Source organism: Vidua macroura, chromosome 2, assembly GCF_024509145.1.
Source record: "Vidua macroura isolate BioBank_ID:100142 chromosome 2, ASM2450914v1, whole genome shotgun sequence".
Classification (NCBI taxonomy): domain Eukaryota; kingdom Metazoa; phylum Chordata; class Aves; order Passeriformes; family Viduidae; genus Vidua; species Vidua macroura.
In genome coordinates, this window is record NC_071572.1 from 35,314,994 (window position 1) to 35,891,709 (window position 576,716).

At 35.7% G+C, this 576,716-nt stretch overlaps 1 protein-coding gene and 2 long non-coding RNA genes across 3 annotated transcripts; 2 read left to right on the top strand and 1 right to left on the bottom strand.

The window, feature by feature from the left end:
• Positions 1-13,142: 13,142 nt before the first annotated feature.
• Positions 13,143-13,994, bottom strand: LOC128804291 (uncharacterized). Its single transcript, XR_008436002.1, has 3 exons — positions 13,847-13,994; positions 13,355-13,465; positions 13,143-13,228 (listed from the first exon to the last, which is right to left on the bottom strand). It is a non-coding gene; the product is annotated as an uncharacterized LOC128804291 (long non-coding RNA).
• A 1,187-nt stretch (positions 13,995-15,181) lies between these two features.
• On the top strand, positions 15,182-18,053 carry LOC128804290 (uncharacterized). Its single transcript, XR_008436001.1, has 4 exons — positions 15,182-15,276; positions 16,356-16,536; positions 16,788-16,852; positions 17,931-18,053. It is a non-coding gene; the product is annotated as an uncharacterized LOC128804290 (long non-coding RNA).
• A 16,353-nt stretch (positions 18,054-34,406) lies between these two features.
• NALF1 (NALCN channel auxiliary factor 1) lies at positions 34,407-470,949 on the top strand. The gene is made up of 3 exons (XM_053971730.1): positions 34,407-35,365; positions 458,831-459,002; positions 470,208-470,949. The coding sequence occupies exons 1-3, from the start codon at positions 34,544-34,546 to the stop codon at positions 470,501-470,503; spliced, it is 1,290 nt and encodes a 429-aa protein (XP_053827705.1). The 5' UTR covers positions 34,407-34,543; the 3' UTR covers positions 470,504-470,949.
• Positions 470,950-576,716: the final 105,767 nt, after the last annotated feature.

A 576,716-nucleotide genomic window follows, 5' to 3' on the forward strand; every position in this document is an offset into this window, starting at 1 on the left:
CCCAGCTGTACAGCTAGTTTCTTGATATTTCATGGTATCCCTCAGTATACATTTCCTGGTTATTGTCAGGGAGAATTCAGTGGGAGGCTTGCTTTCTTATCTCCCATAGGTCCAGGGTTGGGGTAATAAGATGTTCCTTGGACAGAGAACGTCAAGTCCAAGGTCAGCCTGAGGAGTCCAGTGAGCAAGTCAGGGCTGACAGGGACAGAGCTGGAGATGGGCACCCTGAGAAAATCAGTGGTGTGGGAATGTTGGCCTGGGATGGGCTGAAATGGAGTCCTAGGATATGGATAGAGAGAAGGAAGACAGTGAGGGAGGCTGGGCAGCAAGAGGTAAGCACGTTGCTGCTCTCAGGGCTGTGAGAGGTTGTTACCATTCCTTTTGAGTTTCTTCTTTCACCAGACATAATTCTAATTATCTCAAATTTTTGTCTTTCACCCAGAGCAAGCTATCACACAGGGGTATCCCTACTCCCAAATTCTTTTCAAATATTTCAATTGTTACTGTTTTCCTCTAAAGAGAGCTCCACTTTCTCTTTGCTTATGCTAAGTAATAGGATTATTAAGAAAATCATAGTGCTAGAACTGCCAGTTTCAGGATGGTTAGAAAACAGTTAGGTGAAAGAAAAGGAAAAAAATGGAAATTAGTAATGTTCAGGAGCTATAAAGAAATGGTTAATTCATATTTCCACTAAATCTCTTTTGTTTTTCTGAGAAATCTCTTAGGTGTCAAGCATATTTTCTAGCAGTCATGATTCCAAAATATCCTTTCAGATTTTATGGAAATAACTTCATCAGATGCTGCCCATATGTCAGTACCATCACTAGCTTCTTGAAGTACTCCAGGCCAAAGTTTTTACAGGATATTCACTAAATTTGTTGAACAGTTCCAAGGTGAGGCATAATCCTGTTCTTAACAATGGCTGATGACTGCTGAGGGTACACTTTTCTGTCTTTCTGGTGTACTGTCAGAGACTTGATGTGCACTATTGCTGGGCTTTTCCAGCAAAAATATGTTTGTTATGTCCTTGGCTTCTTGGCAAACAAAAACTCAACATAGCACGGGATGGATTTGCAGCAACAAATCAAAATATAATATTTTACAATAGTAACTCCACACTAACATAAAATGCCTTCTGCAAATCCACTTTTGGAAATTCAGGCTATAAGAAAAACCTAAAAAAGTCAAAGTTTGAACTTTTAAAAATACCTTAATTTGTGGGCAATGACTATGCATGAGGCATGTCCAAAAAATGTAAAAGTAAAACAATCAGCAGTTCAAATTTGCCTTTTCCTTTCTAAAAGCTTAGAATATTCCTCTTAAATGCAGGAATTCTGCATTCAGATTTTGACCAATGTTTTGGCTTTTTTTTTTTGGTTTTTTTTTGTGGTTTTTTTTTTTGTTTGTTTTGGTTTTTTTTTTGTTTTTTTTTTTTTTTTTTTTTTTTAGATGTCAGCTGATTTGGTGGTTTTAAAATTAGAACTGTTGCTCTGCTTTTCTTCTGTAAGAAAGGTATTACCCTGAAATAATCTGTCTTAATGAAATGTGATTTTTCTATGGCACAAAGAAGAGCACTACCAAAGAGTAGATTTAAGTAGTCTAAGTATTGGATTTGGGATGCAGGTTTTGAAATATTACATTGTTATGAATGAAAACATTGATTCTCAGCTGGTACTGTTTCTCACTGAAGTTGCTCTGATTTATGCCATGAAAGGATTGACTTGCACTCTTTGTTAATTTGTACTAAAATTGTCTTCTTTTGTATCATTCATTTAAAAAATTATTTAACACCTGGAGGAAAAGTGTATCTATAAATAAGGAAATTTGCAGATAGCTCCTTGCTTAATTTAGTACATATGCACACTTGCATCCCAAAGCTGTTGATGATAATAGGTGCACCATCTAACGCTCAGAAATCTGCTTTCAGATTTCAGAGCCATCTAGCCTTGCGTTAGGTAGTTCTGCATGAGAGAATATAACAAGCCAGAGTGACTGTGATGAGTATTCTCTACAGCTTAATACACTGCTGATCACTTATAAATATTCTACAAAAGTATGTTATTAGATTTAAATTTCTTTATAATTTTTTTCTTTTGGTTTCTATTAGAAATTCCTGCCCGAGGCATCTAGAGATGTCATTTTGCATAATGAAAAAGGGTTTGCAGGAATGCAAATTTCCAGCAAATATTTTTTTTTCTTTTAGGGGCATATTCTCATGAAATTTTCCCAAATAAAATTCTACTCCTTTGGCAGTTTGGCTCTATGTTTCTATATGCTTTCCCCCACCTCATTTTGAACGCCAAATTCAATCTTGATCCAGAAAATTTAATTTAAATTAAAAAAAAAAAAAAGTGATTTAAAATAGTAACTTGACGTAGTTGAAAGTACTTGCAGATGAATGGAAATTAAGGATATAGAATCTTCATGTTTCACATTACTCATCCTAGAATATCAAACCGGAGAGTTTATCCAAAGTTCTTACTGCTACACTGCTGACAAGAATCTAATTATAAGAAATAAAATTGTTTCTTTTTGACACAGTACAAATATAGTGCAACTGAATATGAGAACCATATTTCTTAGGTAACTAATAAGGAAAATCATAACATAAAAGCCCAGGTCTTCCTCGGCAAGTATGCATGCTTAAAACCTTAGTGACACCACTCATTACTCAGCAGTACCTTTGGAAAATAGAGAAGTGCTTCCACTTAAATGCTTACAAAACTAATTTGAGGAGATGTGCAATCATCTTCCCATGACGAAGTTATCTTTAAAATAAACTGAAAACATTAAGTAAAAGGAAAAGATAGGTTGGGTATACATAAGAGTAAATAATCTGTTTCAAACCCTTGCTAAATTAGGAAAGGATGTTTAATGAACATTTTAGATATTTCAATATTATTGATGTTGACACAACCCCCAGGTCCACATCCTGGCTTCTTGTACACAGATGCAAATGATTACTTTAGTTTTAGTGCTATACACTGTTTATCTTTAATGTCAGGATCATGAAGATAATTGCAGAGAGGGATCTACTAACACATTACTCCCCTTCTACTTGCATAAATAAAATAACTTTTATCTTTCAATTTTTGCCATGTCTGTCTTCATTCTTGCACTTTTTTGATGAGTCCTTTTTCCAGTTCTCCCTTGTCTCTTGGCAAACTTATGTTGCCTTTTTGCAGCTGATTTTCTTGCACTATTTCTGGAGCATTTCTACATTTTTCCCACTGCTTTAAATGCGAACTCTAGCTAGCTGAATGTTTTTATCTTGGTATTCCAAGCTGGTTGTACATCTGAGGACTAGCAAGTAACTTTGTCTCTCAGGACTTCTAATTACAGCAGAATTTGCATGGAGGTATAAAACTGTTGCATCCTGGGTCTGGGTTCAAATTAGGGGTTCTGATTTATGTTAGTTAGCCGAGTCCTGTGTACCCCCGTGCACCCCCCGCATTTCCCCCCCCCGTGGTGGTTAGCTCCAGGCTGCCTGCCATTGGAGCATCCCCCCGCCACTCCTGTGACCACCCCCATTGTGTCCGTCACCCCATTCCCGTGACCCCATTCGTCCCAGAGCCCCGTGTCCGCCCCCGCCGCGTTCCCGTTGGTCACCATCTCCATGTCATCGCCACAGCGCCTGTCCCTCATTGGGCGGAAGGGTCCTCGCCCTCCCTGTCCCACCCCCTATATCATCCCACTCCCCCCCAGTCCCATCGCCATTTTCGTCCACGCGGAGTTGGGAGCGGTCTGCAGCTTCTGCATCGCGGCTCCCGCAGCCATTAAAGCCTCCAGCTGCCACGCGGATGTATTTGGACAATTTCTTTGCCTCTTCATTTCCTCGCCTCTTTATTTCCTCTGTCGCGCCGATGGCAAAGTGCGGCCAGCCTGCCCCGGGGCGCAGCAGCAGAGGCGCCCAGGAATCGTGGCAAGCGCCGGCCCTGATAAGAAGCTGAGACACCCAAGCTAGGCGCTCAGGAGCTGACCAGGGCCGAGAAAAGTAACGCATTGCCACATAGAACATTGTTCTAAAACTGCCTGAAGATAAAGTCTAGGTCACTCATTCCCCAGGTGGTTTTGACTTAAGTATTCCATTTTAAAAAACTTTGTTTTTTAACCAATATTTCATATCATTAATTTACAATGTTACCTCATTATTTTCACTATTATCTTTCCTTATCAATACATACCTTTCCATTCCTCTGTTTTAGTCATAATTGACTTTGATTTTCTTCAACTCTTGCCCCATTTCCTGTAACATTAGATCTGGTTTCTGCATTTTGTTGATCCTGTCCTTCATTTTCCTGCAACCTACATTCAATGAGAGAGGATAACTCAGATAATTAAAGAATAAATAGCAACAGAAAAGGAATTTATGAAATTAAAAATCCCTTTTTTTCTAAACACATGCACATTACCATGTGGCTTGTCAAACCTGACAACCTCCTATTCCAGTTTCTGTGCAATAGAAAACCACAACTACCAGGTTCTTAAAAACAACTTTCATCTGCACTGTGAACATGGGTGAGCGTCTCAACCCCTAAATTTAATTGTATCCTCTGTCTGTGAATCTTGAGTGCTGGTCTAGAGCTGGGCAACCAGCACTTTCCTTCCTCAAGAGGGATGTGTGAAGGCTGTGTTTGGAGGGAAATATGATATTTCAGTAGGTATAGTAGGCACACAGTTTGTGAGCTTTGGCCTCCACGCAGAAGCATTTATGTTAAGAGGTCTCTTTTTATTATACAGAATACTTTGCCTTTAATATATGGTGGAAAATTATATTTGTTCATTATTTTTAAAATTCAGTTTCAAGTAATTTGCAGCTGATCAAACAAGGGGGCTATTTTACCTATTGTCCTTTTATTAAGAAAAAATAGACTTTTTAAGAAGGCTTATGTAAGAAAACTTCCAATAAGCTTGTCTACTGCTATTAGATTAATGTATGTGAGACTGTTTTCCTTAATAATATGAATCAAATCATTCTCTCACAGACATCAAGAAAACTTTTCATTTATGTTTTTATTTACTAGTTTTGATAGGTGCTCCTTTCTCTTTAATAAGGTGAGATATTATAATGTTCTTTATTCCTTTCTCATTTCTAATATGTATTCCTGATTATAAAATAACAATATAATTTAATAAAATTTTAATTTTGTGTTTGTGTCCAAGTAAGTTTTGAAATGCCTTGTTTTAGCAATCTCTGTGAAATTACTCCCATAAATTCATATCCTTTGTTTTTTTTTTTAAGTAGCTATAACCTGTGAGGCTGATATTCTTGTATAGCATTTGACTATCTGTTAGAAAACACCAGTGTCAGTGTTCATTCTGACAGTGGTTGAAAGACCTTGCTTCACTCTTTCTGGTTGTTTAGACATGCCCAAATATTAGTCAACAGTTATGTGCATTGCACTAACTCAGGAACAGAAGGAAAACTTTTCAAACGAAATTGCTGTGATTTCCATCCAGTACACATGAGTGTCTTCTCTTCCACAGAAACATCCACTAACATGTCATTGTCACTATCTCATCCTCCCTCAGCAGTCAAAACATGCTTTGGAAATAAATGCCACCTACCCTTAACATACTCCAGTGTAACATGCAAACAGAAACTCTATTTGCTGTACTCCTCCCATGCTGGGTGATTCCATCTGAAATACAGGTAGACAGCTCTCTTTCTCTTGCAAGTTGTGTTGCTGTGAAAACAAAATCAGTTTTAGTATCAGGGGATATTTTCGAGTTGTTTTTTTTCCTTATGTTTTTCCTACCCTGAGTCTGCTGCTAGATTCTTCAGTTGCCATGGTGAGCAGGGGTGTAGGCAGTTTCTTCTATCAGAGAAAAAAATAAAAATCATGAAATGAATGCTAATGTGATGGGAAACTGGCAATACTTGTTTTATAAGTATTTAAAATATAACAAGTCTGGTTCATAAATAAAGAACTTTCCACCTCAGGCTTTCATGGGACAACACAGGAAAATGTCATAAAATTAGGCACTCATCTTGAAACAAATTCCTAGTTGTTTGGGTTTTTTTTTTGCAATCAAAAAGACCATGCAGAAGAGAGTATTCCAGTGAATAAGCAGGTGAAAGTACTGGCCCTCCATTCAGGTCTCTGGCAATCCAGCTTCTAGTCTCCCTTGTTGAGAAGCTCAGCCAACAGTACTTTTATTATTAAACCACTAATTTGATAGATCAGCGTATACTAGACCCCCATAAATGCTAGAACCTCATAAATAGAGTTAACTAGAAAACATGTAAAATTTTATACATGCTTACACTTTTTCATTTTAAAATTTATGTTTATCATAGAATTATAGAAATATAGAATTATAGAATCATAGAATGGCCTATGTCAGAAGGAATCTTCATCTTGTTTCAACACCCCTGATGATGTGGGCAGGGACATCTTCCACTAGACCTGGTTGCTCAGAACCCCATCCAATCTGGCCTTAAACACTTCCAGAAACTTTTCTGGGCAACCAGTTCTAGTGCCTCATTTCTCTCACAGTAAAGAATTTCTTCCTAATATCTAATCTAAATCTTCAGTCTTTCAGTTTGAAGCCATTTCCCTTGTCCTCTCACTACATGTGAATAGCACATGTAAATAGTCTCTCCATCTTTCTTGTAGGCTCCCTGAAAGTACTGAAAAGCCAAAAATAGCCAAAGACTTCTTTTCTCCACGATGAACAATTCCAATTCTCCTAGCTTTTCTTCACAGAAGTTGTACTCCATCCCCCTAATAGGGGATTTTGGTGACCCTCCTCTGGACTTGGTCCAACAAGTTAATGTCCTTCCTGTGCTGGGGATCCCACAGCTGAATGCAGTACTTACCATCCTTCAAAATACACCACTCTTCCAAATATAACAAGTTACATAAATTATATAAATTTCTTCATATCTGTGTGAAATACTGTTTTCTTTTCTATTTTCTTCTTTCCATTAGGACTTTATTTCCTCTATCTTTTCTTTAGTTTGTTTTTCTTTCTAATTTTTTAAAAGACACATGTGGAAGTAGAAAATCTCTAAAGAAAAGACTAATTTCTTTGAAGAAAGCATGATTTGTGGAATTCAAAAGCTTTTCACAAGACATTTTTTCTTCCCCTCTTGCAGTCTTCTCTCTAGGAATACAGTACCTGAAAAAAAGTAGACGCAGTTGACTTTTACATAGTGAATGTGTTACATAGCTTATTTATAGATACAAGGGTTATTCTGAGGCATAATTAACATCTATAAGGTATCTTAACAGCTTGTTCTATACTAATGCCTAGCATTACTGTCATTGACTTGGAGTTCCTAAAAAGCTTTCAGGAACTAGTCAATTTCCTAGCTTTAATTTAGACATGGTGATCCTATAGATTAGTGATAGCAAATCAATATCTCATTAGAAGAACAGCAGTATGTTCCCTCCCAACATATTAGTTATGTGCTTAATAGTGGAAAATTAGTCTCTTACTTTAGAGCTGGATGAAATTTTGCTGTTATGGAAGCTTATGGAAAGAGAATTTTAAGTTCTGCTTCTGAAAAATATCCATAATGATTTTTTTTTTTTCTCTTGGAAGTCCCAAGTCTTCACTTAAGACCTGCTGATAAATTATCAGTAACAGTAAAAAAATGATTTACAGTATGTTTCCAATGAGAATTGCTTTATATTGCTTTAGATAGGGTAAAATTTGGTGGAATTATTTTTTAAAATTTTCTGTAATAGAAAATATTTTACTAGAAATAATGACTTTGATTTGCTCAGCTTTAAGCTTCTTGATAGCTAAAAGTATGAAGATAATTTTTCAAGGAAATAAAATAAATTTGTTTGCTTTTTGTGTGTTTATGTGTGAGATTAAAGGATATCAAAACACAGCAGTTCCTAGGTAAGTGTAACCTAGGACTCACATAGTCTTAAACTACAGAATTTTTAAATCTTCTTGCCAGAGACAGGGAAATGAGCCACAGAAGGCCATGAAGACACCTTCTGCATGCAAAACTTCTTTAAATCTGAGGCTGACACATAACAATTGCTCACTGCAGTTATCCCAGTAAATCACTTTACAACTCAATATTGTAGGAATAATGCTCCAGGCAAGGTCTAGATAGCCTGAAAATAAATATTTTACTCTTTCCTAAGTTTTAAAATACATTTCCTAGCAGTTTCTTTCATATGCTTAGAGATAAGAGACAAGTTCACTTGATAGATATATCCCATCACAGCTAAACTGAACCATTCAGCTCCTAAGCACTAAGAATATTCCAGTTTGTTAATAATGATTACATCCTGAAAGCTTTAAAATTAAAAAAAAAAAATAAACCAAAGAATTTCTCACTAATTGGAATCATATGTGCACTTAGAGATGTAGAGGTCTGCAGCACCTCTCCTATGAGGACAGGCTGAAAAAGATGGGGCTGTTCAGCCCGGAGAAGAGAAGGTTCTGGTAATACCTGAGAGCAGATTTCCAGTACCTAATGGAGTCTGACAAGAGAGCTGGAGAGGGGCTTTGTGCCAGGGCACATAGAGATAGGACAAGGAAGAATGGCTTTAATCCAAGACAGGGTAGGTTTAGAGTAGATATTAGGAAGAAATTCTTCATATGAAGGTAATGAGGAACTGGAACAGGTTGCCCAGAGAAGCAGTGTATTCCCCATCCCTGGAAGTATTCAAAGATGAGGCTTTGAGCAACCAGGTCTAGTGAAAGGTGTCCCTGCCAGGGAGTCTGGAATTTGATGGTCTTTAACATCCCTTCCAACCTAAATCATTCTATATTTCTATGAAAAATAAATCTTGATTTCTTTCACCCATAGACAATAAGTTACTTACTTAAGTTTGCTTGGTGCATATTTGTCATTACTATCTTGATAGAATTAATCTGGTTTTGCTTGAAGAAGAAGTCTAAGGAATCATAATCTTCCAGGAAAGCTAATAGAATGTTGTCTGAAGAAATTATTGCTCTTATGTTATTGATTTAAACAGCAATTCTTTGGGATGGTATAGAAGACAAACAAGTTTGGTTCAGCAAGCAACAGGTTAAAGTTAATTCAGGTGTAATAATTCTCCTGTATTCTTTCCATCAGAGTAATTGGTACTAACATTGCACAGAAAAGATGAGTAGTGATAGTATATTCACTGTAGAGCACAGAAAATGTTGAAGTCAAATTATGTGGCTCTAGGCATTTTTAGAGATAAACAGTGATTCACTGTGTCACAGTCCTCATGACCTGCCTTTATTTCACTTATGCAGCTGCCCATGATCCACTGATCATGCCTAAAAAAGAATGAAAAGGTACACAAGTATAAGTACTAATTAAAAAGTCACATAAAAATGTGGTAAGGACTGAAAATATAAAATATTCATGCTGCTGAAAATAGGGCTGGATGCAGTTCAGGTATGGATATGGAGCTGCTCTGGAGCACTCTCCTCTCTCTTTGTCCCAGAATACCTGACATTCTGGGTCATGCTGGCATGGGGCTGGATAGCACAGCCAGCAATCCTCTAAAGCCCTCTCCTTGGTGTAAAAAAACACCCATGACTGAAAGGGAGGAAATACTTTTACAGAAGAGTCAGTGACAAATAAGCTTTATGGATTGAGATACAAATTTCAGATAAAGAAGAAGACAAAATTAGGCCTGATCCATATGTGGAAAAATGGCTAGGGAGAAGTTCTATTCACATCCCAACAGGTTACAATGCTATGGAAATTATAGAGTGAAATACAGCTTCGACTCCTTGGATGGAACATGGTTGGCATGGTCCACAATGATTCCCTAGACAACAGTAAGCACCTGCTGAGGGGGACAGAACAGAGGGTGAAGCAGTGTGGAGACACCTCAGCCAGGCTCCATTGCAATCTTTGCAGGGGGGAGGACTCAATGGTACTTTGCAGCTAAGGAACCCCATAGCACCTAACACTGAAGGGAGATAGATGTCAGGCTGCTGAGCCAACAACTCTGGCAAAATCATTTTCTTCAGATGAACTTGGTTCATTATAATCTAATTGTAATATTAACATGCATCTCCATCCCAAAGTTACCTGCCTCTGAGGTACCTTTGTTTGCTTTTTTTTGGTGTGTACCCACCGTTGGCAGCCCTGAAGTATTTTACACTCACTAATTTGAAAGTTCCATCAAAATTTACCTGATCTCACCTACAAATACTGAATCCATTGGCATTGTCAGAACATGACAGTAAGTTAGGCCTTGTCTAAAATGCAAGGGGAAAGATTCCAGCATGCTGTTGCCTAGGGTAGAGTAGCTCTGTAACAGACCCCAGTTAGGAAATGTATGTGCCTGTCCTTATGGAAAGGCTCATTCAAAACAGCATCTTTATACGATAGGAGCCAAAATATTCTGAGGTATGACCTTTTTTTTTTTTAACTGTTTAAAAATAATTAGCTAAATATACGGTCATCCACAAAAGGCAGCGTTACTATTCTGTAGTAATTGAGATACAATCTGGCGTATTAACAAGTAAACTTTGAAGCTCTGTTCTTGGCTGTGTGTTGTATAAGAGTGGGTTCATGTAACTCTAGGAGAGGCTTTGAGGGTCTAGGAATTTCAAATTCTGTACTATCAAGGATCAAAATAAGGGACTTTAGAGGGACAGTGAGCCTCTAACAAGTAAACTTAGGCAGATCATGGTTCTGGTAGCTGACTTTTATGAATCTCAGTCCTCAGCCTAATTCTTACAGTGTACTGGGGGAGAGAAGCTACATGAATTGAATTTTAAGTTGCACAGGATGCATTCTGAATTATTGACACAAAGTGTCTCATTTGGACTCAATTCAGAGAAGTTGGTTGTTGTTATGCCCTATTCCCCTTTAATGGGCACTAGTTAGCTCACTGAATCCATATTTCAACACAGCGCACACACTGCTTTCCATGAAAATAAACCCACATGGACTTTCATAGCAGTGTCTAGGAGGTGTAAATGGTACTCTGAAGAAGAATCTACTTTTAGAGGCTTTTACTATGCCTTCTCATTAATCATTTAAGACGGGAAAAATCTTTCATGACAGAGAATCTTAGAATAGGTCAGCCATTTTTATTTCTTCTCAGTTAGAGATGAGCTTATACTGAAACTGTACCAAAATGTCATAACTTGGGCCAGTGTCTGTGTTCACAGCTTAAGTAGGGATGTGTCAAATCAGTTTAGGCTTGCTGCAAGCAAGATCAACAGCTTCTGTCCTAGCTTAAGATGTATTCTGTAATTTTGATTTTATCACAAAAGCAAACTCTAGAGTACTCGAATGTCAGTTACTACTTACTTGACATTAGAGATTTTGTATTGGATGGCAAGGTTTTGGTAATAGGAGTGGGGCTACAGGGGTGGCTTCTGCAGAAGCTTCTAGAAGCTTCCCCAATGGCTGAAAAAACCAATGCCAGCTGGCTTCAAGATGGATCTGCCACTGGCCAAGGCTGAGCCCGTCAGCAATAGCGCTTCTGGGATAAGAGATTTGAGAAGTTGCAGAAAACCCCTTCGCACTTGCAGCGGGAGAGAGGAGTAAGAATATGTGAGAAACAGCCCTGCAGACACCAAGTCAGCGAGGCAGGAGGGAGAGGAGGTGCTCCAGGCATTGAAGCAAAGATCCCCCTGCAATCTTTCCCCTGAAGAGACAGAGATGACATGTGACGAGCTGACCACAGCCCCAACAGGAAATACTGTATTTTGGCAGCCCAAGTTTTAAAAATTTTAAGATTCTAAGTGCAATGCACAAAAGTGAGGCATGAAAAATCAATATAATTTCTGTCATAGATTTTACAAATGTCAAGTCATCAATTTAAATGTGTATAAAAGACAACACTTCTAGCTGTACATTGCCCTCTAGTACTGTCCTATATATTGATTTAGATTTTCTAAGAGGCCTATATATTCCTTGGAGGTGTCTGCTCCAAGTATTAATCCATCCTGACCTGATCTAGCTTAGAAGATATGATGGGATCCTAGTAAAACATAGTATGTCTAAAGGCAGGTTTTCTTTAAAATATTAAAATTAAAAAAAAAAAAAAATCAGTCTGTTTTGGGCATGTAAAGAAAACTATGGATAGATTAAAGTAAATATAAAATAAAAATGAAGATCAAAGAAAGGAAAATCATAATAATTAAGAGTATTTTTGAGATAAAACAAAAATAAGAATCTTACAGTCATTTGAAATGAAATGAATTATCTAGCCTTCCAAAGAGGGTGACCAGAAAGGATGGGGGTAGTAAAAGGAAATTTAAGATTTTCTCATAAAATTTTCTGCAAAATAACTCATGACTGGAAGACACATTTTGTGTGTCTTCTCTGAACCTGTATGAAAATTCAGCTTTATTAGGCACATGTTAATAAATTATAATATTATATTTAGATTTATACATCCCAGGATTTATGGAAGTGGTCTAAGCATACAAGTCATTTATTCATTTAGTATGTGCTGCTATATAAGGAGAATATAGCTGAAATATTTGTAAGTGCCACTAGGCAGCTCTCCTTAGCTCAGGTACCTGAAGATTTCTGTATACTTCCTGGTGTTGTGCATATATATTTTTGGACATTTTTATTAGTTTCTTCCACCAAATTATTCGAACTGCAGCTAGACTGACTCTCAGAAATTGTCTCATTATTACTGATAGGCCAAACAAGTACTGGAAGAACTTTCATAAAGTAGGAAACATCTAGAATAGAATAGAATAGAATAGAATAGAATAGAATAGAATAGAATAGAATAGAATAGAATAGATGTTCTTTAAGTTTCACTCAAGACAGAATGTTTTAGCTGGCTTTTTTAGAAACTACCATACAAAGTCTCCACTGACAAGGGATAATATGTGCAAAACTCAAGCATAAAGAATCAGGCTGAGACAACAGAGCCAGCTGTGATCTTACTATTAAGAAAACATTTTTTTTTTCATGAAATGCTTGGTGTTGGGGTGGCATAGTATGGTGTGTTCAAAATCACATATCTTATTAGCTGTAGAAATCCTTCCAAGAAACTGATTTCATCAGACCAAACAAATATGATGTTTGATTTTTCTCCTTTTCTCCTCTACTTTATAATCCATCAAAGTAGGAACATCTTGAGGCATCCTCTTCATTCATTTATTGTTAGTAAATGCTTCTATAACTGAATGTTCAATTAGATAAGAGAAGCTCAGAGAAGGGCATCCACTCTGCACTTGACAAAGTACACATCATATCTTCTTCAGAGAGAAAATTTTTGATTCTTAGCCTTATCTTTTAGAGTATATGTGATGTAGGAGCTTAGATTTCCTAGAATTACAGTGAAGAAGCACATGAAATCTTGACACATCTGGCTGTAAAATGTGCTGCCATTTTAGCTGGTTGGCAACAGCAGGATGCATGACAATGTGCAACAGATGTTAGAGTATTACTCACCATGTTTTACCTTCTGTGCTGAAGTATTTAGGAGTTATCTGAAAGATAAGCCTTGACAGCTCATGTAAGTTGTTTTCATTGCACCGAAGCTGGAGAAATAATGGGGCCAAGCTGCTCCAAAGAAAAGAATGAATTGTCAGAGTTTGTGTGAGGTCTGCTGTTTAAAAAAAAAAAAAAAAAAGAAAAAAATGCCTAGCAGCTCCTTAAAGGTCATTATTTAAAGGCTGCTTGGATAATAATCAGGACTAAAATTGTTAAGACTATGTCCATGAGGAATGGGTTTTCCTCTGAGGAGGGCATTAGGCTTATCACAACTGCTGAATAGCAGCTAGTGACTCCTGAATTAAGAGACATTTTCTTGGTGAAGATTAAAATAGAAGTCTCAAGCCTGAGAAGAGGTGTCTTGTTGAAAATGTCAAGCCTAGAAGACTTCTAGGATTCAGGAAATTGGTTATTTCTCCTGGGATTTGAAACCACATTTTGGATTCTTACTAGAGATAGGTAATAACTCTTTCCACTGAGTCAAATTCACAAATCCTAATATTAGAAAAAAAATATTATTCTCAAATTCTTATTGAAATTATTTGTTTCCCTGTTTTGATTAGTATTGTTGTTCTATGTGTTTCTATTATATATTTTAGCAATATTATTTTCTGTATAGGTGCAAAGAAAGCCATGTGGGACTTTCAAAACCACTAAGACCAGTTCAACATATAGTATGATATCAGACAGGTTACAAGTCTTTGAAAATCTCCTCTATGACCTATCACCCCAACAAACAAGGCCACTGGCTCCTTTCAAAAGCAATTTATACTGAAGGGCATTATTCCATGAGTGTTAGCCAAGCTTAACATAGAGCCAGTGTTGAATCATTGCGAATACCTTCTGAATTCTCATTTCCCAGGGGAATAGTTTTGGAATATAAAATTCAGCTTTGTCTCACCACCTCTATTTTCTTTTCCTTTTCTTTTTCTTTTCTTTTTTTTTTTTTTTTTTCTTTGCCCCTATGAATTCCAATTTGATGGGCACTTCCCAAAAACAACATTCATGCTAGCCACTCTGAAATACAGGCAAGGTCATGACATACAGGCACCAGAGCCTGAGCAGTCATATGATAACAGGAGAAATTTGTGTACTTTCCCATAAAAAGAAGCACTGATCCTATGGAGACTGATGACTGTTCAAGAGGCAGTCATTATTTCCCTACCAATGGGTTGAATAATGGATTGTACTTTACTGACAAGTGGGTTTTCAGCCTTCCAGACAATACAAATCATGCTTATTTATACTCCAAGTTGAAAAGTGAAGGTCTATCAGTAAGATCAGAATTTGCATGAGTTGTTTCATATCTCCAAACTTTAATTTGCCTTCAAATCCATTTTAATGATTGGTTAAATAATCAAAGAAAAAAGAAATCCCTCTGTATTACTCACATGGCAGACGTAGGATTGCTTGTTACAAGAAACACAGTTCAGTGTTAGGCAGCTGTATTGTTACTTCTCTCACACCATCCTATGCTTCTAATTGACTTTAAAACAGCTTTTGATAGCACCAGATCACTTAAAACAAATTGTATTTTAACATATGATAGAGAAATTTTTGGGTGAATTTCAAGAACTTTTAAAGCTTGCATCTTATTAATACTTTAATAATCCATGTTTTTGCTGGCATTTTATTTGATGTTGATTCCCTAAAAACAAGACTGAAAAATTCAACTGAATTTTGAGGAATAAAACCCACCATGCAATATTTTGACTAAATATAATTTTACTTTATATCTGTCATATCTTGTCAGACTGTCTTATACTTATCTTTTCCAAGCTTAGTTTCTACATATGTTGAGCAGAAAAATGTATACTGTCTAAAGACACAGTACCAGAAATCTGGAATTTACTGGAGACAGATAACTGTGGGAGCAAAAGGTAACTGAAAATCTGTAGTTATTGCTGCCCCACCTGAAGACAGGAATTTTAGAATATATGGCATAAAAGTTCCACGCCTATTCAAATACTGATTCTGAAATTAAATTAGAAAATGAAACTAGGACTCAAAATCTACTAAGATTCTGGAAATTTTACACCAAAAAATATTTGGTCTGACTCACCACAAAATCTTATGTGGGATCTGCAGGAATAATCAGTTTGGTCACAAAAATATTTGATTCACAACTCCCAAGATTAAGACAAAAAATATGTCAGGCTATCGATAATCTTGATATTTTTTAGATTTGAAAACCTGTACATTTAATGTACTGCAGTCAATCAGAATTACAAATCAGACATCTTACATATTGAGAAAATAAACTTGTAGAGATTAAGAATTTGTGTTTTGTAAAGTAAAGCCATTTTAAAAAATGAAAATACACAAGTTAATTTCATTTTCAAAATAATTCTGTAGTGTATTACCCTTCATATCTTTTGTAAAGATATTCATATTGACCATATTGATTTTTATATAGATTTTCATATCTGAAAATGTTTCATATTAATGGAAAAAACCCCAAACCACAAATAAGCAACATACATTTTTTAAAAACCAGCATTGTGTGGTGCAGTGGAGTTAATATCCTGCTTATTGCTTTTTTTTTTTAATCATCTTTGGACACAATTTTCCTTTAAAATTGCACAAAGGAGAAAATAAACACAAAAAAATTCCCAAATCCTACATACAGGACATCATGGGCAGAACACATATTTTCAGGTGGCATTTTGTTTTTTAAAGATGTCTTCTTTTCCCTTGGCTCGTTGTGACTGACACCACTGAAGTCTTAACTTGATCTTTTAGTAATACAATAATTCTAAAGAGTGGAGTTGCATATTCCACAATTAAAATTTATTTGGACTGTACCTGAATGTCTTCTGTATTAAAAACTAGAGAAATAAACTTTCAATATGTATGTTCTGCTTTTATTGTTAATATTGGATAAAATAGGCTATACTTGGGGCATAATTTAACTAGGCAGACTGCAATTAAGTTCAGTTTCATTTGATTGTTTTTCTAGTGTCAATGTGGAACATTTGCATCCATACACATCACTGAAGACTAAGTTACAATCAATGGGGAGAAATAAACTCTGTCAAAGTGTGATTCGTTGAAGCTAATGTAGATACCTGCTTGAGAAAAGGATATATTTTACCATCCCAGTGCCTATTTCTGTGCAGTAACTATGGAGAAACCCAAAGGTGACCATTTCAGATATCAATATGCGCAAGGTGTTTTCTGCATTTTATCAAATGAATCATAACTCAGGTGTCAGCTTGATCAAATTTAACTGTTACATATCCGGACAAAAAATTTCTAGCTGTCTCTCTGTTTTGATAGAAAAACAGAAACCATAATGAATTTTTAATAATTTATAATACCAGCTTGATAATTTGGCATAATTTGATTCTCATGATGTTACATTTGGTTTGGTTTCTATGTGTATGACCAGGAGAAAAGAAAGATAGGTGCATATCTTCTTATTTTATGGACTACAAGAGTGAAAGAAGAGCTTAGGTAAGTCTTTATCTGTAATAATTTCTGTGTTTAATTGCCACTCCAACACATGAACTTTTGCAAGAAAAATTTTACTTAAGCATGTTAAGTACCAACTCAAAATTTTAAAACATCCTTGGGAATTACATTAGAAATTGTCAGACTTGATTCTTAGCAAAAGCTAAAGACAGTCAACAAATGTGCATTATCCATCAAATTCATGAACAGATGTCTCAAACTTTTAGTTAAGCTTAACTAACAAAGTAAATATAGTAATGTCATTAATGACATGATTCTGAATATAACTAATTTTCCCCCATCATGCTATGTATTGCTATAACCCTTTTTTTTATTAAGCCATTAGTAAGAGTCTAATTTATTATGAAAAACATTTTGCTACTTTCTGAGTCTATTCTTTTCCCTTTTTGCATTTTTTTTAATATCCATTTCCATTTTTTCTTCATAAAACCAATGTGAATTCCCTGCTTGTGATTTTAGGTCTCATAAATGTCATAATTCTGAAGTTAATCTCCTTTACTATGTTTTCCCCTTTAAAAATCATTCATCTGTAAAAACTGTAGAGATTATTCACCTATGTAAAATTTTAATTTCAGAGAAAGAATAAGCAAAAATAGAAAGTTTTTGAACATGATGGAAGACATACTTAAAAGTATTATTAGAGGAGTTCCAGAAATTAAATTAAACAAAAATGAGAGCTAATACCTGACAAGTAGAGATGCTGTACATTCTCAAAATAATTAGATGTTTGAAAAAGAGATAAATCAGACTGTCTGGTTAGATAAAATTCAAGGGAGTTACAGACTGTTTGGGGCAATTGTGCTATGGAAAGTTATGCTTTTAAATAAAACATTTTATGTGATACTGTTGAGCATGACTGAAAAAAATTTAAAAGATATTTTAAAAATCCTGAAGATATATTTGCAGAGCTTAGATAATGAAGAAAGAAAATATTTTTAAAAAACTAAAAAAAATTAAAAGTGGGAGACTACTTTCAAAGAAATGTTTGAAACCCATCATTTACTAGGATTGTGAAGAGGTAAAGAACTTCATGGAAGTAACCCTTCTTCTTTCCTTTCAGGTTTGTAAACTGTGTGTCCATTCCCATCCTTCAAGCATTGCTCAGAAATTAAGAGTTCAGAAAGGAAGCCACTGTTCCATATGTTCATAAAGGAAGAATGTAATTTTGTCTGTTTTGGGTCAATAGTCACTGAAATAAAATTAAAAGACTTTGTAAAATAAACTCAGCTGAGTCTCATTCATGCTATTTGATACAGGGTTTGTATCTTTTCATATATTTTTTTTTACATTTTGATTGTTAGCTAATTTGCTTCTCCCAAGAATGTGTAGGTTCTGGTGACAGGTACAAGAAAAGCTGCCAGTCTGGTTAGGAGACTGTAGACTAATTGAAAGCAGTTGAGTATCAATTTTTTATATCCTACTGAGATGTCAACAAGCATACCAACTCAAGTGTTGTTGTGTCTTCAGTCTTAGATTCCAAGTAGTCATAAGTACTTGTTCAGCTACTCTAAGCTGCATGAAGTGACCAATTCTCTTTGTGTGGAAGCACAACCATATAAATTGTTAGACTATCATTGTCTTTATTTTCACCAACACACATTTTACAGTAGGAGTCACTTCTTTTCATAATTGATGCTGTCCTTAAAGATTTCCTTATGTTTGCCAAAAGGGATAAAGTTGAGCAGGGCAGTCAGGATCAAAGAAAAACACAATAAACACTGATAATAAATTATCTCCTTGAACACTGTAGAAAATATCTATTTTCTTACTAGGAATATTAAATTGCTATTTAATGTAACTCAAATGCAAAACAATGCAACTTTGGATGTGAACAAAAACACTAAATAATTCACAGAAGTGAAAACTTAACTAGATGAGAAATGCACCAGGAGAAAATTCAGTGTGCATCTATGGTCAAAAATAATCAAGATGTTACACTACATATGCAAAAAAAAAAAAAACAATAAAAAAGATAGAGAACATCATAATTCCCTGATACAAGTCAGGGCTGTGATTTCATCTAGGATATGTGGTCTTGCACTAGTCTGCTCGGTTCCAAAAGAAAGACAACAAGAGCACTGTTAGAGAAGGGTGAGAATAGCTAAGACCTCCCATTGACTCATATAAACTGCAAAACATGAAGCAAATAACCCAGCTGAGCAGTCTACCCGGTTGAGAATGTCATCATCTTTCAAAATGACACTCTGCTTCACAGCTAGACAGCAGCACATTTCTTCCACATGCTTCTAGAAAAAAAGCATTCCTGAATTCATCTTCACCTGGAGAATTTTGTTGCTGTCACAGCCTTTCCTCTGTGTTCACCCTCTCCACTCATATCTGTTGTGTTACCCTATCTCTTAGTTGTAGCACAATCACAGTGTTACTCTCAAGGCTGGACTGGGTAGGACAGAAATAGCTCTGGAAAACAGGTCACAATAAGACCTGCAGCCCACATGAAATGACCTACTGGACATGTCTTAGAATCCTTCTAGACTGTCTTAGAACTGTTAAAGTTGGAAAAGACCTCTAAGGTCATTGAGTCCAACCATTAACCTAGACTGCCATGCTCACCACTAAACCATGTCCCCTCGTGCCACATCCACATGCTTGTCATATTTGCAGGGATGGTGACTCTGCCACTTCCCTTGGCAGCCTGCTTCCATTGCTGACCACCCTTTCTATGAAGAAAGCTTTCCTAACATCTAACTTAAACCTCTCCTGGTACAACTTGGTGCCATTTCCTCCTGTCCTGTCACTTGTTACTTGGAGGAAGAGTCTGACACTCACCTTGCTACAACCTCCTATCAGGTGTTTTTGGACATGCTCCTGAACCTCTCTTTCTTGTCATGAAAGGCCAAAAACTAAACACAGGATTTGAAGTGCAGCCCCACCAGTGTCAAGTACAGGGGTAAAACCACTTCTTCTTTAAGAAGCTGATCATGGCAGGGAGTGGAATGGCTCAAGGCATCAACTAAAGATAGAGGAAAAAAGGCAGCACCTTCATGGGATATACGATTCTGTTCCTGACTGAGAATTCTACACCTCAAAGAGAGCTTCACCTCATTGGGAAGGGTGCCAGAGATATATCTTTACTGACACCAAGCAGGTGCCTACCACAGTGCTGGTGTCATGCCCAGGCTATCTGCCTTGGCTGAGATGAAAGACACCATACATTGCCCCTCACATTATTTTTATTGATTTCCCAAAATCTGTACAGCTTTCTTGCATACTTTTTCCTCTTCATAAGAATTGATTTTTTTAAAGCAAAGTTTACACATAGTTCAGATTTCTGCTAAATCCTTTCTTAAAATAGAAGTTGCTATCTACTGTGATGTGCAGATACCTCTGGTGGTCTGAGTACAGAGATCAAAGATGTGGGGTTATGGAAGGATCTTGTCTAGCTATGATGGCTCCTGTCCCAATGGCTTGTAAGCATTCTCAAGTATAAGGCAGAACAAGGGTTGACAACCCAGTTAGCACTAAGGACCATGTCACCCAAGTCTCTCCTGCCTGACCATTCTTCAGTCAGGTGACTGTATGCACACATCTCCAAGGCCTATCAGAAATGAAGTGAGCAGTCTGTGATGGTCCTGAAGTAATTTCAGAATTCACAACTGTATTGAGTAGGTAATATCATGATGAAGAATGCAATAAAGGCACACACACAGGCTGATGATTTTAATCAAGATTTTCCCTTTCATGTCACTCTGGAGTGCAGAGTATGTTGAGGTATCTAATGCAGTAGGATTCACTGGCATAACAAAGTGTTGGTTGTGATGATTTCAAGAAAAGTCTTTGGGCAGTTGGAGACAGCAAAGGTTCACAAGGTAATGACAGCTCATTTCTCCACTGGGATGGACACAGATGATGGCCAGAGGTCCCTGCAAAAAATGACTGTGTGCCATGGATGTCCTGCACCCATCACTGATCATCCTGTGTGCTGCCTCATGTATCTTCCCACTTGTGGGGCACTGTCTCCAGGGTGCCAAATCTCCATTATAGAGAGAGGGTGTTGTGTGCAAGGTGATATCTGCACCCTCATGATTTGGCTATGTGCTGCATGTGGGCAAAACATCTGCCATGCTTGGGCCAAAGGAACAGTATATAAATCTTGTGAAATGCATTTTGTGAAATTACAGGGCCTGTGCCAGCTGACTAGCAGCTGAGAAAGGATATTCTACTTTAGGAGACTATGAATATAATAGAAAGGATGAGTAGAGAACAAGCCTTCATATTCTTAGCACAGAATTGTCAGTGAAACCTACATTGTGTAGTTAGTACTCGTAGTCCAAGCAGAAACTGTTACAGTTATGGAAGCAGCAAATTCTTGAAAGGAATAAGTAGAGGATGTGAATCATTTTGAAGATGCTTTTTATAACAAATAATGTCTTAACAGTAATTCTTGGTTAAGTGAAGAAAGGAGCTGCTAACACAGTGACTGCAACTCCTCCTGACTATTACAGACTTTGTTCAGTAATTTATACACCTTAAGTTATAGTATTACAAGGTGTTCTACTCAGAATCCTTACAGAGCATTTCAATGGTTCTGGTCACAAAAAACGTCAGGCAAACCACCTTTATAAGCACAAGTGGGAAGTGGAAGTGCCTTGTTATTCAAGCAGCATTACCATTATAGTGTGTCTTTAGAAAGAAAGGAGGCAGGGTGTGAAGGGGAGAATGTGAGGGAAATGATGTAAGATATATATTTGCATCAGCAAGGTGGAAAAATATTAATTTATACAGAAGTAATGGAAACAAAAAGGGTAGATAGAAAATCCATAACAAAGTGTTAATATATAATTAGGTCTTTGTAAATAACACTATTTACCTGATTTATTTTCCATGTCTAAAATTTTTTAACTGATCATAGGCCCCTGAAATGTGCATTGTTCATACTTATTTAATAACTACTTTCTCTTATTATAGATTATTCAGAAATTTGGTATTGTCAAAACATGTTTATTCAGACAAGACACAGGATGTAGCTTCTGTTCCTGGATTGAAAGCCCTTCCAACTAATGTTTCTCTCTATTTTCTATTTAATATTAAACTCTGCCTGTGAATGTTTTTGCTGGAAACTAACTGAATGGATGCATGAACTCATAGAGAAAAGTTTAATTAATAATTGGCTTTGTTTTGCCATATACATTTACTCAGCTCTGGTGGTCTAGTGGTTACTAGTTATCACCAGTAAAATTGGGGTGATTAATAGGGAAGAATATAATTCAGTAGGGTCCAGTGCAGTGAATTAATCAGGTTAGTTACTGGAACTGTAAACCAAAATATTACTTCTATAAAACAAATAGCTTAAAAAATAAAAACAACAAAAAACCAAAACCAAAACCAATGAAACAAAATGGGAAGTTTGACAGAGAATCAAAAATCTTGTTCCAATTTTTTCAGGAAATAAAAAAAAACCCCAGAATTTAGTTTTCCATCTCATGTCATTATAAGTTCTCCCACTTGAGTACTCTTTCACTTACTCTGCCTTAATTGTGTATTCTCAGATGTTCATTTAAAACAAACAGTCTTTTTATTACATGTTACTATGTTTGAAAATTCAGTGCTCTTCATGCATATTTATGAAACGATATTAAAAAAAAGTTCATACTTCTATTTTCCTCAAGGAAACTCTCTATCTCAAGGTAAGTTTGAAACTACAATTCCTCAGTGGCAAAGCTTTCTGAAAAATGTCCATCAGTTCTTTAAGCCTTGAGTCTGATACCTAGAAGATATAAATCTGCAGATAAAACTACAATGGATGTATGGCAATGGTGATTGCCTGGAGGTGCAGGTCATTGCAATATGATGGGAATGTCAGTATCTATTTTTGATTAATCTTTCCAAATGAATACATTTTCTAGGAGAAAAATAGAGAGTGTCAGGAGTACAGTTAGTCTATTTAAAGGAATGCAAAGCATAGCAGGAAATACAGGCTGTATATAGGCAGAGAAATTAGCTTTTTTAAACTAATGCAGATCTCTTTAATTAATATCAAAGCTCATACTCTGCCCACCTTGCCAGCTTAGATTTAAGGGAAAGCTTTGAGAAATATTTATCTGAACAGATGCCTCACTAAGATAGTTGTGCAGAAATACATCCAAGAATTATGCAGTCTTTTCAAAATTAATGTTCCTGAGTTTATTTCGTAATTAAGAACATAATTGAAAATACAAATGTTTGAAATATTAATAATGTCCAAACTGTCTCTGTATTATCCACCATGAACAACTCTTCCATGCTTAGAATGAGAACAGAAACAGTAAAAATTGGAAAATTCCTTTAGCTTGACTGGGACAAAAAAGCCTAGTAATAGAGTACCCAAGTTTATATCAACAGAACTTTGTTCCTCTTTTTTTTTTTTTTTTAATATTTACATATTAAAACAGTACTGTAAATTTGCTTGCTGTAGCATTAGAATCATGGCAGAACCATTTTTGTTACATACAGAATACTTCTGCTTCTCCTAGGTGCACAAGCATTGATGGATTTAGGAGTTGAAGTACTACTAAATTAGGAACAACTGAGGATGATTAAATCCATATGAGACTATCTACTGTGAATCCCATTATGGTTTCATATTCCCTTGCTTTTCTCCTTGCCTAAAATTAAGTACGTTTGGATATGCTATATGTGTAACATCTGCAGAAATGTTTTCTCAAGATGAAAAGGGGTCATCAAACCCTCAAAGCAAAAGATGGACAAATCTAAATCCTCTGCTGTGAAGATTTCTTGGAATGGTTAAACGTGGAAAAGAGGGAAATTCCTAAATTCACCTTAGATTCATGATTGTTGCTTTTAAATGGTTCAAATATTTTGCAATTTGTGGTGTGTGGTGGCACAAGTTGTGATATTGATCATAATCAAAAGCAGATTACCTTTCCCGTCTCTTTCTAAGAATAGATGTCTGTATGTGCTTATGATAAGTATCTTCATTCTTCACAATGAAAAATTATTAACAGACACAGTTAATGTCTTAAAAATAACTTTTCCTAAGATTCCTGTTTGGATTACTCCTTGAGGTAAGGAGGGTTTGGCCTGTACAATTCTGTGCATTAACCTGGGAGCAGCATTCTCAAATGCATTTGTGAAACGAAATACTTTAATTTCCATAATGAAATCATTTTGGCACTGGAAAGCTAAACTTACATGCTCTGAAGCACCCTGAAAGAGCCTTTCTCTTTTTTCTTGGCAAGAGAAGAGTCTTCTTTGGAATACAACTAGCTAGTAAAATTAGTTCCTGTTTCCCCCAAGAATCACCAATTTACATGGTTCTACTATTCCAGTACCTTAGGAGGGAAAAAGTTGCCTAGGAAATATGTCAAAGCCTTTGAAATGAAGTTATGTAAAGTACACAGACTGGTTCTGTGCCTCTGTAGAAGATCATAAAAAAACATCTTTTTTATTAAAAAAAATTTATTACATTTTAATATTTTAAAATATTAAAAATTTTATTAAAAATATGCTAATGTTTATTCATCTGTAACTTCATCATCTGATGGGTAGGTAAATTATCATTAAGAATTGAAAATTCTGACAGAAGGCTACCAAAACTTTTGAAATTTTCAAGTCCTAACTTCACATTTCTGGATGGAATTTCTTTATATGACATGGAGTTCTCCATATCACTCTGTCTGTAAAGCAAAACGTATTTTCCACTTTTCTTGTCCATTCTTTGTGTCACTTCTTAACGTAGCTATGCTAAAGGCTTTGCTTTTAGAATACCTTAAGACAAGAGTGTATTCATTCTAGGGGTAAACTTAAAACCAGCAGGTCAAAGAACTGTTTCATCTGGTCTGGCCTGACACCTTTTATGGGCAACGCAAGTTTCGCTGTTCTGAACTCCCAAATTTGTCTCTTTATTCAAGCTAGCCACTGCAGAAAGTACAGACTGAAAGGAAAGAGGGCAACTTTTACAGCCATTGATAAATAATGCAGCCATAAACATTTATTTTAATCAAAAAGAAAACAAACTTAGAAAAAGTGAAACAGTAGTTTTCCTTTTCAGAAGGATTTCTCCAAGTGTCAGTTCAAAAGAATTTCTCCAAGTGTCAGTAATGTCAATATGAATTGCAATGTCCCCACTGGTTGTCCCTTAACAGTGAATTTACTGCTATAACATTCTCACCCTCCCTGATCCTGTATGTCTAGCAATCACTTACTACACCTTCTCATAATTTAAATTTATGTGCCCTGCATATCAGAGGCTCTGGAGAGCAGCCTTAACCCTCATTTTAGGAGCCAAACTAAACCAGCTCCCTGATGGGGCTCAGTAGACAGAGGGGAGAGACAGATGTTCTTCGGGTTGATGTGGAAAAGGAGTCTAATTTAAATTGTTCCCTGCAAAGGAGACTCTCTCTCTACGCTGACTAAAGAAAGGACTTCAGAGATGAGCTGTCTTACTTTAATGAATTCCCTCACTGTCAGTGTTAATTCAGGTATCTAAAGTAAAGCGGTGACTTCCCCCTTCATTTTTGCATTTCTGTTTACTAAAAGGGGTCTGGTCTGTAATTCAGGATTTCAAGGAGTTGTTGCCTTTAAGAAATGACAAATGTTTAAAAAAAAAAGTAATGACAGTGAAACTGCAGTATGCTTTTAGAGAACTTCTGGAAAGAAGCTGAAGATCACTGCCTTTGTGAAGTGTTTTCTCTTATTGTTTCATGAAGCCCTTATGCAGCAGAGCTAGCCAATCTTTCATGAAATGATGGTCTGTGAATTCTGAGAGCATGCAGTCACCTCAGCAACACACAGCGCACTTCCACTGACCCTGAGCCAGCCCTGTTTGTGGCTTGAAGCAAATTATACCCATAATGGTGGTGCTTGGAGGCAGAATCTCTCTGCCTATCCCTAGCAAGACTCAGAATATACTAGGTAACAGGCTGGGAGCAGTATTTGGTCTGGTGCTGTGGGAAAAGTGAGTGTCACACAGCCACAGCCAGTCATCAGGGGCTGCCTCCAGAAACAACAACAAAAAAAACCAAACAAAAACAAACAAACAAACAAACAAACAAACACAACAAAAACAAACAAACAACAAAAAAAAGAGAACAAGATAAAAGGAAAGAGAAGAAAAATGAACTTCAACAGAATGCAAGAGTTAAATCTAAGACCCAGTGAAACTAATTAGGAGACTAAAGCACCCAGTGTAATTACATTTCTTTTCTCTGTCTTCCCCCCACAAGATAAAAGTACGCAAATAAAGTACCTATTTTCCAGCAATCTAATGCAATGAAAATGTAATATATTGCCAAATATCAAGTAATGTATTTTACTGGAAAATTAGAAAAGCAATACTGTTTGTTTACTCTAAGACTGAGAATGATCTGAATGAGATCTCTTTGTAGAAAATCTTTGTGTATTCACAGATGTCTGCACACCACTCAGAAATGGAGAGCAATCTCTTTGAAACAGTAAAAAATATTCAGTCCTTAGGAACTAGATGAGAAAAAAAATAACATTATATACTGTCCTATATAGTAACCCATCAAGAGTAAATTCATTATTTTTTTTATTTAAAACAGCACTTTGCAGGCATTACCTAAATCTTCTAGTCTCCCCTTGTTTATAAATAGAGATGCTGAGGAAAAGAGAATGTCCAGAATCATACCCATCTAAAGAGTGGAAATAGACTAAAATATCAGGAGCTCTTTGCTTTCAGCCTGTGCTCAATTCTCTGAATCTCCTGCAAGGCATACGGAACAGAAGCCAAAGTTTTGAAAATTGCTGGTAATGTTGCAGACAAAAAGAGACATTTGTCTTCGGGTCAGACACATTAAAGCGATTGTGGGATGACTCCAAGAAGACCATAAGAGCTTGAGTCATCCTACAACTTGAGTCACATGCCTTCTTCACAGGAATAACCCTGGAAGGCCGAGTGAAAAAACCCACCCTATCTCTCTCTCCCTGGCAGATGGCATTGCAGCCAGTTGGCAGAAGGCAGGATATTACATTTAGATGGAAAAGGATACGACCTGGCTCCAAATAAAATGACTGTCAATGTATAGTTCATACATGTCTGCTTTACTAGTAACCAAAACTAGAAACACAAATGTGTCAAATATGTACTTCAACATTCATCTGCAATTTTTATTTCGGGAAGAATCTTTTACAGGACACCAAGACAGTGCCAGAAATCTTGCTGATTAATTTTAAATGTCTTGTCTTTTAAATATTACAAGCTGGGTGCAATAGTATCATGTCCAAACCCCACCCAGCAACTCAGCCACACGAAGCTCACTCCTCTCCTGTGGGATGATGGAGAGAATCAGGAGGGTAAAAGTGAGAAAAACTGTGGGCTGAGATAAAGACAATTTAGTAGGTAAAGCAAAAGCCACACAGAGAAGCAAAGCAAAACAAGGAATTCAACCACCACTTCCTGTGGGCAGGCAGGTGTTCAGCCATCCCCAGGCCCCATCACACAAAATGATGACTTGGGAAGACAAACACCATCACTCTGAACATTCCTGCTTTCCTTCTTCCCACACCTTTATATACTGAGCAAGCCATCGTATAGTTTGGGATATCCCTGTTGTCAGCTGGAGTCAACTGTCCCGGTTGTGACGCACCCAGCTCCTTGTGAAGCCCCAGCCTCCTTGTTGATGGAGTGGGGTGAGAGGCCTTGTTGATGTGCAGGAACTTTGCAGGATTAACAAAACCATCCCTGTCTTATCAGCACTGTGTCCAGCACAAATCCAAAACATATCCCTGTGCCAGCTACTCTGAAGAAAATTATTCTCAGCCAAAACCAGCTTAGGTAAGCAGCAACGTAAAGTTAATCAGGGACATTTCTTCCATATTCAGGGTAGAGAGGTGACAGAAGATGTCTTGCCATACAAGAGTGCCTGTCTTAGAAACTTATTTAAGGATGGAATAAGCTGTGTTCTGCAGGTAGCTGTATTTTCTTATTAATAACATGGTGAAAGGATAAGCTTTGACTGGATGCTTAAGTCTACATAGCTAAAGATAAATGAGATGAAAAGTGCTGAAATTGTTTCTATTTTTAAGAGACATATATATATGTTTTACAATGATAATTATTCAAACTATATTCAAGCTCTATATCAAATCTGCAGATAACTACATATGTTTTAGTAACAGGAATATTTCTTCTGGTCAAACAAGAAATTCCTATATGTGGGAACATCTCCTGCATGCCCATACTGTCGTGCATTTACACTGCAGCCATGCGTGCTAGAAACATAAAGCTATTACCAAACTTTCATATGGCCAACCTGAAAAGAGTTTTCTAGAATGGCATATTTCCAAGGCATGTGGAATAAAATGTGTGGTGAAAAGTAGGGAGACATTTACTTGCTAGCATACATTATTTTTAAATTAGTTCTTTTTCTTTTCCACATCCTTCTTATCACAGATGTGGATGAACATGGGGCTATAAATTCAAGTTAGTCTAAATTCTGGATTAGAAACTTCATATCAGTACATCAGAAAATAAAACCTACCTAACTCAGGCATTGTAACTCAGGCTGATACAAAACATTCTACAGTAACATGCTTAAAGAGGAAACCAGGCTATGAATGAAACGGTGAAGTTATCTCTAAAAGTACTTTTTTTCTTTCCATGAGAGCAAGAGAGAGCAAAGGAAAACTATTTGACTGATTAAAAATCTAAGACTTTCTACACAGTGCACAGATATTCTTATTTAAGAAAAAGATTATAAGAGTATTTCTAAGAAAAATCAAATATTATCTCTTTTCTAGGAGTTGAATTTTGATAAAGGAAGAGCCAGGATACCTATAGGGTAACCAAAGAGAAAAGAGGAAAAATACGTCTTTGATGTCTGAAGCATAATCACATAGTGAGGCTATTACATTTATTAGAAGTCAGCAAATATATACAATTAGTAAGAGAGGGAAACAAGGAAAAATATTTTAAAAGCCATAATCTACCTTTTGGTGGTGCTTTCAGTCCTTTTCCTTCCATCCCCATATAGGTCAAATCTTTATTCTTCTGCCTGTTTCCTTTCTACATGCTTGGTTAAAAACCTATTGCAATCTTTTCCCTGATCTCAGCATGCTTTGGATCAGACCTTACTCTAACAGTCATAGGCTAATTTGTGTGAGACACTTATATTATCTTCTTCCTGCTTCAGTCATGTGCAAAAGTTATATTTCACTTTTTTGATGGCTTCAGTTAATGAAGAATAGCTTTAGCTCATTTCAGATCTTGTCCAAATATACCCACTGGATGTAATATTATGGCTGAGCTCTCAGTATAATGATGCCATTATAAAGATGACCTACAATTTTTGGAGAGACATTATCAGACTCCCTATGCTATCCATTCATTGTTCTATGGCTGAAAATGTCAACAAACAAAAATATGTTCTCATTCTCTAACAAGATGTCTCATAGGACACCAAGAAAACATCTGTAAGATAATTCAGTCAATGACCTCAGTATCTTCGAAGTTTGTACTGCACAGCCTTTTGAAATCCAGTTGGACAAACTTTTATAACTTTCTGTGTGATAGTTAATTCTCCAATTTGGTAAGAAAAGCTTAAAAAAAAAAAATCAAGCCAAAGAGACAAAATTGAAGGTAATGTGGAAAGTGTGAACAAAGGAGACTGGAAGAATCTCAAAATCTGCATTAGTGCTGTTCGATCAAGGATTAGAAGCTTCTGATAACATTAACATAAATTTCCCATTGCTTTGGAGCAATCAGGCCCAGATGACTGAAGCTTTCTCACAAAAATTGAGCTTTCTGAAAAATACTGAATAGGAAACTAAGACACAAGGAATGTGATGAGAAAAAAAAATAGTTCTTCAGTATTCTTAACTTCTTTGTATCTTACAACCATCATGGATATTATTCTTATCAAATGGATTGAGATAATTAAATCTCTGATCCACTTCCCAGGTAATGGGTAATATACTACTCAAAATTGTTGTAAGATGTTGAAATAAACCAAGAACTGAACAACTCTGAGGATGTTAAACCACATAAATGGCATATTTTGCCTACAACAAATGTATAGATATTCCTATTGAAGACAAGTAGTTTAAACTGTTAAAAAGACTTGCTCCTATCAGTAGAACAAATTGATCAAAAAAATAAAATTAAATCTAGTCTCTTAAAAATAATCTGTCTTTTACAAAACGAAATGCTCCTTAGCAATTATGAAATAAGTTTTTTCTTATATAAAGAATATACATTGCAAAGACAAGACATGTCTCTCAAACCTGTTAAAATCATTTGAAAGACCTATACACTGCTCTTTTGATGTTACAATTTTGTAATCAAAAAAGTAAAGCAAGAGAATTATGCAGGAAATTACTGTTTGCCAGTAATTTGCCAGGCAAAAATATAAGAACATTTACTTTGAAACAGCAAAACCCTCTACTCTGAAAAGCATTTATTACCATTAACATGTTGCATCAATAAATATTTCTGTTTGTTAAGCTAAAGTATTTTCAAAAAGAAAACACATGGTATGTAGGTTAAACAATAGCTCCAAGTATCTGGAATTTGTGCATACTTATCCTGTTAGACTTTGTCTTTAGTGCTAAATAAATCAGTTGTCTTACATATTATGAGTCAAAGAATTAAAGAACATCAGCTCTGACTGTATTGATTAAAGCACAGTGTGGCAGGAATGACACTGAACCACATTACTTTAAGGAGATCCATCTGTGAAACATCTGGTGATTCCACCAGCTAGGGAGACAGGATTCCATGAGTTCCTCACAATTGCCAAGCTTTTAAACACGAGTAATAAATATTCCCAGTAAAAAATGTAATTTCAAAGTGAAGTATTTTGCACCAATAGAGTTATTTAGGAAGAATGATGAATATGGGGACATGCTTCTGTAGCAATATTTTTGAGGAAAGTTTTTCACTTTTCTTCCCATTCATATAACTTGTTAAACTATTTCAAATAAAATTCTGTTATGTAGATCAGATTTATGGTAAAGAAATTTTGAAGGAACTTTTAGAGAAAGCAGCTACAGTGCATAATTCAGATTCATTCCCTCACTGCATACAGCTTTCAGATATTATTTTATAGCATTATTTTTTCCCTTGAGCTCCAAGACCTAACACTAAGGGGCACCAGAGAACTGAACTGCATTTGTTCAGATCCATCAGGAACCAGCTACTGAAACTAAGTTGCAAGTTATTCACCGAGCTAGGTGGAGAGTCAATGGGGCTTTGGGTGAAATGCAAGAGGCGAAACAGCAGTTCTGCGTGACATGTTCTGTTACAGAAAACTGTCACTGGAAAAGCAAGGACATGCTCATTTTGAAAATACCAAATGTCTTATTATAGTTTATTTCTAGGTGTTGAAAAAGAACTCTCACTCTATTTTTCCAGACAAAAGTTGGGAAATGTGTGAAAATATTAAATGACATGAAAATGGATTTTTTTTTTTTGAGAAGCCAAGTATATCTAAACCATTCTAGTGTACTGACTTCGAGTATATTTGCTTTGATCTTAGACAAGTGTAAACAGATGAGCAAAGACTTAGGAATTAATTTTTATATTAAGTTTCAAAGGAGATCTGAATACCAGCACGTTTTCATTACCAATTCTTGAAGTTCCACTATGGAGATAAATAACTTTTATAATTTCATTGTGGATTGCAAAATTGCCGATTATCCTCTCATTTTCCCAATAGGACAAAAGGAAAAAAGGATTAAATATATATATATATATTTATAAATTAAGCCTCTTTGCCAGGTGTGGACTCTAAAGCCAACTTTCTTCACCTCACGTTTGTCTGTCAAACACAGAATAATCACATAGTTACTGCCACATATCTCAGTAGAGCACATTTTGAAAAATCTCAGGCCTGATGTCAGGAATCTGTTGCTTATCCCAGTTATTTTTGGTTTGGTTTGGGTTTTCTTTTTTTTTTTTTTTTTTTTTTTTTTTTTTTTTTTTTTTTTTGTCCTGTATTTCTACTTCAGTCCCTTTATTCTAACAAGAAATATGTAATCAAACTAGCAAAAGATAATTAAATAAATGATATTACATTTTAGAGTAGTAAAGTTGTCCTGAATGCTTTTTAAAAGCTTGGTCACAGCCTTGTCCCAGAACAGAAAGCACTACAAAAAGGCAAATTCAGAACAAAAGCCAGCATGTCAAATCATTTCAATCAAAACTCCAAGACCAAAATTAATAATGAACCATTGGCAGACAGTGTGCGATGATTGACTGAAAATTGCAAAGGCACATTCTGATTTGAGTACTGTAGACCTTTCCTTACAATATTAACACTTATTTCTATGTCTTTAAATACCCTCTCAAAATAAAATCCACAAATAATTTCTGCTTGCCATAGTATTTGACTCATAGATCCTGTCAGGCCAGATGAGACCATTATGCTAATGTGCTTTGACCCCCAGCAAAACACAGGGCATAGAACTCTCAGCAATTCATACCTCAGGTCCACATCTTCTGTTTGAGGTTTAGGATCTCCTTTTGAAAAACATCAGCCTTGATTTACTGCTCAAAGTAACAGAAATTCCAGCACATTCCTTGGTAAGATCACCCTTCTGTTAATGACAGCTGCAGTCAGATAAGGTACAAGTTTTGTTCTCCTCTGATATGGTTTAGTCTCAGGTCTTTTCCCGCTACACTTTTTGAAGCTGAATTCAAGAACCATCAGCAAGCTGTATTAGTTTACAGACCACAATTGTTAAGAAAAACAGCTTTCTTAAACCAAAAAATGAGGCAAAGACACCTTTTGCAGTATATTGCCCACCTTTTCCAAGAACAATTATCAGTTCCTCAGGATAGAGGAAGCCTCTGGAACAAGGGAAAATATGGCTTCTAAACCTTCTGGCACACCAATGGAGAAATTAAAATACATGTCTTGGTTATTCTATGGCCAGAAAGCATACCTGATATCTCGAGGTGAACACCAGGTCTTCATCTGTTAGTGTTCAACCTCTAGCTGGCACTTTCTCTTGTCTTATGTGTGGGATCCAAGTTGTTCTTTTGCTGTTACATTAAGGTGCATAAGTGAGCCAGAAGAAAGGAGTGAGAGACACTTAGGAGTGTCCAAAGAGTATGTTTATTTGAGCAAGAGAACTTCATGGCTGGGGGACAGAAGGTGTTTGGATCTCTGTCCTGGGTCCAAGTGGAGATCATCACCCCAGGTGATTTCATCATCGTAGAAGGAGGACTTAGCCTGGCCCCTCTGTTTTTCTCTCTAAGAAGTGATATCTAAACAGAGGAACACACATACAGGCAAAATTTACCCAGCTCATGGGCTGAACCAGGGTTTTGCAAAACTTCTCTTGAGGAAACAGCATGGGGTTTATGGTTGTTTTGCTTTACAGCTCTCTGATTGAGAGACCAGCAACTATGCTCAGACATTTTACTGTGTGGCCAAAACTGGCCTGGATGCAGAGCCTGTAGTGTCATATGCCATTTGTGATTTGCTACAAGGACAGACACGGAGACAGACCTCTCCAGCCACCATCCTGCGTGGACATGGTGTTCCACAGCCACAAAGGGAAGGAGACACTGAAGGAGAGAGGGCTGGACAATAGTACTGAGCAGTCCCTTTGGTGAGATGAATAGAAAGAGTTGCATCGAGGAAGCCCTTTGGACGGTCCATGTGGTCCCCAGTGCATCTCCCACCTCCTCCTCCTCAGGCAGGAGGAGGCAGAGTTGCTGCTGCTGCCAATGCGCCAGGATAGAGCGATCTCGGCGCGGGAGGAGATGACGCAAAAGGCAGAGCTCCCCCCAAAAAAGTGTTTCTCCAGGACGAAGATGGCGGCAACTTAGCCCAGGGGCCCAAGATGCCTGTGTCCATCGGGGGCCTCCAGTCAGGCAGTTCCGCCCCGTGCGCCCGGGGACACCGCGCCCGGCGGCAGCAGCGGCGGCAGCCGCAGCCCATTGTCACCAGCAGCGGCGGCGGCCCCGGCAGCCTCCTCCTCCTCTTCCTCTTCCTCCTCCTCCTCTTCAGCATCCTCGGCAGCGCTCCGGGAGCCCTGCAGCAGCGTCTCTCCAGTTAGAGCGGAGCGGGGAGAGAAGAAAGAGACTGAGACAACGGTGCAGGCATCTGTGCCGCGGCTCGGGGCTGAGGAAGCGGAGCAGCGGCGGCAGGGGGGAAGAGGAGGCGAGGAGCCCTCCCGTAGCCGTCCGTCGGCAGCGGGGGACGCGGCATGCGGTTGTCCGGGCGCAGTGGGCTTTTCTCAGGAGGGAGATGGGGAGCTGCGATCTGACCATGCCTGGGTGAGAGGGGGGAAGGACCAGTCGCGCAGCCCCGCCACCACCAACTATCACCACCACTACCACCACCATCTCCACCACCACCACCACCACCACCACCACCACCATCTCCTCTCCCTCCTCCTCCTCCTCTCTCTGCGTTATTGCTCTTATCTTCTCCACGGCACTCCGCGTTGGATGGACTGGGGCTGTTTCGTGTGGTGAGACCAAGGCAGAGCCACCGGCGAAAACCAACAATATCTCGGAGGAAGAAAAAGAAGAGAGAAGAAAGAAAGAAAAAGAGAAAGAAAAAAAAAAAAAGAAAGAAAGAGAGAAGGGGGAGAGTGGAAGAGAGAGAGCGGGAGTGCAAGCGAGCGAGAGAAGGGAAGACAAGCAAGAAAATCCCCCCAATCTTTTAAGTCAATGCATATTGTGGTGACACTGGCAAAGGAGCCCTCACGGTGGAGTCGGCCAGGGCTGTGCGTTCCCAAAATATGACCAGGGGTGCTTGGATGTGTAGTCGGCAGTATGATGACGGCTTAAAAATCTGGTTCGCACCCCGGGAGAACGAGAAACCCTTCACGGATTCAGAGAGGGCTCAGAAATGGCGACTGTCCCTGGCATCGCTCTTGTTTTTCACAGTCCTGCTCTCTGATCACTTGTGGTTCTGCGCCGAGGCCAAATTCACGGGGACCGGAGAGAAGGAGCAGCCGCCGCCCGAGAAGCCGGAGCCCGCGGAGCCGGAGCTGCTGGCGGGCATGGGGGAGCCGGCGCCCCCCGCGCCCCGGCTCCTCGCCCCCCCCTCGCCCTCCCTCCCGCCCTCCCCCGGCAGCAGCAGCGGCGGCGGCAGCAGCGGCAGCCGCACCAACGGCACCGAGCCCCGGCACGGCAAGGCTGCTTTCCTGGGGAACTCCACCGCCAGGCCCCTGGAGACGTGCCCCCCCCCGGGCTCCTCGTCCGGGCAGTGCTTCAGCGTGGGCGACGCGGAGGCGGTGTGCCAGCGGCGAGGGGGATCGGGGCGACCGCGGGGCACGGGGCAGAGCCCGGCGCCCGGCTGGGACCTGACGGATTTTTACCTTTCCTTTTGTAATTCCTACACACTTTGGGAGTTGTTCGCCGGGTTGTCCAATCCGGACACTTTGAACTGCAGTCTGGATGTGGTGCTGAAGGGGGAAGGCTCCTGCAGCCAGTGCGTCCAGGCTTACCAGCGCTACGACCAGCACGCTCAGGAGAAATACGAAGAGTTTGAGGTTATGCTCCAGAAATATTTACAGTCGGATGAGTACTCGGTGAAATCGTGTCCTGAGGATTGTAAGGTAGGAGCCCCTGCTGTGCTTCCTGTCCCTGGCTGTCGGGCTGGCGTGCTTCCCTCGGCTGTTGTGGCTGCCGTGGACCCTGTTGTGCCTGCTTCGGTCTCTGCCCCTGGCGCCGGCGGCCGCGGTTCTCACGGTGCAGGCGATGCTGCGGAGGGTATCGGCTGGGATGCCCCCCTTAGCGCATGATTAAAAGAGAGGAAGAGAGAGGGGGAAGCTTGAGAAAACGCAAAAAGAAGCGATCCTCGGTCCTCTGGGAGCGTAGCGCTGGATTTCCCCCTCCTCATGAATATGCGATTGGCTCCGGCTCGGCTGCCGGCTTCCAGCGGGCTGGGATGCGACTTGGCGGCAGGCAGCGACAGGGTCTGCATGACAATGAGCGGGGCTCGGAGCGGCGACCGCGGTCGGGGCTGTCCGACGGCGCTGCCCTGGCCGCCGGCCCTCAGTGTGCAGGTGGCCGCGGTGCCCGGGCACGGGCGATTCGTCCCCCCGCGGGGCCAGGGGCGCGCACCGGAGGCTCCGGGTAGGTTCCGTCGGGCGCTTGGCCCGGGGGTGGCGATGCTGGACGGCGGCGGAGCGGTGCGGCGCCGGGCCTCCTCGGGAGCGGGACAGTGTTTGGAGGCGCTCTGCCAAAATCTGTGGAGTTGGGGAAAGCTGGAGGACAAGAGTGTCTGTTGACGGGCACCGCAATGGCCCTTCGTTGGGAAGTGATGGTGACAGTGTTTTGATAAGCAGCGGCTGTTTCCATTGGTGCCACTGGTGACGGCTCAGAGAGATCCAGAGGCTCTCCTTAGCCTTTGTTAGAAGGCAGAGGGTCCCACTTTGGCTCTTGTAGATGTTGTCTTAGTACAAGATTAGTTGGCCTATCTCTCAAGACAGGGCAGAAGAAAAGAGTTGTCCTTGGCGCCTAAAATAGCTAACTGCATGCTTTCTCCCCCTTTTTGAATAGTTGGTAGGAGGTGAATATTTCTGCCCTGAACTAGATAATCTCAACTACTGTAGCACTAACCAGTCTGAACCAAATTCTGCTTTAGCAGTGGAACACAACCATGCACGTGAATCGCTGCACTAAATAGGAGGCCTGGCAGTACCTCTGCGCTCTGTAACTTTAGCAGGGCCTTCTGAAATCATTTAATAGTAACAGCCTATGCCTAAACAATCCCATTCACCAATAACTTAGTATCATTTGTGCATATATTTGCCACAAAAATGGATCCAGAGTCCCTTCAGAAGCTGAAATAACCTGCTATCTAATTGGATAACGGTAGGAAAGTTGCCATATTTATTTTTTCTTTCTAAACCTGACAAAAGTAAGGTAGAATCACCAGAAGTGTTGACTCAACTGTTTTTAGATTGCAAACTGTGTGTGTACACACACTCATTGCGTATATGCTATGTATTCAGTTACTGATAATGTAAACATATTTTATTTCCAGAGTGAATTGGAAAAGTAAAAAAGTAAAAAATATCTATCAACGTAAAGAGATATCTATTGCTATAAGGAAGTCTCTGTCATTTCAGTGGCTTTATAATTAGAAATTGACCAAACGATCAGCATTTACATGCTTAAAGTGATTTTTCGGTATCACAGTTTAGTTTGACAGAACTTTACCACAAAGTGCTCAGTTGGTCTACAGAATATCTGGGTGTAAATGAACAGAAGAGCAAATTTATGCTGTTTAATGATTTTCCCTTCACACACCCAAAAAGGAGAAATACTTTTTTAATGATAGAGAAAAAGTTGTTGACATTGAAAATGATTGTGTGAAACTTTAGTGAACTAGACAAATGCCAGTGACCTACATTTATGTGGTTCTGAGTGCCAGATGATATTACTTTATGTTTTGAGATTTTGGCCAACCAATCTGTGTTAAAAATGAAAGATATTTCAGAAGGGGGAAGGAAAAAAACCCAAACCATGGGTGCAACTTAGTCTGTTTTCCCTTTCTCCAGGGGTTCTGGTGGGCAGTGCAGATGCCCACCCGGTGAGGGTGGGAAGCGCAGTGGGGTGAGCTGCGGAGCTGGGCTGGGCTGAGCTGGGCTGGGCTGCACTGAGAGGAGGGCCAGGAGATCGCTGTCCAAGGTTCTGCAAGACAGCGCACACACAGCCCGAGGTCAGGCAGAGGAGATGCGGCTCTCTGCCCCCGTGCCCTGGTTTGGTGTTTCTGGGTCCCTCTGGAGCCTTTTGATTCGTGCGGGTGGTTGCGAGAGCCAAGTGGATGGCACGTCTAGCAGTCTGACGTGTGTGTTCGTTTGCTTATGCATGGGCTGCCCTGCAGAGTGGAGAGGTGAAACTTGAAACTCGAATACTTTGTGACTGTTGCAATATTTTGCTGGGGTTTCTCGTGCTTTATATATATTTCAATTATAAAACTCAATCAGTACTTTTTTTTTCTTTTTTTTCTTTTTTTTTTTTTTTTTGGTGTGTGTTAGTAAATATAAATTTTTTTGCATGTTGGATATTTAGCTAATTTTTAGGTAAAACATCAGAATAGAAAATAACTTGACATGTAGCTGTGTGGTTTAGGTACACATTATTTGGTGGGTGTCATGGCTTATATGGTGACCTGCTTTTTCTTTTAAACAAAGTTCTAAAAATACTGTCTTTACTCAATAACCATGTATGTAAGCCTTGGCTCAATTCAATGAAAGGCTTGTTAGCTAGTCTATTTATATTTAAGATGTCTTTAGCATTCTTGAAGGGCAGCTTTGTTCACCGAAAAAGAGATATTTTCATCCAGTTGACCAATTATAGCTGATGATAAACAATAATAAAATTTACTCTGAATAGCAGTCAAGCATGAACTTGCAGTTGGGTGTTGCTTCCCCCTTTCCCAGTTCACCCCAACACCATACACCATCCTCAACTCAGTCAGTTCCCACAGTAAAGTGTGAAGATTATGATGGGTTTCTCAGCAACTTATGCCTTTCCAGAAAGTACTCCTGGTCATAACAATACATATCAGAAATGTCTTTGATGCATGGGTATAAACCTCAGACTTTATGTTTTCATTCTTTTTTCTGAAACCAGAAGAAGATGAACTATACTTTCAAAATATTCTGTCTTCTACTGCATGTCTCCTGGTCTCTGAAGAATATTTTAAATTAATTGCTTTATATTGCAGAAGTTTGTAGACAGGAGTTGTTTGACTTACAGGTCACACTTAGCCATTCTATGTGGTGAGTTTCAGTTTTAATAGTTAAGCATACTCAGTTTTTTTTGTTTGCTTTTTCAAAGTGTTCTGTCCTGTAATTAAGGTCTTACCATCAAACTTCTATTGAGTTGCATTGGGGTTTTTGAAAATTTTGTAGAAAATGCTGACAATTTTTAACATTTAGAAAACAACTATTTTTGGTGGTATCAATGAATATGCATATGCCTTATATATTGTTTGTATGTCTTTATGTAGACTTTATGTGTTGTTTAGAAGCTTGAGATATCAGTGTTGTCTCACTATAAATCTGTCTCCAACTTATTTCTTATAAACTCTTCTTAAAGTCTGATGTCTCTATATATTGTTTCCTTGATAGTCACACATAGTAATGGCTAAACAGTAAACATAAGAGAAATATTTGAATTTCTTACATATTCAACTAGATGTTGAAACAAATTGCTGTAGCTTTACTGAATCACTAAAGTAACAGAGTAACTGGAAATCTGGATTTACACTTCTGCTTTTCTCTTTGGAATTTAATTCAGATTTTTAAAAAATGCTTATGAAATCTTGTTATTGCCTATTATAAATTTGTGGTTATTTTTGCAGGGATTTGTCTTGGACATATGTATAATTTCTTGGTTTCCAGAAAATAATTTTTATATGCAGTGTGTCACAGCACAGTATTCAGACAATTAACAGAAACTATATTGGCTTGACGTTGGAAGACGCAGTTCCTCATTATGACTTGTCAGCCTTCTATCAGGGGAAATGCTCAAGCTTTTATTCTTAAGGCAGCAGGCAATCACTCTGTGGAATAGAAGAAAATTCTGGCTACTTCTGATTAAGAACTGGGTCAAATAACTAAGTAGGACATAAAAATGTAAAGATTTTTAATATTTTTCCTTTTTTTTTTTTTAAGATGAAGCTTACATCTTTGTGATTAAGTGTCAGAGGCCAGGGCTTTCCTGGCAGATATATTTATTAATGTTTGAACGAGATACCAGTCATAAGTTTTGACACAGGTTTCCTTAACCTAGCGGAAGTTGAGAGTGTTTAAAATGTGGGCTTTCTTAGCAGTAGTTAAAATATTGAAATATATAATTCAAGTAAGTGCATTATAATTAAAATAACATTAAAATAATTCATTTTCCTTCACAGAAAATCAAAGAGGAAAAATAAAAAGATACCAACTCTTCTTATATCAACATTGCTAAAAAGCAACCTTTGGCTGACATCCATGCTCAACATGTACACAAAGATTTTCATTTTTCAGGAATTAAATATCATTTGATAACTTCTGATTTGAGGATTATGGTATTGGTATCAAAAATATGTCATAGAATACCTGAGTTGTAATACTACTTAGCTGAAAAATGTGTGTCAATAAAGGCTTTCATCATTAAGCACAGATGGTATCGTTGATAGGAATATAGAATTAGTATTTCTGTTATTGAAGAATTTTTTTTGATCAAAGAACCGTGCTCAACTACTTTTATTTGAGTAAGAGGGTGATCTAAAGTTATTTAAAACAATCAAAATCACATTTCTTCATAGATGTTATCGGGAAATATCAAAGCCTATATGAATCATTACTTTCCTAAGAACTTTTTCCTAAACAGCATATGTAGTCTAATTAGGTTTTGATTTAAAATCTCTGTTAAGCTGGCAGAAAAGAGCAGATGAGAAATACAAACCCAAAAGCTCAAATGATAAAAGAACCCTTCAGTTACAAAAGATCACATAGAGCAGCATCTGCTACAAAGTTAGATATTTCAGTTGCACATCTTAAACACATATTTATACAAGGATAGTTCTATGAAAGACTGATAGCGAAACTAATCAGAAGAAACGCATACAAACTAAACCTTGAAGATCTGTACTTGTGGTCTAATACAAACAAAAAAAATCCCCACATTAATTACTGAACTAGTGCCTTTTCTAAATCTCTTGAAATATAATTATTCTTTTAAAGCTCTTTTTAAAAAAATGAATACTATGCTGTACTTAAAAAAAATACATAATACTTAAATGTTTACACTTTTTAAACCTTTGGTATAAAATGCGGTGAAACTAATGTGACTGTGTAAATTGATGTTTGCACAGTTTTATGGTTTTTATGTTATTTGTTCAGGTGATTTTTTTAAAAAGTAAATGTTGAATTATTTTTCAAAACTAATTTAAGACAAATATGTGGATGAATTTAGTATAACTCTTCTTGTATTATTGGTATAATACAAGAAGCAACACTGACTATGTGCTAAGGGATTTGTATTTTGGCCTAGAATCCTGATACAGCAGTCACTCTTAGTCTCCTATTTTGAGCTAGGTGAATGGTACTGCACTCAGGGAGGACTATGCATGTGCTTGTGGTCATTCAATTGCTTAAATACTTTACTGGATCAGGGTCAGATTTCTTCACACCTAAAAGAGAAATTCCCCAGGGTGTTCTTTCCAGAAGTGCATTAACCCCACTTGACTTTTGAAAGTTTGCATCTAGTTGATCATCAAGATACTCCACCCATTCATAGTGTCAATGGTTACAGCATCCCGATTTAGGAAAAAAAAGGGCTGCAGATTACTAGCACAGAGTAGTTGAAGTGGATTCCACCTTAATCCAGTAACCACCACTTAATGTTTCATGGCATTAATGTCACATAGTTTGGGACCTCATGGCTCTGCCCTCAATTTCAGTTCGTTCACTTGTTCTCTTTACATCAAGCAGTGTGCTTCGTGTGCACCTTGCAGAGACTGTGAAAATCTTGCTTCTTCACTTCAGGTTCTTCTGGCAAAGGTAATCAAAATGCAAATTATAGTTCTATCATTTATCCTGCCTAAAAATCATCTGGTCTATACTTAGTAGCTTATAACTTCAGTCTTGCACTAAGATCTATAATGTATTTAGATCTCCGAATTGCCTAAAAGGGAAAAAATAACATAGAAGCTGAATTCTTAAATATTACTTTTTGATAAATATCAGTCATAACACTCCAGAAGATAGAAAAATAAAGTAATCCATATGACAAAAAAAACCCCAAAAAAAACCCCAAAAAAACCCAAATATCCATTATGGATATTCAGAAAAAATGTAAAGTTTAGATTCTCTTTGTAGTCAGTGGAGATACATAGGTAATGGTAGAGTCTAAGTCAATTCACTTAGTGAAGTGGATATCTAAAATAGGTCAGATGGATTATGCCCTAAAATACTTATTTTATGTCTGTTGTCTCTAAAGAGGACATGCTGTCATTTTATATCAGATACAAACACTTCCACCCACTGTTGACTTCAAAAGTCATATTCGATGAATTCAAACAAAATGATTTTGGTATAACAATTAAGTTTGGATGAGATTATGTTCATATGCAAAATTTAACTCTGAAAAAGTTTGTAAAGTCCTGCTACTTGTGCTGTCCTACACCAACCTAATGAAATCACAATTCTATTTCACTGCTAGGATATCTATATTCTGTTGCTGAAGAATCTGTCAGCTATGTAATCTGCTTCTTAGGAATGAGAACAGGAAAGAGCCTTGTATGACGTAACTGCATTTTCGTCACTTTTTTTGAGAGAGAGAAGACAAGAATCTTCTACATATGACTTTTCCAGTTGTTATTTCTGTTGAGAAACTAGACAATAACAATTGTAGGTCATCTTCTTAATAGACGTTTTTGCAGGTAGGTCTGCTAGAGATGATTTCACTTATTCTCCCTTCTCTCTTTACAAGGAGGGTGGATTTTTTGGGGGAGTGGAGTGTCTATGTATGAGAATTTCGTCCCTTAGTCCAAATCAGAGGAAACTCCCAAGACTACCCAAACTCCCTCAGTCAAGGAACACACTTATGCCACTTTGCTACAGTAAGCATACTGTACTTTTCTAAGTACTTTTCACTGTACTTTTCTCTTGTCAGAACTGTAGAGCAAACATCTCTAAGTGAGAATATCTGTGAGCTTGATTTCCTTTACAACATCAATCAGTTGGATAAATACAAATGTAGTGAGGCACTGGAGACATATTCTGGCGTGTAGAGAGATTTGATTAATTTGGAGATATGTTAAAAAAAAAAAAGGACCAGATTTCTTTATGGATTTGTGAATTGACCTTGTTTGCAAACAGGGTAGGTATATGAAATATGTGAATTTTTCCTTTAGAACATGCACACTGAAGAGTTATATCCAACTAGCTCCCAGTCCATAACGACAAAAAGAATAGGGCACGATGTAAGTGGCTCTGAAGTGAAGCTGATCAATGCTTGATACTCTCCCACCCTTTATCTCATCTCATCTCCTCTTCTTCAAAAAAACTGATAGACATATGTTGAAAGCTGTGTTTGATATAATATTGGCCTAAAGCCTTTATGGAACAATCTGGTATGACCCTTTGAAGCACTGATTGAATGCAACAAAGTTGTTGGGATGAGTGGTGATGATAAATGCTGAAGTGACAAACTTCAGCAATTATATATGAATATTTTGGTCCTTTGAAGTGTCTTTGAGAGCCTGATGGAAGTGCTCACCTTTAATATATATTGATTCTGAGAGTTGATTCAGATGCTTCATCTTTAGAAGAAAACCTCATGATTAAAAACAACAGTAAAGATGATCTGAAGTTACCAGCAAACAATATGTTTCAGTCTAGGTTTTTAGAAATTCTCAGCAGCTTGGGAGTCATTGTGTATGTTTTAAATGACTTTAACGGAATTAGAAGGAAATGGGGTACCAGACAGATCATAAATCAAAAAAAAAAGTCCAAATTTTCACTTTTGGTATAGGATATTGGCATTTCAATGATTCTTTAAAATGTTGTGATTAGGTAATTTCATTATTACGGCATTATATTTTCAAATATATCCATTATAAAAATTTTTAAAGAAAAAAAAAAAGAAATTGTATTATGTTTGCATTTTGGAATGTGCAATATATTGCAGCTTTTAGGAGATATTTTCCATGGAGGAAGTATGTTATCTAGAGTACTTTTTAAATGCATGTTTAATTCTTGTTGATCCTCTGCATGTTAGATTAGATGTTGCCTTCAATTTGCCTGAACACTTATGTAAATGGTATCTTGGGCCTGTCAACAGACTTCATCTCTGTTAAGCATCATAATGAAGTATTTTTATTACATTTTAAAGATATTAGCAATTCAGAATCAGAGGGCATTCTTTATTAAGCAGATGGAAAAAAGATGAGATACTTTGAAAAAATATTTTTCTCATTTTATTCAATCTTTTAGGACAATAAAAGAGTTTCCAGAATTTGCTGATTGATGATTTGCTGATCATTGCTCTGCATTGGTTGGCTTGCTTTCTGTATTTAGGGTAGGGGATTACACTTACAGGTTCTTCTCAAAAAAAAAATGTATATTACACTAATTTATTTAGATAAATACATGGATTTCAAGGAAGAACTTGAGCAACTCTTAAATACCTTAAAATCTATATTAAGTTAATTACATATCTCAGAGACCTCTGTGTGTAGTAATAGAGAACTAAATGTAAAATGATAAATATAAAAATTTATTCATGCAAATTTTTTTTTTCATGATGAACAGCATACCAGATGGAAAAGCTTTTGCTAGTGTGGAAAGTGTATTCTTAACTCATATTAGTTGATTTGTTGTACTTATGCATCAAGAAATTATAATATTTTACTAGTATAACTTCATTTAGAGGGGTATTTTTTCCACTGGTAAAGTTAGATTTTCAAAGGCATTAAAATCATCTCTGCTGAGATAAATTTTTGGATTTGTATACACACACACTGGATTAAAAAAACAGATGTTCTTTAAAATAAAACCCAGCTTGTAGAACAACAACTAAATGGCAAATGAAAAGTCCAATTTGTTTTTAGACTATTTATAATGAGAATAAAAAATGCAAGTATATATATTTGAAAATGTACCCACAAAAATTACATGCGAATTTTTTTATGAGTACTCTTAACATTGCCTTCATATATATTTGTTGAAACTGGATTTCTGTATAGAAGGGCTTTAGGATAAGGAAGACATACTTCATAGCTGGAAATATAAATTCCTGTGTATTGAACGACTTAGAACTGACTGTGCTGACGTCTGGTATAGTGCATCACTCTTCAAAAGTAAATTATTTTTAAAATATAAGAGAACTATAAATTCCAGCATATATTATCAAAACAATGGCAATAAAATCATGTATGCCAATTGTAATCTTAATAATTAAAACATCTACAAGGAATCCCAAATCCATGCTTTGGTAAAGATTAAAATCTCTGAAGGGATTGAAGAGAAGTATTACTGTAACATCTATTTAGAATACTGATTGTTAGTAAAGTCCTTCAACAAGTTTCTGGTGGTTTCTCAGTGGGATGTGTCTGTATGTGTCTGATTTCCTGTTAAAGACAGGAAATCAGTATAATCAGTGGAAAAAGATCCATATCACCAGAACCTTATTTACTGGCCTTTTTTATTATTTAGTAAAGTATCCCAAATGCATCTATTTTGGGATATTGCAAATTTTGTACCTCTAGAGGTATAAACCCATCCTTTAATGTTTTTCCTTTCATACTAAGTTCAAGCTGTAAATATTGTGGTACAGTGCTTTAATGACAGACTGGGTTTATTGCAAGCAAGGTTTTCTTTTTGCAGAAGGGAACAAGTACAGGAAGCTCACAGCATCCTCTGTGTGGGGATGCCCCAGCCCGTGCTGCCTGACTGGAACTTAGAAGCTCTTCCCTGGAGCAGGGCCAGGGCTGAGGATATATGAGGATTAGATTCCACTAGCTTGAGGTTCTGCACTTAAAAAGGAAAGCAAGTCAAAAACACAGCCAAGGTCCCCTGGGATGACTTTTAAAATTCTTTATGCATCCAGAGATGAGAGATGTTCATTTCCAGTCCTGTTCTGCTCTGGAGTTAAAGTCTTGATGTAATATTTCTACAGAGAGCCTGACAGAACTTGGACCAGTATTATGAAGAAGTAGGAGTTTCTGAACAAGGTACATTTGAAATATTACCCAAATTATATTGAAAACAGAAACAATTTTTGTATTTTTACTTTTTTTTTTGTTTATGCTTTAGGATGTAACAATCCTTGGGGAAATGACCCGTATTATAAGCTGAGTTTAGCTAACAAGATATAGTATAGCACTGGAGTTCAGGAAATGAGGCTTCCTGTTTTATATTCCAATTCAGTTAGAAGTGCATTATGGTTTCTTTTGTCTCTATTTAAATCTCATAATTGTTATAGCCGAATCTTATAAATGCACATTTTTTGTTGCAACCTCACTATGAATTTAATGAAATTAAATCATTGATGCAACAACAGCTTTTTAAAATCTAGGTACTGAGATTAATTCCTGGGACCAGAGCACAGAAAATGTACTGCAAGCCAATCTCTGTATGACAGATACAAATTTAAATTATTATTTTATTTTCATTTGTAAATATAGGCCAATTTTCTTTTGTCAGCAATCCACAATGACATAAACCAGGACTAACTCCATTGAAATAAATGGCTATTCTTGAACGTAATGCTGTTTTGAGAGGAGGAACATGATACATTTAAAACTCAAATGTATGAATTCAGAAGGACGGTTTGACTCAGACAGATTTGCTTTACACACCTTGCTACAAAAAACAATATTCAGAGTGCTTTAAATGCTCATTTTCCTGTCTTTGACTGACATTACTAATTTGTTATTGTTGTTAGATTGATGGTTTTTTTCCCTTTGTTGTTGTACTTGGTCTTGATTGTGTTCTCTTATTTTATTGATTTTTCAGGCGCTGCTGTAGAAAAATATTATGAGCTTAAGTTGTTCAGCTATCCAGGGAGAGGAAAACCTTAAAAAAAACAAAGCAAAATTGTTTGCCTTTTCCAGCCAAGGGTGTGGGTCTTCCACCAGGGTTAAAAGGAGAGATGATGATCAGTAGTATTAACAGTTTAAATCCAGAGAAGGTGCTTTGATTGGTGCAAAGACACTCTGTATTTATGCTGGCATAAATACAGCTAAAAATTTAAGTGTAAGTTGAAGAATTGATAAGGTAATGGAAGTTTTGCTCTGTGGTGCACTTCAACACTCATAAAAAAGGTAGTAATTTTAACAATGACATCTTAAATAAAAATTACATGTTCGATACACACATATGTGTGTGTGTGCATATATATGTATATATATGCATATGTCTTAAAGGAAGTGGAACAAGGAAATTATTGTCGGATCAAGCATTCTGGAGAGGCTGAGACAGTCCTACAGTAGAGTCCTGTGGAAATCTGAAAAGTCATGAATTATGGAAAATTAGGAAGTACAGGAAAATGTAGCAGTTGTTTCTAAATGGTGTTCTTCTTTTTCCAGGATTTGTTTGTTTTCTGTGTGGAAGTGTAAATTATTTAGGGTATTTTCTTTCTTTCATCAATTCTTCAGAAAGGTTCCACAGTAGAAGTTTATATATATATATATATATATATATATATATATATATGTAATATGCATATATTGTTGGGATGCCCACTAACCCTGTCTTACATTGGTCTTCACAATGCGTTTGTAGAGACCCTTTGTGAAATATTTTATATTATTTTTTTTTCTGCTTCTATTTGCACATTACAACAAAGTTTATTGTTCTGCATATATGTGGGGTTTTTTTTTAAGACCAGCATATTTTGATCACTTTGATTATCTGAGAGATCATTACTGTTGTGTAATGTGATTTTTATATTTTTTCTGAAATATTTTACAGGGCAGAATGATGGTAGATTGTGCAATATAATAATGAATTACAGTAACTTCCCAAATATTTCTTTAAAAGTTTTTTTTTTGTTTTTGGTGGTTTTGTTTCTTTCTAATTGCTACAGAAATCATCCTCTTTAAATTATCTTATGAAAGTAAATATTTACAGCATGGTTTTTTGGGTTTTGTGCTCAATAGTTTTTAATATAGGTCTGATTTGAAGAGAGCCAATAGAAGTTTGGGATGGAAGAGATCTTTTCCTTCTTTTATAGTTATTTAGATCTACAGGAGGAGGAGATATGTTTTTCAGCTTGCAGAAAATATTTACATCTCAGAGTTTTACCAAAATCTTAGCTGGTTGTGAAGATCAGTAGCTCATAGGAAGGAATGTGATAGCTGTAAATATCAGTAGGCTTTTTTTTTTTTTTTTTGGGGGGGGGGGGGGCGTTCCTCTAAAATTATACTCCTGAGTAGAGGGTAAAGTATATACGAATACAGAGATGTTTGAAATGATTTTATGATATGTTTGAAAGAGAAGCAAAAGACCTGAAACCCTTTAGAGGTTTTTTTTTTTTCCCCCTGCAAGTAAAGCACTACTGGAGAACTCAAATATTACAGCAGTGCAGGAGCCCATAGCATGCAGGTGCACCGTGAGATTCAACTCTGATATTGCTCAAAGGATATTGCTGGTCCTGCTTCACACTTTGTTCTTGACTTTGTGTCTTAATAGAGTTAAAAGTCAACTATTTATTTCTTACTGAGTCTGTAACAAATCACAAGTGCCCGAGCTGTGTACAGGCAGGTGCTCTCAGGCTGTCTCCATCAGCATTTCAGTTCAGGTCTGAGGTGTGCTTTGGAAACTTCCCACTCACTCCTACTGCCACTCTTACTGCTCCTTGATTCACCACACAAGCTGGATTGCTGTCTGCTGAAAGCAAAGGCATACAGGTGCCCAAGAAGTGCACCTATAATGAGCTGCAGGCACTAAGGGATGTTCAGTCCCTAAAAAGGACTAGGGCAAGCCCAAAGCAAAACCCATGAAACACATGTAATGTGAATACCAGGCTCTTGGCACAGTTTCAGTTTACAGAGTGCATCTGCAGAGCCACACTCCCTGTTAATATTCATGTAGTTATAGTTAAAGAGGCTGAAATTCAACCTAGAGATAATTCCCAAAGTATTTCAGCAATTTCTTTAGGCCTGCATCTCAAGGCCCTGAGCCAAATTGCTGAAATGATTCACTGCACCTAGCTCTAGATAATCATGGCAGTAGTGATCATGTATTATCCCTTTTTTATTTTTTTTTTTCCTTTTATCTTCTGTTGGCATGCCTATGAAGGTGATGCAGATTTTTGCTCTGTGCTTTCCCTACATCTGCCAAGCCTCTGTACAGCAGAGCCACTGCAGCTCTGCTGCATTTTGGGTCTGCTTCTGTCCTCACTGTGGATTTCACAGCACCTTCCCAACACACAAACATAAGGCTGAACAGAACTGTCAGTGCTTCGTTATGACAATTCTAGAGTTTTTCGTTTCAGAACGGTGCAAAAATAATCTGAATAATCATGAAAAGGAAACATTTTTGTGAGGGAAATTGGCAGCAGTGAAACTAGTCTGTCCAGTCTTCATTTAATACTGCCCTCCTTATGTTTTAATGTATTTTCTTGTTTCCTGCTAAAATAAAAAGAAAATACTATGATGCAGTGTTCAGGCTAGATTTTAGGTAGCCATGGAACTGACAATTAATTGTGCAGGAAAGCCTAAGTAGCTGATTTTCTTTTTTACTTATTTCAATTTCTATATACATGTGAAGATTTCATTTTCTCTGGGTTTCTTCAGCATACAAGATGAAGGTGTGTCTATGTTATGGATTGATATTATTTTTCTTCACAGAGTAAAGCTTTTTTCTTTGAATGATTAGAAAGTACTGCACCATTCATAAGAAAATAGAACATTCAAAGAATATTTCTCTGCTGATAGAATATTTGCTGTTTGTATACAGGGAACTACTACCTTTCCAGTTTTTATTATTTAGGTATTTTTATTGCAAAATGCCCAGAAATCATAGCTCATTGCTCTTGAATCCTGACAATTCATGCCATTTATTGAGTTTGTTTTAAGTACATTTAATGGACTTGTAGGAAGAAAATTAGTTCTTCTAGAGGTCATATTCTAATAGAAACACTATTCCTGATGATCTGGTGTTTTTTTTTTTTTTGTTTGTTTTGGTTTTTTTTTTTTTTATGTTTTTAGCCTTTGGTAGCTGTCACAAAGCTTTCTTACCTTTTCCTCAAGCTTGAAACCTGAGTAGGGATAAAAGGAGGCAAGAACCTAGCAAAAGTGGATAAAGAAATAATTGGCTGAAATAGTATCAGTGTGTGTGATTGATCAAAACATGAGGAGAATACCTGCCAGGTGATCAGCACTTTCTGCACCACCAGATGTTACTGACCTGACCAGGAGCTGCAAGGGAGACTGTGCAGCAGAGACAAGACATTGACCAGCCAGCAGGAAAAGCAGTCAGAGTGGCAGACAGCCAAAACTGCAGATGTTTAGCTAAGGTCAAAATAAGAGTAGACAGAAAACATATTCACATAAGATTTCAGTCAAATGTATCTCAGGTTATACTCATGTTGCTTTACTCTGAAGCCTGAAGGAGTTGATACTGAAGAATGACAAAATTGAAAAGAGTGTGTTTTTTGGCAAGCAGGCTGTAGGAACTGACATACTACACTGCTCAGTGATCTGCCCTGGGAATAAGATTGGAACATAAAATGAATTTTACACCAGACCAGAAAATTGTTTGTTAGTTTGCAAAGTTTCTTCTTAATTCATATTAGGCAGTAGTCAATTTATCATGCTTATGAGTCAATAAAATGCTTTTCCATATTCTTTTCTATTAGTACATTTTCATACGCGAAGAGGTATGTTACTGTTAGAGATAAATTTCACTTTCAAAGCTACTTAGAATAGTGTTCAAAATCATGATTTTCTCTAAATGTGTAGCAATTATACCAAAATTTCATCAAAATCTGGTTCTTATTGTTGCATGCTGTTGGTTCTTTTAAAATCTGTTGGTTCTTTTTAATAATTGAGTAAAGATTTCTGTTCCTATAGTTCTTACTGATTTTTTTTTGTGTAGCTCCTCTAATTTTTTTTTTTTTTTTTTTTTTTTTTTTTTTTTAATACGTATCTAGGGGCAAACTATTAGATTGAAGTTGAGACTAGGATAGAAGGAGATGATTATATTTATAAGAACTATATGAAAGGGGTATAGCTAAACCAGTAATCAAACCCAGGAAAATATAATTTTGAATATATTGAAATACTAGTGGAGGGATATGTTGCCTATTTGCTCCTTTCACATAGAGTTTTTAGGCTGTATTAATGGCTACTGACTCATGAAGGCATTTAAGTGCAGTTTCTTGTTTGACAGAGAAGGATTTTATTTTATATTGTCCATATAAATGAGAATGTCTATACATCTGCAGAAATACAGGAGTTTCCTACATCTCTAACACATTACAATGTGGGTGTTACCTGTGATTCTTGGCAAAAAGGATGCATGCATCAAGTGTTCATTCATTAAGATTTTGCTATTAGCAGCTGCCTCTGGTAGAAACTGTTTCACACATTACTGCTGCTTTAATTATCTAAAGGAACACTGGTACAGGTCACACTTCCTGGTTTGATGCAGCCAGGATTGTCCTAAATAAGTTTCTAACTTGTGCCCACCAGTGGTAAAAATGATAACTGAAAACATCTTTTAGGATTTAGCTATCCTTTTCCCTTTATTGTCCATCACTACCCAGCCTTTTCTTTTTATTCTTCATCACTACCCAGCTTTTTCTCTTTTTTCTCTTTCCTCCCTCCTTAAGTTATCTGCCAAACCAGCCTCTTCTGATAAGTTTGACTGTGGGTCTTTGATGCGGTAATATTCTGTACTAAGAAGGACAATTTTCTGAAAGGGGGAATAAAATATGAGTATCCATGACTGAAGACCTGCAGCTGAAAAGAGTGGTTTATGATATATAGAAGTTGGGATAAGAATAAGCTGTGTGCCCATGAAATAGAAGATAACTGCAGAGGTAGCTGGATTTTTCATTTATTGTTTGTGTTGGTTTGATTCTGGCTTGCTGTACTGAACAGAGTACTGTGAGGAACATTTATGTATAAATCCACAGAAAAATCAAAGTCCTTCATTAAAATAGTGTTACATTTCTACTTGGCAGCATCAAACATGGAGTTCTATATTTTTGATTTAAATAATAATGAAAAACAATTCTCAGTTTTAAATATACTATCTTCAGTTTTGCTGAATTCTTTATTTGTCTTATGAAGAGAGTCAGGTAATGATATAATTTACTTAATTTATGTTCTAAATTTACTTATTCATTCTTTTTTTACCTCTTAATTTAAAGGTGCCAGGCTTCACCCCTAAAAAAGTAAATCTCAGCCTTTGTAGCCTTTATGCCAGTACTCTTCCCTTTTTCTTCTCTTTCTCAACAATATCTTTATTTTAGATTGTGAGTAGTGCCAGAGAAGTATTTTCATTGACTTGTGCTTATCAAGAGGGTCTTCCCCCCCGCCTTCAATGGTCATACTGGGTTTTTAATTCTAGATGAAGTATTTCATATGGTTCTTTCCCCTGTGCTTCTATTAAGCTTGGCAGTGCTGCATTCCATCTGCCATTGTTTTCCCTTTCACTAAGCTCTTTTAAGCAACCTAAAAGCTCCTTGGCTTGTTTTGGCCTTAATTAATCTAAGGCTTGTGTCCATTGTAAACATTTCCATCTTATTGTTAGTCCCATTTCCGGATGATTAATAAATAGATTAGGCACTTTCATCCTTTGCAAAGAACCTGAGGGCACCCGCCTGTTAACCTTTAGCCACACGGAGCAGTGACCACTAATAAATGCATTCTGCTTCTGTGTTCTCCTTTTGGTAGTTGATTTCTAGTCAATGACAATGCTTTACTTCTCATCCTGTGATTACTTGGTTTCTCTAATAGCCTATTGTGGGAAGCATTCTCAAAGGCTTTTTGGAAGTCCAGAAAACTTGTATCTGCCAGTTCTTTCTGCTATTTATTAACATGCCAAAAGAGTACTAATAGGTTAAAGATATATACAGGGCATTAAGGCTTCTAGCTTTGATCCACATACTTAATATTTTTGCTTTTAATTGGCTCCTCAATTCTTTCTGCAGTAATATGTGTGTGTGAAGCTGAATTCTTTTTCAGTTTATCTCAGGAGTTACATGAAGATCACTGTTGTACTGTGTGGTTCAGTATACTATACTAACTGATTTTAGCGTGAAACTGCATAATTGTGGAGTTCTTTTGTTTAATCTTAAATTGCTTTGGGAGTCTTGAATAAACAATATCCCATTCTTGAGATACATCAATTTTTTATTTATTGATCCATTCCAAACAATTCTTCTTATGATACTTCAATCATCAAATGTTCTTTTGCTTTATTTGGAAACTCTGGTATATCCTTGGCAATACATCTCAAAAAGAGATGTAAAAAGTAATATACTTTCTCTCCTATATTCTTATCTTGTTTAGTTTCCCCTTTAACTTATTGGGAGGGGAGTCATGGTCTCTCTTGGTCATATTTTTTGTACCTAGTTATTTAACCATCCCACTTCCCTCTTCAGATGTACCTGTCATTGTTTATACATCTTATACACCATAGGCACTTTGTGCCAGGTGCACTGGAAAATCCACAACTCTTGCACTCCCAAAAGTAATTTGAAGCTTCCATGTTCAAAGATCTGATTGGGTTGAAGTGTAATTTATCTATTTTATTTTTATTTTTAGCTCTGTAACCCCTGGAAGGGAGAGTAACATGTTTTCCTCAAAGATGGTTGCAGAATTGGAGGCATGTGTCCTGGGTCATGTAATAGCATCATAGCTGAAAAGGGAATAACAAGGTAAACTTACATTCCGATGAGAAATCTAGGACAAAAAAAGAATCCTGGGAATTTTTACTGATATACTGTTTCTAAGTACTTGTTTTCCAAATCTTTCTCCCTGTATGTGTTGCAGCATCTATGCACACACATGCCTCATTTTCTCAGGTGTTGCTTTATAAAACCATTTTAATATGCATGGGTTCTGCACCCCATTCATTCAGAGAAACAAGCAAGTTTGGGTTTTTTTTAAAACTCTCTCCTCCAAAAACCCAGCAGGCTTGGGGATGCCATTCTCCACTATTTGTATAATTGCCTGGTAGCTGGAGAACTCAGTTAAGAGGTAAAGAATTTGCTGGCGTTATGTTCGGCGTCCTCCACACCCTGAAGATTTTCAAAGGCATTTGAACATAGTGAAGCAGTGGGAATAACATCGAGTGGTAGCTGAAAGGCTTTAAATGAGAAATATGTAGTAATAACTTCCTCTGCCTTCAAAACTATGTAGTCTTTTTCTATATATTTAGAGATTTCCAACTTGGTTTTGCTGAGAACTTTTTTAATGACTAGTAATAATAATAATAATAATAATAATAATTCTAAAAGTATTTTGATAAAAAATTCCAGCCACATCTGCTGAACTATTTTTGTTCATATATGTCTTGACATTGCTTTCACCTCATACAGAACTCTGATGCTGCACAATCCCCTCCTCCTTTGAGCAACAAAATGTGCTTTTATGTCACAGAAAGTGTGGAGTAACTGTTCAAACTCTCCTACCTACCACATTAATGATTTTGGACTTAGGACAGAGCAATAGTGGAACAGCTAGCCTGTTTGAAGCCATTCCCACCTGAGTATACCTACATCAATATATGCCCTCCAGGGAATGTTTTAAACCATTAAAAGCTACAAGGTTTGAAACTTTACCAAAGCTATATATATATGCAGCAGAAGACCCAGAGGAACTTTTGCCTCAGTAATAGCTTCTTTTGGGTCTTCCAGCATACACCAGAGCATATTACAAACATCAAAATATGCTCAGTGGATACAGGCTACATTTCAGCTCCTCCAGGGATGTTTTACAGTGATGGGAATAGAATCACTTCTCTGTTCTACTCTCATAAGCATTCAAGTAGGAATTACTTAGGAGGACAGTCTTAGAAAACAGTGTCTACAGGATATTAAGAGGAATGACCTGGCTTTAGAGATGCTAAGCACTCTCACGCTGAGTTAGGACACAAATTAGGATCTAATTTCTATCACATGAAAAAAGTTAACACAGGAAGAAATGCTTTTCAATGAAACTAAGACAGTTTAATGTATTTGGTAGGAAAAAATGTAGGCGTTTTTGAGTATGAAATATTTTTTTCAGATTTTTTGATGCTTGCCAGTGATCATTCTGGATACTTCTGTAAAATCTTCTTACAGCCACAATAAAGAATAAAATATTCCGTCGTATCATTAAAGTGTATTTTTTTGTGGAGGTAATTTTTTCTTCTCCAAGCATACAACAGAAACAGTGAAGACAGTCTGTAAGAAAACTATTGTTTTCACTACAAGTGGTTTGTCTAGAGATGTTGCTGGTGCAGTAGCCAGGTGCAATGCCTATGTCTCTTTACATGAGAAAGAACATGCTCTCTATAGACTGGCAAGAGGTGAGTTTTCCAGATAGAAGAAGAGAAATTTAGACAGCGTGGTGTGCAAATCCCTTTAACATAAACCTGAACTGTTTAGCTGACTTAGTACTAGGGATTTTGTAAACAACTCACTTAAAGTTGACATCATGTCAGGTTTTGCATTCTATTTGGATGTGATCAGTTGTACATTCCGGGGAAAAGGATTTTATGATAAAGTATTTCTGCTTTCTGTTTAGCTAGAAAAAGACAATTGATGGGCAGCTGAAAAGGTATTATTATAATAAAAAAAAAAAAAAAAATTTGATTTGCTTTCCTGGTTAAGCAGTATATTAAATGAAGTTCTGCACTCACTATGTAAAATTGTGACAATAGAAAACTGTTTGGAGAAATCATTCCTTATACATTGCTTTCAAAGATTTACTGAAGGCCAAAATCTTTATCACACAGTTTGTGAACAGGTTTAATATTGTTTACTTCCTTTCTGTAATGAAAAAAATACCTACTTACCATTTACCTAATTAGGCTGTATTAATATGGACCTTTTTACCCAAATGTTTTCCAAAAGACTGTCATAGACAAGGTGAGCTCAAATTTTTTAAATAATATTTCAGTCAAGACAAGTCTCCCACAAAGGCTGTTTTTTTCTTCTTCTAATAGTCACCTTCCTGAGAACTGATTGCTTGCCAGAACCAGTCTCCTCTTGCAGAAGCTTACCATTCAAAGAGTGAAAGAGCACACTTACCATCTTTATTGAGTGGAGGGACTTTCCATACTGCAGCCTTTTGAAACACTAGCTGCTTCCTTGAAGATGACATTCCGTGGACATAGCATTTCAGGTGAGGCCCTCTGGAACATGCTCTGGGGCATGCTCATTTAGCACTTCATGAAAGGAAAGCATTCGACTGGCTTAAAATAATCCCTTGTGGTTTCTCACCATAAAATTGGATATGTTTTGCTCTGTCTGGCCTGGCTGTAAGATGTTTCCATGTACAAGATGTTCCCATGTGCTGGTAATCACTAGAAGTTGACTCAGTTCCTTGAGATCATCGGCAAAAAAAAGCAACAGTAACTCATGGTTTTGCTTGTAGCTGGCATTAAGCTCAAACTAAAAAAGACATTTTGAATGAGTATTAGTGAAAAGGGTTAACTACCTTTTTGAGCAGTATAAGTGTTCTCTCTGCACAACACCTAATTTTCTAATTTTTTTTTTTCCCACCAAATCAAGAAAATTAGTATTAAAAGCATAATTAATGAGCTCCCCGTGTCCAAAAGGAAACCAGGGAATAGCTGTTTTGGAAAAATGACTATCACTTTGTTTGTTTAATAGACAGAAGATTATATGTTTTCATGCACATTTCAACTTTTAAAATGTAATGCATTTGAGCACATTAAAACTGAGTCTGGATTAAGAATCTGCATAAAAGATCAGAATTCAAGATACATTAAAATAACAATGTTATAAAATCTCAAATACTTCTGAAGTGGAAACTTGACTGGCTACTACAGAAAGTTTAGACTGACTACCATGTGATTCTTTCTGTCTGTAATATCTGTAATACTATATTTATGTAATGGAGATATATATTTTCTTTTATATAAGAAAATCTTATATAAAATCCTGGATGGATGGCTTTACTCAATAAACAAATTTGCCTGCATGAAACCTGTTTTCTGTTTTGTTAATTCAGGGATCATGTATGGTATCCCAGAACTTCCTGGATCTAGGAGATCAAATGTGTTTATTTCAGGCTTTATGAGGGTTCGTGAGTGTCTATTAATTTCATCAGTTTCCATTATCCTCCCAGGGATTTTTTTCCTCAGGTCAGTTTTCTAAAAAAAGGCAAAATAATTTGCTTACATAGAAATATCATCTTTATTTTTGAGGGACCAAGTGCAAATTGACAGGAAAATTTAAAAGCTCCTTCTCAAAGACTGACTTTTCTACACTATAATGAAGCATTTTTCTGGAAGTTTAATGATGTTCTGCATCTTGAATTTGTATTTAAGGTTACAACATGCTTTAGGCTGGTAATTGGCCATTATTGAGTTAATAAAAACATAAAATGACCTATCTTTTCTTGAAGTAAAAAAGCAATAGCACAGTTTCACTTTGGAAGGTCTGAGTGCTATAAAATATAGTGCAAGTGGAGTCAGTAAAATCACTTTTTAATTCCAGTTCTGAACAGAATTTGCAAAGAAATTGTTTCCTTCAGTGCTTTGCACTTTAACCTAAAATATGCTGATCACTAATAGAAGAATTAGATTTGTTAACATGAAAGTGCATTGAAGTAGTGGCCTTGGATAAGAACTATGTAAGTTACCTTTTTTTTCCATACTGAATTTTTTTTATTAAGAGGGAATTTTCCAATGTGACCTTTACAATTGTATTCCATCTGTGCATTGATCCAGGGGCTGAAGATGACCTAGTAGACCTTAGAAGTGATATTTAGCTTGGAGTTGTTTTCCCTTATCTGGAAAAAAAAGCATCCCTAAATTACGTTTGTTTCACTGGCAGAGAGCTAAATCATGACTCTTCTGTAAAGTCTGAATAAACTAGCTTTATGAGGGGTTTTGATAGGATTTGAAGGGATCGAAAGAAATTCCCTTATGGGCTGCAGAACACTTGGGATGTAATTTGTCTTAGTAACTTTTGCTGTCCGAAAGCTAAGTGTCTGGTTAAGCAAGTTAACTTGGCTCCCTACGCAGTTAATGGGGAGAAATGGTTTCCTCTCTTCTCTAAATAGGCATTTAAAATAGATGGGTTGAATTACCCTCTGGAGTTTCTGCACTCTCTCCATTAATTAGGGAGAGATTCATCAGTTCTACCTTTAATGTCTAGAAGTTAGACTTCAAAGTCTTAGTTAAACACTGTGTATCAAAGAGGAAAAAACAGCATTTCCAAAGAATCGTCCATCTTCCTCTAATATGGGCATTTGTGATATGGCAAATAAATGTATGAAGCGAGCCTAAGGTGACAGATATCTAAGAAATTTAACTATCTAGGTTAGACTAGATAGTTAAATTAAAAGAGATTAATTTCTCCCTGGTTACTCAGACAGCAAGTTAGCCACAGGAACTGCAGACAGGTGTTTCTGTGCTCTGAGGATAGTAGGGCTATGAATCCATCATGTTATAGATGTGCTGCTGATCTCCCTTTGCCTTTTCTCCTGATTTTGTGTTAGGAAAAAGCTATATGGTACTTCAAAATATGTTTGAGAAGTGGAGTGCCTCTGCAGGACGTCTCTGCATCAGAGCCTTCTGCACAGTGGAGGCTCTTGATTGCTATGCCTTTGAATGCTTTCCACAGTCATTCTGCTGGTTTAGATGTCTAAAAGAGGTGGGGCTGTTGTTTGCAACAAGACTTTGTGAGTGAAAATACTACATTTGCTACGTGCCAAGGAATGTCAGTTCAAATTATTTTTCCATGCAAAAGCAAGGATTAGGGAATCTAATGAACTGCACCGCTCAAGATGTACATTGTTTCCCTTCTTAGAAAATGGTGTTATTCTGCATAATATTCTTTGTACTTCTTTACCACTCAGTGATTTCCTTTTAACCCATACTTAAAAATAAGCTTATCTTTAGGAGCAGTCTGGATTTCAGTACAAGGGGGTTTTTTTTGAGAAAAATTTCAACTATTTACTATCAGTGAGTCCTTGCTGCCTAGTTTGACTGCAAACCTCTTTCTCTAGGCTTTGGTTTAATGAGTAAATTAGTGCAATGTCAAGTAAAATACAGATGTGCAGGATGCCAGCTACTATCCTCTAATTGCCTGTGTGCATATGCTTGTTCTCTGACAGTACTGAGAGCAGTTCAACACTACTTATTCTACCCACATTGTCAGTATTATTAAACAAACATATAGAAATACTGAAGAACACAGTAAGAGGTGGTTTTCTTCCCTCTTTTTCCTCTTTCTTCAAACTTCCTTCCAGCGTCACACACGGAAAAGTGTGGGGCACAAAAAGAATAAACATCTCTCTAATTGTCTCTGGGCACAGAAGAGGGACAGTTAGAAGTTGAATAGTAACAATGGAATGGGGAAAGTCAAACAAAAGTTCAAGCTGCAGTAATGAGCCTATGGTCTTCCACTTACATACCCTTTCTTACCCAGGCAACTGTAATAAGATTTTTCTAAAGTTCCTTAAGGTTATCCTTAAAAGTAATCCTGGTGATCATAAGGCCATTTTTATTGGCATTATTCTAGCTTTTTGAGTCCTGGACTTGATATTTTTATTTTCATTCTCCATACATCTCTTTCCATGACTGTATCCATGACTCTTGAAACTATTTGATTGAAACCCAAAACAAGAAAGGAATGCAGACTAGCAGTTTACCTAACCCTCTGAAATAAAAATCAGTGTGTCTCTCAAAAGCTCAAGGTAAGCCAAAGTATTTAAAGATTGTGAAAATTTGCTAAAATTATTTTTTTACTTGATTCTATTTGCTTTAGTAAGGTTTATCTTTTCTTGTGTTCCTCAGAAACAAAGAGAGTGAGTTCTTGCCTCTTTCTTTCTGGTGTGAGAATTATCTCCAAATTGCCTCTAAAGAGCATGACTTAAGGACATGACACCCAGGAAGAAAAATGCAATGCCAAGAGTTAGCCTTAATTCAATGCACTTGATACTACGAAGCATTACTCTTTTTTAAAGGAACCTTCAATGAACATATCTATATTAGATTTCCTTCCTTTTCTTGTACCCTGGTTGCTAAGGAGAATGAATGATAAACATAAGAAACATGCCCAATTAGCAGCACAAATGTAAGGATCAGGAAGATCAGGCTGAGAACATTGCAGAGCTCTCCGAGAGGCAGAAAAATTTGTTCTGTGTTATGCTGAAGTGATAGGATGTTTTAAGTTCTAAACCTCACAGTTGTGGTATTTATAAATACGTTTTCTCCAGGTGGTTTCTGTGCTATTTTTTAAATACTAGACAAGAAATATTTGCTATTTTTCTATCTAATCTGTTTTTCTAACATTTGTCTGTCTATTGGACTTTTGTGTGAATAAGCATCTGTCGCTGACTGAGCCTTACATCACCTTTGTCCCATCAAATGGAAGTTCAGCATATGGTAGAAGACAGTAGAAGACTTAATTAGGCATAATTGTGGCATAATGGGAAATTACAGTAGAGACCACTGGAAAAATGATCACTGCTGCTACATACTTTAACTGAAAAAGAATAAGGAATGAAAAGAGTTGACATGCTAGAAGAGGAAAGGAGGAAGAAATTATTTTAAAAACACAGATTGGGTTGTAGCACATAGTGTTGGTTTACAGGGGTGGTATTGCAGGGCTAAGGTGACAGCTAATGAACCAAGAGAGGGGTCTGTTTCCATGTTGACAGCTTTATATGTGCTTATTCAAGTGGTTTTCCTATTGCACTTACAGGTATACATTTGTCATAGTCAGGTGTGACGGAGAAGGAGGATAGAGAGAAGGAAAATGAAGAAGAAAATCCAGGAGAAATATAAGAAGTCTTTATCTGCTGTCAGGCTGAAAAAAAAATGAAAGCAAGTCTTCGCATCTCCCAGATGCAACTTGAAAGTCAGATGTAATTTTATACTGGCTGTAGGAATTCTATCAAGATCAAGCAAATTTCACACTAAACTAGGTAAACCTTTGTTGACGTAGAGCAAATGACACACTTTAAAAACCATGATGTGGTTATAGGTCTAACAGAAAGTGAAGAAGCAACATAAATACAAAAGTAGCTGAAAAGAAGTAGTTTGTATTATGAAACTTTCAAAGAAACAGTGCAATTAATTGAAATAATTAGTAACAACAGCATCAAATACTATAATGATCTACAAATCACAATGGATGGACTTCACATTTTAGAGAAGGTAGAGTGAGTCTTGAACAGAAAAATCAAGTGATATCAGAACTGAAGAAAAACTTGAACCTTCTATGCTTAAATTTCAAAACTTGAATGTTATCCTATTATTTATGAGCTGTGAACAGAAATAGGAACTCTGGTCTGGAGTTCAAAAGAGAAAAATAATTAGCCATGGAATTTTTTTTTTCTGATTCTGGGAAAATATTGCAGAATGCAGATTGTTCAGAAATATTGTATTCCAAATAAGTTTTTTTTTTTTTTTTTTTTTGTGTAAGAATTAAATAAATACTTTTATTTATTTAATTCTTACACATCATAGTCTGGTTTTGAAGATAAGCTTGAATCTGAACCAACCATCAACAAATACTGTTATTTGAAGTCTATGAACACAGCATATGAAATTATTAACTTGTGTTACAAGAATGTTTGTGGCTCCTTGTTCACTAACTGAAATCTAACAATGTACGTTCCAACAGCTGAAAACAGATAATTTGTTAAAGTGTCAGTTTAGTATCTCAGTCAATACCAATCTCAAGATCTCCTTAAGATGACTTCTCAGATGCTAACAAGCCCCTGGACTTAAGTTTGCCTTATCTCCAGTTTGCTGTTTTCTCAAAAGTAGGCGGTCAGTTCATGTTGGCTAAACATGATAGGGAAATAAGGCAGAAATTCCTATGCTACTGCTCCTTCTTTTTTAACTCCTGTGGTCCCTTTGCTGTCAGTAATGCTATTTCATGAGACAGGTAGACTGACATAGGGCAGATTTAAGTCCTGCAAGTTTCAATTGACTTCTGAGATGTAATTTCTCTACTTCATCTTTGATTGGCCTTGAGCTGAGAACAGAAGTTGCATGTATTTTGCAAACAGATTAGAAAAGGATATGCCAGCCCACTGTATCAGTTACAATAAGAAAAAGAAAAGATATAATAAAAAAAGAAAAGAAAAGAAAAGAAAAGAAAAGAAAAGAAAAGAAAAGAAAAGAAAAGAAAAGAAAAGAAAAGAAAAGAAAAGAAAAGAAAAGAAAAGAAAAGAAAAGAAAAGAAAAGATATAATAAGAAAAAATCAGTTGCAATTAAAAAAAAAAGAAAAAATAATTTAAAAATAAATCAATATACTCTAGAAAGTCTATACTGATTTTTTCTCTCTCTAAAACATAATATTATATGACTTCAGTATAAAAAGACAAAAGGAATGATAGAACTTATATTTCAATTTCAGGGAAACTTCAGATATGTTTCAAAACATATTTGAAGCAATAACAAAAACTGCAGTTAAGGCATACAATCACCATATGATAACTACTTAAGTTCATCGGATTTGTGAAGGAATTTAGCTTCTTATCTATAAAAGTACCTTTTTATAGGTTAATAATGCCTTTCAGAAAGACGTAAATATATTTTTAGTCTAGGAAATATGTGTGTGGACAACTGGATGTATTAGGATCATAGAACGATTAAGGGTGGAAAATACCTCCTAGGATCATCAAGTCCAACCACCAACCCAGCACTGTCACCATATTCACCACTAAACCATGCCCTCAGGTTCCATAAACACATGTTTTTTGAGCCTGCTTTTTTTCTGACTAAATAACCCCAGAAACTCCTCCTAAGGACAAAGTAAAGTTATTGCAGAAGTGGCAGTGGATGCTACTGGTCAGGGAAATAGCATGGTTTTATTGCTGCGAAACATTTTCTGGAAATCTGGGGAAATCATATTAACCAAGGGAAGCATAAGAAGAGATGGACCTGTACTAGGGTAAAATATGTCAACCTGATAAGTGTTCAGCTGGAGAGATCTACTAGAGCTGTGATATGCGTTTAATTTTATGCAGAGTGAGTACTTCCTGGAAAGACAAACCAAGACAGTGCATATGTCTTTGTGAGACAGAGTCCTGAATTTAAAGTATCACTGAGTTAGAACTTTGAAAGCATCGCCACCCATCAGATGTCAGTAAAATATTCATCAGCATCCTCTTGATTTGCTTCAAATATATTCACTGCTCTAGACAGGAACTAATGATGGCAATGGGTAGAAATAAATAAATCTGACAGAGAAATATGATCCTGAAAATGGCCCATCAAAATGGTGTAGATCATGATAATCACTTTCACCTGAGAGCACTGTCAGTTAATAGATCTGTCTGTATGTATCTATGCGGCCCTAATTGTTTTACATTCTTGAGAAAGTGTCTGAAAAAACGCTTGAAAAAATAGCTGGTGCACAGATGTAGCTTTAGAGAGCAGTGAAGGACAAGTGAGTTTCATGTCTGAATAGTTTAGGTTATTGCTAGAGGGTGAAAATTTAGTTCATACAAGCCAATGAAGCTTTGTTGGCCTGGCTTTCCAACCAGCTATTCACAGGTGGCGTGCTATTGTCACTGCACTCAAAATAGCACTGGCTTTTTTTTTAAACCATAATGATAATTGAAGGTTTGGCAGTCAAATACTTCAGATAATTCCACTTTCAGCTTGCTTGGTGGAGTTAGCTAACAGAAGTACAATACACCGAATCTCTAGCAACTGCACAGGAGCAGCTTTTGTGGCATTAAAAAAAGAAAGCTATACGTAGCATAAGCATGTATCATTTAGAATATCGCTTTTCTTACTGTGAAGGATAGTGACATCTGAGACTAGCTGGGGTGCCTGTGCTAGCAGAACATCACTAGTAACATTTCTTAACATGGGTCCATGGTGGTGCTGAGGAAATACAACACACACTAAGAATCTGTCTGACTTCTTTGGACGCTGTCTCATGAACCTAGATAAGAGGAATCATATCAAGTTGCTTGTGTGAAGCTGTGATATTGAAGTTTCCTTGCTTTTAAAAAGCTGTTTGTGTCAAATAGTTCATGTCTTTTACCAGCTACTCACATTTTTCCAGAATATTTTTTTTATATTTTAATGGATGAACTTTGACTGCATTCAGATAGAACTACATTAGAAAGATAGAATTTAATTTAGAATGGGATTTTCCTCATTTTCAATCAATAGGAATACTAAGGTTTATATCTTTGAGAGCAAAACAGGGCTACAGAGATATCACTTTTTTTCCCCTAGAGAAGGCAAGACACCACGTTTTGGCAAGGGTAGCTTTGTCATTCATCTTAGAAAGATTTTTCTAAAATACCTAAAAATTTTGGTTTTCAAAAGGTACTTCCAAACCTGACTCTCTACACAGCTGAGCATTGTCTAATAATTTGTTTCAGTTTATAGGTGGATAGGTATTGTTACCAAATTAGATTGTGTTAGTTTTGTGAACTGACTTTGAATTAGTGCAAATGAGCACATAATAATCAGGGCAGTGAGAATTCATGCTGTTGAAAAATGGGTTAGCTAGTGCTACAAATCTGCTTCCCAGGAAAATGGCCAAGTGGAACCTTCAAAAGCTCTTATTTTTGCTTGCCTTCAATCAGGAGATGGAATAAACTTAAAGTGTGAATCAAATCATTTGTAGGTTAGTGAAAAATATAAACAAATTTGTAGCTAGGAGCCAAAGTTAGTGGCTGAAATCTGAAAGATCATTTGAAATGAGATCCTTCTGGTTTCATTTCAAGCTTTGTTTTTTGACTATATTTCCCAGAGACAAACCTTATTAGGAAATATTTACTAAGGCAAAAGGATAGGGTCACACAGATTTTGATCAAGAACTACTGAATTAAACTGGAATTAGGAAATGTTTGGAAAATTTCATTAGGTGAGGGGAAAGCCTAGCTTCGACTGAAGGAAGTGGCACACCTGGTGTGACTTCTGTTAAAAGGTATTGGATTCTCCTATCCTGTATATATGTGTGGTTCAGGTCCAACAGCATTGAAATCACTGATGTTATGTTAGGCTAAAAGTTAAGGGAAAAGCAGGAAACTTGAGAATTCAGCTATAATAAAATAGGAATTCGGCTCTGTATTCAGAGGGCGCTGTAAAAGAATAAAAATAGGTATCTTATATTTTTATCAGGAACATGTAAGTATCAGAACAGAGGGGACAGAAAATGAACATCTAAATAAATTTTCCTTAAAAATCCTAAAATTATGTTTTCTTCAAATATGATTCTCTGCTAAAATATCCGGCATAATTCGGCATTTCCAAAGCAGTAAGTGTGGCTCTGAGAACCTTTGGGGTTTTTTTTCTCTGTGTTGTACTGTAAGAAGAAGCCTGTTTTTGAAATGTTGAGCTCATCTTTGATAACCAATATAAAGTACACTTTAAGCATATGATTTTGTTCAAATAGAGAAAATTTCATGCTTTATTGAAAAATACTTTCATTTCATTGTATCTACTCTATACTTAGTCATCAATTTTACGGTACCTGGATAAATTTCTGCTGTCATGGAGATGGACAGAAAAGATCCCAAGGCAGAAGGTAGGCTGAACTTAGTATTTTCTATAGTCTGCATAGGGGGAAAAAAAAGTAAAAAAAAATCTAAATATCATTATCAGTCCTTTTTTTATGAGTATTCCTACTAACAGCTTCTCTTGACTACTTAGATTACTCTGGAAAAAAAAAAAAAATCTAGATGTCTTTTTGGAGTCTTTAGTGATTTTGCATTGCTCAGTTTAGCTCTCTAGTAGTCCAAAGGAATGTAAATTGAATTTCAGAATTCAGCCTCAGGCTCTTCCGGATGTATCAGCTTTTTGCTATTCACTCATTCCAGCACCCATGAGTCAGGACACCAAATGTTCCCAGTGAGGCTGCTTCCAGTGCCTTGCTGAAGCTGCAAGCAGTTAGTCACAGATGAAAGCAGCATGGATAAGTATCCATGTGGCATCAGGAAAAATACCATGGAGATATCTTTTTCAGCTGAATAACACCTGGCTGAGATATTTACAACCATAAGCGGCCTCATTGTATGTGAAAATGGGAAAGAACTTCCCTCCCGTGAGGCACTGGGCAATAGGGCAATGTCAAGACACGGCAAGGGTTATCTGTATGCAGAAACTGGGCTAAATTAACTGCAGAGTGGAGAGAAATATTAATCCATTTGTATTCTTTGAAAGTATGTTCATTGCACTGTCAAATTACGAGAAGTTCTTGGATTTCCTTAAATCAAAGTGTGATCTATATGATTACTGTATTATTATTATCTTTATTAAAGGACTCTACATTTTGTAATGGTTTCTGCAAATAAAAGGAAAACTAAACAGGATTTTTTTTTTCTTTTAAGGGAACTGCTTCATTCAATATTTAAATGAATTCACTCATTGTTTAGTATTCTCTGTTTCAAGATTATGCCTGAATGGAAGATTATTCATTCTTAATTTTTTTCAATTTCATTGAAACTTCTTGTAAACATGATCTGTAATACAGAATCCATCAAGACCCAAGATGGAAGGACTCAAAGACAGAAAAAGAAGCCCAAACAAAATCCAATCCATTCTAATTATTGAGTTAATTAAAATATGCTTGCAGTGATTTTATTTGTTTGGTTGATTGGTTTTCTTCAATTTCTTTCATGGAAACATGAAAAATATTTAGTTTTATCAGCTTTTAAAAACCCAGTTGCCACATTTATCTTGCTATCTAGGCAAAGTAATTTATCATTTAAAACCATATGTCATAAACATTTGTTAAATCTGTATATGGATGATGTTCAAGCAAACAACAGAAATGAAGCAGAGAAAGAAAGAAAGAAAAACAATCAATTTTTAGACCAGTAAGTAGTAGAGCTCTTATCATTTTGTATGCATTACTTCTGTACAAGTAGTCCATGTTACAACTGCTTTGGCAGAGAATTAAGAAATGGAGAAATCTTGTTACTTAGGAAGATTAATTGTCAATATCACATTTATAAGTCATTTTAAACCCAGCTGTGTCTCATGAGTAAGTCAATATTTTACATTTCTGAACTGGTCTGTAAACAAGAGTTTTGCTTATTACTGGGAGTGTTCAGGATGTAATTACAATTTTCTCTCTATTTGGCTCAGGAGTGACCTTATTCAGGATACTTAAGAAGGCTGAAGTCCTCTACTCTGCATAAGTACCGCCTAATCCATTACATGTTTTCCCTGATCGTGGAAAGCAGTTGCACTTACTGAGTCTGTACAAAATGCTTTATTTGTCCATGTACTGTTGAATTGAAGAATGTGTCCATCCTGTTCCACATTTTATGTTGAAAGAAAATAAAATGTTAAAGGGTCATATTCTGCATTATAGCCTACAGTGACAGATGTTTACTTGGTGAAGACCTGGAAAGCAAAGTCAACTAGCAGCTCTCGTCCCGAAAACTGAAAGAGTTACATGACTATATAACATACCAGAGAGCTGAAACAAAGGATGGAGCTAACCATGTTTGTGTAGAAGAGAGCTAGCACCAGGCACAGTCCTGAATCTGGTATATTAAAGTCAAACAAGAGGAAAGTTTGACTGAGGCATGACCAAAACTCTTTATCTTTGGTGTGTCAGGACAGTCTTTGTCAGTGGAAAGGGAATTCTAAATACAAAAGTAATGCCCAGAGTTTTATGGCACATGACCTCTTTTCTTCAGAAACGAGACTATTCTTCATTCAGGAAGCAGAGTCATATGACTTAATCACCAAGATAAAGATTTTTATAGATGAGTATTTCTTATTTCCTCTGCTAGTTCTAGACTACAATGGAAGCAGGAAGACAAAATTTCTGCACCAACATGACAATGGGCCAAGAGATACTTTACCCTGACACCTGCATTTTACAGTTTTGATTTGGACTTCCTTCTGGAGCCTCTTCTTTTAATTTTATAATTTTTGATTATAAACTTTGATATAATAATATTCAGTTTTTGACTTTACTGTGTTCTGTAGCGTAATACTTGTCTAACTGGAAAACAATGACCATAGATTCAACCTCTTCAAAGTTCCATGAGGTTAGGCACCAGTCTCCATTTTCTCAGTGAGTCCTATCACCAGAAGGCTATCATGTAGTGAAGGGATAGCAAGATCATAGTATCTTTCAACTGAGCTCTGTGAAATCCAGCAGATTAATTTTGATATGTACTAAACTACCAAAAGAAGTTGTTTAGATTACTTGTGTGAATGACTGCTTTCAGGAAGGTGTGAAATTTATTGAGTTTATGTAGTAGTACATGAGACAAGTAGAGAAGTTCCCCATAAAACTCACAGTTTAAAATCTTTTGCAAGCCTAACTAAGCGTCCTTGAATTTGTTTTCTGAACATATTGCATTAAACTTGTAGCCTGAACTACCCTTTCCACTGAGAGGTGTGTTGAGAGTGGTTAAAGACTATTGTTATATAAAAGACAATAAAGTTCTGTAAAATAGTAATCTGACACCCAGTAATATTAATCTTAAATCCATTTTAAACCACTCAATTCTATAAAAGGCAGAGCTGATTGATTTTGCCTAATTAGTTGTTTTTTGTTTATTTAGTTGACATTTGCAGTCAAAAAACTGGGTTTTTTTATTTATATAAAGATAATTTTTGTTATTCATATGGTAATTTAATAAATAAAATTATTTGCCTTAATTCTGAATTTAAGACTGTATTTTTAGTTTACTGTAGTATGTTTCTAGATGTTACTTAAATGAACATTTTATGAAAATAAATAAGTCAATCTCTTTTCAACAAGTAACATTAAAGAATCTTTCAAGATTTCAATAGGTGATAAACCTCACTGATTTAATGGCCTGACCAAATATCTCTTATGACTAGAGAGAGAAGACTTGTGAGATATCTGAAACACATTTTTATTTTTGCCAGACAAGAAGTTAGGAGCAAAGGTGATCTTAATTTGCCACTTGTGTTAATCAGACTTTAGAAGATGTCTAACTGTGAGAATGAAAACAAATGTATACATGCTCTCTCTAAGGTTCATATTGACTTAAAATAGGAAACATTATTGTGAGAGCAGAAATTATCCTGAGTACCAATACATTTTTTAGTTGTCAAACTGGACAGTAAGAACACTCATTGAGGTCCTCTGGCCAATGTAAACATCTGCTACGTTAATTATTAATCTGAACTTTAAAGTCAGTTGAGGTGAAACAGGAGCAGGAAGATGGGATTTATCAGATCTGTGATAGGTTATTAAATTGGAATTTTCTGTAGGTCTTACTTTCTTAAAATGATTGTAAAGATAGTCTAAGTGTTTTGCTTAAATACAGACATCAGTTGTTGACATCAAAAAATATATTAAATATATTAGATTAATCTTTGTGAAAAAGGCTTTTTTTTTTTTTTTTCCCTCCAGTTTTCACTTTACTACAATGGACATGGGTCTTGGATTTTGCAAATATTTTAGTATTATAGTTCTGACCCAGGTTGCTCTTTTGAAATGAACCTCTTGATCACTCCTGCTTTTGAGCTTTGGTTCACCTAACACAATGGCCTCAGAGCATGTGAATCAGAAATCTTTGAGCTGAAATTCAGTTGAAACTTGTGCTTCACCTACTTACAGGCATTCAGTCTGTACAACCAGGCCTAGACATATTCTGAAATCCTTGTACCCCAAAACATAAATACAGCATGCATCAAAACATCATGCAAAGGCTTCAATCCATAAATTCCTATATTGAGATGTGTTGTAGAGATGCACTGCTTATTACTAGGGAAAACATCAAACATCACTTTTTGTTAATAATACAGACACTTCAAATAGTGCAGATAACTGATAAAGGCAAAAAGAGGTGATAGTAATAGGCTGGTGAAAACAAACCGAATTCAGCAATTTTTATTATGTCTGCATAACTGCCAAAAAAGGAGTCAGGGCAAGAAGAAGACTCCTTGAGCTGGCAGAACAAATATACAAACCAAAAATAAAACACTTTTCATATTTTTATTAAACAAACAACCAAACAAACAACAAAAGAGTACATATCTAATACTCAGTTTTGGTATTTTTTGCTGGACATTTTATACAAAATTGTTTTAAAATTTAATCTGATACCTAAAAACCTCAACCCCAAAAGTGCTCACTAAATTAGTGCTCATTATGTTTGTTAATTAGGAGTTTTCCTTCCAAACATTATGAAAATTATAAATTTGCTTCATCAGAAATTTCTGAAGAGGCTGATCCTCTTGTTGAAAAAGAGGTAGAGAGAGAGCAGAAAAATATAATAGAATTTCAGAGGTTGATTTCCATCAATTATGTTTATGAGTAATGTATAACATATATATATTTTAAAGCTGGTGGTACCACATTTTGAACTAAAGTTTTTCTAATCCTTTTACATAGAAGAGTATTGGGTACTGAGTAAGACACAAAGGAAATTAGATGCAGAAGAGAAAAAAAAACTGTTTAAATTAACAAAATTGCTCAAAACCCATTTAGGTTTCAAAGCTGTTAAATAGTCCTGTACTTAAAAATTGGCTGTCAGGTTTAGGAATTTGGGTAGGGAAATGACAACTATGCTTTTGGTGGGCAGAATTCAGTTGAGAGCACTCCTCACCATTTGGGTCTTGCATCTGTTTTGATTAGAACCTATATCTTGGCCAGGGTTCAGCCTCCTACAGACACCCTTCTTAACCAGACAGACCTAACAGCTTTTGTTACCTGTAAGCTCATTTCCTCTGGAGATCTATGACTCAGGTATGCTTTCAATTCTAATCAACATTTTTTTCCTTCCACCCACAAGCTGCAAAAATGTGAAGCAGACAAGATAAAATTTAATAAGAGACCAAGTTATAAATTTTTAATATTTAACTTAATTTCTTTATGATTTCCTTTGTGCTTTAATTTGGAACAGAAAGTCTGCTTCATGCAGTCTGTGTATGTGATTGCATCCGCTTTGTGTTTTAGTTCAGGTCTATGCCTGCACAAAAACAAATAATAAAGAAAACACAGCATAAACACAAACCCAACTCACTCCAGGGAGTGTATTAATTTTGAATCAGAAAACAACTGGAAAGCCACAGCTCCTTAGCAGCACAGTTTATAGAGTTTATACCCATGAAGAAGTCAAAAGTGGGCAAAACATTCACAGCACATTGATGGGATACTGGTGTTAGAAACCTCTTGGTCACCTTTTCCCTTCAGAGAAGCTGATGGAGGTTTGGAGGCAGCTTCCATTTTCACCTCTACTGCATTCTTCCCAATAGCAGTCATCTGTTGGAAATATCCCATCAGGTATCTCTCAGCAGCAAGACAGCACTAGCTTTTGAAGACACCTGGGATTGACCAGAATGCTTTTTGAATTCTCAGGTTTAAGCATGCTTCTTTTGGGTTCATTTTTGTATAGTGATCCAGCTGACTATATTTGAAGAGTTTTTTCTCTATTAAGAAGAATATTGATGAAGAAATGAGAAAAGAGGCTTTGAAGGAAAACAGGTTCAGTAAAACCTGTCAAATAACATTAATGGAGTAAGGTTCCCTGTATTGCATTACTTTTATTTAATATTCTTATATAACTACAAAAGTAAATCCCCTGAAAATTGTATTCCCACTGACAGCTTCCCTGCTATTTTATGGTGCATCCTCTATAGTTAATGGTCTATCACAGCTTCCACTGTAAGTTCCGATTTGTCAAGGCTTTATTGTAGCAACAAAATTGTTAGAAAGGAATTTCATTCTGTGAGAGACTGAAAAATGAATTTTAGTTTAAATTGATTTAGCCATCTCTAAATTAGAGCAAAGAGGGCTTGGGTGGTTTTTTTCATTTTTCAGGTTTTATCTATCTTTTTCTTTAATAGGCCAATTTCTTTTCTATTGTCAACTGGAATAGTTGCTCTGAAGTTGAAAAAAAAAAAAGACCTAGAAGTTTGGCTTCTGGCTAGAATGTCTGTCTCCAAAATCAAACAAGAATCTATTTTACTGCTTTAAATGCACTGCAGATCTGAGTCTACAGATATGTACTTGGGCAATTTTTCAAAATACATCCAACAGTGGGAGAAATTTATAATGTGTGAAGGAGATATACAGATGCTATGCATGGTAAAGTTCCTTGACCAGTTCCTGAATTACTGATTTTGTGTAATATTTGCATTACTATTTGTTCTTCAATTTACATCTGCAGCACCTAAAAGCTGCTAAAAGTCTTTATCAAATCTAAGACTTTTTAAGAAAGACTTTTTCAAATCTATCATTTAAGAAATTGGTTCTTTTCCTACCTGCACAGACTAAAAATACAATAAAAACACCAGATGTTGTTCTGAATCCTTCATGCTTGTGCCACAAAAGACGGAGTAGACATAGAACTCTCTCCTGGGCACCCTGATGCGATGTCAGGCTCTAACTTACTCGATTCAACTGCAAGTAGTGCTGAGGGAAAATTGTAACACATCATTTGCTAAAATGACACCCATAAAAAAATAATTTTACGCATAAACAATGTAAAAAAATGGAATGTGTGACAATATGACTCCTACATAAAGTCAGTGTCTATCTGTTCTTCTGGACAGAGAAAGACCATCTGACCAATGCTGTAGTAAGGCAAATGCAATTTTTTTCAAAAAATAGAATAGAATATGCCTGACCTGCTTTTTTTGACGTGCTCTTGCATATATAAACCCATAATTTAGAAACAAAACAGCCGTTGAATATATGTTATATATAAGTTATTCCCATGCTTCAAAAAGGTAAAAATTCTAATTTTTTCTTCATTGAGGTTAAATAATTGATTTTTCCGTGTACAAGACTTGTGCTATATTTTTAAAGAACATCAAATGCATAAGCAGATTCAATGTTCATAATCAGTGCTAGAAATTTAAATAATGGTCTAGTTAAATTGTTCACCAATGTGAAAATATGAGTCAGTGAAATTTATAACTTGCTCATTTGTTTCTTTACTAACAGAGGGATCTGATGGAGGTCCATTTTCCTTTGAAATCCACCTTCAAATTGTGTGGCGCTCTAATAAATAGGATTCTACAGGATGCAATGACCATTAGCAACTCATTTTTGTACATGATACTGCCCCTCAGGCTGATGAGATACAGTGAACTTCTGAATGGTGGAAGAAAAAATATTAGTTCAGCCTGTTCTATGAACATCTTTCAAAGAAGTGAATTTTTTTTTTTTTGTGCTTACCCTAGTTTGTCTTTAACATCAGCATCAGAGTCTTATGAAAATGTTCAGCAGTGTTTTAAAAGTGTATTACAAGAATCCTCTATCTAATGATGTAGAGCAAAATGTCAGAAAAAAATAAAAGCAACGAAAAAAACCCCAGTAAGTGAAGACTTACATATATTTGTCTATGTATAGAATGTAGACAGTTTTCTCAAACATGTATGAACAATAATTTGATTTTATTTGATAGCATTCTTTAATTTCCAAGTGGCATTATTGATATTTATTATATATTATAATCTAGAGTGTTGCTTATGGTCTAACACTGCTGGAATTTTATTTTTAAAGTTTACTTTTTTAATGCAGAAAATGTGTAGTAACAGACAGTTGCAATGAAACTAAGCTACCCAAAATGTTTTCTGACCAGATCCTCTTGAAGTAGCCCACTTCATTACCATTAGGTTTTTGCCTGTCCTTCCCCTCCTTTTAGGGCAACAGTCTGAGGAAAGCAATTGCCTGGCTGTGAAACATATTTCTTGAACAGCAGGATCTGGCTCAGTGGCTTGCTCTTTATATCTACAGAACTATTCTACAAATGATAACAAGAAGGGAAAATAGTGACCCTTTAGCATCTGCCTTTGCTAGTTAAACTGTTGATTGTTTTTGTCCAAAGGCTGTTTTTTAGGAAGGTAGTACTTAGTTTATGATTTACATTAATTTCTTCTCTCCTGTGACCATTTGATGTACCTTTTACTTTAAGTTCAGACAAAGATATGAGGGCTTGATTTGTTGACAAGAAAACAGATAATTAATTTTCTGCTTCAGCTTAATCCAAAGAAACATGTCTTCTTCTGTTGATGGGTTGATAAACAGGTATTTTCTGTTGGTAAGTTTAGAGAGGAAAATGTGTGCTCTTTATTTTGTTTTCATTTGTTTACTTTTTTTCTAGAATAAAAATGCAAAAGCTGCCTTTTCACAGAAGTTTTCAACTCTGGCAGCAAAATATGTTCTTTTTTCCGCTTTTAATGTGCAGAGATTGGTGAAGGATTCATTCTCTGCAAAGCTGAGGTGAAGGGTACATGCCTGATTATAAGAGCAAAGTTAACCATCCTGGAGGAGGTTGTATCCAAAGCACTTAGAATTTTCCTACCTGTGTAGAGGAATTCCTGGATAAAAGTCTGTGGAGTGCAAGTAAAAATACCCTAATACATTTGTTTGTAAAATAATTTTATTTCCAAATCAGTTCCAGAATGAACCTTAAAAGTAGCAGGTTGCTAATCAAACATACTACAGGTTAAAGAAGGTTAAAAAATTGTATATGTGATCAAGTAAGTATTTTTAGGAGGTGTTGGGAACCAACCTTATTATTTTCTTCCATTTGCATTCACGGTATGTTATAAAATAGTTTATAAATGAAATATTTTGTTCAATATTTTACAATTCTGTCTTTTTAATAGAGTAATCCAAAGGACACGTATGTGGGTGAAAAGGGAGCTGCTTTTCACTGCCCATGATCTTCTGCCTGGCCCCTAACCTGGATGTAACTATAGTGGCCTGAGGGAAAGTTTATATCCACTGGAAGTGTGACTTTTTCCAATGTGAGATGATCTAATGGAAGGTATTGATTCTGCCTGAAAAGCTCACATTCATGTCATCACAACCATTTACATCAGATGTTCTCTTATTCATTTTTAATGGATTCTCACTTTGGAGCACAGAGCCTCTTTGTTATTTACCGTTAGCACCTGCCAGAGCAGAGCTGTGCACAGTCACCTGCTTTGCTCACAGTTCCCAGCAAGCATGACTGCATTGGTCCCTTCTCCCTGCCTTTATCTAGAGGAAAACCTGACGTGTTATGCATCTAGCCTGTTTTGGGCTTTTTTTTTTTTAATTTTGCACCTGCACGCTAAACAGCAGGACACCTTAATTCCTGGTCAGTGCCTGGCACTGCTTAGACCACCTCCCTCCCTCTGGGAGGGAATTGAAGAACCAGTTCAGCTCTGCTGGGGAAGAAAACAAGGAGCAGACTTCACAGAAGAATATGTAATTAAAGATATGAATATCTTTAGGCTGTTAGAAGTACTCAAGCATGCCTGAAGTTTGAAAAATCAAAAATCCAGACATACCCTCTCCCCTTTATGAGCTGGAAATTTGATTTTTAGCAGTATTCAGGCTGGACGTGCTTTGCACATGAAAAGAAGATTCCCATCTAATTTTCTTACATGCAGTTTCTGTCTCCATTGGCCATAATTTTAGCTGACTATAGTCAAACCACCAAAACACATTCCATTACTGTGGTGGTGAGATTTCTCCCACTTCACTCTGCCCATTCTGAAAGTGTTTTCATTATCTACATTTTCTTTTCCCTGCCTTCCTTCATTTGCATTTGTATTTTGTCAATAAGTTGTATCCTACGTGTTTCTGTTCATGTGTTGGATACCTCTTTTTGCTTAATCTAGTAATAAATCTAGAGTCTGAAGCAGAGATTCTCAAACATTGCCAGTGTTCAAACCTAGATTTGTCTTCATTCACATTTACAGCATTTTCCCTTGAAAATTCTCTTCCAACTCTCCTTGTGCGATATTCAGTCATATAAAACCTGATATTAGTTTGGTGTGCTTGCTTGGTTTCCTTAGAAACCTTTCTGAGTTATTTCCTGTAAAGGAAATTATCATCCCACATTTAGGAAAGTACAGTTACAACTGAATAATGTTTTGACAGAATTATCAAAATTAAATTCCACACCTTACTTGAGCACCACATCTGAATTAGCCTAATTTATATTTTCAAATACTAATTGCCTTCTATCCAATACTGAGCTGGAGATCAATGTCCATCATGTTTAGAAAGGCATCCGATGAAGAAAGGTCATATCTAATCTAGACACTGAAGCATTATATGCAATAATTTCATTTTCTAAATCTGATTGTTTTGGAGACTTTTTTAGTGTCAAACCAGACATTTGCATCAGACTCAGGAAATGATATTACACCAACAGTAAATTTTGCTACCAGCCTTTTTTTTCAGTAGCATACAATGTGCCAAAATTTAGTCTGTCTGGTTTCTAGCACAGTGTGACGAATAACTTGAGGATGTTAAAGCTTTGATTCATATTCAACAGGTTCATTTGCACTGGCTGACATTCATTTGAGATTCAGATGCCATGGGTCATGCAAAGAATTCAGACATGGAGCAGAGCCATTTATTTTATCCTTCTTGCTTTCTTATAAACATCTGTAGCAGATTTATACACCTTGCTTTACTACTGCTTTTGCACCCCTGTGTGCGTGCCTTGTGCTACTGTTTTACTGGCACCATGATGTTACAGGACTTACAGTAACTGGTTGTTAGTTTGCTTGCTGTAAACAACATTTTAAAAAGCCTTAGATAGACATTTATTATTAAAGCAAATGATACATTATATGTATTGAGATAAATACTACTATATAACAATATTGTATATGATAAATTGAATGCCATTTGTTGCATTTACCCTCAACCATGAACTCTTCACTTAAAATAACCCAATATATTCCAAATATTTCAAAATTAACAATGATATCAAAGGCACTACTTTCTAGAAGACTAGAATAGATATTTTTACCCACTTTAATTAAATATATATTATGAAAAGTAATGTTCCTGGATTTTCTGCCGAAAATTAAATGAGCTGAGCATTTCTGGTTTCAGATAAAATCTGAAACTATTGGTCATATTAATATATGACTGCATTCAATTTTTTTTTGGTTGGTTGGTTTTTTTTTGGTTTTTTTTTTTGTTTTTTTTTTTTTTTTTTGTTTGTTTGTTTTTTTTTTTGGTTTTTTTTTTTTGTTTTTTTTTTTTTTTTTTGGTTTGTTTTTTTTTGTTTTTTGGTTCCTCCTTCACATTTTATTTGTAAGAAAAGCACACTAATGATGTGGATTCATGCATATGTAAGCACTGGAGGCTGAAGCTCGCTTCAGCCCCTGTGTGCCCCTTGTGGCCAAAACACTAAAATATTGTGGTTCGTTGCTCTTGCCTTCCAAATGTAAGCTATTATTCTTCACCCGTGATGTCAATTTATGCTTTCCTTTATTTTTAAATTTTTGCTCTGCAATTTTGTGAGTATTCTGCTGAAACTCAAGATTCCCATCTCTGTTTAACATAGGATTCTATGATAGATGTTAGTATACCCATGAATGCAAAAAATACACAGGTCTCTTTGTAGAAAGCTATGTATCAGAACAATCCTGCCCCTACCAAGTTTAACATTTATTATAAATAATAAATAACGTGTACATATATATGCTGTGATATATTAAAAACATATACAGGTAGAATTGTACATGTTAAATACTTAACTTCATGGTTAGGCTGATGTAGTTAATTAATTCTGGGCTTTTACATGCTGTAGTATAAAACTCCCAAGATAAATGCTAGAGCTGCTGGGCAATGAAACTTACACGGATGCAACATTTTCCTAATCACTGATCACTTTGCTGTTGTTAATTTTTAAAATCTACTTAGTGCTTAGATTTGTAATCTGCTGGCTGACATGGAATTGTATCATAGAATTATAGAATCATGAAATGGTTTGGGCTGGAAGGAACTTTTAACCACTGGATCAAGTTGTCAAAGCCCCACACAACCTGGCCTTGAACATTTTCAGGAGGAATGAGGCATCCACAACATGTCCAGGCAGCCTGTTTCAGTGCCTCACTACCTTTACAGCGAAGAATTTCTTCCCTATACCTGTAGTAAATATACTGTCTTTCAGTTTAAAGCCATTCTCCTTTGTCCTATCAACACATGTGCTTGTAATATGTCCCTCTCCATATTTCTTCTTGGCTCCCTTTAGATACTGGAAGCCTGCTCTAAGGTCTCCCCAGGGCCTTCTCTGGTCCAGGCTGAGCAAATCCAACTCCTCATCCTGTCCTCATAGGAGGCTGTAGAGGGCCTCATAGAGGGCTGTAGCCCTCTGATCATCTTGGTGGTCCAAGAGGAGCAAGTCCTCCACTGGACTTGCTCCAACATCTCTGTCCTTTTTGTGCTGAGGGCTCCAGAGGTGGATGCAATACTCTGGGTGGGGTCTCACAGGAGCAGATTAGAGGGGCCCTGCTGGCCCTGCTGTCTTCGGCGCAGCCCAGGATATGATTGACTTTCTGGGCCAGGATATGATTGACTTTCTGGGCTGCAAGTACACATCGCTGGCTCATGTTGAGTTTCTCGTCAATCAACGCCCAATAGTCATAGCACTATTACAAAATGAATTAATATTCTGCCATATCACTCTGATTCGAATTTGTGAACATAAGGTAGATTATGTGGTCAAAATAGCTAAGCAGTATCCCCTAGAATTCTGGTATTTCAAGTAGGGATGGGATTTAAACAGATTGTTTTTAAAGCCATTCCAAGAGAAGTGGTTTGAGTTCTGCACACATATAATTAAAGCATTGCTGTACCTGCTTTACAGATGAGATTAAAATCCAGGTCACTAGCAGCTCTATCTTCATAAAAATAACTGATCAGGTGTCAAATAGGATTATTGAACCAAAACTGAGAAATTCAGAGTGTTCTTGATATTCCAAAGGGAGATTGTCTCTTGATGGATGATCTAAGTTGAGGAGATATCATGCATAACACCATTTTGATGCATCCCTCTGCTAGTATACACTTTCATAAGTGCTTTTGAAGTTAACTCAACAATATTTAATCCATAATATTCTACAAAATCTGCAAACATAAAAATATATTTAGCAGGTATTATAGATAATTTAATAAAGTAAATTTTTAAAAATCTGAAATTTTCTGCTAATCATCTTTTTTCCTTTCAAAAACCAAAAATTTTGTCAAATGTCCTTATAAAAGATCCTATGTTAAGGGCAAAGATATAGCAATAATAAAATGCTAAGTCTCTAAAGTACAGAATATTTTTATGCTATTTGCAATATAAAATAGGAAATGCATTATTTTAATTTATGGATACAAAGCTTTTATTAACATTTTCTAGACACCATCTAAAAGATTAATCTATAGCTTGGCTTTTCACTATGAGTAGTGGGTAGATTCTTGAGTCCTTAATATAACATATCTGCATTATAGTTTACTCTAAGCTATAGTAAAGTGCTTTTTCACAATAAAATAAGGAAATCCAGTGCCATTAAGTAGTCATGTTTTGCTATATTTTGCTGTGCTGTTGTGAACTGTGTGCTGGTCTGAACTGTAAAAGCCAAAATTGTTCTGAATAGTTATTAGGATCATCAAATATAAGACTTTTATCCATAAAGATCCCACTTAATCATTTTCACATCACAATGTAGTAACTGTAACTCTAGCTGTCCTCTTTCTGAGATGTTTCAGGCTGTTAGTGAAGCTTGAGCATTAGTTCTTTGAGAAAGGTTCTTAAATGTTTTGGCAAATCTAGAAATTAATTGTATTTTCTTTTTTTGAGACAGAATGACTGGTGCTTGCAAAACCTACATATCTTAAGTAGTATAGTGTATGCACAGTAGTTGAACAGTCAAATGCAGTACTCTAAGGAAGAATCTCTGCACATTTTTGTATCTCTAAAGGAACAGTTTTCAGTGTTTTACTTCATTGATCTGCCTCAGGTCCTGTTACACCAGGGTGGAAAGCCAAAAAATTAATTGGAACAGTGGGTCTGTTAGCTTTTCTGCTGATAACCATTGATAGACAACAATAACCATCTCTACATTCACCCTTTCATTAAGTTCACATTAACACACCCCAGGTTCTGAACTAAAACAGTCTATGTAAACACATGTGGAAAAACTGCCATATGCTGTCAATTTCAGAACTGTTTTCATTTGTTGTGTTTGAACAGTGTAGCCAAAGTCCTGTTTTGCCCAGTATAGCTCTGGGAGGGAGCTATACTGGGCAAGATGTTGGGTTAGCTAGCTAGTCACCCTCACTGCTCATATCCTAAGTGTTCATCTGGCCCAAGAGCTGTTGTCTTCCCAGAAAAGTGTCATGGCAGGCCATGGCAGGCTGCTTCTGCATTGCTGTCCATCAGCCTGCTGCTACTCATATTGTGTTATTAACAATTGCTCTTTCAAAGATGCTTGCATGGCAATGCACAAGCTCCTGATGTATTTCAAACTGTTCCACCCTTGTTGTATTCGGATTACTTCCTATCCTGTAGGATTGATGTTTATAAAGATTATAAGAAAGAAAAAAGACTAAGCTTTGTGAGCAAGGAAAGATTGCTGTTAGCTAAGAAGTACATAATTTTCATAGAAACCCAGAATCACATAATGGTTCGAGTTAGAAGGGATCAAGAAGACCATTTAATGCAATCCCTTTGCTGAAGGCAGGAAACCTTCCACTAAACCAGGTTGTTCAAAACCCCTATCCTTCCTGGCCTTGAGCACTGCCAGGCATGGGGCATCCTCAGCTTCTCTGGGCAGCCTGTTCCAGATTGCCAGCCTGTCAGATCACTTTTTATGTGTGTTATCTATCACATTTGGACTTTTTTGGGTTGTTTTTTGTTTGTTTGTTTGGGGGGGTGGTTGTTATTGTTTTGGGATTTCTTTTGTATTTTGTTTGAGTACTTTTTGCTGCAGGTCTATGTGGAGTAGAAGAGATATTTCAAGTACGTGTGAAATCACGTAGATGTACTCATAAAGATTACTGCTCTCATCAAGGCTATAGACAGATACTTGCAATTCAGAATGCAAACTGGGAGAAGACCATGTTAGTTATAATTATTGATAAATTATCTGGAGGTGGAAAGAAAGACAGAAAAATATATTTTTAAAATGCTATCAGCGTTTTAAGATTAAATGGAAATTTTCACTTGTAAGAAATGACATGAAATGGCAATTCAAATACCCTTTTTGTTTACTGAGATGCTTTAAGGCCTTTACCACCTGCTGAGTGCCTGGAAGGACGAATAAGCATTGGAGTGACAGGTTTCACACTGCTATGTCATAAATTTGCACAGCAGGACAGAGTGGTTTCTGACACTATTGGCTGATCTGTTTTTCAAATAGAAGTCTGCGTTTCAAATTTTGAAAGAAAAAGGTTCTTTTCATCTTTGCAGTTCAGAAAAGAAATTAATTTTTTATATAATCCTTCCTGAAAATTATGATATTTCTCCAAATACAGAACATTAAAGGAATGATAGACCAGACAATAACATGAAGAATGGAATATAATTTAGAAGCTTAAACCCACGAGAAGAATTTACACACATTTATATTTGTGAAAATTACCAAAAACCATTATTCTGTTTAAACTGTCTCCTTTAAAACTGTTCTTTTGTAAGACCAATACAGATACCAGTTGGTGGAAGAAAAGGCAAAAGGCACAAAGTAAATCATGTTGTAATTTAATTATACTGGGCCAATAGGGTTCCCATGGTGGCAGCCTGACACATTAAGTGTTGAGACACTGGAATAATTCCTTTGATCGTGGCCAAGTTGGACTTACAGCTTTTTATTTAGGTAGTTAAGTCTCAGCCTTGGTGAGAAGCAAGGCTTGCATGCCATTCTTTACCATGACTTATCTGTGGGTTGAAAAAAAGTTAAATTTATTATTATTCAAATGTTCAATTCCTGTTTGGCAAGCCTCTAAAGAAGTCCGTATACAAGAAATAAAGAAATAAAATAAATATACATTTAAGTTGTTGATTAATTTCCAACAATAATATCAGAGTCATTGTTAATAGACAATTAAGGAAAGAAACATTTAAAATAAAACAGAGGGGTTTTTTTTAATTTTTAGAGCACAAATTTAATTTTAGGAACTCAGAATCCTTTTAGATAATGATTAAGACATGGGTATGCTATTCTAATTGTTTTTGTAGATAAAATTATCAAGACATTAAGTTTTTGATCATAGACATATCTTGGAAGTCATCAGCAGAATTTAACAGTTTGTTCTTTCGTATTTTTTACATATAAAGGCAGCCATGGAATTAAAAAATAATAGCAAATATTAAGAGTGTCATGTTCACCACACCAAGATAACTTAGCAACCAAGATGTTCTCAGTAACAGAATGAAATATAAAACTGCTGTGTTGGTGTGTAGAAGAAGCTAAAAATTTTATGAGGGTATACAGGGTTACCTGTCTCTCAGATTTAAAGCTGCCCTTGCTGTCCTCTTCACGACAGAAGAAATAAAGGCCCATCAGGATGCATGAAGCAAGGATTTAATTAAAAAAATATTTTGTGCAGGGAAAAAGAAAAGTTACTTCTTAGAATTACCGAAACTATAAAAAAAAAAAGAAGTTGCCTTGGAACACTGAAGACATAGATTCAATTTCTTGTTTCAACTTGCTCACAAGAAGATCTTGCAGTCAAGTACAGCCCAGCCCAAGTGAGTACCTACAGGGTATTTTCTGGACTGAGTGTGAATTATTCTATATTTATGTTGTTGATGCTCTTCCAGTTTATGTAAATAAACAGCTGATGGTGTAGAAAATCGAACCTGGACTCTTCTTCTTAAGCGAACAAATTAACAACTAAATAGAATCAATATCTTTTATGTACCTTCTTAGCTTTTCTTCTTTTTCTTTTTTTTTTTTTCTTTTGTGACAGCTACCACCTACTAAAGCCTATGTCAGCTTTTCTTTACTACTATTGCAGAAGAACATAGTATAAGCTACAATTACACCTTCCTTTTGGTAGCCAACATACTATATTGCCTTCAACACTGTAGTTACTTGGTGCCTCCTACTCATAATGTATTTATCCTCACAGTACTCCTATGATGTTGAGCAGATGGTAAAGTGAGTCACTAGGTACAGAGCTTGACTCTTCAAGATCAGACAAGAAGATTGTGGTGAAACCAGTCCTGGGTTTCCTTCAGTTTTCTGCCAGACCCCTGGTGTGTTACTGGGAACTGTAAGAGCCTCCCCTCAGGGGACAATGGACATTGATTATAGATAGTAGACAGGTTCTTCTCCTTTACCTACACCCTTGGGGAAAAAAGAAAAGAGGAAGTCATGTTGTGGGCCTAGTCTTATGTAAACATCCAAAAGTGGTTCCAGCTTGGCATAGCTGAACAATACTACAGAGTTCTCAAATTATGTTGATTAGGAGACTGTTAAAGACAATTTTGAGACACACAAGAAGTGCAGCTCTCACATTTCCTCTGACTCCAGCACATGTTGGCTCCTACTGAGTTCAACCAACAGATGATTAATTTTAGTCTATTGATTCTACTGGCAACTACTACAAATATCTCCTCTTGGATAAAGACACGGGAGCCTTGTGTGATATATTACACTCTTTCCATGTAGTCTTCTGCACAAGGTACCCATCTGGCAGCACTTCTGTGAGATGTGGTAGGTATGACTGAACGAGGCAGATTCTTTTCTTGGAATCTTCTCATCCTCCTAGAGTGAGACAGCATTGTTTCCTACTTAACTCTTGGAAATTATGTTGTCTCTGACACACCACTGGAAACCTTTTTGGCAGCAGAGGTGAAGATACCTCATTTGACATTCTTGTGATTTTGAGTGATTTTGAGATTTCACATTACTAAATGTGTATTCTGTTAGCCATCTAGCACAGTAGTCACATGGTAATTTGTGTAAAAGGTAAATGCCTCAGCATGATATGGGAAGGGTTCCCAGAAAGTACAAAAAAAAAAAAAAGACTTTTGGTATTTAGTGTAACCTGACACAATGGGAACAGAATACAGTTTACTTAAGCACATCAGATGCTATCTTTTCCCGAAAGTCCCTAGATTCTCATTTCTTTCTCTTGTCTGTCTTCTTTTGTCCCCCCTCTTATTTACCTGTTATATTCACAGGGAAAATGATTTAATTATGAAACTTCATTTTTTACTATAGATAGTAAGAAATCTTTCTGTGGAGTAAGTTTCTTTGGGATTTTAGTTTTATATTGTCCTTATGTTTAAAACATTTAAAGAGAAATGGAGATTTCAGAGAATATGCTGGTTCTGATACTTTTGGTATAGATGATTAATATGATTTAGCATGACTCTAATGATCAAACTATATTAAATTGAAATGTTGATACCTTGCACACAACATTTAAAAAATCACATAAAAATATAAATTAAAAGAAAAAAAAATCTAAAAATTCTAGGTTTGGGTAAATTATTAAGGGATTTTGTCTAACTTGGTTATTTTTTATTTTATTTGGATTAAGGAAAATTTCTAATTTTCCTTGATCATGCTATTTTGAGGGGAAGTATAATTAAAGTCTTGAAGTTTTTATGAGGAAAAAAACCCATTTTCTTCTATAATTTATTTCACAATCTATCCAATAAGTTCTTGGTGTAAATTTTGGCATTGAGGCATAACCAATGGAGCTTAATAGGTGATCTCTCCTGAAGAAGGGATATTACAGCTGATAGTGTGGTAGGGAAGATGTTTACTGCTTCTGCGTGAAAAGCCTGGCAAACTAACATACATGAGGGTACAAGACAGTAAAGATAAACCATAGGCTTAAGGCTGAGCTTGAAAGAAAATATATTTTTAACATTAAATAATAATATTTAATATTTAATTATATGGAATGTATAATTTTGATGTTTTGGAAATAGATTTTCAAATTTTTTCCATTCAGTTTTCCATGTCTAAACAAATTCACATTAAATCAGCAACTTTAAGCAATAATTGATGTAGAATATTGCAGAATTCTCAGAATATTTTTGCAGATTATTTTTATTATTTTAAAAGTGTTATTTTGTGTTTACTTGTGAATTTAATGAGAATTAGAATTAAATTATAATTGTTAATATAATATAAAGTAGGAGAAGGATTTATTAGACATCGTAAAATCTTACATGACCAAGTTTATCTGTAAACTCCTTGCCATCCTTGCAATTCAGCAGTAATTTAGGGAGTTATACTGAAGGAATAAGAAGAAACTTTACCAAAATCACTTTTTTAAAAGCAGCTTTACCTGTGCTATTTCATGACATTTCATTTCCTTCTTCTTTTGCAGAATTTATCCTCTACACTGTCCTTTAATACTAACATAGTCATCTAAGCACATGGAAAACATCAGAGACTGCTATTAATTTATTTTCAAGTACTAACATTTTTTGAAGTTTGCAGAATTCCTGTGTGTGAATTAATATGTGTTTAAATGTTATTGCTATGCATGCAAAGTTTGTCAGTCCCCTCTGAAACTTTTTTTTTTTTTAATTTCTAAAGTGCCAGGGAAGTTGAAGGAATAAGTAAAAGTCTGCTTGGGAAGAAGTCACCACCTACAGTATAGAAGAAGGGTATATTTTAGATGGCACACTGCAGCTTTGGGGCCAGGAGCTGAGTGGCCTACTTCCTGAGGAAGCCAATTTGGGAAAAGTGCAGTTCTTTGCCCTCCAGGAGAGGGAACTGATCTACACTGGCAAATTATTTTAAGTTTAGATCAGTAGAGTGGCTGTCAATAAATATTATCCTAGGTTTGAGAAATAAACCTGCAGTTCAGCAAACTGTTCTAGTTGGGTTTCTGACATCTGCCCTAGGGAGTCTGCACTGAAGTATAAAACATATGATGCAATGGTGCAGAACAAATTACATTTAAAACAAATGAAGGAAAGGACATCAAAATGCCCAGAAATGTCAAGCTTGGTAGAAAAATAATGACAGGAGATGAGCTGAGTTAGCACTAGTAAGTTAACAAGAATGGTATTTGGTCTTCAAGCAAGTGAGAGGCTTCTACAGAAAAAAAAAATTATGTCTAGTTCTCCATGGCCTCTGGATGTTCCCCAAGGCATGGGTACATTTACTCCTGCTTTTAGGCAGGTTGGTTGATCATAACCCCTTCCACCATACATTTTGTGAGGGTGAATCCAGATATCATCATCCAAAGGAAGGAAAACTGATAAAATGAGGAGTTTGGTGGTTTAAAGCTTTTTGTTGATACACATGTCACATTAGAACTAAAAAATAAGAAATAGAAACCAAACATTTGAGGGCTGATATTAAGGCCCTCAATCACCTGCAGGGGACATGAGCTGGGTGGCAGGTGGCAAGCAGCTCTTTAGTGTCCCACTAAGAAAGAGCTGATGATGGTATGTATTATGGTTTTTGATATGATGATGGAGAATGGAACATACCTTTTGGAGAAAAGATCCTTGAAACTCTTTGTCGCAACTGCTTGCTTCAAAATCTGCAATCTCAAAATCAAGGAAATGCTGCATAACATAGAGGGTCCAAAGACAGCAAAATCATAAAATTTCTTGAGAGTACTATATTCTGGGAAATCTAATTCTATCCCTTTCTATAGGAAGAGAACAATTAAAATGAACTTGTATTGATTTCATTATTTTGTGTTCAAAGGACGTGCCGGAAATGCTTTTCAGGGGTTTCAGTGAGATGCATTTTTGTTCCAAGAAATCTTACCTTTTAAATTTCAAATATGACAAGATGAATGAGAATGACACATCGTAAGAATGATACTGGGGTAAAGAGGACGAAAGAGCACAGTGATGAAATGTTACAGGGCTCAGGTTCGGCATAAGAATAAATTGCATAAGATAATAAAGAAAAATAGAAGGGTGACCATACTCTTTTGCCTACTCTAGTCAATAAATAATTTCAGTAGTGTTGTGAGTGTCATCCATCTTTATATACCACATCAAGGGAGACCAATGACCTAAGACCTGTTGCTTCCTGGCTTCCTTCAGAGTCTCTCCTCACCCATGTTCATGGTGGCACCTCTGCTTCCTTCGCCCAGTGCCCTCCTTGCTTAATCAAACTCTCTTGTGCTTCCTCATCACCACTGCAGTGCCAGAAGCTGGGCTCTGCTGAAGGGGATGGGCAACATGCCACAGGTTTCAGCATAGCCAAGATTTTGCTTGAGCTAAGAGTAGAGTTATGCCATGTTTGGCAGGCAAGCCCCAGTTGCTCCATCTGCCAGCGTGGCAGCAAGGGAAGCATCTGGAAATAGAGTCAGTGCTTCCGCCTTCCCCTTGCTGGGTGACACTCATTCTGCCAGCCGTGGGGTTGTAGTGGGCACAGAAATAGTATAGAGATGGGTTCAGAATGAAAATCTAGGCAGATAAGCAGACAACTTTTGGCCAGAGGAGTCACGATAATTTTTGACAATAGAAATTGTCACAATAGTGCCTGCCAAGGGAGGTAAACAGTTATCGGGCACCAAAATTGCTAAGGAGCAAGAGATAAGGCAGAAAGATAAAATGAAAAATTTAAGCATGCACTGTGGATACTCTAGGGTATATCATGGTGAAACCAGAAGCATTTAGTTTACTTTTCATACATAATGTGGCAGATCCTGTATGGTCATTCTTGACGGCGATGTTCATTATTTCAGACTCCATGCCATTAAAATTTATATAATTTATTTTCTTGAACCATTTACAATATTTCATCTATTATTTTTAGGAATACAAATGTTTCCTTCATGTTTTAGATTAAAATGGCAAGCTTATTAATGATAGAGATCCACTATGAAAGGATTAATTTTGAAATATTAACATTGTAAACCTTTCCCCGAAGTTTATAAAGAAAACTCCACATTGACATTTTGTTGCCGGATTTTGAATTTTGATTAAGGGAGGCTTATGAGATTATTTTTTTTTACCACACCAGTAATTCTCTTTTGAATCCAGCGGTTCTTTAGACTTTAAAATACAAATTAAATATAAACTAAAAGAGGCTTCCTTTGTTGTAACAGAATATCAAAACTACATGTAATTTACTGTTAAATTAAAAATTTAATTCTCTAAGAACTTAAAAAAATAACTTATATTTCAAATTTAAGTAGACTAATTCAGTTCAAAACACTTTGAAATGAACATTTACTCATTTTAAAATAAAAGCTGACCTTTATGCCTTTGCAATATTGAAGACAAAGAAAAATTAGATATTAAACTATCTGACCCATCTGATTGTGAAATAATGACTTTTTTGTTCAGAAATATTTTTCCTATGAATCTTCATTTGTAACTACAAAGGGTGCACATGACTAATGAAAATCAGATGTCATGAAACATGCCTATTGCATTCGAAAATGGTTTCTTTATGGAATTCCTTTTATGTCCAGGTATTTGCTCAGGTTTTCACATCTAAAAGCAAGACCAACTATTCTGTCTGTTCCTGATCCCTTTAAAGCCCACTTTTTGGCTTCGGTTAGGAGAACTGAAATTGTGTTTCAGTTTTCAGGTGGAGCAATGAGATGTGCTACAGAAACTCCATGGTCCATTTCAAGCTCAAGTGATTTCAAGCCCCTCATAGTCCAGGGCAAAGTATAAGTTGCCCTATATAAACCTTTTTTGTTTTTTATCTTCAGAATTCAGATTGTTGGGAAATAGGTCTTGGATGAGACTCTGAGGAAGGACCAGGGAACATGGGAGATGGTGCAAGGGTTATGAAAAAGCTTTGTCTTTTGTCTCTGTAGCACAAAATCTGCTTGGGTAGTTGAGGGTGCCTTTTGATTAATATCTTGTTTATGGAAGAGTGGACAACTCCCCCTGCTTGAAATTTTCTCCTTCTTATCTATGAGCAGATCCCTGTTCTCTTCTTCCTTTTTCCCCTTCTTCTACCTACCTCTTCACCCCTGCCAAGTCATGGCTTCAGATAAGTATTTGTGAGAAATTTATATAGTATGTGACTGAACTGAGCTTGTCTCTGCTGCAAAACTAATGTAAAACTCTTGCAATTTTGCAAAATATGACCTTACAGGGGAGTTTGAAGCGGGTGCCTCCAAGTGCTTTCTTAAATTAGGGCATCAGGCCATAATCCTAGGGATACACTGAGTACTGAAATAGTTGTACAATTAATATCAATATCTCTCAGTATAAATCTAATAAGTTTATAACAATGCCATATATTAATATTAATGGACCTGAGACCAATCTGGTCTAATGAAAGTTTTTTCCCACAAGGAAGTCTGTATGTCAAAATACAAATATTTGCTTAGTTCACCTTTATTTCCCATTTGAGGTGTATACATATCTTGTGGATACCATACTGAAAGCAGTGTCCATGTGCCCCACTTATTTTGCAGGGCAGGCATGTTTATACTTTGGTTATAGAGTATAAACATGAGTGTCATTAACCTTCTGCACACTCCAAATGCTATTTTTAAGGAAAACTGCATTTTGAAAGTTCATATAGAATGGAGAATAAGTTATACTAATGCCAGCCCAAAATGTTTTTATGTTTACAGAACAAAAGCAGCAACATATATATTATAAAGATCTCAATCTTAGCTCTGATCCCTTATCATTTTTACACAGGTATATTTAGATAATTAACTCTGTGCTTATTTTAAAGAATGTAACCCAGTTGTTATGATGAAATAGGTTTCTGTTGAATTTCTCAGAGAGAAATTCTTGACATGAGCATTTTTAATATACCCTGCTAATATTTGGAATGACACTTTTAAAACAACTGTGACCAGTCACTTAAGTAGAAGACTGGTTTTTGAATTGACAGAAAGCTTATTCTCTACCAAAATTAAATTCTCTAATTTCTGACAGGATGCTTTAACTAAAATGCTTCAATTCCCCTTCCAGCCTGAAAAGTTGATCTCAGAATTCCCTATAAAGCTGTACTCATCACTTCCATAAAACCACAGAAATTCTTATTTTCTGTTAGAGATACTATTTTATTAGTTAGAAATTCAGAGCTTTCACTTAGAACTGTTTGAAAAATTATTCTAATCACATTCTGATATACATTCTTTCTTGACAATTGAAGCTGTATATAACACAAAATCCATTAAAACAGACATTTCTTGGAAGTAGGAAATACCTGTGGAGCTATATCAACTCTGGAAGATACAGCGATAAAATCCATTCAAAATAGAAAGCAGAGAGATAAATCATCTCAGGAAGAACAAGCAAACAAAATTATATTTGAAATTCCCAGTTGTAAAATTACTGGTTTTTACTGCCTAGTCAAAGGAAAAAAAAAACAAAAAACAATAAATGTGAGACACCTGTACCCACAAAGAGTGATATTTTTTGATCAGTAGGCTAACATTCCCTCCTTTCTTTTGTTCCATCTCCTGTTTAGCTCAATATGGGACAGGGAGGAAATGATTTGGTAAATTAAACAGAAGGGGAATATTATTTGTAAAATATTTAAAAGCATGTGTTACATTTATTTTTCCCTCTGTCTGCATTTTATATATATATATATATATATAATCACCTTGTAAAAAAAAAACCGTCTTGACTTCTTTGAATGAAAGTAGGAAGATGATTGCAGAGTCCTTTTATGGATCACAAAGAGCTTCGTTTCCTACACTGTGACCTGCACGCAGAGACGAAACTACTGTGCTTCTGGGAGTGCTGATCTCTCCTTCTCATTTCAGGATTGTTATGGACTAAGTTGAACCTCTCTGCTTCTCACCCTGGCTTTTGACTGAAAAGAAATTTTGTGCTATCACAGTCCAGTGCCCATGGGGCCCCCCAGGGAGCCAGCTCGCCAAGTGTGACCATACTTGGAACTACTACTTTAATTTTACATTGGCTTTAGTTTGCAAGTACTAAAATTCTACAGAAACAGCTTATACCTTGATAATTTAGGAACAAAGTCATGCAGTCATGCACAATATCCTTTCAGATGAGTCTGTTTGAAGTCACACTGGTGTGGGGCCTCCAAATGAGCTTAGAAAGACCTGTTCAGATTTTTTCACCCCATATAACGAAATTGCAGGCCATGCTGCTAAGAATGCACCTTTTTCTGCACACTTAAGTGTTTAACACAAGCTGCTTCAACATAGCTTAATGCCTTCTTATTCTGATGCTAATAGGCACTTTGAGAAAACTGAGTATATACGCAAGTTTAAAAGGGCAAGGAAAAAAAGAAAATTTCTGTTTCTCAACTTATTTGTGTGCAACAGTTTTTCTAACAAAATATTTTCAGATATTGAGACTGATCATATCTGAGGTTGGGAGGAGAGATGAAATGGTGCTGAAATGTTTAGTAGACATGTTTGTTTGGCTAAGCAGTCCTAGCAGGCAAAATTTTTCTCTGCTGGACATTTTTGGTTAAATTTGTTTGTTGTATTTTTTTTTAAGCCAGCCTTTACTTAGGATGCAGCAGGAATTTGAAGGAAGTAATTTTCTTCAGGCTGCAGCTGAAGATTTTAAGCAGAGCCCTCTTGGGTCAATTTTCAGGGTATTTTCTTTGACCAAAGATTCCTGTCAAAAGTCAAAACAATCAGTTTTAGATATATTCTATAGTATAAGATCTTTAATAGTCCTTTTAATTCTGAGGGAGGGAAAGGAAATAACAACTAAAGATAAAGATTTGAAAGAAGGATCATTAAATGAGAAAAAGTAGTAGTTGAATAATTGGAAATTCTTTTGATGTTTCTCTTCAGATGCAGTTTAGCATCTATATCTTATTTATATGGTCTGTTACTGTTCAGACTATTTTTATATTTGTATGTCGTTAAATATGAGTAGATTTGTATAGCTCAGTCTTTACACACAAACAAGCTCGTGAATTATATGCATAAATAAGTTGTTTGCTGGAGTTATCCATATGAAGAGTGATATTAGAACTATAATTCTGATTTTTTTGATTAAAATTTCTTTTAGTTACTTATTTTCCACTTCTGTGGCTGAAGTGGTTCAAACAAAAAAATACAGTTAAAATAGCAAGCAAAAGTTCAAGGACAGAATCAAAAGTAACTTGGAGGCCTGCATTTTTTTTCTTTCTCTAGGAAAAAAATAAAATCAAATTGCCTGAATCTGTGTGGGAAAAGACACTGAAATGGATTTGGAATATGTGACCCAGTAACCAGAGAAAGTTATTTTCAAAAATACCATTAGAAGTAGGCTAACTGGGAAATTTACCATGCTGTGTATGAGTTGCTGGTACCTGTGTTAAGATTTAAATAAAATCTGTTAAGGAAAATAGTAGGTAGCATTGGGTGGGAAAGGTTAAAGATGGAGATCAAAATTATGGCAAAATAGTAATGAAAAATTTGCAATTATTTTTATTCCTTTCACTTCTGTCTGGGCATATATTTTGATTTCCCAAGACTGTAACTTGCAGTTTTCAGTTCCACAGAAAATGCTTCTGTCCCAAGGACTGCAGCAAGGTTTGTGCTTCTATTCTGACTCTGATTAGTTTATTGCTTCCCTCCAAGTTGAAATCGTTGTCTGTAAGTTGCAATATTCTCTATTCTTGAAAAGGCTATTAAAGGAGGAAAAATAATAATAATAAAAAAAATTTACCCAATTTTAATACTGCAAAATGCATAGTAAGGTATTTTGAAATACTGTTAGCCAGTGAATCCAGTAAACACGAGCCATTAAAACAGAACTCATATTTATCCTAAAGATTAAAAAAAGACAATGCAATTTCTAAATTGGCTCATTAAATTATGTATGCTTTTTACATAGATAGGGCTGTGAATGTAAATATGTCATGACATTTGTAATCTTCTGTTGGTATTATTTATTCCAAATTTTTCCCTTTATTTTAAATATTTTTGTTCCATTCTACTTGATAGAATCATTAACTTTTGACAAATATTCAGTTAAAGCTAGGCACATATATCCATCACTTGGTTAATTTTTATTTGTAAAGCCAGAAACAGTCTGGAGTTGAGTTTCTCTTTGTTACCTTGGAAACAAATGGAGGTTTGACTTCAAGAAGCTCTACACTTGAAATGAGGGGTGGAGCTTTGATGTGGTGGTTCTTGTTATGATACAGAAAGGGAAGGCAGTTCTTGAAGGGGTTCTGGCATCTTGCACTTTCAAGGATATGGAATCTACTTAATGTAATAGCAACCAGGTAGTTCATGTAATAGGATGAAAGGGAAATGAGAAAATGGCACTTGCATCTAGTCATTAGCTTTCAGCTTCTGATGCTGGGTTGGGTAGTTCGTCCTCCTGCAAAGGTGCCTAGACAAAACAGGATAATTGTTGCTGTCAATTTATTTATCTTCCAAATAAAGATATACTGTCAATAATTTGCAGTAAAGCATTTTTGTTTACACTAATAACTTATTTACAACTTTCCAATCAGTTAATAAATTAAGTAAAGTTTCTGATGTTTCAGGGGGTGTCTAGTAGGTAATTCTTTGTTCTTGCTGAGGGAAGTTTTGAAATTTGACCAAGAAACCCTCTCTATTAAATCATTTGGATAAGAAGACATTTTGAATTGTAGTTTGGATAACGACAATACTGAAATGAGGTACATTATTTAGGATCTTGTAGTTTAGTTTCTACTGTTATCTTTTACTTATGTAGTGTGAACAAAAATATTGATATATATCATCAAGACAATTTCAAAATAGAAAACAATAAGTTGTGGAATATTACTACTTTGTTGAATTTTACACAATAGAATGAGATAAAGGGCCTCTGGGATTTACAGGGATTTGAATTAATTCTCTATACTCTTGCTGTGGTGAGAACTATTAATATACTCATTTTACAGTAAATGTAATTAGGCTTTCATTCCACTATTGCTAATACCTGATCTGTGTGCTACTGGGTGACCCAGGAGTGCTAATTTCATCTGGAAGAGGAATGGACACACAGTTATATTTCTAGCAAATTAGCCAGAACACATATACAGAGTTTATGTTGACCTCTCACTTTTATGCTGGTTTTTGCTGGGCAGCAGTGGACAGACAGTATTTGAGCAGTCTCGAGTTCGCCAGTGTAAAGCTAATTCACCAAAAAAGCTCTGCTTTGCACTCCTTTGAATCAGCAGCTGGTGTTTCCACATGATCAATGGTTTGTATCATGAATCCATGATGGTTTTGATCTAACAAGGTATTTCAAAGCTGGATTTGCATTAGTATCAAATTCCATAATTAGGCATAGCTTTTGGCAACCAGTTAATATTTTGGGGAATTCTGCAGGAATAGAAATAGCGAAGACTAATACCCTGGTTCAGTTTTGTGTCTCTAAACATTGGTTCAACAAAGCTTCTGAGCATGGGTTCTACTAAGCATGTGAATAGTGCTGAAGCAAAAGTTACCCTGAGCCAAATAGTACAAATTTACTCACAGCTGTGTGATTGATGAATTGATTGGATAATTTTGGATTGATTTTTCTCTTGTTATCCTCTTTCCTATACTTTCTGATGACCTTGTTTGATTTCATTAAGAGCAATTAAATAAAATTTAGTATATTCTTGGCATAATGCACATTTGAGCAACAGATGATTTCCCTAAAATTTGTATTCAATGTAAAAAATGTATATTATCAGGAAAAGCATTGAAAAAAGGAAAAGAAAACACAATAAGGTAAATAGCAGCAATATTTAAATAAACATGATCAAGACTGCAGTAATTAGATATACTTGGATTTTTCTCCTTTATTAATATCTTCTCTCCTATGTGAAATTTCTCTCCTTTATTAATATCTTCTCTCCTATAATAATAAATTATTATCTTAAATCTGCTGCTTCTGCAAACCTTTGTTTGGTAAAGTATATTGTATGTTTTTTGATTTTTTTTTTTATATAACTAGCAAGCTGTTCACAGGAATTTATAAAATCTGTTCCTAATTTATTTTCACTTTTTATTCTTGCTTCTCAATATTCTAGTTTCACTTAGGATGGGTAATGAAAGCAGCCTGCTGTCTGTTTCAGTTAATTCAAGCTGTAGTCCCCAGCCAGGGTAATTTCATGGTTTACACATATTAGCACAGCATTGGCATGCTTGGGTTTCCATTCCAGTAGAAACAAGAAAACCAAATAAGTAAGCTGTTTCAATTGATTTCTTCTGTAAAAAACATCATGACATCTGAGATAAATCTGTGCATTAAATAAAACCAAACACGTTTCCTCCAGCCAAATCCAAACCACCACCAAATAACAGTAGGACTCAATTATGTGAAATGGTTTTATTTTAGTTTGGGGTGTTTTTTTGTTTGTTTGTTTGTTTGTTTGTTTGGTTTGGTTTGGTTTGGTTTTGTTTTTGTGGATACTGCTTTATATTCTATTTTAAGGAATAAACTTTGGATCTTTCTTGTCTAATTCTGAACTCTATTGCTAATAAATAGGTGGCTGCTAATTTCAGAGTAATTTTGTTCAAGTAACTGCCTGTGAAAGGGGTGTTTCAGGACAGTGTGCTCCTCAGCCTTATGCGTGGCAGGAACTTAGCGCCTCCTCTCTCACACATCTCAGGCACTAAGGCTCCATCTCCTGTGTGCATGTAATGTGATGGCAGCAGCTCTCTCCCTCTCCTGCCTGAGCCTGGCTGTGAGCAATCCATGTAACCAGCCACTGCAGAGCTCTCACTACATTCCTCCCTCTTACCAGCTGGAGCAGATCAAGAAGATGATGACATTTTGGGGATACAGAGAACTGGGGAGACTTTGTCTCCCTTCTGTTGGTGGTCGCTCTTCCAGGGCACTTTGAAGTACTGCTGGCTGAGGATTGCTGTTGAGTCCGTTCTACCAAATGTAGTGTGCTTGCAATCAATCTAAATTAGCAGTTCAGGCATTTGCTTCTTGTAATTTCTGGATAGTAAGGAGAAACTGCAGAGCAGTGAAATTATCCTACAACTTCTATAAACCTGCTTCTTTCCCTGCACAATATGGCCAGATTAATAGGATGACTCAGGGCATGTGGGTCTTTCCTGCTTCAGGGAAGCTGGCAGGATTGTCGGACACATACAGTATATAGATATACTACCATATGGTCATTTTAAAGAGTGATGTGGGCTTTTTTTTCTGATTAGATACAAACTTTGACCCTTTAACTACTACTGATTAACTGAACACAGTATGTTCTATTGATCTACTTACATCTGAGCTCATTAAACACATAAAATGAACTACAAGCAGAATAAAATATGGCATTATCAAAACTAACAGAGAGATCACATTATTATAAGCCTAATACTGCTGTTTATCTAGTTCACTGGAAGGAGAAGCACTTTGGATGCCTTCTAGCACTCATTCTAGCATCTTCTGCACTGTTTTATCTCCTGTCCCACACATAGTTCTGACAAATGAAAACACAGTTTCATTTCTTCTCGGCCAATGAACATGTCCACAGAAATGCTCAAGTGCTGTACAAGAATTAAATGGCAAAAGCACTTGTGAAAGTGCCCAGAATGTGTGGTGTTATATGCAAAAAATGCCAGGGCTGTAGTGGCAAAACATTTATTTAAAAAAGTGCTTTTACACATGCTTTCCTGTTGGATTAGAATTAAACACAATGGCTTTGTTTATGGCCATAGTCATTAATCCAATTTAAGAGGTGGAAACATCCCACACAAGGGATGGTTTAGTTTAGATAATTCCCCTACAAAGCTGGATGCATTTTTTCCCATTCATTTTCCTTCATATTTCCAGCTATTTATTGGCTTAGCTACTCCTGGCAAACTGCGGGATAATTCCTCTGCGTTAGGTGACACTATATTATCTCCAACTGTTATGTGGACATTCAGCAATTAGCATAGAAAAGAAATGAATGAGGTAATTTCTTTCTTTCTTTTTGTTTCTTTTTTTCTTTCTGGCTCTCTTTTTCTTTTTTCTCTTTCTCTCATTCTCTCTCTCTCTTTCTTTCACAAAAAGTATCAAAAGCAGATAAACAAGATTCTGTCTTCAAATAAGATGTCTCTTGGCTGTTTTAAATGTAAACTGTGCAGAGTTTATCTGATCTTTTAACATCATCTTAATAACCCTAAAAATTCTGAAAGCCTACCTAATATTTTCCAATTAGTTACATAACTGTCTAAGGACAAATTGATGCTTCATCTGAAGAGTTCTGTACATGTATAGATATCAATATCAGCAATATTTCTTTCCCTAATGATTTGTTTCATAGTGATTCAGTATTTTTTTATATTTTATGTATGTAAATATTTGTATAGTGTATAGATATCTTGACATTTATATGTGCCATTATAAACCATCTATTCATATTAGTTTATTATATCCTTCCACCATTAAAATAGCTTAAAACCATGCATTTGTTGTTATGCATTGACTAAGGTTTAGAAAAAGAGACTAAAAGTTGCTGCTGACACCAAATATGATTAATTGTTGACTTCAGAATTCATCTATTAAAACATTTGATATTTTCATTCATGTTTTCACTGATCATATAAAGTTATAGATGGAGATGAACAAATAATGGAAACGATACTTCCTCTGTGGTGTAATTATACCTGTAGGATTATTTCCTTTAGATGGATGTGCTTGGATTCAAAGCCACAGATCCACTGTAGTCCTGGTTTTCAGGCTGCAGTGATTGCAAGGAAAAAATGTTCTGTGTTTACAGGATAGGAAGATTTTGGGGGAAAAGTTGAATGGGTTCCACAATGTGAGCCAACTCTCCAAATTTTCTCATAGGAATACATAAGCAAGCCAAAACTGGTAGTAGAAGTCTGTAAGAAGCTTACTTGCTTTATGATGTGGAGGGAGGAATTTATATCTGCTACATGCAGATTCTGGGGGTCTGGCACAATGTCCTTATTCTAAGGTTTTGTGCAGAGTTACGGAGATTTCTGAACACATTATTGCAAACACCAAACAAAACAATAACAGTTGCACTGCACATTTAGCTACAATTCTTCAGTATAGAAAAATTTTACCTACTTTCTTAGATTAATTTGTTGTTTAAGGAAAATCCTAAGCAAGGACGTGGTTGGGCAAAAATTACAGAACTTGACCATTAGCCCTGTCTGCCTTGCTTTTCCTATCTCTGCTTGTTGTGTACCCAAATCCCTTAAGTACCGAAAATTTTGATGAATTAGGTCATATTTACAAAGCACTTTGAAGTTGGAAGGCAGTGAACAATTATTCAGCATTATAACTTTACTTTTCATTAGAGTGTGATACTTGCTGTAAAGCAATGAGTGCAATTTAAAGTTTCCATCAAAGACTACAAAGGACATGTGCTCCTTTTTGCTTTGAAAATATAATTATCATGTGTTAATATAGTCTAGGAAGTAGGCTATCTTCTCATGCACAGACTCTCAGAAAAATGATGGAGGAAGCCAGAAGACCTAATTTCCTGTTTGGATTGCTCTGGGATGTATGTACTATAACAATGGGGAAATGTAAGTGGTTGCTGATGAGATATGAAAGAAAATGTCTTTGTGCTTTAATTCTGCCTCTAGTTTTCCTCAATTGTTATGCACCCTTTGAGAATATATTTCTTATTCTATGAAGTGAAAAGTAAGTGTGAATAGCAACACGAAAGCAGAAAGAAACAGAAAGACTTTTTAAAGCTTCTTAGGGGACTGACCCTATTTTAGTCCTACAGTTCTAGAATCTGTAGCACAACAGTCATGGTCTGTCTCTCTTGTACTCCTAGATATCATTATAGTATTAAGAACTATAGGTTTAATAGTAAATAATATTTCTTGCTCATGCAGCTGGTACCAGTAGCAAAACCAAGTAGCAATAAATAGCCCAGAAACGTATATATGTGAGAAAGTGAAAAGGCATACATGCAGATGGTAATAAAGAGGGCAAGTTCCATTATATACATATATGCCAATAGCATTATGCACCTGATGCTGGGGCTTCTGCCTAAACAAAACTTTAAATTTAATATCCAATGTTTGGATGGTAAAGGTCTATTTGACATTTTTTACAAGACAACAGCTGAATGCTGTGTTGGAGCTCTGAAACCTGATGATTGTAGTTTATTATAGCTGAGTGGACAGGGATTAGCACTTTTATGAACAGTGATACTGATCAACTATTCCAATTCAATTATCTGTACCTTAGAGTACAAATAAAGAGTATAAATAAAGAGTATAAATAAAGATAGAATACATTTTAATGGCTTTAATTCATGTTTGTAGATCACTGCAAACCTGTTAAAAACTCCACAAACCTACAAGACCCTTCACATCTAAAGTACACTACCAGATTAGGTATGCTAATGCCTTCCTTCTCCTGAGTGAGTTATTTAGAAAGGAGCACTCCGAAGGCAATTTATTACTTAATAGGTGTAGAAGTACTGTGCTGGAGTAACAGCTTGTGCTGTTGTGTACCTTGGTTCATACTTTTTTTTTTTTCCCCACAAGGTTTTATAGCAAGTATGTGACTATTTCAGAGAACCACCAAATCACAGAATGATCATGGTTGGAAGGGATGTTGTCAGGTCATCTGCACCAGCACTCCTTCTTGAGCAGGGATGTCTAGATTCAGTTGCCCAGGAACATGTCCAGATGGCTTTTGGAAATATTCAAGGATGGAAACACCACAACCTCCCTGGACAGCCTGTGACCTGTCAATATCACAGTAAGAAGCCTTTCCTAGTGTTCAAAGGGAACCTCCAATGTTTCAGTCTGAGCCCATTGTTTCTGATTTTTCACCACCAAAAAGGGCCTGACTCTGTCCCCTTTGCACCTTTACTCCAGGAATTTATACAGTAACATGGTCTCCCTCTTTCTCCTGACTAAACAGTCCCAGGTGTCTCAGCTACACCTCATAGAACTGAGATGCTCCAATCCTTCAGTCATCTTAATGACCCTTTGTTGTACTCTTCTTGTACTGAGAAGACCAGAACTGGGCATAGCACAGTTTGATCTCAGTGTTTTGTTTCTTGCAGCTTTTGGTAATTTAAGAACATTGTTCAAAAAAATAAAGAATTTTGGAAGTAGTAAAGATAAAGCTTCTTTATGTTTGGAGGTTTGTTGCAGTTATCTATCTTTAATAAAAACATTTGCCGTGTGTGGAGCATTTGAATACCATAAGGACAATTATATTGATTCTGCTAGCAAAACATGGGAGCACATTGTATCATTGATTTTGTATGTAATAAGGTTATAATGGATAATTGAAAGGCGAATTTAGCCCATTGCTTCTGAAACTTAATTTTCTTCCTCCCAAGCCTGCCTAGGCAGACCAGCTGGCTCCAGGCAGGACCTATTTAAGTGCAGAAATAGTGTTAAGCCACCTTAATGTGACAAATGGCAAAAAACACTTTGTAAAAATTTCATTCAGAAACAAAAGAGTGAATTGTTGAGTGAGCTTGTAGAATAGATAGGTCACAAGTAGCTTTTTATTTCATCTCCAAAGAGTTAAAAACCAAGTTGGGGATCTGGGCTAAGAAGAGAAAAAAAGCACAAAGATTGTCTAGTAAAAACTGCCCAAATTACTGTCATTTTGGTGTTAATTAGTGTAAAAAACTAAATTTTGTTTTGATTCAAGTAAATCTTATGCTGCCACTGTTGGTGGTAGCTTTCGGCTACTCTCTGACAAGATGCTTTTTTCTCATCCTTCTTTAGATGTCTTAAAGAGAGGATGCCACTGAACTAATGCACTTACTTTCTTAGTGACAGCTGCCAAGGTGCTGTCAAAGCCAGCTGTCTCATTATTCCTCTTTCATTACATTTTCTCATTTTTCCTTGTACATGGGAGAAGAACCATATTAAAGCATTCCCTGTGACTTGGTTATAATTGCACCCTCTGTTAGTAATTGCTCATCCATTCAAAAGCTTTGCTGCAATATTTTGAAACAAATTGACATCATTCTAGTTCTGCAGTTAATCTGCTATTCAGAGAGGCATAGCAGGGGGATGCCTTATTGCTGTACTTTCTATGCATGGGTACTTTGGAAAGAAAATTAGCTTTGGAGACACTGTTTGAACATTTTAATGAAACCATTATACCTAGGAGACTGTAATTTCTAGATTTCAGTCTGATACCAACTACCCCTGTTTATAGAATATTGTCATGCTCTTGTTGTGCATGTTTTGATTTTGTGTTACATATTGTACATATTTTACTTCAGTATGCATAGGAAGTTTGACATTTTATTATGTGAAGTGATAGAAATGCATGAAGAGATTTAACTGTCATACTGTCAACTTATATGGAAGCCCTAATGGAGATACTTTATGCAAAGCAAACTCTCTGGAATGTTATGGTCAGGCTTTTGTAGAATGGCTTTCTTTGATGTTGTAGCATGTCATAAAAATAATGTAAATCACTAAATTGAAAGACCAAAAAGATATCTACTCTTTCCTTTCTAACAGAAGATCCTGTTCCTCTCCCAAATGTAACCCTTCACACAGAAATTATAAAGCGCTAGTCTGAAATACAGTGCAGCAACATGTGCAAGCAGCGTGAAGAAACAGGAAATGTTTGTCTACATATTAGTATTTAGAAGCAATAAATATCATTGACAAAAAACCAAATTTGACATGAATTTTAACATTGCCTGACTGTGAAGAGTGAGAGAAGTACTGACAAATGAATACAAATGATAATTTTTCCAGACAGCATGTAAACAGCATTTCGACAGTTAAGGACAACCACTATTTAAAAAAGCTTTTTCTGCCAAATCTTGACTTGCAAGTGAATGTAGTTTGAAATTTAATATTTCCCTGCTCCACTTCATACCCTGACAATAAAGGCCTTGTATGACTTGCTTGCAGTTTTGTCTTCTGAGCTAATGGCATAATGTCAAGGCTGTAAAAATTAAATTTTTTTTCACAGTGAGATTTTGGCTGTTTTTGTTTTATTTTGCTTTGATTTTTTTTCCTCATGAAGATTGCCATTGTGTTTATAACCACTATTTTCGCTTTTGTGAAAAAATTTCTTCTTTCACGGCCTAAGAAAATAGTGAAGCAAATGTACTATATGTCAGGATTATGGCTATTTTCTTCCCTCAGTTCTATCATCTGAGGGCAAAATATCAAGAAACTCAAGGAAATTTTGAAGTGTTTCCAAAAGCAAAATGCTGTATCACATAGCAGGAATAAAATCACATCTCTTCTTTTTTTGGTTACACATCAAAACATACAGCTTTCAAAAATGCCTTTGCCATTCTGAGAGTCAATACAAATCTTGTAACGTAGTATTTCATTTTTGAAAACAAGAATTATCTGTCTACTGTATTTAGCCTTAGACCTGCACAAAAATTAGTAGACTGATGATGGTGCCAAGGTGAATATTTCATCTATTATGCTCAAAAAAAAAAGAGATTTTTGTATCCTGTGCTTCATTCTTCTTCTTAATTCTTCCTTTGTCAGTATGGTTTTGGCGGCCACTGGTTAATATCTACTGCTATCATTTTTGAAATAGCAGTAGATATTAATTAGTATTACATCAGGAGCTTTTTATGGATAATTTTATGAGAAGGTTTACATTTGAGGCTGTTCTTCTACAGGACCAAGTGGATAGAGACCTAATAACTTACATGGAGAACTACATAATGATTTCCATCCTAAAAAAATGAGGCTAATTTTCATTAATAACAATTGATTTTTAGCCAATTTATTATTACTATAATGTAGCCTATCTTCTAAAAGATGTATCATTTTATTCAATATTATTCAATATATCTGTGTTTGCATTTATTTTCTGGGCCATTCTTCTAGAAAACCTGTTCTAGTGATGTTTATGCAGCTCTGGAAGGGTCTGTCTTTTGCAATATGCAGAATTACTGGATTTCATTTAATTGTTCGTAAATGTAGAATTAATTTTTAACTTTTTCATAATTGCTCCTGAGAAAACAGGACTCACATCAGGAAACCATCCATTTTTGAAAATCATATCTATAATTTGTATAATTGCCTTATATTTAAAAATCTTAGTTTAGCTTGGTTCTTAAGACTGTTAAAAGAAGAATGGCACTTAGACATTTCCTCAACTTGTTTTTATTTTTAAAATTTCTAATGAGCACAAATCTTCCTGCAGTGAAATAAGCGTATGCTATAACTGAAAAGTTCACTCAGAGGGCTCTTCAGTTTTCCAATTTATATCTGGATATCTGAATTTATAATAAATTTCTTTAGGTATGACTGATTTAAACTGCAGCTCCACTAGAAATTAATGCAGATTAACCATATGTGTCTCAGCTATCTTGCTACTCAGAAAAACCATTTTAACTAGTAAAAGCATTGAAGGAGTAGAGGGATAAGGGGAAAGCCTCCAGCATAGCACTGAAACTTTAATTTGTTCTGTTAAAAAAGACACAATTATTAAGACATAAACCCAAGACTACTCTGAGAATATTGACTGTAGAGTCAACTAATTTAACCTTGTTGCAGGCATGTAATTAAAATTGATAGAAACAACTTAGAACTCTACTTATTTCACTTTTTATATTTTCCAGCAAACTGTTCTGTTTTGGATGTTAGCTTAGTTAAGGCAGTATGACTTGAAATTATCATATTTATAGCTCACCACAACGGTCCTCAGGTTGACTGTTTTACTCTGTATTTAAAATATATCTGTTAAAAATTGCTTACAATATTTCACTATTACTAAATATGGCTTTATATTTCCTAAGTATGTCTGAAATAAATGGCTTTAAAGTTAGTTGTTAATTTGCTATAAATTTTATGTGTTTTATATTTTGAAGAATTTGGTCTTCTCTGTGTTAGTATGTTTTCCCACATGTCTTAATTACAGAATATTAATTCTGTTTTCTTATTACAGGAGTATTTATATGAAATACTGAAGAAAAGAAGGCATAGCTGGAGGATTTACAATATTTTTTTTCAGCATTTTAACAGGAGTTTATAATTTATATATCTTCAATAAAATCTTAAAATATTCCTCCAGAAAAATATGCCATAGAGTGACTAGGGCAGGTAACTGTAGGGGCTTACTTAGGTGATACATCTTAATTGGCCTTTGCCAAAACAAAGATTTTAATTTGCTTCTCCTAACATCGGAAGGCAGCTCCAAGCATACCTCTACCTCTCTCCATTGTGGAAGTAAAAGTGATGCTTCCTGAATTCATGCACATTTATGATTCCTATTAATTCTGGAGCTATGCCGTGACTCTGAAAAGAAAGCCCAAAGTCTTTACCACAGTCTTGAAGTAGCTGTATATGTTATATTTTTCCATGCTGTCTATCTTGTATATCAGGATGCTTTCTGCAAATATAGAAACCTTTCCCTTTTAACACTCTTCTGAAACAGAGAGGTTTGTATCCACATATACATGCATACATATATATACGCACATGTGGTTGTGACGGCTAGATCAGAGAGAGAAAGCCAGATAAACTTTCTCAGGCATTGTTCTGGGAAAAGCTGTGAGAAGCTCAGAGAAAAGAATTAAAATAATTCTTAAGGCTTTGCAGATGGCGTTTTGAACAGTTGTTTTCTCATGAGATGGCTTACCAAAGGGAGGTTTCTTAATTACCCAGTGGTGACGGGGTGTTGATTAAAGGACCAATCAGGTCCACGTGCGTCGGAATAGTGTATAAAAAGGAATGGGTATCTAATAAATTGGATTATTAGCCTGGAGTATGTGTTGCCTATCCTTTCCATTCCTGACTCAACGGTGACACACACACACTCTAAAATAAAAGCTTCAAAACGTAAATTTCTTGTGATTCCAGAAAAGAAATGTACTTGTTTGTGAAAAGAAAGAGCAGAGAGGGAAACTCTTTTCTATGTCCTCTGTAAATAGGCACAGAAAATTACTTTAATTAGTCTAATGATCAGTATGGGCTCTTCACCGACAAGAGAATGCTCCCTGACTCATCTTTGCTTATCTTCTCTGCAAATGGTAGCTCTGTGCTCTTCTTTAGCAGGCTAAACTGAGGTGGCCTATAAATCTTATAAATTCTATTTATCATTACCTTCTGGAAAGTAATGTCATAGTCTTACATAGAAGGGCTTTAAGATTAGGTAATTTCATTCCAGAAACAGATGGGACCCACAGGACTGGATCTAGCACAGTACAAATCAAGTCTATCCAAAAATGTGTGTGTGCTTTGGGTTATGGTATGTGGCGGTGTAAAATCAAATCTGCAATTCCTTGAGAGTTATATCAAACCTAACTTGAATTCAGCCTTTTACACATATAAAAATTTTTGAGGGAAATATAAATTTTTACATGGGTACATTCTCTATTTTTATAAACAGTATATTCATAACTATCCATGCAAATATTTTAGTGGGTAACATATTTCTGATATTCAATCAGATGTACAAAATCCTTGCTGATTACACCTAAGACCGTTCAGAATATTTTAAAAGCTTCTCAAATCAACAGACACAGAAAATCCATGATATTATGAATCAAATAGAGTCATGTGCTTTTAGTAGGCCTATGAGCATTCTGAATGATGAGAAAACAATATTTTTCTTTAATAAGGATTAATTTATTGATGATATTTCTACCTACTCCTGGACAATTTTGGGCCAATATGAAGGTAAAATATTGCACAGTGTTTTATGCTATGCAGAATTTTCTTGACAATACAGCACAGTTCTCAAATCCTTTCTTGAGAAGATTTTTTCTTCTCTTCCCTACACAATGCTTTTACATTTAAATATTTGACTGTTAGTACTTGTGCTGTTTGAACAGCCATAATTCAACAATTAATTACTAATTACTGCACTTAGATTTGCCAGTGAGGTGATTGAACATAAATTACATGATCATATTAATTTTTCTATGAGGAGAAAGCAGGGCTGTGGCCAGATTTACTGGAAATTTTATGAACTAAGATATGACATTGTAGGAAAAATGGGAAATGTTATGTGCACTGTCACTATAAAAATTATTTTGAGAATCTTCACACAGAGAGTGTGCAGTAATGAATAGTGAAAGATAGCTGACATCATTTAACAGATAGCATCTAAGGGTGCAACACAGCAATAAGGATTTTTGCTGTAATGCCGGCAAGGAGAGCCCTGTGATTGGTATTGAGTAGTGCAATTGATTTGTCATCTGGAACAAGCTGTCTAGAGTTCATATATTGCTGAAATTAAGGCAAGGCTTCTCTTATTGACTAGATTAGGGGGAAAGCAGTTGGGAAGAATAATGAGAATAAATGCTACAGCTGAGCATCAGTAACATCATAAATAATGCAATCAATAAATGACAGCATCAGATGAAGACCACTTGAGACGCCAGAAGTTAAGATACTAATTTGGTGGTTGGAAGGTATGGTGGAGCACTCTCAAAGGCAATAGGAACAGCAAAGATAGATCCAAAACTGTCTACAGGTAAAAGAGGGGTACAAATAATCCCACACTCCAGCTCAAGTTGAAAAGGATGCTTCCATGGATATCACATACATGTATATGTATATCTGGCAGATACAGAGTTCTAGAGAAATTAATATATAAATATTAGCAGGTACAACTCTGAAATGAAAAACCTGTTAACATTCAACTTGTAGAAATGCACAGTATCTGATAACAATACTCATGGGAGTTAAGGTTCTGTGTGCAATTTATAAAAGCAATAGTGTTACTGGCATCATTGAAATCAGTAGATCTGCCATTGACTATTTACATGAAGTTAAAACTTGCAGACTGATTATGTATTCAATCAGTTACCTTAGATATACATTTGGCAGTCAGGCTGCTTATATAGGCAGAAGTAGCAACCCGAACAAATGCAAAACCATAGTTCACTGGAAATCATAGAATCACAGAATGGTTTGAAATGAAGGGACCTTAAAATCTGCTAGTTCCATACCCTCTACCATGGGCAGGGACACCTTTCATTAGACCAGGTTGCTCAGAGCCCCATCAAACCTGGCCTTGAACAATTCCAGGGGTAAGACCTCTACAGTTTTCTAAGCAAACTGTTCCAGTGCCTCAAAGTAAAAAATTCTTAATATCTACTCTAAACCTGCCACTCTCAATTTGAAGCTATGTAAAAAGTCCTGCTCCATCTCTCTTGTAGGCCCCTTTTAAGTACTAAAAGGCTGCTATAAGATCTCCCTGAAGCCTTCTCTTATCCAAACTGAAGAGTCCTAGCTCTCTCTCTATCTAGATAGGAAAGGTGCTCCAGACAAGATGCAAAACCAGAAGCATTTTTCTTGCCTCACGCAAAGAAGCAAGCAAACACACTGAAAAGAGCAGCATGTTTTAGTGGCAGGATGAATTTGACTTTGTTACTGAGAAAATGTAGTCTCAGATGACAATGAAGTACAGGTGTCTAACCTTTACCCAGTTAAGAACTTGAACAACTTTATGAGACAAATCAGTGTTTAATTAGACACTAGATGTCATTCTGTTGTGATTTGGTAAGCCAGATACAGATTCCATCATCACAGCTCAGTGAAAGTAGGACAAAAAGAGATAGGGCAAGACCTTCCTTGTTTTCCTGTACGATGAACAGACTCAGAGATGATATGTGACAACTGTGTGATAGCTTTCCCATGTGATAGCTGCTCCTGCAAAATTTTCTGCATTGCAGGTTCTGCATTGCTTACACAAGACCCTTGAAATCCCCCACACTTCAGGTCTGTATTACTCCTATATATTGCTATGGGATGGTAATATTGCAGTTTCTAATGGAAATCTTATGCACTGTTCTTAAAAAAAACTCCAACATTATAGATCTTTAAAAATGCTTTTTTATTAAAAATGTGAATGATTAATATTTTGGAATGGGCAGATGCTGAAATGATTCAGAATGTGTATAAAATGATAATTGACAAGAGAAATGAGGAAGACCACAGGGAAGAAATAGAAGAATGAATGTCAAAAAGATGAGATTGTAGAATGTTAATACAAATGAAAAAAGGAAAATTTTATCAAAAAGATGAAACATTATGTTCTGAAGTACTTAACTGAATGATAGTCCTAATAAAAGGAAAAACAGATTAATTAAAGAACTCCCAGCTTTAAAATTTGGTTATTAATCAAGTTAATAATCCTCTCCTATGCAACAAATATGAGAGCATAGCCAGGGCACATATTCCCCTCCTGCTGCATCTTCCTTCGGACTGCAGGTGTGGCTCATGGGGTCGGTGCAGCCCCTGCACACCCTGGAAGTCAGGGAGCAGAGAGGGCCCTGTGTGGGCTCAGCCCCTATCCATGGAGGGGCAGAGGACATGCTGGGAGGTGGCTGCAGCAGATGGCTTCACTGACATTGGGGGGCTTGGAGGGGCTGGTAGGCAGGGCACCCTTCCTCCTGTGCTGGTCTAGCAACGTGTAACCCACAGAGAAAGCTCAGTCTTGTCTGTTAAGTTATAGATCCACACTTATGCTTAGGATCTGAACCTCATTTTCAAAGCAAAGGAATTTTGTAAGAAAGGCATTTTCCCAACAATCACATTTTCTACATTGCTCACTTTAAGGCGTAGCTATTAGCCAAGATTGTTGCAAGTCATTTAGAAGGGAATGTGATTTTTGAAAAGCTGTAATTCTCCACAGGGGAAAATAAAATTATTTTTGAAAATTCTTTCCCTATTCCATTGTGTTGGGTATGATTTGTTACTAATCAGGGTCTACACTTGTTTATCTTTCGCTGATGTCCCTGGTTGGAGTGCACCCCCCAGCATCATTCTCATCTTTTTTTCTCATACAACCTGTGAGAGCTGCCTGCAGGAGACATGTCAGAACTGTTAAGAAAACAAAAGAACTAAAGCTGAAGCTAGTATGAAATAATTCAGTAGCTAGGCAGGTATGATACAATATTAAAATGAATGTACAAGAAGTTTTCTGCTAAAGAATATTAAAAAAAACATTCTTTAGGTCAAAGACAGAAAACATGACACATAGGCATGCCATTGCTTATAACATCATTTTTAGGAGCTTTGTTTGTTTGTTTGTTGCCTCCTGATGTAGTAGGGGAAGCAGCATCCCATTTAAAATATGGAAAAATCTGGTAGAACTAAAAACTAGGATATATAATGAAATTTTTGAGGTGTTCTGAAGAATAGGATTTTGATATTTGCTTCCTTGTTCAGACATGAACACAGACAGAGGCTCACATACACAATTTTATGCCTCCGAATGGTGTAGCTCTGGGAAAACTTTTATTCAGACTAGACTCTTGGGTAATAGGAAAGAAAATGAATATATACCACTATAAGTGAAAGTCAATTATCCTGAATTAGGGAATAAGAGAAGAAAATATTATTTTTTCCCCCTAGCCTCCCAAAGTCAATTCTTCCCTCTTAAGCATGAATTAATTTTTGGCTAAGATTTTCATGAGGTTTTTTAGAAAATCCTTGTGGCATACTGTTTTAGCCTTCAATTTGATTTGATTCAATTTTCTGTTTGATTTTCCTCTGTCAGGGTTTCTCTCCAAATAAAAGGGTCCACAAGAAGTTTTCCCAGGCTAGTATACAGGTCCTGATATTTTGAGGGCTTTTGTTTTTGTTGTGTTTTTTTTGTTTGTTTGTTTTTTTTTTTTTTTTTTTTTTTTTTTTTTTTAATTTTCAGGGTTAATTCAAAACCTAAAGGAAATGCAAAGGTGCATCCACATGGTATTAAATATTTACATATATACATAGAGACAGAGTAAAAATTATTTTGTCAAAAGATCTGGTAATGAAGCAGCCATATGGATTCATGTACTGCTACATGATAATGTGCACTGGGCCAATATATAAAAAAAATACAGAAATTATTTATGTACTAGTATGAATTTGAAATGGATATACACTGATATGCAAATAGGAATCTAAGCCAGCTGATTGGCTTGAAGGTAAGGATAGTAATTTGTTATTCACGGTACTTTGACACTATATTTACATAGGTTTAATTTTAAGCACTTTGCAAACATTTCAGTCTCTTACAAATACTTCTGCATAGGTTTTTACTGGGATGAAATTTTCTTCATAGTAGCTTGTAGGGGGTTATGTTTTGAACTTGTAAGTAAGATGGGGTTGATAACACATTGTAAAGCTTTACTTTATGTATTCAACAGTCTTTATCTCATCCCAGGGGATTTCTCACTTTTACCCACTGATTCTCTTCTCCATCCCCCTGAAGGGAGCAAGAAAGTGGCTGCACAGGGCTTGGAAACCTACCAGGTTTACACCATGTAAACTTTGTAAATAGTTTGTGGTATTTACTAGGTTGGTAGAACTAAATAAACTAAAGCAGTATTTCAAAATAAGTTCAGTATTAGTGAGTTGTAAACAAGGTAGTCAAGACACTCACCTCTGCTTCTAAGAGACAAAGAGAAAAATTATCTTTTATTTATTATTAACAGATAAGTAAAAAAATATAGAGTTCTTGCTCACACTTACTTTTATGCTGCTACTTTTAAAAATACACGTGCAAAAAACTTAATTTAACAGAATTATCTTTCCTTTGACACCTTAAATTTTACTATCTTGTTGTAATAACTTGGTGATTTGAGTGTGTTGCAGCATTTGTTCATACAAGTCATTTGTCTTTCTGCCTGAACCATTGTATATCTGCTCTGCATTAATTACAGTACCACAAATAACCTGATCTATGGCAAGTGAAAAAAAAACAAACCCAAAAACAGGAGAACACTAAAAGCTTGAAAATACTTTTATAGTGCTTATTTAAAAAAAAATGCACTTTTTCAGAGGTATTTTTGGAGTGTCTAAGTTTTGTGGTGTGGTGAAAAATCTGCAAATTCAATTAACACAAAGGGAATAAAAGGTGAAAAATTTGAGAATAGAAATCTGTTTAATTTTGGGTTTTTTTCAGCTATAAGTTAATGGTTGGCATATTGAGTTGATCTTAAAATGGACTACAGACTATTTTTATATCATGCTGGCAGTATTACCAGTAGAGGTCTAGTATGCCTGCTGCAATATTATTCAGTGTTAAAGTGTGAGCAAATACTTGCATAACTGTGATATGAAGTTTGGGGTTTAGGTTTCTAACCATGCAGCAAATGCTATTGTGGTTAAAATGACAGCTTTTCCATGTTTGCAGATTTTTGCGATTGCTCTGTTCTTCTCATCCATATGTAAATGTTATGAATGCCAGGCAGGATTAACTGGATGGAAGCCCAATTACCTGATGCTTCCAGGAAGTTAAGACAACAAAATCAAACCAGGAAAAGAGTTTTTCACCCAGAGGGTGGTTGGGAATTGGACCAGGCTCCCCAGGAAAGTGGTCACAGCACCAGCCTGATGGAGCTCAAGAAGTGTTTGGACAACACTCTCGGGTACATGTTGTGATTCTTGGGGTGTCCAGAGCAGAGCCAGGAGTTGCACTCAATGATTCTGATGGGTGTCCTCCATCTCAGCATATTCTATGATTCTATGAAACCCAGTCAGCAGATAAAATGCTCAACAGAATATTTCACATTAATTTCATTGGTTAGGCTCTTTCTTTTATATTACTTTTTGGATATACTGTTAGTGATTTTTGATGAACAGGTGTATCACATAAACACAGAGATTATTGATCAGGACTAGGTGTGCCAGGAAACTAATAGACATAACTGACAGTGAAAACTTGGATTATGGACAGCATGCTGGAACTGAAGAAAAGCACTTCTGTTGAGGTGTTCTTCAGTAGACTTGGCAATGTATAATGTATTGCCTTAAGTAAGCTTTAAATCATTAGGAAAGCATCTAAATTAGTGCCTTGACTATAAGCAGCCCTAGTTATTTCATAGTTTCCGCTGAATCACTTGATGCCTTCAGCATTTGGGAATATGTCTCCTAATTACATGCCAAACTAGAAAATGTATTAATACATTTTTAAAGGAGACTGGAGTTGACATTCTCACATTCTAAAATAATCTGAAGCCCAGGTTTTTTACTGATTTAAAATTATATTCATGTCACTGGATAAGACAGTTTAGACATAGCTAGTTTAAGATTTTTGATAACATGTACTATTTGATCTCATGGATATCTCTCTCTCTCTGTTAGACTCCTAATAAAAATATTTTCTTTTTCCATGATTTGATACCTGTAGCAGTCTCACTTTTGTATCAGGTAGCTAACAGTTTATTTTCAGCTCCAAGACACAGTGTGGGTAGGCACCCACATGCAGCAAATGCTGCGTGCACTCTTAAAGCAGGTACCCACTAGGTAAGATAGGGCTGTCCAGCTGAAAACTGCAGGAGCCTGATGAAGCTTTTGGTATCCCTATTACCCCCTGCATTTCTTTCTACTTTTTCCAATGGACTAATCTATTTCTCAGAATTATCTCTCGTGTGCCTCCAGCAAGCTGGATTGATTTTGAATGAGCTCATATGTCATCATCTCTCCCATTAACAGTGAGGACACCATTCTCTGAATCAGGCTGTGGCAGATGTAATCTACACAAGCTGCTTGTCCCAAACTTTTCTTGGAAAAAACTTTGTTAGGGCACATGGAAAATGAGGTGAAACCAGCACTCATGGCTTTACTAAAGGCAAACCATGTCTGACAAATTTGGTAGCCTTATATGACAGGGTAGCAGTGTTGGTAGATGAAGGAAAAGAAACATATTTCACCCACTTGGACTTGCTCAAAGCATTTTATACTGTTCTGAGCAGCAGCCTTGTCTCTAAATTTGGGGGACATGGGTTTGATTACTGGACCAGTTGATATATAAGGAATTGGTTGGATGGTGGCACTCAAAGAGTTGAAGTAAATGCCTCCATGTCCAAGTGGAACCAGGTGTTCCTCAGGGATCAGCACTGGGACCAGTGCTGTTAAACACCGAATTCTTAATACTTCTTCAATTTCAGTGAGCTCTACCATACTCACTTACTACGTTTCTTACTAGCCATATATCTCCCTCAAGGAAAGCAAAATTTTGATACAAAGATTAGGCTATAATTATAACCAATAAGACATTAGAACATAAGCTTTCTTCATCCCAGAGTTTTAAATTTATCATCAGTAAATATATTATTTTGCATTATTTTGCTTATGTTCCTTAATGGCCCTCTTCACAAATTTGGAAACCACGGAACCAAGTGCTTCCATATATTATTTCTCTTTTTAGTATTGCCATTCTGTAGAAAATTCAGGGTAGTATTAAAACTTACTGCTTTACCTGGAACACTACCACCATTACAACCCTGGAGGAAGTAAATTCTTGAAATACTATTAGCTTACCAACTGGTAAAATATTGTCAGTTTTTGTGGAGTATCAACCTTGTGTTTTGTAATTGTATATATTGCCTATCAAACTTTTCTATACAAATAGATAGCAAAAGTATTTATAATACAGGGTTGGGATATTTAAAGTTTATTTTGCATGTAGTAAATTATTTTATATGTATGATTAATTCTAAGATTTGTAGGTCTCTACATCAATCTCAAATTAGAAGGTGATAAATCTGGCTACAGAACTACTGTAAAGAAGGATATCAGTAATATAAGACAAAGAATATGGAAAATGAGTGCATTTTTTAAAGCAGAAGTAGTAGGCCCATATGTCTTGTGAAGGAAAAGATAGAGAGGAGAAAGGAAGTTGTGGAAGAAACATGGTATTGAAAAAGCTGCTTGATTTATCTGAATTTTATGATGTTTAGATTTTAACAGGTTGCTTATGGTTGCCCAGAATGGGATCTGTGTCTTTTATGAGACTAGCAACACCATTTCATTTTCAGCACACTAAACAATTCCCACCTTCAAATTTAGATGGGTACATATGTTAATTCATAACCATTTAAGTACACAGCAGTAATGAGTTTCCTGCTAGGTTAATTTGTGTCATATTCAGTGTAAACACTTGATATCTGCTGGTAATCATTGTATAAAAGCCTGAACAACAGCATGATATTTCTCAGGAAAATTCTGTAATTATCTGGGGAAAAGATGATCATTAACACCTTATTTGGTGTTTCCTTGAAGTAAGCAGAACACACGCTTAAAAAAAGAAGAAAATAAAAACAGTTTGGGAACATGTCTGTTGCAATATAATTAATCATGTGCCAGAAAGAGTCTTTAATAACATGGTGTGAGCTGCCTGAGACAGCTGGCTGAGCATCTAGATTCATTGGCATTGCTTATTAATTTGACTGCATCATATAGTAAAAATAAGGCAAAAAAAATTGATTCACTTTTTTAGACTTAAAAATTATTTTGAATAGATGTAAAACTTATCACTTAACTCTAGGTGAAAGCATTTTGTAAAAATGTATTTGCAGTTTAAATGGCTGTACATGTTTTCTAGATTGTTTTCAGTGGATTGATGATACTTTGTTCAAACTTGGATTTTCCCCATTGACTGTGGTGAACATTTTCCTATTGATTTTCACTGGAAAATAATAGACTTTCTAGCACGACTGCCCCTGTGGAGCACTTGACCAAAATCAATTAAATACTGTGAATTCAGTTAAAAGATTCTGTTGAGAATATTGGGGTTTTCTATCTTAACACAGTACTTTAAAACTGGATGGCACATAAAACACATTTGAGAGACTATTTCAGTAATGTTGTTATTGATATTTTGTTGGAAAATACTGTTGTTTACAGTGGATTGTTATTGTCTGTGATGCAAGTAGGTTGTGAAAGACTGCAATTGTCATTCTCCATTTGGTTTAAGGTAGAAAACCTGAACACAACTGTATTATGCCATTTATTGAGAACACCATAAAAAACCCTTTAGTAATTCTTAAATAACCTTAAATGCCTGCAGTTGAAGGATTTAGTTTTAAATTTGCTTTTGAAGAATGTTAATGTAATTCTTGGTAGAAGGGCTTTCCCAAAATTTCTCAGCACACCATTTGTATTTTGTCATGCAGAAGTGAGAAAACTGTCATCCAGTCCTAGAGCAGAGGGTGAACATTTTTGAAGGAAATGAGAGGCAGGAAATTACTTGCTAGAAGAAAAGAAACAGAAGCCCATCATGGTAGAACAGACGGTGTATAGACAAGGGGAGAACAGGAAAAGGAAATTAAAAAAAAATATTAATTAATGAACAATTATTTAAATGTGATCTTTCCAGCACTTAATCAGAAGTTGTAAATAATTTTATAAAGATGATAGCAAAATGAAGATAATAGTCACTTTTAGTATCCAGGAAAGGTCTGGTGCTTTTGATGATTACTTTCTCCATATAGAAAGCAAAGAGATATTGGAGCATGCCAAAAAGGAATCATCCTCACCATCTGAAAGAAGAAAAAATAAAATCAGACTGTAGAAACTACAGTGTACTGTTTTTGTTGACAGTTCCTGACAAAATCTTGGCCAGATTTCTCATTGACTGCTCTGCATGCCATGTCATCTATTATGTTCTGCTTGATGTACATTCTGTGACTTCAGAACCAGTGATGTGCATGTCAAGTGTTATTTGGTATCTTGTCAGCAGCAAAAAAAATATAGGCAACATGTTGACAAAAACACCCAGCACTGTGGGTAGACCTAGCTAAGGGCATGAAAGTTTTAGAGCCCAAGGGACTTTACTCATGTATTGAACTTTTTCCCTGAAATTGTGATTCTTTCTAGGGGTTATGTATCAAGGTTGGAAATTACTGAAAAGTAGCTTGTTGTATGAAAGAATGAGTATGTTGTTTAGGAGAATAGATGCATAGACACCTGTGAAATTGATAGCAGCAGCCAGAAGACTGACAGTAGAGTAGCACAGAGCATTTGGAACAGGAGTAGCTAAATCAAATTTCAGAAGCAAGGTGAAAGTAACATTCAGTAAAGGCAAAAATATCAAGTGCAGCTGGCAGAAATTCCAATCTCCTTCCATTATCTACATAACCAGTGGAGTGACTCTTTGAACTCTTTTAGTTCGAAGATGAAGCCATTGCCAAAAGTTTCTTAGATTGTGAAAGAAAATGAGTGTGGCAAAAAAAATCATGCAAGTCATTTAAAGAATAGTTGAATGACATTTAGGTGAGTGACTCGTTTGGAAAGCAAAGAAAATAAAAGTTTGAGTCCTATAAAGCATCTAAGTGTGAGTAGTTTCTTCTAAAATAAGACTTCAGTGGAGAAACTCATGGGATCAAGGTATGAGGAATACTTTCAGAGAAACAGTGCAAAAAGACAGTAGAAAGACAAAAGAATACACGTTACAGCACACTAGATTCAAATGTATACTTCCAGATAATGAGAAACCCCCCAATGCATATAGAGGCTGTCATTCTCAGAAGGACAAAGAAAACAAACACACATGTCTGCCTGCTGTGTGGCAGTTGTACTTCTCAGCTGATGGTGTTTGTTGCCTAACAAATTTGTTTGCTTGAGAATGGACCACTGCTGGTGGATCCTTTGCAAACGCTCCACAGTGACATTGCAGGAGGAGTAGTTACAACCTAGATTCCAGTATTCCAGCCATATCCCATCAATATTCCAGTCATGAGCCCTATTGTGAATGACTGGTAGCTTCACACTTGGTAGTGTAGCTCTACTAGCATACAACGCCTTTGGGGCGACTTGCTAAAAATTAGGAACAATTGCTACCTGACCTTAGGTGCCTACGGTGCGAAAAGGAATGTCTTAATAGTGAAACAGAGAATAAAACAGGGAACAAAGCTTATAAAAAGCCTCCTCCTTCATGGTTTTAGGGGAAAGTGTTCAGCTTCAATCCTGTTTACAGACAATTCTTTCAAGATCAGCCTCAGGAATAGTGAGAACATTGATTTGAATTATATTGATCTCACATGAGGTTGGGGTGAGGTGTTACTCCTGATTTGTCTGTTTAAACACAGTTTCCAAATATTTCTAAATAAGCAGGCCTTCAACTCTGCCTCACAGGCTATTTAAAGCTATTTATCTTAACTAAATATGCTGTTCACTATTTGGGCAGTGTAATTAAATTTGGTTTAGATATAGGGTATCATTACGTCATAATTTTGAAGACTATCATATATTATAACCACACAATAATTTTTAGTAAGAAGATGAAATTATGGAACTTGATATAGAAATAAATATCTAAACCAATAGAATTACAATAAAGTTTTTTCAGATATATATATATATATATATATATATATATATAAATTACAGAAGTTGTCTGAGCTTAAGTTACATGACAATATTTTTCTGGGCAAACATACAAGCAAAGAATAATTGGAAGTATATGGGCATTTCAAACAATGTTTACAAACTTTTTTTACCTCAAAAATCAAGATTAAATTCTGTTGGAGAGTCAGGATGGTGTTTTCTTATGTCATTTGAGGCATCTTGTCTGTCTTCAACAGCACAATCATATATAGCAGCCAGAGTAGATGGGTACTCTACCCTTTTTGGTTTTAGATTTAAGGCTAGAGGTATGTATATGCTGTTCCACATAAGTATCTATAATTTAACAGAGGAGCTTTGGCTGTGAACTTTGCATTCTGCACCATCTGTCACTGCCTACTTTCCTGTTGCAGAAGATACAAAACCCTTTTTACTCTCCATGGATTTCCTAGAGATCTCTCACAGTCCTCAACACCTCTTCATTTAAATAGTGCCTGCTAGTAGTTTTCACTGAAATCACAACTAGATATAAGTCCAATGTAAGCATAATCCCAAGACATTCTAAATTTCTGACACTGTGGTTTAGGGAAGAATTCAACATTTCCATTCATATCACCTTGTACAACAAAGTAAGTATGAAAACCAGATATTTTTATTGACTTTGGCAAGTAGGGTAGGATGAAATGCATGATTTTAAATACTATTGTTGTTGCTCTTTTATACATAGCTCTGAATTATTGCAACCACTGTAAAAATGTAATGGGACACTAAGTAAAATAAACATTCCACTTCCTAGGACATTCAGGTGGTTTCTAGTCCACAAACAAGTTCTACTTAAAAACTAAAAAGCCTACCAGTCAACTAACAAACCCCACCTGGGAAATCAGTTCTGTCTTGCAAAGTCCTCTTTTCCAGAAGGTCCTGCACTCATATGGAGTTCTGTGTAGCATCAGGCCTTACAACCACAAAAAGACAAGGCAAGAAATTCACATGTTGCCCACAGAAATGCAAGGGCTTCCTCCTTCTTCTGACTCAAAGGGAGATGGAAGGCTGCAGAAGCAACAGAGCCAGGTAACCTGCTGTCTGTGGTGCCTGCTGACCTGTGGATGGGCTTGTGATATGTGAAGACAATTATATGGTGTTTTATGTGGATGTCTTATTAATTCTAGTTCGTTTATTTGGCTGGGGAAAAGTTCTGCTTCTGGAAACTTTTTCATGGGGAGTAATCATCTGTGGAGCAGAACTAGACCTCACACTGCACATCTGGCTTCATGATCTGGGAAGGACAACAACTCCTGAGTGTTTCTACAGTGTTAATGGATATCTAAATCTCACATATCAGAGAAGCATAAGAATTTGATTGTTCCAATATATATAAAAAGGATCTGACCTTTCAAAGCTCAGAGTGCATCCTTCAGCAACCAAGTGGCTGAGAATTCAATGTTTTTAGGATCCCACTGAAACAAAAACATTCTAATCTGTACTGATGAAAAGGGTTGTTTACAGGTATGTCCTTGCCGTGTCCCAAATTGTTTTTCTTGTTGTGTTACTACAGAATTAGGGAGAAGTGAGGGAAAAGCCTAAACCATTTCTTTTCCCCAAGAATCCACAGACAGTACTTAAAATTAACCTGAGGACTGTCAGGTCCTCAAGCAATAAAGCGATGTTTCTCTCTCTCCCTCTCAGGTTACAATTTAAAAGTTAAGCTATTAAAGATAAAATTAAAAATCCTTATTAGCTTAATTGCAAGATACCTTTTTGTATTGTTTTTTTTTTTTTTTGCTTGCCTGAATTAAAAATACTTTTTCCACGCAAACTTACTCAGTTTGAAAATAAAAAAACAATAGGTTTCCACAATGAAATTGTTTTTTCTCTAATAAGAAAAATTACATCCATAAAAAGTCTAGTTGTCCTGTATATACTCATAACAAGTTCAGAAATGAAGTGACATCCAGTTGAATAAGTTATATGCTTGAAATTGCCATTTCAAGACTTCTTTTTGTATCTATAGTGATACATGTCTTGAAAAAAAAAAGTAAAGGAGCTTGATTTTATAATGGTACTTCGTGAACTGGCACAATTATAACCTTGTCTGTTACCCAGTACTGCTGAAAGCCCTGCCAATATGTGCTAAACAAGAGTGACACCAGATTGCTGGTTATTCCAGCATCCCAAAGAAAAACTTAAGGCTATTTCTCCATAAAATGCAGTTTGCATATTTTACTTCACGAATCTGGTTGTGCATGTATGTTAAAATATGTTTAATCTAGAGTGTCAGCCTGTCTGTGCTGCCTTAAAAAACTCATAAATACTTGCCTTCATAGTGAGGCTGTCTACTATCAGGCTGTCAGTATCTGAAATTACTGCAGTAAAATTTAGAGAGTAATAATCTTTCTTTTTCAAGGAAAATATGACAGGTGAGTGTTAATTAAGTGTCAAGGAAGAATAACTTCAGCCACACTTGAGCATTCTTCAGTCTACAATGTCTATAACTTCTGTACTTCCATCATTACATTCTGTCTTATCAATCATCATTGCTGCAGCTTTCTCTGTGGGGATTAGTCAGGTGTTGTGCCAGCTGCTGAACACACACATGGTGGGAAAAAACTCTTGTTCTGTGGGAATCCCAGAAGTTATGGAAGCATGTAAATTACCTTCTGAATTAGGTCCATTTATTGAATGCACGTAGATATGTACATATAATAGTAGTGAAGCTTTCTTTTTTTTTTTTGAGCCTTTACAGATGTGTGCATTAAACAGTCTTTAAGAATTCCTTTTTTTTTTTTAAACATCAGGGAGATCTTGAACTATAAAATCATCTCTGTGAAACTAAGGCTTTTGTCAATAGCATTTGAAACCTAGTATTGGCAAGGGAAAAATAATCAGCAAACTGCTTTGAAATTATATAACAGTATTTTTTCAAATTATTCCAAATATTCCTAAAAGCAGATCCTTAAAACTAAATTTGAATGAACAGTTATTCTTACAGGGATCTAACATACATTTCCAGAGAACATTACCTATTTCCAGTAAAATTACCTATTTAGCCTAAGGGTTAAAAGCTTCTTCTATTGATGAATTTTCTATTGCTCTTTCAGACATTTACAGACGTGTTTTATTTGGGAAATTGATATTCATAGTACACACCTCATAAGAATTAATTAGAATAGTGAAACCTCTCCAGACATACTGAGTATTCTTGAGGTGAAAATACTCATAATACAGAGAACTACCTATTTAAAAATTCAAAACAGACCAAAGTATTAAGCTGAGTACTTAACTTGCAGGTCAGAAAAATAAGCAATATATAAATATATTAATAATAGCACTACATGCATGTGAAGTATCACATCACTCTGTATGCACACAGAGTTATTGCTACATTTTAGGAATCTTGGTTTTTTTCATCAAAATCACTAAAACTTTTGCATGAATACTACATATGCCAATCCCACCCCCAGTTTAAGTCATCCCCAAACTATTTATGAATCTGTGATGAATTTGTAGGAAGGCACCAAATGGAAATAATGGGAAGAGGTGAGAAAACTGAGCTATGGGAGGTGTGAGATAGCCATGAGATTTAAAACTGCCTCCCGTAGGAGAGATCACTGTGCATATCTTGCAGAATATGCTAGCTACTAAAATAGCTTGTAAAAGGGAATCTCCTCTCCTAGGTATTTTCTGAATGTGATGCTCCATTTTCTTCTTCTCTTTTTTTCTTTTTCTTTGCTTGTTAGTTTTCCTGGTTTTAGTGTTCCATAAAATACATTTTCTAAGAAACAATTTTGGAGAATCTTGTTTTAGTGGAGGAATAAGGATTCTAAGTTATTTTTTTTGTCTTTTTTTTTTTTTTTTAATTGGCAGACAAATAAAAAAAATACATGCTTGTGTAGTAAATGTGGTGGTTTCTAATCCGTTATTTTATACAGCTGTGCTCCTTCAGAGGCAAACAGGGGATGGAAACAGACCGTGATTGATTCCATCAGCACCAAGTGCTCAAGAATAAAGCTTGTAGTGCTGACTCTTCTCTAGGTGTGCAGATCATAGAAAAACCATTACTACATTGCCCCATTTTTGTCAGACTGAAGATTGCCATGGCCACACCATATGAGTGCTTCACAACTGCTAATTAATTTCTTTTCACAGGACTCTTGAGATAGCACAGTTGTCCTCATTTTCTAGAAATGGAATTGAAATACACAAGAATTAGGTGCTTTGTTCAAGGTCACAGAGGAAGTTGGGACAGAATTTGGAATAGAGCCTAGCTCAAAAATTGTGCATTAACTAATATATCACTTCCCTCCCCCTGAGGTATCTATGCAAAGGTAGTCACAACACAGTTCTTGGTGAATCAAAACTCCTCCACAAATAGCAAGCAAAACTTGAAAGGTTTAGTTCCAGTAGGCGTACCACTACTTCCTAGGTAAAGGAGATATTCTAGAAATGTTCTTTAGGAGTATTTTGAAATTTCTACCCAAAACAAATGAAATCCAAATGAAACCATAGAGAGGTTTTTTGTTGGTAGTGGGTTTTTTGGGGGGTTTCTTTTAGGATTTTAGATCACTGCTGTATTTTTGTTACCATTTTTATCATTAAAATGGTATGCTCTGGTCAAAGATTTAGCTTCAATTCTTCTTTTGTCTTCCTGAACCAGTTGTTCTATCTTGCTTCAGTGTTTAGATATGCTATCTAAAAGCATGTTTATCCCATTGAAAATTTACAAGCAGATTTTAGTTGGTCTCTGAAAAACCAAAAGAACTCAAAGTAGATTATCATAGGAAAATAAAAGTTTTTCATTTTCTTTTCTTTAAAACTAGTTATGTTTTGTGCATTAGCTAGATCCCATAGTTTTGCACTGAAGTAAAAGAGATGGGGATACTGTAAAGGCATCAGATTGCTTTTAAACAGTGTCTAATGTCTGAAACAATTTCATTATCAGAGAATAACTGGACTGAATGCATGCAGCCACACTGAGGGTCCATTTGCAGTGGCTGGAGGTCTCCTATGTTGCATTATAACAATAATCTGGTTTCTAAAGAGACAATCTGAAATTTGCAGTTGAAAATTCTGACTTTCTTGTAAAAATTAAGTCAGATTAAATGAATGCAAGTATTTTAATGTGCAAAATTATTAATAGGTGCACTGTAAAACTTGTAGCCTGGTCAGGATAACATTTTGTGGGCTACCTAAAAATGGCATGGAAAGTGATTTTTTTGTCTTGCTCACTAGTATGTAGTACCTCCTGAAACTGCTGCAGTGGTGGGTTTAGAACCTTCTCACCATCCAGCTAATAACCAAGGCTCTAAAAGTTGTGTATACTGTTATCATTCATTTGCACCTGTAAATTCCTGAGTCTGTACAATAATTTTTACTAAAATCACTCTGTTACTGAGAATTTATCTAACATATCTCAAAAAACCTTCTGTCTGGTTTGTGGCATTACAGATACCTTGTGTCTTGCCCAACGTCTTCTGAAAAGTGAAACAACCTTCAAAAAATACATTTATGCTGGAACTTTGGTAAAAGATGACAAAATAAAACTTTATGTTTTTAACCAATGAGTTCTCATAGGGACATTTTTGAATTGGTTACCTTAACCTTATAAGATGCAATTATTATGTAACATATTAGGCCCCAAACCCCCTAATAGCCTGTTACTTTTCCTATTGATCAAGCGTTTCTCCGCAGTGGTTTATACAGTAAAAGCTGTGCACTGGAGTCATCTCTGTATTTTGGAGTAGATTGAAAGAGACAGGGCAGCCGCTGCAGGTCAGATCTGCTGGGAGAACTGCGTTGTCATAATAAGCCAGTTTCTCAGTAACTTGCAGCAATGAAGTTCAGAGGCAGTCAGCTCGAGCAGCTGTTGAGCAGACTAAATATTGATTGGAAGGGAAAAATGAGGGGGATGGCGACCTTCTATTCAGAGCCTGACAAAAGTGTGGTTGGAATGATGCTCTTGCTAATGCAGCGCCTTCCTAGTTATCCTGCACAGTAGCGGGAGGCTGCTGTGCTTCCTTCCTGCCTCAGATCTTCCACTCCTGACTTCTGACATCAAGTCATTAACTTTGTTAGCCTTGCTCCTCCTTTGGAGTTTCCTAAAGGAAAGAAAGAGAAATTATTCTCAACTTGAGCCTCATCAAAGTTGTGAGAGTCATTTTCAAGTGTAGTCGAAAAGAAACTCCCTCAAGCCTACCTGTATTTTCAGCAATTAATGGGGGAAGTATTTACCATTCAAAAAGCTTTTGCTGTTTGGATTTCCTCCAGTTCAGAATCAGCTCTATCAAATTGGCCAGTGCAATTTATTATCTCCTCAGGGACATTCAGCTGTCCCAGCTAACCTTTCCCAGAATAGATCCAGCTGTGTCCTTTTGGACAAAATCTTTCCACTCCCCTAAAAATGCAGTCACTGTAAGGATGTCCTCGACATAACTATTAAAGATACCCTTAGGCCCAGCTCTGCATTAATGACCTATAGCTCATGACTTCCATTTCAGCTGTATATATTTTGATGTGAGGGTTAAGAAGGATAGCATAGGTTAAAGTATAGCAGCAAGATCCCCAGGGAAACAAAAGTGCAATTATTCTGTAAATGGCAATTCAGAATTAATGGTCCAGGAAAATGACTTTGCAGAGAATTCAGCACCCATGATTTTATTTGGAATTGACAGCAGTTGGAAGACAGTCCATTACATGGCAACAATGCCTTACATTTTTCTTAGCATGTTTAATGTATAGATCCTGAAATTTTTCTGTGTCTTGTCACAATTTTGTATATGCGGGCAGTGAGAAATCTGGAAATGAGGAAATGAGTTTAATCTGGTTGCTCAGAGTGATGTGGCCACTAGATGAAATTGGAACAGAGGCGTCCTAGTTCCTTGGTGTAATATCATTTTATTCTGACAGGTACTTTACTGATTGTGCTTTGAGCATCAATGGTGAAAAATTAAATGTATGATAGAAGTCAATGTTTTCAGGAAGTGCATTTTGTTTTAAATCATGTAGAAGTTCTACATGGAAATATATACAAGAAAGAAAATAACCTAATTGAAAGACTATTTTAGAAAACATGACAGGAAGGGAAATTGATTTACCCAAGGCATAAAAATGGTCTTACCTAATTGAAATATTTGTATAATATTTAATGTAATTTTGCACATTGCATGTCAATATCCTCATTCATATGAACATCTTAAAGATAAACAAGGGGGAAAAGCCTACCTTAAATTATTACTTTCCTGTTTAAAAAGCCAAAGGATCTCCTAGGTCCAACAGGCTATTGTGTAATAAAAAACCCAAAACAAAACAATAAAAAAAGAAAAGAAATAGTCCTAACTAGGCTGCTGGAGTGGTGGGTGGGTTTTCCATGAATAGAAGAGGGAGTTAGCACTTCAGACTGTTTAAAAACACAGTCAGATAAGCAGTGTAGCTCCCAATGATTAAGCTGTCTCAGGTGTATTTTACCAGTTAGGCTACAGCCTAAATTAGGCTTATTACTTATCGGGCTTTCATTCAGAAACTCATGTAAGGCTGTTTTACAGTCATGATTTTAATGCTACCTTGGTAACTATATTTGTTGAATGAAGATTTAGGCTTTTCTGTTTGTTTTTAAAGAACTGAAAAGCATACATGGGTGTTCTCAGAGGCCCTTCTTTGTCTTTATTCTTCCTTAGAAGGGGAATATTTTTTTCTTGGGTGTTAATTTTTTGTGATGCTAATTTTCAGTGATCTCAGTAATTTTGTGAGGCACTGTATGTAGTTGTGTTACTGGAGAAGAAAGAAAAGCTCATGCTAGAAAAACTTATCCTCTTGATTGTTCAAATCTGAGGTGAGCAATTTGATGCTGGCTTATTTTGGCTACAGTTTTACCAAAACACCACCGATAAATGGTTAGAGATACTTTCTGTGAAGGGGGTTAGGTTTCTTTCTTAACAGTAATTGCTTTCTAAATCTCTGTATGAATGTTAGTAAGTATGTAGACTTGTGTATAACATTTTCTTTAAAGTTTTTCTTTGGTTTGGATTTAAAAATCAATTTCAGCCTAGAGAGAGGGGAAAATATCAGAGATAATTTTATAACTTCTTGTTCTCTGATCTTCATGATTTATCATTTCAATAATTTTGTATTAAAAATGTATTAATTTTTCCCAGAATGAGTAAGGATATGCCTTCTTTTAGAAGCTGAGGTACCTAAAGCAGGCTGTGTTTTCTGTTTTGTTTGTTTAACAGTTGGTCTAATAGTTACCCTTAGTGATTATAAAGATGGTGTCTTGCTCCAACTAGGATTTGTGTGTGCTTTACTAAGTAAATAATTGATTTTTATGGGTGCTAACACCACAGACCACATTTATGTAAATATAAACAAGCTGCACCTACATTTACATCTGTTTTTTGATCTGGATAGTTATTCCTATGATTTAGCTCAGTATCCTGTCTTGAACATTACTCCTAACTGTCTAGAATACAGCAGTCATACAGACATGATTTGGGTGGAGGAAAGGAGAATGCTTAAAACACATGTGGTATGACAAAATACTTAGAAATCTCATTCCAGTGGCATTTTATAAAGGGATGACTAAGAATTTTAAAGAACCCTGTAAAGTAAAATTTAAAAGAAAACCCTTCTCCTAAGCTAGTGCCTTAAATGATTATTTTAACATTCACATTAGTGCAAAGGTTTACCTAATTGTGTCTTGACTTAAAGAGTAAGCAATTTCATTTTTTGAGTTCCCGACACACACGCGCATGCACAGAGTCACCCATATACACAAACTGCAAGGCATTAAAGTGGGATGACATTGGGAGAATTTTCTTGGAGAGACATAATTACAGATCATGGTAAAATTACCTCTAAGTTTGCATTTTTCAGTCCAAAATTTTAATTTCAATATAATTTCATCTTTGCTTTGAATTTACTGGCTTTCTGTGGTTATCTATTTTTCTTTTTTTTTTCCCTAATGCTTTATTGGATGCTTAGATGCTTTTCAAAAATAAGATAACCTGAGAATATTGTGGGCCTGATCTTAAGTGGCGTGCTCACAATTTAAAATGTTTTTTGTGAAGAACTCGAGAGCCTCAGCAGCTCATATGTTGAGTAGTTCATAGATTTTGACTAACTTTGAGTAGCTTATGAGCATCTGTGTACCTGAGTAACTACCTGGGTACATGAAGAATAGCTTAGGCCTTTTTTGGGTGCAGTTACAATGCAAATAAAGGTCCAAGATGCATGAAAGAACTCTAAAAGCTCAAAATGTAATTAAAGCCCTCTAGCAATGAGGTATGAAGGTAGAAGAGCTGCTTTCAAAAAAATTCTTTAATGTTGTATACAGAAAATGCAGGGAGATCAGTGAGTTGCAGAGAAGGGGGCTGCAGCATTGCAGAAATTCTTAATAACGCTGCCATCTACTTGGGAAGCCTATGAGATGACTTTATGTAGACAGCATTTCAACTGTGCTTTAATTCTAACTACCTCATTTCAGACTGGGAAAGCAAAAAGAGTGCAATCATTTCACCTAATCTTACTATTCCTAGGAACTGGCAGCTGTGCCCAGTGCTGCCTGAAGACACTTGCACTATAAATTCTGATAAATCCTCCACAAAGTATAGTTACCAATATTTCTTCTTTCCAGAAACTACAAGGTATGGACCATTTATCTTGGAAAATAGTAGAATATATTCAAGTTTATATTTCTAAAATAATAATAATAAGAGGACATCAAAGATTTGAATATAGATCCTATTTGTTTCTTTAATAGTGAATAAGCTCTCTAAAAATGCTGGAGAAAAAAAAGAAAAAGTTTTGATGAATACAAGTAGAAATAAAAAAGCAAGACTAAATAAAAAGTTTAAATTTAGATTGACAGTGGTTATTTTTAATTTGTATTTAAATATAGTGCTAATTTTATGATATTGTAAAAAGTAGACTGTTCACGTGCTCATTGTACCTTTAATTATAACACTCTTTCAAATATTAATGGTTGAAGATGGAATTTTTAGTGAATAATACCCCATGAGAATGTCAAATCTGACTTATGGGATGATTGCATGCAAAATATATTTTTAAAGTTAAAACATTTTAAGACACAATACATAATTCTAGAGTTTACAATACTAAACCACAAACTCATTATTAAAATAAGACCTAAGGAAAATAATAGACCTTTTAGATCTAAAATACTTTTTATCCTCATTGCATTTTGCTGGATATTATTGTGTGGGAAATGGTATCATGAAGTGACAGCCACTTCACTCAGCATCTAGGTAACAATTATCTATCTTCTCCAACAATGAATCTCTGAAATTTCATATTTTATATGGGAAGCCACTGTAAATATGTCATTTCTCAAAAGGATGAAATACATAAGGACCATTGAGAATATAACAATTTTCATAGTGGCATATTGTACATCAGTGTTTATAAAATGACTGTAATTTAATAACTAAACTGATGAAGCTAAATACATAAGATGTACATGATGGATACGTATGAAAACAGGTTTTCCAAGGAGCTATCATACAAAACTTTATTTTGTTGAGATCTGGAGTAATATTTGTTAATCTTTCCAACAACATCTGTATTATCTTTTCTTTCAGGTGCACGCTCACTACCGTGTTAACCTACTTCTCAGATGGAATACAATTCCCACAATGATTTTAAGCTTTGATTTCAGAATTTTTAGGCAATTTCTGTATGTTCTTGTGTACTAGAGTTCTTTTAGTTTTGCCGAGTAACCCCTCTTCCTCTCATTTCCCTTTTGAAATCAAACATATTGATTACTAATTTATTTTAATTTATAATGTGATTTAAATAATTTCAAATGGGAATTAAATCATGATAACTCGAACCTTCTGTCGCAAAATCTTTAATAACGTTGTTGTTACTTGGGAACAATAAGGACTGTCACAGATGGCGCAGTGAAGTGAATGGGTGAAGCTATCACCACCTTTCATTATTTGCTTCTGAGGCATTTTGACTGCCTTCCTGGACTGTTTTTTAGTGTATTTTTGAGGTAACTCCTTGTTCAATGTGATTTTCAGTATGCACTAGAAATCCTTCTGTGCGGAGACACAATCAGCCAACAATTTCTTATAGGTCTTCAAAGTCTGTCAGAGCCTTTGCTTTCAAATTGTGTAAACCACGAAACACAGAGAAACTTCATGGAGGGCGGAACATGAGGAAGACCTCATGCCAAGAAGGGTGATGCCAGGTCAGTATAGGCGCCTCTGATAGACAGTGGCCACCAGAACTTGGAGCCAGTGCCAAGTTGTTGTTGTTTTTTTGTTTTTTTTTTTTTTAATTTACTTTCTGTATTCTACTTAAATATCATTTTAGACACCAAAAGAGTCTTGAAGAATCAGCTGATTCATTGGATATGTATTTACTGTCAGCCCTGGATGATTCTATACATGAAGGCCTGTATATTGTAACTGATATATTTGATTGCTGTTGTTCTAATTTGTAAAATTAAATTTGTTGAGACAGTTTTATTTTACTTCATTTTCTGAGTGCATCAGCATGAGCTGGCAGTTTCTTTATGTAGAAATTAAAGGAGGACACAACAAAGAAAAGGTACCACTAGGGCATATATTAATCACAAACACATTGCAACAGTATCATATATTGCAAATACAATAAATTGTGGTTTCTGAGTCACGATCAGAAACTTACAGAGGACTAATGCTGGTTTCTAACCTATACAGGCAGGACAAGAGTGGTTTTACACTACTGGGGAATAATAATGTTATATATTTTTCTGGAAAGTAGGGTATAAAGAGGGATTAATGTAATTCAAAGAACTGAGAGTGCTGCAATATAAACTGCAGTCCTGTGGCTATTTCTGTAGAAGCAGGTGTGTGGACTTCTGCACACGGGGAGCAACCCTTGAACAGCATGACATGGGGAAGAGAATTGAGAGTGTTTCTTGTGGTCTGTAAAACTGTAAAACTTGTAGTCCACAAGCAGTCTGGGGAGATCAGCTATGCCCTGTTAAATCAGCCATTGCTATACTAACATATAGTGTGAGGAAGAATATTAAATAAGAGCTTAGTAGCTACTGTGTACAATCCACCTGCTGTTGACTGCATTTCACTTTCTCTCACTGTCCATCTGTCTTTTCTATTTTAATCCTAGTTTGTGATGTACGTCATTATTCTTTTCTGTGATGTCAACAGACTTTGTTGTTGACGTAAACAACTGTGGACTCTTAAAAGGCTGTTCCTTGTGAGTCATGGCATCCTAAGGCATCCAGGATTTTATTGGAATCTTTCATTCTGTATGTGGGTATCAAATGCTCCTTTAGGCATCAGTACTATTGTCAGGAGAGAAATTTAGCATAATTTTGTGCCAGGAAGCGGGTCCTAAAGAAAAAACAGCAGTCTGATCTGGTGATACCCATATCCATGTACCTATCTAGAATAAAGGTAGTATTGCTTTTAGAAAACAGGAATACCAAACCAAGAGGGGAAAAATCAAAATCCATCATCGTTCTTCAGATATAAAGCTGTCATAATAGGTCTCTTGGAGACTACTAAAAACTATAAATCCTTTTTACACCAGCCATGTCTCAAAAAGTGACTATGAAGACTTTCAGAGTTTCTGATCGGGAACTCAGTTTTAGACAACTTTTTATGTGCAGAAATATGTGTCTTTATTTCAAAATATGAGTATGTTTTGAACTGACAGATTCCTATGGTCAGATTGTAGTGCAAGTATCACAGAGACTACAAAGCTTGTTGGGTTTTTTTTTATTATTACTTTTGAGAGAAGAATTCAATGTAGCAAGCACAATAGTAGAAAACATAAATGAGAGACTTCTGAACCAATAAAAACCAGAAGTGTAAAATCAGCCAAAGAGTTGTTTGAATTAAATATCTTTAAGAAATTACTCCATCTTGGAAATAAATATATATAATAAATTACTGGTAAAAGAAATTTCAATGAGTTCAGCATGTTTGAATGTGTACTACAAAATTGCGAGTAAAAAATAATTTGGATTATAATAAATGAACTAAAAATACACTCAAATTTAAGAACTTAAATCTTGAAAAGATACTGTATGAATTTTGAATGTTATAATATATCAGGTACCTATTAATGATTATTTTACAGCTAGAAAAGCAGAGACAAGTGAATCTTGTCTCACGGTATCATTTGTACTTTCACTTTGGGGAAATAGGTAATATGATTTCAGGCTGAAGAACTGCCACTTCAAAGAACTACATATTTTCATGTGTAAGTTCAAGAAAGCAGCTGTGGATGTGTACATTTTTCCCAGTGTTAATATTTAAACGATAATGATTCTGTATTAGTCTTATAGTTTTTCATGTAAAAGGAACATTATCAAATTTATTTTCTCTCTGAAACTGTGACAAATATACATAGGAAAAATGTAATCACTTCCTATATGACATTCAGTACCTAATAAAATTCAGTATGTTTTAGTAGTTTTGTTGCCAGTTCTTGTGATTTTTATCTCATGATAGATAATTTACCTGAAAGCTACAGATGCTAGACTCATGCAAGTCTGTATTTTAGATTTTTTTAGAAAAACCCAACAACTTGGTGAATACCACAGGACTCCTCCAAAAAGCAACACTAAGTTGCAATTAAAATGAACCCTTTTTTTTAACTAGCTTTTTCTCACTGAGAAGTGAAAAATGTTTTTTAAATTATTGCTTTTCTTCTTCTCATGAGTGATGTCAAATCTCTGCCACATTGCTAATGACAGCCTGTTGTTTTCCTTATCTAACTTTAGTTCATTATAAATTGGTATTTAAATGTTTCAGCTAGGAGAACTCAAAAGTTCTTTCTTAAAAATTTTTATAATTATTTTTCTTCTTTATAAGTGCATCTCAGGATGCTTTTGGTTGCTTTGCATGACTTCTCTATCAGAACAAAGATTAATGAGTAATGTTCTGGGTCCTTATGTTTGGTGAAAATTTCCCTTCTTGGATATTAATATTCCAAGAGTGAATTGTATTTTATGAGGAAAACACATTCTAAGAACTATGCTGTTGATTGTACACAGAAAATCAAATCATCCATAATTAAATGTCATGTTAAGTTTCTGTGAAATGTCAGTGGGGAGTCACAAATGCACTTTAAAATACTTTGAAAACAAAAATTGCCTTATATTCCCAGGTTTAAATTATGTTATCATCAAGCAGGTCTTTATCTTCATTTTAATCTGCTTCCTAAGTAATGAATAGAATTTTCTGCAAAGGATGCTGCTAATTGAAAAGTACTTCATATTTCAATCCAAGATGCAGCCATTCACACTCATTCCTGGAAGATTGCTTTTGCTATAATTCTTTGTTTTGACCTTCTGTAATAATGTTGTTTTTCACACTCTATTCTGCGTTAAAGTATGCTTTGTCAGGACTGACTATATGTGTGCTGGAGAGGCAGGGAGCAGTGAATGCTTGGAGAGCTGGGGTGGAGGGTCTTGGGGAGTACTGGGGTTCCTCAACAGCCACCACAGGAAAGGCTGACTGACTATTATAAAATGTAAGTTTGCAGGAGATCAAATTTTAAGCTTGCTTTCTCTCCGTAGTGTATTAGGTGCCATGGACATTCTTCCTGTTCCTTTTCTTGAATTGCTGACAAAGAGAAATCTTGCATCTTTTCCTAAAACCAAGCTCCGTTATGCTGTTTAGGGGTGACCAAAAGGAAAAACATCCACATGAACTGTCTCACTTAATTCTCCTCCCTTCAGAAGGAGGCAAAAATGCTGACCAAGGACATTCTTGTGTCCTAAACCAGACATTTTTATCAGGGTTTTTTCCACAACTTATGAACTTTAACTTCACAAGCAGTAACACAAGAGTATTTTAACTATTGATATATGGAAAATAATGGATTTCAATGTATTAATTACAATTTCATTTATTCTAAAATTGAGGAGAGTAGTTAGACTGTCAAAGTGATTTTCATGCCTAATAAAAAAAAAAACAGTGAAAAAAAGTAAGTTTTGGTTAGAATTTTTAATCTCAGGCAAAGACTATAAATCTCAGTAAGACAAGAGCTGTTTCTGTTTATTTGTGTGTTTGTTTCATTTTTTGGTCTGGATTTCTAAGACATTTGACTGTTTCTATTTTTCATGTTTATATCCACATAGCTTATGGTAACAACGATAATGGCAAATGGAGGTATTATTAGGGAGACCACTGTGAAATTAATGAAATGTGTAAGCAAGGGCAGCAAGGAAGTGGATGGAAAGAATTTTAGACTGAGATAAACTTGAATTTTTAAATTTGTTTTTTTCTTCTTAGAAATCTCTGTGTGGAGCATATGCCTTTGCCATCTATGTAACAGCAGCCAGTCTCATTGCTATATTCTTTGTTTGAACCCACAGCCAAGGCAGATGTTTCACTGACAGCAGTGTGTTTTGTTGCTATTTATCACACTTGTATTTTGTTTTCTTTTAGATAACAAAAGGTAGAAATCTTAGGAGATGAGTGAATGGATGAGCTAAAGAGTTGCAACAAGACAGGATAGAGTTGGTTTGCATTTGGCAAAATCTGAATTCTTGGTTGCTGCTGTTACATTTATGGGAGAACTATTGGTCTGTCTGATTATTTTTGGATTTTTTTTTGGATAAGGGAGAAAAAGTAAATCTGGATATAGCAAGTTCACTGATAGTATTGTATAAATGTTAACAAAGCTTCTAACTGTACATACTAACACTGCTGTGGCTCCTAGGACACAAAACCTGTATTTTGGAAGGAAATTCTTAATTACAAATAGGCACTCAGAGCCTACATCTGCTGAGGTTTTGCATCTCCTCAGGAGTGTGCATGACAGGTTTTTGACACTGAGCACTTTGCAAGCAAGGAATTTGGCATATTTAAGCATATATAAGCTTCCAGGTCTTGACACAAATGTGCTGCCATTGGTGTGCAGAGCTGTTCAACCTGTTTGCATTTTTACAGCTCATGTCTCAATAAGTTTCAGCTGGTTTATTACACTGATGGGACTTCAGTACAATTCAGACATTTCAATGTCATTTCTACTTTTTTTTCCTAGTACTTTTTAAACAGATTTGCCACCTATTAGCACAAAAAAGTGCCAAAAGGGGTGAGAGGAAAGATGGTCAGAAGAAGTCTTTGTAATTTTTATTTTTATATATATACATACATACATATAAAGTTGTTCTGCACTTGAAGACCTGTCCTATGAGCTCTTCAAGCTCATAGGCCTTGAGCCTATGAGCCATTGCCTGCTAAATGCACAGATCTAATGCAGAAAATCCTCCCTCTTCTCTTGGTCTGGCTCAGTTCCTAGGTGTTAACCAGTTTCAAGTGACCTGAAGAGTTTGGGATGTACTGACAAACTCAGACTGTGGTTCCTGCTCTCCTGAATTCTGCTGGTGACGTTGTGAATCATATTCCTTGCATGGAACATAAATCAGAGAACTTTACAAAATATAGATGAAAAGCATTGATTGTACATTAAGTCTTACTATATACTAATATCCTTAAAAGCGTCTCTTTGCTTTCATATTTCTTATATTAACTTCTTTGTTAACAATGCACTTTTATCCAAGGCTCTTGGGAAAAGGTGGCTGGAGTTAAATGAGAGAAAACTGGGAAATTATACAGACATTCTAACAGAGGTTGTAGTGATATTGAAATTATAGGGTGAAACATCATCGCTATTCAGTTGATGGAAGGTGATTGGCAGCTCAAAACCTGCTCCACAAAGATTCCCACACCCACAGCCTGCAACCTTAAGCACATGCTGAGGGGGATGGCACGGAGGGTGGAGCAGAGTGGGGACATGCAGCCAGGCTCTGTTGAAATCCTTGGATATCCCCTTGGATATCCAAAGTGAGGGGCACTTATGGTACCTTGTAGCTGATAAAGTGCAAAGCAGCTGTCGGCCGAGCCAAACTGCCTGCCAAAGCAGCAAGAGCTCCGTGTGGAGTCCCTACAAAGGGACACTGACACACTGGTGGACACAAGGCTCTCGGCTTTCCTGGGGCACTGACAGACAAAACACGCACTAAAGATTTGAGGAAATCTTTCCTTTTCACGTGATGGCCTTGAAAGAAGACGTTATTTGTAGTTTTATGCACATTAACTATATGGACAGGATCTTCCTACAATGTGTTCAAAAGTAGCTCTGTCTAACATTTTCCTAACCAGCTGTGTAGAGAATTACTTTGGGAGAACTACTGCGTCAGGGATGCAAAATTTAGGAAGTCAAATGCTTCTGTCAGACAGTTTCTCTGCTAATTTGCTGATGTAGCAATGCATATATTTACAACTTACACATAGAGCCAGTACTTACATTGCATTTTATTAAATTGCATTATTGAATATTTTGATATTTGTTTCTCACTGTGCATGCAATTTTGTATTGACACCCTGCCTATATTATAAAAATCATCAACACAAAAGCTGGAGTGTTTTCAGCTTCTGTCAGAAAGGAATGAGTGGAGCTTTTTCATGCATTTTCATACATACTGTTAAGAAGCAGCTTGTTTTATACTGTCTTACATGTGTTCTATGTTTCTGCTAAACATAATGAAAATCACAATTGATATTAAATAGCAAAATAGCAAATTCAGCTATTATTAACACCAGATAAGATGAATAAAAAATTTCAGAACTTATGTTGTGAAACAGGCCTTGGGCGACAAATTACTTCTCTCTTTGGAAACCAGTTAGGGTAAAATTCTTAAGATTAAAAAAAAAACCAAACCCCCCCCCCCCAAAAAAAAAAAACCAATAAAAACAATCCACAGTTAAAAGATATATTCTTGTAAACACAGTTTGCTTATATTTTCAAGTGAAATGGGAAGAAAGAAATGTGCAGGTCAAAGCCCCCTTATTGTCTGTAAAAAATGAGATGCAATGTAATGATAATTCTTTGCCACCAGAGAGCTTATTGCATTGTACTAGCAATGCTATTCAAATATTTATTCATGGACCCCATAATTAATTCTTATGAAGTGAAAATACCTTCATATTTATATTCTCTCCTGTTCTTTGTTCCCTGCTCTACTTGCAATTCCCACAGGGTTATTTCCTGTCATCAAACTGCACTAAGGAGGAAAAAAAAAGTCTGCATAACTGACTGCATAGCCAGAAATAGCACTAAAATCACAGATATGAATTGCTTACATGAATTAGTTTAGCTTATCATTCTTTTTATGTAATACAGTTTTAAAGCCATTTGCATCTTTCCACCATATATTGTCAAAAAGTCCAAAACTGTGAAAATTGAAATATATTTAATATATGAGTTTTCTGTGAAGAAGAGGCAGCCAAACCTGAATGAACTGATGAAGAAAGAGGTTGCTGAACAAAAGAAAAAAAAAAAAAAAAAACTTTTCAGGATTTAGAGTTTGACTCCATTCAAGTCAATATTAGTGATGCATAGTTAAATTGTTTATGAACAGATCTTGTTTCTTCAGCTTCACATATGATTTTCGTATATCAGAAGACTGAACAACTAAATTTGTTTTAGTAACCTACACTTTTAAAAATTAAACCATGCTATCTATATATTTGTTTTCATACTTGTGACATTCACATTCCTGGAACCATGACATAAGGTTTAGTATGGATGATAAAGTTGTTTTTTTTTTTGTTTGAAGTTCAATGGGCCTTATAGGCAGCCCTCTGATGGATCAACATTAACCTTTTCTTCTGCTGTTAGCGTTTAGATTTGTACTTACCCAGTATTTCAGTATAAGCTTACACACTTTCTATACACATTTCTACTTCACCTTTCACCTTGTATATATCATGTAAAGACTCAGTGTAAAAAAATGACAAAATGGGAAAAACATCATTTTACAGCTGGTTTTGCACAAATGCAGATATTAGCCAAGGTTAAGGAGTTTTAGATCAAGCCTCGTAGGAAAGGCTTTTTAATCTCCCCAAGTAACAATTTTTAGAATATTTTCACACATGCAACTTAGATTATTAAATTTAAATTTATTGTTTGCAGCATAATAAGATGCAGTTATAGTTTCCTTTTTTAACCTATTCCTCTGTTTGTCCATATTTATTGGTGTGCCCGCATGTCCTATGTAATACTGGATGGGTTCATCACACTTTCAAACTACTCCAGACACCTAATGATTAATATGAATTTTGTACACCAAATTGTCAAATGCAGCTACTGATAAAATCAAATTAATCAGTGGCAGATCCATACTCCTGTATGTGGCTGGCACAGTTTCTGCCAATTATGCTGCAAAAGTATTATATTTATTTTATTAGTTTGACAAATGATTTGAGAAAAAACCATAAATATCTAGCCTGAATATTCTTCTTATAGTAAAACTATGATAAAATCTTTTCTGATAACTTTAGTAATTTTAGTAAAAGAATTAATAAGACAAACAAATTAGGATATTCAGGCTATCCTCCACAAAACAAAATGCTTGCTATCAAAACTTGAGCTAAGGAAGGAGTGAGATTTTCCGAAGTTCCTTCCTCCCTCCTGGGAACACTCTTCCCAGAGCTTTCTTACTTTTGGAATCCTTCATTCCCACCAGTCCCTCAAATGTTACCCTTAAATCTTCTAAGTTAACTCATGTCCTGGGCATAACTGGACACTTGACAGTTCTAAACTCCATTCCTCATGTCTCCTAACCAAGATTCTAAAACTAGTGGTGGCATTTGTCCAGTCACAGTAAATGCCAAGACATGCGGTCGAATTACAGTGAGTCAATGAAAAGACAGGTACACGGAAGATGAATGATTAATTCAGGCCTCCACAATTACCTTTTGGAGAACAAGATAGGTGACATAATCCTGCCCTGCTTCCCACTCTAGTGGACCCTCCTCTCCTGCCTCCTTCCCATGGTTTTCATTCCTTCCCATAGTGTATGTGCACAGGGGGAGGTGATGCAGAGGATAAATATACCTCCCGTGGTTGGAAGGAGCTTTCCCCACATCCAAAACTCTGTCTCTGTGTGGGTTGTGACATCCCTCAGAGCTGACAGTGTACTTCCCAGTTGATTGCCATTTCTCTGAAGTCTGCATTAATTGTAGAATAAGCTAGCTAAACTATCAAGGAGGCTGGATTTGATTTTATGTTGCTGAAAAATCTCCATGAATCATGTGGACATCTGCTGTAGTTATTTAAGAAACAGGTAGTATATACTTGTCCTTTCTTTTCCCTAATTCTAATGTCTAGCAGGATTTTGCACATGGGACTTGCAGTAACCCACTCATGGATTACTTTACACTTAATGTGATTTGTCAGTTGTGTTTATCCGCTTTGAATTGAGATGAGCTGCTGGACTTCTACATTTTCACTTCTGCTACCAGGAAGAGTTTGGTCAGAGAAGTTACAGGATTACATTCCAGATGCTACAAAATGGTAGTGTTGTGCTGTGTGGTGGTGTTGTACATGGTGATGTTTAATCCCAGAGACTGCAGTTAGAAATTCTGCCTCACAGTGACAACATTCTTGGTACTCTGTAGCTATATTTTCTATTAGTAAATAAAAAATATTTTATATGAGACTTTTCTTCTTTATCATGCTTTCTATCATACCCATCAACTCCATGTATACTGTGTGAGAAAGAACTTCAATGAAATAATTCTGTCACATCTATTTAATTTTGCTCTGCTTGGCTCCACAGAGCAATAAGGACTGTCAGGCAAGGTCTGCTGAGCTGACAGCAATTTCATTGTCTTTGTGAGGACTTAACTACTTGACCATCCATAGAAGTGACATGTTGTGTAGTAGCTCTAGCACTGACAGGTTCAAGGCTGTCATCTTTCACCAGGGTTGTGTCTGCTTATGTTGTTGGTGGTGCCCAGAGAATCCTGCAGTTCCCCCAAACCACAGTCTGAAATAATGATATTTCAGCCTATGGCTAAATCGAGAACATCCCTTTTGGCCAAGCTTTAGATTTCATCTGCAGTTCAGTTCTTCTTCACTGGCAGTGTGGCTGGAGAAACAGGTCAGTGCAGGCAGCAGTTCTGGAATACTGGACTGCTCCAGGGTATGTGGAGGTCTGTGGCACAGGCCACAGTGCAGCAGCTGAGCTGCAAGCAATTCCCACATCACCTCCAAGCTGGGAGTAAGAGTCAGTCACACCATGCTGCAGCTGAGATTAGTCTTGCAACCACTATTTATATATCATAAATGCAGCGGAAAGTATTTGAGGATGGGTTGCAAATAGCAAAATTAACATCAGTTGTCTGAACTCTTGGTTTTCAATTGCTACAAACACAAAGTGATTTCTCTCTAGTTCAAAAGAGTACAGAAAGTAACAACAAAAAAATGAGACAGATGAGATGAATTCTGAGCAGGATTTCGTAGTCTAAGTAAAAATGATAACTTGCCATTCAGATAATTTTTAAATCCATGATGTAGTTTCCATTCTTGGCTAATTTTTTGCAGTAAGTAAATTCACAACACACGTTTCCAATTGATGGTGTATTTCTGCAAATAAAAGTTAAAAATCTGATTGATATTATAATAATTTAAAAATTATTCTCTAGTAAAATCCTTAATTAGGTGGGAATATCTCATTCTATTTAATGCATTATACATGGAAATCTTTAATATTTCTTAATTTCAAAAGTATTTCATCAAGTGGAAGAAATGTTTTACCAAACATTTTTGCTGATAGTCCAATTCTTGAATCCTTTTACATCTGCTCAATCAAAGGTTGATCTCAGAGGTTTTTTCCAGCATAATTGATTTTTTGATTCTGTATCAGAGATAAATTAGAGAAGTAATTGTGACATTTGGGTAGATGCAGAAGTTTAGTTTGGGGTATTGTTCAGACTAATGCTTAATTGATTGTGAGAGGTCCTGGGAAATAAATTCCTCTTGTGTGATTTAATTCATATCAGAGACATGTATTTCATAAATTCACTTCTGTTTAAGAAAAGAGCAGTTACAAAGCTAGTGGAAAGAGAAGAAAATATTTTCAAAGGTATTCTATTTTTTACTTCAGATACTGGCCTGCTCTGACACCAGTGTAGTGACCTGGGAACACTTTTACATGACTACTATTTTCACTTACAAACTGAAATAAGGAAGAATTGAAGAAGTTACATTATTATAAAGAATGTTTCAGACATTATTGAAATCTGCAAAACTGAGGGAGAAAGTCTCAAAAATCTTTTAAGATAACTCAGTTGTCTTTGCACAGCTCAGCATGTGTCTGCCACGGGCGCAGTACTACCAACCAAGAAAGGACAGTGGGCACTGGTGGCTTCTGTGGCTGGGGAGGCACTGCCCAGGGTCACAGGGTTACACCAGCTCTGCACTGCTGCTCCTGTGAGGTGGCTGTAGGCTTGACAGCAGCTTCGTGTTGTGGTAGTCAAGCAGATCAGGGTCAGCCTTGCTCCCTTAGCCACTAAAACATCCTCAATAGGCCCCTCTGCTATGTGCAGGCTGCAGAGAGCCTGCTGAAGGGAAGGAAGCCCTCTTACAGAGAAGCCTGTTTTGGGATGAGCCTTGTAAATCTGAATTGTTTCCTCTCTCTTACTCCTTATTTCTGCCTGGTTGACATTTTGGTCTGGTAAATCTGTCGCTACTTCCTAAATTCCCAATTAATTTCAAAATAATACCTTATTACGTGAGTGGTTGATCAGGTGTTTTCTAGATTCAAAATGAGTTCCAAGCAGCAGCTAAAATACACAGATGTCAGTTTCTTATTGTGTATAATGTCACATAGCTGTAAAAACAATTCATAAATACACACAAGGGAAATATATTTTCTAAGGGACAGTTGTGAAGAACAAAAAAATTGAAAAATAGCAGTAGTTTTGAGGACTTCATTAACTCAGACATAAATCTGAACATTCAATAGAACAAAAAGAAAAGGAACTTAAGATTGTCATATTTGTTGTAATCTATGTTGTTGTCCAAAAATAGGGAATAAAGTTGTTTAAAAGTCATTGTAAAATGCCATTATGTCATTTTTCAAGTCTATTGACAGAAAATTGCTCCATAACCTGAAAAATCCCAGATTGTGAGTAGAGCCTCTGAGTGATTTCTAAGTAATAGACCAGGTGAATATATTTGCATCCATAAACTGGTTTGCTGCAGGATTAATTTTAACCTTTAGAATTTAGAGTTTTAATTAAATTCTACATTTCAAGATAATAGTCTTCAACATAGAAACTACAGAAAAACAAAATTATTTTCAAATATTTATTGAATGAACAAGAAATTCTTTTGAAAATTAGGTATACTCAGGGTGTGGAGCAAAACTGTGACAGCAACTGATGTGAATATAAGCGAGGCACAAAGGTGAACCCACTAAGAAGTTTCACAAAACATGATATAGTTGTTTTGTAGCTAAACTAGGAGAAGAAAGATATTAAATGTTCATTCCAAGTTCTTCTATAATGGTGAATAGGTCTGCACAGTGCAAACTTGTTTTTTAGTCAGAAATACTTGTTAACTATCACATCTGTCACACAGAATGCCTTAACTGAAGTTGCTTTGGTTTCAAAAGATAAAACTTCAACTTTGACTCCACCAAAGTGTTCACAACCCTCACGTGTGTTTTTTTTTAAATCACCGCTTTACTTTCTTATGCAGTGTTGCATTCCTGCCCCAGCCATGCCAAGATTCAGCCTCAGGAAGCAGAAGAATATTTAGTCAGGTAAAAAAAATTTGTGGTGTTGAAAGCAGCACCGTAAAGTCTTTCATGGCTGGAGAAGCTACACAACTCTATTACATTCTCATACTCTATTCATTTTTGTTTTATCAACAACTTATTTGGATGTATGAATCACTGTTACTGATGATAGAAACAAATGAGCTGAATTCCCCAGATCAAATATAATGGATGTTTTTGTTTTTCTTGTTTGTTCTAATCTAATCTGAATTAGATTAGAATTTAAATGTAGTGATTTATCTGGTTACAGAGAGGAAAAATGTGCAATAAGTGCATGTGAGTTGTACCAGTTGAAGAACTACAATGTAAAATTGGTAGCCAGATCAAAATGAATCTGAAAAAAAGAGACAACAAATATCCATGCACATAAATACATACCATACTTATAAACACGTGTGTGTGTGCACTTAAGACTGATTTATACATCCCAAATGGCACTTGTAATCTTTATAAGTTTTATATTATTTAGTTAGCCTTCCTATAGTGTCATTGCATCCCCTGGATTAAAAAAAAAAAAAAAAAAACACATCAATCTTTTATGCATGTAAAAAAAACACCTGTTTGTCATGTTACCAAAAAAATACTCTAAACCAAACTAATGTTAAATAATTTTAACCACTTTTTTTAGCAATATGCAGAAAACACTAAAACATCCAATCATAATGGTTTTGTGAAGTAAAACATTTAAAACTGAATGATCTTTGCTTATTCCTGATTCATTGTATGCAAGATAAATTTTAAAAAAACCCTTTTAACAGAGTACATTATCCTCTTTGGAATACTCTATATTTCTCTCTTTCTCTGTTACAATCTATAAAATATTGGCTTTACAGACAGCTTGTTGGCAGATAGATAAATTTATGCTTCCAGCCCCTGTCTTTGTTTCTCACATGAATATCAGCAACTACTATGTAAAATCAGTAGCATACAAGTAAAACAGAAGTAGCAGATGGATGAATTTCACACAGTCTTTTCAAAATTAATATGGATGGGGTCGGGGGAGAGGGAAACATGGGAAATTACAGTGTTCTGTTGGTATAAAATGACGGAGTTGAAAAATATTGGCCTTTCACAGGAATAGAAAATGTAGAAAATAGGAAAAGATTATGGACCAAATGAAATTATCTGAATATTCGTTTTTACCTACTTCAGCAGATGGAGGGGAGAAATTTTCTGCACTGCTACTATTTTTCACTTTTCTCTGTATTAGGAATAAAATAATGGGAAAATTAAATTCAAAATTTCCTTCAGTTTCAGAAAGATATTATAGACAATTGTTGGGCTTTAAATATTTTTAATTGCTGATAGAATAAAAATTAAGTGCATTTGGTTGCCATGTATTTAAAAAGTCTTTTGCTATGTGAACTAGAATTGATATTACAGTGTTGATGATAACATCAGCTGTCAGTCTACTAGTTTGGACAGCATAACACGCACACACACACACACCAGAAGACAGAATTTTCCTTTATTATTATCTTTAAATACTCTATGCCCAAAAAACCTGAGTTAAATATTACTAAACTGAATCATCATGTATATGCAGACAATAGGTATTATACAATATACTATACATACTCTAGACACTGGCATGGAGGTATTTTGCATTTCTGTTAAGTGTAGCTAATCGTTAACTTTAATTAGAATTTAAAGTGCAACAAAGGACAATCCAGAAATATGTAGCATAATTCATGCCTTGATTTGTCTAGAAATAAAAGTAGAAAATAAAAGTAGAAATCCACAGGATCAGAAATCCTGACAGACGGTTAACACCTGAATTTTTCTGCAGAGATGTAAAGCATGGAAAAATCCTATGAGAAAACCAATACCTTGGTGACTAAAAATAGGTTTCATAGCTCATTAGAGTGTCTGTGGTTATTATGTGGATTCCTTAAGCAAATGTATACTTTGCAATTTTTTCTATGTGCATTTATTTGACTTGGAAAATCTATGCAGGAAATAATTGGCAGAATCAGACTGATAATACATTTAATCTGTTGCAATGATGCCGAGCCTTAGGATGTGTTATTTATTCTGTTTGGTATTGGGGAATTGCCACACCTGTCAGACAGAAAGTTCTGCTCTGAAATTAAGGTTTGGGTGCCTTCACTTCTGTACTGCATATCTATATTTTGCTGCAAAGTCAATAGGAAGTGGCATGAAAAAGCATTGCACCTGTCACACGACTCATAATGGAATATTATTAAGTACAGTTTTTCATTCAGTCAAACAGAGATCTTATGAATAAATGGACAGCTATCATACAGTACAAGCTGAATGTTTGCACTTAAACGACACCACTGTTATTAATGAGGAATTACATAGACTTGACAGGAGTCAGGTCCACTTGAAAGAAAGTGCTCCTTAGATGCACAGGGTGCCTTCCTCCTCATATTAGATAGAATCAGAAAGAGGAAAGAAAAAAAAAGAAAGAAAGCCAAAATATTATTTAAAAAGTAGAGGAAGCACAAATATAGATGTTAATTAGTCCTCTTTCCTCATAGTAACTGAGGTAGGAGTGGACCCAGTGCTCTTGTGACATTTGCCACGTGCTGCTGAAGTGGTAAGTTGTAAATCCAGTGTTCCTCTCAAGGTTGAAGCTGTGGACAAGAGAATGTGCTTACACTATTTGCTGCAGACTGCCAAGTATCACCATTGTTTCAGAGAGCTTGCTAATTTATTATGTACAGAAGAAATGGACAGAGGACATGTGTTCAGGGCATGTGCCAGAAGTAGGGAAAATAAAAGTCTTCCAATCTACCAGCATCAGAGGATATTTCAATACATTATATTATAATATATTATATTAAGGACATAAGACTTAACATCAATGTATTTTTGGGAGCCAGGTTGAACAGCTTTGCCACAAATACGCAGTCATTCCGTTAATTCACCTGCATGCTTTAATCTTGGTGAGAAATGCTGCATTTTTTTCCTTTCCTACTGCAATGCATAGTCATTTTACTTTTTGACCTCAGAGATTCTGATTAATAAATGGAGGTATTGCTTAGTGCCTTATTATTATGGTGTGGATGAGTGGATGAGCCTAGAATAAGGTAGCAAATTTTTCTCTAATAAAAACATGGCTAGCTATGTTTAAAACATTATGTATTCTTTTATTTACTATATATATATATATAGTATATATATACATATACATTATATATATATATATTTGTATTTAAGTGTATGTGTATATATATATATATATATATATATATATATATATATATATATATATATACTTAAAAATTATAGTTACAGAATACCTCTTGTAAACCAAATGCAATTTTCAGTTTGTGTTACCAGACAATCCTAGCTGACCAGTCATTTAACAATGCAGATAATTCAGGCATTGCAAGCCCTATGAGGAAAGCACTTCTTCATGTCTAAATGTTTCCTGTATTTGAAGAAGTTTTGTACTGAGTGTACCTTTGCACTGTTTGTAATGTAATTCTGGGGAAGCAGTGGCAATATCAAAATTCAAGAAACCTTGAAACTTATTTATTTTAAGATTTGAAAAGACATTTGAAGTGGCATAAGAAACAATGAAAGAATAAGAAGTTCCCAGACAGGATTTAATATAGTATGGAAGTAAGAAAACAACCCCAAACAAAACTAAAATTAATTCTGTTGACAAGCTAGTCTTGCAGACAGGAATTGCATCTATTTTTCACCAGGTTTTAAATTAGGACTTTCACCATTATACTATCTTTCCAAACTAAAGTTAGTCATTGGGATGAACTGAATGATAACCTATTAAAAAGCCCCAGTTTTTGGATGCTGGGAGAATTTCTACTGACCTTAGATAAGATGCCAATGAAAAATCAGCAACATGTAACTAATTTATTTTAGTTATAAATAACCAGAGCTAATAAATAGAAGAAAATTATTGTAGTAGTCTCATTTATTTTGCATTAGATAAATTCCTTCACAAAGAAAAAGAATGACTTTTAGAAGTTACTAACATAAATATTTTGTTGAATCAGACCCAGAATAGTCTCTGACCCGACAGATACTTGCACTTGTGCAGATGAGCAATCAGACATTGAAGTAATTTTCAGTACTTCTATACTTCTAAAATGTTTGTTCGATTGGAATGTAAGGATTGATTTAGCAGACATAAAAAATGATCACCCACTGTTCCTTTCCAGCCAGAAAAAAAACCCACTTTTTTTCTAAAATTAAGATTTTGAGTCTTGAGGATCTGGTTTCCAAGACCCCACACTTTTCTCACTTTAAGGCAATACAGAACAATCTACTACAACAAAGGCAGCTGGCTCAGCATTTTAGGTGAAAATCTGTGGATTGGAAATACTTTCCTGTGTTAAAAAGAAGTGCAAATCATTCAGATACTATAAGAGTGAGCACAGGACACTAAGGTAATTAAAACCTCATTGTAAATCCTTGTGCAAGATCAAATAATAAAAACATTGTTAGAAAACTCTGTGAAGACTGAGGTCAAGTGGTGAGACATGGTTAGGAGAAGTAATTTCACAGGCTTTTTATAAAATTTGAGGGGTTAATGAGTGGGTTATACTAAATTGACCACAGATCACAGATAAGATGGATTTGTTGTGCTTAGGTCTGCACAACCCCATAAATTTGGGATCCCAGAACACACAGTTTACAATTGCAGGTTTGACTCTTCAACAGCCTCCATAATAATGACCCCTGGAAGGAATTGTTTGCATCCTTTTCCATGCTAGGTTTTTTTGTAGCGTCATTCCTCTTGTATTTCTTCTGGGTTTTTTTTTGTTTTTTTTTTTTTCCCATCTACTCTAGATTAATTGTCTTTTTAAGTTTAAATATCTTTTACACAAGATTCTACCATGGATCTATTAATGAAACATAGTTGGCAATGATGTTTTTTTTATGGAGAAGGCTTCTTGTAAAGATGGGTTAGAGACCCAAAGGGCTTAATAATTTTCTTACCAAAACTTCACGCTTTCTGTCATAGAGTATTCAGGGAAATTTTGACAGAAGTTTTCAGACTTTTAAGAATTGCTTGAAATAAAATATTTTGTACAGTGTTCATATATATAGAGATCACAAACAATGAAATAATAAGAAAATTTTAAATTCCTTTTTAATAGTTCAAGCATTCATTTTTAAAACATCCCATATGTAACTTCGCATAATAAAAAATGTATATTTCCCAATATTGAATAGATATTTATATAATGTGGTATCAGAGACTCATATAATAGTTCATGATGGAAGTGACCTTTAAAGTTCATCTAGACGATTAACAGGGACATCCACGTCTTCAACTAGATCAGGTTGCTAGAGTCCCATGCATCCCGATCTTGCATGTTTCCAGAGGTGGGGAATCCACCATCTCTCTGGGCAACCTTTTTCTTCATAAAAAGCTTCTTTCTTTAATGTATTTGGTATGTTCTGAATGAAGTCAGTACAGTATTTACTGATAGGTGAAATGAAAACAGATGTTTTCTGCCTTTTGTCAAAAAGGCAGAAACTCTGAGTGCATCTTAATTAAAAGAGAACTCCTTGGGTATTTATTTTGAAAATTTAAAGTTCAGCTTTTCAAATAATTTTCCTAGAATTGCCCAAGTGCTTAAAAACAGGAAAGGAACAAAGGCCAACTAGCATTTTAAAGTCTTTAGAGCTGAGCTGAAGATGCTGAAATAGCAATAAAAATGGGAATGGTCTGATTTGAACACTGGGTTTTGTCCCTTGGTTTCTCTCATTCATGCCATTGCCACCAGCGCACATTCGAATAAAATGTTAAGACAGAAATTGAGTGCAAGAACTTGCTGTGGTTTCCACGAGGCCAACTTTTGTTGTCAAGTCTTTTGTGTGGGAGGCTAGCATTTAATGTGGTGGTCTGATTTAATATGAATTGTTCTTAGCAGTCTACACACCACAAACCTCAAATAGAGTGCTTGTCAGGAGATGGCTTACAATGACAGGCTAGGCAAAGCTGAGCAGCCCAGGAGCTCTTTGTGTTCACACCAGATCAGGCTTAGTGAACTGATGGAAAATGAGCCCAGACAAGCCTCCAGGGTCTTCTGTTTTGTAGTTTGTCTAATAAAGAAAAATAGAAAAAAAAAATTGCTAGGAATTTTCTGAGTTCTGTGTTTTTTTCTCTCTGTTTGAGAAAGAGCTTCTTTCCCAGGCAGGGAATAAGAAGTGTACATTTTCACTGCTGTGAAAGATTACTTTTTAAGATCCCCAAGCTGTTTTGATTTGTAGTTCCCTGAGCAAGAGCACAGTCCTCCTAATCAGGACATTACCAGGTTTGCCAGGCATTCTCTGTGTGTGTGGTCTCTCCTAGGATAAATTGCTTTGTTAAGCTCTGAGAACTTCTTTCTCATTGAACAAGTACACTCATCATCTTCATCATGAGTGTCCTGCTACTTAAGGCTTCTTTTATTGTTACTGCCAAACTATGTATTGACTGGCACAGTAACTATCCAGTTCTCCCTCTGCTGCAATCCTCTACTCAAATATAACCATTTGCTGGCAGAAAACAAATTCTTTGTCAAGTTTTCAGCAACAATTTATGAATTTAATTTGTGTTCAGGATTGTACTGTACTGCTAAACAAAGCCAACAACTAGGTCCTTCATTTTACCTTAGTACAGGATGCATTCCTAAACACGTGGTCCTGAATACTGAACCTGCTTATACCTCCTTTCATCCTCCACAATTTCCTTAAACATTGCAATGTTTACTCACAAAAGTTTTTTTCTACTTATTTGTGATAGCTTCAAATTTTGCAAGAAAATATAGGATTTACTTTTATGATAGTATTGATTCTTAAATATGGTCTATTTTTTTTTCACCTGAGAAAGAAAACATAGCAGATTCCTTGAAGGTTTAACAGGGCAGTGCCCTTTATATGGAATGTACTTACATAGGTGTCATTATAAAGAGGTAGTGCAATACTTTGACAGGTTGTGTTAGCTGGACATCATTAAAAGTGACCTGAACTGGGCTGTAAGAATCTTGCATGTTATACTGAAATGTGTCCTTTAGATTGTGTACCTGTTAATAATATATTAGATATTTCTGTTGCTTTTGGGGAAATCTTTAGAAATGTACAGATAATGTGTTTTAAAAGTGAAGACCACACTTCATTGTTTTCTAAATCTCAATCCACACTTCTCTGTAACTCCATGTCATAATTACCTGCATTTTAATAAAATGCATTTCTGTGCTTGTTCAGTTCCTCTACAGTGAAGCTTCTCAAGTACAAAAAGCTTAAGAATAACACTGTTTTCATGAACATCAAGGGCAAAAAACTCTTTATGTGTAATGGTAAAATGTTGTGTTTTAGCCACTTTTGTTCTTTAAAAGAAAGTGAAGCAGGAAAGAAAATAACGGAACGGCTTTTCCTTGACTTGTTGTGGACATATAGCCATATAGTTTTTTACTGTAAGTGATTTACTCAGAAATCACTCCAATACTTTTCAGTGTAGCACAGCATTAGCTAGATCAGCCCTTCTCTGTCCTCCTTCTAACTGCATTAACTTGTTGTCCTTGAATTTCTCCTTCAAGTTGTGAACAAAGAGCTCTTCTGCTTGGGTGGAAGTGGGAAATGTGGTTATTGATTTAGTCATGAATAAATGAATATGTGCTTGAATGTATGAACTGATAAATGGATAGATGCTATTAGTTTTGTATATTATAAAAAGAAAACTCTTTTTGTTTTAAAATAATATGCACAAGAATGCCAAGAGTCAGACACACACATACATTATTTCCAAGTCTTTATAACCTTTTGAGGCTACCTGTATTTATGTACTGGAGTAGGCTACAGTGCATTTTAGAGCCAGATACCTCTGAAAGCACACTGCAGTCCTTTCTGGAGGAACAAGCACTGGGAAGAGATATACATGTGAGGATGTTTCTCCCTGAACATCAGGGAGAAACAGGAAATCAGGATTCACCTCCAGACAGTATCCCAGGAAATCTGTGAGTTGTGTGAGGTAGGTACAGACTCAGAAGCCCCTTCCATACCAAGCTTTTAAACACAGTTTTTTGTTTTGTTTTGTTAGGATTTTTGGTTGTTTTAACTTTTTTTAAGTGAAATAAATGACCTATAGTTACTCCATTACATAACAAAATCTTATTTACCTACACCTGATTGCCTTTATTAGTACCAGCACATCTTCATTTCCCTGAAATCTTTGCTTTTTAGAGGTTTCTTTACACAATAATTTTAGTTATCCTAGTAGCTATGTATATATCACTAATGTCTTGTAGAGTGTAAAAAGCATTGCAATTAAATTATTAATGCAACACAAAGAAACATATGCTTATATCAGGGCAACTTATTTTGATAATAGACGGAAATACATTTTGCGTTGTAACAGACAACCCAACACCAGCTTGTTAAAATCAAAATTGAATGTTTATTTGCTTAATTAATTTGGTAAAAGCAGCCTCCTCATAGGAAAATTAAACTGGTGCAAAAGTTATGTGTAGATTAGCCTCAGGGGTAAAAAAAATGAATTGCACTGTCATACACATATGATTTTCTGATATTAGCTGCATATTAACCAAACAAACTGCCTAGTAGCTGAAAATCAGATATTAAGTGATGAGGGAAAAATGCTTTTGGACAGCCTCTAGAGGTTTATTTTCCAAAGAACATATCAACTAAAATGAAATTAATAGCTATTTTAATGGAAGGACATTTTCCTTTACTTTAGATGGCAAATTTTGAATCTAAAGAAAAGGAGAAAGGAGTGTATTTCCTTAGCATAGTTGAGTGAAACTGTGCTGCTAAACAGCAGTAGCAGCTTTGCTGTGGCAAAGCAGCTTGTTGCTGAGCCCTGTCCACTCTAGTATTAATATTACTGAGTCAAGGAGATACAGGAAATCATAGAGATTAAAGTTTATTATAGTTTTTCACCGGAAATGCACAGAGGATTCCAATAGATACACTTTACTGTTAGACAATATTTACCAAGGCAAACATATCATATTTTTTTCTGTCCTTCTTCCATCCTGATGTTTCACCCATTACAGAGGAAAAATACAGTTGCCATCATAGCTGGGTAGGACAAGGGAGTTGATTTGGTAACTGAGGAGTCAGGGAATGCAATTGTATCATTGCCTTGTTTACTATTTATCAGGAAAATAAATTAAACTTCACTTCCCTGAATAAATTTCCATCAAATGAAGGAAAGAAATAAGGGAATATGATGAGATCTAGTGCTGCAATCCTTTGGGAAATTAAAATATTGCAAATTGTAATAATCCAGAACCTTGATTGTGATCCCTCTTCCATTCTGTTCAAAAAGGAAAAAATACAAATAATGTGAGGGTTTTGTTTGCCTCTTGATTATTTTGAAAATTTTTGGGAGATATTGAGTCTGAAATGAGAGAGAACTGTAAAATTTTTTTCAACCTTTTTCATATTCAGAAGTAGTGACATTTCTTAATGTATATGTTTTAATGAAGGAATAAGAATGTTATTCTTGAAGAAGTATGCATGTGTATATATTTCAAAAGATTCCTTTTAAAAACTAATATTTTAAAAGCAGTCATTTATTAATCCAATCAAAGAAAAATGTTGTCTTTGAACTGAATTTATGAGTCCTCATATTTCCCTTTCCTGGGATAATAGACATAGCTGAAGGACAAAAAGGATGATAGTATTTATGACACTATTTATAAACAGATAGCAGATAATATAAGCAGATAAATTAAAGTACCTCAGACACTTTTCCTTTTCCCTTTTGAGGTTTGATTTATGGATTTGTCTCATTTGTTTTCCTTTTCTTAAGGATATTGCATATATATTGATAAACTCTTACTTCCTAATTTTATAGCAAAAGGTAGAAGTAACTGAAAACATCCATCAGCTCAGTATTCTACACTGACTGTATTTTGCAGGTCAGATCAACTTCCTTTGATACTATTAAGGCTTCTAAATTTTAATCTTTCTGTAGTCTTCCCCTTTTTTCTCCTTCAGAGGTGTATCTTTCTTATCTAAAGGGTGCCAATGTAAATTTTTTTCTTAAGAGATTTTAGATTATTTGTTATTAAAGATTTTAGATTAAGATTTTAGCTTTGTAGTTATTAAAGATTTGATCATTTGCCACCTAGCACTGACTGATATACTTTCAGTTCCAGAGCATCCCCTATTTATGTTGTATTAGAAAAGTTTGATAGTTTGACGCATCCACTTATAAGCAAAATGAATTTTTTGCTATCTGATGCTGTATAGGCGCTAGATTTCAATGCAAAATCTATTTCATTGGTAATCTGTGGCATCTTTGACAGTGCTGAAGTAAGGTGGTTTTGTTGCCCCCACTGGATTTCTGCCCCACAACATGCATGGCCTTCTTTTAACCTTCACCCCATGTCTCAGACTAAAATGAAAATTTAAGTATAATTATAAAAGCCCTGGTTTGTAATTTACCTTTACTAATATATACTCTCAGTAGCAATTCCATTTTAATTTGTTTTTTGTCAGGGAATCATGCCTACAGATAATTAACTAATATGTTTCCCAGGCCGTGTAACAGATACAGTTGTCACAGCATCTCAGCTTTGTTCAGTGTCAGGTGAATTACATTTCTCTCCTAGGCAGTTACCACTAAAGACCTTGAAATGAAGCTTGCATTATTTGCTGACTGTTTTCAGTGTTGCAAAAAAAAACTGCAAACATTTTATTTTCATTTTATTTATTCTTTATTGTCCATGTATGAAAAATTAAATGAAGTGATCTCTTTGCCATTCTGCCATAATGATGTTTTAAAGGCCGTTAAAGCAACAATGCTTTAAAATATATTTTAGAATCAGCAGGTTGATAAGAGAAAACCAAATTTGGTGCATCCATTATTATGTAATGTCCATAAACATAAAATTAATTAGATAGTAGCATATCTTGATATTTTGGCTGTCAGATGAGCTTTGTGTATTCCAGCCTGTCCTCCTTTAGGGCCAAGCGTGCCACTGCTCTCAGAAGGCTGCATATCTGACAGATGTAGCCCATAGCAAATCAAGCTCTTGCCTGAAACACGTCTGTGGCTGTGGTGAAGCTGCCACTCCTACTCAGAACTTCCAGAACTGGGGAATTCTCAGTTGTTTGCACAGCCATGAGAATGCCATAAATCTGACCTTGCCACTTATATCTGCCAAGCTGTATAAACCGCATTTTGTCGTTGGATCACTTAGTGACACATGGAAGTTTTATTCAGTAGTGAATGGGAAATAAGTTATGTTAGGGTTCTTATCCTGAGCCCATGCTCGACTTCCTGTGGACTAAAGATCATTCCATGCGGCTTACCAAGAATATTAAGAGATCTTTGTACTGTAAATCCCTTTGCCTGCTTCACTAATATTACTTTAGATATGGACTTAGTTGCTACAGCTGTCTCCTGGGCAACATCAGTTAAAATCCTACTTCTTCTAAGAGGGCCTCTGGGAATTGGTTTCCTGTCAGAGCCTGTTGATTTCTGAGCTCAGCCCTTTTCTTGTCAGTTAATGGGTACAAATTGAGGAAATGGGCAGCATGTTAGAGCAGTGTGAATAAAGGAAGCATTGCTAAATGAGGTGGGTGGTGGAACCATCTGGACATTTGAAAACTTGCCTATTTCTCAGCTAGATAATTATCTAATTTCACTATTATTAGGCATGTGAAGTCTAAATGCCAATAACTTTGCCCTGATCTAAAATACAACATCAAAATGCCTGGGTTTTTTTGTTTTTGTTTTTTTTTTTTTTTACGTATGAAGATGGTTATTCTTCTTTACTGCATTTTTAGTTGTAGTTTTTATTGATGTTTCTTGTGTTTTTACTAATAACATTATGCAAGTTATGACCATTTCCCTTGACTTTAATAACATTTTCAAAAGCCTTTTACATCCACTTAAAAATTAACAATAATTTTGAAGGTTTTCTAGATAGTATGCATTAGTGATTGGTCACTATTTTAAATTTTAAGTAGTATGATAACAATTGTGAAATGGTTTTATTATGGAATTCAGTCTCTAAACCCTACCTCATAATCAGGGGTGACTGCAGGATATGTTGGAACAGAGTGGTGAAACAGAGCATCTTTAGCCTCTTTGGTCCAACACACTGAACATTTTTCCTGGGATCAGAGTAAAAAAATTCTTTGTTGCAATTTCTACATGATTTCCTAGGGAGACAAATTTTCAAATGGAATAATAAGTTGGGGGCTTTTATTGGCTTGATAGCAGCTGTTTTCATCCAAGAAACTTGATAACGTTTAGAGAGAAGGCCAATTATAAAAACATGATGTAGATGCACCTTGCATCTTTAAAGCTCTTGCATCATTTCTGGGAAATATGGTATTTAGCTAGGGCTTGTTGTTTATTCACTGAGCTTTACTAGAAAGCCTTTGCAGTGATAAACAAATTTTCCTTCAAAATGCATATATACAAAACTTTATTTTACATTTATAAATGAAGAACATCAAATGGAACATTTTAGACATCTTTTCAAGGAGCGGGAAAGAAGGACAAAGCAAGAAGAAAAACACCAAAGGACAGCCAGAGCAAAAACTTAGTCTGTCTGACTAAAAATGAAAATGAAAAAGAAATCTTTCTTTGATTTTTTTAACCACTTTTCACCTTCAAGTTAAGAATTCCTTGTCCTTTCATTTTCCATCATGAAGTTCTTGGTAAAATAAGATGAAAATTAGCAGTAATTATTCCAAATATGATTAATAACTACGATTATTGCATAGATAGATATTAAAGTGTGCTCACAATAGCTTATCGTTTTAATCCCAACATTAGAAACCCATTAATATTTCTATTCCATTGTTTCATGGCCCTTGCTTAACCAGACACTGAGCAAAGACATCCTCTTTTATACTATAGAATGTATTTCCTTCCTTTCTGTATGAAAATATCTATGTGGACTCCCAAAATACATGATCAATATGGTGGGGTGTTCCCTGAAGATGCAAATTTTTTGTGTGTGAGAAAGAAGGAAAAAAGTTTTAGAATCATGCCTCTAGTAAGACATCTCTACCATGCTGTGGCAATTTAACGCTTTAGAAATTTTCCTCTTTCAGATCTCTTGCTCTCTGATTGGTTACTTCCAAACTTGACATTCATTGCTTAATGAAAGACAGTGAAAAATGAATTAAGATACTAGAAGATTATGTCAGTCGGGAGTCTTTGGGGGTTTTCCTTTTTTCTGGTGCCCTCATGTACCATTCAGTCTAGTGCAAAGGGATAACAGCTGCTGGAAGTTTATTGCTGGCTACTAAGGCAGCACAATAGGGCTGTCTAGTTTACATTGAATTCAAAATATGAGAAATTGCACTGGCTTGAGAGGGAAGGAAGATGTTTTTATGTCAGTAATGGTAGTCAGCTATACTCCTTTTTCTTCTTAAGTACAAGTAGACATGAATTTCTGTCTTGTTTGTTCTCCTTCCTTAATGGGTCCAGAGAAGTCAGCATTTTCAGTGGTGTCTTACTCAGAATTTTGCCACTGGTGGTTCCTTGGGACTTCTCTCCTGTCTCAGGGCAGTTAATCTAAAGAGGTGCTTTATGGCCAACTTGTGGATAATTAGTTTAAATAATGCCTCACACTGATGATAGTAAACCACCTGTGGCATAAAGTGACAGAGTCCACCTCTTGAGAATCTAAAGATGAAAATATTGAAATAATTTGGTTTGTTGTTGTTATTACTTATGTTGTCATGCTTTAACCTCAGCAAACACTACATCCCACACAGCCATTTACTCACTCTCTCCTGGTGGTATGGGGGAGAGAATTGGGAGGATAAAAGTGAAAAAAACCCATGTGTTGAGATTAAGACGGTTTAATAGGTAAAGCAAGAGCTGTGGACACAAAGTAAAACAAGAAATTAATTCACCGCTTCCCAAGAGTAGGCAGGTGTTAGGCCATTGCCAGGAATTTCAGGCTCCATTACATGAAACAGGGACTTGGGAAGACACACACGATCACTCCAAAATCTCTCCCCATATTCCTTCTCTCCCAAGCTTTATATGCTGAGCATGATTCCATATTATGTGGGCTATCCTTGTGGTCATTTGGGAGTCAGCTGTCCTGGCTGTGTCCCCTCCCAACTCCTCGTGCATCCCTCAGCCTGATCACTGGTGGGACGAGAGGCTGAAAGGTCCTGACTCTGTGCCAGCACTGCTCAGAGATAGGGAAAACATGCCTGTCTTATCAAACACAGCCCCATACCAGCTACTGTGAGGAAAATTAACTCCATGCCAGTGAAAAACAGCATAAATGGGAAAAATAAGAAAGTGAAAAGCCTACTCCCTTTAGGGAGACATTAGGAAAAGCCGTGAAAATTCTAAAGGAATTAAAAATTCAAGAAAATCACACACTGTTATTTATATGCATTCTTTCTAATGAATAACAGAATAAAACAAGAGGAACTTGTGTTCCTTCATCAGAAGGATTCCCAGAGGTGATAAATTATACAGAATTTTTGGCTTTTTATGTCATCTGCAGTTTAACTTAATTAACAGGGTTATTTGTGAATGAATTTGTCCCAGGAAGAAGACCAGGCAGGTTTTTGGCTATCTGTGCTCATACAGTCTCTGACATCACTGAGCTGAATTTCTGCACCAGCCAGCTGCCCAGAGCAGCTTGAACATTTGCCAGGAAGGGGAAAGCCCAGTTCACCCAGCCCCCACCTCTGCTAAGAACCCAAATCTCTCTGATCTCCCTCTTATGTTTCCTGTTTCACCCTCAGTGTATTGATTCACTTTCACTGCAAAAAGCTCTTCCCACACACACTCCATAGAGAACTACAGCAACAAATTCAAGTCAATTAGTTTTAGAAGATTATCTACACAGCCCATGTTTTTTTACCAGAGATTTCATGTCTTGCAGGTCCCATAGTGCTTCCACTCTTGACTGCACCTTCAGTCTCATGTCAAGAGGATGTCCCACAATCTTCGCACATAACCAGACACAAATATCAAGACAGAGATGTACAATTTTCCTGGGTTTCTTAGACTGATAAATGAACCTTAATTTCAGCGTATTCTGAAAACAGTGTATTCTAAAAACACTGATTCATTAACAAGTGTTAATGTGCAAACCTGGTACAGAGCATAAGCCAGGACTTGGTCCCCATCTCATACCCATTCAGCAGCCATGTGTGTTGCCCTAATTAAACAAAAATTATAACATAAATAGTAATAATGATAGGTTACTTACAAAACATAAACTATGAGGCATTGTAGTTATTCAAAGGGGTGCTTTCAAGTAAATACTAATCTGAACACTTATATAGGTAGTGCTAGTAAATTTGGGGAATGACTTTTTATAACTAAGTGGACCTCTCCTTCTATGTGTTTGCGTGTTCTGGTAAATTCAAGTTTTCCTCAAAATATCAGTATTTCCATTGCCATTATATCACTGGTCTTGTTAAACAATACAAAATTGAGAACATAGCCAAAGTTACTTGTTTTCCTTAGTTACTTGAGTTTGACTGCCTTATTTTACAGTTGAAAAGGGAAAACCTGATTTTTTTTTCATTTTTTATTTAGCTTAATACACCGTGGTGGTACTCATGTTAAATGATTTTGGGAAATCTGTTAAGTACTGTGCCAGTTCAGAATTGTACTATTAAAGATACAGGTGTACACAAGATTATTTTTGTAATGAAGTTTCCATCAAACCTGAGTGAATCTAGTGGAGGAGGGAGGAGAGGTCAAGAATGATAGGAGGAAAATAGCAATCTGTAAAAGAAAGAATGGTGTCAGGGATATTGATAGCCCAGTGAACTGTGACAGGTGTAGTTATGCTGAGTCTCTGTGGGACATTTATGTATACAGCTGGATGATCTGGAAGAAAAGGTGGGGGAACTAGCTGTACAGTGAGATTTGCAAAAACTCAAGACAAAACTTGATGATTTTCTTCAAAATTCAGCTGCTGGGCAAGCCAGGGCAAGTTAAACTTTGGAGATAGGCTTAATGTGTAGCAGATATAAATCTATTTCTTATTTGTATGATCTATGAATTTGCCTTTGAACAGTTTTAGGTTGAGCTTTTGGAAATTTTAGATATGAGTCTTCCTTAAGCTGTGTCTGTGAAATATGTCTGAATATATCTAAACTCATTTTTGCCTGTGTACTACAGTAAGAAATGGCATCGCTATGAATATTCTAACCCTCTAGTCTCACTTTTGAACTGACATGAGATCAATATAAATACTACCAGAAGCAGTTATGAGAAATTAACAGATTCTGAGCCCCACCATTTTCTTGATCCAGTTTCTTGGTCCCTGTCCAACTGCCAATATTCCCAAGAAGTCACAGTTCTCATTTTTAAAGAGGACTACCTGACCTGTCCAATGAAACAAAATATGTTGGTGGAATCACAAAGATGCCTAAGATTTTTGGATGTTGTCCCACTGCCTCTGCTTTCAGACAAATTTTCTTTACACAGAATTTCCCAATTCTTTTGTGCTGAAAAGTATGTTTGGCCTGAAGTCACTGTTGGGAAATGGCTACATGTTGTATGCTGTGTGGAGTGACCATAGGCCATGACAGTAAGAATTTAGATTAGAAATTACCAATTTTGAAGGCCATATGCATTATTAATTTATTATTAATATATACAGACAACATATAGGATTTGCAAATTAGCATCTGGGAACATCTAAGTTTGTTTAATTAAAAGTCCTTGCTGCCTTTAGGCAAAAGCTGGCTTAATACAAAAAAACTTTAAGTGAGGATGGGACTGAAGGAAATACTTTTAGGAGTACATGCTAAAAAGCTCAAAATTTTATTTCTTGAAGTTAATGCAGTTGATTAATTATTTTTGTTCAACAGGAAGCATTTTAAAAAGTCTTGGCTACCTAGACTTAACTAACAGGGAAACAAACTCTAGTACTCATCCCTGTGAAAACAATTCCACAGCCTAAGCATTAATGTTGCATGTGTAGTGCTGTTTTAACTTCTTCAGAGCGATTGAGGTTACCTGTGTGTAGCTTGAAAGTATTGTCCAGGTTTTGCAGGACAGATGGCCCTCCCTATAGCAGCAACTGGAGACATGTCAGGGTGTTCAAACAGCATCACCCCCTTTGGCTTGACAGCTGCATCCTAGGTTTCTCCTCCTTTCCTCCTGAATCCAGAGATCAGTCTTCAAGAAGTAGAAATATTTCTGGTGTCTTCCCTTTCCTTTCAAGATTTTTGTGATTAAGATACTTGCTGATGGTTTTGGAGACACAAGTTTTCTGATTAGGATACTCAGACAAATCTTCAAGAGTCTCTTAATCACACAGCAGTCCTGGAGAGAAGAGGCAGGATTTGGCATATCAAGCTGTTTCTTTTTTTCTGCAGAACATAATTCAGGATTCTCCAAGAAAGAAGGAAAAGGAAACCTGTTTCTGTGTACAATTGGCTAGAGCACTCTACTGGGGTTACAGAGACTTGGCTGCTGGTTTTCACATTTCTTTCTTTAGCCAATGACTGTTTACAGAGTGAGTGAAGAACAAATGAAAAAGAAATGTTATATTAAGTGCTATTAAAGTGCAAAAGCAATGTGAAATGCATTCAAGGACTACTTATGTAGACAAATTATATCATTTGAGCTTTATCTCATTAAAAGATAGTTAGAAGTTTGTTAAAAGAATACCTCTTAATTCAGGCTATGCAATTACTAATGAAAACTAGGCTTAATTTGGCTAAAATAGTTGAAACTTAATTGACAATTCAGACATAGTTCTTCAGCTAGGATTAAGACTGAACACAAAGTGTTTGCAATTAAACAGAAATTAATAAAAGAGGAAGAAATCTCCCAGTGTCCATTGAAACCTGCATGTAAATATAGTGGGAAACTACATGCCTGCTGTAATTCAATGTCTTCCTTGGAGTTATATGAAGAAACAAGTTGTGTAAACTGCTGATACCAAACATCCTTAATTTTAATTAATGGTAAAACCAGCTTTTAGTAAAAATAGTACCTATTTTGCTGCGAAGTATTTTAAACTGTTAGTGCTAAGTCCAATATAATTTCAGTATAATTTCAGCTCAGAAAGATTTGTGGTCTTCATATAATAATATTTCTCCTAGAAATTCCACTGACAGACATAATTAAATTATTGACTAATTGCCAGAATTGAATGAATACTAAGTGCAGCCAACTCATTTTAAAATCTTAGAGGGTGCAGCAATTTTCAGAGCTCTAACCTGCACTTTGCCTCAGAGTTAGATGCTTACCTGGGCAAAGCCAGATGCAGGAAACAAAGTGTTAAATTTCATCTTGCAGATAGCACAGACACTGGTTTAAGGGGAAGAGGAGAGGAGATCACAAACAAGACTTACCTAAGGAAGCTTGAACTCCCACGGCATCAGCTGGCAGTGTGTGTGTCCTGATAGTAACCTGCCACTTGGGTGTAGTGGTGTAATCCAAGTAGGCTACTGAAGAATTAGGAAAGGTAATGTCCTGAGTAAAATTTTGACTCCTCTTGTTTTGGAAAAGAGTATCTGCACTTGCGTGCAACAAGAAAAAAATAATTAAGTGGCTTGATCTCCTTGAAACATCCAGAATGAAAATTTGCAAAAGGTTAAGCGCAGAAATGAAGACAAGGTGTTTCCTCTAGTTATAACTGTATCAGTAAACTCAGCAGAGCCAGGACTCTGGCTTTGAGCACTGTCACACATTCATCCTTAGCAATTCTCCTCAGAGTTTCATAACACACTCCCCAAGAGAGCTCTTGGCTGTACCAACACATTTCCAGAGAGTGGCCATGCTCACTTCAAAGATACTCTGATCAGGACATGTTTCTAATATGTGCATAGACGAGACCACCTGCTTTGGGATACAAAATGTTTAACTGTTGGGACACAAGCTCTGCTTGCCCCTTATTTCAAGGTATTCGAGACCTTGCCCTTTTTATTTAGTAGAACAGCTGCTATTTGTTGTCACAGGAATAGCTGAACCTGCTTGCTGTGTTTTCACATTCCTACATTTTAGCAATGTAGGGTAGAATAGCTAACACTAGGTTTTTCATTGCATATAGAGCTTTTATCTTATTTGTCACCTACAGTTCCATAAAACTATTGTTTAATATCACAGAGAGATGTTTTGGTGCATGTAGCTGTGTATATCAAAAGACTCCACCACTTTGCTTTCAGCACCGAACTAAAGGTAATAACATTTTGATGACTGTTTCTGGTAACCGTGAAATTATTTGTAGATTCAGTCATCTAATTTCAAAGAATGTTACTTCCAGAAGTACACTTAATAATTAAAAGAATTGACCAAAGTGTTTATTAAAGATTTCAAAATGAGGGATATGAGCACAAGATTCAGACCGATTTTATTAAGTATGTCAATAAATTAAGAAACATTGTATTGTGAGGTCTTAATGCATATATGGTCAGGCAAAGCTGATCTTTCTCCTTTTTGTAGGGGTTCTGATATAATATGACACTCATGTGATTAAGAACATTCCACTTTATTTTTCCTTTTACTGTTACCTGCCTATTTATGCCTCTGGAAATTGGAAAATCAAGTTATGATTTCTCTTTTGAGAGCTTTCACCAGTCAGATTTGCAGCTTGTATTTCTCTCTCTGCTGTCTCTTTTCTCACACTAGTCTTCACTCTCACTGCTCTGCGTGACTTCTGGCTGATTCTTTTTGCCTCTTTACTGAGTGATGTGCCTCTTACAGGTAGATTTAAACAGTTTTTATCAGTAAGTGAGAACTGATAAACCAACTATCACTCTGCTTCCCAGCATTTAATACATGTCACAGACCTACAGGTACTTCTGCAGTAGGATCACTGAATAATCTGAAATAATGCCCTGCAAGCAGGAACTGCGGCACCACTTCTTATGCCCTGAAATCAAACTAAATAGAAGAAGATCACTTTCATATTTATTTGGAAAATCCTTTGTGAGGCTGTATATATATAATATTATATCTAAAGTATGGGCTACAGCTTGAGTAGTACAACAGAGATCACAGATATAGCTCCTATGTAGTCCTGTAATTTGTCTGGGGACTGGAAATTTGACCTATTTGATAATGTTCACAGTAGTTATTAACATTTTAAACAGCATGCATCGTACAGGCAGCAGAAACAGTGGGCAGCTGGATTTCCAGGCTAGTAAGTGAAAAGAAAGCCCAGAAAGACAGTAATTTAAATAGAAATAATACATCAGGTAGCCAAGAGTGACAAGGTCACTGGAAGGACAGGTAGAATAACAAAGTACTAAAAGACAAGGGAAGATAATTTGAGGAAATTAAATTGGAGCAGAAACTATAAGCATAAATTAATGTTAGCAGGCTGACAGAAGGAAGGGGTTTGTAAGGACAAGAGATGAAGGATGAGAATTGTAGTGGGCTGTGTGATACACAGAGGATCAGTAACCAAACAGTAGCTTTGCAGCATCAAATCATGTGTGGGAGAAAGAGACAAATCTTGCTGTATAGCTGGGAGTTTAGGGCATAATATTACAGAAGAGCAGATGTAGACACTGAAAGAGCTTAAAAAATTGTTAGAGTATGAGAAAAGATGAAAAAGGAGCAGCAACTATGATGTAAATCTTCCTGAAGTACTGAAATTCTGGAAATAAATACTTTTTGATGGATGAAGACTTCTTGATACAATTCACACATTGACTTCTCTCACATCCTGTGGCAATGAGTTTCATAATTAGATTACTTGTTAAAAAAAAAGTAGTCCTTATTGTTTGCTTTTTAAGTTTATGTTGTGTAAATTTTCAAGTGTCCAGTAGGCCTTGCATGAGAAAAATAGAATGAAATAAAAAAAGCCCTGCCTATTCCTCTTTTCTATATAATTTTTTACTTTATAATAGATTTCTACATTTTCGGATTTCAATGCAAACCTATCCAGGTACATTTCTGCATTACTGTCTTAACAATTCTTATCATTCTGTTTGTCTTTCTAATCACTGATGAAAACCACTATATGTTCAGAGGACCATCAACAATATTTGCAACATCTTTTTTTTCTTTGGCAACAGATAATTTAATGCACCATGCAAATTTAGTTAGAATTGTTTTTCTCCATGTATGTTCACATATTTTTTATCAGTCACAAAAATGAAAGGTTAAATTCAACACCTTAACAACAGGGTTTCCTTCATTAACTCCTTGGTGTCAGTCTTATTATTATTGGTTACTGTGAATAATTTTTAAATGATGAATACCAATCATATTTTCTTGGTCTCTGAAGCTTCTATTTGCTTTAGTTGAAAGGTAAAGCTTCCAAAAGCTCTTGTTTCCCTATTATTTTTCATCCATTTCTCTCATATTCCATGCTCACTGAGTTTATTAAAATGTCCTATAATTACTTTGTAAATTCTGATTAAAACAAAAGCTGTTTTAAAAAAAAAAAACTTCAAAACTTCATCCTAGCTACTATGTGTCTACTGACTTTGTGTTACATTATGTTGGCTAGAAGTCAGGTATAATGGAGCACTTCAGAAATTGTCATTATTATTATTATTATTAGCTGTTGTCTTTTGATCTTGAGCCTGGTTGGAATGATAGTTCAGTGCTAATTTAATTCCTGGAGAAACTGAGTGATGAATAGAATTTGTAGTGAATTTTTTACGGTTCTTTTTTCTGAGTCCTTCCAAAATATCTTCAATATTTGAATAGAGCAAGATATTCCAGCTGAGCAAGTTTTTCTCAGCTTTCCCATTTAGGTTAAAATTAGAAGCTTCCTAAGCTGTTTTGCAGTCAAAACTGATACAAAAAGGCAATTTATTTTTTTTCCTTTGACCTTATTATCAGTGAGGATGCTTTTTACACCTTGCTTATCTGTAAGCCCCACTGGATCTTTGCCAGGTTCCCTGCTGATGTTGAGTCCATGATGAACATCTGGTACTTGATATGGAAAGATATCAGAAGCTGAAATCGGGTTGTAGACAGACAAGAGACACAGTTGCAATAAAATTTAAGAGAAGTAATTATTTTGGGATGTTGTCGATTAGTACTATGTAGGAATTGCTGAAGCAAGAAAAAATAAGGTTTTGGTGAACAAGAAAAAATAAGGTAAGAAATAAAGGAGCTGGAAAGGTCCTCTAAAACAAAGGAGACAATATTTAAAAACTTATGGAGAAAAGATGGAGGGGAGGATTTTGAAAATATATACATTTCATTATTCCAAAAAAAAAAAGGATCATTCTTTCCAGTGTTCACTTTCCTAACTCTGAGCACTGGACCAAGCCAATTGGAGAGATGACTTTTGGTGTTGTAGCAGCTCATCTAATTGGCAGGTTCATGACACTCAAAGTGAACAACTGATCTCCCTTAGGGCCATCTCAGTTGACAGTCATGTCAGACCCATGCACAGATATTTGACTCTGTTGGATAGTATGAAATCAATGAGATTATTTGGAATTTGACATGTTTGGTAATTAAACCATATGTCTAGCTTCTAAGGATGGATTTTAAGAGACAAAAGCTAAGTATTTTAGTTTTAAATCTTCTTAGTCTTCTATGTATCTCAGTTTCTTTGTTTGTAGATTATGGCTAATATTTATTTCTTCTCAAGGAACTGCCAGTTCCTATTCAGCTGTTGAGTTGTTGAGTCCAAATGAATCCCTACAGGCATATTGAAATTCTTAAATCTCAAAAAATTGAAAGGTCTGTATCAATGCTGAATAATTTTCATTTTGGTTCTTCAAGCACCAAGACAGAATATGTAGTTTGGAATTTCCCAGGCTTACGTGGGGTTGCTGTTCAGAACACTGTATAATTGCCTGACTTTTCTTGCCCATTGCATTTCACTTGAAGTATGAATATCAGCAAAGATTGTAAAGTGCTCATGAAAGTACAGAATAGTGAATCTCAATGTCAAACAGTAGAAGGTGAGTATTTGCTGAACATGTAAAAAGAATGGTAGTGGGGGGGAGGAATGTAGCTGGCAGTTTTAGCTAGGAATAATCCAGAGGGGTATATAGGTAGCATGATGTAAATGCACTCTTCATACCTCAGCTTTCTGAGCTGTTCTCAATGTAGCCTCTCTTCTCTTGCCATTCTGCCTTGCTACATATAAATGTTGTTACCCAGGGAAGCCTTTTTTCTATAGAATTATATTGACAAAAAGATGTGACTTTTTTTGAGCTTAAGCACTGAGTGTAGAGCAGTCTTATATGCCCACTGAAAGAGAAGGCCTCATTTTGGTAGGGTAAACAGTGTTCTAGCCTCACATTCCTAAGATGCTTTGGAACAAAAGACAAATGCATATTTTCCTTATAAATTATTAAATATTCTGATGTCTGTGACCTTTGTTTCTCTTTTTCATCTTGTCCCTGCTATATCCACTCTTTTCCTTAAGCAAGACTATGGAACAAGTGCCAACTCTCAGAACTGTGAACTTGTACCCAAACAAACTTACACCTAGGTTGTTAAATTCAGACACAAGATAAACTATACATGATCCATAGAGAATAAAGGTAGAGTTTTTTTGCTGGACATATTTAATGCAGAAGAAACATTGGGTTAATGCTAGTGTAGTCTAGTCTGAGATTTTAGGCTGATTTTAGGCTGGAAACCTCTTTTTCAGAATCCAGATTTGGATAAAAGTTAAACTTAATAAGAACATTTTTGTTTTCTGTATTATAAATTTATCATTAAATATTAAGGAGTCTAGAAATCTTCTGTTCCTAAAGCAAAATCAATACCTTTTTTATACATGCAACCAATGATTCATTTAAATAAAATATTATGGCAACTATGTATTTGCACCTTCTGAGGTCCTGTTTTTGTCAGCAATTTTATTTGAGTGTTCACTCTATATCCATAGGTCAAATTCTTGGAAGTACTGTCATCTGTTCTTAAAAGTAAAAGAAATTTGTTTATGCTTGCAAAATGAGGGTACAGATTCACTGACTTTTTTTTCTCTTACTGTTTCCTTTTGTTAATATATGAGTTTACTTCTGGAGAGTATTTACTGTTGTGCTGAAAACTGAAATTGCCTGGATTTTTGCATCTCATTCCTCTGATATTATTTTGGAGGATTTTTTTTTTTTGGTTCCATAGATGTCCGTTAGTGCCTATCATGCCAAATGTTGATTCCAAATTATTTTTGACATATTTATATTAACTAACACAATATGAATCTTTGAATACTTTCCTTATCCCATTCTTTTCTTCATAACATTGTTCTTTAAAACAGAAGGGCTTAAATCATTCTTCAGAATATTCCATGTCATCAGATGTTTTGTCTGAGAACGTGGACCTGAATATGGGGTTCTGTGCATGGAAAACCTGGTAGCATTCCAGCGACTTCAACTAAGATGGTATGTCAATTTGAGAATTTATTCCCAGTCCCCGTGCTGCCACTTGTACAGATACGGAAAGGTGCTGAAATGCTGTGTGTTAGCAGAACTGAGGCAGTACCTTTCGAGGCAAAGCACACAAATTGTGCCTTGGATAACTCCTCTTGTTTGCTCTACAGCTTGGACTAACTCATATGATGGCTTCATAATGCCTTTGTTACTCCCAAGTTGTAATGTCATTCAAACCCTCATATTCATAATGGGCTAATTTAAAAGATAGCAAACATTGTTGCTTTTGCAAATAGAAGACCACTTTATGGATACAGCAAAGCCATGTGCTGTGCTGTCATTTTCTTGACCCTGAAGCAGATGAAGGTGACTGTCCCAGAGTTAGATTCAGCCTTCTTTCACTTCAGCTCCTAATAAATTTGTGTGGCAGAAACTTTTGCAGCTTGCTCAATTTCTAGAGTATTTCAGCCATCAACAGGTCATTGATTTCAAAGATGAATAAGAATCTTAGGTACTTAGGGGAATCTGAACATCAACAGAGGGTAGAATTTGCACTGAATGTTTATTACACTGCTTTGTGTAGCCTGATACTGTCTTCTCTTTTCTGTTAATAGGAGGTCTTCAGCCAGTTCATAGAATTATAGAATCATTATAGAATCATTAAAGTTGGAAAAGATCATCAAATACAACCAGTTACTTAATAATTTCAGGTCCACACTTAGTCATGTCCCTAGGTTATTTCATTCAATGTAGCATGTAGGCTGCTGCCAGTGAAAGAGCTGGGGATAGTAATATCTCTGAGAATCAGGTGTTACCATCTATCAATTCATGCAGCTTCTGGATTTTAAATCTGCACTTTATCTTCTCTGTTTTCATCTGATTCCAAAAATACATCATATCATTTTAAGGAAATCTATGCAGCTGTGACAAATTAAAGTAAACAAATTAATTCCTAGCCTAAGGTAGCAATGGAGAGAGCTCAGAGGACCAAAATGAGTGATGAAGGTCTCATGATATACCCTAGAGAAATTTGCAAACTGAGTTTTGTCCCAGAGAAGTCTGTGAAAATGGCTTTACAGTGAAATAGCCTTGTCGTGCTAAGTTAATTGACCCTTGAGTTGGCCAAAATCACACCATGTAAAATTTTAATAGATATCAAAATACTTGAGACAATTTGCAAAGTTATCTTTCACTGTGTGAAATTAAGGAATTTATTTTGGTTTTGGTTCAGTCAGCCCAGCGTTAAGTTAAATATAGTGTGGTTGCTACTACAAAATAAAGTTGATAAAAATATTTCAGAAGTTTTCATTTTGCAGGTCCTTTCTTTATTGTTTTTCAGTCAGCTATAGAATTGACCTTTTTTAATTGAAATTTTGATGGGGAGGTTCTGAAAATCAAAGATCTTTTTGATCCTTTCATATTAATGTTAACCAGTGTGATAGAAAACCAGATGTCATTGCCAAGCTAATTGCTCCTAGGTAAATAAATTGCATTTACAAAAGCCTTTTTCAAAATCTAATCTGATTTAGAGACTTGTTCTGGAAATGTTTCCTTTTTGTTTAACATAAAGAATTTTGGTTTTAAGTTGTTAATCTATTATTTATTAATATATTTATTTATTAATCTATTATATTACTAATGACCAGTAGAATAAAAAAAAACCACCCCAGAAAGATAGTGCGCTCCTAAGTGCTTATTAAATTTAATACTTAATTAAAGTTTAATACTTTCACAGTATACAACACAGTATTACAGTCTCCAGAACTGTCACTGATAACCCTGATGATATTTGATTTGCATATTTAAGATTTATGGTGCTTTTCTGTCAAGTCCAGTCATGCTCAGTGTTTATCTTCATTGCATCCCTTTTGTTGTCTGGCACAATAAGGACCTGATATTGTGTGAAGCCTTCCGGGTCATACTGTCAAAAATAAAAGGAGAAATCTGTAATCATATTCAAATATCTAATTCTGCCATAATTATTATGTTACAAACAATTATGGTGCATCTCACCTATGTAAAATATTGCTCAATAGTAACTTTTTTGTAAGAATTTTAAATGCAAGGCACAGTAGGAGTAAATAATGGTTGTGATGGTATTGGCCAAATTTTTCCTCCGAGGATTCAGCTAAATAACTCTGACCTTGACTCTTAGATATTAACAAAACACATCTGTTTTACTATCTGATCAATGTTATAAGTCATAAGTAGAGACTGTACCCACAGATAAAATGGTGTAATTGGGTTTTTGCCAGCCTCATTAGTGTCACTGATTAGTGTGCATTATTCTGCTTTATTTCCACTTCTTCAGAAGTTATATCTTATGTTAATTTTCCAGTTGCTGCATTTTTAATATAAATGCAGTTCTGTAGTTTGTGCTGCTTTATTTTCTTCTGAGAATAATTATTTGAAATACGTTTAGGCTTAGATATGTCATGTTAAGATGTCTTTTGAAATTGTGTAAAGGAAAGTAAAAGGATAATAATTTACTAATATGAAACCTTAGGCAAAATATAAAAAATAGCTCCTATAAAGGACAGTGAACCTCAGTGCAGCTCAGCAACTCTGAAAATGTACAGGTGACTTAAATAGCATGAACCACACAAGCGGTTTTGCTGAAAGACTGGAAGGCTGCCACAGCCACATATAGATGCACCCCAGTTTTAGCTGGAGAAGGTCAGAGACAAAAAAAACCTTGAGCTTTGGATTTATGCATACGCAGATGACAGTTGTCTCCTAAAGGAGATGATATTACAAAAGAGGGGACAAAGTCAAACTGATAAGAGCTTGTCAGTGCGATCCAGGCTCAGCCATTCACTTTCTTTTTGAAACTTGTCTCAGTGCCACAAGCATGCAGGCAAAATGTAATCCTGGCATACCAAGTAATAAAATAAAGAGTGAAAAATATTCAGGATGCAGACACGGCTGTAGGTTGCACTCATGTGGTGTAAGAAGTTGAAAGCATCATGTCCAAGGATGGAATCATCTCACAGATTAATTTCGTTCCAGATCTTAAAAAATTAGGCAGCTAGTCTGAGCTAAATGCATAGTTCTCTTTCCAATCAGTGAAAAATGAAATATGAAACTCCAAGATGTAATTAGTCTCTGGTACTTAGCCTTAGTGAAAGGAGCCAAATTATTGGAGAGAGCACAACAAAAAGCAAGCCTCATATCCTGCAGAAGCTGGAAAACAGAAGCTTGTAAAAGAAATATATGTAGCTACAAAACCCATTAAAAAAAATGTAAATTGTTAAATTGTTTGGGGAGCAGCTGAAATTTTTTCCTATGAATTTTAGAGCCAACCTAAATTAAAAGTACATTTACCATACACACACATTTTCTTCACATACCTGCTCTACATTGGGCAAAATGTGGTGTGGTCAAGAGAATTTTCTTTAGCACATATAAAAGACACATCTGAATTGAGATTAAAGGCTTTAGAAAAAGTATTTTGGAGGCTGAAAGCAGGGGCTAAGGAGAAAAAGAAACTTATTTACCCTTGTGGTTTTATAATTTTAGAACATCTAAATTATTTTTAAAATTGGAAGATTTTTGTATGCCCATAAGTAATAAAAATATTATTAACTTTCTTGAACATCCCATTGCTCTGTGTATTAAAAAAATTATATTTTTCTTAAGATTAATTTTCTTTGTAGACAAAAGTATACTTATCATAACCCTTTGTAACTCACAATTTATGAATTTATAGAATTGAATGGTCAGTAGTGAAGTAGTGAAGTCGTCAGTAATGAAGTAACTCCTACCTAAAATTGGTGATTTCACCATCATACTAGCTTTGCCTATTAATTATTTACACCAGTAAACATACTGCTTTTAGGAGAATATTCTTACTCATCCAGAAACCATCAAAACTGATGCTAAATTTGTGCTTGAAAAAGCTCTTGACTGAAAAGCCATCACACATTAGTTGCCCCGGCTTAACATTCTGGGATGCTTTTTTGTGCATTTACTCAGCGCAGACACCCTCCAACAAAGTGTGTTTGCCTCTCGGCATCAGTTGCATTCGTCTGGTCTGCTCTTGAGGCGCTGCGCGACGCCTGCGGAGGATCTTTGGGTCTGGCCATGGCAGGTTGTAAGCAGATGTGCCAGTGTGGGAGTGCCCAGCTGTTGTCCTGTCATCTCCTGCTTGACTCCTGCTGAGCTGCTAGGACTTGCTATGAATTTTATGAAGATGAATGGAATACAGAGAGGAGTCATTGGGGAAAGATTTCATGACAATAGGTGCTCTGAGCAGCTGGATGTCTGCAAAGCTACTAGATTAACTCAATTGTCCTGTAAAAGGGAAAATTTTAGTGATGGGTAAAAAGCATTTCCTGAGAATCAGGTCTTTCAGTATGAGTGACATTTTCCTTTTACGAGTCAGATGAAGCCTCAAAGTATTTGTTATTCTATTTCTAACATATGTTTAATGTTTTAAATTACTTTGTACTCTGTGATATATTGATTGCATAATTATAGGGTTTAGTAGTCATTCCATAATGAAGCATAATGATAATCATAACCATTGGAGATATACACAGATAGATAGAAAAATAGATTAGATAGATAGATAGATAGATAGATAGATAGATAGATAGATAGATAGATAGATAGATAGATAGATGTACCATAATGGTCATATTTCTAGAACTGACTGTGGTTTAATATGAATTTGCTTTGTTTAGGTTTTCAATCAAATGCATCAAGTGTTAGATGCAGTGCTAGAATATGCTGGCTATAAGGAGTTTAAGCTCCCCATGAGGTCAATGAAGTCTAGAAAGTAATGCAGCCTATCTATCTGAAGACACATAGTGGTTAGGTATTGAATTGTTTGCTATGTTTCACTAACTGCAATAGGTTACCCTCCATACCCTATTACAGATGTCTTTTGTAGGTGTTTTGATGAAACCTGAAAATAAAAAACCTGAAATAAGTCCCTCCCACAGTCTTTCTACTTGCAACAATATCTTTAGTGTGAAGAGAAAAATTGCAGTTTGCTACTCTAGCATTTTTTGTTGCAATAAATGTTAGCAAATAAGAAGCACTAACAGCAATAACTTGAGCCATTACTTTTATGGCTCTTTTGTTTCATCCATCTTCTGGGGATTTTCAAACATTTGGGTTTTTAAACAGCCTCTCTACAGATGTATTCTTCTTTTGAGCTGTAATTTCAGAGGATCAGGAGAAAAAAACCCCAAAACATTGGTAAAGGCATTAAAAGATAAAGGCTATCTCCTGGCCTACTAATTAACATTCTCAACCTTTCTGAAGATTCATGAAGTTCAAGGGTTTTTCTTGAAATATCAGATTTTTTTTTTTAAAGAAGTTTATTATTTGGCAATTCTTATTATAGAGTTAAGCATAATTAACTAAATATGGACTGGCCTGTGTCATCTGTGGTTTTTTTCCCAGTGATTAGGCATCTTCAACTGTTAGATGGAAGGTAATTCAGTTTTCAAAGAACTTTTATGTAATACTGGTTGAATTAGTATTTAAGATATGTGCCATATTTTGTGTAGGGCATCATATACTCACTGCTATTATTTATGATGGAGGTGTTTTACTATCTTCTAGGTATTCACGGGTTTGATAAGTCCAGAGAGATATTTGCCATGAATAGTGGAAAGCAGACTTTGATATTTTGAGATTTTAGATTTATGTTCTGCATGTTCTTTAGTGATTTTTGGAGAAGATTGCCTTTAAATCATGCACGCAAATGGCAAAAATCTTTTGTCATCACAAAAAACCTGCAGTTGTCTAGATCAGTTTGGAAATATGGCATTTATGAGACTATTGCAAGTGGAAGGGAATGAAGATTCAAACCCAGCATTTTGCTGAGAGAAGCAATAGGTAAATTACTGCTTCATTGTTGCATGAAATTATTAAGAGTTTTGAAATATGTGATATCATATATAGGGAGGGAATAATAGTTAACATAATAGTTTCATTCCAGAAAATGAAAACCTCAGTTTAACTCTCCCTTCTGCTAAATTTGTTTTTCAGCAGTTCATTAAGAACAATGAAGGAGAATAAATGTTCCTGTCTTGTTTCATGCCCAGAGTGATTTTGGTGAAGTAAAGGTTTGTGGAAATAACATTTCCCTGTAATTCAAACACCAACATGTGTAGATAGAATCTGTCTACTATTCCTGTGTTCTAGACTTTAATTTCATGCCATTTTATGTTTTTCATGGGTTTAGATGTTTATTTATAAAACTATTAGGCATTATTAATTTATTGGTAGTGTAACCTAGAAATATTATTAAGATTTCAAGTAATAGTCCTTTCTTCAGTGTCTGGCACATCAAAACATTTACACTAACATGACTGCACCAGCCCTGTAAAACAGGAGGTATTTTAGCATGTACCCCAGGAGAGTTCTACTTAACTTAGCAGAGTACAGAGAAATCTTCCTTGCAGCTATCTTAGCTTTGGAAGCATTTTAAATATTTAAAGACTCTTTATAGCAGTCTCGCCTTTCTCTTGTTATGAAATCCCTACCAGTTTTCTAAAGACAGTAAGTCTAAATGTAATTGACTTTATTCTGCAGTGAGAAACAGAGTTAAACTACTTTCTTTACAGAAAGACTTAATGCCTGTATCTGATAGGACATACTTGGATTTTTCTGTTGTGAAGCAGGGCATGTGTGAACCTTTGGCTTTCCTATTCTTGAGAGCCCCCATGAACTCTGTGACAGAAGCCAACAGAGGCTCAGCAAGGCTGTTGCAGTTTCTTTTCACTGATAGTTTGACAAGCTGGACTGTATTGATGAAATTTCAAGAGGGTCACCACAGAGAATGAAAAATGTGCAGTAAGTCGTTGTATGAGACGTCCATTGCTGAGTCTGGCAGAGATCAAAACAAGTTTCTCACTTCTTTCATAATATTAATCAATAGGAACATGTGCTAGGAGGATGAGATGCTTGATTTTTTAAAATTTAAAAGAAGAGATTAGTGCAAGTCCTAGCAGACAGAGCCTGGTCAAATTGGATGGCAATTAGAGCATCATCAGAAATAAAAGATATCTGAGAAGCTCATGGACTTTGAATAGAGATATAGTCAATATATGAAAATTCCTGGATCCAAACTGACATTTTTGTGGCTTGGAAGAAATATGGACAATACCTTGTTAACAGCAGCAAATCTGGTTTTAGCACTGTGTACTAGCACCTAATTACTTACTCTAGCACCTAAGTACTGAGTGAATGTTTATTCAGCGCAGTTGAGAAGGTTTTCTTTATCTCTATGGAAGCAGAGAGCCTTACTTTACATTTGGTTGTATTTCCAAGAATGGTAAAGCATTCCTGCCCTCTTGGTAGAGAAATGGAGACCACCATCTTAAGGTGTCTCAATCTGCTCATGCAAAAAAAAATGATTCACTCGATACCAAATTTTTAAAAGTGAGTCATGGTTTTATTTATAAGGAGTAGGTAGGAGGATATGAGTACTCCTCAAGTCCCCTTAAGCATTAGGAAAACCACAGTGAAAACAACTTTTAGTTTTCTGATGTGGGCAAATACTGTCAGTGTCCATTTTATCCTGCTACCTCAATAAACTTCCATTCTTACTTCATGGAGTGTTAATTTTGAGAAAAAAGGAGGTAAAGAAGGGACACTATCAAGTAGTAAAAGTGGGAAAAGAAAGATTCAGCAATCACTCGGTACCCCCTTTTTCAGACTGTCTTAGAAACACATTCAGCTCTGATGAAGAGCTGAATTCCAAGCCATCTGTGAATCCTCAAACTTGTACACCCACAGTGGAAAATGGGTATAATTTGTTTCTATAGCTGCTTATGGGATTTGCCAAACTTTTTTTTCCTCTTTTTGTTGCTTCTCCTTTCCATCTACATCCGTCTTCATCCTTATTTTCTCTGAATTTCTGACCAGTAAGAAGAGGATAGAAGCACCATCTGTTCTTGAAAAGCTCTAAGTTTGGCTTCTTCTGCTGTTAATCAGCAGCAAATCAGACTAAAGCACAGCAACCGGTATTCCTCAACTGCAATGTATGTTACAGAAAACATGAGCAAAAATTAATGGATCAGTGTTTCGTTACTAAACAAAGTATGGCATGGCTAGTGTAGGATTGTTGTTTAATTACTTCACAAATATGTTGACCAATCCAGATTTTTCACTCCTGAGGAAATTTCTATCTGTAATCAAACTAGATCTGAATATTTTTCATTCTTTTTGGCATTTCATTTGCAGTATTTACTTAGGTATAATCTATAATCCAATTAACTTTTCCTCCAACAGTAGCACTAAATGTTATTTTACAGTAAGAAGATATCATGGGAAAAGCTGTGAAGATTCTTTTCTTTCTCTTTGTGTCTATTGGAAAAAATAGTGTAAAGTCATATATAAGAGAATTCACACTAATTGTAAAAAATATGTTTCACTTCAAGACAACATTGCTGTTAAAACTCCACCTGACAATTACACCAATAAATATGTTAATTAGTTTTTCCTTTAAAGAATTGGGAGTTCATAAGTCATTAGTGACCATGAGTCCTTAGGTGCAAATGAGTCAAAATAATTCAGTAGTGTACATGGTTTCATGAAGAAATGTGGAAAGAATTGCTCTTTGAATCTGAGTAGTGTTCTGGGCTTTGTGCTGTGACATTTGAAGACTGAAAATGCATGTATATGAAATACATTTTCCTTCCCTTGTGAAAATGGAGGAGTAAATCTTAGCAGTGTTTTGTCATGACTCAATCTTAATTTTTATCCTTTGCTTTTATTGCAACAGCATATTCAATTTTTTTTCAAACCAATACAAATAAAAGCATCACAGTCAATTCCTGGTTTCTGACGTTATGACAAACTGCAGAAAGACCCATTATTCTGCCTCGTTTCAGTGAGCAGTAGATGAAGGAGGAATTTCACCCTAAATGTTTTTTCGCTGGAATCTCCAGATGGTCTGGTGTTACTGCGCTGCATCCGAGGCACTGACAAATAGGCTGTCAGTGAAGATTTTTCCTGTAATGTACACTGTGAAACGAAGCCATCTATTTGTTGATATACATTGTTTGAAGTGTGTGCATTTTGCCATGAGACATCACGGGAAGGTGACACATCTTTGCCTCTGTATGAATGCAGTACTTGATTGAAGTGAAACTGATGTGGTTGTTCTGAGATGTCAAATGAAGTAACGTGCCAGTGAAGTAGCTATGCAGAACTAAGTCAAAACTATTTCTAATCTTTACAGGGTGTTATTGGCTCTGTGTAGGCCCTCAATATTTTCTTATGTGAGTGGTCTGACTGGATGGAATTAGCTAAACCCATTAAAGTTTGGTTACCTACCATTAACTAAAATAATAGAATTAGGGATCCTCATATTCAGTTCCTCAGAAGGCTACTGCAACACTGGTGATTTGGAAGCTTAAGTGAACTGGAGGAATCAGAATCTTAATCTGTTACTTGTTTCCCCTACTTGGCTGTATCCCTTGGTAGAACTTCACTTGATTTTCCTCACATTACTACTGCTGTGGATTTTGACCACAGAATTTTTCATGTTGTTGACTATGCTGCATGTTGATAACTGATTAGTTTCAACAAATCACAAGTGTTTTCTTGGCTTTGCTGTTTTAAAGTGAATCCCAGTTCAGTGTGACCAATATGGGTCTGCGTTTAATGTCACAGAGTTACGTTTCTATTTGTTGGAGGATAATTTAGTCCTCAAACTACTTAACTCATAACCCACATGCATTTCATTTGTTCACCACAGAAGAATATAATCTACCAGAAACAGGTGTATACTGGTCTCCCACTAGTTCCTTCTCTAATCTGGATTTGATGATTGGATTGGTTGGATAAGAAAGTGGTTGGATGGTTGTGTCCAGAGGGTAATGGTCAACAGTTCGGAGTCCTCATGGACATCAGTAACAAGTGATGTCATTCAGGGGTCCATATTGGTAATACTGTTATTTAATATCTTCATTAATAAAATAAATGAAGGGGTCAAATGCTTCCTCAGTACATTTGCAGATAATACCAAGCTGAGTGATGTGGTTGCCACATCTGAAGGACAGGAGGCCATCCAGAGGACCTCAAAATTCTTGAGAGGTGGGCCCATGGGAATCTGTGAGGTATAACAAGACCAAGTACAAGGTGCTCCTGGGTTGGGTCAATCCCCAACATCAATTATACTGATATCATTGAACAGGGGGATGAACAGATCAAGAGCAGACTGAGAAGGGCTTGGGGGTGCTGGGGCATGAGAGGCTGGACATGAGCCAGCAATGTGAGCTTGCAGTTCAGAAAGCCAACTGTATCCTGGGCTGCATCCAAGGCAGCAAAATCAACAGGTCACTAAAAGTGATTCTGGCCCTCTACTTCCCACTCATGAGACCCCCACCTGTAGTGCTTCATCCAGCTCTGGGATCTTCAACATAGGATGGATGTTGAACTGTTGGAGTCCGGATAGTGTCACCAAGATGATTAGAGGGATGAAACAACTCTCGTATAAGGAAAGGCTGAGAGATTTGAGTTTGCCCATCCTGGAAAAGAGAAGGCACTAGGGTGACCTAATTGCAACCTTCTAGTACCTGAAGACAGCCTACAAGAAAGACAGAGGGATTTTTTACAAGACAGTGTAGTGCGAGGGCAAGTGGGAAGGGTTTCAAACTGGAAGATAATAGGTTTGGATAACATATTAGGAACAAATTCTTGACTATGGGGGTGGTAAGACATAGGTTGGAACAGGTTGCTCAGAGAAGTTGTTAACTCACCAATATTAAAAGTGTTTAAGGCCAGCTTGAATGAAACTCTGAGAACCTGGCCTAATGTATCTGCCCATGTTGGGGGCTAGAACTAGATGATCTTCAAGGTCCCTTCCAACCCAACCACTTTGTGATTGATTTTATGTATTTATTTTATAGTATTCTTCCAGAAAGATGTGTTCCTTGAAAAGGCAACATAAAGATATTTCTCAAAGCAGTCTGTCACTACATGTAGCCAAAAAGGATCTAAATCCTGCCACTACCTACAAAAACCTTCCCATCAAATAATTCTATTTCTTCATTTCACTCATTATACAAGTGTCAATCCTGATTTCTAGCTGTAATTTTAATTATGCTTGAACCAATTAAGTGGTTCCAGAAGTTAGGAGTTGAGTGTCCTGAATAGTTTTGGGAAAAATTTGTAGTTTCTCACTTCAGTTTATAAAGGTGAGAATCTATGTATTTATGTGTTTAGATTTATTTTCATATTCTTCATTTTATTTGGAAATTAAGATCCACAAATAACTTATATGGTTCTGTATAAGCTGAATTGGTGCATGTTCATTGCAACATTTAATAAAATTTCAGAGTATCAGTGCTTTTGACATCACTTTTTGATTTCTTTTCTCCCCCTTGACCCAGTCTGCTTAAACCATAATTAATTCCTGTAGAGAGATTCTTCTACAATTTGGTGTTCAATGGATGCCAGCCACAGTGACTGTAACATGTAAGGAAATATTAAATAACTTAATGAGACTTATTGTGCTCTACTGAATCAGCAAATACTCTGAGAACACAAAACAGGCAGTTTCACTTTGGAAATATAGACAAGGACATCAGTGGGAATAAGGTGGCCAAATCTAGTTTGCTTCTAAATAGTCTTACTATTCTTGTGTTAGTGTAGAATTACCTTAGAAAAATAGAAATTTACCAGCAGGATTGACTGAAGGTGACTTTTAGAGCTAAATGTCAGTTGTTGACTGAGCAATCTGAAATATTGCAGAACTAGTAATTTATTCAGATTGACTGAATTTATATCAGTTCAGTGCAAAAAGGCTAGGATCATAAATATGCTGATCCTATAAACATTATGGTAGGTAGAGAAGTGTCTGTGCTAAAGAATATTTTGCTACCTTTGTAAAATTTCATCCAAGTTTGACCAAATGGCAAAAATTCTAGTTTGCATGTGCTCAGTGGCAGGTTTTGGACTCCAACTAGCTGATATCTCCAAGAAGACTGGCCTAATAATCTAAAATACATATGCATAATCTGCCCTGTGATTTCAGTAATACTTTGTTCAGACAAAGCAGCATTGAACACATCTCTAAAGGCTAAAGTATTTTGAAAAATTAGGTGTTAGGTACCTTGAGTTTGTTGCCCAGTGTTGAAAGAATCCTTTACTTCAATATGTCTCTTTTGTCAAGATAGATCTTCACTGAAATCTAACCTCATTGAATAGGTGCAAAGGAAAAGGAACCAGTCTTTTCAAACACTGTGTTGTACAGATAATCACTCGAAAATCCTGCTAGGAAAGACTAATTGTGCCTTCAAATTAGGTACTAAAATATGAATAAGTCCCTATATTAAGCAACTTCTCAAAAAGAAAGTGCTGGATACTCATTTAATGAGCATTGCATATAGCAGAGTTTGTATTGGAGAAAAAATTATGCACAACCATAATATACATGTACAAGAGATCATTTTTCATGTTGCTCTTTCCTGGATTTATGGGACATAACTTTCAACTTGAATAAAACTTAATATGTTCTTCGGATCAGAAATATAGTGTCAAGTATAGCCTTTAGGATCGTATTGTGTCTCTTAAAATTTTAAAAAATGCATTATATTGCCTTGAAAATAGATTGCAAATTGTATAGACAAAAGTATGTAAACATGCACAATAACAGTTTTTAAATAGACTTGGACAAGCTTACATATTATAAGTTATTTTGTCATGTATTTTAAAAATATTACTGTATTTCTACCTCAATTCTCCTTTGATTAGTTGCCCAAGAGAATGTAATGTAGATTAATTATAAATTATTAATTATATATTATTCCTCTATATTAATGACAGATTATCCCATACTTATGTTATATTTTTAAAATGTGGGTATCTGAATGACTCATACTTGATCTTGGCCAAGACTGGAAGATAGGATCAAAGATTCATTGTGGTAATTTCTGGGTCACAGCAAAATGTATGTTGAGGAGAGATGAAAATCACCTTTCCTGGAAAATTCTCTGTTTGTGTATTATTTTCCCTCAGATTTAAGAAAAAAAGTCCCATGAAAAGTGCAGCTTTTTCCAAGCAACAAGATTTCTCAAGGACTTCCATAGTTTTTCTTTAAGTGTTTCATTCAGGTACCTCTGTAAAAGAACAAATATCATTACAAAGTGCAAAAATGCACCTAGGACCATCAGTCCTGTTTTTGCTAACATTTCATCATCTGAAATGCACTATATACTGCATCTTTAATACTTGCTTTCTAATCCACTTATAGGTATTTTATGCAGGAAATGAAATACTGGAACATTAAGAAATGAGGAAAACACATGATACCATGGAGCTTGGAAAAGCAGTAAAAATGAATTCTGGCAAAAAATTAATAATTATATTGTTAAAATAGGTCATTTCTTTTCATCTGTCATTACTCTTAAGAAAGAGATAAATATAGTCTTGAGAACATCAGTCAAAGTGTTCACATCCATAGAGGACATGAAAGGAAAATTAATTTATAATTACCTGTATAGTATGTAGGAGCATTATGAATAATGAGTCATACAAAATGCGTATGGACTGGGAATGTGCATCCAGATAAATTTCAACTCATAATCTTAGTACCTGTCTGTCTGGATTACTATAGTTGAAAAAATATATAAAACATTCTCTCTGACAAATTAGCATCAGAAGGAGTTAATTGTACTTCAGTGTTACCTTCTAGAAACAAAATTATGCCTGAATTTGACAAAGCTCTCTGACAATTGCTTCAATGGCTTGAAGATTGGGCAGATGGCTTCACCCCACTAAGGGTAAATTTTAAAATGTTATTATGCATTTTGCATGCTAGCCAAGTGGAGAGCTATGATTTGGAGTCATTAATAAATTCAGACTGTCTTGAAATTTCCTGAAATAAAATCTCATATTTGTTTCTTGGTTTTGATCTTTGTTTCTTGTTAAGCTCTTAGAACCGGAGGAACTGTCCAACCTCAAAGGGTTACTTGTGAGAAGTTATTTATGTCGTCTACTCCGGGCAGTGCAGGTGCCCTGAATTTCTAGGTGCAGCCTCTGAAGAGAGGTGACTTTTTTCAGGGTTAGGGTTCACAGCATCACAAATGTGTTTCAATTACATTGCCTACTTTGAAGCCATCTACCACCTTTGGTCATAGGAGAGCTTGCTATTTTAATAAGGTTCCTTAATTATGTGCTTCCATTTAGATGGGGTGGGATGGATCTAAGTTTGCCCCCTTAATAAAATTCTTCCTCTTTTCTACACATTATGAGTTTCAGAGTTCTTGTTGTCTTTTGGTGTTTTTTTTTTTTTTTTTCTTTTTTCTTTTTGTTTTTTTTTTTTTCTCTCTCCCTGCCCTCCTAGCACATAGCATTTCCTTCCCTACAGTTTGGAAGTAAGGTTACAAGACAGACTAAGTAATCAAGTTGATTCTGTAACCAGATTTTTAAATAGCAATAGCTGGCTGTACTAGGATCTTATTCTCTTACTTTCCCACCATTTGTGTTTAGCTGCTTTTGCTTTCCACACAGTAGTATCAGTCTTCTGAGTATTCCTATGATTTTAAGCTAAAAAGACATGAAAAAAAAAGTAAAGGGGGTTATGAATTTGTCCTGCCTGTTTGTAAATTTTAATCTTAGAATATGACAAGAATTTGCAGTGAAAAACTTATTGTTTACTTTGTCTTCACTAATAATCTAAGCAAAGCTGCCTTCATGGTAGGTTCTTAGAATATACCAGACAAGCCTAAAGGTGATTTTTTAGTTTGAAAGTTTTAGGTTGTGCTTTTTGAGGAGACCTGGTCTTTGAATTCCGTAGATGCAATTATTCAATGTGGCTTTTTGGTAGCTGCCGGCTGTGTTTCCCTGCATTCTGTGGGGGACCTTTCCTACTTCCAGTGTATTGGCACTTGTGCACCAATGCTTTTCTTCTGCACAAATCACTGGCAGTCAGGAGAAATTCATTCAGACCAAATGAGATCTTATTCTCTGAATTTATAGTGCATACTTCAAATGAGAAGATCAACAGTCATATAATGCCCCCTGCCCCACTTCCAAGTCATATCACTTTAGTGTATTTTGGGCCTATCAAATGATGTTTCATGAATTGGTAGGTAAGAGAATGCATATTAAATTGAGCAAGAATGAATGGATTTAGGGTTGAGGGTGGAAAGGCTGATGGATTTGGCAAGGAACTTACTTAGGTAAAGTCAGGTGGGTTGGCAGCAAGCAGAAACATATTTTATTTTTTGGCAGTAAAGCTGTTATGCTCGGGGAATATCATATGTCTTGTTGACTGAGGTGGAAAATTTTGGAGAGATCCTCTTGTAAAACTTCTGGAATTATATCACAGCCTTTGTCAAGATGTAAATAACTCAGCATTGCAAAGTCATCTGGAGAACAGTCAGGAAAATAAAGCAGGGATTTTTTGACATTGATGCTTCTCTTATATTCAGGAAAAACTAGTTCCCTGATCCCTTTTATATAAGAACTGGGACTGTGCCAGCTAATGGGATGCTGATTTTAATCCATAAAACAAAATGTTATGCAAGTTAGAAAGAAGTCTGAGTCATTAATCCCTACAAAGCAAAACAAAAAAACCCAAACCAAATCAAACCCACCCCCCCCCAAAAAAAAAGGAAAAGTGAAAGGAAAAGAGACAAAAAGAGAAAGAGAAGGAAAGAGAAAGAGAAAGAGAAAGAGAAAGAGAAAGAGAAAGAGAAAGAGAAAAAGAAAGAGAAAGAGAAAGAGAAAGAGAAAGAGAAAGAGAAAAACAAGCATTTGACTTACTGAAATGGTCTCATATTGTCTTCACCTTTCATTTAGCTCTTTAATAATAAACAGTATCATTAAATCATGTCTTATCATTCTGCTCTTTCTTCACTTTTGTTTGGAAACAATGTTTCAAGGAATTTTTAGAAGATTAATAATTAAAGTAGAAACAGTTTAATCATTCTTTCATCACAACTAATATGAATCAATTTTGGACAGTTTTTTGGTTTTAACACTATCTAGGCATCAAGACTAACTTTTGTGAATGAATTATTGCACAATAAAGGTATGTTTAAATTAGATTTGATTTGGGGTTTCATTTGATACCTCTAATGAAAAGATAAAATACTTCTATCTTTAATTATTTTACCTTTTTTTTTGCAATTGTGGAGAAATTAGTGATTTTTATTGTTATTTTTCTAGAATGTTTACCATTTATTTGACATTTGATTAACCTATGTTAAAACATTAGTTGTTCAATGCAATTGTATTTAATGTCAACATGCAATTTTTGTAGATATGGATGACGTAACATTCATGCATTGAGATGCATACTTTCTACTCTGAGCAAGAATTTAATGTCCTGTATGCCCAAAACCAGCTGAGATCCCCTGATAATAGTCTAAATACCCTCTCGGGGAATATGCAGTTATATGTGCATACATACATCTTTATTTATAAGTAGTTGTGGTACCCTGTTCACTAGTGACCTGTGTGTGTGTTTCCATCTGTGTGTTTGTGGGTAAGTGTGTGAACAGCTGTATATTTTAGGAGTATTACTTATTCCTCTGAAAAAAGTGTACATAGCAGCATATAGCTACACCCGCATGATACACAGGAAAAGTTCTGCCCCCATTTTTTAAATGAAAATTTTTACTATTTAAAGAAAATTAAGTTTCAGAATAGAATAAGGAGCAGTGTTGGCATTAAATGGGGGATTTTTTTACTTGGACATGCAAAGAAATCTCTCTAGCTATCATAACAATTATTTTTAAGCTTCTTGTACAGATACTGTAAAATATTCAGAATATGTACTGCGTCAACTTTGAGAATCATTCTAATTCTCTATTTTTAAAATAATTTTCCATGTATATTGGGTCTATGTTTGAGACATGGTCTTTCAAAGCTTGTTTTCCCCAAGCTGCAGTTAATGAGACAACATAAACAGCATCTTGATGTAAGCCTTAAAAATGTTGGTTTATACTAACAAGCCTGGTAAGAAATGCTCAGTTAGGCTACTTTTTGTATAACAAAAAATATTTTCTATGCAAACCTGAAACCTTTAGAATATTTCATATAAACATCTTTCTTTGTTTTAAATTTTTCTTTTTTTTAAGGATAGTGAATTTTCATTTTGCAGTCATATCTGACACAGTAAATGAAATAAAATATAATTTGTCTGTGCCTGCTGTGTCACAGTCACATTTCTTCCTGATTGCAATGATTTCATTCTTGTGATGCACCAAAACGCTGTCTAGTCAACTTTATTTTCTTCACAAAGACTACAGTGTTGTGAAACCATTAGACACATAAACTTCAGAAAATTAATTGGGAATTCAGCTTTGCTCTGAGTCTGCTAAGCAGAGAAAAGATTGTGCATGGTGATATTGTTCAAACTCTTCTATGAAGAAAAAAGTGTACAGATTTCCTAAAGAGGTCAAATTTAAATTGTAAGCAAGCAAGCAATTTGTTATGGTGCAAAATGCACAAACATAACTCTTGTAAATGATAAATGCTGAACTATATTTTCTTGTTAATAGGCCAACATCAGTAGGTTGGTTTAAAAAAATTGCTTCTGTTGTAAAAAACAAATATATTTATTTTAGTACAAACTAAATGGCTTTTAAGAACATCTTCTATCTTTCTTAATTGCCATGGAAGTTCAGTGAAACATTCTTGCAAATAAAAAAAAGGAGCAACTAAATGAAACGGTCTGAAACTCAAAATGAAAAATCATGATTTTCAGATTTCATTTTTTATTTTTTTCCATCTCTTTCAGTCCCTGGTCAGGGAAACAGAACTTTTATGGATTTCTTGGATTGCAGACTCTCAAATCCACAATTTAAATTTAGGGTTTAAATTTAGGGTTATGTTTTCTTTCTCTAGAAAGGAAAAGCTGCAAAGCTATAAATATGCTGTTAGGTTTGTTATATCTCTCACAATGAAAGCTTCACCTGAAAATACCTTTATCCTTTCTATGATTCAGTAAAATAATTAAATATCAATATTTATAGATTGCTACAATGTTTAAACAGTTTTACTAAATGAAAACTGACATATGTAGCAGTAGCTTTTCAAAATAAAATATTTGAAAACTATGACTGCATGTCTTATGGTTTTACTGCTATTCTTTACAAGAATTACAGTAACGCATGGCTCACCAAGGAGATGCTGAACTGGACTGACAGCTCCTATCCAACACACCTTTACATCCATCTGTTTTCAGATAAATTCTTATTTTCATGTTTGATATTTAGGAAGTGAATAAAAATGAGGCTGGAAAAAAAATAGTTTATTCTTTTTTGAACAGCTACTACAAGAAGTGTTATAATACAGTTTTAGAGCTGCATCTTTTCTTGTATTCAAGTGTTGAGTGGAAAGCTGGCGAAAACACATAAGGTGCAGTGAAGACAGAGATAAATATTGTTTTAACTCGTGTACTGAAGAAAGTGAAAATATTACTTAAGTCAAGATTGGTCCTGCTAGGATGCAGTTACTTCGTGACACATTTCTTCTACATCACCTTTTCCTGCTCGGATCTGTTTCTGCAAGACCTTGCACACATGAGTGATCTCGCTAAACATGACAGGATGGCTGGAAGAACTTGGCAGACCTGGAGCCAATACATGCCACAAATCCCTGGCACTGCAATGAAACCAGCTGGGTGTCAGGGGACATCCATAGTTCAGACCTTAAAACCTCCTTCCATCTTTCTTTCACACTGATTTATGTGTTTTAAATTATATTCTGTTACTCTCAAAACCCAAGAACATTGTTTTCTTCTATACCTACTTCTGCTTGCTTAATCTGTCTCCTTTCTTTCTTTGGGGGAATAAAAAATAGAAAAAAAATTACCTTGATTACAATATCTGATAATATCTATATAACAAATAAGGCAGTAAAGGAAACTGCAATTTCTGTGTATTAATGGGAATTAATTGTGTTGGGAAGTCTGAAGGGCTTAATCTCAAACCATTCCCAGCATGGCAATAATATAATTGTTTAGCAGAGCATGCTCAGTGAGCATGGTCACTGTAATACACACTGTAAGGACTTGTTTGGGTGTTGGTAGTAAAGATTAAAGATAATAGCAAAGTGTAATTGTCACAGAACTTTAAATATATTATAAATAGAAGTCAATGTTGATATCATATCAACCATTATTAATATGGATAGGAATAGCCCCTACACAGAAATTGGATGTGTGAGATCAGGTCTCAAGATTCTCAGCAGGAGGTCCCAAGGAATCTAATAGTAAACAAATGGAAAGAAAAAAAGTCCCAAAAACCCTGAAGAAAGCAAGCGATTTTTTTGGGGATAGGATGAATTCAGAAGACTTGAGTTGCATCAGATATAAAATCTTGAATTGTTCTCTGATTTTGCTGTCAGATTAGTATTTGATCAATTTCATGCTCAATGACATCTTATAATATAATATCAAAGGGAGAAAGCAATTACGTGTTATGATACAAGACAAGATCTGGGGGCAAGAAATACTTAATTTTCCAAATTGTCCAGTGCAATGAATTGACAAAAAAAAAAAAGACATTTCTAGTAAGTGTTTATTTCATTTAATCTCTTCTATATTTTAAATACTTTGAAAGAGATAAAATGTGGCGTTTGTTTCTTTCTTCTGTGTCAATCAGAACATCTGTTTTAAATCTTACTGTACTATGTAGGTGATAGTGATTCTGCCGTACCAACAATGCAGGAAGAAATGAACTTGCCCATTCACATTGCCAGATTGCAATTTTCTTTTATTCTTTCCTTTTTCATGTGTCATGCTGCTGCAACATTAGTAATTTTACAGCAATTTGCTGAGAATGTGTCTAACATCCCATTTACCTAGTTATGAACACAGTTTGTTGTGCTGGGGTCAAGTTTTTAGCTGACAAAACATTTAAGAACTAGGAAAAGCAAGCAGCATCACAAAGAATTTTTGTTCAAACAGTTCTGTAATTTGAAAATACCCTCTTGCTCTATGAAAAATCTTTATTTGCTAGCTTTAAGAGACATTTCACATTTTTCTATCTCCTGTATAAGGAGTGGACTTTTTGGGTCATATTTTCCTCCATGAGATGTTCTACAAATATTTTCAGAATGGGTTTCTTAATGCAGTCACTTTGGGGGATATTGGCAGAAAAACATGTTTACAAAAATAAAACTATTAGAGACAGAGAGTGAAATAAATTCAAACTCTTTTTTAGAGACAATTAATTATTCAATTTTTACATTGTGCAGAACTTTTGTCTGCCATGCTTGCTGAGAAACGTTTTATATTGTGGTTTTATATGGTTATGCATAAACAACCCTAGCATTTGCACACCCTTCTGGAAAAAACATTGATAGACTTTTTGGAGTCAAAGTGTCTCTTGTTTTCAGATGAGAGCCGTGACTGCATGAGTTGTGGGGGTTTTTGGTGAATCTTCTTTACTCTAAAAAAATACTGACATTAATTGCATGAATGTTTTGCATTATTCCTCAAGCACTTTTCCTTCCTGTACATGGTCAGTAACTCAAAAGAGACATCTTTTCCAGGAAAAAAAGTAATGGTCATATTTTACATAAACTAATGCAAAAGTGACATCTCAGTCACATTAAGAAATTTATTGTTTTCATATTTGTTCAGTGTAAAAATGAAAAGCTATGGAAAGGTTTAAATTACTTTTATGTTTTTACCTCAATTCCACTCCCTAAGACAAGGCTGTAGATCATGCTATTTTTGTTAGAACTGCTCCTTGGGTCTAATATGAACACTGGTGACTAGAAATTGTGAATCTAGGGCAACAGCAGCAGCAGCAGTCCAGGGGAAAAATAAAATAAAAATAAAAATATTAAAAAAACAAACCACTCAAAACAAAACATAACTGTATTAATAAATCATGTGTTCACTGTGTTCACTGTTCATTGTATGCAGAATCTGAATTTTAATAATGATGGAATAGTATAGTGGTGAACTTGGTTGAGTCAGTTTAAGGTAGGAGAACTGCAACATTTTTTCTCACTTCACTGACTTCCATCAATAATGTGATCATAAAATCACTACCACTATTGTAGACTGCCAATTTTTATGGAAGACAGAGGAAGTATTTTGTATAAAACTGGTGGTTGAATTTCTTGTAAGTCTTAACCTTTCTTCACAAAAAGTTGAAACACCTGTCTTCCAGTGCCACTTTTTTTTTGGAAGGCATCCCTTTATGAACATTTTTCTTTCCTGATTGCTGCCATCATTTCAGTCATTTATTTCCATTCTTTTTCTCTTTCATCTTTTTCCTTGAACAGAAAATTAGGCTTTTCAAAATTTCTTGTGACTAGATAGGATCCATCAGTATATTTTATTTCCCTTTCCATTGCCTTCTTCAGAAAATTGCTCTCTGTGCACCTTAATCTTTGCATCTGTTATGGTGAGAAAAAGGGTTAGTAACTTACAAGCCAATGGGAAAAATAAAATCTAAGTATATTGGCAAAGCATAAATGTTATCCTTTACTTCCTGCATCACCATTCATGAGATTGTAGGACAATTTAAGGCATCACACCAGTGGCAGTTTTATAGATTGTGTAATATTTTGCTCAGTCCATAGCGAATTTTGATGTTACTGAAACATTCTAGCTACTGAAACATTCTAGCACAGCTATCCAACTGTGTGCATGCATGCAGGGAGTGCAAAAGTCAAGAAATGTGTTTTCTTGCTACTTCACAAAGTCCCTTTGTAATAATTTGGCCTTTTGCATTAACAATTCTGCAGCATGCAGAATGCCTTTCATTTTCTTTACACATTGGTCATACAGTTTAAAACAGTGTATATACATAAATGGGGAAAAAATAACACTTTGGTATGAGCATGGGAAATCTTTGCTCCATTTATATATGCACTGCATAAACAGCTTTTAAATATGCTATTATAATATGCAAGAGTCTATTTCTGTCTGTGATATTCCTGTGAGAATATCACAGATATTCCTGCGAGAGGGAAAGACGATCGTCTGCAAGGTGCAGTTGAGTGGGAGAAACAGTCTTGCAAATTACTGTGGGTAATGGGGAGGTGAGAACCATGTTCTTGTTGGTTAAGAATAACCTCCAACAAGCACTCTTCAGTATTTTGGCAGCAGTTAAAGCAATTGTCTCAGCTTTCCAGGGGTCTGGCACGGCCAGCCATAGAATTGTGGATGTCTATGCCTATAGTCAGCTTCTCTTAGTCTGTTGCCCATGTTGTAATACATAGGTCAAACCTGAGTAAGCATTCATTCGCACATTGTATGAAATTACAGAGTGTTGGAATCCAAGCTGGACTAGTTTTTTGCACCATGAAACTACTTTTCTGACTCACAACTTTTGCTGAAATTTAACTTGAATCCAGTTGAAATTATCTTTCAATGTTTGGATGTCTTGTTGAACAACTGCATTCCTAGTGAGGTGAGTCCACAACTGTACATTACACAGCCTTTTTTACACAGTGTTTTAATGTGAAAGGCTGGTTCTCCAATCTTAGCTGCTATGACCACAACTCAAAAGGAATATCAGCGGTTTCTCCAAACTCTCATCTTGGGCCACAATATTTTTTATGAAGGACCACTTTGTCCAGATTCGTTCATGATGTTCCAGGGCAAGGAGGCCATCTAGTATGGAGTCCATGTAATTATTACATTATTTCAACAGTTTGAGGAGCAAATAAATAAATAAATAAATAATCAATCAATTGTTCCTTGCAGCTAGTGTCTATATACCTGTAAAAGGCTGAAAATATCTTATATACAATAGAGTATATTACTAAAGAATGTTCTTTTTGGGAGGGTACTGTGTCAGAATTTAGTCAGTTTATGCAGGGAGCAGATTTAAGTTATGATAATATCAATGCAGATCAGCAACAAACTTGTGTTAGAGTTGGTACTGGTTTTAACCCTAAAATCATACTGGCTGCACATCACAGTTTGAGATGATTGCAAGAATGGCATTTACAATATACAATGAAAGAATAGCCATACTGCAATAGTGCTCAATCTGTGCTGTTTTTACGTCAGTTCTGACTCATGAACCTATTCCAATGCTGCAGTCTTGCCATATTGCATCTTATTATATCAAGTGCCAAGAGCAATAACATAAAACCTTTGTTTTTCCTACATGCTCCATTTAATCTCTAAAAGCAGGACTCAGCTCAGTGGAGTGTGTACATACACCAGCATTACACCAGTTCCTTTCTGGAACCACAGCAGCCTTTGCACATAAATTTCTAGACCACAGCAATGCACAAGTGAAGCATAGGTGAAAACTATGAGAAGTTTAGTATCTAGTAAATCTAAGAGTCACTTTCTGTAGCATTTGCAGTAAACCTCTTCTAGATGGTTGTATTTTAAAGCTACATGCTTTAAAGAGATTTAGCCTTGTCTTGGCACTAGCTGAAAGAATAGGATATAATGTGTGCAGGACTTTATGTTGCATTTCTGTAAGCTGATTAATTTCTTATTAGTTCTGGGTGAATGTATGTGGGGGAAGAAGTAAAAGAGAGGGTGAACTTAGTTCTAAGAATATAAATTTAAAAAAAGTCAAACTGTAAACATGGTATTTGAGTATAAATATAGACTATCATATTTTCAATGACACTCTTACAGTAATTAGCACTTTTTGAAAGTGTATTATTTGCCTCCAGAAGGAGAAAATATGGCTTTACTGGAGCTGCATGTAAACAGCTTCAAGTGCAAGTTGACATGATTTTTCCAAATAAAAAATCTAGAATAGGCTGAGACCCAACAGTGCTTGACATAGAAAAGCTACTGTTGATGCATACATAATACATTTCTAGAAAGCTAAAGAAACCAGTGAAAAGCAATCTAAGACAGAACTATGGACTGCCTAACTTTAGAAAATTACAGTGCATTGGGCTAGACTCCCTTGAAAATGATCATTTCAGAATAGCAGACTTACCACTTACCACTTACCAGTGGTAATGGATCACTTCCCAATGTACACGACTACTTTGGAGGTAACTAAAGTAAAATGTACATCATTCCAAATGAACATCATATCTATTTTCCATCCATTGCTAACATCTTCTGGTAAACCAACTACATTTTTTTTTGTTATAGAAGCTCACTTTTTCAACACATTGTATACCAAGCTTATAAAACTAATCTCTTCCAAAGACCTTTCTTCCCATATCCCAAATTTGCGTTACTAGTGGAAGTTTATAACAATGATCTTCATGCGTTAGCAGGAAGGGGCTTGCAAAATGGGGTACAGGAAAATTGTCACTCACAATTGAGTAGAATTAAAGGCAATAGCCATGATTCATGGTACCTCTGGCTGGACTAACATATGGCTGTCAGGAAGACAAACTTAATATATTTATTAAATTATTTATTTTTAAACTTAGCCCTGTGTTCAATCTGTAGTTTTTAATTGTTGTACTTGTTTATTTGCTTTTACTTTTACAATGGTAAGCACTAGTTGCCATGGTATATAAGGATCTGTGTGGTTTTCATTTGTGGTCTCTCAAAGTAATAGTTTGTCTTCAGTGAGTATTTGCATGGTGTTCTGGTTTCTTCTGAGTGAGTTCAATAAGTCATCTACCAACTTTTCTTGCAAAAAAATTCCATTTTTAGTCTTGGCATCTTCAGTTTTACCCATTGTTGGTCGATATTTTAGTCATGAGGAAGGCTGGAAGAAATGGAATCTGTAAAAATACTGGAGTAATAAGAAAAAGTTTCATTTTTTCAAATGCCATCAAGTCTGAGATAAAAATTAAAACCAGGCACAGTGTAGTTGTTGCCCATCATTTATGCTTTTCAGCCTTATAGAGACAGTTTCTAGATTCCCATTTGCATGTGCTCACTGTAATTCAAGCATTATTTAACATTTATGTCCAATAATAAAATGTGATCCTAGTAACCTCATGAAGAAAAACTCCCTGCCCTTTCCTAAATCCTGTGTTATAAGTCAGCATTTCTTTAGTTCATCAGAATGCTGTAAAGGAGAGTAACTGTATGACTTGTGTCCAGAAAAAAAAAAAACAAAAAAAAAAAAACAAACAAAAAAAAAAAAAAAAAAAAAAAACAAAAAAAACCAAAAAAAACCAAAAAAAACCCAAACCAAAACTGTTAGAGATTTGTATAAGCTTGCCTCCTAAGATAAATGTCCAGGGTGGCTTTTCTGTTAATCCATTAGCTGCCTTGTAGCTTTGCAAGTTAAAAAAATGAGTTGACACTGATTAAGATTTTGTAAAGAATAAAGCAATTGTTGTTTAAAAGCAAAAAATAGATTTGCTTTTGTGCTGGGTGACAATTGATCACTAAAACTATACAAGAAACAAAGATGAGGGAAAAATTTACTCTATAATTCTGTTGAATGTGTATGGGAAAGAGCTAAAATTTCCTTAAAGGAAGAAAAAAATTATTTTTCCAAGAAAGTAGGCGATGCTGGAGGCCTGTTTCTCTCAAAAAGCTTTCACTTATGCTTTTCTAAGTTATGAAACTTTTCCACTTGAGGACTATATATTCCACTTTATCATTGTTACTCAAATGGCAGGGGAGTATATTTTTTTTTAATTTACTTAATATTAAAAAAAATTATAAATATAAAAATGTGAAGATGGCTAAACAGAATAAAATTTTAGCATGCCATACAGTAAAAAAAATATGCAAGCTTACAGTAACTTCAGTATTTTATATATTGCATGCTGTGTATCTGGTTATGTATATTTTTTAATCTCTAACAAATGTAAAAACCCTGCCTATCCAGGCTCAACAATTCATTGTCTTGATTGATGTTGACCACATGGGTAAAAAATTCAGTGTTTATTGTCAAACCAGAAACTGTGGTGTGAGAAAGATAGCAGGGGAGTTACAGAAAAGAAGCTGAAAAGAGAGCAAAACCAGAAATCTGTTAAAAATAGTTGAGATGAAGTGTCTCTGTTCTTGAAGATGATGTACTGTACTTTCTGTTATACAATACAAAGGAAAGTGATTATAGCAAATTGGCTGTAAAAACACAGACCAGTAACATTTTGTTCTTGTTTTCTTGTGGGATAGAATGTATTGTGGGCTCTGGGGACTTGAAACGAAGTACATTGCGGGAGGTCTGCAGGAAGGTGTGGTTGAGACATGAGTTTCCAAGTTGCTAAAGAAGGTATAAAATAAGCAAATCTAAAAATAGAAATGTAAAGAAATGAGGAAGATGCACAACGGGAGAACCAAAGATGATGAACAACCAGTTAAGTTTCTTTCAGAATAAAAGAACAAGAAACAGTGTCAGATTCAAATACATGTCTTTTCTTACATTTTAATTCTTCACATTACTAAGTGTGTTTCTTCTTTTTTTGTAGAAATTTTTAGGAATAAAATGTATGCTCCATTTTTAGAGTCTCTATGTCTGGCAACACACAAGAAACATGACATGTCAATAAATTCCTTTGATATAATGAAGTTGTTAAAAGAAATAAATTTTGAAAGTAACTGAAGAGATAGAAAATTAGTTATCATTTCCCCTTTAACTAAATATGAAATGGATATTAGCTTTCATTTTAGGGCAGAGAGGAACCTTAAATTAAAAATTAGGTTAGAATTTTAGAGAATAATTGTGCCACTAAATCTACCAAGTGCACAACATCACTTCTAACACAGTCCTCTAAAGTCCTGGCCTATCTGCATAATGATACATGATATCAACTCCTTCAGAATCTGCTTTAAAAAAAAAAAAAAAAAAAAAAAAAGACTGAGAAACATTGACAATACTAATCAAACTTTTTATTGTCTTTTGACTTAAAGCCTTTGGTTTTGCAGAAAAGGGCATAGGGGTCCTGTGACATACCAAGTTATTCATGTGCCAGCAAAATGCCTTTGCTGTCAAGAAGGCTAATGGTGTCTTAGGCTGCTTTGCACAAAGTACTGCCAGCAAGTCAAGGGAGGTGATCTTTCTCCTCTGGTCAGCCACGGTGAGGCCATACCTGCAGTGTTGTGTCCAGTTCTGGGTGCCCAGTACATGTGACAGACATAAAGCAGTGAATCCAGCAAAGACTCACTGAGGTGACTGAGGTCTGGAGCATCTCTCCAATGAGGAAAGGCTGAGAGAGCTGGCACTCTTCAGCCTGGGAAGAGAAAGCTCAGGAGGATGCTATTAATGTATATAAATACTTGCAAGGAGGGTGCAAAGAGGACAGACCCAGACTCTTTCAGTGGTGCCCAGTGGCAGGACCAGAGCCCATGGCACAAACTGAAACACAGGAGGTTCCCTCTGAACATCAGAAACATTTTTTCACCGTAGGTGTGACTGAGCATTGGCACAGACAGCCCAGAAATGTTGTGGAATCTCTACCCTTGGAGATATTCAAAAGCCATCTGAACATGATTCTGGGCAGCTCACTCTGGGTGGATGGGCTGTAGCAGGAGTGTCAGACCACATAACCTCTAGGGCTTTCAACGTCAGTCATTTGGCAATTCTGTGATTCTTCAGTTAGTTGATAAGATAAAGATTGTTTTTAATATTTTGATTCAACTGCAGGTATCTTTTCAAGGTGCTTGTTAAAATAACTTTTTTTTTTTTTTCTCATTCTGTTCAAGGAATTCCTTTCTTCCTTCTTTGTGTCTCAGAATAATACCTTCTTCTTTTTAATTGTCACAACTCCATTTTTATGCTCCCTGGTACTCTATATTGTTTGAGCAGGTTTACAACAATCTGCTACATATACAAATTCAAAATCAATTTCTAAATTAAAAAAAAAAAGACCTACAATAGCAACACAGCAAAACTTCTTGAATTATAAATATGCAAAATGTTTCATATCCACGATGTTTCAAATCAATAATTTCTAGCTCAAATCAAGTTTATGCCCTGTAGCACAGTTAATCAATGATAAATTTGCTCCGTCATAACAGAAAAGTGAATACAGTAAAATACTGCACAAATTCAAAGCTACAGAAACACATGTACATTAAATTTACATGACTGAAATACTATGCATGTTGTGCCAAGTTGCAATTTTTTAAAATTAATTTTCTTGCCAGTTCTGCTGAAATATAGAATATGCCTTTTTATCTGCAGAAAAATGCAGGCTAAAGCCCACGTTCCTCTTTCTTGAAAAGGTAAAAGCTTTCCAACTATGGAATTAAGTTTATCATTCAAATTAATAACTCAAAATATATAGCTAAGGCGGTATTAAATTTGAGCCAACAAAGAGGAAACAGATGTAAAATTATTGCAATACAGAAACAGCAGAAAGATAAATATAGTATGAATACCTTTTTCAAGCATGTGTCTATTTTAAAAGGAAATTTATCCAATAAGGGACATAGTTTACTTGTCTTAATAGCGGCAAGTTATTTAACAAGGGGAAACTATCAACTACTTTCTTACATAATAATAGTTAGATAATAAAAAATCATCTCAAGGTTGATGAAATTACATTTATCGTAATGAAATCACATTATTTATATCAATTTATATTTCAAATATACAGTATTCTTTTCCCTTTTGAATGCAATCTGCTGTCAACCTCCTACAGTAAACATCTGCAGTTTCTTTTGCCTGGCTGGTATAAAAAAGAATCATTCATATCAAAGGGTTAATATTTTAATAAATTGTATGGAATTAGGAAGAAATATCCATATTCCTGTTTTTTCAAGCTTGTGGATCTGTTTGGATTTTCACATCTTTCCTTGGTCTTTACTGTTTGTGCTTAATTCGGACATTTAAGACCCCCAAACAACCCAGAAGATTATTTCATGGTTTATTTTGTAATGCTAGACACATGTAATGGAGGTCTATCAGTGATGAAGAGAGATGGGGAAGACTTTGAGGTGGTCAAAGAATCCGATCTTATTGTGGGATACAAATACTTATATAATATTTTAGGGAGACTAGTAATGTTTTACTACAATGATTGAGCTAAAAATCACATAAACATACATTTTAAACATCTTTTGCTTGCAGAAGTCTGATGTAATTTTCTTTTTCTGGTAAACCCATGATTGAATCTTCTTGCAATCTTGATTTAATCCTCAAAGTTCTGTTTGCTCTTGCCAAGGCATTTTGTTTATCAAATCTCTTATGCTAATAAGGTCTAAAGTACTCTCTGTTTTGTCTACCCCAATAGAGGTCTATTAATAAACAAATAGAATGAGCTTACTTCATATAACCATACAAATGCTGGAGTCCTACAGTTTCACTGCCTATCAAAACAGGTCACTTCCAGACACAGTGCCATCTCCTTGTGTTTTTTCTTCTTCTGAGTCTTGGAAAGATTTAAATTTCACAATGTCTGTTCCAGCTGTACACTACTGTATTAGTGAAAAAGTTTGTCCAAAAATGTGGTTTGACTATTATGCTTTGTAATACTTCTTGCTCTCATTTATATCTCTGCTGCTCAAGTAGGCAGTTGTGACTGTCTCCGGAACTCTTTGTCAGAATAAATGAGCTCTTGATTTCTCCTCTTAGGTCTTCTTACTATCTTTCTAACCTTTCCCTGAGCTTAGATCTTTGGATAGCCTTTTTGAGCTTTATTGGCCCAGAAACCGATGTAGTATTGATATATTGCTCAAATAAGTTGCAATCTTGACTTTTAACACTTAGGCTGACTTGAAGGAGAATATTTTATTCAGAGGCAGGTCATGCAGTTTTAATAAAATGTGTCAGAGATGGGAAAGTCTGAGGTGAAATTAATATTTTCCAATTGCTTTGTACAGTAATATTTAAAAGAAGCCAGATACTTTTTCATGTGAATGATTCAGGTAGACAAATTCAGAACTTATGGGGCCTGTGATGTGCTGTCCCTAAGTAGTGATAAGTGTCTCAATTTGGAATAGCATTTTCATACATATTTTAGCTAAAATACCTCTGAAGTTTCATACAAGATAATTAAACATCGCATGTCAGAATCTTAAAAGAAAAGTGTTATTTTTAGCCTTTTTAGGATTATTTCAAAGCATATTTCATCTTAACCACCTACATTTATAGTCTAGGTAAACATTAGCTTTCTTTTCATCCTTATTTTTAGCTAGTGTATTGCTTGTGTGACTGTGAGAGTGAGCGCTTGCTTTGATTTCTCATGAGGCTGATTTCAAGCCACGTTACTAGAATTCATTGCTCAAAGTTCACCCATAGACTGCTGAGATAATGCGGCTTTATCATTAATGTAAGCCATATAAATTATATTAAAAATTAAGATGGAGGGGAAAAGAGACCAGAACACACACACTTGTGATTTTTTTTCAAGATCTGTGCATGAAATCCCTGCTGCTCTATGAATACTCTTACTTCAACATATTTCTACTGAGTTAAAAGTACGATTCCAATGCATGCTAAAGAGGTTGAAGAAATGTTTTTACTGAACTTAACCACTTAATTCAGAACATGACACAGTGGTGTAAAGACTTTGCATAGAGAACATGTTCACATTCCTACTTGCTTCAGCTACATTTTACTGATGCAAGTGATACCATGCACTGCTGTTAAGGTTCTATATTTGATATCATGCCCACTTTTATTCACGTTACCAAACCAGAATGTGTGTGCTGAGTCTTAAGCAGTGAGTCATTGCTACCTAACCTTAGCTGCCTTGTAAGTCCTGTGATTGCCTTAAGGGCTGCAGCAGGTAGTCTAAATTGGGTCACACACAAACTCTCTTGATTTGAAGCACTTAGGTAGGGGCCTTCAGTGATAGTAAGTTTGATTGGCATCAATAACTTGACTAGTGCAAAAGGAAACTTTTGTTTAGGAAACTTTTCTATTTAAAGAAATGTTATGGGGAACTTGTAATAGATTGTTTTATCAAAACAATTAGTACATCATTTTGGCCCAAGAAGACTTGGGGGAAATTTGAAGAAAATAATTGTTATATCCTAAAAACCGAGCCTAGGCAAGCCTGGGGCAAAAGAAAAAAATATATATTTTCAAGAAAATTCATCCAGCAGTATGATTTCACTGTTGGTACTAGTGGTATCACCTCTTTTTAATGGGTGATGTTACTTTGCTATCTCAAAAATATTTCTGGAGACATATTCAGTTCTTAGGCCAAAACCTGTCATTCAGTCTCCCTAAAAGAGGGAAAGAGAAACATTATATTTTATGCAAGAAAGCATCAAGAAGAAATCATTTCAGTGACCATCTGCTATATGCATTACAAATGATAAATATGAATGAAATATATAAATTCAGAGTATATTATAAAAGTCTATCTATGAATAAAATATATATAAATTCAGAGCATATTATAAAAGTCTATCTCAAGTTGTAGGCTGTAAATAAATAAGTTTGGGATTTATTTCTTCTAGAAGAATATTGTAAGGAGCCTTGTTGTCATTTCATCCCAGCTAGCAGCCAAGCCCCATGCAGCTGCTCCCTTGCTCTTCCACCAGCAGGATGAGGGAGAGAATCATAAGAGTAAACACTAGAAAACTCATGGGTTGAGATAAAAACTGTTGAATAGGGAAAACAAAAGCCATTTGCACAAACAAAGCAAAACAAGGAATCAGTTCACTGCTTCCCAAGGGCAGGCAGGTGCTCCACCATCTCCAGGAAAGCAGGGCCCCATCATGTGCAACAGTGATTTGGGAAGAGAAACAACATCATTCCAAGCATTCTCCCCTTCCCCCTTTTCCTCTTACACTTTATATACTGAGCATGATGTCATTAGGTCTGGAATATCCCTTTGGTCAGTTGGGGTCACCTGTCCCAACTGTATCTTCTCCCAATGTCTCATGTACCCAAACTTCTTCACTGGCATGGCAGTGCAAAAAGCAGAAAAGGCCTTGGCTCTGTGTAAATCCTGCTCAGAAATAACAAAAACATCTCTCTGTTGTTAAGTCTCTGTTCAGCACAAAACCAAACCAGTCTGTACTAGCCACTGTGAATAAAATTAACACTACCCCCGATGAAACCAGCACTAGCCTTTACTCCAAATCCCTTGTGCTGCTTGAAAGTTCTTTAAGGGGTCATTATTAGTCATCAGCTGCATCTTTAAATCAATTTTCAGCATCTACCTTGGAGATGCTCTTTGCCCTTCTGTGTTCTCTGAAGTAGCCAGGCAGAGCACATGATCCTGGTCCTTACTGGTGAAGACTTCTCCTTCCGAAGTAAGTTCTGTCTGTATCCAGCGAGAAGCATCTTTTATATAAATTTGTAAATATTAAATATAAAAAGATTAAAAAGTGAAGAAGTGGGATTTTAGTGTCTAAAAAAAATTGTTATTTGTTTTAATTTACAGGACTCTTCATGTGCTGATTCTGTATCTGCCAACATTCTCCTGTAAGCTACAGTTGTGTGCTGTCACTAGAGTCGCTGGACATAAGGCTGCTTGAGCAGTTCGAAAGAAAAAACATGAGGCGACACCAGTTCTTTGTAAAGCTCAGTAAAAGAGAGAAAACCTTGAAGCAGAAACTTCTGTTTCTCAAGCTATTTCCTTTCATCAGAATCCACTCAGTTTATCTCAAGCAGAGGTGTGTGTTGCTTCCAATTTTCTGAGACAAGCAGGTATTATGCATAGATGCTTAGAGGATGTACACAAAGGAGAACATGCCCAGCCTGCCGTAATGGACTTGAACTGGTGAAAAAAGGACATCAAAATTCAACTTTCAGAGAAGAAAAGCCAGTTCCAAACCCTGGAGCAATTGTGTGACTTTCTTCCAATTTATTCTCACATCTTATCAAAATTTATCTCTGCAAGGAATTACTGAAAAAATATCTGTGAGAATGAAGCTTTCAGAGGAATAACTCAGGTCAGTGAAGAAACAGTCAAACACAATGAATTATCATTCAAGTTAATGTCATGTTTTACCTATGAATTTTGGGGGTGAGGGGTTTTAGTTTGTTTGGAAATAATTGAAAACTTTTTTTTTTTTTAATTAGAACATCTTGCATATTCCAAGGGGAATCATATTTTTTGGCCAATCTTAGGAGGATTGCTTCAAGTATGTCTCATAGTTGACTCCTTTAAAAAAAAGGAAATAGTGTGGAACTCATGATCATGATTCTGTAATTTTGCACATTTTATTCTGATACTCCTTTTGTAATGTTATTTCAAAAAGCATAATAAAAGTTTTTCTTTTAATTATGACTTCTGTGAGTTGATGTTTTTCTATTAGGCCCAGCATAAGTAGAAAAACAATAATCTCTCTTTCTTTCAGTTACTCAAATTTTCTCTTAGCTGCTTTTTTCTCATGTTCCTCTTTCAACCTCTCCTAAGATATACCAACAGCAAAATATCTGCATTTAAAGTACAGTTAATATCAAATAACAGATAAAAATTAGCAATCACAGGCTAAACCCTAATGAATCTATTGGGAGGGCATATGTATCATAGAGGTAATTAATTGTATAGAAAATAAATGTATGTTGATATATATAAGTGTGCAGAAAGAGAGAGAAATTTTGCATGTTGATCTATTGGAAGGAAGAGGTAGTAAAGAAGGAAGATTCTGTCAGTGTCATAGGTAAACTCTTATGTTCAAACCTATTTTGCTGTCCTTCTCATGTAAATGTCATGTAAAGTATCAGTGGTTAGAAAAACTGCTTACAGTACACTAATATCCATAAACTTCAAAGTGCTTTTTTTACGGAATGTTGTCCATAAAAAAAAAAAAATTGCTGTGAACTTCTGCTTTTTCTACAAAGCCCCTTTGTTACATCATCTTTAGCTGAAATTTGTGAACGTTAAAGTCAGTAGGGTACTGGTTTATTCTGAGGGAATATAAATCCAAGAAAATATTGTCTTTGCAAACAAACCATTAGGATACGAATAAAAGTAATTTTTAAAAAAAGTAAGACATGGAAATCCTTATGTTTATTAATTTATTTGGGAAATAGAAAACACTTTATGATGAAAGCTCAGGATAAAAACCAAACTAATCTTTTAGATGTAAAAATGCTAGGAGAATATTTAAAGTGCTTAGACAGTGGTGAGTTTTCTCTCAATGGAGCTACTTCAGAGAGGAATGCTAACTTGCTTAGAGTCACACAGTTATAGCAACAGGGCAGACTGCAAATGTACTTCAAAATTCATGGATCGATAAAGGAATTCCCACCCTGACAAGCTGCAGCTCTGCAAGGAGGCAGAGCATCCCTTTTGTGCTGCTGAGGCTCAAAGAATGAAAAACCCAGTGGTGTAAAACAGTAGATTGTTTTTCTGTTGATAAGAAATGCAAAAAGTCAATAGGCAGGATAGCATAGCATGTCACACTGGTACTGTGGAAGAAATAAAGCAGAGATGAAGGTGGGGGGGAGTGTAACAAAACAACCAGAGCAGAAATGTGAGTTTTGAGACTTAGTGAACAACTGATCATTAACAACAGATGGACTTAGATTTGTCAGAAACATGAAATGTCAGTGAAATCCAGGGTTCGTGTTCCTTAATATCTGTTGCTGAACCATACATTTTATCTCTATTTACTGAATCAATGTTTAGAATTATATAAAAACAACTAAACCTTTGGACTTAACTTGTGTTTGATTCATAGCTAAAAGTTTGGGTGGCATTTTTAACCTAGTTATTCTTTTCCTGTCCCTTCCACATGTAGGACCTGATTGTAGTCTCAAAAGGCTAGAAATTTTGATGTGAATTAACTTTAAAGGAGAATAAGCCTGCTAGTGTCCTAGAAAAGTGTGACCACATTTCTTTTTGTGGTTCTTATCAGCCCAGCATAAAGCCAACACTTCATTTGTTTCAACTGCGTGGTCTAGTAAATACCGTTACTCTTCCTGATTTATTTGGGAATTACAGTTGACTGAGTGTGCACTCAGCCAAATAGAGAGAGAGACTCCATTCAGAATAAAACTTTGCTCCATGTTTTATTTGTCATCCATTCAGGAATTCAAACCTCTAAAATATCTTTATTCCAAGGTCTACAATGATGAACTTCAAGTAAAATTATTTCCTTAGGTCAGCTGCAGCATCTCTGTTCAGAGCACCACTCTCAACCTTTCTCAGAACTTCTTTGGTCTTGAAAAACCTCTTGTGTACCTTCTTTTCTGACTCTTTCATCCAGGATTTTGCTGTTAAAACAGAAATGAAATAACCTGTATCCAATGATCATTTCTCAATCTCTTAATGATTTTCCTTAGAGACAAATTCTGCCTATTAGAAAACAAACTTCTGTCTTCTGACACCTGATAAAAAGCAATTTGATTTTTCATTGCTTCTTTGCAGTCTGAGTTTTAATGTGTTAACAAGACAGGATGCCTGATGGCCTTTTGGTGTTTTTTTTTGGTGTGTGTGTGGTTTTTTGTTTGGTTTTGGGGTTTTTGTTTGGTTTGTTTTTGATGTTTGTTTTCTTTGGTTGGTTGGTTTTTTTGTTGTTTGTTTTGTTGTTTAGGTTTTTGTTTGTTTGTTTGATCCAGGTAGCCTAGTCTTTTTAGGTGAAGCTCACTATCGTGTAGTTTCACCTTGGGACATTGGGAAGGTTTCAGAATCCTCCAATATTTTCCAAGTAAGTAAAGAGAGTTAGGGCACCTCCACCCTGTAAGATCAAGTGTAGAAAGTCTTGCTATAAAAGTACAGGTTTGATGGGAGCTGTTGGGATGTTTTTATGACTTTCCCACACAGCAGCCTCTGCTTTTATTTCCTTCTGACATCTCAGACAAAGCTTACTTAAAGTGGCAGCAAAATGATTCTCTAGTAATTTAAAAATAGACTCTATTCATATTGGATAATCTTCCTTAGACTTATTCTGTCATGAAATGCTTTATTTTTGTTGCAAAAGCTGTGCCTCAGGCTTGTTTAAGGGAAGTGCTCTCATGAAGGCAAGGCATGCTGCACAGGACATGCAGAAGCCTCTAGAAACATTTGCATGAGCAAATATTTTCTGGGAGGGAATGACATACCTCTGTGATACTCTTTAGCAATTTGTGGGGAAATGTTTCAGTAAGTAAAGACATTTTGTCAGTGGTCATCGAAGTTCCACAACCTGGAACTGATTAAATGCTCCATTAATTTTTGCAGTGTCAAAATGAACTGGAATGAAGTAAGATTAAAACCTATGGAAAAGTAACAATTTGACAAATATGTAAATATATTGTTTTTTCAGCAATGACCTGGCACAGTGCTGGGTGGGTGGATGGCAAAGAAGAAACCTTTTCTGGCATGCTGTGTGTTTGATGCAAAGAGAGCAAAAGGTCTTCAGGAGGAACAGTGCAATTTCTGACCGTTGTAAATAATGTGTGGTGAAACTGAACTGGGAGGTGAATAGGCTGCCTTCCAGCCATCCTGCAGATCCTATCAATCATTTGTATTCTAATCCCAGCTTTCCTATAAATCTTTCCACTCTCTTATCCATATAAGTATCAAATTAATTTCTGGCATTACATGAAATTAGCCTCAGCATGGAATCAACCTTGTTAATTTTTGCTTTTTATGCTTATGATTTTGACTCTTAAACAATATTAAGTGAGCAAATTATTACAACCTGAATATTTCATATGTCAGTGTATCCTCTGAGTCTGTCCTGGTGATATTTTAATTAAGAAATTATAGTAATTCATTAGTAGAATAGCCAAGATGTTGCTAGCAGTCCTTTAGAACCTTTAAAAGTCTCTGTCAGCTTGTGGGAGCACAGATATCAGATGGCAACCTGGAAAGTTAATTACTAAATCTGATCAGAACACTTTTTCTGGAAAATTTTACATTATTTAAATGTCACTTGCTTTTAGGCTGAAAGGTACATCAGAATGTCCCTCATGCACCCACGCTCCAAGAAGAGCCAGTTGTGAGGTCAGACCAGGTTGTTCGGGACTTTTCCCAGATGAGCCTCAGAACCCTTCAAGGACTGGAGCTCTTTGCCTGCTCCCTGCCTGTCCTCATTGGGAAAGGTTCCAGCACATAGTCTGAATCCCCCTCACTGCCCTTCATGCCTGGTGTACCTTGGCCTGCCACTCACAGCTCTTGAAAACCTGTTTGCCCCTCTACATCCCTCTACGCCCTCAGTATGCACCGGGGTAGCTGTGATTTCCCCCTGAAGTTGTCTTTGCTCCAGGCTGGACAAGTCCCACTGCCTCAGACTCTGGGGCAGTGCCCACAGGACACTCTCAAGTCCTGAGTGCTGTGGGGATGAACTCACTTAAGGTTATTGGTGTCTTTCCTGCGCTGGAGGGCATTAAACTAGCCACAGCATCCAGATGTGTCTAGCCATGAGTGCTGGGCAGAAGCAACAAGCCCTGCCCTGAGCTCTTGGCAGTGCTCCTGCTGACACAGCCCTGGATGACGCTGGACATCTTGGATGCCAACGTTCACTGCTGACTCCTGCCCAGTTCTCAGGGCTCCAGTGTCAAAAGCCTGCCGAAGTATATAAAAGATATTCCTGGTGCTTTCTTTGTCACAGATGTAGTCATTTTAGGACATAAGGCAACCAGGTAAGATTTGCATGATTTATGCCTGGCAAATCCATCCAAACCATTCCAAATAATCTTGTCTTTCTTGTGTCAAATGAGAAGCTCTGACAAACCAGAAGAAGGAAGAAGAACAGAGAAAGCAAATTCTGGCTTTAATGACATGGTTAAATTCTGATTTAGAAAAGTGAGATGTAGCTGAAAGTTTTGTTCTATGGATGTGAAATGAAAAATTTCTGCTGTGGATCATGGCAGCCCATGGACTCGAACTGGAAGCTTTTTAAAAAATCACCTCAAACTCTCAGGAAGACTTTTTTCTCTGACAATGCTCTTTTTTCTGGAAAACAGTTCCATGCCAAACACTGTTTTAACTAAAATGCTCAAAATGTCTCTGTTCCACTAAGAAGCAAAGATGATTCTGAAAATTTCAGAAGTTGCCCAGAAAAACAATTTCTGCTCTTGTTCTGTTCTCTGTTCAGTTTCTGTGAATGCTAAATGGATTTGGTATAATGGCACCTGGTAGAGGAAATTATGACACAAGGCAGCCGTCACATAAAGTAACATTGACTTAAAAGGAGCCTGGAGCAGCACTGATTATTAGAAATAGATGTTCGGCACACGTACTTCAAATAGCTTCCTGCTGAAGAGATCACAGGTGCTTTAATATCTGCTTTAGCTGGGGGGACACCATACTTCCTTGCTGGTTTATGTAGTCCTTCTCTCTGTTTAAGCTGCAAGTTTCTACAAAGAACTCAGGAGCAGAAAGGCATTTGGCCAATGTATACTGAAACTGTAGTTCAGTATACATAATGGGAAGGAAGGGGAAGAAATGTGAAAAAAAAAGTCTTGTCAAATATATATTTTCAAGAGAGTGGTCATTAAAGAGTGATTTCAGTTAAAAAACCCAAGCACTTTCCACCAAATCCTCTAAACTAGACTACTGCATAATAGATCTAAGGAAATTATGAAGTGGCTTTGGCTGCCTGAGTTAAATAGCAAGATGTAGAAAAGAATAATTGCATAGTGGTAGTTGACTCAGGAAAAAAGGCAGTGCTTGTCAACACAAATTATAAACATGAAAAGAATACTAGTTTCATTGTCATTTAAATTGTGTGGATCAGTGAAGCTCTTTGAAGACCTGCTGCGTATTTCCTGCAAAAGGGTCAATGCTTGTTATTAGACATTTTCTAAAATGAAAAATACTAAGGAAATAATTTCAGGGATTTTATACAAAAAAAATAATATGCACACCTGTATAGATGCACACAAAAGTTTTGAGTATTTTAGTCAGTGCTTGTACTGCATGCTTTAGAAAATCTTACAAACTGACAATAGAATTTTGGATAATGGATGTTCTGGAAATACTTTACCTTGATGGAATATCAAAAATTGCTGTTTAAAAGCAATTTTTGGGATGCCTTTCCATAATGAATGAAACACTGCATAAAAATCTCACATTTGAAAAGAGCAAATAAAATTAGCTGAATTGCACAGTCTTACTACTTTTTTGATATGTAAAATAGTTTTGCAAATTTATTTGGCTCATTATGTCTTCAATTTGTCCTATTCTTGAAAGTACACTTTTATTATTACACATTTAATACTGTGAAACATTTTATGGAATGTTACAAGAGTTTAACATTTCACAGTCTTTCCAAACACAAAATAAGTTGGATAAAGGGCCATTCTGTCTAGAATAAAATTGCTTAACAAATCTTTAGTGGTCTAAGTTTCAAAATTACTTGCGACAGATCAGTTCTCTGTCCACTTGACATGGTGCTAGTGGAAAAGGGCAAAATCATTCAGACCTGCTTGTCTGCCCTGCCCTACACACATGCACGCTTTAGTGAGAGCAGTAGGAAATGCACTATTAAATACATTTTAGAGTTCAGATTGTCAGAAAAACGAGCTATAGAAGTGCAAATGAAGTGATTTAAAACATCAAATAATGGATTAAGAAATTGACCTGTACATGAAGCCTGGTCTTTTATCTTTTCTGTTCTTTGAAATGTGACCTTGTGTTGGATAAAAGCAGTAGGATCCTATTAGACTCTTAATAGGCTTCCATCAATATGATTTGCAAAAAGCCAGTCTTTGCTAGCAAAGCAGATGACATAGGTCAGTTCCCCTGTTTCCTTAAAAAAATAATAAATACAAAGGAAACAAAAAAACAAGCAAACCCCTAACCCTCTTTTGCCTATTTTTGGAATACAGTTTTTTTCTTTTAGAATGATTTTTAAAGTGTGTAAGGAATCTGGACTGTCCGACAAGTTGTACTCTCTTTTGTTTTAAATCCAGCTTTTTCCACAAATGATGACAACATGAACACCTCCAGCTATACAGGTGTTCTGTAACAGATTTTTATCTACAGAGAAATGTGCCTTGTGTTCAGCTGTCTAGCAAGATGGGAGACTCCATAGTGCTTCATGGCATGAGCTAGAGCTGAGAAATATTGCTCGACAGGAAGAAAAGTAAACCATGCTTACTTTATATATGTGCACAGCCAATTTCCTCTCCTTTCACTCTTCTTCCACACCCCTGTCAACTTTGGAAAATCAGGTCAATGTAGACTCATGAAGTCATGCAGGAGGCTATGAAGATAATATCTTACTGTTGCTCTGCTTGTTATACCTGAGTATTTTGGAAGTATAATTAATCTTCTCATGAAGAAAGAGCAAAGGCATCTTGATTATTTTCATCAGTCCTCAGGACATATTGTTGTTTCACTTTTCTTTTTAACATATGTTCATGCATGTATATGATTTACTACATTGTGAATTAGCAATTAAAAATATTTGATCTAACTTACTGCTAGGAAATCATGTTTATTGGTGGGAGAGAGGTAATGGGAAATGTGAAGGTGTTTTGTCTTACCCTGCGGAGACAATGGAAACATTAGGAAGAGTAAGGAAGGGCAACTGCCAGGAAACAACATACTTAGAATCATAGATTCAAAGAACAATTAAGTTTGGAAAAGAACTCCAAGATCACTGAGTTCAAGCTCTGACCAAACACCACCAGGCCAACTAAACCCAAGTGCCTAAGTGCACTTGAACATTTCAAGGAATGGTGACTCCATCACCTCCCTGAGCAGCCTATTCCAATGTTTAACAACCCTTTCAGTGAGGAAATGCTTCCTGATGTTTAACCTGAGCCTCCCCTGGCACAGCCTGAGGCTATGCCCCCGTGTCCTGTCACTGGTTTCCTGGGAGAAGAAGTTGACCCCCAAAGCATTGCCTGTGGCAGTCAAAGAATTAAACAGGTTCTGCTGCTTAGCAAGGACCAGAACCTGGTCCTGCTTTTCCTTGCATATGTAAACCAGCACCCAAATTCTCCTATCCCACAGATGCTTGAGTCGTGATAGGTGAACACCACTAAATAACTAAAAGTTACAATGAAACTGTACACACTCTGGAGAAATAAGGATATATACCTCATATTCCTTTCTCCCCTTATGCTCTGAACAATTTTTTTTTTTTTTATTTTATAGTTTCATGATTTTAACCTCTCACATAAAGTTTTAAGAAAAAGCTTTGCTTTATACACTAAATTGCTTCCAACTTCCTGCAGCAAAAATTGCAGTTTCTACTGGTTAACCAAGTTTGACTTGACTCAGGCTAAATTCTGAAAAAAAAAAAAAGTAATCATAGTAATTAACTAGTAAATTAGTAAGTCATCAAACAGAGTCCAGACCTTCATTATAAGATTTTCTAATAAGTGTCATAGTATTATGATAATAAAAAAGAAACCTGAGTATTCTCTTTCATTTTAATCAGACAGCAGCTGAGAAATTATTGTAATGGAATCAAAATGGTTTCATCCTTGATCTCTCAAGGTCCTCATTTTCCTTCATATCTTCTCAAACTCACTCCTTAAATCCCATATGCCAGAGGAAATATTCATATATTCACTATGTAATTAGAAAATTTCAGACCTCATTTGGTTGTATAAAACATAGTAATTAGCTCAGTAAAGGATATTTCTTTTCTGCTGTTTTGGTTGTTTTCTTTATGTGCTGCCCAAGTTTTACTGAAAAGCCCCAATATGTTTTGAAAAATTATAGACCTTTTGATTTCAGAAAATGTTTAGAAATGGGAAAAAAGATGTGTGCATACATCTGTAGAAAAGGAAGTAGTACTATTATGAATTTTTGAAGGATTGCTAGAAGATTTTATTGGTATATTTCAGTTTATTCTCTCTTGTCCTATTTTTGTTATTTTATTTATAGATCATGTATCTTTTTGATAGCAATGTAATTGAAAAAAACTGGAAATTGAGAATGTGTGGAGTGTTCACCTTTGTCTTTTTATCAACTGACTAAATATAAAAAACATATAGTGAATGATTTCATGGTTATTTCTTTAGAAGCCCTTTGACAGAAGGTCAAATGCGCAAGCTGTGAGAAGTTTCCATAGCCAACCTTCATCTTACTGCAGATGAATGAGTTCAGTGCCTCCACAACAAAAAAAAGAAAAAAGCTAATCAAAACAATACAGACTACCTTAATGAAAGTGTGTGCAGCTTAACAATAGTAATATATATATAAAATTAAAAAAAATACATATATATACGCAAATACACTTCTTAGTTGTATTTGCACTTATAGCGTACATAAAAAATAGGCATTTTTTAATTGAGGGAAGACACCTGGTCTTGAGTTACATTGCTGGTAAGCCTACACACTGAATCACTAGAAATCTAAAAATCATCAGCTTGAAAAGAAACTGGAATAAGTAACTCCTAATGTATGTCTGGTGTGTGACTTATAATCCAGTGTTTTCAGTATCTGTCTTAACCAGCTCCTTCATTTCTAGATAAATGATTCTATTAGTGTCAAATAGTAAAACAGAGTATTTAATATTTAAATATTGAAACCAAATTTTCTATGGCTAACTGAGCATAATGTCCACAAGGGTGTAAAAAAATCTAGCAGGTGTTTCTATAAATGACAAATATACTTACAATAGTACCTCTTAAGAGCTAAGGGAGGGAAGTGAAATAGATGGTATTCATGTAGGACATATATAGTGACAATTGTAGCTTAACATTAGCTCAGACCTGACTACATTTCCTTTATTTTGCAATTGAAGCTGGCTAAGTTCCCTGAACAGAAAGATAACTTATGCATTAAAGCTTGCAATCAGTGGTTTAAGATTATTATTAAAAAAAAAAAAAGATTTAATATATATAATGAAAAAGGTGTATTTATATTCAATAACTCTTACCAGTGATCCAGGCAAAATTGAACTCTTCTCAAGTATAAAATGTAACTCACTGTTGTTGGTATGGCTTGGGAGACCAAGATATTTGTGAAATGACCATGTATATTTCTTTGGAAAATACATTGAAGCTGTGCTGAAGCAAAAGTTGGTCTGTAAGTTGGAAAATACCCCAAACATTAAGTTTTAACTATATTTTGTCATTCTTCCCACCAATTCAATTCCTTACATGGACTGTTTTTGTGTCTAAAATGTGAGCAGCATTCTTTTTAAAATCTCTTTTTATCTCTTGCTAAGTCTCTGCCCAATGACTCTTCTATAGATGGTAAATTCCTTTTGGTCAGAAGTCTTTTTCCTTTAGTCTGGTAAGTACAGTCTCAGACTTATGCATCTGTATTGCTGCTTCTGCTACCAGCTGTAGTATTTTTTTTATAATTTAGCAGCACTCCGTCACTAGCTTTCAATTTTCCTTATTTTGGTGAAGTTTAAGGTGTCTGGCTATTTTTGTTTCAGAATAATGTAGTTGCATTGCCATCTTTTGTTTGAGAACTTAGCTACTCATCCAGCCTAAAAGACCCTTAGACGTGTAGGTGGTAACGTTAGAATAAATATCTACTGACTACATGTCAGCTTCCATCCCATGAGAAAGCCTCTGAAATGGGAAACCTGAGCAAGTTGCATTGATTAATGCCTTTAGTTTTGTAGGCAAAATGTTTCAATTCTGTGTTATGTGTCAGATGTGCATAAAATTGTGACTGAATCATTTTTTAAATTCCTCTAAACTCCTCTTTGTTTGCTACCATTTTTAAAGGCAGAGTGACATCACTTCTTTCTTAGCATGTACTTAATTGAGTATAAATAAACCACAAATGGCCTCACTCCAGAGCTGTAAATGCATACTGAAAACCAAATGCAAGAAATACATTTTGTTAATGTAGGAAACATAAATGCTGTAGAATTAATTTTAGCAGCTAAGTATTCATTTTCAATAACCTCTGCTTCATAATTCTATAGTAATTATTTAAATAATGCCTCTAGTTATTTGGTGATTAGCACATTTTAATGATGAAAAGATTCATTAATTCAAAAGAAATGTGTGTTTTTCCTTATGGCATGGTTCTTCTTCCTTCCTTGGTTAGAATGGCTAAAAAAATTAGAAAATTTAGATAAGTACAAGCTCTGTGCTGTAGAGACAAGCTATCTATCTGTCTGCTCTCTTCAGCAGAACAGACAAATGGTTCATGGTCTCCCATTCTGCTTCTCTTCCTTCACATCTTTTTTACAGCTGAAGGAAAAACCTCTGCTCTAGCTCTGTCTCATGCTAAAATATTACTTGGCCTTATCTGTGCTCTCAGTCTATATCTCTGAATTTGAAACGAATGTAGAACCTTTTTACATCAATGGGTTTGAAGAAGTTTCATATCAAATAGAGAGTGGAGTATAGGATCTGTGCTACTTACTCCATCTCAGGTCACTGTGACATAGAGCAAGCTGGAACAGCAGATTACAGCTTAATGAATAAGCTCATAGGTACTGTTTGTATGATTTTTGATCCCAAACTTTCTTGGTTTAGTTCTGGAAAGAGAGGTTCAAGTGAATATGAATGTGTGTCCTTGCTAGTTTAAATTTTTAAAAGTTGTGAGTTTTCCATTGTCTTCCCTGCTTTTTTTTTTTTTTTTTTTTTGCAATACCAGATCATGATCATTTTCTAGTTCCAGTAGCAGGCTCCAGCAAGCTCCTGCTAAAGAGAGTTCAGGTGCTGAAACCAGACACAGTTGGACCTCTTGGCTTGTGGCTCAAGCATAATACAGTGGAGAAGGCTATTAACCTTAAAGAATTTAACACAAACGTATCTGTATTCTAAATTACCATTTCAGAAGACAAGCAAATGGCATTACTAAATGTAAACTCAAAAAATTAAACTTCTGTGGTTTGAAATTAGATTTTTTGTACGCAGGTGTACACCAAAATAAATAAAATGAGCTATTGAAATCATATTTACTAACAGAAATATTAGTATTCATCATAAGACCAGTCTTAAATCATTAATTCAGTACCATTTTAACTCCATATTAACATTTTAGCTGTGTTAATACATTATATTAACCATATAGCCATCAACCATTTAACTATTACCTACTTAATTTTACTCAGTCTTCAGCTTCTAAATAATCTCTTTGCTCCTTAAATACAATATACCTGGGATTTTCATATCATAAATAAAAATGAGGTCACATTTTCCTTAAGCTGCAGCAAAGATTACCCAATTTGTAATAAGAAAAGTTCTCTGCCTCATTATTTAAAAGAAGTCTTAAATTTTATATCCACCTTATATTATCAAACTCAGAAACTGTTTTAAAAAGTTATTGTAAAAAATATATGTGTCTCTACCTGAATTTTTAAATAAATTCCAGGTTAATGCTAAGTAGATGACTGATTTTTAATTGAGTAGCTAAGACATAACTAAAGAATAGAGGGAATTTCTTGCTTGAACTGGAGCTTTTTTCACCAGTATTTGATATAAAATTCGACTACATTTTCCAAAAAATTGCATTGAGTAATTGCAGAGAAAATACTTAATCTCATTTTGTTGCCTTTTAAAATATTTTTGCAAGATAAAAATATCTGACGCCCAAAATTTTCAGAAATTTTTTTAGTTCCTCCTTTTTATGAATGAATCTTCTGCAGTTCTTATTGTGAATTAATGCTAAAAATGTTTGATATTTGGCCTAAGATATATAACTTGTTTCTAAAGGACAGAGCTTGTGCTTAAGACACCTGTTCCATTTTTTTGTATTTTTCCTATCCCAAAGTCAGTCTTTCTGCACAGCCCCTTCAGGTCCAGAGAAGTTTTCGTATACCCCAAAATTTATTTATTGTGTTTTGCTGTTCAACTAACACCCCACTTTCATTGACTTGCTTTCCTACAATCTTAGAAAGAATGTTATATAGATAAGAAATCTGGGTTCCACCTCTGCTAGATGAAGTGCATCATAGATAATTCTTCTACTTAGAAATTAGATTTAACCGGGCACTTACTAATGTGATGTGCTTTTTACAAAATTCCAGCAGCTCCTTCATACATAGGGGAAAGTGTTATTTCATGCTTAGATGTTTCTGAAAATACATTGGGAAGGTAGGATTGCTTATTATACTTAAGACCCAGAGATACTGCCTTCCCATCCACTAACAGACACATCTCATTTCCTTCTTTCATGAGAACTGAGAGTTGGCTTACAGGTATCCATGTCTATGTAAATGCAGTAGACTGCATTTACTTGAAATAATTTTGACAATATATGTAATGGAAAAAAATGTGGAAGGAAAGAGGTCAGCATAGTTCATCAAAATACAAGTTGGTGAATTAAAGACTTATTTTATTGTCTTCCTCATTGCTGTTTGAAATCTCACTACCATCCTGCATATTCCTGATGCCTCTGGATTTTGGACTGGTTTATGTCTTCATTTCATGAAGAGAAGATGGAAGAATCGCCAGTGCAATTGCCAGTGCAACTGCCTCTGTCTGTCTCTCTAAAGGGCATGAGCTATCTGGGGTAGGCATAAGCTGCTTGTTATCTGAGTTCAGCAGCAGGTCAGTTCTTTTCTCAATAGGTTTCACTACAGCCAGAATCAGCTACCACAGTTTTGGTTTGGTTTTTTTTGGCTTTTTTTTTTTGTTTCCTTTCGCAAGAGGAGAAAGCAAAGAAACCTAAGAAACCTAAAAACACAATTGAGGCTAAACAAGGGGAGGGGAACCAAGGGACTGGTTCTGAAAAATGGCATATTGCCCAAAGTCTATACCATATTGTAGAAGTATTTCCACAGAAGTGGAGCTTTTTGATGACAATATTGATTGTATAAGTATTCTGAAGGATTTAAAATATTCTTGTCATGTTCCAGAAGAAGTTCAAACTCACTGACAATATCTTTAAGACTTAAACCATCCTATCTACTACAACAAACTGTAATTTACCTATGTTTAGTATTCTAAGCTACTTTCTTAATGAAGGGTATAGTTACTAATTATATATATATATGTGAGTGTGTGTATTTATATGTATGCTGCATAGTGTGTTATATATTAAATATAATATAATGTATATGGGGAGTTTATATACAAGCATATAAAAAGATTCATATTTATTTGTGTCCATATCTTAGGACAGAAAGTACCCACTCCTGGCATTTTTTGTGAGTTTGCATCCTGGAACTCTTTTCTTTTCTTCCTTTCATTTATATTCCTCACTGTGTTTTCTCCCTTCAGTCATAGAAAAGATCATACAAGCCTTCTCAGTGGGTTTTCTCCCTACAGTCACAGAAAATATCATACACTTCTCATGGGATTTTCTCCCTGCAGTCATAGAAAAAATCATACAACACTCCTTCCATGTCTACTGATGCAAAATCAAACATAACATTCACTCACTTGTTCTCTTCCTGTTATCACTCCTGCTGACCTTTTAGAAGGTTGTCTTGTTACTCCTCCCCTAACATTTATCCTTCCTTCACTTATTTTGTTTGGACAATGCTTTTGCTTTAATAATTGCCTACCTTTAAAATGTAGAGACTTCACTGCAGTTAATAGGACACCTAAACGAATTCTATTAATGTTGCTTTACTGACTGGGGTCAGTATTTCACCTCCTTAAATTTTTGTTTTTTTTTTTTTTTCTTTCATGTTCAGAAGTGTATGAGAAGGACCTCTAGATTTCCACTCTTCTTCTAGGAGTTGATAGTGCCATAGATTTCACTGGGAAGGAAAATGGCCAAGAGTTAACTATTTTTCTTACATGCATCTACCTCCAAAAGATTCAATAACCACTGCAAGCTATAAACTTTCAAGTAGTAATGTAGCTCATCAGAGTCTCAGTCTTAGGAAAAATGGATTTTTCTGGCTATTATGAGAAAGTAAGTAGCATAATGTGGGCATTTCTCATTGAATTTCAATAATTGTTTCTAAGGAAGTTTTCAGTATGCATATGTATGTATTATGTATAATATGTATATATTTTAATTATCCAAGATAGCTTTAGGTTTAGGTTTTTTGGGGGTTTTGTTTTGGTTTTTTCTGTTTTTTTTTTTCCTTTTTGTTTTGTTTGGTTGGTTTTTTGGGGGGGGTGGGATTTTTTTTGTTGTTGTTGTTTTTGGTTTTGGGTATTTTTTTTATTATTTTCTTAATAGCAAGCCTAGAAAATGGCATAGCATAAAAGAAAAATATTAGCTTCTATACATATGGGGTAAGTCCGTGTGCTGGTTAATTTTCTTCAGGGTAGCTTGCACAGTGACATGTTTTGGATTTGTGCTGCAAATACAGCACAAATTGCTGTCTTTTAGACATTGTCAAGCAGTGCTTGCACAAACCAAGGCCCTTTCTGCTTTTCACCCCACCCCACCAGCAAGTAGGCTGAGGGTGCACAAGAAGTTGGGAGGGTACAGTCAACCCTTTGGATAAATAAAGAATACCTCATTAATATCACACATCTTACGATACGATTAAACTTTTTTTTAAAATTATTTTATAGAAATGTAACTAGAGTGAGTTAGAAATAGTTCTTAAATTTTATGTGCCTATAATTTATAAATTTATAGCTTGGTTATATCTTTATGGCCATTAATTACAGTCAGATCTTGTAACCTTTTTTCATATTTATGGAACCTTTGCCTGAGTGGTGACTACTTAACTGAGAGGTGATTAAACACATATAGTATAATTTAAAATGACCAAATACTTTTAAAATCTAGGAAAACAAAGCCAAAATTTATTTAAAGGAAATGAGGCTGCTTTAGGGAGAATGGTGTGCTAGCTCAATTAATGTCAACAAGAGTTTTGTCATATCAAAAATACCAGACTAGTTACTCAGGCTTTAGGTCTGCATGGATGCAACATAGAAGTGGGGTGGGTTGTTTTTTTTTTTGTTGTTTGTTTGCTGTAATAACTATGTTGCATTATTATGCACTATAATTATATTGCACAAATACAAGAAGCTTGTTTAGGAATGTGTACTGATGCATAAAATTTGGAGGTTGGCTGCAATATAATCAGCTCCATGAGGTAAAAGAAAAATTAACTTTATGGATATTGCTTGTGTCAATAGAAAAACAAAAAACTATCTTTCAAATATGTGTTCATGTGTCCTGTTTCTTTCTCTCAAAACATTGTACTTGAGTAATTCTGTGACAGAAGCTATTACTGTACCATTACTTTTTAAAAGGTTCATTTGAAGACATTTTATGAAACAATTTTGATATTAGTCTGGCTAGATGGGATCTGATCATGACCCTTGGAGTGTGAACAGTGTTGAAAAAGTGATTCCCTTGGCCTTCTCTGCTCATTAAAAAGAGACAACACCACAGGGCAGTGGAAAATTGGTCCTCCAAGAATGTTACATACTTGAATATGTGGCTTACACAGAGTACTGGCAGTTCATCATTATTAGAATCAACCTATATTCATAGACCAATCTATTCCCTAGAATAAGCCTCTTTGTTTCTTGAGAGAGGGAAAATAGAAAGTTTTCATCATTGGAGCTTTTACGTATCAGCTGTCATAAAAAATACAAGAGAAGGGACAACAGTGTCCAGAGCAGATGGTTTTGCCTTTTCTTGATTTTGGTGGTCAGCAGCAGCTATTTAATGTTCATGTTGCCATTTTGGGAAACTTAATTACTTCCTTTCTGTCCATTCACAAAAAAACCTTTACACATGTAAAAACAACATGAATTCTAGTATCTCCCCAGATGAAATAAACTTCTACCAAGAAGCTACATTCAATGCAACAGAAACATTTCCTGCAACAAATCCAAAACCTAAAAGCAAGAAGTTCAGTTTGCTGACAAGATGAATAATACTGTTGTCTTTCAGACTGATAGCTACTGCACAACTTTAATTTGACCAAATACATCTTTTACAAAAAAAAAAAAAAAAAACAAAAACAAAACAAAAAAAACCCCACAAAACCAAAAAAAACCAAAACCAATCAAACAAACTAACTAACTAACAAATAAAAACACCAAAAACACCTCTTATTTTGGCAGTCCATCAAATTTGATGAATTGACACTTCAGGCCATGTTCTAGGGATACCACTGGTATAACAATGGTGGTTAGATACATGGAAGAGAAAAAATATTGTCCTAAAAATTACATGAATGGTTATGTAATAATAAAACTACCTAAAAAAAGAAAAACATATAAAAAAGGCTCACTGTCATGATGAATGGGTATTCAAATGTGGAAATAATGGCTGTTGTGTAAAAGGAATTGGTATGTTTTATTAAGACATGTCAGTGCAGTTATTAGTAACCGTCATTGCTATCAGTGACCCTCAGTGGGATTTTCAAATTAGCAACATATCAGTTGGAGGGAATTTAAGGTTAGATTTATCCCTTCTTCTCATTTTAATAGCAACCATGGAGATGACACAATACGGAATAAAAAAGGCACAATAAAGAAAGCAGACTACAGCTTGAGCTTTTATTTCTTGGTAGCCAATAGAAAAATGACAAAGTGATCTGGCATGTAGACCATTTATAATTATAAGGGAGTTAAAAGTGGGGAAATTGTCAGTAACTGCAAGCATTTGGACAAAACCCCTGCAATTTGAGTTAATTATCTCTCCAGAGTTCTTGTTCTGAGCAAAACACATGTGTTTATGTAGTACTATTGTATTCGGGCTTTATTTATACTTGGTTTTTACATAGCCTTATTAAAAATAAAAATAGACATCCGGAAACAGTGTTTGAAAAGTTTGCTAAAATAGATCAACTATCATTAAATAGAAATTGGAATGCAAAGCATTTCTAAAAGTCTGTTTTCAAGTAGCAAGGGCAAAATGCAGAATCAAGAAGGGAGAGGGATGAGGTGTGTTTAGTAATCCTGACTGCATCCTAAAGCAGTGCAAGGGCATGTAGCTCTGGTGAACTCAGCAGACCTGTACCTGCCTTATGTAACTAGATTTCTGAACAATTGTGATTTAAGTCAGTGCTGCTGACTCACTTTGTTTGTGTTGGGTTTTTTCCCCACTCTTTTAAGAAGTATCTTGTTTGTAAACCTGTGAAAAACTCAGGAACTTTGTATCTTTCAGTTATATACTTTTTAAATACAATGAAATGCTATGATTTCAGAAAATGGAATCAAATTTGAGGAAACACTTGTCTTAATGTAAATATAAGTAAGCAGACCTAAATATTGCATGCAATAGTGATAAAATACGGAATTGCTAATTACCTGTTTGAGCTAAGGTAGACAAAATTTTTAAAGCACTCAGAAAACTTAAAAAATAAAGTTCAGTTAAAACTTTGTTAAGTGAGTTTTTGTGAATCTAGTATCTGTCCATGATTGAAAAGATGTCTTCTCTTATGTATGGGAACACTGCTATTTTGATGAACTGTAAACTGTAATTATAATCAATATGTACAAAGAATAACAGAAAGTATAAAATTAAATCATAAAAACACAACTTTCCAAAAGATTTCTAGCTATTTTTTTATGATCATAAATGATGGTGTCTTAATCTAGAAGCATGAAGAAAATAACATCCTCCTGCTTCACATAACCAGCCAAGTAAAAACCCCTAGGTAGAAGAGGAAAGCGATCTTTTGGTTTGTGTTTTGGATTTTTTTTTTTTAATTTTGTTGTTGTTTTTTTGTTTTTGTGGGTTTTTTTTTTGTTTTGTTTTGGTTTTTTTGTTTTGTTTTGTTTGGTTTGGTTTTGTTTGTTTATTTGTTTGTTTGTATTTTCCCACACTTTAAACACAAAAGCAGAGACAATTACAGAAAAAAATGAGCTGAGAGGTGTTTTGGTTTTTTTACCTATTACCTTTCAAGACTTTTTCAATAAGTGAGGGCTGGACTCAAAAGGAGCACACTGTAGTTGGACATAACTATTCTATTAGGCCTGCTGGTGCCCGGTTAATGCTGTATTTGGGGATAGTAGTTGCTGGGGTTTTTTTTGTTGTTTTTTTTTTTTTACTGTGTGAAGCAGTAAGAGCTCTAGTTTCCAATCTATAGACCAATAGGTTATTAATTTATGTTTTAACATGACTGACAGAGCAACCTGATCTAGTGAAAGGTGTCTCTGCCCAAGGAAGGTGGGCAGGAGGGATCTTTAACATCCCTTTCAACCCAGGTCATTCTGTGTCTGATCTCTCTAGTTCAGTGCTTCAACTGAACAACAAAATGTTGATTCTCTGCTCTCCCGAGACAGAGCCTTTTGCATTTGTTTTCATCCTTTCAGCCTGCACACTCCCAGATTGTTCATGGCCTGTTGTGGTGATACTTTGCAGTCTGCCAATACTGGTATTTTGGTTCAGGTCAGACCTGCACTTTTGAAACAATCTTCCAGTACTTGCTGGTTGGTTTTGTGGTTTCACAGTGGACTCCTTTCAAGTAAAACTAACCAGCCAGAGACTCCAGAAGCTGTCTTAATACGCTCTGGGTGTTAATGAATGCTCTGTTTACAAGACCTTACCAGAGCTATTCACCAGTAAACGTCCCCTGCATCATGTTCAGTGAGGTGATCAGGGACTCTGCACCAACTCTCCTGCCTTAGGGATCCATTGCTATGGCACCACATTGGTTGCTAATGGAGATACAGTCTGCAAAGTCAGCATCCAGAAGAAAGGCTTCAGCAAGGTGGGTAAGAATGACTTAAGGATAAGGGTGAACCTTTTATTTGATTGAAGCTGTAGCAGAATCTGAACTTCAGGCCAGAGACCTGATGAAAACTTTCTGCTCTTCAGGCTATTATTCTAAAGGCACAGGCAAAAAGCATTCTTCCCCTAACAAATCAAAAAATCCTTATGTGTACGTCAAAAATTGCCATGTTTTAAACTTACATTATTTACACTGAGATGGAAAACACATTTTTTAGACAAAAAAATATTAAAATTCTTCCATTATGGAAGTCTTTTGGAATAAGGAATGCTTTTCCTTGCTTTTCAATGGGAAATGTCTATCCATGCAACATAGCAGGGAGGCCAAGCAAATTAGTCCTGCTGCAGGGCAGGGACTGTAGCTGCAGGGATGAACACTTAGTACCAAGCTGATAAATTGCTTTGTGTATTGATGTAACATGCCAAGGAGGGTATTTGGATGGAGGCAATTCTATTTGTGCTTTGCTCTGATCCCTGAAGTGCCTATATATATATATATATGTATATATTAGACTCTGTGTCTGAGTGTATCTTGTATAGTTAAATGTTGCTTGACTTTTGCCATCATGGATATCTTTTCCAACTTGTAGCATCTTGGATTTTCAAATTTACCCTTGCATGATTTCTTTCTTTCCTTACCATCTGCTAAAATCTGCTTAGGCTAGTCTGTCTGAACTTTCAATAATCTAGCATTTCATTACCATGGCATTTCTCAAGCAATTAAGTCCTGTATTTCTTTTCCTAAATGAATGTGTTCATACATTAATGTGGGACTTTGCAGTTCTGAATGGATGACTTCTTAATGGAAGTATTTTCTACAAGGCAAATAATAAAGCAAATTGAACCCATGCTTTTGTTGCTCAGATTAGTCTTCCTGCTAGGGAGAAAGTGCTGTGCAGGGGTTTCCTCATATGTTATGAGTGGTCTGGCTTGCCATTATACCTGATTTTATATGCACACCTGGGCTATTTCACCAAGCCTGCTCTAACTTTGCTTAGAGATAGCAAGCAATGACTTTATCTATCTATTTTGTTCAACCCAAACAACTTCCTTAATTTCTGAGGATTGAACTCTTTAAGTAAAATTAAACAGCAAAAATTAAGCAAACATCCTCTCAAAAGCAAAGTAAGGTAGGGAAAGTTGAAGATTTTTTTTTAGTTCAGAACAGTTCAGTCTCAAGTGATAAATTCTATTTGCACAGTTTTTTTGGGATGGGGGAAAGTATTTGTTATGCCCAGAAAAGAGCAGTGCTCTGTTCTGACCTTTGCTGTTATAACTGAAGAGAGCTAAAACTGCACTTGAGCTCAAATGGTGAAATCCATATTGGTGTAGATTTCCTCCTCAATGTCTACCTGCTACCTTTTGTTCATGTTGTCCATTTATAGATCCTGATACCACTGTGTTTTATGACAGACAAAATGTCTACAAAAGCAAGTTATGTCCCATTGCTACTGATGAATATTTATAACAAAATTGAGAATGCTCTCAATATGATAAATTTTGTCAATTCTTAAGTTTTAATGTCTTGCAAAAAAGTTGAAACACAGCACAAATTGGAGCTACCAGTGGGCATAGATTCACCAAATTTGGAAATTATTTTAGGTAACTAGTCACCTTAAATGATAGTTTATCATAAAGAGTAAGATTTAAAAAATATCCCAGAGCATGTGGGTAATCAGCACTGAATGCTCATTCGGATTGTGGAAGAGCAGGACTTAAATGGTCAGATGTTGCATCATGAAGATGTGTCTCTTATATTTTTAAACCTCAAATTTGTCCTGCAAGGGGTGGATAAGGTGTTTCAGCTAGAGAAAAGGAGAATTTCTGCAACCTATTTCCTTGCACGGGGTAAAAGGGTTTTCCCTGTCAGATAAAATTGGCAGCCTCTCACCAGCAGAAACCAGTTTGTAGCAATTTTCTAGGACAAAAAAGAAACATACAAACAAACAAAAAAAGCACCTCCAAAAAAAAAAAAAAAAAAAAAAAAAAGACAAAGATGAAATTTAGATTAGCATGTTTTAGACTGCCTATAGGCTTTGATATGGATATTTATGCCAAGTTCATATGATTCTACTACAATTTTACTAAAATTCTTCAGTAACTTGACTCTGTGATAACAGACTGAAGAAAGTCCTGTTTATGATCTAATTTAGGATCTTCCACAGAAAGAAAAGAGAAGATTTAAAATATGTTCTTTTGGTATTTTAGTACAAAATAAATATTTTTTTTTGCTTTCAAACAAAAGACTTCTGTCTGTAAAAATGCCAAAATCCAGACTAAAGATGGCTCAAAAGATTTCTTTCTTTCCATTTTGTAAAGAAATTCCAGTAAAGGATTTTTTTTCCATCTGACTTGTAATATTATTTTAACTTCCTGATTTTTTTTTTTTTTTTTACCCCTACTCCAGCAAGTGGTTAGTGAACTGAAAAATTAATTATTTGCACAGCCATAGGGGTGAGTGAAGAGCAGTGCTCTGGGTTGTTCTTCCTCTGGAGTCTGTAAAACAGGACTGAGAAGCAGAAGGTTTTTTTTTTTTTTAATTTCATTCATTTAATGCAATCCCTTAACAAATTTATTCAATCATGATGCACCAAAGAGTTTTCAAACTCTTTACTGATTTTAGTGGTTTACCTTCTCTGAAATACAAAGATGGTATTTGAAAATGTTAATAATTATTTTCTTCTCTTAAATTACAATTAGACATTCTCTCCCTTTTTTATGCTGGTTTTAAAAAATAAAATTTTAATTTCTTAATATAGTAGATCTCAGCCTTGTTTTCCTACTGCAACTTGTTTCAGATGAACAGATGTTTTCTCAGTTCCAGAATTTACATTGTTGCCATTGAGAAAAAGTGGTCCTTTGAATTTGCCACATTTACAATGGAAAAGTTGATAATTTTTTTTTTTTTTTTTTTTTTTTTTTTTTTTTTTTTACTAAATTCCTTTCAAATTTCTTTAATGTAAAGCAAATATTTAAGTGATGGAATAAATATTTCTAATTATTTTCTGGAAACCTATATATGATGTACACTGTGACAGATGTTAACATCTGTCTCTAACTTTCTTCTTAATAAGTTGATTTCAAAAGCTGATGTAATTTCTTTTTTCTTCCCCACCATTCAGTTTTGTCTACTGAGCCCCCATAAGTATTGGTAGAGTGTTAGGGTGTTTCAGTTAGATATTTACAATTATCAGAACTATGAGGATTGCTATACTTGAAAAATCTTGGCTCTTTGTAACTGTGTTTTTGCTCTTATTAAGTCTGTTATTGGATAGCACTATATTCCCTCCAAAATGTGCATAGTCATGTAGTTTTATGTTTAGATAGAATTTAGGAGTAAATAATTTTTATTTCAGATTTAAATAAATATAAATTTTTGGAATAAGATAAAGTATTTGAGTTTCAAAAAATGTCTAAATATCTGTACCTTCCATCACAAACTTATTAAAAAAAAAAAAAAACAAAACCTTGCCTATTTAGGAAAATATTCTTACACTTGTTTGAAAGGCTTTGTTTTCTAGTAAACTTTCTTTGATATATCATCTGCTGTTCTGTAAAGCATTTTAAGATCAGTTATTACTTTAGATTCATATAGCATACTTAATTTCCTTCACACATTTGTTATTTATTTTTAATCTTTTAAGCAAAATATTTGAAACAATACTTTTGGCTATCTTTTGGGTGAACGTTTCTCTAAGTGAGCGATAGTCTCCCTATAAGAATACATCTTGATAGTGAGGAGAGCAAGGAAGGATATGTTAAAAACCACTGGTGTATGTGTGTGGTTCTGAATATCTGGTTTTTATAATGTGGTGTGGTACTTGATTAGGTGGCATAATTCTAGATAGGATCCAGCAGTAAATTTCTTTGAGTACTATTTCACTTTTCTTAGAAGTACCCACTTTCTGTTTTTTTCCTTTTTAATGTGTCCTGGCATGGCAACTTGCTCTCATGCTTTATAAATTTTGCAAAAACCATTGCAGGCCTTTGTGGGTCAGGATGTTATATGACTGATGTCTGTGTATCCCTCCCTGGGCTACAGGTACACTTTGTCACCTTTTGGATGCATTTCACCTTTTCTGTGCTGTTCTTTCAGATGCTCATTTTCCTCTACATTTGGCACAATTTAAATTTTTCCATATAGGTCAAATGTTCATATATTCACCTAATTTTCCCCAAAAAATTATTTAGGGTGCTTTAAATTTTAAAGTCAAGCTTGAGTCACATTATAGGTAAATTTCATCACAGAAATGCATTCCATGTTTATTTGACTTTCTAATTTGCATCAACTCCTATATTATTGTATTGCTACTGCCATGATTCAATTCTTGTAAACCTGTTCTGTCCATCTCTGATCAGGTTGTCTTTTCTTATGCCATCTGTTTTTGAGCTTCATAGCCCTTGACAGTTGGGGGTTTTAAATTTTTTTCTTTTCCTTCTATGCTTCCTTCATACTCCAAATGCTTCTTTTAGTTATTATTATTTATACATAACTGTTAGTTTGGCTACTGATCACCTGTAATCTAATTTACAGTCACAGAATGTGTTAAATTTAGAGACATTTTCGAGAAATTCCTAGTGCCACCTTTTGGTTCAGTTGTAGAAATGCAGCTGCAACTCTAGAGCAAAGCCAGCAGTGGAAATAATTAGTTACTCAAATTATCAGAAGCATACGACCTTCTGTCTGACTACATAGAACACACTACTAAGTTGTAGTAATTTTATAAAGTTTTAAAGCACTTTTTTTCTATTTAAAAGATTCAGGTAAATATCAACATTCCTCCTCATTTGAAAACTTCAAGAAACATTTTGAAAGTGGGATATGGCAGTTACTGACCCTTTCTGTTAATTTCTTCCCAGTTAATTGGACATTTTTAAAGGACTATGTATGATATTTAAACATATTTCCCATAATTATCAGAAAAAGAAGTTATCAGCAGTTGTCCACATTAATTTCTTTATAAAATATAAACTTTATCCTAATCAGTATTTTGACAAAGACTTTTTTTTTTAATGTGGATCTAAGAAAACATATAGCCTTTTACTCTTTAATATGTAGTCTTACTGGAGAGATACAGTGTTGTGCAGAAAGCTTTTAAATTACCTATTTATGCGGGGAATGCAACTTTGTGTATTTTACCAGCCAGGTCAAAGTAGATAGCAACAAGTGTAGTGCACTTCTGAGCACAGATGGTTTTACTTCACAGTCACTGTAGGAATAGTGAATTCACAGAGGTGCAGATACAATTCTATTGTACTGTACTGTCTGTTGGCCCTGTCATACTTACAAGTTAAGTTGGATTTGTATGATTAAATCTGTCTTAATGAGAAGAATTTATGCATAATTGTGGTTGACAATTGAAGTCCTGGCAAAGATGATAGATGATTAATTACTATTAAGTACCTTTCTTGATATACCTACACTACAAAATCAATTTTGTTTCACAAATATGTAATACTTAATTAAGTGAATTACCTAATTGTTTCATTCTCATCTAGAGTGAAATCTGACTAGATTTCTGAGCTTGATTTACCTCGTAGAAAGATCTGCATGTAGATATTACATCTGTCAGATACTGTGCTTCTTTCCAAGAGAAAATATTTTGAAGTTTAGCTGAAAAGGAAGTGTTATTGCAAGCCTGAGATAAAGCACTACATAGGTTGTTGCTTCTTCAAAAAAATCCATAAACAAAGCAAGTTCAGAAAACCATACCCTTTTATCCCTTTTGATTACTTTATCTATTCTCATGGTTTTCTATGAATAGGAAATCGCAGCACACTCAGTTGTCCAGTTTATTAGAACAACAGAATATCTAACTGTTAAAACCTCTGTGCTTTACAGATAGGAAAAATACAGCCACTGCATATGTGCTTGTAGTTTCAAAGCCATATCAGCACAGGTTTAGAAAACAGGGATCCTATTCTGCAGTATTAAACTTGTACATTTTTGAAGGCAGCATCCAGCCCAATGAAAATGCATAGTGAAAACATCTCGTGATAACCTTTACCTGAACAGTACTTCATAATTGTAACCATTGGGATTACAAAGGCATAGTAGTGAGGTGAAAGGTCCAGTAGAAATTATATATAGTCCTGAAACTTACTTTTAACATATATATCTATATATATATATAGATATATTAAATTGGGATTGCTTCTTGTACTAATCAATATGTTGTATGAACATTTGGCTTGCTCTATTTGCATGTCACATTTTACCTCTGCACAATATGTTCACAGAATCAGTCTGGGAGGTGAATAGGACGTTACTCAAATTCTGGTGCCTATTTTACACACACACAAGAAGGCAGAATTAAATTCTGAAGTCACACACTAAATTCTCTCACTGAAATGTACTGTTTTTTTTTCCCAAAATGGGTTGAAGAAACATGCCTTTTTCTCACCTAGCAGGAGAGGGCATGATGGTGCAGGCTGGCTCAGCCACACTGTACCCTCTTCCCGTGCCAGAGTAAAAGCCAAGTTCACTGACTTGGCTTTGAAGAGCAATATCATTGAGAAATCTCAAACATAGGGCACCATAGTGCCAACCTATGGCTTATGTTTTCCAACCAGAATAATACTTTAAGCATTCTCTGTGGGTTAAATGGGGTTCAAGATAATTGCTTCCTTTCCTCATAGAGGTGTTGTGAGAATTAATTAGTTAACATTTGTATGGCTCTTCCAAGGTACAAAGTGCTATACATGTGCTAATTAATTAAATTATTATTACCTGCATGTCATTTACACTGCCAGGAAATCCATACATGAGTAATCCAGCCCAATAGTTCCGTTTTATATGCTGCATCCTAGTCCATGGTTTAGAAACATCTCTCATTAAAAAAAAAAAAAAAAAACAAAACTAAACCAAAACCAAAACCAAATCAATAACAAATAGTAGAAGAAGTAAAGGTGTAGTGAAAGAGATTTGCCACCCAAGAGTACCATTTTCATCTTGTAAACATTAACAAAATACTGCTGTAGTGAGTGCTAATTGTCAAAACAACCATGAAAACCATTTTGCTACATAAGGCGTTCTGGACACCAGATCTGTAATTACAGGGAAAATTTAAAGGTGCATAGAAAGATGTCCTTTGGATAGGAGGTAAGGTCCCACCAGCTAAGAATGTGACTATAATCAGGTTCCTGGATTTGGATATAATTAAGCAGTTGGCAGACAATATCCCTGTTAGAATGTGTTTCCAGTAGTGTCATTCATAAGGCTTGAGGCTAAAGCCACTTTATGTAGTGACCTTACATACATAAGAAGAGCAAGAGTTCTCTGAATGCATGTCCCAGGGTAGCAGTTCTGTGCTGCAGGAAAAAGACTGTATTAAAAGGAAAAGAGCTTTCATGCCAACTATGACACATGGACACTTATTTCCTGGAGATGTGCTTCATCTCAGAGTCATTTATGTATCTTTTTAACAAGTAAAGACTAAAGAAATATAATATACATACTAAGTAAGGAAAAAAGAGAAACATCCAGTATAAAACACTCCTAAAAGCATAGCTGTCAAATGAAATTCTTGTAATAGCTGATGTTACTATAGTGCCCTCTTGCATGACATTTTTGTAATCGGTAGGAAGTGCAACTTATTCCTCTCTCCACCCTTTCTGGGTTTCCCAGAGTCTTATTGATTCCTCCTGCCTAGTCTCATCATCTCTGTGCAACCCTTCAATATTTATGTCTTATCCTCATCCTGCTTTTCCTTTTCTTCTCTATATTGCCCTTTTTGTACAATTTTCTGCTATTCATTGTTTGTTGAGATTGCATTGTAGCTTTTCCCCCTGTTTTTTGTATTCTTTTCCCTTTACTGAACCTGATTTTTTATTCTCCTATCCCTTCTTTTCCCTTTTGCCTTTCATCTTCCCTTCCCTTCCCTTCCCTTCCCTTCCCTTCCCTTCCCTTCCCTTCCCTTCCCTTCCCTTCCCTTCCCTTCCCTTCCCTTCCCTTCCCTTCCCTTCCCTTCCCTTCCCTTCCCTTCCCTTCCCTTCCCTTCCCTTCCCTTCCCTTCCCTTCCCTTCCCTTCCCTTCCCTTCCCTTCCCTTCCCTTCCCTTCCCTTCCCTTCCCTTCCCTTCCCTTCCCTTCCCTTCCCTTCCCTTCCCTTCCCTTCCCTTCCCTTCCCTTCCCTTCCCTTCCCTTCCATCATAAATAAGATGAATCTTCTGTAACAATACTGCATTTCATGCAATATTAATATCACTGTGAGATATGTTTTTATGTGTTGAAAATACTCAGAGTTGTGGGAGGATGAATGTTTTCATAGTCATAAACCCCCTGGAGCTGGGAATATAATTTATCTCCCAGCTCTGTACCAAAGATGTCTCTGACTTCAATCAGCATAACCATATGCTTAAAGGTGATGAACACATTACGCTATTTGCTGATAAACCCACCTCTGTCTAACATTTTAAATCCCTGGTATGTTTGGATGATTTATGTACAATGAAAGATAACTAGAATAGTAAGAAAGTCTTTTTGGTTGTGAAGATTTCTTCTCAAATAGTCCAGATGAACCTGTTATTATACAAGCTGCTCATCCCCAAAGATATGATCATGACTTGTACTAGCAGCCACACTATTGCTCAACTCCAGTTCATGAATAGCCCTTATAAAAAAGAGGAGGAAAGATTGAAAAGGAACTGGTGACTTCTGTGGGCACTGTGAGTAAAGCCAATTTACTACCAGTCATTCAATGCTAAGATGTTTCATCATCGGGAAAGTGATACAGTGTGGTGATCATGGTGGAAATACATCACCTAGAGGTGGCTGCTGGCATCTGTACTGTAGGGAGCAAATAGCTGTGGAAGCTGGGGAACTGGCTGTGTTGCCTCTGTAAGAGGTGTGTGGTTCCAATCTGACTTTTCAGTTGTTCCTTACAAGTGTGTTGAACATTTTCTGACATACCAATCAAACATTGTTTCTGCTTTCCCTGCTTTTTTGTGTTCCTGCATTTCCACAGAGTTGGAAAGAGGAATAATATGAAGTGCATCCTTTTACATCTGATCATAAAGGTGTGCATATGTGTGTGTGTGTGTGTGTATGTGTGTATATATATAAATATTATATGTATTTCAAACATGGATATATTTCTATATACATGTATAAATTTGGCTGTCAGAATCAAGATCAGAATCTACCTTAATATTCGGGTATTATTCACAGTACAATGGAGTAATTTTTTATTGTAGTTACTCTCAGAAATACTCAGTCATTATTCTCTCTCACCTTTCTGCTTAGCTTAGGTCTTTGCAATAAATCCTTTTGACTTTTGCCAAAATGGGAGAAGGATGTGATAAAGTAGTTTCTCTCAAAATGAAAAAAAAAAAAAAAGGTGACCTCAGACTCGCTGCAAGTTCGTTTGCAAATCAGTAAAAATGAAACAAATTATTTTTCCAGTGACCAAATACTTTGGAAGATTTCTAAGGAACTCTTTTTTCACATGAGAATCACTTTCTGGAAATATTTTTTGCAATGTCACATCCCCAGTTATCAAGATTTCTGGAAATGATCCTTGTTTTTAGTTTTTCAGCTGAATTACAGTGTTTGCTGTATTTATTTTAGTCTGAATCCAGGATGCTTATACTAAAAGGATAGAATTTTGTTTGTATGAATTCACAGTTCTTTCTCTTGTATAGAAACATCTTTTCTTCATACATCAGCAATTTAAGTCACCTTAAAGCAGCTATGAATGTTAAAGACATACTCTTTGTGTTCAGTTGCATATTTTTTGTGTATGGTTCTATGCCTAAGTAGAAAAATATCTGCCACGTTTCCCATCTTGTGAAGTAAATCTGAAATATCCCTATAATCAGATGGAGACTTCAGGGGAAAATATGTGAATACTTTGAAAAAAAAAAATAGTGGTACAAAAGTTGATTACTAAAAGTCACATCTCTAGAAGTCCTGCTCTCTACAATTCCAGTATTAAACACCTATAAGACATGTGAAAAGAAATTCTACATTTAGCAAGCAAAGGTATACCCGAGCAAAGGAATAATTGTGCAAGATCCATGCATCTTATAGAACCATAGAGAGTTTTGGCTTGGATGTGACTTCAAGATCACCTAGTTCCAACCCACCTGCCACAGGCAGGGATGCCATTCACCTGATCAGGTTTTTCAGGACCCCATTCAACCTGGTCTTGAATGTTTTCAAAGATGGGACATCCACAATATCTCCAGGCATCCTGTTACAAAAGAAACCTCTCTGGACAACCTGTTTCCAAAGGTAACTTCTTTTGCTGCAAAAATTTACTGGGTTCCTATTGGAAGGTTGTCAATTCTAGTGCTTGCATTTTATAGTTTTGCTACCTTTATTAAAATAGATAGATTTGGATTATTTTTCAAAGAACAGTCTTAATAGAGTCTTCCCAGGGGAACTGAACAGCAATGAATTGCATTTTTAAGTGACAACTGAACAATGGCCAACAAATAAAAAAAAAAGGAGAAAGAGAGAAATAGGGAGATAAATAAAAACAAAGGAAAAAGGGCAAATCTAAAGAAAATGTTTGAAAATGCTAAAGCCAGACCTGCCACAGAAATAAACAAATGATACACAGACAATGAAGACACATGATGGAAAGTCTTCTCAAACTGGAGTTATTATCCCTCTTCTCAAAACTACTTTTGCAAAAATCTACTTTCAACTTCGACTCTTTTCTTATGTTAGAAAAAACTGGAAGCTATTTTAGAGAAAAATAACCATTAAAAAGATTCAGAATAGAAGAGGAATTTTAGTAAAACACAAAATAAAAAAATGACTAAGTAACCCTGAGAAGTGTAGCTTTTATCCTGACTTTTGGTTTTTTTAGGAGTTCTGCCTGAATTAAAAGGTGGGTAAGTAAATCAGGATTTACTGTAGAATGAATGCATATAAAAGGCTTATTTTTTTCAAGTGAATGCAGGCAATTAGAACCTGTGGATATTCTATTCTCAGCTGTGGGAAAAGCAGTAATGGTAATTTTGAGGTGTTATACATCACACTTCTTTTATGAGGGATCAAGTACATTGTCTTGATCATTGCCTTTAAAACCTTCTTTGAAAAAAGCAGGCTAGAATGGTGAGGAAATATGCATTGTTTTTTCTTCACTACAATTTCAAAGTGAATATGTTGCTGAAAAACAGAAAAGAGCACATTTCAACCTGTGAAGTTTTTTCTGCTTTACATTTTGTGGCAAAATTACATTTCTCCATGTTCTTAGTTGAAATTATGAAGTATTTAGGAGGCTTATTCCAACTGTTCTCTACTTCTGAAAAAGGGTGAGGTCATTTGAAAAAAATACTGCAATTATTTCATGAAGAATTTTTTCAAGAGAAGTTGACTCGTTAGATTTTGTATCAATAGGTTATTATTTATTCCCCTTAGAATTCACATCGTTTCACAAAGCCTGCTGCTATTGTTGTTTCCCGTAAATATAGATATGGAATTTCTTCTGAGGTAAAGACAATTTAAAAACAGCAATTAAATGCTTTTAAGCTAGAGCCAGATTCTTTCTTCTAGATGTTGTTTGCTTCAAGAAGGACTTTTCAACGTATTAAATCAATTATGAGCATCCAATATGTCATGCAAAGATACCACAAGGCAGTCAAGAGATCTGAAGGTGTTTACACATATTGATCTATACAGAGGCTTAGAGAACCTTGAGTCAAAGGCAAATATGTCCCATTTAGCAAATATGTCCCATTTTAGGTGGAATCTTGGCCTCATGGACACTGGTAGAAAAATTTTTTTTATTGTCTTCTATAGAAATTAATGCTCCAGCATCATTATTTTGGCTGTGATAGGTTACTGATCCATACATTATAAGAGTTCCAAGAAATGCTGTGTCAGAGGGATGATACTGCTCCACATTACCACACATTTCTACTATTTTTTTTTCTGTTTAATGTTCACACATGTGGTGAGCTGGACTGAGCATAAATATTTACAAAATAAAGTTAATATTGTTTAGTTGTATCGGGCACTTCCTAGAGATACAGGAGCTTGTTGTTGGGGGCTATTTTGGCTCTATAGTGGCTGAGACTAACTTTGAGTGCATCACAAAACTCAAAAGAGCTTCAGTGAATGTGTTGGATGCTTTTACATGTATAATTGGTAATTCAGTTGCTGTGCTTCCTTAAACTTGGTCTTTGAATATTCAAATTCCACAGCACCTCTCAGGATATTATTCAAACACACAGTGCAAGGATAGACATTGGCATGTGCTGCAGTGAAAACAAGTCACAGTTTTCATTTCACCTCCCTTAAAAAATCAGGAAAAAATTGACCCATCATGCTCCTTCTCTTCCATGCTAAACTGAAGGATTTTGAGGAATATTTAGGTTTGCACTTAGAAAAGAATGATATTTCAGTTTGACAGAAGAACATCTCTCTAACAATTCACACACCCTCCAAGCTCAATTATTCTTTCACTTAAGGGATATATTTTGGCTGGAATATGCTTCATAAATTGGATTTTAGCTTAACTGCTACACAACATATTGCATAAATTTACAAAAATTTGATAAATTTATCTTTACTCTTCTACTTTTTTTATTCCTAGAAAGCTAATTAGGTACTACATTCATTATGAAATTAAGACAGAAAAATTCTATAGAATTTAGAGTTGATGGATTTTGCTACAGTTTTACTACTGAAATCCAGCCACATAGTTGATGAAAATTAAAATATTTTTTGTTATTGTTACTATTTTATTTGAAAAAGAATCAGTCAAGCCACTCCCAATTTCCTGTACTTTGTCTCCCATAATTTTTGGTGCTTGAGGAAGGAATTCCTGTTCCAGTGGCTGAGTAGTTTTTCTCCTTGAGGAAGTTCCTTTGTTTAATAGTTTTCCTTATATCACACTTCTGGAAATAATTATAGTGACTTTAATATGTATCCCTTCCTCACTTTAACATGTCTCCTTTCCTCACTGAAGTCACGTTCTTTAAATTAATCACTTTTACTGCATACAAGATCATGATCAGCTCCTTGTTCCACAGTAGATTCTCTGGTTTATCTCCCCTGAACATTGTGAACTAGGCTGAGCAAAACCTAGTAGAATAACATAGAACACCATGTAACCAATTGAAGTAAATGTAGTGTGCCTGCAGTGTGATAGCAGCTGTTTTGAAGGACAGGTGATATGTTTTCATGCTTTACCATCTGATATATTTGCATTCCTTAGGATGGGGGTTTGATTACTCCAAATGAGAAGTACAGCAATGGAAAGAGTATAGAAAGTAATGAAATAGATAATAATTGGAGATGCTGGATACAGGAAAGTAAGTTCATATGAAGTGCAGGGCAGCAAGGAGGGTACACAGCAAACTACCATGGAATTTTGGAGAGCAGATTTGTGTGCTTTCAGTCCAGGAAGCAGCCATATCCTGGCTGCATCCAAACCAGCGTGGCCAGCAGGTCGAGGGAGGTGATTCTGCCCCTCTACTCTGCTCTGGTGAGACCCTAGCTGGAGTACTGTGTCCAGCTCTGGGGTCCTCCAAGATAAAGAGGACATGGACCTGTTGAAGTGAATTGAATACAGAGGAGGCCATGAGGATGATCAGAGGGCTGGAGTCCTTCTATGAGGACAGGCTGAGGAGTTTGGGTTGTTCAGCCTGGAGAAGAGAAGGCTCCAGGGAGTTCTCCTAGCAACTTTCAGTACCTAAAGGACGCCTACATGAAGGCTGGAGAGGGACAATTTATAAGGGCATGTAGTGATAAGGGAATGGCCTTAAACTGAAAGAAGGTAGGTTTAGATTAGATATAAGGAAGAAAGTTTTTACTGTGGGGGTTGTCAGGCACTGGAACAAGTTGTCCAGAGTAGCTGTGAATGCCTCATCCCTGGGAGTGTTCAAGGCCAAGCTGGATGGAATTCCAAGCATTTTGATTTAGTAGACAGTGTCCCTGCCCATGTCAGGGGAGTTAGAACTAGATGATGCCTAATTGGATTATGGCCATTCCATGATTCTGTGATTCTATGATCTTCTATTAAGTTGAAAGACAATATATTTTTTTTAATTAGTAATAAGTGATTTATGAAAGGAACTTTGATATTCTTTACAAGCTATGTCACAAAGTTGTCACAGTACTTCAGACTTCATCCCAGTGTTACAGTAATGAAGGAGTAAACCTCAGGCTGTATTTACTTTCTTTGCTTCATGCGGGGTCCCTCTGTAGCTGAGAGTTTGACAGACCTGCTTACTTGTCCCCCAGCAGCCTTCACAGGTATCATAAGCTTCACAGGAAAAGTAATCATTCTTTCTCCTGAACAAAGAAGAACTGAAGAAATTGAAACAGTATATTTCTACATGAATGGTGTATCCTACTTAAAAAAAATATTATATTGTCCATAGTATGATTAGGGCTTTTGTTTTAATTTTTGTTTTTTAATTCTGGTAGAATTAATTTTGACTTTTTTTATGTATCTGATGCTTTCACATATAAAAGTTTTGTGTTATTATTCACAGCCTGAGGCCTTTACTTCTGTCTGCTGTTTTCTCATACTGCTGCAGTTTTCTGAGTTTAACGATTGCAAACATAACAACACTATAAATGTCTAGCACCTTACCCCTGAATTTTTAAACCCTTCAAAATTTTAAAAATGCTTTTGTTTATAATCAGAAGAACATTGTCTTTTGAATCATTTAGTCTTTATTGTCTCCAGGAGCTGCCTTAACCTACTGAATTCTTCTTTAAATGAAAGACTGCTTAGAGTAATTCCTTTTCTTTCTACTACTTTTATGGAATAGTACTGATTAAAGAAGTTTAAATGTAAATTATAAGTTTAAGTAATAAATTAATTCAAATTAAAAAAAAAAATCCCTTTGGGGGAAAAAATAATGTTTAGAGGTATTTCCACAAAACAAGAACACCTGAATCATGCTTTGTTCCCTTTTGAACAGGCTCTGACCAAAGGGAAGATGTAAAACAAACACTGTAATATTTTCTTATTCTCACAAAATCCTCGTGTGTCTGGACAATCTTTCCCCAAGGATGGCAGGGAACAGTCCCCTTCATAGTGTGTGAAGGGAAAAAGACAATAACTGTGATGAAGCTCATTTGCATCTCCCACTGGAAAACACCCAAGAGCCAGGACACTGGATGGGTTCTTGCACTGCCTAAGAGACAGTATGGCAGGAGCAGCTGTGTTTGCCACAGGAGTTCCTGCACAATACTTGACAATCTACTGCAGATTCCTAACAGTGATCTAAACAAGCAGGTATTTAGCCAGCTACTACTACTTGCTATAACTCTCTGCTGTACTGATAGCTTTGCTGCCCAATGAGCTATTGTTTTACCACATTTATAATAAATACTTAATTCTTGGTATCTCCATAAAGCACTGTCTTTAGACATGAACTCCTCCCTGCAAGTCACATACATCTTTGCTCCCCACAGTACAAGGAATTGTGCCTTAGGCCTTGGAAAATGTAGCATCTCAATTTCAACAATTCCAGCAGTATTTAAACACGAGGCCTGAGCTTGGCTGTTTGCATATTGAAATATTGTTGCTATGTTGCTGTTACTGCAGTAAGACGTATTATATTTCTTTTTCAAGAAGTGGTGGAAGTGACTTCCCCTCTAACCTCCCCCTCTCTGTTTCCAACAGATGGAACAACAATCCTCCTGTTCTTCGTAGGAGATATGGGAATTAACAGTCATCTAGCTGGTCATCAGGGAATGTGCTGCTGATACTTGAACTAGAGCATCAATATTTTTTTGCTGGGCTGTTTGTAGCTAGCAATTCTTTTGCCAGCGGCTGTTTTTGTGTTTGTTCCTGAAATTTTAAATTCCTTCCATTGGCTCAGTTTCCTTTAGCAGCAGTAGAAGCTTTCACAGGTTCCTGAGAAGCCTGTCAATTCCTTGCAGATCTGATAAAGTTTTCATTGGTGTCTTGGAGATTTCACCTTCACTGGTGCATGGACATGTTCTAGAGGATGAAATAATGCAAAATCTCATGATCAAAAATATTAAATTCTACATGTTGTTTGCAATTTTTAATACTCAAATAGAATTTGAAAGGAAAAGACAGTATTTGCACTTGGCACCTGAAGGGAATCTAATACTTTGAACCTATGAATACATAGAATAGGTGTCATCCCATTGGATTTCCTTGCTGGTTGAATTAATTCCATTTGTGACAGGCAGGTTTTCATTTGTGCATAATATAGAGCCATGACAAAAATTAAGTAATTTTGATGGGTTAATTTTTTTAGCTTTAGGTTGTGACTTCCAAGCAATTCTGAACATGATGTATTGTTACAGCCATGTCAGTGGAAGTTAAAAAATTTAATGCCCTCATTTGTTCTCAAAGAATTCAGATTTTATGTGATGTGAGATCTGTAATGATGCTGTGCATTAAAACAAAAGTGCAAGGAAATTCTTTAGGATGCAATTCCTTTACAGCTCACTGCCTCTCATTGATTTGAAAGGCTGCTTCACACATTTTAAATGGATTTCGACCATAGCAACATTGCATTCTCTACTACTAAAAGCTGGATTGCCTATGCAGTGGCAGCTCTGTGGCTTGTCAGAATGACTGACCTTGGGTGTGAATCCATATGTCAACTTATTACAAGATGATAACATGCATACTGAAATAGCAGAAGTTGAGTTTCTTGTGAAGAAATCCTTTGACAGAGAAATGAACTCAGTTGTTCTTAATGATCTCTTCCCAGAGGAATGGTAGAAGACAGAGAGGACTGACTGACCACTGAGGGAAAGGAGATCAGGCATATTATTTTGTGTAAGGTACCTCTTTTGCTATCAGTGATTTATAATTCACAGTAGGACTCCTCTTATGAAATGCTGTGAAAACACAGACTTTTCACCAAATATGTACATCTCACTTGTCTGCTTTGGTAATAGCATAAACACTGCATGGGGGCAGGAAAAAAATCACAGAAACAAACTATTTCATATTCTAAAAAAGAGATCCAAAATATCTTGGCAGTGACCAGTTTGTCATTTACTGCCTCTGTTGTCCCTGCCAGCATTTAAATTAAGCTGGACTAGAATCAAATCAGTTCTATCACCACCCTGCTCTAACCTTTGGTTAAGCTGATAATTTTCAACTTGTTAAAATGTTTAATCTGTATCAAAAATGCATCACACTACACTTCTTGGCACATTTTTGTGACTGGTGAATGGGACCCTATTTTCTTGCATGTTTACAGAATATTAATTCTATGGTGTCTTTATGAGACACTTGGTGCTGTCAGTTGCCTAATGCAGAGATGCAAAACATTTTTTCTCCTCCTGAGAAATGTGATTTATTAGATTCTTATCCAAATAGAATGCCTTTTCAATAGTGCCAAACTTGCACCATTCAAGAGAAATGTTCGTGAGAGAAGATCTTCACCACTACAGTCCAGCTGTATTGAGTCTACTGTCTGTGACTCATAATTCATTTCCAACACCTCCTTTTAGTCAGATGAAACAAATGTCTGCATGTGTTTAATCTTTTTGGTCAGTGTTGTCACTGGTGACATATTTGTCAGTACCTGATGGCCACACTGAATAACTGAATAATGGCCACAGGTCAGAAAAGGTTTTAAGACTTTCCCCAGAGGTATTTACTACTTTATGTGACATGCTATAATTTCATCCATGTCTTTAGAAATTTAAAAATGTATGAAAACAATTATTTTTTTGTTATTTTTTAAACTTCAGGTAAAATCAACAGAAAATTTCACTAAACTGGTTAAAAAAATAAAGTGAGATTTCAGATATCCAATATACCAGATACCCAAAACTATAAATTAAGGAATCCAGTGAGTTATTTTTATTAGTGTCATGCAGCTCAGACAATCACATAAGAGGTAATATGAAAAAAAAAAAAAGGGAGAGAATATTGCATCCTATGAAAATACAGTAAAATGTTAAATAAGTTTGTTTTTTTTTTTTTTTATTGGTGAAATTGAGTCACAGAGGAATATGTGATAGTTTTCCTCTTTTGAAAGCTGCACTGTCAGCTCATTCTTAACAGAAAAAAACTGGCTGGAGAGGAGATTTTTTTGGCAGTTATGTGGCATTCAGTATTACCTGACCTCAAAACACCTTTTGGAGTGGGAAAAAAAAAAAAAAAAAAAAAAAAAAAAAGAGGCATCATACTTCATACTAGACAGACTTTGAAAAAAAAAAGATTAAATCAAGCTTACAAGGGTGAAGAATATGGAACAATTATCAAAGAAAGAGTTACAAAATATAAAATGTCAAAAGTATCTGTCTATTCCTGTGCCTATAACTCCAGCTCTTTCATTTGTTGCTATTTCATCTTGCCTGCAGCTTTCTTCTCAGGAGATAGATTGGAAGCAGATTTCAGCATCTCTTCATCTTCTCACTTCTCCAGTTCAGGTGTCCTTGTGCTGCCACTTTTACACTTGAAGCTGGATTTGATGTATATTTGCTAGGGGCATCAAGGAACTTCTTGAAAGCATTTACTGAAAATTTTCTAGGGAAAATTACTTCATTAAACCGTGGACATGATTTGAGGATAAACTAGACACCCTTTCATAAGGTTCTGGTGGTGGACTTTATAAAAAAACCCCACTCTCCTAAGCCATTTAACCATGATAAGAAGAGAAAGCAATGAGGAAGATTCTGCTTCTGCTCTGTAGATTGTATTTTTGCTGTGTGCTGTGTCTCTACCCAGCAGAAATATAAATATTTTGAATATTTTATCAAATGACATGATTTTTTTGTTGCAAACATTGCAATGACTATTTGTGAAAGAAAAAAAATAAATCAAAGGCAAACTTATCCAATTCATTATAGTGTCATGGCTTCACTTTTATCATTGGGAAAGTGGATTTGGGTTCTTTATAAACAAGTTTTCTACTTAGACGGCTTTTTTTTTTTTTTTTTTTTTAACATACATTACATGATGTCTAAAATACTTGCCAACTTGTACAGAGCTGTTACCAAATTTTTGTTACTAGAATATGTAGGAGAGAATAGTGAATAAAGAGCCATTTGTGGTCCCAGATTTTGTTGTTGTTGTTGTTTTGTTTGTTTGGGGTTTTTTGGGGGTTTGTTTGGGATTTTTTTTGTTTTCTTGTGTGTTTTTTTGTCTTTTTGTTTTGTTTTAATAATACATAAAATTTTCAGGTGTCCAATGATAAAGACTGCTGCTTCAAATATTCTGCCAGCTAGAACTTGTTTTGAATAGGGATACTTTAAAAGACAACCCTTTCATCACTTTTTAATAGGAAAGTGAGGCTTTTGCTTCAAAAATACTTCATCGTAAGTTGGTGTTTTGTATGTCATTTTCTTTCCTCCAGTGCAGATCCTTTTCTGTTTTCATCAATGTTTTATGAGAGGGGATGGGAAAAAGACATGGAGAATAATTTTATCAACAGCTTCACGGCTTGACAAGGAATACATATTAGAGAAAAACAGCAATAAGACATGCAATTCTCTGTTCCACTCCTGTCATTCTTGTCCAAGGATATTAATAGAACCTTCTCACATGCATTATGCAAAATTTATGCTTAAGAAATGAGGTATTCTGTTGAAAACTGTCTTCCTATTTTTTTCCCTATAATTCCCTCACTGCTACAGCTCCTCCAAGTGTGAAGTTGTTAGATGCCTTTACCCGTATTGTGTTTGCATGAAATTGGCTTTTAGACTTAATTTTTGGCAGTATTTCAAATCTAGCTCCATTCTTATTAACTCAATTTTGCTTATAAAATGGTAATATTTGAGCTAAAATTTTCATAGGCACTTTCTGATTTATTTGCTTGCTATGGAAACTATGAGCAGAAGTACATGTCTGTTATTAAAATGTGAAGATGATTTTGTGGTATATACTTATTTCTGTCATATGCTGCTTGTAAGTGAAACAACAGAGCAGCTGGGAGTAGAAAATGCGCCAGGAAATAGTGGGAAAGATTCTTACCTATTGTCATGATAATAAAATTTTCTTTTGCTTAATCAAAAATATCTCCATGCATTTGACTTGTGGTTTTTTTGGTTGTATTGTGCTTGTATGACTTCATATATTGTAAGCTAAACAGGTAGGTAAGTATACACTTATGTGAACCATATAATGAGGGTCTTGTCATGAGGGGAGTGTTAGTACTCTCTGATCTTCTTTTTAAGGTACATGATCATGGGCATCAATGCTGTGCTGGGACATACCTAGAAAGTAGTCCCTGTGTAGCATGTTGGAATGCAGGCTGCCCTTCTTCCTGGGTGCCCCCAGCCTTCTGCAGCACATGGGAAATGGGGGAAATTCACAGTGTCAGGCGTTCTGAAGAGCCAGCCATGTGTGCTGCCCTGATGATGGTTTGAGGTTATCAGGCAGCACTGAGCAAGGAGGAAGATGGCTGTGAGCGAAGAGTCCACAGAAAATTCTGAAACTTCAGTTATTTTTAAATCCAAATAAGTGCTTTTTGCTGTGCCTTTGGTGAGAAGCTTTAAGTGAATAGGCTCTATTTAAACACACATTGAACTGAGCAGAATGTCACCTGGAAGAAATCTTTACATTTTTCTGAACAGAATACGTCCCCACAGTGTAAATTTCAGCTTTGCATTTTCTTTTTTTGCCCTCAAATACTCCCCTTAGATTTTTAAGTACACATGCAACATACTGAAGAGATAAGAAACTTTGACAGTTTCCAACCACCTGACAATTTTTCAAACATTCTTGAACTAACTATGGCATAAAAGAGTTATGCAACTGTGCCTTCTTGGTAAGGAAAAACTAGGAAAAAGTGAGACTACTAAAGGTGATATTCTCTGGTAATATTTTGATGATGGGAAAGCTGTCCTTCATGGTTACCGAAGAAGAGATGTCAGGGCCTGACAGTGAGGTTAATAGGGCCCTGAAAGCAAGGAGCAGGCTATGATAAATGACAGTACCTTTCTCACAGTGGAAGGGCAGTCCAGAAGGCTTTGGAAAAATGAATAGACACTGGAAAAGAGTAAAATATCATTTGAACAATCTTCTGATTTTTGGGGAAGGTTTGTTACATTTTGTATTATTTTTCTTCAAAGTATGGAATGTACTTAGAATTTTGTTCTTTCCAACTGTAGCTTGATTAGACAAATAATCTTTGCTCCTCTCAGTGAAAATAACTACATGAGAATAATTACAGGGTTATTCAGGAAAATAACCCACCACTGTATTCCAAATAATTTGTTTTTCTTTTCATTTTAGAGAGAAGGAAGGAGAAACTTCAGTTTTAATTTAAAATCAAGCAAAACCTGGCGCAATCCAGATCTAGGTATACATTAGAACAAGAACAGGAAGCGTTTACATATTTATGCATAGAATTTTATTTCAGTAACTTTTCCAATAAGAATTAATGGAAAGCAGTTTCACAGCTGCTGGTTTTTAGTGTGGTTGACATCTCTGTACTATTGATTCTGAAATGTCAATATTGAAAATTTGTGTGCATAATGCTGACTTAGTTTACTTTAGTTCACTTTAGTTCATTAAATCAGAGCTCTTTACCATCTTAAATGGCAGAACTGGAATATATGTATGAACTGCATTGTCTAGCTTTTTGAATGGAATTTATTTAACGTCAATGTCCAGAAATATAGGTCATACTTGAGGAGCCCCAGAGAAGGCATACCTAGAAAAACAAACTTTAACATATGTAAACTTATTGAGCAAAGTCAGGAAAATCATAAACAAATGGGGCACAAAAAGCCAGACAGTGCAGTCAAGATCCCCTACTATTTTAAATGGTTTTATTCTTACCTTATTCTGAAAAAACCCCAAAACAAACCTGGCATAAAGCTCTTCTTACTAAATCAAGACAGCATTTTAAAGGGTAATTTATTGAATTTTTTCTGTATTTTTTAAAATTTAGTTTGCATTTGAAACAGTCACCACACAGAGTAACTTAGAAGGGCTGGCTGGGGCTGTCATTCCTACACAGAATATATGAAGAAATGAGGAATAAAATGAATAAGCAGAATAAATGACTTTGTGTTAGTTTTATCAAGGAAGCGTGAATTTGAATAATGACATTCCAGTCACTTCAGCTGCCTTGTTTATATAGAGTTATGCACAAAGCTTCCCCTGAAATAAATGAGGCTTTAATTTTTCTTGCTAGCTACATTAATTATGCTGCTTTTATGCTTTTAACAAAAGTGACTGTTCCTGTATCGGGTAATACACATCTGTGTTATAAACTAGCATTCACAAATACCTTTACAGTCATTAATAATGAGAACCACCATGATAATTTATCAGGAGATATCATGTCACAAGGTTCACTGGTCTCCCTGGTACAATCAGTAATTTTGAGAGTGGATGTATTGGTTGTTTCCCAGTAAACAGAAGGAAATTGTGGTGCATTCAGTAGAAGATGTATGTAGTCGAAGATGTAATATGTAGACATAGATGTACTTTTTCCCATGTATGCAAAGTACCAAATCTCTCCAGAATTCATTGAGAATATGTTGCAGATGTGCTCATCCATCTTTTAAGTTGTAAAGATGAACTGGACATTTTACCTTCTTTGTCACCACTCAAGACAAAACTCTTCATCTGTATCTCCCCTGTTACAAGCAGATTGGGATGAAAATAATTATTGAGTTTTTCTGCCTACAATTGTTAATTTTATTCAAATTTTATTCAAAACAAAACAAAGCAAAACAAAACCTTAATTTGCCCTAGAGAATAAATCAGGAGTAGAACTATACAGAATGGAGTTAGGAAATTCTTGAAAATTTTAAATTTTATTTTGGTCTGAAGGTGTTTGAGTGGAGATCTGTAGATCCAGGACTCTCATCCATAGTTTGAGAAGAGGGTCACCCTACAACAAAGGACTCCAGCGCCTATCAATCAAGCTGGATCCAAAGGAGACTCTCCGATGGGAAATTTCAGGACCTGAGTACTTCAACCAGATGCACTGGAGGAGCACCCAGGAATAAGGAAAGCCAAAAGCAATGATTCCCCAGGCTTAGACAGTTATCCAAAACTCATGGCAGAATTTTGCTTGAAATACTGTTCGGATCTTGTAAAGCTGAATTTTGCCAACATGATTTCACATAATTTCTAACTAAACCTAGTCCATAATGGCAAATATAAAGGATTTGGAAGGTTTTTGCTCCTGGAAAACATTTCAGTTTGACACCTGATTGTAGCCATTTGTGCTTACAGATAGATGCACCATAAACCTGATTGTGGATGCAACATTACTATGAATAGATCTAAATGTTCATGTGTACTGTTAAACAATATTATGTGATTATGAGACAGGAAAAACGTCTCTCTTTTCCAATAAGTAGAGTTATTATTTAATTCAAATTATATATTTAAGATATAAATGCTGGTTAAAGGAAGCATGATCCTATTGGTTTTGCTTTAAAAAATTGTGGTGGCCCAGTCCACCCTAAAAGCTATAACTTGTTTATTTCTTATTTATTCAGTGAAATATACCAGTTATAACCATTAAAGTGGGTTATGCCAGTTTATGTGAATTTTTAAAGAAAGTAGAGAAGCGTACAGTAAATAGCTTTTGCAAACTCAGATTCAAAATTGATCACAACATAAGTTCTAAAGTACTTCTTGCAGACATATTTTGTTTATCTGCTGTCTCTGGTATCATGCCTTAGTTATAAGAGAAATTTGCCTTTTGAAGAGTATGGATAGTCTAGGAAAAATTTTTGCTAAATGCCTTCTCAAAAGACTTTTATTAAACTTGATAAGAATCCAGAATAAGAAGTTATAATCCTGTTAGTTTGATTCTTTCAAGTAATGTACCTGGGACACAAGGCACAATTTTAAAACAACATATTTTCAGTTTCTTAATTCCTATGGGGTTTGTTTGTTTGTTTGTTTGTTTGTGTTTTTTTTGTTTTTTTTTTTTTTGTTTGTTTTTTTTTTTTTTTTTTTTTTGTTTTTTTTGAGGTTACTCATATGAGACTGGTTCTCAACCATACTGGAAACCACTCTATATATCTCTAAAGAGCTGCTTTATTGGGAAGGTGATAATCCATTGTGCCTCTTGAAGGAACATTTCCTAAATTAATTATAAGGATTATAAGGGATTATAAGGAAAGAAGGCAAAAATACCTCTGAAATGGAGTAAATGGTCAGAATTTTTTTAGACCAAATTTAGAAGCATATTATTTTATAGGAGGCTTGGTTTAGTTCTCTCCTTATTCATAGAATATCTCAATTCTTGCAAGATCTGATTAATGCTACCAAATTTTCTTGACATATGTACATATACATCCCAAAATATTATCTCCTTTTCCCCTTTCACTTTTCTCCTTTCAGATCAGCATTTGTTCTGAAAACAATTGGGTATCTATGTCCATTTAGGTGATTATGTATTTCATAACTGCATAATTATTATAGGGATTCTTAAATTGGAAATATTCTTTGATCACAAAAAATGTGTCCTGGGAAAATAGGTTTTCTTTCTGATTTGGTTGTTAGGTATTTCCCTTTTTTTTTTCCCCAATGTATCCATTGATAACACTGTGTTTGCTAAAGGATAATAATCTAGATCTATATCTTCAAATTTTAAAAGGTGATTTTACAAGACAGCACTTCAATTGTATTTCAGAAAACAATCCACAGAAATTATCAGTGAAGGTTTATTTTGTGTTTTTTTCTTTCCCATAGCTGGGAAGCTGACCACAAATATCCATGCTTGAATTTTTCAAAGGTCTATTCTAGTAGTGGTCACTGGAGTGCTATTCAACAATAAAGGAATTTAATACCATTTGTGATTCCCTCTCCTTTCCCAACCTTTTACCTGAGTTTATTGGTCTTTACATCACAGTCACTTGTTTGAATCTAAGTATTTTTTTTAATATGTTCAATACACATAAGCAGTAAACCCCATTCTCAGAAAGAAATTGTCTTATTTTAGCAGTGGTTATATCATATCTCAAGCTCACTGTGCTCAAAATCAAGGATGAAAAAGATTGTCCAGTTTCTCCATACAAACTGTTTTCTGAATTTCTAAGTTGTTGGTTACTGATATTTGCTCCTGTATTTACAAGCCAACATAATAAAATTACTAGATATTTCGTGTCAGGAAATAGGAAACAATTTTCCTCTGGGCAGATGGGAGAAGATCATTAGGGAAGTGACTGCATTCACTTTTGGATAACAAACTCTGCACTTCAGCAATTCAATGCATTACTGGCAACCTTCTTTTCTCCTACTCTTTTGCTGATACCCTGAGACATATGGTCCTTTGTATAGAAGTGTTAAATGTGTTCTATTTTACAGGTGTCTCATATTTATTGTACAGAAGATAATAGTGCAGATGTTCTGGAGAACGTTTTTGAGTTCAGTCCCTATTGAATTGTTTTCCACAGTTGCAGGAGACTGGATCTGGTGGCTGATAAGTCTTTTCAAGCCTTGAGTTTCATGTCTTGAGGCATTAAGGAATTTAGGCATAGAAAATAAGAATACCTGGATACAGGTTCTGCCTATGCAACACACACGATTACAAAAATGAATTTTTTACAGACCTTTATAGATTACTGAATATGAAATTTGATAGCATTTAAAAGTGCAAGGTTTTTACCCTGCATCCCTCGAGTGCAGCATTGCAGCCTTTTCCTGTTGAGATTTCAAAATATTTTTCAAAATAAAACAATTTAATTTTGTAGGTGTTCTGCAAACACTTTAGCTGTTGGAACAAAATAATGAACATTTTTAACCTCCAGCGATCTAAACATTTTAAAGATAGATGGGAAGATATGAAGCATGTCTGTGATTGTTCTGGACATTTCTTATATACAACAAAATCAGTAAGAGCTAAGGCAAAAAGAGAGCCTTAGGGCACTGAATAGTAATGTTTAGATTGCAAGGGCTATTAGAAAGCAGACAATGTCAGAATTCTGTTCCTGTACTTTCCGGCATAACATCGCAGGGATGACGCTCTGCTTACAGGAATTAAATGCTTACAGGAATTGTCTGATAGTGTTTAAGAGTGTATAAATCCACTGACAATATATAAAAATGAATGTGAATATTTAACAGCTGAGTGAAACATCTGAAATTCCTTTTAACAAAGTCAATGCTGAGTTTTCTCTCATTTAACAATGACATTTCTTCACTGGAATTAAAACAACACAATTTCAGCTTTGCAAGTTTTGCAGAAACTGCTCTTTTCCTAAAAACTATTGAGATTTATTGGAAGAAAATGAGGGAGAAAGTTGGAATCAGCTGTCTGCTTTGCCAAATGTTAAGAACTAATTAGTGAGAGAAGCCTCTGCCTGAATTAAGGTGCAAATGAGAGGTGCAAAAGACCACATGCAGAAGTCAACAATACATATTTTATTTAACAATAAATGTAGATAGACAGATAGAAAGGAATAGAAAAGGGAGGTAGACAGAGAAAGAGCAAGCAGAAGATTGTCATCACCCATGGATCCAGAGGCATCACACTTCACATTCTTCTTCTTGGTTGTGGATTTCCTGAGATTGTTCAAAACTTTTCATCATTTATACATCTTAGCAAACATAGGAATTAAGGCTCCTTGGATACACAGTTCTCTAATTCTCTTGGTTGAATGATTCCCTCACTTCTAATGCCAATTATTCCCCATTTCAGTCTTTTTCTTCTTTTGAGTTGGTTTCTTGAGTTAATGGGCTGCAAGTCCTCATCACGATCTCCCCCTGCCAGAATTACCTTTTACCTATCAGAGCAGGTTTCAGCACAGTTGTTAATTTGGCTTTCCTTTTTTTTTTTTTTTTTTTGACCAGTGATATGCATATAAGTAGTTGTTTCTCTACACTGTTTGCCCCAGTGGGAGTTTTTGTTTGGATGCATTAACCAGGATGAGCTAACCAGATCTTACCTCTCCCAGACCTTGAGTTAACACCATCCTGTTGTTCCATCCTGTGCTTATCTCATGGCAAAACCCACTGAGGCAGGCAATTGTGTTCTTTAGCAAGCAAATCACAAACTGTCTCATTAATGCCTTCCATATGGATTTTCAAATTTTCTTAAAAGAAATACACAAAGGGAAACATTATTTTCATTTGAAATTAAGTCTGAAATTGCATAATTCTTGCAGAATTCTAGAAGGCAAAGAAATTTTTTTTTTGGTTCATAAATGATTTTGACAAACACACGAGACGTTGAATACTGTTATGCAGAGAATCGTCCTATAAAAACCTGGGTCTTACTAAAGTGACAGATATTAATTAAAATGTTCTGCTACTATTATCTGCCTCATTTTCAAAAACACTGATGAAAATCTGCAAGTATAGTAAACAAGATGCAGATTGGGTGGATCTTAACCCACCTGGGGCAATACTGGTCCACTGAGTCAGTGCCTCTATGATAGAGACCCTCATCATTCCAGTCCTGCTGGCTAAATACATACAGTGGGACAAAAACTTGGCAAAGCAGTGAAATTTACCCTTTTTGTCTCTTAATTTTGTGGAAATGAACAAATTCAGTCTGATTTAGTCTATAAATGATCGGTGTTTCTTACATGACCTTCTGAGATGTCTTTATTTAAATATTGATGGAAAAGACCCCTCAAATTTTAATGTATATAAAAAAGTCATCAACTAATAATGTATCTTGGCCATTGTACTACTGAAAATCCCAATGAAAATCAAACCCGGAGGATAAATATTAAGTATCTCAAGGGTTTCTCATTTCTAGCTATTTTAAACAGCAGTGAAATGCAATGTTAATGATGCATGTCAAAAGTATATGCTTAATACTTGTATGCTGTATTGAGGTATTTCTGAATCATATTTCAAATCTGATGCAAACATCAGTGAAAAGTTCAAAATAAAAATATCATTATTATAATAAATTAATGCCACTTATTAACTTGAAACTAAACTGAAACATCTGCTCTATCATGGGAAATATTTAGCACCAATGTTTTACTTTCAGAAGTTTATTTTAAAATTTCATTGGAATTTCATACCTACTGACTTGTAGGATATAGATCAAGACAAGATTTCTAAAATAGTGCAGAATATAATGAATGTTAATGAAAAGAAAATAAAATAAATTGTAAAATATGAATATTTGCTGCAAAAGATGTATTATGTTCTACACCTTTGCTCTTTGCCTTTCTTTCATTTGACTGGTTGTATCTCTAGAGATTTCCTTTTATCCTTTTAGTGTTCTTGACTTATTCTACTTACCCTCCTTTCCTCTAGGTAAAAATGCACAGAAAAAAAGTATTCAAAAATATTGTATCAATTAATTATTTTCCTTTGATTTCATGATTTTTTAATTTTTATCTTTAAATTTTCTAAGCCTTTCTATTTGTTATTTTTCTATAATTTTCTTTTATTGCATTTTTCTCATTTGTCTCATGTAAATAATATTATCTGCCACTACCTTTCTCTAATATACTTCCTTTCCTTCTTTTTTTTCTTGTTTTTCTCTTGTCTTTTCCTACTTTTCATCCTCCCTCAGTCTGTTGTGTTTCCCTGCATTTTTCTTTTGTTTCCTATCATAAACTGATCATTTGTCTGATCCAACAAGTCATTATCTAAAAGCTGGATTTTAGAACAGTGTTCTGAATTTACATCACTAGCAACAAAAGCAGAAGTTGCAATGCCATTGCTTTAATGTTACATTCATGCTGATTGTAGACTGTAGTGCAACACTTGAGAATGTCTTTATTTTAAAAGCCAATATTTATATTGTAGTGAAGCACAAATACCTCTTGGATAAGCCTAGGACAAGCATTTGGATTACTAAGTATGGGACAAGTACAGAATGAGAAAAAAATTAGAAAATAAGAGACAATAACATTATTTTTATGCAGGAACTATTTATTTTATTTTGCTCTATGGTGGATCATGCTAGGGAGTGATTGAAATAAATATTCAGGGAAACGGATGAAATATATTCAGATACAATCCCAGAGTAAAGTGTGATTCACATTTCAAGTTTCTGTTGTCATTCAAGATGGTACTTAATAAGAGCAATGCATTGAGGTCAAGATGAAGCTTTGTAGTCAACATCATTGATAAGAGCTTTTTGAGTCTTAATTTGTGTATAATTGTGTCTGAAGAGCAGCTTCTTTTTTTAAAGTCCTTTTTTTTTTTCCCCTCTGATTTACTAATAGCACAGACAAATGAAGAATGTGAATCTAGTGCTGTGTGGAAAGCAGAAAGACCTGTAAATCACCAGAGAATTGAAGAGAGTTCTTCATTCACTACTTTTTCTTTGCAGTCAGGCTTATTTACTGCTTTTAAAAATTAATTGAACACATGTAATGAACCTCATTCCACATGTCACATGAGTTTTTGGAAACTCTTTAGAAGAACACATAGATCCATCACTTTAAAATGTAAAAAAGTTAATTACAGACAGATAATAAAGAAGAGAGATATGACCACAGATGAAGATCTGGCAGGTCATGCCTTCCAGTCATTGTCCAAATAAAGAGAGAGCTGGGTAGAATGACCTGTTAGGCAATGCTCGTGCTTCCACCAGCAGCTGGAGAGCAAGCTGCCCTGTTACTGAAGTTCATGTGGCAGCTGGATCTGGGGACATACAGGACCCATGGAACTCCTCCTTTCCCAGGTCCAGTTCACTGCAAGGCTGAGCACATACTACCAGCAGAGACATGCACAATATTAACATGGCCGGGTGCACAGACTGACAAAAGTGTGTCTTTTTAGCACAGCTCTCATCCCAACATGAGCAGCATGGACTGTTCCTCTGCTCCAGTTTTTCAGGATGGGAGATAATTAGTGCATAAATCTACCTGTAGCATAGCTACCTGGACCTGCTCAATCCTCTTCTTAGCAAGTCCCAAAGCTAAGCTTCTCTGAATTGCTAACAATGGACACTCAGAACCCACCAGCTTGTGGTGTCTCATTCTTGCTTCCCTTGGCCCACCAGTGTTGCCACCTTTTCCTTCATACTTGTTCTCTCACAGCCACCTTGTTCCCTTCCTTTTCTTACCTTTGACTCGTCTCCTTAGCATCACCTGAGAAGTTTCTCACATCCTGCAATCCCCTGAAAACATCTTGCACTCCTCCAGACCTCTGCTGCTATTAAGTCTTATGCTCTTTGAGACAGCAAGCCTCTTCAATTGCATGCAGTTAGAGAGAGAAAGCTCTGGTCAGCAGCAACAGTCTCATTGTATGGTCTTAGAGATTAACCATTAGATAATTGAACAAAAATTACTCCCACATGTCAGGTAGAATTCATTATTTATTAATAACAGACATAGATAAGCTGCACAGATAGTTTAAGGTACCCATACCTGAGGAGAAAAGGGGCACACCACTGTTGAGAAATCTCTTATAGGAGAGAGATGTCTCATACACACATATTTTTCACCCTAAAGGCTGTATCACTTCATTCACTATAGATAGAATTTGAATTAATGGTTTTAAGCAGATGTCTTTAACATGGGTAAAGAAGATGCTATGGTCCCTATATTATGTAATATCATATGTATTAAAAAGGTAAATAAACAAGTAAATAGTTTACTGATTGATAGAAGATGATTGGATGGATGTCTAGTCCTATGTGGAGAAAAAAATTTTATTTGAAGTTAGCATAGTTTTGATTGTTCAGGATGTGATTCTACCACCAGTTATTTTGTAATAACATGTCAAATATCAGTAAAAACATTTAATTCATTTTTTTCTAAACATGTTATCTCCATGAAATATTCAATATTGTTTAATTTCTGCTTTTTATTTAGGCCAGGAGGAATAAAACAAATGCAATTACAATTATACAAGTAAATGTTATTTCAAACCCTCTAGCAGCAGGAAATAGCTTCATAACAAAATTATGTAACAGCTGCTATCACTAGTGATCAGCTTGATAATGTTTTCTCTCTCTTTTTCATTTATCAATAAGAGTTATTTCATGGCAGTGTCTTCAACAAGTTGTGTAGTGAGGAAGAAACAAAGGAGATACAGGGTACCTATGTAAATATGGAAGTGGTAAAGCAGTCTATGGTCTTTGACACAGAAATGTCTTTGGTCTTCTTTGTACAGTAAGCCAGTTGTCATCTATTTTTTTTTTATTTATGATCACTAGATTGACAAGAGATTGTTCAGGCCCTAATGAAATAAGCCCTTGCTTTACATTACATCAATATTTGTGAAAGACTGAAAGTTCTGTCTGTAATAAGGTGATTTTGTCATAGTTAAATTTTATGCATGGATTGTATGGTAGCTGCATTGCTAAACCAGCATAATTATGCAGTTAGAATTGCTGAAAAGTCATCTGGGTTTTTTGGGTCAGTTCAGCTATGAACAAAACAGGAAATAAGTATTACATAAACAAACAAACAAAAAGACTATTTTCCAAAGAACAAAAGAAAATTGTGTGTACTGAGCAAGACTGCAAATATAACGTGATACAATGAGGAGGATGTCAATGCACATCTTTAGAGACCTATCTGCTAGCAAACAGTGATGTAATGTGTGGAGGAAAAGATTTTGCCCAAAAACCTCTGTATACAATAATTTCTATAAATAAAGTTGCTAAAGGAAGTAAAAAGCATATGTAAGTCCAGGATCAGTAGAATTCATTTCAGAAAAGGAGTCAGTTTGATGCTAAGACTTAGTGTTTACCAGGTACAACCAGGTATTTATAAGTCTTTGTCCCATTAGTGGTTCCTTAGTCCATGGACAGCTCTGACTTGTGTTAGAGAAAGTCTTTATGTTATAATACCTGTATTCCTCCTTTAAACATGCTGCTCTCAATAACGTGTATATTGATCTTGTTGATTTTCCAGCATGATGTACCTCAGACAACTTTTGAAGAGGTTGGCTCAGCTGGCAAGATACCATTCTAGCTGTGGCTACCAGAGGAATTTTCTATTTCTAGATGACCCCCTTACATCTGGGAAAAATGTGCAGTAGCATTTTGGCAAAACCAATTATGTTCACATGGTTTTCCTTTAGTAATAAATTAAAAAACAATTAATTCTACATGCCAGCTTCTAGCAAAAGTCAGAAATCTGTTGTCATTTTCATTATTTTGTTGCTACAAGCCTAATGATTCCCATAAAATTCCTGAGTAGCATCTTACCTTACTTTTGAGAAGCAATATTTGTGCACTCCTGCAGCTGTTTTCTCACTGGAGATGGAAACAGATAAAGATTCTATATATACTCTAAAAGAGAGTAACTTTTTTCCCTTTATGTACATTTTCAGTCTAGAATAAATAGAACTGAGCATAAAGGAAGGAATTTATTATTTCTTATATCTACAGTAACAAGACCTAGACTACTAGGACCTTGCATAATCTAGACTGGATTTAACAGTGAAAGGGCTTACTTAAGTTAGAGATCAAGACAAAGCATATATTCTCCTAAGCCAGATCATTTTTGCCCTGGAGCCTTGAAAAAAAACTCCAAACAACAAATTAACCCACCCTAATAACATTGCATCACACCTGGTAAGACAAAAAATTCCATGTTCATTACAAAAAAAAAAACCCAACTTTTAATCATTTGCCATATTTCAGTAATTGCTATCACTTATATTTGATGGTTTAGGGACCTTTCTCTCACCCTCTTCTTTCAGCCTCCACCCCCCACACCCTTTTTTTTTTTAATATATTGAGTGGTTCTTGAAATGAAATGAAGAGTTAGAGATGTCAGCATGTCAGGAGAAAGGATATGTAAATAATAAGCCCAAATATTCCTTCAGTCCCTAAGGAGTAGAAGCAAAGACATTGCTTCTGACTCACTCAATTAAAAATATTCTAAGCAAAGGTGCCCAGGTTGAGAAAGCAGCCAGGTTGAGAAGTGCTTCAGAAAGTTCTAGTTACAAAGTGGCAATACAGAAAATATTACATATGGAAATGAAATCAAATATGCAAGCACATAAAGAACCGGTTCACATTTAAAAACAGTAATTTCATTGCCTGTGTCAGAAAAAACACCCTCCAAAATATGAATTCCAGTTCTGACATGCAGCCCTGGCTAAAAGTTCAAGGAATCTAGCATCCCTGAAACAAGGTAGGATAACACAGAATTGCAGGAAAATTCAGGTTATCAGAGACTCCTGATATTCATCAAGCCCAGACACCTGCTCAAAGCAGAACTAACTTCAAAGTAGATCAGTTTGCTTAAGACTTCCAGGTCAGTTTTGAAAATCTCCAGGAGCCTCTGGAAAACACAGCCTCATGTATAAACACTTGCAACTCGATCATATATTTTCCTTTTTCTCCAGGCAGGAATTGCCATGCTACGTTCAGCCTATTTCCTCTCTGTTTTCTAGTGCGCCTCAGAGAACAGTCTGATTCTGTCTTTCCTATTTCCCCACTTTCTGCAGTGGGTGAATATGGAGTAATTTATAAAGTCACAGGTTGAGCATGCACGTAGGTAAGTTTTATAGACATAACCTGAAGGGCTGTGTGAAAGCTACTCTTCTTTAAAAGCCCCACCACAGTCAGAAGAGGATTTGTGGTGAATATTTTGCAATCATCTTATATTATTTTTCCAAGATGAAAATTTTAGTCTCCCCTCCAATAGGCCCTAGCATCCCTTGCTCACTCTTTCCCCATGATACCATTTCACTAACCACTGAAGAAGTTAGCTTTTTTTCTCCCCTTCCTTTCTACTACACAACCATAGCATATAAAATATTGTCCTTTTTTTTTGTCTCAAGAATTACATGACCATCATTTTTTTGAGTCTCATGTGATCATGATTATTTGTACCTGAAATAATGTCAGTACTGCCTTGGAGCAAAGATTCAGTTGGCATAAGTTTTTCTCACAGCACACTGCACGATAGAGCTGGCTCTGGTGTTTCTGAGTTCCCAGCCTGCTTGTTTGACTAATTAGATGCTGGGCTCTGTAGATGTTTTTGAAGTTGTTTATTCCCTATCTAATGACATTACATGTGTCACAGCAACTGGTAATGTGAGGTGCTCAGCTTAGAACATACACAGGGAACATCTGGGGTTAGACACTGCCAGTCTGCAGAGAGCCTTGTTTTATCTTACAAAACTAAACTAAACTAAGCTAAACTGAACTCAACTAAACTAAAACACCCTAGAAAGGGAGGGAAAGAAAGAGATAAATAAAAACATATTAATAGTCAGGCATCCATTACATAAATTGCTAACGCATGTTCAATATTTCAGAGAAAGGGAACAGAGGCACTGCCTCTGCTTGCACACATCTTCCACTGTTCTGCAATGTTGGCTTGTAGCATTTTAGCATTTCAATTTTAGGCAGTATCTACTTTTCATTTTTTAGAAGATATCCTAGTAGTCTGTAGCTAAAAGTAAAGGTATATTTGTAATAAAGAAACAATAGCTTTGGGTTTTCCAGTGTATTCTAGATTTATTTCATACTTTTCTCATAAAGTGGTTTTGCATTCCAAATGATCACATCTGGCAGCTGCCCAAGTAAAAGAGCCCTGCCAGCTCAAAGACGCACTGCCAAAACATTAATATTCATATTGCATTTTGGTCTTCTCATTTGTGTACTTAACTCTCTGAGACACAGGAAGGTCCGTGGGGAACACTGATGTGGGAGCTTCAGCCAGCTGTGCATCAGAATTTCATTACAAAACAAAGAAGAATACAAATTTTAAAAGCATAGGCCCACTACTGCCCTTAGAGAGGTTTATTAAATGGTAGCTAATTAGCATCAGATGGAACTATAACCTGGAAGTTGATGAAGCTGACTATCCTAGCTTTAATCCAGAAGAAATCTAGGATTGTAGGTTTATGCTACAGCTTCTGGAAGATGCTTGAGAAAATATAATCCAGTTTCTACAGACATCTGTAATGAGGAAGGTGAAATATGTTTCACTTTCCAGTTAAAAGAAACTCTCAAGCAAATCTCTTTTTTAATCCATCAGAGGTTATCTTAGATGAACTTAGGGTGCATTAGTTTATGAAAGCAGATTCCAACACACATATTCAAAATGAAATTTATTGGAAAATATTTATATTGTAAAAATGTATTTCAAAATACATTTTTTATAGTATAATAATTTGGGAGAAAAAATATTTACATGTGATCTTATTAGCATTCTCAAAATTTATCCTTGCATCCTCCATACCTTTAGGAACACCTTTTGTTATGTTCTCTGTAAAAAGCAAGCCATTATGTAGTAGCTAGAGGATGGTTAGAGGAATTTTTTATGTCTTTTATATCAAGAACAGTGGTCCAAACCTTCAAAGTGTTCCTAGAATTCCAGTTAAAACTGAAGATAATTATGAAAGATCCTCTAGTAAAATAACATAGGTTTGGAGAAAGCTTATAGTTATTCTCTCCTTCATTCTAAATAGATTGTAATTCAACTTTTACTTTACTTCTTACTGTAGTTATAAAAGGGAAAAAATAAAATAAACTAGCTTGTTGTGTAAAGAAAAGTTTGGAGAAAGATTTTGATGACAACCATGATTCACTTTAACTGAAAGGTGACTAGTAAACAAAAATTTGAGAAATGGGACCTGACATGTCATCAAAAAGAAAAAAAAAAACCAAAATCTTAAAAAGATTTTGTCAAAGTACAAACAGTGGGCTGTAACTAAAATGGCATTTTGAGAGATTAACCTTTTTTCGACTTCAAAATTTTGGAGAGATTTAGCTATCATTGACAAAGAGAATTATAAAAAACATTGGACCTTTATTTTAGCAGAGGGCAAATGGATAGGTCAGGGTACTGATAGCTGCTAAGAGAAGGTAACACAGACCCTCTGAGCTTGACTATCTTTTCTTCCTAACAGTACAAAGCAGGGATTTTTATGACAGTTTAACCTTTTTCAATCTTCATGAAGAATGCACAGCAAGTAACCCTCAACTTTTGGAGCTTATGCATCACAGAAGATCAAGTATTATTTAGGATGAATAAACCTCTGCTAATGTTTTAGATTTTTCATCTAAAAATGCAGTGGATGAGCAACCAAGAATTTTACCAATATTGCTGTGACAAATTCAGCTCGTGTTACAAAACAAAGCATTGAAGAATCCATTTCAGACCCCCCAACTAATTTGAAAAAGCATCTTGGTAACTTCAGACTATTTGCACAGACAATTTTTATTCAATGTAAACTGTAAAGACCCATTTGCTCTTGTGCTATTTTGGTCAGTCACCAAAGAACCCTTTTCCCATCGCACTCTTGCGGAGAAGTCCCAGTATTGGATTTCTTCTGGGTTTTTTAAATCAAGGAAATGCATTGTGTACTTTATTAGTAGCACAACTTTTTATATCAACTGATAGGATAGAGACACAAATCTAAGAAAGCCTAATGCTAAAGAGTCTTTTCTCTAAAGGCACATACTCATGCTGTGGAATTAGCTACAGAAACACAGGAATGACTTGACTCCTCTCAGACACATATGCCTATGAAATTATTTATGTACTTTCAGATATTAATGGCATTCTCTAGACCATGTTCTCATTTGCTCATCTTGAAATATTTTTCCAGAAGAAATCTGACACTTGTTTTCCTGTACCAGGTCGTGCTAAATAGATAAATATTTCCTCTTTGTTTGCATAAAATTGAACACTCAATCTAGATACATCTTATTCTTCTGCTGCTATAGAACTTTGTGGGATTACATGGAAGGGTTAATCATTAATAATTATGCAATGAACAAAGTGATTGATTTTTTTTCGTCTAGTTGGTGGCAAATGAGAAAATTATAGCATAGCAACCATATTTTAAAATAGAGTGATTTTTCCAGTCCATTTCCAAGCTCTGTGCAACTGTATTATTAAAACAAATCCCTATTGAGTAGATCTATTTATGCATCATAATTTGGTGTCTCTAGTGCTCAAAGCTGATAGTTGCCATTTCTTTTTTTTCTCAATACTATGGCTGCCTTCCTGCTCGGGCAGTCCACAGAAAACTGTATGAGTGAAATTCTGGCTTGCAGCTACCTGATTTTTAGTTGTGAAGGAAGAAGAACCTTTACTTCATTCTAAAAGTGACAATATTTTTCATTTTCCCTTAAAATGGCATGCAAGAAGAAGAAAACAACCACAGTGGTGGGCAACTATGAATGTGGTATAGCTAACAAAGACAGTGCAGCACCACAACTCCATTTCAAAACCAGGACAGGTATCAGATGTGCTAAAATTGGGAGCAGGTTATATTTACAAAAACATAATTAAACAAAATATGCCTTTTCCAAAACATGCCATTGACCTCATTGGTATAGTGTGGTATATCATGATATTGTAGGCTACCATCCACCCCATTGCCAAAATCTCCTGTTTTTCCAAAACAGTGGAAATTATGGCAGTAGAAAATACATTAAAACACTTTTTAAAAATGGCTAATGTCTCCTGGGAGAAATTTATTAATTCTCAATGCTACATGTTGTACAGTAAAATGTGTATCCTTTGGACTCAGTAAATTACATAAAACATGATGCAAGAAGCAATATGGTTGTACAGTAAAAAGTCAGCGAGAAATACGAAAGGCAGCTGAACTACTGGTGAGAGTTCTCTGGTAAAACTAAAACATTTATTTAATTTAGAAATATATAAATTTGTGGGGTATGGTATTTCTTAGGGTCAGGAATACATGAGAATTGTTATTAAACAAATATTTTACAAATTAAAAAAATTTGTGGATTTGGCTACTTCATTTTTTCATCAAAAGAACCTAAATACAAAACTGCAATACTTAAAATTACTATTTTCTTGTAAATTAAACTGTTCTTGAAAATATTTGCATGATGTGAAAAGAAGTGTTTTTTTTTGTTTTTTTTTTTTTAAGTCTTTTCAGATTTCTTGGGAAAAGACAGTTTCAGCTAGACTTGTTATTTCTGCAGCTCAAATGCCTGCAACTTAAATATTTGTAAAGAGTGAGAAAAATAACTCAATTTTCCACGGCTGATTCTGAAACCTTTGTTCCCTTTCTTTGAATAGGCGTAGGCAAACATGTAATTTGTCCTGCCTTTTGTCTAATTGCAAACAATAGATTAAGTTCAGCTGAACATGCAAGGGAAAAGACAAAAGCAAACATTGTCAAGCACTTTCCATTAGCTGGATTTTTTTTTCCCCTGAAAATGCCAGAGTGTGGTGAAGCTTTTCTTCTCTTTGTTTTAAAATCATATCCAGTGGGTATGGCTCTCAAGGAAATTGAAAGGTCAAGACATGGACACACTGATGATGTTTGGGATAGTAGCATAGGCTTGTACATCTTCTGCTGGAAGCTTTTGGATCACAGCTGCAAAAAGGTCCAAAAATTTAAATTATTTAAGGCATAATCCAAATGCCTTTTGAGATATTATTTCTTTCCAATATATAATCTAAATCTACCATTCTGTTTCAGTTTAAAGCCATTTCCCCTTGTCTTATCACTACATGTCCTTCTAAAGAGTCCTTTGCCAGCTCTGTTGTAGAATCCCTGGAGCCTTCTCTTCTCCAAGTTGAGAGGTACACCAAGCAGGGAACACTGAAGCCCACAATACTTGTGTGTTAGCTAGTGTGGATAAAACCCTTGCACTATAATTCTTAAGTTTGAAGAAAATTACAGAAAATGTGCCACAGAGTAAATTTCATACATCATCCCTTGTTATGTAACTTCTGCATAACAGCTTTTTTTCACTGACTCCCCTGAGAGATAGATTACACTAGATTTACTTAAACATTTACTTAAGATATACTTCTCTGACCAATTTCCTTATATTTTGATTACATTTTGTAATAGATATTAGATGTGGTCCATGGCAGTCTGACCTTTTGATAGGATCACAAGTTCACATACAGGCAACAAGAAAATTCATGTGGGGAAAAACAAGCAGCTTAATATTAAAATTCAACTCATTCAACACTGAAGCATCATAGGAGTGTGATGTCTAGATTTACTGAAAACCATAAATATTTATCTTAATTTGATACCCATACCTTAAGGTTGTCATGTGGTTTTGAGGTAGAGTTTCTGACTTGAAAACTGCAGGAAAATCCAAAATTTCATTTAAATAAGGCATACTAACTTCAATCTTGTATTTAACTTCTGTGTGGTCCTTACAAATTTGAGTAATCACAAAGTTCATCAACAACAAAGGCCATTTCATTTATAATCTCTGCTCTTTGGAGACATGCATTCAGCACTCTAGAGACTTAACGAACCTTCTTTTCAGAATTGCTATATTTCTTATAAAAAAGGTTTGTAATAAAACAATAATTTTGCAGAAAAAGTATGTGCTTTCTTACCCTCTAACTGGCCCCCGCCACACAAGATTTTAGTTTTGTTAAATATTAGCAACAGACAAGTAGATTTTTGCCCATTCTATTATATAAGGAAATAATATTAAAAAATCAGGCTTTTTAATCTACCAGTGATTAAATTTGAAAAAAAAAAAGACCAAGATAAATCTAACTTTACTAGCTCTAATTTTAATAGCAAATTTCATTGGTATGAATAAAAAAACAAATGGAAAAAAAAACAAATCAAAAATATGCTTTTAGAAATATTTCTTAGAAAGTTTACATTGGCACACTGTAAAGCAAGACAGCAAAAATGAAAATTGGCTTTCACAATGATGATGAAAGTGACATGCCAAGTGAAGGGTTATTTCTCCTCTCCAAACGTCATTGTATCTGAGCTTATTTTTCCCCTAGAAATGAAATTCTTTGATAATTCCAGTCAAATACATACACAATTTTGTGATGTCCATGACATGCTTTATAAAAGGCACACTATGGTTAATTGTTTGTAAACATAACTTTCCTCCCACTGTAGCGTATCTCCACACCCTATAAACAACACTCAAAAAATCTTCCCAGCATCTGTAAAGGAATATCTAAAATTCTAACTGTTAAGTGTTATAGATGTGCTTTTGCTTTCCTTTAACAATTGTAATTTGGAAGAAAAATATTAAATCTAACTCTGTTTAGTTGTTTTTCATAGTGGAATATGTTGGTATGAAAGGATAGACTTGCTACTGTTTTACTAAAGCAGAACAGACAGTGTGAGAGTGATCATGAGATTAAATGGTGTATTAAAAGCAGATGAGCTTTGGCACAAAAAGTGGCTTTTCTGTGATCCTGATCACTTTGATTCCAGTGTTCAGCAGAGCAGAAATGAAGTAAGGATGGAAATGTGTTTTGTCTTACAGTGAGCTAAATAGCGCTTTAGATTTTGCATAACCACATCTCTATCTGAATTAGAAACTATGCTCTGTACAGGGAAATATGGATTCTGCTAATTAATGTATGGTTTGGTATAATTGAATTAGAAATGCTTTTAGAAATAGGAGGATGCTTGTCTGATAATGCTGAAGAACAGAAAATCAGACAGTATGCAAAACTTCAGGTTTGCATGGTTGTATTTGCTTTGCATAGTTTTTGGGAGTAGGGGGACCACAGAGGTGGTTTCTGTGAGAAGGTGCTGGAAGCTGCCTCCACATCTGGCAGAGCCAATCCCCAGTGGCTCCAAAGATGGACATGCCATTGGCCAAGGCTGGGCCAATTAGCAATGGTGGTAACTTCTGTGATAACATATTTAAAAAGAAATCCAAACAAAAGTTATTGCACAGCTATAATTGCAGCTTGAGAAGACTGGAACGAGGTGATTTGAGGAGAACAACTCTGCAGACATGAAGGTCAGTGAAGGAGGGGGAGGAGGTGCTCCAGGCACTGGAACCAAGATTCCTCTGCAGACCATGGTGCAGACCACGGTGAAGCAGCTGTGCCCCTGCAGCCCATGGAGGTCCATGGGGATGCAGAGATCCATCTGCAGCCCATGGAGGAGCCCCACAGTGGAGCAGGTGGATGCCTGAGAGGAGGCTGTAAACCCATGGCAGACCCAAGGCAAGGGGCCCTGCTCCCATGCTGGAGCAGCCTGTCCTTGGAGGATTGCGCCCTGTGGAAGAGTGACCCACACTGCAGCAGTTTGGGGAGGACTGTTTGCCCATGGGATGGACTCACCCTGCAGCAGTTCACAGGGAGCTGCTGCTCGTGAGATTGGACCCACATTGGAGAGGGTCACAGAAAAATGTCTCCCATGGGAGGGACCCCATGGTGCAGCAGGGCAACAGCTCCTCTCCCTGAGCAGCGGGACAAACCACAGGTGATGAACTGACCATAACCCCCCTTCCCTCCCTCCTTGCACTGCTGGGGTAGCAGGTAGAGCTGGGAAAAAGGGAAGGGTAGGGGGATGTAAAGGATGTAAAACCAGCAAATGGGAAGGTCTTTTTAAGGGTTTATTTTACTTCTCGTTATCTTGCTCTGATTTTGCTAGTAATAAATTCACTTTGTATCTCAAAGTTGAGCCTGTTTTGCCTTTGATGGTATTTGTTGAGTGATCTCTCCTAGTCCTTAACTCATGAACTGTTCATTAAATTTTCTCTCTTCTATTCTGCTGCAGAGGGGACTGAATGAGCAGCTTTTGTGGGTGTCTGGCATCTGGCCTGGGTCAACCCATGACAGTGGTGGATTTCTATCTGAAGTTTGTCACTGTCAGGTCCTGCTTATTTTTGAACACTGAAATAAGGAGAATTTCTTAAAAAACTCTGAACAAGGATGCAATTTTTTGATGTACCACAAAATCCATTGTGAAACTCATTTGGGAAGACAGGTAGCTTGTGAACTAAAGCATTGAACAAATCTTATACTGCATGAATGAGATTTTTCAGGACTGCCTTAGCAACCACCAAGCAACAATCAGATGATCTGGTATCAAGGATAGCTGGCAACATGGAACAGCTTGATAGAGGCTGAGATCTGATGGTTTGCAATGTGTAGGATGGGATTACTAATTCAAATTAGAAAGCATTGGCATGTGCTTGTTTAAGATAGGAAAGACACAGTGCTGGTTTAAGATAGGAAAGACACAATGAAATGAATTACATTTCATAGGCTTGCATAGCTGCCTCACAAAATCGACTCATTGCATCAACTGTTGCCACTACAAGGAAATGAAATCCTACAGGAAATGACAGTGTGAGTTCTATAAAGTCAATAAGCATTACTGTGTCCAAGTATATATGATGATTGTTGTGATTTTTTTTTTTTTTTTTTTTGTTTTCCTCAACTTTAAAGGCAAGAATTTCCTATAACTGTGACATTTCTGTAGGACTCTGTTAGAGCCTGTCAGATGCTGTTTGTGCCAGGCTTTGTCTCATATAAACTTGTCACACATACCCGACTTCTTTGACTGTTGCCATTCAAAAGGTGAGTATGGAAAACAAAATGACCCATGAAAATCTCTCTTTATGACTGCACCTGCCAGTGCTGATTCTGGTAAAGGAGACCATCAACACCTCACAGATGTTTCCTGCATCGTCATCTTCATAGCTTGTTTCTTATCCTAGCTCTTGTGTTTTTATAGTGGGTTTTTGTGTTTGGGGTCTGTTGTTGTATAATTGGGGTTATCTGTTCTGAAGCTGGACCATGTTAAGATAGGAAGAAGCAGGAAGTGTCCCAAGCAGGCATGGAGAATGAAGTCTCAGCAGAAGTTCTGTCACTTGTGACATCCTTTTCCATCCTTTTATTTCTCTCTTCCTTGGTGGAAATATTTCTCTCTGTGGCAAAAAAATTAACAGGCAAAGACTGACAAGAGATGAGCAGGGACAGTTGGTTACAGCAAAGTTGGGCATGTTCTCCTTGGATGTAGTAGTAGCTGATTCACTGGAACACGGATTTCAAGAAAAGGTCAATCTATCTAAAGCATGGGAATCACCTATCCAGAAATGCTAGATCTAAGGTGATATGAGCTTTCTAGCAGTGACAGGATAACCTCAGCTGCAAGCTACGATTCATCAGCTAACCTTTCCCTTTCTGTTGCTTACTGGAAAAAATAACATATTATTCTCTGCTTATAGTAAAAATAAATATTTTACTTGTACAGGCATGTCAGGTTAAGCCATTCTGAGTTTGGGTTACCAAATAAGGAACTGATCAGACTAAATCAATAGTTTACAGAACTGAAGTTAAAACATCCCTACTAATCCACACGCCTGCATGTTCCCGTGTGTGTTGTTTATTTTATTCATTTTTTAAATTATTTAAAAAAGAAAAAACATCCATTCAAAGTGAGTAATTTTCCCAGTGGATAGTACATCAAATTTTCTGGCTTTAATTCAGTAAATTAATTATATTTTATTGTCCATAATTGTTATACTAATGATGGAAAAACCAATATTTAAAAGTGTATTAAAATATCTTAATATATTTTTTACAATTTAGGTTTAAAGACATTTTTACAATGAGTGTGATTCACTAGTGAGTTGATGACTTGCTTCATTTTCAAACATTTTCTGTGGACCATTATTGGGTGTGATTTCTACCATAACTGGCAGTGTAATGACAGCATCAATAAGTTGACTAGCACTCTTTAAAATCCATCATGCTTTAAAGCAAAACAAAACAAAGCAAAGCAAAACACAACAGAAAAGATGCAAAAAATGCTCAGCAGTATGGTGTTCACTATAGACAAGTATTCCCAGTCTCTGATGGGTTTGTATAAACTTGACACATTCTTATGGCATTTGTTTATTAAACTAGAAAGATTAAATTTATTTTAATACTTCCATAAATGTAGTAAGTACAGTCTATGCATAAGGTCATCTACAAGACACTAAACTTTCTGAGCCCTCTGGTCTGATCCAGTGAGATACTAGTTTTTGTGTTGTAATCTGCTTTGGGGAAAAAGTGCTTGGCCTCTCAGCAGCTCTGTCAGCATAAAAATATTGCTCTGAGTAATTTAGACATTACTGTAGTAAAAGAAAGTTAATTTGGGTTGTTTGGTTGTTATAGTAAGTTTTCTCTCATTAAAATAAAGTTAAAACTCTCCCAGAGTTTTTGGAATTGCAAACTGACAATTATCTAGCTATTAAAAGTAGCGGTGGCAACCAAGATTGGTATCCTTAGTGCAGTCCTCCCAGTTCATTACTGGAATGGTGGATAGCCCCTTGCTTCTGTTACTGAATGTCTGAGATCACTGTTTGCCAGAAGATGCTCCACTGAACTGAAGAATTCCTGAGGGATTCATTCACTCACACTCTTTACCTCTCACTAAAGAAGGTTCCAAATGCAGCAAAGAGATGAGTCCAGGAAGCAGCAGAGCTGATACACTACTGTAAGGAGGATGTAGTAAGAGTACAAAACACAGGGAAGGCTGAAGGGGATGAGTGGTGAGGGCACACTGTGGCTTTATGTCCAAAGTTGTGGAGCAGTACAGCAAATCTGGTGACATTCAGCTGTGGAGAGGTTACACAGCAGCAGTCACAGATTTTTGGCTCGATCAAATGGAGTATTCACTTATCTAAGGCTGACTGGTCAAGCACATGTGCTATGTAAGCAAAGAGATGTATAAATATAAAGCAGAAAACATGAGTTAAAAACTAATATTTATGGGTTTGATATTTAAAGACCAGTTAATCCAATTTAAATATGTAAATAAAATCTTCTGTCTATTTAATTTCAATTCATCTTTTTCTTTTTTTTTTAATAAAATAGATTATTTTTAAAGTGTATAATTATGAGGTTTTTTTAGAAAAAATTTATTTCATATAAAATATTTATATCCAGAGGTGACTGGAAGTTTTAATTGATTTTTCACACTTCAGTGCAGTCAGTTTTTGCAAATACTTCTTGTGTGTTCTCAGTAGTGTCCTAAACCCAGATTTAATTTTCATGTGGCAAGGGAGTTACTGTGTCTGGAATTCCAACATATTGTTTAAAATATTTTTCAAGTTTAATGTCAATTTTTTTTTTTTTTGGTGGGTTGAACCTCAGTTTATATGCTCCAAGCATCTTCCGAGTTTTAAGCGGTCTACACAGCATGAATGGTGAGATAGAATCTGCATTCCTGGCCTGAGTTGTAGTACCTTACTTTTCAAATCATCTCAATGAAAGAGAAAGACTACATAAAGAATAAGTTTTTGATCCTGAGATATCAAACTCCATTTGGTTCTGAGCAGGGGAATTCTCACTGAAATTACTTTTTATGTTTTATACATATAGCCAATATGTGTATGAGGATTTATGGGATTTGGCTTACTCTATGCCTCAGAAGGAATACAGTATCTGGCTAATGGTTCATATTTAGTAGATAACTTAAAAGGTAGTTCATATTTTCTACTTTCATCTTATTAGTTGGCTATATAATCAACTAAAATTTCCAGGGTTTAACCATTAAAGATTATAAAAAACAGGATACATGAAAATAACAGTGTGTAATATCTATTTGCAGCTTTTCCAATTTATAGTGTAAATTAATAGTGTAATTGCTGCACTATTAATATTTCATTATATTTACACTCTCCCTTTCTATTGTTACAGGTTTCTATATCACTTGCTCAAAGATGAAAGCCATGCATATTTATGAAATGAGCTCTGATATTATACATTGGCTATGTTAAAGGGTACAAGTCAATATAGCAGAAGGGTTTGGTGAGGGGATAGTTAAGGGAAGATATGTCTTTTCTGTCAGGCCAGTACTGTAATGGAGGAGAAAAATTTGCTCTTTAGACTGTGGCAAAAAGAATTGGTTTTTCTTATCCCTGCCCATCCCACTCTAGCAGCAAATTTAAGTCGAAGATTGAATTTTGATTGGCTTCATGTCAGCTGGACAAATTTGAGTAGCATGGTTTTAAAACTGAGAACAAATTCAGAAAAAGAATAGGGTGTGTCAGTGTGACGTGACAGGGAAAATATTCCTTCCCATTTACACGCATGGGAGCTCAGTAACCTTTTGCACACACAGGATTCAGCAGTTTATCATCAGAACCAGAGAGGCATGGGGGAGACCAGCTTTTGCTGCCTGAGGACATCTTCCTGTAGAAGAATTTTAATTAAAATGTATCCTCCACTGTATTTTATCTTGTCAAAGGCCAGCCAGTATTTCAGTTAATACCCCTGTAAATTCCTTTGCCAAGTGTCTTTAATTTGACACAACAGCCTTGTGAAGCAAGGGGTCCTAAAGTCAAATATATATGTTGCTTCTCTGGGAATCTGTGAGTGCCCTCAACAGCAGCAGCTGGAAGGAGAGGAGAGCAATGAGACTTATACAGATTATCTTTCGATCTAATACAAATGATCCAAATATTGAATAACTGTGTTTTGTGTAGGATCATTTTCAAGACATATTTTAATCTCTATAAAGAAAATGCATTGGTCACACTAAAAAGTCTTTTAAGTCACCAAGTTCCTGTTTGGGAGACAAAATTCTGTTTTTATCTGATATATGTATTTTCAGCAATGTTGAATTTTATGTTAAAACAAATTATATATCCCCATAATTCTATGTTCTCTTTATTGGAGTTAAAACATATGTAAAATGCCAAATGACAGTTAGCGTGCCAAAGCTAGGGAGTTTCTTGTGCTCTTGCCTTTGTTGCCAGATCAGCTTACATTTATTGAAATTAATGAAACTTTGGAATTATGTAATTGAGTTAAGAAGCTGAGGTTTTATATCTCCTCTGCACTTGGACAACTCTCAGATTGTAAAGGAAGGAGACACTGATGGAAATACAAGCAGCTGAGTAATGTCCTTAACATGAAGTTCCTATAATTGGGAATAAAATAATTGGAACTAAATAACTCTAGCACTAAAAAAAAATCAAAAAAAAAAAAAAAAAAAAAAAAATAGAACCAGATTTGTCAATGAGGAAAGAAGCTCTTAGAAAGCAAAATAACTCAGTCTGTCAGTATGGGTCTGTGCCATGCCTAGGGAAAGAAAGCTTTAGCAAAGGCATGACTTATCTTCTCTGGGTTTCTGCCCCTATTTGTCGATCCTCGCAGCATTCTTTATTCTTTATTCCTTAGGAAGTCTGTGGAAGAGACCAGAGGCTTAATTAAAGATTGTCATTACTTTAAAAGTTAATAAGCATGATGTACTTTATATGCTGCTGAAAAGTATTTATTTAACTGCCTTTTACTATTTCACTTAATTTTCCAAAATTTCATGTTGTCTAGCAAACTGTCAGAGCAGTTAATTTTATTTAAGTAGCTGAAGAAATAACCTTGATAAGCAATCTAATTTCAGAATTTAATTTTACAGAAAAAGATAATTCTCTTTTCTCTATCTGTAACATTTGAAGAGTTTTCTTAAATTTACCAAGCAAAATTTATTTTTGAGATGAGAGTAAGGAATAGAAAATTTAATCTGGAAATAGCAATTCATCAGGAATAAATGAGCAAATAAAACCAATGTGGAATTCCTAAAGTGGAGTGAGAAATTTTTGAAAGGTGAGGCTGCAAAGAAAGAGCAAGAGACTTGTTAAAACATAAAAGTACTATTATTTTTTCAAACTCCTGAGTCACATAATGTTGCCTAATATTTAAGTTGAAATTTTCCAAGCATTTATGATTGCCTAAAAATCTGATATCAATAAATGCTCATCAGAAGGGTGCAAGGAATTCATAATTAGATGTAGGTAGTAGCAACCATAAAATCAAACTAATATCTTAATGGTTTGATAAGAAAGGAAATACACAGTTTAACACAGGAACTAGCTAATACAGTAATACTCAGAAACTTAAATTATTTACACTAGGTATAGTTTATTTCAATATGTCAATTGTATAGCGACTGTAAGATGATGAATTTTCTTTCAATTCTTCCCTCCTTGGGAGAAATCTCATTGTTCAGAGAACCACAACAAAGACAGCTGACAGCTAGACTAAGAAAAAATTGACCCCAAATGGATTCTTCAGATGATCTCTTTTAGGAAAACTCCTTAAAAAACATGCTTTAAATACCTCTTGACAGAAACAGAACAATATTCTGTAATAAAATGTTTCTCTTGGCCTGAATGTACAGATATAATGAAATTTGGTCCTCAGAAGATACTGAATGAAATATATATACTAAGTCATTAGTGAAGACTGTCTTACCAGTTAACATGAATTATTGCAAAGGTTTTGTGTAATTCTTAAAATCAGAAACCTGATAAGTATGTGGTACACAGGCAAAGAAAAGGATATTTCATTTTAATATAATTGTGTGTGTACTTGCCTAGATTAGAGAAAACTTGCTAAACTAATTTATGACAGGTATAAACCTACACGCAAATGGGAGCATAAGGAATAGCAACCATATTGCATGAGAAGATATCATATTGTGATGTTATTATAGTACTAGTTCTGTTGTAATTTCTAAAAACTATTTTAAAGACAGTGATATTAGAGTGGTATGGACACAGGACAGAATACTGAATAGCACAATGAAATGTATTTCTCTGAAAAGACAATTACTTATGCCATGCATGAATGACTCCCTCTGTGATCACATTTCGTCAAATTAATGTAAAGCTATTAATGTAGGTCAGATATATTTTGACTTCTGCACCAAGCACAGGGGAAGACCATCATACCAGTGTGAATATTCTCAGTGGCTACTGATCTCAATATTTTAGCTAATTCATTATCCTTCTTCTATCTCCTTAGCAATCAAATTGAGATATAATGACTATGATTCCAAAAAGACTAAGACAGGGTATATTAAAACCAACTAATATTACCCTGCAGATGTTACACTGCAGTAGCTGGACTGAAAACAGTTACTTTTCCTGAAAATTCTGACACTATAACCTATTTTCCTATGAGCACAGTGTTCAGAATGAGGATTGGTTCTCACAGAAGATGAAAATATTATTAGCCAATATGATTCAGATTGCTTCTTTAAAAATCTTTGCATCACAGGCAGGACAAAAGTAATACAAATTTGATAGAGATACCCTCTTTGAGTAATTTGACTTGTCATCCAAATGATTAAATTCATAGAATCATAGAATGGTTTAGTTTGAAAAGGACCTTATAGATCATCTAGTTCTGACCCCCCTACAGAGGCCAGGAACACCTTCCACTAGACCAGGTTGCTCGGAGTCCCATCCAACCCAACCTTAAACACTTCCAAGAATGGGGAATCCACAGCCTTCTGGGCAACCTGTCAGTGCCTCACCACCATCACAATAAAGAATTTCTTTTTCATATGTAATCTAAATCTACCATGTTTCTGTTTTAAGATTTCCTTCCTTGTCCTCTGATTGACTTCATGGCTCTCCTCTGGACTCACTCCAACAGATCCATGTCCTGCTTGTGTTTGTATGCCCCAGAACTGAACACAGTACTCCAGGGGGTCCATCCATCAAATCCCTATCTCTTCAGTTAACAAGAATGTTGTGTTGGATATTGTCAAATGCTTTCCACAACTCCAGGGAAATGATGTCAGTTGTTGTCTTATCCACCAAAGCTCTAAGCCCTTCACAGAAGACCACCAAAATTTTCAGGCATGATTTACCCTTAGTGAAGCCATTTTGTCTGTCACCAACCACCTCTTTATTTTCATGTGCCTTAAAACAATTTCCAGGATCTGGCCCATGACCTGTCTGGGAACAGAGTTAAGAATGACCGGCTTGTAGTTCCTCCACAAATGGAGGAGTTTCCCATTTTTCTTCAGTATGAACTTCACTGTACAGTCATGAATTCTCAAATATTCTGAAATATTCTCTAGTAAAGGCTTATCCCCTTCATCTGCAAGTTCCCCCAGGACCTGAGGATGCATCTTGAACCCGATTTTATCCTACAGTGACCAGTAATTCATTCTATCAATCCCCGCTTCTGCCTTCTGCACCTTGCATGGTGTGGCCGGAGCACTTGCTGGTGAAGATTGAGGAAAAACGTCATTGAGTACCTCAGCCTTGTCCTGGGTAACCAAGTCTCTGGTTCAAAGACTAAAGTATGGTAAAAACATAAAGTTTTTGAAGATGAGTTCCAGATACATCAGGAGGTTGAAAACTGGGTGACATATTCAAGATACATTCTGTTAAGATATTCAAATGTAGAGTTGTGGTTCAGCAAGTGGACTATTGCTTAGTGTGAAGTTTCATGAGTGCTTAGGGATTCATTTGGATTAAATGTAAATAAATAGCATGTTTAAAGAATGCTGTTAAAGATTCAGAGTTATATATTAGATCTGTGCTTCAGGTTTAAAAAAAACTACTGTCAATCATCCTAATTGTGAATGGGTAGATGGCCAGGAAATCATTTTCCTGCTTTCCTTCAATTGTAGAGAATAGTCTTTTGAGCTTTAGGTTAGTTTTGGGATTGAGGCTGAGTTGGAGTTTTAAAGGAAGAATGAAATGTGGATTTCTGAGAGGATAAGAATTCAACGTCTCACGCTTTTGTCTCAGGTCATATTGACAATAAGAAAAAAAGAAATGTGGAAAACAACTTTGGAGTCACCTCAATTATGTCAGTACTGTGCCTTCTTCAGTTTGACATAAGAGGTGTGGAGATCCTAATGGATTTCTGAGACATTTCAGGATAGATCCAATTAGCTCTTGTAAAAGGCTGGAAAGGGGCTTCTTATTAAAAAAAAAAAAAATTGCCTTGTGGCAGGCAGTATCCTAGTTCTGCCATGAAAGGTTGTAATTGTCTCTAGGTTGTAACAACTTTGTTCATGTGACATCACATGATAGATGATAGATGGGACACTTTTGGATTGTCGCCTACAACCTGGTGATGTAACACCATAAGTGGTCCAAGCATCCAAGCACAAGTATTCACTGCTGTTCTTCTGAGCCTTTTTTCCTGAGAGAATGCATCTTGCTCTCTAAGAATTACACCTTATGTGCAGCGCTGGAGTAATCATTATGAATGACCTATAAATTTTCTCTGGAGCCTGTCTTTAAGACTGTTCTTGATCCAGAGGCAGTCTTAATTCATACCTTATGTCTTGGGGATTAGTTCAAGGTACTTGTCTAAATGCTGTACAGAACCAGATTTCAAAGATGGACTCTTTGGAAATTTTAATTTCAATTTAATTGCACAATTGCAGAAGCAGGAGGGAGCAAATGAGTATTCCTGTAAATTCTTGCACAGAGTTAGGTACTGAGAGACCAAAGTGTCATTAATCAAATAGTGGTTGTAGGAGTGTTCGTTGTATGAAAATACAATGAATGAAAGAATCTTAAGTCAGAAGAAAATGTTGTAGAATTATTTCAATTTCATTGTTCTTCTTCCTTTTTTTAATATTGGCTTACAACATCTGCTACAGAAATTTGTACAAAGTAGTTATGTATCTAACAATCAATTAAATGGCCTTGTATGGACACATAGCCTAATTTAATGCCACATTGCTATTGGGTTATTATTTCTATTAATCATTTCCAATGCATTGCAAAGCAAATTGATGCCTAAAAACTAGGGAATCACTATTATTATATTCTATTATTTGTGCTTTGAATATTCCTCTTTCACATCCAGAAAGGAGACTCAGGAAGAAGGAAGTACTTATTACTGTGAAATTCTATTCTAAAATATGGATTAAGTAACATTCTAGCAATGATTCCAACAGCTGAATGCCAGAATGATGAGCTTTTATCATATGGAAAAGCTTCTTAATTATGTATTCCATAATGCTCTAAAATTAGTTGGATGGCCTCTTTTCTGACTATGTACCATTTCTCAAAACATGTTCTCTAGTATAATTTTTGGTGTCATAGTGGTCATGGCTACGTTTTTACACAGAATTAGGGTAATAACAGCAGTTGCTGCCAGAACATTTTCTCACAACAACCAAAATCTCAGCTTTACTTTTACTTTTGCTACAGTAAAGAACAGTGATAGTTAGAAGAGGTACAGAGAAATACTGATTGTTGATAACAATTGTATGTGCAATGATTTTATGCTTACTAATGTGCAAAATTCTTTCTTTAGCATAGCTGACATATGGAAAAGATACAGTTATAGTCCTTCACCCACTCCTGTTTAATATATTGCTTTAATCTATCTAGCCTATCTACTTCAATATAAGCATGCCAAATTAGAAGGAGATGATTTTCAGAGGGAGGGAACTGTCTTTGCATCCAGTGGAGATAGAACAAGTAGAGGTGGCTTAACACTGCATCTTGTCCAGAATGTCAGCAAAGCCCTGCCAGAGATTAGAAAGTTTGTAGCACCACCATCATGCAGTTTGAAATACATTTAAGGTACTTCTGATCCTGTTGTTCTGAGGTTCTGTGTCTCTGAATATAGACACATTGAGTTCCAAACTCAACTTTTTTGAATCAAGTTCCGTCCTTTCTTTTTGTGGTCAAGATTCTGAACTGTCACTTCTCTGGGCCAGAATCTTTTCTACTATTTTCCTACATGCACAGCAAAATAATTATCTGAAGATATTATACTCTATATTTCTCCAATATTTTTAATTTCTGTATTTATTTGTCCATTTTCTTCCAATGTCTAGAGCCCTCTGCCAGTGCCTGGTCACTTTGGGAATATTTACCGTGGTTTTGTTGTGTCAAACATTGCCTTTTTATCCAGAGGTTGTCAAGTTTTTCCGCATATTATGTTGCATGGTGTGCCTCACCTGGAAAGATAACCTTTTTTTTTTCCCCCAGGAAACTAACAGTCATATAAGTTAATAACAAATTCTATAACATATATCCATATAGTCCATAGCAAGGGGTTTGTTTGTTGCTTTACCTCTGCAAACATAGGGGAAGCGCTTTACTTCATTTCTACAATCACCAGGGATTCCCTCGCTGCCTGATTACTCCAGAGCCTTTGATTTGGTCAGAGCTGTGCCTTTACTCCCTGAAAGCATCCTTAATGAAAAGAATACTTTGGGAGCTATGAAGGAACTCCTCAAGAAAAGAGACAGCATGGGGAGGGAGGAAGCAATGAGGAGATAGTCTTGCGAAGATAATAAGAAGGAGTGAAAGAGTCGTTAGGAGAGGAGAGAAATACGATTATGCAGCACCAGAGCTGCAGTGGCCTCTGCAGAACAGAGAATAACAGAAGCAACACAAGAAGACAGAATTTTCCCTCTGAAACTATAGATGGGAGACTCCCTATATAGGTCTGCAGATCTTTATTTTATCTCTCACAGGTGAATTATCAGTTGCAGTGCATTTGAGAAAGATTTCGAAGGAGGGGGCATCAATCCTACTTTTATTTTTATTTATTAAAATGAAATGTGCACTAATTTAACCATTACAGTTTTTCAATTAAATAAATTTAAGTTAAACAATCAAAATAATGAATAAATCCTTTACAAGTCTGTAATGCTGGTTTAAATGGCTAAATTTTGATATAGTTTGGTAAAAATTAATATTTCAGTTTTAATGGATTTGCTTGTCAGACAGTTCCACTATCTACACCAGTTAATATTTTCAGAGTAGCTCTAGGTCTTTAAGTATGAATTCCTTGGCTGATCTATATTCTGTTAAATCTGGAAAGCAATACATTTTGTTAATCATCATATTATCATCAAAAGTAAGATGATGGCTTGTGATAGCCACTTTTAGAACAACACAAAGTCCCTCATTTATTCAATCAATATAACAATTCTGAACTCATTTTAGGTTTTTTTTCCCAAAAAAATTCTTGAAACAACAAGACATTCAGAGGGATACTTCTAAAATAAAACCAGTATTAAAGAAAAGAGTTGTTGTAGCACACTGGGATGAAGGCTTTGTTGTAGGCAAATGCATAATTCATTAGTATTACAGACTTGATATTTTGAATTCCTTTATCCTTTCCTGAAAACTGTTAAAAGAAATATATTTAGAGAGGATGTGTACCTGGAAATAAATAACTGAATGTCAATCTAATATCCTGGCAAAGTGGTATTACACATAAGCTCCAGGACAGATGGTGGTTTGTTGTCTAAATCTTGCATAAGGACTGGGGCATGAACGCTACTCTGGCAGGAGCTGAAGTGAGATATTTTGCCCCATGGGGATGCAAAAAATCTGTCATAATACAGAGGGTGCACATCCTGTCACTCTCTCACTGGAGATGTCCTCTTTCTATTGCAATGTGGTCATACATTTGACTCTGGAGTCTTTCCATCACCAGACCTTTTTCCTACCAGGTCTTAGAGACAGTAACATGATTCAGAAAAGTGTAAGTTTAATTTCTCTACCACTATTTGGGACTTCATAGAAAAGAATAAGAATAATTCTACCTCACTACCTCTCTCATTAAAACTGTGTTATATACTGAAGCTCTGAAAAGTGGACAGTTTTCACTGGCATTTTTTTCACAGTTTGCATACATACTAAATCACTTTTAGTGCTTCATATATGAAGCAATAAAACTATTATGATGAGCTGATTTCTTCATGAAAGCCTGTGTTTATACCAGGTTTATAGCTTGGACCAATTTTCAGTATCCAAAAAATGGTCACAACCTGGTTTTGTAGTAGAGGTATATTTTATTTCTACTTATATAATCAGAAAAGGATTGAGCCAATTTTGTTTAAGCATAATTTTAGAGACTTTCTGTACATGTCTTAACATGAAAATTCTAAGTACCTTTTCTCTCCTCAAAACATATGAGGTTTTTATTTTTTTTACCTGTAAAAAGTTAAACACTGAAAGTACCTTTATGATATTCTGGGGTTTTAGTTCATGAATGTCTGGAACTTGAGGCTATGTGACTTTGCTAATATGAAGACAGAAAACCCCAATATTTTTGTACTTACCTCCTGTGATGAACAAGATTAGCTAGTATTTTGAACTTCCAGTGTACCTCCTTATTCCAGAAAAGATAGGAAAAATTGCCTATCTCTCCCCTAAATGAGGAAAAAGCCCTACATAGATTGGAGACAAGATATAGGAGTGAAGAATGTTCTTATAAAAATCACAGATGTTCATCACAAAAACCACAGCCAAGAATGGCTGTAGCACATCCACTGTTGTTATCTATATCTGGTTGCTTATCTGAACTTTACTCTTATCCCTATATATTACAAGTGAAATTTTCAATGCCTAGAAAGAGCCTTGGCTTTGCCACAAAACCTACAATATGCATTTATATAGTTCTAAATATCATTATTGTAATTTCTTTTCAAAACACTTAGGAGAAAAACCATAAGCAGTTACCAGTGTGAGGCAAGTAGACATATTTCAGATGCTTTCAATACAAGTTTCAGTGTTGGCCATTTAGAAAATGGTCAGATATAGTTTTGTGACTCCATTTCTCAAAGCAGCTGCTTGGCTTTCATTAAGCTGAGTGTGATAAAACACCAGTGGAGACAACTCCTCAGACCTGATTTAAACTCCCTTATTCCTCATATTTTCTCCAGTTTCCTTACATTTAGTATTTTACTCCTGAAGAACTCCCAATTAAATTAACAAATAATGTTCTATTAAAATCCTGTAGATTGCCCACAGAAGAAAGGACTACCTAGTTCAATTAAGAAAGATGGTGTTGGATCCATTTACTTTATGATTTATGGTTTAGGCCAATGGGAATATTTCCAAAGCAGTCAGTCTCATCTTCCCCTACCTCTTCCTCTCACTCTCTCCAACTCACACATGGGTATACCAGCAGAGCTCTGAAAAGGTTACTTAAAACACCAGAAGAATAAGCTTCTTAATTGAATTTGTTTAACTATACTTGACACTACAGAAGTGGAAAAAAAATTAAATACCTGTGTGTAAACAAATATAAACAGGGGTTTATATCTAAATGAATATGCATATGCATGTATATACATATCTACATATCTCATTGCATGAATGTATTTTAGCTATATATTTTTGGTCTGCTTTTCTTTGAAGTTGAAATTAAATAGTCCTTCACAAATATTTTTAAATTATTATTATTATTTTTATTATTTTGTAACATGTTATCTTGGATATACTTTCACAAAGTGAATTAGTTATGAGTATCAAACATAAAGAAAAATATCTCATGACGGTTAACTGGAAATTTTTAAGATCTAATAGGGTGTCTACTTCATCTCCAACATGAAATGAGACCTGTCAAATATTTTTGCTTGTTGTCCATTTTGTCCAGTGGTCCTTGGTCTGGGCTGTCTCTGGGATTCAGGAGGCCAAGGCTCAAATTTCATCTTGGAAACAGACTTTGTGAGAATTATAATTCTCCTGGGTCTGCCAGGTGAATAGTAATGGATGCTGCTGTTTAAAAACAGCTGCTTCTCAGCCAAGCTTTTCTTGACTTTTCAGGAAATAGTCAATTTCTATGAAAATTGCACTTTAAGCAATTCATTAAACATTTGCTGATGAGAACAATTTGATAAAGAATTTTGCAGATATTTCAGATCGTTTTATGCAGCACAGAAATCAGCATCACAAAACTGCTGCTTTGATGCATAATTTCCTTTTTTTTTTGTTTGTTTGTTTGTTTGTTTTTTTGTGTTGGTTTTTTTGTGTGTTTAGTAAAATGGGATTGTTGAATGCTTCTAAGACATGGCAAGTAAAAAAAAAAAAGTAATATTCTGAGACATTAATTTGGGGATAACGCATAAACTGAGTTTTTTAGTAACTTAATATTTTTCAAATAATTGAAAAGTAATGCTAATGTGCTCAGAATACAGTTCTTGCTTTATTTTGACCCTGTTTAGAAGAGCACATTTGAATAAGTTTTAGATTTTGAGGTAATACCATAAAACTACTGAAAGGAAAAGGTAGGAACCAAGGATGAGAGAGGGAGGAAATGAGAGAGGGAGGACAGAAGGCCTCAAAGAATCTAATAAAACTTGCATTTGTTCTAAATTTGTTTTGAAAGCCATAATTTGCCTAATGCACAGGTATTATTCAAGAGCTTCCCCTATTCTCATGTTTACCTAACCCTTGGTCAAGTCACACCCTTCAAGAGTGAATAATCGCCTCCCTGACTTTTTTCTCCTTTGCTGATTTCAGTCTTTCAAGGGATTTCCTACTTCTATTGCATGTTGGCTGTGATTATTTCTTCCACTGCCTTGCCATTCACATTTTAGCCAAGTATTTTCTTGCTAACTTATCGTTGCAGCAGGCCTCCAGCCAGGTAATAATTAGCACTGACTCCATGATTCACAGAAGACTGATAAATCTCTCTTTGCTAAGAAATCCATTGCTTTTTTATAGACAGTTACAATACAGGTACACCTAATTGGTCCTCCAATCCAAACACCATCACTATTGGCTAATTAAGAAACCACCCTTTGGTAAACAAATCTCCATAACACATTCCACATGTTCACAACAGGTGCAGCAAGTTAAGACAAGAATTGATTCTCATTCTTTTCTCTGATATTCTCACAGACTTTCTCAGGCAATGCCTGGGAAAGTTGTGTGTTTCTTTCTGTGGCCAGAGAGCTGCTGCCACACTAATCCTCTCAGCTCCTCTCAGCTCAGTACAGGCATTGCTTTGGCTTTTATTCTGAAATGCAGTAATGTTAGAGTTGTGCTGCAGTCTGTGTTGGAGTACAGTCTTATTGGAGTACATCAGTTCTCTGCCTGGGCCCTTGGAGAAAGCTCCTGGGCACCTGGAGCTTGAGATTCACTTTAGGTGATAGACAGCCAAAAGTTAATAATTTCATCACTTCATTCTACATTGCTATCCTTCATGGCTTGTATGTTTTTTCTTGACCTCTGTTGCAGTGTGTTGCAACAGGGTTCCTTGAGTCCAGGGAGGATGCAGCTGCCGGGGCCTTTATTTGCATGGGAATAAGCAAGACAGATGCTCATTTCAGAAAGCTTGAGAATCCATTTATTACCCCTGGGGAGGAGGGGCGGGATGGAGAGGAAAGACCAGGCAAAGGCAGGGTCATGGGGTTTTTATAGGGTATCGAAGGAGTGGAGTTAGGGTTGGAGTCAAGGGAGGAATTATTAGCAACACAAGAGAGGAAAGATCAAATTCTTGTCTCTTAGGAGCAGGGGCATTCTACAGACCTCACTGTAGCATAACAAAGACTTGCAAATTAGTTGTACTACTTTCTGTTAAGATCCTTCCAGGTTGCCTTCTCTTTTTCTGCCATAAGAGCTGGTTTTAGATGCCCTGCAAAGTGTCAGTATGAGAGGAAAACAGCATGCAGTTACAGCACTTAAGATTCTCATTGAATGATTGTTGGGACTGTTGTATTTGATACCTCTGTTTTGCCAGCTGGAAATGCTCTGTCTCCTAGACTTTGATTCAAATATCCTGAGGGTGATCACATTCCTGACCCTTGACAAAAAGACATTTACAACCACAGATGTTAGAAGGAGAAAGTGGGAATAAGCTCTGTTTGTCTGTGAGAGATTGGGGGCACTTAAAACTGTCCATAAGGGCCTTTTCCCTGTGCTGATCACACTAAAGTGGAAGGCAACCATCAGCAAAATTAAACAGCAAGCAAAGGATTACAAAGAGATTTCTGACACAGCAGAAAAGACCTTGCTACAGGGGTAGCAACCCCACCAGGGTGAAGTGCTTTCTCACCAGGACCTGGGTCAGTGGGTGAAGAGTACAACAAAGAGCAACAAGACATCAGGGCACCCACATGGCTCACAAAAATGGTGTGCTCAAGCAGGACCCACTCCTGGGGTGGGGATAAGCTTCTGACCCACACAGCTGGGGGAAACCTCACTGGGGTCAGGTGGGTTGGGGTGGAGCTTCTTGGAATGAAATATAAATGGAATTTAGAAACCTGAAGGTATGCATACATGTGTCTAATATTGAGTGTTTTATTGTGTTTCTGATCCTGAGTATAGGGTTTGCTGTTTAAGTACATGTCACTAGTAAATCAATAAATTATGATTTGATCCTGAAAAATAAATAAATTATTTGATCCTGATTTGAAGTGTGTGAATGGATCAGTTTTCCCCAGGGTCCACAAATAATCCATTAAAAACCAGGCTAGGTCATTGAAAGGGTTTACTGAATCATCTATAGGAAAAGGAGAGAGAAAATGAGTTGTTGTCCTGATGATGACAGAGGTTATAGTTCCATATAGGCTATCATTCTAATTCATTGCAAAAATTAAATATTTTCATTATTATATTCCATGAAAGATAATTCATGCAGTAGCAGTTTTGTTTTTTTTTTTTTTTCTTTCAAGAAATTGTATATGTTTTTCATAAGCAAATTGCAGGAAAAAGTCTAGACTATTAGAATTTTATGTCTAAGGTAAAAGTGCTTTCCCAGCTTCTCTAGGTAGAGTTTCTTAATTTCTGTTTTTAAAAATGCAAGTTTGGTATGAATCTGCTATTTCTTTCTCTATGGACCATTTCAATGATTAATCATTAGGAAAAAGTCCACCTTCATTCAAAAAAAAATATTACTATTTTTAAGAGATCTGGAGTATCCTGCAGCTGACTTAATAAAATGTTATAGCTAAGATAGCATAATAATATATCATAAAGATGAAGTACAGATAACTTCCTGGTATCCTCCAGAGTAACATTTTTATTGTTTATATTGTTTGCAGATTTATTAAAGTTCCTGAAAAGCTTTGCTTTGACATGTTATTTGATGTACCATCCTGAAAAAAAACATGTAAAAAACAGAGGTGTTTCAGAATTAGTGAAGAAACATTTGTATAGCTAATTAAAACTGAAGATATGTAAAGTGGAATCGTTTGTGGAACACAAAAAATTATGTTGGTCTTGTCCAAAGTCTTTAAAAATATGTTTAACTCTGTCTTGTGGGTGTTTGTTACATATATTTCTCTTATAAGTCAATATTGCTTTTTGGATACCATATCTTCAGCAAAGCCACATGTACCTCAAGATAGTTTGTTTTTTTTTTTTTTCCTTCATATTTGCCTCAATAAAGTGTTAAAATTTGGTTCAGGTGGTAGTAATATCTTTTTATGGACATTTACTAGACTACAGCTTACCATTTCTGTCCACTGACTGTGCAATATAGCCTATACTACATTATAATTATGTATCCTCAATAGTTAAAATGCACAAGCACACATAAACAGAGGCACAGCAAAAAAAAAAATCAGTCTCTCAATATATGTGTTTTAAGAAAAGTGTTAGATATTTGATCATGTCTTCACTAGGGAAATATTAGGTTAGATTTTTCTCATTTTCTAAAAGTATGTGATTTTCTTTACCTTTCTGTATAATGAAAAAACTAAAGTCAAAATGTGTCTGTGTATGAAAGTTTGCCGAATCAGTCGAAAAACACTTGTTTGTAGGAAAGTTTAGCTAAAAAATTAATGTCAAGTATTGTTGGTGTTACTCTAGCAGAAAAGCGAATGAGATAAAATCAGTATTATTTTAACAAATAGTGAGACAGGTGTGTGCAGATACAGGTGAAAGCTTACTTGTGCTTTTAGAAGTTCTAGATATAATGATTCAAAAGTAAATGGTGATTAATTTTATTTTTTTACTGCTTGTAAACAACATCATAATGTTTTTTTTATACTATGTCTTTCTCCAACACATCCTCAGTTTGTTATATAAAATGTATATCAGCAGTCATGCAAATTGACTGGAAAACAGATTCAAAAAAATTACAAGGGTCTCTGTAGGTTCCTGGGCAGCAAATAGAGTATCTTACTTCAAGTAATGCAGTGCAGCATGCTGAGTTTGTGTCACTTGCTGCAGGGTAGTAAGGGTTCATAAAATCAAGCCAGCTACATGGCTATAGATCTTCTATAATGTAACATTTATTTTCATTTGCCATGAGCAATAGATTTTCTATTACTGAATGTGAACTAATGAACTGGCAGGCCAAGTCCAAGTTATCAACACCTATTGAATGTTTTTTCGTGCTGTAACAGACAGGACAGCTCAGTTGGCAGTGTTCTACCTGCCTCTGACACAGTGGGATTTTGGCCCCAAGAATGCTCTCTATGTTTGTGCTGCTCCCTGATGCTGCATCTCTTCTTTTCAAGCACATTGTAAACCTTTCCATCATACAAATCTTCTCAGCCCACACAGGCATAGTTTCTTAACAAATGCAGTGGCATTACACAGCAATCCAGGAAATAAATTTTCAAGCAATCTCGTTAGATAAATTTATGGACTGCCTTTCCACAAATAGAAGACTGGTCTGACCACCAAAGCCAATAGTCTGTGGGCACGCTACCACTCTGAACTTTACAGAGACCTTTGTGCCAAGATAAATAGAGTAAAAGAGGACATAAAATCCCACCCTTCTGATCAGTCAGCACCTGCTACTCAGACCATTCAACAGGATCTCTCATAGCCATTAGAGACACTGCTGCTGGTTGAGTTCTAGTTAGGGGGAGAAAGAGGGAAGTGTGTACATTGGGATATGTTTTAGGGAACGTGGAAAAAGCTGGGGCAGGGATATATGAAGGAGCTACCAACATTGTGGAGCAAAAGCAAGGGGAAGGGAAAACAACATGGAGCTGTTATGGTGATGTGACTTATTGGTTATTGTTCCTGTGCACAGAAACACACGTAATAAATTGCCATGGGTTCCACTTGTATATCATACTAAGAAAGAGACCCCAGTTTGCTTAACTTACATTTGATTAATGCTTTTGTTGGCTACATAGAGGCTAATAAAAGTTAACATTGGAAGATGAAATGGCTCAGGAATAATTGCATTTATTAAGAGACATTATTAGGTAAAATTCAGATAGTGGCAGGTTTTTTATTATGTTACTTACATATCTGAAGAAATCACAAAACAAGATTAGGTAGATTTATCTCATTCAGTCCTGCTTGCAGTCTCAGACAGTAGGCCATTACAGGTGGGGAGCACTGCTTGCCAAAACTGTTGGTCTGTTATAACCTTAAAATATGAGAAGGAATGCTTTCTATATTTTAATAATCTGAAATACAACTAAAAACCCTAATGGTCCTCATTTGCTATATTGGGTTTTGTTGACCAAAAGCCTTTCAGCAGTTAGTGCTCTACATCCTGCAGCTACTTTCAGTGTCCTTCATGGCACAAACTTTATCTCTATCTATTATGTATGAGCCAAGCCAAAAAAAGGAATTCCCATTGTTCCAAATCTTGCATATGAGCTGGCAAAGTTATACGGTAGATTATATTCAGCTACATGAAATGTGGAAAATGTGGCCCTTCCAGGTCTCCTCATTAGCCCGGTATCATAACTTTAATTGTAGAGTATAGGAGAGGGAAGCCCAGTAGGAGGACAAAATAAACCATTTCTTCTTCAAGTATCAAAGCAGGCTCCTGTAGTACTGGTTCAGGGTCAGTTAATTCATCTAATTATAGTGATAGTCTTTCATGAGCTAACAATTGCACAATACACATGAAAAGCCATATGCAATTTAAATCACGTTATTCAGATGAGGACATTGGAGTCGGATGTCCTGTGATGAAGTGGAGCACCCTAATCATTACCAAAGTCTTGGACACATGCAATTTCTGGACAGAATTGTATGCAATTTCTTTGCCCCTTTCAGTATTTTGAAGATGTATTAAATGTCTCTGTAGCAGTTTAGCTGCAGAAATTTACTTTGAAGCATTATGCAAAAGGAATGTAGAAATCTACAGTATTATATTCTATTGTTATAGATCTCTTTATTTTTTAGTGCTTTGGGAGAATGCAGGATTTCAACACATAAATGCTGAGATGGGTGTTCTCTTTCATGGATGTGTAGTTGTTTGCTGTATAATTTCACTATCAAAAACAATTTATATGTGCCGATTTCTTTTAGGAGATACAGATGGTAAACCGGGTGAAGTTTGATAATTTTTTACCCTTAGCTTTACTTTCCCCCATACCAGAGAAATTAAACATAATGGCCTTGACCTGTGTTTTTGTGTCATAGTGGGTTTAGATGGGGTTTTATTTCAAATTCAGAGGATAATATTAGTGGAAAGCATTGGGGAAAAGGTTTTGGGGGCTTTTTGTTTGTTTATTTGTTTCCCAGTTTAGGTTTTTGTTGTGTTTGGTTGGTTTCCTTTTTTCGGGAATGGATTGGTTTTTTGGGGGAGTTTTGTTTTGTTTTGGTTTTCTGATTTGGTTTAGTTTGGTTTATTTCAGGGGCTTTTTGTTTGCTTGGTTTGGTTTTTCTCTGTCCTAAATTTTTCTCCTTCACATGGTACCTTTTTGCTCATTTCATTATGAGAAATAAAAGCTCTTAGTTCATTGGAATGGAAAATAAACAAATATGAAGGCACAATTTTACCTTCATTGTGACCTTAGGACCTATTCAATATTTGAATAAATGTTTCATTTTCTACCAAGACCCTAAAGTACAGTTACTTGCAGATATTCTACTGAATATGACCCAAAAGCTCTTTAGGGTCATTTTATTTTGCAGGCTTGTTGTACCCCCAAATTCTGAGTGCACCTATCCTGTTCAAAATAGATGAATCAACTTAAAAACACCCTACAAAAAGATATCTTTTTTTCAGGTTTCGGATGCATGATTCAAGCACACCCAATTTGATTCTAAATATGAATCAGCTGGTGAATTAGAGGGAATAATGAAATGCCACTATACCAGCGAGACAATGGAAAAAAGTCAATCAAAATTGGACCTTTAATAACTATGAAATATGACATAAATATGAAATAGATTTAGCTCTTAAATTACTGAGAGAAAAATGGCTGGTTTTCAGTGTGTTCATCATTCCAGATTTCCTGACATACATATTTGATAAACTTACTAAATCTGGGAATCTCCAACAGTATCTTGAGGGTACTGCTAGACCAACAAAGTCTAGCTTCAAATTAGGGAAATGAAAGTATGATGGAGTTTGGAGGCAAATTTAAAATTCATTTGATGAGCATTCCATGAAAATATTGAATCTAGAAAACAAATGGCTGTAGAATCATTATGCATTTATTCAGATACACCTAAAAATAATAAAAAAAGACAAAAGATCAAAGCTCTATATGCAATAACTTTTGATGCTATAAGAGGAACAAACTCTTCATTTCTCTGAAGTGTTTAGCTAGGTCGAAGCAGTGATGTTTATTTTTAAATAACAAAGGAACAGGAAAAAGCACTTCTTTAAAATTCAGGGTTCACATTCAGTTAAGCCACTTTTGAAATAATACCTTAAATCTGCTCACAAATGTGTTAATTTAATTATTTAGTTTCAGATATACTGGTGTTACAGTTTTGCCTCCTTTTAACTGTGAGAGTTTGGGTTTTGTATAGAAGAGACAGCTCCTGTCCAAAAGTACTTGCAGTCAGTGGTTGCAATGAAATACTAATGACAGGTAATTGTGATTTGTTGTATAAGCTTCAATCACTGCATAGCAATTACTCATCCACTAGCAAATATTTGACAAGCATCTCTCCATCGTGGCAGTATAGGAATGACTCTGCTGCTCCTGTGAAGAAGTGATTTCATCTTCATGATGTCTTAGTGATTCTTTATATTTCAACGACTTCCAAATTAAAAGGCAATTGAAAGAAGAATAACACGCACATATTTTTTGTTCAGCTGGCATACATAGAAACTCAGATTGTGAATCAAAAGTTGTCTTGGTTCTTGTATTTTCCTATGTGAATCCATCAATAATTATCATTCTAGCTTCATTCTTTTATTCCAGAGCAGATGATTTTTATGCAGATCTTACAGGTTAAAATTAAATTGTTGTCTACAGCGATCTGCTACCCCTATCATTCTTCACTGCTGCTGCAAGAACTGAAACAGTGAAAATACTCCTATACTAATGAGGCTGACATTTAATCATGGTGTTGTAAACTAAGTTCAAAAAAGCCATCATTCTTAATTTGCAGGACTTTCCTGACTATGATTGCTGGAATGAGATGTGTAATACTGAGAAATTTCAGTGGAGAAATATAGACAAGGACCAAATAAATTCTACTAATGGGTGATTTAAGGAATATTCTTGCCTCATTTCTTTAAAAATACTTCATTGTTACTGAGAGTATTCAAAAGCAAACAAAAATAATAATGATTATTCTTGCTATTATTGTAAGAGAAAGATACAACTCTGAGAGTAAATAAGTATTTTATTTACTTAAGGAATATTTTTTTGCAGTCACTTCTTGCTGTATTATATGGATTCTTTAAATAAACTTTCAATTAAAATTATAGTTTATCACAATAAAAAAAAGAAGCTAGCTATATAACTATCAAATTAAAAATTTGAGAATCACTGGAGCTGGTCTGACGTAAAAGTAAATCAAAGATGGAAATAGCCCCCTGAGTAGAATATGTCAAGATACTTAGAGTGTTTGCTCTATGAGGATGGTTATACACAGAATACTAGTAAGGATGTTTTTTTTTTTTTTTTTCAGTTATAAAGATAAATAATAAAAACATTAAGAAATATTTGAAATTTTAAAAATTGCCAGGAAAAAATCCAAACTTTTTGGTTTGGTTTGGTTTGGTTTGGTTTGGTTTGTGTTGGGTTGGAGTAAGATACACAACAAACACATATGAGTTGGAATAAGATTTTTCTAAGGGACAAAAGACTCTGCTGTTAAAAAAAAATTGGATGCTATATATTGTGCTGAATTTGCATACGGTTCTCCAGATCTGAACATCATTGATGTAAAATGAAATTGGGGATTTTGGTATTGGGGAAGCAAGAAATGAAGCAAAAGGCTTTTTAAAGCTAAATTTGTAAGCTCAGCCTGACTAGGAAGATAAATCAAGCAGAACTGTTGAGTTTCATGCAGAATAATTTTCTCCTCTTATGCCCATTACTAATCCAGCAAGCTATCTATAATTTGTACCTGTAAACTATCAGTTACTTTAAAAAATAAGCTATCCAAATATGACAACTTCTGTGTCAGAAGTTTCAGCCTACTTCAGTAGTAAAATAATGCAAACTATACTCTGTTCTCTGGAGTAACACTCATCTCCTGACTGTGCCAAACAATTAGAAATAAAACAAAAATGAAACATTAAACTTAAATTAAAAATAAATTTCTGTCCAGAATTCCTTCTACATCCAAAACCCAGGGACAATCCACAGAAGAGATATTTTTTGATAGTAAAGAAATAGTTGTATTTCTGCGTTTCTTACCTGGACCTTATGCATGTCTGACACATTCAGAGGAATGTCGCAAGAATTAGGTAAGATTACATGCCTGTGACATACATGTCTGTAAGCTAATTCTACAAAATCCCTTCTTAGTCATCATAGAGAAGCACACACTACTTGAGTTCAGCTCACCTGCCTTGTAGGATCAGATATGATATTATTCCTTAATGACTACATAGAAAAAGTAAAAACATGCAATTGGGTTTTTTTAGAACTTGGATTAGGAGAAAAGAATTTGTAGAGAAAAAGGTTTGAATGAATAAAACCTTGGACAGAATACTGCTATTAAAAGGCATGCTAATTTCTGATAGTTTTGCTCCTTTCAATTGTCTTTTATTTTCACCAAAATAGCATTATGCCTGTGTCTAATCGATTTTACAGAGTGTTGTTCGAGTAGTTTATGTGATAAATCATAGTCTTAGAAACACACAAGGCACAAAGGAAAATCAGATCAAATGAGTTGCTTTGCTAGGATTTCCAGGTCTGAGAACTGAAATCAGTAACTGCTCTCATGACTCTGGTTCTTGATGCAGGAAATGAGCTGCACTGTGGAGCGATGCTAAACAGACTGTTAAATTACATACATAAGGTAAAGCATAGATGCGTCACCTCGGGTTTGACTGCATGAAGTTATATTAACTTTGTTGAAATTTTGCCTTTAACTAAGGTTCATCTTGTGTTGTCAGAGCCTAAGGCACAGTCTAGAAACTGTGAGGAATTGCTTCTGTCATTGGACTGTGTGGGTGATATTGCTTTACACCTCCTACCTGGCAGCCTGCCAGATGCCTGTGTCTCAGCCAAAGGTGTACTTCTTCTTGGTCCGTCTAATGTTCCTGAGCAGAGGCTACCAGCTAGTGTTAACTTCCCAGTTAGTAATGAAACATCTCATTTTTGCACTGGGCAAAACTTATAAATTATTTATGACATGTTATTTATCACATAATTGAAATATTTCCTTATTTACTTAACTGATGTAAACACAGACAGATATAAATCTGTTAAGTGCAAGCCTGTAACTCTACATGCTGTCCATGTCTCAACATTCAAAAATATTTACCCTCAGTTCAGTGTCCACTAAGCTTTCTAGTTGAGGAAAGGGAAAAGCAGACAGTGAAATTTGATCTGTTGGCTGGCAATAAACTTCTTTCTCTCAGTCACTGACTGTTACCTGCTGCTCATGTGAGCACCAGCAGTACCGCTGCAAGCAGACTGATGAGTACAAAGAATGATTACAGAGCTCTGGGAGTGGCAGTGAGGGAATTTGGAGCACAGGTTATTTTTTCCTCAATCCTCCCAAAGAGAAAGGGCTTGAAAAGGCCAGAGAAATCTGTAGAATTAACAAGTGGTTACAGACCTGGAACCACAACTAGGATTTTTCTACTTAGACCATGCCACTCACTTTGAAAAACTGTGGTCTATGGGAGATGATAGGATCCATCTTGTCAGAGAAAGAGAGGAACATCTTTGGTCAAAAGCTTGTTAAGATGGTCAGAAGGCTTTAAACTAAAGTGGCCAGGGAAGGACAATCTGTCCTACTCCTCAATCTGTCCTGCTCCTAATAGCTGGATGCCAGGGCCAGCAATTGATGCACAGAGGTTGCAGAGAGAGGTCACAGGTCAACAGAAAAGCACCTGAAGAGAAGTACAAAGGAATTACAGCCATTAAATCAGCTTCACTGCGGCCCCAATTGAAATGTCTCTATGCAAAGCACATAGCAAAACCCAGAAATTAGAGATGTGCATGCCTGCAGGGCTTTAATCTTACTAATGTCATGGAGACATGGTGAGATTGTTCCTATGACTAGATTGTTAGAATGGAAGGATACAAGGAAGGATAGGCACCAGAGCCAAGGAGGTGGTGTTGCCCTCTGTGTCCATGACCAGCTGGAGTGCAAGGAGCTCTATCTGTGGATGGAAGAGGAATCAGCCAAAAGCTTATGGGTCAGGATTAAAAGGAGAGCAGGATATTATAGTGAGGGTCTGCTACAGGAACACATAATAAATAATGAGCTGATGACAGCCAACATGGCTTCACTAGGGACAAATAGCTCCTGAAAAATTTGGCCACATACTATGATGGGGTTACAGCATTGGTAGATATAAGGGAAGTGCAGCTGACATCATCTCCCTGGATTTGTGCAAAACATTTGATACTGTCAAGCATGACATCCTTGTCTTTCAACTGTAGAGACGTGAATTTGATGGATGGACTCTACACAGAGTAGTTTGTTTAGTTTTGGGGCCCCAAAATAGGAAGGACACAGACCTGTTGAAGCGAGTCCAGAGGAGGCCACAAAGATGATCAGAGAGCTGGAGCACCTCTTGTATGAAGACGGGCTGAGAAAGCTGTGGTTACTCACTCTGGAGAAGAGAAGGCTCTGGGGATGACCTCACTGCAGCCTTCTAGCACCTAAAAGGGCCTACAAGAGAGCTGGGGAGGGACTTTTGACAAGGGTCTGTAGTAATAGGCAAGAGGAAATTACTTTAAGTTGAAAGAGGGGGAGTTTATATTAGAAATTGTTAGAACAAGTTCTTCACTATGAGTGTGTTGAGACACTGGAACAGGTTACCCAGAGAAGTTATGGATGCCCCATCCCTGGAACTGTTCAAGGCCAGGCTGGATGGGGCTTTGACCAACCTGGTCTAGTGGAAGGACATCCCTTGTCCATGACAGGATGGCTGGAATAGCTAATTTTTAGGGTCCTATGCTTCATTAAAGAGAATTGAGATAGGTTAAAACAAAAAAATATCCAAACATTTTTTTAGTGAAGGCTTACCTTCAAAAGAACTAATCTTTGATTAGATCAAGTGATTATGTTTTGAGCATTGAAATATTCCAAGCTGAGGGAGTGATAGTAGAGCCTGTGTTCCTGTTTATATAATGTTCTTTTCTCTTTGTCATGCAGAAGATTTTCTGTGCTTGTTAACGTGACTAACTTTACTTACAATATAGGATGTGAAGAGACTGAAGACAGAATTCTGCAGTTCCTGGAAACAGAAAAAAAGATTGAAGGAGCCCACTGGAAGTTGTACAGTGGGAAATCAAGGTCTGATCTGCTTTCCAGAGCTCCAGAGCCCTGGGGGCTCTAGGTGATGGCCTCCAGGGGTGCCTTGGACTGAGTCCAGCCTCCTACTACTCACTCTGAAATAGATGATGGTGCTTGATTGCTGTAGAGGTTTGGTGTCTTATAGAGAGGAACCCTTCAACTTCAGCATTGTACTTTTTTATCTGTCTTTTCTCCAAAGCCAATATATACATGTATATACAAGAATACATGCACAACAGCAGAATCCCACAACACTTCCCTCGGGGAAAAAAAAAAAAAAAAAAAAAAAAAAAAAAAAAAAAAAAAAAAAAAAAATTAACATGTTCTGTTGATGGTAAATGTTAAAAAGATAGAATAATGCAGAACATGTAATTCCCAATTTTGATTGCATTAGGAATATCTGTGTATTCATTTATGAGACCAAAAACAGGAGAAAAATAGAAGCAAATAAAAAGGATAATTTTTAGATATAAATTTGTGGGTAGATTGGTTTGGGATTTTATACATAAAGCCTGATTTTAACTTCTGTGGCAATAAAAGAATTTGTAAGTAACCTAGAAATCTTGTAACACAGTAGTCTAACAAGAACTGAGACAGATACAGAAAAAATAATAGTTTCAAATAATAAATCTCTAAGATTTCAGAATAAGAACGAAGTTTCAAAATCTCAGAGGTTACTTTTGACCAGTAATGTCATCAAGACCAAGCTTGCCAGTTCTTTCAGATAATTATAACATTCTACAGTTCTCAATTTAAAAGACCAATTTCTGATTGCATATGACAGTTCTTCTTATCCCTGAAAAAAAATCTGCCTGGTAAATGCTGTCATTCACTACTAAATCAGATGCAACTCTATGCTTGATGAAAATCACCTTTGTTATTCTGGAATGCTTCATTTTACTAAAAAATATCTTTAGTATTTCAGAGCTGGGCCTCTAAATCCGGAAGTTGATGTTCTTACATTATTAAAACTGCTTATTATATGGCTTCTTTTCTTTGCTTTTCATATAAGAGAAACACTTAACTCTGCGAGCATATTTTGTGTTCTTCTCTCCTTTCAGTAACTGCCAATTGTAGATGTTAACGTCCAGATTCTTATACAAAGAGACTAATTGCCTTTATTACAATATTATAGACAATTCTTCTAAGTCAGCAAACATAAAAAACCAGCTCTCATTCACTGGAACTGAATAAATCTTAAAATTATTTTTATACATCTTTTTATTTATTAAAAGGGAAAGGCTGCAAGAGGATACTGAGATTCTGCCTAAGGATGTTTAGATTAACAGTACAAGCAGTGTAATAAGCATATTCAATTATGAGGTTAGATTAGCTCTCCTTGACAAGGGAAAATTAGTAGTAGGCCCAAAAGAAACTACGATGAGCAATCCAAACTAGGCATATTTTCAAGCAGATCATGCTTGCATATGAAGGGGAACAAAAAACTAAGCCATCAGTTTTCTGTGGTCATAAATGAACCTGCATTTGGAAACAAAACTGAATAAACAAGTTCCCAAGAATTCAAAAATCTCAGTAACCATTTTTAACAGAAAGGTTAAACAACCATTAAAAATTGCACTATAAATTTACCATGACTCAAAAAAAGCATTTTCAATCCTTTGTAAGAACCTACCCAACTTTCACTATCAGCCATTGGGTCTGGTCTTCTAAGCTATAAATCAGGGGTGATTAATTAACTACTTAATTACAATGTGATAAACTACACAGATTTTGGGGTGAATTTTGCTGAATGGGTATTAATGTCATGTTTTACAGTCCATACATCATTCTGGACCCTTGTTTATGAACTGCCTCCAATTTTTTTTCATTACTCTTTTTAAACCATTTGCAAAATGTTCTTAGTACTACTAAAAATAAGTGGAAAAAAATAACTGATCCATGCCTAATTAATATTTCCCTTGTTCAGGTATCCAAGGACTGTAACAGTCTTTTTGGTAACAGTACCACACTAGAATCTATATTCCAATAATCACATTCATGACTATACATTACATACAATTAAAATGAGCATCTGAAAGGCAAAATTATACAAATATGAACTAGAAAAAAAAAGGCATATATATTTATATTTCATTTTACTAAGTAGTTATATCCTTAATGTGAGAAGACTTATGAGTATAATGTTGACCTAATCATTTTTGTTTTATCATTGAAAACAAAAAGAAAAAGTAATATCAAAGAAGCTAAGCAAGCTATGTTGTCTGGCATAAATGATATTAAACTTTTTCAGAATAATAAACTAACAACATTATCACCCTGGATTAGAAAGTATTACCTGCTCCTTTGAAAAATTAATTTGATAAATTATGCTTAGGCTATATTTCTAAAATAGTGTATGCCAGCATTAAAACTGGCAGTAAGTAAACATTAAATTCCTTCAACATTTACTCCAGTAAGCCAAAATAAGGCTGAGAAAGACTTCTTATGAAGGGAAATCTCCATTTCATCTAAAAGAATGTTAGTAGTATTTAGCAAATATCTTGGATAAAAACCCAGGAGTGAACAATAGAAAAAGAGAAAAATTCAATAACAGAATCATAGAGCTGGGGACAAAATAATTGGGAGAAAAAAAATCCAAACATACTCTGAACATATGTTGATTTTGCTTGTAGCATAGTATATAATCAGAAGGGAACTCTATGTCATAAGGCAACTAGTGATAGTATCTTGTTTAATTGACATTTTTTCACAAAGATACCCAAATATGAATATGTTATTGCTGCTGCTACTTATGATCCTATTTCAGACTTTTGGTATTGTATTTCTGAGACCAAACACTGCAAAGACAAAGACAAATGAAATTCTGTGAAGAGGAATCCCTTGGCACTTTTGCAAATCAAAAGCTCAGAATTTCCTAATGAGAAGATCATTGAATAAAAAGATGTTTATGCAACATCAAGGTGATACACAAAAGTAAGAGAAAAAAGGAGAAAATGCCATAGTGCATTCTTTTTTTCCTTCTTCTTATTATTATTCAGGTACTTAACACTGAGACTCTTCTTCTACTGGTTGGAGCAGCAACAGTGACTTCAGTCAGCCTTCCAGGTCTCTCTCTGGAGACGAAAGGAAGGAAGAAATGTTTTGGCATTCTTACACATTTCTTTATAACTTGCACTTCATTCCAATCCTGTTCATGTGCTTACTTCAAATATGATGAATTCTGATAGTAACTGTGGTTGGAAAGGGCATTAGAAATCACTCCTTCTTTAGTATACAGACTTCAGGTGGTGGAGAATATAAAGCACCCTGTGCGATCTTATTCCTATATAAATTTACCTTCTCTTCATTGATTTTAGGATTCATGTGTGCAACAGATTTGAAAATCCTTTAATACTCAATATCAACAATGTCAAATATTGCACAAAATCATTAATATTTTGATGCTTCAGTGTATAGCTAAGACTGACTAAAAAATGAAGGGTTTAAAAAGTATATCAAGGTTTAAGGTTTGTTTTCATTCAAATACAGAAATCAGATTCTTCATTTGCCAAAATAAACATCCATTAATTTTTTTTTTTTTTTTTTGGAGCATCCATGTCACCCATTTAAGTTACTATTTTGTTATCTTTATTGTCAGGAAAAATGAATGACAGATATAGATAGAGGAGTATTCAAAGAATAATTTGTAATCCCCACTCCTATCACCTTTTTTTTTTTTAAACTGATGGATTGTAAAAGGGACTGAGCCATTTTTGCACACTAAAATAAGTTCCTACGTATAAGTGACACAAATATTCTTCCTTCTTCTTGCTTTTATTTTGTTAATTATGGAATAGGCAGAAAAAACCCTTCTGAAGCTCCTAATTGATACTGAAGTCCAATAGATCATGTGTATTGTTTTCTGTGAGCCTTGACCATATGTTATCTTCCACTGTAGATTTTAAAGAGATTCAAAAAGGATTGCAGTATATTTATTTTTTAATATCTTAACCGAACTAGCTGTTATAAAACCAGGATTCCAAGCACACACAGTTCTCTGGAAGCTGTACAGTTTCAGAATTTACAGGCTCATGAAAAATATATCTAGGAGTATGAGTGGGCTCCTGAGAAATGGATGACCTGACAGAGATGCTAAGAAAGTGAAATCAAGAATTTTTTTATGAAAAGAGATCCCTGATTTTAGTGTCTTCAATATATTGAGCTCAAATTTTTAGCCAAGTTTTTTAGAATAGCTTAAAGTCCTTTTCCTAGATTATTTGGATAACACTAACAGAACATTTCCTGAAGAAGCAATAATTTCCCAGAAAATGTGCTGTTGAAAGGGTTTTGTATCCTAAGAGAAAGATGGCCAACTGACTAATGAATAGCAGCTCCATGAAATCAATATGCTTGTGCTGGTTTTGGGTAAGTAAGGAATTTGTGTAATAAGTTTCAAATAGAGCTCCTCCAAGAAATTTTCACATGATGTGTTGCTATAAAATTTATTCTGCTTTGTAAGGATTCTTATGCAGAAAATTATGAAGGAGTGAAGGTAGGTGTGCATTAGCATTCTGTTCATAAAAACAGTGGTAGACCGTTAAATGCTTATGTGTACTGTAAAAGATCCTAAGGAAGATTCAACATGAAATCAATTTATGTCAATAACATATAGCTTCTCATGTCTGCTAAATTCTCTTCTTGAGTCTGAAAACCAGTGCATGTGAACTTTGCACTGATTTAAACTTCGAGATCAGCCCCAGAAAAGTATAACCTCTTTTTATTTGTTTTTTGCCTGGTTTATTTTATAATCATTGCTGTCTCAGCAACTTAGATCTTGGCAGCTGTCTTCATGAAGAGATGAGATTCTGTATGCTAATGATGAAACGAGTGTTTAACCAGAGAGAAAGTGAGAGACAGAGGAAAGCACTGGCAGATTTACAATGTTACTATTATAGAGGTTTTTGAAGTGTGGAGGTGGTTGTCTTTTGGAGTATTTTTTGTTTGTTTGTTTGTTTGGGTTTTGTTGTTGTTGTGTTGTTTTGGGATTTTTTGGGTCTTGTAGTAGACTATGAGTAGGTGGGAAGAACTGTGCAACCAATTCTCTGTAAGTGTAGACTGGGACTTAGATATGATTTTCCTGACATCCAAATAAACTGTTCTGGTAAGATAAATAGCAAAGGAATGTGATGACTCACTCAGTTCATAAGATTTTGAGGAGGAATAGTGAAGAACTTCCTTCTTTGTGTGACTTTTCGTTTTCCACTTCACACATTAAAATTAGAATAATCATGCCCTACCTGCCTTCCAGGAGGAAACCCAAAGATATATCCATTACAATGTCAGTCAGAAATAGAACAAAGTAACTGTGAAAATCTGCTGCCTTTATTCCTACATTTTCTAAGTTGGCCATTGTTTCCTGACACTATACAGTTAAAGGATTCTTTTAAAACTAGCACATAAAAAAGGAGCATAATGACATTAGATTTGTCATTATTCCCAGCACTGTAAAATTTAGGAAAATTTTATGTACATATTTCAGAGAATGTACAGAAAGTTGGTTGGGTGGCAAGATAACTAGGAGAAATGGAATAGATATTATTGTTGCAGAGACCAATGGAATAATAAGGAGTCTCCAATGTAAACCAGAGTAGTCAATACCTCTGTCGTAGCATCCTACTGAACCAGTTTAATAAGGCCTCTACAAGCAGAGCTTCACAGCAGATACTACAGAATTGGAGGTGATTGCTTTTTTTTTAATTCTTGCAAAAGTCTCAAGTTGTTTCTAGCAGTTTATGATGCCAGGATGACAAGAATGTTTCAAACAGCAGGATAAATTCAGAAAGAAGGAAAGTGTGAGTCTGAAACCACTGATATATTTATAATGAATTAATTTGTAATGTCTTTTTGTGTTAATTTTACTCATACTGCTGAAAATTAAAAACTGAAAATTGACTTTAGTGTTCTGAATCCCAAGAGTGCTTACGTGGGTTTCCAAACCAGAACTTATTCTGATAAATAATGCTAGATTCAAAAAACCTTGATCTATAAATCTTTTTTCCTAAAATATTACGATATTTGCATACATATCTGTTGTCCTTAGACAACATCTAGTCTCATATCAATCCATCACATAAATTCTACAGTTAACAGGTTGAAAAGCAGAGTGCCAGTAAGATTTTATTAGGTACAGATGGAAGGATATGATGAATCATTCACAGGTATCAAACTGTTGTAAAGATCACATGCTATTATTTCAGCAACCTAGTTATAATGCATTGACCCTTAATATGCCAGACTTAACAAATAATTGCTTTTATGAATGATTATTTAGCAGGTTGTTTATAACATTATTTTCAGTTGTGAGAGCTTGAGGAAACAATGAAATGTTGCTGCATAATCTGTTCTCTGCCTCACAGGTATTTCCTGGTAGAAATGATCATGAGAAATGTGAAGTTTTTGAAATTATGTTATATGCAGGAAGCACGAAGGCCCTTTAATTATGCCCTTAAGTACAGAATATTTGCTTAATTGCTTAGTAGCCCTTGTATCCTGAAAATTTAATTAAGTGATGATTAACTATTCATTATAATATTTTCCTGTTATTATTCAGTACAAGCTGCACATTAACTTTTAAAGTCTTTATCATGTTAGGAATTAAGCAACTCCAATTCTCATCAACTGCACAGACTGACTGTGATACTACAATAACTTATCTATTTCCCTTGCTCAATTAATAATACCTGATTCATCAGGCAAATCAGAATTGCCCATGTAAAAAGTCTGGCATTTTAAGCAGTGGCAGCTAATCCTGTTTCCTGCAGCAGGCCTCTGTTCTGTTAGACAACGTGCTCGGTTTCCCTGGCCCAACTAATTCAGTCTGGAAAGCTCTGATATGATACAAGCTGCTCAATATGGGGCTACAGAAGAGAATATGTGGAGCTTATAGCGCCCTAACCTCCATTGGAATGTGAATGTCTAAGCTCAAAAAACAGAGGAAAAGGTGGCTTTTTTAAAAATACAATTAATTGTTGGGGTTGCACTAATTGGGACATTGAATCCCAGCTAGTCACTCACCTCTATCCTGAAGTAATCCCAACTGACTTCTCACTTCTCTGGAGAACATGTGGGCCATGAAGAAATGTGCCACAGTGAGGGAAGCCCTCCACATCTCCGTTTGAATTTGTGCTGCTTACTACTGTGAACTCCAGGAAGAACTCAAGGACAGTGACCAGTAGACCTTTGCATGGCACGAGGAGAAAAGCTGTGCAGATCTCAGATACAAGAAGATTGTGACATTATTTCATCTTTGTAGCAAAGGTTAGCATATTTGGTTCCTTGCTTTTCTTGTTCTCACTAGATAAACTTCGGATCGTGTTTCAGATGCCACTCTTGCATTCTACCCCGAGTCATAATTGCCTTTTGGGGCATTGAAAGGATTCCCCTCTTGGAATAATTTTAAAATGTAGCAGAGGTGAGGTAAGTTCTGCCCCATGCACTTCCTAAGCACTGTGTAAAGCATTACTTTGTTTAGCTGATTTGCAGGAATGAGAGGAAGAAAGAGAAAGTAGAACATAGGTGTTCTTGGCTGCTCAGATGCTGCATTACTTTCAATGATGGTGGTATGTGTCAGCTGTTTCTAGAACTAATCAACTGAATTTCTGGCAGTCAAAATATTGGAAAGTTGAGGAGTTTATAAGGATAGTCAGTAAGAGAACACATTTTTTCAGTCATCCTTTAAATAATTTTTTATACTATATCTAAACTGTATCTCTACCCATATTTTCAAGTTTTTGGGTACTCCTGAAACTTTCTGGTATTAAACAACTTCTGAAGATATGACTTTTCATTTTAGTGCTACTACAACATCATATTCTGAATATAACAATTTGCATACAAGTTGAACCCAGAAATGCCTTAATCATGGTGCTAAACTTGTTTGTGTGATAAGCAAGTGAAATTAGGACTGAGAAGAAAATAGGTTAAAACTCTATGAAGGGGAAGCAGTGGAAACCAGTTTATTCAGAAGCTGTGCCATGAACTGATGAAGGAAGAGATTTTGTTTTCAGAAATCCCTATAAAAGGTCTCATTTTTCATTCTTATTTTTATGTGTATTTTTAACAGTACCACATGAAGCCACAGGGTGCCTGATCCAAAATTACTGGGTGGCTTCTTTGGGGAAATTTTATATATGTCTCTTAAAATAATTTCAAATTACAACTTTATTAGCTAGAATTAACACATTAGAAAATTATCTTATATATCATTGCATGATTGGTAGTATCAGTCATGGAGATTGATATATATATATAGTAGACTATGCATATTTCTAGCTGGTACATTAAGTATACTTGGAAAATTTTTATTTTATCTTTTGATCTGAATATTTATATTTTTATAATTAAAACAATGAAATGTTAGTATTTTAAAGTACCTTAAAATTTAATAAAATTAATATCATAAGCATATTCTGACAGAGGGAAAACTAGATACATTTCACACTTTTGGATCTGCCTCCAGTCAGGACTGCCTAAGGGCAAGTCTACATTCATCCTTATTTCTGCATTTTGCTGTAACATTTGTTTATAAAGAAGAGCATCATTATGAGTTTGAGTTTGATTAATACTATAGAAAAAAGCCCATAATGTATTAAACTCAGCAGTGGGTTTTAATCTGAGTACTTAGCAGTGATGAGACTTATATAAGAGAGAACTTATAACTTGTTTTTCTAGCAGGACTTTTTTCAGAGGTGACCAGCCAAGCATACTGTTAGATTTTCTTTTCTTTTTAGGCTTCTACAGCCCACAATTTTTCTACATGAATGTTTTAAGTGTCTCCTTTAAGTGATTGGGACACAATTCTCTAGACACTTACTAGTCATTTGATGATGATAATCTCTATGCCAGTAGCTAAAATGCCAATGGTTTAAATCGCAAGATGAGGCAAATTCAGCATGCACTTGTCCAAAGGAAATCCTCCTATCAAAAGTGCTACCCCTATGACAAAAATTACAGTGCTAAGCTCACTGAAATGTAGTTCACCAGAGCTCATGTGTATTTTCAAGTGATATCTAAGTATGAAAATATTTCTAAGGAACTTCACAATAGAAAAATTTCTTGAAATGCTGCCTAAACTCAAGTCTGGTAGTGGTTAAACCTGTAATGAGCTCTTTCTTATGATTGCTCCTCTGTTCTACAAAATTTAATAAAAGCCCTGCACTAAACAAGGTTTTGCTTTGTGTGGGTGTTTGTGTGGGTATGTTCCATGCAAAAGAAAAACTAATAGGAACCTATTACCAGGTTTTCTTGATGCTCTAGCCAAAGTGATATCAAAGTGTCCAATTACTTTTTACTAGTTTGCGGTCTCTAGAGTGCTGAAATGCACTATTTTCAATGCTTTTAGGAATGCAACCAGGCACAACACAATTGATGAAGTTTTAATTTCATATGGATGGCAATTATCCATAAGCCTCTACACAACAAAACTACTAACATTATAGCTGAACATTTGGTTAACTCTTGTAGAAAACATAATGTGTATTTTACCATACTAAGGTTAAGAGTTACCTGAAGAGGAAATATTCTGATATGAGCTGAAGCATAATCTGCATTTTCTTATTCTTCAGACTTGTGAGAAAATAATCAAAACTGAAAACACTGTTATGTACTTTCATTGTTTGCCAATAGAAACTTCAAGGTTGCGTGTAATTTTCCTTTCTAAGTTGCTTTAGCTGGAACTGATCCTAGATTGTAATTCCCAGCCCACTAACTTGTGTTCCTGGATAGGAATATGTTTTCGATATTTTCAGGAGTTCCAAGCTGGAACAGCTTGAGACTGATTTTATGTCTCTTGGGGAAAAAAAAAACCAGAAAAAAACCAAAAAAAGCTAGAGCCTGGTCTTTCAGTCCTTGTTAGGGAAAAAAAAAAAAAAAAAAAAAAAAAAAAGTAGTGACTGTTTTTTTTATAATCTGGTAATAACACCATAATGTTTTATCCTAGGAATGCATTACTTTGTATTTGATTTGGTCCCATTTTGAAGAATCTATCCTCCACTGACTTTGTTATTTAGAGATTTTCTTGTCAGAGCTCTTTCTTGCCTTCTAAGTTTTGAAAGAGATCACGTAATCCTGAATTCAAAGCCGTTTTCTAGTTTCAGTCAGAAAATGGGCAGACTTGACTTTTTAAATTTGTTCTTCAGTTATTGGAAAACATTTTTTCAGAAGCTTAATGATTCTTTATATGCTATGAGAGATTTGTATCTGTGTAGGAAAGGAGGTTAATGTCATGAGTGAAAAGTATTTTAAAATTGTTTTAATTAGTCTACATTTTTGTCTCTCAGAGAAATTAACAGCCAGAATGAACTGGCCTGAGCATTTCTAGGATTATAGACTCTCAGGCATGTATCATTTTGGTTCAGGTTTCCAGGCATATACTGTATATCTCAAGGCCAGCTTTAGTACAGAAAGAGTTTTCTTAAAATACTTGTTGTGACCATCAACAACTGAGATGTAACAGGACCACATTTTAAAGTTTTCTCTGTTAGCAGAGTAAAGTATGTTGATTACATAAAGTTTAATTTTAAAGAGGATCAATTTACTTGAATTAATTAATTTTAGCTGAATTTTAGGCCACTAACAAGTTGAACGTTCAACAAAATGCTTTCTGTTTTGAACAAGAGACTCCTGACCTACCAGAAGAAAAGAAGCCCACCTTAATAATCTGAAAAAAGCCAGAGCAATAGTATCAGTCCTTCTTTTTATAGCTCTGTCTATAGAATTTTAAAAAATAAATCCAAAGGAAACTTTCATATGATTGATGTATTTTATATTTTTATGATTCTAATGCACATATTTTTGATAATACATTATTTTCATTTTATGTCCTAAAGGTTTCATGTCCTAAAGTTCATTTACTTACATAATCAGCATAGAAGTGTTTCCCAAAATAAACAGAAGAAGTGATATGGTTTCCAAGATTTGAGGGAGTAGGGATTTAAGTTTTCATTTTGTGTTATTACCAAAACAAATTTATTTAAAGGGTAGGAAGGATAGGCATCACTTATTTTGGGTTTTTTGGCCTGTAGTTTTTATTTTCAGCAGTACAACAAAAAGAATTTGCACTACTACAGATTTTCAAGAGTGACAGCTGAAAAGAGAATAACTACTAAGAAACCACTTAAAATTCTGTTTAGTACGAATTCTAGTGTTCAAATATTTCAGTTTTATAAAGGGAACTAAATCATGAAATCAATTAATTTCTATATGGAAAGAATATGTTTTGTTTACAGTGTCCTCTTGATCACACAGATACTAAAATGCAGTTGTACAGTGCAAAAATCTTCATATACTAATTATGCTTATCAGGATTTAAGAAGGTTAATTTAATCAAATGGAAATGGGTGTGTTAGACTAGATTTGAAGTAACTAATAAAACAAATAATTGACAGCTTTCCAAATGCTGCTTTAGAAAGGCAAAGGAAAAGCATTGCTTGACCTTGATGACTGCTCAGACTTTCAAGGTGCTACTTTGGAGTACAATCACTGGAGGCCCATGGGTTAGGAACTGCAAACAGTTGCAAATGCAGCTACAAAAATGAGGTCATTACTGCGATGGTGGGTTTACTTATGGAGAGTGATTTTTTAGGTGAAACATTTAGGTGAGCTACTACACTGTGATTTTAGTAAGACTAGCATCCTATTTTGTGTAGTTAGGAATGCTGCCTAAGGAAAATGTATGATTATGGTTTTTGATTATGGTTTTCCTCCTTTAATGTTGACTCGGTTTCTCCAGGGAAGGTTTCTGCGGTTCTGAGCTGCTCAGCCCAGTGTAACATCGCTGCATCTTAATAATAGACACGGATTCACAAGCAAATCAATTAAAACCAGCTTACAGTGTGGGGCTTACAGAAAAGAAATGCATTTTCATGACTCAAGAATGCATTTTATAAAAGTTGCTTTTGAACCAGATGAGGATATGTCTTCAGAACAGTCTTAGGTTTAAGCATAGGAGTATACATTGTCCAAAGCATGCTATCATAAGAGCTCAAAGAGAAAAAAAATGTCTGAACTTTACAAGCCTGTGTGAGATTCAATGAAAAATAATTGACCTCAATGATAATGAAGACATTATTAAATATTAATAAGTAATTAATAATTGCCTCTCAGTTTGTGTTTAGATCATTGGTAATTATTTAAGTGAGACTTGTCTCCTCAGTATGCCTTGAATTTCTATGTAAAGGCTGATTTGTTCTGGCAATGACTTAACTGGGAGAAGTTGTTCCTTGCAGCAGCTTTCCAGCTTTCAGAGCCACTCTAGATTATCTTGCTGTATTGACTGCTAGCACAGCTCAGAGGTTAGCGTGACAGCTCCTAAACTGTTACAAATCACATTCTGGTGAATTAAGGAAAACTAAAATTGAGGGTTTGTTTAGGTCAGAAAGTAAACAAATTGGTTTAAGAGCCATTATAAATTGTTTAAAACACACAGAGAAATCTGACTTTCAGTAAGCACCTAGAACAAAGTATGCTGAAAGTGGGAGACACTGCAATTACCATAGCAAAACTTTACTTACCTGTGATTTTCTCTATAGATTTTCCCTATAGAACTGCATGAATATAACTACAGGCACTCAGTATTCCTGGGATTTTGTAATTCAATTTTTAAAAGAGACTAAAAACCCCAAACTGTTACACATATTTTATGATGGACAAAAATCTCTGTGAGACCACCATATTTATTTTCTTCCTTTTTATTTTGGCTTGTTCAAAACTAAAAAACAAAAATTGAAATATCTCTGATAGAGCTAAATGATAAGAAATGTGGGACTTTTGAACATAATTCCTTTAATAAAAATACTACTCTGTCTCCTAGCTAAATTATATGTTATATATATATATATATATATATATATATATATGCAAATTATATGTTATATATGAACAAGACAAAACCAAACCAAACAAAACCCACCAAAGAAAGATGAATGCATAGCTTCTTGTTAAGCCAGATCTAAGAGCTTTTAAAAATACAAAATAATTTGTCATTCGAACAGTTTAGGATTAAGTTGCTGGGTCAAAATGGCATTCATTCTAAACAATTTGATTTTGGCTTTTGGAATTTTCTAATTTTCTACTTAATTTAATCTTTTTTTCCAAATGTAATGTTTGCTTGAATGAAAGAACTAATTTCTTAAGCCAAATTTATTTGCAAATTTGGCACAAAATTAGGATTTTTTAAATGTCCTGAAGTATCACATTTTTATACTCTTTTTCAAGGGCAAGTTATTTATTCAGATGTAATGATAAATCTGCACCTCAGTACTGAAATTGAAAGATATTCCTACTTGTGGAATTAAATATGATGTCTTTATTGTTTCACTATCTAGTAATGTAGTTCTGTATTGAGGTCACAGGAAGATTATGCATCCTAATACTTTAAATGTGCAAGGATTTAATGGCCTGAAGAATTTAGTCTTGGAGACTGCTTTTATTTATGTGTAAATTCAAGATCACTTAAGTCCAAAGCCAGCTGTAAATAAAATCTTTTTAGCTAGAAAAATCTTTTAAAGTGTGCTGTAGAAATGCCTCTTATTTAAGTACCTACGAGTTGTCTAAACTCTTAATAGGAAAAGTTTTTTTTTTTTCTTTCACATAAAGAAAAGCCACAAAGCTATTTTAACTAATATGTTTTGAGAAAGGAACAGTGAGGTCTTGATATACTTTCTTAAACGTAAAATGCTGTTAAATTGTGAATGTCAGATAATGCAGATTGAATATTGTTTAGAAAAAAAAAGGAAAGTAAATACAATTTCATTCATCATCATAATCTCATGCTTCCAGGAATAAAGAGATCAAGAGGTCTTGGATCAAGAAATAATATTTGTCTCTTCATTTAGATTACACAGTGGGGGGCACTGAAAAATCCTAAATAGAATTACTGTGAATAGCATGTTGCTACTAGTTAAGAAGGATGCCTGATTACAGTACAGAGCAAGAGGTATCCAACCTCTGTGTATGTGGTTCCAATGGCTCCCACAGAGAATTCAAAGCTGAGACAAGCTTAGTTAGGTTCAAAAGAACTCACTGGTGTTTCCATTTGGCTATACCACTCACTGTATATCCATATTTCTAGTTTAGATTTTGGAGACTACTCATGTTCCTGACTGGAAACATATATCTGACAGTAGGATCACAGAGACTTTGCAAAGAGCAGGAGCTGAGCTCTGACACAGGAACATGGAATTCAAGTCAGCTCCTACAGTGTCAGCAGCACTAAACTCCTGGAAAAGAGCTGCCAGAGCTTTACAGCCTTTGTCATCATCACAAGTCTAACACACACTAATGGATCTGGCTGAGGGAACAGACTGCATGCTGTCTTGAAAAGCTTTGGGTTTTTTTCCAAATATCTGTCAAAAGATTGATGTCTAGGAATATTCTGTAGAAGATGTACAGTATTGCTGCACATAGTAGAGTGTCTCTGGAGGCTGCTAAAAGAGCTCATTATGACCCCTGCTATACAGAGCCATTTCAAAGCTTGATCTCTCAAAGCATGCCAAAATAGCTTGAAGTTGTTCTTTATTCAACTGTCCTAGAAATCTAAATCAAAACATATTGATAAAATGGAACGGTTAAACAGAAATACTTTGCTTTATTTGGGAAAATGAGTCAGGTGGAGAATATTACCTCCAATGATGTTAGCAGCAGTAAGACCAGAAAGAATATCTGTATGACTGAGTATATAAATGCTGCTTTGAAGTTCACTGTATATTTATGCATTCTTTTGCTTGGTTCTTGTCTGTTAATGAGGTCCTGCAATGAACATATGATCTCTATGAGTTATTGCTGGAATGGGATCACTGAGTGAAAACAATCTGAGAAGCTGCAAAATAGCTATTAGACCACTCCTATAAGTTAATATTATCTTTCCCTTATCCAAGAAACTGTAATGATCATGCAGATTGTTGTGAATGAATGAATTTACAAAAGTTTCTTTCTATATCAGTAACTGCAAAAAAATTAAGAGCAAGAAAGGTAGCTTTATGGAAATGGCTTACATGGAGTAAACTCCTGACCTTCAAGCAAAGCATGGGACTCAACTGAGTGAAAAAAGTAACAGTGAATTTCAGGAAGAGAACAGTCAAAAATGGGCTGTCCATTAGCTATAACTTTTAAAGCTCTGCTGCACCCAACTTGAAGGAAAAATGTTAATAATGAAAAAGAAAAAATAATAATCAGGGGGTGGTTTTGTCAGCTTTAGTCCTAATTGTAACAACCTCTATCTTGAAAGTGATGCTTTGCATGATTGGTTCCATTATGTCTGGTACTGAGAGTCTGAATACTTTCATCTGCATAATGCTGTGATGGAGTATAATTAGAAAAATGCTATTTTGAGTCTGAAGAATCTTTCTGTTGCTCTACCCATCTCAAAATTATTGTCTCATTAAGGAGCTGAAAATTCTATTGTGTCATCAGCAGTTCAACTTTTGTTATATTTGACCAAGTGAGCTAAAGCATAGTGAAATAAAGTAGCATATTGAAACACTTACCTGAACACTCTTTTAATATAGCCATACCAGATGTAGCCTCCTAAACAGTTCAGAGAGAGCATCTGCAGTTATAAAATCACTGTGGCTCAAGTCCTTGTTGTATGTGTACGTCCTCAAGGACCTTACAAGAATCATTTTTTGCTGGCATTATCTACTCTGTAGTTGTTATTAGCCATTATTTAACTATTTCATTAGTCCAATCCTGGTTATGTGGTTTTGCTGTGATGAATAAGTGCCTTCCCAGTTCATTCATAACATGAGCTGCTATATTCTGCCCCAAGGGTTAGGGAACACTTAGGATTTCATTTCCTTGGCCCCTGGGCCTGAAAGGAGGATATCTGTGCTATAACTTATATGGTGAAAAAAGACACAAACAGCTGCAAACAGATGAACTCAAATGAGGGTATCACTCTTGAAATATTACATAGATATAATTACAACATCTTTCTAGAGCTAACACTTTTGATAACCTTCTTGGGAAAATAAGGATCAGATGTCCTTATCTGATTACAGTAAATAACCTACAGGCATCCCAGTTAAGCAAATTACCATCCCAATTAAGCTGCAGTTCTTGCTGATAAGTATCATTAGGTTTAATTCCATTCCTTGGGAAATGTCCTGATTAAGGCTATTTCTCAATTTAGTGGTATGTAATCTAATAGTTAAAGGAAAAAAAAAGTGACATTTGAAGCAGAAATGTGAAAGAAAAGCTGACTAGATTGGAATATGAGCATAGGTTTGGATGAAATGCATTACAGCAAGCTCTGAAGAAGCCAGATGAAATATTGCCACAATTTAGTTAGTTTTGATATCTCACAGAGAACAGAAGAGTGAGTCCTATGACATATACTTATTTTCTTTTCTTAAAGATAGTATCAGTTTGTTGTAGAAAAATCAAATGTCTCATCACAGGGAAAAAAAATTAGAAGATGGGGTGAAAGAAAGATACCATCTACTTGGAAAAGAAACTTTTCATAGGGGCATATCCTAGGTGAGATTATTTGTAGTTGAGGAATAATTTCTTGCTGAAATAAAATAGTTATTGATAAGCTATGCAGGGAGCATGTTTCACCTGATGAAAATGTGGGAAGTGGAAGATCAAGTTCAATCAAATATATTGCACTACAGCAAAGCTGGATCTCCCATATTCAACTCAACAGTGCCTATTTATTATGATATTATACTAATGTATAATAGGGAGGTGAGGGATTATGTGAGGAATTACATCTTGCCATGAGGGGGGCTGAAGACAGCCAAATGCACAGGAACTTCCCTGTAGGGTGTAGTGCTATCAGGGGGAGTGGGGCTGACGGGTGATCTCTAACCACTTCTCTAAGCCTTTTGGAACACTGCTGGAATGGTAAAAGAGAATGCATTCAGTACAGCTAAAATGTTCTACCTCTAAGAATTCTCTGTGCTGAGAGCATCATAGATGAGCAGCTTGTAATTTTTAAAACACCAACCAAGCAAATGTACTGGAAAAACTGCCAGAAATTTGTTCTGCTGTGGCAGTAGGGACAGAGGTGTTTTCTGAGTTCTGGTCCACCCCCTGCCTCAAGCAGGGATAATGACAGATCAGGTTGCTCAGGACTATGACCTGACAGCAAACAGGAAAAGGAGCTGGTAGAAAAATATCTGTGAAGGTACTGTAAGAGCTATCAAACTCCAGAATTCTCTTATACTATTAGAGGACATAAACCCTATGTTCCCTTTAATTTGTGTTCTTATTGAATCTCTGAAGTATTTAAACAGATTGCTTACCCCAAGGTTTTTTTATTCCAATGGATATTTTAAGTTGGATAAAGGATTTCCTCAGGTTGAAAAACTCTGGAAATATAAAAGACAAGTATTAACATATAAAATAAGCATAGACAGTCATCTGTAATATGAAATCTAGAATTTTCTGCACTCCAAGAACGATTTGAATACTTGAAATATTTTCCTCATAAATTGGGGTTTCTGTGTTTAGCATGATGTTTTGTCCAAAGCCTTCCTGGAAAACTAGAGCCCCTAGAAAACATACTGTACTACATAAAATTAGTGGTAAATGATGGGGGAAAGCCTGTGCTTTTATATAATAATGGTGCATGCAATAATCCAGTGTCCAAAAGTGTATCTTGCATAACAGCTGTCAATACATACACAATCAACAAAATGCTTGATACTTCCAGGAACCTACAGTGCAGCACAAGAAGTATAAACTCCAATATATTTCTGATTATTAGAATTAAAAAATCAAAAGACTGCTTGTAAACAGGAAACCAATTTCCCAGGCAATCTCAGCAATTGTAAGAAAAGGGCTCCTGCATAGAGTGGCACAATCAGAAAGGAAAATACAATCTAATCTATCACCACAGATAACTTTCTGCAGGATGTGACACACTAAAAAGGTCATTGCGGCCATCGCTACAGCCTAACATTTTGCAACAGTGTGATTCTCCTTGTTTGTGAAGCATATGCTAAACAGAAAGAGAGCAGGGAGTTGGCTGTTATTTAAAGCTGACAGCCAAAGTAACCCTCCAGTGCTTTGCCTTCAACTTCAAATGACTGAATGCCCATAGGTATTGCTTGAGGGATATAATTGTATGGTGTGTGAGTAGATACCAAGGCTGATAGTCCCAGGTGCCATCCATCCTTGCCCTTTTTCACTCATGATCTTCTCACTCATAGCTGCATTTTTTTAACAGTGGGGTTAAACAAACATACTTTAAATTCACTCCTTTTACAAAAATAAGATTTATTATGCAAAAAAAAAGAAATCTCAAATTTTAGGCAGCCTTGAAACACCATGGGTCCCCCTCAAACTGAATGCCTTATAAATTGTCTACATGTATGTACTTTCCATAACAAAAACCAAAGTGACTTTCTACCCTTCATAAAATTCCAAATGTTGGTATCACCTCTTTGCTGCAATCAGAAAACATTGATCTAAACAAAGCTCAACTTAATTGCTGTTAACTTCTGAATTCTACATTCATTCATTTATTTATTCATTTCATGAAGATAAATGAAAGAATTTTGGGTTTGTTTTTAGCACTGATAGGCCAACTGATAGGCAATTTGTCAGTTTAAAATAAAACCATCCCTAAGCAGTGCTGAAAAATTGCTAATGGTTTAAATAATCAAGCACATTCTAAGTCTCTGAAGGCACTGGAACTAGATGAGAAAGTAGCACAGGATCTTAAAGTAGCACGGTACACTATAGATTAGAGAGGTATACTGAGAAAGTGATGAAAATTTTTTTGGTGGAAGCAGTAAAAAATAAATAAAAATAAGATTTTTTTTAAAAAAGTAAATTGAACAAAAACTCTAAAACATTGTTTTCTAAAGCATGGAAGCTACAGCATGTAGATCTCTAATATAATGGGCAAATCAAGTTGTGGTTTCATATCCACCTGAGTATCATTAAATTTTTGTACTTGGATAATTGCTTGTCTCTGCCTTTCACAACTATAGAATATCAATACCGTGGCCCTTGAGAACTCCAACTGAATGCTTTAGGGAAAAGGGGGCTGATAATCCTTAACTGAAATCATTAGGCAAATACTTACAGGAATAGATTGTCATTTAGAGTCAGGATAAAATAATGACTTGTTAAATAAGTTATACTAAGGGACTGACCCACACAATTATTGCATTTGGAAATCATGTTTCTAATGTTAAACAAGCTCTTCTACTGATATAAGACTGCTAGGAATAAAACAAACAAACAAACAAAAACAAACAAAAACAAAAAAGAAAGGAAAATAAACCAAATTTTGAGCTTGGTGTGCTTCAATTTTGCAAAATTAACACTTTTAGAGTATAGGAAATATAGTTATCTCTACAGTTCTAGTTAAGAGTATAATTTGTAAATATAGATGCATAACAACCAGTAAGAACTGTTGCAAAGTCAAAGGGCTAGAAGATTAAAAGGGTGAAAAAAACCTAGTTTTATGGAAGATCAGTAACATTGATGCAGTGCCTGAGGGATGGAGAAACCATTCCAACCTGATCACCACCTTCCCTCATTACATTAGCCAAAGGAGGTTAGGAGTTAAGGCTGTGTTGTTAAAAGGTTTTAGGGTTCCCTGTGCAGGAAGGACATCAACCTGTTGAAGAGGAATTGTCCTCTTCAGGACAGCTTCCTCCTCAGGAAGAGGAGGAGTCCTTCAACTCCTCTGTTGAAGTCAGGGAAGACCACCAAGATGATTGGTGAATGGAATGGAGCACCTCTCCTATTAGATAAGTCTAATAGAATTGGATTTGTTCATCCTGGAAAAGAGAAGGCTTCAGGGTGGCTAAATTGTGGCCTTCCAATAACTGAAGGAAGCCCACAAGGAAGACAGAGATGGACTTTTTACAAGAGCATGTAGTGACAGGACAAGGGGAATTATTTCAAACAGGAAGAGATTTAGGTTAGATACTGGAAGTTCTTCACTGTGAAGGTGATGAGAACTGGAACAGGCTGTCTGAGAAGTTGTGGCATCCCATCCCTGGAAGTGTTCAAGGCCAGGCTGGATGGAGCTCTGAGCAACCTGGTCTAGAGGAAGGTGTCCCTGCCCATGGCAGAGGAGATGGAACTAAAACTTTAATGTGCCTTCCAACCCAAACCATTCTCTGATTCTATGATAAGGTTAATCTATTAGAACTCTTGTTCTAATAGATTAACTGAGCAGAGGGATTAAGGAAGTTAGTCAACTGAAAAGCATTAACAAGAGGGATGGCACTGAACTCATGTCCTCATCGTGCTTTTAGCTATCTGAGAAAATATTTTTAGGAGGGAAATGCTCCTGGGATCCTTTCCTAAGGTTTACTTTAATTATGTTTAAAAGACAGGGACAGGATTTAATCTTTGAATATAAAGTAGAAATGAGACATGAAACCACCAGGCTCTGATAAAACTCTTGAGACACTTGTCAAAGAAATAAGAGGTCTGGGTTCTATATTTTTTCTCATTTTGGAGACTTCATAGCCTCATTTCATTAGAGAAAACAAATAAGTCTGGTGATCAGTCCTCTGAGCACGCTATTGTGAAGTCAAAAATGCAAGTCCCACAGATTGCATTTTAAAAAGCAGGGGACATAGAAATGTTAGAATTGAGTTTGGTTTCTGGCCCCATCTCTTCTTGAACCCAGAAATTACGAAAATATCCTATCTAGGTGTTTTTATTGCACAAAATAAGCAACTTCAAACCCAGAGATCCAAGAAAAAGTAATTTACTTGGTTTTTTGCCTCCTCTTATTTAATTGCTAACTTGAATGTAATGATTTTGTAAAAATGTTCTGAATAATAAATTTTGTTGTTAGGAAATGTGCTGAATTCCCTTTTCTCATAAGGCAGCAAATGATTATTCTCTACTGCCAGAAAATATTAGAGAGTGGAGAATCCTTTTCTCCTATATCATCCGGCATGCAGAAATTTTCTGGTATGGGGTTGCTTTCTAGTTCTTCTAGATGAAACTAATAGAAAACTTTATGCAATTCTAACAGTGACATGGTCATATTTCATACATTTGTAGTTGGTTTTCAAAAGCATTAGCATGGAAACATGTATTGCCAACTTATCCTTCCATAAATGGTTTTGTTCAGCTTCCTCTTTTTTAGAGGCAATATCATTTCAGAGCCCTTGACAGCTAAATAAACATGTATTGCATTTAAACAACAGCACTTAAAAACTGATTCCTTTTTCACTATCCTCAGAAATTAAAAATTAATTCTTTTGTCACCGTCTTCAAATTTTTTGGGATTTGTCCTAATGTTGAATATAGGAGTAAAATAGGTTTTTCTTTGCTCCTCAGATTCTCAGCTGAGCTCAATTGTCACTTCCCTCCCCTGCCCTCCTTGGTCACCATCACTGAATATTGTGCCTTTCCATCCACTTGGCCACCCTAGCAATTCACTTTTACCCTATGTCACCCCAAAAAAAAAATCTTTCATTAAACAATAGATAAGTCCTTTTTTTGTTTGTTATTTAAATGCATACTACAAATTATTAATTTTTGATTAATGTTTCTAGAGTTTTACACAGCATTATGATGGAATTATCTAAGCTTTTCACACACAAAATTGAAGTTTTTACTGCATTTTATAGGTTCATGATTTCATTTTGCACTACAACAGCTAATGAATTTAGTACACAAAACCCTCTTGACAGGAACAATTTCTATGGATTTTTGCCTTTTTTCCTTTATAATACCAGAATTTTCTCTTAAGCACTACAAGTTTTTTCCAGTCCTTTTATGTAACATATGAAGATGAATTGAAAATACTTATGGATAATCCCCCAGATGGAGAAATGTATTGCAAAGCTTCCCTCACATGTTTTAATGGGAAACTTTACCTGGAAAATCATGCATAAATTATTAGCTTTTTCAAACTAGCTAATGAGAAATTTCTCTCCAGGTATTAAATATGAATTATTCCCCTTTTCCTTTATCATTTAATGTTCATGTTCTTTACATCTTTTAAGGTTCATCTCTTTCACATGATAAGCATAATAAAACAATCTGCAGAACAGCTGCATATATATGGGTATATTATGGCTAATTCTGTGAGCTGCACTAATGGCTTTACTGCTTGTAAGATTTGAAAAAGCCCTGTCTAGGGGGCACAGGGCTGAACCATATGAACAACCTGAGGTTAGTGTTAGATCATAAATTTCAATTATATGCAATTTTTCACTTAGGCTTAGGTAATGCCTTTGAAAGAGTACATTACTCAGTATCTGATTCAACAGCTAATAATTTTCTTTATATTTGGTTATTTGGTGAATGTGAACCTTTTCTATGCTGGTATTTTACCAATTTTATTATAACTTAAGAGCAAGAGATAAGAATGAAGATTCATTATATGAAGCAGCTTACAAGGAAATATGACAGGTAAAAACACAAAATTGAAAAAGATAAAAAAATATAGCAAACTTCAAGAACTAACATAGAACCCCTTCCCCAAATACTGAACTAGTTCTTTTCTTTTATTAGTTATTTTTAGGTTTTCCCTCTATCTCTTCACTGAATGTGTTTTCACACTCATTCAATGAATGCATACTTTAGTTTGTTTTGTTGTATTTTTTTTGTTAAAATCAACTTTTACCTACATGTCTTAGTCTAGTCCCACTGGCAACTTTGCAAATTATATTTTCCATGGCCTCCCTAAGTCTGCTACAGTTACATCTACTTGTACGTGGTTTACTTTGGTATCTAATATACATAACAAGAGCATGGGTTAAAAGATAAATTGGACTATGCCAAAAGACAGAATATAGTCTTTGAAACTTATGACCATTCAAATAATTTAAGTCATTTACTGATCCTTCAGTAAATACTTGATGAAGCAGTGGAAAGTTAAGACCCCTTCTGGGTGAACTGTTTTACAATTAACTGTATACTAATATATTAATGAGTAGTCTGTGGGCAGCTGCTATACCTGTTGCTATCCATTAACAATTGATCAGTTTTAGCCCTAGCCTTTGTAAAGCAGTCCTATTTCCCATTGCTGTGGACATGCTAATACAAATTTAGCCACACTGATGTAGAAGGTTTCCCTCTTGCTTGAGGCAAATGTGGAGTCCTGACCTAGCTTTCATTAGACAGGAGGCACAGACAGAAATTCGCAGCTGCCTCCTTTTGGTTTTTCCCTGGGAACAGACACATTAAAAGGGATGTCTTCTCCCCTTGGCAAAAATTATCTAGATTGTCAGGAAGATGTATTTAGTTCTGCATTTTTTAAACACAGTTTTGGTTTTACTATGCAGGAGCTAAAATGCAGCCTTCAGAGCACAGATCTCTATGAAAGGGTGGCAATTTGAAAAATGATACGGGCACTACTATACTTAAAAAACATATTTAAGAGTAGGGCTCTTAAGTAGATAGTATAATTCAGGGGTGTGATGGTGGCAGATGGATAGCAGTGGTGTGATGCTGTCATCTAATAGTGGCAATAAAAACATTTAAAAAAATTAAATATATTTATCTAGTTTTATTTTCTGAGACTTTCTGTGATTTTGCCAAGAAAAGCACAGTATTTTCTTCTGGTTTTGTTATTTAAGTATTAGCCGTCTTTAAGCCTGTCTTGCTCCTCTAAGAAGAAAAAATATAAAGTATTGTGAAAATTAAATAAATATGTGGAGTCTTTTTTTCAGCAATACTGAGAAACATTGAAGTCAAGTCACAAAGATCCTAGCAAAAAATCCTGTAGTCAAATGATCAAAAATAAACTAGAGAACTAATACATTATGTTGTTATGGCAACTGAATATTTAGATTTAATTTTATGTAAGCAGAACTTCAAGGATTATCCTGGGCAAATACAGTAAACATATTTGCAAACAATTTAAATATTCCCATCTAGATATTCTATCTCTAGTAATCATCAGTTATATTTACTCTAGAACTATTTAATATTCTGGATTCTCAATAACTTTATCATTAATCCTGTTCTATACAATTTTATAGTATGTTTTTTGCAGCTGAATACTCATCCTTGCTGTCCAATCTGATTTCAACTTTGGCTGGTTTTAAGTTTTATTTTTCTCTGCTGCAGCTGTATGTTCTTTTCCCCCTTCTTTGGCTGTTTCTTTCAACAATAGTAATTTCCCTGTCATTAGTAGGCTAAGCTGCCTTTTGTTTTTATGCCATATAATCAGTGTATAGTTCCTTTATTCCCCCAATTTTTTCTTACACCAATAGCAATCTGTGCTGCCTCTGAACAATTTATGGCAGTATATGTGAACTGAGGATCCATCTCAATGTTGTTGAGATTGTTCTATGCTGATGTATTTATGAAGATCCCTGCCTTTATAAGGAGACTCTGGTTTTCACTTAGGTTCAATTCAGGTTCTCAAAGCAGCTGTTTTTCCTCCAATGATACAAGGTATTGAGCCAATGCTGAACATTCTTAGCATGTAAAGAGCACTGGTCTTTTCAATGAAAGAGGAAATCAGATAAAATATGATTTTTATATGCAGCCTTCAAAATTGATTTTGTTTAATATTATATCTCTAACTGCATTTGCCATTATCAGTGTCACATTTAATATGAAAGTGCATTGCAAATGTAAACATTTATTTTTCACAGAAAAGTTTATTTTTCACAGAAAATTTGCATTAACTGCTTTCTAATATATTGTTTTGCAGCTAGTAACTTGATGTACTAATGCAACTGCATTTTCTAAACAGTGATTGGCTCCTTTATTAGTGTTTGTCTCAAAAGCAGCAAAATTTAACCACTCTTTACTGTTAATCTCCACTAATGTGTGGATCTTTTATTCAGTTTTTCTGTCTCAGCTTCAGTAGTGCTTCCATTTCTCACCTCAGAACAATTTTTCCACTTACATAAGAAAAAAAAATGGAAAAGAAATTTGGAAGAAAAATCACATTGTTTTCCATGTGCATTAGGAAAAGTGATAAACAGAGTCATTGAATATATTTGCAAATTTTCCTCTAGGGCAAAGTATGCTTGAGAAGAATACTTTTTTTCAATATTTTTTCTCTGCAGTAGGAAGGAAAAACTATTATACAGTCTACTTTACAGAGCTAGGGAAGTGTGGGCCTGTCAATTAAATTGGTTTACAAGTATGCAGGCAGAAAGAAACACCTCACCCAAACCAAGCAAGGAAAGAACTCGTTGCTGAAAAAATAACAAGCAGTACCTCCAAGAAAAGCAGAGTTCATGATGCCTTGTTTCACCCTCAACTAACTGAAACAAATAGTAGAAATTACAATATAAGATTTTCTTATCTGATAAAACAATATTCAGTAGTCTTGAAACAGATTTTTTTTGAAGTGTAACACTTGTAAATCATAAATATGAACCATCAGGAGGGTAGCTGTTATAATGTTAGCTGTGCTATAGTTTCAGCTATGTTACAATAAATGGAGATGAAAGAGTCTCAAATTGACTTCTATTTGATAGTCATGAGATTTTTGACATAAGAGACAAGTTGCTTTTGTTATGTGGTATATAATCTTTCAATGGCACATCAATGTTTGGCTGTTGGGGCTTCCAGCATGTTGGGGCTTCCAAAAAGAAGCATATTACTTAAAATATTTGGGCACTTGATGTTACTGAAACATACTATACAGTAAAAGGCTAGATTCATTGTTATACATTAAGAGATCAGAATTTTTGTGATCAAATATGTATTTCATGTAAAACCCCAGAGTTACACTGGTACTATGTTATCATAAGGCTATTGAAACACTAAGCAGAATCATAGTTTATATGTTATGCTTATAGATGTATATGACATAATTTCAAATTGTTATGTCCTAATTTCAACAGTTTTGGATTCATGATTTTTATGGTAATTCTCTTAGGTGAAATCAATGAACTGTATAATCTACCATCAATGGAAGTCATTGCTAGACATTCATATTAAATGGAAGAAAAAATTCTAGTGGGTAATTGTGAAATAGCTACTTCATCTACAAAGATTCTTCATATTCTCAGCACTTAGTAAGTACCTTAAATAATGTGAATTTATACTCATTAAAATTTAGCTCATTTTCCATATCAAGTTTCTGCACATAATACATTAGCACCTTTTAGAAAGGAACTACTGAATTGGTAAAAAGGATCAATATTCTGTGTCTTCAATTTAGTCTAACAGTATCTGAAACTCAGGGCTTAAGTATCATGATTGCTAATTTCTAAACTGAAGCCATGAATAATGAGAGCCATCAGTCATACATTCAGCCATGATTTCTCATATATGATGCTTAGTGACAGTCCCTTCATCCACCACTCATGTGGACTTGTACATCCTCTAAGATAGACCCAAAACTGACCTTCTCTTACAGTGTGCAATTCTTTGTTTTTCCCAGACCTTTCCCTTGTTTTTTGTGATTTGCTGGTGCAGGCTGAAGCAAAAAATTGAGTACATTAGGTTTCTCCATGTGCTAGATAAGCAGGTCTCCCATTTCCTTCCAGAGAGGGCCCACATTTTCCCTACTCTTCCTTTTGTCACTGACAGGCTGTTGTTGCTTCTTTTTTCTTTTGATCACTATTACATTTTTATTGTCATCAATATTGAAAAAAGGCCTGTGTGCAATGGACTAGTTTGCATCCATACATTAATACATTTCTGATTTGAACCATGTGGTATAAGAACAACTAAATGCAGACTAGAATACCAGTTTGCATTTTAATGAATGCTGAGTATTTCTTAAAAATAGCCTCTGCTTCCCTACACACTTCGAGTAGATATCAGGAGTATTCTTAAAAATCAGTCAAAGATTTTTTTGATTGGTAATGTACTTCCCCAATAGAAGTTCCATTTGAGATGGTATTGGTAAATGGTATGGATTGGTAAATGCTCAAAGATGTGATTGAGTGGTCAAATCAAGAGCTGTCCATTTTTCTTTTTTTTTTTTTAAATAATGAGTCTTTGGTCCAAATCTTTTGAACATTTAAAGGTAATTTATCTAACTCTTTGTAAACACAGCACTAAAATAGCACAGTAATTTACCTAAAATATCTCTTTGGTGAAATCTATTCCAACAGAATGTCTGTGCTCTCTGAATATACTCCAGCAAACTGGTTGTACTCATTGAACCAGACTTCTTGGTAGAGTACTAGTTCAGTTAAATAATATTCTGGTCCAAAACTGAAGGAAGCTTCATAATTTCAGAAAAATGAATGAATGAATGAATGAATGAATGAATGAATGAATGAATGAATGAATGGTCTCTTATTGATTGTAGCAGTATTTTTCTCCAACCATTGCTGATAAATTCACATAATTACAGATGTGCACAGATGTTGCAAAGCTCAGAGCTGATCCCTGATTACAATTTTTACTGCAGTCACAGTAGAACCTCTGTCACCAATATGATATTCTTCCGTAATTATTAATATTAGGTTTTTAACTACACTGATTTATTTTTTTTAATAGGCAGTTAAATATTAGAGGAAGGCGTTTGTGAGGATTGTCTGATTCTGTCACTTGTTAGTAGTAACTCACTCTAATAACCACTCCAAGTCAGTATATTGTAATCAGGAGATAAGAGATATTCATTGACTGTGCATGAAATACTGAGTGGTTGCATTCACACTCTAGGCTTCTGGCCAAAACCAGATGCTGCAGCTGCCATTGTTTGGTCCATCTGGAAATTAGCTATAATGTGCTAACTTCATTTCCCCAAATGGCCTGTGGCTGAATTGTCAAAAAACTGAGTACAATGTCTTGGGAAAGAAAAGCAAGACAAAAGAACTTAAAGATTTTATTCAAAATTATATAGTCTATGATAATGACCACAGTATTTAATTCCTTCAGTAGTGTATTATGTTAGCAACATGACTAACACATTCCCAGAAATGGCAGAATTGGGTGTGATATGTGATAAGGGACACAAAAAAAAAAAAAAAACCCAAACAAAAAACAAAAAACCCTGCCACAAAACATTCCTGATGGTCTCAGTTTCCAGCAACAGAACACACTTGAAATGATGGGTAAACATCTTGAATAAATCTCAGTTATGTGGTGGTCCATTTGCTTTGTATACCAGTTTTTGGAAAGCTAAGCATATCAGTGAAAAGCTGTGTTGTTTAGAAATAAATCTCCGACATTTCTAGGTCAATTATACATCTTTAGGCTGGTCTTAGTGATAGTTTGACATTATAGATTTTTTTTTTTTTTTGCTTGAATTATAAGCAGACAAAAGAAGGCCAAAAGAAAGGAAATATCACTACACTCATTTTACCAACAGGAAGAGCTTTGAGCTCTTTTATTTGCCTCCAGTCACATAGCTGTAATATTTTGAAAGACTCTTCTGCCTTCCATGGATGGATATACTCCTGTCTCTGTCTCACAACCCTGTGTTCAAGTTAGAACTGGGCATATATCCATCCCCCAGCACCTGATGAAACAAAGCTTTGGTTCCTAGAGAGAAAAGCTGATTTAACAGATTTAACCCACTGCAAGGCTCTCATGTAATACTCTAGCCAGAATCCAGCCGTGCATTAAATATAGTCTTAAGTAAATTGCTTTTGTGTATGATGCAAGGGAAAATCAGGTCACTTCAGGATCCATGAATGCCAAGATCTGAAGTAGAAGTAACAATGTTAAATGGCAGGCTGAAAATCAAACCCCACATCTTTTACTGGTTCCTCTAACCACTAAGTTTCAAACATGCTACGTCCTCAGTGTCCCACTTTCCTTAGTGCCTTTCACTCCTGTTGCTGCATTCATTCTTACAAAGAGACTAAGAGGATGGAGAGACTGATTTCTGCCTCTCATGAGCCCCAACCTGTACAGAGTACTTCAATATAGCTTCAGTATCTATTTGGGAGTCATATAACATGTAGGTTTCATTTATATGGAAACTAATTCATAGGTGCTATAGGATCATTTCAAACCTTTATGACTCTTCTTTCAATGAAAGTTAACTTCCCTTAAAAAGTCCAGTAGTACATTAAAAAGGATATAAGTTTGAAAAGCTGGTTTATTAGCTTGACTTTGAAACATTATTGTTAATTTCACTTTTTAGTCGTCTTTATTCCCTTTTTTGGGAGAATACATCAGGCTTGTTCTTTTCACAGAATGCTGTGATTTCTTTGTTCCATCCTCTGCTTGGAAGAATTTATTTTATTCAGAATACAGACACCTGTGCTGTGTATTTTCCAAATTCTCAATATTGTTTATTTACAATGATCAGGAGCTTCTGGAGACCAGAACTGAATAAAGTTTGCCATCAACCTTGGATGTTCAATAATCTGGAATTTCTAAGTGTTTCATAGCAAGATTTTGCACAGCACAGCAAGAGGGTTGTAAAATCTTTCTTTCATGTATTGAAAAGAAAGCATGAAGTGGGTAAGTAGATATGATATTCGTATTGGAATCCCCTTTTTGCTGAGTTTCTGAACAAATTATATGTGTCCACCTTAGAAATGAAATTCTATCATTCTTGAAGAAGGCAAAATACAGAGAATTAAGAATTAGAAAGTTTTTGGAGCATATTACAGAATAACAGCTACAGTTTTTCATATTTAAAATTAATTCCTATCATGAGAATAGGGAGGAAGTAAAATAGGGTGGTTTTGTTTGCTTTTTGAAGAAGAAATTGTTAGTTTTAAGAAATTTACAGGTAAAGTTTGATATAAAAGCAACAGGAAGTTTACAGGGAAAGTTTGCTATTCCTATAAAGCCAGTCCAGCTTTCTAAATTGCTTATACTAGCCCTGGAACTTAGCTCTTGGTAAGTCCTAGAAATTTAGCCTCAGCTGCTTTTAATACTATTCGAGTGATTTCATAAATTAAATTTTATTTTTGACTCATAAGGGGATAAAAAAATCATATCTAATGAAGCTAAAACAAACTGTGTGAAATGCTGATAGGAATGTTGCAGTTATTCTCATCACATAAGCAGTTGCTTGATAAGATCTCCATAAAATGTTTAATTAAGACTGAAAGAGGAAAACATTTGAGAGATAATTTGAATCCAATATACCTCATCTATGTGAGAATTCTGACATGTCTCAGTTTTAGAATTTGGAATTAGAAAGAAAGACATGAATTAATTTCTACCCTTCTTGTAGACAAAATGGCATGATATGAGTGTAGTCATTTAGTAAAGATAAATGCCTTTGGTTTTAGTTTATTCAATCAACCAATGCAGCATGACTAAATATAAAGAGGTATAATTTATTTTTAAAATATTAAGTAATCTTATTTTGATTTTAATTAGTCATTATTAGGTAGTAATTTATATTTCTACAGGTACTGTTAGGTAATTGGAAATATATAGAAATGGAAGCAGAACAGTACTGGAAAATTAAAAATAATAAACATGGAAACTAGATATTGTAAATATTAATGATATATTAAAAAGTAAGCAATAAACCAAAATTCAAAATCTTTAGATCTGAAGTACAGAATTTTTTTTCTTCCTGTTCTTTATAAGTCAGGAACTTGTTCTAGCAATGATGAACACTTTCTAAGCTAATTAATGAATTCCTGAAATCTAAGGGTTTGGGATTTTTTTTACTTTATACTTTTTATTCATGCAAATTAGACACAAGTGGAAACTTCATAGAAAAAAAAAAACTGAAATACTGTCTGAGTCTGATTGTAAATTAAAGACTTTCAAAATAAAAATATTATGTTTTTTTAAACAACAAATAGATTAGTGCTGGAAATAAGTAGTAAAAAGTTTTTATTCCAAGTGAAAATCAGCCCATAACAGAAATTTATGGTAAAAATGTGGTTTGCAAAATTTTGACAAAGTTACTATGTATATCCACATAAAACTGTGGCTCACATATGGTTGTGTGGACGTTTAAGATCATAAGAGCAGGTAAAATTTTAAGCTCAGGGTAGAATTTGCAGATAGCACAATTTTCTTTTTCTAAGGTTTCCCCCAAAATTCTGGGGTCAGAATTGCCCCAGATAACCATATGAAAACATCTGCAACACCAAGATGTACATTTTCACTGAGAACTTTTATTTCCCCTTTAGTCCATAATACTTAATAAGTCTGAGGGGTTGTTTAATTCATGTTAGTCCAGACATCTGCACTTGTCAAGGTAAATTATGGACTAAAAACCTTAATTTATCTTAAATACTTGTGAAGTTAAGGAAAATTATGGTGTTTCAGATGGCACCAAGCTAAGATCAATCCCATTCCTCTCTTTTGTATGACCTCAAATATAGAGGCATACAAATGTATAGGCAGAAATCATGTCATTAGAAAAAAGATTCCTTCCTCTTCACCTAAGCATCCTTTTTCTCTTGATGCTTTGGGCAACAGTCCAGACAATAACAGGAAGCAGTTTTACAAGGCAAATATTATTAAAAATATAAAATGAATACTGTGAAAGACAAATATACAGTATGCCAATTACTGTCATAAGTAACAGTGTGAGCTCATTATAGGAGAGTTGTAGAAGATAATCAGATAATCCAAAGGATCATGTTAATCTGTGCACAAAAAGCAATTCATATTATCAGAAAAAAAAAAGTGACGTAAAATAGTGTAAAATTTATCATAATCTCCAGCATTCCTAGCCAAAAAACGTGCACAAAAAATGCTTCAAAAAGAGTTGTTCTATGTTTAAGGTCTTTCCTTTCTGTCAGCCAAGAAAGGCTGGGCATTATGATTGACATCTCTGAATATCCATGTCCTCCCTTAGGTTTCAGAGAAGCATTTTAATAACAATCAAGAAATGCTCATGAGGACAGATTTACTGGGTCTTTGGGACCATTCATCAATATAGTTTAGGGGTAATTCTAAAACTATTCTGAAAAATTCTGATTAACGAATGTCTCAAGAGGCTAAGACACTGCATGAAGTTCAGGAAAGCCCTGGCACTACCTGCAGAGCCAGCATTTGCAATTGAAATGTTTTTTTAATTTTGCACATTATTTACCTAAACAGCTGTATTGAATAGTGTATCCCAGTAATGGCACTGCTGCTGCTATCGTGGTTGAAGAAGAAGAAACAGTAAAGAAAAGGAAAGTCACTGAGTTGATATACTGGTTTTCAATATCCCTAAAAAGCAATTGTTCTTCTACAGCTCTGCATGTGTCTCTTTTTCCCATAACATAACTTCATCACATCTCTTTTCCTCTTTTTTTTGCTCCTTCCCCCTGCAACATTTCTTTCATTCTGCTAGTACCAATTACTTTTTATCTCAGAGGGCAATTTGTTAGTACATTATTTGTTAAACTCTGGCAAGTTCTGCTCTAGAATTGTAGCTGTTCTCTCTATTTCAGAACTAAAGAAAAGCCTGTGTGCCTAAAAGCTTGTCTAGTTTTTGAGGTTTTTTCCCCAGCTACGTTGGTCTAATAAAAGATTTATCCTTTATTACAAGTCTTGTTTGGCTGCACTGTGCATGGGGCCTGGAACATGTAATAGTGAAGCTATACATATGGTAGTATAAAGTCAAGGGCAGTCCAGATTATTATTACTTTTTTACCAAGTTTCGTTTCAATAATTTTTCTCTAAGAATCACCTGTAGTGAATGCACTTATATTTTATTTACATCTGTTAAACTTTAGAAAAATGGTGCTTCTGAATTATGCAAGACTGAAACTACAGGTAGCAGATTCTGTTAAAATTATAACTTTTCTGTCTTAAGCATTATTTAGCATTGTTTCACTTGTGTTTTCTCAAACTCTTAGAAATTACAAATGTCTTTTGTGTCCCTCTGTTACTCCGTCCTTGTTCTCCTTTCTGTAGACAATTCTTCTTCTCTGGCTCGAGGGGAGCTATACATTCCTGAAAGAAAAGGAGAAAGTGCTATAATTACCAGCACGGGTACTTAGCACGGGTAGAACTAACTACCTCTGATTGCTAATAGCAGTGTGGCTGCTTTGAAGTGGAGGAGGAAAAACTTTCCATAACTACCAGCTGAAAGCATAAGCTCTCATTCTAAGACTAAATGAGCTGAGCCAATGCCAAGGATAAGGAAAGAGAGGTGTTCCCTGTTCTGTGCAAGCAGTTTGTGTCTGTCTTTAACATTTGGGCAAGAGTGTTAAGGAATACTCCTTTCCATAGGGATTACAATCCTAGAATTAGTGTGTGACATTCTTTTTTTTTTTTTTTTTTTTCTTTTACTGGTGGGTTTAAAAGACCAGTTTAACCTTAAAAGTTTATATTTTTATGTAAATCTCTTCAACCTCTTGCTTCATTTTATTTGAACTTCTGTATGCATCTTTGGATGGTTGTTTTTGAGCAAATGATATCTGACAAACAATTTGTTACAGTGGGCATGAGGAAATAAAGGATAATAAATGGCAGTTACCCATAAACACATAAAGAAGACAAAGAAAACCAATGAACTAAATCAGAAAATGTCACCTGTTGGACTCAGATGGGACTAAAATACTGTTGCTGTGTGATGCTTCAACTTAAGAGATTTTATGCTACTCAAAAGAGAACCCTCCAGCATTGTCTCACATCAAATAAAAGGAAATAACAATCAGAAAAATTAAAATGGTTTCTGAAGGGGAGCCCTGAAAGCCCTGACTGTGGCTCTGGGTTCCCTCTCTCTCTTTACTTTTCTTCTTCCCTCAGTCTATGAACAGGAAAATAATAAAAGAATATATTTTTTTATAAATTTGCAGCTCAGTTGGTTCTTTCTTTATCTTTCTCTTAAAGAGTTTATAGTGTTAGTCAAAATAACTATAGTCTTCTCTTTGGCATTTTCCACCTTGAGAATTAATCATTCCAATAATTGTTCCAATGTATGAATCAAAAAAAAAACCAAAACACCCCAAAAAGCAAAACAAAAAAACGCTAAACAAACAAATAAAAACAACAAGAAAAACCCAAACCACAACCCTGCCCTCTCAAAACAACACCAACTCCACCCCCTCAAAAAAAACCAAAAAAACCCCAACAAAAACAACAACAAAAAAAACACACACAAAAAAAAACCACAAAACAAAAAATAACCAAAAACTAATTCCAGATGTAACTTACATTTCTACATGCTACACTTTGTTTCTTTGCTTTTAAGGAATTTATGTAGAGTATGTGTCAATCATCCTTTATCCACCTTGCACATCGTGCTACTCCTCATATTCCATTACATGAAAGACATTCTTTTTCCAAAGGATATCCAAAATGAAGATGTATGTCACAGATTGAAGCTGCCTGCTGTCATTGCTCCTGTCACCAACATAAATGCGAGCAATCAGAGCAACAATGAGGCAGACAGAAGTGGTGACAAAAGCAATAGAGCTGGGAAAAGAGGTTACGGCAATGCCACAGTGTAATACAACACCGCAGTTGCCATCATTTACCTGTATGGAGAGAGTTCAGCTCATGCTCTGCTGTATTTTAAAACCTGGAAAATAAGGTGTTGCTTATCTTTTTAGATTGCTTCTCTTTAGACCTTATGCAGGTTTCTATGCATGTTAGTTTCCAACACTTCAAGTAGAAGCCAACTTCAGAAAGACTGTTCACAGAGCATTAAGTTGAAAATCAATGTGTGCACAGAATTCCTTCCTTATGCACAAGAAAATCCTTTTTTAAACACAAACACAATCTGATCAGTCACCCTGTATATTAAGTGAACATCCTCCATTTTTAGTGAAAGGCTGACAATTTATTTTTCAAATTTTATGGCAGAGGGGGAAGACAGAAACATCATCAGAGCTATGCCACAATGCTGTAATAACTTCTTAAATATGCAAATCAAATAAAGAATGCAAACTGGTGCTTAGGGGTTCAAAGTAAGTTCATGAATGCCATTATCTCAGTTTCTCATATTATTATGTTAAACTCTTCAATTATAACTTCAGTATAATTTTAAAGATAAATTTAAAAGAGAAATAGATTTTTTTTTTGATACAGATTCAACTAAACTTGGCAGCTTACAAAAATTCTGTACTTTGCTAAGACCCTATGAAGAACCTAAAATTAGAAAACTGGACTGAAAATTGATGCAAAAAAAAGAGAGTATAATAAACTCCCAAGTACCTAACTTCTTTTTTTTTTTTTTCCAGAGCTTTTGTAAGAGTCAATTTGAATATTGCTCATTAGCTGACTGAAGAAGTTTGAAAGCTTACTCAGTTTTATAGTCCATGCCCTGAACTCTCCTGTATTTCAGCCTAATGATAATAGGGACTTGATTCTTAAACTGTACTGGAATCAAAATGTCTGAGTTCAGTTTTTAGACCTCATATAAATGTCCCCATTACTTTCAGCAAGTGTGAAACTCAATTTTTCATCATTAAAATGGAATATATTAATATAATATTTTCAGTCTTTTGAAATAAGAAAAGAGGTTGTTTTTATAATGTGCTGCATGATATCTAGTCTAAGGACTCACAATCTCCTTTAATAGCTATTGGCTCTGCTACAAAATAGAGAAATAACCTCTTAATTATGTTTGGGTTCAACTGAACAGTTTTCAAGGAACCACCCTGGGTGAGATCAATTCCTTTCCTGCTTAGCTAACTGTTCTACCTTCCACAAGTCCCTATAGCCCAGAGGAACAGCTTATGCTGCAAATAGGTGGTGTGAGAGTGCAAGGGGAATGCCCTTTACTTTCCAAATAAGCAAGATCTGCTCACTTGGTAAAGATGTAACTGAGTATAATGTGTAAGAAGTTTTCTGTATTTAGACTACACAGTAACAGTTTGGGTTATTTTCATAGTTATTTCAACATACAGCTCACTTCCTGTTTACTCAGTCTGGGTCATGTTAATTGACAACCACTTTTCTGAGTAATGTAACAGCTCATGGTAATAATTTTGCTCTATTACTTTAAAAAATTAAAGAAAATAACTCCAGTCATCACTTCAGTAAAGAAGATTGGACTCTAACACTGCTGAAGTATGCTTTGCATTAATCCCACAGTGGGAGAACTATATAGGAAAAACAATACTGCTTGTGAGTACAATTTATTAGCCATCTCAGTACACATCTAAGAGTGTGCTCCAGCTAACTTAGTCACCTGCAATGACATAAATTAATGTAGGTGACATTTAGGAAGCTTCCTGAAAGTTACAATTTATGTACATGACATGGTCACCCCAAAACTGAGACAAGTTTATGACAATGACATGGTCACCCCAGAACTGAGAGAGTCTGTTCAATCACAGATCTTGAAAGAGTATGGACAGGGGACTGGGCATAGCAACACTGATATACATTAAAAAGCTTATGGTGTGCATACCTCCAAAACAATGTGTTTCCTTTCACATACAAATATTCTTAATGATAACTTGTGAAAAACAGGCAAAACCAGGAAAAAAACCATAAGATGCACCTTCTGAAAGCCTTTTTTGACCTACAGTAACAGCAATAAATCTTACCACCTTCATCTCTCTAGTAGGAACAGTAAATCAAAAACTCAGTTAAATCAGATACATATATTATGGTATTCTGTTTAGTTTTATGTCATAAATGATCCATAATACCTGCAAACCATATAATATTTTAGGCTGCAGATCCTCTGACTGAATCTAGGTGCTCAAAAGATAAATAATTTGGCTGCTTTCCACTTCTTCCTCACTTTGAATGTATTTATGGGAAAATTTACCCAACCAACACCTTTTTAGTATTCTTCATCTAGAAAGAATTCCTGCTTTAGGCAGAACATAGTCAGCAGGTCAAATGAAGTGATCCCTCCCATCTACTCAGCTCTGGTAAGGCATGTTAGGGGTGCTGTGTACATCCATGGACTCTCAACTGCAGGAGAGACATGGATTTACTATAGCAAGACCAGCACAGGGCCACAAAGATAATGAAGGGACCAGAGTATTTGTCACACAAGATGAGGGTGAGAAAGATGAAACTGTGCAGCCTGGAGGAAACAAGAGGACATCACATCATTGCGTGCAAATCTCTGATGGGGTGAAAAAAGAAGATTGAACATTCTCTCAGTGATTCTAATGAAAAGAACAAGAGGCAACAGGCACAAACTGATATACAATAACATCTATTTAAACATTAAAAAAACTTATTTCTGAAGGTGGTAGAAAATGAATTGTCCAGAGATGTGGATTCTACATGCTTGGAGATATTCAAACTCTGCTGGTTAAAACCCTGAGCAACCTGCTGTATGTGACCTTTCCTCTGAGTGACTTCATACTCAATTAGACAGTATTAATAAAGTCAGACCAATTAACCAACAGGGCATGCATTTACTTGAAAGAAAATAGAACAAGGTTAAGTTTGTGAGTGTGTATTTTTATGAATGTGAAATCTGGACATTGAAATTTGAAAGCCGTGTCTGATTTATTCTATGTGCTGATTTATTCTGTGTTCTTGCTGGCATTCTATCCTTGTCAAAAGCCTCATCTATATCCTTTTAGCAAACCTAGATTTTCTGGGAAAAAATATTAGAAGAATTACAAGCAATTTTCCTCTGAAATGTTATATAGAGAGGTCCTTATCACCATGAAATGCTGCCTCTTCTTTTCCCATCTGACCACTTATTTCTGTCTTTTAGTCTGTTGGGTCCTCTTCCAGCTTTTCATTAAGAATGGAACTATGAGCCTGACAAAAGTTGTCAAAATGCTCAGTTTATATCTCCCTGAAAATACTTTTCACATCTTCCTGACACTCACTGAGAAAGACCAACAAACAAACAAATTTAGTTAGGACATTAAAGAATTTCCTTGAGATTCTTCTCTTTATCTTACTCAGTGATATTTCCCGGATTCTTCTTGATATCATCTTATATAGAAATGTGCATGTATATGTGTTGACACTTATGCCATTTTGTAATTGCAGAGAAATCTGCAAAAATTTCGTGTTACATGGTAACTTGAAGATCTCCTCATGGCTTCCACCATTATTTTACTTGACTGTTAAAGATCTGACAGTTGTTAGGAATAATCTTTGTAAGTCTTTTGGGTGATAACCGAAAAAGCTTTTATAGTGTGCTTCATATTTATATTCCTTAACATCAGGCTATAAAAAACCAATTTGTAAAAGACTATAATTTACTAGGAGATAACAAGTATTCATGTCTTTTATTCTTGTATTTTTGCTTTGAATGCCATAAATCAAACCTGGCATGAGATGAAGAAGCAGCTTATTTTAAGGCGTATGTAGAAAGAGAATTAAAATCTGAGACTATAAATTTTTAATATATTTAGGGGACTGTTTTTCTTTGTGTCTTTTTTTTTTTTTTTGACAATGGCTACTTTAAGTGCAGTAACCCAGGACAGGCATAAATGATAAATACACATCCAGATTTGTGGTTCTTATTTTAATGTACAACATTTCTTAATATATAATGTATAACAAATTTATAAATTTATAAACATAATTTCTTCAAAGAGATATCCTTGTGAAAATTTTATTTCCATTATGTGCAACAGTCTCTGAAACATTTTTTTGCTGTCACAGAACTTGTTGCTCAATTCAGTTTAACTTTCTGAGATATTCTTAGAAACTGAACTCTATGATTGGTATAGGAGAACCAAGTTCTTTAGTGCAATATGTTCAGATGTGAGCTACAGTCCTGTAAAATACGTGTATATAGACAAAATTTAGTTTCCAAAACTTCTGCAGAATCATTGATCCCCATTCAAGGTAATGAGTACTTTTACTCTGCAAAACAGTTTTAACTAATATTTCTTTATCTTTATACAGACAAAGCCTTGAACGATGTTTTTAATGTGACTGACTTGTTTTTTTATGGTGGTAAAATTTCCTGTGTTGAGACCCCAAGAACTGGATATAGCACTTCAGAGAGAAATAAAGGGTCAGTGTCACCTTCCCTGACCTCCTGGCCATGATTTCTGTGCTGCAAGTGCACATTTACGTCTCAGCACCCCCAGGTCTTTCTCAGCAGGGCAGCCTGCATTGATACTGGAGGTTGCCCCAGCCCAGGTGCATCACCTGGCACTTGGTCTTGTTAAACCTCATGACGTTCCCATGCCTCACTTCTCGAGCTCATCTAGGTCCCTCTGGATGGCATCCTATCCTTCAGGTGTGTCAACTGCACCACTCAACTTGGTGTCACCTGCAAATTTGCTAAAGGTGCACTCAATCCCTTAGTCTAAAGCAGTAATGAAGATTTAGTATAAAAAGTTTCTAGTAGCATCATGAAATTTTTAGATTCACAAAAAGTCTAAAAATAGAAGAGAGAAAATGAGAAAAAAACCACTCGGAATACAGCAAAAAATGGTAACAATAACAATGAGGTTATTGGCTTATACACAATATGAAGTGGCCTGATGAAAAATGCATCTCTATCACTCACATACAGAATTCAAGCATTCCATGTGATACTCTAAGATTAAGCTCTTCCTCCTGAGTTTTTCCCCAAATCCCTGGTTCTTTCTTCCAGCAGAATGCCAGGAATGGCAACTTCTTCCTTTAGAGTCACCATTTGCCTACTTTTCACTGTCCTAAACCCCTTGTCCTTTGTAAACTGTGGTTTCATTGTTATTTGTATGACATTCGTTATGATAATAAGAAGTGTATTAGAGCAAAGTTGCATCCAGAATTGAACAACGTGCTGTCTATTGAAGTGTGCATTCTGTCTGTGACCTTCATGCAGCAGCTACTGTCCCACATATCAATGAGTTCACAGCAGGAGTAGATGAAAAGGGTGTAGATTATAAGGATGGGAAAAGATTCAAAGCCAGAAAATATTGAAACTGCAAAAAATGCCCATTACTATGGTATATAGGAGTTAGTTAACATCAGAAGACTGTTCACAGAAGACTGCAAGCTGAGAAAGAATGTTTTTTTGTAAAGGAAAAGAACCTGCACTGGATGTTGGTATTTGGTTTTTTGTTGGTGGTGTTTTTTTTTTTGTTTTGTTTTGTTTTGGTTTTTTGTTTGTTTGTTTGTTTGTTTTTTTCCCTAAGATAATTACATAATTTTGACTTCAGAATTTGGGGGGGGGGGAGAGGGGAAGCAGAACCAACAAATGTATATTTCCAGGTGATGTTCCCTTATTTTTGCTGTGAGCTATACAAAGTATATTGAGTTAGTATAGCTCTGGTGTGCAATTTTTCAACTTGCCACTTTTAATTTAGCAATAGGCTCTTGTTAAGAACAGAATATTTTAAGGAAATGTTACTCTTTTCATTGTACTGAATGAAATTTCTGAACATAACACAGAAAACTTCTTTCTTCCCTACTTCTATTTCTTAAACAGTCTGAACTGCAAATAAGACTAAGAGTCAGGACTTTTCTAGATGTTCATTCCTATGTAAAAGACAGAAAGGGATTTCTTATATCCCATCTGTATATTCTATTATCACATGCTATGACAATAAATGTGTATTCTGCCAGCTATATTTTGGATTTTCAAATCAAATCAAAAGAATAAGCTAGTTCAGAAAATTTTGTAGAGCTCCTCAGATGTTCTTTTTCTGAGAGCTGTATCATTTGGTGCCATCAAATTTATTAGAAGTGCAAGTATTTTCTCTTCATAAGTGTTTCTTTGTTCTTTTCTCCCTCCGACTTCCTTGTTTTCGCCCGGCTACTCTTTCCTGGGGTGCTGGCCAGGCGCTTCCGGGAGCAGTCGGAGAGAGGCAACAAACACCTTTGTGGGTTTGTTTGATACGGACAGAGCTGTTTAGAGAGCACGATCAAGACTGGGATAAAGAGACTCAAGAGATTGGACACTTGTTGTGCAGTCCAAAGTAGGTTGTATTTGCTCGAACGCCGCGCATACAAGTGACAATGATCAGGGGTCGAGACACAGGTTTTATAGGGGAAAATAAGAGATAAGGTGAAACCAATAGAACAATGCCCAGTGTGAATACATTATAGGTAAAATCCAATGGGAATAACTCCAGGGCAAGGATGAATACACGTAAAAATACAGAATAGAAACTCCAGCTTTAGGTTTAGGAAACAGAAACTCCCATCTCAAATTCACAAAGCCCTTTTGCTATGTTTGCGTAGCTGCACACTGCAACATCTCCCTCTTTTTTGTTTAATAAAATGAATGGAGCTTTGGGGGAAGGAGAAACTGCGGCTATCAGACTGCAGTGTTGTTTTGTTTTCCATCTTCCCACCATTCTCCTCCCGTGGTGGCAGCAGAAACTACAACAGGTGTGGAGGCTGCAAACTTGGAGGAAGCAATGCTAAAAATGATTCGCTTGAGAATCCCAAATGATAGCAAAACTAAAAAGTTTGCAACTACAAAATAACAAATGTCCTTTAGAAGGGACAACACCCACCCAGAAAGATCCCAGCCCTTAAACATGTCCTTGAACCACTCTTCATTCTCCTGCTTCACACTGCCAATGAGGTTTCTCATCTCCTGGATGGACGATTGAACACTTTGGCCTTTTGATGACAAGTTAAAGCAACACAATCCCTCAAATTCTTTGCATCCATGCCCATGTGCCAACAGCAGGAAATCGATAGCTGCCCTGTTTTGCAGGGTGGCTTTCCTGGTAATTTCCTCATCTGCAAGCAGGTCACTCAAGGCTGCTGATGTTAAACTTGCCTGCTTCGTCACCCAGCATTCCAAATTACCTAACTCACTCAATGCTTTGGCTGCCACTACCCATGGTAGGAACACAGAGACGGCAACCCTTTTCGATTTTGCCCAATGGTAAATTTCAGCGTCACAATGTTCATCAAATTGACTTGCACTCCGTTTAGTAATTTTTGTTTCACTTTTCGTTTGCCTGATTGGAATTTGAGTCATGTTGGGGGAAGCAAGGGAAAGACGCCCCAGAGTGCATGGACCTCCAACCAGATGAGAAGGGACTCCTGGATATGCTCTATCCCCACAGATGAAAACATTCCCTTTTCCAGCTTGTGTGGATAGAAATCTGTGGTGCTAGGGACCTCTAAAACAGCAACAGCTGTGCACCATTGGCCCACTCTGAATTCCATCTTGTATTGTCTGACCTGTGCATATAGTTTTATTTCTTTATCTGGTGAAAAATTAAATTGAATGCAAAATTCAGCTTTTGTGGAGCCCAGTAGTTCTAATTCCTGGGGCTCCCCATCAGCAGCGGGCAAGTCTAGAACAAACTTTTGCCACAGGAGCAGGGGATTCTGAACAGGTATTTTAACACATTCTACAACATCCTTGTGCTTGTAGAACTCTGCCCAAATATTCGGGGGATTATTTTCATTCAACTCAGTTTGCAAATGGATCAAAGACTTTGGAAATTCTTGCCCCTTGCTTGGAATCCCTACCAGGCATGTGGACACTGGATTTTCTGCTGAGGCAGTCTCTTGTTTCAGAACAAGAACAGAAACAAGAACAGGTGTTCTTGTTTCAAGGCTTGGGCAAGGGTGACCCACACATCTTTTCGTGGCTGAAGGACAATCCATGCGTCCCCTGTGGACAGGTAGAAGGTCATTTTCTGGAGCCAAACGAGGAGCAGGAATGTAGAAATTTACATCCTGCTAATCTGAAAAGGAAATGAAATCATATAACAGGGTAAACTAACTATAAAAATTCTGCCAGTATAAAGGAAAAACAGTAATTAGGGTTCTCCTCCTCCCTTGCGGCGTTTCCTGTTTGACGCAACTGCGTCATCTGTGGGATCTCCAACACCCCCCTGACCCACCCCATTTGTATGATCATGCAGGGTAGGTCTGCGCTCCCCAATTAGTTTTTTTTGCTGGTTGGAGAATTCTCCCCCCCCCCCCCCCACCCTCAGGAGGCGCTGTCCCCCGAAAGGGGCACTGGCTGATGATGAAATGGCCTTCCTCATTGCAGTAATAACACCTGCGTTTGGGAGGAGGAGAAATTGATGTTGGAGTTTCCGGGGTTGCTGATGTCGGAGCAACTACTTTTTCCTGAGGACTTTCCACCAAGTCCTCTGCCATCAGGGTGGCTTTTCTTGTGCACTCCTCGATGAGCCGATCCAGCGTAGGTGGAGGTGACGCTGGAAGAGCCATGATGACTCGCTGACAGGCATCATTGGCATTTGTGGTGACAATTTCAAACGTGATTTCGTCTTGTGCTTCTTGCCCTTCCACCTTTTTCTCAACCGTGTCTCTCACTCGATCAACAAAATCCATGAATGGCTCTGCTTTCTGTTTCCCGGCTTCAGCTTCCCCGCCTTTCCCTTCGCCATGGGAACCAGAGGCTGGAGCTTGGGAAACAGGAGGAGGGGGGGCAGGGTCCAGAGGCTCGGGGGTGGAGGTTTGTGTGGGAGTGGCTGAGGTTGGTGATGCTGTGTGGAGCGGGGCGGGATCAGGTGATGGAACCTCGAGGGGTGGAGCTGAAGGAACCACCTGGAGGGCCAGCGCTGTGGGTGGAGGCCTGCAATAGCACTTGGGAGGGGTTTCGTCTGCCGCCAGAGCGGAGGAGGAGGGGTCAGGACAAAGGGAAGGAGGGTCAGGGACTGGTGTGTGGGGGGGTACCTGGGAAGGAGGAGTTCCCGCTGCGCTTCTTTGTCCATCTTGTGATGAGACAAAGACCCCCGCCACGCGGCCGCTGCCATCTTGTGGCGGTTCGTCCCGTGGGGGGTGAGGGAAGGGGTTAGAAGGAGTACAGAAGTTTTGGGAACAGCCACAACTGTGAAAAGAATCAGAAGAAGGTTTAGGAACAGAAGTTTCAACAGAGCAATTAGCATTTTCAGACCGTGGGGGTCGGGGAGACGGGGGAAATAAAGCAGATGGGCTCTTTTCAGTTTCCCGCGTTTCCCGACTGTCTGCGCCCTCCTTAACAATGTCATAAACTAACAAAAAGATCCTCATGAAGCCCTTTTTCACTGAAGGATCCCCCTTCTTGGTGCCTTCTGTTAAAACTGTGCCAACCCCCTTCCAAAAAACTTTCTGCCTCACATCCTGAGCTGAGACGTTTGGAAACTTTAAAGTCAACCACTTTATGAACTTTTTCACAAAAGTTTTAGAAAAACTTTCTCCTGACTCTGTCAGGGTTACTTTTACTTGGTAATAAATCTCCTTCTGCTGTTTGGACTACTTCCCACTCATGTTGCCCACCAGCAAGCCTCACCCGCCTGCTGCTGAAAAAACAAAGAAAAAAACCTAAGAAAGTCTAAAACCCGGCGGTGGCACCCCACACGCAGCGCGCTTGCGTGCCCTTTCCCTCCGCGGGAACGGGGGTACCTCCACCCAGATCCACTAACCGGAGCCTTCCCGCGTTAGTATTGAATCTTACCGATCCGTTGAACCTTAGAAAACAAAAAACAACAGTGGTTCCCGGTCTGAAGTCATCTCCTGGGGTGTGCAGAAGCTGCGTCTTCACTCCACTGGAAACCTGGATCCGGGCAGGAGCCAGAAGAGTTTCTGAGCGGCGATAGTGCTGCAGGGCTGAGCGGAAGGAGCGGAAGCCCCCTTAGGCTTGCTGTGGTCCAAAAGGCTTTTCCCGCTGGGCGGACTCTGGCGCTGATGGCTCAATGGTGGCTGCGTCAGGGGCCGTGTCTCCCGCAGTGATGGCGGTGGAAATCAGCGTCTGGAAAAGCCCCAAACCGGAGCACTATCTGTTGCATTTTAAAAACAGCTGCCGCATCAAAGCCATGCGTTTGGGCGCCACTTGTTGCTTTGTTCTTTTCTCTCTCTGACTTCCTTGTTTTCGCCCGGCTACTCTTCCCTGGGGTGCTGGCCAGGCGCTTCCGGGAGCAGCCGGAGAGAGGCAACAAACACCTTTGTGGGTTTGTTTGATACAGACAGAGCTGTTTAGAGAGCGCGATCAAGACTGGGATAAAGAGACTCAAGAGATTGGACACTTGTTGTGCAGTCCAAAGTAGGTTGTATTTGCTCGAACGCCGCACATACAAGTGACAATGATCAGGGGTTGAGTTACAGGTTTTATAGGGGAAAATAAGAGATAAGGTGAAACCAATAGAACAATGCCCAATGTGAATACATTATAGGTAAAATCCAATGGGAATAACTCCAGGGCAAGGATGACTACACGTAAAAATACAGAATAGAAACTCCAGCTTTAGGTTTAGGAAACAGAAACTCCCATCTCAAATTCACAAAGCCCTTTTGCTCCGTTTGCATAGCTGCACACTGCAACACATAAGTACTAACATAAAGGTATTGAAAAGCTGAGTGACATCAGAAGAAGACAAATCACAACAAATTAGCTGCAATCTTAAATGCTAGGCTCTTCATATATCCAGCTTATGAGAGTCATATTTAGGATATTGTACACAGACCATGGCTGTCTGGTGGAATAGATACAAATGCAAACCGTGCTTCCCTGGTCTGCTCTGTCAAGGCCAAGAAGGCTGAGGAATACACCTAATGCATTGTGTCTGAGGAAAAGGATGGATATATGAGATACAGTTAATTCAGAAAAAGCTGGAACATCCTTACAGAACAGTAGAACTGTGGCAGCAAAACCAATTCCTAAAACATTCTTAAAGTTTCTCCTTAAGTGATATTTCCTTCTTTTTGCAGGAAATACTAATAAGAAAAAAATTACTCAAATTCAGTTCAGAAATTCAGGGTTGGTTTACAGGAAACTTATTGCTTATATACATAGAGACTAGCAGTTCAACAATTTGACTTGGTTAAACTTCATATGGGTGGTGTTAAAATTTACACTTTAAAAGACTGAGGAAACAAATTGATCTTTTACACCATTTGACAAATAGTTCATTTAGGTCATGTTAATTAGAATGCTAGAGGCGGGATTTTCAGAAGGAACAATAGATTTTTTCACTTTTCTTGCATTGTACACTAGTGTAAAAATAGTGCTTTTTAATGATATGTGCATGTAATCTTTAATACAGCAGTAACCATATCTAACACTTTATGCTGGAAGACTTAAAATTGCAGAGTAATGACTTACAAAGAAGGAAAAGTCAGGCTATGTCTAACCTGCTTTCATAGATTCTCTCTTAAATACGTGGCTTTGTACTGTGCTTCCTGGTACTGTATAGTGCTTGAAAATTTCATGGTACTATTTATTATAGCCCTGACTCTTTTGCTCATAAAGGTTGTACTTGGAGAGAATAACATGTGTTGGTATACTCCAACATTATGTTCTGAATGAATTTTAACTTGTAGCAGGCCAGAATGAATATTCCAAACATCTATAAGGTACTTCAAGCTCTTTACTCCCATTTAATATAATAGCACTTGAGGATATAAAACACCTTTCAGTATCAGAAGCTGTATTTTATTAAAAATTTGAAATGCTGAAACAGTTGTTAATAATATCATGTAGAGTATAGCTAACCTTGAGAAAATTTAATTGCCTATACTATAAACAACATTGTGGCAAGAAACAAGAGATATTTAAAGTCTCCTTTGAAGTGTTTCTTTTCTTATTAATAATGTGTATTATGGTACAGTGTACACAGTATTATTTCCTCAAGACCTGAGCTACTTTTCAGATCAAAGTTGTGAATTGTTCAAGTTAGTGGTAGTGTGCCCTAAGGAGACTCCTTAAGAAAAAGGACATACAAGCACATTGAAAACATGCTATTTACCATTTAGGCTGTGGAAACATTTTAATTCACATATTTAAAGTGAATTCAGCGAATAAGAGCAGATGCTTCTTTTTTGCAGTCTAAACTGTACCATAGCACATGATTCAGTAGCTTGAATTGCAGATTTTTCATTTCCATCTGAGCTTCTATGTATAAAAGCTTGGAAGTGTTTCAACTTTTCAAACCAATTACAATTGCCACCGCTGAATTGAATTTGAATATTGCTTGTTTTACAGTCAGTTACTTCCGATTCTTTTTTTTTTTTCTTTTACTTTGGAGTGGGTAATATTTCTGCAGTATTACTAAGATGAATGAAGAAGAAAGTAAATAAATGCACAGAACCTTGCACAGAACTCGGAAATATTTATCATAAAGAAAAGGAAAAGGAAAGTAGGAAAACAGTGCAGGGAAAGAAAAAAAAAATCACCATTTACTGTTTACAGGAATGGTAAGAATATCACAACAATTGCCCTTGAAAATATCAGTGTTGGATGAATCAAATGACATATTGTCAACAGCATGCCAGTAATTATGTCAAATAATTGTTTTTCTTTCATGCAAATAAAAATGGAAATCAACATACTTAACAGAGTATTGTATGCAGTTTAAGAGAGGGATAAATCACTTTGGAACAGCTCTGTGTATTTACCTCCAAACTGCAAGTAATTAAACAATAAATGTTTGGATATTTCTGTTGATTCAATCCTTAGGAAAAAATTACTTGCATACTAAAAAAAAAAAGTCTGTGAACTTGCTTGACTCCCCATTCAATTTAATTTTTCCACCACTTGACAAAGAGAGATTCAGTTATTAGCTTTCAAATTATAACAATTTTGTGTTCTGATATTCAGAAACAAAGAGCAAACTATTTGTCTTACCAACAATTTCAAGGACAGTGCTGTATTCCTCCATGACTCATGTCAATGGGCCTACTCAAATAAAGAAATATGATTGTACGCAGGTTTAAAGAAGTCCAAGAATATCATAAACTCCTGATCTCAGCTTTCAATTAGTGCAATATTAGCTATGCAAATTGGGAGGAACAAAATAAGCATTTTACAGAGGAGATATCTGTGTGCAAAACAGAGATAATCTATCCTACATACTATTTTCCCCCATTGAAGTCTTTTAGGAGTGTTTTTATAGAAGGTATACCCTTTTAATAACCTGTTACATAGATTTGTAACCAATTGACTAAATGTCCATCAATATTCATTCTAACCTCATATGAAAACTACCACGAGCACCTTATAGAATAAGCAGCATTAGCTTAAGGATGTATGTATATAGTTATTTCATATATAATATGCACAACAAATAGAGACACGGATTTTTAAGGTATTACAAATGCGTTGGTGCCTTCTCTTATAGGAGTATTTTCTTTCATTTTATAAAAGCAGCTATGACTGCAGCCTCATTTTGTAATGACTGCATCATTTTAAGCATTTTCCCCAAATAAATTAGCTTCTCAGTGTGTTTTCCACAACCTTTGCATTCCTGCCTTTACCTGTACTATAAAATAGTTTGGCATAATCAGCCTGCTCTTATCTGTCTAGACTTAAATTTTCTTTTCCTCTTGTGATTTCATTGAGTCTGCTACAGCTAGTGCTAGTGACTGATTCTCTTTGAGATCTTGAAGCTATGAATATGTGAAGAACAAGGACAAGAAAAAGATTTTTGTATTTCCTTATCTAGTACTTAAACAGATTATGGGCTACCTGAACTTGGCTTACATATTCAGAAATTATTGTAATTTGAAATTAATAATTCTCTTATGAGATTATTTGATATCTCCAGCCTTGCTTGAACTAGACAGAAACATTGTACCCATTTTCTGCTTTCCAGATGGAAAGATTTTCTGCTTCCCAAATGGAAATATCTCTTGATGGATGGTTCTTTTCAAAACTTGATCGAAAAAATCGTGGAGTTCTGCTGCTCCCAACTGACATGAGTAGAAACTGGTCTCCAGACAAAGCCAAAGTGGCAATGATTCCCATACCCCACACCACATGGTATTTGGGAAACAAAGGCAGTAAAGTAAGGAGCGGTCCTTCAGCTACCCCCCAGCCTGAAAACAGTGAAATACATGGACAAACAACAGCAATGATGTGAGTGGTATAGATTAAGCAACTTGGTCACACCCACACTGTGTTAATCTCTGCCCCCTTCTCTGTACCCAGGACACCATCACATTGTTTATCAACTCAGATGCCACTTAGAACTTTACATCAACGTTATGGAAAGGATTAATACTGTTTTCTTTCAAATGGTAAGATGTCTATTGCCAGTCCTACTATAGGCCCCTTAAGTACCTGGTATCCCTCATTAATGAACAGTCAACAAATCTGAGGCACTTCAGTGAAGGTAGCCCAACCAGACATTTCTGAACTGATTCAGGACTTCGGGAGTGTGAGAGCATTGTTCCAAACAAAATTAGTAAAATGTCTCAACAAGCAAGCCAAACATTTAAAAAAAATTATTCTGCACCATTTGTTTCTTCTTACACCAAGCCTTCAGATCTCAGCAGGCTGTCTTTCACAGTTTTCCCAGAAAATTTCAAAACTGCTTTAAAACTAGGACTTAAGCCTCCTACTTTCTCATAATATCAGCCTTTGGCTTCATTGTAGCTTCATTACAAACTTTTCTAGCGATCCAGTCTTGTAGGTCTGTCATTTTCCTTGAGTAATTCAGAGATGTCTGGTAATGGAAGCAAAAAAGTAAGTACAGGTCAAAGAAAGAAAGCCCTTTTTACAGTAGATAACTCAGGAATTTTCGTCTAAGGAAACAAAAATATGCTTGTTGAATAATGTGTTGCCTCATTCTTCTTAGATTTCTTACACTTAAAAATATTTTATTATCCAAAGTCCTTCCTTTTGCTTGGCTAGCTTAATAGATGAAAGTGTATTTTGTTGTTCCTTTATCATATCTGTTATTTTGATTTTTTCAAAGCATCTTCTTTATTATAATAATACTTCCTTGCATTTTGGCTACCCCTTCTTGAAGGGAAGCCATCAGTCTCTTGGAGAAATATGACACATCCCTAAAGAAATTACAGACTGATATCTACCTAATATTAAGATGTCCCACAATGGAACCACTTAATAATCTCTACAAAATTCATACAAAATTCTCACAGCTGTCCCATCTATTGCTCTGTTAAACACTGAATAGTTAAACTTGTTCTAGGGGTTTCTTTTTAGTCAAAAAAAGGATTTAAATAATAAAAAACTTCTTTCCTCTTACAGCACTGAAATTTCAAAACTTTTCCTTTACACAGACTGTCTCATTCAAAAATCATCTAAGATGTGTTGAAATATTCCTATAGAGTTAGCTGATATATCTCTTATTGTATGTTCCAAGTGAAAATATTCAGGACAATATCTTTAAAATACTGTCACTTAGATCACTGCAAGAATGAGCTATGAGAGCTTGTCAACAAGTGGTCTATTTTGTAGGCATTATACAAAAAAAGTATTTATTGTCATAGTCCTTCCTTTGACTCATGGCACTAGAGTTATCGTCTTTAGTCTTTCCCAGTCACTGCATGGAATAAGTGAATTGTCTGAGGTTTTGTTCCAAGAAAAGATTTTAAATGAGAACATTTTTTCTGCTCACCTATCCAATCAACTTTTAACTGCAAATTCTGTTTTACATGTTATTTGTTTGTATGAACAAAAATTGAGTTTTAACTACATCATCCCGTCTGTGTCAGTATACCAACATGCTTTGAAATGTGCACTGGGAAACCAAGGTTGGAATATGTCTCATTTTCTTTGCGTCCTTTTTCAGATGTGGTACCAAAGGATGTCATTCAACCGTGTGTTTGTGTTTTCTCTGATGTAAAAGCCATTTTAAGAACAGCTGGACACTCATTCTTCTATCCATGTAACAAGCTTATGTCTTCTCTGCTTTGTCAACCATTAGTGAAACTATACAGTAAGCTAAATACCTGAAATAATTCAGGTAAAAACTCAAAATTAAAATAAAATCTTTTGCAGCCTAATCATATAGAGGTAACATAAAAAATTTCCATCTGTATAACAGAGGGAAGTGGTAAGAGTAGGAAACTAGGAAGGAAACTAATTTTTTATTTTTTTTTAGTAAAGGATAAGTATTCATCAAATCTTTTGTGTTCTGACTTGATTCTCATTCTCTCCTTATAAACAAAATGACTAATTAACTCCCTGTTTTCCATAGTACTAGTTTTTAATGAATTGTTCCTTCACTGAAATCAAAAGCCAGGCAATTCTCTACTAAATCTTATTGAACAATATTATGAGGATTTAATTCATGTAGTTATGTTTGTGAAAAAAACACCACCAAACAGTTATGGATCAGATATATGGATGAGACTTCCCTCCCCCAACCCCCGAAAGCTCTGTAGGGTCTTAAACCTACATTACAAAGCCCTTTCAAGAAAAATTTTAATTATTCAGAATGATATGATGCAAATTCATGTTTGCGTTTCTTAGAAAGAGACACACTCCTAATAGTAGAAAATTAATAGCAAATAGCTTTCCCCTAGTTTATTCTCTTGATTTATTTTGCTCAGTAATGGGGCAACTTCTTTTATAATCAAGAACAAATTAGCATTACATATCTCAAGGAAGGAAGGATTAGCTTTGAGAGAATGTGGTCTAGTCGCATCTGGTTTGTACCACAAAAATACTGAGCTATTAGAGAATGTGTACATATTTTTATTACTGATGTAGCTATAATATAAATGTCCTTGCTCTTCTGTACACAACAGATTATAATTATTTTCCTCTTTAAAAACTGAATGCACATCATGTGTGAATCTGTTTCTTCTCCATGTTATTTCTGCAATGTATTTTCAAGGCAAATATAAATGGTTGCTGTGGTGTTGATGGACATGGTTTCGAGAAAAAAAAAACTTTTTTTTAGAAAGAAAACTGTAGCAGGGTACCTTTTAATTCTAGGAAATCTCAATACTCAGTTGATTTGCAACTGAATAAAGATTCACTTCCACACTCATGAAACTTCCATATTTCAAAAAAAAATCTTGTTCTGCCTGATGGTGATAAACAAAGTATGAAAGAACAATGCAGAAGACTTAAATGGGATACAGAATGTCTTTTTCAGGTCTCTCCTCAGAGAGACTGAGAGGAAAGACTTATGCCTGGGTCTTCTGCCATTGGCTGAGTGTGGAAAAGGGTTTGTTGTTAGTGCATAAGAAATTTTTACTATGGTTCTAACAAACATATTCCAATTTTTTTTCCTTAAAAATGATGAATCTTCACAGAAATATGTGATTTTCATGAACAGGAATTTTCCTAAAAGGAACAAAAGTAGAAAATTCCTATACAGTTTAGACAGCTGGTGTAAATGGCATCATTGCCCCTTAGCTCTCTTTGATATAGTCATACCTGTATACATTTAGGTGTTAATTACACAGTGAAGAGCTGTTTTAATCACAGCATTGATACAGCAATGGATATTACATAAGTTAAAACAAAAATTAATCATTTCATGCATGAATAATCAAACTTCATGTCCTAATGTAGTGCAGAAAAGAATCAGAGAGCTCTAATACATTCAGGTTCATAGGAGAGACAAGGAGGTAGAACAATGATAAATTATTGTTGTTTCTGTTCCATTTATTTAAGAGAGCTGGCTAAAACTGTCAGCTAAATGGGTCATCTAACTTCTCACTGTAGAATTTTTCTTGAGGTTTCCCATCAGCGCTTATTGTACCTCATCTTTTCACAGCCCTGCAGCTGTGGGATTGTTAATGGTATTTCTTAGCTATCTCAGGAAGGTGTTTTCACATGATGCAAACTCTGCCAGCTCATCTGCATAAGTATATGTAATTTTCCTGATCCTATGGCCTTCAATTCAGAGTACTTCTCAGATTCAACACAGGCTCCCACTTAGCTATGCATCACACTGTTGGTTCACACTGTTCGCTATTAAGCCTTTTTGGTCCCCTGCTCTTTTGGTCTTTTCCTAAGATCTCTAGCTAGCAAAGATAAAATGACTATAGTATTTCATTTTAAGTGTTATTTTTACAGTAAATGGTAGCACATGAGTGTGCAAATGTGAAAAACATAATGGCAAAAAATCTTTCATCATCAAATATGTTGACTGACTTTGTAAAACAATATATATTTATCATATTGTAAATCATGAACCATATTATGAAATAAATGTTAAGATCCTTAAGTGAAAATGAACTAGTATAATTTGAATCATAATCAGATCCTCCTTTTTCACATCTTTGCACAGCACAACTAATAAAGAAACAAACCTGTTAGATATAAATATGAAAACATTTCATAGAACATAGAAACCTAGAGCAGGTTTCTCAGGCTTCATCCAACCTTGAGCACTGCCAGACACAGGGCATCCACAACTTCGGGCAACCTGTTCCACCACTCTCACAGCAAAGAACTTCCTCCTAACAGCTAATCTAAACCAAATGTAAATCTTAGTTTCAACCCATTCCCCTTGTCCTGTCACTACATGCTCTTTTAAAACATCTCTTTACATCTTTCTTGCAGGCTCCCTTCACATACTGCGTATGAAGGCTGCAACTCGGTGACCCCAAAGCTGTCTTTTGTTCCAGGCTGAACAAGCCCAGTTCTCTCAGGTTTCCCTTATAGAAGGGGCGTTTCATCCCTTTAATCATGTTGCTGGTCCTCATCCGTGCGCAGTACTTCAGGTGGGGTCTCACCATGGTGGAATAGAGTCAGCATGATCTCCCTCAACCTGCTGGCCCTGCTGCTTTTGATGCAGCCCAGAGCATGGTTGGCTTTCTGGGCTTCAAGCACACATTGCACAGAAACTTCTTTCGTCTGTGTGCTTAAAAGACAAACTGTTTGAAAATGGGTTAAGTAGTTTTGGTTCCAGTAATAGATTTCTACAGCTGCCAATCTGTCCACTGACCACAGTTTCTTTAGGCAGGAAGTAAATCCAAAGGCAATGCCTTTCACAGCCTAGAGCAGGGCCTGCAGGTGCTTTTAAAATATAACTATTAAGTAATTATATCTTTTCAACTAAGAAAATAAAATTGCAGTTCTCATTTCATGAAATAGCCAACGTGGGAATAAAGAAGAATTCTACCTCTATAACTCTCACCATTCTTTGATGTGATCTCGCCATCCTTTCTGAGGTGGATTGAAGTAGGCAAGCCTCAGCCATTCTGACACAGCCAGGAGAAGAAAAGGTACTTTATTAATGAAGGATGGAAGTGTCCATTCCCCTTTTTCTGCTTCTGACTCCAAAACACTCTCAGGCCTTACCACAATCAGAAAACTGACTTAGTCTCCTGTTGCTGTGACCAGTAGCTGACCCCTGGGTCTCCCAAGTTTCTGGCATCTGGACATGCCAACCATTGAAGCCCAAAGCCCTTCTGCTGTTGCTACAAACTCAGGCGTGTACACACACAGCAAGGAGCACATAGCAAGAGCACACACTCTCACATGCATTATAGATCGCTACAGTCATCCAGTCTGTACCTAAATCCTCTCATCTCCTCACACACAGGGACTCACATTTACTAAAGAGTCTTGCCAGGAGCTGGACCCGACCTATATGCTTACTTGTAGATGATCTCTTATCCCCATGGCCTTCCCATTAGCTGACTTCCTGCCCTCTCCAGTAGCCAACTTGCAGATCCTTTTGTATCTTCATGATTATTCTACTTTGTGGTTCCCAAACCTTTTATCCTACTTGCCAGCTAGTCCAGCTTCATTTCCATCAGCAATCACATGCTGCTGCAAACAGCCCACCTCATCATGCAGGTCATTGGCCTCTGCAGTTGCTGGTACCAGAAACAGATAAACGGACAGACAGACAGACCTGGTCTGATTCCTGTTTCTGGCATGCAGCACACAGACCTATGCAGCCACATGCACCCTGAAGAGTCCTCTTAAGAGAAAAAGAGTTGGAAATTCGCTCAATGAGAAGAGAGGACAAATTGTGCTGAGTGGGTGCAGGGAATGACCTGACCAAGCATTTGATTACCTGGCTGGAGGTAGCTAAATTAGTTAACTTCAGCAAAGAACTTAACATATAAAGAAGTTTCATATAAAAGATCAAGCCAATTTAAAAAATTAAAATAGATGAAGAATAAAGACTCTCTGCTTTGCATAGCATGAGTTACCCATGTCTGTTGCTAAAAAAATACTATGCTGTTCATCTACATTCTGCTCTTTTCCTAGAAAAAAAAATATTATGACATTTTGACCTTAATAAATCTATATTAAGCTCTGTATCCTCTCTAATCAATACTGGAAGGTTATTGAAATACTTCCAACCAATCTAACATTTTTGTTTTTTCCTGACACAGACATGCTAATACGATTCTATGTAATTGAAGAAAAAAGAGTGTAAAATATTACAGTCAAACTTCTGAGAAATCTGAGGGGTTCTGGGGGGGTGTTGTTTGTGCAGGGGTGTTTTCTTGTTGTTTTCTTGTGACTTTTAAAACTGGATAAACTGTTAGCATTCTCTGGCAATCACCTTGAAACTGCCTGGTTAACTATATTCTCTAAAATCATATTTTCCTTCCAGAATCCATCATACAGAAGATTACTTAATATCTTGTACTACTCTTTAAGGAAGGATCTTCAAGCAAATCATCCTTTTTCTTTGTCTTCTTTGACAGTATAATATCAGCAGTTTCAGTGCTTCTAGCATAACTTGATGAAAGCAACTATTTTTAGGGAATATAAAGATTTTTGTTCAGGAAAGGAAATTTAATTATCTCATTAATCAGTTCATCACAAAATATTTGGACCTGACACTCAGCAGTGAAAGCTGGGGTATATGAGCAATGGAAATAGTAATAATATTGTTGGTGATGGTGATAATAATAATAGTAATAATAAATAATATTTAAACATGATGCTTTAATAATCCAATGAGTAATTAATCTGATAAATTTAGAAACACTTTGTGCTCCTGAAGTATCTGCAAGCAAATAAGATTTTCCTGGAAAAGATATTTTCATTGATATATCTTTCAGCACCTAGAGAGGTTTGAGTTGTGTAATGGGAGCAGGTAGTTCACAGAAGACAGGCCTTATGATCTTTCTCACCTATTGGAAACATATTAGTGATTAAGACACAGCAACAAGAACAGGATTAAGTATTCCTTGCTTAGAAGAGCAATTATTTTTCCATTCACACATGTGAATCCAAATCTTTCAAATTCATGTTCTACAAAGATGCATTGTACAAATATCCATAAGAAGTTGAAAAAAAAGAAGTTCATACTTTTCTATTAAAAAAAAAGGTTGGCATATATTTTATTTAATTATTTTATTTTAATATTCCCTTAGCATTCCTTTTAACTTCTATAGCACTTTATTATAGCCTACACAGTAGGACATTTCATGACAAGAATAGTAATGACCCTCATTTCATAGGTTAGGAAGAGTGACAAAACAAACTGTAGGTAGACTATGTTGTATGGCTATTGAGGCTTTTAGGGATACCAGGAGGTCTCCAGTGCATCCCTACATAGAGCAGAACCAGCTGTGAGATCAGACCACACTGTTCAGGTCTCTGTTCAGCTGGGTCCTGAAAACCTGCAAGGATGGAGCCTGCACAGCTTCCATGAGCTGCCTGAAGAATGCAGTCTTGCAACCTGTCCCTACTGCATATCTCAAACTGCTTGAAAATAATTTTTTCTCTGAATTTTTTCTCTGGATACCTTATACCATCCTGTCTTCATCACTGAGAAGCATTTATCTTTATTTCAAGGCTGTGATATTTCCTTCTCTGTTAATATTTCTTCTTGAACAAAACCACTTCACACAAGCCACATGGAGCACATGCAATATTTTCTGCATTCCTATTACCAAACCTTCTTAGTTGGTCTGAGTTTATGGAGAGGAAAGGGTGCAATAGCTATATTAGTGTGCAATCACCTTTGAGTTATTATGTGTCCTGAGCTTCTCAGTCCTAAATAACACAACCTATTAACTATTATGTAGCTCAAGTTCATTGTTTCACTGTTGCATACTCTATAATGAAAAGAGAGCATCTATATAATGTCATTAAAAGATACTAATCTGACAAAGCTATGAATTTTCCCATACTCTGGAAGATCTCACAGCACAGATTTTGCCATTGAGGCAAAGCTTTCTACCAAATGCATTTTAAACTGTTATTTCTAAAAAGAAAGAAAATAGTTTTGGAGGTTTTTCTATTTTATTTTACCAGTCACTAGCTAAGTTCTCAGTCACGGATGCTCATTGCATAATAATGGCTGGCCATGGTAGGACTGAACTGTATGGGTTATACTCTATGAGGGATTTCAAAGCCAAATGGCCTTGTTAGGTGAATTGCTATAGTTTATCCCAGCATTTTTGGGTACTCATTTAACCAGTAAAGTGGAAATTGTTCTTTCTCCATAAAGTATGAGGTGTAATCTTTCTGATTTTCTTCTCTAGTGTTGATGCTGGAAACCGTAGTAAGCCTGTACACTGGATGAGTAAAGTTCTTCCTTGTCTCCTTTAATTTTCAAGGGCTAAAAATACTCTAAATATTTAAAAGTACTCAGACATTTTTCTGTCTAAGTCCTGGCTAGTGTTACTCTCTGCTGCATGCAGTTTCTTAGCTTAATGGTAAATTCAAAATGAAAAATATCTGTTGAGCTGTGTAAACTGCAACTGCAAAGGATGTGGCTCTGTAGAGCAGTAATAAAAGTAACATTACCTTGCACTATATTTGAAGTTATTGAATTCCTCATCATTTATTCACAATAGAAGGGACAAAGCTTGATTTCCAAATCCCCAACTGATGAAAGCTAGTGTTTCTTAGTATAGCCACTGGAATTTTCTTTTTTTTCCAAGTGTACACAAAGTGTACACATATTCACAAAAATAAAAGGCATGTTAAGGCCCAGGCCTAGTCCCTCCAACCTTAGTCAATTAACTGAGTGTATAAATTAGAAATCAAACATTGTCTAATGGAAAAGACATAGCTTACCTTAAATTAATCTACCTCTTTTCAATATGAAAATATTGAAATCTCTCATCAATATGATGAGAGTTCCCAGTCTCAAGCACAGGTACTTGAAGATGATGTCTCCATTTAAAACTTGAACTCAAACATCAGAGATTGACAATATTTGCACTAATTAATGGGAAAAAAAAAAAAAAAGAAAAAAAAAAAGACATGTTGGAATCAGAATTTCATTAAAATTAGATAATGATACTTATTTGGTTAACTGGAAAAAAAGTTGTTTCCCAGTTCAAGAAACCAAAGTGCCAGACAACAGAAGTCTCAGTTGTATGTGCTTGTCTAAGTTCACTCCTAAGGCCACAGAAAGGACCGGAAAAGCTTCTATTTCAAGAATTATTGGAAGAGGGTTTAACCAGGTGTTGTCAAACTTTTTCTTCACTCTTCAGCTTGGGGTAAAATATTAAACTCTGCTCTAATAAAAAAAAAAAAAAATGAAAAATGTGGTAAAACTAAATGTCTTTAACTCGAGAAATAATGTTTTGACAGGCCAATATTTAAAAATAGCTAAGGAATTATAATATTATGGCTATGTTTTTCCAACATTTTTTAAATAGCTAAGTAATCAGAAAGGATAAATTTTAAGGTGGCCACAGTTCTGCAAATTAAAGCAAACAGTAATACTTTGTCCATTTTTAATTCATTTTTAAATACTGGAAAAGTTATCTTTTTGCAATCTCTATGCCAGGAGTTATTCCTGAGTGTTTAACAAAGCTGAAAACCAAGCTAGTTCTTCAATTTGATACTATGTATTAAAGGGAGGTCTGAATAACACCAACTATAGTTACATATCTTTCTATAAATTATATGGTATTCCATCTTCTTGGTCTCTTTACTCAGAGTTCAAAGATAATGTTTTAGCTATTTCAGGCTTGTTTGGGTTCTTTTTCTTTCCAGACAGTCTTGTTTCCCTAATACATCCTCAATTTATCAAAAATCTCAGTGGAAACAGTGGTGCTGACTAGGGATTCTGATGCATTACAAAGAATTAAATTCTATGACAGCTCTGTCTTGTTTACAATGTTTACATGCCCATACTTTGTATATTACAAGGTTTATTTGAAGTTACACATTCACATCTTGACAGAAAAGCTGTCTGAAGATCATCAAAATTCTTGAGGTAATCAGAAGGAATTTTGCAAACAATTGTGGACCTGTTTGTATGTTCTATTGGTTTAATTATTTTGTATGCAAAAACTTTATTATTCTTATGCCAGTTTAGAAGGGACTTTGTGATGAGTACACAGATAATGTGGCAGTTCAGCATGAGCCACGCAACTCACATCATAAAATGTGACAGAATTCCCGATTTCAATAAGATTTTGTAAGTTTAGAAGCAAGCAATTGCTTTTTATTAGCAATTAATTTAGGTAACTTTAATCACATTCATTATTTTGAAATATCTTGTATTCAATATTTATGGTGGAACCACAAATTTTTGTCATTTAGTGTACACACTACTAAGACAATCTACCCTTTTGTCAATTTTGGAGACTTCTGTTGAAAACTCTTACCTGGAATGGTAATGTTTGGATTTATTTGCTTTCATGTGTATGATTGCATACTGGAATACAAAATCTTTGTAATTTTTTTTTAACTTTACGTGTCATACTAAACTTATCAAGTACAAGTGTATCACTGCTTCACAGCTTGAGGTATAATTCCACCCATTAAGAAAATATAAAGTCTAGTTACCTTGGAAGATTATCTGCTGTTTTCAGAAACAGAAGTAGGGGACTAGAGGTTTTCAGTATAAGAGTTTGAAGCATTTTCTCAAATCTCTTCCTACATCTGAGAGCCTAAGACTTTTATCAGAATTGTGCTACTTCTACTCTCATCATTTGCTCTTTAGGTGTTTCCTTCCTTTTTGTCATGAGTGTAGCATAGTGCTGGGAAAAAGAAACAAATTAAATTTTCTGCTACAACAAAAAAAAAAGTTATTTCCTTTATTGTAAGGAAAAAAATATGTGCTTTGTTTAACCATTCATAATCTGATTTCTTTCTTTGAAAGGGAGGGAGGAAGCTGGGCTGGGCAGGTGTGAAAGAATGGACTGTATTGTCCATGTAGCCAAAAATACCTTATATTTGTTCTTGTGATGAAAGTAGTTGATCATTTAGTTTATGCTCTAAGACAATAATGTAATCTAAATTTCTTATGGCTTATGAGAAATTTCTCAAACAAAAGAAGGAAACTAAATATGTGAATGGAAAATATATTATTTTTGCCATTTATCTAGAAAACAGGTCAAATTTTCAATTTATTGATAAACAGCAAAATCCTTTGTTAATCAGAAAAAAAAATTAGGTTGACATTCACCAGTAGAAGAAAACATGAATTTGGTCTTCTTTTTTGAACATAAAACACAAAGACTACTTTCTTTGCTCAGTTCTCTCCTTAGGATCCTTTTCTTCCTTAAAACCTTACAGAAAATAGCTACCGAATGCTTTTATTTCTAATGGAAGACAATGTAATGCTCTTCCTGCATCATGCCTTGCACTAGTCCTGCTGAATAACCATGTGCTTTCATTGAAGTCGGTTTCATCTGTCATTTTATGTTCTAATATATTGTTACTCTCCTAGTTGGACTGAATGCAAAGTCTCTTTAAAAGCTGCTCAGGAAGTCATATTTTGCATCTGTGGAGGAGCATCATCTTCCCCAGTATGCTTAAATAATCTCCTGATTTTTAGCTTAATTATAAAAAAAAAAATTACTGTTTTCATATGATCTTTTCCTCTGTGGAGACTGGAAAGGGGGTAAAATACTTACACCTAACATGTGTTTATGCTTTTTCCCCCCTCCCCCTCTATGTGTAAACAAGATTTAGCTGTATGAAGTATGCATTAAGCCCTCTGCATGGAACATTAGTGCTGTGGGACTTCTCCAATAAATTAATGAAAAAGACCACAAAATATTTTGACATTATGTTACTGTCTCATCTACAAAGAAGAGGGCAGGTTTTTTGTCAGAATTCTTTTTCCCCTTGAAGCTCTGTAATTTCTTCAAATACTACCCAGTACTGCAAGAACTTATTGCTATATAATCATATGAAAAACATTGAATGCATAACTTTTCCTTCAGGCATATATGATCACATGAACACCAAGTCCAAATGTATGAAATACAGTAACTTAGATGCAGCTGAGATGATCAATTTCTTTTCTTCTCTATTCCAGCTTTTAATATTGATGATCTACTGATGGTTCATCTTATCTGTATTCTTAATATTTCCTCCTGCTCACAGTTTTGTAACTACTTTTGTCAGTCAAGGGAAAATTGGTTCATTTTTCCATTTCTCTTTTTATATACTTCAGTTGCTTTTATTGCTGATGAATCTTCTGCACCTCCAAAAGGATCTGTTCCATTACTTTTCCAGCGTAGAAAAGTTGAGGCTGACTCATCAGTAGTTTCTCAGGCCCTCTTTCTTATCCTTTGAGTATGGGAGTAACACTAGCTTTTCTCCTCTAACTGGACATGTCTCCTGTTCTCCATGGTTTTTCAAAGATAATGGATAGTGACTTAGCAACATCTGCCAGCTCCCTCAGCACCCATGCGTACATCCCATCAGGGCCCACGGATTTATGGGTGCTAAGTTTGCCTAGCTGATCTCTGACCCAATCCTCTCTGACCAAGGGGAAGTCTCTCTTTCTCCAGCCTTCCTCTCTTAAATCCAAGGTTTAGGATTCCTGAGGGCTTGTCTCAGCAGTAAAGTCTAAGGCATAGAAGACATTCTGTATTTTCACCTTCTCTGTGTCTTCCATCATCCATTTTGTTCAGCAGCAGCCTCACATTTTCCCCAATCTTCCTTTTGCTGCTAATGTTCTTCTAGAAGCCCTTCTTGTTGTCCTTCCCAGACTAAATTCCAAGTGGGCTTTGCCCTCCCTCTTGCATTCATGAAAGTGTTGCTATAGTCCTCCCATGTGACCTGTCCCTTTTTCCACATCCCATAAAGTATCTTTATGCTCTTTGATATTTGATAGAAGCTCCCTGCTCATTCATGCAGGTTTCCTCTCCCCTTTACTTGATTTCTTGCTCACTCTTATATTTTGTTATTTGTCCACTGGAACAAATTTCTCTGTGCAATTTAATTTTCAATGTGTCTGCTTTTCTGCAGCAGCAATACTTTCTGAGGATTTGTATGACTGCCTTGTGATTTTTTTATTTATCTCACAACTGATCAAGCTTAATTATCTACATTATGCTTGTAGCAACAAACCTGATATATAAAGTATTTTCCATCTTCCAGCATCTATAATTATATAGTATTTGACATTCCCATCCTCTCAAAGTCTCATATCTGACAGAATTTTTTTTGGGGGGTTCACTTAGAATGGTCAGAAATTATTGCACAATTGAGTAATCCTCAAAAGCCTAAAAGCAAGCTTTCTGTGTCTTTCTTGTGCATTGGTTTAGCCCTGATTGCCAGCCAAACACCCAACCAGTTGCTCACCCGTACCTACAACAAGATGGGGAAAAAATAAAAAGAACAGTAGCGAAAAAAACTCCGGGATCAAAATAATAATTGGAAGTCACTCACTAGTTACTGTCATGGGCCAAACAGACTCAACTTTGGGAATTTATTGCTAATTAAATAAAAAAATAAATACTGATTGAAATATTCAGAAACTAAGCCAAACATTTAAGCAATTATGGAAAGCACGTCTCTTCCCCGTTTCCTAATCTCTATGTACCTTTTTACTACTGCAGGCTGCACTCAGGCTCTTCAGTGAAGCACAGGAAGCCTGTGACATTTCTCTTCCTACCACTTCTGCTTCTTGTACTTTTCTCCCAGTTTGCATTTCTTCACACTAATTTCTGCTCTCCCAACGTCACACTCCCTTCGGGAACATACCCATTCCACAGCATGTGTCCTACACAGCCTGTGGGCTCTCCAGGGGTTTTACCAGCTCTGCTATGAAGCACCTCCTGCTCACCTGATCCCAGTATTCCACCGACCTACCTACCCACCCACTCCACTTCAGTGTGGTACACTTTACCAGAGTCATCACACACTTGGCTGAAGGGCTCAGCTGTGCCCAGTGATGAGTCCATCAGAGCCAGTAGGAGCTCCTGTACTTAGCACAGCGCAGGCCCTGGCTTCTTCTCACAGAGAGAATCCCTCCAGTCCCACCACTTTCCAAAATTCCTGTTACAGTGTGCCATTCAGAAACACCCAAACTGGATAAAGAGATGCAATCAAATCTGTCTAATTTTTCTTCAAGACAGAGTTACTAATGAACAAGAGGGCTTTGGCTTTTCTTACTGTTTTTGGTGGCGGTGGTAGTTTTGAGGTTGGTTTGGATTTCTTTTTTGCTTTGAAATGGTTAATGCATATTAAGAGCCATACTAATTTAGCAAGCAAATGAAAAAAAGGAAAATAGCAACTAGTGGATTGGAAACAGATACGAAACAAAGGAATAATAATGAAAAATTGTTTTGTTTACAGTAAACAAAATGTAACCAGTCACCTGTAGATATTTTTTTAATCAGGTACTTTGTGCTTTTTAAATAATGTGTGCCCTAAAAAGATGGAAATACTTCTATTTCATTTACTCAAGCAAAATCAACTAATTCTATCTCTACCAATCACACTTTAAGTTTCTGCATCATGTTATCTTTCTTTGCTGCACAGCAGTGCTTCTCTGTCAGTTCATATAGCATCTTACAAAGTAATCTTCCTCCTTCTGGATGATCTCAAATAGAGTGAAAACAAGTGAAAGAAAGGATTTTTTCCATTTTTTTTCTCTCCCTGTGTTTGTCCCCTTACTTCTTGTTATTTGTGACACAATTAAGGACTATACAACAAACTTTGTATTCATCCTCGTCTAAAGCTCTGATATTGCTTTGCCTTCTTTTCAGATATTGTGTTTCAAATTTATGGAGTCCCAGTAAAATAAAACCAGTAATTATTTTCTTAGCTATAATCATGTTTTATTGAGAAATTAGGATCTGCTACCATGGGAATGGTATATGAATCCAGGTGTTGATTTTATATTGAGCTTTCAATTCCCATCTATGTATTTTCAGGGTTATTTTTTATTTGCAAAAGAAAGTTATGTTGCTTACACTGCAGCTGATGAAAATGGCCATGTAAATAAAGAAGTCTGTAACACAAGTGTAAAGCAAATGCCCACTCTCACTGTTCAATAACCTTTTACTTGTTTTTCTGATAAGTTGCATGTAGTTATCCACAATATAATACTCTTCAATTTAAAAAATATTTTGATATGCTTACAGGTCACTGGATCTTCAAGTACTTTATCAAAAATCAGGATTACTTTTTTAATTGCTTTTGAAATGTTTACCCCGTGTGGTTCCAAAATTATTTATCTAAAATAAGTGGATATTAAGCTCCTCTCCTATGAGCTTGAAGATAAGCTTATTTTATATTTGCTTACGAGGGATTTATGCAGTTAGTGTTTACTGAAGTTTATGAAAACAAAATATCTCTTCAAGAAAACATTATATCCTCAATTCTGAACACGGGAAACTGTCAAGATGTGCTAAATGCAGTGTGAGTATAATTTTTTTTTACTCAATATTTTTTTGCAAAAACTAAAAAAATGCCATGGGTTTTGTAGGGTGACTCATGACTGAGCCTTTCTGTCACTGTACCTGACAAAAGGTGTAGTTGCGATTTCATTGAGAAAATTGCAGAAGAATTGCAAGAGGACTGTAGGTATAAATGCACAGTAAAAACATACCCTAGTTCTAATAAAAGACATACAAGTGCTCCACCGCCACCTTGGGAGGTGAAAGGCAGCAGGAGGGGATGGAACTAATACCTGAAGGGCTGTTAATTTCATTGTCCAGACCCCAGATCCAGTTTAAGGTTTTTCTGAGAGGCAGTTACTGGTTCCAAGAACAACAGACTGATATTTTGCTTTAGAATTAATATGTGTCACCCTCTGGCTTAAAAGCTAAGGAAAACCAGGGTTTTCCAGAAGAAGCAAGACAGGATGTAATGTACAAAGTATTGCCATTTTGCTCTGGTTTGTAGATAGTTTGAAAGCAAATTGCGTTCTGTCAATAAAATCTAAGTGCATAAAGGTTTACCTAGATGAGGATGGCTGCTGCATTCAATCCTGATTTGAAAAAGTTTTAAAAACTTTTCTTTAAAATTTCTCTAATTTTCTTCTAAAAGAGCACATGTTATATCATTTATAATCACACATAAAAAAGAACAAAGAGAAACCAATTTTAATTGTTTAATTTCTTTCTAAGAGGTTGTCAATCATTTCATAAATTTATCTATACTTTGTTGTATACTTTGTTGTGAGTTTAGACACTGGCAGTCAGAATGAATGGCACAGACCATGATCTACAAATGGATTTGGGTACCTCTATTCTGCTTTAAAAATCAAAGTACAAGAATAGTTTTCTTCACTCTTGAAATGGCCAGCTTTTTTTAGGGATCTAAAGTTCTACTGTTAAGTATTTGAACAGATGGAGTTTGATGAAGATGGCTGATTAACACCCATCTCCCATCACCTTTCTTTAATCAGAGTCCTTTAAGTTATCTGGTAAATGTCTCCCAAACCTGTTTACAGGAACACATGCTTTAATATGTTTTCTTAAGCTGCTTGAAGTAAAATATAGGTTGGATATTAGGAAAAAGTTTCTTACAGAAAGGGTGATAAAGTACTGGAATGGTCTGACTGGGAAGGTGGTGGAGTCACCACCCCTGGATGTGTTTAAAAAAAACTGGATGTGGCACTTGGTGCCATGGTTTAATTGAGGTGTTAGGGCTGAGTTGGACTCAATGGTCTTGAAGGCCTCTTCTAACCTAGTGATTCTGTGATTCTTTTTTGGGGAAAAAAAAAAACAAACAAGCAAATTACTTTGCCCTAAAAAAAAAAAAAAAAAAAAAAAAAAAAAAAAAAAAAAAAAAAAAGAGTAATTAGTCCCAGTTCCTGTTCTGAATGATGTTCAAATAACTTGCACTGAAAGTAAGATTGTGAAAGAGACCCAAATCCCTAAACCTCGAATATGCTAAGACAGAGTTCTGGGTAGAAATACATGCATGTAGCTACCTAATGCAAATATCAGAGGAAGGCTGCTTTCAGCCAGGTTTTTCCCACAGAAATGATGATTTCTCTTAGTCCTGAATTGCTGCATAGAAAGCAGTCAAGGAATCTTTTTTTTTTTAGCTTATTTCACAGCGAGTTTATCCGTTTGCATGCCTGAAGACAAAGAATATAGTCTAAAGTTTAGAATCTTGAATTGAGGTAGACATTTTCTTCCAGATTATCATAAAAATCTCCCTGACAATAAAGTATTAGTCATACACATTTCCAGTACTCATTGTTGAGTTTAATCCCAGTTTTCTGGCTTCTGTAAATCATATTTTTAGCATTTGACCTTTCTAAAAGTATCATTAAGATGGCATGGATTCCTGATCTTGAAAATGTAGATTTCATTAGTCTGGTAAAGTTGAGTCCAATGTTGACTGTTTGGATGGTAAATGGAAGACACCAGATTCAGAGATTCTCAAGATGACAATGGGAGAAATTAAACACAACACCATGAATTCCAGTATTGACCTCTTAAATTCAGTGGGATCATAGAAGAGACATGTAGTTATAGAAAAAGTGATTAATTTTGAAGAAACATCCTGTCTATACTAGACAGAGATTTTTGTAACCTCAGAAAACTAAGCCATATGAAAGCTTATTATTTCATTTACATGATACGCTGAGGACTGTGGATGTTCCACTTGAGGCTTCCAGCAAAACATGCCATTCACCTACAATGCTCTGCTAGCTACAGGAGCCAAAATCAAATCTTTTGTGTTCTAGTAGCATTTTTGATTGAAGTTTTCCCATTAAAGACGAAAAATGTAATAATAGAAATAATAGAAAAATGGATGTATCTTTTCATTTTCTGCAGTGCCTACTTCCCACAAACCTTTATTCCTTATTGAACTAGAAATATAGTGGACTCATTTATGGAGGTTACTGAAATAACTCTTAATTTTAGACATCAGTGATGAACACTATGAAAAAGTTGTTTTGAAAATGATCTCTGTATTTCTTATCTGAAACCAGTGATAACTTTTTTTTTTTTTTAATTTCCAGGGATACAAGTAATTTCATAAATAAAACAACTGGCTACTCCAAAGGAAATTGTTTTCTATATAGAATGATGATTTTTTTGTACATCTATATACATGGGAGCAATTTATGCTGATAATAATAGTCTATTAAGTCATTCCCATGTGGATGGTAGTGCAAATTACAAATTCACACACTGCATGTTTGAAAATAATGTGAATTATCTGTATTTTCTCTTTCTACCCCTATTTTATTCCCCAATGCCAACAGAAAAAAACCAGAACTTTCCAATTTATATCAGGAATGAGAGAACTTCTAATTCATACAGTGCAGCAAGAAGTGTCATTCATCACTAATGTGATGAAGATAATGCTGCTGGCCACAAAAAAGAACCTTATGAAGATGACCGTGGCTTGCAGGAAAAAGGAATATTCATTTTTCTTGAGCGAACATGATTGTCTGTGAATTCAGGAAGAAATAGGACATTGGGTACATTCCTTTAAAGATATCTTTAAGATCATTTTCATTGTTACTGTTTGCATACTTTAGGATCTATGAAAGCATTTGAAGAAAAGTCTGTAGTTAGTGCCTTTTTTTAATTGTGCATTGGAAATTTTCCCTGCAGAGCTTTAAAAGTCAGAAAATTGTAAACAGTTGACCACTACTTTGAAACAAAAATAATTTTAATTGGGTGCATGGAGGTATATTTTGAAAATCATGGCAAAAATTAAAGAGACTGTCCCTATATACAGATGACATGTAAATTTAGTCCATTATACATGACATTAGCAGTTCACAGGTTTTTGGGCATTTGTATTGGCCAAGTCAATGTACAAGGGATGCAAGATGCATCACCAGTTTCTCTCTGATATGGTCTGGTTTTTGGTTACCACCAAACACAAAAAAATGTTAAGCTTAAGTCACATTAGGTAATGGTCTGTCAACATGAATTGGAATGCTCTACTTTGTATATGAGAGGTTCTGGATAGCATATTATTGTGAAAAATTGTATGTGTTCTTAAAGCAACTCTTTCACTTGTCTGTTAGTGTGGGCTGAGTTGGACTGGGTTGGTTAAATGCAGTTGCTGTCACTGCCAATGACTAAACAGTGAAATCTTTCACAAAGGCATTTTTTGAGGTATTTGTCTTTTAAAACTAAAATCATGGATTTGGGCCTGGAAAGTTAATTACTTTGTTTTTCTTATTTACTATGAATTATTATGAGCCTTTCTCTCAGAACTGACAGAATTGAAGCTGTTTTTATTCTTTTACTATAATTATTTTGAAGCAAAAATTGGCAAGTCGGGTCATGAATGTTCATGTTCACACTCAATTGTACAGTATGTGCAGTTGTTGAAAGAAATTATATTATTTCCAACTTTGTAATATAATATATATTTAGTTAGCTAATTTCTATTTATTGGAAACTTGATGTCCCTCAAAAGACAGGAAATAGGCATGGGCACATTTGTTTACTCAAATCTATTATGGAATTCTAAAAAGATTTTGGAGTCTCATTAAAAATAAACTTAAGTTGTTAGAGGCCTAGTTCCACAGTATTAGAAAAATAGTTTACTTTATTTTTAAAAAACTCAGTATTGTTTCTTCACATATAGTACTTTAATAAAAAATAGCTAGCCTGGAATTAATTTAATAAGTATTTGATTATGAGATTAAATAGCTTAGAAATATATCTTAAAATACATCTAAGTCTTGTAAAGAATGCAATAAAATCAGAAATCTTCTAGATAATTTTTGAAAAGCTTATAAGAAAAACTCCACAGCCTCAGTGGCTGTTGTTGGCATTTGGCATAATTTTTGGCAAAGATTAATTCAAGGTAATATGTATTGGAAGAATGTGGCAAGATTCTTAATTTGATGAAGGACAATATTAGCTTCCTCTGATATGCAACAACAACATTACAAACAAGTTGCAGAAATAAAAAAAATATTTCATGCTGTATTTATCATCTCTTTTTTTTCCTTTAAGTTCTTTATACTTCATATTTCTAATGCTTTTCTGAAAACTATTAAATATTGCCAACCCACAACACTGATAAGAGGTACTACTGAAGAAAATGTCTTGATGTGCAGCTACTTACAGAAATAAAATTAGGTTACAGGTGAAAAAGTGAATTGTGAGGGCATAGGTAAAATATGATGTGTTTTAGATGTTTTCCTTGTGTCTTTTTTTTTCCTGTTACATTGCTAATCTCAGCACTAAATATTATTGAAGCAATTAGCCTATTAATCAGACTCATAGTTCTGGTTGGACAAGAAAGCTTTACTTCTGAATACATGAAACTGTTTCATAAAAATTCACTTAAAATTTGTGACAATAAATCCTTATATTTCACATTGGGCATTCTATGTGTAAAAGATTCATCCTTAATAAAACCACAAAACATACTGTTGAAAAATAATTTGAAAAGAAGTTTTAATTGTGAGCTTTAGGGAGCATTTCTCAGCTGCGATTGCCCATACTTACAAAGCACAAAACAAAGTGAACCATACAACCCATATGTGCCTGAAGCTGTAGACTGTGTGAGGCATTGGTGTATCTCCATATGCATCTTCACTTTTAAAAAAATGGTGGGGCAATTCTTAGTGCTGTCACTTGTCACGACTAAGACATAGAAGAGATACATTAGAAACCCATTATTCAGAATGCAGAAATGGTATATATACAATAATAAAAAAGGAAAGAGAAGCCCTATTATTCATGTGTTTCATTTGATTCTGAAATAGACTTTTCTGTTCACTACTAAGAAAATAAAATTGTATATAAAAGAGATGTGCTGGTTCAAAGGGCACTAAAAGGCCAATAAAACTGCTTTCCTCTTAAGATCCTGTATTTTTCTTAAAATATTCAAAGCCTTCTTATCATTGTGAAACAATAGATTTTTATTTGTTATATAAATTAGCTCTAAAAATTCATCAATAATATATTTGACCACATTCAGGCTCAGAAAAGACAATTAAAGTTGCTTTTCAAATACTTGTTTTTCCCCTGGAATATATTTCTAGTAAAATAGAAGAAAGATTTCCTCATCTCTATGTAGTATAAAAATAATTAACTAAGGAAAAAAAGCCATTTGTCTTTTGAACAATTCCCAAATCCATTTAGTTCCTCGTGTGCTGCTTGTACCAGAACTGGCATGTGCCAGATACTGTGAAAGAAACAAATTAGAATGTACAGATGTGCTGGACCTCTTCATTTCTCAAGCCTTCCTGATAACAACTGATAATTTATGCAGTGCTGGTCTGCAAAAGGCTCTGAATCCTCTCTGCTCTGTTAAAAGGGCCCCTTACCAGGGCTGGCTTAACCCACAGCTGGGAGCTCTGGGTACTGGAGAACAGTAGCCAGGATACTCTTGTCACTCTTAGGTTGTCATCCAGACTCCAAATCCACCAGGATCTCACTGCAAATACAGTCTAAATTTTGGCAAAGAACAAATATTCAGCAGAGACTCTTTGTGTTAGACTATAGAAGAGCACTTGGCAGGGATTTCAAAAACAAAGCAAAATATGTTGGTTTCTGAATTCATGACAAATATATGTCTGCTTAGTACCTGCTCCTGAGCATTTATGAGAAGGCAGGTAGGAATGTGGTGATATCCTTATGTATCCTATAATTTTTAAAATCTTAACTGCATCAATATGTTGATGTGTGTGTTCATAAACTGCCATTTACAGAATATCGTTATGATGCCGGGACAATTTATACAGATTATACAATTTACACCCACGGTTTGCAGGCACGGCTTGACAACTATTGCTATACTGACTATGTTACCTGCTGGCCCATCATTCCCAGTCTTTCATTAAAAATGCGGTAATGTACATTTATGTTACAAAATACTGCCTACACTGGTGACCTGATACTCCTTCACACTCCTTATTTCAGACTGTATGAAAACAGAAGAAATGAGCCACTCCACTCCTTCTGGAATCAAACATTTTTACTGAATGCAGTTTGCTTTCTTCATGGAAATAAAGGATAATACTCTAATTACAACTTCAATTGGTGCTATAACTGTTGTGAGGAGGATTGCAAGACTGACAGAAGTTAACTTAAATGGCCATTTTTACTTATTTGGGAAATAAGATTAAGAGGATTGAAAATCTGCAGAAGACAAAGTCTTGGGTAGTCTCAAGGACAGATTCAATCAGCAATTTCCTATGTAAACAGAAAGCAGAGGTCATCTTTATAAATTTTAGGGATATTATAGATTTAATCTTTTTCAGGAATTTAGTTTTAACAAATCAATAGATATGTTCACAAATATGGAACTAAATTTGAATGATAGAGCTGCTGAAAACTGTGTGACTCAGGGAAACATAAACCAAGTTTGAACTCTCTTGGCAATTACAACAGGCACAAACTGATTGCTAATTAATTATTCTTAACAATTAGGTAAACAGAGAGCTCCTACTAGCCCAGTTATGAACTTGATTTCTGCACTGTAAGCTTTCATATACTGTGTGGCCACTGAGTGTTTTTTGTCCTGTGCATTAAATTTTCATTTTAGGATCAAACAAAAATACACAAAATTAAAAATCATGTTCAAAAGATTTGTCTAGGTCTTCCAATGTCAATTCTGGGCCAGGATTTTCTTCATATAAGTTACCTTGAGCAACTTCTGCAGAACAGCACTACTCTTAATTGGAAAATAATATTAGAGTGTTATTAAAGTGTATTAACTTATGCTTTCATTTTTGACCTGAAAAAATATTTGTGAAGGCCATGATAGGTTCATCTCATTACTTCAGACTTTATTTATGTATTTCTCAATAGCACAACATTGATGCTACTCTTCAAACTTCTCACAACCTCTACAAGACCTTTAGAAAATGACATATTCTTATGAGAAAGAGTGCAAATCTTCATGTATACCTCAGCTGTGCTGCCTCATTACAGATTTCCTGAAGAGATCTAAATGAATAGTGAAGGTTTAAGGTTTTGTTTGTTGGGTTTTAGAAAAAAAGAAATCAACAAATCCAACTGTCAGAATTCTAGATCTACATTTAAACCTTCAATAAAATTTTCAGAAAATTTTATTTGCTCAAAAAAACTGCATCCCTATTTTCTTCTCAATTTAGTGAAGTGAAGCCATTCCTGAGGGACTGAAGGCTGGGAAACCAAAATTGTGAATTGGTAGAGACGTTTTGAGGTACTCTGAGATAAAGCATTGATGTGAATAATAGTTGATGCACATGTTTAGCTTTCTTGATGATGCTGGTTGCCTGGTAACCAGTAAAAAGCATATGTCAGAGAGGAGTTCAAATGAAACAGATGACATCAATCTCAGCAGGGCGAGGAAAAGGAAAACCACTGATTAGCTCACCCAGACTGGTATATATAGGAATCCTGTCATGTTTTCTTGTTACTAAATATCTAAGCTGATTTTAAACCTCAATTTATCACAACACTTGTGGTAGTTCTTAACTAGGGATGGCATTTCTGTTTTTTACAGATGATTTTAAATGTTTATTTTCAGAATCTGCATAGTGTCCCTGTTCAGCAGCATGTATTGGAAAAATATTGTTTTCTTTGTTCTGCCACTGGCTGGGCTGCAGCTTCTTTTAATTTATTACAAAGTCACACTCTACTTTGCATGTAGAGTCACTGGACCAGCAAAGAAGGTCACAGGACCTGCATGGGGAAGTCACAGGGCCAAAGACACATTTTAAATTTTTTTTTTCTGTATTCTTCTGATTGAGCCTTTTATTCCACACCAAAAAGTACACAATAATGCCAGTAATTTTTTTAACCTTGTTTTTCCAGTTATTCAGAAAACTGCATTTATCTGCATCTAAAAAATAAAAGAAACTGTCTAGTTACTGTCTAGATACTAGCCCAGTATCTTACTTGTTTAAAAATTCAATGTTGTTTATCTTTTTAGAGTCTTTGTTAAAGTTATACTTTCTTACACAGAAAATCACACAACATTATTAAAAAGTGGGTTTATAGTGATGACTTTATTCTAATGATGTTCAAAATTTATTAATCACTTTTGAATTATTCTGTCTTATAATATCTACCTAACAGTTATACCTTTAGCCTAAGCTTTTCCTCTCATTATCCTTTGTTGTCAATGGAGAGGTGCCGCACACCTTTCTTAGATTGTGTCAAATTGGCATCTAAGAGTGATAATTGTTTCCATTAGCAATGAATGAAATACATAGTTATCACTGGCTAAAAACCTATCCTTTAAACATCAGATATGAGAAGGAACAAACCCACCAACTGAGATCTTTTTTCCCTTTTATGAGTAAGTAACAAGTATATGATGGGAATAACAACCACTTCGCATTTCAGTTGCCAATGCTTATTACTAAATCCTGAGTTGCTAATCCAGAAAACAGGCATTAGTAAATATTTCTAAAAATATTTGATTTAGGTAATTTGCTCATCACCAGGGCATTACTGTAATGAAAAATCCAGCCACATTGTTCCATCAGTCTCATACAAGAAATCAGCTACACACAATTTTTTTTTTCCTGACATAATTGCCCCCATACACAGTACTTTCTCCAAGGCCTGCAATAACTAGGGCGTCATAATACTAATAGGTTTCTAAAGTGAGGCCACTAACCTTTATTTTCTGCATATGACTTTATCTTTTTGAGTTCTCATCCTCTTCACTGTGAAAACCTCCACAACTGTGAAAGCCTGAGAGTAGGATCTCAGACCTCATATCAGGGAGATTAATTACTGGATATTTACAGAGAAGCAACAATGAACAATTCTAAGGAAAGCCCCAGAAGATCTCACATCCTGGAGATGAAACAGGCCTGAAGTGTCTGTCAGTGGTAGCAGAGGTGCTGCCTCTTGGCTTGCTGAAGGAATGTTTATTTCAGACTGATTAATGGGAAAATTTAATTAATTTAACTCTGTGTAATCTAAGATTGTTTTAAAGATTAATTACTTCAACAAATTTGGAAATATTTCAAGGCAAGATGAGACATAGTAAAAATACAAAAGGCATCATTTTATTATTGCTCATTCAGAAGAGTTCACCAAGTCACACTCCATCATTTACCACCAATTCTGGCTAACCAGGCAAGTTCCAGAGGACTGGAGATTAACCAGTGTGATGTGCACCTACAGGAAGAGTAAAAAGGAGGATCCAGGTAACTACAAGCCTGTCAGCCTGACTTCAGTGCCATTATGGAGCAGATAATCTTGAGTGTCCAGCACATGTAGGAGAGCCGGGGGATCAGGCCCAGCCAGCATGGATTTAGGAAAGGCCCAGAGAATGGTGGTGAATGGTGTCTTATTTAGTTGGCAGGTGGTCACTAGTGGTATTCCCCAGGGCTCAGTATTGGGGCCAGCCCTCTTTAAAATCTTCACAGATAATAAGGATAAGGGGATTGAGTTCACCCTCAGTTAGTTGCTGACAACACCGAGCTGTATAGACACGTTGATCTGCTGGAGGGCAGGAAGGCTCTACAGAAGGATATGGACAGACTAGAGAGATGGGCTGAAACAAATGTTATGAGGTTCAACAAGGTCAAGTGCCAGGTGCTACCAACAACACAACAACCCCATGCAATGGGGTCACAACAACCCCATGCAATGCTACACTCTGGGGAAAGAGTGTCTGGAAAGATGCCTGTCAGAAAAAGACCTGAGGGTGCTGACTGATGGCCGCAGAACATGAGACATTGTGTGCCCAGGTGGCCAAGAAGACCAGTGGCATCCTGGCCTGTATCAAAAATAGTGTGGCCAGCAGGAATATGGAAGTGATCACTTCCCTGTGCTTAACACTGGTGAAAAGTTGGAGTGAGTCCAGAGAAGGGTAACAAAGCTGGTGAAGTGTGTAGAGGGTGAGTCATGTAAGAGTGGCTGAGGGAACTCGGGTTTAGTCTGAAGAAAAAGGCTCAAGGGGGACCTTATTGCTCTCTACAACTACCAAAAGGGGCGTAACAAGATGGGGCATTGGCCTCTTCTCCCAGGCAAGAAGCATCAGAGCAAGAGGTCTCAAGTTGCACAAGGGGAAGTTTAGGTTGGACATCAGGAAGAAATTTTTCACTCAAAGGGTGGTTAAGCATTGGAACAGGTTGCCCAGGGACTGGTAGAGTCACCATTCCTGGAAGTGGAAGTGTGAAGAAACAACTGGACATAGAACTTAATGCTATGATTTAGTTAACACAGTGATGTTCCGTCAAAGGTTGGAGTTAGTGCTCTTTTCCAACCTTAATTCTATGATTCTATGATTCTATTCTATAGTTGCAATGGAGCTGGACTTTCCCTGAAGCACCAAGGTCTTAGATGTCTGCAGTGAACTCAATGATCCACAATGTCATTCTGAAAAATCAATGAAAAATTTCACTAGAATCAAAACAAAGATCTCTCTTCAGTTATAGCTTACAAAGAATATTCTAGCCTGACAAAAAAATAGTTGAATATAGTTAGAAGCACAGAGGCAGGGGCCTATGGTGGGCTGGGGAGAAGATAATACTTTTTAAGGGAACTTTAAACAGGATATGGAAGCACAGAAAGGACAGAAAAACCTGGGTGACTGACCCTAATCCTCAGAAACTACAGTCAACTATCAAACAGACATGCTGGTGAAAAAAATCAATAAGATGCTTTTTCCACACATAGCATAAGCCATAAAATGTATCTTTTGACACTTAGATACTGAACCTCAATCAGAACAGTTAGAAAAAAAAGAAATAATATTACTGGCTTTGTATAATTTCTTTTAAATTATAACACAGCATTAAGGATGTTTCAAATAATACCATTTATCAGTGTATTTCAGACATGTTCTTTATTGAATTTACACTTCTCAGTGTGAAAATTAAAATTAAAAATATTAACTTGATTTTTACTTCAAACCACTGTGCAGTGTTTTTCAAGTCTGTACTTTCAAATGCACAACATGGTAAAATTTTGGCTGCAAGCATGCAAGGGGGGAAAATGGCTTTTATTTCAATTTGTTTTGTTTTGCTTTTTCCCCAATTTCACACTGCATAAACAATGAAGGTAAACAACATCAACGAAAGCAGTCTATTTGACTTAAATATGCATTAGGTGGTCATCTTCTGAATAATTCCATAGAGATGTGGCCATTCCTTGCAAAAGATCAGGATTCAGAATCAATCTTCTAAATTTTAATAACTTGATAAAACTGAATTCTTAACCCTATTGCATCCAATTCAGTGGTGAAAATTCTATTAGTTTCAGTTAGGGTAGAAACAAACCAGTACATTTTTTCTCTAAATTTACCAATATGTCCTCTTGACTATAATAAATCTCTCTCATATTCTTAATACCACAGGAGACACTGTCAATAAGAAAAAATAGCTTTTTCCCTGACAAATGTTGATAAAATCATTATTTTAACTTTACAGAGAAAATGTGGTGGAAGCAGCCTCGGAACTTCTAGGTTTTTTTTTTGTTTTTGTTTTTGTTTTTGTTTTTGTTTTTGTTTTTTTTTTTTTTTTTTTTTTTTGTTTTTTGTTTTTTTTGTTTTGTTTTGTTTTTTTTTGTTTGGTTTGTTTGTTTGTTTGTTTGTTTTTTAAGAAATTCTCTTTATAGGTATCTTTAAAAAGGACCTTGCTATTTCCTTTTATTCTCTGAATTAATTTAGACATTGTTGACAATGTCATCTTCCTCTAAACTCTCTTTGGAAGTTCTTTGAAAGTGCAAAGGAATTCCTCCTTTCTTTCTATATCCAGACACTTTTTCTTTTTGGAAGCTACTTGATAGCTGAAAGAAGTCAATGCATCACATATATTTACTTTTGTACTTAAAACAAAGGAAAAGCACAAATGAAAAATTCTAATTCAAAATTCAAATGACAGATGTAGCTGTTCCAGAGTTTAGTATTAAATACTGACATTAAAACATGACATCCTACTTCTTTTCTGCAAGTTAGATTCCTTCACTGAGAACACAGTCATTCACTTAGGCTCTGGTATTTTCTTGTGTTATTCTCTTTAAAGACTGATAAATGTAAGTTTACATATATTATTACTGAAATAAGACATTTGCTACGCTGTTCAAGTTTACTGAAACACTCCTAATATTTATTGGAGTCTTCTTTTCAGTTACAGAACAGACAAGCAGTGGCCAGCAGCCTACCTCGCAAACTGCTCCTACTATCCCAACAGTCACCACTGGAACTGCAAAACTATTATTTGGAGTGCTGCAGTATAAGAAAATGGCAGCATGCCTTATAGGAAGTTGTGAAAGCAGAAAAGGAAGACATGCAAAAGTTTTCATTGATCACCTAACACATCTTTCTGATAAAATGTTTGCTGTCTACCATTGCTCTCTTTAAATTCATGTATACTAGAAAAGCTGACAATTTACTTTGCCATTTTCATGTTGTAAAAATATTCTGGGGCTAGGATAGAAGATAAATAGTTCTGAGGCTGAATTTGAAGCTTCAGGGAGCCTGGATTTTATTTTCTTCCTCACATGTTTTCCTCCAAAATTAATTTATTTCCATTGTATTTCAATGGTGATTGGAAGACTTCTATCAGTGAATTGTCATTATGAGCAATCAACAACTTGGTAAGACTGGTGGTTTATTAGAGCTTGCTATGTGTTATAGCATATCAAAATCTGGGATTATAAATCTGTTTTTTTTTTTTCCACAAGACTATTTAGTCAAAATATACATATGATAAAAAAATTGCATTACTTTCTATACAAGCAGTCTAAAGAGAGAATATTTAACCTCTTCTTTAAATTCCCTGCACTCTGATTCATTGTAATTTAGCAATACTTTGATACCATGGATCATTCAGTATTTGAGAGCAATTTAGCATTTTCCAACCAAAGATCTAGTATTTTCCAATTAAAGTAATACTAAACTTTGTGGAAAATAGCTATAATAGGTTTGCACACCTACCCTCTTTCTAGTGACACCACCATTTTGTGTTTGGAATTCCAAAATGCTTTCTTATTAAGACTGTCTAAATTCCCTGTTTATTTGCTACCCAAAGAATCTCTCCAATATCAAGCATTCACATTTTCTGCTTTTTGATCTTGCCAAATCCAAACAGATGTCTTTTCTTTTTCCCTACATCATATCATTAGTTCACATTTCTGCATGACTTTTCCCTGGGTCTGGGGAATCATGGGGCTTCTGGATGGAGAAAATTAGAGATTCTGTTCTGGTTCCTGGACTGTGCCATGATTTCATATCCGTGATACAGTAATAAATTTAACAGTCTCAGAATTTAAAAATTGCTATGGTCCTTTCAGTGCTCCCTCTTCATCTGTGCTAGGAATGATTGCATCGGTTAGGAGTTGCCCATGCTTTCCAATTTGAAAGGAGTATCTGTGTGTCCCAGTTAATACACTAATCTTGCTATGCCTTGTTCATACCTGGTGGAAAGAGATGGCTTTTTCAAAAGTGATTCTGAGAAGAATCCTTTATCTTCATTCACTGCATTAAGTCCTGGGTGGAAAAGTCTTTTTTTAAGAGATCTGCTGTATCAAAAAACATGCTTTCTAACTCGCACACCTTCACTATCTTCTTAAAATTAGACAATGTGAAACTCTCCTTTTGGAGTGCATATGTTTGATCAGGCTTTGGTGTCCTCCTATGCTTTTGTGACGTGATGGGTTTCTGGCAGTTAGGACACAGATGTGTCAACCAAAAAATCATATACCTTTAAACCAAGGTAGAACTTAATGACTATATTCTGTCTGATTTTTTAAAATTATTACAAAAAATTATTATTGAATTTATTAAGTGTTCAGCTCCTGTAAATATTCTAATTAATTAACTTAGCTACAGAATCAGTCACATACCAGAGATCTCTATAGAAAAATAAAATTAATCTTTGAAAACACAGATATTTTCTGGTTTGTGAATTTTCTGATGTTTATGTCAAGCGAGAATTAGCCACTACAATGTATATTTGAATCTCGTACTTCAATTCCCCTAAGAAACTACTTTGTAAAACATTTTAATAAATATTTGACAAAAATTTAAACCACTTTCAAATAATTCAGCTGAAGTTAGACTTTAATTATTATGATGCAAGCAAATATTACTGAATTTTATAAATAGTTATCTTCAGTTAACTATGCTTATTTATACCTGTATAGGTATATAAATCTTCCTGTTTTTCTGTAACTTGTATAACTATTTTTGTCTTTAATTTATTCTGGATACAGTCATGTGAGAATCCTCTAAATGAAATACAAAATCACATTACAAAGCAAACAATTGAAAAGATTGAACCACAATCATAAATCAAGGCAGAAAAACAAGGAAAAACCTCTTTTTAATAGCAGAATTTTGCAATCATATAATCAGGATAGCATATAGGCAAGCATGTGAGTAAAATTCATGCATTTGCTCATGTATTTTGCATAATTTCATTCACAAATGCATAAAAACATTGCACTGGCTAGTAGTTTCTCATATGCATATATGTTTTCTTGATTTAAAGGTTGAATTCTAGCTGTTAAGTCTTAGTCACTACCACCTTGATGTTTGCAACATTGTGCTCTTTAACTTGAACTGCAGTAAGTTCTACTGCACCACCATATTTTAGGATTTCATTTTTAATGAAACTTCATGGACCTTTGTGCTACTTTTCATCTTGAAACATGTATGTCAAATGAAGAAATCAGCATCATACAGGTAGGCAAAGATACACATTCAGATGACATAGACAATGACTTGGTGAAGTATTACAGATAATTTATGTGCAATCTGAAGATTTTGGCACTGCTGAGTAATGAGAAACATCAGTATTCAGCTTTGCTTGAGGGAGTTGTACACATGCTCAAAATATTTCTTTTATTCCCTCACCCTGCCAGCCATTAGGCAACCTGACAACTGTAATCTGTGTACAATTTTAAATTGCAAAATGAAACTTGTATTTAATACTTATTTCTTTCATTCTTATAAGAGTATCACATGTTTGTATACTACTTATTAGCCCATAACATTTTTGTGGTGGTTTGCCCATGATAAAAGAGAGTTGTGGATATCTACAGCTACCAATAGGTACTCTGATGTTTTGTATTGTATTTGTGAAGTGGATGCAAGTGGGAGATGTTAGCTTATTGCAGAACAGGTTCTCAAAAAATAATTTCTCAGATCTTTTTCAGTATCTAGATACTAGGACTTGACAGGAGAATTCTGAGGCTGGGAACAATTTCTTTTAAGTTAATAGGAAAAAATTAATTTCTTAGAGATTTCCATGAGTTTTGCATCCAGTCTATTTTTTCGTGTTAAGACCATTAATAAAATGCAAGGTGTATTTGCAAGGCTTCTATTCATACTCTTCATGTTACAACAGACAGAGGTTAAAATAATTTCAGAAATGCTCACAGAAATTGAATATGTGGTAAGGCTGGCTTGGAAATACACAAAGTGCAAGCGCATCCATCCTAACAGGTATTGGTATTGTCACCTCACTCTGAGAAACATCCTGTAATGTTACTTCAGGTGTAGTTAAGTTTATTACATTACAAAAACTTCCACCAGATAGATGCAGTAATGCCAGTGTAAAAATTATGCCTTTACCACATTGGACATTGTTCTGATCGACTGTTCTGTTCTGTTCTGTTCTCAACATAAATTAGTAGCAGTCAGAGAATTAAATATCCATTTTTCATTCTGAAGAAATTTTGAAATTGAGGCTATTTGGAGACATACAAGGTACAGCTGCAATCCATAAAGGTATCACAAATAGGTTGAAAAGTAGAAAGCACAGATTAGACTTATTTTATTATATTTTCCCAGGTGACAACTGATTTATGTATGATAAAGTTCTTATATATAGCCAGATATACAGATATATACATATATCATATATAAAAAATGTTTAAACAATTTAACATTTCTAAAACTATAACTTCCTTAAAAGATCAATTTGTTTTTCCCTGCTATTATCAAAAATACGTGCATTTGGTAGTACCACTTTGGTACAAAATGCACCATTAGGATATATTACATCAATATCTAAGTATTAGCTTTTATGAGACCAGATAGTTATGGCATATAATCTCTCTTATCTCATTATACTCCACGCCTCTACGCTTTAATGGCATGTTATAGTCAAAGTGTTCTGAGTTTTAAGATACTTTCAAGTATTTCAAAGTTTCATGGAAAGGATGATTACAAATTTCCTACATGCAAACATGGAATACAATAATACACCTGACCTTTTCCCTTTCTTTTGAAAAATAGAAGTTTAATATTTTTTGCAGTGATCAAAGTCAGAGGCTAGAAAAATGTGCTTCAATTACTCATAATCCCGACATATCTGGGTACACTAGACAAACTTTTAATGTCTTTACTGATAGATTTCTTATTTGATTTGCAAAATGTAAACTGAGAGAGAAACCAACTGTGATATCAAACTTATATCTAAAAAGATAGTTTGTATGCAAGTAGAACAACAAAAAGGAGATAAGCTTATGCTTTTTTCACGCTTTCCTCACCTTTGTTTTTAATGCTGTCCCTACAAGATGATAATAAATATTGTGTTGAAGTTTGCCTATTCAGCCCAGTTTCTTCATTCTAAAATTGTTTAAATCTCATTTCTCAATGATGTTCCCTCATTACCTACACCACTGGCTGTGTTTCTGAAGCTACTTACAAAGAGAAGAATTAAAAATAAATTATACAGACTGTTCTTTTTTCCTTGAACTCACTCTTTCCTTATTAATCTGCAGATAAAAGTTGCTGCTATGCAATTGAGTAAAATATTTCTGAGGAGCAACTAAGTAGAGGTCATTTATATCAGGAGAGTTCATTGTATTAGGTTGTCCTGTGGAAGTCAATACACTTCAGCCGCAATACTAACAGTGGCAACTTCTGATCAAGTACAAAAAGATCTCTTTCTCCTTGGAAGACCTGAGGAGCAAAGGGAAAGCAAATCAATTATATGTTACCAGAGCATCCTTCTGCTGTTTAACCACATTGCAGAATACTTTTATTTCAAGATTTTCATATAGATCCAGGCACATTTTTGGAGCTATTCCTATGCTTTAGAAAAAAATAATGATTGATATATTTTTCAAAAGCAATGAAATGGTTGGACTAGTCACAATTCTTTAACTTCTTTGTCTGATTATTCTCTATAAATATTCACTATAAATATAGTGGATATGATTTGTTTTTATCACATAAAAAACTGTCATTGATGGAAATATTGTAGAAGTAGAGTTTATATGTTCTACTTTCAGGAACGCTATAAATAATCCATTTTGAAAAAGCTTATGAGTGGCGCTTGAAGATAATTTAGAGACCCAGATAGCAGATACTCATAAATTTGCTACCTGCCTACAGTAGCGTGAGGGGTCGTTTCCAGAAACTGCTGAAAGTCAGCTTAAATTGAGACTTCTTTCATGTTGCAATCATTTAGGAGGAAAAATATAATTTTTTTACTAGAGGTGGTGATAGAAGATGGACCTAACTGTGATAGTCTCATTCCATATAATTTTTGGTCTAATAATACAGTCCCGTTTGTGACAACCATTTTGTTTTATCATAAAAGCAGTGCTTCTTCAGAATTTTCTCTAGGAAAAAAACCCTTCAAATAGAAAGAAATCTAGGGTTTACCAGACAAAAGAACAAAGTAACTGTGAAACTGTTCAGCAGCACACACAGATCTTGTTTTAGGAGATGATTCCTGTATCAAATGCTGCAGTGAGCCAATGCTGCACTGGAGGGTTGACAAGCCAACGGGTTTGTCAGCAGAGGGAATCACAGAGAAATCACCTCTTAATGGAAATGCTACTTACTCCACTGCTGCAGATGCTGATTTATAAAGGCATTAAAACCGATACTAGGTCAAATTTATTGGTCTAAGTCAAAGACTGTATTCTTAAAAACACACACCTAGATTCCAGCTGCCTAGATTCTACTCCTAAAATCACTGTGTACTTTAGGATCATCAATCCTTGTATGGGAATAACCATCTTGAAATCACTGAGCAGCTCAATACCTCTTTTAAGAACTTTAAGATCCTCCAACCAGATTTGCATTCTCATCTCTTTTACTTCCAGAGGGATATAACATAAAATCGGTGCTCAGATTTTCCTTAGTAAACACTGACATGACTGAGTGTTGTACAAGGTGCTTGAGGAATGGCCATATTCATTTCACTTATGTTTTTTGATAGAGAACTACTACTGAAATTTGTCCAATAACTCTAATTACTGCACTAATCCAGCATTTGGGAGAACTGGGTTGTCTGTTTTCCCACCTGTGACTTGATTTTCATACTTTACTTAGAGCAGCTCCATAATCTTTTGTCTTTAGCTGAGCTGGGGTATATCCATGTTTTCTGAATGCTCACCACTCTTTGTGCCACTTTGAGTAACAAATGCTATCAATTGCAACAAGAGTAACACAGATTCAGACAAAAGGGAAATGCTTTTGTAATTTGGTAGTGTAGCTGGTGCACAGTAGGAAGAAGAGTGGTCTAGGCCATGGATTTCAGTGCAAGTCTTACTTGCATGTTTCATGTGGCCTAAACAAACCTTAAAGGACAGGTTTGAAACTGTGCAGATGCAAAATAAATTTTCTATCAAAAAGAACACTTGCAAATTGCTCTGCATTTCCCTGTACTTCACTGTGCTTCCTTCATTAATTTGTGGTGGTTGGGCAACAGAAGTTGAGTCAATTGCATTCATGTGTGTGTGTGGTTGGTTGGTTGGTTGATTTATTTTTTAATTTTGTTGAATGTTTTCAGTTTCTGTGTATCTTGAAAAGAAGCTGAATAAGCGCATGGATAGGCATATTTAGAAAGAACTATGACTCTTCAGCATGTAGCACAAGTAGCCTCTTTCCTGCAACACAGCAAATAGGCCTCATAGAAATTTCATCCCGATTGTGTGGCAGTTAGAATACAAAGGTTGATATTGAGAAATGTTAAACACATGCTTTTTCCTCTCAATTTTATGCTTATCAGTTTTATGTAAAACCTGAAATGAGAATTACAACAATTATCTAATTCATTCATGTTACCTGAACATTAATTCTTTTTGAGTTTCTTTAGAACATTTTTCTTCATTTATTCCCTCCTCTATTCTTTCTTACTGGCATCTGTTCTTTTAACCCAGACATTTGAATAAATTACTACTGTTGTCATCTGAAAGTTATAGTTTACAGTTTTGAAGTGCTCTGGTATGGGTCATCTTGTTTTGTTCCTGTTGGAGCTCTGTGATTTCTTATAAACTCTAGTATTTATGCAGTAAGAAGAAGATGGTAGCTCAATTAGCAAAGATTGGTTTTGAAAAAGAGCCAAGGATGAATGCATTCCTCTCTCAAAAATACTTTGAACTAGAATATTCTTGTAGAAGGTCATAGATATGTTTCAGGCAGAAGAAGGAACTGAGGATGAGGTTTCCATATCCCATAACTTCTGGTTTTCAGTAAAATGAAATACAATTATATTTTTTCGGTTTCTTCATTAAAAATATCTAAATATTTCTTTTCAGCCTAAATATAATGACATATTTGATACAGAGGGAGCCTTTTCAAATTTTTGGGTCTCAAGGAAACAAAAAAAAAAAAAAGCAAAAAACTTTTTAGTGTTCCACATGAAACAGTTTTTCTGTATTAGATTTTTCTTCTTTTACCTGCCAACATAAAAGTCAACTTGAAAAACCCTAGATCAGACTATGGATATGCTTGTGTTCTAATGATTTTCAGCATCCAGAAATCACTTGCCTTTGACATGCATCACAATCATCTGTTCTTAAAAAAAAAAAAATCACCTAGAAACTTTTCTAATATTAATGTATTTACATTGCATAAAAGCTACTATATGAATGCAAATTTTTAAAACCCACAAAACAAACATCAAGTTATCAGTTAAATAGTAGCCTTCTGATACTATTTAAAGCTTAAAACAAGGTTGGGACATAAAAAGAAAGGAAAAAAAAAAAGAAGAAAATAACCAAATACTTCCAAAGTAGACAAGACTTTTAGATTTGCTTTCTTCTACATCAACTGCAATAAGAAGGACCTCAGGACATAACGGTGGTGAATGTTTTCAGGAAAGGAAGATGAAAATTCTGGGAAAGCATGTAGATGCTTGTGACCAAAATTTTGTGTGGTTCCAACAGTGGAAAAAACTCAGCCCTGCAGTCAACTTATGTTTATGCTGTAGGGAGGAGGATGTTTAGTGAGTACAATCTTTATTTGTCTCTCTACCATTTGCATAGAGGTTAAGTTTGAAAGAAAAATCAGGCCATGTGTTTTGGCTTCTACTGTATTATTTACCTGAATTTGGTGGTAAATATCTTAAGGTTGCTGTGAGCTACCAATAAATGATTCTGCAGCTTAACTATAGCAGCATTCTTGTTTTAACTGGAATTTCACATTCAAGACCTTTCAGTAATGGGGTGGGGGCCATGGAGGGGTGAAGGCAAGAAATATAATAGTTAATAGTTTAAATTATTTAAATGATGACAATAAATATGACTAAGAAAGTTCTACAGCTTTTCAGTCCTCTTCTGATCTGCTAAGGACATGTCACAATTTGCATCACATCATCAGATTTAAACACATCCCCTGCCAGGCTGGGAACAGAAGGAAGGCAGGCTGTTGCAACGGAACACCAGTTTCTTATTACTCCCTTTATGGATTCCTGCAAAGGTGATATTCTGAAGCAAGCACATGGGCTAATTTCTAGAGCAAGTAGCATAAATGCAATCTATGCTTTGGATTACCAAATATCTTTTGGTTAGTGTTGTCGAAGAGGTAATATAGTAAACCAGATCCATGTATTCTCTAATTCTCTACATGTTTTTTGTACGCTTTTCTTGTTGCCATTGTCCAGCTATCTTACTACTACTATTAGTGCCTCTGATAAGCACTTTGTTTCCATATTCATCTTCCAAGGCATAATTTTGTATTGGTGCTGAAAAGCTGAACTTGGAAGAAATGCTCACAGAAATGTTCCAAGCAAGTGAGGACAAGTCCCTGTAGCTCCAATGAAGGACTCTTTCTAAATCCAGAATTTTGTCAATGTAGACCAAATATCTCATTAGTATAAATAATTACTTCAAATTATAATTTATGCTTTACCACTACTCTTTAACATACACTGGGTACGCTTAATGAAGTACAGCCAACAAAAGAAAAAAACCTCAGACACCGATGCTGTGTCCTTAGATATGTGCCATATTATCATCAAGATTTAAATTTCAAAAGGAAACAACTTTGCACAATTTACTGTTTTGAATTTCCAAGAATGGCCAAGTTGGCAGATATGCAAACCAATTTAATTCTGCCTGGCAGCACAGTTCTTTTCCTGGTCCTCAAAGACTATTCTTTGAAAGAACTGAACCACAAAAGGAAAGATTACTCACTACTGGACAACACATGTTTTATCTGGAAACAAATGTGGACTTGCTTGCCAGCTGTTAATCAAAGTATACAGACAAACAAATTATTAAAATGCCAGAGAGACTTAAATTTCAGTATTAGCCTTCTGATCTTAGTAATACAGCCCTCTTCCCAAATATTACTCAATGCTCACAACATTGTTTCTAATTTTATTTTCATATTTCAAGAATGCATTTTTATTAATCCATTCTTTAATCATATTCATTATAAATGTGAAAGCTCCACTTGATGTTTTCTACTCAGCTAAATCAGTGCAGACAAATTGAAAACCTTTATTACACCCCTCTCCTCTCAAGAGGGCCACTGCGGCAGCAGTTGACATGATTTGAATTACTGAGATGTTACTAGCCATAAAAACAGAATTTAAGTAAACAGTGTTTGATGCATGATGTGGAACTACCACTGCCTGAATTCTAAATCTTTGTGAATTCTCTGTGTTACCAAGAACTGACACTGTGTTTGATAAATTTCATTTAAAACTGAGTGAATCAACATTTTATGAAATATAAATTTAAAAAATTAGTCAAAGAATTGCTTCATAATGGGGAATTTAGATTCCAATAAAAGTTAATCAATGGCAGAGTTATTTTTTGGGAATTGCTATTAGTTTCTATGTTGCATCCCAGGTTGGTTCAGAGCTGCCCGGGACCGGGGAGAAGAACACAACGCTGCATTACTATTTCTTAGATTTCTGCCAATGACTCTGAATTTAAATAAAAGAGCAGAAAATTTAAGCAAATTTAATAAGAAGAAAGGGTAAGCATTATATGCACACTCAGATTCTGCCAGTGTACTGTGCATAAGTAAAACAAGCAAAGCTCTATAGTTTGAGATCTAACTTTTTGTGAACTTCAGTAAAAGTCAAGGTAGAAAAGAAGCAATAGAATGATATTATATTGATATGATCAGAATTTAACAAAAACATCTTACTAGGATACTACTGAATTCATGGGAGGGGGTTTCAGAACTCATGTGTAAGGAAATTTGCCATTTCTCATAATCACCAGGATGCTAAGAAAGTCTATTTTAGGATAAAGCTAAAGAAGCTAGAGTTGTTTTAGTCCTTATCAAAAATGGTGTGTAGGAAACTGGCTACTTACAGTACCAGTTTGGTGGAGCAGTTAAAAAAGTTATATTATAGTATCTATTAATTTTTGCTGACTGTGAATGAGAAGTATGTGCACATAGGCAACTTCCACCTCCTTAGCTCTTCCTAATCATTCTTAGCTGTTGGTGAGGCAAGTCCCAGGTTTCTGGGAACTGTGTCGGGCATGGGAGTTACACTAATTCTTGGGAAAGTTTTAAAGACAAATTCATCTTATTTGGAAAGCAATGGGGGTTATATTGGTGAAACAACTTAGGCTTCCCATTCTTGTTCTACCTCTTGTGTGGCTGTGGAACTGAAGCTCTTTTCTGAACATAGTGATCATGATAAGTTGTAAATATAATGATAGAGGGGTTAGATGCTGAAAAAATGTTGGATATAAAAGGATACCATGTTATTCTGCCACAAAAGAAGCTGGGGAAAAAGGTACATCTACATTTTTCTATCCAAGTTCTTTCTACTCTAGATACTTCTGCAGAATTGTTGAGTATATTGGCTCTGCCACTAGTAAAACTATAATTCATCAGCACAATGAATTTAGGAAGGTAAAGCTACAGATCTAAATAAGTTTTAGTCCTTCCTCATGAGAAAGAAAAAAAAGGATAAGCACTTTGTAAAAGTATTTAGCATGATGTGTAGGAAAATTAATTTCTCCCCTCTCACATTCTGAAGTTGACCTTCAAATTTCTTAACTGCTTTGAGTAACCGTCAATTTTCAATAGATAAAGGAAACCAGCAAGTGTTCTATGAAGGGGAAGACAAAGTAAAATTTAATATAATTTCTCTATTTCCACTGAAAATCTGGAAAGTTAAACCTTAAAAGATTCCCAAGAATGGGGACAAATTATATTTAATATCTTTATTTATAGGCATTGAAAAAAATCTCAACGGAAAAAGTGATACCTATATAATGAAAATGCATGAGGATCATTTAGCAAAATATCTCAGGCCTGCTGGAATTAAGTGATCTCATATTGAAATACACTTTTTTATCTTGTGCAGTTATATCTTCTGACAAAGCAGAATAGCAGCAAAGTAAATCACAGGAAGCAAAATCTCTGCTATAGCTCAGGAAAGTGGAACAGGGATGTCACGCCTATTCATTCTATCCATTTTGGCTCTCAGCACAGTAATAATTGCTGTAGACACACCTCTAAAAGCACTTTCCCTTTTGTATGTTCCTACAAACCATTTGCAAAGTTTCCAAACCAATCTGTATGTAAAAAACTTTTTGTGGTTGTCATCTCAAAATCAATTTTTCCCTTGTGCCCATAATGAAATTGATTACAGGTTAAATAAATGCAAGTTTCATCATGGTAGCAGAGAAGAACTGATACAGCATAATAATTTTTTCATTAAAGTGTAAATGAGGAAATTATAATAAGAGGTAGTTGTATAGTTTGCTCCTGCTACCTTTGGTAAATCTAAACATGTATATTCAAAACTGATGGTTGTCCAAGAAGCATCTTTGCCAATTTCTTCATTTTAATCTTCTCTGCCTTCCTTTCAACACTAGTTACAATATTTTATAAATGAGATATCAGTCTCCTGCAGTCATCAGATGGTGAGAGCTCATTAAAGGCTGTTTGAGAGGGAAAGGAACTGGGGGTAGGGGGAAAAGGAGCAGGAAGAATAAAAGTGCAGATCTGCTGGATTACATGTGTTAAAATTCACATCAGACTTAATGATTGCAATATACCTAAATAATTAAGTTATATTATTTATTATCCTGCATTATTTATTAATAACCAGGTAAAAACACTATTAAAAATCAAAACTTTTGAAAATTAATTATGGAAAAAAAGTAAAAACAAGAGGTGGCATGTACATCAGCCTTTTCTTTGGTTTGGGCTTTTAAGATACTTAATATACTTTTCCTCCTGGAGATATAATAGGACTATACTTGCTATTATATTTGCTATAAATTGCAAATAAGGTTATATTTTGCTTCAATATTATTAAATTAACAACTAAAAGGTATTCAATTGATGCTAGCTTAATGATGATTAGAACAATTTTGAGGGGTTGAGTTAACAAAATTTTAAATTAATCATGAGATAGATCAGTAATAAAATAGAAAAGCAGCTGACAAAGGCAAGCACTGTTTCTGTTTGCAAAAATGTTACGGAGGTTCTCTATTGACATTTCATCAATGTCGCTACCCCTACCCACCTTTGGCAAGGGAAAGTAGCAGACTGAACAAGGGGAGTTATTTGTACATTGGTTCTTAAAATGTCCCCTGAGATTTCTTGAGTTATCTGGTGCTTCAGGAGAAGCCTTGTATGAAGTTATAGGTATGATCACACATTGAGAAATCTAGTATTTTATCACTGCACTTCAAGAGAAACCCCACTTATTTTCCTGAAAGATATTTCAGGAAATTTTAGATTTTTCTGAAAGCAAATTCATAATGTTTTTTATGTCTCAATAGTAGGTTTAAAAAGAGCAAAAGAAAAAAAGGAAGAGAGAAAAAAAGAACAAACCCAAACAAACAAAACAAAACAAAACAACTCCAAACAAAAATAACCCCAAAACTCCTAGATTAATTAATCTTTCATAATCTTTCAAGAGACATTTGGAACAAGCTGAAACACAGGACGTTCCATCTGAAGATCAGGAAAAATGCATTCACTGCGATGGTGATCAAGAACTGGCACCATCAAGAATGTTGCCCAGAGAGGTTGAGGAGTCTCCATCCTCGGAGTTAGTCAAAAGCCACCTGGAGATGGTCCCAGAAAACCAGCTTCAGGTGGCCCTTCTTGAGCCACGGGGTTGGACCAGATAACCATCAAAGATCCCTTCTGATCTCAGCCATTCTCTGATTCTTGATTCTGAGAAAATAGGAGCAAAGAAAACCTGATTTCTTCTGCTATGTGTAAAATATAGGTAAAGAAAATTGTTTGCATTCATCTAAGAAAGGATATTTTAAGTACATTAAAAACATACAGCTTCTTGTACTTAATACTTGGACTTGAATAAGTGGTGTGGTGGTGAGAGACTCTCAATCTGTTTTTGTATCTGTCAGTACCAGAGATTTTTCCCTGGCAAATATTAGGAGGAAAGCATCATGAGTTTGTAATATTAAACACAAAGGCAAAATCCTCTGTAATGTGTATTCAATTAGGGATTGTAGCTGCTCTTTAGAATGTCCTTTGGACCAGTACACAAACATTTTCCTTTTTGGTTTGATGATGATCAAGGACATAATGAAAGTCAGTTAGCATTCTAGTTTATGGATTTGGCTAATGCGTGAACAGACTTGATTGTGCCTCGGTGATTGTGTTTTTTTCTGCAGCATGTTACATTTCATGGACAACAGGTAATTAAGTTTCATCCGTACAAAAACTTGGTCAGTGTTTAAGTGCACTTTACATTTGTATTTTTAATGGCGTGACAATTTTTCTAACTTTTCATAAAGACAACAGGGACACTTAAATGTTTTTCTTGAGTGATGCAGATAAATCTTAACATACAATTACTATATTAAAATAGAGCTGCTAAAAGCCTGACACTGGCTGGCTTCAGTTAACAGGAGGTTGAGCATGTTTCAGATTGTCTGAAGGCACGGGGAAGCCAAGAGAGCCACAATATCAGGGTGACATTTTCAGATAGAGGAATCACTCTAAATTTGGAGTCAATCTACTGGGGAAAAAGATGCAGATAAATCAGCCATTCAGAAGATCACTTACATCTTTGATCAAGCAAATCAGGTGAAAAGAACACTTAAACTCATTGAAAATGAAATCAAACCAAAGGTAGATCATGCCAGACTAAGTTTGATTTTATCTTTATAACTGATCTTCCAAATAGTCTAATCTATAGATATGATGGTAAAGCAGTGATGTAGTACTGTTGCATCCTGGGATTGGGTTTTAGGGGTTCTTATTTGTGTTAGCTAGTCGAGTCCTGTGTACCCCCGCGCTTCCCCCGTGTCGTTCCCCCCCCGCATTTTCTGGCCCCAAGCTGCCTGCCATTGGATTTTCCCCCTCTGCCGCTCCTGTAACCACTCCCCCGTCTGGCCCCAGGAAACCCCGTGCCTGCCACCCCAATCCACACGATCCCGCTCAGCCCAAGGCTCCGTGCCCGCCCCTGCGGGGTTCTCGGGTTGGTTGCTGTTGCTGGCGTCACTGCCACGGCAGCCGCCCCTATTGGCTGGCAGGCCGTGGATCCTCTCGCCTCGCTCCTCCATAAAATCCTACCCCGCCGGCACCCAGGCGCCATTTTCTCCCATGCGAGTGCCGGGAGCGGTCGCGTCTTTCCATCGAACTGCGCCACGTGACCAATAAATCGTTCCTGCCAAGCACGGAGTAAATGGACAAATTCCTTACCTCTTTACCGGATCCCTAGCGCACGGTAACAGAGGCTGGCCAGCCCACACGCCCGAGAAACGAAGCCGTGTCCGGGAACCCGCGGCAGCAAACCCCGGCAGCACGTGGAAGCTACGCCACAGCTGGGCTCCCAAGAGCCGCGTGCGGCCGAGGAGAGCGAAAATCCACGCCGCATAGGACCATGTAGGAAACCCCTAATTGTGCTGGGAAATAGAGCACAGGAATTACAAATTAATGATCAATGCATGATCAAACAAAGTTTCAACTATGCAGCTCTGTATTTTGCCGTTTACCAAATCTTGCTCAAAACCACAACTGCCATCTGGGTGCAAACATTGGTGAATTGTGCAAAGACAAGAATTGCAAGACTGGAGAGCTATGACTAGTGGAATTAAAAACCAGAGTCGAGAGGAATAGTAATTTTGTTGATGACACCAAGCTGTGGGAATGCTAGAGGGTGTGTACAGTCAGAAACAGATCAAATAGTACGTATGAGGAACTGAGTGTCCTGAAGAGGCTTAGGTAAACTAGGATGAAATTTTATAATTACAGGCATGCAATTAAAGGTTAGTAATTGCTAATAATTTTACCATCAATTATTTAATGGAAATTATTATGGGTAGAAAGTCTTGGTTACACAAGCTGGACGCAGTACCTCATGTACACTTCCGCTTATAGAAAGATAAATTTAATATTAGATAAGGGCAAAATTAACCAAAAGACTTTGGAAAATATTAATAGCTTTCCATAAGGCAGGAACTGAGAAATTGCTGTCTTTGGTGTAGTGCTGTCAATATCCAAGAAAGATAGAAATGCTTTGTTGAAAAGATGCTTCAGTTCAGCCTCCCCAAGCACTTCAGACACTGAAATCCTACTGAATAGCTAAATGCCCACTCAAGTAATTGGTTTCAGTGGCAAAGTGAGGCCTAAATAAGAGTCAGGCAGACAAATACCTCAGAGGATCCAATCCCAAGTTTTCTACTTTAATGAGAGAATAGCCAAGAATGGATACAACTGTTCTTTTTAAATTCTTTAGGGACATAACACTTGTAAGGGAGAAGAAAAACACACTGGTAATGTTGGTATAAAAAGAAATAAGTACACACAGTTCATGACTAAATTTAGGCTAGAAAAAGGTTTCTAACCACCAGAAAAATAAAGTTGGGGTGGAGGGGAGAAAGGACAATGACCTTCTAACTTAAATAAAAAGGGCTAACTCATTTCAGTATATTTATGATAGGATTGTGAAATATACTGGCTAATAACGATAGGGCTCTAGTTCAAACCTATTTACAGCCTATTTACTTTGGTCTAAAAACATCTGGAGATCAGTTGGTAATGCAACTAGTCCTAAATATATCATGATATATCACTAGATTAAACCTCAACCTACTCTGCTTGGAGCTGACAGATATATGAAAAGAAATTTCATTACCTCTTGGTAACATCTTGAGTCTCTGGATCTGTATCAATATGAGTTGAGCCCTAAATGGAAACAGTAAGCATGAGCTCATGCTTCCAAAGGGTAGGTATTGATTCTCACCGATATGAGGAATTGCTCTCAATTACTAATGAAAGTATATTAAAAAAATCTGTTGTCAGCAAATTAAAATAATGGTGGATCTGGAAACAGTTCTGGATTGAGATGGCAGAAGTTCTTCTGTATGTGTTATTTTCTCTTTTTTGATCAATTGCAGCATAATTAAAATAATTTTATGAACTGTAATTTATCCTTTTAAAAAATTTAAATGGTGTTCAATTCAGTGAAGGAATCCCTAAGCAGATGTTAGAACTTCTGTAAGGGCTACAGAATTCCTAAGGCCTCACTCCTGGAATAGGTCTTGCTGGACATCCTAAAGTTATGCCTTTAATGTGAAACAGTAAAATACTCCCCTAATCCAGATCACTCTGCTGCTCTGAGTTAGGTAGTACTCTTGTCTTGTCCCTCTGGTTTACATCTTCCTTTGCTTTCCTCTGTGAAGAAAGTAAATTAAGACTGTAACTTTTTGTCCTACACTGGCTTGGTCTATAAGGTACAAGCCAAGTATAAGAAATGCGCAGCTTGGGATCTTTATGATGTGATTTCTCTTTCTGTGGAAAGCCACTGCAGGGAGAGGGAGAGAGACACTGAGAGTTGAAGAGGGACAAAAAGAGGCATAAAAAAGGAGAGACAGAGACCCTGGTCTCTCATGAGGAACTATCACAAAACCAATTCCAAACACTTGCTGCTTTGTAGCAAAATGTCACTGTGGGTAACATGCAAAGTTTGTGGATTGTTAGAAAATACCTTAAAAGTGAGTCTGAGGTGTTTAGAAGCATACTGATTGGGACTGAGATTAGGATGAATAATAACTCATCCTTTTCTGCTAAAATTTATTATGCACTGTACTGTGGAAATTCCTTGGCTAAATGGAAGTCCAGTCTCTCCGTTTTATTATTGAAATGGTATGATGAATAAAATGAATGCACTTGTCTGTGGACCACATAGTGTCATTTCAGGAAAAGTTGGAGTATTCTTTGTGAGTGAATCCATCAGTTATAGCTCAATAGCATTTTGCAAAACTATATCAGACGTATGATAATGAGATGGAGTCAACAGATGACTTTGATCAAGTTTCATTTATATAATTTTGACTTTACAAAACCAGATTAAAATACAGTTTTTTATAAAAGTGTGCTGCTGCCTCCAGTATAAACACATGTATGTCCTTTTGCCACCAAAGTAAAGGTAGTAGGACCTTCTTAAATAATATGATTGCAACAAAGTGTTGTAGCTGTCTCTAACTCTGTTTTGGATTCTAATATATTTTAGCTGAGATATTTGAATTACTCTATGTTATTTAAGGACAGACAAATATGCAATATACTTTAAACAGTATCTTTTTACTGCTCTCTGAAAATAAATATCCCTTTCATTACTAAGCATTTTGCAGGTTTGACTTAGTGATTCATGAAGCAAAAATTATAGGGTCAATTTCACAAACTCCAAATTATTTTAAGCTTTTTATACTATTTCACTTTAGCTATTAACATTTGGCATTGGAGCTATAGTATTTTCATTAATCAAACCAAAGCATTAGTTTTCAATTAACATAGAATCTAAAGTATTTAAACTGAATCATAGGACCAGACCATTTACAGATGCATTGCTTCCCAAGAAAAACAAGAATGAAATTAATATAAAATTCTAACAACATTCAACTTTGCACTTAAAACATATTTACTCAGATAAATGGACAGCATTTTATCTGAGTGATTAGAATTATTTGAAAATTTTCCCCAATGACTGAATATAGTTGTGGAAAACAAAACATCATTGCTTTGAAAAAAAGCTCAGCTCCAGATAATCTCCCCATATGCAATAGAAAAGCAGTTCAGCTGCCGTACAGTTAAACATGACCCTGATTTAGAGGAATTTATGTTTCAGTCTGAAAGTCAGTTTGAAGCATTTGTTCTCACTAAATGCAGATGATTTTTCCATGAGGAGATTTTACTTTAGCCTCAGTAATGCACAACCCTCAGCATTATAGAAGCTATTGAAGTCTGCAAAATATAGTTTTAAACATGATGAAAAGATTTTTTTTAAATAAAAAATTTAAATTAAACAGCATCTAAATATAGATCTATTAACCTTAGACTGAACTTTGGAGTGTTGTGTGGTCAAGAAACATTCTAATAAGACAAGGATTACTATATCTGATTCTATGGCAATAGGATATTCCTCTGCTTCTTTGTTATCTTTAGGAACTTTCTGGACAGGAAGTAAGGCTCCCTCATTTCAGAGGCATGCAATCAAGTTCACAAGGAATGAGCATATTGCCCACAGCAGTATCATATTTCCCGATAAATTTGCTTTACTAAATGTGCTTTTCAAAATATCTCAACCTAAATTTCTGAGGCTATCCCAGGGATGTGGCATCTGAGCCAAGAGCTGATGACTCCACAGAAAATCAACATACTTGGGAATCTGCACTTGAGATGTACTTGAAAACTGGCAAAACCTCCCTCAACACAGTAATGAGGTATCCACTTCCAGAGATGGTTGTTTTCATATGAACATTTGCAGGAGTGAAAAAAACTTTTAAGGACTGCGTGTACTAGTACTTCAGTCTGACATAGCAGTGCCCATCATCAACATTAGATGTAAGAATAATGTAGGTAGTGGTGAATGTAGTCATATTGCACTCACCAGACAGAAACATTGGGTGGGGCAGCCAGGGCCACTGTTGCCATAAATCCAACACAACTCATTACTGGAGGGGCAGCAGGAGGTCTGAACCTCTTTGCAAGCACCCTCCCAAAGAAAGTGGTTCCTGTTATAGACCAATTCATCCACAAAATTACTCCAGTTCATTTTCAGTCCAGCTTTTGTTATGAAACTACCTGAAGTCCAGACATATAGACTATTTTTTTTTTCAGTTTTCTGAGTAAAGTTAGATGTATTATAAGCATGCTGTGAGCAGGGGCAGAGGGGGGCAGAGGGTCAAGATGTGCTGTAGGCTGCTCTGCCCACTTTCTTAATTGACATAGCTTCAGGGGAATATACCAAGCTTGCAGGATGTTGTATATAAAATACAGGATGCTTCCGATAAGGAAAACAGGGATATACTGGGAGCCTAGCCGCATTCTGAAACCTTTTAAATGCAAAGGTGACAAATGTTCCTGACCCAAGTGTCATGTTTCAAAACCCTCTGTGAAGGCACAATCCTTAGCGAGTGTGGGAATTTTTGATTAGTGGGAGATAAAGAGACAAATATTCAAATTACCCAAAGTCTGTGCACCAGCTCAGCTCTGGTACCAGGAGCAGCCCAAGGGACCTGTAAGCAAGCTACGTGTGAGCTGCTTAAAAACTCACAAGTTGATGCCTTCTGCTGTAGAGAATCTGACATCCTCTGATCTGATGGAGAATGACATGATTTGAAAGAAAAACTCCCTGACGGCTTGTTTGTACCTCCATGTCCATAAATGCTCTTAAAAATCTGCTGCTTGGCTAGCTATTTTCATGAGGGTTTCAGTAAAACAACTCTTTCTTTAAGTAAGCATATTTAGGTGGCATATCTGCTATAATAATGAATTTCAGAAGAAGCTGAAGCTTCTGCTGTTGTAAGTTTGATGGGTCTTAAATTCATATTAGTTATCACTAACAGAATGTCTCCTCGAATTTTATTAGCAGTTATACTGTAGTGGTAGGTGAGTTGCTGAGCAAGGAGAAAGTGCTTTTTACATCTTTGGCTGTGCTAAGAGTTAAAGATAATTCCAAATTTTTAATAAAATCAATAGAAAGACAACAGCCTGAAAATATGCTGCTTAATCTTGTGTATGAAAAAAATCTGTGTGTATAAGTGCTGAATATTATCTTCTACAAAGGCAACTACATAGTCCTTTTGCCAATTTCTTTTTTTCTTCTTAGTATTATGCATACTGTTTAATGACATAAACTCCCAGAGAGATTTAATGTAGCATCACCCTCCAACAGGCCCCGCAGCAACAAGACAGACAGGGGCCATCTCCGACAGCTGTAATTTATGCTGCTGTCAGTCTGCTTCTTTAATGCAAAGCATTAGTATATCTATCTTTAAATGCAAAGCATTTAAAGCATTAGTATAGCTATCTTTTTTTTTTTTTTTTTTTTTTTTTTTTGCATGGCCTTTTCAATCATGACACCTCTTCCACCTGTTTTTAGGTTCTGGAAAATTCCTGAATCTTAATAAATCCCACTCATTCCTGTCTTTCTTCATTAGATATTTTTCCTAGACTTTTTAAGAAGTCAAAATGTTTTAAAGACAGTAATTTATGAAAAGTGAATGCTTTTTCTGCAAGACTTCATCTTCTAACTTTTTTCTTGCATAGATTTTAAACACATTTGGATTTTTCTTGTGATTTGAGACTCTAAACCACTCATCAAAAAGTTTCTGGCTAACATGCCCTTTAAGATACTAGTAGGTCAATAGTAAGGACTTTGAATAGCACAGAATCTACCTGTGCTTTGGTAAGTGGTCCAAGTAATAAATTAGTTCCTCAGTTAAAATATTACACTAATTATAAATGCATTTTTCTATTATTTTGATTGTTGTAGATTTCTATTTAGTGTATTGTAAGTGTTTATGGACATAAATTTTTGTCTAATTGTTCCTGGTTAATATTTAATTTGCAGTGGATGTGAAAACATGGGATTAACACTTTTGCTTCTTACATCATCTATCTAGAAACTAAAATTTGACAACTAAACTATGTCTTTACATCTCTAGATGAGTCAGCTATCAGAGCAAATATATTTTTGATAGAGATCTGGAGTTGAAAATATGGCAGAGGAGAAACATAAAACAAATGCAAAAATAATAAAATATAAAATAAAGTATAATGGCAAATAAAACCCCCAGATGTTTCTATGGGAACATTTTATGACTGGTAAATGGAAGAATACAGCTAGCAAGAAAAGACCAAAAAAGGTCTCAAATAAAGAAGAAGATGAAATGAAGCAACAAAGAAAGAAAAAAGATTAATGAAAATCTAAATGAAGATCTATTGCTGTTAAAACAAACATGCCTGGATTTTTGAAGTGTTTCATACAATTCACCATTTACATTGCACATGCTAAAGGAAAAAGGGTAATAGTTTTGGAAACTGTATGCTGAGGGGATAAATATTACTAGTATATGAGTTTCATAGAAATTAGTCTCAGTGACTTTTTATTTCCTACTTTTAATACAGATTAGTTTGAGCTTACTGTTATTTCACATGCTTCTCACACAGTTACCTGTTGTCATATATATCACAGACATCGTAGGAAGGATACAGAATCATGATCTTTTATAAAGTAGTTATGAAAATACCTGAATCAAAAGTGTTTAGGAAGCTTGCAGTCTTTTTAAATGTAGCTAGACTAATTCAGTGGGAAACAAAAGACGTAGGTTTTAAGCGGGACTTTTACTCCTTCATAATTCAGTGAGATGTAAGTGCATATAATTAACTGAAGCATGTTAGTCTGGGCCAGGCTGTTTCCTCTAAAGTTTTCTATTTTTTTACCAGGGCATTCTCATCACTTTAAATAAGGTCCTTCCTCCAGAAGCAGCTTCTAGCTCTATCCAGGCCCTGTGTGCTAACATGACAAAAAATTAATCCTAGGATTAGGAGATGATACTAAACTAGAGACACATGACACTTCTCTACAGGTCTGAGCAAAATTGACATAAGGCTTTGACATGGATTTGGTCCTTCATTTGGTGAGGCTGAGATGTATGAATGGAAAATTATCTGCTCTAGCTTGTGGTAGTATTTGACATTCACAGTGAGCATCTGTACGACATAAAATCATCAAAACAAATGGTTTAGACTCAAGAAGCTGAACATAATGTTCAGAGCAAACTTGCCTGCTTCTCTTTCCCACTGCACCCCTGCCCTATTCCTGCAAATATTGCTTCAATCGCCTGGTTTCAATCCAAACCAGAGAATCGTAGATTTGTTAAATAATTGGGTTTGATGCCAGTTAAATTAAAACAAGAACGACTCAGCTTTAGTGATGCTTCCTGGTTTTTGCTGTGTTTTTCCATGGCAATATTTTTGCATCCTAGGCTTTAGACTGTTGTGTTCTGAGCTCCAGGACTGCATCTGCGTAGGAAGTTGTACTTAAGAGGATAATTCTATTGTTCTTGTAATCAAGGGACAAATCACAGTTAACCAAGTGAAATAATCTGGAATTAGTTAGAAGTTATTTGTCCAGTTATACTGACTGGTTTATATTGGCACATTTCTTTATATTACTTTTAATTTACTGAAGAATAATAGTAGGAAGTAGGCAAACCTTGCAAAGTTTCCTTGCCATATTCAACCCTGAGAACCTGCAAGTGGGGCTTTCTTGGTAGTTCATGGGGAGCAACAGCAATTTGTTTTGTAAAAGTTTAAATGAAGGTGATATCTGCACTGCATTTGTGTCTGACTTCTGTGCTTCTAACATTATATTAAATTTTGGCAAGCATAAAGCGGTCTTCAGCTGCTCTGAGTTTAGCAAAATTTCATAACACAACTAAATAAATTTGCAGGTTCTAGGCAGTCTTACATGTCTTCTGCAGAAGCACTTCAGTTTTATTCTTTTTACAAATATGATAACCAGATTAAAGCTAATTCAAATATCCTGCATGTGTGATTACATTTCATAATTACAGCATGCATAAGACTAAGTGATACTTTAGTTTCATCCTGCCTGGCTTGTTTGTTGGAGTAGCTGGAATTCAAGTGCTGGTGGCTTTAAATAGTAGCACGATAGTGATATAGCATGCTAGATTGTAGCATGGGGAAAACCCGGCATTTTACTGATTTAATGGCTAACTCCAATGTAATATGAACACGGGATAACCCCAGGCAGCACATTATTTCTAGCAAATAGTGCTGTGGCTACCTTAGCATCCACAACTATTTGTTCTTTATGTTTGGTGGCAGTCACTAACCACTGCTGCTGGTGTAGGAGGCAAATTCTCCATTTCCACTCCAAAGGATGGGGGTCTACAATGTGAATGAAGCAATCTATAAACCAAAGATAGATTGGTTTGCACCAAAGGGAACAGCTGTCTTTTGGACACTTACAGGCACGATTTTCTTTCCTTCTTTCAGCCACCTACATGTGGTACCCATTCCTGTTTTAATGTCAGCCTTCTGTTGGCTGAGCAAGTTGAACTGCCTCATCTTCTGGTCAGATGAGTGCCAAAGTCAGCATCTAGGAGGAGAGAACACAGGAGAAAGGGACAGCCAAGTTTGCTGGAAGTGAGCCATTAGATTGGTTCAGCTTTATCACAAACTCTCACCCTTAGAGGTGCAAATGTAAAGCTGGAAGTCTCAGTTTAGGCTGCCAGCAAAGGACTTTGTGCAGAGGCAGCTGACAAGCTGGCCCACATTATCTCTGCTGACTCTGCTGTTGACCCCTGTCAGAAGGGCAGAGTCACCAGCTGGGGGCTGTCGCAAGATTTGTCATCGTTTGCCAGTCAGTGTCCTCGCTCTGTGATCCCTCCTGCTGAGTTAGGGACTCACTATGGTGCATTCATTTGGCCTCTTTGTTGCACTGAAGCAAAGGTATTTGGCAGAAATCTACAGGATCACAAAGTTATTTCTGTATAAGGGAAAGTTTAACAGAGTGGCTGTTGGTATTATCGCCTTGTTTACTTTTTGGAAAGTAAGACCAATGTTTTACTTGTTTTCTGTTCCCAGAAAAAATTGACTTATAGAGAAGGAGGAAAATTATTATTCCCTTTTTATTTTTTTTTTTCACTCAACCTCTGTGTAAAATGGAGCAAGAGATCTAGTTCTAGTTCACTGACCTGTTATTTTCCAACTAAAATTCATTCTGCAGTCCCTATGACACTGGTGAGTTTCAAGGGCGAAAGAGTATGAAATTTGAAGTCTTAATGACCCTGTGAAGGTTTGATCACAGAGTAACTTGTCTGCATTAACTCCTATTAATGGCTGCTGTGAAAGCTAACCTTCAGTGGGTTACAACTTGCTTTACTAAAATTAGATTGGAAACCTTCAGCTATGCTTCATCCATCTTTATATGGATGGTTTTACATGTTCTGGTTAGCATTAATATATACATGTTTAGATAAATATATGTAAACATGGTGGTCCACCCAACTTCCTGCTGGTAAATCTCTTGTAGCAATGATGAGAAATGCTGACAAAATGTGTATCTACAAACTGCTAAATTTCAGTAGTATTGTAGATTATAAATAATGACTATTCACAGCCCTTTCCATAATGACAGAAAATGCACAGCATTATTTTCATTCTCCCTTCTACTATCTGGGACAGAAGATGAGTGAAGGATGAAAATCCATGTGTTTTTTTAGCATGGTATGCCACAGTCATTTTGGCTCATTGCGTAAAAGTAACTTAGAGAGATGAAAGTGCCAGGAGGTTTTTGCAAAGAGATTATCTGTATCTCATTTTCTGTCTCAGGAGTACTCCCCTACTAGTGAACTCAATAGTTCTATAGTTTCTCCACTGGGAGAAAAAAAAAATGCATCAAGTCCAAATAAATTAATTGGCTCTGATGATTTGAATAATTGGATTTACACAATTTACAGACTTTGTTTCATGAGGTAAAAGTATTACAAAATTCATCTGCTTTTTTTTTTTTTTAATTCTTCCATTCTAAAGTCAATGCAGTATTGCTGGCAAGGACTATTCCGTGTCCCTCCAGACCACAGACAGTAGTTAAAAGCAAGTTGGGAGGATGGGCAAGCAGAAGCCCAGGAGAGCCAGTGTTCTTTTCTTTGCCTGTGGGAAAGAGTTTATTTTGAAACAATGGAAAGTTACCCGAAGCAGAACAGAGAAGTCTATGATCCACTGGGTGTTGTATGCTGGTGGAAACCTCACCAAGAAAAGGCAGGTAGGGAGGAAAAACAAATAAGAGTCTTTAAGAGACGCTGTTCAGAATACAGGGAGCTTAGGCCTGGATCAGAAATAGCCTGACCTAACTAGACTAGTGGATTTCAGACTAGCTGAAATCAGAAAAAAAAAATTAATGTGACAGAAAGATTCTGCAAATTAGGAAAGAAACCACAAGCTTCAAAAGCCTGCTCCTGCTGCTGGCGGGTGAGTTCTCAGAGAGTAGGAAACTGAGACAAAAAGATAAATACAGAAATTATTTTCTGCTTACTTCTTATCCTGCAAAGTGTTTCTTATTTTACTATGCAATGAGCAATGCTAATGGAAAACCCTGTACTGATGTGCGTGTTGTATTATACATATTCTGTTTATGTACTTTAGCCTAGAACACCCTTCTGGTGGGGTTTTGGACATTTTGTTTTTCTAAGGACACACCTAAGACTTTGAGAGGCAAGCCTGTGGTTCTTACAAAGGCCTCCTGCACACATTTAGCATTGAAATGTTTGTACATACTCTTTATCCAGGGGAGGGACATGAACTCTTGTAGCAAACTAGAGGCTAGCAACACTTCGTAAACTGACTCCATGTAATGCCATGGAAACAGCAAGCTCCCAATTACACCTATAGGTATGCTCCTTCTGTTGGAAAAAATTGACTTCAGGTTCATAACAGATGACACAAACAAGATTGGTAGTGGTTCTCATAACAACTGCATCATTTTTTGTCCTTAGTTTCTCTTGGCATGAAGGCAGCAATACAGAAGTTGACTATTTAATTGTTTCAACTTTAAAAAAATCTTATCCAATAAAATTATAACTATATAATGATGCAGATACTTTCCTTAGTTTAGTAAGTACTAATGCAGTAGCATTTCAGTAGCATTAGAAGTATAATGTAGCAATTTATGTTAACCTAATGATAACAGTAAAAATAGTCTCAGTGAAGAAGATTATGTCTTTATGAGGCCCACATACTGCTGTTTTCAAAATCTTCTCTCTGTCAACCTATACCAAGAATTTTGTTTCTTTTTAGTGTTTGTGGAAAACAGTGTTGTGAATATCAATACTGAAATAAGAATGAATTTAAATATGCAAAGTAATCTCACAGAATTGTTATGCTTTCCCCTTTCTTTTCTAACCAAAATCTCTTATTCTTCAATATAAGCCAAAAATAACACACTTCTATCCTCTGCAGCTATTTCAATTGCCTTACATGCATTCATATGTAATTTCTTCTGGATTAAATAGTCACTTTCCTTTTACCTGCAGAAAAATTAAAAGATAAATATAATTTTTTATACTTTTTAAAAAAATCTCCATCTCTGAAAGGGCACTCAGGAGTGCAGTGTAAAAGCAAAAGAATTTAATTCAGAGTGATTTTGAGAAAAGTTATGACAACTCCAGGTACTAAAGGCACTGTGGCCACCAGTTCTATGAGAGTACATAAGTTTGTCCTTGTAAAAAGACCTGAATACTCCTAATTCTCCTGATGCTGTTGTCCATCTGTACATCAGCGTAGTTCTTGAGATTCTACTCGCTGCAGTGCTCAGCATTTTAAAATCAACTCACAAAGCAAAAGACTAAAAAAATGCTCCATGATGAGTATTTTAAATTTAAACTTCAGTTGCAAACTTTCTAGAGAAATTATCATTCACCCTTTTGTCCTGTCACTGGTGTGATTACCATGAACATTAGTATTATAGTCTACTAATGTAGATTAACATCAATATTAGTATTCCAGAAAGACAGACTAAATACCCTCCAGTGATAGAAGAGGCCTTTTTTTTCCCCCATAACCCTGGTGTTGCAAGGTATGCCAGAGCAGGTGAAAGGAAACTGATGGAATGAATGAAGAAAAAATAAGAGTAGATTATAATAGAAAAAAACAATGGTATAGTTTTATTTGTTTTAAGATAGCAAAATAATATTAGCAAGATAAATATATTTAACTATTATAGAATGGAAAAGATAACAACTGCTAATGACTTTGTAAAGAACCTTGTAACTTTTTCCTGTGCCTCCATTCCTATTCAGCCCCAGCTGCTACATGCTCATCTCTGCAAGCCTGAGTAGTCAGAGAAATCACCTCTGACTGCAAAGGGACATTTTCATGTACTTTGAAAAGACAAGCTTGTAGGTGGACAGGCTGACCAAGACCTGTTCACAAGATACATTCTTTTCAGTTCACTTTTGTGCCAATTTGACATGACAAAACATAGGGGACAAAAGAAAATACACATGGTCAAATCTTCAGCATCAGTTTCATGAAAAAAGGCATATAGGACAAGATTAAAATGTCCTTTGAAAGGTAATGTCCATTTTTTCTTTTTTTTTTGCCTTAAAGCTGTTGAACATTTTAGGTCTATTTATATTACCTTGGATATTAATGCCCTTCACAGGGGTTTTTATCTTTTTCTCTCTGACTTATAGCCTTGATTAGAAATTACTTAACCATCTCAGTTCTGAGACTGAAGGATTCAACAGGATATATGATTGAAGAAAACAACCAGAAAGGTGGGAATAGTTTTAGAGGTAGCAAAATTATTTTTACACTCAGGCTTTGAACAATTTTTATTGCCCATGGAGAACTGGAAAAATATGAAGATATTATGACCTTTTGACATGCAAAGATAGTTTTGTTTTAAAACTTTTCTGACTTAAAAGAAAGTAAAGGAACCCAGTTTTTTTCTTCTTGATCACAATGAGATACAACTCCATTTTATTCATTAAAATTGCACAGATCTGCTTTCTGCACATGGTCTATTCTACTAGTTTCCAATTTCACTCTCTTCTCAGCTATTTGAAAGATGGCTACTGAAGCACGTTGACACCATCTGTGCTTTCAGAAAATAAACTCTTTGATAAAAAAAGCAATTTTTATTTTGGAGACAATTGGTGTACCATTTTCCATTCCACAGATAACCTTCTCTCAGAAGTCTTCTCACAGCCACCTCAAAAATACCTGGAGAAGAAGCTCTTCACCTCAGACTCATCATGTTTAAATGTCTTGTTTACCAGTTTTAGAACTGCCACTGACTTGATATAGGGAATTGTTATAGTTCTGGTTTATATTTAATTTTGTACTTATCAACTTTTTCCAAAGCTGAATGAAAAAAACTTTGAGACAAAGCACTGCACTATTTAGTCTTTGCACTGAAGTATTATTGTAGCTCTACAGAATTATTAGTTCATGAATTACAGTACTATGAGCCCAGCCATATCATAGAAGCAGTGAGTGTGAAATCATTTTTTGTGGATTGTGTTGCAGAACAGAGGCTAAAGAACACTTGCTTAACTTAAGGTATCTTATATATATCTAGGCAGATTCAGTTATCTGTACCTCTGACATAGGAAAGATTAGAGTGCCTTAGTAAATATCTCTGCAGGACCTTGAAATATTATGCATTAAAATACTAACAGAATTAAGCAAACAGCTCTGGTGTTTTCTATCATCTAACAAAAATTAGCAAAGGTTTCAATTTAAATTTCATTTGCTTTTCCCATTATTAACCAAATTTTCTAGAAAAATCAATTGCAAACAATTTGATCTTATCAAGTTATTTCTCAGTTCTGTTGCTCTCATTAATTTTAAAGTTTCTAGCAGAAGTTACATAGTTGATAAACTGTATTTCACAATATCATTGCTCAATAGATTAAATAATTATGATATAGGTGTTATATTTGGCATCATCTTTCTTCCAAATCATCCAAGTGCTTATTATACATAGGCTTTTCTCTCTTCATAATCAACATATCATTTTATTTGTCCTATGGAATAAGAAGACTTATTGAAATTAAAATCATAGTTGCAACCACCTTCAATGGAGAAGCAGAATAATGAACAGAAAGTATAAAAGAACAAGCTTTTGGTAGAAATGTCTTTGTATTTGGGAGAATTATGTTAAGGTTTTTCTTCTTATATTAAAAATTGTGTTTTGTTCATTGTCATAGCATTTGAATTCAGAACAGTGTCATATTCAGTTTGAAAGGTAAGGATCAGCAGTTTGTATACAAATATACAGAAATTATTCTGAAAGCAAATGCATTCTCAAATGGTAGTGTTACTATAGCTACTGTTGTTCCCTCTACTGAAGTGAAAATATGAAGAATTACCCAGATAATGAGAATTTCCCTCAGGTTTGGATGATAGCCCATAGATTGTTAGATAATTTTGAGTGGATGATGAAGCTTAATAGATTTTAAAGTCATCAATACTTTTTTACATTTTCTAATTCAATTGAGGCTTTCTTTTGTGATTTCTGATGGTCAGTTGATTTTCCAGACACTTTTAGCTTTCACAAGGCTTCATTTGCAACATTTCTCCAATATAAAACCCTCTTTCAGTACAGTTGCAATGAATAGAAAATAAATGTGCTCAGTTATTTTTTCTAAATTCATAATTTTTCTACACTCTAAGCCATGAATATAACCTCTAACTTTTCTCAGTGTTAAGAAATACTGTGTATAGTTATTTTTTAGCGGTATTATCACTGCAACACTAAGTCCTGTTATCTACCACAAATCTTTCTGCTTTAATATAAAAGTCCTACTCATACATATGTAGTAAAGGTAAAATGTAAAGTGGTAGAAAAACTAGAACCACAATGTAGATAGACTATAAAAGCATAATTGCAGGGAAAAAAAATTGCATTTTAGACATTCCTAAATGTCCTTTCCTATTCTGACTTCTAATACTGGAGACATGAACAGAGCAATATTCTAGTTTAATGCTTAGGTAATTAAATCAGCTTTGAATATCATAGTGATGAACATTTGTTCAGTAAGAAGAAAGAATTATTTTTGACTCTACATAACCCATGCAAATATTTTCTAGGATATTTTAATAAAAGACCATATTTTTCTGAGACACAGTTTTGGTTTTTGTTTTTTTTTTTTTGAGACAGAGATTTACAGAACATGAACATTCAACTATTACATTTACCAAAATCCTAATTTCACAAGATTTATTTCATTACCTGTGTTGTAATGGGAGCATAAAAGTCAGAGCTGAGTCTTCTAGGAAGCAAAGGGTGCAATGTTGATCCTAGATGTTGCAATGTTGATTCTAAGTTTCATGTCTATTTTCCAGTTGCTTCAATAACACTGTAGGGCTGGATGAAAATACATTGTTCTTAGTTCAGAAAAGTTTATACATTTCTGTGGTGTGTTTCTTGATCTTCAAGCTACTGAGAGATCTCAGCCTGCACAGATTCTAATGTGGAAGTTCACAACTATACATATAGTTTTTGCTATGTTCTTAAGTCATAAATCAATGTCTTTCAGCTATAAAAATTGGCAAAATTATCTGATTATTTTAAAACTTTGAAGAGGTTACCAAGGTAGAGTTTCTTGGCAAGTTATTCTTTCAAAATTTACAATCTCTAAAAATTTTGAAGTTTCATATTTATTCAATATTCAGCCTCTAGGCTCATTGCAAGACAAAATACTACTTTCATTTTCACATATTTCCTGAGTAGATGCAACAGATGAAAGTATGTTATCTTACCACCTTTTCTTTGTAGAATCAAAAGAATGAAAATTTCCTACTTTCAGTGACCAGCAACTTTAACATAACTTCAAACCCTTGTTTATTAAGGGAATCTTAAGAGGAAGAGGAAATATTTTTTAAGAAGCCTAAACCCATCATCCTTTTGTACTCAACCTTCAGTTTCTTGCTCTGCAAACTATTTTCTAGTCAGCAAAGGTATGTGCTTGAATGGGCACCATAACAACCTTCACTTTATAACAATATTAGTAATGTATTTTGTCATGTTTTATTTGCTGGTTTTGAAGACAGAGTGAGCTCAGATCAGAAAAAGAGAAAGAAAAGCATGCTTTTCCCTTTTTTATGCTCCCCCTAATCAATGCGTTTTTTTGTGCCTGTGAAAGAGGGAAAGCAAATAAATAATATTTTTCACATAGTCAATTTAATTTTCATTAATAGCAGATCAGTTGAACAGTTCTGCTTCTCATAAATTTTCTGCTGCTGCTATCAGTGATGCAAATCCTGCAGATATTACTCTTATGACTCTCATTTTTACTTGGTCAAACACTTTACATTCAAAGGATGTGTAATTGAGGAAAATTGACTATAAATAGGGTAAAATGTCAGGATTTGGTCAATATTAATGGATTTCATGTAATAACTAGTATATTGTGATTTAAGCACTTTTTTAGCCCTAGATACTTAGGCACGAATCCATCCAATCCAGCTTCAAATCCATCCATATCTTTAGTGGGCTGAACCAATTTCTCTCTCAATTTCTTTCTCTTCATCTAAGGAGTGCCCCTTAGATGTCTCATTTAAATTCCTAGTTCAAATGAATCCTAGGATTTTGAGAATCCAGTCATAAAATCCTTTTTGTACTAATCCGGTTCTGACAATGACAGAATGGCCATGCAGGTCATGCTATCCTTAAGGCAATGAGCAGTTTATCACAGAGTCATTGACTGATTTGGGTTGGAAGGGACCTAAAAGATCAACTAGTTCCAACCCCCAGACAGTGTGGGTAGGGACAACTTTCTCTAGACCAGGTTGCTCAAACCTTCATCCCACCTGTCCTTGAATACTTTCAGAGATGTGGCATCCACAACTTTTCTGGGCAACCTGTTCCAGTGTCTTCTACACCTTCTACAAGATTAATTTTGTTATTATATTAATATTGTTATAAAGTAAAGAATTTATTCCTAATATCTTATCTAAACCTACTCCGTTTCAGTTTGAAACCATTGCCCCTTGTCCTGTCACTACATGCTCCTGTCACAGACAAAATAATCAGTTATCTGTAAAATTAATCTTGTAGATTTTCCTGTGTTTCGATCTACTCCCAGGATCGAGTGTTTTCCCAGGAGGTAGGAAAAAGCAAGTAGAAATTCTGAGATTCACAGAACAAAATACAGAGCAAAGTTGCTGTATATGTTGCTGCATATGTTACAATGCTCCACTGAGCAGCATTAAATTACAATATTCAGCCAATTCTTGAATTGTGCTACTCTTTGGAAAGAGCACACCTCAGATATGTTCAAAACCAGGTCATACTCTACATATTGAATGTGACCAGTAACTAGGCTATGCCTGTTGCCTTTTGGATTATTTAACTACCAACATTCATCTGATAATGCTATTGGTATGGATTTCATAAACCATAACATGCAAAGTTTAAAACAGAAAAACATGGGATGTTACTTACCTATGCCTTCAGAAATAGTACCATATAACTTGTAGGGTCAGAAAACCAAATTTGGAAAACATCATTATGATGATGATGATGATTATTATGATTATTACTGTTACTATTACTATTGTTCAGTGGAAAGCAAAGTATTTACTTCAATACAATATTTGAAATAATTAATTTATCTGATAACAAGTGTTCCAACTAGAACGATATATCATAAAATATTTTAAAGCTGAATCTTGGTCCTTTCAATAGTGTTTTTGAAGGAAAGTTGGAGGCTTCAAGAACCTAGAGATCTGTTGTGCTCTGATGCATTTGACAGTACAGAGACCTAATGAGCTTTCAGTGGAGATCTTGAGGCGCTGAGAAGGAGAAATTGAAGAGCCTTGTTTACTAACAGAAGTTGTTTGATATTGATTTAATGTAGCATAATTGTGTCATGACACTACTTGCTATCCACAAATATTTCTTCAGGGGGTTAGGATTTTTTTTTTCCTTTTTATTTTCCCTAAAGAAGGAGTCAAATGAAAGTTAATAGGAGAATAATTTGATATAGCAATTTGTGCTTGTCTTGTAGCATAGGGTTATTTTGCATAAATGGTTATTTGTTTCCATAACAGTTCTTAACATCTGCTTGGGATATTACAGGGGTAGTTTAAAGGAGATACATCAATTATCAGGGCCCCTTTCATGTAACACTTCTATGATGTTTTCTTTTCAAATCCAACTAGCATTTCACGAGAAACTTTTGTAATCTGTGCATGAACAGCAAAGGTAGATGTAGCTTTGTCAAATACTCCCTTTATGGTAACTGCCTGTTTGTTTGTATCCTACTGTAAAAAATACCTTTCAAGAAGTTTAGCATACAGTTAAAAAATATTAAGGTTCACCCTTTTACTGTATCTCACAATTACTTTTGCTGCTACTTATTGGTATCATTTAAAACAGAGGCATTTGGTGACCACACTTTCCCATACTATATATGTATATTTTTACTTCTCTATATTCTTCTTTATATTGTTCTAAGACTTTTGCAATCCTTCTTTTTGATTTCTAATGATTTCCATCAGTTTGGAGATAAAGTTAATGGTACAATTGCATGCATTTCTGAGCTATGTTTTCCTATTGTTACTTGTGGGTTTGTTTGTTTGGAGTTTTTTTCCTCCTGTACAGCAGTTAGATTTACTTGAGTATTAGGTGTTTTTTGACCTTCAGAACATTTAGGAATTGCTTCTATATTTTAAAAATTAAAGTAAGCATTGAGCTTTATACATTTACCTTTTTTTTTATTATTCTGTCTCATTCTTGTTTCAAAATTACAAGTAAAAAACACAGATTAATATGGTGTAAGTGCTTCTTTATTCTCCTATGAATTATATTATTCTAATGTTAACAAGTGACTTTTGAAATATATGTAATGGATGTAGAATTACAGACATGAAGAAATAGTAGATTTTCATGAAGCTGAACAGCACATGCTCTGAAGCTTTTTTAAATTAAACTGATTTTTTAAAGTAGTATTCAGAACATCAGACAAATTTTGGATTTCTCTAGTCTTACAAAAAATGTTGCCATTTGAACAAAGAAGAGATTGGATTTCAGATAATAGGAAGCTATGCGATGCAGTAACTGATGTTTTGTTTTCTTCATCTTTGATAATATCAGAAGGTCTTTTCTGCATATACAGAGAGACGGAATGAGGACATATGACAAACAACAAAAGCTGTTTCCTACACTTCATTAAGAAAATCATTAAAAAAATCACTTTTTCTCTTCATAAACAACAATTCATAGTATGTATTAGCACGTCTTTCAAACTCTGTTTTTCTATAATCTGTTTGGAAGGATTTTCACTGATTTATGTAGTGAAAAATTAAATAAGTTACAGGGCTTTCAGATTACTGCCTTCATAATTCAAGAGGATTTAGTACTAAGAATATTTCTGTGAGTAAAATAACTCAGCTAATAAAGAAAAATGATTGCTGAAATCTTCAAAGTACATAAATATCAATGAAGTTGTATTGATCAGTTCATTATATAAAAAAATCTGAACTGGAAAGCAGAGTACACATGGCATTCAGTAAAGAGCTATTTTTATTTGCTACACCATAGAAAATTCTATCTAGAAAAAATCAAGTACATCAACAGCAAATAGCTCTGGGAAAAATAATTAAAAGCAAGATACTCGAAATTATTTAAGTAGATATATTTCAAGAACATGATATATAAATCTTTCTACACACAAATTAATGTCCTCAACAAATGTTCTCCTACCAACATAGAGGTAGGTCCCAGTGATGAGAGTCTGTTCATGCAGAGATTAGAAGAACTTCTTCTATTTCTATTCTTGTTATTCTGAATGAAGAAACAGCTTAATGTTGCCATAATTTAATGCTGATATGTCTTATGTGTGTGAGGAAAGCAAGAGGAAAAAGTACTTATGAGATTCTATCAACAAAGATAGGCACCTGAAAACCCTCAGAAAACTCTGTGATGAAAGGGATGTGCCTGTCTAATTCTCAATATCAGCTGGTGGGTGCAGACATTCCTGACATTGTGAGGAACTGTAAAATGCACTTTGAAAGAAGTTGTTTGGGTTGCTTGTTCTAGGAAAAAAAAATCAAATCAGAAGGTGAAACTTACTTTTAGAAGAACATTCGTGAAAAATTAAATTCATCTTACTCAAAGCTGGTGAAGAGTTAATTACTTGTCACACAACAGAAAATGAAAAACACTTTTAAAACTTATAAAAGTTTTAAAAGTTTTGTTGTTTTGCTAGCTGATGAGATACCAAATTGGTGCAATATGGTTCCTGAAGATGGCAAATTCATTTTAGGGACAGCAGAAATATTGAAAATAATACTGAAGTATGGATAATAGGTTTTCCATAAAATATAAAATTCCTTTGAAAGTTTCTTACTGTTGCTTTTGTTTAAAGAGAAAATTTTTGGAATTTATGCAAACATGGAACTAAACCAAATGCAATGTGCCTTACAAACAGTTCTGTGTTTTTAGGACTTGAATTTTTACTTGTGTGATACTACTAGTTGACTTCATCAGACAAGGGAATAAACTGTCCATGAATCCTGGTTTGTCATTTCAGTCTATCAGGAGCCAAAACTGGACTGCAAGATTTGAAAAATCTTATGGTTAGAAATAAAGAGGTTTAAGCCAAATTTCTTTATATAAACTGCTTGTCTCTTAAAAGAAACAGAAAGAATGGACAGTTACTCTTGTAGGTAATACAACACAGGAGAAAAACAAACTCAGACTTTAAAGTTTAAAACATGTAAGCTATGTATGTCTTTCTAAATTAAAGTACACTACAAATCAACAAAATTTGTAATGATTTAGTTTTTTTTATCCTGTACACAGTGAATGACAAGTGGTTTTGCCTTTTGGCACTTATTAAGTAAGCTTACTTCCAAAGACATGAATGTTCCAAAGTACATAATTGCCTGGAAGAAATTCAGAAAGCCAATTCAATGTTTCAAGAAAATAATACTGAAGCCTTAGCTAATCTAGTTAACATGTTTACCATGGACACTAAAAACTTTGTAATATTTTCTACTGAGCCACATTTTTCACAATCTCCCATGCAACAAATTTATCTAATATTTATCAGAATAAGTGTAACACTTTACAGATGACTTAGCATGCCTATTAGCATGTTGAACCTCTGTGATGCAGTGTTGCACTTCATATAAAGTCCTGCTACCTGAATAAGGAGTGTGTCATTAGGTAACTGCATGCCTGACCAACTTGTGATATTCTTATTTTTCTAGATGTGCACTGGTTTAATATCTGATCTGAAGTTGAACTAATCTCTAGTAGAACTGTAATAATTAATGTCCAAGCAGCATTTTTAATTCTATGGACCTGCTCCTATGGTCATTCAATTCATTGCATTTTCCATCAGGTTTTATACTTGAGTAAAGTCTTTGTACACACAATCATCATATTGTAAACAGGATCAAAATAGTGAGAAGTTTCTTCTGTTTTATATAACTTTCCCAAAAAGCTGCATACCATTATGCTCATTGAAAAGTAAAAGAAAGTACAAAGCAGACGAGTTAATAAACCGGTTGAACTCTACAAAGGGAATTGTGGATTCATGTAATGTAAAAAAAAAGTGGGATTTTTTTTTACTGCAGTCACATGCTTAGACTTGCATACTGCAGTTTAGAGTGTCACAATAATATTAGTACTATCTGGAAGAGAATGCTGTTAATGTGAATGAAATTAGTACTGCTTTATGATTATATTTGGACAGACAATATCTATATTTTATCTTCATCTAGTTATTTAAAGCTCTGTGATTGTCATTTTTCTGTGTGTAAAACAATAATGGTTACATGAGCCATTAACAGTGAGAAGTTATGAGCAGTTTCTCTCAGTGCTCATAGAAAGGCTGACCTTCAAGAAGTTGTTCTAGCTTTGGATAAATCAAGAATGTGGAAGCCAATATTCTCTTTCCAACAGTAAACTCTGAATGTCCGAGGAGCCTAGGAACAAGGCAAGTACACAGGAGTATTTATCCAGAAAACACCTATACCTTCCAGCAATTTGTTTTATGGGTTTCTGAAGCTACAGAACATATCTTTGTATTTAGCAAACTTTTGTATATTTTCCTGCATAAATTTGCCCTTGAAAAACTTTACTTATTGCTTTTCCGTATAAGAATACTGATTATGCAAATGTGACTTTTTCACAATAATAACTTTTAAATTACCTATTGGTCAGCTAGGAATAAATTCTTCAGAGCAGCATATTCTCAACTGTTCCTCCTTTATAATATAAGGCAGGAATTAAAATATACAGCTTATGCAGGTTATGCACAAACATATTTTTGCCAAGCTGGCCAGAGTGATATAAAGCATTACTGTCTCCATCTGTCCAATTACTTCTTCTGCATTCTGAACACCATGTTATTAAGAAATCTCTCCTTGTTCATAAAACAAATTAACTTAAATCACCCTCTCTAGTGATTAGTCTGAACTTTTTTATTATACAAGATAATATATTGTGCTCACACTATCATTTATGGCATATCAACTGTGCTATCTAAAGTCTCTAGCACAGAAGAGGCTGTAAAGACATTGACTAAAACTGAAAAAGAGACTCTCTGCAAGTGCAGTTTTCTTTGGTTTTGATTATACTTTTTTAAAAAATTAAAAATTTTAAAAACCCCTCAACACTTTTAAGTAACAAAAGACAGAGCATTAATTGAATTTGGAAGTGTGTTGCATATGGCCAAGATCTGAAATATAGAGTATTAATGTAGGAAACAGGATTACTCTCTGAAAATTTTACCTTGGTTCTATTTAAACAATAAAGAAATATAGGTGCCCTTTTATCATTAATTCAAGTACACCAGTAGCCCAAAGAAAAGGCAGGATAGCTCACAATTTTTATGAAATTATCCTGACTTTGTCTTCAGAGTGATTTCAAAGAAATTTAGTTTAGGGTTTTAGAACCCATTAAAATGGGTTTTCACTGGGATTTTTTTTTGTGAGGTTTTTTAATGGTTTTAATGAAATTTCAGGTTTTTTGTTAGCTCAAATATTTTCAGAGTCAGTGATAGCTCTGAGGGTGAATGTTTGCTGTTGGAATGGATTAACAGGAAAAGAAAGTTTCTCATTTGTAAATTTGACTTCAGAATAGTCATCAATACTTGGTACAGTTAAATACAAGACACTATTGCACATTCTGTTATTTTAGAATTTGTTTTCATTTTTGAAGTCAATTAGCATTAACCATATCTCAAAATACACAGGAATGCAATTTCTCTTGTTTGACCAATACAATTACTCAATTCTTGATTACATGAACAGTTGTATTTTTAAAATTATTTCCTGGAAAATGTGTGCTCATTTTTGTATAAATGTGCATATACACTCACACATGCACACACACAGAGATTTATTGCCATTTCCAGGTAGTTTTTAAAACTTCTCTTTTGCTTTTGCTTAGCCATTTTCCCTAGATGATAACCTTAAAAATAGATTAAAAACAAAGTAAAGAAATACTTCCATACGAATACATCTATATATGTTAAATATATGTTAAATAATTGAAATTATTTTGTTAGTGATTTGTAGGCTTGTGCTGCAGCATGTTTCTTAATAATTTCTGTCCCTGACTAACCTAATTTTTACTGATTTCCACAGTTCAGCAATTTTCAGGTAATTAATTTCTATTCTACATTGGTTTACATTGGTTTACATCATCTTTTTTCTTCCTCTGTACAAATTATTAATTTCTACTCTATAAAAGCTTTTCAGATGTAAAAGTCTGAAAATTTTAGCGTATTATCCATTTAAAAAATCTGCCAATTTTTAGGTTAAATTTTTCATTCCCTTTTTATGAAGATGCATTAAAAATAATAATAAAAGTGGTTTCAATTACAATAGAAATTTGTCTTGTAAATATGCTCTCTCTAAACAAATGCAGTTAGAGGAAATTTAGAATGGTCATTCTTAAGGTAGCATTTCTCTTCTTGTATTCCTTTTTTTTTTTGTTGTTGTACAATTGAAAAATGTCAAAGACAAATTTTCCCAATTAAGAACATGCTGAATAAATGACATTGAAAAAGGTTAATGTCACTTTTCTCTACAACTTTTCCATATAATGAATAAGATTTTAAAATTTATTTATTTTCTAATGCTGATTAACTTGAAGGTGCTCTGACCTGAGTAAGAGAGGGTGGAAGATTGCTCACAGGTATTTGTGTGAATCTGTCTTAGTCTGTCATTGTCTGTATCTAGGAGTGTACAGTCATCTTGAATAAAAATAGAAAAGTGATGAGTTTGGTGGACATGTATAAACATTCCTCCCACATTAAGCCTCCAGCTATTTTATAAAAAGGCAGCTCACACAACCAAATGAAGAAATACAATTCTTTATTATTTCGGAGTATAAGGAAATCCATATAAATCACAAATTTATTTTATCAGTAACAGAACACCCTCAGAGGAGCAAAGACTTAGAAATTAAGCATTTATTTACCTGTTTATCTTTCCTAAACTTTTAGGAAAACCCTAAACCCGCCATTGACTACAGTTCACCTAAATCAGTAATTAAAATAGTTCAAGCATGCTTTTCTTGTTCTGAGGACAAATATCACAGCTTAGATAATAGTCTTGTGTGTTCTGCACCCTGGAACAGCTATACATCACTCAACACCCCAAAAACTTCCTAGGCATTGTTCAAAAGCTTTGAAGTTGGCATAAATCAAATACACATTAGGGAGTGTACTGGCAGCTAGCAGAAAAAGATCATCTTGCCTCTGGCACTTTTTTTTTATTTAGCCCACCAGTACAGATGGTGCCGTAGCAGAGCTGCTCTAGATGAAGTTTCTGGGTTCTGTTTTATTCTGTAAATACCTCCTATACTGACCAAAACAAGAAAGCCTTTCCCTGGATTTTTGGTGTTGCTTATTATGAGAGTTGTCTTTGTTGGCTTATTTGTTGATTAATTAACACCACACTGTAAGAAAGGAAATTCTTCATTGGAGCTGCTGCATTCAATATGTTCAGACTGTAGCTTCAAAGCAAGCAGTAACTTATTAGATCTGACAGTGTGACTTTAAAAGGGCACTATAACCACAGATTACCTTGATGTGGAGGTCAACATCCTGTTTTGCTTCACTAGCTCATGAGCCAATAATCTTTGTTCTAAATAAAAGTGGTTGTTTTGGGTAGCATCTGATAGAGGGCTCTGGTCCCAAGGTCAGACAAACAAAAAGCATGTAAAATGGAATCCATCATTATATCATGATACCATTGTATACATTTGGTTTAAAAAACAGCAACCACCTTAAATAAAACAATAAGGAGGACAACTGCTGTTCTTCCATTCATTTTTCTATTAGTACCTTTAGACCTGGAAAATAAAGGGGACAAAGTAGGTGTTTTTAAAAGAAGAGAAGGAAATTATATGAATTTTCTCATTTTATTTAAACATGCAAGTGAACCTTGAAAGTTGAAGATTTCAATTATATGGTCATTTGGCTTCTCTGAAACTGATGGTTTTCACCCTGCCCAAATTGCCATTCCCTCATTTGAGAGCAGCTATTACAGATTTCAGCCTAGCAAAGCTTTCTATCCCAACCTGTCTTTCGCAGAGAGAGAAAAAAAATGTTCAGGCCATCTCTCAGTCAGCGACATATTAATTACAATTATAACATGTAGAGGGAATGAAAGCTGCTTGCTAAATTCATAATCTGCTTCAGATGTACGTGTATTAAGATTCGTCTAAGAATAATTTTTTGCCCTTCTCTGATGGAACATTGAGTTCCTTCACTTACTCAAATGTGAGCTGCCTCTTCTAACACAGAATGATCAACCACAGCATGGATATGTGCTTTCTATTTATATCCTTGATGTCATTCATCTGTTGATCAGAATAAATGCCATCAGCCATAAAGTCTATCTTTTAATTTTATCAGATACTCTTGCATTTGAAAATAAGATGGAGTGTATCTTACTTTATCAACCAAAGAAAAAGAAACAACATATCAAGTTAGATTTTTCTATTAGTCATTCTCAATATGGTGTGATAAAACCAAGCTCTATTTTCATGAAAGCTCGTTTTTGATTTTGATTTCAATGAACAGAATGATACTGCCATCCAAGGAATCTTTTACATTCAAACAACTACACAAATGACAGAACAGCTTGAAAGACAATAATAGGAATCCGTTTTTCAAGCAGTGGTAATGCCCATAATATATATAATATAATTGTAAATATATAGTAAGAAACTGGAAAGGCATTCCATACCAGTGACTACATGTATTCAGTTAGATTAGTTGGTTAGTAGTACTCTGAACAGCAGCTGTAGAGACAAAATAAATGTCAGTAAAATCTAATAAAAGCGCACAAACAGCAACAGTTTAGAAGGAGCCTGTTCAGCAGCTCACAGTTACACTCACATAGTCTCATTTATACACCAAATACAAATCATCTGTTTTTATGGAGCATGTTCTTGCCACATTGTTCTCATTATTCATTTCTATAGAGTCTTGGAGCAGCCACTTCAACCTCAAGAGCTGGGAAGGGACCTCACCAATGTGCATAAATTTATGAAAGGAGGCTATCAAGGAGATGGAGCCAGGCTCTTCTCTGTGGTGCTAGGCAATAGGACAAGAGGCGAAGGGCAGAAAGAGATACACAGGAAGTTCCACCTGAATATGATGAAGAATTTATTTACTGTGTGGGTGACCACACACACACTGGAACAAAAGGCCCTGAGAGGTTGCGGAGTCTCCCTCACTGGAGATATTTGAGAGCCATCTAGACAAAATCCCATGCCATGTGCTCTGGGATGGCCCTGTTTGAGCAGGGAGGTAACACCAGATGACCCATTCTGACCCACGCTTCCAGCCTTATCCATTCTGCGATTCTATGATTTCCATACATCTCCCAGAAGATATTTACTGAGTTTGATTCACTTCCTATGCAATTATTAACGAGTTCTAGTAGTAGTAAAGCAACAGAACTGTCATTTGTACATCTTACTGTGGATCTTATTCTTAATATCTATATGTATCTTCAGGTGCTTAATTATGTTGACTTGAGCAGCTGGAAAATGCCTGCTTATTTGCTTGTAGCCTAGTTATAATGCTTCTTTGATGTACAAAACTTGAAATTCAGATAGTCTGAATTTCTTAATATCAGACAAATGACTGGCCCCTAAGAGCTGGTAGTAGTATATATATTAATATAGTAGTAATATATATATATATATACATACATATATATATATATAAATCTATCTATATGTAAAGATATCTGTTTCAAAAGGGTGAATAGTATAGAATATGCCAGCTTTTCATAACAATACAGTATCTGGCACATCTATATGTTTCAAATCAACTACCCAGAACTTCCTCTCTGATATGACAGTGAAACTTAGGGGTCTTGCTTCTACATCTGGTAGAGGCCTTTCTGGCAAAATGCCTTTTTGCTGAAAGTAGTGTATCAGAACTTGAACTTCTCATGGACGCCCATCAGTTCTGGTAAAGCTTTCAGTAGGTCTGGTAAAATTCAGTTAAAAAGGACATTAATTATAGAATGAATTCTGTTTGGAGAAAATGAGCAGAACATTATAAAGTTCACTTCCTTTAGTATTTATGGATTTGGATATAAATTATCTTTGCTTTTGATCCACAGATCTTGTTAGTACTATTTCTTGAGTTGCTATTCTGACAAAAACCCAAACAAAAAAAATCCCACACCAGGATTACAAACCATCCAGTCTAAACAATGTATCTATATATTTTGAGAAAAGAAAATTGAAACACCAGGCAACAGCAGTGCCAGGCCCACAATATGACTTTGAAATAACATATGCAGTATCTCAGAAGGCATTTTGAAACTAGGCCTTCAGAAGAAGCAATTCCAGCCATTATTTGATCATTTGCAATTTTCTTCTTTGTTAAGCAGAAGAAGTTAAGGGTGTGAAAGAACTTTCTAATTGCATTTTCCACTCCCACTTTATTTCCTGCGAATATGCTGATAGGAACATAAAAGGAATCTGTATCTTTAAAACTGAACTTGCTCTTTTTTGAGGAAACTATTTCAAGAAATGCCACTATAACTGCCAGTTCCTCAAACATATGCTCAAAGACTACCGGAAGACTGTCTTCAGAGTTAGGCTAACAATCATAAAATGATGCTGCAAAGTACCCACTTGTGTTTAAACATGCAAACAGTCATTATACATACTTTCTGACTGTGGTTCATAATATCTGTTGGTTTCTGAGCAAAATTGTAGACTTTTAATAACACATTCATTCTTTATAATATGAAAACCCAGATGGGAGAAGGTTTCTCTCAGTGATGATTGCCATTGTGTGCTTATTAAGTATAGCAGAAAAAAAAAATCATTAATCAAAACATAATTTGACAAATTCTTGATTACACCAATATGACTAATTGGAAAATAACAGTCATTCAGGAAAAAAGGTACAAATTTAGAATATGACTTTGCATATTTGATTGTGGTTAATAACAAGCTCAATATAAAATCAAAATACAAGCTTTGGAAAGCTAGATAATTTGTGTTAGACTGCATCAAAAGCAAAGGTATGTTATGGTAAACAGTGATAATCTATTAGTCAACACTGAATAATCAGAATTTTATCTCTTCGGAGATTTGCATCATAACTTCAAGCACTCGAGCAAAAGACTTTGCAAGCATTGTGGGTTTACCCTCTCTAGATTCCAGGTGCCTACCACAAAGGTCTGTCACTCCCTTTCTCAGCTGGACAAGGGAGTGAACATATATTGAAAGGTTTGTGGGTCAGGATAAGAACAGGGAGAGATCACTCACCAGTTACTGTCATGGGCAAGACTCAAGCTGGGGAAATTAATTTAACAACAAATCAGATTAGGAAATGAGAAATAAAATGAAACCTTATCACACCTTCCCCCTATCCTCCCTTCTTCCCAGGCTCAACCTCATTCCTTATTTTCCCTAATTCCTCCTACCAGGAACACAGGGGAATGAGGACTGTGGTCAGTTGATCACACCTTGTCTGTGTCACTCCTTCTTCCTTAGAGGGAGGATTCCTCACACTGTTCCCATGCTCCAGTGTGGGGTCCCTTGCATGGGAGACAGACCTTCATGAACTTCTCCAGTGTGAGTCCTTCCCATGGGCTGCAGATCTTCACAAACTGCTCCAGTGCGGGTCCCTAGTACAGGATGCAGTCTTTCAGGAACAGGTTTCTCCAGAGTGAATCCCACCATGGGGTCACAGCTTCTGCCATTAAACCTGCTCCACTGCAGTCTCCTCTCTCCATGAGGCCACCTCATAGGAGCCTACCCCATAATGGGTTTCCTATGGGTTCACAGCCTCCTTTGGGCACTGACCTGACACAGCATGGGATTCTCCATGGGCTACAGGTGCATCTCTACAACCCCATGATCCTCCACAGGCTTCAGAGAGAAAACCTGCTGCACCACGGTCTGTACCATGGGCTGTAGTGGAATCTCTACCTCAGCACCCGGAGATTCTCTTCCTCCTTCTTCTTTACTGTCCTTGGTATCAGCAGGAATGTTCTGCTCACATGTTGTCATGCCTCTGTCCAGGCTTCTCTTGCACAGCTGTTTTTTACCCCTTGGTAAATCTGTTATCCCAGAGGTGCTACCACCATTGATGAGTTCAGCCTTGGCCAGTAGCAGATCTATCCTGGAGTCAGCTGGGATTCACTCTTTTGAAAATGGGGGAAGCTTCTAGAAGCTTCTCACAGAAGCCACTCTGTAACTCCCACGCTACCAAAACCTTGTCACATAAACACAATACAGCAAGATATTGTTTCAAAGGTTAATTGTTTTCTGAGAGTTATTCACAGTGACATTACTTCTGCATGTCCCTACTGATATATGCTGTTAAAGTAATTTTATTTCTTCATTAAATTTGTAGAGATTAAATTGTCTATTTTCAATTGAAGTGTTTTCTTTCTGCAGATTTGAGAGCATGTTCCTTTGGTGTATTTAAAAGCAATAGGCAAGGGATTCAGTAACACACATTGCTACTTTCGCTCCTAGAGTGCTTTGATTCCAGTGGTAAAACATAGTTTATTTGGAGGCTATGGGTAAGAAATAATTTAAAACACTCTAAAAGATAAAATTATTAATCGAACAGTGTAAGAAGGTTATCAGCAAAATTGTCTCAATGTTACTGGAAAAGTAATTGTACATTCTGCCATTTGAAGAGGTGACATTTTCATACAATAGAATATCCTGACTTGGAAGGGATCTGCAAGGATCATCAAGTCCAACTCCTGGCCCTGTGCAGGACAGTCCCAAGGTGTGCCTGGAGCATTGTCCAAACACTTCTTGAGCTCTGTCAGGCTGGTGCTGTGACCACTTCCCCAGGGAGCTGTTCCACTGCCCAAACACCCTCTGGGTGAAGAAACTTTTCCTAATACCCAACCTAAACCTTCCTGAGACAACTTCAGGCTGTTCCCTTGGGCCCTGTCACTGATTGACAGAGAGAAGAGATCACCGCCTTCCCTTCCACTTCCCCTCACAAGGAAGCTGGAGATGAGATCTCTTCTCAGCCTCCTCTTCTCTGGGCTGAGCTAGCCAACAGACCTCAGCCTCTCCTTGTATGGCTTTCTATGTAAGCCCTTAACCATCTTCATAGTCCTCTTTTGGACACTTTCTAGTATAAGGAAAACCTTTCTAGGTCATAAAGAAAATACAGATGCATTCTCAGATCAGTATCTATCAGGTATTTAAGTCTGTTGTGTAATGTGCTAATAAAACATTTCTGGGAAAATTAGTTAAGCAGAAAGACATGGGAAGAAAGGTGGTAATATTCTGCTTCCTTTCACTTTTTTATCATGAAGCGTGTTCTCACAAATATGACCTCACCTAGTAGTTACAAGATAAATACTGATTATTTCTAGCCATAGATTATGAAATTCACTACATTAACAAATGTCCAACTTTATGTTTGCTTTCAGAGTATGTAATACATAAAAACTTTTCATTCTCCAGTGTTCTTTGCGGTCAATTAGAAAAATGGCCATTTAATTTCTACATCTTTCTGTGCTTTGCAAAGCATTCCCAGTGTGAAAAAAGTAGAAAACTCTTGGAAGGATTAAAATTTGGTTTCAAATGCATCCAATTCAAATTTTCTAGGTTACAATTTTTTGGTATTTTTATGAATATTATATGAGGCTATGGAGCCCAATTGGCCTATCTTTTCACCAAAAAAAAGCCCCCAGAGCAGCCTAAAATCAAAATAGAATCAGACTTATGGCAATAGGGCCCAACCAATGTAATCAGGGTTTTGTCAGTTCACTGAAAAACCAATATAATTTTCCATACTTTTTACTGTGACCCTTGACTTTCTTCACCTTTTTTTCTTCTTTTTTCTCTTTTTATTTGTTCAATATATTTCTAACTACTATCACAGACCACACAGAAGAATGTTTCATGCAGAATTAAAAATAATTTTTAGTTAAATGTATAATCTATCTCAATGTGATGCACTCTGTGGTAGGTTGACCTGTCTTAAAATGACTTCATTCAAAAAAAAAGTCAGAAACCAGAAGGTTTGATTTGGTAAATTCTTAAGCAACTAAAATTGATTAAAATATTACATGGAGAAGCCTGAAAAGAGTTAGAGCTGTATTTCATATGGCCTCACTCAGTCTCAGTTTTTTGATTAATTATAGGATCCACAAATACTCTTCGGAAATCTGGTTTATTTTAAATGTTTATTGTGAACTTGATTTTAAACAAAATGCAACCTCACAAAATATTTGTTGCAACAAAAGATCAGCCTGAAACATGTGCACAAAAAAATTCAGTGTTCTATGAAAAATCTGTTACTTGCATTAATAAATTGGATTAATGTGAAGATGTGGGGCCTGTATGATTGTATGTTCATGTAATGCATATACATTTTTTAACAAATAGGCGCAAAAAATGTGATATGCCTTAACTATGAGCATAGGACAACACATATAGATGAACTACATATGTGTGAACAGAGCCGTTGTCTGTACGAGAGCCTAGTTTTAGGGCTTTGGGATTTTTTGTATTTATATTTATTTTTTAACTTTTGATGCCTGTAACTATGAACAGACTTCATTCTGGATATTAAGAAACCTCCATCTTTTACTGTTGGACAGTACTCCTACATCCAAAATAAATGCTAGCCTTGTGTAAATTATCTTATCATGAAAAGTCCTCTGGAGAAGCTTTTCAGTTGAACATTCAGAATCAGAAAAATCACAGTATTTATGCTTATAAAAATAATTTGGTCTTGTTGTTTTCTCTATACAATATTTAGATTGTGTACTTTTTCCTTGGATTTTCTCAGAAGTTTAAGACAGACTGGGCCTTCCTATGTATCAAATTAATTGCTTGGATGACTACACGAAGCATATTAAAAAGTGTAAAGAAAAAGTGTGCCATTAATTATAAGGATTAAAGTTTCAGAGGAATTGAGTGCATTACTGTGGATTATCAAAGGCTCTCTTTTCCTTTGAAATGGATTTTCATTTGCCACTGGAAAACAAAACTTGTAATACTTCTACAGTTCTTATAATAATTTTTAAAATTAAAAAAAAAAAAAACAATTATTGTAGGTTACATGAGGCTTGGATACTAGGTATTGAAGTTTTTGGAGGTACATAAAATTTGAATAATTAAACAAACATATTTCATTTGGAAACCTAAAAGATATTAGAATTTTTCATGCAACTTTGCAAATGATTAAAAAAACATAATTTTGTTAATTCTTTGATAAATTCATGCTAATGGATGGAAAAGGTTTTGAACCATATTTATGTGATCTTTAGACCTAGACTGACCAGATATTGCAGTTATAATACTGCTAAAATTGCCATTATTAATACAAAGAGTACTTCCATCAAGAATTTGCTGTATTTATTTTTTTTTAATTTTGACTAAAACCAGAGAACATTAATTACTGCGGCAAAAATATTTTACTTTTTTTTTAACTTCAAACCCACTTACTTTCCAGTAGGTGAGAACAAGCTTATTTTTTTAATGTTTTAAAGCTTAAATATATTTCTATAAAATCCTGAAAATTAATATTTTAGGTCAGATATTTGTGACAGAATCTGTTGCCTCTGATTTTTTTCTTTTTTTCCCTAAGACATTTTTGTCAAAAGAAGCTCTCCTTCACTCACCATACAGGTCCTTCAATTATAATCAGAACACTGAAAACCAAAGCTCACTTTTCCATGAACTAGAGCAAAGTAAGTTGCCTGTGGCTGTGGAGTACACTTGCCTGGTTCTGAAGAATCAACTGAAGGCTCACGGAGAGATGAATGAAATATATTTGCTACTCATTTCACTACTACAGGAGAGGGAAAGATGATTTGGTTTTGTTTGGGTTTCTTTGTAGCTAGGAAAAGAGTTTGGTTGTCACCTCTTTCTTAATTTCTGAAGATCTGCATATCCAAAATAATTAATATCTAATAAAGACTCTCTTATGATGGCTATGTTATTATTGTTAAGCCTGCTATTTATTAAAACTGTGAATTTTTAATTATTCATACAGGTAATCTGATTTATAGAATGGGATTTTTTTTCTGAGTAAGTCTTTGATCACTCTTATTTCTTCAGTAATTCTGTACAGAATGATGTAGTTTTAAAAAATCCTTTCTCTTAGAAGAAAAGTATTAAAGATATCATTATAAACCAAGCAAATTTACTTCAGAGAGGAAGTTGAAATAAAATTTTTTTGAGGAAGGTAGCAGAACACAGAGAACCAACTAGCCAAGACCCAATAACAACATATAATCTTCTTGGAAAAATATTTCAGTTCTATTCTGTTCTCCAGTGAGGAAAGGGAACATCTTTCCACTTTTACATAAAAAAGTAGGCAAGAATTTTTTTCCAAACAAATGTTATAGATTTCATGATAAAACATGAATAGAGTAATAGATGAGCCTGACACTTTTCATATATTCTGGTAATCCATTAAATAGCCAGTCAGTAATAAAGAACAATAAAGCTAAGGAAAATTAGGTCCTAAAGTAGGTCCCCCGAGTTTGTTCTATATGTAATCATTTGACCAAAAATAACAGAATAAGAAACTAATTTAATTGTTTTCTTACAAGTCTGAGCTTGAATGTTAAAATTAATAATTAGAATTTTTTTGTGAGTTTGTTACCAACTTCAGTAACTTTTAATTTACTAACCATTAATTTCCATTGTCAGCCCTAGTATTGGAGTGCTGACATTTTTCTTTGCATAGGAAAGAATTATCGTTAAGGATCTCAATAAGAAAAACAAGGACCTTCATTGTTGGTTAACTGGATGATTAAGGCTGAAATCATAGAAGAGGTGATAGCAATCTCATGTCCCTTCTGCTGCTGGGAACCCCAGCTTTTTAACATCAGACGAGTCTTCCCTCATAACATGCTGCTCAGATCCCCTCTGTGGTGGATCCAGCCCTAGTGTTCTTTATATCTTTACAGCATTTTGACAAGTGAATAGATTTATCAGTCTTTTGCCTGCACAATGCTGAACATTCTAGATGGCACACCAGTGTTCACACTGAGCGTTATGCTCCTGCAGGGCTCTGTAGGAGCAGCCCTTACGAGACCTTACAAGTGTCACCCTTTAAATTGAAGAGACCATACAAGACCTCACAAGACCTTACAAGAGGGATGTACAGGTAGCATTAGCAAAGGCAGCACTCGTGTCACAGTGTGTGCTCAAGTTATCTCATAGACACTCACACTAACATGCTGGTCTTTTTGGGTAAACCCTTTGGGTTTTGGGTAAACCCTGCCTAGATACTGCTTGAAATCACTGTCTCCTACTGCACTATCTTCCATGGTGGCCCACAATGCATTACCTAGAATAAAATTTTATCCCAAAGGAGACCATTCTCCAATGACACATCCTGGAACCTTTTACCTGGTTTAGCTTTGCTCTGATTCATTCCCTTTCTTGACAGCTTTTGATAAATATTTTTTACTGCTGCCTTTCAAATTTCCTAGCTGTTGTCTGGAGTACCCTGTGAGATTATCTGAAATGCTCTTAGACTGTTTTCATCTCTGACCTGCAGCCAAAGAAAACACTTTCTCTATGGGAATTAGAGTTCATACTTTTCTCCTGTATGAACCCATAAATGACAGGTACCAGCATGAACATGTAATATATTTACTAAAGCTCTCATATCACCCAAATATTTTGAATTTCCAGATCTTTTCCCTCTCTTATTTTTTTTCTGTTTTCTGTCATAAAATATCAATAATTTCCCTGTAAAAATACATGTTCATTGATGAAGTTTTAATGAAAATATGTTCATTCAGCCATACCATCAGTTAATTTTCTCTGGAAGACTTTCAGTAACATAGATCTTGTAATTAATTACAATGAGAATTTTTCAGTAAAGGCATAGCAAGTGAGAGCACAAAAAATAGATCCTTTTTGATGCAACTGGGAAAGTGAGCTATAGTCCAGATACTTCTGGGAGTGAGTAAATGTTACCTCTAATGCTCTAAATTCACATTCTGCTATATACACTTTCTTTCTTCTATAACAAACACTGTTGTAGGAGAACACTGGAAGTGGAGGTGCTCCTCCAAAACTATCATTTAAATTGGAGACACCATAACTGCCTTCTGTGGAATTTTAGGTGAACTTCAGAGAAATAATTAATTTGAGGTTATGGAGATATTCCCATGACATCTTATGACAGAGATTGTAAGCAGTCCTGAAAATGTGGTCATCTTTATCTATGTTCTTTCTTTGGTGAGATCACAGCAAACATCCTCTTTTCTACCTGTTATCTGTTATGCCAAAAACTTGCTAAAGTGTCATCATTTTTTACCCACACAATTGTGTGCAGAAGCAGACTGCTTCTGTGATCACTTAAGGTTAAAACAGATTAAGATACAGAAGGAATTTAATCAATTCTTGTTGGCAAACCTAACTAGCTTTGATTAAAGAAGAGTTGAAATACACAGGTAGCAAGTAGTTCAAAGAAAGCTGGTTGCTATATGTGAACTTCTGAAGTACAGATATGTCTGCATGATACTTCATGGAGGTAAATAAAGCCTTCAGTTTCCACTTCTAAAATCCAGGTTGTCGCTCATTTCCTGTGCATCAAAACTGTAGGAGCAGGGAACAGGCATCTGCTGTCCCCAAAGTGAATCAATTCAGCTGATGCTAACTGGGGTACCTGTTTTGCTGGTAGGTGTCTGTCTTTTGAAGGCATTATCAAGAGAATTCTGATGGGAATCAAGCAATAGAAATCCACGTTTAGATGATGACAATAGCTACTCAAGACCCTGAAAGCCATAAAAATAGCAGGTGCTGTGCCCTGCAGCACAGGACCTGCAGGCAGCTCGTTTAGTTATATCATTTTCAAAAGATGCTTTACAGACCAGTTTCAAAGGTATATTATGCCACTGTTCCAGACCAAAGAAGCAAGGAAGAATGGAGAGGTCCTGCCTAGTCACCTGTATTATTACCTATAATCTTCTTTAGTTGACTATTAGATAACAAATACTCTGCTACATACCAGCTTGCTCCTATGTTGTGCTGCTAGGCTGCAACATGTTGGATGCTTGATTTGATGTTCACATTTTGATTATGGCAGAAGCAAATTAATCTAGGCTGACTTAATTGGAAATTCTTACACTTTCCTAGGCAAAGTCTCAGACAGGTAATATAAATGAAGCTGTTTGAGGATTTTCTGACTGTAAAATTGAAAGGGAAAAAAAAGACAGTAATTTTAGTAAGTTACATAATGTTATGAAATAATAGAAAATGAACTGTCATCACCTCAGTCTTGTTATATTTTAATTCACAGCTGAAATGAGCCCAGACTTCCTCATTTATACCAATCAACCTCCTCCACTTCATTCCTGAGCTGAGTTCCTGGTTCAGGAAAACAAGACCCAAGTCTAACTAATGCAGAGAAAAGAAAGTGTTATCTAACTTTTGTCTCCAGAGGACTCCTTAGCATTCAGGACAGCCAGCTGGAGGATGCTTGAAAAAATGTATCTCCTTCCAATGTGGTGCAGAATACTTAGGAAAGCTTTTATTGAGCCTCTATTTGCAAAGAGTACATGCTTCAGGAATTTTAAATCGATTAATTCATTAATGACCTATTCCATGTTGCATAATGCCATCCTGATTCTCTTTTTTAATGTAAATGTATCATTTACTGTTGTCAGGGTAAGGCAATAGACTTGCCATATAAATGTTTAGGGACGTAAGGAATGATAGGATTAAATTTGCATTTAGGTTAGTACTCAGAAGTGGCCATTAGCACATGCCCAGAGAAAAGCTAGAAACGGGCAAGAACAACAATACTTGCTAATACTAGAAAGAAACTTTCCTACTATTTTTAGCTCAGGAACTTCCTGAAGAGGAATGGCAAAATGGGAGAGGATCGATGACCACAATTCTTGTGGCTTTCAGTAGATTTCTTTTTAGATTACACAGGAAAGGCATCTCATGACAGCAGTGGAAGATGATAAAAACATGAGTGTCATTTAACACTTGAAAAATATGTTTTTATCATATCCAGAAACTGCTGGTTGTGTGAAATAAATGAGATGAAAGACAGTGAGATATTAAAACAAAATAAAATACGACTTTGCTGTGAAATAAGGTATGAACAAAAAAAATCTGGACTTATTTGAATGGGAAAGGTTTTTATTTAGAATCCACTGTTTGTTTCAAAACTGTTTTTTGTTTCAAAACTGCTTTAAAAACCAATGAAAAAAACCACAACAATTTAAACATTAAACTTTCATCAGTCTTCTAACTTTCATACCATCAAAACTGCAATATAAGCAACATGAACAAAAGGATTGCAATGTTAAGTTTCAAGAAGTATTTCAAACTTGTGAGATTCAGATGTTTAAGTAGCATTTAAAAAATAAATTTAAAATGTGTCTTTTCTCCTAAATGTAAAATAACATTTTTTTTACATCTTTTTTTTTCCTTTTTTTTTCACATCTTTTTTTTTTCTTTCTTTTTTTTCTTTTTCTTGTAAACACTGCTTTTGGTATATCAAGTAATTATTTGTTATGTTATAAATCCAAATGCCTTTGTAGAAGTATTGGCAAGGCTTAATCAATGACCATGTGTAACTTTAAGCTAAATATGTGTTTTATGGGAAATAAAAACAGGCTGTACTAAAAGAAACTGTGTTTTCTCTTATGTTGGGAGTGATTTAAAATTATTAACAGCTCTTTAAAATAAATTATTCTTGTCATTTTTAGCATAGCAAAATTGTGAAAACAATTAGATAAAAGTCTACTATAGAGAAGAGTAAATGGGTAAGAGTAATTCAAAGTGACACGGAAGCAAAAGTTCTACCTAATAAAATTATATTCTTTCCATTCTACATCCTCCCCTGTTCAAGAGTAGGTGCTATAGAAAGTAGCCAAGAGGATATTTAACATGTTTCTGAACTTTAAAAAATATATATGTACAAATAAATTAAAAATAGTCTGGAAGATTATTGGAACACTGCTTAATCTTATGTGAAACAGGGTGGAAAATAACCAGCAGTTAACCCAATTTCATTTCATCTGAACTTCATTACTTGCACCTGTTGTACATAATTTTATTTTAATTGAAGTTATCTGAGACAAGTATTTCAAATGCCAAATTTTCTGAATTTTGGATTTTTCTTTAAAAGTATTGCTTCTATATCTATTATTTTATAAGTTCCTTTATTTTCAGCAGGGCAAAGTTCCTTTGCTTTCCAGCGAGCTTGTTTTCTAATTGGCAGAGAATACATAAGGGAAAATTCCCTGTAATAGTCAGAGAAAAGGCAGAATAAAGAAGTTCTAAGACATCCACATTTAATATCAGATTGAATAATTAATAATTTTAAATGACTTTTCATATTATAATAAGAGTTTCAGCATTTCCTTTTCTCAGATAATTTTGCTTAAGGATTTCAGTATTGCTCTCAGCTGTACAAGTGTCTGCAGGAGCCAAACAAAACCATTTAATTCCTTCTAATATTTTTAATGCTGAAAGCACTAAACTGGACAAACAAAACCATTTTGTTTTTATTAATCTGTTTCATGTTAGAAGCCTGTATAAATACTTTCTATATCAATTTTAAAAAATAATGTAGTAACTAAATTTGTTGGAAGTTAATGAACCCTTGCCCTAGACAACTGTTTATGACTGTGGCTCCTCTATAGCTCAGTGAGAGGGCCTGGAGTAACAAATGGCATATCATTCCATATAACTAATAAGAGTCTGCCACAAAAGGGATTAATTTTTCTTGGAAGGTATCTTTCTGTTGACTTCAAAGGGAGCCTGGATGACTAGGTTATCTTAGAAATCTCAGCCAATCACTGTTTTAACAGTTTTGGGATGGATGATCTAATTATTGTATCTATACATATCAAAAGAAAATGAAACAGAGAGTATTTTCATTAAATCTTGCAAATGATGAAAGATCCTTTGAATGGGAAGCAAGAAATCCTCTAGCTCTTCTGCCTGCTCCAGCTCCTGCACATTTAATATGTCTTGGTGCAAAGTTACTGACTGTGTGTATATCCACTCTGTAAGTGTCGTGAGTCCAGTGTCGGCTGGGACTCCACCTGTACCTTATAATAACCTCTGTGCCTGGACTTTGGCCAAGAATCTGTAGAACATTTCAACAGGTCTTTCTCCCCATCTGGTGTGTTAATTAACCTTTGTTCTATCACGAGTTGCTTCTACTACTTAGCATTATCATAAGCCTAAGGAGAATAAAAATGCTAGCAGTGAAGAGAGGCCAGGGACTGACAAAGATACATTTAAGTTCCATAAAAGCATGATGAAGGACACTCACAATAAAAGCTCTGTCAGTGTAGTTTTATCATCACAATCTGTCACTGCTCCTGGTGTACAATAATGTTCAGTTCTTGCAAAGAAAAATAACAACAAGTTGAAAAGAAAAAGCAGTTTCACTTCCATTTGAAAATTATTTTATTTTGTCACTAAGCAAGCTTGAATGAACTTGAAATTCATCAGACTTTCACAGGAGCAGCTGATATTTCTGAAAAGTGAACACAGAAAGCCAAAGATGCTGCAACATTTAACTCTTTCTTTAATTTGTCAGAAATTTAGCAAATCATTTTCTAGATCAGTAGTAGAGGCAAGCTGAATAACGACCCAAGAGGTTTTGCATACATAAGGGATTGCAACAGGAGATAGACTAATGATTTTGGACAAAGGAAGATATTCTGGAACATATCCTTTTGTGTTTAAAATCTAAATATTTTAAAGAAAAATTTTAAGGAAATACATCATCAGGCACTGTTCCATACCTAGGCATGGTGCAGTATCTAGGCTAGAAAGAGCTGAAAATAGACATTTTCAGTAATATTCAGAACATCTAACTTTAGGTGATTAAATAAATCCTAGATTCAGAATCTGGTCACCTATGGTGCATATACCAAAGTAAAGAGGTACTGCAGAGGAAAATCCTAACTTAGTTTTGTAATGCCATCTGTCACATTCTCTCGCTCTCTCTTTCTTTCAGTTGAGTATAGTGGGAAAATAAAGATTGAACTGCTACTTCTGTCACTTCAGTAATTAAAATTATATAGAAGACAGAAAATCCTTGAAGTTCAAAAGTGTCTCCAGAGCAGCATTGAAGAGCTCTTGTTTTCATTATTCTGCAAAACAGAAGTCTTTTTCTTATAACATTTAGTTTCATTAATAAATATGATAATGTTTTTTCCACTTGACTCCATTCAAAAAGGAAAATTCCAAATAAAGCAAGTAATTTTTTTTAATATCACACTGGATATTTTTGGCTGTTATATGGAAGTAGATTCTTCAAGAAAAAATGTATCCTGCATATTCACAGAACAGAAAGGTTAAAATATTCTTAGGAATGACACACAAGACTTCAGCAGAATTTGAACACTGAGCAAAGCAAATTAATACTGAAGCCTCAAAGACATATATGTCATTGCTGAGGCTCAATAAAGTAGAATTATATATATATATATATATATATATATATATATATATATATATATGGTCTAAGGAAAAAAATGGTAAATATTATATGCTTTCCTAGGAGTGAGGGGAAATAAATACTAGAGTGTATATAAGTTCCAGAAAAAAATTCTAAATTTATGGTGTTTTCAGCAAGGACATATTAGGACATAAGAGTCCTTTGCTATGTAGAGAGGATGCAAGGGATCTAGTCATTGTATGTTTTAGTGGGGATGCAATTGCATAGACAGTGCCATGGTGCTAAGGAAATGAGGTAGACTGTGGCATGTACAATAAGTATAATATTTCTACTCAAGATTTTTTACTGTTCTTTTCTGCTTGTTTCTTACCTGTAAAATGTCTTTTTTTTTTTTTTTTTTGCACTCATCAGCATAAGTAAGAACAAGTATGTGACAGTGAATTATTTTTAAATCTAACTTCTTCTTATCCCTGAAGTGGCTGATAATTAAAATAGAAAAAAAAAAAAATCAGACATAGACTTGTAAAATTTTCCATTTAATGTAAGGCTGTTTAGTGTTACTGAAGGACAAGAGAGTAGATCACCAATCCTTAAGTTTTTAAATTTTTGTTTAATTAACCTGGCACAAACAGACATTTACCTACTACTGAAGCTGGCAGCCACCTTCTCTGGTTTGGCTGAAAATGTTCATGTCTCTACAATGAGGACTCACGGGCATTTTGAGACTCTTGAACTATCTTCTTTCCTGAGCAGTTTAGACTCTGTGTAGCTGATATTGAGCTCCTTAAGTTCAGTTTGACAAGGATCAACACAAATTTCATGAATGTGCTTCATTTTTCATAGTAATGGAGAAATTTTGGTTTGTGAATTTTCAGGAACCTGAAGGCAGAGATTCTCTTTGGGTGTATTATTTACATTGCACAGAATAAAGTAACAAATGCCAGTCTCTCAAAACTATTATGCAGTTCTTCACATATATGTAAAAAACAATAGCCTTCTCCATCACTTTTGAAATAAATATATGAAAAAATGATATGTTTTTAATCTGATTCTATTTCTTATCTTTTTAGTTTTTAAAAAAGAACTGACTGATATGACATTAAAGAGGAATTTAGTTTATGAACATATATGTAAACAGATGTTTTTTATGTCATACCATAAAAGAAATACGATTAGTGCTTATCAGATTCTGAGGGCAGCATATTATAGATAAGTGTCTTTCAACACCTTTACAAGACATTTTGATACAATTATCATAACTCTCCATCTTGTTTTGCAATTACAGAGTCACTTGCTTTTTTACAGGTATAAAATTTTTCACTTTGAGGTAATTTTAAATATTTTATGCCTTTGGTTGGCAGAAGAATATTTCAGTATATGTCGAAGAAGAGAGAATTAAATTAAAAGCTATTAACCATTTCCATTAGTCTCAATCATTGTGACAATAGGTCTTTTATTTCCAGATTTTGTGCATGTTTCTAGGAAATATAAGAATATTTTACATCTAGAATTCCCTGCATGAATTTCCCTTAGCACACTGAAAATTTTCATAAATAATATTAGGCCAACAGTTTGAGAACTGAGTGTTTTCACATTACATTTTATGTCTTATGGAAGAAATCACTCAAATCATCCTTCTTTTTATTTGGAACTTTCCATTTGTTCTCAGGAAATGACATACCAGCTATCTTTAGTTTTCCACAGTTTGTATTAATGATTAAATAAGAATTTGATCAGGATTTATCTTTAGCATAGCAAGAGAATGGCCTATTTATTTTTTGAATAATTTTTTCTTCAGAGTAGTCTGCAGCTCATCTGGGGATTAATGATACAACAGAAATGGAATTAATGTAAACAACAAATTTGATAAAATGCATATAGACAGCTTCTAAGATGGTAAGAAGGGGAAGGCAGGATAGGAGCTCTGCTTGCTGCTCTGAGTTGCTTAATTTACCACCACTGCCTTAGTATTTATTAAGACATTGTATTACTTATTAGTTTTACTGCAGTACTTGGCAGAATGAGTCTCCAAGCATTCAGAGTCTCCAAACCGCAGTTATTGTAAATAAGGAGTCAATTCAAACTTCTCAGCAGAATATACAGCACTGATTTACAAACATCACCTGCCCCCTTCCCTTTTCCTGGAGTGAGGACAGGTGAATAAAAACTAATACAGAATAAAGAAACTGGAGGACTGGTTGGATTTGGGACTCCTGTTTTGCTTCAGGGAAATGAAAAGTTGAAGGTTGTGATTGCAGCTTCCTGGGTAGGTCTTGCTTCTAAGCAGTGGTTGCCCTCCCTCTGCAGAAATTTTCTCCCTGGCAGCTGAGTAGTAAATGTGTTGTTTCACATCTCTGGTTTGGCTGAGTAGACAACGGGATGTGAACACTTTATTTCACAACTTTGTTGCTTTTAGATTGTTAAAAACTCTTGTATGATCTCAGCAAGGGTAGAAAGCATTTTCTGTGTTTTATATCTCACGTCTCAAGAGCTTGAAAATTACACAGGCAACTCAATTTGAGATTTTTAAAATAACTGTGAAAAGGAGAAAAACTAGGAAGCAGTGTTGAGCTGATGCACTAAGTTTCCTTTAAAAATTTCATTAAGAAAAGTAGTAAGGCAGCAGGAAGTTTACAGAAAGTATTTGCTTTTCTGATTATTTGTTTTTCAGTTTCCTTGCTGTTGTGTTCCCTTCTGTTATGATGACAATTTATTTTGTAAAGAAAGTTCCCAGTATTTCCAAAGTCTTAAATAAGCTTTTTCATGTAATAGAAGATTGTAAAAACAATTAACAATACATGAAATAATGTCTGCTGTACAGCAAGCACAATATATTCTAACTACATTTAAAGATAATGCATTTTTATAATGATGATTACTATTGCTTATTATGCGGATTTTTTTCGCCCTGTGGTTACCTAATCTGTTTCATACAAGGAATTAACTTGACCTATACTCTATGTTCTGTTTCATCATATTAATTTGCAGATAGGCTTACTGGGAAAGTTGTCCTTTCTTTTTTTATAGCAAATACATAAATAGATTGATGAAGTATAAAGAAAAAAATTTGTTAAAATAAAATTAAGCTTAATGACATAATTATTTTCTTAACTTCAGCTTGGAGGAATAAGTTTGCAGAAAAATATATAGATGAATAATCATATTAAAAGAAAAATTGTTTTCAAGAAGTGTATCCAATTAATCCACATTACTTTCCCATTTTTAGAGATCATCATATTTGGCATTTACATCCCCAGGTCAAGAAGTAATTAGTTACATATGAAATGAAATCTGAATTTGAATTTAATTTTTCATTGTGGAAAAAAAAATCAAGTTACTTCCTAGTTAACACTTCTATAGGTACCTTAAGATTTTATCTAATTTATACCTAATTCATATATTTTAGGTATCAATCCTGGCCTAAATTACTGATTATTAGATGTGGCATGTTCTTAACATTTTATATTGTGAAACTTAAATTGGGAAAAGATAACCTTAAGGCCTCCGAGTTTAAATCAGATATTGGACCTATATGTGTACATAGATCTATGCAAAGTTAAATTACGTAAAATTAAAACAAACATTTTTAGAGTACATATAATTTCTATTTGTAGATATAGAGCATATTAGTATATGTGTTGTGCATATTTCTCATAAATCTGAACTATTTAGAATAAAAAATTGCTAATTTCATGTTATCATCAATTGAAAATCCTTCAATGCACACACACACACACACACACACACACATATATATATATCTTTTGTTCAAAAATAGAAAACGTCACTACGAGTAAATAACAATGAGTTTTAGTAGGGCTTTTTGTACACATACCCATACATGGACATTGCCATACCATGGGCCTACTGAAATTGCACTGAAGACCAACTTGACTACCTGCAAAATTCAGGACTTCCTTGTGTTTTTGTTCTTATTCACAGTACTTTCATTCTCTTGTGAATGTGAGCCTGACTTAAGAAAAGGTTAAGTGTCACTGAAGTGTAAGTTATTCACAGAATTTAATTATGCACCTATTTAAACATGCTTCTACTTTGGTCCTAAATTAATATCATGCACATTGTTAAACTGAAAGGTGAGTGTTTTGAGGTTTTACATGCTTTTCCAAAGGAATTCAGATTTCTAGCAGGTAAATTTTACAAGGTGTTTTAGATAAATATAGTAAAAATGCCAATCCCATGCCCAAACCTTACATGGGTGAAGAGGTAAGCTGCAAATTGCCATACAAATTATTGAAATCAAGATCCAGTCACAGAAGTAATATCTTGACATCCAGTAGAATAGAGGTGTAAAAACTATTTCTTTTGTTTCTTTTTCAAATCATAGAATATTAGTCAAATTGCAATTTTAATTTTCCTCTGTCTTATACCAACTAGAAATAAAATCCTTCTAAAACTTAACTTCATGTAAGGTGCTAAACTTATAAAGTTTTAAAGCTAAACTTAGTTCACATTTCAAGATAGTATCTTCCTATATTCTTGTCCCATGTTTAATAAATTGAATACACCTTCAATAAGAAGTGCTTCTGACACTGAATCAGAATATTGATGGAAAGGGAAAAGGAAAGGGGAAAGGGAAAAGGGGAAAGGGAGGGGAAGGGGAAGGGAAAAGGGAAAGGGGAAAGCGGAAAAGGGAAAAGGGAGGGGAAGGGGGAAGGGGGAAGGGGGAAGGGAAGGGGGAGGGGAAGGGGAAGGGGAAGGGGAAGGGGAAGGGGAAGGGGAAGGGGAAGGGGAAGGGGAAGGGGAAGGGGAAGGGGAAGGGAAGGGAAGGGAAGGGAAGGGAAGGGAAGGGAAGGGAAGGGAAGGGAAGGGAAGGGAAGGGAAGGGAAGGGAAGGGAAGGGAAGGGAAGGGAAGGAATAAATTTTTTTTAACTTAGCTCAGTTCAGGAAAAAATGGCATGAGAATTTTATGACCTTTAAGAATCAGTAAGACATATTCTTGTTGCATTTTTTTTTCTTAAAAATTATTTTTAATCAATGTATTAACAGTATTGGTAACAGAATATGGAATATACCACTGCAACTTGATTAGGCTGGTATAGCATAACAGTGTAAATTTTCACCTGAATTGCTGTGGTAACAAAAAAACCCCTATAATTTAGCATGCAATTTGATGGTAAAGCTGTACAACCTGAAGGCTAGCTGTTGCAGAAGAGGAAAAAGTCCACTTTTCATGATAGCCACACATTTCCTCCTCTCCCTTTTATCTGGTGGCAGAACGGAATCTTGCCTGAATGGTTAGTGAACCGTTCAGGAATATAAATGGCATTAACGGGTTTCTTATATTTTTTGTGTCATAGTAATTTTGTATGACTTAAGTCCCTAAATTGACTCACTGAAGGTTCAAACCAAAGAATGAGAGATTAAGGGAGGTGAGGGCAGAAGATGTCTTCTTTTTGATAGTAGGAACGTAGAAGGAAAATGGTTTGAAAAGATCATCAGCCATGGTCTTGCCCAGCCTCTTGCTCACAGGAACAGCCAACAGCAGATTGGCTTAGCTGTAACATCAGACAACATATTTTGTTGACTTACCTCAATGGCAGATAGCCCAACATTAAATCATAAGGTTACAAGTCCTGCTTATGCAGCAGTTCTGTGTCATACACAGCCTTGCTGCAACTCTATTGCTACAACTATGCATTTTACTCTTCTGTGCATTAGTGCACCTAGACACTAAATGAAAAGTCATCTATGCCGAGGAAACAATCAACAATACTGAGGAAATAATCAACAATGCTGAGGAAATAATGAACAATACTGAGGAAATCGACAATCTTTTGAAAAAAGAGATTAGAAATCTAAAAAAAGTCAGTACAATGAGTTATAACCAATCTATTCTCACCATTCAGCCCTGATGCTTTTTCTTGTCTCAAGGCAGGAGGAGGAAGGGGTTGTCTATTTAGCTTGCCTTCTTGCTTCTGGGCAATTGTATGAAAGCTATGTTATGGGAGGGAAAAAACATAGCCATTATACTGTACTGCTACCATATATTTAGGATTATTCTCTGGGAAAGTTTCTTTTTTTCATTACTTCATTCCAGTTATGAAATCTTAGCTCCACATGAGTCTTCTCATGATAATTTTGGTGCTAATTATTGTATCTGATCCTCCTTTTCTTCTGTGTTTAGACAAGAAATCTATATATACACTAGTGATTTTTCTATCTCCCCCTCTGAAGAAACACACATATATATGTAGAGATAAATTGTATTAAAATATTTTGTAGCAGATGAACTCTATGGAAATATTTTCTAGAGACAATTAATCTTTGTGCTATTATGCTGGTACAGTATATGGCCTCTGTGATTATGCATAATGTATCTTTCGGGCATAGATCATTGCTTCATTTTATTTATGTTCCTCTCAGACTGGCTGCATATAACAAGCATTCTGTCTTGCTAATTAACTCCAGTGATCCCTTTAAGTCCTGATTAAGTTCTATTATTAAATTATTAAGACCTTTCCCTAGTGTTCTAGAGTTTTTTCCCACTAGTTTTTAATGACTTCTTGAAGCAATAAATAACCTTATGAAATAATTTTTCTCTTTTTTTCTGTGCACATATTTCAAGACTGTCAGGCTGTCAAGGTATTAGAGTTAAAGGTTATAAAACAAGGGATTTCACCTGGAATAATTTTGAAAGATGTTTATAGAGATATATTTGTACTCTAAGTTATCTATCATTACCCAATCGATTGCAGAAGTGTTAATTACTAGACGGAGAAGCAAAACCAAAACTACATAAAACTCACAAGGAACTTCTTTTCAAATACATGGAACACTTTATGCTGTAAAATTATTTGATGCAAAAGAAATATGTTTTTGAAAGAGAGAAACTTATTACACTGTGATTTATTCTAATTTTTCATGCTTTGATTATCTAATGTCTTTAGACATTAGAAAGAGTTTGCATTAGAAAGCAAATTTTACATTAGAAAGCAAGAGTTTGCATATATACTTAAAAGGGAGGAATAAAAGACACAAGTGTCGCATGATGACTCTCTGACACAAGTTTATGCACCCATGGACACATACTTATTGCCATTCACCTATGCTATAGCCTATGTATTACTCTGACTTTTCTGTTAACATAAAAAGATAATATTATTAGGTAATAAATAGGTCACAAAATTGTAAGATTATTTAGTGCTGAGGAGGGAAATCAGAGATATTTAAGAAAAAGTTTTAAAATTCAAGAGAGTGACATAATTTAGTGCAAAGTAGATTTATAACATGTAAAAATAAATGTTTTATTTTCTATTTTGCATAGACCTCTGCAAAAAGTTGATATTCAGATTGACTGCATCAAAAACTAGGAAAAAACTACTCAAAATCTGAGGATTAAAAACTATACGGATCACATTTTTTGGTTTTTTATTTAACTTCATTTTAGTATCTTTATAATGTTACTTTTTTAAACAAGCCCAGTAATTATAAATGGAAAACAATTTCACGTTTTTTATAAGTAAATGAATTTTAAATTGATATACTAGGTTTTATATCCATATCAATAACACTAAGCAATACTTTTTAAGAACAGTTGCTTTTCAGGTTGTTCTATCTTAAATTTTTTTGTTTTATCTGCCTTAAGTGACCTGCTGTAAACTTTGGCTTTTGAAATTCAAGTTTGCCTTTGTGAAGCAAGCACAACTGAAACCCCACATACACATTTAAAACGGTAATAGGATGTGACAGCACAACATGATTCAATCATGTCAAAAGATGAGAGTTGTGTAGGGAAGATCAGGGGTGCATTTTTTCTCTTTCCAAATGGCTATTGCTTTTAGCAGTTTTCATTGAAGCAGATGACCTCTTTAGCCTCCTACAAAAGTAGAAACAGCAAATTCTGGTCTATTGGAATAGCTGGGTCTTAGAGAAGGTTAAATATGAGTAGTGTTAAAAAGTATAAGTCCTATTGTAAAAAATGACTTTCTAGCTATGTAAATGACAAAATCTCTCACACTGAAACATTCAAATAATTATTTATATCTTTCTCTCTTGCTGCTTTTTTGGCTCTCTCTCACTTTTGATTTTATTTTTATTATTATCTTTTGCTTTGGCCCAACAGCCATGACATAAATTTAATCAGTTCTAACAGCCATGCATTATAATTTATAATTCACACTGAGCGTTCAAGTGACCAAGGCTATAAAAACTGAAATACACATCAAACATTTAATTTGACACACAGGAAACATTTAATTCCCTCCATAATAGCTTCCATGTTTACACTGTGGTGGTATTTTCCTGCTGCTCCACACTGCCAGGTGATAACACGTCTTGCTGTTTAGCAGTAAATTGTGGGTATGGGAACCAAAGTTTCATTTGGGCACCCTTTATCTGCTTCAGAAAGGAAGGATTAAGCAAATAATAGTTTATTCAGTATCCTGTCATTATTACCCCTCCCAGCCCAGGAAAATTCATAAACTGATTTGCATCTCAGACATTTTTATTTTTTATGGTACAGTCATGAATTGATTGTGTTTGATTGAGGGTCATCTGCATCACATGAATCTGATGAAGAATGAGTAAATATATGTTGAAAAATACAACACATCAGCTTCAGAGATCACATTAAATATCAAAATGGCATAACATGCTTAAATAAGATATATTTTATTTTCATAGAATGGTAGAATCACAGAATCATAGAATGGTTCAGGTTGGGAAGGACCATAAAGATCATCTAGTTCCAACTCCTCTGTCATGGGCAGGAACACCTTCCACTAGACCTAGTTGCTCAAAGCCTAGATACTTTCCTAGATATGCATGAAAAAAAGCAGTGTTTTCCTGTAAATACGTTGAGCTGTTAGAAAACCAGATATAAAACAGTTTATAATTGCGGAAACTACAAGTTTTATGTGATTGTCTTGCAAAGTGCTTTGCAGAGATTGAAAATTTACTTATAAAAACCCCAACATCTGTTATTACAAAATATGATAAGTAACCAAAAAATGATAAGTAACCAAATGACAGGAAACTAAATCAAAGAATGAGGGGAAAAAACCCATATATTTTGAGGAGGTTTTGGAAGAGGAATTGGAAACATAAACAATAAAAATGTGCAAGGTGTAACTTATTAACTAGCAAAAATCTTTTCAACTTATTTGACTGCTTTACATATGAAGAATGTGGCTTCTAGAAAGCAATATTACTATTTTTTTCAATTTTTAACACATAAAACCAATGAAATGAACTACTCCAGACAGATTGTACTGACTTCAGTGTTGTTCTACTGGGAGTAGATTGCCTTCTAATACTGCAGAATGAATGAACCTCCCTAGATCTGTAATTGCTCACATCCTTCTCTGTAAATCCCTCTTTGGGGCTTTTGAGTTTAGTTTAACATTAAAATTGTTTTATCTTTTGTAAAAGTTAACACTGTGGTGAATTTTCTTCTGGACCTTGAAGATCATGGATTTATTTTTCATTTTCTTGTTATATGTTTAAATGTAGTCTTTTAAAATATTTCCCTTTGTTAAAATTCATTCATATTCCTATAGAAGACAGATAGTTCATTACTATCTTTTCGAAAGGGCAACAGTTAAATCTGCTTTTCAAAAAGAAAACCAACTGTATTTAAAATTAACAGTTAATAATTATGGAAACAGTTTTCATTTAGGATAGTTCTCTGTACTTCTGTTAGGAGCAACAGAAACTACTTTTTATTAGTTGAAGCAGATATTTTCAGCTGGTTTTGATAGAGAGAAATATGGGACACCACACATGTGAAGACATAGTGCACTCTATTGGCAGACTGTACTCTACAGGTGTCAACTAGAACATTTTTTTAAAGTTGCTATATTTTATTCAATAAAAGTAAAAATTCAAGTTCTGGAGCTGGGTTGAAGAATTCTTAAGAGGAAATAAATTTCTACAGATATAACTTCTTAACAGAACATTTGAAACTGTCTCTTTTACAAAATGTTTTGATTTCAAATATGCAAAAGTCAATTTTATGCTTCAGCTTATTTTATTAAATCATATAATGACTTCATATTTGCAACATATTTCAATGTGGGCCTGGATTCATGGGAGAAAATCTTGTAAAAAATAGCAGTTTCAGAAATTTTCTACCAAACTGAAGTGCTTAAAATATCTCCAGCAGGAATTTTAGCCGGTAAAATAATTGAAGTAACTGAACTGTCTTCTTAGTATACCTGTCTCTGCCAATCCTAAAAATCCAAGTCCTAAACCACACAGCTATACTGGAAACACAAACTTTGGGGTTTGCTGTGGTAATAAATGTTTTGGCATATCCCATCATAAACTATGAGTGCAAAATTTTGTGGAGATTTTAGGGATTGCTTAAGAGGAGAGGTTTGATAATGATTAGGTCAATTGCTTACTCTGTGATGCTAACTTTATCTTTCACAGAAAATTCTAGCAATAATGTTGCATATCATGCTGATAAGGAAAATATTTTATGTTCTAGAGTGTTTTATTCTAGCTCTAGGATAAAGCTATAAAACAAAGCAGAATTATTCTAGCTTGCCCAAACTGTGAACAAGATGTCCTGTGTTACATGAAAGATGCCCCCAAGGCAGCATATAAATTTATTTCAAATCAAAATGCATCAGTTTTACTGAATTTAGAATTAATAGAGAACATCTGTTTTTCCACAGCTGAATGGTAGCACATGCTGGTTCAGCATAATCATGAAGCAAAACCCTGTTAAGACATCTAAATCAAAATCACAGATTGCTTTAAATTTATGCATACAAGTAATCTCATAGTCTGGACATGGCTAAGTGCTTTACTGTCTCTTTTTAATTAATTCTTGTAATCCAGTACCTTAAGTTTTGCTTGTGGAAATTATGAAATTGCAAGTCTGACTTTAAGAAATGCAGAATCTAATGGAGAAAACTGTAAAATCACATAATTCATAAGCATAACAGCATTGGGGATGCTTAACAATCTCTTCTTATTACTCTTTAATTATAGTTGATTTTAGCAACAGAGATACTCTGGCATAATAAATTCTCAGTCATCAAACTTTTTATGGCTATAAGAAGTTGTGGCTTGAAAGCTTCTCTTTCAGGAAATATAGCTTATTTTTAGTACATCTTTGGGAAAAATATATAATACTAGTATTTGCAACTACTTCTTGATTTTTGAGAGGTTTTCTATGAAATTACTTTCAATCTTGCTGCTTAATAAGACATAATAATAAATGCTCTGTAGGTCTCCATACTTCTAAGGATAAGAAGGATAAGGATACTGCTAAGAAAAGGGATATAAAGATTTTTTTTTTTTTTTTTGGTTGGAAGAATAGTTTGCTTGAAATCTCTTTATAAGCAAAACCCTCAGCTTTCCTTCAGCCTCCTGCATTACATGCTCAAGTTCTGAAAAATTTCAGAAGAGCAAATTGAAATTTCTTTCCAGGTTTATCTCCCGAGGATTACAACATTCACACTGAGATTAGGGACCAGGAGGAGCAGACTCTAACATACCCAGGTGTAGAAGGGTCTTTGGGGGGAAACCAGAATGTCATGGAAGAGAAAATGGGGATTTCTCTTTCAGCATGTCCACATCCTACTACAATATAGAGTCAGGACATAGTTTCCGTGTGTGTGAAATACTGAATTGAGAAAAGTTTCTTAGTTTGGGGATTTTTAGATATGGTTTTCAGTTGAAGGTATGCTATTTGAAATAGCTCTTATCTGGACAAGAAGGAAGATTACTATACTGGAAACCTCTTTTTTAAAAGACCCTGCAGACAGATGAAGAGCTATGTACAAAGACATAAAGTAGTATGTATAATATTAAGAATCACAGAATCACAGAATCACAGAATCATTTTAGGTTGGAAAAGACCTCTAAAATAATGGAGTCAAGTCTTTGACCAACCACCCACCACTTTGTCAACTAGAGAATGGCACTAAGTGCCAAATAAAGTCACAACCACATGTTCATTACCTTCACTATAATGAAACATCTTTTCACTGCATATAGCTCCAGCTGTTGTAGGTCATGTTGCAACTCATCCCTCAAATGCAAGAGGTCAAAAGTTTTGTTTGACTGACCTTAATCTCCACTCTTATATCTCCAAACTTCAAGTTCATTCAGTTGGATGTGCATATCAACTGATACAATTATTGTGAATTCGAGGAATTCACCTAGAAAAATTCTTGGCCAAGGACATTTACATTTTTCATCTTCTATAGTTATATAATAGCAGATAAATCAAATTTCACAAACATATATTTCATTTATTTGGGTGTAAGTAGAAGATGAGAATGACCTGCTTATATATTTGTGTTTGGACTGACAGAGGAATTTTAGCTTAGGATGTAGGCAAAATTAGTCACTACACTTTAGCTGGTGTTCACCCAAACTACTTTTCTCCCTATTAAAGAAAAAAAAATAATTTGTTTGTCTCTTCCTATAATTTCAATCAATATTAATTTGATGAGATTTCCTAGTTAAATTTAATTTCTGTCTTCTTAGTTTTGTTAGAGCATCATATCAATGTCTTCTGAATTTTTTTAACGAATAAATTATTTGAATTGGGTTTTTCTTAGTTCTGTGATGTCATACACTGAGCAGAGCTTCTGTTGTTGTATTTTTCAAGTTTCAGAGAATATAAAATATTTTGGTTTTATTTTCATTGGAGGAGTTTCCTCATATTTGGCTTATTTAGGATAACAGTCCATTGGGATAATGTTTCAATAATTATATGAGTTGGAATTTCTAGAGGTGCTTTTTCCTTCAGTGACGCTTCTATATAAGTCAGTTGGCAGATCAAATGTGAAATTCTTAGGTTTCTTTGATATTTTTTACTGGATACTTTAATGTCTGTTTGATTTTATAATCCCTGCAAGAATAATATTTTTTCATAGCTGCTTCCTCTTTTTCTTTTCTTACACATCACATATGAAATGAAATAAACTGATTCTCAACTGATTCTGTGTTACCTATTGACAGACTGACAGCCTATTTACAATCTATTTAAAATTAAATTAATACAGCCTGTATTGTGAAGTTCACTATTGCTTTGTACTATTAACTTTGGCTAACTAGGTGTCAATCATCAAGATGAGCAAAGATACTTCAACTATTAAATTTAAAAAGACAATAGTGACATAAGAAAAGTAAAAAAAAATCGAAGTGTGATTTAAGCATGGTGTAAATTATTTCATCAGATGAAATTCCTGTGAAAATATATATTTCAAATATTTTAAAACCAATATCCAACTCTTCTGGTTGTTCAGAGTAGTAAGTAATCTGCGGATTATGTCAGTGCTAAGGCACCAGAAACAAGAAAACAAACAAAAAAAATCAAGCCAAGAAACATGTGAACAAGCCATTTCCTTGCTTCTTCTAGAAGCCCCAGTGTAGGCTGAATGATCTGTTATTCAGCAGGAATATGGATCTGAATCTAGATCTGGATCAGTTTGTGGTAGACCCACCACTGATGTAACATCTTTCTGAAACATCAGTGTTTATGGATTCATTAGTATTCCAATTCTGTAATGTCTTTCATGGTCTGAATTCTAGCTCCTTTTGAATGCCAGAGTCACAGAACATCAAGAAGGCTTTTGTTCTTAAGATGCCTAGACAGATTATAATTCCAGAGCCTTAGCTGTTAGATAGTCTTACTACTTCTACTGATAAGCAAATCCATATTTTCCCTGTTTTACATTAATGAAAATCAGTGGGTGTTCCAGGGTGCACAGAAACGGTTGAAATAACTAGAAAGCAATTTCCACTTGATTCTCCTCCTCTCCATGGAGCTTTCAACAGAATTTCCTTAAAGCATGCATTTGGAAAAAAGAATATTGGTCTGCTAGGATTATAAAAATTGCTAGCTTTCACAAAACTCTAGAAATCACAATATTTTCCATCTACATTTGATTTAGATAACGTCTGTCATAGTGAGTGTTTTTCTTTTCCATCTTCATTTTCCCCTACACATATAATTTCCACAAAACTGTAATTTTCTGAAAAGCTTACTTACAAAATAGACAGGAATAGCTTAAAAAGTGTTGCCATTTTCCTATATTTTTTATCTTTCTCAAAGCTGTGGATTGTTTCAGAAGGAAATACCAGCCATTTCCATGACTAAGCTGTTTTAGAGATGCCTGTGGACTTGAGAAGAATAGGCAATTGTCCCAGGTTCCCTTTCAGTTTGACTCAAGGTTGTGTGAAGTAAGATGTGACCAAATATGCAAGTAGAGAGAAGGGAAGATCTTCTACCTTACCTCCCACTTAAATCTCCACAACTGTATTGTAGACTCTGGTCATTGTGTTCCATTTAGTTAAATGGATAGGGAAAACAAATGCTTTTGAAAAAAATAGAAAAATAGCAGAAGTTAAGGAATAGCAAGGAATCACTCATTTATTGTCAGGAAAACAGACTCAGTACAAGAACTGTGTGTCCTACTGTCTTTGTCCTTGCCCTTGTAGAAGTTGGGTATTTGTTTATTTTTTTAGTTCTGATTTTGAAAGGTTTTTCCTTCACACCACAAAGCAATGATGTGGTAAAAAGTACTTGTATGAATTCTTTGCTGACATGGTAATAGGCTTTGCTTGCATTCATGACCTCAAGAAGTGACTGTCCCACAAATGTCCCTGAATTGATAACAGCTTTTTTTTTTCTCTTTTCCTATTGTAACATTTTTATTGGCTGTTTATTAAAGAACTTTTCTGAATACAGATATATCTTTAGAGTGCTTGCTTTCCCTGCATTCAAGTGCTCTGCTGTTTATTGTCCTGAGCTTCTTCAGTAATATAATGAAGATAACCTTGACTTTTTGTTTTTTTTCCCCAAGTGTCGCATATTTTAACTCACTGAGCACTGCAGAAGCCAAGGACTACTGTGTTTTACTCTAGAAGTGAATCTAGCATGCAATAGAATTTCAGCAAGTTATATTAAATGTCTCACCTACTGACCATGTTCATGCTACCAAGTTATGCTCAGACCTAAAATGTAACACCTGAAAATCATGAGGTCATCTCTGTTTCCTAAAGGTCAAAAAAGTGTACATAACGTATTTTACACAAAGTACTTAGAAAAGAAATCCAGAGAAGAAAAAGAGCACTAGAGAAAGCTCTAGATCCTAATTATCCACACTATTTAACTCTTGTGTCCTCAGTTCTGCCTTTGAATTGCTACAAATACTACATCTACCACAAGGGCTAAAAGCTCTGAGCAGCATGAGAACTAATTGGTGCCATTTGGTCTTCACGTTTCACTTAGCAGAGCAGAGACTATCTTTTGTAGTATTGTTATTGTTTGTATTGTCATCAGGCTTGCATTCTTGCTTTACAGTCTTTTTAGACAGTGCATGAATGAAGAAATATTAATTCTAAAAACTAAACACTGATTCTAAACTCTAAAAACTTAGATTTTAAAATCTAAAAATTTAGATTCTAAAATCTGAAAACTGACAGGGAATACAACTATTTTATACAAAGCATGAGTAAAGTTGTGTGAGACAGTATTCCACTCACAACTTGTGCTTCAGTCTTGATTTGGAAAAGCCCTCAGGTACATGCTTAACTTGAATCCCTCTGAAGTCAATATCTTTTCATGTGCATAGTATCTGTGGCCGTTGTTGCACAAAGTGTTTTTTCAGTGAATCTGAAGGATGTATACTAGGGAAAAAGAGGGGAGTATCTACAGAAACATTACCAGTCACCTCTGTCTCAGCCTGATGACAGCAGCACAGCACAGAATGCATTTGGGGATGGCACATGAGGGGTTATAGCTTAGAGATACAATGGCCCTGTTCTTTCCCAGAGACTGTGGTGTGTGCATGAGTGGCATCTCCCAGGAGTAGTTCATGCTGTAGTAAAATAGTCTCCCCATTCCTACGCTCCAGAGCTTAATGCCGTGTAAGGAGGGGGATGCAACAGCCCTTCTCCTTTCTCACTACACTTCAAGGAGCTCTGTCAGGCATGTCATGCTGCAGCCTCTGCATCCCCCTAGGTAAGTCCGTGTGTCAAAAGCTAGATCTTTTTCCCAAAGGGTTTTAGTTTAGAGGTGTTCTAATCAGATCACATCAAATGTTTAAACCACCTTAAACCTATTACAATTCAAGTCAGATACCTGAATTTTACCATGCCTTTTCACATACCTGATGCTTGCCTCAGATATGTTAGTGTGAGTAAACAATAAAGGCACCAGAGCTTCCTGTAGCTTTGTCTTCCTTCATGATGTACAAACTGCTCTTATTAATAACAGGAGGAAATTACACCTGGTGAATCTCTCTTAATGGCATTATTGAGGGGTTAATTTGGCATGGTAATTTTCATTGGGTATCTGTTGAAATCTGCGTAGAAGGAAGTCCTGATTTTAGCCCCGCTTTGAATGTCTTTCCCGAAGAATTAAGGCAAAGTCTTTCCTTTGCACCCTGATTTGTTTTTCCTTCAGAAGGAGAAGGGGCAATTATTGTGATCCATGGAGGTTACTGCTCTAGAAAGCTAAGAACACTTCATCTGAAAATAACAAATATACTTGTAGAAAAAACAGTGAAATTTGATAACCTTTTAATGTATTTATCAAAGGACTTGCAGTTCCATTTCAAGGCAGGTGACGAATCTACCTCCACAGAACTAAGATAACTAAAAAGGAAGAAAGAAACAGGCACAAAACCGCTAGCACCTGCCAACTCTTATTAAGAGATTAGAATGCTTAAAAAGACAGCAAGCAGCTCAATATTTTCTTTTAGGTTTTTCTTGCCTGATTTCTCATGCATGCTGCTGTGCACCACAGTGAAACAAACAGGTCACATTTCAGCTCCTCAGAGCTTCAAAAGCACTTTATAGCTTAAGAGCAAGTAGCTTCTCTACAGACTTTGTAAGATTTTTTTACAAAATGTATAATTTTAAGAAATGTATCTGTACCCAAGTGATTGACTCTTAGGAAACAGAGTGAGGCTAAGCATTGGCAAGAAACTTAGATCCCAAAGTGAACCTCGAGTTGCTTTACACATGAATGCTCAGTGATTTAGGAATTGTTCTGAGATACACTGAAATATCCTACAATTTCAACAAGTTTCCTCTTTAATAAATGGAAAACACAGTTTACAAATAGGCTTCTTGTGAAACAGTGATGAAAGCAGCACTGCTAGTCATGCAGATGAGAGAGAATAAATCTTAGTGAAGATGACAGGAATACAGACAAATGATTTAAAATGGAAAGAGCTATTTCTGGCAGAAACGAAGGGTCTGCTCCCCCTGTGAAATGCTTGCAGGGGAAAAGGTCTGCAGCTGCCATAGTGGGAGCCACATGCCTCCTGAGAAGGGACTGGGTCAGGTGACCCATTGCATTTGTTGCTTCATCACTCTTTAGTTTAACCAGGAATTAGACCAAACAAAGGCTGAGGGAAAACTGTTCAGTTGCAGAAGGAAGGGGGTTAGTGCACTGAGCTGCCTCATCTCTACAGACTATATCTGTAGAGATGTAGTCTATCCCTGGCTGGGAGTAGGAAAAGGAGAGTAGTGCAACCAAATAACAGAGGAGTGGGGTCTTCACTGCTCTCATAACACCCATGGATGGGGCAGGAGCAGGCAAACCTGCAAGGCTGTTATCCTCAGATGGACAGGGAGGTATGAACCTCAGTTTTCTTCCCCCAGGCACCTTGGAAGACAGGCACCCAGGCAGAACTCCAGGCTCTTGCTGATTGGGCTGACATGACTGGTCCGAACTTCTATTGCATTTGGCACATTAAAAAAAAAAAAAAAAAAAAAAAAAAGCCCACCAAAAAAAAAACCAAAAAAAAAAAAAAAAACCAAAAAAAAAAAAAAAACCAAAAAAAACCCCAAAAAACTCAAAAAAAAAAAAACAAAAAAAAAAACACCCAGCAAGACCAAACCAAACCAAACCAACAACAAAAAACCAAAACAAAATTAAAACCAAAAACCAAAAAACAAACCAAAAAACACCCAAAAAAGCCAAAAAAAAAGGAGAAAAACCAAACCAACCCCCCAAAAAAACCAAAAAAAACCCCAGAACTACTGACCTCTGCCTTTGTAAGACACCACTTGGAGTACTGCATCCAAGTCTAGGGTCCTCCACATAAGAAATGGACTTGTTAAAGGGGGGCAGAGGAGAAACAAAGATAAACAGAGGGATGGAGTGCCTCTCCCACAAAGACGGGCTGAGAGACCTTGGACTGTTCAGTCTGGACTAGAGAAGACTTTGGGGAGACCTCATTGTGATATATTTCATTACCTTAAGGGGGCTTATAAAAAGGAGGCAGAGTTTGTATATGGGAAGATAGTGATAGGGGAAGGGACAAAGGTTTTAAACTGAAAGAGGGCAGGTTTAGATTAAACAATAGGAAAAAAATCCTGTTGGAGAGGATGGTGAGGCACTGGAACTGGTTGCCCAGAGAAGCTGAAGATGCCCCCTCCCTGGAAGGCCAGGTTGGATGGAGCTCTGAGCAACCTGGTCTAGTGAGTGGCATCTCTGCCTATGGTAGGGGGGCTGGAACTAGAGGGTCTTCAAGGTCCCTTAGAACCCTAACCATTCTATGGTTCTATGAACCAAGGTGACTAGTGTTATCCTTGAACAGGTCTTCACTTACCAATATCGTTACAGTGTTTTAATTCTTCTTTTTAGCTCGGCAACTACATTACTTGTTTGGTTCTGCTTGAAAATGCAGGTAATAGATACAGAATCCATAAGACACTGACTGAACAGAGATCACACCCAGGTATAAAGTGCACTTGTGCAGAAAATGTCATTGGAAGAAAAGAAAAAGACCTTTGTGCAAAGAGAACTCTGCAGAGAAATATTGATATTAAAAAGATTACATTTTATGAAGCATCCTAACAATATTGGGAGCTGAAATGAATCCATTGTGTTCGAATGAAGAAGCCAAAGTGAAAACAGTTTTGGTATGCACAGCATTTTAACTTCAACTGCTTTCCCCAGTTCCTGTTTTATACTTTGAAGCTTTACTACAAAAGAAGGCTTAATTCTCAGCTTTTTCACTTATCTTGTAGGGCTGAGATAAACCAAAGTACAGATCATGTTAGAAGAAAATGTGAACCTAACCTTCTTCAGAATGGAAACAGCACATAGGACAAAGCAAAACATTTTACAACTTCATGAAGTCTCCTGGATGCATTTTACACAAATGTCCCTTTGCACGTTCTGATTTTTTTAAAAATATATTGCAAAATGATACTGTATATCCTAGTCAATGACAAAACATCAATCAGCCGCTGGATATGTGTTGCAATCCCATAGTTGCATAATAGCTTAAACACAGTGTAGTCCTCAAAGACAAATAATGCTATTTCATAGGATGTCTCATTTTTTATTTAAAGCAAACCCATATTTTGCAACAAGAATAATTTACAATTAAGTTTTAATTTAACAGACATTATTGATCTAAGCTCCAACAGAATTTAGCAATTTTTTTTTCTAAATTTGCTTTCAATCACCTTGTGTTCAATTTAATTAATTACATTGTGTTCCCTCAGCACTTTTGTGTTTAATTAGAATACAGCAGAGAAAGATTTTGTTTTAAAATCTTGGGTTATCTCATATATGCTTATTTAAGGAAAAGCTTTTGTAAATGGATGTAGAGCAGCTCACTCGCTGTGAATGAAGTAGAAATAGGACCCTTTGTGTGTATATTCATTATTTTAATTGATTAATATTAGCCCCTCATATTCACATTTATTGACCTTTTACTCTCTACTACTGCTTGCATATTTGTCAAACACTTTTCATGTCTTCCTGTAGATGGTGAGAGTTACTCAGTATTGACAATGCCTTTGAAAATTTGAATTAAAAAGTATGAAGTATCTACATGGAGCTGCACAACACTGGAAATTATTAACATTAAACAGTCATAATTAATTTCCATGATGGAATTATGTTTTAAAGTAACAGCATGATCCAACACATGATTGTTTGTAACAAACCCTTTATCCTGGCTTGTCTTTTGCCAATTATGGTTTCTCTGCTCTTTGGAAGCTTTCCCTACTTGCAAATTTTTTTCCTCATCTTTTTTACAGAATAGAGGAACAACTTTTGGGAACAACTACATTTTACAACTTCTATCAGAACCCATAAAATATAGTGTTTTCTTTGAAATTTGCAATTTTACTGGTTTAAGAATAATCAAGTCATTTGACTATACAAAAAAATCCTATTTTCTTAAGAAAGGGTCTATTTGTAAATTGTAGAAGAGTTAGCAAATATGTTTAAATTTGCTCTCCATCATCTCAAACTTTTTGGATAGTAACTTTACATGAATTCACACCTCTTCTATCACTACATAAGGAAACAAACTTTTTTTTTTTTCTAATTTTCTGAAAAAAGTAAAAAGAAAAAGAAAACTGATGGATCGAGCTAAAAAGGTAGTAAAATACTTTCTCTGAACATGACTGCCAACTATATATAAGTAAGAATAAAAATCAAGTGATAGTCTTAAAGTTTATAGGGTCTAATAGCAATCCAATGATATCTAAGTGGAAATCATTAAGAAGGCAAATACAAGCTCTTTACAGCAAAAAGGTAACAGACATAACTTAAAACAAAAGAGATCCCAAAATATATTCAGAAAATATTTTTTTTACAAATGAGGACCATCCGAAGTGTCACAGGGAGCCTCTGCAGGCTCCATCTTTGGTGAGGAGGTTCAAGAAAAATCCCTGAGTAACTTACTCATCTCACAAGTTGGCTCTGCTTTGGGTAAGGGGGTGCTCTAGAAATCTCCCAAGGCCCTTTCCCACCTGGATTATTCAATGAATCTATTTCATGATTCTCCAGACCTGCTTCAAAATCACCATATCATATAGCTTTCAGCGACCATTTTTGTAATGAGAGCACCTCTTTATTCAGTACATGCCTTATTGCTCACAAATGTTGTTGAAATCAGATCCTCAATTTGATTCTCCAATTTGTAAAAGTGAATTTTTAACATAGTGTTTTATAAGAGTACATGATAATTAATCTAGCTTTGTGATCTTCTCAGTCTCAGTCTTGAGTATTCAAATGTTTGGAATAGGTAATGTTAAAACATGACTTTGCATATGCTTAAAAAGACACCACTCCATGATACACTGTCTTTTGGTAGACAAAGGAAATACAAATCATTCAGTCAATCAGTCAGTCAGTCAGTCAATCAATCATGTAAGTCAGTGATTTGTTCTTTGGTTCAGTAAACAAAGGATTTAAGTAATAATGTATGTAGAACTTTTGACAACTGTAAAAGAATTTGGAATTAACACAAAATTGATGAATACAGGTAAAGCAATTAATCATAATATAAATCAATTAATCAGAGGTACTAGAGTATATAAAAAGAAAAATATTGCTCTTGGTTTTTCACCAACATTTCCTAGCAATTTTTCTGAAATTATGAATTCTGGTATCTCCTTTCCTGTATCTTTTGCTTATAGAGTATTTCAACATAAATAAGACCAGGATGAATGAATCAGTTTCCCAAAAAATAATAAGAGATGTTCATTATTGCATTGAAATGAGTCTTTGTCTTTCTCTGTCCTTCAGGAAAAAAAAGATCATCAACTGTCTTCATTATAAGGTTTGTCAGCATGATAGAGCTAATATTAATGCATTTTAAATTGAAAATAAATAACAGGGCTGACATTTATCTACAATGCTAGAATGTGACAGGATACTGTATGTGGTGATGTGTGTCATTGGCTGATGCAGACTGAACACATTATCCCCACTGCTCTCTCTGAGCATAAATCAGTGTAATTATTTAATCTTTAATTTTAAACAACTACTACTTTGGTCTAGCTCCAGCATTTCTTTCTTACAGGAGCAAGATAGACACTGGAAACTTTTTTATTATCTCGCAAGGAGGACTTCCTGATGGGAGAAATTATATAGCAAGTTTTGACATGAAACTATTTTGCACAGTTTGTCACAAAGTCCTTGGCTTGTCTTTTAACTGGTCATGTTCAATTCACAATCAAGATAGTCTGCCAAAAGAGTTGTTCCTAATTTTGTGGCTACAACACTTTTTGGAATGAGAGTTTACTAATAATATTGTTAGTGGCCAAATTATAAAATATTTTTGAGCTACTTAGAAGAGGTTAAATTTACAGACAAAGAGTACCTAAATCCACAGAACACAAAGTCTACTTGTTTGCATGGATGCATGTCCTTTAATGGTACAATCGTATTTTAAAAATCAAAAGCAGAACTAATTTCACAATGAGTAATTTTCTCTATAATAACGTTCTTTTTTAGGGAAAATGCCACATTTCCTAAATACAGACATCTCATTGCATTCTGTTATTTGCTTGTGCCATGATCTGTGGATGTAAGGCAAGACCACCCAGTAAAATAAATGCTAGTAAACTTTCTTTACTATTTGTATATATTTCATACCCTTAGAATTAGTAGCAGTTTATCAATAGAATGTGAATAAATATATCCCCTAATATAAGAGTTTATTGTAGGGGAGGATAATCTCTGTAAATCTCTGCATCCCGAGGGTAGCTAGGCTCTTTCAACAGGTGAGTCATAGTTGGAGCCAATGTGTCTCCATTGATTACGCTGAAAATGAAGAAAAAGATGACCCTGGCACCTGAAGTGCCCATTTAGTAATGATTCATTAATAATTTAACTGATATAATCTCCACCTCTGCTTTACAAGTACAGCCTTGCTTGAGCTAAAAATAAAACTTCCTTTTAGAGACTGGAGGCATGAATTCTACCTGCACTTCCCTTTCCAACAGTTAAATCACAGCCTAAGATATTTGGTGCTGTTGGGTGTTTGAGACAGATGCAATTTTACGAAGTGTATCAAGAGGGATTCACCAAAATAACCCTAAACCCATATTTGAAAAAACAGATCCAAAATGAGAGCGTGTAGAGACTTAAATAGCTACATATTATATTATCGTACCCAAAAGAACAAAGTCTGTTTTATAGTTCCTTATTTCTGGTAGGAGCATTGTAGACAACTGAAGTGAGCTGACATCAAACTGGGTAGAATGGAGATAGCAAGATATATCTCTACATTTTGAAGCTATACATGTAAGGAATTGAATGGATTTAAAGAGAGAGAGGCCATCATGCATGATGCTGTATTTTTCAAGACTCCTTAATCCTTTCTTTCTCCTTTTCTCTTGTACCACTCTGCCTAATTGTGTTAACAGAACATGCCTTTAAAAAATATATTAAAAATTAACTCCTGTCTTGACAATTACATTTTGAATTAAGTTCTTCAAAGACTCTTCACAAACAGGACTGGGAAATCCTACTTATTATTCAATTTGCAATAGCGTATACAAACTCATGGCACTAGAGATTGTTTTGCTGACATTGAAAGCAAGGTCCAGAACAGCAGGGGGTCCAGAACACTTAGCAAGTGTTCTTTCTGAAATGTATCCTGGGATTCTGTTTGTACACCTAGATGGCTGATCTGATGTACTGGTGACAGACTTCAGAATTTTCCAACTTGTATTTCCTACTACACTGGGTGGTAGAGTGTTTCAGTATTCACGCCAGACAGAAAGTCATATGGAAGGATATAGAGAGTCTTCGGCTTTGACTGATCCTCTGGCCAGGTCCTATGACCACCTCTCTCTTGTAAAGTTGGAGTCTCCCACAAACAGATGTGCCAGGCGAGGTTTAGATTGAATATTATAAAAAATGTCTTCCTTGAAATGGTACTCATGCACTGGAATAGACCATCTGTCTGGAAACTGGAAGTCTTCAAAAAACTTGTAGATGTGGTTTTAGGGACATGGTTTAGTGGTGGACTTGGCATTGTTAGGTTGATCATTGGACTTGATGGCCTTAGAGCTCTTTTCTATTCTTAATTATTCTGTGAATCAGTTCTACATGTTGGTTTAAACCATTACTCTTGCCCTCCATTCTACTCATGTTGTGAGCTTTACTCTCCCTAAAACTCAGATGGATCTTCTGGCCTTTTGCCATCCTTTGATATTCCAATGCACAATTTCCCACAAACAGGATTTTCATGAAGGTTGATTAATGCAGACACTCTTTCCTTAAATATTTTCCCTGTTGTTGTTGGTCCACAGAGCATAAAGATACAACATGGCACCAATTAGGTCTATAAGAAAATAGTGCCTAAATGCCTTTAATCTGCATAAAACAGGACTGACTGTGAATAGTGAAGTTCCTGTACTGGTAACCTCCAAGAAAATAGTTTACTGTGAAATCTCAGTAAGTTGGATTGTCACTATTCCCCAAAATGAGACTGTCTCACAAGTCTTCAAAATCAACTCCAATTACAACACCATGTAATATCCCAAACTGCCACCTGTTTATTTGAAACTATCAGTTCTGGAAACAAATACAGTGGAAATAATTTTTTATTACAATGTCGAGACTACAACAGTACAAACCAAATAGGTTGTATCTACTTTGACAAACTTCTGTGCATTCAGCATGTCCTGGACTTCTGACTTTGTGACCAGTTTTCTTGTATCATTTTAACTATATAAGGGCTGCAGGAATCATCAATTCTGTTAAACTCAATGGGATTTTTGGTGTTTTAGCACCCATGCAGATGACAGTAAATAGATTTTTTTAAAAAACTTTAAAAATTTAAAATTTACATTAAAATTTTAAAAATCAAAATGTAATTAAAAAAAAAGATTTTAGCTCTAGACTTGTCAGTACTCTGCTTCATTGTTGCATTTTGTCCATTGCAGTTAATTTAAGTAGTGTAACTGGACCCTGATTCTGACCAGGAATTGTGGCTCTCTACACAAGTCTGTGAACAAATAGTAATTAAATATGACTGCATTTAGTGCTAGTGAACAAGGAATAGAACTGAAAGCAAAATATAAAGTAAGAAAAAAAAAATTAGCTAGCACAGCAAGATTGGGAACTAATTTAGTATAGATAAGTCACTAAGAAGGAAAAAAGTAGACAGGGGAGATTTGCTAAGTTTCCAAGCAGCTTGTTAGTATTCATGAGAGTGAATCTTTAGTAATTATCATGACACACAGAGAGTTCATAGCCTAGATGAAGGATTCTGTGTGTCAATCAGTGAAAATGTAATCACCCAAAAAAAGAGATGTCTGAGGCTGGTCTCTGAGATTAACCAACTTTGAAGGAATTTAGAACTTTAGAATTTTTAGAACTTTAATGGCAAAGGAGCATAGGAGCTTAATGTATTATTTTCTCCTTCTGCTGAAGAGGACAATTTTGTCACTCTACTCAGCAGTTGTCAGGCTATGTCTGGAATACTGGGTTTGATTTTGTTTCCTGTTATACAAAAAGGTTTGGACAGGCTAGAGAATGTCCAGAAAAGGACACAAAAATGATCAATGGGGAACCTGCCATAGGAGGAAAGGCTAAAAGTCAGCCTTGAGATGAAAAGATTTAATGGAGACCTCATTACAATGTTCCAGTATTTAAAGTGTGTTACACTTGTTAAAGAAGATGGAGACTTCCTGTCATGGTTTAAGCCCAACTGGAAATAAGGTGGCATGAAGCCATTCACTCAACCCCCCTCTCTGCCCCTCACACTAGTGGAACGGGAGGACAACTAAAATAAAACTTTTAGGTTGAGATAAGAATATCTATATGATTAAAAATAAAGTAAAATGCACTGGTGATGGTAAATTATAATGATAATGATAATAAATAGGAAAAAATATGTTGGTGCACAATGCAGTTGCTCACCACCAACTGACTGATGCCAGAGCCCCCTTCCCAAACCCAGATCAACCCCCACTTCAGGGTAACTTCTCACATTTTATATTCCAGGCATGATGTTCTGTGGTGTGGAACACTGGTTTGGGTCACCTGTCTTGGCTATGCTTCCTCCCAGTTTCTTTTGCACACCTCCTCACTGGCAGAGCATGATTTAGGATAAACACAACTTAGCAAAAGACCAAAATATCAGTGTGTTATCAACGCCATCCCCATTCAAAATCCAAAACATAGCACTGTAACAGCTACTGAGAACAAATTATCTCTACCCTAGCTAAAATCAGGACATTTCCTTTTTACAAGGAGTCACTTGGGAAAGACAAGGGGTAATGGATACAAGTTACTACTTCTGGGGAGATTCCAGTTAACCACAGAAGGAAAATTTTTCACAATAAGAAAAATCAGCCATTAGAATAATCTCACCAGGGAAGTGAGGAACACTGAAGGTTCATCTGTTCAGGGTGCTGGGCCATGTTGTCTATTTTGTTGCTAGGAAAGGCTGGACTAACTGACTGTTGACCTATTAACATTTTAAGATAATTCCAAGTTTGCCATTGTGCAGATTGGTATTAGCAAGGGAGAGATTCCTGGGATGAAGAAAAGCAGATTATTGCAGAAAAAAAAAAATTATTTGGTCTCTGTTTTTATCCTATTTCATATTCCACAAAATACCATTGTGTGTACACACATACATTGTGTGACTATGCTGTCAGTGTTGAGTTCCCAAAATGTCTTTGATATTTATAAACACAGCATCTGAATTTCAAAGAAAAAAAAAAACCAAACAAACAAACAAACAAACAAAAAAAACCACCAAAACCTGTCAATATGAGGAGAAATGCAGCTTAATCAAAGGAAAATTAGCTAGGTCATAGGCTAGCAGAGAAAGATCTGCAATTATTGTATTGAGTGCAGTTAGGAAATAGGTATTTTGGAGAAGTCAAAGGAAAGCTACCAGACATAATGGGTTTTGATTAATGAACAAAAATCGTAAACAATGACAGGGAAAACTTAAAAATATCTATGTTTTCAGAACTTTTAAAGTGTCTAAATTCCAAAGTTCATAAATAACTTCTGGCCTAATTTTAAATAAAGACCTTTTAATGCTTAAATAAATAATAAGTAGTGTTTGTTGCTGTTAAACCATTTTAACTGCATTTTCTATGTTTTTCTGCTTTTCTTTTTTCTCAGTCATTTCTGGGGAATGTCACACAGGAAACATGGTGTGTGCTTTTGATGTTCCAACTGGCCAGAAGCCATCTAAATGTGCAGGTTTAAGCTGCACAGTAACTTTAAGTCTATAAATTAGCAATACTGCACAAAAAGACATAAGCCTTCCTTACTTCTCATTCCCAATTATTCTCTTCTCCCATGCTTGTAATTCACAAGGCTGGATCACAGGTCTAATTCAGCTGAGAATGAAGTCAGTAAAAAAGACCCAGTCTTGCAAGGACTTGCATTATAAAAAAGCTAAACAGTTTTCCTTTGTAATTTATCCTTCAGAATTCTTTACATTTTCTTATAATAAGCATTTAAGTTCTCCTTTTAGTATATTAGACACATATCTTTTTACCTTAATTTATTAAACAAAGCAGACAAATCAGACTAAGCATTTCCAATGGCTGCTTATGTAGGTTTCCCATTGATTTTGACAACAAATATGAGTGTTCAGAGAGCAAAAAGTAGAAGCTTACAAAGCCTTCTGAACCTGTAATTGTGCTTTGGACACACATCAGTAAAGCTAACACATGATTCATTCAAAATTGTCTCCCACTGAAATTTGGAGTAATTGCCTAGATGGCAACAGTCCACAGGGCAATAGTCAGTCGCAGGGCTTTATCAATTAGCCTTTCCATACACAATCTTATTCCCATGGTAGTCAGCAATAGCCTCTGCAGAGGAAGAAGCCAGAAATTTCAGAACAAGGCACTGTAAGGCATCCAAGCCTCCTTTTGTGCATCTACATTTTAAGTATCTAATGCCATAACTCTTCAAAAATCATGTGTGTTTACATATGCAAAGCCTAAAAGTTCTTCAAAAAGAGACCAAGTACACCTCTGCAAAGTATCTAAAGTGAACCAAGTTTTGCACTCTGAAGGTCTCCAAAAATAGTTTCCTCTAGAAAGTATATTCTGTCCTTGCCTTGGAAAGATCATTTTCTGAATCTTAGTTTCTTGTTCTCAAGAAAATATTACTGTCTGACTGCCAATCTCACACATTACATGGAAAAACATTTCCATCTATTATTTCAAAAGTTACATTTTTCAATTTCATTAGTCCTTTGACCTCCGTTTCTGGAATATAAAACAAGAAGATCAGAAAATTGTCCCTCCTCTCTACAACACTTATAGATCCTTTTCTGTCACCATTTCTTTTTTTCTGAAATTTCATAGCTTAATCTTTCAGTCTTTCTTCAGAGGTCCCAATGACAGAAATGCTGTCATCTGTAACTCTCTGCCTACCTTTTGATGTGGGGTTATCTGTTTCTGGGTGGAGTATTTCAGGTAGGCCTGTGGCATTGGCTATGCAGGAGACCTTTTCTATCTCATTTCTCAGGTGTCGTAAATCCATTTGTCCTTTCCACCTGCAACTGCACAGAGCTCACTGAAGAGCAAAACCCAGATTATTTTCCAGGACTGACACATTAAACATAAAATCCCTTATGATATGCAGGATACAATTTTCTTCACAAAATTTATTTTCTTTCAATTTTTCAACAGTGAACTTCAGCAAGTTTTCAGTTTAGCTTAAGTTTAATTTCTTATTTTTGAACTTCATTGACATTTTTCTTTCAGTACACTTGTTTTCTTCCTGTTTAGCTTTCTTTCTAATGCGTTAATACATTAAGAAGCAAAACATTGACTATATATGAAAGTCTGAGACGCCCTACTTTTAACCTTTTGTACTGATGAAAACTGATTTTTTTTCCCTTTTGTTTCCCACTACCCATTTTGTGACTGTGTACTACCCTCAAAAATAATAAATTCATTTGTTTATTGCCTTTCTTTAGAGACTGATTAATGGGGTTTTGAAAAACTAAATAAATTGTCATCAGGATCACATTTTTATTTTTGTGCTTTGGAAGAGTTTGAATTCATTGGAGAGAGAACTTACCTTTATAGAGATTAGGTTATTTAGCCTTTCTCACATCACCATTTACATTTAATTTTATTATTCCAGTTTTAAATATTAAGCAACCTATTGGCTTCCAGACATGTCTGTGGCTTACTTGTCAGAGAGTTTCTGAATGACAGTGACTCATTCTCAGGTACAAAGTAAAATATTCTCTACTGTCAACCCTTCTAATCTATAAACCTTTTTTAATGACAGACTGTACAATTTCTGGTAGCATGTCTGATGTTTTACTCTCTGGCTCCTTGGTAGTTTTCCAACATTGTCTTCTATTTGCTGAACAAGCTGTAGCAACAACAAATAAAAGTAAATTTGAAGGGCAAAGTATTTTCCCTGATGCTACTGACCTATGCAAATTGTTGAATGTGTCAGCATTCAGACTTGACCCAATGTACCACAGGAAATCATCTAAGAAAAACTGCAATGGAGTAAATATTTGAAAATCAGAGAGCAAACACTTGTTCAGAGAGAAAAAGTTCCCTTTACAACAGCTTGCATAAATATCAGTTTTGTACTGCTCTGGCAAGCCCCTAAACAAAGAGGGGACAAATGTTACTGTAATGGAAAAGTCAAATACATATAATGCCATAAAAACAGTGTGGCAGTGACGTAATGTATTCATAACAAGTTCATCCTGTATCATTTGTGTGTAACTCTTCTACAATATCTTTGTGGAATACAAAGTGTCTTTTTGGGTATTGTTATTACATACCAATCAGTGAAGGAATACAAATGAATTATGAAAAACACTGAGCCCCAAATCCTCTTATTCTCTCTAAGATGGCATCACATTTAACAGAGAACCTCTAAAGGCTGTAAATAAATTGATACTGATATCTAATTTATAACAAGAATATAGAATTTTCAGAATAATGTCTAAAATTGAGATAGCATCATATAATTCAACAGGATCAAATAGAAAGAATTTTGTAGCAAACCCTGCACATTATGATACTGTGTTTTATTCAGTTTCCCACAAAAGTACTTCATCAAGTAGTGAAAGGATTTTGATATTTCAGATAAAAACATATTTGGATTTAATACTATTAAAGATGATGGAAATCTGGCAGAGGAAAAACAAGGGATATTTCTCTTTATGGAGAAAGCTGCTAGTACAGCCATTCACAGAGTAGTATCACACTCATCATGCAATTAGATAAGATGTGGGGGTTTTGTTAGCTGAAAAGAGTACCTTATATGACCTGTCTTGAAATTTCCAATTTTTAGTCTAGCATAAAAAAAACCCAACCTTTTTTCTTCCTGGAAGAGGCATGCAGAACTGATCCCAATATCAGGCACTTTGAAGACAAGCGCCATATGCATTGTATATACTGTTAAAATCAGCTATTTCTTTTGCAGAACTGTATAATAGTACTGAAAGATGACCCTCTCCTCTCAGGCTGGAATCACTGAGACATTCCTGGGTCTTCTCTGGAAACTCTGAAAGCACAACAATTTTTGATGGAAATAGACCTATTTTTTCTTTTCAAAAACTTCCAGGCACTAAGACTTGAGGACAGGTTAGATTTCTGCTAACAAAGAAAATGACTGGGAAAAAATAAACAAGCATTTGCATTTTGGAAACACAGGATAAGAAAGGTGGAAAACAAGAAAAAAAATAGACAGGAAGGGAAAAGAGCTGTAGCACTCATATTGTCTTGACAACTGAGTGAAGCAAATATACTCCACCTATGCAAAAGAGAAGCTTTTATCAATCAGAAAGGCTAGTGAGATCACTTGTTTCAGCGTCACTAAATTTGGGTTTATTTGTCTGCTTGCTTAATAGCTTTGAATTCTGCACCCATGATTTACTTGTGGTCTCACTCTTGAGCATTCAGTGAAAAACTGTGTACTCTATGAGCTCTTTAAGACTGCAGACTATGGCTGTTGACTATGTACCAATCCCATCATCAGAAAGTTCTTGAGACTTTTTTCTTTCTTTTACTATCAAGTCTCAAATCTCATGCTCTGAATCTAAACCTTTCTCAAAGTAACACCTATCTCACTTTGTTCTAGAGAAAACCTGATGGAGCCCCTCTTCCACTGTGTATAAGACATGACCACTGGTCTGGCACTCAGAATTATGTAAAGTCACAGATCTGTCTTTTCTTCAGTGGAATTGTAATTCCATACCTTTTTGGGTTTGTTTTTTTCTGATTGACCAATAAGCAAGATTTAGTGGCTTAAAATGATGAAGAACCATTACAAGTTTAGGAGATATTATATATGTATTAGATTTTAAATGGCAAAACCTGACAGATTTAAGTATTTGAATAGGAATTTCTAGTGTCAATACACTTGAAAAGTTCCGCTTTAATCTCAGCAAGAATATCCAGTCATAATCTCTGATTTTAATATGGCTCTTAATGGTGGAGAATTTACCTGACAGAGATTTAATTTTGTGTTTAACTGCATCAGCCATCTCTGTCTATGTTACATTATATAAGTGCAGTGCTTGAATAACTGGATAGGGTCGTAGCTATCTTAAACTTATTTTACTTATCTTTATATATGAGCAAATGTAGCAGAAAGAATTAATAATATGCCTCAAATTCTCTCCAAGGCAAATCCAGTTTAAAAAAAAAAAAAAGTTAAAAGACAACCAATGAATTAAGACCCTGTTGGTAAAGTTGAGACTTCAAAGGCATATGGTTAGATTGTGGAGAAAAAGCAGAATTTTTTTTAAAAAATTATATGACTTTCCCAAGGTGGTTATAAGTTTGAAGTTGTTCACGCTTTCAGAATTGTCTAGAGAAAAAATAAAGACAATCTGCTTTGCCTCTAGACAGTTTACAAAATAGTAAAGTTCTCCTAATCAGTTCAATTAACCATGATTAAAATAAACTTGATCCAGTGCAATATATCAAGTGAAAATATACTTGATATCTGTGATACAAATGATATTAATAGAAAGTGCACCATAACAGGCTCCTTCCTTAATTTTACACTCGGGGGTCTTTTTTTCTTTTTTAATATATTTCAGGTTCTAAAGCATTTGTCTTATGCCTGGTGCCTAAGAAATTTTCTTTAAAGAAGAAAATTTTCTTTAAAGAAGAAAATTTCTGGATTCATTAGCTTCTTGTCTTTGCATTTTGTCATCTTATTTACTGAATTTTAATAGAATCAAGAATTAGCACATATGATGTGCTGAGGTCAAAAATCCCCATTCAGGTTATTGAGTCTGACCCCTGACCCTGCACAGGACAGCCCAAGAATCACATCATGGAGCATTGTTCTTGAACTCTGTCAGGCTGGTGCTCGACCACTTCCCAGGGGAGCCTGTTCAGTGCTCAACTAGCCTCTGGATGAAGAACCTTTTCCTGATATCCAGCCTATGCCCTGATACAGCTTCATGCTGTTTCCTCAAGATCTGTCACTGGTCACCTCAGAGAAGAGATCAGCACCTGCCCCTCTACTCCCTGCATGATCAAGATGAAAATTCAGTATTGAAGTTGAGTAAGTCTTATGCTTAAAGTAGTCATAATTCCAAATGGAAAGAGGCATAGGACACTTTTTCTCTGTGTATGTTTATATCAGCTTATGGCAAGTCCCCTCATCTGCCGGAGGGTGCAGCGGCTGTTGCAAGTTGATTGGAAGCCCCCATAACCCATAAGGGATACTCTCTTCTGAGTGATGATGGAGATTAGTAGGCATTAAAAATCAGGTCCTTAATTTGGGAAAGAAGAGGATATAAAGACTCTCCTTGTTTCCTGCATACACTGTTAATCAGTGGTATCAATCTTCTGAATACTGTCATGGTGAGCTGATTTATACAGACTACCATCACTTCAGAAATTATGTAGAGCAGAGCTGAACAAAAATACTTTCCAGTCTTAACAGATCACTTGGTTTATGAATTCAGATGTAATTTTAGAAGGGTGTAAAACTTTAAAAGAGTCTCCTGACCATTGTGAGCTGACTTGAAATCACTAGATCTTAAATTTTCTGGGGAAGTTGACCAGACACTTTAAAGATTATTAATTTATTTTACTCTTTATAATTTGAACATTCTAATATACTTTATGATTAGATGGAATACTATTAAGCTCATAAAATCAAGTGCCTCCTTTTTTTTTTTAACAGACTACTTATTTCCATAATGAGTTATTCAATCTTCAATTTTCTTTAAGCTCACCCAAAGGGATGTTTATGATCTTCAAAAGAAAGTTTCCTTGCTATATTAAGTAACAGCTAAAACTGAATTGTGATACAGAGGATGAGTTCAGGTTTTAGGGCATTATAAAACAACAGTGAAGTTAATAATCATGATGACCTCAGTTGATTGGATGGCTAATCACCAGAGAGATAAGACTGGTGGATCAGGTTTTTTGCACATTTTTTCCTTGCAGAAGCTTGATTTATTTCGGCAGGTAGAAACATTATAGATCTCTTCTACATATGTAGATACTTCCTCCTTAAGGTTACCAAAGCGAGACATTGATACCATCTCCTCTGCAGTAATGTCTCCTGAAAGAGAGGAGACATCAAATCAAAGAAACATATTTCTATTAGGAGACAACACATTTGCATCTTTCAGTTTATAATTTCCAAGATAAACAAAGAAGATATGAGCAGAGCAGCTTGCTATTCCACATCTGTACTTCGTTAAAAGTAATCTTGTTACATAGCATATAAACTAAAGATGAGATTAACAATATTCTGGCAAAAAAGTTTCAACCTTGTTTTACTTTTTCTCTATTTTCAAATGAAATAGCATGTGAATCTTTCACATGAAATAATTAATATAGAAATTATTTCTATTTATTCATATAAAATAGGGAAAGAAATAAATTTGTCTATTTCATTTAAGGAACACTAAAAGTTTTTTTTTAACACAATAGTTTGCATTCTGTGTCATCAAGATCTTCTGAATAAATATTAAAATATTTATCTTATGATATTCCATCCATGCAGATAAAGAAGATATTCATTATAATAAACGACAAACAAAATCAAAGGTTAAAATAACCACAAAATAGATGTGTTTGTTCCCAAATTACTGTAAATTTCAGGCATAAGTATGCATAATATGAAACAGATATTCTCATTTCCTGGTACAGTCTTACAACACAAGGAATTTTAAAAATACACACAGAATGGAATAACTTGAAAATATAATGTCTGTTATACAGGAAGTTTAGATTGATATGTTTTATTCATTCTGGATCAGATTAAAAAAAAAAACAAAATTGAAATTCCTCAGAAAAAAAAGGGTAGGGGTAGGGGTAAGGGTTGATGTGAATGCATATACAAAACAACTTCTCCAAATGCAGAACACTTATGAATCAATATCAATAAATAAAATACAATAATGCAACATGTATTTAAGTGAACGGTTTATGAGGAATATTTGTGTGTACAAACAGAATTAGAATAGTTTATTTGGAAAGAAATATTTGAAACCAAATGAAAAATAATTCTCCAGTCAAAATTATTTGACTTTGATAGTGCTGAACCAAAATGAAAATTGTAACTTAAGAACAACAAAATCTCCTTTCAGAGACTGTTCCTATAAAATATCTTATTTTCAGCAAACCACATATTTGAAGCCACTTGTTATACATTTCCTACCGCATGTAGTGAAGAATATTTTGTCACTGATGGTACCACTGATATTCATTGGTAAAAATACCTTATGGAGGGTATTGTTCCCTCCTATATGGTCACTGTTGCTGCATTATTTGTGTGCTTTGCTAACCCTATCATGAGGCTGCCCAAAGTCTCGGAATGGGACTGGGAACAGAGCTCAGCAAAAGAGAAATGCCAACAGCAGTCCTGCAACTCTCATGGGTAGAAAGCTCTCTGTAAAAGCTGATTTTTATCCCATAGTACACACGCAAAACACAGTCTTCCTGAAGTCAGACTGCCCTTAATGCTTAAAAATGACAAAGTTCCTTGGGGAGTCCACATTTGTAACACTACTGTTGTCAAACTTAATCAGGTTTTGTACCAGTTAGCCTTCTATATTTTGGCTACACAGTCAATATAAAATGCACTTGTAAGCTATCTAACAGACATCTCTGCTTGTAAAACATGGTATCTCAGATTCTAATGCACAAAGCAGGCACTGAGACTGACCCAAGTATTTCCTAAGGAAGATGTACTGTCTTCCAAACCAACACATAATACCCTGGTGATACTGGTGATCCGAGTTTAAAAAGCCTTTTAGAGGTTGCACTTCAGAGATGTGGCATTGCTTTGCTCTGTAAAGCACTCACAATTTTTGAAGTGACTTTTACAGCAAAATTTTCATTCCTGGGAGAAATAGGTGTGCTCTTCTGAGATTCCTCATTGCTACATAAAATCCATAATTGCAATCTCATCCCCTTATTTCCTATATATAGTGTTTAATATATTAATCTTTTGCCTGGTCTGCCGCGTCTCGTCCCCAATTCGCAAGAGCAGATCCCTTGCTAGCCCCGGCTAGCTCTTTTCGGGGCGAGAAGGGCAGCGAGAGGCACTCCCTGCTGAACCCAGCTGGGCTTTAGAGAGTGCCTTCATGGGTCTGAGTACACTGCTGATCCCACGGGCAAGGAAGGAGGCAACACTCTTCTGGGGGTAGGTCCAAGATTTATTGTGACTCCAAGGAGAGCCCCACAGCCCAACCGCACTCCAAGAGGCCCCAGAAGTGAGTGAGCTCTGGGCCTTGAGCAGGCCCTGATATAGGGAGGGCAGGAAACCCAATCAGGCAATGGGAGAAGCCATGGGTGTGGCCCTCCGAGGGAAGGATGCCTGGGGTATCCACTTAGGAGGGAGGAGGGGAGGGACCCCAGGCCATTGTCCATCAACCAGCGACCCTGGCAGAAGCCTCCAGACAAAGGGGAAGGATGGACAAGTCACCTGGGAGGGGTCAGGGGCGTGAGTCAGGGTTTTTGGGATTGATGGACACACAGGTGCTGATGGGAAAACCTGGAATGAACCAAAAGGGCACAAAGGGGGGTACAGAGGGATAAACCATTTTGAACATACATACAGTGGAACCTAAAAACACAACCCCACACTGGTCAGTGTTCAGGCACAGATCTAAGTGAATTAGTGAGTATCTTTATTTGTGGAAGTAAGGGTTTGAAAGGTGTTTTAGCCTTTGCCAGTAGCTTTTCTCCAACTCTGTTATTGGCAACGCATGAAGTACTATTACTGTTCTTAATGTCTACAATTTGAGATTGTGGAATACTATGAAAAAAAAAAAAAAATAAAATAAAAAAAATTAACCATGGTATTTAAACATATGGCCTAACTTTAAATGCACATATAATACCTTTAAATAGTTCAAACATTCCTAACTGTGAGTCAGGCAAAGATTAGACATGTGAAATAGACATCACCCTTTGCATATAAGTAATACCTTCTGTACTAGAATCTTTAGGGTTACAGAAAATCATATGCTCTAGCTGAGGCTGACAGGAAGCAGATCTCATGGTCCATACGCCGCTGATTCACTGTCTCATTGTCCATACACAGCTGATGCCTGTCACTGCATGTACCAGGCACCACAAAGGTGAAATTTATCAAAACCTGAAGGCCACATCACTATTCATTTTTAAATGAATTCTGCTTCTCCATCCAGCTCTTCTGAAAAAGTTCAGCTTACATAACAGGTTATTTTATGGATATTCTTGGAAAAATTAATTAATTAGTCAGTCACAACCTGAGGTACTCCTGAGTATACATAAGAACTGCAGAATTTATCTCAAAATACTCACAAACTTCGGGAGAAGTTGAGCTGGAATTATATCACACTTTCTGAAAGCAATTCCTTTATTCCAATAAGGTACAATTTCCTGGTGTCATTGAAAGTGTCACTGATCAAAACCTCTCAAGGTCATAAGAGGCCTCTTCCTTTCCAACTGGCATATGAAATAATTCAGTTGTACTCTTTTTGAAGACTTCATTTTCATAGTGAGCAATGGATATAGTTACAAAGCATCAGTTAAAAGCAGTTAAAATTTATTTTGATTCAGAAAAAATTACATTTTCAGAGAGAGAATTTCTGTTGTGACTTTTCTCTTCCTACTTTCTCTTCCTCCCACTATCTTCCACATCTACACAGTAAGAGCTATTTGAGGATTTGTAGGTTCCCTTTTGTGTAATTATTATGATAGCCCAGACAAAACATCAAACATTTTCTCAGTGAGGAAATGAAAAAAATATTTTCTATGGAAAATGGTTAAAGTGCTTCCTGGAAATGGCAGTCAGAAACAAGAGGGGAAGGGGCAGAAGCGAGCTGAATTCATCTCTTAAAAGCCAGGAAGAAATGGCTTTTGTAGAGCTTTGATTGAGCTTTGCCATTCTGTTCTACTGACATCTCCTGCAGTGTGACTCAGATGATTAAGGCTACATGCTCAATCTGTTTTGACAGAACTTAGGTTATCCAGAATCACATGTATTATGCGTGTATGGGTGAGTGAGAATGAGACGGGGAGGAAGGGAAACTGTGGGCATATACACAAGGTGCTTTATCTTCCCATTGGTGTTTCAGTCTCAGTAAATTGAATCTTAGAATCATGGAATCATAGAGTGGCCTGGGCTGGAGGGGTCCTTAAAGGTCCTCTTGTCAAAATTAGTTTGTGCAGTTGCACAGCCAGTTGGAAGTCTGCCGGTGTACTGACCAGGGCTGTGCTCAGCCAATGCACTGTTCTACCCAGCCATTCTGTCCACACTGGGAGCCAGCAGCTCCTGGCCCCTCTCTAGGTGATTAATGTAACAGTATTAACTAAGAGCTCTGTCTGGTTCCCTTTCAAGACCAGAAAGAATAACTCAGACACCGTCTAACCTCATGTGTGATACGAGATACAGAATATCCAAAAAAAAAAAAAAGACAAGACTAGGACTGCCAGTCTCCACACAGACAAAAATAAGTGTTCTTCCTAATGTCCTGAGAGAAAAAGCACACTATGTGCCCTTCCAGTTTCTCAAAATTCTCCACACACACACACACACACACACACACACTTGCTTTCTTCCAGCCACATTCCTGTTAACTCTGAATTCTTTTATTATTTCTAATGATTGGACAAGTAGATGCAGTTTAATGTCTAGTTTGTTTGTGATGCTTTAATTCTTTGAATTTCTGAAACTGGATATTTGTGTTGGGTTACTGGTCACTGAAGTAATAAAATATCTCTTCTGCTTGAAACTTGTACAGTAGAAATAAAATGAATGCCAAAAAATAAATTATTCTGCCCAATTGATAATAAGTTTTTATCAAAATATTTTTAATAATTTAAAACTATCAAGATGATTTTGATGATGATCATTCTAGATAGGCACTCAGACATATGAATATAGGTATATAAAGCCAGCACTTTGTGCACTTGTTCAAAGGTTTAATCTTATTTTTTTTCCTACAGGTCCAAAGTAAGGTAAATTTCATTTATTTAGGTGAGCAAAATTGCCACTAAATCCTCCTGAGATTTTTATATCTCTGCTTCTGTACATGAAAGATAACTTTATTCTTATGGGATACTACCATCTTGCCATCACAGTGTCTCATCTAATAGCCAGGAATGTATCTCTTTCAAATGCAGTGTCTAAAGTTATGTTGATGGTAAAGAGATGAGATATTTATATATATTCAGGTATCTAGTCTACGTATGTAGTTGCCATGATGCATCAATAATCCAGTTAAGCTTAGTTCTTTCCATTGTTAAAAAAGAGTAAAAACAAAACAAAAAATATGAGGGACAGAAAAAGACAGAAAAACATGAGGTTTTTTACTGTTCTTTGAGTTCAGTTTGCCAGATTTCTGTTAGGAACTATAATATTTCAAGGTTTCAATAATCTTCCAAGCCAGCTCAAAATCCAAGACCATTCAATTTTTTTCTTCTACATTATATATATGAAACATGCATAAAAGATCATAAAGCATAGAAAAATTTGTAATTCTAAAAAAATCACAAATCTTCTTCATGTGTTAGTTTTGTTTGGTTTTGATAGCTTTGCTTCAATAAATAAGGTCTCTCTTAATAAAAATTATTTTGTCTTCTAAAATTTTGAATTATTTTTTAAATCACTAGATTTCATCTTTTTTCTTCAGAAACTATTGATAGTGGTTTATTCTTCCATTTTCTCTATAATGTATATATTTTTGCTGTCTTATAACTCAATTTAGTTCAGTTTTTGTTAGGAGTTATTTTTAACTTTGTTTCCTTTGCATGAGCATATAATACAGTGAGAGCTTCACTCTCACTGGAAAATTTCAAGAAATTTCAAGAAAATTCAGTTCCAGATTATGGACTTCTACTAAATCTAAAAAAGCCACCTCTCATTGTTCCTGAAAAAGAGAAAAAACTTTGGACTGCTCTGGATCTTCCTACTTGAGTGGGTCAGCCAGGGGACTCATGCAAATGCTGTTGGGCAGAGTTATATGTACAAATATCAGATCAGTTCTCCCACTTCTGTACTCTCTCCTGGGTAACACATATCTAAGCATGAAAGCAAGATGTATTTGTAATACCTTTGGTGCCTAGAAAGTCCAGGAAGGGTTGGAGAGATTATTTGGGATGTGTGTTAGGAAAGCAGGCATTTAAATCATGTCTGTAATGGTAAGAGCAGAGAGGGACCACATTGTGGCCTACTAACTAACCCAGCACAGCTCAACTGCAAGCACCTACATAATTTTCCTTTTTCTCCAGAAAAAGACATAACTGCTTACTGTGTGCAGATAATGGCTGTATCTGGAAAATACTGTTTTCCAGATAATGGCTGAGCACTCTCTGGAAATGTAAGAATTAACACAGGTCAAAGCTGTGAAGGCAGTGGACTGACAGATAGACATTATGAATGTGCCTTGTCTAGGAGTCTGTGTAGCTTTACTGGGTAAAACAGAGCAAAAGGGAACCAGAATATTAAAAATATCAATATAGACTATGGACAAGTTTGAAATCAGCTGCAGGGTAAAGAAAATAAGGAAGGGTACAGAGTGGGAGGCATTTATCTGAGAAACAGATCTTGGGAACAGGTATACTCATGCACTCTTTAGAAATATGGACAATTCAAAAGTCATTTTGAGACAAAGCTGAGGACTTGTGAATCAGAGCAGGAAGATAATGTGTATGAATGGAGATTGGATACACAAAAATCTTCATAGAAGCCCACAATTGCATTATTTAGTTCTGTTCCTGAATAAACATTTTCTGTCTTGCTTCAGTAGACACATGGTTTTGCTCATTTTCTTGTTACCATGTATGGTAGACTGTTCAATATACTTCCTAAAAACTGATTTACACTTTCAAATATGAGTCATAAACCAACTTGCTTCTATTAGATCTATTTTATGAAGAGAATATGTCATACTAAACAGGTTTAAGATCAGGAAAGAACCTCTTTGAATGTATAACTGTTACCAGACCCAGCATTCCTGTCTCCAAGCAATTGACTATCATTACTAATTAAAAATAGAAAAGCTATTGCTTTATTTCACCTAACCTTGAATCCCGAATGCAGTTTTGGTTACAACAACATAAGATATAAAATTATTTGATAACATCCAAAGGAGGGCAACAAAAATGATGAAGGGCCTTGAGGAGAAGCCATATGAGGAGCAGATGATGTCACTTGGTCTGTTCAGCCTGGAGGAGACTGAGGGGAGACCTCCTGGCAGTCACAACTTCCTTGTGAGGGGAAGAGGAGGGGCAGGCACTGATCTCTTCTCTGTGGTGACCTGTGATAGGAGCCATGGAAATGGCCTGAAGCTGTGTCAGAGGAAGTTTAGGTAGGAAAAGGTTCATCACCCAGAGGATCACTGAGAACTGGAACAGACTCTCCAGGGAAGTGGTCACAGTACCAACCTGACAGAGTTCAGGAAGTGTGTGTGGACAATGCACATGGTGTGACTTTTGGGAATGGTCCTGAGCAGAGCCAAGAGTTGAACTTAGTGATCCTTTATCTTTTCCAACTCAGTATATTCTGTGATTTTATGATTTACTGTTGCAAATGTCAGTAAAGCAACTGAAGCATCAGAAACATGGTGGGTGATGTAAATGACAGTGGGAAAACCACTTTCAGATTAAAAGTTTATTTAAGAACAAAAGGTACACACATCTCCTGGTCTTCCTTTTCATTAATCATTTACTGTGGATAAGAAACCTTAGTAAGCAATTAAAATTGAATTTTTAATGTTCTGTAGAATGCAGTAGGCAAAACTGCTATAAAGAGATAACCACAAACCATAGATTAGTAATAAAGGCTTCATTGTATCACCTAGCAACTTAACACATACCTGCCATTGTTGCAAACAATCTAAAATAAAACTTTGGTGATTTGGGGGCTACTACATTGATATTAATTATACAATTTAGGCTGCTATTGACATTCGTAAAATTATAACCAGTGAGATGAAACATACCGATATCAAACCAAACTCTCATCTAGATTGGTCATTTCAGGTGTTGGTGTTTTAGTTTCCTCGGCTTAAAAATTTCATCTATAATTTTCTTTTTTATTACATAATTCCTAGAAAGAATGGAAATGATGAGCTGACTATATTGGTTTTCAGTCTATGTTTAATGAAAGGTAGTTACTAGGATTTTCAGATAACTGAAAAATACAAAAAAGGATATTTTTTTTTGTTATGTAACAACCTAGAGAGCAAGCATCTAGACAGTAAATAATGTACTCCAAAACAGTTAAGTGGAAATCTCTCTGTACTTAGTCACACAGGATTTTTGTAGCCTGGTGTCCAACCTAATTTTACATGAAACATTTCTGTGTCCAGAAGAGTTTAATACTAATGACAAACATCATTGTTTGGAAGACAAAAGATAGTAAAAATTAAAATCAGCATGTATATCTTACTTTTCTGTTTAAATTGTGACAATAATTGCAATAATCACAAGTTCTGCAGCCACAGCCATGCAGCATCCAATGAGAGCATCTTTAAAGGGTTCCTTTTAGCACCCAAATGTAGACAAAGGTTTTCACTGCAGCAGGTTTATTCCCTAGTCTACAGCTGTTAGTGTTCAGGTACCCTAATGTGTGTTTTAATGCTGTGGATTGGATAAGGTTTTATTTTAAGGGAAGCAGCACCATCTATTGCAACTTGATAGCTTAGCTCTAGATGATATAAAGACAGACTTGGCCTGAGCCCAGCTTTCAACTCTTTCTTGCAGGCACTTTTATAAATTTGTCCTTGTCCAGCTTCAAATGAGATTACGATCTAACTGGGTGAGATATGGTGGTACAGGGACAGGGCTGTGTTCCATGTATGCACATGTCTAATAAAAAGTCACATCTAAGAGACATAACTGTTTACAAACTAAGATAATATAATAGCATAAGCCTAGTCCTGAATAACTGTTGCTTTTAAATGACTTCGCTGGAGTTTTCATTTCTGAAGTGGGAGGACAGTCAAAAGTTAAGAGCATATTTTACCCAGGTGATATTCTCTCAAAATTTTCTTCCAAAAGCAGCCTTAATGTAGGTGTACAGTACAGTATGTTCTTCTAATAATGACAGTGCCATTGTCATCCATCTATATTTCTGGTTCTCTTTTTTCCAGACTGTCTACAAAGCCTGGCTCTGTTCCCAGTATTTTGAAGTCACACAGTTTCACTGCAGCAACAGAATTCCTTGCAAGCAATACTGTTTGGAGGTTCAAACGAGGTGTCCCTTTATATTACCAGATAATGATGATGTCATCTATGGAGGACTATCAAGTTTCATCTGTACAGGTATAGTACAGAAAAAACAATTTCACTTGTTTTCATGAGTCTCAATGTCATGGATTTAGCTCTAACTCTGAGAGCCTTAAGGTATTCCACATCAGAAAGATTTCTTGGAGGTGCTATGATTTGAGCTCAGATCTAGTAATGCACAGTTATGATACAGCCTGCCAGTCATCAGCTTTACAAAACAAAATTTCTAGAAAATAATTATTCTGGTTATTTTTTACACTTAATAATTTGGTGGAGGATTCATTTTACTTCATGTCATGTAATACTCAGAATAAAGAGGCTGCATGTCATGCAATATTCAGGAAAAAAAAGAGAGAAAAGGTGGGTCCAGTTTTTAGTATATTCACGTTTGTTTGCCTGCATTCTTATGCCAGATGAATCAAGAATCTGAAGCACAGCATTCAAAATTGTGCAGCAGGTCTCAAAAAATGTTTAAGAAAATATCTTTCACTAGTGAAGACACTTAAGAATGAGTTGCTTACCTGTGAAAAGCTTTGTTTGTTTGATTTTTATTTGTTTCCTATTGAGTCTGATTACATTTTATGAATATTTTTTAATTTTAAAAAGCATTATTAATGTATACCTCAGGTACCACAGATACATTTTCAGGAATAGATGGGAGTCATCCACACAAAATTTCAGCTTATACAAATATTATCTTCAGACTTATGGTGCTTAGACCATCATCTGAGAATCCTGAAGATATTCAGGCAACTTATTCCCAGTAAATTGACAAAAAAGAGTTTCAACACTTAGATCATTTGACACCTTCATCAAAATATCAGAAATTAAACTGTCTTCACATCTAACTTAGGGCTCCACTGGAAATCTTGATAGTAAATAAGTTATGAAAGGTAAGCTACTTAAAAGCAGTCAATTATAAAAATCCATAAATGCTGTATACCATCTTAGATGCAGGCATAAGGATCATGCCAACTCACTTCACCTTATACCCTGTGTTTAGATTTAAAGTGATTCTGGTAGCAAGGCATTTATTGGTTTTTTTTCCTTGGAAATTAAACCTATTGCACACAATCAAGCAATATTCATCCATATGCAAAAGAAAATATAACAAAAAAATGTGCTGAGTTACAATTTTGAATCATCAATAAGGTGCTAAGCACTTCAATGTAGTTTTTTTAAATTAATAGCCTTCCAATATGTATATACAGTAAGAAAATGAGCATTATTTTCCAGTTTAAGGTAGTGTAGTAGAAATGAGAGACTTAGGAAAAATTTTATTTACCACAAGTACACAATCTATATGTACATTCACGTATATGCATGCATACACACACACAATGGCAAGAAACCAAACCAACAGCAAACAAAATCATCTTGGCATATATTTCAGAAAATCTGTTAGGAATTACATATCCATCTCTTCATTTTCCTAGTATAACTCATAATCCAAATTCCTTCCCAAAACACACAAAATAGATGATTTTGAAAAGATTACTGACATCTCTCAGTCTGGGATGAAAAAGCAGCTTTAGGGGAAGATTAAACTCATTTTGTTGCAGGTATTGTTAATGTGGGTATCTACAAATAAACTTTGTGGCTAAGCTCTCCCTAGAGTCATTGCTGTAGTCAGTAGAGCTGAGAGCCATTTAACTCACCCTGAGTAGGCACCTGCACCTGACAAGAGGACTTGCTGACATCACTGGCTGTACTCTATTTGCTGTAGCTGCTGTTAGACACCAGGGTCTTACTGCAGACATTTAAAGTCAGGGTGACATAAATCTCATCTCAGCTGTCCACTAACAAATATTTGATTGAACCTTTTGTCCTCTCAAGCCCAAACTCAGCAGTGGCAGAGTAGAGCTTGTATTCACAGACACATGGGAGTCAGTATGCTGACCCTAGAGAGTTGTGTGCAAGGGAAGATATTGAGGACAGGTATGAGGCAGCAATTCAAACTCTGTCTGGAATACAGACCAATTTTCACCCTTATTAAGCAGCAGCTCACTGTAAGAGTGCTTCCTGCCACTAAACAATGAGAAATTAGACTATAATCTGCTGCAGGAATGAAGAATTATACCTCTCTGCAGCGTAATGAAAACAGGTTTATTTCATTCAAAGTACAGTGAGCTCAACAGCAGACAAAACACTCTACTCCAGCATAGCATGTGATAGATAACTTGGAATCCTTTCGAAGAAAAAACAGCTGAAAGAAGGTCACCCATGTGTTGAGGGACACCTCCTACTGCACTTTTTGTGTTTCTGTCTGGCACACACCTTCTGAGATTTTTAGTTATTGATCTGTCTCTCCATTAGAAAAACACAAAAGAGTAAGATAAAAAGGTATTCTTATTTTATATTTAGATGTCAAGTAACAAGAGAAGGTATGCAAGGGATAGCTGATTTTATTTGGTGTTGACTACAGCCCAGAGCTCAGGATGAACACAAAAACATTACCTGTAATTTTCCAATTGCAGACAGGTAGAGGTTGGTGTGGCTCCATACTCCATGCTGGGAGGTGCCCTGGCAGTACGAGCTGCCACCTCCCCTTTCAATCCTGTCCTACCACAGTAGTAAGTCAGAGCACAGAGATCTGCTGGAGATGAGGACGTGGCAGCACTGGTGGACAATACGGAACCCACAAATTATTACTTTTTTTTCTTTCAGGCCAGGATTGCAGCCTGGAGGCTGTAAAATGATATAATAACAAGGGCTTTACCCTTCCTTGGAAGGTCCTCATGATGAGAAAACAGCATAGAACTGGCTATTTTTCCCCAATAAATACTTCAGTCATTGTTATATTTGTAATTAAATTAAAAAGAAAATAAATTGTGGTTTATAATATGGATTAATAACAAGTTATTGGAAATTCCTGAAGACTTCATATAGTAAGTAACAAGTATTCTAGCCTGAGAATGTCTAACTTGATCACCTCCAAAGAAAACCTATAATAGGAAAGGGAGAAAGCATGCTACCCTCATTTTGTATCACCAGAAGTTGTCTTTTGTAGAAATGCACATGAGGGTGTGGAACAACTGCAGTGCAAAAGAAAGTACTCAAGACACTAATCAAAAAAATCAGAATCACAGTGTGGTTCTGATTATGAAAATATGCAGTTAGGTAGAAAGAATTTAGTGTTCCCTTCTTGCCCACTTTCTTCCAGGACATAGAAGGAAAAAGTTGATCCTTCCATCAGGCACTGTGGTGTAACCTGCTGGTTTTCAGATTCATTAAAACTGAGTGATTACTTTCAGTTTAGACCTTTGGAGTTCATATCCATATGACTAAAGTTTCCAGTGGTTTCATCCAATGTTCTTTTTACGGCTCATCTGTCTAGAACTGCCCATGTAAACCAGAATCTCATTTGAGGGAGATAGCAATAGTTTTCAGGTGTACATACACACACATGGAAAATTACAGTGAATTAGTCCCATGCGAAGTTCCAGGTCAAGGTTTTTAACTGTAACTTCTAAGAAAACAGTGTTCATACCGGCAGGATTGTTTTCTATTGTAAATGTAGTCATCTTTTCCTTAACTGAATGGGCTACAGCACCATACTACCCTATGCCAGCCATTAATGCACATTTGGTCTACAAAATTACGCTAGAGCTAGAGTGAGGAAAAATCCCTTCAGAGGCATTTAGGGTTGACATGACATAGATACTCAGTACCAGCTGCTTCATTGTACAGGTCTTCTCATATTCCCAAAATTACTTGTTAATACAGCCTGTTCTGTTTGGAGAAACTGCTGTCCACGTGCCAAGTCTGGACCAGTTTAGAGTGCAGACTTAGGGCTAATTGTGTCCTAAGGGCTTTCTTTGAAATGACCGTGACTTATGGTCCCTTTGTGCCCTGTGGCAAAACAGGGCCATCACCCAGCATCAAGTCTCAAGCCAGAAATCCCAGGCACATACTCACACTCTTTATCTGTACAATAGATGTCATGGCATTTAATGGAGAAGGAGAGGTCCTCTTCGAAGGAAAGGAAGAGAATGTAGTGAGCAGCAATAAGGCAGAGATGTATTGCATTAACTTCTTCCAAAAGTAGCATGACACTCTTTAATACTTCCTAAGAGCAGTGCCATCAGAATGAGTCTTCTGCCATCAAGAGGAGAATCAAATTTGTCTGTTCTCCTGTGTTAAACAGACTTCTGATACTTTTGAATCAGAAGGAGAGAATAAAGGGAGAGAAGAGGTAAGTAGACAGGTGATTCAGGTGCTTTAAGTCACTAATGTCTTTCATGTGTCAAATTTTATGTGTTCTGATTAACATCTGAGTTTTTTGGAACACAGTGTGAATCAATTTTTGGCAAATAACAGTAACATATGTTTATGTGATCCATGCAAAGTAACACTTCCATGGAAACTCCACCTCCTTTAGAGTAAAGAATTCACTGGAAATAACACTGTCAGTCATGCTTCATAGCACACAATCATGTTTCTAAAGACATAGTGAGAATTATCACAGAGACTTCTCATCAATCTGTAGAAGAAGTTTGATGACTAGCACAACTCAGCAAAAGTATTAGAAGAAATTCTGTAAACTGGAGCTTCCTCTTGTGGGGCAGATGTGTGACTGGGTTTCACCAACAAGTTTAGTTATAGTGTGTCTTTTTCAAAACAGATGCCCTGATTTCAGTGCAATTTGAAAAGCAATTTCCTTGAGAAAATCTGATATATAGAAAGGAATACAATCTATCTATTTTGTAGAACAATACAAGAGAAAATACCTCTGAATTCAATCTGCTTTATGTTGTTCTTGGCAAATTCAAAAAACCCATATATTTGATCCAAATTCTTCTTCTAAAAATATCTTATAATGTGTCATTTGCCTTCTGTCTGCACCTCCTAATAGGTCCTAAAATATCAAAATATTAAGCTAATGCAGACAGCAGGACAAATCCCTTTTATGTTTGATAAGCATGGTTTAAATCATTACTAGCCATGGACCTGCTTACAGGGAAAATTTGACATGATTTTTGCAGCAAAATCTGTCAACTAAATAGCTCATGTTTTTGAGTCTAGTGTTGTTCTAGTTTTGAGTACTGGGGCTTTACCATGAACGGGGTCCCATATGATAACAGGTTTATTAGCTGTAAATATTATTCTCCTAAAATAATGATCCAGACAATTTACTTATTGATATTCCTAGATTTTCTATGGTGACACAGTACTTAGATATGTATAATCCTTTCCTATCATATCTCAGTAGTACATCCTTTTGGTCAAAAATTCTACATATAGAAGCAAAATTGGAGAGGGACTGGAGAAAGACAAATGCTTTCTAGAAGCAAGTTTTTCTGTATCTCAAAAGTGTAGAGGTAAAAATCTTCATTGTATAGTTTTGAGAGTCAGCTATTTACTCATCTGTCTGACTTGCAGCAGCAGTTTTAGAGCGGTAACACTGATTTACACCAGCAGCAGGAAATTAGCCCTATGCATAATTTAGGCAAGAAATACATATATAATGAAGAAACACTATTAATTCCTATTGAATGTGGGCACATGTACATAAAAAAATGTTCATGAGTGGAGTATCTGAAATAATAACCAACATATAGTGATAAAAATATCTTAAAACACAACAACACAGATCCCGAACCCAGATTTCCTCCAACAATTGGAATTGACTAACAGAAGTTAGCCTTTTCAAAAAAGCTGAACAGTATTATTCACCAGTTTAAGAATAAACTATTTGAATAAAGAATGATTTCTTTATCTTCAATATTCTTCTACATATAATTTTGTTTCATTTTTTTTAAATGTGAAAGGTATAAAATACATGTCTAATCATCATGATGTGTCACAGACACAGCAATTTAGAAATTGAGAAGACCATCTGGATAAGATCAAAAAGTTCTGGCTTCCAGATCAGTTGTACAAAAGCAGTGAAATCTAGTCATATAATATCTAATGTGTTCTCTTGACTTCCGTAGCTGGAAAATGTTAATACTGAAATCTCAGAAATAGTTCCTCAGAAACAGAAATGCCATGCAGAGTGCTGGCATTCACTGATACAATGATGTCAATGCTGGATGGATCGCTCTTGGCAGACACTATTTACTTTGGGCTTCACAATAAAATGGAGTATTCAAAACTTCTGGTATACTATATCCACTTATCTTGTTTCAAGGTCTTTTCTTCAAGCACAAGAAGCTTCATATACCTCTCAAAAATAATCAGAAATCTATGTAAAAAATGAACACAGGTTAGGGTTCTACAGAAAGCAAAAGAGGAAAAAGCATAACATCATAAGATCTGTTTTGTGTTTGTGGCTTCCCAAATACTTATCCAGCAATGACAACACATATATCAACCGGACCAGTTTCCCATAAAGCAGAATATTATGGCTCCATAACTCTTTCTCTACAAATAAACCAAGAAGCCAAGTCAGACCACCTGCTGCAGATTCAAATTCAGCCACAAGAGTCACACATCCTGACAGTGCTGAGTCGTAGTAATGCAACCACTGCTTTTACAGGCTGCTTCCTGCAACTGCTCGGGCAGAAACCACAGCAGTCTCTGAGTTAGATGGTGTTCTAGCTGATCAGCAGACCATGCATGCATCAACTGTCTTTGTGATTTCAATTTTTGTGTAAGAACTTTTTTTGGCTTTGCTGCTTTTCCCCCAAGGCACATTCTATAAAGTGAATATGATATTCATGCTGTCACTCCTTTTTCTTTCAGTCTGATTCAGCTAAGCAGGACATATAGGATTTCTCGCTTCATGTCTCCATTAACAATCTCAGTGGAACCAGTAGCCTTAATACTTGCATCAGCATTAGTAACACGCAGTCCCTACAGTTGTAACTTCTGTGCTGATCACCAAAATATTATCTTCATGTGGAAAAAAACCTATCTGATTGCAAAGAAAAGAGAGAGTTTTTGCATGACCTTTGTGAATGATACTGTATCTCTCTGGAGAATAGTTTGAAATCAAAAAGTTTATTGGCAAATTCTAGATCCTTGATTATAATAAATGTCCAAGTACTTCCATATGGACTAAGATTTCTGTTGATGAAATATGACTGAGTGCTTGGAAAAGTTGGTAAATGGAGACACAGAACTGAGAATTTTAAGTGAAAATCAAAATAGATGCCAAGCCAGTAACAGATGACTGGTCAGCCTCAGAAATACAGTTACTAAACATCCAATTAATATAATGTTGTCTACAAACTGAACTATAAAGACAAGAGAGGAAGGGGGAATCCTTCATAGTTTGGTGGGTACAAATATAATTTTTATTTCTTATACCCATGTATTTAATATTTAAACAAAAATACCAATCAAATAAAAGGGAGAGAAGCAAATGTACAGGCAGTGGAAGCAAGGACAGGTAACTTTGGTAAAGCATAGAGATGAAATCAGGTCATGTAGGGATGGGGCAAGGAAGGTCAAGAGAAAGCTGGAACTGAACTTTTAAAGGCATGCAAAGAATAAAAAAAAAGGGCTTCTGTACATATATTAACAAGGAAAGGAAGGCCAAAGAAGGTGTATCCCTATAAACAATGTTGGAAAACTGATAACAATGGATGAGGAGGAAGCTGAGGTACTCAACAACAGTTTTGCCTCAGGCTTGAATGGCAACCTCTCTTCCTATATCTTTTAACTGGACAGACAGCAGGATGTGGACTGGAGCTAAAGCTCCTCCCACCGTAAGTAAAGATCAAGTTCATGATCTCCTGAGGAACATGAATATACACAAGTCTTTGAGACCCAATGAGTTACATCCCCAGAGACCCAAGGGAATTGGCTGATATAGTTGCCAAGCCACACTCTATGATATTTGAGAAGTCATGGCAATCAAGTCAAAAATGTGACTGGAAAAAGGACAACATTGAACCCACCTTTTAAAAGGGTAAGAGTTGATAGGTCAAGGAAGAGGCTGGGGAACTACAAACCTGTCAGACTCACCTCTGTGGCGGGGAAGATCACTGAACAGATCCTGTGCTAGAAACTGTGCTAAGGCACATGGAGAACAGGGAGGTGGTTTGAGACAGTCAACATGGCTTCCACAAGGGCCAGTCCTCCTGACCAACCGAGTGGTCTTCTACACTGAAGTGTTATTTAATATCTTTCTCAATGAAGAGATCAAGTTCCCCCTTAGTAAATTTTCAGATGATACCAAGATAAGTGGAGTGGTTGACACATATGAAGGATGGGATGCCATCCAGAAAGACCTAAGCAAGCTCAAGAAGTGGGCCCATGGGCATCCCATGAGGTTTAACAAGACCAAGTAGAAGGTGCTTGGGTCGAGGCAACCCTGATGTAAAAACTGGCTGGGGGATGAACAGATCAAGAGCAGTCCTGCCCACAAGGACTTTAGGGGTTCTGGTGAGTGAGAGGGTGGACATGGTCCAGCAATGTGCACTCACAGCTCAGAAAGCCAAACGTGCATCAAAAGCAGAATGGCCAGCAGGGCAAAGGAAGTGACACTGCCCCTCTACTTTGCTCTAGTGAGACCTCACCTGGAATACTGTATCCAGCTCAGAGGTCCTCAGCACAGAAAGGACATCAACCTGTTGGAACAAGTCCAGAGGAGGGACATGAAGATGATCAAAGGAATGGAGCACTTTTCCTGTGAGGAAAGACTAAGAGAACTGTGATTTTTCACCCTGGAAAAGAAAAGGCTGCCCTAATTGTGGCCTTCCAGTATTTGAAGTGAGCCTGCAAGAAAGATGGAAAAAGACTTTTTTTAAAATACTGAGTGGTGATAGGACAAGGGGAATGGTTTCAAACTGAAAGAATAGGTTTTGATTAGATATTAGGAAGGAATTTTAGGAAGAAATTCCTTACTGTGAGGGTGGTGAGGAACTGGAACAGGTTGCCCAGCGAAGCTATGGACTCCACATCCCTGGAAGTGTTCAAGGCCAAGTTGGATGGGGCTTTGAGCAACCTGGTCTAGGGGAAGGTGTCCCTGTACACAGCAGGGAGGTTGAAACTAGATGATCTTTAAGGTCCCATCCAACCCAAGCCATTCTATGATTCTATGACTATTTTGATAAAAGAACAAACTTGTTTTTCCTCCTTGATTTTCCAAGGAGATGTAGCCAGATGGATATCTAGAAAAATCACACATTTGTAAACCTCTGACTTAATAGATGGACTAATTACGTACAAGGGGCAAAAGCTTATATTTATGGCTACAAACAAGTATGTGGTGAAGAACATGTGTTGTGTTCAGTACAAAATTTACTGAATTTATCTAAATCTTCTACACTGTCATATGAATAGTGGCTCTGTAGTTAATTGTTTATTTAATATGTAACTGCAAATTCAAAACCTAAATTCAATTGCTGAATTGAAATAAAGAGGAAATGTAATTTTACATTAAGGAAAAAGTTCAATTCATCTTTGAATGTAGAGTTGTCATTAATTTATTTATAATTCAGTAAGTGCATATGAACGATTTAAATACCTTTTGATTGCCCACTTATATACATAGCTTTGATTTCAAAGTCTGGGTTTTCCAGTAACAAGAAAGGCAGAAAATACAGTTTAAAAAGTAAACAAGCCTCAGTGGAATCAAAGCATTAGCCATTCTCTGTGTCTCTTCAATTACTACTAATCATTTGAGCTGCTGCAGTTCACAGAACAAATCATAATTCCCTGCTCTGGGAGACATTGCCTATATGTTGCAATGTTTAAAAACAGGTCTCAGAAAATAAGACTGTTTTACTATACCTTCAGTGAACAATTGTCCAGAAGTTCCAAAATGCAATAGAATTTCTTAAATAAAAATGTGATTCTTTCAACTATGATCTAGAGTGAGAATAAATAATTTTCAACCTTTGGAATGCTGCATTAGGTTTCTGACTGCAGAAGTAGAAAAATTCGTCAGGTTTAGTATAGCATAAACTCTGAATTTACAGAACATGAAACAAGTTGCTTTCATTGCTGTATCTTTAAAAATTTGGTTAAATCAAAAAACAAATGCAACTTTGTTTGGACTTAGATACAGCATAGCAGAAAATTGTGTCAGCTATGCAAAAATGTGTCAATCTAGGCATCTTACCATTCTTAGCATACCTAACACAATTTTGGTTTATGAAGGTAGGAACCAAAGCATTCAGGTTTATCATATCTTAAGGTGTACTGCTTTTCTTTACAGATTATTCACAAAGTGCAAGAAATCTAATGCCTGGACCTCAGAATGTTACACCTAAATTGCTGTTTCAAAGTAATATTGTTGTTGTGATATTTTGGAGAAAATGTAATCTTGTTCCAAAAAGTAAAGCTGCTTTCAAAATCACTATCCTAATATTTCATCACAGATAGATTTTTTTTCCTAGAAAAACCTAGTTCTACCACAGAGTATACTACTCACTGCAGAATCTAATCTAAGATCAGTTTAAATGGAAAAAAGGTGTTTGTCCATTATGTTAGCTATTCTTGCATTTGAACACTAGTTAAATGGCCAAATTCGCTTATTTTAAGTTATCAGAGGAAAAGGTACATGAGAAGCAAACAGAACACTCTGGTTATGTTATTCTAGATAGTAATGCAGAGAACACTGGCAATTTCCAAAAAGATAGTTTCTCTTAATGTTCAAAAAGTCATAATCAGATCATTTGAACTCAGTAAAGTTCAAAGGCAAAAATGACCTATCTGTATAATCAGAGACATCAAGAGATCCAGTCATTGTGTGGCAAGGACAGATTGTTTTCATGTCTGGGATATTTTGAAGGCAATATCTAGGTGGAAGAACTCAGATGAGGTAGGATAAACAAATAGGTTCTGAACAGCTCTGTTTGGAAGCTGTTCCTCTGATGCAGTTTAATTTACAAAGGTTTGAAAACCAAAATAGCCGATATCATCAGTACATCATTTTTTGTTATTTAATGCCTGTCTTTATGTGCTCACATACTGAAAGAAGAATTTCAAAGCCAAATTTTGTGGAAACATCCTGGTTGATTAGTTCTTACTTCATCATTGGTTGTTACTTTCCAGAAAGGAAGAATTCAAACACCCTTATCATTCAAATATCAATTGCTTTTTAATGTTGCTTCTTTACACAATCATGCTCAGTGTCATACTTCTGCTGAATGACCTTTTGATGCTGCTTCCTGTTAGATGATGCATATTCCTTCAAATCTCTAGTTTGACAGAATGACAGAACTTATGAGGGCCTCAAAGATATGGATTCAACTGCTTAGACTAAATGTCAACTGTTCCTTCAAGCTACTATTTCTGCCAATCCTTGTGCCTGGTATTTATTTTTCTTTTGTGTTTACCCTACAGGGCTCTATGAAAACTATCCAACCAATGCAGAACCAGAATGCTGTGATGTCAGATGGGGACTATTATCAGATCATCAACCCAAAGGGACTATAAAAACAAGTGGCTCAACAATGTGTCACAGGACATCGCTCACAGTTTCATCAGCATCAAGACTGTGTAACAGCAGACTTAAACTGTGTGTTCTTGTATTAATTCTCTTGCATACAGTACTTACAGTCTCAGCAGCACAGAACTCAACAGGACTGGGCTTTGGAAGCATAACAACTTTGGAAGATAATTCAACCAATGAAGAATAAAAGAAAGGATTCATCTTACATGATAGAAACACAACAGGCCCAAATTACTAGAGTCAAAACTAGCAAGGACTGAGTGCTTTACCCTCAGAGCTCTTCTTGAATGACCTTTTGGGTAAAACAAAAAGAATGGGCCGCTACCCAAACAACAAGGACACACAAATGCAGCTTTTTATTGACTAAAAGGCTGTTTGGTGACTTAACTTTCTCACACCATTTTATACACTGTGTTTTAATGTTTGGAGTTTCTTTTTTTGTTTGTTTGTTTTTTGCACTTGTTAATACAGGATTTTATTTTTGGGACAGTTTCTCAAAGCTAAATTAAGTCTTTTCTCTGTCAATATATTTCTAGTCATTGTGTGTGTTCATCTGATAGTTCTGTCTTTTATGTCCTGTCAGTTTCTATTAGAGGAATGACTGCTATGGTTTCATGACATAGCAAAAAAAAAAAAAAACCAACAAAAACAAACCATAAAAAAAAAACAAAAAAAAAACAAAAAAACAAAAAAAAACAAAAAAAAAAAAAAACAGAAAAAAACAAACAAACCAAAAAAAACCAAAAAACACCACAAATAACCCCAACGAAAACCCACATAAACAACAAAAAAACAAAATTTAACCAAAAAGAGAAAATAATAAGAAAAAGAAAAGAAAAAAAAAAATAAAGCAACCACAAGAACCCCAAACAAATCTTACTGTCCTCTTATCCATGGGAACCATTCATCTCCTTTCCCTTTCCCATCTACCGTCACAGACAACATACATTTGCTTCTGTCTGTGTAATCACAATGAATGGGTACACAATTCCCGTGTGCCTCTGCCACTGTTGCACAAAACAGTTGACTGAGCAAACCCAAAAGGAGCATGAAGGGGGTTCCTTTTAGCTGAACAAACAAGTGCTCTCCTTACAAGGTGGGATCGGACAGTTAAAAAGTATAAAGAAATATATAACAAACTGTTGCTCTAATACCCGTTTTGAAGAAGTCCAGTCCTTTCTCACTGGTCAGTTGAACAGGAGCAGCCTTTTCTAGATATGTTAAGTAAAACCAGTTATGCTCAGCAAGTTGAATATTGGGGAAACCTTCATATTGGAGGTGAAGGATTGACATTCATTGTGAATCACATTTTGAGTTCTCCTGCTGTCACACAACCAGCAGCTTTCCATAACAAATGGGAGCCAAGAACTTCCAAAATTCAACTCTTTTTTTTGCAACTGAATTATACTAAAAGTCTTTTAACATCTACAATGCAAATTATCTCCTTGGTTTGATTACATTGTTTTGCTATTACCTACGTATAGTTGAAAGCAACTAGTTTATTAAGGATGCACAAGAATGTGTTAGCACAGATAAAGAAACTATTTTTCTTTTAATATATAGGACAACCGTTTTCATAAATGTGCAATAAAAACAGTAAATATATACTAGGATATGAGTAGTCAAGAGAAAAGATTGTAATATGCTGGTTTTTCATTGTTTGGGGTGGTTTTGAATTTGTTTACTTTTATTTTTTGTGGGAACATTTCACCTGCTGAGTGTATGAGAATTTGCTTTTTAAAAAGGCTTTTTAGAGTTTACAGTAGAATCTATGGAAGGAAAAGTTAATAAGGGCTGTTTTTAAAAACTTTACATTCCTTCCTATTCTCTAACTACACTTGGGAAGTGCACTTTAGAGATGTTTGCTGTGTAGCTGGGAAATGAAGGAAAACTATAGAAAATGTTCTCTTAGGAAATAAAATATAGTTACCTACTTTCTAGCTATGAAATACCCCTTGATAAATATTAATGTTGTAAAAACATTTAATCACTGGTGCATAATGCGTTTTTGTATACAATTTACGGTCTGTTAAATTCTGGAGAAAAACAAAAAGAAGATAACCATGCTGCTTAAGCGGTTCAAGATGCACATGTTAAGCTGCGAAGCTCAAATATTTTGCAAGAGTATTTGTTTTGATAGTGTTTTGCTACAACCTGGACTGAGGAGCCTAAAATGATCTGTGCAAATATGTCAACTACAAAAAGCACCAGCTAATGCAAAATTCTTCAGCACTGGTTTGTTTCTATAATTCCTCCCTTCCCTTCCTTGCACATGCTATATTTTGTTCAATAAAACATGGTGCTTTTTTATTTATTTTCTTTTCTTTTAGAGGCACATGTATTAATTACAGTGAATTGATGCAAAATTGGGGGAAAATGTAGAAATGCAAAAGAAAAAGCCTTAACTAATGGTAGAATGTAGACTTTTGAAGGACAGAAATGTTACTGAAAAGTGAGGAGCAATAACTGGGCAGTGCTCTGGTACTGTACAACAGCTGATAAGTCACACTACTGAGAAAGCTCTTACTAGGTGAGCTCTTGTTCAACTGACCTCTTAATTCTAGTAAGTGTACATGGTCAGTAAACAGTTTGTTATAACCTTTATCTACCTCTGCTGTGCAAAGGCCATCCAACATCCATTTTTGTGATGTTCCTCATGGTTTTTTGTTCACACCATTGCTCACTGTCATTATTTTTACACAGTACCAATACAGTACCTAGTCTGGTTCATCTTGATTGAATTGGCACCTGAAGAAGAGTTTTTATTATTTCTCTTTTGCTTCATGGTGAATTAATGTAGAGATCTATCTTTAAGGTATTTTATTTCTTCTTTTCTTCTCTTCTTCATTCTTCATCCCTCATTTTTCTATAAAAATGTTTTCAAGTGGTGTCAGTGAAAAATTACTCCTCCATTGCTTGGCTACACTCAGTCATGTGTCATACAATATGAGAGAGACAGGAGGAAAAACAGTGACAACAACGTCACATACATAATGTAGCCTGATTAAACTTGGGGAAAATGAAGCTGAAAACAATTATAGACTTTCAATTACAAATACAAGATGTAATAAATTCATCCCCCTCTCCCTACCTGGAGTTAGTGCCTGCAGTTCAATGGTCTGTGAATTTTCTCTGTCATCTTTTTGAGGTCTATTTCTTTAATTTCTGAAACAAAGAGTCATGTTGCAGTTGAATACTGCTGGGGTATCTGTTGGCATTTTCACTCTAGCAGTGTGGTAAGCAGCTTCTCTTGGTGACACCTGGGACATCAGGAGTAGACAAAGACTCTTCTATGAAGTTAAGCAACATGTAATCATGTATGATGCAAAATTCCATCCCATCCATTCTTCATTCGTAATAGTTTTCCTGGCACAAACTTAAGCATGCTTGATATTGTGCACATATTACTTTTTTTCAGAATAAATTTGCATCTTGCCACTGCTATAACTGCCATCTTGTTCCATTTCTACTTGTACTGTATGCCTAATACATACATGATAAAGAACTGGCTTAACAAAGAAGTAACACTAAAATCTTTCTGCAAATGACTGATGACAAGAAAAAGAAAAAAAAAGAATATTTATTTTATGATCATATGGAAGAAATTAATTTCCCATGTCTTTTATCGTCTTATTTTCTGCAATAGGGAGAATGCAGATTTTGTGCAATATGTTAATACTGCTAAGCCAAATGTCATATAACATAACCAGAGCTATATGTTATTCCTTATTGCATTTGCATTCAGTAATACAGTATATTGTTGCTTTTCTTTCATTAAAGAGACAGTATCTTTTTTCTTTTTTTTTTTTTTTTCTATAGCAGGTGAAGGCTGTCCTTCTGCACACCATAATCTAAAGACAAAAAACCAACAAAACGTTAGGATGAAGTTTTAGTTCCATAAATTATGAAATCAAGCCATCAGCTGCCAAAGAATCTGTGGAACAATAATTACAAACAAAACAAAGATATTTCTTCTTGAGAGATAAAAATAATATTATTCTTCATGATTAAAGAAGAAAGAATAAAAGAATGAGAAGTGTATTTCAAACAGCAGAGATAGCAGGTGTCATCTGGTACATGATGTGACTCTCAGCTTATATAGTTATACTCTTCTATTAAAGAGTGAGGGACAAAGCATTGTCTTTGCTCTCTCTGCATTTATGATAATGAATGTCCTTTTTGCAAGCGTTGCCTCTCTGCGCAGAAGATACCTGCCTACCATGAGAGCTGAAGAGAGTACATGTACACAAATTTACACAGTGAAACCTGTCTTGAATGACTATTCAAAGCACAAGCAAAACTAATTTTTGGAGTAGACCTAGTTTTTAGGAAATTCAAGATACATGTGAAGAGTCACCTAAACAAGGGGCCTCTGAAGTTGCCTGGTCCTTACTTCAGCTTTCACAATATGTCTCATCAGTGCCACAGCCCCATGATAAGCCCTGCTCAGGCTGGGCTTTTCCAGCTGGGCTCAGAGTCATGCTGACTTCAGTGAGCCGTGCTACAGGTAAAGGCATGCACCCAAAAAAAATCATGGTAGCACATATGTCTCAATTTGCTATCCCATAATCTTTACTCAGGAATTGCTCATGGGCATAGTGCATAAATAGAAGATCTCTGCGTTCAGCCCTAGCCAAGTCTTGACAAGAGATTGGCAAAAGCATATTTATGGTGAATGGTCCTTTTTTTATTATTATTGTCTACTCATATTAGTTTGGTGAAGGAGTGGTTTCAAAATTTAACTATAAGCACGGAGGACAAACTACCAGAAATTTTGTCATTGTGAAGAAGAAATTAAATAGCTTTGTGAAGTAAAAAGGTACTTTGTCATCTTTCAGCAGCTGTCAGCAGTCTTTTAGAAAAGCTTGGGAAAATAATATGTCTAGTTCTGAGTATGATAATTCTCATTAAAGCTAGCTGATTTTATGAGAAATAGGACTGGAGCACAAACTATCTCAACTAAGGGATATAATCTGCCAATATTTCCTACAGCAACCGTGAGAAATTACATTACTGAACACCTCTAGGTGTCCAATAGTTAACAGCATTTTTTCAAATGTTAACAAACTTGAAGTCTCCCTGGAGGGAAAAGGAGGGAGAGAGAATCATTCTGGAAAAAAAAAAAAAAAAACAAAAAAAAAAAAAAAAAAAAAACCACAAAGGCTTGGCCAACTTAGAAAATCCATCCAAGAAACAGCTATAATTCTTCAAAAAACAATTGAGATTTAAAAAATAAAGAAAAAAAAGATGCATATGTAGGCGTACAGCTATATAGAAATAGACCTATTTCAAAAAAGAGAGACAAAAGTATATGTTCTCTAAAATTATTTCAAATACAGCATACTGTAGAACAAAAATGCCAAAGGATAAGACCTATAAAAAATAGAGCAAAATTGCTGTATTTATATTCCTTACTATGGAGTGTGAATTTTCAGGTAGAATTTCAGCTGTAGAAATAGATTTTATAATAAAAAAGTAAATAATTTGGGCAAAAGGGACATGTTTGGTTATTTTTTCCACATACTGTCTCCTATGAGTTTAGTTATTTTTCTAAACTTCTCCTTGAATTCATTGACTTACACAGGAAGATCCCAGCACAGACCCCTTCCCAGCAGTTCCAGTGGCTGTTGGTGACACAGGATGTCTCAGTCATGGGTCCTAAGGGATAGTATGCACTCAAAGTGCCGCCTCTGCTTCAGCATTTCAGTCCAAACTCTAGGCTCTCCCTCTCTCCTCACACTGTGTTCATCTCTTGGACACACATGAAGTGACTCAGTTTCCTCTTCTGAGGGGCATGTGCTTACACCTTCTGCATGGCCTGCTTACACCTTCAGCCTCAGTCACAAGGTCATTTCACAAGTCAGAGGAAACACTACTGTGCTTTAAATGCTATATACGCACCGAACACCCCAAACAGCTGAAACGGGAATAAACATAATAAGCATGCTTTGGAACAATCCCTCTGAGCAAGCCAGTTGCATACACCTCTAGACCCTTTTGCTATTTTCACACTGAGAACTATCTCAGCAGAAGGGGTTTATCAACCAGTCTTTGTCAAATCTCTCTGCAACAGTTAAGACACTCCTCCCAGCTACCCCCTTGTATGATTTTGCCAGGACTTACTGTCCCTGCTAGGACAAGATAAAAGATGTGATGTCCCACTCCAGTGGAAAATGAAGGACACCTGGATGAAGACTAGAATGCCAACTGGGACAACTGCAACAAAGACATACAAACCTTTCCAAGGAGTCTTTAACAGTGGGGGAAATTGAAGACAGAGGAAGGGTACTTTCTGTCAAAGGGATAAATTAGGCAGCAGAGGGATTTATTTTCATAGATCACTACAAGAAGTATTTGAATGTATTTTTAGTCAGCACAACACTGAGCATTGCAGCACCAAAATTTTATGTGTCTTATAAGTGGCAAATATACAACTCTGAATTAAGGTGGATGAAGCATAATACACAGTAGGAGCTGGTGATACAAACCAAGAATCTCATGAGGAAAGTACTACCTAAGCCAGTGTTCTACACAGAGTGGGATAGCCCTATTTTACTCCTACTCTCTTGGGCTCATTCTCAGAGCATCCAGGAAGTTCCTATGTCTACCTGGAACTCATGTCTCTGAAAGTTTTTTACTAGACAGTCTCCTCCACCAGCTTTTTTATATGAAATGCAGTGTAGGATGAAGTGGCAACATGATACCGTCTAGAATGCAGTGAATGAGTTTTCTGTGAATGCAGTTCAGTCCTTCTCTAATCAGCAGAATGCTCTTATTGAATGAGAAAGAAAAACTAATTTTGTTTCTTTTCTAGTGTTTCTCCAGTGGACACAAATAATAATACAAATGTACAAACTCTGGTTACTACACACGTAAAGGAGAGAGAAGCTCTTTTCCTCCTCTGAGGAATGCTGATAGATTATCTGGTAGCATTATGGAATTTTGGCAGCCTTCATTATAATTTCCACAGGGAATTCAAGTGTGCGCAGTTCTACTTGTTTCATTTGATGATGAAGGGCACCTAGCACTTTACAAGACCAAGTTCCTATGTGGCAGTGGCACTTAACTATTGTAAGCTACTATTCAGTTCTCTAGGAAAACTCTGAAAAAAGGCAGAACAGCTACATAAGTTGGAAGATATCATACCGTAATAAAAAAAATAGTCACTAGTTGTTGATAGTTTTGTAGAAAAACAGTGAAAACTAGGGCAAAAGAAAAAAGAATTGTCTTTCTCCTTCCCTCCCTCCACTTTTCCCTTTCTCTGACAGTGTCACCAGTCTGAATAAGGACATAATTTTGCCTTGGTAGCCCTCTGAAAAATTAAGCACATTTGATAAGAGGTAAAATTCTCCTATTTCATGTTTCCTATATGTGTAAAATAAGAAACAGAACAAAATAATGAAAAACCACAAAACAATTAATGAAATAATTTGTTTTTTCATCCACAGAGAGGTGTTCTTACATAATTTCCTATTCACCATTAGTCCATAGGTCCACTGAATTCAATAAGACTCATGCTTTTCATTTAGATGGAACTAGGATTAATGCCATGGATCAAAATCTGCCAGTTTCAGAGCAAGTCCTTCCGTGGACTTCAGGGAGGATTTGAAAAGCCCAAGGTCCCTTTAAGCACTGATAAACTCACATGGATAAGATAAATAAACATGTGATCAGCTGAAAGATTGAAATGTTCCCAAGGTTTGTCCAAGGGTTCGGTCAAATTAGCTGCAGCTCTATGCAAAAGTCATGTTGAGCCAAAGCTTTGAGCTTTGATTTGATAGACCTTTCTTTTTCTGAACTCTAACAAGTTTCATTCAGGGTTTGAATATGCAAAAACTTACAAAGGATTATAAATACTAGGAAAAAGACTGAAAAAAGTTTATAATATTTTCACTCCCACAAGTGAAAATAAAATTTAAAAATTCTGATAATTTTGGGTTTTTTTCATTAACCCTTAATGACAATTTATTTATGTAGCTCTTCAGAAGCTGCTTGGTTTCACTTGTTTGTTTCCCTTTGTTTTGTTCAAAACCAGATTTTTGGCCTTTTAAAGATTCAGATTGAACTATGCAGCTACAAATTATATGTTTCTGTTAAAAGATTTGCAATTAAAATTATTCTACTCTTCTGTTCCTTCCAAATTGTATGACAGAAAGCTCATGTTAAAAATAGATTTCTTTAACTGTGTTTAATCTTGTTTCTTTTTTCTTTTCTTTGTTATTTGTTTTTATTTTCTTTCTTCAGAGTTAAGGACTGGATTTTATTTGAAATGGGCTAAACTGGCATCAGTGTTTTTTAACAATATGGAGTGTCCTATGATTCTTAGCATTGAAAAGAGGGCTATGTGGTCCTGTCAGAAAAAAAATAAAAGAAAAAAAAAAGCTGTAAATTGTAATAATATATTAAATATTGTATTATTATAGCAACTTTAGTTAAGCAACTACTATCTTTAATTTTTTACAGAGAACTTTGATGAAATAATTTATTACAATGACTCACAGAAAAAACTTGTTTTCCAAATGACAGGAGAAACTGTTGAAGATTGTGAAAAAAATACTAACAATAATGCTCTACTAAGAATAAATTTAAAGGTGCAAACAGTGAGTCTGACTTTTTGGGTCAGGGTTTTGTGACTGAAATTAAATCCAAGGTGTTGGGGGGAATAATAACTTTAAATAATGCTTAAATTTAAACAAATTTATTTTCAAAATAAAAAGAGATAAAAAAGCCCAGACACTTATGTTCTGGCCTGGACTGCAGTTACCTATTTCATAAATTGCCATAGACAAAAATATAAAGATTGAGGTAATTTCCTCATATTCAACTGGTTTTCCAGGCTGTGCTCTATGACACAGCAATAGTACTTTAGAGCTGTTTAGCTTAGATCCCTTACGAAGGGAATAAAATTAGAAGAAATTAAAAATAATACCCACAAAAGAAGAGCATTTAATTTTTAGAAGATGTACATCAAATTTCAATGGTGCAAAGTCTGCAAAAATACATGTTTATTTACTACCTATGGGATATTCAATGAGGGTGTGAATTGGTGGTAGATACATGCCCATCTGGTTGCACAAGGATCAGTTCTTCTCAAAAAGGATTGGCAACCAAACCACAGTTCAAAGAGGTGAGTGCAGAGATGCTTACAAGTCAGATTTCAAATGTTTTAGGAACTATTTTGGGTAACAGTAAATGATAGCAACCTGTCTGTGGAAATCAATGCTGACCCCCCTGATAACCTGAATAACAACTCAATGTATCCAATTTAAGGTACTGCAACAAATCAAAGATGAAAATAAAAAGTCATTTGTAACAATCTGAGCTGTAAATATGGTGAGGAAATAAATCAGAAGTCTCACAGTTTCCTCACAGACGTATAATCTAAGATTGCTACTCACACCTTCACAGCCACCTACTTTTTGCCCTACCCACCTGTTCACACAGGTAGGTACCTACAGTGGGTGAATGAAGTCCTCTACAACTGTTCTACTTCAGCATACAGAGTACAAACAAGTTTGTACTACATACAAACTGCATGTAATAATGTCTGTGTTGAAACCAGATTTTCCTTGTGATGAATAGCATCCGATGTGAAGGAGACCAATTTCTCTGATTCAGTAGATTAAAATCTGACGTCCAGCAATGCCAGTTTTTTGTTAGGCTTCCTAGGTGGAGATATGAGGACTACATATTGTTTCAAACCTATGGTCAAGGTCCCCACTACTGCAAGGGTATTGAGGTTTCATTTTATCTATGCAACATCATCAGGCATAAAGTGAATGCCAGATAAGTGTGATTCCTACTTTAATAAAACCTTTTGGGGCACAGAATGAAATATTTTTTTCTGGCTGGGCATTTTCACATGGGGATGAAAAAAAGGAAACAGAGCATGTGTAAACCAAAGTAAAACTCATTAAGCATTTGACATATGTAATGTTATTTCAAGAACCTGGTTGGTTTTTTGGGTTTTTTTTCTTTCTATTTTCCATCTTTTTTAGCTTCTTAATAAAACCTCACAAGATTATATTAGTCTATGCTCTATACTGAAAGTGATGCATAATGTTCTTCAAAATGTATTCACCAGACCAAGTAAGCAAAGATTTTTTCAAGTCTTCACTCCTACCCACTTAGCTTATCCAGTCCTCTTCCATGTCAGTTGTTTACTATGGCCTTTTGTTTAATATGCTTTGAGCATTTCATAGAATCATGGAATTGTAGAACAATTTAGATTGGAAGAGACATTCAAAGATCACCTACTTTCCAAAGCTCCTGACATGGGCAGGGATAGCTTTCACTAGACCAAGTTTCTCAGAGTTCTGTCCACCCTGGACTTGAATGCTTCCACAGATGGGATATCCATAACTTCTTTGGGCAACCTGTACCCATGCCTCACCACCCTCATCATTAAAAAAATCTTTCCTGTGTCCAATCTATACCTACCCTCTTTCAGTTTAAAACTATTCCCCTTGTGGTGTTGCTTCAATGTCCCTTTCTTGCTAAGTCCTCTTTATACTGTGAAAGGATCCACAGTCTTCTCCAGGCTGAACAACCCCAACTGTCTCATCCTAACTTTGTAGAAGAGATGTTCCAGTCCTCTGACAATTTTTGTAGTCCTCCTTTGGAACACTCTATCTGGTACTGGGGATCCCAGAGCTGGATGCAGTACTCCATGTAGCATCTCACAAGAATGGAGTAGACCTTCATCTTGCCCATCATGCTTCTTTTGATGCAGCCCAGGAAAGGATTGTCTTTCCAGGTTGCAAGAGCCCACTGATGGCTCACGTTCAATTTTTCATCCACTGATGTCCCTGAGTATTTTTCTGTTTGGCTGCTCTCAATTTGTCCATCCACCGATCTGTATTGACCCTGAGGATTGGCCCAACACAGCTGTAGGATCTTGCACTTGGCCTTGTTTAAGTGAATGAGGGCCACCACTCAAGGCCATCAGGTTCTTCTTGAAATCTCTTCCCTCAAGCATATTTGACAACTCAGATTGGTACCAGCCACAAACTTGCGGAGGGTGCACTCAATCCCACTGCATTTAAATAGATTACAGGCCCCAGAGGGACAACACATGCCACTGCTTTCCACTTGGACATTTGGTTCCTGACCATAAGACTTTAGACATGGCGATCCAGCTAATTCTTTATCCATTCAACAGTTCATCCACCAAACACGTATCTCTGCAATGTAGCATCAAGGATGTTGTGTGGGACCATTCCAAAGGTCTTACAGAAGTTCAGGTAGATGAGATTTGTAGCTCTTGTGTTGTCCACTGATGCAGACACTCCGTCACAAAAGGTTACTAGATTAATCAGGTATGATTTGTATTGGTTAAGCCATATTGGCTGTCTCAAATCATCTCCCTGTCTTCCACATGCCTTGAAATAACTTCCAAGAGGATTTTACCAAGTGCAAAAGTGATAATGATTGGTTAGTGGTTCACAGTGTCCTCCTTTTTTACCCTGCTTAAAAATGGGTGTGCTCTTTCCCTTTTTCCAGGCACTGGGACTTTGCCTGATGGCCATTACTTTTCAAATTTCATGGAGAGTGGCAACTACACCAGTTAATTCCCTCAGGACCCTAGGAGGCATCTGTTTGTATCAGGTTCCTCAGGTGCTTTTGAATATGATCTTATGATGAGTGCGATTTTGTTCCCCTCGTCCTTGCCTTGAGTTTCAATGACTTGAGAAATTTACACTCTTAGAAATCTGTATTTTTCCAGAATCAGAATACATCTCTTCTTGTCAAATACATAGACTACTTCACCTTATTTTAATCTAACAGTGATTTAACAAAGGTTATGAGGAATTATATTTTTTCCCCAAGGACAATTAAAACAGAGCAATATGGAAAACCAAGCATTTTACTTATGCTATTCTTCAGATACTTCACAGAAGCCTTGTCTTCCTCAAAATATTTTAGGAAGCCACCAGGAGAAAAGCTTGAATGAAAGAAAGCTTAAATTAAGAAGAGCATAAAGGTTGCAGAAATAGCTAAAACTGGAGGTACAGCTGAATCTACTACAGGTATATCTAGTCAGAAACTAGGAGGAGAGCTACTAGGCATAGGCACACAATCCTATATGAAATTTAATAACACAGAGTATGCAACAATAAAAACAAATAATTGTGGAAACTTGTGTCTAGCACTCTAACAAGTGACAATCTAAAAGTAAAGAACAAAATTAAAAGTGACAGCCAAATTGTTCAAGTTGGGTCAAGAATTTAGGATTTTTTGGTATATAAAAATTATTTCTAATTCTGGGGGGTGTGTGATTTCAGGATTGTGTTCAAGGGGTTTTTCCACCATTTTAAGGACATTCTCTATTACTACTGGAACAAATTTTTCAGGCTACTCTGGAAATTTTTTTCATAAGATGATCAATCCTTTTGTCCTTGATAATATGTTGCTCTGAGATTATGCTCCCAATTAAAAAAAAAAAAAAATATCATTCCCAAATGAGTGAATTAGCCCTTTTTTCTGAGGAGGCAAACATTTCATATCTGGAAAAAAAGGAAATTAACAACCTGTTATAGGATACATCTATTGTAATGCTATAATAACTGTTTATCGAATAGTGAAGAATCTCAATAAGCTTACTTTAAATTATCCAAATTATATGGATAAGAAATACACATTTCTTGTCAATATTAACTTTATTATGCCTACCGTTATATCTAGTATCAGTTCCAAATAATATATATCTTTTATTTCTATCTACTCGATATATGTTAGGAATGTGGTGTATTCCTACTTTGTCAAAATAATATATAATTACACATTTACTTCAAGGTGTCTCATGATTGTGACAACATTGTAAAAATTCAAGTCTTCCACACAGAGCTATAAAAATTAGCCTTGCAAAAAAAAAAAAAAAAAAAAAAAAAAAAAAAAAAAAAAAAAAAGTGAATTAAGAACTGAATCCAAACCCCAAATGTTTTGAAATATCAAAAGATACATGGAAACCATGTCAAAATCAGTTTAGAATCAAGTGAATTACAAAACCTGGAGGTTTAGGTAAATGGAAGGAAATTGGGACCATGGTTGTTTTGGTGCTGAGTCATCCATACAGCTCAAACCATCTAGGTCCTAAATCCAGTTGCACAGTTATTCCCACTCTGTTTGATGGAAAACCACAGGATCAAAGGGACTGTGACTTATTACTGCCTGCAACAAGTAATTCTCTAAGTTTTAGTCCTCACCATACCAATATGTGGTTCTTGGCTTCATTAATACTGTGAATTTCTACACACAGATGTACACAATTTTTTGGTTACCCAAGGGGCTGGTTTGTGCAGCAGGAGGAATCCTGCTACAGTCAAGAAGTACTTCCAGAGCTGCTCTATGGAGGCTTTTGAGATTGTATTAGCTCCATGGGGTTTAGAGTGAGTTTTTTTCTGTACCATTATTACATGAGGTGCCATGGATGTTGATATTTCCAGTAGAACAAAATTTGGGGAAAAAAGTACCCATAGGAAAGCAGTTATGAATTTTTCATCTTAGCCAGAGCACTAAGTTCAGTAATAACACCAAGCTTTGAACTTGTACAGTATTTTATTAAAGCAAAGATGGATATGAAACAAATGTTCCATACGGTCTGAAAAGTCTCTTTCTTTCTAATGCTTAGTATTTAGAAACTTGAAATTTAATTTCTCTGCCAGGTACTGTATTGTATGCAATTGAATCAAAGACCTAGACCTAAACAACCTCTACTCTTGTTTTCTGGAAATCAAAATTCCCATTTAGGTGTTCATATTCTGTCTTCTTTATAATTCAGATCTTATTTCACTTCCTAAGAGATGTCCCTGAAGTATCACATTTTAAAACAGAATAAATAAATTTCTACTCTAAATAAATTTCTACTCTAAGTAGAATGCATGAATCTATCCATTATAAGTACAATGAATTAAATAAACAAATAAATATAATATAAATTCAGGCTTGCACTGCCTAGCTGACACCTACTATCGTCTCTGGGTCAGATAAACATGATCTGTAGAATATGATGAAAAAAGGAAGTTCTTCATTTAATATAAACATAACCAGAAAACTGCTTAAGTTGTCAGAAGAAATGCAAACATCCCCTATTCTCCATATTTGTAAAAATTCCATATTTTTGCAATTTACGCCCCAGGATTTAGACACCATATTCAACACTGAAGGGAAAATATATGTAAGAATATTAAATGTACTTTCTCTCTTTATGTGAGGTATCCCTCCTCCAAATGCCCAAGGATAGAATTGAAATGGAGACTAAGCAATATTTCTACTATTGGGGGTGGTAGTGGTGGTGAGTTAATTCCTTTCTATTTCTCATCTTCTTTTCTCTTGCCCTCCTTGTATTATTGCACACTCTCATACTTTTTTCCATAAAGTAGTTTAAATGCAGCATATGTGATTGTGATTTAATTTCTTTCTGTGGCTGAGATCTGTTTCCTTCCTGCAAGTGCTTTTTCAGGCTGGTGGGCACAGTCCCATTTCTCTTCATCTTCTTTTGCCACCATGTATGACGTATTTCCAGTTTCAACTTAGTAGTCACAGAAAAGGAGAGCTTGGGAACAAGAATGAAATAGTCAAGAGGGCAGGTAAATTTGCTTCCTTCATATCCTTTTTCTTCTCCAAGTCTCTGTTGTAATACATTTCACCTCATCCATCACATCCAGGGACTTCATGACTCATTACCTCCTTTTTCCAAAAGGTGATTCTCCAGGGATATGGCTGCTCAGGACACCTGGCCCAGAGAAAAGGAAGGCAGACTCAGATGTTCCACCCATCATGAGGCACAGGATTTCCAAATCCCAATATTTTGCTTTGCACTCACAACCTTTCTTTAAATTTGAATACTTTTAATCATTGGAGAAAAAAAAAATATAGCCAGTTCTGTCTATTTTTGAGTGGTATAGTGATCCCAGGATCATGAATTTAATTTTCTGTTACTACCATTAGCCTGTTTCTTGAAATAGTTGGGTATATGCTTCATTACAGTAAGCTTGAATAGTCATTGATACTGAGTTCATCAAAAGCCAGAAGAGAAATTTGTAATCCAATGCTTCAAATCTTGACAGCATATTCTCTTTGCTTACTCTGATTTTTTTTTTCAGAGCAGAAATTCCTCTAAAATCAAATAGTAAATGTAGGACAAACAACAAATGCAGGAAAAGAACTTTGCAGAGGTTTATTGTTGACATTGAATGTTTATAAACAGTGTTGCTTTTTATAAATAAGTTTCACTCAAAAAAACCACCATCTATTAAGAAAAATCCACCCATGTATGAAGACAGAAGGCAGTTCAGGGACCCCCTCATTAATAACATATTGACTGCTCGAAGCTCAGGTCCTGTGTTGAATGCATTGGGTTTTTTGTTTTTTTTTTCACATCTAAATATTCTTTAAAACAATGAAATGTGAGGAAAAGAATGAATGAAAATTCTGCATGCATTTCTCTGCCTAATTTCGGCTGGCTTCTTCCTCAGGATATTACCTGTATCAAGCAGCTTCAATACTATTTCTTAATAACCTCAGAGCTTCCAAAAACTAATTGATTTTCTTTACTAGCCACCAGGTGGCAATCATAAACTTCCATGGACTTAGCCTGCTCCATCAACTCTTCTGAAGCAGCTACTGCAGACAGAGAATATGCTGCAAACAGAAAGCAGAAACAGGTATCTCCATGGTGACTATGATACTATGCTTGTTGTTTGTCATGGATGAAACCAGATGAAACCACATTTGTGCTTCTAAATTACGTATTTCTTCTCATTAAGTCCTGAGCAGATAACCTTGGAAAAAAATGTGTTCTGCTGAAAGATGTGCTTTGTCTCTCAAACAGCCTGTTAATAGCTTATTATCCATGTGGCATTTTCAGGCTTCTGGACAGTAACCATAATGAATATTACTGAGGAAAATTTATATGGAGTTTTAAGTTGCCTTTTCTACCCAAGTAAAATGTAATAATAATTTGGCTTAAGTACTTGTTTTTCTCACTCTCTTATATCAGGGCTTTGAGTGAGATATGCAAAGCTATGGCAGGCAGAGAAAGAGAATATGCATTTCCCCTCTCTATATGATTAATCTTTTAAAGGACAGAGAGCTGTTTAACAGAATCTTGATTTTCAACACCATTGTCATACTCTGAAAACTGAAGTTGGAAAGCTCTGGTCTGCATGTGTGTTTTATTTTGAGCATTCCTGTTGAGAGAGATATAGCTAGACATCAGCAGATTTTTTTTTTTTCAAGAGTGTTTTTAGATCTTAAACCCCACTGACATTTGATTTTCATTTTGTTTTTATTCCAAGTCTCTTACTCCTAGATCTTTACCTGTAGGTCTTTCAGTCCCATATCTTTGGATTCACTTGAAACTGTTTATTATTTAATTGCATTATACTAACTAACCAATAAAACAGCAAAACAAAGATGGAAAGAATACATTGATTCTCCATAATCTGATAGCAATAATGTAGTTTGATTAGGCTACACTTTGTTTTGTCTTTAAAAAGATGGCATAAAGCAAAAAAGAAAGAAAAGTTATGAAAATAACAGTAAGAATATCTGGACACAGTAAGAATATCTGGAAAAGTTAAATAATTAAAAATAAAAAGAAAAGTCACAGAAAAAGAAAAAAAAAGTTCGGTTTAAGAACTGTTGGAAGCCCTGACTTGTTGGAGGGAAAAAATCCACCATCCAATAGGCTTGAAGGACATCAGATTAAAAGCAAGGAAGTAAAAGACTTTTTTACTCAGTCTCCTGATTTCTGATGAAAGTTCCTTTCAGAAACAGCAGTGTTAAGAGGACATGAAAAAACAGTAGTAATTAGATCACCTCAATCAACTTGAGGTAGCATAAAGATATGATAGAACCTTACAGACTAATACTGTCTTTGCCGTTATTATTTACCATTTTCTATTTTAAGTGTTCTTCAGCATTTTCCTGGAGCATTTGTTAGGTATAAGGTAGGAAACTGGCAGTCTAGGTGTGTGATTTGATGAAGAAATTCCTGTGGTGATGCAGTCTTTTGCTGTTTTGGGCTTTTTACTGCCTTCCAACACACAGGCTGTTTTGTGTGTTTTTCTCGTTCCTGAGCAAACACAAATTTCCAAAGTCAAGTACATTTCCATTACAGTTTTAAACTTCCCTCTGTCATTCAAAGACAAGCCAAATTTCAATTCTTATAGTCAAATCAAGAAGAAAAACAAAAGTTTTATGTACAAGTACATATTACTACTTGTAAAGAAAAATCAGGTATTTCTTATTTTAAATTTCTTATTTTTAAATTTCTTATTTTAAAAAGAGAGAGACTATCTCCATGCAGTCACCATGAAAAATACAAGGACTGTCTGATTCATGGACCTGAGGTATTTTTCCCTGTTGATAACTTGTGGTTCTCTGTAGGAGCAGTTAGATGGCAGTGCTGTTACACTATTCAAAGCAACCACTCATTTCAGGTTTTGTCAGAAACCATCACTTCAATCCAACATTACAAAGTCAAAGCATAATTACCACTAATGCTCCCCCTCTCTTGAGCAATGCCATCAGGGTATATCTTGCAAATGAATGGAAACTGTTAATTATAATTATATTAGACATCCATATTGTACGTTTCAGTAGTGCCGGTGTCGTCTTTGGATCTTTGTTTATCATTACACAGGAGATATTAAAGTAAAAGGATGGAGACCACAGTGACAACACTCTTTTATAGTATGAAAATTATGCATCCTATTTCATTAACAGCTCAGCCCAATAATTTGAAAGTGCTTGTAATTGGATTATTCTGTGCCCATATTTTACACATATGTCACAAAAAAAAGAAGTAAATGCTTAATTAATCTTTTTTTTTTTTTTTTTAGGTTGTTTGCAATCTAATTAAGATGTTTGCTTTCACTGACAAAGCAATATTTCATATTTATTTTGCCTTGAAACATATATCTTCATTTTCAACCCAACCTCCAGGGAACTATTTCAAGTAGAGCTATAATATGTGTACAGTACAAAATCCTGTCTGTGAAGAAACTGGGGAATAGCATGTGCTTTCTTAGTTCTTCATCCTTTCTTCTTCACACCAATTTTCCCAACTCTGTTTTCCTTTTCACAAAAACCCTAGCTTGTTCTTAGCTTCCTGACCTTTCCAGAAAAGACCTGTCATCTTTCTCTTAGCATTTTATTTTGCCAATCTTCCACAATCTGTCTGGTGCTCCTCCCTGACATTTTTCAGCTATGCTGAATTCTGACTGCTACACTGACTCTGCAGGTGTGTTACTTTCTTCGAACTTCTGCTGTGTCTTCCTAGAACTTGCCTGAAATCAGAAAAGCATCCCTTTAAGCACCCACAAACGCTTTCATTTGTACTACTTTAAGTTTGACTAAATTACTGCAATGCCACCCTCTGCAGTGGTGATGCAACTGTACTGCTGTAGAAGACCTCCTGCTGGCTGTAAATGTACATCTTTTCCAGCTATAGCAGGGCTGACTAAGCTGTTAAAGCCTGCAGTTGATCCTTTCTTAGGTCTTAGCAAATATCTCTACCAGTGTTTGCTCCCTCTGAAAGTCAGCTTCTACAGTTCTAAAAAGTTCCATTCAAAATGAGCCAAATCTGTGATGAATTACTCATCATTTTGAACTGATTAAACCATTAAGCATGCAACTTTTCCCTAATCAGACCAGGATAATAAACAGGAAAAGAGCTATCTCACAAAAGTGCAAAATACAGGTGCCAGGACAGCTTTTCCTCAGTGTAACAAACAGAAGGTTGTTCAAATAGCCTTTTACTGTCCTAAATCATGCTGCTAAAAAGTTGGCTGCTTGTACCCATTGCAGTAGACCATTTAGGCACTACAGATATTTCTCCTTGAAATGAAATTCTTGGCTATCTTTCTTTTAGGCAAAACAGTTTACTTTTCTTTTTTCTTTTTTTTTTTTTTTTTTTTTCCTAGTATGACTTTCCAATCTCCCTCAAACCAAAACTGTTTTTCTAGCAGGATTTATTCCATGTGGCCAGTAGCCTGGGAGCTCCAGGAGCTTCAAGGCAAGCTGAGGTACTCAGGGCTGCTGGGGACTGCGTGTACAGCAGAGGACCACTAAAGGCAGAATTCCTTGGATTCCCCAAGTTAGCAGCATTGCAGAAGCTTGCTATGGGGAGTGCCCATGGAGGAAGGAATCAGGAAGCTGGCTGTTAATGAAACAGACTTTTCCTAAGAAACCTTCCTGGATCCAGCTGGGAAATTAGAAGAATTTGACATGGTGGAACATTTGAAATGTTGTTAAATGTGCATTTCCCAGTGGAAGGTTCCCAAACAGCTGTCATAATTTCAGTACAAAAGAGATAAATACACAACTGAAGTCATCATAACCATTCTATTCTTTTCTTTGCATTAATGCCTCAGAAATTACTTTGCAATAAAATCCTTTGAGTTTATTCACTTTATCTGAACTCAGAGATAATTCTCTTTATATTTTGCCAGTCTTAGATAGAAATCATCTTCAGGAAGAAGTGATAGAAATTCTGCATGAATATATGATGAATATATATTCATTCATCTGCAACACCCAGGCAGGGTGGCTGTTAAATATCTATTCTCCACATAAACAATTATTTATAGGCAATTATTAGATGAATGTTGACATTGCTAGATAGTCTGTGTCAGCTCCCATGTCCTTGCTATGTCTCAGCGAGATTTATATGTAGATCTTCATATGTGCAACTCTCGAGAAAACAAATTATGAAATGGAAATGACAATGGCATATTTATGACTGATCATTATGGAATATCTTACTCCAGCATCTTTGAGGTTGGTATGGTGGCCTGACATTGTCATCTAAAGTTTCTTAGGGAGAGGACTAAAAACTTTCTGAGTGACACATCACTCTAAAGTTCTCATGGTAGGAACTTCGAAGAGAAGTTTATTCCTAAGAGAAGTAAAGCCAACTAAGCCTAAGAATGCTTCCTACTCTTTGATGAATATAAACAAATCTTAAGCAAATAGGTCAAACCTGGATATAAAAGTTTGGGAGACTTAAAGTTAGTCTGTAATCCCCATATAGACAATCAAGGTCCCTCTCTCACACAAAAATATTTCCTTCAATTTACTAAGGCCATGCTGGCTACATATGAACCTATGAAATATAATGTTGGTATTGATCTCTTTGATCTCTTTATCCAAAGCTGGTCATATAATGTCCCATGAACATATTATAATGCAGTGTCATTCCACACTTCTCATTTAAATTTGAGTTTCCATTCAAAGGTTTTTGTTCTCTTATTTAAAGCTCTCCAGGGAAGAGTGACCTAAAACCTTTACATCTATTTAGGGCAACCATTCTTCATAAAAATGCAGAATGAACATGAAAATCTGTCAGTAGAGAGACAATTGAAAATTAAAAAAAATCACACTGAATTTTATGAGAGATACCACATATGTACAGTAACTTGGTGGCCAATTAAGAAGGTTGTTGGAGCTCCCAATCAATCCCACAGGACTTCAGGATAGCCTTGCTATCATTTTGTCTCACTCTCTATGTGAGGTATGCATATACCACAAATCTGTATTTGAAAGTCAAGGCAAGCAGATCTAGCTAGTTGTAATTCATTTCAGTACACACAAGTCTCAGGTTTTTATTAGTCTCGGTAACATCACACATTGAAAAATAGACATTCAGAATTTTAATTTATTTTCACACAAAAAATATTTAAAAATAACCTATATCTCTCTTCAGGTGTATAGGAACCAGAGAGACAATAATTAATGATATGTCTGTTAAAATCTTGTGAACTTTTCCAACCATGTTGTTCTTAAAGTTGGATAAACAGAGAAAGAGAAACAAAGAAACAGAGAGAGAGAGAACAAGAATACAGTATTATAATTTTTTTAAAAGAAAATAACACTGGAAAATGTAAAATAATGGACAAACACCACTCCAAGGTGGTGGTGAATGTCCATTCACCATGGAGCTTCCTGTCCTCAAAGCACAAGAAGCCATATACAGACACACTACAAACAAAAAAAAAATTAATAGGAATTTGTTTAGATTAGCTCTGTATTCAAGTGAAATGATTTTTATAACCTAATCCAACAGAAAAAAAAAAAAGGATTCCATTTAAAGATGTATGGAAAGTAGATGCAAGGCCATTAGAGATCTTGAAACTGAGATGAATTTGGAGTGATTATTTGATATTTTGCATTTATGATTTTCCTTACCACATTATTTTGTTTCATGCAAGTCATCCATAATTTTTATATGGGAAAATATAGGTTTTAATTATTTTTTTTTTCATTTAGCAATTCATGTTTGAAAGGAAGAATAATAAAGCAGAAAAGCACATGTTATTTTCTTTATTCAAAATTTTCTCAATATTTCCTAATTTTATTTTGGGCCCTAGTTACTCCCGTATAAGGCTACGGCAAGTCTATTGCATAGAGATATTTCACTCTGTCAAAATAAGAGCATAAACTCAAAGAGGGCATAGTTTTAAGATACACCAGAGTTCACAATTGCGAAGCTAATATTGGGTCCTACTATGGAAGCCATATGTGAATACTATTATGATGCATGTAAGGACACAGATCTACTAAGGGTGGACTAGCATGCCTTGGTCCCACTTTAGCTCTCATCCAACCTACTGATTCCAATATTACAGAGGTGATCCAATACCCCCCTTTCTCCCACAAATGATACCGTTTTTTCATCATATCATTTAGTCAGGTCCTTGCAACCCAGCTTTACATGAATGACAAAACTCTGCTAAGTCAAATGTTTTTACTAGTCAGGCACTTTTTCTAGTCAGGCTAGTACAAGGCAGGACTTCAACTTAGAATAATGCAACTACTACATTTTCTGAGTGGATCTTGTCTTGTATATTTAATGAACAAAACAAGTCTTACAGACTTAGTCTTACAGACAAGAAAGCCAAATAAATTTACTCATGAAAGATTTCAGATATCCTTGGAGATTGGTTGTGATTAGGCAACTCAAGGGTTCATGTGTGTATCTGTGTTTAATTAGCAGGCTATCCCACAGTTTAGAAGTCCTCTGCAAGTAGATGCTGTCATGACTGTAAACAAGGGCAAGAATGAATATGCCTAACACTTTTAATAAAGCTGCTGTCTCTCCTCATTTCAAACTTTGTCTTTTAACCTGGAAGTCTCCCATTCCTCTCAGTTTCTAATTTGCCCATGGCTGCTACTGTTGATCAGCCTCTCTAGTCTAGATTACCTCTGCTGCTACAAGACCTCTCAAGAAACCCTTTTCTCTACTGCCTAGTATGTTTGTATTAAACAGTGTAATGAAGTGTATTGTAGTAAACAATATAACCAGAATAACAGAGTAACTGGGGATGGAGAAGGGAGAAAACTGTGCTTTAGAGTTCCTACATTTAAACAAGATAGCTTTTTATATTTTTATCTTTATTTTTTAATCACTTCATTGAATTTCTAGTGCTTTCCTCCCTTCATCTGACCAGCTGGGTAATTTAATTTAGTGATGATGAAAATAAAACATCCAACTGGGTGCTGCTTTGTTTACTTGATTGTATTTTTCAATGCAAAATGAAACTAACTCACTAAAGAGCTCTGGGAGAGAGTGTAGGGCAAGCAGAATGCAGAACTTTAAAAGCTACCCTTATTTTGTTCATTCTTCCACTTCAGATATTAAGTAGCTCTCAGTTGTCTGTCTCAGTTTATCTGTCAAGATAAAATAAAACTGACAAGGTGGCAGAGTGAGAGAAATAAGGCTGTACATATGTGAAGAAGACAGAGTAACCAAAAAGCAAATTCAGAATTGACAAAAAAGTGATCATGGAATAAAAAAAGACTTCTTCCCTTAAAATATAAGCTAAAAAGAAAAATAAAAAAGCACCTCAAAAATGCATTGCACTTTTCAAGATTCTGTTTAATAAAACTCTTTCAACACATTCAAGAGTGAATGATTCTACAAAATCTCTTGTATTGATAGTAGTAACTGATTTCAGGATTTGAACTGCAGGTCTTTATGGAATCTACAACAATGAGAAAAAATGAAAAGGTCTAAAGTAAAAGGTCAAATACAATTCTCAAAATACAATTTTTTTAAACTATCAGACAAAAAAAGTGGACCATCTAATAAAATAAGGGTAAGGCCATATCCATTACAGCACTAAGGTATAGGCAGAGACAGCAGATCAGGGTACAAGCAACAACTACTGTATGTTAGCTTGATTTGGTGCCCAAGACAGGGACAGATATTTGTGACCAACTAAAAGCAGCTGATGTCAGAGGGTGAGGAGTAGTGAAGACTGACCACCAAACTTAGCCTCTTCCTTAAACTGTAAAGTCAACTCATCCTGCCAAGCTCTGAGCCAAGAGGCTCTCAGGAAGGAGGGTTGAAGCCTCTGCACCTATAAGATGCCTGGCAGTTAAAGTGGAACAGATTAACTCCTTATGAAAATGTAATGCCTAATAGAAATATACTTGGTCATGCAACAGAGGAATGAAGCAAGCAAGGGTGTGTGTTAAACAGCGTTGTAGCAAAGGCTGCTTAAACTAAACCCTACAGCACAGAGCTTCTTAGATGGAATAGAATGGCAAGGAGGAAATGTAACAAAAGATTGGCATCACAAATGTGTAGGAAAGGATGTTTTCCCTTTGCTTGATTACCATGCATCAAGCTTTTTCATTGCTCTTAGGCAAGGAAAGTTTTCATTTGCTTCCTAACTTTCCTAGGCCCTTGTCTACTCTTCTGAGATCAAGCAGCTGGAAGTGACTTTGTCCCATCTTGCAAAATGAGCTCAAAAAGCAAGGCAGTAACATTGATTTCCGGAAGGAATGTCAGGCCCAATTCTCCATCTGTCTTGAAAATTCCTTTAGCAACAAATTGCCAGAAGTGGACAAGACATACAAAGGGAACATCACTACATAATTACCTTGTTATTTTCTGCTGTTGGCAACAGCCAGAGACTGAATTCTGACTTTCTTAAAATTTTGGTCTGATTCAAGACGTCCATCCTTGTACATTTATATGATAGCTCAAGTCTCAAGATAATATGGCACTTTAAGCCTAAGAATATTCCCAATAACTTCAGAAACATCTGTACTACTGCATTAATATTGTGCTTTTTAACAGCTCTGGTTGATTGAGGCAGTTAAATGTTCCAGCTCTAGAGTTATTGTGTATAGGAATATGGAATTGTAAAACTCTATCCCTTGAAAACAGGAAAGATAGTTCCTGGGAGAAATTGTCCAAACAGCTGGAGATTTGGTTAGGAAAGCTAAATCACTGACAGAAGTAAATCTGACCAAGAATATCAAGGGAAACAAAAAACGTTTCTTTATGCATCAATATGCATCAGAAATAAAAAAAAAGAATAGGAAAAAATGTGGGTCCTCTCTGGAAGGTTATGGGAGTTCTGTTTTCCCAGGACATGGATAAGGCTGAGGTACTCAATGACTTTTTTTTTTTTTTTTCAGTCTTCACCAGCAACTGCTTCAGTCACACTACCCAGGCTGCAGAAGGTAAAAGCAGGAACTGGGAGAATGAAGAATTGCCCGCTATAAGAGGTATCCAGAGAAGCTGTGCATTCTTCATATTTGCAGGTATTCAGGACCAGACTAGATGGGGCTCTGAATGAGCTGGTCTAGTGAAAGGTGCCCCTTGCCCATTGCAGATGATTTTGAGCTAGGTGATTTATAAGGTCCCTTCTGACCCAAACCAGTCCATTATTCTGTGATTCTATAATATTGCATATATTTATAATACCACATGTATTTATAACAAATGTTTTTTGTAATCTTAAGCAGTTGTTCTTTGTTGTTTGTTTGTTCGTTTGTTTGTGTGTTTAATATCAATCCCTTTATAGTGGAGAAATGTTGTTGCTTACCAGTTAAGTTCTGTTATCTTGAAAAATGCAAATATCACTGATCCACACTGAGGATGAGTATTCAGTCACAGTCATTGTTTGCCTGAAGAGGCATATTTTATTTCTCTGCTGTATATACAGGAAAGAATTCTTCCAGAAGAAGAAAGAAGGAGCATAAATACAAATTTTACAGTACTAAAATTTGTATAAAAAAAATCTCCAGAAAGAACCTCCAGTATTTGCATTCTGTAAAGTATAAGGATAATGGGAAACAATAAAGCAATACACAAGATGAGTATTTCTTATGAACAGCTATAAATACTAACACATACTACCTGTTACATCCCTGAGTAATGTACAATATCTAACTGAGCATTGTTTCTCATTTCACATGGATGCTTAGAAGTCCTTAGTTAGATTCATCAGGCTATGAGAAAATTAAACACTTGAAAATAAATGCAGCATCTTCCCATGCCCATTTCTTAACCTCTCATAAAATTCATTTAGATTCCAGATGAAGAATTCTCCATTAGTCATAAGAACTAATAGACTTATAAATTCATTAATTTTGGAGGAGCCTTTTTTTTCCCCCTAGCAAGTTAATAAACACAGTTTTCAGTTAGCTTTCTGTCTTTCTTTAAACAGATAGGAAAGAGTTGGTTCCATTACATTTTGTCTCAATTTAATCCCTCACTGTTACAAGAAGTAGAAAATGCAATTAAATGCAATTCCGAAACCTTTCCCTGGAGAGCTGTTGACAATATTGCCTGCATTAAGGAGTCCATGTGAGATGATGTATCTGCTCTTCCATATTCATGACAGCCTTAAGAAACTTCAAAAAATATGTATTTATCTTTAGTTAAAGAACATACACCCCACAAACAATAACAAAAAAAAATCCAAACCAAATAAAAAAAGCTCCCTCACCTTTTAGTATAAAGATGTTTATAAAAAATTGTAATGTGGATTCCTCGCAGTTTTACAAGTAAACCATGGTCAAATGTGCCTAAATTTTTATTCTCATGCTGTTTTCTCCCTTCCACAGACTAAAAAGTCTCTAAACGTCCAGATTATTTCAGCTGACTCCATACAAATTTCATACGCATGTAATTTTCCTATCTGTTTGTTCATTCTAAGCAACAAAAAGAAAGCTGATAGCTTTGACAATAGATGTGCCCTAAAAATGTTATCTCTTCATACCAACTGTCCCTAGATAAGCATGGTGGGATAGATCTGTATCCACCTATATCTGTAGGCTTTTACATCCAAGGTCATCATATAAGCTTTTTTTTTAGTTAGTGGGGGGAAATAACCAGGGGTTTTTAATGATTGACCCATCTGACTTGTTCAAGACTTGCATCTTAGAGTGGGATGAGTTACAGCTATGTGTTCCACCGGTACCTTCCTAAGCCATCCAATGTTTGTAATAGTGCAATTAAGCCTCCAAAATCACTAGCTTTTTTTTTTTTTTAATCTTGCCCTTCTAATTGAAAAGTGTCAGAAAATACGGGTTTGGAATTCTAATGAGTTAAATATAAGTTTCCCAAATAACTTTTGAAGCACAGAGGACGTGAGAATGGTCACAACAATAAAAGATTACATGCAAGTATGCAAGTAATAAGGTTAAAAAAGAAGAAAAAAAAAACCACTCAACATGAAAGCATCACAAATGGTCTAATATACTGCTGTTAATTTTCTAGGAGAATCTTCAACCAAGGTTCTTAAAAAAGAAAAATCTCAGGATATTTTCTTTTCTAGGGTAAGAAGTGCTCTTACAGACTAGCAAGCAATCACTAAATAGGATACAAAGGACAGGAATGCACATTCAATATCCAGAACAATGGCATGTATAAGCAGCTTTAGACCAAACCTGGCCTGGCATTCCTACAACCTGAAATAATCTTAAATACCCTGGGGGGAAAAAAGGGTGTAAAAGCTGCAGATGACAAAAAATAAATTCAAAACTTGGTTACAAAATTTAAAATGAGAAGTTCAAGAAGATTTTGTAATATATGGTGAAATAGGTAGCAAAATAACACCTGAAACGCAGCATCAGTGAGCAGAAAGTGCCCTATGTGGCAAAATATGACTACAAAAACATCTGTGTAGTGGCAAGCTCTAAATTTGGTATTACTTACTCAGAAAAGAATAACTGTGTGCCCAGTATATCACTCCCAAAAATATTAACCTGGTAGTCAGGAGAAGAGACAAAATTCTAGAACATAAAGAATTATGAAGGAAGGAATTGGAAACAAAGTACAAGTTTTACTGTCATTATGCTATTGTATAAATCTATTTTAAGTCCCCATCTATGAATACTGCACAGAATTCATGTTGCTGTCTCTCAGAGATTTAGAGAGAAATTGGAAAAGGTACAAATAATGAAGACAACACATTGACAGAGGTTAGGAAAAGTATGGTTATGGAAGTATGGAAGTCTTCTGGTTAGGAAAAAAAAATGCAGTCTTAGGGTATATACCAGTTAAATCAAGCATTACAAGGAAAAACTACTAAGAAATTATTATATACTGTTCCTCACCACACAAAACTGAAGAGCACCTATTGATGTCACTATACAGATATCACAAAAGAGAAACAACCTTTCTCTTGTAAAGATGGTGGAAGCTGTAGTTCAAGAGCTTACCAAACAGGATTGAGTGTATTGGAAGAGGATCCAAATCAATGGTCAACACTGAATTTTTGTCTTAGTTTCTGGTTTTTACTGGAAAGTATAAAAATACACAAAGGAAAAGCATTCGCTCATTTCTTACACATTTTTTCCCAAATATCTAATACTGGCCATCATTGGAGACAAGATGCTCAGTTTCCCAGACTCAGGTCCTAGTGAGTATAAACCTTCTTGTGTCCTTAAAAAGAAATGTTTAGAAAGTGATGTCTAACAATAGTTAAGGCTAACAACAGTTAAGAACTGATGCATTATTTAACAATTATCCTCTCAATCTCCTCACCCAAATGAAATGTCTACTTCATTATGGTTGGCTGGCTAGGGAAAATTTATTCCCAAAAATGAATTCTCATAAGGAATGAATCAAAAATTTAATTCTCTACTGGAAGAGGATGTGTTTCTTGAAAAAGACAAATTTACTCTGAAATGTTGGAGTCACATTTTCCATAAGATTTCTTTTTTGTAGACTAAGTTTTTATGTCTGACATGTTTCTTTAATGGAAAAAAATAAAAAAATATATAGATGTTTGTATTTTACAGAGCAGGATTCTAGTCTTGGTGACAAAATCTGTAAGTTGAATAGTTTAACAGTATAGTGACAATTTAGTTTTCTGGAGGTCTATATGTAAAACACAACCAAAGGGTGCAAAGCAGTGTGTTCCACTCCCTTCAACATAAGTTGAAATTAAATAATATGCCTTTTTGAATTTGAATGAGTTCAAGTTGTAATCATGTGAGATCTTATACTGGCTTCCAGGAAGAGAAAGAGAGGTAGTAGTCATTCATTCTTTTTTTTTTTTTTTCCTCTGCAATATGGGAATACACATTCCTGTTCTCCCAGACATCTTTATCTGCTCTTATTTAGCCTTGATAGTTTTTTAGGTTAAATTGCCAAGCAACTTGTATAGTCTACCTAATAGACTTCTATATGTTCAGGGTAATAAAAAGATATTTAATTCCTGACTCTCACAAGAACTTGATAAAAGCTATTAAATTTATCTGAGGTCTTTCGTATCATTTTGGAAGAATATGAAAGATTTTTGAAACAGTCTGAGAAAGTGAAGCTTCTGATCTAGTAGCAGGTAAATATGAAATAAAGGAAAAATCATACTGTACATATTTTTTCCCTGAAGGGACCCATATGCACAGAATTTCTGCCTGTGTAAAGTGCATTTTTGCTCTCTTTTCTGGCATATCATGTCCTTTGATCCATGAAATGTAACAGAGAATTAGGAAGACTGTTCAGTAGGAGAGTTTCCATGAACCCTTAAGTGTGTTCTCAGGTTTGTCTGCTTTTCAGGACAGACTTCCTATATTTTGAGTCTGTTCTATTGTTAAGAGAGAATAAAAATTCTTCACTACAATAAATTTAAACTAATTTTGTCTTCTCTTAAATTTCAAATGTGTTTCTGTGTTGTAAATTGCTGTAATATTTTGAAAGATGTTGGAACACAAGCCTTCACAATTGAAAGTAAGTACTGTATCATAAATTGGATGGGAAATGGTACCTCAAAAACACCCCCACAAGGGAAAGAAAGTGTACAATTTTAAGCTATTGTGCACATAAGATCGGTAGGAGATTTTCCAGAAAAATAATTTTGGGTGGGTTGAAAATGAAAGCACAGCAGGGTCATCTATCCTCCTGGCACTTGAGAAATACCCTGCAATATACAGTTCAATTCCCTTCCAATTGTTCAGCTGTTTATATCATTAACCCTGCAGCCAAGAAAGTAAACAGACCAGCAGTTCTAAGACTGCCGTTCAATGCCACGAGGAATTCAGACTGGTCCCTACAATCATCTCCACTGCTAACGATCTGGAAGAGGCGTGTTTTTACAAGTTTGGGTTGCTAATACTTGAAGGCATCAGGATTGGTAATCTTTTGATTGCTGAATTGAAATGCACTCACTTCTCTCCAATAGCACTAGCCACTTTTGCACATATATTTGATGGGTTTGATTTTAGTTTTAATTTTTAGCAGACTAAAAGCAAGGGTGCTGTTGTGTTTTGTGTCTTTTCTTTGACTCTTTGGTTTCTCAGTTTTTGTCACAAAGTAAAACAGTAAACAAAGCAAAACAGAGGGGCCTGACTGCTGTACAGAAAGAAGAAGCTTGTAAAAGAGCTTTTCTACAGGAAACTTTGAATAAGACTTAATTGACTCAGTCAACATTTTGGCAAGTGGAAAAAAAACTAAGTAATACCTTATCATTCTTATATAATAAGAGACCAGAGAGACTTGTTTGTTAGGGATCAAGAGATCCTGGTTGCAGATATTTACTCTGCAGTTTGCAGATCTCTATTGAACAAACAATTGTACACCAATTGTCTCACATCCTATTTTGGAATTATTCCTACAAATAAGGTAAAATACATTCTTGGGATCTTTGTCACATCAACACTTTGTCACTATGTACAATTTATTCTAGCTGTTGTTAATGAATGAATTCTTTGTCGACCTAATGGGGAATCAGAAAAGATTAGGGAGGAGGAAAGAAAAACCAAACCCCACCTTGCTTTCTTGCTGTGCAAACACACATCTTTCTTGGTGTGTGGATGTTTCCTCTTCCCTCTGCCTGCACTAACCTGCAACCTGACTGCTGAGGCAGTTTCTTGAAGCATGAAAGTGTCAGGCTTGTGACCATCTCTTTCCCCATTCCCATGGGATTACTGTAACCTTTTGATACTTAAACTGAGGATAAATCAACTTTGTCTGGTGATGTTTTTAAAAAACTGTGGCAACTACAAACAGATTGTGTGCAGAACCCATTCCCACAAGCTGTAGAGCAATCATTCCCAGAAAAACCTCACAGGGCACTGAGGCAGAACAGTATCTTGTTTCTTAATTCCTGTGTTAGGCAGGCATTACAAATGCAGACATAGCATCATATAGCTTCCTTAAGTATTTTTAATGGAAAAAGTAAGGTGCCTCCTTAGTAGTCAAGAGCTGAGACAGATTTTGCAGAATCTTCAGTCTGGATTTTAGCGTATTAGTTCTTTGGCAGAGTCAAAGTTCAAAGTTTAGATTCACTGCAACTGGCATTGGCTGACTAAATTGTTGACGCTTATAGTTTCCACAGTCAGTGGCGAAAGGTAGGGGAAGCCACTCCAGGAAAGTAATTAGTTTGATCCTAAATTAAGCTGTCTTACTTGTTTTCTGGAATTTTACTCCACTAGCTAGAAAGAAAGACAGTATGTCTCAGGTTGGAGTACTTGATCCTGGAAAACTGAAATCCAGAGAGACGAGACTAGGAAATTATTCAGATTTGACTTGAGCCAATAAAATGTGTATTTTATACTTTATTTTATTAAAGATATACAAGTTATAAGAGCAAAGAAACAGTCACCATCCCAAAATTTTGTGGTTTTGAGGATTTCTTGCAGGCTGAGTTTGTCCTAGTCTGTGAACATCTAACAAAACAAGCAAAAGTTTAAATCGACATAGTCACAATGAAAATTTCCATGGTACAAAAGACATTTTCACAATCTATCTAGAATTCAGTTCTTTTGATATTTGTATTTCTGTTTTACAGATGTGTCAAGGCCGAAGCATTTTGCATAGTTATTGAATGTAATTTCTGAATGTGGAGACAATCGCCAGTGTGAAGGATTTCTTAAAAGTGGAGTTTTGTACTCAGTTAATGTGGAAACAAGGGTTGTGCTTTTGAGTGATATGTGTTGTGGTACACCTGGAGCCTCTACTCAGTGTGGGCCAAAGCTCTTTTCCTACAGAAACACTTCTTTGTCACAGATAGGTCCCGTGGATGTTGTTGGAGAGAAGAATGCTCACAAAATATTTCATCCCAAAAGGCAAAATACATTGCACAAAGGGATTTGCATGCACATGTGTGAATTTGGGAATTCAGACACAGCTATTAAATATCACAATATGATATTTAATGAGGGAAATTCCCATCTTCCAATTTTAAATAATTGTATCACTTCCGCTTTTCATATCTCTTTCTTTTTCTTTTTATTTTCGTAAAGCAATTTTCTTCCTATTTTACCACCTTCCTTTCTTTACTCTTTGTACAGATTATCTTTTATGCTTCTTTCTTCTTTTTGCTTTCAGTTTTCATCTGACTCAAGCATTTTTACAAACTGCTGCCTTCCATAGAGGCTGCTAAATGAATAGTATTATTGCCAGGTGGCAGAAAATTGAGAAATTATGTGAAATGCACAGAATCCATTATTTTATACTGCCCATGATTTTCCAGTGATCTTGACTACAGCTTCAACTATCAAAAATGCAGTGATTACCCTTCCTGCTTTATTACAGAGAGAGATTTCTGGGGCTCTGTAACATGTTCTCTGGAATAAACTATCACACACTTTTAAAAATGCAAGAAATTCCCCATCTGCATAATATCTGTGGGCATTCTGAGTACATAATTTCAGCATAGATCAGTTCATTTTCACTGTCATTCTGTATTGCCCAGTGTGAATTGCAAGAACTGACTTCTGAAATAATATTTATTTGAAATAAGCTGTTTTTGCAAGTAGCTGTTCCATATTCATATTCTTGATAGAGAAATTACGTAACAGTGTAGCACAACTCACACAATAAAGCAAATTTGGGGTGGGGGAAGAAGAAAAGAGCTCTTCTCAAAAAATTTCCTCAAAATGAATGAGCATAAAAGTATAAATATTCCACATTTGGAAGTAGTGCCTGAGTTTTAGGTGCACTTATTAAATCAAATTTCATCTCTCACATTGAACTTCATTCAGTTAGTGAAAATCTGTAAGGAGGATGCAATTTCACAGTTGATTTAAATCATCTTATGAGAAGTAGTCTCGCCTTCCTGCCCTTGGTTATATCTTCCCACCTCTTTTCTTATACTGTTGCTAGCACTATAGCACTCATGAGACTACACTGTTAGCTGAATGGGGATCTGATTCAGTGACAAATTTCACACACACACACACAGAAAGAAGCGGACAGATATGTTTCATAGGGATAAATTTCAGCTGGATCAGTTGACTAATCTGGCTGACCACACAAGCACTAGAGCTCATACAAGCAAAAGATCAAGAATGATGAAGTAGAAGAAAAACACCCCTTGACTGTCACAGGAAAGAAGTGAACATTGCACACACATTCCATAAAAATATGCAGCAATAATAATTATCAGTGGTAGCTACTTTGAGAATAACTGCTGCATGATCCTCTAGTATTGAATCCTCTGTGTAGAGTGTATCATTTAGATAGTTGAAATGGCAAACTAGGGAGGTTGCCATAAAGCCAAGCAGTAATACCGAGCTCTTTCTTCTTTGTCACATTCAGTAAATCTCTTTGTTACTATTACCATAATAATTTTTGAGGAATAGTAGACAGTTTGCCATCAACGAATGCACAAAAAAAAATTGACAGCAAGGTAGATTTTGTCCTAAACATCACTCAGTTCAGTGAAAGGTCTATTACTAATTTAGTATGTATTTAAGAAAATAAAGTAATATTAATATATACAACTATTTTATTTCTGTGAATGAGCTGTATGCCACATTTTAATATTAAAATATAATTCAGCACATCATCAGCAATAGAAGCCCTTTTTAGCACAGAATCACCAAATTGCTTAGGTTGGAAACGACCTCTGATATTACCTGAGTTCAACTATTAACCCAGCACTGCTGAGTCCACCACTAAACCCTGTTCCTAAGCGCCACACCTGCACACCTTCTGAATATCTCCAGGGGTGGTCACTCAACCACTTCCCTGGGCAGTCTGTTCCAATGCATGACAACCCTTTCAAAGAAGATTTTTTTTCCTAATATTTAGATGTCCCCTACTGCAACTTGAGACCATTTCCTCTCATTCTCTTGTCTTTAATTTAAGAGAAGAGATCAGCTCCACCTTGATACAGCCTCCTGTCAGGTAGCCATGCAGAGCAATATAGGTTCCCTCAGCCTCCTTTTCTCCAAGCTTAACAACCCCAGCTCTCTCAGCCACTCCTCATCAGACTTGAGCTCCAGACCCTTCACCATCTCCATTTCCCTTCTCTGGGCTCTCTACAGAACCTTAATGTCTTTCTTGCAGTGAGGAGCATGGAACCAGACACAGGATTCAAGATGAAACTTCACAAGTGCTGAACACAAAGGGACAATCACTGCCCTGGTCCTGTTGGTCACACTTGCTGATACAGGCCAGGTTGTCATTGGCCTTCTTGGCTACCTAGGCATACTGCTGGCTCTTGTTTAGCAGTTGTCAACACCCTGAGGTGTTTTTCTGCTGGACAGCTTTACAGCCACTCTGCCCATAACCAGTTGTCCAGACAAACAACATTCACAGGCTTTCCCTCATTTCCCTCAACTCAGTGGGTCACCTTGTCATAAGAGATTATGTTGGTTAAGCAGGACCTGCCTTTCACAAAGCCATGCTGCCTGGGCCTGATCAGCTGGTTGTTCTGCACATGCCACATGATGGCATTCAAAATTATCTGCCCTATGACTTTCCCCAGCACTGAGAACAAGCTGAAAACCTGCAGTTCCTGCATCCTGCAGCTTGCCCTTCTTGTAGAGGGGCATCATATTGCCTCACTTGTAACTGAACTCATTGCTCTTCTTAGAAATGAGCTTTTATACTTAGGAACAAATCCTAGAAGAAATGGAAATGTATGTACTGATTACGGCTGATTCCATATGTATAGATGTGCCTACCTATACACATATACACTCATGTTCAGTTTCAGTGTTTTCAGTTCAGTCAACTTATCTAAAAGAAAATGTCCATCAGCCTTCAGGTCCAAATAGAGTTATTCCTAGACCAGGTCTCTTTCAAAATAGTGGGAAGTAATGTGTTCCTATTTCACTATATTTCTTCATCTGCTCAAATATTCCAATACTTGCCTATCTAGAAACTTTTGTTTTCTTACAGAACATGCTATAAGGTCTGTAATTTATTGCAGCATTATTTTCTAGACACAGTAAGTTATATTAGTCATCTCATTCACCTGTGAAAGATCATTCAGAAGGTGAAAGACCTTAGAGATATGGCAAGCATTATTCTAACAAATGGAGATGAACAGCCTAGTATAAATCATGTTTGTGGGCTGGATGAAATGTTCAGTGGTGAATCTAAACATCATTTATCAGAAGGGAAATTTTGTAAAACACCAAACTTCACTCCACAGGTAAACTTTTCAGACAACCTTTTGTACCCAGTCTTATAACTGTCAGATCTATTCTTGGCCAAAACGTCTTGCTGTTAATCGAATTTTCACATTAATTTTTTGCATCTTCCTGTGTATGTAATTGCAGTTTTATGTTCCTATGCCTAAAACTTCTGAGGTTTTTTCCTGTGATTGTTGCCACAAAAATAACAAAAGAAAATATTGCACTAGTATGACAAATGCAGGATTTGTCTGTCAGTAGATTTGTGACTTCTGGTCTTCAAGAAAGAGTGTTATTTTGTAAAAAAATGTACACACATAAGAATATCCTATATTAATTCTGTAATATGTATATTAGATGAGATTTTGACTGTGAATGCAACTCCACCGAAATAAACAGCTATTTCAGATATACAGTTAGGGACAGACTTATTAACAAAAACCCAATAGTGTAATAAAATACTAAATGTCAGGGGAAAATTTGTTTGTAACAGTTATATTGGTCCACATCCTATTGCCTCTATCCTCTATATGTTTGTGGATATTTTGAACATTATGTATCTCCATGCCTTTTCAGTCACCACCTGGAGAGTTCCCAATTTCACCTTATAAATTAAAAACAATAAATGTAAATTTTTCATAATCTTATTGATATACTTTAAGATGAAGTCAGAATTGAAAAAAAAATACCCAGAACAAAGTGTTTTTCTTATTTGATGTGTTTCTTTTGGTGACAGGACTAGCTCAGATATATTTGTTTCATCATATTCTGTGTAGAAACAACAACAGATATTTAACTTCTTTTAGGAGCATTTTAATGCCGTGGCATCTGAAAGTCTTGATTGTTATGTGCACCGTAAAATACTTTTCTTTTACTGTGGAGACATCTCTCCCTTCAGTAGGAATTTTAAGATTGAAGTCTTTATTTACAATCCAAACTATTGCTTTTAAATGTCTTGTTGTAGGTTTACAGGGCTGGTAGCTTAGAGTTGCATTATTTTCTTCCTGGAAAAATACAATCTTCCCTATGGTGAAATAGGGTAAAAAGGTCTTCTCTATTTAAGTTGTGTTGAATGAATTTATTGGCAAGCATGAGCTAGAGTCCTGTCAGGTATAAGTGTGATTCTCAAGTAGTTTTAAAGTCATGTCAAAAGATGCAACTTTAAAGATGTGAGGGTTTTTTGTTGTCTGTAGGAAGGAATAGTCTATATTTTTGTCATACAAGACATTCTCTATGAATAACACAATTTTACCTAAATTACAATATGTCACCCTTTTTAAGTAGAAATGAAGAAACTTTCATTCTTCACCTTGGTGGGATCTACAGGTGAAAAGTAGAATATAAAGGGGAGTGGGAAGAAAACCAAGAGGAGCTATTCTGGAGAAAATGTTGTTACTCACAAATGCATTTAGAAGAGTATAAGCATTAAAACTAAAACAGTATGATTTTCTATAATTTCCTGGCTGGAGATTGCTTAAAATTGATGCCCAAAAAGATGCTAACCCCATGTGGGGGGGTTATTTTTAAGGGATTGTGGGATATTTTTAAGGATTCTCTTCAATTTCCTGAGGTGATATAGACTTTCCAGGGTCTAATGCATGTGCTCATGGCACTGGCTTTCCTTCATCTGAGACACCTGACACCTTCATTTTTTCATACCAGTTCATCAATTTGCAGAAAACTCAACATAATGAGCTTTCTTGAGACCTCTATCCCTTTGTTAACATGGACTGAAAAGAACTGATTTTAAAAGCTTTTGGGCCAAGGAGAAGGAAGCTCTCACACAAACACTTAAACATGGACATAAACCTCTTCTCCACAATAAATCTGGCAAGGAATCTCATTAATATGTGAGTTTGTAAATCAGATCCACTGCAAAATCCTGTGACTCTAATATATGTTAAGTGTGGAAGACAAATCCTTAAGCACTGCTTATATTTACTGAACATTTAAAAATACTATTTTTTTTTTTTTTTTTTGAGTTACAAATGAATTTCTGCTTTACTGTTCTTCTTTCTCTGGAATCACATACTTCAGAGGATTTACAGAGGCAGACTTGAAGTTCACATCTGTAATATCTGTATCTGCTATTGAAACTTACTCATGTTTGTCATTCACTCTCCTCTAGTGCTGATGAGATCAAAGAGCCTTATTAGCTGGATTGCCTTTGTCAAGCTTATTATTGGCAAAGACTGACTGTGTATTTTTGCTTTTTTTGCTTTTACTACTTGCAGAAAGCTTAGCATCATTTTGAAAGCCTTAGTAATAATACTTTGTTAAAGTAAAAGACTTCTGTGTAGGGATTTGCTCTTAAAGGTTATTATGTTGTCATTCAATCACATCCCTATTTCATTTCATTTCATTTCATTTCATTTCATTTCATTTCATTTCATTTCATTTCATTTCATTATTTCATTTCATTTCTTTAAAAAGTATAATAGAAACAAATGAAGAATGCATTCTGCATGTTCATAGTATTAGGCTGATACTTTAAAATCCTGAAGGCCTACTTCATGATCTGTGATATATACACTACTAATTAACTTGATTCATCTGCTTTCAAAACAATACTCCCTCAAACAGGAGAGCTTTCACTCTCCAACTTGGTAACACTAGAGTAAATTATTTCCTTGCTGTTTTTGTTGTGCTTCAAGCCTCGTAAAGTCTGCCTCCATACAGAACCTGGATTCAATGAATGCCTTCTGTTTGAAAGAGCTGAATCTTTTGTTCTTTTTTATCATTCACATAGAGGCATGGAGGAGTCTCTCCCAATGAAGTAGGTTCTTCAGCACAGAGGTTTAGTTGAGATAACCTATGCATTCAAGGCTGTGCCCTTTGGAGAAGTCCTTCAAACTGTTTAATGAAGCAAGAACTGGGAAAGTACTTTTTTCATGCAGCTTCTTATCCATTCTTCAAAACCACAGTGTTTAGCAACACACTAATGAATCCGGTTTCTTACATGGAAATACAGTACTCTTCATTACAGATGCTTTTACAAATAGTATCAATTATCCAAATATTTCAGCAACACGGGAGTGTGAGAAAATTATTTCCAATTACAGCATTGCACTTGTGCAACTGCCTATTGGATGTTGATAAGTGTTTTGAGATAACCTTTAAAGGGAAATTCTACACTGGAAAAGTGTCTGTATTCAAATGGCAGCTGTTAAGTGACCACATTTCTTCTGCTGTGCTGAGGTGCAAACAAAGCAATACAAATTAATGCAGTTTGCTTTTCAGTTCCCAGACTAAATTTTACAAGGTTATATGTGCAAACTATTTCTTTACACTTTTATACATACAAGCATAAATTCATATATGCATATATGAGGAAATTACCAATTTATCATCATTTCAGACTCCTATTTAATTTTTACACTTCTTTGAATCTTCACTTTAAAGTGAAACTAACTAGAAGTAACAACACATTTAAGTGCAAGGTTAAAGACTTGGAGATTGTTAGTCTCAAAGTGATATAGTTGAAATACTTTTGAAAGTAAGTAGCTTTGGCATCTATAAAAGGAAAAAATGGCATTATGAATCCATTTGAATGTTCTAGTGTAAACAAAAAGAACAAGGTCCTCCAGACAAAGTTACTTTTTTCAATGTCTGAAAAAGTTTGTGAAGAAAAACACTAGTCAAGCAAGACTATAGCACTTATATTCTACCCTATAAACAGCATATTAAGTTATCCTATCCACAGTATATTAAGCAAATAGCATTACTATTAATTTATTATTTAAATTCAGGGGTTCATTTTGACCATGTGTTTTTTTGGATGTGATTATTTCAATATCAGTTCAAATGTCAGTGATATTACTATTTTATTCCCCATTAAAGAGTCTGAAATATATTAAAAATTTATTTCAACACTTGTCAATACTCTCTTTTATGGATAATTGTAGGTTTTCATTTACCTATGCATGTGTGTGCAGCTATGCATAAACATCAGGTTTTCTCAACAGACTGCAGCAACTTCTCTGTTGTCTCTGCCTGTGGGTCAATTTGGCTATTATCCTGTTTTGCTCTTTTTCTTTCACTTCTTATCTACCACTGATATGCACGAAGATGGCTTTGAGGTGTTAATCAATAACTGTGAAATGATCAAATATATCTTGTGTGACCAAAAGAAAATGACATACCTTCGTTACCAGGAAGGAAACATGCAGATTACGGTGGCCTATCTAAAACAGTATCTTCTCTTTGATTATCAGAAATCTGCAGGAAGTTTACAATCCTATTTATTTGAAGGGACAATACTTTTTTAAAATGACCATTAGTTAGATTATGTCTCAAGTAGAATTTTCTCCTGTAATCCACATCCAAATGAAGGATCATATTTTCATTTTTGAGTATTAACAGGTGTTATCATATAGCAGTGACGTGAGTCCTAAATGTTGTTTATTTAAACTTAATCAAAGTAGAAACAACTTTTTAAACATTCTGCATTATATCATAAAAATATGCAAACCTATTTCTAAAGGAATACAAAAATTATGTTTCAATGTTGAAATTCCAGTCTGAAGAAGACAAAAATGCAGCACAATCCACTTCTTGTGTATCTTCTATTTAGACAGCTTCTTTGTGGACTAGCTATACAAGCATGCCCCAAAGAGAAGACAATGCACTAACTACCTAGAAAATCATTATAAAGAACCCAAATACTGTTATCTTTCCCAGCATTGCTTCTGAAACTTTCTTTGTGAGTGTTATACAAAGACAGTAAGGCTATACAAAATACTTTTTTCAATTTCTCAGTCTGCTTTATAAACCATTTTAAGATTTTCCCACACCTAAACAGTTTATCACTTATAGAAATGCCTGAAGTAAACGTAATCCTCTGTGATTTGATGTAGATATTCTACTTGAAAACTTTCCAACTAGGGAAAGATTTGTTTATTTGTTTTGAGAAGTGGGAATAATTCCTGTTCAAAAAGCAAAATAGCTTACATTTTTAAAGGACATCTTTATGTCAGTAGAATGTTGTCTATTCTTCCAGGGGTAACTGTGTTTTCCCCGTTACCAGATTGTTACAGCCCCACATGTAGGAGTACTTTCTAGCAGTATAATTTAGGCCAGAAAGATATTTATTGTTCGACACTCCTGTGCAATTTTGTTACCAGCTTGCCATTCACTTTTAGAGGATCATTAAAATTCTTTTGCAATACAGTTTAAGAACTCCTGATATGTTAACCTTCACCCTGTTGAATAATAATAATTAATTCCTACTCTTTGTTTCCCAATTCTTAGCTGTCTTCTGATCCGTGACTGTTTTTTGCTTCTCACCAAGTGAGCTTGATTTCTCAAAAAAATCTCAGGGGAAACTCATTATCTTTAGAAACTTTATATCAGTTATTAATGGTGTTTTTTTACTTCAGAGTGTCTGAAAAATTAATGTGCAGAAACTTTTTGAGAAGGTATTATTCTTCCACTAGCACGAAGAAGCAAAAATAAAACAAACCAAAAACCTATCAAGCATTACCTCAGCACCAGTATAATGTCACTGGGAGTTTCACTTTCTGCTCTTTCTAAAGTATAAATATACTCTTGGAAGAGCATGGAGTAGATAAGGAGCTGTATTCTCATTTTCTTTTTTTCTTGCGTCTTTATAGAAAACTGTTGTCTTTGTATATGTCACTGTTGTGAGACTGGATTTAGGTGACTTGGTAAATATTCTTCAAACTGTAAATGAAGAATGAATTGAATCCTCCTGGAGGAATACTATTTCATCCTTTATGACAGGTGAACGGTAGACAGTGACTGCATAAACCTCAACATGTCATGGCAGAAATGTTGGCCCATAAACATGAAAAGGTTTGTGTTCTGTTTTCAAGCAGTGGTTAGACTTTGAGTTGACTGAAGATCTGATTCGTCTTGTTAAACCTTGTATATCTAAAACATGGATATTTTTGAACTAGTCATCCAGATTCTCTATGCAACTTATGGAGGGAGAAAGAAAAAAAAAAAAAAAAAAAGAAAAGTATATTTTGAAAGAATTATTCATCTTATTTAAAAGTAAATATTTAAAATACCTTACAAAAATCATGCCTTAAAGAGCAACTCTTCATTTTCTTTGGCTAGAGTAGAGGCTCAGAGTACGAGGTATTAGGTAGTTATTGATATAATAGATCCTTAGAAATATAACAAATTAAATCCATGATAGAAGTTTTGAACAATGACAATTGAGCAAATCATGGGACAATTCTGAGAAAACAGATCTGTGTATAAGAAGATGAAGCTTATTTTAGTTAAAGTTGATTTGTATTCTGAAACAATCATCAAAAAGTATTTAATGATGGGATACAAGATATGCATGTACTCAATTTTCTGTCTGCAATATAAAGCAAAGTAACAAAAAAAATTAAATTTCCAATTGTCAGTTGTTACATGACCTGCATTTAAGTTATTAGTCTCTGCTCCAAATCTTTTCAGCTCTCATATTAAAAAATGCTATTCTCAGAGAAAATAAGTTTTATTTATCACATAGTAAGTTCACATATTTAATTCTTATTATGAGATGTTCATTCATTACCATGTATTTTATGAAGATTTCTTCAGAGAAAAACTCTGTGCACACAAATTGATAATATGCACTCTCTCCACAGAAGCGCCAAGGGAAGTAAGAACACCTTTACGTCCAGTAATTCAGTTAGTTTTGTGTATTCACTTGCTGTAACTCAGATTGGAATTCTTCAACTTTCTTCTTTTTTTTTTTTGCTTATTGCTAAATTTATTCTTCAGTTTTGTTTTAATATTTTTCTCATATCATATTTTATGACCATCGCATTCTAGTGCACCTTTCATCACTATCAGTCAGACAGTGAGTTGTACAAAATGCCAGAATATCAGAAATGTTATTCTGCCCTGTTGATAATACTTTGAGCGATTTCAAGCACAGACTTCACTAAAAGTCTGTAATCATGTCACTGAGTCATAGCTTGAGTGTTCTTTTATCACTCTGGGTAGCATCAATATGTAAAATCATGACAACTAGGTTTTTTGTTAATTGTCTTTTTTTCTTTTATTTTCTGAGCTTTTATCATGCTACAAAATATTTCTTCTAGGTAAGTGTGTTGAAATCAGGTTCAGGTTGTCAGTTCCATCACCTCTGTCTGCACATGTGAGTCACCTGGTCCAAGTTGGGAATCAAAGCTTCTTCTTTTGCCTGTGGAGACAGATATTACTTCCCAACATATATTCAGCCCAACTATCTTAAGCATTATGATTGGATGGGGGGAACCTTTCACCTGGAAATTACTATCTCCTGCTGTTGATGACAGAGTCTAGATGGACAGCTCAGACTTAAAGAAATAACATTGCTGATTCTCACTCCATGAAATTAGTTAAACTGTACTTTAAACAAATGATACATTGTTTGTTACTTTCTCATATCTTTTTCCGTCCAGCTATCCTTTATTGTTTCAAACTGACAAATTCTTTACAACCAGATCTATTTTCCAGATATCTTTGCAATTCAACTAAATTAAGCTATATTAATCAACTAAAGCATTACACAAATTATAAAATACATATTTGAAAAAGAATATTTTTAAACCAAACTATTCATTACAGTACTAATGAGATTTTAACTAACATTACATTCTATTTTAGTTAATTTTTTAGTCAATATAGTTTCATTTTCATCATCTTTTTCCTCAGTTGAAGATAAATGTTTAATGAAATAGAGCAAAGTGAAATTGTACTAAGGAACAGTTAACATAAATTTTCAGTGGTCACTTTAGAAGTGCAGCACTCAAAAATGTAATAGGGTTATATCATTTAAGAAAAGGTATTTGAGTTTTCTATTTCTTATGACATTTCACAATACTGGTGTTAAGTGATTTCTCCAAAAATACATGTTTTGACAAAGGTAATTAAAGTGTGGACATTTTGAGTTATTCTGATATTTGAAACTAAAAATTGTCTGTGTTATTACTTCTCATCCATCAATTGTTTCATTCACAGTGACCTTAAAGTTACTCCGGCATAGCCACCTTGAAGGTGAATTCTAGAACTTTGATTAGCAGCCTGTGGATTTTTTTTTTCTCTCTGCTACTCTTTTGGCAAGCAAACTAACACAGAGACATTACTCTTTCAGATGTTGTTATAAGAATCTGGCAGGGATTTTATTCCTTTATGAAAGGTAACATCACTGAAGGGTAGAAAGGAAACAAACTAGGAAAAATAGATGCTAGCTTTCTTTAGAAAACAACATCCAGATCAATTTTCAAGTAAAAAAAAAAAAATGGAATAGCAAAGTCTGATTAATATGTTTAACTTTCTTCAAGTTATATTGCAAGTTAATTGTTTAATTTTTTTTTGTCAATTTCTGATTTGTCTGTCCAAGTATCATTCAAATGCCAAACATTTATTGATTACCTACCAGCCTTTTCTTTTCTTTTCTTTTCTTTTCTTTTCTTTTCTTTTCTTTTCTTTTCTTTTCTTTTCTTTTCTTTTCTTTTCTTTTCTTTTCTTTTCTTTTCTTTTCTTTTCTTTTCTTTTCTTTTCTTTTCTTTTCTTTTCTTTTCTTTTTTCTTTCTTTTCTTTTCTTTTCTTTTCTTTTCTTTTCTTTTCTTTTCTTTTCTTTTCTTTTCTTTTCTTTTCTTTTCTTTTCTTTTCTTTTCTTTTCTTTTCTTTTCTTTTCTCTTTTCTTTTCTTTTCTTTTCTTTTCTTTTCTTTTCTTTTCTCTTCTCTTTTCTTTTCTTTTCTTTTCTTTTCTTTTCTTTTCTTTTCTTTTCTTTTCTTTTCTTTTCTTTTCTTTTCTTTTCTTTTCTTTTCTTTTCTTTTCTTTTCTTTTCTTTTCTTTTCTTTTCTTTTCTTTTCTTTTCTTTTCTTTTCTTTTCTTTTTTCTTTTCCTCTTCTCCTTTCTCTTCTCTTCTCTTCTCTTCTCTTCTCTTCTCTTCTCTTCTCTTCTCTTCTCTTCTCTTCTCTTCTCTTCTCTTCTCTTCTCTTCTCTTCTCTTCTCTTCTCTTCTCTTCTCTTCTCTTCTCTCCTCTCCTCTCCTCTCCTCTCCTCTCCTCTCCTCTCCTCTCCTCTCCTCTTTTTTTCTTGCACTCCATTAATTTTGCTTTTTTTATGGGAATGTCTTCTAAAAATAAGTAAATTTTGTATTTTATTCAGGTATGTTAAAGATGTGGGCTAATACAATTCTGTTAAAATTAACTCAGTAATTGAGACCTTGCTGTAGAAAACTGGTGCTCTTCTTCATCAGAACTCTCTAACTAATCTCTGCCAGTTTTAGGGTGTTCTTTACAACATAGCCCTGATGGCTTCTTGAAGAAACCTGATTCAGAAAGGATTTCAAAGTTACAAAACATCAGCAGGAACTCTTACTATTCTCAAATCAATGGAAAGCCCTTGAAAAGTTTTAAATACCTGTTAACAAATGTGGTAACAATTTTCCCCTATTTTCAGTATGCTACATTTTACATGAATGGCATAAATTGCATCAGCTCAACTAAAAGGAGCAGGCAAATATTTTGGGCTTTTCTCAGTGGTGCTGAGCAATAGGAAAAGAGACAACAAGAAGAAACTGATGCACAGGAAGTTCCACCTGAACATGAAGCAAAATTTTGCCCAGAGAGGTTGTGGAGTCACCCTCACTTGGAGGTATGCAAGATCCATATGAACACAACCCGATACAACGCACTTAAGGAAGACCCTTCTTGAGCAGAGAGGTTGAACTACATGCCCCCTACAGTGGTCCCTTCCTTCCAAATTTAACCATTCTGTGATGAGGTGGATTCACTCTTTGCCACACTATGACGTGAAATAACTCATGCACGCACACTAAGATCAAAAGTGTAAAAGGAAGCAAGTTTTATTTCTGACCTTGCAATATATAGAATTCTAAAAGTGACAGTGGATTGGAGGACGAAATTGCTACTTCTCCAACCACACTGGTCAAACTAACAGTCTATTAATTCTCTCCTCCCACAAAAAAGAATGCAAAACAGTCATTATTTACATGACAGTACATGAGAAACTCTAGTAGAAATATGCAAACATCAGAAAGTATAGAAAACTTTTAAAAGAACAGGGCAACAGCTCTTTACTTTGGTCTTCCCTGCACCTTATTCCCCATAGTACCTTCACAGTTACATGTATAAGTTCCTCTGCTTTCAGTGTCTTAGTAGGCAAGTTATGCAGACATGGTATAATTGTTAAAAGAGGTGGAAATTGGTGTGTTGGAAGATGTTATGTGAGCCATTAGTTTAAATGGAAATGCTTGTAGAAATACTCTGTATGAAAAAAGTACATTTAATTCACTGTTAGTAAGAAAATAATTGCATTGAAATTTGTGTCTCCTGTTTGTTATGGAAGGTGTTGTGAACTTTTTATACTAATTGTAATGTTGGTATATGCCATTTCAGATAAAATAAATGCCTTTATTATTATGTATCTGTATAACAAAAAGCAAAGTGCAATGAAAATCATACATACAACCCCACTTGAAATGCCATAAAATATGAAATTTTGGGCAAACTTGGGCAAAAAGTGTTTGAAAAACAGTTTATTCCATCTCTGTAATATCATAGATTTATTGGGTAAAAAATGGCTTTCCTTCTCAGGTAGTCCGTGCATTAAACTGGAGTTTGCTTTATTAAAATATTGTGAAATACGATGTAGCATAATATGATTGAAAAGACTGAAATTATGCATTTAGACTGAAAAAATGATCTTCCAAAGATTTGAGTTACATAACACAGATTTTTCAGATTCTGAGAACAAGCTGTAGTATTTATATTTCAAAAACTCCTGCTTCTAGAGATTGTGTTTGAATTTGTTGACTTTGACAGTCTATGACCTTGAAAGATGCTTGTCTTATCCTCCATCATCCTATTTCTGTTCCACAAGTCCTCTTCTGAAATGATATGTTCTTTCTGAATGAAAAGTAATTCTAAGCACTTCACATCTTCAACAGAGATCTGGTATTTTGTCATTTCAGCATGTCACATTTTTAAGCTACCTAATGCAATGAATCAAAATGATTCAACACTAGCTTCTGGGCTTACATTTATTGTGATGTACAACACACTAAAGACAAATGACAATTAAACCAAAACTCTCAGCCAATAGCTACACTTCTTGCTAATGATTAAATATGAATGTGTCTGAGTAATCTAGGGATGGATTATCTGTGTACTGTATCAGCAGAACAATGGATGTAGGCAGTGCAAATTGGTTCAGGTTTACAAGAGTTATTAGTACAGCAGCACTCCAAGTTATGTTTCTTTCAAGGCTGTTTGCCTCTAAATGCAGTATATCTGCTCTTTGCAAAGCAAGCGTTAGCAAGTAAGGAACTGGGAGAATTAGCACACTTACCTCCTAAGAGGGAATTAAGGTGACAGAGCCAGACTCTTTATCTTGTGACAGAAAAAGAGACAAATAATGCAAATTAAAGCACTTGAAATTCAATCTGAACACAAGAAAACACATTTTACTGTATAGATGGTCAAAAAGAGAAAGAAGTTGCCAAAGTAGTTGTTGAATCAACATCCTTTGAGATGTTCAATGACTGGCTGAACATGGTCCGGGGCAACCTACTGTATCTGTCTCTGCTTGAGGGGAAAAGGGTGAAGTAGACAATCTCAAGAGGTCAATTTCATGTTTCTGTGATTCTGTGTAAAAAATTCAAGAGATGACAATTCATCAGAGCACATGTACACTGGCAAATAATATGAGAGGTGACAGAATAGCTGAGATGGACAGGATTGAGTCAATAGTCTTATTCCTCTAGTTCCAGAATTCATAAAGAATTCTCTTTATAAAGTTTATAAAGAGAAGTACCTGCTCACAATACATCACAAGACCTTCATTTTCCCTAGTAATCTTACTATCCAGGTGTTTCCAATACTGAGGATCTTCCAGATTTTCTGTTATCTCAATAAATTGAGAGCCAGTTCTGAACACATGTACGTAGTGGCTTTCATGAATTTCTAAGGACCTGTTAACTTGCAGGAAGGTCTCTCTTTCTGTTTAATCATCATTTAATACCTGTATTCTATGGTGATACTTCAAGCAAGGCCGCCTAACTGCCCTCTTTTCTCTATGGGCTCATAGTTTAGAATTCACATGCATCCACCTGATTCAGTAATTTCTTGAGAACTGCTAACCAATTTAGCAATTAGACAGCAAGGTATGGTTTACATTAATGTAAAAGCCTTGGTTTTTGGTAGGGTTCTTCCCCTCTATTTCTGAGAATGTCAAGCTATTTCTATTTCTAGATACATTCCTTAAGGCCTCTGATGCACTACTAGTTTATGGTCTTTTCTGCAGTTTTTATAATATATTTTAAGATTTAAAATAAAATTTCTCAGATATGTTTGCATATGCATTTTTATAAAAACTTCAAAAAGTGTTAGTCTTTAAGCACACTTTTTAAATATAGAGGGCCCAGAACTAAAATTAAACAAGCTGCTTGTACTGTTCAATACTAGTTTTGTATGAATTAATAAAATAAAAGCAAAGAAATCTCATGCCACTGGCAATACCTCTTTTTTAGATAAATATACATGAAGGCATAAGGAGAGAGGCACAGAGAGGTGCTCCTCTGGACATCTGCAATCTCATATCAGCTTGCAGACTGCTTTGGAGAAACAATGACATGTAAAGCAAATGCTAGGGTAGGAAAGGTCCAGACAAAGCAGATATCATTTCTGGATTGATTCATTATAAGTTGCACTGTAGCTATGCCTCACCTCTGGGATAAAAGATAATTTCTCTTTACCTTCCCACTCCTGAGAGAAGGGAACAACACTTTTAGCAGGTCCTCTGGTCTGGAGATGCAGAAGCTCTCATTGAAAGTCTGTTTCATAATGCAGAGGTAGCTTGCTAATAAATAGATGGTTAGAAATGGAATTGCATAGATCCCCAGTCTCTAATGTCAGTGGGGCCCTGGCTTTCCAACAGTGCTAATTCCACACTTCATTTAGAAGCATTGCACTGCTTCTTCCATTGAGACAAAGAGATCTGAGAATTCAGGCAATATTTACTTAGATTTTCAATTTTTGTACTCATTAACAAGGCAGAAGGAAGTCCTGGTGTATTATCAGCCTATTTTTAATTGGCAATATTTTTAAAGGTCCAAACCCATTTGTATTGATTGATGATTCTTTCTGTATCAAACTACATCACCACTACATAATTTTTCAGAACAGCTAGTAAAGGTGGAGTATAATTAAAGATTAAACAAAGAATTTTGATGGGTGTTTTGACCACATTCGTGTTATGCTAAAAACAGTTCAGACTGTAAAAACATAAGCACTCCAAGCAAAAATGTTAAGTGTGTTTAGTCTTTGATTTTTTTCTTTAGGAATCTGTTGTTTAATGGTTAAAATATATATAATGCAGTTTTAATCTCACAGCTTGTGATCAGAAAATTTACCTAAGAATATACTTTTAAAGATTTTACTAACATAAGCCTGTAACTTCTCTTTATTTAGACATTTTTAATAACCACAGAAATTGTTTCTGTACATTGGTGTTTCACAGGTGACAATATTTAGAGCCATTTACATAAAAAAGAGGTTACCTTCTAGAAAATATTCTTCATTTTGCTGATTTTTGGCTTGATCTAATGTACACTGAATTAGATGGGACTTCTTCCAAGATGTACTACCAAGAAGCTTGAAAGAAAAAAATTCCAAAAATAAAATAAATCAAATGAGGATAAAAACCTTAAGCAGCTTCTCAAGAATTTGTCTCTAAGAGAAGAAAAGTTTCTGGAGTGACTTTTTGCAGCCTTTCAGTCAGTACTTGATGGAGTCCACAAGAGAGCTGGAGCAGGACTTTTTACAAGGACGTGTAGCAACATACACTACGTGCCCTTGTAGTGTACATCACTACATGTGAAATGGTTTCATAAAGAAAGAGGGTAGGTTTTGATTGGATATTAAGAAGAAATTCTTTATGTGAGGGTGGTAAGTCATTGGAACAGGTTGCCCAGAGAAGCTGTGAAGGGATGCTCCACAGCATACATATGCCTCGAATCTAGATTAACTACAAGTTTCTGAGCCAAGCAGTTTACACTTAGCTTAGGTGGTTTTATTTGTAAAATATAAGCTTTTAAATAATAATTACAGGAGTCAGAGTACTGGCTAACACAAATGCATCCTGGAAAGCTACCTCAATCCCTCCATCAGAAGCAATTGGGAAGTCCTTGATATTTTCTAGTGATTCCAGAAAATGAAAATATTGTTGCTCTATACTCTCAGTCAAGTAAACTGAAGAAGGCTTTGTAACATGCTTAAATCTTTCCTGTACGTGGTCAGCGGATGCTTTATAAATTACATTCATTGCTTCTGAACATCTGAAAAATAGGTGTCATGGTAAACAACAGTTTTCTTTTTGATACAGAAAACCAAGTAGAAACAAATTTTTTAATTAATACTGTCCCTTCCGCTAAATGTAGAGTTCATCAATTCCTCCTTTTACAATTAAAATGAAGAAACTTGAAACAATTATTAAAAAAAAATCTCTACAGTAAAGAAACTGTAGCTTGTCCTTGAAGGAGTTTACTGTGATACTCTTCAATCATATTCAGCACATCAGCAGTTTCTTTCTGTATTCTCCCAGTGCGTTGAGCCCCTCTTAATCCCACCTGTGTGTAACCTCACATATTTTCAACTCCTAAATACATTAAAGGAGGCTGTTCTACCTTCTATAGTCCTTCACAAATCCAGCTGACTCCAGCTTTCTCCTACAGCCACTTTCCTTAGGATGAGTGTGTCCATGAGTTCCACAATTTGCCAGATGTAGGTCTCTGTAACAGCCAGAATCTGAGGATGTGATAGCAAGCAGATACTTATTTGTTTCCTGCAAAAGAACACAGAAAAAAACAGTAGGTTTTACTTTGTCAAGTCTCATTTTGTCTACGTGGTTTTGCAACACTCATGAACTCTTTCATATTCTGAAAATATCTTTAATTTTTCTAACAGTCTTAGAGAGAGAGAAAAAAATTCTTTTCAAACTATGCTATCCCCAAATCCCATCTTCTAACAAAAGTTTCCGTTATTCTAATGAGTGCTGACAAACTCCATAGGTTAACAGCAAATAACAGTACATGACCAAATGTATGCTTGACCTAAAAAATGTGGAAGAATCTCATTCTGAGATTTCAATGCCTCATAAAATCACTTCTTTTTTTCTACATAAATTTCAGCATATAAGGATGGGGTAGATGTAGGTCTGTTGCTGACAAGAGTTAAACAATTAAAATCCTCACTAAACGAATTCACCCAAACCCGCTATTGACAAACTTTTAGTAAAAAGAGAACAATTTACTCCTTTAGGTGTGCAATATAAATGGTAATTAAAAGGCCTCTTTAACATGCAATCTACAGCATATCCCTTTTCCGGTGCTTACCTTTACCCTAAGCTACTAGAGAGTATTCTAGCTATCTCCTTGCCTACATATCTAAGACATAAAACCTGAGCAGAGGTACCTTCTTTTTCAGGTCCCACAATTTATAAAGGTATGCAGTTCTGCTCCATATATCAATAACCTTCTGCCTCAGAAAGAAACACAATCTTTGTTAGCAGCAGCCAAAAATCTGTAAGTAGATTTGAGAGAGAATTAAGAAAATGCATAGACATTAAGCCCATCAGTAGCTGTTAAATACAATGAATGAAATACAATCTGCCTCAGCAAGTTCCAGGAAACTGGGAGGGTTTTAGTGGAAAAGAATCACTTTACACCTGTTCTTACATTTTTTCCTTCAGTACAAGAAAGTGGAAAATATTTGAGACAGGATGTTGGCTCAAAAGGACTTTTGAATTGATGCATTAGAGAAATTTATATATGTTACATATAAACCAGTTTCTAAAGCTCTATAATAAATACCAGATGACATAAACCAAAATAAAAGATCTCTTGAACACGCAAAAGGATTCTATATTGTCTCCTGATTCCTCTGCATCTTAATCCTTGGCTGCCAGAAAACAAAACACTATCTATAGAAGCCTACATAAGGATAGGAAGGAAGTTCATACGCGTCCCATGCGATTCAATGGCTTGCCAGATACCTTCCATTGTTATTATCCCAGCATCCAGAAATGTCTTCCATTTTTTCAAGTTATCCTGCACATGGGATACTCCTCTCCAGCTGGAAAGTCTTTCATGCTGACGACTGCTTATCCATATTAGTAATGCTTCCAATGTTTCTGTTTTTCCATTTCCCTTTCAATTTTCCTTTATTTTTTTAATGCAGTAGGTTCCTGAGATGTTCAGGAATCCACCAGCAGTGATGATTCTCAGACTTGGAACACTCTAATTTCCCCTGTCCTTCTTCTAACTAACACACTTCCAAACCTGTCTTATTGATTTATAGTCAGTCCTCCCTCTAAAGATAAGGTCTATTTCATTCAAAATGAGGCCATCATTGGTCTAACTAAAACTTCTATGGATCTGCAATTTTCTGTGATTTGACTGTGTCAAATCCTACTTCTTCTCTCACTTCTCAAATTTATTTCCTGACTCAGAGTAGACACCCTCCTCTCCCTCTGCCTCAAATTCAAGACACCATACAAACAAGATTCATAACCTCAATTCCATATAAATATTGATTTATTCATATCAAGAGTGCTTATTGAAATCTCTTTATTGATTTACCTCCTGAATCTATAGCAAGGTGAGAAGCAGGAGGAAATGGTATCTTGACCCTCTGGATAGCTTGAACTAGAATCCAGGATGACTTTAAATATCAAATTTTGCAAGCAACACCACATACCATCTTTGTTTCTTCAAGACACTCAGTAATGCAGGTCTTCCTGCACATTCTCTGTGATTCTAGCAGAGAAGGAACATGCTTTCTTCAGAGACTACATTTACCTTTATTCAATATTTGCCTATAGTTTTGAAAGAAAAATATTTAGGTACATATGCAAAGGAAATAAAATCCATCTCCTGTCCCCGGTATCCTTTATCTGTCACTGTCTTACTGGAATTTAGGCAAAATTTCAAAGTAAAATTAAAAAGAACACAGAATTTAATACTTAAAGTAATACACAGTCCATTATTCATTTACTTTTCTACATGTAGGAAGAATCTATGTTTTGAGAGTCATCCAAGGTGAATTTACAGATCTAAATTTCTGCTTGAATAGCATTTTAGTTAATAAATAGATACTTAGTGGTGGGAATTTGAGATAACCTGGAGGTGCTAAGCAACAATTTGGTAATTTTGCTGTGCTTAATAACTAGCACAAGAGACCTATACATGGGCAGTGATCTTGAAAAACGGCTTTTTGGGTCCAAAATATTGTTAACCTACATTTACAGATTTTTATAAGTACGCATTATTTTGTTAAGCTTTTCAAAAATTAATATGAAGGGATTTTTTTTGTTGTTGTTGTTTAAAATGAATGTATTTTGTGAACCACCTGTTCACACATTTAAAAAAAATAAGATACTGTGCAGCAATTGCCTTCAAAAATTTGGGTCATATGGTCAGCCCCTGAATTAATTATCTGATCAAGACTGATTGGGATGAGACCAAATAATTACTCATTAGCATTCAGCACCACTGTCAGGCTGCATTTTGCATGCTACATTGTATGCTGCCCTTTTTCATTTTACTCAGTCTCCTTTTTGGGTTACACCACATTGTTCTACATGACTGGGAAATGAAATTGAAAACAGGAAAAAAGAAGTTTGGAGAATAAAGCAGACATGACTTTATATTAAAAAATGTGCCTTACACAGTTTTGCTTATTGAACAATCATATTGTCTAATAACTATTTCTGTAAATCTGCCACATACTGGTCTCTGCAGGAAGTCAATAGGAATTTTGGGCATAGATAGTTTGAAGCATTCTTCAAAACTAGTATTCTATGTTTAAGTGATCCAGTTTGTAACTGGTTGAACTGTAAAGCTGTATTTTCTCTTACCCTGTAGGCTAGTAACATTTTTTTTAGCCTGAGCAGCTCAGTATTGTATTTCAGCAGCCATGCCATTTAGCACTGTGTGGTGCAGGGTCACATTCTTGGAGATGTGAAAGGGAAACAGACAGCTGTAGGTGTCCCCAGATCTGGTTTGGACACCATACTTCATAATGCTAGACTTAATAAGCACCATGGCATCTTAAAAGAGTGATAAAACAGAATCTGCTTCAAGGACTTGTATGTTACATAGAAAATACATTTGATTTAAGATGCAACATTCTCCAAATCTCTGCCCATATGGCTATGCCTAAACTACTTAATTGAGTACACTCAGAGCTCCAGTCTCATGATGAGGCCAAGTGGAGCAGAACAGCTGCATCCATGCTATTAGACTACTTGCTGTCCAAAACAGGATGTCTACACTGGGAATGTGCCTAATTGCACATTTGGCCTCTGTCCTATAAGTCCAAACCTTTGTTGGAGATTTGTCAGGAGACTGCTGATTGGCATCAAGCTCAAGAAGACCAAGACTCATTCAAAACACTTTACTGTACAGACATTAAAATTTCAGATCCTGTGGATGTCAACTGGCTCAATAATAGATACATAACTGAGTAGAGAAAGCAGAAAGCAGAAAGCATATACCAATTAAATTCACTGGAATAATCTTGAAATTTTGCCCTACCTGATTTTGAAAAAAAAAAAAAAAAAAAATAAATTACCCAACAAAGTAACTATGTAACAATTGTCTGCACACTATCATAGCTGTCAAGAAATCAGTATCTCTATTTAAATTCTGAATGTAACACATTATTTTTCCCATATAGGTTCTAAAAGAATGTTTACAATGACTGTATCTACATGTAGTGCTTTCAAAAGTGTAGCAAAAATTCTTTAAACCATTAAGTTTTTAAATATCCCCTGCTTGATCTGAAAGATGACACCTGTAGCAATCTCTATGCTTAAGTGCAGATTTTAGAGCAGAATCCAAATAATCTAAAATCACTGACATGGTTTCACAAGTGAAATGACAAATTAGAAGTTTTTATTCTAGATAATATTTTTTAGGCAATCTGTCTGAGTTTCTTCTCTTCCTAACCATCACTGGCCAGCAGGATCCACTGCAAAATTCACCACATATTTCAGGCCCCTGAACCAAAAAATACTTAATCATTCCCCGCTTTAAGGATTCTAGATTTTTGGGTATGTTGTTCTTTTGATATGAACCATGTTTTTAAAGAAAATTTCCCAGTCATTCTCACATCTCTTGCCTCAGTTGGCACTGTGGGAAAAATATTACAGCACATGAAACTGTAATTGTACCAGACAAAACTGAATGAGAAGTGGTACTTCAGGAGATCACTTGAAGGGCTGCAGGGTCACTATAGGGCTGCAGAGTCCTGAGTTATGGAAAGTATCAGGTGCCTCCACTTTGCTTTCCTCCACCACATACACTTTCTGCCTCAACTTGTCTTCTCTGATCTTGCCTATGAATCAGTCTCTCTTTCCTTTGCTACAAACGTACACTGATCTACTGCAAAATGCTACAGTGTCTGTTTTATAACCTCTTTCTTTATATCCCTCTCATAGACTTTTATGGCTCCTGTGGATTTTGCTAGTGGTCTGTTCCTTTGCAACTTTGCAGTCATACCTTTATTTTCTAAAGATCTCATCTGAAGAATACACACAGGGTCCTGTACTTTTCCTCATAGGCTGCCCAACAATTTCGCTGCTGTTGAATCGTTCCCAGCTCTGGATGGAGGGAATGAGGTAGACTCCTGCAGAGTCTGACTCACAGACAGACAACTGTTATTGTGGTGCCTGTGGCCTGAAGGACGTTTTGCAAAACTTGCAGGCCCTGAGCACTAATTTCACAGCAGAAAGTCTTGAAGAACTGGAACTTCTCACCTAAACTGGTTTTCGTGAGGGCTTCCAGAAACCTGCTGGTTTATGGGGTGTCATTTTTAATAATAAGCTCAGGAAATTCCAAAGGACTAGAAGAATCCTAATGTAGCACCAATCTCTTTGGAACCACCTGACCAGCTAGAGCTCAGTCACTGGCAGCATCCCAGTTCAAGTAGTGGGGAAGGAAAATCTATTTAAACTTAACTGACACAAATTAAGACAAGATGTATTCATAATAACTGTCAATAAAATTTTAAGAAAAAATAGAGCATGACACCTGGTATCAGTTTCTTATGCCATTAAAAGTGTGAGCGATGAAGCTAGATGAATGGGCATAATACACTTAGTTTTGCAAAATATTTTATAAGGTCTGAGCTATCGTTCTCCATAAAACAACCTGCTTAAGAATACTGATATGTAAGTCAGCTAAGTAATATTTGTCATAAGGTAGTAAACTGTCACCAGATCAAGAAAGTTTTATATTGCACATGCATCTGGTAGTAGACTTCATGCTTTTCCCCATTTTCTTCACTTAGTAATAGCCACCATTTAATTTGCTTCTCATGAAGTATGAGTCTAATTCAGAAATATATGCTGAGTTAGAGCATGAGAATTCTCATCAAACCCAATTGGATTCCTACTGACAGGCTAAAGAACACAAAATTTAAATTGCTCAAATGCCAAGAAGTAAATAAATAATAGAGGGTTCTGCAGAACTGCAGGTCTGAATGCTTTTATCTTGGAGCATTTGTATATGCATGCCATGAGTAAAGTATTCTGACTAATCATGTTATTCTCTGACAATTTATTACAGTCTTAAAGTTAGCAGAATATATCTTTCCCCTTGACAAGTCTCCTGGGAAACTAAGGTGAAGTTAGTCTTTTATCATTATCTCAAGTTTGTCTTTCCAGATGCTTTTGTTACAGTGATTTTGGGAGCAAGCATGTTAAGGCAGAGATATTACAGGACTGTTGTACAAAATAGTATTGTCAAATACCATGTAAGTGAATTTAGGTATTATCACAAATATCTTAGAGATAATTTAGGACTAAATAAAAAGAAGTAAATCAGCTCTTGAGCCCTAGGGTACCTTTCAGTAGTAATAGTTATAAATCATAATGATAGCTTGAAACAGCCACTGATTTTTCCTCTTAATCTAATAAGATCTGAACCAAGCCGTCATTCCAGTAGAAAAAGCAAAATTTAATTAGCTTATCTAACAGTGTCATTTAGTGAATGAAAAGCTTTGAAAGGTCAATGAATTTTGTCCTTATCATCTCATTATCTTCCATCACTAACAAGATATCATTAAGGAACTTCATGTGAGCATTTAATGCCACAACAGCCAGTAGCACTGCAATAATTTAAAGGGAAAATCCAGGCCATTTTAAAATATTTATTTTTATTGAATTTTTCATTCACAGAATGCTCCTAAAGGTCACTGGAAAAAGGAAAACAAATACAGTATTTTTACATTATTTCTAGATTTGTTTTTATTTCTGAAAAAAATAGATGAGCATTTTTAATAATCCCAGTTGTTCAGACATACAAATAACTCAAATACGTCTGAAAGAATATACAGAACAATACACCTCAAATGCTTCATTCTAGTCCCACTAATATGAGTACAATCCCCATATAATATCCAACATTATGACTTGTGTCTCTACAAAACCAGTGGAGGACAGTGATGAGTGGCATTCATCAAGGGTCAGTATTGGGATTGCCACTATTTAACATTTTTGTCAGCATCATGGACTGTGAGCTGGAGTGCAGTCTCAGCCAATTGTAGTAATAAGACAAGGAGAAATAGCTTCAGGCTGAAAGAGGGTGGATTTGGATTAGCTATAAGGAAGAAATTCTTCACTATGAATGTGGTGAGAGACTTGAAAAAGTTGCCCAGCAAAGTTGTGCAAATCCCATCCATGGAAGCTTTCAAGGCCAGGTTGGTTGAAGTCATTGGAAGATGCCCCTGCCCATGGCAGAGGGTCTAGAACTAGAGGATCTTTAAGGTCCCTTCCAACAAAAAGTAGTCTACAATTCTATGGCTCTATGAAAACCATTTCAGAGGCCTTTGTCCCATTCTTGCACAGGCAGGTTCCCCTTCCACTACACAGTACCTTCCTATCCAGCACCACATGGTCTGTTTTATAAATGTGACCAGTGAAAAGAGCAGGATTTGGAAAACAAGTGCTGTGTACACTGATGGTCATTTCACTGCTCTGCTTTAGAGCACAGATACACAAACTCTTGAACAAATACATCCGAGAGGGCAGCAATCTGCGGTGAGGCAAAAGTCTGCAGTGGGAGCCTCTCACTGCAGATTTGCCTTCAGAGTAATTCTAATGAAGAACTGTACCCTGGAAAGTAATTTTGTGGAGTTACACTGAGCGCTGCTGTAAGGCAAATAGTAACACATTAGTTATAATAATTTGTTTGCATTCCCTAAAATCAATGGAATTTCAAGATTTGCTCTTCTAATAGCATGGAGAGAAGGTAAATAAAATAACTTGCTGAGGTTATCTCCATCAGATTGTGATAATTTTAATGTAAGTCAGGTTTGGAGCCTAAACTATCTACTGCTGTCCCACTGAAAAGCTGTAATGATTTCTAAAAATACATGTTCTTAGCTGAAAATCCACATATGCTTCAGCTGTTTCTCTCCCCCCCCCCCTTTATTTATCGTATCTATCTACTTTAAATTGATTTTGCTATCTTTTGCTCATAGAAGGCTAGAAAAAAGGGCTAAAGGAATTCACATATCTTGCACTGTGCTGCTACAGAGTTTATGTGGCAATCCTTCATTGTGAAAGGATGCAGGCTTTACAAAATCAGAAATCTTAGCTACAATGGAAGTTATCTCTTAAAAAAACAAGATCAGCAGTTTTAGACTAGATAAGAACTTTTAAGATGGGAAACAGCATACCCTGGTTGATAGCAGAAAATATCTGAGTCTCTGAGACAGGTGATGAGGCAGAGAAGAGTGAGTAAACCTTCTTCCTGATCCTATTCACTGTTGTTATTGCCACAACCATCTCTGCTCACTTCCCATGTCCCTTCCTTGGGCAGATTTTTCCTCTGAGCCAGCCTTTCACATCAGCCCCCAGAAAATGCCTGTTTCTGCAGATGTGCAAGCAAGTGGCTTTCTTGCTGGCTTTTTGCACTAGCAACCACTGCTGCTTCACCATCTGCTGCTCCTCTTTTGTGTCTCCAAGCAGCTGTATGGAAAGCTGCTGTATTTAGTTCACATTCCAAGTTTTCTTAGCAACCACCAAGGCTAAAAAAGAAAATCTTTTAATGAGACCTGAGATTCTGCAGTCACTGCAGCCGTACTAGCCATATGCCTCACTGACATGACTTGGACTCATCCAGGGGTCTATCCAAACCATGGTAAGAGGGAACTGAGAGGCAGAACAGGTAATTAAAAATTTTCCATCTAAGCAGACTTTTTTTTTTTTCTTCTTGAGAATTGTTGTTTTGCTGAAACTGAAAAGCAAGTTTTCAAGGAAGGTAAGCAGCCAGGTCACTTCAGCTGTGTCCCAGCTGGGAATTCAAGCAACATAAGAAACTTGAATTCGATCCTTTTGCTACCTAGCAGCCTGGGAGGTGTGGTACTCTGAGCCATTCTCTAGTCCATCAGTTTCCCACCTCAGCTGCCTATCATTGCAATACTACCAGGAATAGGCAAGAATGTAAGCTATGGGGCTTTATGAGGTGAGATGTAGCCATTTTATTGCTTGCAGGCCAGAAATAGCTGAATGGCACAGGACAACAATAAGAACTTTCCTAATAGTTAAACATTAAAAATTTAATCTCAAGACTACAAATCCATAGGGTCTGGGTTGATAACTTTAGGAATTTTAATAGAGGAATTGTATGAGACAGTCTGTTTAAAAGTGCTCAGTACTGGTATGCATAGAAGTGTGATATGTTTTTTCAGGAATTCTTTTACCATCTCTTCCACACAAAATATAGTAGTACTGGTGTTCATAGAACACGGGAGTCTCAGGACCACACTTTCAAGGCAAAGCACATATTTTTGCCTGCGTCATTTTGTGCCAGATCTCACAAATAATAGAAGTGAAAGCTAAAGTCCCATTTTTCTCACATGTACACAAAAACCGTTTTGAACATATGAATTTGTTTGTTTGCAGAAGCAAACAGCAAAAAGAAAGAAATGAAAATGTAAATCATTGAACTAAAGAATAAAGAGTCTAGGAGAGCCTATAAGTGAGTGATCCTTCAACCTTGCAAGTCCTTTTGACAAAACAGATGAAACTACTTTTATCAATAATCTACAGATTAGCGTTCATGTTCATATGCTAGTGGGATAGACCATAGCAGCCCCAGAGGAAGTGTAATGATCAATTGTGGCAATAATCCACAAATTAAAGATCTCTAATAGTATGCATTCACTTGACAGACTGCAAGGGTTTTAAACGCGTGTTGCATTTTATCATGCCAATGATCCATGGATTAAGGGCTTGCATTTATATATAGCACATTGTAATGGCTTTGAGGAAGCTATTAGGGTCTATCATATCAATGATCCATGAATAATGAGAGTTGTTGGAGATGTATCTTTCAGCCCATGAGGCAGTGCCTCAAGGATGTTTTAGCATGGTTTAAGGTTTAGCAAGTATAATGTACTTTATGTAGCACTTCTTACACTTGTATTTACACAATGAATAAAAACAGTATACAAAGCACATGAAGGCAAAAGGAAGTACTGCTTCAAGGGGAAAATAATGGTTTGTTTACTTTCAGTTCCTGAGATCAGTTTCTGGCAGCAATAATCTCTTACTCCCTGCTTAGTGCAAATTCATATGGTGCTCATAAAATCACTACAATCAAAAGCATGTAGGATACAGGCAGGCTTTGCAGCATGACAGTAATCAAGGATGTCATCAAGGTGGAATCAACAGAGTTATGGGAACCTCCTAATAGTGATTCAAACAGGGACTGTTCAGTGTTATGTGAATCCCATTCTATTTCATTTTGAAATATTCTGACAGCTCTCAACGCTCAGATATACAGTATACAAAACTGCAGCTTTCTCATTTCTTTCTTGCCCACAACATCATGTCTGCACAAAGATTTAAAAGTCATCATTATCTTTAAAACAAACCTTGATCAAGTACCATCTCTTCCCATAGGTTTCTAAATCATGGAAGTCTTTGAAGTTCATAATTTTGAGCATGATTGAAGGAATACAAGACAAAAATACTTCATACATTAAAAATACTTTCTGAAAATGTCTAAACTAATGTGGCACCATTTATGAAAATTATTGTTCTAAAATTCTTCCATCTGTCCAAGTTGCTTCTTCCTCAGAAATTATCTCCTCCTTCACAAGATCACCTCAAAGACAAAGTGAACTCTTGGCCCTGAGAATATGTGAAGGAGGAGGGAGGCACACCCCATCTGTCCATGGCTTGGCAGCATCATCCTGCTGCCATATTTCTCAGTGACTGCTTGTCTCAATGCCTATGGATGCTCTTGGGAAAGAAGGGACATCTTTTCCACAGGATACAGCTGGAGGGATGAGGTAAGGGGACAGAAGAAGGAGCTGTAAAAATCATTCCCATCTCAGCTTGTTGCCACATCCAACTCCTTTGGCAGGATGAAGCAGAAAAAGCATTTCCTGCGGTGGCTATTGCCTTTATGGGTTACTGCAGTCTGGCTGCAGTCATGTACAGACAACTGCAGCCCACTGGATCGCAGCACTGGGAGCCAGCCACTGCAGCTGCTAACTTTGGACCAAGTTTGAGGGTAACTTCTTCAGACAGTGTATAAGGAAATTTGAGTAGAGATCAAACAAGATGTAATGCGAGTGTTGGCGAATTCACGAGCACAGCATGTAGTGACTCCTACAGTCAGCAAGTCTTAGTTCAAGCTCTGTTCAGAGCAGTGTAAATACTCCTGTTCCCATCAGAGGTCTTTTTTCCAGATGGAAAGTTATAGTTACAGGTCCAGGGAAACTCAGCCTCTCTTTTACAATCAGCAGTGGGAAACAGTGGACAATTTCATCCAGTCTTTCTGGTGGACGTTCCTTGTCCTTTCTGTCCTTTCCGTCCTTTCTGCAAAATACAAAATTATACCCCTGTTTAGCTGGTGGATCTCCATTTTCTCCCTCATCTTTGTAGCTGTATTTATCAATCCTTGCAGGGCAGATGAACCAGTTGTAGCAGTATCACTATATTCTCTGAAGCTAATGAACACCACATAGAACTGAGAATTTGGCCAGGTGACAACCTCATACAAGGATTTGCTTTCCCTCCACCTCACAACACACCTTTTTTTTCCTTCTTCTTCCTAATTAAATGGAAAGACGTCACAGCCCGTATTTTGAACTACTGTTAAAATAAGCTTTCTAAGTGCTACCTAAAATAATTTAAAAATGTGATTGTTGGTGAAAGAAAGACATATAATCGCCCTGTGTTTAGAAAGGCTTTTTATTATGATTGCACATATTAATTTCTCTTTTTCAAATAATTTATGCTGTAACAGCAACTTCTCTCTTCAGTCTTTGTCTGCTTTACAGACAAAGTTAGATCTTAAGTAAAGCCACAGCACTGAGTTTGTGCTACTACTGATTTTTTCTGTGGTTAGGAATGTGAAGCCATAAATACAGGGTTGTGAATTCATCACACCACCAAGCTGAGATGTGGGGTAATGAGGGATAACAATGCTATTCAGATACCAATAACTTCAGCAATATCTAGTGAAATATAGAATATTACAAGGAGATAACATTGCTTTTTGTGCAGGTATTCTCTTTTCAAAGAAACTTAATTGATATTTACAGTAAGAGAAAATATGAAAATCTTGAAAAAGATGCTGATCTTTTTCTGTTGCCATCAGCATGAAGTTGCACCTCAAAATACAGGGAACATGTGCATGAAGGGCATGGAAATGCAGTTTCAAATATGGCAAAGGAAAATGTAATTCAGGGAAACCTCATTACCATCTGTCACCTGGCCTCCTGGGTCAAGGGTAGAAGCTAGAACCAGTAACAGAGCTGGACTTTTAAAAAAGCATGGTATGGAATATATTCTAAGGTTCCAAGGTCAATAGATGGTAAGATTTTGTGCTAGGGGTGCAGGCTTCCTCATGCCTTCTGAAGAAGATCCAAAGTGACTGGTTCAAATGAGCATCTGAAATAAAAGTACAAAAATATGAAAATGAGAAACAGCCCACAGAGGAGAATATGCAATTAACTTCTCAATTTTCTATTGAAGGGTCCTTAGAAATAGGCTGGAATTATACTTCATACAATTTCAGTAGACAGACACAGCACAGTTCAAAGGTATTGTTTCAGGTTTTTTCCAGGAGTTAGCAGGATTTTGATGAGAGAGGGAATGCTGGGCCAAAATTCTTTGACACTGAAAAAGAGCTGAAGCTGGGTCTCCTAACAGTTGGGCCAGTCCTCCGTGCTGCTGTGGAAAAGTTAAAAGGCACATGAAATTTATCCTGTGAATAACCTGCTCCTGTGGTCATGCTCAGAGCATGACAAATGAATCAGGGGATTTAGAGAGAGAAACAGTTTCCGGATCTTGACTAAACTAAGTCAACAGGATATTTGAACTAAAGTTTTGTCTGTATGCTTGAGTACAAGATTGCATGTGTCTGGAAGATTTAAGGCCCATAGATACTTATCTAGTGTGGCTAGAGAGCAAGAGAACTGAATTATGGGCTCATTCATTTAGATTCAGATGTGTTGGCACTTCATAAATGACCAAACTGAAGCAGTTCCTACATCCTCTTTAGCATATTTTCTTTCAAATGTTGGGGTTGCACAATAGCGATACAAATACAATCTTGTAAAATCAAGTAGAGATATCTTGAAAACAATTCAGAGAGAAAAAATAAGCTTACCTACTCACTGTGCAGTAACTTGAGATTCTGGTCAGAAACACACACACACACACACACACACAAAAAAAAAGAAAAAAAAAAAAAAAAAAAAAGAATGCTATCTTAAAATCAAGAAAAAATAACCAAACCAAAATAAAAAAACCCAGTTGTTCATTATTATTTGTAATGAATGATAAAATGTTGATGAAAACAAGAATATGCCTTGTATAGTGACATAGCTCTGACAGTCTGCCAAACTATTGAGAATTGTAATTATTATTCTTCAATCTAGTTTAAAAATTTTAATTTTATATAGCTGAAATTCCACATTAACATCTAAATAGCTTAGGAAAATATGCCATACCAACATTTAGGTTGGTATTTATTCATCTATGTGTTTCTGCTGAAATAAGTCAAGCTGCATCCACAAATTATTGTGAAAGAGCAGCGTTATGTTCATGAGGGTCCAAACATTGATAAGGTCATACATGTCAGCTTTCTTTCACTTCCTCTACCCTCTAATTCCCTGTCATGCAGTTCTGAGGTCTGAAAATGTGCCAGCAGAATCCCACCAAGGATATGCATGTGCAAGTGTATGTGATGGGGGTGAGAGTAGATGTGCTTGGTCAAAGTGCTGTCATGGGTTGGCACTGGAGCAATGCCAGTGCATGTATGAAAATATATTTTCCTCAAATGAGTGTCTATCCAGTGTCTAACCTCTGTGTCTAACCTTTTATTGTGTCATCTGGGGTTACCATGAAAAGCTAAAAGTATAGAGAACTCTGTGTTTGAGAGGAGCTGTTTGAAGGTGAGCAATATCTAGTAAAGGGTTTCTAGTCATTTTAAGACAACAAATTTAAGATTTTTTTATATTAACAGGAAAAAGGCCATCTAACTCCACTAAAATTAGTGGGCAAAAGAAGTCCTCGGTGCCCAGTTTTGCTATAGAGGAGTGTGAGGCAAATAGTTCTTCTCCTGTTGCACAAATCTCTTTGGAGATTCATCTCCAGAGGTTGGCCTGGGCAGAAATTATGCATTATCAGAGTTTCACTTGCTGCAGTTTGTGACTCTTGGCTCTTGTCTTTTCTGTGTGGACCTCTGAGAAGAGCTTGGCTTCTTCTCTCTGGACCTCTTTTACTGAGTGGAAGACTCAATTTAATGTCTCCTTTTGCTTTTGTACTCCAGAGTAAACAAGTCTTTTTCCTCCAATCTCTCCTCTATGTTATATGTTTTGGCACCCAAACTGTCCATAAACATCGCTTCACCAGACTCTATCCAGATTGTTGATATTTGTCCTGTTCCAGAACTGGACAGAAAATTGCAGAGATGCCAAATGGAGGTTAATTAGCTCTTCCCTGGTCCTTCTGAATGCAGCCACTATGTAGGTAGACTTTATAACTTCCTATTAAATACATACGACTTTAAAGCGATGATTTGAGAGGGTGTTTTATCAGGCTTGGCTAACACAAGACAAAATGCAATAGAAGACAGTTTAAAAAGTCCTTGGCTATTTCATAGAGTTTTATAAAATTGCTCAACTAAAAATTTTAAACTGGGACAGCAGAGAAACTTTTGCTTTCTTAGTTGAAATAGAGACAATTGGTGTGACAGTTTTCCCCCCAAACACTTTCCTTCATCATCCTTCCTGCAATCCTTTTCCAGCTGGATCTGAGTTTTCTTGGGTTAATTTTGTATATGCACAGGGTTTCTTTTGATATTTTTCATAAAAATCCATGAATTGTTAATGCAGCAGTTATTACATGGATATACACACAGATGTATTTTATATATATATATATATATATATATATATATATATATATAAACAAACCAACCTGGTAGCTTAATAAATTCTTTCAATTAGAAAATCTTGAAATACTCTGCCTTCAGATTCCATTGAAATTCCTTTTAATTCATGATCAAGTAATGTACCATAAAAATTAAACATTACCCAACAACAAAATGATCATGGTTCATTGCATAGAAAAATGAGCAGGGAGTACAGTTTCTTGATTAGTTAATAATAGCAAAACATTAACTTTCCCAAGGTCTTTGTTGGCTCTGAAAACATATCCTATTGTATAAGATCCATTTATAAAAATGTACTTTCAATGTGTGTTCTGAAAGAAAGAATATACAAAATGTGGATTTCCTGCATCAACAAGGCTACCTGAAGTTCAGTTGTACTGACACAGTGTGCTGTGTCTCCCTCCTATTAAGCTCAACAAGTTTAAGACAAACACAGAATCAAACTTGGCAACTGTTACTCAGAAGTGAAATCCCTCTTCCCGGAGGAAGTCCAGTGACATATTACTCCAACGGATAACTCCTGTGAAAAATTAAATATTCCCCTGAGTAAGTGCTGTAGAGGAGGCCATCTAGCCCTGAACATTTCCATCTGCAAAACAATTCTAGTAATGAGTAAATGAGCATAAAGCTCTCATAGTCACAACCTAATAAGTCTGAAATTTGAATTTCGGGGAGTAAAGTATTAGGAGGGAATCAATTATTTAAGAAAGAAACTACCATAATAAATCTCTTTCCTTTGTTTCCTTCAGGTGACAGATGGCCATGAAGTTATTCACATACTTAACAGTTTTCTTGCTAAAAAGGTACTTGTAATTTCACTGAAATTACTAACAGAATGGGGTCATTCCACACGGAACAGTTTCGGGTGGGGAAAAATCCTCATTCCTTCACTACGCCTACTACCCTAAATAGCCTACATGTGAAAAATAGCTAAAGAACTTGTTGATGATGGCCTTTCTAAAAATGTTTACATATTAAGATAAGCAGTTACTTAAAGGAGCATATCCCACTTCCCCCTGTACCATTGTGTTATTGAATAACTCTTAATTTCTCCATAGGTTAATTGTTATGTTATTTGCATGTTCTTCCAGGTCAGCTGATGAAGCAGTAGTCATAACTCTTAAATTTGAAGACAAAAATAATCATAAGAATGAAATAACAATTACAGTGCAATAGGGAACAAGAAAGTAGACAAGAACAAAGGAAGAAATACTAGTGAGGAAGGTTCTGAGTCAATGTTTTATTTTTATGGCTAATTTGCATGATTGTATAATCACACATTTTCAGTTTTCCATAAGTATGACTTTATCTTTTCTGCAATGTATTGCCTTCTTAGCCAAGCTTAGCACCGTGATAGGAGATTACTTCAGATGGCTTAAAGATGACAGGATGCAAGGAGGTGATAAGCTGTCACATATCCAGCATAAGTTTCTCTCTGCTAAATCTCAGCCTGTCCCACTGTGAGGCCTTTGAAAAGAGTGGGCATCATTTCAAAAGACGAGAACAATCACCCCTCTGCTCAAATTTCTTTTACTGCAGCTGGTGGGGAACTCTGCCACCACAGGTGACAATGTTCTTTCTTTAATGCTGAACAGACATATCTGAATGCAGGCCTAATGATAAAGGAAATGTGTTAGATGAAGGCTTAAATATTCTGGATATCTAAACATTCTGAATAATTTAATACTCTGAAATCTAAACTGTGGCTGCTATTTCGGTTGAACGGGTTATAGCACAGTGACGCTCAGGGACAGACCAGGGCATTTCCTATGCCTCAGTAATCTGGACCATCCGTTTTCAAGAAATTAATATAAAACTCAAAGAGATAACAGCTTTGATATAATTATTTTGCAATATAAATGTATGCCTGTAACAATGGAAAAAAGATATCTTGCTTATTTTTAAATGTGTAAGGAACTGTAGGGAAAAGTCTTGATGCAAGACTCCTAATTTCGGTAAAATTTAATTTGGGATTGTTATGGATAGCAATGCATGAGCAACAAGCAAATACATTAATTTCTCCTTGCACCAATAGGGGAAAAGGTCACAGTAGACCAGTAAATATAAAGCCCAGAGGTGAGGAAGAAGCATATCAACCATGAAATTGTATTAATTCAATAATTAAAGTGAGTCTCAGTTCCAACACAGGCTCGGGTTCTGTAGCAAAGATTTGACAAAACAATTGGGAATGGTAGTCCATTGCACTCGTATCAATCATCAGGAGAAAAAGAGTTCCAGTAAATTGAACACTTTATGAACACTATAGTATATCTAGCCCTGGACCTGATATCATCTCATTAATCAAACCAATACACAGGGAGTGAAATTTCCACCTGAGTTTAGTTTTGAGAAAGAGGCAGTGAGAAGTGGTAGGGTCATGTTTTTGTTCTCAGATGCTACAGCAGAGCCAGGCTTTGTAGTGCTCTTCCCAGCAAGGGAATGAAAACAGTGCTGTAGAGGGAAATTAATTATTATCAGGGACATTCCAGCTGGAAATCTGTGTTGCTGCAAAATGAACACGTTTCAAAAAGTTGAGTGTTTCCTGCTGATCTTGTTAGTTTCCCTTGTGTTTAAGGGCTTCAAAACTTCTATGGAAATGCAAGTTTCTATTAGGGCTGGCAAGGAATTTAGAATTTGATTTTGCATTTTAAATTTTTTAATAGTTTTCCCTGTTTAATCCCAGAAACATAAAAGAAAGAGAGATACTCCAAGATAAAATCAGTGGCCCAGTGGCTGGGATATTAATTTAAAATCTGGAATTATCTCATGTCCCCATTTCCAGTGTAAACCACCTGCTTGAACAGGTGTGTTTTTTCTGTGTTACTATCATTTATGAAAAACACCAATGGATGTTTTGGAGGGAGATTAGAGTAGCCCACAGAGATATGGTTGCTGCTCTCCAATGAAATGTGTTGCAAACAGAGGCAAAATAGGGAGTGAACATCCCAAGAGGGTGTCTGGGCCATTTGGCTGCCCTGTAATTAGTGTTTCCTGTCAACATGAATGCACCCCTTCACCTGTGAAGGCATCCAAAGGGAAGGCTCTTAGTTTTCACAACTCATAGCTATTCTGATTAAGGAAATGTCTCAGGAAGTTTCCAACCATTTCCTGTTTCTAATATTCTTGAACAAACCCCTTCAAAATGTAATCAGCAACAAGATTAGATCTGTGACTGTCTTTTTACAAGAATATTAAAAAACTGCACCCATCCCATTTTGGTTCTGTGTCTCAACGACCATTTTAACTGCTGGGTGTCCAGGTATAGGTTGAGGAGTGTTTTACATTCATTATTTGCATTCATCATTAAAAAAAAAAAAAAAATCCTGCAGTGTTTAAAAAATGAAACAAATATCCAGTCTTACAGTAAATAGATTTTTAAGTACTTATGGCTTCCTTCAAAAGCTCCTTCACTAATCTTATAGAACACTGGGCTCACAGTTTACACAGTATCAGTTAATAGCAGAATGGATGTGACTTAATTTCACAATAAAGAAATAACAGCTAAATCATGGAAGGGGAAAATGAGGAATGGATACACATAAATTTGGCCTGGAGAATCAGTGAAATTTAATTCTATGCTCAGAATAACATTCCTTCATTTCCTTTTACTTTGCTTCCATGAATAGCTATACTCACTTTATATATATTCCATTTTAAAATACATTTTCATGAACACCTGCATTATTTTTATATATTCACATTCTTAAATTTAATTGAGAGAAGAAATTTTTTAGAAATACAAATAAAATAATAGCTGTTGAAAGATAGATTTTGACTGATAATGAGTCAGATATTTTGAACATTCTAATAACTTTTTAAAGCGATTATTCAAAGTACCTCTTTACCAAATTCTATGGCTGTGAAATAATTTTCCATAAAGAGTTAAATCAAACCTTAATTAACTAGACAAATACACTTTTCAGATCACATTTTTCTGCTTTTCCACAATGTATGCAAATTTTCTTACCAACTTTATAATAAACTTTCCCTTAGAAGCTGATAACTGGTAGCTCCAGTAAATTATCATATACACATTTAGATTTGTTAATTTATCATAAGCAGCTATTCTTAAAATGCAATGGCATGTTTAAAAAGTTGGTCATTTCATCAAGACAGGCTCTATCACTTCAATCATGGTTCTCTGCATATAAATATTTATTGGGAAAAGTTGGTAGGACATAGGTATGTACCCTTATAAAAACAATTCTGCAGACTTAATGATGTCAGTAGGAATCTATTTTCCTTTAAACATCATTTGTTAGTGGCTAGACATTCCTTTTCTTTCTGGACTTTCCCAGGACCTAGCAGAGAGCAAATAAGTTACTTTCTGGTTTTGATTTATTAAAAATATGCAACATCAGACAATTTTGTGCCACAGAATTAAAAAAAAAAAAATTGTGTAGAGAGGTGTAATCTGCTATATGGGGCCCTCAAAATTCCTGCCAAAGTATTTGCTGGAGGTCTAACTTGTAAGAACCATATCTTACATTCTACCATTTTCTCCTTGTCCTTCACTGAGAATAATAGATTTGAAAGGAGTAGAAAAGGTTAAACAAATATTCAGTTAAAGAGTATGCTTGCAGTTTTTAAAAAACAAAATATTTCTGGTGTACTCAGAAAATCGCCTCTTGCAATTTCTAATAAAACTTGATTTTGATAAAAATTACATTTTTGTCACTAAATTATTTTTTAGTGTTGAAATGTCTTTATATTAAGTCAACAAACTAATTTTATTTTATTATTGAAAACAACTAAAAACTGAAAAGGACCTTCCTAACAATTTACCATGTCATTATAAAAGCTTTTTTGTGCTTTATAATGCTATTCTATTATAAAAAATAAGAATTCACAGATACAGAGAGTTGACTGGAGATATTAGGCCTTTAAAAAATTTAAAAGAATCAATAGTGAACTTATATTATTGAAATAATTTTACTAAGAAAATATGAAATAGTGGCATATACCCTACATACAGAACCCAATTGACTTTGTAGGGCACAGTGAGAATTGGATTGCTGTGGTTTATATTAGGTACAATTTATACTGCTTGTTCCAGAGTAGATGAAGAATAAAAGTACTAGAAAAGCAGAAATTATTAGCGGCAGCTAAAACAATATTATTCAGAACTTCAAAAATATGAACCTGTTGGAACCTCAGACTTTAGTTTGCTGACTCGGACAACTAGAAGTGCTGTGTCGTACCTCTGATGATCTTCATAAAAACATAGTTCAGGGCAAAACTGAAACTCATGTTAAAACTTCACACCATTCAAATTCCTGAGTCACCAGTAGGGACTTTTACTTACAGAGGACTTTTATACAAAATAGGTCAAAATATAATACATATATACATATACATGTCTGTACATGCATATACATACACACACATTTATATTTCTACATATGTTTGTCAAGCTATTTCTGCTTATAGCTGAAACCAAAAGCAACAAAACAGTGGAGATAAATGCAAAAGAAAATCTTTCTGATGCTCTCACAGCTTTCACAAACAAAAGTATTTTTCACATACTTCATTTCAAATGTTGATTGATGGTTAATGTAGCTTCCAAATTTCAACCGACACCAGTGATGGAAACTTAAAGCAAGCCTCTGATCCTGTTACTCTGACTCATTCCATCATAAAGGCCTTGTAGAAATTCTGTAACATTCTTTAATGTTATTCTTTAAGGAATATCTTAAATAAATATTCTTCTTGTGAATTATGAGAATTAATTTTGCCTCTGGTTTTGTTGTATCAATAAACACAAAGTGAGGATTAACTATTAATTTTGGAAATAGCTTATTACAAAAATAGTAGTCCTACATATATGTAAATGAAAGCCTTATGAGTACACAAATATTTTGGAACTATTTTTGATGCAGCTGTGGGCAATTGCATCTGTAGTTCACATTAGACACACAGATATGGCACTGCCATGAGGCTGGAGGCACTTTTTCCGTGGGAGTGATATCCTGGGAAAAGAGATATTCTGGACATATATTACAACATATCCACAAGATGTGCCTTTAACTCTCCACAGAGTAATATATAAAATGTGAAGCATATGGTTCTTCCTCAGGCATACCTATTTGCCAGTGAGTAGCATTACGGTAGTTTTATTTTCAATATTTTCATTACCTTTTTATATATATATATATAAATCAGCCGCAAGGATTGGAAAGCAAGTATCTCATTCAAAAGCATAGGATGAGGTTAGATGAGATAAGACAAGATGAGAAATCATGAGATGCCAGCATCGACGAAGAACTTGAAAATCACTTTGTTAGGCAAATCCTGTAAGGGCTCAATCTCCACAGAGCTACTAGAAAAGAAACCAGATGCCTTCTATGCCTTTCAGTTGGACACTTCCCATGTGGAGAGGCTGCCCATAAAATGTGAGCTATTTTCTCATTTGATAAACACTCATGTGTTCAGCTGGGCTCAACTTGGTGCTGCTATGGACTGCTGCCCTCCCTAACTACTGTGGCCATTGTACAGCAAATTGCACTGAACTGCAATCACAAGCTATATGGACTACTTAAGTCTCCTTGCAACTCAGAAATGCCAATATTTCTACTTAAAATTAGAGACAAAAACAAGCCAAAGTGTCTTGCCCAGTTCTGCTTAGTGTTAGTTTAGAACTTATTACTTAATCAATAAAACTTTTTCTCATAAAACTGGGGTATAGAGAAAATCTTAACTCTCAGGTGTTGCCAGTCTGTCTGCCCATTTATTACCTCATAACCTGTGTGATTATCTGGGACCTTCCCAAGAAACATGCTTTTACTAGGGTTTTTTAGAAAACCCTGTGTCTCTCAAAAGTCTTAATGATCACCCCAAACATTTCCCCCTTCCTCCTCCTTCCCTCTGCTTTATATATAAGGCATGTCATATGGTCTGGAATATACCTTTGGTCAGTTCACTATCAGTTGATTTGTTCCTTTATAATAAGGTCACTGCAGCCATGTCCAATGATCATTATCAAAGACCAAAGTGCACTACTTTTTGTCCTGTCCTAGCTTTGAAAATGACTGCTGATCCTGACTACTTCAGTCCAGGATGCATCTGGAATATAAGCATCTGTTTTATGCTAACTTGAGCAACTGCAGTTGCTATATATCTGAGCAAATTATATATTTGTGTATGTGTGTGTGTGTGTGTGTGTGTGTGTGTGTGTGTGCATGAACATATGTACATATATTTCTGTTTGGCCCAATGAATCCAATTTCAAATGAGCATATACTCACCACTCCCAGTGACTTTGTATGTAACAAGCCACATTCCTGCACTGCTGTGCAAATTCTATGGTATTTTTATGCAGCTCCTCCAGAAAAATACATCCCTACACATTTTGTAAAATTCAGTACAGCAACCATGAAAATATTTCATTGTATAATAAAAAGGTGTTTGAGTAAAGATGTGTTGTAATCACAGGCTTCCCATCCAGGACAAAACCATTGTTTGATTCACAGAAAGTAAATTCTATCAATCAGGTTGTCCTCTGTGGTCAGAAAAACAACTTAAGATTTAGTTAAACAAGAAATAATAATAAAATGAACAAACAAGAAACAAGATAAAGTACACCAGCTTAAGGTTTTCCCCACTTAAAACACTGAGAGGTTAATACTGTGTGTGGGATTAATTCTAAAGATAAGATAAACAACAAAATTCTAAAAATACATGGGGATAAAATCTGACAAAAAGTTGTATTTGTTCAGTAATCATACCTGGAGCTTCCCAGAATTTTTAAGTACACAGCAAACCTTATCAAATTCTCCGCCTGCCTGAACTAACTATAGAGTAATGAGGCTACATTTTAGAAATATAATTTGCATATTAAATCTCACCAGAGGTGATCATTTCAGTACTATCAGTGGGAGTTTATACTCAAGACACCAGATAAATGTTGCACAATATCTTTTCCTAGCAACACCCTGTGTCAGCTGAGATAAAGATTGTCATAGTATCCAAATTAAGGCTTAATTCAGGTCAATTTAAAATTATTTTTGAATATTTTACATCTCAGTCTAACAATTTCCAGTTTCACTTCATAGGACATGAGGCAGCACTAAGTATTGGAAAATAGGGATCTTTTTTAATGAAGAATTAATATTTATTGAATATTTGGCTATATCATAATCTTTTAATGAACAAAACTAAATAATAGTGGGAGAATCGTGTGTTGGGGAAAGTGAACACACAGCAGCATTCACCTCCAAATAGTTGTGCTCATTCATGCCAGCAGTGACTTTTGCTGTGTAATTTGCCCTGGGACACTGCTGAGCCTGTCCTCTGGTGGATATGGCCTCTTCCCAGGTAGCAGAATGCACTCGGCTCGCTGCACCTTCTGTCTGGCACTGCACTGGAGTCCTGCAGAGCCTGACACTGCACGGTCTGTCACGTCGCCTGGCTTAAGCAACGCTGTACTAAAGTGTTGCAGGCTCTGTGTTTGTTGACCATCAGAGTTCAGCTAGGAGACAATTTATCTTTCTTAAATACTCGTTATCTTTGTTAGCTAACTCATCATCATTTAGGCAGCTTTAGTCCATACACATGAAGGGCACAACAGCTAATGCTGTCAATGTGGACTTTGAAATGATCTATGAAGGAGAATATAGGGACACTGCTTCCTAATCAGATATTACAAGTGAATTACCTTTCAATACTTTTTCTGTCCATAAATCTGAAATGCTGTCAGTTTAAAATACAGCAGTTGTTTCCCCGGGGAGTCTCAATTTAGATCCCGTACCTCCTCTGCAGTGCAAGACTCCTTTACCTGCCTTTGCAGCTGTTTGACTAAGGTCAAGTGAGTCATCTGAGGTCACAGAGGGAAAGAATGACCCAGAAAGATGCTGAAACCAGGCTAGGACCTTTCAAAGTTCCCTGCTGCAACTACTGAAGCACACTGTCTCCCTTGAATAATTCTGCCTGTTGATCCCCACTGAACATACACATTTCCTAGTGCCACAGGAAATGAAAGCTTACATCTAAGCTGTTGTAAGAGCTAGCATGCAGTGGGAACAAAACCCTTTTTTTACTGTTATGTCAATAACATTACTTCCATTCATGTACTTCAGGATATCCTTACATCCTGAGAAAAAATGGAAAAGAATACAAACCTATGTCCAAATACATCTTGCTTCACACCGTGAGTCAAAATCCCAGCTTTGTGGTTCTTGTATGTTTGTCTTTTCTTTGATGGGATTGAATTTAACAGTTTTGTTTTAGATTTTTACATCACCAAGACAGTTTGAGACACTTTTCTTTCAGGGAGAAGACATCACTGTGTTTGTGAGAATCAGAGGAATCCTACAAAGATTTCACATATAAAAGCCAGCCTGGAGTTACCTGCAATCTTCTTTATTTGCTACCCACTGTTCACACAGAAAATTTGGAGTAAATACCGTGCAGTTGCAGACCAGCAGGTAGCCTGTGTATGGTGGCCTACATCACATTTGTCCCACACACAAAAGTGGATGAAACTACATATCTGAATAAAGTGGTAGGATCTGATTGTTGCACTGTATGAGGTCAGTTTATGTGTACTTAAAATGAAAGAAAAAAAAATAATATATACAAGAAGAAGGGAGAGAATGAAACCAAAATCACAATTGAAATCAACTTTTTAAATATTTAGCTTTTCACTTTTCAAAATCCCAGCTCCAACCCTCATGTTTAAGTTTTCTTTGCTTCATTCACAGTGATTCCAGATGTTTAACTGGCATATAAACAGGACCAGTAGTATTTTCCTTCTACCTGTAGGGAGCCAATATGGCTCACATTCCATCATTTAAATGCAGAACTAGTCCATTAGTTAAAATAATAGCGATGCCTAAAACGCCTGATGTCCTGCTGGCACAGCAAGGATGAGAGTTTAAAAAAGGCCTATGTACCAACCATACCTTGGGGCTTGCACTCAGCTTGGGGCAGGTGACTTTCCCACCTCTCATCTCAGTCTGTGTTTTTGTTCTGCTTTTTCTTTGTAGATTGTGTCCTGTTTTACTTAATGTTCTGTGAACCTTCATTACGGGTAGGAAGTACTCAGGACATCTGCTCTGAATTTGCTTTTCAGATAATATCTATATGTGTGGGGATTTTTTTTTTTTTTTTTTTTTTTTTTTTTTTTTTTTTTTTTTTTTGTAATATTGGGGTTAGGCTGAAACTGGCAGTCTGTAGGAGGGAAGGAAAGATCAGTACTATTTCTAATAACAACAGCTATTTGCAAGCCCAGGGACTTCAGCAGGTATCACTTTCCTCCCAGTGACACACAGCTATCTCAAATCAGAATACCACAGCCATTTTTTACCAGTAACACTGCAAAACAGTTTGAAATAAAGGAAATGAAATAAGTATTTATTCATGGCTAAAATACAGGGCAATTCCAAGGATGCAGAATGGAATTCACCTGGAAATGGGCCAGAACACAGAGGCCAGCTTTTCACCCTGGGAAAGGATTGATGTGCACTTTTCTGTGATCAGAGCTCATCAAGGTTTCAGCCTTGTAACTAGCCATAGGGGCCTACAGCTGTGGCATAGTTCAAATTAGGCACTGAAGAAAACAGTAGGGAAGAGTGATCCAGCTCTCCCTAAAATAAATAGAAAGACTTCTGTAGGAGTTAGAGCACAGTGAATCACCACTTGTTTCTTAAACACCCTATTTTATCCTTGGGCCTCAAGTCACCTTCTTTTTAGTTATGATATCTGATGGGATTTCAGCCTAAGCTCTATGGCTATGATCTTACGTCCTATAATTCAACCTGCTTCAGAAAATCTCTATTTATTGAGTGATGAATAATAGAATTACTTAGCAGCTTCTTTTAGCTTTCAGAAAGGAAAACGCAGTATTGTATGCACTGTTTCAAAAGTTTTCCTCTATTTTCCCGTGGGGATTTATTCTTAAAAAAAAAAAAAAAAAAAAAGCCTCACTGAGAAGTACAGTAGTTAATTCAGATGGTTTCAAGTCGCCTAGAGCTATTGACTGATATATGCAAAACCTTGCCATTATGTTTTCAAAGCAGCGACAAATAGAATTAGGAGTGCAACTCCTTTGATGATACTTTGAATTTTTTTTTAAATTACCTTCCATTATTGTCTGGGCTTGATCCTTCATCCCCACAAACTAGTGGGAGTTCTGCCACTGACTTCAGGGGAAAGGGAATTGGATTGTTTTCAGCACAGATTTTAAAACAAAGGCTTGAAATTGGCAGGAATAGAACCCTCTGCCATGAATCGAGGCAGTAGGTTGCCAGATGGCAACTTTTCAGAGTTATGCAAACAAATTTGGTTTATTCAATACAAATATTTGAAGGGGAAAAAAATGAAGAGTATTATTCTCATTTACCAAAGTGTCAGATTGGAGCCTTCTAAATTTTAATTTGGTTCCAAGAAAAATAGAATCTTTAGCAACATTGTTATTGCTCTAGAAAACACCTGAGTCTGGCTTTCCAATGAAATTTGTACTACTTCAGATATAGTTTTGGGTAGGTGAAGAAAAACAGGAGTATTGGAGAAGGCAGGAATTCACACTGTTGCTGGGGGAAGGCAGTTTAGGAGCAGTTGGTCAACCTCAATTTGAGGAGAACATGTTTTGTGCACAACCTGAAGAGAGAGTGAGACACCCTGAGAAGGCATCTTGAGCTTTTAAGTTAGATCCTTGAGGTTAGGCACTATGAGTAGCCCCATAACTTACATGTGAAATTTTCAACATATGGCTTACCACACAGATCTACTCATCACGTAACAACCAAGAGAAAGAGGCAGGTCAAGAATACCAGAAGAGTTCTGTTGTTGGACTTTTGGGTCTATTATGCTCTGGTCTGGTTTAAGTCAAGTAACACTCAGCAAAGACAGAAAGTGAATATAAAACAAACAAAAGGTAGATTCTGTTTTTCCTTGAAAATTAACTTTGGATCTATTTAAAAAAATTACCTATGAGCAATAAAAAAAGTAGTATTGCTGAATTCAGAAGACTTGACTTTTTGCCTATTCAGTAAAAAGGCTAAACAGGAAGAGGTTTGTATACAGGTTAGAATAAGAGAGCTCTAGGACCTTTACTTCACTATCACAGTCCTTTTCTCATCTGCATCTAGCATTAAAATAAAAAATAATAAAACACATCTGCCCTGAATTCACTCTACATACAGTTTCCTTCCGCCTGTGGTGAGGGGTGTGCTTTTGGAATGGTAGATTTCATCTTTTAACATATAATGAAATCCACATTCCAGTCAAATATGATCAGCCCTGCCAGTGAACAAAGATATTTTTATTGTTCATGTTTGCCTTCAGAGTGCCACTGCACATTACTAAGCATGTTGGCTTCTTGCCACCTCTATTTTAAGCTGTTGAGAAATCTGGGAAGTGAAGAAATATCTGCCTTTGCTTTTTAAGGGGAAAACCATTATTTAAGTAAGCAAACATTTTAAATAACTTAGGCTAGAAAATGCATCTGTTCTTAGATGGACACGCTTCTTTTAGTTAGACAGAACTGACTATATCTTTGAATTAACCTCTTGTTCTTCATAACCCACTTGTATGCACTGTGTTGACCTCATGGGAAAGAAAATCAAATCAACTGTAAATTGCCTGAACAGATTTGTCAGAACCCATGGAGCAGCAAATCCTACATTTACATTTTTCACTCAAGACAAGTGGTGTTTGCCACACCTTCTACTCAAAAGGTCACACAGAATTTTTTATACTCACGAAAAAAATTACTGCAGTGGGCCACAGGTTTGAATTCATTCTCTTCATATGATTCCTAGACCATGGAGGAAGGGAAAAAAGAATAAATGACTAGTAGAAAAGTTCAGAGGAGCAAGGTGAGAAAGTGGAAAGGAACACTTTTATGTTGATGAAAGAGTTTCATTTCAGATGGATACTCTCTTCAGCTAACTTTGGGGACTGGCATATGGCATATGCTACAGATGGATAGGCAGCAATACATGTACAGCTGTAAGGTTCTGGCACTCCTGGTCCTGGCCCATGCTGCCAGCTGGCCAGCAGAAAGCAGAAAGCAGGTTTGCAGGACAATTTGATTTTCCACAGCTGTTGTACAAAGCATGAGGTCAAGGGAGGTGAGAAGGAGAGTGAGGGGATTGTAGCTGACTGGTCCTTGCTTACAGCTGAATTCACCCATGACAACTGCAATATCCCAGGCAGCAACTATCTCCATGTGCAAGCCTTTCATTTAAATGATGTGCTAATGTAAGGTTTAGGTCTTTCCTGGGCACTCCGGAATTTCTTATGGTACAAAATACATGAATACCATGCAAGATGGGTGGTTCTTGTCTAATGCACGGTAAATATACCAAGTAGATTGAAGTATCATTTTGTGGAAAAAGGACATCTTTGTTTGATAGTTATGTTTATGAAAACTCACTCTGACACCCCTCTGTGTGTTGACAACAAGTAGTTTTGTAAAAGAAATCAAAATAAGATCCCCTTGTTGCTGGGGATCAAAGTTAAAATCAAAGTCCTCTGCACACAGCCCAAAGCCTCACATTTCTGCTAGTGGGGTTTGAATCACAATTTACTATTATTTTCACAGGAGTCACTATACTCATTTTAATGGGATAATTTACTAGAAATATTTAATTTCATAGATATAAATTTTAATTAAATTTAGCTGTTTATTAATTATTTGAAATTTTTTGAAAACAGACAGTTTTACTATTATATTATGTCAAGCCATTTGAACAAAAAGTTTCCTGTGAAATTACCTGATAACACTACTTTATTCAAGATGGTAAGGATAAGGCTGGAGTATGAGAAATTTCATATTAACAGGCCTGAGTAACTGGATAAAAAATGTCAGAAAGAATATGAATATGGAAAAATCCCTCCTATGCCAAAAATCTGAGAATGTTAGGTTTGTGCAGCATGGAGAAGAAAAGTCTCTGGCCTCATTGTGACTTCTAAGGGGGCTTATAAGCAAGATGCAGAGAGATATTTTTAGCAAGGCCTGTCATGATAGCACAGAGTGTAATGGTTTTAAACTGAAAGATGGTGGGTTTAGAGTAGGTATTAAGAAGCATTTTTTTATTGTGAGGGTGGCAAGGCACTGGAACAGGTTGCCCAGAGATGCTGTAGATGTCCTATCCCTGAAAGTGTTTAAGGCGAGGTTGGATAGGGCTTTGAAACATTCAGTCTAGTGGAAGGTGTCCCTGCCCATGGCAGGGGGGTGAAACTGGAGCACCTTTAGAGGTCTCTTCTAACCCAAACCATTCTAAGACTATGATTCTGTGAAATTCTCAGCATGAGGAAAAAACCTCTCTACCTTCAGATACACAAGGTGATCTCTGATCTGTTCATCACTCTGTAGGAACAAGACCTTGAAGGCATGATAAGTAGTTCCACAAAAACATTAACTTAGTATTCAGAGGCACTCAAAAAAGAAATTCATATACTAGGAATTATTGTGAAAGAAACAGAGAATAAACCAGAAAATATTATTCTAGAATATCGATCTATCATTCACTCTGACTTTTAATTTTGTACTCTAGTAATCTAATCTCAGAAAACATATGTATCAACAAGGTTCAAACACTACTAGGATGGGTGTATGGATGACTCAATAGGCTCGAAACTTCAGCTCAGAAAATAGATGGTTTCAGATCATAACACAAAGGTCTACAGAATCAGTGTTGGCCAGAGACTCATTACTCACTGCTCTTCTAGTGCTGAAGGTGGTTGCTGGCAAAAAAAAAAAAAAAACCCTAGTGGAATTTGATTCAAAGAAACAAAAAGGTAGTTTTTCATGTAACATGAGTTAACCTTTGTAACAACCCACAAAAGAGCCTAGTCAATACAAGAGGTATGCCTGTTATTAGTAGAAAGAAGGGCTCATAGAAGGTTACTAAGTAGACAAACCACAGATGTTGAGGAAAATACTTGAGCTGAAAATAACTGAAGACTAGGAAAGCATTAGAAAGAAGTATTGCACACTGTTGTTTTTTCCTCCTTCTGCTTACATGTTTACTTACAGGCTAGGGTTGGCAAACTAGATTAATCTGAACTGTGTGACTGCTCTTTTATTCCTATCACAAATCTCTGTGCATTTTGTATGTATCATGGCTGCCTGACCAATTGACTAGAAAGGAAACAAAAATTTATATTCACAAGCATTAATAAAGATAATTGTATTTTAGCAGATTATTAGAAAAGGTACATGAGGAAAGTTTTGGAGACAGAAGAGGACATTTTGGAGCTCAGTCTACTGCTTGATCCTCTGCAATGGAGGGCCTCTGAGTGAAGAATTCAGAGAGATGAGCAAGCTAAGTAGAGAGAGACCACTAATAGTAGCAGTAGGCATCCTGCACACTGCTCCACAGAGCTCCATTACTCTGGAAGTTTACCATCTTCAACGAGGGTTTTGTGGGCACATTTCTTCACAAGCCAAAGGTGCTTTTTCCTTTGTCAAAAAAAAAAAAAAAAAAAAAAAAAAAAAAAAAAAGAAAGCTCCCTTTCCTCCTACATGGCCAACATTCAAGAAACACACCTTCTTATTTGGTGTGCAATACTGACTTCTCAAGCAAATATATCTTTCACAGTCCATACAAAAGTCTTTTCTTCTCTCTTACATTCAGTATTCAAAAGGCTACAGAGGTAGAAGATGAAGTTGACTCTAAAATCTGGAGTCAGAGATTTGCGCCAAGTTGTTAAACTACTTCTCTCTTAATTCAGTGAATAAACATGTAACCAGACTCCATAAACAAGGCTGAAAATATCTTCTTCAAAAAGGACCTTACTAAAAATGAAGTGACCAGATTTAATTATTTCCATCTAAAATAAGATAAAAAGTGTTTTAAAAGTTGCTAGCCTTTGCTAGCCTTTACCTTGGGGAAATTTTTCTTTCTTTTTTTTTTTTTTTTTTTTTTTTTTTTTTTTTTTTTTTTTGGCATAGGCTTTGCATAAAAACAGCATCTTATTTCCAGTTCTAGTAACATTTAAAACTTAGTCTTCTAAGCTTTCACTCAGGTTTGCATGTCATGTAATTCATAGGTAATTTGTCCCTCAAGTATTTTCTGGTACAACAATGCCTACTGGGAAGCTACACAGGTGGAAATTCAGGATACAGCATATCCCAGAGTTTCCTACAGACAGTGTAGGGGCAAAACCATTCCAATCTCAGGGAAAAAATAATGTGGACATAAATGTATAGGCTTACATCAGTTTGTCTCTGGACCAGATAAGACTCTTCCACCTTTTTTTGTTTATAAAATGCAGATAAGCCTTGGGAATAGAGCCTGCACTGATAGCAAAGACCCCCTGGGAGCTCTGGGAAGTCACATGCAGGCAAGGTACAGAGCAGCCTCCAGCAATCCTGGCCAATGTAGAAAACAAAGGGTGTGCAGCTGCAGCATGTGCATAACTTGGAAAGCTTCATTAGTAAACAATGCAAGGGAATTAACCACCCTTTTGGTTGCTTTTTTTTTTTTCCCTTTTTGGTATAGACATTGCTGATGGTGACTGTGCTTTGTATTTGCATAAGGATAACCTATTGTAATGTGTATCTATTCAGCTTTACTTGTGATGCTTTCTTCTTATTCTCTTTTATAAAGAAAGAAAATGCTTTGGTCCTCTGAGAATAACATCAATGAATCCCAGAAACTATTTATTGTTGTATGTACATAATGAACTTTTGCATAGATCTTTTGGAGTAAAAGAACAATAAATGATTCCTCTGTCCTTGAAAGGGAAGACAAAACCTGTAGATGAACATCATTAACTGCTGTTAAAATTTGACAGCCTGTAAAATAAAATATTTTAAATGGACAAACCTGGTTCAATTATCTTCTAAACTGCATGTGGAATATGTTGAGATCTCAAGAGATGTTATTTCGACAAGAATTGTGAAGACATAGACTTCCCCTTTTACAATGAATCTGCAATGGCTTGTGCCATCAGAGAAAAAAACTTTGATGATGCTTTAACATGGTTCTGACCCAGCTGGTTGGCATGCACTGTCACTCCAAAATTCCATTAATAGGGTGCCTGAGGACATGAACTCAGTTTGACTTGAAAGCTTCATGTGTTTCAATTAAAAATGCATTTATTTAATTAATGTAGACATTAGAGAGAACACTAGTTTAAAAAGGAAGACTGAATCTGATAGACTATCTTCATCTTTTTTTAAGACATCTGGGAAATGTTACTTTTTTTGCAAGTGTAAGATATAGAAAGGGAGGAACGGAAATGTTGCAAATTAATAGATAGGAGGCACTGAGGAAATTATCAGGCCTATTGCACTCAAAGTAGTTATATTTGGAGGTGGATAGCTCTCTTTTCTCTGTCTCTCTCTTTTTTCCTTTTTTTTTTTTTTTTTTTTTTTTTTCTTTTTTTATGGCTGAGAAGACAGCGCTAATTCCAGTGACAGGTGCTTAAAATGAGAGAGGTTTGGCCACAATGGAAAAAATGTTTACTGGCATCACTCAAAGTGTAAAATCAATGCTTTTTGTAATACAATAAATGTGACAAAATTCCACCATTGCTGACACCTGAACAATTTCATTGAAAGAGAAAAGTGAAGACATGAAGGAAAATAATAGGGAAATACCATGGATGTTCCTACTGAATCTAGTCCCCATAGACTCTATTTTCTATTTTAAGAAAATATTCTGCTACTCTTACCAACTTAACTCACTTTAAAGATCATTTCCACTCCACAGCAGACTCTAGGGCCTTATCAAAATAAGATTCAAACTCCAAGTACAATTGCTTTTTTTGAAGCCTCTGAAGATCTCATGAAGAAGATGCTACTTCAGTCCTGCTTTTATAGATGCAATTTTCTGATGCAGTGTTCATTTTAAATAATTAGCTGTCATGTGGATTGCAGTCACAAATGGATACATCTTTCCTAAGACACTCTGTACGGTATCCATTCTTATCAACCTAATGTAAACAGAGATTTAGTTACCCACAGACACACCACATAGATCTTATCTAGCACAAAAATACCAAATTAGCACTGACTGATTCTTAGGTAGCTATCAGATAGCTGGCAGCTGTGATTTTTCATATCCAGTACATCTGCTTGGTACCATATGCCAAGGCTAGATCTAGGGATTTTGGCACCTTGGTCTGGTTGGACAAATCCTTTGACATGTTTTCTCCTTGATGTGAGACCAAACAATGAATAGCTTCAATTGCATGTGCACTTAGCATTGTCTAGATTATTTATTTACTTTGAGCAGTTGTACAAATGGGACAATTCTGCAATCTGATAAAAAAGACGCGAGCTTTGATACATACGACAGAATAATGATGTGTCAGAGAATGGACACACAAGTATTGCTTTTTGAGCTGCTGTCACAAAGTTTAACCTCTGTTACTATAGTGGAAAGTGATAGTATATGAAGGTTTTGTGACATGTTGAAAGAGATTCAAAATCCTAAGAAGAAGACAAACATACAGATTCTTTAAGATATTATGCAAATGGAGCCATAATATCTCATGATTCTCCTGACAGTGCAATAACACAACAGAATAGATTTTCATTTTGCTGATATTATGCACAAATCCATTCCAGCAGCAAGAACATTGCTGCTTTTCTGCTGCTTTTTTTTTTTTTTCCAGCTGCTCTTTCCCTTCCATCTTTGCCAGGTCCAGAGTCTCTGAAGATGCACAGTAGCTCAGAGAAGGAACTGACCCAGCTAAAATACTCTTGAGGAGGTGAGAGGGTAGCAGACACTTACTCTCATAGAAAACTGTTCTTAACAGGTTGTATTATGTATTATCTAGCTCACAGGCTAGATCTGCCACTGGAGAGGAGATAGGGACAAGCATTAATGACCAGCCTTGGAGAAGGGCAGAACATTCCCTTTTGGTAGATTCTTACCTTCTTTCCATGTTAAAAATACCAGATAACCATAACTGAAATGATTTAAAGCAATAGTCTGACAGAAATAAAAGTAATTTAAAACAACAAAAAAAAGGGGGTCCTATTTTTACAGGTTTTTCATATGAGAGTCCATCTTCACTGGGAATGTTAAATGGAAATTCCATTAGATAGAGTAGATTGAAAGCTGCTGATTTCTGGTGAATGGGCTCAGCTGTGGTTGAGTGCATATGCAACACAGCAGATTTTGTGTGTGAGACCAGTCAGCTTGACAGCTCTGGTGGGGACAGGAAAGATCACAGATGGGCTGAACTAAAAGAACCCAATACCCCAGCTTACCTGACCATGAGCAGTTCTGGACTGCTGAGCAGCAGTTGACTGCAAATGCTACAGTCTGGTTTGGAGATTTTCAGGAGCAGCAAAGTTGTCTAAAGTATCTGGACATGGGGTGGGCATGGTGGGGGAGGGGCATGGGTTCCTAATTTATTCTGCACCTGAGAAATCGCCATCAAAATTCATCAAGTCCCAACAAAGTCACTCATGTTTTTGCATAATCCATTGCTGTGAGAGGCATAAAACAACAAAGCCAGTATGAGCAGAGCCCCTGACTCTAGGAGCATCACATTTTCTTTCCCTCAAGAATACCCACCTCAAGACAGCTACATGCGGAACTTTATAGGTATTACTGTACACAATTCTTTCTCTTCCATGTTTCAAAGGGATGAAATGGCACACGGCTTTTATCTTTTTTATCTTTTTTAAATTATAGCTCTTTTTATTTATAAAGACTTCAGCTTGAAAAGCTGTTAAAAGTAATAAACCACATCTTTCTGAGAATACAATTCCATTATTTAATCATGCCCAGAGGCAGCAAAGACACTGGAAAATAATTGTCTTTTCGTCACTCAAGCATGAAACGCCCAACATTGTTTGAAACCTAATTCTAATAAACGTTTAATATTCTAGTTCAGAAATCCCATGGGTAAGTACAATCTCATTTCTCAGTCTTTTAAAACAGTTTGATGAAGTATCCCAGCAGGCATAAGATGTGTTTTCTTCTCTAGATTTTTTTTTTCCTGTTGGCAAGGTTTCACTTTTTGCAGCCACATCTACCATATCACAATTTCAATAATATTTAAGCATCTCCATAAGACATTCATTCATCTAATTTCTTCAATCTGAACATTCTCCTTTAATTTTTGGGGAAATCACGTATGAAGAAAATCAAGCACAGGAACAGTGGATCCAGAGATTCTGTAGCTAAATGAATATGGGAAGACTGTATTTACTTCAATGGCATTGTTTTGGCACAATTTACCTTTCTTGTTTGGTTTTTTTTTTCTACTAATTAGCAAATTAGTAGCGCCTTTTAGTATATTTTTGCACACCATAATCAAGAGATTTTTTCATATATCACAAAATCACAACATTCTGGCACTTAGAAACAAACTAATGAATTAATGTTAACATTGTAGCTCATAGGCCCGGTAAGTGAAGACACACACTAGGATGATGCTGTGTCTCATCCTGACTCCATAAGCATAGGAGAATTGAAAATAAACACTAGATATTGAGAATTGATATTTGCTACAAGTGGCCCATAAATAGTAGACTTAGATTCACATTCAGAGCTGAAGTCCTATAAAGAGTCCTACCTATAAGGTGCTTTGAGTACATTGATATAGATGCTATTAAATAATACAGAGTTAAAAAATAAAACCTTTGCGATATGGGATACATCCAGTGCTTTTTATAAACTCTGACTAAAGTGAAACAATTTGAGCATGGACAGAAACCATAATGCAAGTTACAGTTTGTGAGTTACTCCTCCTTTTCAAAGCTCCAGTGAAGTAACTGGGCCATTTCATGTTGCAATTGAAAAGATCAGGGCCTAAAATAGTGCAGGTGAAACAGGGAATCTGAAATGACTTTTAACTCCTGCAGATACATGAAGACTACCTGAATCAATCAAGAAAACAGGCTACTGACCTCAAAAAAGAAAATTAAATAAGCACATGGCAGAGAATGAAGAATAGCTATTTGCAACGGTGCAGTAGTTAGACAAGAAGAATGCAGAAAAAAAGCAGGAGGCAACAATTTATATTCTATATATTAAAGGTAGGGGTAAAGGTTTATTTCAGGCAAGTGCCACCAAATATAAATTGTTTCTGAGTCTCAGCCTAAAATGTGGTGCAGCATAGCATCTGAGCACAGGCCAGATCTCTGATCATAGATGGGTATTTCTAAAAACAAACAGAGGTGAGAGCACCAAACAGCTCATTAAAAGCATTGCTAATTTTTATAAAGCAAAGCAAATGCAAAAGAGACAGTTAACATTTTTGTATGTTTGGGCATACTATTTTTCATTATATTCATTAAAAAGTGAAGCCATCTCCCTTTCCCAAAAGGCACTGATTGGAACATGGGGAATGAACCTCACCCTGAATGCTGAATTCCAATTACCTTTGGAAATGTCTAAACAAATTCTTTGTTTATTTCTTTATGGAAGTTGTTCAGATTTACTTTGATTATGTGTGGGTTTTATATATATGCATATATACTTCTAAATAATGTCATGTTTCTTAGCAGAATAAAAAGATATTATTGTAAATATGCATTTTTCACTGAAATTATACTGAATAACCTTAAAGACTATCAAGGTAGTACACAGCACAGAGAACAGCTCAATTCTCTGTCCTCTTGGATTGCTATTTGCCTTGCCAAATCTGTAGTGAAAATGTAATAAAGGGGCTTGGTGAGTGGATTTTAAATGAACTGACAATTTGAGCTTTGAATGATCACTGTTTTGTGACTATTTGGGGAACATGACTGCTGGAATAAAAAATGGATAAAGACAAAACTATTCTCCTCTGACAAACCATTCTTCTAAAGAAATTGAACTGTGTTTTGGTTTTTTTTCTCCTCGGCAGAGAAATGATACTTAATCCATTGAGATGTAAAAACTCTATAAAAGAGACTCTTTACAGGAGCACTTAGGTCACTAGGTTAAAGAAAGTGAATGGTATTCCTAATGGAAGATAAACGGTTGCCCTGTGGGGTTTTATCTGTCATACTAATCTCAGAAAGCATTTCATATAAAAGTAGAGTTAAAAAGACTTAAAGCAAGCTTCGCCACTGCAGTAAACTAATACCTGTGGCTTACCGCCTCTGCCCTACATATGTGAAATGTTTAAAATGTTTGGCAGGAAGCTTTTTCCCACATTTGGCTAGGCGTACTCAGTGAACCCAATGTGAGATAATCCAAAACAATTCAGGTTCAGCAAAGGTTGGGAAAATATTATAGCGGACGTAAAGCTTTGATGGAAAGCTTCTTTGATCTTGAGATTATAAAATACACAATTTCTAATCTGACAAATTTTTAGCTGCAAAGCAGAATATCTAAACATTCCTCTTTTGTCATAACAGTTTAATCCCTTAAGAATGTGATTTAAACCATTGGGGAGCAAAGGTTACCACATGATTTGTACGAAAGAGGAAACCTGCCCCAGACACCTAGATAGAAAAATGTGAAGGCCATTAAATTATATAACTAAATACTATCTGCAGATTGGCGCTGCCAGGTCATCTTCAGTTCAAGCTGTGTCAAATATCTGTTGTTCCAAACATATTTGTTCACTGAATGAATACTAAAATACTTATGTTTATTTTAAACGTTGTATTTTGTGTTCAAAATTACCCACTTTGGCCCACTGATGCATGAAAAATAGCATTGGTACAATAAGAGTTTAGGAATCAAGAGCTGTGGAGTGGGAGGTTTTGTTCTGGTGTTGGTTTTGAGGGGGGAGGACACTGAGCATTTCTGATGTATTTATTAATCTCATAAAAGGTATTTCTTCTTCCTACTAATCTTTCTTAGGGCCATAGACTATGAAAAATCTGCCACTAACATAAAAATAATGATTTTAAAATTAAAATCACCCTTACAAAGCATTGTCTACCTGTTAGGACAGCAATTCTTGTAAGGAAGCATGATCAGCAAAAGCAAATACAAAATTGTTTTGAGTTATGCACACTATGATTCAATATCACAAGTCACATGTAAATCCATGCATTGGAGTTCATAAAATATGTCTTTTGGTGCTGATAGGCTACAAATCATTAAACATTAATTTGAGTGCAAAATCTAATAGAGCACTAGACAGCTTCTAGTGTCTTTTAAAGATAGTTGGATTGGACTTCAAGCTTTTTTTTTTAGGAAAAAAAATCAAACAACAAAAATCCTATTTATTTCCTCTCTGAAACTGAAAGCAAAGTTCATCCTTTTTGTTTGAAAAGCCAACAAGTAGAAATTTAATTCCATGGTGATTTGATTTCCATGGATCTGCACATTAGTGTTTGTCACTAATGTTTGCAACTAAATATCTTTATCCAAACTCCATTCAGTTTTCAGCTTTTTTAACAAATTGTTCCCTACCCTATAATCATGCCTGAAAAAGAGAAAAAGTCTGGGAGCAGAAGACAGGGATTGAAATAATGACTAGAATGGGGTTTTTACAGTCATTATACAAATGAATATAAATAGTGATGATTAATACATGGATTGTCAATTTAGAAAGCATAGCCCAGTACAATGTTGCATTAGAAAATGAGGAAAACATGGATCTTTGTGGTAGAGTTTTTTACAGTAATTGAACTTTTGCTTATACTTGGGCAGAAATCTTCCCATTCAGTGGGAAAAAAATAATGCTGATAAGACTGAATGTCCATAATCTCGAATTTAGAAGAAATCATCAGAAACAGTAGGTATATCAGTTCCTGACATTGTGTTACTTCTTATGTTTCTTGTTCCTATATCAATGATAAAAGTATTTGTTTATTCCCTTGTCAAATGTGCAACTCTTTCTCTTAATCATTCCAAAATCATCACATAAATTAATTTTAACAAAAAACTTCAACAAAAATCCCACATATACCCAACAAAACCCACACAAATTTTGGTCTGTCATTATATTAAATCAAGTGAAAACCACCTAATAGGTGCAAAAGGAGAGTAAGTTGGGAAGAGAGGCACCCTAATTGCACAAACCTCATTCTTTTTGGAAACAAATATATGTTTGATTAGAAATAGCATTTTAAAAATAGCTGCACACTTACTAATCCTTCTGGAATCACAGCTGATCTTCTCCACATGCCCTGTAACCAAAAAAGGAGGCTTCTGACCCAGTGTAGGGAGGTAGGGTCTCTGCTCCTCATGCACAAAGGTTGAATTAAGGACATGGTATTCCTTGAGCTCCATAGAATTTGCAGGATGTGGCTCTGCCTGGCTCCTCACCTGATCAGACAGACATTACATGCAGGGATTATCAGGTAATTTCCAAATTATTTCCCTAGAGCTTTTTCTGTTTCCTGGCAGTGTAGAGTTTGGCCCATTAAACTATATAGACTTCTGTATAAATCTAGGCTAATCTTATAACAGACATTATTCATTTCAGAGTTCAACACATCTACCATTAAAACCTCCCTTTACAATCCTCTATGTCTCTGAAATGCTATCCATATTTTCAGATTCCATTATGCTCTTCAACAGAGTAATTTTGGATGTACAGTTGTGTGCTGATATAGCAAAATAAGAAAGTCCCATAACATTAAAAACATATTTTCAATGTGTTTCCTTCACTAAACATCATTACAGCTAAATGGAATTGAGAGAACATATGATTTCTTAAAATAATCAGAAATATTTTTTACACAGTATATCTATTACAACTTATTCATTTCAGCCACAAAAATTATTTACGGAGGTTTCATAAAATATTTACATAATGTTTTCATTAAATACGTTATTGTTAGTATCCATCTGAATCAAAGAGTAGACACTGGGGAAAACCTGTGAGAGAGAAACAGGGAACTGGGAAAACACTCATGCTGAAACAAGCTACATACACCCATGTGACTGACCCAGAAACGATTTAGTTTTTGCCAGTACAGCTGTCTTTGAAGTCAGCCAAACAACCATGTTCTCCTGCCAAAAAAAAAAAAAAAAAAAATAAAAAAAGAAAAAAAAATAAAAAAAGAAACCTTCATAGTTTGGCATCAGTGTTTTACAATCAGTTTGTCAGTGTTCCAGAGCAGCTATTTTAATTTTTAAAGTGATTCTTCTCTAATCTGTAATTCTTATCTCTTTAACAGTGTCTTATACAGTCTTTACTTCCCTGACAGAAACCTCTTCCCTATGTATCCTCCTTCAAACTTACCTTTACCATCTGCTGTTTCCATCACTCTTCCACTGATGTGGATGCATTTCATTTGTCCAACTTTTGTCTTTGCTCTCAAGACAGATCAGTAAAATAAAACCAAACCCCTTATATGTTAAAGTGTGTCCTTTCTTCAGTCTCACAGTCTTTCGAAAGAGCCCTCAATGTCCCATCATTTTGCTTGTGTTTTTTTTTGATATTGTCAGTTTTGACTGGATTTCTGCTAAATATTCCAGTGCAAAGTTATAAAATCTTCTTTCAGAACATGCCTTTTTACTAACAATTGCAGGTTGTTACTTCCTTCACTTGAGAACTTATTATAGTCCTAATGCACATAAATAATATTTAATGACCACTTTCTTCTCCCATGCCAAATCTTTCCTGTCTGCTGATGTGCTGTGTAGTTATAAATCATCACTAGGATTTATCTTTGCTTTTGTTTAATTACACTTGAAAGGTTTCTTTTTGTCTTAGTTTTCTTCCAGTTTTCCTGTTGCTTTATTCATAATTTTCCAATTGTTGTCTCACTTGGATATTGAATTTTGAACCCAGACTTGTTCATATTAGTCTGTGAAAATAAACTACAATATTGTCTTTCTGACCAATATCTGTGCTGCATTACAAATAGTCTTCTAAAGTGATATGTTCTCTAGGAAGTTTTCATTTTCTGTCTTATTACAATTCACTTTGTTCATCCATCATCCACTCCAGCAGTTTTGTACCCTTGCCTTTGTAGGGCGAATCTCAGAAATTCTTATTTAGGTAGAATTCATCACACTATAACATTTTTGCTCCTTTTAAAGGTCCGAAACATGACAGAACTGATGCAGTATCTCTGAAAGGCCTATGACTTCTTTGTTCCAAAACTGGCACTACAGGTATCTACATTTAGACACCTGAATGATGCCATGTCCAGTCTAAGTCTGGTTTTAGGCTCCCTCTGTAGTCCAGACCAAATGTTCAAAACAAGCATTACTCTCCAGAGATGCACTTTTTCTATTCATTGACCAGAAGGGAATCTACTCATTTCACTTCCAGAGAGGTCAAGTTAGTGCAGTGCATCCTGTGCTCAGTGACACATCCTTCTAGTCATGGAAACAGTGGGTATTACTTTCTTCTCTGTGTTTTCTGAATGCCTGAAACTGCCCTGGTTATTGCTATATTCATTTCATGTAAAATTTAAGGTGGAAAATTTAACCTTTTGTCTAGCTTATGCCAAGCTCTTACTAGCATGAAAAGATATCTGGTTGCATGATCAATAATGGAATATATCTTCCTGGATTTCTTCATTTCAAGTCTGTGTCAGAAATAGGAATGAACTCCAATACTTGCAGTATAGCAGAATGAAGAAAGATTAGGTTATTCTAGTAAAAGATTACCAAAATAAAGTTTTTTTAGATAGCTTAAACAAAGCAAAATATATTCATATTCCCTAGTTCAGTCTGGGTTGGCTGACAGAAAGCTCTAAGGAGACAGCATTAAATTTTAATATTTTTTTTTTATTTAACATGGAATGTTAAATGAAGTCAACAACATTAGCCAGAGGTCAAGAAAGTCTGAATTTCAATTTGATGAGGTTGACAATCAATCATCTGAAAGACCAATATTGCAAACATTTGACTGCTCTCTCTCAGGACAAATAAGTACCACAAAAGGGTGAACATCATTCTTTCCCATTGATTTTAAATGGAAATAGAGGTGACTGCACCACAAGTACTGAGCACCTTTCAGGACCAGGACTTAATTTAAGAGAGGAGAAAATGAAACTAAAGTTATAAGAATAGCAGCCTGGAGGTATAGTTACACAAAATGGTCCAGGCAATAGGATGCTGGGAAATAGAGAATATTAAGTAAATAGTACCTTTGTGGAGACCAGGATTTTCAGGAATCCCTGAATATGATTCTCTACATATGATTATTTAATGATTAAATTACATCATTAACTAAATGCAATTATTTGAGTGAAGAAGATTATTGGAATATGAGAAAAATGTTTATAATTTCTTTCTCTGTATGGACTATCACATAATGATTTGTGCAGAACAAAACTCATTTGGGAGATGTTAGGAAGTTGGGATATTTAAAAAATAAAGAAGATTTACAACAATTTACATTGGGAAGGTGAAGAGGGGAGAGAACTCTGGAGTACTTAGCTGTCAATGTTATTTTTAACATAGATATAAATACTTCTTTCACCAGAATGGACATGCAGATTAAGCCCAGAGCAAAACAGTTTTAGGAGATAAATGCTCTTCACACTTGTTTTCCTTCTTTGCAGATGATGGCAACAGTGAATGTTGCCAGAGAAATTTGTAAAAATAACACTGAACACAAATCTGAAACAAAGTGCCCTCCATGGAAAAACTGGCTAGGCTGGAAGAGGTTGGTTTCAGAGCTAGGCAGGAGGAGCATGAATAGAAGAAAGCAGCTGAGTAGGATAAAAGCTTCATCTGGAAGGGACAAAGGAATTATTTTGGAATTAGAACAAAATGGGTAGGAAAGAGACTACGCAGAACCACTTTAAAGGTCTAGAGTCAGAAAATAAGAAACAGATTTGATTGTGAGGCCAAGTAAACATTGCTCATGAAGAGAAAGGAAAAAAAATAATCAATACTACTGCAGGCAAATCTGCAGACTGGGGACAACATGAAAATGAAAAATAACAAAAAAAAATTGCATGGCCAGAAGAAAGATGAAAGTGTACAAAAACATCTGGTAATTACCTGCACAGTTCTTCAGAAAAGATAGCCTCCTACTCAGTGTGCCAAGAAGCTTATCAAAAGTTCATTCTCTTGACAATCCAAGTTCTTGCTAAAAGGCTATAATTGACTTCTGATAATTTTCAACTGGAACCAAGAACAAGGACCAAGAAATGTAAAAAAAGAGAAAACAAAAAGGAAATTGAGGAATCCTGCTCAAAGTGTCCACTCCAAAGTACTGAAACATTTTGTGACAAAACCTAGAACATTGGCCATTTCTCTTGGACAGGGTGAAGCAGGTGGCATTTGGAGAAGTTTATGACCATTAGGAGGACAGAATCAACTTCTTTTTAGATATTTAAATTGAATAATAAACATTAATTCCTCCTTTCACAAAATCTTAAATTCCTTGGAAATTTACTTGTAACTGTACTGCTGTATTCAGAGTAGCAGTGCTTTCTAGCAAGAGTTATCTAGTGTTTAGTGTTTCTTGCTAGAAGTGAGCTGCTTCTTGTAGCTTCTCATGTAAGATATTCTGCTGGTTGGCAGGAAGCCTAAGACTTAGAAATTGTAGTTCTGCATGCAAGTTTGTTCCAGGAATCGAGTCTTTGGCTCTTTATCCTCTTTTATGTGCTACTGATCCAATGACTTTAAATTGCTTTTTAAAAGTAATTTAATGAACTAATAATGTTTTATTTCAGCTTGATATGCATTTGGTTGGTTTGCTCAGGATACAGTTACCAAACATGACTCACCCCAGGATGATTATGTTTCAGTTTCAGCCAGGTGCACCCAGGACTTGGCAACCATCATCCTAAAGCTGATGTCTGTACTAATTCTGCACTTAGTGACCTTCACGATGTGGGTGTTTGGAATGATTCTGTTGGCGCAAATACAAATTCTCTCATCCAACCATCTGTTCCTTGTGGAGAGGAATTTTCAACAGGTATCTGAGATGTTTCATCTACAGCGCTCAGTTTTCAGCACAACTGCCATATTTTTGGTGGGAAAATAATGCCTTCACTGCCTTGCAGAAAGTAGGGCCACCAGTGATATTTGGAGACAGAATCCTTTATTGGTCTTAACTGTAAAGGGGACCTGCTGAGCACTTCCTCATGACACTTCAAAACAATCTCAAGGCTGAAGGCTGGTCTTTCAATCCCAAGATCCTTATTACTCCCATTCTCCTATCACATATCCATTTTAATAAACCCCATGCTTACCTGCCCTGGCTGCTTCTGAAGATGGACCAGTACGTGGCCAGTTGATGACTGAGAGTTTTGTCTGGTTTGGTTGTAGCATAGTGTGCCCAATGTGCTTGAGTCTCTTTGATACCCTGACTTAAGAAACTACAAACATCATTCACAGAAATAGGTATACTTCTTTTTTTCTTAATTTGGCCTACATCAAACAACCAGGCAGGGAGAAAGGTTTTCATTTTTTCCCAATTAACTATAAGCCTAACAGCTAGTTCCTAATATAAACCTTAGAGGATTCCTGTTCCACTGGAACAAATGCCGGCATCTGTGCGGCATCTGTTTTAAGACAGATATACCAGTATAGAATGACATTTTTGCTTAGTATATGCAGGTTAATTTCCTTGAGGTCATTACTGATTTTATATGCTCTTTGGAGACTTCCTGCTCTTCAGAAATTCCAGCACAGTTTATCTACCACTTAAATGCACTAAAAGAGGAAAGCAATATTTTGTATACAGGAACAAGTTTTTTTCAGGTTTAAAAAAAGAAAAAGTGGGAAAAAAATCACTCTCATTTGAATACTGAAAATGAAGAGTTCTCTCTGTAATAAGAGATAGACTAACTCATATAAGGCACACATTTGTACAGAAAATAAACAGAGATCCTATATGGATTTTCAGAATCACCGGTTACATGACAATGATTTTGAAACAAATATTGTCATTTATGTGGTGCTCAGGGGACTTTGCAGTAAAATTTAGTGATTACAGCAATTTCTCCTTCAGTACTTCTGAGACACCTTCTATTTTAGGAACTTATCTTTTGGGGATAAGTATGTCTTTCTTTTTAATCTTTCAATATTCTAAGGCTCAAGAAGTGAGCCTTTATTAGTGAGGAGGGAGAGGAATTATGCTTCTTATGATATATTTCCCAAATTAATCCAATGCATGGAAAAATTTTGAAAATTTAGTTCAATTTACCTCATCTCATTTTGATTTGTGTTTCAGGGATTCTCCCTTCCAGTTTAGTGTGCTACAATCTATACAATGACATGAAATTTTAGGATTCAATCCGAATTGGCCACCAATATCAACTTCCATTGTTGTCAGACCACTTTGCAGGTGCTCAGTGCTCTGCAGAAATTATCACAGCCACTTGATGCAGAGTCTCTGAGTTCTTCTGCTTCTTCAACTCAGATTTCATAGAATTGTTGAGTCACAGAATCATTTATGTCTAACTGTTAAGACCAGGAGTCCAGCCATTTACCCAGCACTGTGAAGTCCACCACTAAACCATGTCCCTGAGAACCACATCTACACATCTTTTAAATATCCTTATGGATGGTGACTTGACTTCTTCCCTGGGCAGCCTGTTCCAATGTTTGACAACCCCTTCAGTGAAGAAATTTTTCCTAACATCCAGTCTAAAGCTCCTCTGGCATTACTTGATGCCAACTCCTCTTGTCCTAAATTTCTTTCTTATTTCAATCCTATTAAAAATGTCCTACCTTATGTGTAGTTTTTCATGTATTCATTTATGATCTTATCTTTGCAGCAGTTAAATCCTTTAATGTATTATTTTTGGAGACAGCTGGCATACAGAATGATGAGCAATGTCAGAGTCTAAATCAGGGAAATGTCTTCAAGCAGTCAACGTTTTTCTTTACAGATAAATAGTAGTTCTTTCTGCTTCTTCTCCTAACCAGCTGGATACAGGCCAGTTTCAAATAAAAAGAGTACAGCTATATCAACCGTAATATTATGGTCAAACTAATAAAGATTTTCAAAGTGTATGGCCCATTCAAACTTTCTCATTTTCTTTATGTTATTAAACTGGTTAGGAGGTTTTAGAGCCAGAAAGGTGGGGAATCAAAATCAGAATAAGCTGCAAACCTGAGTAACTAATGATGCACATGCTCCTTATGTCCATAGCACATCATTGCAAGTGCAACAGTTGGGATAAAAAATGTGCTGACCATATCTTATGGTCAGCATATCTTAATTCATCAAAATTCCACAAGTGCAGGAATGTATTCTGCAAGTGATACTCTAGCAGTGGGACCCTGGGAGGTTACAAATGTGCTCCTCTGGAAAACTTTGGACTTTTGAAAGCATCTGCATAAGCCCTTCTACGTTAGAAGGTATTCAGAGAAATGCTAGGTCTTGAGGGTTTACTTTTGTGTTCTTTCTTTCAGTGTTTAACAGTGCATTTTAATGGCATCAGGTTTGTGGCAGAGACAGAAGAGGGCATTTCTCTTTTATTATATTAGTCTGGAAAGAAAAAGATACTGCAGAGAACTGACTAACAGGTCAGACTAACAGAACTGGTATAGATTTTCTCTCTCTGTCCCATGATCATGTGGAAGAGACACTCCAAGGCCAACTACTAGCAAGCCAGAGGGTCATGGTACCTCCCTCATATTTCACACATCTGCTTATCCTTTTGCTTAAGATTTTCCTGTTTACTTTTTAGCTATATCTTGCTGTTCTGCTGTTTCTACTTGATTTTCAGGTTTTTCCTTCCATCATTTTGACCTATTCTTTTCCATTAAAGGGTTAAAGAGGAGTGTAAGAGGGGACGATAATATTAATTATCAATACACAAAACAGAGACTAGAAGGTGACTGTTTCACCAGGGACATCACTGTTCTTACAGTCAGAAACACTGTTCTGAGCATCTGCACTTCTGAATCCCATAGCTGTAGGAGCAAGAGTGGGACATGAATTCATGGTCAGGTGGCAAACAGGAAAAGGATACAATGAGAAGTCATCTATAAAACAAACAACAGATAAAGAAAAACATTGAAATCCAAGACCAAAGGATTACTTGAGAAGAGTTCTCAAAACACAAGACATAAAGGTAAGCTAACTCTACTAAGGTCCAGAAATAGAAAAAAGAGGAGTTCTATTGGTCATCATTTCCTTTGCTACAAGACTGCTATTTTTGAAGTCTAATCTGTTTGGCAGACTCACCATAAAATGTTAACTTAGATGGAAATCTTCCCATAGCATAATCAGAGAGATCAGGGAGGCAAGTGGGTGCCACTGGGGATGTTTCCAGTATAAATCATATTTTATCTCACCTAAACCGTGAGCCCGCAACTATAAACTCTGTAAGCGGAACAGAACATCGGTGTTGTCCTGGTTCAGGACAAATACTTAGACAAAATTAAGTCATGCAAATTGGCAACCACTGGTTGTAAATAGCCTGCATATTCTGAATTAACATAATACATAGATGAACTTGTAACATAAAGACAATGAAGTACAACAGAAAGAAAAAAACCAAGATGCAGCTGCAGTAGATAGTATGTTCACTAAACACACTGTCATTTAGACAACAAACTCCTGATCTGCCATATTGTCATTGTTGCTATATACAGCTTACCTACATGGATATCCAAACGAGACTGGCCACAGAACCACAGACAGAAGAGAGATGTCACTGCTTAGCCATTTGTCAAGACACAGCAAGAAGAAATCTGGGTCATTTGGATGATTATCATTTGAATAATCACTATCATTCCAGACAGCTCAGTGTGTTGCCTCAGGCATCTGAGCAATTTCACCCAGTCACCTCAGTCCTGTAAAGCAGGGAAAAGTATTCTGTGAACTTAACAAAACTTACAGGAAAAAAAAAAAGTCCATTGGATTCCAGATATATTCTAACTCTTTTATACATTTTCAGGACATATAGAAATTTTATAGGGATGGCTTTCTAGTCATTGCCCTTATGACTGGTAATAGGTAATAACCTTGCTGAAGGTCCCATAATGTTAAAGACGGTCAGGCAATTATAGAAGGTTCTGCCTGAAAAGGAGAATGATCTGAATATGCAAATTTTGACCCAACACAAATGAAAAGGAAGAATCAGAGAAAAATAGTCACTTTGTATGTACATAGATTCCTTAGACACAAAAGAAATTAGAAGTTAAAAGAGAGATTAGAAGAGGAAAAAAAGTGACAAATATCAGCAGAAGAACAAACAGGAAGACAGTCAGCAAAAGAAGCACATTTCTTAGAGATGCTTAGCTGCACCTCTGAGCAGAAGGTAAATGCCAGTGAATAAAAAGAGCAAACTGCATGCCAAGACAAAAAGCAATGATGGAGCACCAAGCACTTTGGACAATATATCTGTAAATCTGCAGAAAGTCCCAGGAAGAAGAAAAACTCATCCCGCTTTCTATTTCTCAAGATGATAATCTTCTCATGATATACATTTGCACTTAATTTCCTGACAGAAAAGAAATGCAACCACTCCTAAAGTTTGCTAGACAAATAGAGAATTAGCTGAATTTGCTGGGTTTTAACACACACATACAAATATATGCCAATAACAAGAAAATATTAAAAAGAGCATTGGCCAATTAAATATATATTTCTGGTATGGTCAGTTAAAATTAATTCTGGCACTGAAGGTAGCCTGGAGCTAGTCCTTGCTGTGCTTTGAAGTGAGAACTTAAGAAAACAATTTCTTCTTCGGACTTACCAGGAGCTAACTAAATACCTGGGGTTTTATTGAGGGAAAGGTATTATGGTATTCTTGTCATGGGTGCCATTTATATATTAGACAAAACAATAGTCTGACTTCTATAGGGGCAGAAAAGGGAAAATGGAAAGCTGTGCTCTGTTGGTTTTTGGCAACAGGGAATTGTTAACAAATAAAAAAAGCTAGTTAACTTTCATTTAGAAAGAATTTGTATTGAGCAGTCATGAGTCTGGCATGAACACTTCAATTTAACCACTTAATTTATAGCATTTGATCACGAACTTTGCCAAAGTTTTTGCTACCCACATAAGCATTTAGGGTCTCAAAATATTTCCAAATATATTCTTCTGGCAATCACTTTTAAAAGGAACCCACTACTGTGTTTTTAAACTTATTTGATTCATGGAAATAGTATTTTTTGCTCTGAAACTGCTATTGCAGGTATCCTGGCTGACAACTGAAAACATCACACTTTTTACAGAGTAACAGCATGGAAGAGGTAGGAAACAACCTCTAGATATCACATAGTCCAACCGATCTGCTCAGAGTTGCTCAGGGGTATTTCCCATCAGACCTCTAATATCAACATGGATGGAGACTCTACAGTCTCTCTGGACAATCTGTTCAAGTGATTGAACAACCTCATGGCAAAAAAAAGTGGTTTTATGTGTTTAAACACAGTTTCCTATATGCCAGTTTGTGCAACATTTGCAGTCCTCCTTGCCAAAACCTGAGGAAACCAACGAAAGCACAAGAATAGTTGCAGCACATTCAGCAGAGCTGAGGTTGCTTCAGCCAGGGCTACCAACAGCAGCTTTTCCAGCATCTGAGCTGGAATCGTCACTCTGTAAATGGCAAACACAGTGTGACCTTGTAAGGTCAAGAACTGGAACTGATTCAGACAACTTTGACTTAAAAAAAGAAAAAAAAAAAAAAAAAAAACACATAAAAAAGCATGAGCAGTGTGAGCTGAGGTAAGCAGTGACTAAACAAGACCAAGGGAGGAGAGTAGGCTCGGGGCTATTGTGCAGCACATCCGGGAGGGTGAGGAGGTGGGGTGGAGGGGGAGACACAGGAGAAGGGAGTGAAGAGGGAAGGCAGCAGGAAAGGGTGATGACATAGTTTAATAGAATTGATTTATGAATCACTGAGTTTGTGAAGTTAATTCCATATTCAACTTTCCCTATTCTGCTCCCCCACTCCCAATAAAGTTGTCTCTATTCTAAACCCTTGAACTCATTGTTTGTTAATAGGGAAGTATTGCTCATGAGGGAGACACAGACAATGTTCATTTAATTTCCCAGCTTTCCCAGGAGACTCTGGAGGGTATTATTTAAGGAATGTTTTCAAAGGAACATATGTGCACTGGTCCTCTTTACTACCCACAGCACCTCCACCTAGACAAGTTAATACATCAGTCAACATTTGCAAATCATCAGTTAATCAACACTGAGGAAAGGTAAATTGAAATAAAACAACCTAAGTGAATAATTTCATTAGCTTTGCTCTAATACAAATAGAAATCCTTGGAGACTCACATTTTCACTGGAGCTCGGTAACAAATGTGTTAAGAGCTTGAAATGAAAGGGATACAATTGTGAAAGCATGCATGCAGGTAAAATTCTCCCAAACACTGTGTGGAAGAGCATGTAGTGGGAGCAGACCTGACTTGGCTACTGTGTGTGCTACCGTAGGTGCAAGGAAGGAAGTCTCCAAATGGTGGATTTAACATGACTCTCTGCAGTCACATCACAAAGCACCCGGGAGTGGCTTGTCCCTCCTGGCCCCTGTGGGAATCAATCTGAGGAAGCCTGATGCTATAGAGATGTTTCCTGTATATTGTGTGGGAAACTCAGCTAAGTGCAAACTACTGGCAACAATGAGACAATAAATTATAATAAACAGGAAAAATAGCATTGGCTACTGAAATCAATGGCTGGAGCATATGAAACTTTCACAGCATTGATAAATGAATAAATATAACAAAAAGCATTGGTTTTTGAAAGAATGGGAAGTTTTATCTGCACTGAAAGGCTCCTTTTCTGTTAACTAAATACATGCAAAAAATAAACACTGCTAAAGGACTTTGGCTAGGATTTTCAGCACTGGAGAGGTGGTTTAGAAAACTTCACAATACGCCAGAGTTTGATTCCTTTGCTTGGCCCTGAACACAATCAAGCAGAGTCTGAACAAATGGCCACCTGCTAGCAATCCCATTGCATCATCCATCCATGTCTGCTACCCAGCCCTCACAAAGTGATCACAGATGAAACAAGCTGGCCCCCTCCTTCTGGAATATTATAAAAGACAGCAACAAAACTGAGCTTAAAAATACTGGGGACAGCCTACTGTCCAGTGAAGAAGACCTGGAATAGTCTGAGGGCTAAATACTGTTCATCTTAGGCACACAGGCTATCATAGTGAATTCAAAGTGAGCAGTAAGAGTTGAAATGAGTGGGAGTGAAGAGTGTGCAGTACTTCAGAGGAGACACTGAAATGCCTTACAGGCCCAAGGGAACTGCAGAATTAAGTACTTTTCATATAGTGCCCTTGTGATATCCAGGCTCTGTGAAAGAGCTTAAGAAAATGCTCAGCTGCAGCTCAAGCTCACCCGAGGCAAAATTAAGTCCCTCTTCAGATAGTCTCTGGAAGGCTCAGGGCCTTATGGGGCCAAGCTCTGAAGGACAATGCATAGCTGGGATAAAGCACTAAGGTTTAGCCTGCATTAGAAGTTTCTGCTCTTCAACAACAAAAGATCTGAGAGAACGCCACCAAAGATATTTCAGGGGGCACAAGTAAACTGTGTAGAGTGAAAAGTTACTCTTTCAACATTTGGGAGAAAAAAAGAAAAACTAATGCAGTAGCAGAAGCATATAAATACACTCCAATTCTTCCTGAGTTAATTTATTTCAATTAGTTTTATCTGAATCATACATCATTGGAAGATCATGACACAGAAGCAATAAAGTGCATAGGTGGGTGTGTAGATGGAATTAGATAAAATCATGGAATATGCATTTTACAGAATACACTGGATTGCTTATTTTCTAGTATCTCAGAATGAATTGTTGAAGAAAATGCAAGAAAAGTGATGCATGAGGATCTTTGTACAGTGCAGTACAGCTGGTTTAGGGATGTGATTATCTTGCTCTACTCTGCACTGATACAGCTTCACCTTAGTCCTGTGTGCAGTTTTGGATGCCACAATATAAGATAATAAGCTGTTAGCATCCAGAGGAGGGCTACAAAGATGGTGAAGGGTCTTGAAGAGAAGCTGTATGAGGAGCAGCTGAGGTAGCTTGGTCTGTTCAGCCTGAAGGAGGCTGAAGGGAGACCTCACCATGGTTCACAGCTTCATTAGTAAGGAAAAGGAGGAGCAGATGCTGATCTCTTCTCTCTAGTGAACAGTTACCCAAAGAAATGGCCTGAAGCTGTGTCAGGCAAGGTTTAGGTTGGATATTAGGAAAAGATTTTTCACCCAGAGAGTGGCTGGGCACTGGAATAGGTTCTCCAAGGGAGTGGTCACAGCACCAGCCTGACAGAGCTCAGGAAGTGTTTGGGGTTGTCCTGTGCAGGGCCAGGAACTGAACTTGATGATACTTCCAACTCAGGATTGATTGATTCTATGATTCTATGATGATTCTACTTTGGGATTTACCTCTTGTGACATATAATTTTAGTCTAGAGAAGAACTGCCTGTTTCAAAGGAAAGCATCTGACATGTAGAAAGCAATGCCAGATAACTATGACTTGGTTCCTGAACCGTTTTTGTGAGAAGGCATTCAACATTATGAAGACATTCAACACTATGGTAACTTTAAATAATGATTGGAAGTGTGAATACTCATTGTTTCAATAAAATTCAAAATTATAAGAAATTGTAGGCAATAGATAGTGCAAGAGGGTGCATAGAATTTGGTTTCACAGACAGAAGCAGCCTTCTGCTGTTCTTGTCACTGCAAAGTAGAGTGTTCAGATCTGGGTACCTCATCACTGATACATGCCATGTACTCTAAAGGAATAATAAAAACCAGTTAAGAACATGCAAGGAACGACTTTTTTAAAAATAAGTTAAGTATGTCTAAGCTTGACTAAGGCAATAAAAGACAATAGCAACCCCTAAATATTTAAACAACAAAGAACATGAAAACTTAGCAACAAGGGAAATAACCAGATTAACTGCAAGTTATGTAGGAATGTTCTACAGAAAGTTCCTTTGAGGTCTGGATTACAAATGATAAAATGGACAAAATGCTAGCAGAAGTATGATAAAGAGTTGTTCTGTGCCAACAACTTGATCTGCTTGATCCCTTAGTGTTTTCCATCTCTTTCAAAATATAAACACCAGAATAAATTAAATACAACACTTTTACATTATGAATATTAAAGTCATTAATGTAATAAAATATTTCTGAGAATTTTTTCTTTTACTATTAAAAAAACATCATTTGTTCATTCTATAAATAAACTGCTATAATGGAAGAATCCCAAAACTAGTCCAACAACTACTCAGACAAGGTGTTGAGTTGCATGCAAACTTTATGTTAACCATTTTCCTGAATACCTCATGCATCTCTTAATGCTCACCCTATTAAACTATATGAAGTGAACACAGTACTGTATAAACAGCATCTGATGGCAAATGCAGAAGTAACCTCTGTGGCTGTGAGTCTGAGCAGGAGAGGGCAGCATAGACTAGGAGTAACTACAAATCTACACGGTCCAGAAAATACCATGGTTTTGTAGGAGGGGGAGAGGGTGATCTGAAAAGCTAAATGCTGATCTCTCTTACGTGTGATGGCCAGAATATTTGAAACCACAGGAAATTCTTACTAGCCCTTCATCAAAGAATCTCCCCAGCCTCTGTCATGGCTAATCGGTGCTATATTTCTTTTCCAAGGTGACCTTACCTGGCGTTGCAGCTGATGTTTGCATTGCAAGGATTGCTGCACATATTTCATAGCTTCTCAGGACACCTTCCTTTCCACCCCCAGCCTTCCCCACTATCTCTGCCTGATCTTAATCTTTAGGCAAAAACATCTCAGGGAGACTTAATTTGGGTAAAATCTGAAAATCCACTTGCTTGTGTAAAAGGTCAGGAAAAATGTGGATTGAATGAAAAAAAAGCATGTTTATTACTAACAGTCTAGTGCAGTTCCATTTGTTTATGTGATTCTTCCTTCTGCTCCTTCAACTCTTTTCACTAAAACTAAAGACACTGGATCTGAAAATGTCCCTCTGGAAGTGCATAAAAATCTTACCTCAGCATCTATGTCCTCCTGCTATCTCCCCTCTGAAAACTTTCCTTTGACTATCTGAGCTGGATTTTTGTCTATCTTTTGTTTTGTCCTTGGTAATACTTTTGGCTCAGAACACAGTCTATATCCTACAGGCTTCAACTGTTCCCACTCTACCAGGCTGGTTTTGAGTCATTTGCAGCTTTCTCTTTAAAATATTTTCTTTCCCTTCTAAAATATTTTCTTTCCCTTCTAAAATTGAGGAAAGGACAGGTCTTAAGATACTATTATTTCTAAAAATTATTTCTGTAGCCCTGTAGCCTAAGCCTCATTCTTCTGTTGTTATTTTATGCTCCATACACAACATGCAGGAGCATGCACAAATACAATGGAAGTGTTTAACATAAACATTTTCCTAGCATTTCAGGATGAAAGTGATCTCAGGCTGACCACTTACTTTTCTGTGAGCTTATTTATGTACTGAAACCATAAAAACAAAGAGAAAAATAATTATTAATATTTATCTTATTATTGTTATTATTATTATTATGTCAACTGAAATCCTTTGTCATGAACCAGAACCATATAGCACCAGGACCTCTAAAAGCATAGGCAAAGATGACTATCTCATTGTTCAAAGAAAGAAAAAAAACTTACCATGAAAGTATAACTCAAAGCAGTAAGTGAATTATTTATTTGCATTTTTGTAAGGCATCGGTAACTACACACAGTAAAACTGAACAAGTTTCTGCTGTGAACCTCATACGCTCTAAATAAACAGAGAAAACAAGGAAACCCAGAGGCATAAAGAAATAACATCAAAGAAGTTAGTAACACAGGAATAGAAGGAAGCTCTCCCTACTCCAAGACTAGCTTTCTATAAAACTGACTATTTCTTTGCATATTCCACAATTTCAACTTTTTTGATGATAATTAAAAATAATGACCTGTAGTATTCACCTTTACTGGCTGAAGTACACAGAATAGGAAAAAGTCTTTCTTTTACCTTTTTATTTTGTCCTGTACCCATTACCCCTGTGAACATTCAGATATGAATTACAAGCAAATTTTAATTTTATCAGCATGTTATTTAGCAATATTGTTCCATTCACTTGAACTTATTGTTCCAGTCATAATTGAGTCTAATTATTCTGCAAAGTCTGGAGTTACTTATCAGCATTAATTCATTTAGAAACCCTAATACAAAGGTATAAAATGCATTTTTAAGAAAGGAAGCCCACCCTGCCAAACATACAAGCCTACTGTTTTCTGAAAACAGAGGTCTCAGACATGCTAAGTCTTTAATTTTTTCTTTTAAAAAACTAATTAAAATTTCTTAACAAAAAGCAAAACAAACCAAAACACAATCTTTTATTCTGCTTGCTTAGGAGGAAGAAATTCAGTATCAAGGCAACAAAAGTGCCCACAGCCACATTTAAAGCAAAGATTTATCACTAAATATCATGATGAAAGGGAAAAAAGTTTGTGTAAAGATACTGTTAACCCATTTTTGCTGCAAAACTGAAGAAAATCCATGCCTCTCTTTCATCAATAGTAAGAGAGAGCAATTACATATGTATATGTATGAGTATCGGTATGTACACATGTACAGGAAAAGTCAAAAGTCTGCCATCCCCTTTCCTCTTTCAGCATTTCCCTGGTGCGATCCCAGCTCCTTGCAGGACATAATATTGCTAAATAAAAAATGCACAGCACTGGCAGTTTAAATTTAGACATATCAGTTTCTGTGATGCACTGAAGATTGGCACAAATCTATCAACCCAAATTTTTTGGGATCTACTGGTTTCAGGACAAAAAGGCTATGCTGAAGAAGTTTAGAATTCAGGTAAGATCATGGTAGAAAGAGTGTAAATAGTCAGCATGGGTATGAAGGTGTTCCTCAAGCACAGATGGTGAACCTGCTTCACCTCTTCCTTCAGCTGGGAAATGCCTCAAGGACAGCCCAGCTGCCCATTTCAGCCACTGACTGTGAGTAAAGCTAAACACAGCTTTCCTACCAGTCACCTGAAGAAGAGAGACATCCTATTATCCCAAGGATGTCTGAGCTGATGATGTGGAAAAATTCCCAATGCCTTCAAAATTTTCTTCCTGTGCTAGCATTTAGCTAAGGAAAGGGTTCTGAGGAAGCATTACACATACTTCCTTTCCCTTCTCCCCAAAACTCTGCATTGTTCTGAGTTTTAGTGGGTGTTGATGTTTTTCTGAGATTCGGTTACCCTTAAAGGTCAGAAACCCGAGGACGCTAGCTAGAAGTGGCAGATCCTGAGATCCTGGACTATTCCACTAAGGAAAGAGTCTGGGGTTGCAGAAATTTATGACCCCAATTAAGCAATTTCCATTTTCTGTCACTACATGAAAAGACTACTGTGCTGGAAATTTAAGCCAGGTGTCTGTTTCTTCTAGAGCACACTGTCTGTTCTGTTCAAAATGGCCTGGAATCTCAGCCAAAGCAGACACTCTCATGACACTGTAAGCCTTGAAAGAGGAAAAGCTAAAACACAAGAAAGATAAAAGACCCCTAAGAGGCTCTACTTCCAGCTGAAATTATTCCACTTACATACCATCCTTTCAGCATTACACTTAAGAAAATTAGCACCTTGCAAACCTTGATAATAGAAGGACAATCAGGCAGCACTGTAGATGCTGTTACAGGGTGTTCAAGGAGTGATAAACAAAGACAAGAGCCATTTGTCTGACAGTTGGACTGTGAACACAACTAATTCCAGCTACCATACATATAACAAAGAGATACTATAGATCCCAGAATATATCGCTGAGGGATACCAGATGACACTGAAGACACTAGAGATCAAAGCAATAAATTTTACAGAATAAGAAAAAGAGTACAATTATAGCTGATGGTCAAAAGAGTCAAATGTCATAAGGAAGTTCAAAAGCAGCAGACAAATATAACAATAACCCTGCTGTGTACAAGTCCACAAACACATTATCTAGATACCCTTCAGACAAAGAGAAAAATAAAACTCAAAATTGTATCTATAGTTTATCTGCAGAGCAGTTTGCACTAACCTTTGATAGCAATGACAGTGTAAAGCAAAAGTTCTTGATTTTCATTGAATTTTACTTTTGCTGACATAATTCCCTCATACAGCAGTCATCTTCCTTAAAACATAAAAAATCTTTCCCATGTTCATTTGAGTTAGAAAGTAGAAGTAAACACCACATAGATAATTAGAAGAAGAAAACCCCCTACTGAAAAAAAAGACCCAAATCATGAAACAGACAAAACAAGACAAGATTTTTTGTGTAATCAAACACAGTTATTTTGCTGGCTACTCCTCCACTTTCCCTATCCTTCATCTGTGCACTGTCTTCTCAGCTTATAAAATCTTTACCCAGTGAAATTTGTTTTCATACTTGTCAAAAATGTCAGTACATATTCTGGCCTGAGTAGAAGAGACAAATATCAATTTTTATTGAAGGTCTTGAAATGTACCAAAACATTAGATATTTTCAAACAGCTAGCTGGCAAACATAAATACATTTACCATAAATTAGAATTGTAAAATTCAGGTCTAAATTAATTATAATGTTAACATCTTATTGAGAGATTTGAATATGATGAGCAGTAGTGAAAATAGTAGTTCTGAAGCAATTGCAGAAACCTTCAGTATTC

Coding starts and splice junctions, on each gene's coding strand:
- NALF1 (XM_053971730.1), top strand. CDS start 34,544: ATGACCAGGGGTGCTTGGATGTGTAGTCGGCAGTATGATGACGGCTTA. Junction 35,366..458,830: donor CGTGTCCTGAGGATTGTAAG/GTAGGAGCCCCT, acceptor TCTTTTTTCCAG/ACTGTCTACAAAGCCTGGCT. Junction 459,003..470,207: donor ATCAAGTTTCATCTGTACAG/GTATAGTACAGA, acceptor TTTACCCTACAG/GGCTCTATGAAAACTATCCA.